The sequence below is a fragment of the Chroicocephalus ridibundus genome, chromosome 7, assembly GCF_963924245.1.
Source record: "Chroicocephalus ridibundus chromosome 7, bChrRid1.1, whole genome shotgun sequence".
Taxonomy (NCBI): domain Eukaryota; kingdom Metazoa; phylum Chordata; class Aves; order Charadriiformes; family Laridae; genus Chroicocephalus; species Chroicocephalus ridibundus.
Genome location: NC_086290.1, coordinates 2,873,947 through 3,450,662, shown reverse-complemented (window position 1 = coordinate 3,450,662; position 576,716 = coordinate 2,873,947). Strand labels below are relative to the sequence as shown.

Below are 576,716 nucleotides of genomic sequence, written 5' to 3'. Positions count from 1 at the left end.
TTGTGTGTGACTGCTTCAGAGAGTGAATGTGGAAAAAGAAAATATTTGTATCGTAGTAATGGTCTCATCTATCTGTAGCACTTGACACCACAGCTGCCAGCTGTACGGATAAATATCATGTTGCAGATAGATTGTGTCTGCAAAGCAGCGAAAATGGAATGTTAATTTAGGCTCAGCCGTGCTAAAACCAGGGAGGGCTCCAAGCATGCTTGGGGTAAACAAGGTCTCCACAAAAGCCTGTGCCTTGCACTGAGCCAAGGGCCTTCTAAAAGTTCTTTAAATTACTAATTTCTCTAACTAGTTGGAGTACTGAGTCTAACAGCTATTAGAGAGAAGCACACATACAGAGAGATCAAGAGAATCGCTCTTAGAAAATCCTTTTCACAATTTTTTCCAAGTTCCCCGTGTGCAAGCACGGGGCACAGCTAATTGGCTGATGTTTTCCAAGATCCCTTTTGGCATCCCCTTTCTTGCTGGCTTGTCCTTTACAGTTTCCCAAAATGTACTCTTTGTCCTCATCCATCTTCTTTATTTCCTCAGAGATGAGGTTCTGCCACGGAGGGGATGCCCATCCTCATTACCTGACACCGCATAACACTTAGAATCATAGAATCATAGAATGTGTTGGGTTGGAAGGGATCTCTAAAGGCCATCTGGTCCAACCCCCCTGCAGTCAGCAGGGACATCTTTAACCAGATCAGGTTGCTCAGAGCCTCATCAAGCCCGGCCTTGAATGTCTCCAGGGATGGGGCCTCCACCACCTCTCTGGGCAACCTGGGCCAGTGTCTCACCACCCTCAGTGTGAAGAACTTCATCCTAATGGCTAATCTAACCCTGCCCTGCTCTAGTTCAAACCATTGCCCCTCGTCCTATGGCTACATGCCCTCGCAAACAGCCCCTCCCCAGCTTTCTTGTAGGCCCCCTTCAGGTACTGAAAGGCCACTATAAGGTCTCCCCGGAGCCTTCTCTTCTCCAGGCTGTTGCTGGAGGAACTTACGTTGCTGTTCCTCTGCAGCCTCAGCATTCCTCATTCTACCACAGAGAGGGAAAGACCAGTGTTCAGCTTGCAGCAACCCATGCCAAGGCTGGGACCAGCATATCACGGCAGTGAAATTTGCACCAGGACCTTCTGGTGCTCACCAGAGAGCCGACCACTGGCAAGCTCAGCATCATCAGTGCCTGCCCACAACAGCACCCTGGCATATACTTCCAGCATTGCCTCCACCATGGATTGCCTGCTGGATCCCAAACATGACCTACTATTTTTCCACCTACTGTTGTAGCTTTCAAAGCCAAAGCCATGTTTGAAAACTTTTCCTTTTCTTCTAGCCTAAGTGAAGGTACTTTCTGTTTATCCAGCTGCCTGCCCATCCATTTGTGTGATTACAGGGACAGACCAAAGATAGTATCTACCATATCTAACGACTAGAACTTCATCGCTGTCTTCTGAGCGTGATACAGCCAGCCCAGCACTGTTTTTGTTGGATTCATGCATGCGAGCAACTTTCTGTGGCTTAATGAACCAATGCATATCACTCAAACCAAAGTAAGTCCCTGCATTGGTTCTTGGCCAAACAGAAGGTAAAGTGCAGTAATGGGTTAAACTGCAGTAACATAATTAGGTATCTAAGCCCTCAGAAGTCATAACAATTATTCCAAATTAAGATAAAAATAAGAGGGAAAAATACTTACTCAACAGCTCCAAAAAGAAACCTACTGTCAAAATGGACTACCGATGTCATCCTGACACCCAGCATCTAGAGGAAAGAAAATTGAAAAAAAAAAGAAAAGTCAGCTCAACTTCAGTATTTTAACTGCTTATGCTTCTCAACTGTTCTGAGCCATTGTACTTGAAGAACTTTCTGCTCTTCAAGTGGCCGGACTTCGCTCTCCCTGAATAGCATCTCCTATTGCACTTTCAGGCACAGAAGGCTAGACCAAGACAGACACTGGCCTGTTCCAGTAGGTCATTTCTTACGTTCTTGTCTGTTTTCATACACAAAACTAAAGCAACCGTTACGGAATATGCAGACAGAGAAAGCACTCAGGTTAGGGCAGGTTCCAGTACACTACTGCAGACCATTACAGCAAAAACAATCGGACTTCCCTTGCTGTCCTCCAGACTCTGCCACCGATCTGCCGCACTTCCTTATGCAAACCCTTTTCCATCTGTGATTTCATCAAGATAGGTAAAATTGCCTCCCACCTTCAATGAGAAGCTCCCAGACGCTTCTCAAAACCTCGTCTTCGTCAAACAAGCTTGCAAACTCGTGGACTTCATTCACCTGAGGTCAGGTGCTTAACTGAGATGCTCATGTGGAAAGGCAACTTATTCTAGTGTAAATGAGCTAATTTCAATTCTTGGTAAGTTCTTAGACTGCAAGGACTAAATTAGGCTATACGGACCTCTGGAATTATTCATTTGCCTTCACAGAAGAAGTCAGGACCAAAACCACGATGAACTTATGCTTTTCATAAGTGCTGTGGGCTAGATGAGATGAATATGGTTAGGTTGTATAAAACACTTGGTTGAGGTGGGCTCTGAAGAGCATTGGGGTATCTGGGCGCTAGAACACCGCAAGAAATTAGAAGAAATATCCAAAGCACAAAAAATAAAGCAGAAGCAAGGAAGAAGAGGAAGAAAGAGCATTGAACTGAGCAATGAGGACAGGAGCGAGTCCTCCTAAAAGGACTGTTGTGGTACTACAGTCCTTTCTGTTATCTTTGCCGTTTTTAAATCTCTTCTGTCAAGCCAAGTAACGAAAAAGACTTTGCTCTCAGGTTATAGACAGTGAATATCCCTGTTGTCAGTCAACTGTTACAGAACTTGAGCGAAGCAGTGTTAATTATCTAATATCTAGGCACTTTTTCTACTTCATAGTAATTTTCCATCCTATTAGTTTTTATATCAGAAGCCGTGCAGAACTGACTCTATTTATCTTTGGCACACTGGTATAGTTAGAGTTTCTTAAAATGCGGGCCTGAATAAAATCTTAATATCCCTGTTAATTTGTCACCGATCTGAAAACTGAACTTGAAATAGTTTGCAGAGTCTCTTCCACACAGGTCTTTTGTTTTAATTGATTTTTTCTTTTTCCCACAGGAAAGCTAATTTAGTATGACTTGCCAGTAGTAAAATTGAAATTCTTTGGCTAATTAATTTTTGTACCTGAAACTGAATATAGCTGACATTTTTTTCCCCCCAGTTTTTAATACCTCCCTCTCAAAAATTCAATCCTTGGCATATGAAACCAAAGGAGAGTTAGAAAAGTTTTCAGGAATTAGAAAACTTTCCTGGAATTAGAAGGTTTAACAGGGATTACTTTATAGGGATATAAAAGTTTTTCATCTCTACAGAGCCAAAAGCTAAAATACATGGAAAGTCTGGAGCCAGCACGGGCTTCCATTACAGAAAAGTTGCATGGTGAGACAGGAACCCGTGAACTTTTCAACCTCACTTCGACCAGTATGAACCAGGAGAAACATTAAAACTAATTTTCACAGGCAGAGATGAGATACATCGTACGATTAGGTAAATCCGTAAAAGCTAAAATGAACAACTTTTGTGTAGTTACACCATAAAGGCGTAGATTTCACAGAAGGAATACTACTGGAGGTGAACATGGCTTCAAGCATCAGGACTCTTGTTGAACTTAGGCTTTTCTACTAAAATGTTTGTGTTGCATCAGGTTGAGCCTCAGACATTTCTCTGCTGTTTTCTTTGATCTCCAACTTTCTATCTAAATACTGCCACGCCTTTAACACTCCAAAATCACCTAATCTTTCACACTAATGCTTACAGAGATTTCCAACCATTCTACATCTTTTAGCAAATGTTCCTCACTTTGGATTTTTGCCTAGCTGATAGAATGATCTCTTACTGACTTGTATCTGCCGATGGCAGAGTTAAGATCAACTCCGGTAATTGCAGCAAAACCTGTTAATAAATAAGCCACTTACATTACGCATACAAATGCTTCTATGCGATGCCCAGAATACATAAGAGGTCACATTTCATGGCCGGGTGGGACATGGCACTTCTTCAGCAGCACAACGGGGCAGGGCTGAAGGCTGTCTCCCACCACGCGGGACTCCCCGCTGCGCGCCCAGCAGAATTTGCCTCCCCGCCCTTGTTTTGCTTTCCTTAATACACCGTGAAGACCCTACCAGGGCAATACGGGGAGATGATATACCCCAAGGCAGAAGGTAATGCACGCCGTTTCACCACATCTCCAGCTGTGCCGTGTCCCTCATCAACGGATGCTCCCAATAAGCTGCAGAACAGTTGTTTTCTTTCTCACGCACAGTTCTGGAAGCAGAAAAATCACTGTTTTTTCTGTTCTCTTTCCCTTTTCCCTTGTACATCTTTCTACACCACTGGAGATCTGGCTGAAAGCTTTCAAAGGATTAATTTGAGACTCTGGAAGAGACAAAGAGGCACCTGCTGAACGCGTGACAGCGATGCTGTGCGGCATATTGGCTTGTTCCACTGCTTCTTGATGGCTTTCTGACCAGTCCCACCGTCATCCCGCAGGTTTTGAGAGTACTTGTGGAAAACTCTACCCTGCAAAATGCACACATTTAACACGGCACTGGTCAGACACCAAAGTCATTTGTGTACAAATATCCACAGATTTACAAGGCTAAAAGTTTCAGCTGCATATTTAATGAAGCATCGCTACATATTTCAACCTTTCGAACCCTCACAAATGAGGGCCAGCCCTCAGGACTGCTGCGATGCAGGTGGGCTAGCTCGGTTTTACCGTGTGAGTCAAAGAAATTCCTCCTTGAGACACTTGTCACTTTGGAGAAGACTCTCCGGAGCCGCCTCTCTAACCCAACCGCAGCAGCCGGGGAGGTGACGCCAACGAGAGGTGACAGCAACACCCTTCCCAGGCCTGCTTACCTTGAAATGCTCAATTAAAGGAAGAGCAGGTGTCTGGTATGTCTAGGCTTGCAGTTGCTTCAGATACACAGGGAAATGTCGGCACTCCACTCGCACTGATCTGGTTTTGGCGAGCAATACAAGTTGGGAAGGAGAGAGCGGTCCTGTACGTGCCCGAACATCCATCACCCGCAAAGCGCAGCTTTCCCCTTCATCTCACCCTCCTTTGAAGGCTTCTTTTCTCTGTCCCACAACCCAAGTAGGGACCCCAAGCATTCCCATAAACCAGCGCTGATTCCCAGACTCACCGAACTCACTTTTTAACCTTGTTCCCCAGTTTGGGAGCTCTGCCGGTGCATTTCAATGCGTACATGGCAAACATACAAAGAATGATATTTATGCAACCCAGGGTGTTTGAAGCAGCCACAGATAAATATGACTTCTTCAACTCAGCATTTTAAAATTATCTTTTCACACGTGCATATTTGAAGGAAAGAAATGCCACGTTTTATTAGTGCGAGCTATATGGGAAACTCATTGGTTGCTACTGTAAGCGTGCCTTGCAACCAATAAAGCACTTCGTCAGTTGTACTTTCATATGAAACATTCACCCATAAATTATCATCTTTTTCAATCATCGTGTCTATAGTAGAAAACACCTTTCTGAAGCTAAGTGGTACCATAAGTGCAGTACTGTGTGAAATAATTAAATTTACACTTATTAAATTAATCTGAATTCACAATACATCAATGTCCTGGCCAAAAGACATCTTTCAAGACATGACACAAAAGACAAATATTTAATCAAAACGGGAAGGAAAGTTTTGGAGTTGTTTTTTCTTCTAATTAATGACCTCTCAAACACCAGGAGGACCTCGCAGGAACTGAGAGCTCGGGCTGGCGCAGATGCATTACAATAACCGCGGCTGCTCTCCTGGATTCTGTTTTGAAAACAGACTTTTGGCAAAACATTAATATTTTTGAATCCCGCATAACTGAACAGAAGCACGTTTTATGTTGCATACTGTAGGTCTTTTTACTTCAATCTAAAGGTGGCTTTGTCTTAGAGAGAGATTTAGTTTTCAAGAGACATTCATCAAGCGGTACGTCATCTGTCAGGCATAAATCAGCTAACCTCTGCTGAGTAATTTTTTTTTAATTACTTGAAAAGCAAAGCCTTTAGAGGTATACGTGCGACTTTCTTTTTGTTTTTTAATAAGACGCGATTTTGCTATTTATGTTTTTACCTTGGTCAGAAGCCTGGTGGTTTGTACATGTGGTTTTGGACCTTATAAATAATCAGTAATAAATAGTTAGATGCCTATAATTCAAGGATAGCAGAGGATCCTGGCACTGCTATGCCTGAGCAGTATTTTAAAACGCAGCAGAGCCATACTTCTGTTATTTTCCGACCTGCAAGGGGAAGAAGTGACACCTAAGGCTATGTCTACATTATTTATACCACTTTGATAGATTAAATCTTAACCACAAGGATGAGCTTTTAAAACATGCCCGAAAATGTTTAAAGATTCCACAGGTGCTCTTCCTGAGTGCAAACAAAGGCTCCTCTTTGTAGTACGAAAACAAAATTAAAATGTTACAAAGTCCTGGGAGCTATAGTTTCTGCTTAAAACAAATCCTTGACTGGACATGTTGGATTTATTTATTTTTAACTAACATATTTTTGGAACTCACCAGAGTAATATCTCTCTCTCTCTCTCTCCCCCTATATATATATATGGGGCGGGCATGTGTGTCTATATACATGTACATATATGTATGTATAACTGGATGTATATATGTACATATATTTGCAAAAAACTTCCCATGGTCCACTCAAACTATTTGCTCTGATATCTTTTTTCTCTCCATGCGATAGTCCTTGAGGACACTAGATTCTAAAAATATTTACTTTTTCAGCAACATTCTCTGCACTTAGTAACAGCCACTGTAGATAACGATACTAAAAACCTTCACTAATAATTCATTAATCCTGGTACATTTAGTTTAATTATTATGTGTGCAGGATTGTGAAAACAAACTTCACGCTCTTAGCTGAACCTCTCTGGTCTAGAAAAACACAGAAGATAATTTCATTTGAGATCTCTCGTACCAATTATTTGTGCAAATTTCAGTTTCCCAGCCATACTTGGCATTAGCAAAGACTCAACAGGATTACTATATGAAGAAAATACTTTAAAAATATCATCAAATACAACTCAAGAGTGAATATACAGCACAGAGCTACCCAGGCAGCATTTTTTAAATTCATTTCTATATGTCTAAAAACTGTGTGCGCCCCCCACCCCATATCCTTCATTCTGGAAGGAATTCAGTACTGGAGGAAAGGCTCCAGTGAACGTATTCTACCATCATAAAACTCCTCATCTAAATTATCATAGATGTCCCACATCGTTAGAGATCGTGACAACACAACATGCTGCCTTCTGATTTAATGGCTTTTAAATTTTTTTGTCAAATCATTAATGAATTACCTTTCTCTGACAGCATTAGCTTACACTGTAAAACCATCTGCAGACACCGAGTTTCTTGAAATATAGCTGGAAACAAAGTAAATCAGTCCATTTGAAATTTCAGGACATTTCATTTGCTGTCAAAAATATGTAAAATAAGAAATGAGATGTGGTGAGGTCCTTGTGTACGACTGTGAAGCTAACAGATAGATGAACATGAACGTCTCTGAAATTTGATTCACTGAAATATATTTCTTAAGTATTGCTGACTTTATTTGTACATGTGGGGATTTGAGTCAAAGTGGCAAAAATGGTTATGATTACCTTATAAATATGTAGAGTAATTAGCAGGAGCACAACTTCTGCCATTTATGACCACGGACTACAGCAAGCAATGCAGAATGCAACGATTTAGTAACAACTTTATATATTGTGAACTTGCGTTGGCTCTTCAGAATATAAAATTTTCTAATTACCTTGAATGTATCATACATTCATGCCGTGGCGAGGGGTGGGTCGCTCTCTTCTCCCAAGTAACCAGTGATGGGATGAGAGAAAATAGCCTCAAGTTGCACCAGGGGAGGTTTAGATTAGATTTAGGAAAAATTTCTTCAGGGAAAGGGTTGTTAAGCCCTGGAACAGGCTGCCCAGGGCAGTGGTGGAGTCGCCATCCCTGGAGGTGTTTAAAAGACGGGTAGACGTGGCACCTAAGGACATGGTTTAGTGGTGGACTTGGCAGCGTGAGGTTTACAGTTGGACTCAATGATCTTAAAGGTCTTTTACAACCTAAATGATTCGACGATTCTATGATTCTATTCTGTAAGAGAGAGCATGGGAAGTGACACAAATTCCACCACTACAAATTGCTCTGGAATCTTCCTGCCAAATCTCAAGCCCAGTTTTAACAGAAAAATATCACCAAAACATTAAGCTTTGGTGGGGTTTTTTTTTAATAAATTATAGCTACTATACCACTGACATTGATTTTGTTTCTTATTCTTAGGCTATTTAATCATTTCCAAATTTGGAGGCAAACCAGAATTAAACAATTGAAAACCTATAAACCATATCTGAATCTGCGAATAGAGCTAGAACAGTTTTAAACAAATTATCTGTTAAGTAGCTCCACAGATTACAATGGTATTAATGGCGCACAGTTTGGTCCCTGGATTTGCAACTGAAGAAAGATACTGAGTTCCATTACAGTCAATAAAAGCTCAAGTAGAAGGAAGATCAGAAAATGTTCTTTATTCTGATTGCTGTAACCTAAGGATGATCACTGCCTTCTCTTTCCTTATGCCTCCATGACAAAGAACAAAAGGCCAGAATTTTAGGACTCATTTCAGCATAAAATTGCTTTAAAATGTGCTTTCTGAAATAGATTTCTTCTTTCTAATTCCCAAGGAGTTCATAACTGTATTTTTAGAAAGGCAATTTGGAATTTAACAAATACAGACACTTGGAAATGTCTTTGTGCTTTCTGACTTTCACAAAAAGACATTAAGGTCATTTTTTTTTTTTTTTTTTTTTCAAAAGTGGAGAATACTTTTGAGTGGTCGTAACCATGGCTACCAAGTTCAGAACCAAATACAACTGCTGAAATTGGAACCCAGCAAGATGTATATAATGCACCTGATTTGATCCACAATAATTGTGACTCAGAATTATGGAAAATCTTCCAATAGCTATTCCCAACTAGGGAAGAGGAGAGACCTACACTGCACCAAATTCATTAAGGGATCTGGTAGCCCATTTTGTAACGTCCCCTCCAACATTACTATCACCCCACCCCTACTTCTTCTTTGATTTGAGGCTTCCCTGACCTGTCCTACAGCCTAAAGCCTTTAGTTTTGTCATCAGCTTGTTCTCCCCTCAACAGAGGGACTGCGAACTTCAGGAACCCAGAATCTGGTTCACTCAGTTCAAAGTAAGTAAGTAGAAATGACAAAATCGGATGTCAACAGATTTACTTAGGGAAAAAGGTACTTTGCCCTTTTACATGCTTTGTTCAATCAGCTTTCCTCTTATTTCACGAAGATTTTTCTGTTACAGAATTCCAGACTCTTCAGAGTATGAGAAAGACTGAGACTTAAAGGGCTAATGAGGTGAGTTGACAGGTATATTCAATTTCAAAGAGTGATGACGTTGTTTTAAATATTTAACGCACTGAAAAACATATGGAAAGAAAAATAATGTGAAGTTGGCTTTTGCACCATAACACCGTATTTTCTGTATCTTTCTATGTTGCAGCCACATTATACAGAACTGCAAAAAAGAAGATGGCAGATTTCAAATCAGTTATCATGGTGCCATCAGCTTTAAAAAAATTTAATCTTTTTTCCTATTTTTTTCATTCTCCCAGTGCAATCAATAAACAAGCCATGGCTATCAATCTCCACGCTATGGAGCAATATTTTCTTTTCAATCTGATAGCTTCACATGATGAATTATAGTCATTAGAAAGCATGATAGTGTGTTACTGTAGCTTCGGCACATTTGGAAGTGTTGCTGGCAGAATAAAGTGGGAGGGTTCGCTTATTATTATTATCTGCATTTGAGATGTAAATATTACCTCGCGTACGCACCACCCTTGACAGCCCATCAGAGCCAAATCGTCCCAACATTTCAAATGACATTTCAATGTTATTTCCCCAATAAATGTTTTTGTACTTGCAACATTCGCATGTGGGTTTATGTTCAAACGTTTGGATAGGTAACGGTTTCTGTTAGAAAAACGTGGAAAAAAACATAATAATCTGAAGCATTTATCTGCTATCCAGGTACGTTAACATGTCCACAAAGACTGGACCATGACTGCAAAGCGAATTGTAACTAGGCACCTCTGAGTTAGAAAGCCAGACGAAGAATACTTTTAGTAAATAATTATGCACGTAGCGTAATCAAAGTCGTCTCAGCAACGTGGAGCTCCTGCGTTATGCAGCTTAACAAGCTGCCAGAAGTCTGAACTGAACTAGTAAAAGTGACTCTCTGCCAGCAAAACAGAACAGCTTTACCATCTTTGAGACCTTTCTCCTCAATCTTTTCTACGTAAAAGCTTTTTTGCTCCTGCACTTGTAGCAGCCAACATAAAAGCGAAGCATCTTCACATGGATTGAGGGACGAGGAATTAAAATAGGTCTCTCCAATGCCTTTAATGTCACAAAAAAACCGCCCTGACAGGAGGCACGCTCGGAGGACAGACAGTGGAAATGGGTTTTGCGGCTGCCAGTTGGCTCTCTGGAGCTGCGGGATCGGCAGGGGGCAGAGGGGAGGAGGGAGGGGAGCGGCCGGACCCAGGGAGCTGGGGAGCAGAGAGGGATAAAAGCCCCAGGATAGAGCCTGGGAGAAAATTTAGTGAAGGCACAAGAAGTGGAGAAAATGAGGGAAGGGAAAGCAAGCTCCCCATCCTCCCTTTCAGTTATGAGACGTCGGAGCTGAGATTAGAGCTCCATTAGAAGAAAAAGCCTCCACTGCCAAACTTAATGGGCTTCCAATCCGAGACATCTCTGGACACCATGTGGTGCTCCTGGATCTGCTAATAAATCACATGTCCAAAGATGCTGTAGGTGACAGCTACAAAGCCTGAGCACAGGCTCCTTAGACAGCGCTTACACAATTATTTTTGTCTTCTGTTGCACGATCTGCAGTGAACCTCGAAAAAAATCCAGGAACATCTCAAAACAGAGGAAGAAGTTGAACTTTAAAAAAAAAATAACCACAACAAAACTAAAACAAAATAGGATAGGAAAGAAACATACGTTATAAATTTGCACTGAAAAGAATGAGGAGGCCATGGCTACTTACAGGAACGCAGAGGAATATTTTCTACCTGGGAGGGGATCCAGGATTGCCACTGAAAGATGGATCAGTCACCCCCAAACACAGCCCAGGTGGGATTTCAGAAACAAGCAAAGGAGCAGCTTCCGTCAAATTAACTCAGACTGAATCTTTTCTCTTGTAAAATCTTGCAACAAACAAGAGCTTCAAAACTGCCCCCTACTTTTTTGCTAAGGTTTGTTAAATACAGTTGCACCCTGCTCTGGTCTAAACCCTGTCCGGTGTTGGCACCCAGAGTAAAGGGGTCAAAATAAGCCGGATTCAAATGCGGTCCTTTTGCAGAGACAACATCCTTGTGGAAGCAGGAGCTGTGTTCAAAGGGACCGGCTTCCTGGGAATGTCGGGGGAGCCCGAATGGGCCGTAACCTGCTAGTTTGCAGGGGTTTATCCAGAAGAGCTGATTTTGGGGGAAACTTCCCACAGGCTAGAGCAAACAAGCACCGTGCCCAAATGAACGGCGAGCAAAAAATCACTTCTTATCTCCAGGTGAACCTCTGTGGCACCACAAACCTTTTAGCAGTGTAGAAGTATTTATTTGAAGCATTAATGGAGTGTCCCAAATGAGCGTTCAGTGTGTTACGTATCAGTATTGTAACTTAAGATAATTTTTTTGAACACAAATAATAAAGAAATGTTCATTGAATTGATTTTAGCCAATTGACTGTAATTCTTCCAAAAGTGACTTTCAAATGTCTATCTGCTAGTCAAAAGAATGAGAATAAAGCCTCATTGTTTCAATTAATTGCAATATGCAAGATAAGATCTAAATATTCATAAATTTCAAGTGTGTCCTTATCTGAAAAGAAAACATCTGGCATAATAAATTCCGAAGTAAGCATTGGGGCTTTCAGTCTTCTTTAAAATAGGTTACGTTATAACCGACCCACCTTATACCAGCAGGTTATACGATAACCTATCAGTGGGGTATATCAGAGCCAATAGGTGATACTATAACCTACTGTAAATTAAAAAAAAATTAAAAATTTTGGTAGTACAAGGAAAAGTATTTGCAAATATAGTTTTTACATCCTTACATAATGGATAACTAATATCTACATGAAGTCGTATATTCACAAAAAGCCTCCTGCACCTACAAAAGCCAACCGCCTTTACCCGTTTATGTATAAAAAAACGCTTAATACGTCCATCGCATTTGCGTTCCCTGACACCAGTAGGAGCCAGACTAGGACAGACTACAGATCTCAGCACAGAACTGCAACGCTTTGTACTTTTCTATCTAGTTCAACAAGCAACTAGTTAGAAAGCTAGAAATAACACAGCATCTGTCAGCCATTGCGATAGTCTCATCTCCTTTTTTTTCCTCTCTATTTTCCAGCTAGATGCAATGACCCACCTGCCTGGCCCTACTCCAGCTCTGGGCGCTTCTTCTCAATCGTCTGCCCCCAACGCCGAAGGTTTCTATAACAAGCATAGCAGAAGCACCTTCAACCCTGATACAGGCCGATATTAAGATCACTCCTGTTCAAGAACCTTTCTGCATTCACGCAGCAACGGATCTAAGCCTATTGCACATTTTTTTCATTCCATGCAAGCTGCCATCTTGTAAGGAAGAAGGAATAAACATATGGATACGAAATATGTTGGAATAATCACTTTCTGCACTGATACTTGACTGTCTGTGTAGACATCAGAGAACACATAATATCTAGCTTTCTACATGTTGTGTTATTTCACACCGCCTCCCATTTCACACAGAAAAGGCATTTGACTTCGTCTAATACAAGCTCCATCTCTCATAGGTTTACCACCAAGAAGAATCCGACTCTCTAAAGTAGTCCTATTCATTTCAGCAAAAATATTGTAAATTTAAGGTATGAAATGTTAAAAGAGCATCAACATCGCAATGGCTAATGAAGATAAAGGTCACGTAACTTGCTTGAGCTCACTATTTTTTCAAGGGATGAAGAAAAAAATGGGTCCAGCGTGCAGCAGCTAAAAAGCTGTTTACTACTTGCGCATTTAAGGCTTGCACTGTTCAGACTGAGAATTATATAAATTTAGAAAATGTACTGACAGAACTCTATTAGATGCCACAAAAACATTGAATAACTAAGCACAACATTTAAAAAACTCATTTTGCGTGTCAAAGATGACATGGAGCCAATTAAACATGAAACAACAATGCAGAGATTTATATCCCACATGATTCGGGTATTTAGACAAGAAGGAATTTGGGGAGAGAGGGGAGAAGTAAGTGAGGAGCAGAGACATTGCTCTGTCTGTTCTCCTATGTGATTAATAAGCAAATTATGTATCATCACTTCTCCAACATTTCAGGAGCGTATCTGGTCTTTTGGGGAATCTATCTTAGTATGCCAAGTAGCTGCCAAGACTTCCACACCCTCCATGCAGATGATTAAACTGGTCAAAATATTGTTATGTGAAAAATGAGTAAGTCAGAGGATAATGAATCTCTGGATTTTGAGTCGTCTGAAAAACCTTTAGAAGAAATTTGGCAGCGTGGAACACGCTCAGGATGAGACGGAGCAGAGGAGAAGAGAGGCACTCAAAAAAACATCCCGCACCGTGGTGCTCAGAGGTTTGTACCACTTTGTAGCTTGAACGTGCTCTGTTTTCTTCCTGTTTATTTTGTCTCCATTGAACAAATGTGGATATGAAGTGACGAAACAACGAATCTTTTTATAAAAACCTACCCCTGCAACTGAGTGAGCTGACCAGTTTCATGGCACCTAGCCACCACCAAGAGTTTGCATCTGCACTTGCTGTGCACCTTGTCTGGAAGGAGAACGTCAAGAATTTTAGTCCCCGTTCTTCCCATGCCGCATGGTCCAAGCATGGCCCATCCACTTCACCGCTCGCCTCACCTTTTCTCACACAAAAAATGGACAAGGTCTGCTGGCATCACAAGGATCTTGCTTTAATTAATTACCTCTTCTTGCAGCAGAGTGTTCAGCTCGCAATGCTATTATTATTATTATTGAAGTACAGATCCTCCACGCTAATGAGTATCCTGGAAACATACGCAACCAAATGGCTGGATATAGGAGATACTTAACATCGTCAGATGTTTTAATGAAAAATATAAAAGTTTTGAGTCATACTTTGACCTGGGTGTGCTTTCATTAATTAGAGCAAAGTATTGTCAAAGCCATGGAGGCGTGCAGCAGGAGCTCAGCTCTCAATCTGATGCTCCTCATAGCACAGGGATGGCCACAGCCAACGTCTGCAGCGCCGCTAAGCAAATAATTTCAATATTCATGGGCAATACTTTCAAGTATTTTCATTTTTTCAAGTCTCCTCCTTCTCAAACCAATTAACCCTCTTTCTCGAGAGTCAAGCCGAGCTTGGTCATTTATCTATAACTTGGAAATAGATGCAAAAAATTCACCTGTTTCCCTTTTGTATTTGGAAGAGCATTCCCCAGGACCGCTCTGTCTTTACAGAGGATGTAAAAGCAACAAATCTTCCCGAACGCGGAGTTACCGGAAACGCATTTTGATCTGTAAATACTATCCTTAAAAACAAAATCCTCCAAACCTACATTTATAGGCTTATTTTCATGATGACAGTTTCGCTACATTTGTTGAATTGTAAACCATGTAAAGCTCAGCAATAAAACGTCTGCAATCTGTAGCGGTAATGGGAGGCATGTCTCATAAACAAGATAAGTTGTTTCTTGCCAATATTGTTACACTTCATAAATACGAACTCAAGTCTGTTTTGCGTTTCCTAGATCAGTAGCAGACTTTTATTTTAATTAAACACAACATATAAAATATTCATTTAAAAAACAAACATCATTGTTTTAAAGACATTATGCTAAATTAAATTACAGTGCTTCTGCCATAAAGTTCTTGCACAAAAGAACACTTTTGAATTCTGAGTGGATTGAGACAGCACAAGTGTCCCTCAAAAACCTATAGTAGGAAGATGGTAGCTGCCCTACAAATAAATAAACTATTTATATTTCCTGATAATGTAAGTGCTTATATGAACTCATTCCAATTTCCAAAGACTACTCATTTCAGCTGTGGTTGTAATTAAGAAACTATATCACATGGCAGCAAGGAAGATCCTGCCAGTCCCAGCAGAACCACTAAGTGTTTCACTTCACGCTGACATAATTTATAGTCTCACTTCATTAGGCTAATGCTGGATATCTCTGATAGAGCCGTCTTTGACAGTCTGTACCCAAAAGTACTTCAGTTTTTGAAAGCTACCCTTTATAGATTGAGTATAGAGTATAGAGTATAGATTGACCAGGATCCCGGAATACGCTCACAATAGATAACAGCTAGAGCTCTATTCAATAAAAATGCTATTTCTGGTTTAGTACCACAAATCCAGCCTCTGGATTTAGCATGGAATCCAAACACACTTCTTCTGACATGAGCCTCAGAGATGGTATAAATTACAAAAATGAAGTTTTTAAATTGTCAGTGAAGAGGAATTTTAGGAATTGAGAAGAAACTAGGCAGAAACAGCTGAATACCGATTTGCGCTATAGAACCAACAACTCATCACCGTGACCTGGCAGCTATCTACAAAAAAGTTTCTACAAAACTTGGCCAGCATGGAAAAAAGTATCGCTCCGTTGTAAAACTACCAAAACAGCCAGCACCGGGAATTCACTGTGCCAGAGGAATAGGCAGGCATTCCCTTCAGAAACTTCTTAGCTGGTAGCAATAGCTTGGTCACATCACATCACCCTTCTGTGCCTTTAAATAAAAAGTTTTTAAATAACTGTGATTTAAAATAACTCAGTTCTGGCTTTCAGTGTTACACATTATGACATTGACTTGTTTATTACTAAAGCCATTTAAACAGATTCCAGAAAGTAGACTTGGGCTGTCAACATCTGTACCGAATTCATCACTTTCTCAGGTCACTGCCTGAAGTGACACTGCAAAACAGACCAGTAGCCAGAGCTTGTTCCACACTGGACGATGCTGATTTAATTCCATCCTTCTACTCCAGGAGGAAACTGGAAGGAAAAGGATAGGCAAGAAGAAGCATTCATGTACTGCCAAAATTTCAGGCTTCCATGGAATTTCAGGAGAGTAGAAGTGGAAATATGAAATATTAGGAAAAATTAAAGTCTTGAGATGTGCCTCTGCCTTGGATCGCTGAAAACCAAGATGTGCCTCAAACACATATTCTACCAGTAATTTTCCAGAAAGGAGGTGCTCAATCAGCTCCAGATTCAAGAAGGTGATGAAAAGATGCACTGAAATCCCTGTCCTGTCAGGTTAGACAACCTGGCACCTCGTGCTGTCCTGGAGTCCTCCAGCTTTGGTGCAAGATCCGTAAACTATTTACTTTTTGATGGTAACAAAGTGATGCTAACAGTCAGCCAATGGACTGACTGAATGGGGAGCACATGCCCACTGGGGATCTTCAGAGACTTCCTTCCTCAGGCCATCCTTCTACAGGGCTTGCCACTTTTCAAGCCTTGAAACCATATTTTTCACAAGAAAAAGGTGAGTAAGAAATGCATAAAAGCCCAGCCATCACCTATACCCTAAGTCTGATGGCTGAAAACAGTCATATTTGACTGCTGATTGAATGATCTAATGAAAAACTTTTAATGTTTTCAGATTTTGAGACAACAGAGCTATAAAAACTGTCAATTTGACCTGAAAACAGGTTCACACAACCATATGTACAACAAGAGCATGAAACATCCTTTCCTTTATATGCTCATCTATACCACAATTCGTTTCAGCTCCTTTGTTTCACATATAATTTCTAAATTTCTAAAGGTTTAATAACTGTTTCTAATGAGCAAGCTTATAGTTTTTCAATTTTTTAAATTGAACCTTTCCTTTCAGAATTCCTCCTACTTCCTGTAAATGAAGTGTTTTTATTAAAAGTAGAACCGACAATTGCTGTTTGGCAAGAGGTTTGATGCTTTTAGCTCATATATACTTCCCCTAATCTCTTAATTTGGAGAGGCACATACTTTCACTCCAAATTGCTGTGAGTACCTCTACTGATTCATTACACACAGAAATGGTGCAAAAGTGAAGTCATTTCAGCAGGCTTCAGGTTTTATAATATTGTGGCATTCCTGCATTACTGAGGCAGTTATAAAAGACAAACCACATGGGGAATATTTCTATTCCTAGGTGATTTACATTAAAATTAACAGGAGGCAATTTATATAAATGAATTGCAGTAATAAATAACCGGCACTAATCAGAGCAACTATTGTATGTGGTGGGGATGAGGAGAAGGGATTAATTGTACTTCCAGATTGAGAAGGAATCCATGAAGTAGGATTCCTGCCGGTCTCCTATATTTAAGCTTATCAAGAAGCAGCTTCAACCCTGGCACAAACGCTTCGAACTCCTCGAGAGAGATCCGAATAAGTTGGGTAAGTATTTAGTGAACTAATTTGGTCACTGCTCCCTGTAAGCCTGAATTATCAGGCTTGATATTTTAATCACACAGTCATTTATTTTTATTAAAAAATGTAAAATTAGACTGGTACTCAATATATCAACAAACTGGTCAGTAATTGCCCTTCATATGGATTCCCAGTGTAGGCTGTTTCCTGATCGGTATTTTCCTCTAATGAAAAACTTCTAATGTTTTCAGATTTTGAGACAACAGAGCTATAAAAGCTGTCAATTCAGTCCCTTCCCTAGTCTGTGAGCTGTAAAATCACCAGATGGATCCTCTTTGCTTACCCTAAAACCTGAACGAGATTTCTTCAAAATAAATCACGAGCCGTGCCGGCTCTGAAAGGACGGAGACACATCAATTCATTTTGCACTTCAGCGGGCTATAACCACACTCATGTTTTCTCCCTCCTCCTTTTGAATACATCCAAAGCTGGTGCGGGTGGAGAGGAGCGATGATGGATAACCCCGCTGGCTGGTAGGCTGTGGGAGCAGGGAATTCAAAGGGCAGGAGATCTCTTCGTCTCATAAGACCACATGTCCATCAGCAGGGCAATATTAAACTCGGTATTTGGCTGAGAAACGGAATTTCAGGCCTGGTAGCTCCAAAGAGGGACTAATACTCCGCAATGCAAAGCGGCTGAGTCCAGACGCCTAATACTTCTGCACATTTTTTTCATCTCACAGAGCTTTAGAGAGTCACCACCTTCTCTAATAAACGCCTGAACAAAAGCTGAGCTTCTTAAAGCAAGGATTTGGGTTGGCTTTGGAGGACATTTTGTATCATCAAAGTCTTTCTGGTCTCCTAAGCAAATACGATCTCCCCAGCTCCTCACTCTCAGATGTCTAGCCTTTTCCGCGCTAACCAGAAAAGTCTGTTTCTTGATTGGGAATCATATTCTTTACAGGCTGTAAACATTTGCATCAAGAAAGAACTGACTCACCGAAGATATTTAATTACAGAGTAAAGTTAGAGGATTATTATTTACATTGCCAAATGCAGTTCAGATGCAGGTCTCCTCCACTGCACAGGCTGCGGCCATCACCAGGTCTTTCTTGATTCACGTTTTCAGCAAAGCAAGAGTTAGACCAGGTTAAGATCCCTTACTGCCCTCCCTGCCGAGTTTCACGTGTTCTTTTTCTGTTTGCTGCAGCCTAAAATCAAACGCAAACTGAAGCTACGGTGAGGACACGTGCAAGAACGGGACCGCACGCTGCTCAACAAGACCAAAGAGAATCCCAACTGAAAGCAGCTCCGTGGGCGTGCACAGACCATGAAAAATGTCTCTGTATTTTTACAATACAAAAGGTGCGGTTACGCCACATTACAGATAAGGCACATTACGCCAGTCTCGGTGGCAAGAAAATGCAGTGATGTGCCAGCGGAAAGATAGCGTGCTGTTTGGAGGGTGGCTGTCCCTACGGTAAATGCTAATACAACCCAGGGCAACGTTAACACCTTTCCTAAAGGAGTTTGGCAGAGACATAGTGAACTATAGTGAAGTGCTACAGAGCCTTCAATTTTCCCTATTCGGTATTGTGCTTACGCTGATATAATCAAATTGGAATAAATTAACTCTTTTTTTCAGTGATTGTTATTTATCTTGAGTGGCTGTGAACTATGTTTTTGCCGATGCGAATGAATTGCTATTCTAAATAACAACTAAATTAACTTTGGTATTGCGATTAGCATGGCAAGAACCTCGAGCTGTTTCTTTTATAATCATTCAAATAACGTTTTTACTCAACAGCTTTATCGTAACATTTTTCATAAGCTAGAACTTGCACAGCATTTAGCAAATTGAGAATAGCTACCAATACCAGAACACAATCAGTAGCTAGAAATGCAACGTCGCCCCATTTTACAGATGGAAGTGCAAGCAGTACGTGGAAAAACTTCTGCACAGCCACATAGAAAGTCATTAGCAGAATGTATACAGCAATTATTTCTGTAAAAGTTAAGGGCGTGTTTAATAGGGAATATATAAAGCATCTACATGAAATTAAGCATGTCCGTAATTACTGTGATGACTCAAGGAATGTTTCGGCAGGTGTGTAAGCAGAGTCACACCTACTGAATAGGACTGGGAATATGAAATGGCCTTTTTATTATCATACTAGTTAGGCTAACAGCCATTTAGAAAAATATATACTAAAAGTTTCTGCCAAGCTAAATACTTTCCAACATATTAACTATTATTAAAAATGCTTAAGCAAATCCCCAGGTATCTTTATTTTTCCCAAATGCGTACGCTACGCCTCCAACACACTGTACGATCCTAATAAGCAGTTACGTACCTTCTGTTACCAATATATTAAAGCACGGAGCGTACAACAGGATGTGTCTGGGTGTAGGATTCTGTGTACGTATTCGGGAAAGGAAGGAGCGTGTCTCACGATTGCTTCACTCCGCCGTTAGGAACGATGAAAAACTCGCACAGGGCTCGGCTGGGGTCCCTGGAGCCAGTAATTCTCAGCACCATAGACGCGGGATCAAGAGGCACCACTGATATTTCTCAGCTGGACCAAAGTCCAGCTCAGCAACATTTCCCAAAGTTAAAAAATTTTCTTCCATCAATTCTAAATATATGTAGAGCTAAATATAGTAAACCTCAACTTGAAAAATCACGGCTAAAGCTAACATACACTCCGGCTCAGTCTGTGCACCAGCTGTGGATAAAAATGTGCTGAAAAGGAGAACATTTTGTCTCTTTTCATTTATCAAACATTCAGTTGCAAACACACAGTCATCTGTTTAAGAAAGAGCTGAGAATCTGTTAAAATTATTCATTTGATGGTTTTGAGAATTTAAATCACAATTTTCTCTGGAATTTCAATTCTCAGGTAACTTTTTATGGATAATGCTTTCACTCAAAAAAACTTTGGTTACGGGAGGTCTTTTTTTAAACGTACTGCTATGTTTTGGCAACAATTTCATTTATTTGTTCAAATGAGGAATTAACTAATATAAGCAATGTCATTTTGCTAGACAGTTGTACAACGTGTATCTGCATCATGCCTGCAGATTAATGAATCAACCTAACCACTAACTAACTGCTAGTAAAAATGCAAATATTATTTTATTTTTATTTTTTTGCGATATGTTACCATAGGTAGTGCGGATTGCTAATGCATCGCCAGCTGTCCTGGTTTGAGGTAAACATCAACTCTGGCATTTCCGTCTTTCACAAGGAAGGATTTACATCTTTATACAATTAACTAAGTCCCTAAATGAAGCTGCGTGACCAGGAATGAGGCAACACAGGACCCAGGTGGACTCCAGATGAAAGGTTTTAAACAAACATAGGACTTTAGCCTTTATTTCCTTTTCAAACCTGTAAGAATAATAAAGGATGGTTCAAGGGTCCATCGAACCAGTGATTCTTTGCAAGCCAAATAAAATTTTCACTGTCTAGAACACAGTTGTCTGTATCTAAACTAATTCTGCACAGTCTCTTTAAGGCCAAGAGAAAGAAATATGTTTACTTCTCCTCCTTGAACACTCCTACTCCCTCGCTGGCTGTCCCCGGTTCGAGCCCCCTAATCCTCCTCACGATTACTCTTTTTCTTCTTTCTTCCTTGCACAATCCCTTAACACTTTGCTCTCCTCTTCTTTCCCCTCATGGTACAAACATGTATGTAGCCTCTGTCATCTTAAAAATGCCTGATGCTACCCATGCTCCTCCCATTGCCCTTTCTCCCTTTTTCTCCTTTTTTTCTCCTTTTCTCTCAGGTCTCTGGATCTGCTTTGCCATCTGTCCCTGGTGTCCCTTTCCCCTAACTCTCTTCCAGATTGCCTCCCTCCGCTTCCCTCTCCTTGGACTCTGCTAAAGAACCACCTTCCAAGGACAGGAAGATTACAAATCTCCCTTACTTCTTCTTAAACTCAAAAACCAGTATGACTTCATCTTTTTTTTAGACCACCAATTGCCTAATTTCCTTGCCAGGTTTTTTTGTTGTTGGTGGTGTTGTTGACCTTAGCTTTCAAGGCTTCATCGCCTTTTTTCTCCTCTCCACTCCCTACAGGGGAGGATGGGCCTTCAAGACACCCCTACATTACGTTTTCCGTAATGTAAGCAGCTTTGACATATCTTTACATTTGAGGACACCATCCCACTCAACTACCTCCTCATCCTCTCTCAAGTGCTTCCTAAAAACTCATGGCGTTCCTGGTGACAGGAAAAGAGTTCATCAAAGTGCTGGCACTGAATTGCTCTGCGAGTGAACCTCCTACGCCCTGGGATAAAAATAAACAACAACAGTCAGAAATATTGCTAAGAAACCATATGCTTCAGATTTTTGGCTATCACCAAAAGAACGGGAATTGCTGGTACTCTGGGTCCGGAAGAATCAAACCACACATAAAGTAAAAAAAAATAACAATAAATCTTTCAGATAAGTTTGAAGTATAGACAATCTGATGAAGTGCGTTGGCTCTATTTTTTAATTCTTAGCAAACTACTGTAGATTGTTAAAGTGTCTGTTATGTTATTTTTCCTCCCAACTCAGAGCCCCAGACAGCTGGAGGTGTTTAAAGGAAAAAAGTAATGTGCATTTTTTCCACAATATGCAGAATTCCTATTCTTATATTAGTTTTTATTCTTAGAAGCTCGAGCTGAAATTTGAGTTCCACTGCAATGCTCCCACTAATTGCCTTGAATAATTCAAATTTTACCACTCTCAAGGGCACAACTGGAGCCAGACTGTTATAAGCCATATTTGTTACTCTGGAGCCAACAAAATAAGTATGCTTTACGCTGTAGAGCACGCTGAGCTTAAGTTACATTATTTTGTTTGTTTCGAATTTAGACAAGTGAAAAAAATCACAGTGGATTGGCTTGTCAAAGGAGCCAACCAAGAAGCACAGAACAAGCCAAATTCTACTTTTAAAGCAGCAGGAATATGTCAAAATCACAGTGTAACCCTGAAAATTGTACTTTGCCGAACAAAATTAGAAGAGGCCTAAACTGTGGGATCTCTCTATTTTTGGCTCAAGAGAGAAATTCTGAAGCTGCTGATGATTTGAAATGGGTCCTGAAGAGAAGGAAGGAAATTAGAATTTTTTTTAACTTACAAAATTGTCTTGCCTGTGTAATAACACTGAGCATGACTGTCACTCTGAAGACATATTAGCTCATTTAGGTAATTAGTGTGAGCAGCATGTTTCCCTGCTTATTCCATTCAATTATAGGGTGCTCACTTTGTCATTACTGGAGTATCTTAATGTGACTTGTAATTAGTGTAATTACAATCCAATGTTAATTATATCTGCCACTTAGACATAATTTTATATAGTAATGGTCTTATTCTCAATAACCTTATTATGTTGTTTATTCAAACAGGAATTTAGCCTTCTTTCATGCGTCAAATATGGAGATTACAAAAAGTACTGCCTGTCATTTTTGTAGTTATGACTAGGGGATCTTTGCATTGCAAAATCATATTTGGGGCAATCAATGAATGGCGAAAACCACATTATAGAGCCTGATTATTAGAGACATGCTGAACTAACAAAAATAATTTGCACAGGAGGCACATTAAGACATACTCTGGTTCATGACTGCCGCACAGAGAGAGATCAGTGTCCATAAGTTAAGCAGAGAACGAGAGACTGCGACATACAGAGTATACGGGGTGGCGTACATACTTCTAGTGGTGGTATTGCTGCTTCTCTTACTTGCAGGGTAATAAAATAGCAAGACTAGATGTGCCAAATGACGTCCTGGTGAAAGCTTCTCAGTGGCAATGACACCTTTTAGCACGGGGCTCCTGCATGTGATAAGGGGTTTTATCTTTCCAACAGCATTATTGGGGGTACAGCCACACCGTGGGTTTAGTTCGGACGAGGAGAGGGGGTTTGCACAGTCCTCCCCGCTCCCCAAGCTTTGCTTCACCTCGCAAGGTTGGGCTTCTTCTGCATGGAGCAAAACTGAACGGCGTGCCCCAGGAAAACCCCTGATGGCCTGGTCAAGGATGCTCTCCCATGGCACCAGACCATGACGGGTCAGAATAAAAAGCCACCAAACGGGGACCGCGGGTTCTCAGCACCATCTCGCTCCACAGATCTGCTCCCACTCGCTGCTACAGCCCCAAGCTCATCAGACAGTAAAGACAGAGTCGTTCTGTAAAACAAGGTTTTCTTGGAATTAGCCCCAGACTGGAATAAACTCCTTCTGGAAGTAGAGAGTGCTCCAGACCCAAATCACGCCCTACCCCATGCCCTCTTACCTGCTATCTCTAACATCCACGGTTACATACATTTAGATTAAAAACCCCTAAAATGGCCAGTGAAACCAATGCACGTATTTCTCCCTCCACAGAGGCCCTAAAGGCCAAGTAACACATGACAAATATTAGTCATGTTGTTTAATGCATGATGTTGAAGTGTGGCATAAGAACCGGAGGAGCAGAGAAGGGAATTTGGCAGCTCTCTGGGAGATGGAAACTGAGATCCTCCCTAATCCGTGTCTTTTACTGAGAGCCTGAAAAGGGTTTCAAGCTTTGAGCTCGCTCTTCGGAGTCTAATGAATCATTCGGATTTCCATGGCTCAGGGTGATGTCCCAAGACAGCTGGCAGCTTTCTTTGAGCTTCTGAAAATCAAGAAGTTTCAAAATGAAAGCAGAGAGGCAGCGAAAATAAAAGTAAATCGGGGGCATGTATACCGAAGAATGGTGTTACTGCTAACCCAGCTGGACAACCGGGAAACATTCTCCAGTACTGAAGAGAGGCTTAAGGGGCAAAATCCTGTGTTGGGAGATCAGCCCTCTCCTTTGCTCTCTGCTGCTGAGAAGCCTTGCTCCCAGCTCCACGCGGTTCTCCACGCCGCCCGTCTCTGCCCGCTACCAGACACGCAATGCAAATTCAAAGGTTTGTTGTTCTTCATCTTCCCAGCAATCCCTTTTTGGAAAACACGAGTGCGCGGGCACGTTCCCGCTCGAGCTACTGGAAGCAAATGCTGCTCCTGCCTTAGGCCCCTTTGAAAGGCAACGAAATTCTCTTGTTTTTCTCAGGGTCACGCACAGCTTTTGAACTCTTTTAGCAGCCTCACATGCAAGGCATCGCCTTAGCCCCTTTGTGTTTCTTCCACATAAAACGGAATTATTTTTACTACTAAATCTGTTGCATTAAGTGGATATGAAATCTGCTTAGACTTACTTTAAAACTGTCAGGCATCCTAGTATCACTCTATTGAAAAAAATAAATAAGATTTAAGATATTTATTGACATTTTTAAAATGATTCAAAGGAAAAACAAAAATACTTTTGTTGTTGTTGCTTCACCGGTTGCGCAGAACACATCTGGGTTATCACAACTCTATAATCTTATGGTTATTTTAACAAGACAGTTCCTTTTGTAGGAACTTCATATATAAAAGTATCTCAAATATAACAAATAACTTAGTGCACAACATTGCTTATGTAGATACCTTGGTATTACGAAATCAAATATATCACTTGGTTATACAATAACTATAATCCATTCTTCATGCAATATAAATCTCACCGGTACTTCTGCATAAATAGTGATTTCTCACTGGCTGCCAATTAAACCACGTTTCTGCCAATAACACTCAGTAAATAGACAGGCCTACCTGTTTTATTTGCTTTTTTTTTTTTTTTTTAAATTCAAAGTCCACCTCCCAATAGCAGGCGGTGAATTTACAGTTCTCCAGTGATTAAAGTCACGCAGCCTTCAGTCCTGTGCATTATAACCCCACACCAGGACTGCTGTAATCGCCTCGAAAAGCACCGCCTGTTGCATTTTATTGCTTAAATACAGTCAGCAGGGGCATCTCTGGAATGTGCATGCAAACCAAGGCTGCTCAGGAACTGTTAACCGGCAGCTATCCTAACTCAGTTCTTCCACTTTCTTTGGTACCTGAAAGGACACAGCAGGAAGAGCAGGTTCGCTGCATACGAAACATCTCTTGTCTCTTACCACCTGTCTGTCCTGCTAAAACGGCGCAAAGTTATGTGTGATAAGAGGTTAGCTCCCTACCTTTTAGTATTTTTTATAAACAAAGTACCGTTACAGGCTGCTACAGCTATAGGTGAACTATGCTGGAAAGTGAATTCAAGGTGACTGGAAAAAGGGAAGTCTGTACCAGCTCTTCACACATATTCTTAACCCTAGGACAGGCTGGGAGCTGGTGACACTTCCAGGAATCATTTCCTACCTGGATGTGCTTGTTTCCCTTGGAGACGTGAGGACTGACCACATAGGGGCCATTGCACCGGTTACGCTGCCTGCTCAGGAGGGATTTCCAAAGCAACCTCCAGGATGGGTTTCTGTCTTCCACGTAGCCCCCAGACAGCAGGGTTTGCCCACCCTGGAGTCACAGGAATCAGGCTGGAGAAGGCAGCCAAAGACGGCAGGGTCCATTCACCTCTCCAAGGAGGGATAAAGGTCCACCATGGTGCTTTTCAGAAAGGTTTGCTCCGATGCTGTCCTGAGACTTCCAGGAAGGAACTCTTCACAGTCTCTGTAGGGAATTTATTCCAGTAGTTAACTACCTTAATATTAGAAAGTCTTCCCTGCTGCAATTTTTTGAGATCATTACTCTTCTTCTTTCACAAGGGGCATGGGGAACAGATCGCTTCTTGTCTTCTCACTGCAGCCTTCTCCATATTTGAAGACTGTGTTACTGTCATTGAGTGTCCTGAAGCTAGAGGAGAAAACAGTGCGAGGACTAGATGTGGGAAACATGCTCAGCCTCTTCATTCTTTAGGCTCTTCTCACTCATTCCTTAGGCTTCCCTCTTAGTCACCTTCTGCACCCTGTGGTCCTTATTTCAGCAAAGATTGCATTGCTTTGTCTCCTCAGGGCCACGATGGCTCCTGAGCCACCCATACCTCTGATCCCACAGCTATGTAAAACTAGAAATGGAGTATCATCAGCAGGACACCTAGGAAGGCATCAGCAAACACACTGAGAGCTACCAGGGAAGCTCCCAGGCAACCGGTGCAGTTACCTAGAGCACGACTGCGACTCTGAAGCTGGGCTACGATGAAGACAAATGATGGCTATGCTCCGTCCGTGGTCAGACACTCCGTCAAACAGCCTGCACCTAAGCACCGAGCTCCTGTCTTCTCGTACAGCTTCACAGCAACCATAACGCCAAGTCCCAAACAAGTGATGAATTATGTCAATTACTGTACTGCAGACATACAAGTCACACTAATGCGCAGCAAATACACCGCTCCTTTAATTACAGTTACAGACGTGTACATTTGTTTTTCTTAGTAATTAAAATGTTCTATTGTACTTAATACTGTTATCTGTATTCTTTGGTTAAGTGCAATTTAATTTGCTTTCTTAAGAAAGCTGGGTATAATTTAAAATGAAGAATATACCTCTTTTGCTAATATTCTTCTCCTAATGCTATTGCTTCCCAGGACTGCAGATCTAGAACACAGTAACTTCTCCTGAGTTTGTTCACAAACTTTCTAGAGGGTAATGCTGTTCTAAAGCCCAAAAAAACATTTAATAGTGATCAGTTTAGGAAAATTTCCTGGTTGTTGAGGCACTTAATGCGATAAGTGAGGTACCTGAAGCATTTGCAAGGCAAAGGAGCTTTCGCCAGGAAAGCAGCGGTTGCACCAGGGTACTCCCTCGGGTGCACTGCTCATAGCTGATGTGCTGCAATTAATTCAAGAACAGCTGAAGGAACTCCCCTTCAGCCCTCTAAGATGAAAAGTTCCCCTAGAAAAGGGGAAACATTTCAGGATATTCCACAGTTGAGAAAAAAAAGTCGTAGTGGTGATGGAAGCGGCTCAGCCCCACACCCGCCTGCACGGGGAACTGGAGACCCTTCTTACTCATAATTTCTTTACTGCAGGTCACAACCGCTCGTGGGAAGGTGCAAATATAAATTCGCCCTGTCATTAATGCTATTATTATTTGCCTTGTCACGGCATAGAAAGAATTTCTTCCCTGTGGGAAATTATTATATTCCTCCTCTGCATACTGTCCCCTCTGCGGCCACAACCCGTCCAGAATGAGCTCGCCCAGGATGATCAAGAATGGAAAAAGTTACAGGAAGGAAAAGTATTTCAGCAGACACTCAGGGATGAAACACTGCAGACTGTAGTACTGACTACCATCCATCCCACACAAACCAGGAAGATATCCAGACCAAGAGCTTTCAACCACAGTTTGGCTGACTTGCATTTCTGGAGAAAAAAGCTTATTTTTGTAAACAGCATGAGCGAACAGCGGGCTCTTACAGACTCTCGAAGAAATGTCCTCGCTCGTGTTTGCTGTACAGGGAACAATTCATTTCGAAACACGTTCTCCCCCGACGGCTTGCCCGCAGCAGACTTTCTCCATCTTACAATGTTACAGAAAGGGGGATATTGTGAAAGCGTTCACCAAGAGATGACCTGTTTTAATCTCAGCTGTCATTTCCAATACTGTTTAAGTTTACGCAGTCGCTCTAGGAAGGATGGAGCAATGTTTAAACATTATCCACCCCCTTCCTGCAAATTCTTATACTGTTTTTATTCTTTATCTCAAGCTGGAGAATCTCAAACTGAATCTGAGATCCTGTTCTCCCTGTATGACTCATGCACAGAGCACAGAAATAACACCAATATTCACTTAAGAGGTTATGCTCTGGTCCGGATTCACAAACTTTCATATTTTCTTAGTTCAAGAACTGGAATTTCCCCAGCCCACCTCTCATGTACTGGCTTGACTATGGAAATACTCTTCCAAAGCAGATTTTTGCTTAATATGAAACACAATGCTATTCAAACCCAAATACCAATATCAATATGATCTCATACCAAATGGATTCAGACATTATGTCAGAAACGAGCTATCTTGCAGGATAACCAACTTACAGACAGGGAAAGAGGCACCTCGCGCATCCGAAGAGCAAGTTCTGGAGAAGTTTCTCCTGGCCTTTGGCTGTGAGCTGGAGATCCACAGTGCATCATCTTCCCCTCCACCAGCTGCGCTTACAGTGCCCTGCATACACAGATCCCGCCCCAGTCTGCAGTGTTTTTCTCAGATTCAACAAAACTCAAACCTTGCAAAATAATAATAAACATCACAAAGCCTCATGGTAAAGAAATAGAAAACTGGGGGAGGAAGGCATTCCCGTTAATTCAGAATAAAACCTCTTCTTCCCGCAGAATGTATCTTAAAAAAACCACACAGTTAATGATTTAATTCTGCATTTGTAATGAGGTTAAAAGAAGCAAGTCTGGGTCACTACTATGAACATTTCACACTATTTTAATGACAAGAAGTTAAACTTTCAAATGGAAAATTTACAAACAGCATTAGGATATGTAACTCACGTAACTAATGGTTTCAAGTACCTAAAAATCTTTGCAAATCTCTTACAACACCCATTTTTAGCCAAACAGTTGGCAAGGGAATGTACTTCATTACCCAATCTTTTTCTCTGCACGTTGAGAAGCCAGTTTTCGTGCAGGTATCGTAGCTGCAAATGGTTAACAGGCCTTCATAACTTAAAACCATAAAAGAGGGACGATATCCCGCGTATATGATAGGTGTCAGCCCAGTGTAATATGAAGAACCTAAAGCGCTGCGCTGTGCTGTCCTTTACGCCAGTAGCTGCATTTCTGATGTGCCAACCAGCCAAGCCGGGCTTTGTATTTCGTTAAAACCTTACCGTGTCCCCAGGGGACCGCAGCCCAAAATGGTCTGCCTACACCCACCGCCTTAACGCCACGCATTAGGGACGTGCGGCTCACCAGGATGGACCCTTTCCGAATACGCCGCGAGCGACTTACTCTTCCAGTTTTGCTTTTATGCCGAGATTTTCCTCGTCTCGTGTGCTTAAGCTCCAAGCAACTCATCTACATTTCTCCACGACAACTCCCCAACTCTTCCGAGAGCGCATCGCGGCAAATGCTATCATAGCCAAGGAAGAAAGCAGCACTCTGAATTTAAATCAGCGTAGTTTAAGCCCTTTAGCAAACAAGACCTCGGCTGCGGGCTCTCCTCTGCCTCGCTGCTTCCCAGCCACGGCCACCCTCACGTGAAAGGGCCCCTCCTGCCACGAGCCGACGGGATCCCTTCGACCCTGGGAACCCCTTTGCGCAGCTGGCGAATTTGCCCCCCTTGCTGTTATTAAAACCTCAAGAAGAAAGGCACGGGCGCAGAATTCATTTCTATTTTGTTGGTTCTTTTTTTTTTTTTTCTTTTCCTGGCAAACAAAACACTGCCAGAATACTACATTGCTGCCGTACCCTAACCTAGGATTTAACTCAGCCAACTGACACACACACAAATTACAACTTGTACTCTCAGCACCAGGATTTTAACATGTGCTAGTTAACCTCTCTTAAAAATTCTCCTGTTTTCCCTTGCGGCTGCAGGGACATATGTTTTCCCACAATGTGCAGCCGTGGTATAAAAGTAAGAGCCCTCCCAGTCTGCAGCCCATCCACCTGCACTGAATCCCTTTCTCTGTCCTAAGAGGAAGGGACAACATAATTATTATATATACAGTTATGTATAATTAATAATATAACAAAAGCTTTCTCCTCTGAAAAGCAACAGTTAGATATCCAAGCTCTCTGTCCGGACACATAATATACTTTGTAAAGCACTTGGCAATATGTACAATTTCAATTTTCCAGCAGAGACCAAAACGAATTAGCAGCTTGTATTCCTCTGTGCTTTGATAATAATTTGCTTCCAGTTCTGTGTCGGTGATCAGGGTTAGTGTAATGAGGGGCAGGAAATAGTAACATCCTAATTAAACTGGGGTGTATAGGAAGTAAACCATAAATCAGCTAGTTAGCCAGAGCTCAGTGGGCAGTTTTCCTCCCATGTGCTGAAAAGAAATGAATTTTAAAAAAATAGTAATAAATTAAAGGCCAGAGTAGAAACAGAGAGAGAATTGCTTTGACCTGGATCATATTTGTGCAAGTTCATTTTCAAATCTTTTCCGAGACTGCATGCTGTTACCGAGTACATACGGGTTCCCAGATGCCACAGAGACCAGTATATTCATCCCCAAACTTAAAGAGGTACTTTCTTGTTTGGGAGACCAAAAAAGATGACGCACAAGTTGCATTCTCCTTTATGAAATTAAGCTACCTTAAATTTACAACAAGCCCTTTACCTTTATGGATCAAGAAATAACTGGCCTCAGCAGCAATACAGGAGATACAAAACCTACAGCCAAGAACAGCAGCACCAGCAAAACTCCACTTTTTACTAAGTTCACCTGCAGCACTTATAGAAAAATACACTTACTATACAAAGTATGCCTCACCTGCACAAGGAACTCTCTGTACTCTCCTATAGTTACAGACAGAGCCCCCAGAGTGGAAGCGGCAGATGCTTATGGAAGGATTTTTTCTGCTGGCTTAGTAACATCAGCTTTTAGGAACATAAGCGAAGCAGACAAGAGCTCCTTGGTCAGGGTAACTGCAGCCACATCATAGACACGGTGACATCATCTAAAGGCATGAATTTTTCACAATGGGAGCAAACACAGCTACGCCAGCAAATCGTTGCAATGAGGCCGTGTTTCAGTCTCCTCTAGGGGAAACTGCACATGTCGATCAATGGCAGGGAGAGGAACAAACCCATAGTGCCAAAATTTTTCAGGAGAATCAATCCCTTGTATTTTGGGATTTCCATCTGCCTGGCTGGAGAAAATCTTATTATTTCCACAGGAAAGTTATCACGCGAGCCCCAGATCCAGAACTGCAAACGCGTTCATGCAGCACTTTTGGCAAACATATGTGCACCTTCAGGATCAGGACTTCATCATTGCCACATTCAGGCATCTCCCATATTGCCTCCAGTTATTACTCTTCTTGTTTTATGTGGATAGGTGGCTTGCATCAAAAATTGTGCCAAAATAACTGTCAATAGTATCAGTAGGAACAGCAACATCAATAGGAAGATCATAGATCTTCACAGTCATTCAAGACAAAAAAAAAAAAAAAAGATATGTTTGAAAACAAATTGGACACATTCTCTCCTTCCACCAGAGGAAGATCTTTTTTGGAACCTGCAGATCATTAAGGGGTTTTCCAGGTCAACTCAATAACCCCCATTTGACTCTGAGACCTACACGAGGACTGCTGTGCCCATGCCATTTCCCAGCCATAACTGGTTTCTCTTCACCGTTACCTAAGCTTTCAGTCTTACCAACAAACAAAATCAGGTTTTGAAGCTACTTGAACATGAAAAAGAGCTAAGTGTCTCCAAGTAAGCACAAGAAGAGCTGAAATATCTCAAAGTCCAGAAGACCTCTGCAATGAAACTCCAGAAGCCCAATGTATCACTGCTCTACATGACAGAGATTGGGGACGATATCCTGAAAAAAATCCCCTGCTGTGCTGCATTAACATTAAATATCCAGCAGAGCGTTTGCCCTGATCTATCAGGGAGACAGTCTGAACTTAGCCTTCATCCATCATTTATCTGATATTAAGATCTATTTATTTCAAACCTGATTTTGTAGCTTCACGTATTACATGGTATTTCTTCCAAATAAATAGCATATCTGGTGGTAATAAATCCCCTGGGCTGCAGTCATTGGCACTGGCACAGCAGGTCTAATATCTGACGTAAATAATACATACAAGATGTTCTCTTAAATCAAGTGTTAGACCATGATATTAAGACTTCTGCCTGAGGGCTCTAAACCCCTATGTAATATTCATTATAATTACTTCATTAAGCCTGCTGCTTTAGTACCTTTACACTAAAGCAATATCACAGTAGGAATTTGAAGGAATCGCCTAATAACACTAAGGTGAGTCACGGTAGGGTCGGGACCTCTGTTTCTGAAGCATCCCAGTAAATGTCCCAGACAGATCTCAGTCCCAAAGAGCCGAAAACTTTGGGTTTCAGACCCCATCCATTCCATGAGGTTTAAGATCAGAGACTGATGGTTTGAAGTGCTGAACGTTCATTTCAAAAGGCTTCACGTTGAGCCAAGCACGGCTCTTGCAATGTGCTCCCAGCAGAGGCAGGAGGACTTACTCAAACAAAGCTATGCTGCTCACAGCTTCCCTGTCTCTTGTATTCAATTTGTGTTTTACAACATGCACAGGAAGAACATAACTGTAAAAGTTAAGACAAGTGACCACTTCCATGGCCTGTGTCATGCTGCCTGGGACACTGCTCATCCTAGACATCAGGAGTAACTGTACAACTCCAACAGCTCTCCTGGCTTGGCCAGACCTGGGGCGTATTGCCTGCATGAACGCTAGGAGCAAATAAAGCAGAGTTCCTCACTGCACATAATATTAACAGTGCATATTATTATTTCTTTTTCATGTTTTGTTCCAAAAAATTTTATTTCTACTCAATCACCTTTTTAAACATGTCTTAGATCTGTGGGTAAGCTGACACCATCCTTCAAAATGTGATATCACTTTTAAGGCAGTAAAATCAAAAGGATTAGATAATCCCTTATCTGATGGGAAATTCCTAAAATGTCTGCCGTCCGGCGGGCTGTGGGATTCTCAAAAGTAGGGCAGTCATGCCTAAGCAGTAGAGGTCTAACCACAGGTGGTAACATAGGTTCCCACGTTGTGAAATGGCACCTCTCCCAGCTGGTCTTGCCCTGAACCTCTTGTTAACCCAACAGGCTGAGACCTGGAAGTCACCATGATGTAAGTTTTGTGTTCAGATGGCTAAAAAAAACCCCATTAATGCTGTTTATAGAGAGTCACATGTTTGTGACATTTTTTTTGCCCTCCTATGTCAGTTCAGTCCCTTGTCAGACAAGAGGGATCCTCCAGAGCTGAGGGAATGTTCTGAGGGATCTCGCTAGGAGTTATTTGCTCCCACCTGTCAGATACGTACCAGTACATAGAAAAAAAAATACAATTCTCATCATTCTTCTACCCCCAATATTAAACTGGAGAGGAAAAATGTGTTGGTCAGGAGAATTTGGACTACTACACAAATTCTTATATCAGCAAACTACCTGAGAACATTGGTTGGCAGAAGACATTGTTGGTATTTCCAACGCATTAAACGGCAGTGATGGCTCTGAACAGTATTTAGCCTTCAGCTAATGCAGATAATTTTAAGATGTAAAGCGTGCCTTTCCATAAGAAACCAACAGGAGTACCTACCTAATCTGCTTAAACTCTCCACAGGAGTCCTTATTTGCATACATATTTAAAGGTTTTTTGAAAACAGAGCCTTTATTCTGCCACAACCCCGGTCAGAATTGGCACTCCATTGGCCCATGCTTCATTTATACAACAGTACGCAAACCTTTCCCTGTGGTTGTACCCTAAATGGCAAGTTACAGGTGATGAACACGGAAGACACAATGTAATACAGCATCTTATATACATTATCTAACTATAATTTTTTTTTTCCATTTCAGTTTTCGATCCTCTCTAACCTGGTTTTAGAAAAGCATTGTGCTGACATGGGATGAAGTTAAAATAAGAAGCATTAGTAGCCCCAGGGTTCAGCCCAAGACACAAAATGCCAGCCTGAAAAGCCACAGAGATATTTGGGAAGCCACCAGGTAAAGCCTGAACAAAAAGGCCTTCTCATAACGTGCAGCAATCACCACAGAGGCCTGACCTTGTCTACAGTGATCTGCCCAAGCACAACATAAATGTTAACAAAAATACTTGTTTTAATTCCTTTTCAACACCACGCTCTTCTTCACAGCTCTCTTTCTAGGATCTTTGTGGCATTTCTTGAGTTATCACACACCAAGCTGTGTGGCACGGCTGACACACTGGAGGGAATGGATGCCATCCAGAGGGACCTGGAGAGGCTGGAGAGGTGGGCCTGTGCGAACCTCATGAACTTCAAGAAGGCCAAGTGCAAGGTCCTGCACATGGGTCAGGGCAATCCCAAGCACAAATCCAGGCTGGGCGGAGAATGGCTGGAGAGCAGCCCTGAGGAGAAGGACGTGGGGGTGTTGGTGGATGAGAAGCTCAACACGAGCCGGCAACGTGCGCTGGCAGCCCAGAAACCCCCCGCAGCCTGGGCTCATCCCCAGCAGCGTGGGCAGCAGGGCCAGGGCGGGATTCTGCCCCTCTGCCCCACTCTGTGAGACCCCCCTGCAGTGCTGCCTCCAGCTCTGGGGCACCAACAGCAGAAGGACACGGAGCTGTTGGAGCGGGGCCAGAGGAGGCCCCGGAGATGCTGGGAGGGCTGGAGCCCCTCTGCTGTGGGGACAGGCTGAGAGAGCTGGGGGGGTTCAGCCTGGAGAAGAGAAGGCTCCGCGGAGACCTTCCAGCCCCTTCCAGGCCCTCAAGGGGCTCCAGGAAAGCTGGGGAGGGACTCTGGAGCAGGGAGGGGAGCCATGGGACGAGGGGGAAGGGTTTTACACTGACAGAGGGGAGATTGCGATGAGATGTGAGGCAGAAATTGTTTGCTGTGAGGGCGGTGAGCCCCTGGCCCAGGTTGCCCAGAGAAGCTGTGGCTGCCCCATCCCTGGAGGGGTTCAAGGCCAGGTTGGACGGGGCTTGGAGCAACCTGGGCTGGTGGGAGGTGTCCCTGCCCAGGGCAGGGGGTGGCACTGGGTGGGCTTTAAGATCCCTTCCAATCCAAACCATTCTATGATTCTATGATATACCATGATGATGATATACCATGATATTCCATGATTCGATGATTTTATCAGAGATTCGCCTCTTTAGGTCTGGCACATATTCCATCACTGAGCTTGAAAACTTTTCATCCTTAGCAATTTATACATATAAAATACATGCATGTACATATAAAAATAAATACAACATAAATAAACACACAATATAAATAAATACAATTATGGTACTGTTCTGAAAGATGAGCTTTCTCGTAATACACTGCAAAGTCTTATGAGTGTCTTATCGAAGTATGTTTTGAAAAAAAGTTAAATACTCAGCTCTGAACCAAGCTGTGTCAAACTTATTGCCACTCTAACAAAGGACTACTGTGAAACATAACTCTTCTGCGAAATATACTATAATTGTACTTTTTGAAAGCAATGTCAAATCATTGACATTGACTTGGTATTCTACGGTATGAGAAATGCAGAAAAGTTACAATATATGTAAGCCGTAAATTAGATCCTAATCCAAACTTATCACTCTGATAGTTGTTAGACAATTTGGGTGCGTGTTTAGTTCTGTGATTTTTCTATTCCTTTTTCAAGCTGTTTCATTTTTTTTCCCCTCACATTTTCATAAACAGATTTTTCAATAATCTTTATGATAAATTTCATTACAGTTACAACAAAATACAGTGAAAACAAATATAAAGATAAACTCATGCCAAGTCACAAATACAAACTTACCGAAGATTTATGAAGAGAAAGATCAGAGTTCAGCAGGTGAAATCCAGAATGCAGTATTTTGGGCAACGATTTACTAGTTGCCAAGCATATTCTTAAAGACAAACATCTGAAAAACAAAATTCACATCAGGTCAGAAGTGTGCAGTTATCTCATTTAGCATACTCACTGATCTTTCTTAAATTCGTCTCTTGTCTAATTGATGCTTTGTCATTCACAATACATGATGTAAGGAACAATCTGAGCTATGTCCCCATTAGTGAGTGCTGACAGCCATCGTGATCACCTCGCGAGAGCAAGACGGTCTCCAAGGTGCAAAGCTAAGGGCAGAAATGTGGACAGTCACACTCCCAGCCCAATCTAAAACTCATGTAAACTTAATCCTTTGAAAGCTGGAGAAATCCAGAAGGATTCAGACTGAGCAGACATTGGCATGTGATGGGTTTACATACACAAATCCCTCCATGTGATAAAGGAAGATCTTAAAAGTGTCTCGTTAATCATCAGAAGATGTTTAATGTGTTCATTATCACCTACTTTGATGCTATTTCATAAAGCTACAACATAAAGTTTTCAGATGAAGATTGTACCTTCCAGATGGAAATGAAAACATAACAACACTTATGTGCAAATATAGGAGAAAAAAGAAAGAAAAGCATATTTTCCAGTAAAAACAAGTTCTTGTTCTCTTGAGGATCCTCCCTCAACTGCCAAAACTATGACAACAAAAACTACTTTGGAGATAGATTTAAGCGAGATTTTTAAAAGATGTTTTGGGTGGCATTTTTCTTATTCTGCCATTCCTCATAAAGCCATGTAGCGTAATTAACATGGGCCAAACACAAACACAAGTATGAAACCCAGCCTCTGTTTCCTGTGCTTTCTGATATTCTGCAACTTCTCAAATTGAGGATACATTTATTTACACAGCATATTTAAGGCTTGCCCAGCAAATGTACATAACGTATTTACTCCTGCCCTGCAAACTACCCAACGTCTATGGGACGTGTTGAGAGTGCCACGCATGATGACGTCTTACTGGACTTGCTAGGTCTTACTGGAAGCTGGAGATGTCCTCCTTCTCCCTAGAAATCAGATTTCTGTCCTACCCTCAGGTTCCTCAGTGTTTCCGCACCTCACATGCACAACGTTCTACGTTGCGTCTCTCCTGAGATCATGAAGACAAAGTTTTAAGTCAAGAAACTGGAAATACTCTGACACCTTGGTTATTTTTTAATATTTGAAGTTTTGAAATTGGTGAGTGGAATGTGAAGTTACTTAGTGCATTAAAGAGCAAATCCAGGCGGAAGTAGAACGGTGGACTGAGAGCAAGTGAGATGAGTAAAGGTGCCCATCAAATTCATTTATCACAGTTTCGCAAACTGTCCCATGAATCCCTCCTTAAATGACCGTGATGTTTGTGCCACAGATCTCTCCCACAGTTTTACTACACATTATGCACCTTTAAACTGCTTGCTTTGCCTTCCCCCACCCGCTATTCGATCTCTGCCTTGACTACGTCTAACATTTGGAACATCTGAAGAGCTGCCAAATTTTTGAAGCAACCTATTTCCAGAAATGTTTCTTTACCACAAGATATGTAATTTCTCCCAAAACACTCCTCTGGAGCAAAGCCCAGGACTGGCAATATGTTACCCGGGATCAGTGAAAGGTTTACGTTTCAATACCTATTGCACCTGTCATGATAATACCAGGCATTTTCCACCCACGATGCAGGAGAGAATCCAAACTTCCTGTGGGATGTGCAAAACTAGCACTCAGCCTTGGGAGCCATCCAGGCATGGTTATCAGGAAGAGAAAAGCTATTTCTGCTGGCTTGCAGGAATTGATGGCACCATTTAATGTCTTGTCTTTATGTGCAAGTGCGTATAACCCAGTTTTTCCGCAGCTGCTGTGACGTAAATAAATTCAGTATTATCTCCATTTTACATTGTAGGATGTAATATAAATAGTACTGGAAACTTATGCTGGGCATAATTCAATATTTAAGACATTTACCCGTTTCAAGTAGCAGGCACCGATACAGCTGCCTAATACTTAAACAAAACATTTGACCTGCTGAAGAGAGAGAAAGGAGAAAAATATTATATACATATTCTGTAGACAGATCTCCCTCAGTAGGACAGTATTTCTGGAAATAACGTCACTGAATCAATTATTTTTTATCGTTGCAAACTGAGACTTCCCTTCGAGGCCTCTTTTTGAATAGTACATCTATACTGTACTGATCAATAAATATTAGTATACGTGATACATGAAGAATCCCTGAAATATCTACAGTTAGGCACTTGCTTTACAGTACTGTCTACACTTGAACAGAACCTCTGTATGAAATCCTGAATTTTTGCACATCCTGTTGCCTAATCGGACAAAATCATTTGCTTCGTCTAAATTCACTAGAGTGAAAATGGATCTCTTGGTACCTATACTTTTGGTTCAGGCTTTTCTCCTTAAGGTAGTAGCACTTCAGCTGCAGAGTGCAGTGAAACCCCACCACTCCCAGAAAAATCTCATCCACCCTTAGAAATACCTAACACACAAAAGTAGATACAAACTGATAGTTTTCTTCACGATAAATACAGCTATGGGCAGCAAAATGCCTTCTGTTTTGTTTCAGTAATAAATCACTTCCCTGACTTGAGTTACTAATGAGATTTTTAATCATGTGGATTGAACGTATCCTCAAGTTAATAAAAAAGCATGGCTTCCTCTTTATCTTTAATAAAAGATTTGTACACTGCTCAAATGATCAGTATTACATTTTTAAAGAACCTGAGATTGATGCTTTTCAATTCTCCTTCCTATTTTTCTATGCTTTTGTAATTCAAAGGTAATATAGGGTGTAGTTAATAATTCATCCGGTAATTTTAAGGCTTTTATTCAGAAACCTTTTGCCTATTGACTTAAGGATGTGCCATAAAACTAGCCAGGTATTACTATTTTAGCAATTTGCAGACCTATACAGATGAAATCTCTGAATTTATGCGAGTCAGAATTCGTGTCTAAAAATCAGAGCACATCATTACAGCCTTGAAAGGGTACAGGGGGAGGAAATAGCTTTACAGGACTATTTCAACCAGTATATTTCATGTCTTCACACAGTTCTGATTTTTCGCCCTTGTTTGCAGGTTTATTCTTGATGGAGTTATTTTTGCAGTTGCCTAAGAGACAAAGGAGCTAGCTGCATTTTTTAAAAAGGTAAACTTCGCTGCACGAGTCCTGCGCTCCCCACCTGCACGAGATCCAAACCAAACCCACCGCTCTGGGAAAGCTCAGGCGGACAAAAACCAGACTTTCCTATTCTCTTAACAAAACAGAATGGACTTGTTTGAGGTGAAAACGTCAAAACTGGTTACCAGTTAACACAACCCAAGTATTTGGGGCCTGTCAGTGTTTGATTCTTGAAAATGATTTTTTTTTTAATTTATTTTAACAAAATCTTGCTTTAACTTTTCATTTCCCTCAAGCAGGAATTTAAGCTGCTTCTTTCAGAGTTGCTCATCAGACTGTATTTTGCTATCTTCACCAAATACTCAATTAATAGCAGCCAAGCTTCAACATTTTGAAGTACAGCTTTTTTACCTACTTTAAAGACACAAAGCATTTTTCCCAGCGCGTGTCCTACTTTCACACATAGCTACTGCAAAGGCATCACCCATCTCACGCAAGCTTTCAGGTACTGCTACATAACAACGGTAGAGAGCAATGAAAATTGATAGTAGTTATTAATTCCACATCTAAGAAAGAAAATCGAGTTGCGCTGTGCACATAGCCATCATTTATTGCCATGACAAAGCTAATGGCACCACCTGTATTAGCCTTTCCCTGCGTATAAAACTAGGAGATCCTGCTGCCTGTTCCTCCAAGTTTGCCAAATGTTAGTGCTTTAGGTAAGGGATTTTGCCGTTATCTGGGGGACACAAGTTTTACCATCCCAAGGAAAATGGTGTCTTTATGAAGTAATAGTAACACTAAGTCGATTCTATTTCATTTCAGGCCAGCTCTGAGCACATCCTTTGTGCCCCATCTAATGACCATCTCTGCTGGAGCAGCTCTGAACTCCTCTTCTTGGTTTGACTTCCAAGTCTCAAAAACCCCTGACTAAAGCTTACTGCCTCCATTCTCCACTCCAAGAACGCAAACTGCTGTCGGGTCCTTCAGTTCCCTCTGCAAGACAGGCAGCATATGTCACCTGCATTATTCAGAGCTTTACACAGCTTCTTTTCCATGGAGGTTTAAAAATGAATAGCAAAATGTGTATCAAAATCAAACCCTTTGCAACCATAATGATAATCACAAAATGAAGTAAACTCTAAAAGAAGACTAGGGTATGGATTATCTCTAAAGTAACGGGATAGCAACACAGTAAATTTACTACTTTTTAGATGGCCAGATCTGAAGGTATACTTTACACAGTCCCAAACAGCTGAGGATTTTTACAGATTATAGAATCACAGAATGGTTTGTGTTGGAAGGGACCTTAAGGCCACCCAGTGCCACCCCCTGCCCTGGGCAGAGACACCTCCCACCAGCCCAGGTTGCTCCAAGCCCCGTCCAACCTGGCCTCGAAACTCTCCAGGGATGGGGCAGCCACAGCTTCTCTGGGCAACCAGGGACAGTTTCCAGATGAAAACTTTGACTCAGGAAATAGTCCAAGAGAAACAACGCTAAAAATATAGTTCTTATTATCTCGAGGAGCAGGAAAGCCAAAGCAAAGCACAATGAGAGGAGTCTCCTTTGTGCTCAGCTAAAATAATAAATACATGTACCTGGTAATGAGTGGTCTTCAAAATCCTGAGAGCATATCTAGGCTCACGCACTAGAGAGAGGATCAGAGAGTTCAGAGGAATATCATGGGGGCAAACAAAGTTTTCATGGGGGCAAACAAAGTTTTCTAGCTACAAGACATTACGCCTCTTGGTCATCCATACACATCTCTACTCTTCTTAAAGAAATATCCCAGGAAGACCCAGACTTTCACAAGCACCCCAAGAAGGTCCATCCCTACAGGGACCCTCACTGGAGCTTCTGCCTCCTGCATTTCCATGACAAAGAGAGATAAATAAAGTGCTAAGACATTATGCAAAACCATCCTAATGATAATTCAGTACACTACAACAGCTAAGCGAGTAAGCAGTGTAAGTATTAATGTTATGGTATTTGTTTATGTTCCCAGAGATGCAGACTCTGTGCAAGTGTTGAACGTTATTAGAAGCAGCCCAGCCAACTGAGCAAACCCCAAATCCTGCCCCATCTAACATGTTAAAAAAAGAGCCCAAAGCTTTGAATGACTCCTAGCACTCAGTTTAGTAATGCCTGCCAGGAAAAAAGGAATTTCAGAGATGGCATACCATCAATTTTCTTCATTTGTGTCAGAAGTTGAGCAGCTGTCTTCTTACCAGACTGAAGTGGAGCCAAAAACCTTGTCAGGCAGCCGAAGAAAAAGCACTTCAGAGGAACTAATCTCAAAGACCCAAAAGTATGTATCACATTTTTGAACAGGCGTGTGTTAATATTACTACTACATTATCAATTGGCAATGTTTTGCAGAAGCAGTGGAAAGAAGACTGCTTGGTTTGTTTACACTGCTCGCTAAGGAAAAGCAAGATGCCACACATACTTGAACTCTGGAGTTTGTTTATTTATTTACTTATGGCCAGCAAAAGGGTTTTAGCGTTATCTTCCCCTAAGCTGGTGAGGAAAGTGAAATAAGATCCACCTCCACAGAAGAAAGAAGATGCACCTGGACTTTCTGTGGCAAATAGATCTCGATTCCAGCAACCTCTATCATTCCCCAGGCACTGCAGACACACCAGCAAGGGATAAATAATCCCATCGAGAGCTGCCTTTCAATCAGCTCATTGCTCCAGCAGCCACGGATTGGGACAGACTGGGAAAAACCAACTCACAATTTGTTTCTTCTTCAGTGTTGCTCCAGTAACCGTGTGCTGGGCTGAAGGATCCTCTGGGACAACCCTAAGAGAAACTTTGTACTTACCAGCACCAAGGATGCGATGAAGAAAGCAATCAAATTACAAGAGTTATTGTAGAAGGAGCTTTCCCAGGTAGGATTTACTACCATAAAACAGAGTTTGGACAAACTGAGAGCACTGTACTTATTGATCATCTTAATTCATCCCAGAAGGTAAGCCAGAGAAGGTGGTGGCCTCGTCCCGACGGTGTGTCACCATCCAAACCGCTGGGATGCCACCCATCCACTCACCAAAATTCATACTGGTGTCTGACCTCTCACGAGACGTGTTTTGTGATCACACAACCCTAAAAAGCCACAAATGCCCCCTCTGTGTGTGACAACTCCACTTGTGAAGCAGATATCAGTTGGCACAGGATGGCTGTTAGGGGGAGACAGTGACACCATGGGATTTGCTGCTCTCTCTTGGTGGGATGGGTGCTTCTTCACACCACATTTTAGAGCGGGAAGAGCTGGAATTTGCAGCCACAGCAGGGCATTGTTTAATTATCTTTTGATTATGCCGGATGAACCCGTCATTTGCCAACTGTATCGATATAGGTGCCATACAGAAGGACAGAATTAAAGTGAATAAATAAATTAATAAATCTATGTTCAAGATCCTACTTGGGCTAGCCATCTTCTTTCAGCCAGCTTTTCCCCGAAATGTTTATTTACTACACAGCTAGGCTTTTGGCAGCCTTCCCACTGCAAAATGTGCTGCCCAGATATTACAAAGTGAACTCCAATCCAAAAAGACTTTTTTCCTTACATCTCCCCTTCTTCCTCAGAGACATCCCTTTACTTCAGAACTGTGCCTTTAAGGCACAATTTTGCCCAGAATTTCTAGAAAACTCAGTTTGAGAGAGATGCATTTATAGACCATTGCTAAAAATGAGATTTCCTATGTGTTCTTCAGCAAAATACATTAAACAGACATTTTTGCTTCCTCCTTTTACCAAAGAAATGCTTCCTTACTTTTCCGAGGTCTATAAATGCAAACAAATTAATGTGCATGAAAAATCACTGGTGCTGTATTTTTAACGTGTTTAAATTAAAAATAATAATAATAATAATAAATAAATAAACTGTATAATAGCTCAACAAGATTCTGGCATCCTGGTATTGCTTGCTGGGGAGTGAGGTTTCCTTCGAGCTAAACACAAAAAAGCAAAGAATAGAAAATAATGATAATGTGAGCGCACGGCATTCCCCTATTTCAGTATATATATTCAACTGCTTCTCACAATGGCGTTCCAGTCATGATTAAGAGCTCTGGAAAAATCAAGAAACATTAATGCAAACCAGTAAGAAAACTTTGTGCCTTAGATACTTTCGCTACGGTCCAGCAGAGATTCTCTGATTAGCATTTGCAGACCGTACTAAGCATATCTAACATAAAGGCAATACCTACTGCCCAGCTCTCAACAAACATTATCAAGCTGGAAATGCCTACTGACAAATTCACAAGCTGCAAATGTACAGTCATGAAATTCAATAGCCTCACAGCTGCACACTTGTAACTTGTGAATGCAGAAAAATGCCTGAATTGGCAGCAGGCTTTCTGGCAGATGATATCATTTTACAGATGACACTGTAGAGTCTGCCAGTTTGACGTTGAACTCTCCTCTTGCCTTTTTTTTTGTTGTTGTTGTTGTTGTCGTCGTCGTCGTCGTTTCATAGCTCTTTCGCTGAGATCTACTAGGATCACAGTGGCTGTTCTCATCAGAGTCTGCTATTTATTTTTCTGACTCTGCAAAGTGCTCAGCTCCATTCCCTCGGCTCTGCTTATGTAGAGCTGATGTTGAACAGTGTTTATTTGGGGAAAAAAAAAACACTTTACCTTTTTCTACAGTATTTCAGATGCACGAAGTGCACTATTCCGTAGACGTGTCCTAGTTTTTTTCCCCTATTCAGAACAGGGCTGGATTTCACTGGTGGTGACCGCCCTGCATAAATAGTTGAAATGATTGTGCCTTGATATTTGTAATCTGCATATTTTCAGAGCACTCAGAGAGAAGGAACCATTCCTCAGAACAGAAAAACGGCCTCTACGCCACCTGCGGTGATGTCCGCTCAGGCCACTAAGTGCCAAGCTGGCCCGATTCCATCCGAAGCTTGCTGACATAGGAGGCCCATCAAAAAAATAGCTCAGGAATAAATTTTAGTCTATTTTCTATTATTTTTTCCCCCCTCTGTGCCCTGTGCAATCATTGCTGAAATGTTTGACCGGGATCTGTGACCAGATCCAAGCGAGACGCGAAAGCAGGGCACCCCTGCAATGAAGTGGTTCTTTGTACCTTGAAGTCACGCTATACAGCGAAGAAATTCCTAAAAAGCCAGTAAACTGACATCCTGGGCTCTCTGGGGTTTTTTAATGCAGTTCAACTCTCAGGTTTTGTCTGCCTGTGCCGTGCTTCTCTGGCTGCCCCGTCCTGCTGGAAGGGGTGATCTCTGCACCTCCACGGTTTGCACCCTTCGAAAGGTCACATCCCTGCGTAACTTAATGTCTCGAATTATCACAACGCGCGAAGCGTGCACGTCAGCAGGACTGCATCGAACTCGCCTGAAAAAGCCAAATTTTAAGACATCCCACCAAAGGTTCAATGCGCCTTGGTCCACCACTGAACACAGACGTTCTCCTTTCGGTAAACTTGTGCACTTAACAAAATAAAGTACAGGAACTGAAAAAAAAAAAAAAAACCACCCAAGCCAACACAAACATATAGGTGTGGGTAATTTCCAAACAAGGTGAGAGAAAAATCCGCTTTATTTATCCTGGTTACTTGACTGATGCGGCTCAAAAAGGTGTCTGAGGTTTCAGAGGAGGCTCTGCGCCGCCGTTATTAGGGCTAGCCAAACTCTTTGCATCTGTTCTCCTAGATGCTTCTTCACGTAGTCTGAACCATAAAAATCCCACGAGCCGCAGTGGCCTCTTTTTTCAACAGAACTGAGAGCAGTTTCCCTGGTTTACACCAATGCTACTCTCCTCTGAACTCAGTAAAACAGCAGCAACCCTCCAGTAACCTACACGCAAACGATCGGGACTTTATCTACGGCTATTATTTTGCTTTACATACTCATGCTCAAGAAGTACTGTGCAAAAATCTCCAGCCTGTAGTGATGTATATACCTGATGTATTTATTATGCCAGAAAAATTTAATATATTACTGGCATGTTAGCAAAGGTTGATTGTGATATTAACTGGTCTCCCCGTTGTCCTGGTTTGAGGTAAAACAGAACCAATTTTCTTTTCAAATTTTCTTTTCATTAATTTCTTAACTTCAGTTAAGAAAGGTCTCGTACATTTAAAGCTGCCTTTAGTCATTAGATCTTGGGCCCCCCTTCTTAAAGCATTTGGCACCCAATAGCTTCCACTAGTCCGCTTAGGAAAAAAAAAAAAGTAGAATTTTTCCTTAAAAAACAGACTCCTTATATGAAGAATTAAATATTATTTACTGAGTTCTTTGAAGAACAGACACCATCCCCTTGAAAAAAAGTTCAAATTCTGGGAGCTTCTATAATACCTTTAACAGTTGGAATCATCCACAAAGTATTTTCACCAGAAGCCTTCAGGTTATTGCTGACGGTAAGAAATGGAGAGGAAGGAAAAATTATCTGGACTCCCAAAATAACACGCTCTCTTTTGATGTCTCTTATTTTTTGAGGGAGAAAGCAAATTGCTCTGCAATACATTAGCACGAACCACGGCACCAAATTCGCACTGGGAGCAACGATTAGGGGTGATTTCCTGCCCGCCGCTTGCTTAGCTGCAAGAGAGAACAGGGAGTGCAGGGAGAGGTGGATGGGGAAAAGCCAAGGAAATGTTTCCCTCTTTGCCCTGCTCTCTGCACCAAAAGGAAGAACAGGCCAGAACCTACAGAAATATTGACAAAGCTAATAGTTAACCTAAACCAGTCTCATTTTTTTCCTATTATTCTGAATGGGCAAGAATCACCCTTCACAGCATCTTCCTCACCCTTCTTTTGGATTTTGATGTTCTTGACTAGGATGGAAAAATTTTCCTTGAAAGTGGGTTGAAAATATACATGATAAGCATTTGCTTAACCAGAGCTTACGGCCCAAACCAGAGAACAGTTCATTCCTACCCTATTTCTTAAGACGGCAAATACACAGAAGCATTACTTCTCCCCCTCCCTTTTTATCTTTTTTGAGAATTGTTGCACAATCTGCTGTGTCACAGGATTTCAGCACAGAGAGTATTCACCAACTTTTAAGGCTTGGGTTTTTTTATTCACCCTAAAAGCTTCAGCTTTCCCTGCAAACTTTGTACGTCATCCTCATCAAATCATACACAGAAATGGGCATGAAGTGCTTTGTTTACTTGTAACTTGGCAGAGCCACAAGAAAGAACAGAATGTAAAGAATGAACTCCCTTTGCAAAAGTCATTCATATCGAAACAAAAGCCTTTACCTTCCTGAAACAGCTTTTCTAAGCAGGCCTCATCTATTTCTGAATTGCCCGGCATTACAGTGTCCTCTCAGAAAACCGAGAAACATTTGAAAGCCAATCTAAAACCAGAAGGAATGAGAAAGTTCTCCTGGATCTGCTTTTTCATTAAAAAAGCATTAAGAAAATATGGGCTTTTCAACACTGCAATCTGAACAAGCAACCGCTTTTCATGTAACATGTAGAAACCTGCTGAATTCAGACTTCTTCCAACTTCCCCTCGGCTGCAGCAGCTGGATAGATTTGTTTCCACCTGCTTTTATCATTTGTCATTACTGAGGTATGCTTCAGAAAGCCAATTTAGCTCTAAACTGTCAGTTTTGCTGAAGCCAAAACAATTCATTTTTATGATTTGATCACATCCTACCAAGTGTTTCATGGTCCTTTAATTCCCAGCTCCCCACACCTCTGCCCCCAAAGTGAATATAGGTGTCGTTTGGGGTTTTTTAAACCAAAATGCCCTTTACAAAAGCCCCTGAAGTGGTTGATCCTATGCCCGTGCCCCACCGTTTGCTCCAGGAGGTGCAACCTTCTGTGGTCACCAGAGAAGAGACCATCCAAACGTGGCCACGGATAGCAAAAGGCTTCTGAAACACATTAAGGTCTTATTAAAAATGTTAAAAACCTCTCCTCTAAAACCCTACCGAAGGCTGGCTGCGTCCATCTCCTGTGCCGGTGTTGGAAGTAAGGCTGCCGATACACCTTCTCCCATTCCCCCAGAATTTCAGGGCATTAGGAGGGAGTGGGTGTGGGAAGGGATCTCAAGTACAAGAAAAGATGATTATCAAGTCTAAAAAGAGCACGTCATAAAATGAAGAAGTATAAGACTATTTTTAAAGCAATTATTTTGTTTTCGAGATTAAAACGTGCTGCAGTATCCCCCTCCGCTTGGCATTCCAGAGGAGGTGTTGCATTTAGCTAGCAAAATTAATTCACTCGAATAAAAGAAAACTGAAACACTGGAAGCAAAACAGAAAAGCATGAGATGAGAATTTTCTTTCCTATATTTCGGATGGGGAAGAAAATATGTGTTCCAAAACTTGATTAACTCCAAGGCCCGGTTCTGCAATAGCAACCACAATGATTCACTGCGACGGCTCATGGGCATAAATTGCCTCCGGTACCACTGCAGGGGCAGGACATAAATGTGTGAGTTCGGAGGAATCTCTTAACCAGACTATCTGCATAATTTATCTGTAGATATTTTGAAGGTTTACAAAACTCTCCAAGAAGTTAGAAAGATTTAGGAACTTTTGAAAAATGTGACCTGTTACGTAAACCTGTATTTTAAGAAGTGAACTAGAGACAGGAGGAAGGATCACAGGGGTTGGACACCTAACCAGCTGTCCCAATTCGGCTGAGCTGTTTTAGCTGTCAGTGTGTGAATTCTTAATGTGTGATGATTATAAAGTACGGAGAGATAGTTCAGCTCTCTCATTTGAATTACTTTGCCTTTGCCTCAGAGCAACAGCACATACATGGGCTGCTACCCCAAAGCTAACGCTGATGACTTCTACTCCTGAGACCCACACCTCTAAGCCACTTGGAAAGCTTAGACCTCAGAATATCTATTTATTAAGATCTAAAGTGATAAAATTATGCTTATCCTAGGCTCAAATTTTCCTGACACCTTCACTAATTACACAATATAATGAAATCCCAGCAGCACTGAAATAATTGTTCCAGCAGGAACTCAGCCAGCGAAACACCTATGGAAGCTTCTTTCTACTCATTCATCACTATGGGAAGCAATCTCACAGTCCTCTCCAAAAATCCCTTCAAACAGATGTCTTGCAGCATATCAAGACGTTATCAAATTCAGACTTGGAGTGTGCATGTTCCAAAATCCAAAAGCCCTCCGAGGGAGGTGCTTTGCCTGACACACCTTATCATCCATAGAAAAGAGAGAGGGATCCAGGGTGGGCACCTTCAGTGAGACAGGAAGGCATGGGGAAAAGCAGCTATTTGGCCTGTCCAAGGCCAGGTATGACCAAAAACCACCTTAAACCTAGGTAATACCACAACAACTATCTAGAGATGAAACATCAGGGAAGATACAGCTCAGATGGAGCTGCAGGGTGATTTCTGTATGATCTCCAAGCTGAGATCATGGATGCTCCATGTCGCTACTCTCATTTGGTAGCCTGACCTGGTCACTCAAAGTGCCCATACTGAGAGCATCCAGGACACATGACCCAGTCCTGGAGCTGGATGTGCATAACGAATGATCACAGCAGCCACTGATCGGGCACCCACGTCCCCAGCAGCTCTGGCTGAGCACGCAGCAGTTGGCACGGGGGCCACCAGCAGCCGTCTCCTTCCAAGGACACATGCACCATGCTCCTAGAGAATGGGCGCCCATATCTATTACCAGGCAATACTAAGATAGGTTCTCAGCTTTCCCAAGAAAATATTTTCAACTGGGATGGATTTCTACTGTTTTAAAACTAACATTAGCAAATGTGACTGCGCGGTGCACAGATCTGTCAAATTTGTTCTCAGCTGCAATCCTGAAACATATCATTATCGTGTGCTGTGTGAGCAAAGCTGGGCTTGGCTTTCATGTGACTGAGCTCTAAATTAGTTTATGGATAATGTTCCTTTACAATGTGTTCCATCTTTCACTCCATCTTATCTTAATGAGTACTTAACCTCTTTAAAATAGGTTACTGCCAGAGAGACTAAATACAGAGTATTAAAGTCCCTGAGAAAACCACAGGAACGAATGTCCCCGCTCAGGTAGCTCTGCCCTCCTTGAACACAGCTCCTGTAGGGTGAAGCCTGCAGAGCTTTCAACTGCAGTGGGAAAAAATAATTTCATTTTAAACTGCATTTCTGATGGTGAGGTAGCACTACTTTTTTACAAATACATGTGGAAAAGTATAGTCTGAAAAGTAGACCTTTCTTCTGGAAAACTCCATGGTTCCTGCACTTGCAACCTCAGCATTTTGGGTCTGGATACCTTCTACAAAATCACAGAATGTTTGAGTCAGAAGGGACCTTCAAAGCTCACCTACTCCAGTCCCCCGCCCTGGGCAGGGACACCTCCCACCAGCCCAGGTTGCTCCAAGCCCCGTCCAACCTGGCCTTGAACCCCTCCAGGGATGGGGCAGCCACAGCTTCTCTGGGCAACCTGGGCCAGGGGCTCACCGCCCTCACAGCAAACAATTTCTGCCTCACATCTCATCTCAATCTTCCCGCTTTCAGTTGAAAACCGTTCCCCCTCATCCTATTGCTCCACTCCCTGATCCAGAGTCCCTCCCCAGCTTTCCTGTCACTACAGACCTTGGTAAAACGTCTTTCTTGTAAGACCCCTTTATGTCTTGAAAGACCACTAATATCTCCCCAGAACCTTCTTGTGCATGTGCATGCTTAGAACCTTTTAAAAAAGAAAATTCTACTTTATAAAAAGTAGTGGCACGGGATCATTGACTGAATCCTAGCTATAACCCGGAACAACCCCTCTCACCAGTTACTTCTGCTGGAAGGACATAAATCTCAAGAAACACCATCCTGTTTGGCCCAGAAGTCCCCCAGGTACCTTGCAGGCTGCCCCCGAGCGCAGGCAGAGATGCCGCGGGCGTTCCCGCAGCAGGCAGGGAGCGGGTGATCCCCGCTGGGGTCCAGCGCAGCCCACACCGCAATTAACACATTGCAACAGGAGCAGCCGCTCTGCAGACTGCAATGGAAGCAGCCTCCATATTAAAATGCAGCCAGAGCTGCAGCACGCTTTATATAAAATAATTATATCATTTAATCCCCTCATATCCCTGGATAAAACTCCTATTTGAGAAGCCGAGGAGCAGGCGACGGACCAGCCGGTTCATTGGATTCGTGCCACTCCAGCACCAACTTGTAAAACTTTTGAGAAGAAAGACAGCAAAGAAGGTGTGCAACTCTAGACTTCCTTCGTGAGGATGCCAAACCAGGTGCAACTCCCACTCTGGGCGCATTTAATGTGAGTGTGTCGCTGTATTAGAAAAATAAAATAAATCTCCTTTTAAAATCCCTACTTACTTCTGCTTCTCAGCTGGCCTCTAATTCATGTCGGGAATTGCAAGAAGAAGTGGGGGATGGACAAACTATCCCCCACACCCTGTCTCCTCAGGAAATGCACTGTCATGTGGAATTAATTACTTACCTTTTTTTTTTTTTTTCAAAATGCATATAATTTCAAGTTCATGGTCCAACATCTCTGATTCATAGTAATAAAGGTTGCACAACAGCAGAACTGTGTAGAACAAAGGTTAATTTGAGGCTACAATGCCCTTCCTAATGAAACACAACTGGAAACACGTGCTGGGTTCAGAGACAGCAGATACCTGCGGCACTATTGATCTGGAATTTCTGATTCAAGATCTAGAAATCTGGAGCGTTTCGACAGGAGTAAGAGGAGGCAGAGAGAGAAAGCAAAGAGCGAGTCAAACCCTGCAGTTTCTGGCCTGTGATTCTCTTGAGATTTTCCAGGCTAATCCTTCTGTGTCACATAGCAGCTTTCTGACACCTACACCTTCTTCACTTAAACGGCGGAGTTTTTAGGTGAAAAAAATTTCCAAAAAACCCAAAGATCGGAACACAGGTCTCTGCGCCAGCCTCAGACACTCAGCAACCGGAGCTAGCTCTATCCCTTACTCCAGAACTAGAAGGCAGTTTTAAAATAACACTCTTTAACTGCCAGGGTTTGGGCTTTTTTAATATATTTTGGGATTCTCTTTCAAAGTGGCGAGGCCGGGAAGTGTCCTCTTTCGCTTCGGCTCAGACGGAGAGCCTGACGCACTCGCGGGGCTGCGGCTTTGGGAAGAATACCATATATGACGAGACTCCGAACAACACTCTGAGATCTGGCAGCCACAAGATCATGCTCGAAAACATAAATGAAGCAAGAAAAAAAGCCACAGAGGAGCAGAGGAAAGGACGGAAAAGTGACAGGAGAGTAAAGAAATGGCATTTTCCAGCCATGAAAAATTACTACCGAGGTCAAAACTAAAGCTGTTCCAGGAGTTTCTGATTAAATTCTGCTTTGTTCAAAAACGCTGACGTGCTGTAATCAAAATGATTTGGGGAACATATCAATCTGATAGGACTTGTTCCCGTCGGGTCATTTGCTTACTCGTTTTACTAGAAACCTTGGCTCCTAGACAGCTGCTCAGATGGGCTATTGGGAACGCCAGATTCCCAGGCTCCCCAGAATCTCAGTATTAAAAGAAATTAATTATTGATACAAGCCTACGTTATGCATGTTTGCCTTATCAAATTATCTGTAGCTGTGCCTGTAGCATGGGTGTAGCACATCTGATATGCTCTAATGATGCAAAAATCTCACTGCAGTGGCAGGGAAGCCAAGCTCTGTGCTCCCTCTCGCTCAAAATGTGAAAATAAGGAGAGAAATAAGAAGTGCAATGCTTCCCTCCAAACATTTTTAAACAGTTAAAGCTTCCCCGTTCCTATTAGGCGACTCATTCGAGCCAAGAACTCTGTCTGCTGCTATGAATGCTTACTTTGTAGTATAACGCATTTACACGGTGAAATCGTAATATCCTGGGCATTTGGAGCTGTATTATGCTATAAAAACGAAGGCCAGCTCCCTCCAGCTATTCCATTTTGGGGCTGGCATTCCATCTATGGAGTTCTGCAGCTTTCCTGGGCCGGGCGGGATGCGCGGCGGGACGAGCGGCGGCCGCAGCGCAGGGGATGCGCGTTCTGCATTCTGCACCAAAGCCATTAGGTGGTGCTTGAAACAGAAGATTGCAAGAAAGAAAAGCAAGATTTTGTCTGCAGCCGGCTTAATAAATATTTTATTCTAGCAATTTAAAAAAAAAATAAATTTTTAAAAATAAAAAAAAGGCAGCTTGTTCTAGGATTCAGTTTAAAAATCTACCCGATTTCCAGGCCTTGGCAGAGCTGAGTAATTAAATAAATAAATAGTCAGCTCTTCCTCCTGCCTCAAGCATCTCCGCTGACACACACACACTCCTTTAAATAAGGCTCTGGTACTTCAGTGCTCAGCCAAACTTCTGCTCATCATGCCCTAGATCTCTATCTCTCTGCTAGGTTGATAACTGGATTTCCAGTAAGTTTTGAGTCAGAGATTGAAATACTATTTAATGTACCAGCTCCAACAGGGGTTTCCAGGAAAAACTGTCCGAGGGCAGAGCGGCACGAATACTATTTTACATAAGGAAGATCTCACTGGCAGTTAGGAAGAAGTCCTGCTTCGGCATGGAAAAGCAATAGCTTACTCCCTTTTCCCTTCTTCAGCAAACACCTACCGGCAGTCCGATTCACAAAATGCTCTCCTCAGATATATTTCTAAATTTTCATGGCTTCCCTTTATCATTACATTCATGGAAACTGCCTTGTGATAAGCACTAAGAGGCCATCAATTCAATAATTGCCTCCTACCAGAGACAGCACACAACCCTCCTTCTCTAACCTTGGGCTCCCGTTTTGTTACTCTGTTTTTCCTCCCTTAACCAACCCTTCAGTCATTGGCGTTTCCCTCTCTTGCGATGACTTGTAAATATCTCATGCCACTTTACCCTCCGTCTTCCCAAGTTCAGCAAAAAATCCTCCAACGCTTTTGTTGTGAAGGTTGGAAGAGCCCCAAAGAGCTGTGCTAGAAATGACCACCGGTTTGGTCCAGCCTCATGCCGCGTCCCTCATGGCAAGGGATAAGGATGCTCAGGGAGCACATGGAGCACAGGGACCCTCTCCTCGAGTGTCCCTCCAGCCGTGACAGCAGCCAGCGTGGGGACTGCCTGAGCGATCCGCTATACCCCCATCATCACATTTATTAGCCACAAATAAACTCAAACTTTGTCTCACCCTTTAGACAACTCCTGACTTCCACCGTCCCCCTGTCGCGCTGAGATCCACGGTTCAATTATACCCTGTGAGAATAAGCACTCCTTTTATTTCGTTTTAACCAACTACCTTATAATTCCGTTCTTGCATTACTGAATTATCATGAAATAGTGAATAATCATTCTGTGTGCCACCCTTTGGTTTTATAGCAACTATATTTTAACCACCCTCACAGCAAAAGACAAAATGGCTGAAGGTTAAAAGTAATAATAACAATAATAATAATAATCCTCCAGTAACTGTTTATGAAGTTATTTAGAAACCGACAATTTGCTTACATACTGCACGGAATGATAAAAAAATAAATACAGAGAAATCCGAAGTTAAGTACTGCGCTGAAGAAAGGAAGAACTTGTCTTGTCCCGTTTGTATGAGGACTGGGAGTTCATAAATCCCGGGAAGCGGAGTAAGCAGCTTTCTCACCTCTTCAGAACCACCTTCAATACCAGGAGGTGGGAGGTGGTTGGACAAAAGATATAACGGGAGGCAGCTGATCCGTTTTAAAGCCTCTCTCTCTTTTAGGCTCGAGATTTCACATAAACATTTCTTTAAATGCATACATCTATGTACCAAAACTAACATTTGAGAAGCTTCCAAAACTTGGCTTTTAATTAAACCCATGAAAGTATAACGCTCACAGCGAATAAGTATCAAAAATAGAGACAAAACTGAGAAAATATGCAGGCATTTTTCTTGGGTTTTGTCAGGCACTGCAAAGACAATTAAGTTTCTTTTCTTCACTATACATATAATACTCAGAAGTGAAAGCTTAATTAACTTGTCAGAAACTATGGCATCTCTTTTCTTGAGCTGCTGAACCCACCTTCCCAAAAGACTTGAAGGGAAAATAAAAAAACTAAACGCTCTAGCTGAAATACCTGCTCATGCATGACATTCCTGTCCTGTAACACCGTTTGTCTGTCATTACCAGAGGCTTTTTTATCCATCTGGGTGAGCACACGCTTTTTCCCATTTGTCTGGGAACGTCTCGGCACAGAACTGCAGTTGCTCCGAGATGACGGACGTCGTGCCGAAGGAGTAAGACACGGCGGCACTAATTACATCCTACGTTTATCAGGCAAAACCTCCAAGTTCCAGTAAAATATCTTTGATCACGCAGCTTTTCGTGCCCATCCAAGGCCCTGAGCTGCCCTGTGAGGGGCCGTTGTGAAAGCAAAACTTTTTTTTTTTTTTACCCCTAAATACAATTTCCCCGCTTCGCTGGGGGGACGGAGCGGGTTCCGGATGCATGGAGAAGCAGAGCCCAGAAAGCGAGGAGAACTATTTGTGCGGCGGGGCCTGGGACTGCGCTCTGCTCTGCTGGCCGGCCTCTGGCTTTTTGGAGATATTTCGCATTTCTTCTCGCTGAGTCCAGGGGCAGCTGTGGCCAATAAGTCCCTGTCAGCAAGCGCTGCCTGGAATCCTGCTCCCAGCAGCTGGAAGAGCCGCCGCAGCCCCACGGCGACTCCTGACCCTGCTTCCAAGAACCGGGAGGGTTTTAAATGAGTGTTTTGGGGAGAAGCGTGGGCTCAGCCTTTCCCCTGCCAGACCGATCCCCTGCAACAACGGAGAGAAGGCCCTGAGTTTAGCAAAGGTTAACAAACCTAACATTAACACTTAAATTTGGCCCACGTAATAAGTGGCTTTCACATTTTTCATGTCTTTTGGTTTTTTTTAATACAGTCTTTCATCCTGAGCTCACTTAAGTCTGAAAAATATTGTACTTTATCCTCCTGTAATCTCCTCTCCAAGATATGCATGTTCAAACAAAGTGCAAAGGTCCAGGTGCTTTACTGCATTAGTAATGACCCGACATCTCTCCTTTAATAATGCAACGCAGAACAGAGCACAGCAGTTTTTTGCTTTCTCATTTTAAAAATGTATTAAAACTTTTCTCTGCGGGGCCAGGTGACAGTGCGAGGGAGTAGAAATTGGTGTTTTTTTCATGACAGAAAATATTGCTGAGGCATCCAAGGGATAATTTTTCACCTCCCATAGAAATCGCTATCTTTTCTTCCCTACTAACTTTGCTACTGTCTTTCCAGCACTACATCAGATTTTAGTGAGCTCCGGGATTTGGTGGATGCAACTCTCTGCTCAACAGTCCCGAAGCCCGTGCGAGTAATTCCGAGCCCATGCAATCCTACCTAACGCATGATATTGAGAACCCCTCTTCAATTCTGATGGATATTAAAAACAAACACCCACAATTCTCAACCACTCAACGCGAATTCATGCTGCAGGTCTTTTCTTTTTTCTTACAAATAAAAGTAAATTAAGGTTTCACGTTTTCCCCGTGACAGAGCGCTCCAGAGACTCGCACAGACCCAACCCGCGAGTTTTCGGAGCAATCGTCATTAAGGTATTTCCCTTGATACAAAAGGAAGCTTTTCTGTAACGTATCATTATATTACCAGGCCTCTTTGGGCACTCCTGGTGACAAAAGATACGGTACCCTATCAGAGAACACACGTTATACGCCCCTGTTATTTCATATCTACAATGGATGGTAGTTCTTTGGTTAGACGTACAGCAGCTCACAGCTCTGGCTTTGGAGATACCTGGTTCAGGTCTCCACACACCAGCCAGGACAGGAGCAGCCGATGAACACTGGCGACATGACTGAATTTATCAGCTTAAACCAAAACCTGTCAATGGGATGAACTTATCGCTGGAGACTCAGCAGCAATAAAAGATACGGGCCAGACCCCAGCAACAGGAGCTGCCACGAGGAGCAACTCTGGAAGGCGGAAGGTCCTCCAGGAAAAAGGCACCTCCTTCATCTCCCATGCACGGGCTTCAGATGGAAAAGCTGCCGCCGTGCCTTTCCTACGCACACAGCAAGCCACACCTTTCTACAGTGTCATTTTATCTGTTATCTGCAAAATCCAAACAGAAAAATGAGCCGGCTTCCCGGATGAGCATAAACACTAAGCCCTGGATGTTAGCGGGGAATTTTCCCCCGGCTTGTAGCTAGCATTGGGCAATAATCCTTCTCCCCATAACAGATTTAGATTAGTAATGCTGGCAGTATTAAAAGGGGCCTTTTGAGCTGGGAAACATGTGCTGGTAGTCTGGGAAGGGTGTTTACAACATGTGTTTTGCAGGTATTAATGCTCATGAGGCAGGGTGGTTCGTAAAGGCATAATGCGTCCTGCCGTTTCCCCGGGGCCACCGCTCTCCTCCCCACCTCGCCGTCCCTTCCCGCTCTCCAGAGGCACAACTGAATTCTTAATTGTTCTGCTACAGGTATGGGCAAAGCCATAAAATACACCAGTTGGGACACAATTAGCGCTCTAAAAGACGGGAAAACCACATCTGGCAAACAAGTGTGGGAGCCCAGGGAGCCCTTTATTCAAAACCGAACTCTCCGAGGGGGAGAAATATGTTCGTAAGCATGTCTGAGCTTCCCAGTCGTGTTTTTGGGCTCTCACCCTCCCTTTCCAGGCTGCTCTCTTTCGCTGATAAAATAAACGAATCCCTCCCTCCCAAGATGCTGCATAAATCCTGGTCACATTAGGGCTGGCTCTCATCCCACGCAGAGAAATGCCAATACCAGCGAGGTCGCTGTGGTCACCGCTGAGGCTTTTCCAAACAAGCCTGAAGGTGTTTTGTTCATCAAAGCCGAAACCTCCAGCGAGGCCCTGCTGCAGCCCTGGAAAACACATGTTTCCTAATATTTAGCGCACCCGAAACATTGAAACTTAACCAAAGTAAACTTGGAAGTGAAAAGGGAAAATGTTCAAGGTCTGATGCTGAAATGAACTGTCCTGGAGTTACTGCTTCCTATTTTATGAAGATGTAGATTATTCCGTCTGTTGACACTGCAGTAATGCCATTGGTAGGCGTATATATATATATATCTCATAAAACTTTCCTGTTTCTATCTAGACCTTCCAGCGTTTGCTCTAACCTCAAAGGATATATTTGGCCTAGAAAAAAAACTGTACATTGAGAAAAGACACTAGAATCAAATGGCTGAATATCAGCGCAGACCGACAGCCTCGTAGGACAAAGATCTCCTATTCACCTCGCGCTGCTTCGGGCACCACAAATTCAGTCCCCAAACATTATAATTTAGGGTTACTGTGCTTGTGATCTGCCACCTTACTGACAATAAAAATATACACGCACCTTAAATAGCAGCTTATTTGGGTCCATAGTTACGAGTCTAGAAAAAGGTCTGTTGATGGTCGTAATCGATAGCTTTGTGCCCAGGTTCTGAAGGGAATGAGTTTTTGCTGATTTTCGTGATTCAGAGGAGGAACAGGAAGCTACGTATAAGAATGATGCAAAACAGCGGGGCAGACAATTTCACCGACTAAAATTTCAAGTTTCTGGGCTGTTACTTTTTAACCTCATATTTGATGGTATGTACCCACCACCCATAAGCAGAGTCAGGACCCGGCCCCCCACCTGTAACTCAAGTGCCCCTCTCACATCAAGAACTACACTCAGAAAATATAATGCCAACAGGGTGGATCTCACTTAGGGTTATTCACGTGCACTACCCCAAGCAGACGGAGTGCCCACGTGCGCCTGTATAAAGGACAAAATCTCCCTCCCAGCATCTCACTGAGGAAACAGCAACTTTGTGTTACTATCACACACGAAACTTGCCTATCAGAATATTAAAACCATTTAGCCTGTAGGACCCACACTACACCAGAAAAAAAACCCAAACCTTTAAAACTCAGAAGTATTTAGAAGACTGTGTTTTTCATAAACAAATAAATCATAATCTCAAACAAAATTATCCACTGTAACTAATCTGAACCACGGTTATTAACTGATGCAAACAGCCCGCTGGTCTCAGGGATGCAGTTAAGGATCACACAAAAAAACTCTCACGTGATTTTCAGTTTTCGCTGCTGGTACTGACATCAGCAGAAAAGCCCAAGAAGGGCCAAAAGTCTTGAAATGTCTTGTGTCTTTTTTCTATCATTCTTTAACAGATATGTCATTGAGAGTCTCCCCTATGGTCCAAGCAGTTACACTTTGGTTTTCTGCGGTTAATAGGAACAGCAGAAATCTTGCAAAATACGCTAGCAAGTATCTAAAAATCTCGGTGACTCATAATGAACGTAAAAGTTTGACCAGTTCCCTTCACTTACTGATTCATTAAAAGTAACAGTAAAGAACAGACTTGAATAGTTTCGGGCAGCAAAAATACTTTAGGTATGACTTTGATTAAGTTGTTAGAAGTGACGACTGCACCGAAGTACTGTGAAATACTGGTGATAAGATGTTTGACATTGCCTCCCACAGAACTTGTTACAAAACACGTACCAGCCAGATACACGCCGAGTTAGTGCCAGTGGAGATTTACGATAAACAATTAATCCCCAGAGTTAAGGGTGTAGAAGGACCCTCTCCATCGTTCCTTTCACTGGTAACAAGCCAGCCTTTAGTGTTCAGCAGTTCCATGCTCCTTAATGCCATTATATACCCTTATAACTCTTAGATCCATTTTTATATATATATACACACACACGTACATATAGTTTGTCTCTTACATTCAGGCTTGCACAGTAGCTGTATAATGTTACTCAACAGCATCAAGGTCCCCCAGCCACAATATCTACATCTGGCTTCTCGGTTATTTTTCTGTCTTAAAAATAAAGATATTTAAATGGAATGGTGCCAGAGAATAAACTCCACCTCTTTTGCAGAGAATCTATCTGTTTTGCTTCAGTGGCTATTGTTAATAAAGCGCTCTGGATTTCCAGGGATTTTTTTTTTTTTCAGCGGGACAAGGTTTGATTCCTGTCTCTATCTCCAAGTTCTCCGCGTGCGTGGATAGAGCGGTCCTGGATGAGCTGCGCTGTGCAAGAGGGGAGGGAGATAAACTTGCAGAAATATCCCATAGTACAGAAATACTCGTGTAAGCAGTATATTTTCTCCAAAATAAAAGCCTTTTGACCAAGTTGGTAGAAAGAAGAATTCCAAACAGCAAACACGATCCAGATAAAGACGAGTATTGTTCACATTTGTCTACAAAACATGTTGCAAAATGCATTTAAAACGCCATTTGTGTGCCGAAGGAACAGCGGCAGTTTATGTTTGTTATTTCAGAAAATTCTCAATGAAAGCGTCAGTTCCAAGAGGGGGCTGAAGAAATCTGCTTCAGACTCATGAAAATGACTGAACCAACAGTTTTCAATTGAATCTCAAATGACTGGAACTGCGTTTCGCTCAGTAGTCAGCACCCCGTTCCATGTAGATACAGTTGGTTATAGGTAATAAGATTACTTCTGGGTTACTGCCTGTAGCCTCTCAAATACTGCCAAGAGCGAATACGCAACATGTTCTAGGGTTAAGGAAGCCTAACACGGTGCCAACATCATACTGTGACATTGCCTGCAGAGTGTGAAAGGATTATATCCTGTCTTAACATACCATTTCGCCCATGCCAGAAAATGGAAAAGAGTCTAATCACCGAGTAAGTATGCAAGTCACTAAATATAAATCTAAACCGGTTTCTGCTGCTATAATATCAAGTTTCCCTGAAGAGCAGCTCTCCTCTGAAAAGTGGCTCTGAAAAGTTTGTGCTGTAGGTTCTCATATTTATGGCATCTTGGTAATTTCCAGTTGAAATCAAATCACACTATAAGTAAAGAAGTAGAGGGCTGGTGGTTTTTCTTTTTTTTTTTTTTTTTTTTTTTTTTTTTTTAATACGAGCCGTGCAAACTTACTCCAGATCTGGATTCTTTCCAAGTCACGCATTACTAAACAACAAAGATTTGGCAGCCAGATTTTACAGCTAATTTTTTTTCTTCTGGCTGCCTGAGTCAGAACTGAATTCTAACTCTGCTCTCCTTCATACGTACTGGGTCTACAGAGGGAAAAGTAGGTCATGAAAGAGAAAAAAAACCAAGCAAAACCAGGACAAAACTGTGGCCCTACCGAAGTAAATGGCAAAGCACTAACTTTATTGGGGCAGGGGATTCACTGGGAATATGCAAGGACTACGGGACACAAAAGCAGCTGGAGTGAGTGACAATAAGGCCGTTTTTATACATTTCAGTGGAGCGTTGTACTTACTATTAAAAATTTTAAATTTGGCATCGTAAGTCATGCGGAGCCACTTTTCCCCGCTTCTCAGGGGGATGAATCGTAGCACCAGAGAGACCTCATGACAAACCGCGCCTAATCTTGCCACGGCCCAGAGTGACTCCGACAGATCCTGAAAGCTGTCCTGAGGAGCCAGGCGGCTGCGCGCCCCCGGGCTGAGGAGATAAGGCAGGATCACTTAGGATCTCCTCATGAACGTGCAGGGTGTGGGACCATGGTTCACCCTGCCAAAGGAGAGAGGAACGGCAGCGCATCCCATGGGAAACCACGACCTCAGGGAAACACCGCAGCCACCCGCGCAGGGCTGCAGCCCTTCCTCCCTCAGAGTGATTCAGGAGAAGAAAGCGACAGCTCTGTGGAAGACTGCTGAGGTTTACCTACCTTGCACCACCAAAAAAAATATTCTATTATTAAAATAAGAGAGAAAAGAGTCGAGTTCGTGTGCCTTCTTATACTGGTAAAAATATTTGGCGAGGGTACGTCATTCTCTGCATCTTGATTTACTTAAAAGTGTAAATGTGGTGACCTTTAAAAACTTGAACAAAATGTTCTAGAGAAGTTTTATTGTTATAGTAAAAAATGATCAAAAATATGATTGGGAAGAAGAAAGGAGACACCTTTTTTTTCTAAGTAGCCATTAATGCTGATGCCCTTTAATTCTAGTTATAATTCTTATAGTCTTTTAATTTTCCCCTTAAACCCATCTAATCAATGTTACACTTCTATATTTTTTTTTTTCAGGAATTAATCAAGTTAATGTTCCTCAAAAGTGTGCAAATTTGTACTCAGTTATACTGGAGCTGCTTCTGATAACGTGGTTTCATTTTCACCTGACCTCTGATCAAGAAAACAATTTTAAACAATACCAAGGAATATATATTATAGCGCAAAAAAACCCAAATCATAATTAGAAACTAAAGATTTAAGACCTCCAAAATTGCATCAGACATTTTTCCATTTAACTGTAAATCAAAATAGTGTTTCCCAATCAGACTTCAAAGTCGAGTTGAAATATGCTTAATAATCTGCACTTCTTCCCAGAAAGATTTAAGTTACCCACAAAAGAAAGTAAAAAGAAAACAAAAACCAACAGCTGCAGCAGAACACAATGCCTGAAAAAGAAACCACAAAACCGTGTCTGAATGGAAGTGGAAAAAGCAAATTAACGAATAGACAGAACAAAGACAGAACAGACAGAATAAAGATGACTGATAACCTGAAAAGGCAAATACACTATAAGATATCTATTGATAGATGAAACTTGCTAGTAAATTAAGATTGCTAGGAAATAAAGATTGCTAGGAAATAAAGAAATCTCAATAAAGGTGTTTTTGGTCTTTGCGAGGTTTTCAAGGATGCTATAGATTTTTCTCCTGTGCAAATTCCACGTTTTCCCTACGCAACACTTGTAATCCAAATTCTGTTCTGACAATCAGAGTGAGGTACTTACGCACGTGAAGAAAAATCTGCAATTGTTAATTTCAGTAAGATTAAGCAAGATGGTTTGCTATGGACTAGATCCAAAGTGGATTTCGGTACTAACCCGAGGCGCTACTATTTTCTTGCTTCAAAAGAGGTTTTCTAGATGTCTTAGCTGATCTATGAGCAGGTCCACCAGAAAGGGACAGTCCTGCTGCCCTTCTCTTTCTCCAGATGTGTCCCCACTGCTTCCCTCCAGCAGCTCTAACATTTATCTGATCCCTTCCACAAGCCAGTTAAGTTCCCTAAACTGGTAGGAAAGTAACACAGCAAAAAAAGGAACCATTTCCTACCAGGTCCTGTCCTCAGGCAGAATCAACGCATCAAGGGGAAGAAAAGACAGTTTTCACACCGACTGCAGAAGAAAACATGGCAGGGGCAAGTCTTTGGTGGCCTCTCAAGTACAGAAGAAGGAGGCTGCCACCTGCGTGGTGCCCCAGTACTGCTGTGGGAGCTGCCCCCCAAGGTCTGGTCACCTCTGCTGGGTGAACATTGAATGTACAGGGAAGAGCCCCAATGTCTCTGCAGCTGGATGCCCCAGCCCTGATCCTGTGTGTGGGCATACCTCCACAGACAGCTTTCAGCGCGACTCTAGTGACGGCACTCAAACACAACAGGACAATAATTTAAGGGCGATTTCACACTACATGTTCTCAGCAATAGGTATTTTATCACTGCGTTATAGCAAATCTGCTTGATGTGTGGCCATTTTTGACTTCTGTTTACCTGTTCAACACAACACAAAAATAGAATTGTTGGACCAGCTCTTGCCACCCAAGTGAAACTTCATCTCTGAAACCGTCCCTGAAACGAACCGTTTCTCTCCTCAGAGACAGAGGCAGCGATTCTTTGGTCTCAGTGAAACCAATGACTCAGGCACTGAAATACAGAAAGCCAAACATAAACAATAAATTCCGTATTAATTAAAATATCAATAGTAGTATTGCTAACTTGCAGTAACATTTATCATTTCCATGGTCTTTTTACATCTAAAGTTTTACAGTTCTTCATAATAGCTCTTAAAGACTATGAGGAACAGCCAGATCCTTGTACAAAGTATGGGAGCTCGCAAATACGCAGGGCACCACAAAATTTAATTTCAGATACGAGCTGTAAAGTGCCTTCATAAGGAGTAAGAGACGTGAGAAATGACACGGCTTGCAACTCAACACTCGCGCAAGTTATGGCAGTAAGAGCGATAAGAACTACACGTTACTTGAGCAATGGACTTTATGTCCACCATGACCATTGACAGGCGGAGCTTGTATCTTAATTTTCTCTCTAGGTGAAGGTGACAGAGGAAAGAGCATGGAAATGTGGCGGTAGTTAGGGATCCAGGAAATAGCAGGTGTTTGATCAAGGACAGCTTTGAGGTGGAAAAGGCAGACGTACGGCGCGGGGGGATGAGGGAGAGAAGTCATGCCTATGAGCAGGTGGTCCCTGGGGCCTGTCAAGTGACGGGATGGATGTGGACGTGATTGACAGCTTCTGTGCTGGCTGTCAGGGGGGCTTGCTTCAGCTGAAGGAAGTTGCCAGGGACATATGGCAGGAAAGGGATAGCCAAATTTTAGGAGCACGTTGACAATGTAGTCTATAAAAATACCTTCTCTGGAGCTTCTGGTGCCTGGAGGAGCTGCAGGAGGGGAGCGGAGAGGGCAGGATACCTCCCACCCCAGCACCCTGATTACAGTTGAGCTCCCAAGAGAGGACAAATGAGTTGGGGGTTCCCAGAGCCATGGCTGTGACTGCCCTGATCTCCAGGCAGCCCCCACACACACCTACGCCCCACCGCTGCCGCAGTCCGGGTCTGCCGAAGATCCTCATCTCATGAGTGAAAGCCACCTGAGATAAGCCCTTTGCCAGGAGGAGGACAGACACAGCAGAGGGTTTCCTGCTCTCGGGGAGCCCTTAGAAACTGGCGTCACAGCTGAAAATCTCCATCTCAAAAGGCAGGTGACTCTGGGAGGGCTGCAGAAAATGTGGTGGGGCAGAGCACCTGTGTGGGACATCACAGCCCTGCACAGGACACAGCCCCACACGGGACACAGCCCCACGTTCCCTCTGACCCACATGGATAAGCGGGAAGGCAGGACACAAGGCGGATCCGTGGCCGAGGCCGGGCCACGGCTGCAAGCCAACATGGGGACATGAAAGGTGCCCTGGCCTGCGGCCAACCTCAAAGCAGTCCTGCAAACAGCACAACATCCACGCAGGCTGCATTAAACCACCTACCCCCCACACACTGAAACTCCCATGGAAGCAGAGACCCACAGAGCTTCCTATTTCTTTTAATTAACAGAATCTGCCTACAGGCATTTTGGAAGTATTCAGCCAACCATTGTTGCTCGTGTTCCCACACTTTCCCTTCCTCCGCTGCTTCTCTGCTCTTGCAAAACTCGGAGGCAATGACACAAAACAATGTAAGTTCAAAAAACTTAAGGAATGTCATCGTTTGTCCCAGAAGTTGGCTCGGGCCTCTCTCAGACTCCGCAGAGACGGCACCTCAAAGCTTGCAAATGTCTACACAGAGGCCAGCACTGAACCGGCTGCTGACATATTAAAATGCCTGTTATTTCAATATATATTCTGCATAGATTTTGAATGCTCTATCAATCCCGCAGAAGATAACATCCAAACAAACAAGAAATGGGTTTAATGATAAACCCTATCAGAAGACAGCATCTTCCAGATCCTAAGTAAACGTCTCGGTGTTTGGCCGAAGCAAATGGAGACAAAACCGAGATGTACATTTTGAAATGAAAAGAGATACGTACATTAGCTTGAGTAGAGTGATCGCAACGGAAGACATGCATATGACTATGACAATCCTGTGAATTCAGAGACTATTTTGCAGGGATGGATTATATATTATTACAGTCCTTTAGGTTCATCTTCTAAATCTCACCTTTTTAATGGCACATTTAACATCAAGCAAACATTGGGGGGGAAATATCAGTTTTCCCTCTCTTTTTTCAGCATTTTGGATCCCCAGCCTAAATCTATCCAAGACCGAGCTCAGAAAATTTGTATTTAAGTTACATAAGACTCTACAATTCATTTCACTAGTGCAAAGAAAGCTATCGCATGGCCTACCAATAAAACCTCTTAACACATGTACTGGGATATTTCACCACCAGAGTACAGAAGCTGATGGAGAAGCAGTGGCTCAGCCTGATAGATTTATTATAATCCTGCTGTTGAAGAACTGAAGGGTCTTTCCACCCATAAATACTGCTTAAAATATTAACTACAAATAAATGGAGAGTAGAGCCTCTGTAGAGCCGAGCACCACAGCAAAGAAGCCCGCTGCCTTCCAAAGCTGCTGGCAGACAATCGGGTAGAAAACCACCAAGTTTCTCCCTACAGGGTGTTGTAAAAATATTTCCTCCAGTTTCACTCCATGAGAAAGTCAGTTGAAGTCCCCAAGTCTCTCCTGGTCGCCTGCCAAAGCCATGTGAAAATCCAATTGTTGCCTGATTTCAACATATAATATAACACAGACTTGATAAATACTGGGCTCAAGTTCATAGGCTTTAGAAACCCGTTTCATTGCATGTTTAAAGGGCTTGATCCTGTTCCAGCTGAAGTCAATGGACGTTCTCTCATTTAACCACAGGACGAGGTCCCAAAGCCTTGAAGGAATCCAGCCTTGCAGTTATAAAGCACCGTCTCTCGTGGACAGAAACGTTACAGGCTCCAGAAAAAGCCTGCCTGCCTGGCAAAACGCACATCGGTTACTCGCTGCAAAACCATTTTACAGTGCAGCGCAGGCCATCTAATTCCATTTTGATTTGGTTTAGTTTTGTCTGGTTCATCTCTTCTTGGATTAAGCATTCCCGCCATTTTCACTATACAGTTTTTTAACGTCGTGCAGCTGGATCTGCTGGAAAGGACGGTCAAGCCCTTGCCCACAAACCTAAGGTGGCAAAAGCAACTTCTGAGGACAGGCTCAGGTACTGAGCACGGCAACGTGGTCTCAGTCGTTTATGTTTGGTTGTACTTGAAGGGATAGTTTTAAAAGTTTAAAAAAAAGATGTAATCTTGAACTGAAGCTAGTTTGAGCTCATTAAAGTTTTTATGCTGTAATATAAACCCATCGCTTAAAAAATGTAATTTTAGGCTAATATTTGTTGTGGGATTCCTTATGAAGGTTTGTCCTAATGGGATGTTAACAAAATAAAACTTTTCTTGGGCCTGAACTTTTAGGACGCCTGTGTGAAGTTAGTACAAATTCCTCAAAGGTTGCTGTGCTGTGTTCTCATAATTAAGACATGGAATCTCTGAAATTGGGATTACTGCTAACGTGTGGTTCAAATAACAGCCTTTGCTATAAAGCACAGAAAAGTCCCTCACAGCGCCAGGGCCAAGCAGCTCCTGAGCACAGCACCTTGACTCATGGGTACGTTGCTTCCTAAAGATGACAATATAAAAAATATGAAGATGGTTTTCTAGAGTACTGAACACCCGAGTCACGCGTTACAAACGCGGTTCTTCAGATGCAATGAAAGCAACAGCAGCCTCTGCAAATGCAGAAGGAGGGGCAAACGGGTTTATTTAACTAGGGGTGTACGATGTGGATCTACTAAAAATGAGCATTTCTGTTCCAAACTCTGACATATTACTACTACCTTACCTTGTAAGTCACGCCACGGAAATGAAGAACTGCTATCCAGCGAGTAATGTGAAGCATAATCTGATCCTCAAAGAGAAAAAGTGCAGCATACAGATGTGGAAAGGTCAACACATCGCCACTCAAAGTTACTCAGCAGCTAGCCCAAATTCTGTTCCTTCTTTAAACAGAAGTCCAACAAACCCCAAGTTTCCGATAACAAATGTCCTCCTTTGGGAGAAATCTCTTCTTACTGCCACTGCACAATCCATAAATTTGACAGGAAATCAATCACTACCACTGCAAGAGCATTTTAAAGAAAATCCCTATTGAATTCTCTAAGAAACTAAAGAGAATACCAGAAGAATCAAAAACCCCTAGCCTGAATTTCTTTTAAATGTACAGCCTTCCAATGCTTTCTTTCCAAAATCAGAACCATCTTTGGTAATTAGAATCACAGAATCACAGAATCATAGAATCCGACCTCTAAAGGCCATCTAGTCCAACCCCTCTGCAGTCAGCAGGGACATCTTCAACCAGATCAGGTTGCTCAGAGCCTCATCCAGCCTGGCCTTGAATGGCTCCAGGGATGGGGCCTGCACCACCTCTCTGGGCAACCTGGGCCAGTGTCTCACCACCCACATTGTAAAGAACTTCTTCCTAATGTCTAAATAAGGACAATAACAATAAGGACACCTAGGATTATGGCCATAAACTTTGCTTCCCAATGTGCACTGAATCTCCCACTGCGCATTTCTGTCCAAACATCTCAGCCTGGGAGATGCCCTACAGACGCCACAGCTGTACAGGAATGACCATACTGAGATTTGCTCTTCCTTCATGAGTTGACACTTCTTGACACTGCAGACCAGAAGTACTTGCAGTGATTTTGGCAGGACTATCTGACAGGTAACAACTGAAGGGGGGAGATGCACAGCACTGTCCTCAGGAAGAGCCAAGGGCTTTTTTAAAACCCTGCAGATTCTGAGAAACCTAAAAGATGACAGCAAGGACACAACTTCAGGGCACACCACTCAGGGAGGCAGCAGGAATCAACACTTTTTAAATAATAACCAAATCATCAGATCCTCTGCATATGATGTAGGTGTTGATCTCCTTCAAAGTCGGAAGGAGCTCAAAGCCCCCTTCACAATGGAGCGTGCAAATCGCTGTACCACCACCGACCTGGTGGCGAGAGGACCATCTCTGCTTTTCCTCGTCTATTGTGCTGCCACGCAACAAAAACAGAGGAGTCGTGAGACCAAAAGGAGAAACGTTACAAAGAAAACTGACTCGGCAAGTCACGTCCTCAATGGCAAGTCCTGGGGTCTAACCTTGCTACCAAGACTGGATGCATTTAACATCAAACATTTAACATCAAAAAGTTCTTGGACTTAAAGTTTCAAGTCCAGTCTGCAGGACTTGCCTGTTGTGCCCACACGTGATTAAGCCACAGTCACATTCTTTTTTTTAATTATTATTTTAATCTCTGGTGCAATACCTCTTGTATTGATTCCCACACAGTGGTAAAACTCCAACAAAAGCTTTAGAGGACCAATCCACCCAGTCTGGTCTACAGCCTACTGCCCATCCTGAAGATGGGCGATGCAGTGGTGACCTCCACGAAGATAAGAAGAAGCCGAGTTACCTGCTGCTTGGCTGAATTTCTCTAAAAGCTTGGGGTATAGAGAAGGCAGTGTCACAACCATCCCTTCCATCAGTAACATTCAGGAAAAAAAGCGAGTTACGGCAATCGAATTCTGCAGGGACGGAGGCCTGCCAGCGTGTGGGAGGATGTGCGCTGAGGATCTACGTGCCGTTCCTCTTCCTTTCTGGCTTCCAGCGAGAGCCAGACATCTCACAGTCAGGCTGAGGCAGCTGGGCACACAGGGAAGCTGAAAAACAGTGAAATTTCTGAGTAAAGGGGGGACGGCCAGTACATTTTCATTACTTCCACAGTCGAGCTGATGATATTTTGGTAGTGCAGTTTTGGATTTAGGGACTGAAGTCTGCCTCCCTGCTAAATCCTTTTTTTGGATTTGGCCTTAAAACCTTATGTTCAGCAGCATTTGTTTTATCTTCGAGACTTAGAACACAAGGAGAATTTGGCTTGACTATTTTCTTTTTTCATTCACACTAGGAATCCTGTGAATTCATGTGGATGGATGTATGGTAATAATCTTGCCTTTAAATTCATCACCATTATAGGACACTGAAGCCGCACAGCCGTACAGAGCAGAAAGTACGCGATTAGCAGTTAAGGATGTAAAACGCATCTCCAGATTTCTTGGTCTTCACTGTAATAGGACTTTTGCTAGCAGAATATAACCTCTTTTAAAAAATAGTTTAGACGAGCCATTTTGTAGAAAACGTTAAAGTGTATTACCTAGTGAATAAAAACTAACAGAGAATAATGTATTGTCTAAGCTATGTAGTTGCTGAAGTCACGGCTGTGAGACCTGTAACAGTCTCAAAAGACTTAAGCAAATTATACGTAATGGGCCAGCAAATTCTATATAATGGGGACATTTCTGTTCCGTGTTACACTTTTTAATTCATTGCATGAGGGTAATAGAGCAGAAGTTAATGCTACATGCTTCTTTTCTTTAAGTGCTCATTAAGGAGTAAGAAAAATTCAGACTAAAAATACATTTCTAAAAGTAACTTGATAGTAAATATTTACTGGCAGAGCTTTATCCCGTGGCTGCTGAAACAACAGACATGAAATTAGGACCACCTTGCTGATTAAAGTACTTTTTTAAAAAGCTTTGGAGTAAAATAAGTAATTATAAATGTGCAAGTATTTGCATTTAGTCACTGTATATAAAAACATACCATTTCCTCCAGCACGGAGCTGCAATTGGAGCGTGCATCCAATTGTGACTGTTGTTCTGCAGGAATCTTTACATATTACAAGGACAGGCAGAATATACATTTTTAGTGAATTTAAATGATTTTTGTTTTTAGAAAAACTGTCATAGATTGTCACCAAAGCATAGTACGACGAAATAAATATAGCCTGTTCAGCACTTTCAGAAAATACTATAACTTAGTGTCCTCAGGAGAGATAAAGAGTACAGTAAAAGGTAATTAAGGGATGAGTGGACAAATACTGTAAGAGATGGGTACAGATAAAACAAGTTTCTGAAGTGCGATGGAAAGTCTCTTCAGTGAAGTGATGTCGTACAAGAAGAGAGTACCAGATGGCAAACTGGCAGAGCACGCTCCTCTGCCAAAATGAGTGTGTCAGTAGAAGGAGAAAAGTAGAATTAGACGAACGGAAGGAGATAAGAAGTGATTTGATTTGGAAGCACTAGAGCTGTCAGAAGATGAGGAGGAGTTTGGCTGAACTTTGTGAAAGTGAGAAGCATCCTGCAAAGCAGGGCAACGAGTTTGTGCTCCTTCCGTGAAATCTAGCACCGTGTGTGCTCCCAAGGTAGGCTGGATGTGCTTAGCTACCAGAAGAACTACGTCTATGTCATAGGGGCGTAAGAGAGTCAGTCCTGCTCCATAGCATCCCTAATTAAGTTGCGTGTGCCCTGAACGAACATGGCTATAATTGCAGCTCAGTGCCGGTACCGTTACCCAGCGCTTCCCTGGGTGACGTAAGGGGGAAAGCCACAATGACAGGCAATGTTTCCGTGAATGCAGCGGGAGATGGTGATGGAAACGAAAATGTCGGTGAGGTCAGGGCGACGCAGTGGGCAATTCTGTGAAAAGTGATCCGTAAGCTTCAATTATGAGCCGAGATCCTCACCCCAATGAATTAAATATAACTAACTATAAATATAAACTAGCTCTTTTGTTGCCCTCGTTGATCTAAATACATAGGCTAAGCCTGCTGTAGATGCCAGATAGGGAACATTATCATTGAGTTCAACAAAGAGGAGGGTATTTTTAGGAGGGACTTTATCAGGGAGTGTAATGATAGGATGAGGGGTAAGGGTTTCAAACTGAAGGAGGGTGGATTTAGATTGGATATTAGGAAGAAATTCTTCACTACGAGGGTGGTGAGCCCCTGGCCCAGGTTGCCCAGAGAAGCTGTGGCTGCCCCATCCCTGGAGGGGTTCAAGGCCAGGTTGGACGGGGCTTGGAGCAACCTGGGCTGGTGGGAGGTGTCCCTGCCCAGGGCAGGGGGTGGCACTGGGTGGGCTTTAAGGCCTCTTCCAACCCAAACCGTTCTGTGATTCTACGATTCAATTCAACACATGCATTGGCACCCGTTCCAGTTAGCACAGCAGCCACACGAGAGTCATACTCCAACACGCACCGTCTTCCCTATTGCTCAATATCAAAAGCCTATGGAATCTGTGGGTGATTGCCCACCCACTTTATCTCACTTAATAATCTCTTTCCAATATTAGATAGCATTGGGCAGTTAATAGGCACATTAATAGACATAACAGACATTAATAGACTATGCATACATGAAGCTTCTGAACGGAAATCAAAAAAATAATGAGGTTTACTGGAAGAATGTACAGAGTAAGGATATCAAACATTGAAAAAATAATTAAATGATTTTCGAGTCCTAAATTCCCAACTGCTTAAAATAAACGCATATACAACCTTTCGAAATCTATCTCATGTTTATATTTGAATTTTCTTATTCTTCTAAATGGTGATTATTTATTCCGAACAGAAGGTATCTCAAAGAATTTTTTTAAAGAAATAAAAATTTCCTGTTCGAGATGTCACGAGATGAGCAAACTGTCTCGTAACAGTATGGATAAAAAAGTATCTTTAGAAAGGCAGTAAGAACAATAGTGAAAGTATAGCATATAAGATTTTAAACAAATTTTAGTAGATGTTAATAGAAATTATGTTTAAAATATAACAAAATCTCCTTGCTGTTCCATGGTGCTAGCTATGCCTGATCTTACTGAAACTGTAACCCTTACCAAAAAATGCCAATTTACTTTTCTCTGATAACACTGTTTATTTTGGCTCGGTTTACATGCTGTATTCTCTCAAGTCAGTCTTTACCTTGACCTTCTGGCCTTTGCAAAGGGCCTTTATTTTTGCAGCAGTAACACATCTCTCAAGAACCTCTTCAGAGCTGTTTCAGCAGGCGGCAGCTCGCTGCCTTCCCTGCCTGCGGAATGGCACACGGGTTGATGGAAAGCTGCGCGCCTGACTCTTCGGCAGACTTTAAGGAGGCCCTTTGCAACGGGAATAAATGAAGTCAAACATTGCTCAACAAAAGCTCAGACAGCGAGGAGAGTCTCTTTTCTGCCACTACAAATGCAAGAAAACATCTACTAATCACTTGTGGCTATGGCTAACGGTCAGCTCAGAGGCATGCAACAAATATTTCAAACAACTTGTTTTTTCCAAGGTTTATTCCTGCAATTCTATTTACATAATCCTGCACTGAAACTGATAATTACAACTGGTTTAGAACAGCAGGATCAAATCCTCGCTTGAAACCATCCCAGTTTTCATGTTTAAAGAAACCATAAAGTCTCTAGTACATAAATCATAAAGAAAAGCCTTACTATAAATTAGTATAAAAATAATCTATGTGCATGCAACTTTACCTACTGATTTATAGCCCAACAGTCTTCGGTTCACTTAATATATGTTACTAATGTCGTAATGTTCCAAATTCCATTTCACCTGGAAAACAACACCGTGAGGCAACAGGGAATGAGCAGTTTGAGTCTCTGGGATAAATACCAGTATGTGCATTGCTGTGGCTCCTGCTTCACTGCACTCATCAAAGTCGCCAAGTTTGAATATGGATCTTAGCTCAGAGCATTTTTAAAAAGATGAAAACCACACTTTCTCTCCCCTTAGAAAAACCTCCGTTCTTTTTCTTAGCTCTATTTTAGGCCATGCAAGTTCATACACAGTGAAAGAATGAAAGATCTAGAAGGAAAAACCTTTAATCAGTATTATTGTAGATGACAGATTAAAGATTTCCTTAATTAATGGTCCTTTCTGGCAACCTGTGCCACTGTAAAATTAGCTCCAAATTTGTTCTGCCATGTTTACGGGCTCCGGTTCAAAAACCTATGAAGTGTGGAGTATTTTACAAGCTCCTACAGCAACACAAAAAAGCAGGTGGTGGGACACAGTATGAGAAGAAAATAAATGCAACCATTTATCTAGAACAATTTGCAACTCACCGGGAGAGCTCAGATAGCAAAGGAGTGACAACTTCAGGATATCCATCTAGCAGCACAGCCATAGACTGATTTGATTTCCACCAGAAATCTGCAAAACAATTACGCTGCCAAGGAGAAAGAAATGTGCACTGCGCACACACTCTGCTACATCCATTACTCCCAGGTCTGCACCTACGTGAATTTACGTCTCTCCTTGCCAGGTTTTCATCAAGCTCTCTGCTTTTGACATTGTTACTCAAGTCTGTCAGTAACTCTGCAATAGCTAAGTAATTAATTAATTGCTTTGCGTGCCTGAGTAGCAAGGAAAGCATCTCCAAGGCTGACTTTGTTTATATTGTGGAATATATAGCCACGATCTGAGACGAGCATTAGGAGCTGCTGTCTACATAGGGACCGGGCACTGCATGGCAGGGAAAGCCTTCTGGAGGGTAACCCGCTCCCTGTCTTCCCCAAATAATTTCCTGTTGAAGCCACTGAAGCATTGAAAGATTGCTCCTTTGTGAGGCATTGTAAGGGCAGAGATCCCGAGGGACACCGAAGTCGTAGGGCAAGATGGGACTTATCTGCCTGCTCCTGGCTTGAAGACCAGATGCCTCCAGTCTTGCCATCACATGCCGAAGTTGTATGGATTTAGGTTTTTCTCTTTCAAACAATGCAGCTGCTTAGAGTTTGTTCGGATGCTTTTCTCCAATATTACATTTTCCTCCCGCGAAATAAAGCATTTCGTCTGCCTCAAATAGCACTTGGAAAAGCTAAATTTAGGCCGCCCCCAATCCACGTTCACACACCACTATTAGTCTTTTGCATGCTGCGCAGGTGTCTTCACGAGGATATTCGTCAACAAGATGGGACCTCAAAGCGGCTGTTTGAAACCCCTGTCACCGTTCTCCAGAAATCACTAGGTACAGAAGCAGGTGCAGATGCAAACCCATGAGGCACAACTGAAAAGTCCTTCAAGGCTTATAAAACATGCAGTACATCTGTTCCTAATGTGGCTTCGTGGCTTTGTCTCTGCATCTGTGTAAAACCACACAACAATGAGGCACAGATCTATTTTATTTCTCTAGGCACATCTTTTTTTTTTTTTTTAAGTAGTTCTGAATGCAAAATCAGTTCACACTACTCTATTGTTTGGTCTTCTAAGCAAGTTGGCTTGACAGTTCGGCGTTCCCCTGCTGTAACTTGTAACTTCTTAAGGGCAGATTCTTCTCAAACTACTGAATTTTAAATTCATTGCATGAGGCAGGGGGTCTACTCCACGCTTTGCTCCAATGTGAAGCACCACATGGAAGTTGTGCCATTCAACGTCTGTATTTGCGTGTAACAACGGAACGGTGAAGGTGAATCCAGGGCAGAAGAGTTAAGTATTTCTAGCTCCTTGGTAAGATTGGCCATCCCTGCTTTGCTCTGCTTTTGCGTCTTATTAGGTTCCTCCTATTATAAGCTGTCACCTCTCTGCAGTACTATTTTTCGTTTTAATGCAAGCAGCTTGTTCCCGTGCAAATAATCAGATTAGGAAGTGAAAACACCATATTTTGACCTCACAGCTTATAAGATCTTTCATCTTGGACATGTCGTTCGCTTCTCTATTACTCATGTTATGCATCTATAATAATACAAGAAATGATGCTCCCTTTGCTTTGTAAACACAGCCAAGAAGCCATACGTGGGAGATAAAGGTTATTTCTATGAGTTTCTGCCCTAAGTAGAGACTAATATATCTCTGTCACTAGAAAGTCCCTCCCCAGGCTGGCTCTCAGCAGGAGGGACACCAAATTTCTTGTGTTATGGGACACGTTCCCTGAAGGTCATGATGAAAAGGTCAATGAACATAAACTTCAACGGGTTCATTAATAATTAGATAGTTTAACGTCCTTAACGGACTAAATGAACAAGCAGGTCATTGATACAGCCTCAAGCGACTGACTTGGCACAAGCAAACAACATTCATCTCAGCACAATGAAATTTAGGGTGTACTTCTAGGAACAAAGAACGCAGTCCATAGTTACAGGACGGGGGATTCCTAGGAAACAGTGACTCCGAAAACAGTCTGCCAGATACTGTGGGCGTAAAGCTGAATAGGGGCTCCCAGTTCAGTGCTCTCTCCGAACAGACCATCCCTCTGTTTTGGAACGCCTAAGAAGAGAACATCCTTTGTAAACCAGGACTCGTTCCCACCATCAGGTCTGACCTGGCCACGTCTCCTGGAGAAATTATACAGCGAAACAACTAGCAGAATAAATGCGTCAAGAGCATGACTTGCCTGTGGTTTTTGCTTAAAACCATCTTCTAGAGACTATTCTTATCATGGTTAAAAAAAATGTTTTCCTAATATAAAAACAGCTTATAAAACGAGACTAGCGCACAAAAAATCACGGAAAGGAAGTAATGATACAATATATCTGTAATTAGAAAGACTTATGCTAACACTTTTCATATATATATCTCGAAGAATAACAGAGATCGTAATCGGCAATCTGGTTAAAATGAAGATAGCCTTGCGCTGTCTGGTAATTTTTCATTCTCCATGAGATTAGCTTTACTTCTCCCTATTCAAAACTTTGCTATATGCTTGAGAGAATTTCTTCACTTCAATAAACTCTCTTCTTTTTTTTACTCAGGACTCCCACATAACTCTCGTCTTTTTTCCACTACTTATCAGAGGATGAAAAAAAGCGTCTAGATCATACTTTGTGATTACTAATGTTTAGAAATCTGAATATACATCCTTTGAGTTGATGAACTAGTTTTTTCTGCGTTGGGAAACAGACCCAAGACCTCAGTCATTAAAGTACAAGAAACCACGGATTAAATACGTTCCTATATACAGATCTATCTATCAAACTATCTGCATACATATGCACACACACATACAATATATTTCAGACGCACATGCTAGTGCTAACAAGTTTTGTAGCCAAGCCACATTCCATTTAAAAGAGTTAAGTTTTATAGATCCACATTCAGTGTCCCCTCTTTAGGAATTTCGTTTTCAACTAAATCTAAGTACTTTGAAACTCCTCAGCCTTTTTTTTTTTTTTTTTTTTTTTTTTTTAGAAAAAAAGCGAAAACTTTCCTCAAAGTCTGCTATCAGCCTTTTTTACATAACTTACATGAAATGGCACATTTGGGACTTTTGTCATGGGGCTCTGAAACATGATATGCTGTTCTTTAAGGCCTGGGGTGGGGAAAGTAGGGAATTGAGAGCCAAGATAATGTACCGGGGAAATTTGACAGTATACAAAGATGTAGGAAAAACGAAGCAGATGTAGGGGATGCAGGATAATGCCGGACACAAGGTCTTGTTGTTTAAACTTGATACTGTTCGCAAACAAAATTTACCATCAGCTTTAAAGGGGCCAGGATGTGAGCAGACTACTTATGTTGAGTATAACACACCAGCAAAAAAGAAGAGGAAAAAGAAAAGCTCAATATCCAGTTCACATTACTTATAAAAGCTTATGTATTATTTGAGTTATTAATTATGTTTGGTACTTAAACAGAAAAGGCACTCGGATCATTCCCTTAATTCTGATAACGCTCTCGTTCATTGTATTCTTATGTATTTATGTTTCATTCCAAGAGTAAAAAATTGTAATAACAATAAAGAAATCACTTCAAAGTTTTGCAGACATTGCTAACTTGGACTCACATGAGAGCACATCATTTTTCCAGTCGCTTATTAAAAATACTTTTTAAACAAAAAAGAATAATTCCCTTAAGAAAACGCATTGTTCAGCATTCAGAAAACAAAGGATCTTGCTGGCATTAAAAAGCCAACATCTTTACTTGATGAAACTCCACTTGTGTCCTCCGTTCCTCGTAACAAACTCATGCAGTAAAGCGCACTGGATCGAGAGCATAAATATTACATCCACTTTCATTCATTTGCAACTTCTTGAGCTTTTCTTTTCCCCTGGGTCCCAAGGTGAATTCTCCTTTCTTATTAGAGAAATGGCACAGGTAGCACCTCCCCTCCTCTCCCTGGAAATGCTCCCCGCTCTTAGAAAGTTCTCGAATTAAATATTTGTCACAGCTGTTCCGCAGACACAGTATGTCTGCTGTCTACCCTGGAGTGAAAACAAATCGCAGCCAGTTTGCTGGTCACACGTTCCAACTGGGATTTTGCCATCTGTCATTGTGTTTGCAGAGCTATTTAGATTTCCAGTTCATACCAAACAAATTCCACCTCCAGGACCAGGAGGACTTCAAAAGGCGGCCGGAGAGATCATGTAGATGGGGAAACGTGCCCGAGAGTTGGGGGGCCCGCATCTGTTCCCAGCTTTAAATATTGTTCGGCATAATTGCATTAAAGGCTCCTAGAGCGGGGTCGGATCCACGTTACCAGATACAACAGGGCAATAAAAGTAAAAAAACGCCCCGGCCCCACCGTTTGCGGGGCTATTAGCAGCCTAGCCTTTGTTTAGGTATCTTAGACTGCATTAGGCGGCTCACAGCTTTATACGCAATATAAAATTCTAATAAAAACACACTGATCTTAAATACCATTAGTTAAAGGTATTTTTAGTTAATTACTCCTGAAAATGGAGAATCTCAAAACATTGTACAGACATCTAAATTCTCTAAGGGTTTTGGTGTGAAAGAGATTAAAAAGTGGTGGTTTTTTTCCCTCTTTCCTGGGGCTCTCTCAACAGTACTTCGTTTTCTAGACAGTGCCTACGGACCCTGGGCAGGGGAGAATTTAGCTTTTTTTGACAAAAAGCAAACAGAGGCTGGTTTGACGCCTATTTAATCTCACCAGCCCTCGCCGAAGAGGGAACTTCAGCCCTTGGTTGTTCCTCCTCCTCCCCCAAAAGCAAAGCCTGCGCGAAGCTGCCAACTCTCATTCTTTTGGAATGAGACACTCTCATTTATTGTCTCAATTTCAATCTGCCCGAGGCCGAAAATAAAGACAGTCACCATTGATTTCAGGCGGATATTTAGAAACACATTCAGATTCTTTCTAAGTCACTTAGATGATCATAAATTGGCAACTCAGTAAATTTCCTGCTGGGGATTAGGTTGTTGCACCAAAACCTCCTACTCCCTTCACCCAAACTTTCACAGTTTTTGATAAAACCATGTGTCAAAGGGGGTGGCGCTGAGTGGGAAACGGAATAAGAAAAGCTCCCGGCCCTTAGAGTAAACTCTCCAAAACGTCCCACCAGGTAACGGGAACGACCCAAAAAATATAAAATGTTCTTAATTATATTTTGGACCTACTTCCCCTGCAAAGAGCCTGGCCTTGAAACGCGTCAGGAAGCAAAAAGCAGAACAAAATAATAAATTCGGATGCACCAGAGACACAACTTCTGACCATTTAAATACTTTGATGTGTACACAAACAAGTGGCATGCAGATGCTGGGCTTTTTCACTTGCCAGCTCGCTCGGAGCAGATGGGTTTGAAGGAGGATTCCAAAACTGCTGCACATAAGGACAGAGATTCCCCAGAGGTGCTAATAATACTAATTTTCTTCCATAAGATGTTGTGCTTCAGCCACAACTACTGCTTCCAAGGCTGTTTGATCAATAACTTTACATCTGAGAAACATTTAAAACCTAGGATGCAAAGTAGCTTCTGCTCGGGCAACTGGCTCGTATTTAAAATGCAGCACAAATAACGGCAGTGGTACAACAGGACTGAAGACGAGATGTGCGTTACGAGACGAAGTACCCTTTGAAATGGCATCACCTTAGCAAACACAGAGTCAGAAAGACATGAAATGGAAAAGAATTTTCCATTTTGAGACGCAGCCCCATCCACTACACTCCGTATTTTTTCCAACTATTAGGAAGGGTGCAAAGGTTTGCAAGGAGGGATGCCCAGCTTTGTACACAAACGGTAAAGCCCGTTTCTCTTTATATAGTGCTGCTGCTAAGAAGAAAGGGCTAGAAAATGATTATAAAGCACCTTCAGCAATTATAGCCAATGGCATACTTGTGTTGGAAGTGAAGCAGCTTAACAAACAGTCATACTTACCCTTCTCTTGGCCATTTATGGTTTAAATTCTAACAGTTCTTTAAAATCTTCAGGCGAGTGAGTGTAAAGTTAGAGGAGACCGCAGCAATGCCCCATCTATTCCGCGCCCGGGAGCAGAAGGCAGTTGGCAAAGGCAGCGCCTCCCCAGCCGCTCGCCGAAACCGATGGGCAAGCTGCGGGGAAAGATGTCAGGGCAGAGCGGGATTTCCAGCAGTGATACCCCCCTGCTTCCTAGGACACCAGGAACACCAAACCCATCAGCCCCACTCTCGTTCCAGAGTGCCAGCTGGGCACGTAAATCTGGACATAAATCACAAAAACTCATGCGGGTACTTCATAGGTATTACGTGCAAAAACAAGGGAAGAAAGGAGATATTTCATTTGATATTTAAGTACTACAAGCATTTTTCTCTGCTGTTTTAATCATGTTTACTACAGTAATGCCTAAACAGCCAACCGCGTATAAACTCATTTGATTATATTGAGGCATAGATAGTCCCTGCTTATTTTCTAAGCAGATGCTGCTCGTGATTTTCCTGTTCATATTTGATCATTTCTTCAAATAACAGTTATAACTGCGAAAAGAATTGAGAAAACATTCTGCGACAGATTTTCGTGTTCCGGATTAACTGAAAAGCCTAATCTGATATTCAAGTTGTGCTGTCGAGGAGTCATCTGACACGTAACTTGCATCGAAGTGTTTTATTCCCTGCCTGGGTGAGTAAGCAAACATTTCTAAGTGGACATAATCACACACGAGTGCAATCCACCGCTGTGCAAAGGCTATCAGGCATAAATTGCATCGCGCTGGCTTGTGGCACTCGTGATTCTCACCCAAGGACCTGCTTCAAATGCGGTACGCCTGAACAAACGCAAGTTAATTTTACGACAACATTTATGACTGTACGTTTTGAAAGTATTAGTGCATGCAGAAAGCGGGTAACAGGGCGCCTGGAGCTCACCATGAGAGCACCAGATAAGTTATGCATCGGGTACGTATCATCTGTATCGTTTTGGTATTTATTCAAAGGAAACTATACTGATGACAGTAGCAGAGCTCTGATTTCAACAGATGACAAACCCATCCCCAAAGGGTTGATACTGTGATTAAAATAGCTTTTAAAATAAATAAAAAAAAAACAAAGAAAGAACAAAAGCAAAACCAAACCCAAAATTTAGTTTAAGATTTATGTTACATCTTACTCTGAGCTTTTTTCCGTTAGTGCATTAATCAAGCCAAAAGGTAAAACATTATAATAAATGCAAAAAAAAAAAAAAAAAAGACCCCCAATTAGATTCCTTTATCCCTGGCATATGGTCTAGAGGTATATGCTATGTACTAATGTCTTTTCGGTGCTATTTTAAGATCATATGAGGCTGCAATCTGAGAGGAGTGGTGACAGATACACAGGCACAACTGGGTTACATTCATCATGTATGCGACTTGAGAACTCCTAGCAGAAAGGAACTTCACAGAAAGGATAATAAACTTCCCTCTTCAGCCCTAAAGTCTGTATTCCTAACATCTTCTGGAAAATAAGAGGACAGGAGAAATGTTTAGTGGACAGAGAACTTCCCAGTGAAAAAGTGTGACCAGTTCATTGGCCCTTCATGAACCGGGATGTGATAAATGATGTTATGAGATGTCTCTTCATCTTTTCAAAGACATTTTTCTGTAATCAGTTTATGCATTCGGGTTTAAATATGCAACTTTTTCATGCATTAATGGATCTGCTTTAGTTTAAACCTTAGTTTAAACTTCAATCAGCAGAGAGAACGTATCGAACGCTCTCAGCACCGGTGTTACGTCTAACCGTTCGTAGCTTGCACCAACCTGACAGTACAGTAATATAAATATCTGAGGTACGTATATTCCATCTACACGAAAGTAAACAGGTCATTTTAGAGAAGCAACTTCAAAGCCTTGCAAAAACCCGCAAAGAAATCCGAGTTCCTCTGAAAACAACGGCAAAATTCCCAGCGATTTCAACAGGGGCAGGCTTTCATAGTGATTTTAGCGGATGAGCTCAGAGGCTGAGCTATATATTCTGTTGGCTAATAACCTGCCGGACAGACCTAATTTTGTTATGGCAAATTTATTTTTGATGGAGGGAAGGAGAGGTCAGGTTCTCCGCAACGGCGAGAGGAGGATTGCAAATAGTAATGGGCTTGCTGGGCTTTTCTTTATGATGGATGCACAGCAGCGGGTTTTCCCTCTTTCTGTATTATTCCTTTTCCCAGTTACCTTGGCAAAGACAGAACTTTCCCCTGCTCCCTTGTGACTTTCTTCAGTAGGGAAAGTCATACCCCCCTCGCAGGTCTCCATCTCTTTGGTTAGGAACACGTTAGAAAGCAAAATAAATAGATCCTATTTCATCCTTGAACGTTTGGGTTTAAATACCTTTAGACCTCAGAGCACTGGAATGTCATCCAGCTTACAGGAGCTTACGAGAGAGGAGAATATCTCCAGCTTGGGGATGATCAAGTAACAGCGGGAGTGGCAGGAGAGAGCTTCATTCTCCCAGGCTGCCGCCACGCTATCAGCTACCTGATTGCAGGGATGTACGGGGAACGGAATACAATCACAGAACAGGGTGGGTTGGAAGGGACCTTTAAAGGCCATCCAGTCCAAGCCCCTGCCATGAGCAGCGGCATCTTCAACTAGATCGCGTTGCTCAGAGCCCCGTCCAGCCTGACCTTCAATGTTTCCAGGGATGGGGCATCTACCACCTCCTTGGGCAACCTGGGCCAGTGTTTCACCGCCCTTAGCGTGAAAAATTTCTTCCTTTAATCTAGCCTGAATCTACTCTCTTTTAGTTTAAAACCATCACCCGTTGTCCTATTGCAACTGGCCCTACTAACCCTGCACTCTTAACGAAACAGTCGTGCCCCTCCCGGAGCAGCAGCTGCGCTCAAACACATACCGACGGGATTTGGGAGTCCATAGGCGAAGCCATGGAGGGGACAATAGGGAAGGATCGCACGCTGCCAGGTACTGAGCACCCCTTGTTCTCCTTGGCTTCAATATGAGATGAGAATATCCACGGCAGCGGGACTGTGTTTAAAAGATTAATAACATTCACAGATAAATTTGCATAATATTCCATATACAATAAGAATGCGTAAATCCCATTTGCTTCTATTAAATAACTTGATAATTATTCCACCTGACACAAGTTTGAGAACACACTCCTTAGGGACCAGCTCCTACCAGCCAGGATGGCCCCACGCTGCGAACATCAGCCTTTTTTACATTTGTTAGCAAATATAAAAACAAGTCAAAATGTGAAGCAACACTATATATGGGAGTTCAGAGGAACAGAACTGCCCTTTTCTTTGTAAACGCAAACTTTGTCCTCTATTGATGCCAGCGAGTCACTTTCTGTGCATCCGTTTTATAAGAACATCACAACTTTAATTGCAAAATAATCTTTTAAAAGGCAGGGTCATTCCGACTGCTGAGTTCTCTCTCACTTCGGCTCCTCAGAGGGTACTTTCTGGAACAATTTGCATGGCAGTCAAAGCATGCAGAAATTTATAAATATCAACACAGATGCCAACATGTCGGGAGAAATGTAGTTATAACATTTGAAAGCCAGGGAGAAATTAATGTTGATCCTGATTGGAACAGTCACTGTAGCTGCAGTGTCTAGTAATTTAAAAAAAAAAACAACAACAACATAGATTTGGTTTGTAGAAAATACTCCATGTCCCAAACTCCGTTTCTTGGCCCCAGCGTGCCAGTGTTACAGGAAGAGAAGAAGGGTTTATTTAAAACAGTTCCAGGATTTAAGGCTGAGCTGACATAAGTAATTTTTCCATCCAAACACTGCAGGCTCCGACGGAGGCATCGTCTCCAAACAAGACATCCTGGAAGCTGGGCCTACGCTGCCGAAGAGCAGACAGAGCTCTTGCTGGTGCTGCTGGGGCTGCACAAATAACCATGCGCTGAAAAAAAGCAGATCCTCTCCCCAAGACTCAACGGTGTGGCTGCCTCGAATCTTTTAGACTGTAAATAAGACACGTAGTACCTGAGGCTCTGGAAGGTTCCTGGTACCAAACAAGATGCTGTCTGTGTGCGCGGGGTGAAGGCAAGGGAAATTTTCTGTACAGGACTTCACCCAAAAGATTTAAAATACTTCATAGCTATTACTTAATTCCTAACAGAGCACTTTGTGGTAGGGAAAGTGATGAAGAGATGAAGGGATGAAGTTATGGGATTTGCTTACAGAGCCCAAGGCAAACTTTTGTTAAGAGTCCCTTAGAAGGTACAGCCCAATCCAGCATCATAGAATCGCAGAATGGTTTGCTTTGGAAGGGACCTTAAAGACCACGCAGTCCATACCCCTGCCCTGGGCAGGGACACCTCCCACCAGCCCAGGTTGCTCCAAGCCCCGTCCAACCTGGCCTTGAACCCCTCCAGGGATGGGGCAGCCACAGCTTCTCTGGGCAACCTGGGCCAGGGGCTCACCGCCCTCACAGCAAACAATTTCTGCCTCACATCTCATCTCAATCTCCCCTCTTGCAGTTTGAAGCCATTACCCCTCGTCCTATCACTACATGCCCTTGCAAAAATCCCTCCCCAGCTTTCCTGGAGCCCCTTGAGGGCCTGGAAGGGACTGGAAGGTCTCCGCGGAGCCTTCTCTTCTCCAGGCTGAACCCCCCCAGCTCTCTCAGCCTGTCCTCACAGCAGAGGGGCTCCAGCCCTCCCAGCATCTTCCTGGCCCTCCACTGGGCATGCAGAAACAAGCTTCTGTCCCAAAATAAGTGTAGCCACATCCGCTCAGCACTTTCCTCAGTTTCACTAAGTTTTATTTCAGCATTTCTAAACCCTTTCATGTGGCCTCAGAGAACCGTTCACCTTACTTATATGTTAAAGAAAGTGTGCGGAGAGTTGCACAGTCACACATCTGGGAAAAGAAATGTGAATCTTGAACTCCCATTTCCTTCCCAGATGTGTGAAGTGCTCCTCATCACCAGTGCTCTGACATTTCTTCTCCTAGTGAAGTCAGCGGGAGCTTCACCGTTGGTCCTGCAGCCCCAAAGACGTCTCATACAGATGGCAACGCTATTCTGCAAGCAACGCAACAGCACAGGCTGGGTACAGTTGGCCAGATCAGGCCTCCCACACACATCAAAAACCAAAGTGGAACAATAGTTTGCCTTTTTTCATTAATTCAGTCCTTATTGTCTGCAATAAGCGGAGGAAGTGGAGGACAGCTGAGGCAGAGGAGTGTCAGGACACATTAGGACTCATTAGGACTGCTTAGACTACAAGCCTTCAGGACTTTGTTCTGCTGAGCGGGTAACAAAGGTGAAAACTTAGTTTTGCTTCTAATTACTTATTATCCATCCAATAGAAATCCCCTGGGTTAAACAAAGAGATGCCAAACGCAGACATTCAGGAGTTTTTTTCCTTTATCCATTTCATGTTTGCTGTTGACACTGTCCCTCTACAATCTTAAACACGGCTTTCATGGCACATGCTAAGAGGTGATTCTGATTTATTGGATTAAAGCAAAAAAAGCATCAAAACCTCTCTGCTTTGAAGAAGGGTTTCATGCATTTTGGAAAACCTGTAAGTTTAGGTGTAAATACTTTGAAACCATTCTGATGAACAGATTTAGATAACGTATCATTCTGCATAGCAGGCTGGGATATGGTATCTATTTTCTCTCTCATGTCTCTGAGAACTGTTAAGAAAGTTAAATTAAAAACCAGCTGATAAACAGCTTAAATTAGATTTGCAATCTCAGACACACTTGGAGCTCAGGCCTTTGAAACCTCACAAACGTGAATTGCCTTTAGATCTTGCCCTGGGCTTTGGGCACCTTGGTGGGGATGGGGGCTGCTGGGACCGGGCAGGGACATCAGCCCATGGCATCCTGATCAACTAGCTGTCAGGCTGGCAGGAGAAGATAGATCAGAGGACAGTTCCATATGCCTAATGCCACGGTCCCTCTAAAAACATTTCTTAATAAGAACCTTTATAAAAAAATAAAATGCAATTTCCATAGTTAGTGCCAGACACCGCAGGTGCCTCTGCGCAGTTTTCGTGGCTCGTTACAGAGCCGTGCGACCGAGGAGTTTGCTCAGCAATTCACTTTGTCCAAAAACGTGAAAATCTACAGACTCTTTGCTAAACCAAACAAGCAACTGGAATAGTGCTCACAAAACAAAACCAGAGATTTCTGATAAATGCGTTCCAAAAGCCATTCATAAAGATTATGACTTACACATTTTCATCAATACATAAATTGCTGTGTTTAAATTTAAAAAGCATGTGAAGTAATGGGCTCTATATCTTTCTTTGAAGATATGTCAAAACAGAAATGAACTCCGGTATGCAATATCAAGGGTCTACTATATTGATTTTGGAAGCCAGTCTATATATACTTTTCTACAAACGTCACATATTTCACAAAGCAACTGCTTTATGCTATTTACACTGCATTAGAGACAGACAAATTGGTTTGGACAGAATGTGCCAAAGCTAAAACAAATTTAAGATCTGAAAACAGCTCAGTTAATTTTTACCTCACACATTTCTTGCCTGTCTCCAGTTCCAGGTATTAACCCAGAAGACTGAAATACCGTGAAGGTCTGTGTCTCCCTCCCGTTCGATGACCAGAAGCAAGAAGAAGGGAGCAAGTCACAGAGTTCAGACTTGGTCCTGAGCTTGAGCTTCAGAGACTGTTTGGGTCTAGATCCATTTTTGGGTGAAAGCTCTAAAACCATCATGAGAAAACACATCTTACGAAATGCTCAGCCCCTTCTGGCTGCCCTGAGAAGTTTAGTGACTTTGAAAAGGCAGCCAGACTTTTGGGATCTTGTCCATGTCACAGAAGTTAGCAGAAACGATCTGCTGGATGAAGTCCATCTTTACGATCACACAGTATTTGCCTTTAAAGAGCATCACATCACTAAGCCACTGAACATTTTCGAGCTGCCAAACAGTCAAAGGGATATACTCAAACCCTAAAAAGGAATCAGAAAATCTCACCACCCCCCTAGCTTCAGGTTTTCCAAATGGCATTTTTTGATAAAAGTCTTTTTTAACTTCAGCTTTTCCTCAGAAACCTCTCTGGTGCTCGGAGGACGAATGCATGTCAGAACAGCGCATCCACACGTCTGACTGTCAACTTTCTACAGTCTTGACTTGCTCTGAACTCAGAACGTGGTTTAGCACCTGCACGTGTCCCTGCCCATGGCACCGGGGACAATCCAGACCAAGGCAACATCTCCAGCAGCGAGACCAGCCGACACGGGGCCCTGTTGTAAGGTCATTAATAAGCATCTAGTGACCATGGGGAGACATTACAGGGAAACTACGGTTTGTGGATCAGGTCAACCCAGCCAGCAAAGTTTCCTTTTTAGCTAAGACCATGTTATCCTCTAAATAAAGTTTTCATCTCAATAGTTTAAAACCATGGTACCATATGCTAACCGACACGAATAGCTTGTTCATCTTTATAATTAACTTCAACCCTCTTGAATTGTCTGTCTGCTGGGTTGTCTCTGGCTGCCACACTCCAGCCTTGCGCGGTTAGCGCTGTGCAAACCTATTTTGAAATTTCACCTTCACCAAGGTCATCCACCTTCACGATTCATCAGGAAAAAGGCCCGTAGTACTGACCCCACTTGTTTCCCCTCCTCACTCTGAACTTTCTCTTTCACCGACACCCCGGTTTCATCCCCATCAGCCAGTTCATAATCCGTTTCAATGGCTCTTCTCCGATGCTATTTTTAAGCTTAAAAAGCCCCATCCGTCTGTTGTGTCACAGGGTGTCTACTCCTCCTTTGAAATAGGGACTGAAATAAGGCAGCACGTCCCCTCTTATCTAGATAGTTGGTATTTTCAAAGACATTTGGGGGGGATTAATTAATTATTTATGCTTTTTTTTTTTACTTCCTCCCTTTCACTCCAGTGAAGCCACATACAAACACCTAATTTATGCCTTTTTCTCTCTTTCATCTTCATGGTTTCTCTGAGCTAATCCTGCTGGTGGGAAAGCCCTAGTTCTCCAACCTCCCATGGCTTTGCCTTCAGCTCCTTCATGGATCAGCCCCAGTTTGCCCCAAACACGTTGGGTTTGTTCCTGTTTGTAGCTGCTGAGCAACAGGGAGGTCCTCAGGACAAGGTGGTACCGAGCCCACCGCAAGCATCCCTCCCACTCCTCAAAACCAGCCTGAACCAAGCAAACACGTAAGGCATGATGGACTTCATATTTCCTCCCTTCTCTTCAGTCCTCTTAAAGATTTTGCAAAGCTTTTTCACTGAAAATGTTCACCTTCAAGATACAGCCTTCCGTTTTATCATTTACTTTGAAATAAAGTGCATTTCAGGTTTTTTTCTCCTCTCCCCCTCTACTTTCCCCTACTGCTGAACTTCCTCCTCTTTTCGGTGGCAAATATGAGAAGAAGGAGAAAAAGAGGTGGAGCAGTAGCAAAATCAAACATTTGGAATATTTCCCCCTTAAAAATATCCAAAAATAAAAGCATTCACCCCATTCATCAAGGACAACAGAAGGAAAAGCAATTGAAAATGTTCAAGAATTGTCACAATTTCCTCATTTTTAACCATCCCTAGAAAATAAACGGGAGCTATTCAGCCTTGAGTACATTTCACTGAAGTGACACTTAACAATCCAAAAATATGGCATTTAGTTTTGCATTTCTCTGAGCAGTAGATAATTTAATGGGTGGCTGCTGCAGCAGCTGCACTGGTCCACAAAAATTCATTGTTTGAGAGGAAAAAGGGGGTTAATCGTGCTGGATTCATGATTTAATTTTTTCTTTTTCTTTTTTGAAAGCCAGACTTTCACGTTAAAAAGATTATGAAAATTAATTTTCACAGACAAATGATATCAAAATACAAATGCTATTTTCTTTTTACCTCTGTCACGGATGATGGATTATATTGACACGAAACTGGAATCTGTCACCTAACATGGCTCTGAAATTGCTTAGTAAGTGCTGGACATTGATGGTTTCTGCTGACTCTGCATTTAGAGGTTAAAATCCAAGTTTAATCAGTCTACTGAAAACAATGACTGAATCCAACTTCAACTGCTGTTCTGCCAGGGGCAGGAATCATTTTACCTGCTCCGTAATAGATTTTTACATAATATTAAATTGTACTCTTTTGTTTCAGAGACTTTTGTGGGCAAAGAAGGGAAGGTTAATCTCCAAGCAGGCACGGCATCTTGCCGGCACAGCAAAGGATGGATTTGTGAGCTGATGATACGGTTAAGTGGTGCTCTGCAGGGGAAAGTATGTATTTTCCCCCAAACCAGCATGCAACATGTCCCAGTTGGCCAACAGACCTAAAAAGAGTCTTATCACATAGTCGTTGCCATCGGGGCTAATCAGTGCTGGCAGACCCAGGAGTCACATTTCCTTCCCAGGATGGGACCGGAGTCCAAGCGTTCCTGATTTTTAGCTATGTATTAAAAAAAAAATAAATAAAATATTGATATGGGGTGGGAGGGAGGAGGAAGGAACAGGGTCACGGTCTACTGAGTGTATGCAAGAAATATCCAATTGTTTATCCGAGCTGCAGCAGCTCTAACAAGGGGAACGAGCAAACCCCAGGCTAGAGGAGCCAGCACACTAGTTGTGGAGGTGGTTACCAACTCCACCAAGGACTGAACTCCGACTGTCTATTCTAAATAAAGTCCATGGGGCAACAAGCGTTTCCTACACACCCTAAGAATGCAGCCAGATACACCTATCTGGTTTTCTGATCCCATCCTAAATTGTATTTTGTGGGTTTTTCTGGCACCGTTTCCTTGTGCAAAGGTCTCACCAGCAATTTGAAGGCAAAAAGTCCAATGGCAAATTAAGATGGTTATTTTAATGCTATGGGTTTTTTTTTTTAATCTTGGGTCTGATTTATGGTGTTTGTATGGCTAAAATTTAAAAAAATGGGCCATGCTTGTTTATGGTTCTTGAATATGAAGTGAGATGGAGAGGGGCAGCAGTGCTGTGCTAGTTTCCCGTCATCTGCAAAAGAACAACTCCACAACACCTCCATCGGCCTGAATAACATGGTTCATCTCAAGGTCTTTCGCAGAAAAAAAGCTGAATATGTAAAACAAAACCCTAGGTAAAGAAGGCAATATTTTCCTTCCTTGCTTACTAAATTGTATGTAGTATAACTAACAACCTCGGTGCCACAAAGCAGCAAGGCAGCACGGCTGAACAGAACCCGTAGCCTGTAACTGGCGTGCCAAAACATAACCCCCTTTCACTTGGGAAAACATACTATCATTTAATAGCAGACGAGATCAGCCACCAAGTTTTATTTTAACCTCGATCCCTTACGTATGATATTTTATTTACTGAGATAATATTAAATATTTGATGTTGTAAAATGTGTTCTGGCCCTAATAAATCTTTAAAGTATCTCCCTTTTCTGACCGATACGTGCATCCCAATATACTGGCCAAGTTCAAAGACAGTCTAAACGACTTCCTGGCGTTACCCCGCATCAAGACAGCCGCCAGCCCTGTTCTTTTTTCTCTATTTCACAGTTCCAACTGCTTCAGAATCATTAAATTTCTGGTTGTGTATGGTAGCTAGAATGTAAATAGTAAAATGCTCCACAGTTTGGAGACATCTATCTGGTTTTTTTGCCTTATTGTCTAAATACTTTGCTATACAGAGCAATACATTCAATTTTCAGTAGAAAATGGCAGGAATATGCATTATTTTTCACTAAGAGTATATCTTTATGCTATATTTAAGCGAAGATGGCTGCAGGAAGATTATTTCCTGGAAATCAATATTCCGCTGGGGAGAGCTGATGGTCTCGGATACATGGGAGAATCATTGACTCCAGCTGCATATGACATAGAAAATAGGCTACATGGAGGCTGTCGGGGCTAAAAATAAAAAGTATAGGCATATGGATTTTTATATGCATTATGCAGCTCCCAATTGCAATGCATTGCATGAGACAGTACCAGAAAATTAATGTTCTGTATGTTACTCAAACGACTCAAAATCTACCCCGTGTATACTGTTTCCCAATCGATTGTATTTCCGGAAAATATGGGTAATGTTTGCTAATATTATTTACATAAGATGGGAGCCTAAATTAGAGCAGTAGGTGTAAGCAAATTGTCAGGTTCGTCTCCTCCGCACCACTTGCATCAGATGCTGCACTGGAGCTGATGAGACGGTGACCGGGTCCCAGAGTCAGGAATAAGATGGAACGGCCCAAGGCCAACTCTAAATTACACGCTAATTTTTTTCTTTTTTTTTTTTTTTAATTACAAACGTTTCTGTATTGGGAAAGTGGGACGCAGCATGTGTAATTAACTCGTTTGGGCAAGTTACAGGCCTTTGCTGCAAAACTTCACCTACTTTATCTGATGCGCACACACCCTTGTGTGCCTCCAACACCGCATGGGATGCGTGGGATTTCTCTTGTGGCAGGTTCCCAATTTCACATAAGGTAAACAAAACAGCTACATTCAGCAACTCTTTGGCTCCCCTTTAAAATTGCTTTAAGACCCAGGAGTGCAAGAAAAAAAAAAAAATCAAGCTGTGGCCTAAGAAGCCAGAGAAAGAGGAATTAAATCACTTTTAAAAGAGAATGTCTCTGGGGGGAGGGCAACACCTAACAGCAGAGCAAATTCCAAGAAAGAGATGTTACGCTGTTTAAAAATAACAACAAACTCAACCAGTTGAATGCGAAACTCTCCCGCGTCCCGCGCGGCGCCTGGGAAGCCAGCCTGAACCCACAACTGGTTTAGTAGGAGTGGAAAGAACCTTCGTCCCTCGCTCTCCAGCCCAGCAGGAAATTACCTGGGATATCACCCGGGAATTTGAAAGTTTTTAAGACGCTTTAAAACTGCAATTAGGCGTTCTGAATATCTGCTACCGGCAAGGACCATCCATCGCTTTTCCCCGTTTGCGTGGCGGGGGGTGGGGGGCACGGCAATCGCGATTTGCAAAGGCAGGAGTCCAGAAATCCTGGGCACGGAGCTCATTTAATATCTCGCCGGCCGCTCGGCAGCTCCGAACAGAAGCAAAGCGAGGACAGCAAAAGTAATAACGAAAATTCCAGTGAGGATCTGCGCTGCTGAAGGGCTGAAAATTAGGGCCTTTGCAGGGAGACTCCCTATGCAAAGCCAGGCTCGTTTTAATTAGCTAGGTGTTAAGGCACCCGAGTAGGAAACACAGTCACATCTCTTGACTATTCTCAAAAGCCCAAATGTGGGGTTTTTTCTTTTTTTTCCCCCCTCCTCCCAGTCTAATGAGTTAAAACCAGGTGAAGCGGCTCCTTCCTTATTAAAGCAGTGAAGAGCAGATGGCTTGACACCTGGCTGGAGCTGGGTTTGGTGACCTTTTGAGTGACAGCGGGTTGATATATTTAAAGGAGAGAGTCCTCGGGGGGATGCAGTGGGACACAAAGGATTTCGTACAGCAGTTGGAGAGGGTTTGGTGGGAAAGACACGTCGTTTCTTGCAAACGGGAGCTGACTTGCTCTGCTAAATCTCCCCGAGCCAGTGCGTGCACGCTCGTGCTCTTTTATCTAATCTTTACAGAAACATTAATAGGAACTATGCGAAACCTATAAATGACAAACGGATTAGGAAATGTCCGCAGCTGATTACTAGTCGCTTATCACACAGAATTGATCCCCCTGGTTCTGCTTCCATGTTTTTCTGCCACCGCTTTGGCACTCTAACATTTGTCTTTGGCACTTCAGATATTTCTGACTGCTTTCTCAGCCTCTAGTGCTGGAAGAATTTTACCTAAAGAGTGGATAGAAATTCATTTTTTCTTTCCTTTTTTAACTTTGCATAGTCTTGGCAGCAAACTGTGTCATGATGATGTTGGCAACAACATATTTGTGGCAGAAGGAAGAAAGAGAATCATAAAATATATGAAAGAAAAAGTTGACATTTTAATGAAATACCTTGTAACTTCTTGGGAAAAGTTATTAAAATACATTCAGTTTATGGCTGTTTGGACAGATAGGAGGAGTAGAATACTTTCTCCTGAAGCCTTTAATAAAAATTGCTTGTTAACTAAAAGTAACAGTGGCTACAAAACATTTTGAAAATTCACTGCTGGAGTGAATTTTAGGTTTGGGCCATTCTGGGCTTTTCCGAGTGTACAGGAGGATTGCCGGCACGCGCGTGAGCGCCTGGGAGTGCAGCGAGACTTGTTCATGAGAAGAGCGAGCGGAGTGATGGAGCATCTAATGGTCCTTCCAACTGGCTACCAAACCTGGCACTGATTTCTCACACAGCTACAAAGAAATGATTTTTTTTTTTTTTTTTTTAAATCTTAAATGCTACTCTGTCAGATTATAGTGCTCAGTTTTCCCAGCCCCTGCGAAGGTTTTGTCTGCCTGTGAAGAAGGAATGCTGGTTGCAGCTCTGTCTGTAGACACCCTCAACGCAGCTACAGCCGTGGAGGCTGCAGAAAGGTCTCTCCGGGTGCTCCGCAGCAGTGAGGAACCCACTCTTAGCTAATTAGCGCCCAAGAAGAAAGAAACAAAAGGCACTCTTCCAGTTGCAGGCTGCCATTGCATCTCACCTCTGTAATTACACATCTCATTTTAATATGACATAAATCTGAGGAAAAGCCTCTTAGTGCCGAGCACAATACAGCCGGTACCACTGGCACCAGCGGCACAACAGCGAGGGCAACGCATCAGCCACGCCTGGGTGTTCGTCACAGAATGAGAGAGGGAAAACATCCACAGCCAGCCATGGATTTATCAGGGTGAAAGAAGAAAGAGTTGAGGACTGCAGGAGCTTTGCTCCCCTGTCTTTTTTTCCCCTCAAAACTGGGCTCTATTTTCCCTGACAATCATAGGATCATAGAATGTGTTGGGTTGGAAGGGACTTTTAAAGGTCATCTAGTCCAACCCTCCTGCAGTAAGTATAATAATAAAAACAATGGCATAAGTAAAAATAAAGGGAAAATACTGATCACCCAACTGCCAAATACATTGGACAGTCACCAATTAACATTTCTCCACAAAAAAAAAAATGTGCAACGCAGGAAGTTAGGACAGGAACCTCCGACCTCCCTCTATGATAAAGTGATTTCCAGACCCAAATAAACCTGCCTGGTTCTGTGCCTCCTGTTTCACCTTTTCAAAGCATAAACTTGAACTACAGGTAAATCTTGGGAAAATTGTACTTCCAGTTGCTTTCACTACAGCCGTAGGAAGGACAGGTTTCTGGAACCTGCGTTCCAGAAGGATTCCAGGATTGAGTTTCTGGAAGGATTATGACATTTTGATTTAGTTCCAAACCAGATAAAACTCCCCACCATTTAACCAGACTTGGTGATGAAAAAGGAACCCTCGTTTTAGGAAGAGCTGAGACATCTCTGACACGGTTTGCTATCATAATGCAAAAAAAGAGTTTCAAATGGAAGAGCAATTTCACGAGCAGAATAGCAGGCACTACCGCAAAACTTTTGTAGAAATACAGTGCTTTATCACAGCTGAAACTTCCCTTCTCCTCTTCTCCGGGATTAGACTTCAGCCTCTGCCCAAGCGAAATATCATAGAATCGTTTAGGTTGGAAAAGGCCTTTAAGAACATCAAGTCCAACTGTAATCCTCACACTGCCAAGCCCACCACTACCCCACGTCCCTCAGCACCACATCTACACATCTTCTAAATCCCTCCAGGGATGGTGACTCCACCACTTCCCTGGGCAGCCTGTTCCAGTGCTTGGCAATCCTTTCGGTAAAGAAATTTTTCCTAATATGCAATCTAAACCTCCTCTGGCGCAATTTGAGGCCGTTGATCCTTCCCATGCAGTAGCATTTGCATTTTTGTAACATGGATTAGGGAGCTGATCCACGTTAAATGCAAAACCCACCTAAAACCAGAGAGAAACACCAATAAAAGAGGAGTTGGCAGCAGGATCAGCTGCAGGCACCCGAGCAGCTCCTGGGCAGGCACGTGAGCCCCAAACCACAGCAGCTCACGTAACGCCGCGCTCATTATTTTTAATTAGCTTTAGTTTCAGCTCTGCCAGAGAACGTGTAATCTTAGCCGTGTCACACAATAACCAGGTTCACTGGGTCTCCCCATCATTTTAGCGCACGTTAAAGCCCAGGCAGGTTAATTAGCCGTGACTCAGTGGGACGAGTGCTGCTGGTGGGACTCCACCCCGAGTGCTCCGGGGTGGGAGCGGGACACCAGGCTGGGCTCCCTGCCGGACGCTCAGAGCGGGGAGAAAAATCTGTTCTCATTTTCGGTGTTATTTTTAAAACTCTCTTTTGCTGGGTAACTAAAGAAGGCGCTACGAAAGATCGGATTCTCTAGAAAGTAGCCTGCCCCCCTCATCCAAGGTCTAGATTTAAAATTCCCCAGCGATTGTCCCTCATCATGTGTTTGCGCGGTGGGGAGTAGAGAAGATCCCCAGCCTCACCGCGGGCACCACGACACCCGTAATTCCGTATGTACTATATCACCTTGTGCCACGGGACTCGGATGTACAACGACGTGTTATTATTATTATTATTAGCAGATAGTCATTCCAAAAATTATCATTAAAGATTTCAAGGATGATACTTCTACAATCACTGCAATTGAACATACCAGACATATAGACCATATTCACTAGAATAATGTATACTACGCCCTACAATACCAAAGTGTACTCCAAGCACAGACATACTTAGGGGATTCTGTTGATAGTGTTCCTGATTTAAGACATAAAACCGCAACAGAAACAGCCCGTAAAAAAGGAGAAGACAACTCTGATCAATTAGCGGCCCTGAAGAATACAGACTGTTTTGGCAGATCTTTTGAAAATTTCACAGCTTGGAAAAAAGCCTTGGTAACAAAATAAATTTTCTTTTATTGGCAACTACTTATAAGGATTTTAAACACTGGACTGGATAGCAGTGAATTTAAATGCATATTGACGATTAAAACTCAGGATCACAACCACTGTGTAATAATGCCAATTTGGGAACGCTTATGTTATTTATGTTCTGTTTAAGAACTTTGTTATTAATTATCATACAAACTCCAGTTAATAATCAATTCATGCCACCATTATCGTATCAGTTATATCGTCTAATTAAGAACTGGTGAGTGATTGGAATTCCAATACAGTATTACAGGCACAGGCTGCATTCCTAAACAAATCCAAGTGTGAAGTTACTGAACAAAAGATTATCTAAGCTCTAATATCTACTGGCAAAACTCTTTCTCTCTGGATCATTAGCTTCCAGTCCTATTATTACATACAAATGACCAATTTCTGCTAATTCCTAAAGCTAATTCCTGTAAACCATTATTTTGTATACATTGTGTTAAGGCTTTTCACTTGTTTAAATTTGCATAATTATAGCAATTGTCTTCTACGCTTACTCTACTGAAATAATTCTAAATTGGGATTTAGCCTATTTTTAAAGATTAGTCAACTTGTATAGAGCAACATATCTGGAACTGATACTGCCTAGATCCCCCATAATTCAGCCCAAGCACAAGGAGGCAGTTTGGAAGGGCCAGGAAAGGGCCAGGGTGGAATATGGAAATGTACAGTGGTCAGCAAAAGACATGAGAGCACAACTCAGAAACAACGCATCTCTAGGATAATGTTTCTTTTATGGATTTACTATCCCTGTGTACACCATTAATGAAATACCGGACCAGAGGGTGTGTTCCTGATGACAAGGTAGCGTGCCTAGTCCTGCTTGGGCATCATTTCTGGTTTCGCCCCTCTCTCCTAAGAGGATCCGGGAGAGGCTGGCCACAGACGCAGAGTTCTCCATAAGGAGATGGTAGCTCTTCGTCAAACCAAAGATGGTAGCTCTTGTTTTCAGAGCTCTGGAGTGATCAAACCCAGGATAAGAGGTTCTCCCTGTAACTCCGTTGGGAAGGAGTCCCAGAACCGCTGCTCTCACCTCCTGTCCCAGCAGAGTCACCTCTGGGCTCTTCGATTTGAGGCTGTTCCTTAAATGTGTCCCTCCTAAAGAGCAGCTCTAGCACCGAGCCGTCCTCAGCCTCTGCCGCAGCGAAGAGCACTGCAAACTCATCTCGCCTTCCTGCCATGGCCTTATCTTCCTTTAATGCTCCTGTTATGCCTTGATCATCTATCAGTCTGACTGCTCCTCTGGCAAGATTCCTGCCTCTGATGTGTTCGAAAAAGTTTTTGTTATTAGCTTTTCCACATTCAGTAAGTGCTCAAAATCAGTTTGGCTTGCCTTTTACCTTTAAATTGAGACTTGACTCTTTCTCCTTAAAAAAAAAAAAACAAAAAAAACCCAAACTAATAGCTCCTTTCTATGTTGATTTATATTTCACTTTTGGCGGATCTTCTTAAAATTATTATGTTGTGCATATTTGTGTTGAGTAGTGAAATAAGTTGTTGCCTTTAAAGCATCTAAGCCGCCTACAAACATATTTCCCTCTTAGCTGCTCCTTTAATTTCTTTTTAATTATCTTCCTCATTATTAGGCAGTTCCTCTGTAGGTACATTGATTTTTATTTTTTCTCCCCCTCCTACAAGGATGTTCGATGTTGTGATGACTATTCCGGACTGGCTTTTTCACACATACCGATTGAAGTAGATGAAGAACTGCAGTGCTCAGAAGTAACTGAAGAATTAAGTCTTCCTCGTGCCAACTATTTAAATGTCAAAAAGCGTTTCTGGGAGGGGAGACCTGGTTAGGGCACCAATGCTCTGAACAGGGAGAAACCAACTTCTTATGTTTTTTATTAATCCTGGGGCCATTTTCTCACCAGGGCCGTGTATTCTCCCATTGCTGGGGAACTTATGCCCTGTATTATGGCGATTACTTTCTTTTTGCGACACCTGTTACAACATCCCCTGAGCTTTCCCCCTTCTGCTGTTCCTATAAAAGCCCTCACACGCCTGGTTTGGATCTCATTGCCTACGTCCCCAAGTTTGGCAGAAATATTTCACATCCTTTACAATGTCCTACCTAAGCTTCATCTTCCCCCCCCGCCCCCCCGAATAAAATTACTACGGCTTGGTCTTTCCAGGATGGTTGATGCTGGACTTTGTCCACGTCTCCTGGCTTCCTCTCACTTTACCCTCTTATCTGTCTAAGTATTAGTGCCAGGAGAAGAGAGCTCAGCTCTGCTGTAGGTTATCTGTATTTCAAAAGCTTCTCATCCCAATACCTAACAGAGCCTTTTCTCTGCCTTCTGCCTGCCTGGCCTTTGAAGCGTTTCATCTCACTTTCATCTCCTGCCAATGCAACTTACTCCTTCCATACCTATGTTCTGAACTATGCTGCTGTACACATACAGATGAGATAGTACCCTGCTTATTAAAACCCGAGCTATCAAAAGACAATCAGCAGCACTCAATCACACAAGGCAGAGTCCCCCAAACTTCATGCAAATGAGATATTAAGAAGTTGTGCCTTTGGATAAACTACTGTTTGGGTTATGAACAGTTCAGTGGAGGATGCACTTAAAGAAAAGAAAGAAAAAAAAAAAACAAGGAAAAAAACCCCAACATAGACTTACATTTTAAGTATGAAAACCCATCTTGTTGTCTAAGAATTCCATCGTGTAAATAGGCATTTTCTTCATAAACACCAGTAGCAATAAGCGTCATTTTCCCTTCACAAGAAAAAATAACGAATTGGAGCATTAAACCCTGTTGTATTTGCGTCCTAAGTTTTCTTTGCTGATTTCTTCATTTCGGAAGAAATTAAAAGTTATTCTTGCCCATTTGATTTACCTGCTTCTGACCAAAACATCTGCCACGTACTAGAAATAGGCTAAAACTATTAGGCTATATCCACACGCAGTTTATTTTATCTTATTTCAGGAGGAGAAGGAAAAAAAGGGGGGTTAACTTTTTGCTGGCTGCCCATCTCTGTAGCGAGTCAGTCAAAAGAATGACTTTTCACAGGACAGATAAGCCCTGAATCGCATTGCTACACCTATCATAGCATCGTTTTGAGGAACTTTATGAGATTCAAGTGTAGTACCTCCAATAACCACCATTTCAGTCATCTAGGAGTCAGAGGCAAAAAAAGAACAGAACGCTTTCAGCGTACAAAACAGTCCTCAATAGCTTTTACAAAACAAACCATCAGATAACGGCGTTCCTTCAGATGTTGCAGATGAAGGCAGCCTGTCCCAGTGCCAGGGTGGGAGTATCGCCTCCCCACGCCTCTGCACGCACCGAACAAGGGAATTAGCCCTCTTCAGCCCTTTTCTAACAGCTTCGCTCTGTTGATGTTGTACCAAGGCGACTGATCAGAGGATCTGTCCCCTCTCTCCTATCCCTGCAGGGCCAGAGGATATCAGGCTTTAAAAGCCATGATATTTGTCAGCCATCCAGGATTTTTGTTTCTCTTCAGCTTCAGGCGGTGGCAATTTGTGGAGGTGAGGGAGGGAAAAAACCCCACTCTAATGGATTTCTGCAGTGGGTTAATTTTTTTAAATTAGTGTCTTTTGAAAGTAAGTGGCTGGGAGAGATCAATAATGGGCAGAGGACAAGGAAGTGCTCCAAGGTACAGGACGGGCACATGTCCCACACAGCCCTAACGTTTGTCATCAGTTCCAGATGAAGGGGGGGGGAAAAAAAAAAAAAAAAAGTGAGCCAAATAATTTGTTCTTTTTGAGTTTTTCCACATGAATGAGCAAAAGCAAATTTTCCGACTAAATACTCTCTTTGACAAAAATTCCTATTTCGGCAAAGGTACATCATTTTTAAAATGATACCAAATGGGGGGGGAAAATGGTATCTTATCTGGTTTCTTTTTTAGTTTCCTCAGCTATAAAGATGAGTTCTAGGAATTAGCTCTCTGATTCTACCAGAAGTCTATTCCTCACGATCAGAAAATGATTTCTGAAAGAGCATATAATGATGCAAATGAATCAATTTGCAAAAGGTCTGCTCTGATACAGAACGTACATGGCAGGAAAATATACATGAGGTGCTCGGAATAGCAACTATGCAGTTTGCGAAGCAGTAAGTATAATTATCATCCTGAATTACTTAAAATACAAATTGCCGTAAAATTCCAGTAGCCAACACAAGTATAATGACAATTTTGTTTAGACACAATACTTTTTTGCCTTTGAATGGAAGATAACAAATAAATACAAAATGCAAACCGTCCTGGTATGAAGTAACTTCTAATTTAAATATCGTATGTGGGAGTCCGGCTCATGTTGCTTTTAGACTTAGGAGTACCATTCACTTTCCTATTGCTTTTGTGGAAGAAGAGGAAGGCAAATGAATTCAGAATTAATTTGTATTGATTTTGTTAGATCTCTACTTTGACATTTATTCGTATAAAATACCTTAGAGCAGCTAAAATCATTTCCAGGACAAGCAATTAAATAGAAAACCTAAAAGTATAATGCTTCCCCATCTTTGCATTTCCTTAATATACACAATTACCAGATTTTAAATCATAGAATTGTCTAGGTTGGAAGGGACCTTTAAAATCATCGAGTCCAACAATTAACCCAACACTGCCAAGTCCACCACTAACCCACGGCGCCCCGCACCACGTCTGCCCGGCTTTTCAATACCTCCAGGGATGGTGATTCCACCACTTCCCTAAAACAGAGAAAATAAGTAAAGTTGAGCGATACAACTTCTAAATTCAGTGTTAATCTCATGGTTCCATAGAAGGTGCATATTAAAGAACAACTTAAGGATTTCTTGAACTAATCTTACTATTTTTAACATGCAATATACTCTTGCTTTAATAAGTGTTAGCAAAGCGTACCCACGAAGTACTGAGCCCTGTCATCATCTTGTGAGGACTTCAGTTTTTCAGAAGGAGCTTCAGGACCCCAAAGCCAAAATACCTCCTGAGATTTAAGGATTCCGTGCATCTTCTTTCAGAGGATGCATTCAAAGGGATTGTGAAGGAAATACTTGTCAAGAAAAATCTTCATGAAGCAATTCCAATTTCATTTACTGTCATGTGCTTTTCCGTTGCAAAGACTGCCCGTCAGTTTGGGGGTTCAAGGATCTCAACAGCCTCAATGCCCTGGGAAAGAGTCTGTTTCGTTTCCCCAGGAAAACACAATTCCACAATTTCCAGTTAGATGCCAAATACAAAAATGATGCAATGGATCAGAGGTTTTATGGAACAGCTGATCTGACAATAAAGTTGAACGGGCCGGTACCACTCTGAAGGGTAAAACGTTCTAGATCCCAGATACGTGCTGTTCAGAGACCTTCATGCGCTGAATAGAATACTCCACAGAGTTTACTTTAAAACCCTATTTCTTTTTTTTATTATTATTTTAAATCTATTATATGCAATAAGAAATGACTAGCTGCTTGGATTTAACAAAGCCAATTGAAACACATGCCAGAATTGCATTTGATATTAATGACCTGCTGATTATGAGGAGACGGTTTAAAAGGCTTCTCTTTTTTTCATGTATTTGAGTGATTTGGTATGAAAAGCCCTCGCAAAGATTACAAAGACCTGCTTTAAATGCACTTATATGGTTTATAATTTGGGACATTCCTAAACAATTTTTTTTTCCTACTGATTCTTTGTTTTGTCATATAACAGCACATGCTTCTTTGTGTCTTTCTTGTTTGGGAGAACAGAACTACTGCTAGTAGTTCTTTTGTTGTCTGAATAAAAATGAAAAATCATTAAAACAGTTTTTTCAAGTTATTGGCCATAATTACCCCTGAAAGTGAGACATTTTAGCAATACACGTAACATTTTTTTTCAACTGAAAAATCATGTTCATTATTGTCTTCAGTTATTTAAAAGTTATTAGCAGCTGTGCAACATGCATCTGCAAGCTATATACCCCCCGAAATATATCATAGAAGGAGAAAATAATAGAATAACCAAGAAATTCAGGTAAGAAGGGGTCCCAAGAGGTCTCTGGTTGGACCTCCTGTGCCAGCAGGGCAGCTCTGGGATTGCCCAGGGCTTGGTCCTCTCAGGTCCTGCAAACCTCCAAGGATGGAGATGGTACAACCTGGAGGCACAACTCCGATAGTCTGGACCTCTCTTACTTCCAATTCACTTCTGTCATCCCTTTTCCTCCACAGTAAAGGGGGATAACTGTGTCCCTCGACCTCCTGGCCATGTCCCTGCTCCGCCAGCCCAGGATAGAATCATAGAATCATAGGGTTGGAAGGGACCTCTGGAGATCATCTAGTCCAACCCCCCTGCCAGAGCAGGGTCACCTAGAGCAGGTGGCACAGGAACGCGTCCAGGTGGGTTTTGAATGTCTCCAGAGTTGGAGACTCCACCACCTCTCTGGGCAGCCTGTTCCAGTGCTCTGCCACCCTCAGGGTAAAGAAGTTCCTCCTCATGTTTAGGTGGAACTTCCTATGTTCAAGTTTGTGCCCATTGCCTCTTGTCCTGTCCCCGGGCACCACTGAAAAGAGCCTGGCCCCATCCTCCTGATGCTGCTGGCTCCGGGAGCAGCCCAACCCCACGTGCTGCCCTGGCCCTCACAGTGCTGGTGGTACGGGCAGGGATGCTCTGCGACCACTGATTACGCTCCTCATCAAGCTACTCATTTGCTCGCCAGTGCAGTAGTGTTTTAGCTATTACTAAACGAAGCTGTATTTTTCATTTACTTATAGATTCGGAAGTCTTGCTGGTATATTTAGGATGACAAATAATAGCACTATATAACAGTAGGAGCAAGAGGAGCTTTACTGCGGCTGTGTGATTAAGGGCAATGCTGACGAGAGCAATTGCTGACTTGTAGCTGACATCTTCAAAACAGCCATCCGCAGAAAGTAATGATCTGGCTAACATCAATAATTAACGGCTAACAGAAAAATGTTAAAATGGCATGATAAAGCAGGATTTGATCTGCAACATTTGTGTTTCGGATTCCAAATGCAAGAAACTCCAGTACGCTGTATCCTATGAATGGCTATTACTGTACATAAATATTATGATCCGTAATTATTATTTGTTGTACACCTCTACAGTTAAAACATCGCCATAGCCTGCGCCTCCATGTGATTTCTCTGAGTTGAGGAGAAAATATTGCTGCAATATTAATTACTTGCAAATGGTACTGTACAAATTGTACTGAGATAAGACTTTACCTTCTAAACGGTAAGTCGTATATAATGGCCCTGCTGGCTGCACCGGGGCCAAGGCGGTATTTGTAATGAGAGCCGTGCACAGGTTGAATAAAACAAAGCTGGGGAGGGCAACTCGTTGTCAACCCTTCTGCCAGCTAAAGAAACCACAAAGTATATCCGACTTCATACCGAGTTACAATTTAAACGATAATCCTTTATACAGCGCACTAAGGCTGGGACAGCTGCAGAGATTTTAACCATCAGGCTGATCTCCGTGTAGGAAAGTTGTGCCCCTCCCACCTCAAAGTGAAATATGAGGAATCGCAGAATCTGAAAATGGGACGGATTTGAGACGGGGAAGAGCAAGTCTTCAGTTTCAAAAATGCATCAGCACAAGCTTGTATTAGCTGAGCTGTTTTTGAGACATGAGAAAATTACCCCTATTTCACACAGTTGCAACTTTCCAGATATTAGGCTTCGGAATGACTGACAAATTGGGCTGAAATATCTCCGGTGTGAAACACCGGGTTATTAGCTTGAACTGTTGCCTGCTCATAGGTCACCCGGTCATCCCACATACAGGAGGTTGATGTGGGCAATGTGCACAGAGACCTTTCCAGCTGTAGCTCCAAAAACGCCAGATGCCTCAAACCAGACCCGCTCACATACCTAACCTTCACGTCTGTCTGTGCTGGTCCACAGCAATTCAAACCAAAACATGAAGTTTCAAGAGCATGAAATACGGCACCAAGTGGCCGCACAGTGCCAGGCTGGGAGGTGGTGGTCAGCTCAGCAGGGGAACGTCCCTCAAAGGGACAGTTTTTTGTCCTAGAAAGCAAATCCCTTCTTGGCACCGCGGGCCACAGGCGCTAGATGTTTTAATTAGCTCTGTTCAGTTTAGGTTTTGAACAGCAAAGTGGTAGTTTAGTCCTTACACACACAAACAGAACAACCCCAGCATGCAGGACAATAATTTCTTGGGGGTTTCTGCTGTTGTTCTTTCTGCTTGTGCCCATGTCTCAGCAGTATTGAAATTCCGATAGGAAATGGATGAAATTCATTAAATGTCTTTTATAAATCATGTATTGTTTTGCTCCTTGGATGACTGAGTATGCTAAAGAAGTTAAAAAATAAATGAGTGTACTTTGGCAAGACCGCCTATGGGTATCACCTACTTCTGAATAATATTTACATGATTTAAGAATAGGCCATTCCATTGAACTGAAAATGGGAGTTTATTGTTGAATTAAAGAGGATGGAAAATAATTAATGCAGGCATACTGAAACAAGAAGATGAAGGGCTAATCCCGCAATATTTGGAATTATAGAAAACTAAGTCATTTCTTGTAGCTGCCAAACTAGCTGGCTCAGGAGACTGAAAAAAAAACCCTGATTTTTTTTTTTTTTCCATCCTATGTTTTTTATTTGAATATAGACCAGAGGTTTGAACGTGTAATACCAGATGATTAGAAAACTGGTTGTTTTCCAAGTCAAAATTCAGCACAGGTTACAAAACTACAAATCTTTTTGTGAGTGCATAGTGCTCCTCTTCTCAACATTAGCTCAAACATTATTTAGGTTCCTACTTCTTACCAGGACTTCCCAGGCGACCATGGGAGCGTACAGAGCGTATTTCTTGCTCTTCGGTCAGCAACTCCCAAGTTCCCACCAATCTCTGGACCCTTGTGCAGTTCCTCTTGATGCTGATAGTGCAAGTTCAGGCCTGTAGATGATTGTTGCCATTAGAAGAGAGATTTTCTACCAGCTATACAACTTATTATATATATTATTCATAATATATTCATAATTATTCATAATGTAGTATTATAATGGGCACGAATGAGAATGATGTGTTCAATATACTTTTGTCTAATGAAAAAAGAAAATAAAAACTCAGAAAACTGAAAGAAAAATCTTTCATTTTGCGTGAAATAGGAATTTTTCTGATTGGGCAGATAACTCCGATTTCCAACTTGTTTTATCTTGAAAAAAAGACAGTTTCAGCAACCACAAAGAACAGTCACAGGAGTCCTCCGCAGACCGCCCTCCCCCCAGGTCACCTCTCCAACCCCCGCTCTACAACCCAACGCTTCTGCAACCTGCTAAAGTTGTGCAAGGTGGATGCCTAAATGACACAGTAGGTACGGAGCCAAGACCGAAGCCTTGCTTTGCAAAGGACAACGGAGCATTTTGGATGAAGTATCAAATACCACAATCAAGCGGGACATCACTCACCCAGAAACATAAAAGGCAATCTTATTATACGTGTGCAGTGTGCCATCTGGCACCGGAGTCAACGCACGCTACAGCTGGGTAACATGGAGCGTGAGCCAATTGCCATCACCTGAGTTGCCAACTTTCAGCGAAAACTAGTCTTACTCTTTCCAGCCAGCAGACGTATTTGTATACTATAAGGAAGGGAAAACATAACAAGCAATCTCTGAGGAAAGGCTAAAGCAGGAAATTAAGGAAACCCCTTTAACTATGCACATGTATTGAAAAGGAGAGAACACGAGACTCAGAACATAAAACTCTTTCATGAAAACTCCTGTGTGCACATGATGTAAAGAATAAATCCATTTCTCACGTTGGTAATGGGAAAATGTAACAGAGAACTATAACCCACAGAAAGTCTCGCCATACAGTCATTCAGGTGCTGCAGCTGCAGCTTGCCTAAAAAAAGAAAAAAAAACAGTAAAGTACTCACTAAAGGGGAGAAAGGTTTCAGATTCTCCTACGATAGCTGTTAGATATGTGAGCTGCTTTGTCAGGTTTATGTTGTAACCCAAAAGATAAGCACCTGTTGCCTGAGGAAATACAACCCATTTCTTAATGCAAGGACATTCCACACTTACTGAAATGAGCAGCAAAGAAGAAAAAAGTAAATGAAAAATGAAAAATGATTGTGTTAGCCAGGGGCTTGTCGACTGGCTGGTTAAAAAAAAATTGGAAAATACCAGATCGTCTTTTGTGTAAACGAGGAAAGTAAGACAAACACAGAAAATGATCCTACTGTTATAGCATGAGAATAACCAACAGAAAGATGAAAGGAGATTGCTAAAAGATACATTTTTTAAAATGCTGTTTATGTTTCTGCCCATCTAAAATGATCACTCTTGATTTATTGGTGCAGAATATATTGCTGCAGCAATTGAAGTGGTGATAATAGCCCAGGAAAAATGTTGATGCTGTTAGTTTGATGATTGATCGAAGCACTACCGAACCAGCGAGGGGATTTATCAATGTGCCTCTGAACTTTGTAAATGATGCTTCTGGAAGCCTGTAAACAAGCTGAACTGGAAGAGAACTGCCAGCGCCTCCCACTGCACAAGGACTCGCTTAGAGTATTGTTTCAATTAGGGATGATTAACTGTAATAACGATCCGTGCATTGCTACACCGAGGCCGACGGGGCTGGTCAAACATGGGAGAGCTGAAGCAAAGCCATCCAAATGGGTTCCTGTGGCCAGTCCATCCCTGGCAGCCAGCAGGGCTGGATGGACACTAGGAGGCACCTGAGGGGTTTTGAAAAAGTCCATCAGTCACCGCCACCAGCCTGGCCAGAAACACCAAATAACCCCACCACCCCCGTTCCCCTGGTCCCAGCCTTTTCCTTACCAATCAATTGCCTCTACCATCTGATTTTTCTAGTTACTTATTCTCCCAGTTTACTTGATCTTCTAAAAACATTTTGGGATGCAACTTTGCATCTCCCAAAGCAAAAACTCTCTGATCAGCACGGCTAATTATTTTTTGTGAGCTAAACATTGCATGAAAGGGAACAAAAAGTTTCCCTGAAAATTTGTAAAGGAAGACTGTTTTCCTGCCACCCATTCGCCCACTACATGGAGTGGGACCTACGTTTTCACCCAGGATCAATAGAAAGTTCACGCAATTGTAAAGCCCTTTACTAGAGCTACGGAAGTGAAAACACAGAGACAAAACAGCATGTTTACCAAGAGAAAGGTAAAAATATGCAGCCATGTGGCCAGCCTTGAGGACTTAGAAGCCAAGGTGCTTGTCAATCTGCATTTCTGAAATTTTTGTGTTTTCTTCTCAACTGAAGACTGAGGCAGCTACAGCCCGTGCTGCTGTTAATGGCCGATTCCTCCACTGAACACTGCTACAGAGGGAGGGCGAACTCCCAGCTTCCAGATTCACGTCAGAATGTGTGAATCTCAGCTTTTGTTTTTATTGGTACTGGCAGATAAAAGGATAAAAATAATCATCAGAAGTGCTAGAAGAAGACAACAAATAGAAGAATCCCAGAAATGTTATAATTGTGGGTAGACCTGTCAGACAAATGTTTGAGCTGACAACAGATGAATGTTGCATTTCAATACACAGAGATCCTTCGCATGTTGTCAAACTTCATAACAATGCAGATTAAAACAAATTAATTAGGCAACTGAATCCGTGCTTCTAACTCCTCTTGTGGCGCTTTGTTTTAAACTTCTCTGTTCAAGCTAGAGGAGCTGGCTGGAGCATGGGGGTGTTCGCTGGGTGTCCAGAGAGCTCCACCACTGACTGGTGCAGATGACCCTACACCACACAAGGCAGCAACATGGCTGGACACGAGCTCAGGTCCCAGAAGCAACAATCAGTAATTGCTCCTTCCTGAGCTAATGAGTCCTGCTGTGATGTGAGAGCAAAGGTGGTCTAGCAGGTGAAACACAGAGCTCCCCGGTCCTCCTCTTCCCTCCCTTCCCTGCAGCCTCCTGGACTTCTCCCATGAACCAGGTCAACGCACAAGCCAGCAGAGAACTAAAAAGGAAATAGTTCTCTGCCAGGTTAAAACCACAAGTGAAGGATCTGACAAGTGCTGGGGCAGGGAAGGTGGAGACGAGAGAGGAGGAGAAGGGGAGGAAAACAGGACCTTTTCCTCCTGCGGGGATGAGCTGTAGGATTCACGGTTCCTTAGCCCGGGCAGACCACGGGGCTGACCTGACCTGCTAGAACACATCTCATCCAAGGCTTGTTGTTTGTTGCAACTCCGGCGTCTCTAAATAATGTTCAGCGCAAAGTAAAGACATGTCATCTGATGGGGAAAAATCCAACTGACCAATCTGGACCTCAGCTTATAAGAAAGACAACTATATTTCACCTTTTTAAAAGGAGCAATCTTTATATACCGGTAGTCTTTAAGCAATGATTGTGGTAGCCCCATGGATTAGCAGAATGGATAACAGAAAGCCTCAAAATGGGTTTTTCGGTGTGGAGAGGAGAACTGGAAAATCGGTAAAAATTATTATGTAAACCAAGTAAAATTTTACATTTCAGTTTCATACGAACAGATTCCTTAGCGTATACAAGCATTCTGTCATTCGTTGAGCTGTATTAGGACCATCTGAAGTCGCCCAGTTTATAGACAAGATACCTGAAATAGAGCAATGGAGTTACACTGTAAAAACTCGGGAGGGAAATGCAGGGGAGCAATCTCTTTCGGACGAAAGTAGGATGGGAGACAACCTGTTCCGTGATTTTTGCTCCCCAAATATATGTTCTTCCATCAGCGAAGGCAAAAGCATTCCAGCTTGCCGTAAAGCGTTCTGTCGGGTCACATTTTGCTGCACTCAAACACATCACATCGGACATGACAGGACAAATGCCATGACATAACCCAACTAAACAAAGCGCAGCACTTCAGCAATCAGACGCCGGCTTTCCTTCCCCGGCCACTAACGATTGTCACTCTGGGTAGGAAACACCTCACCTAGATTTTAAAGCAGTATTGACGAGAAAGTGCTGGGAGGCTGCTTGGCGGAGCCGCTGCCCACAGACTGTCAGAAACCCCCTGTTCGCTTCTGGTACCTGAAGGTTCCCGGCGAGAAGAAGGGCAAACTCGCAGGCCGTTGACCCGAAAAACTCTTGGCAGGCCTAAACGGCTGCAGAGTTACACCAAGATTTTCATAGTCCCCGATAGCAATCTTTTGCTTCTATTTTAGCAAAATCAAATGAAAATAATGATGAATTAATTTGAAAGGAAAAGCAGCCACCATTTACATATTACCTGACATTCAGGAAATGGCTGTTTTTACTGCAGGGAGCCGAGAGCCTGAGGATAAATAAACAAATAGGCACAAGTAAAGAGACGAGATTAAACGCAGAGGTTTTTCTATATATACATACAAATTATTTAAAGGAGGCGCCATGAGAGAAGTATGCCTTTGAGTTCGAGTCCGCGGTGCACAATTAACGCAGATGACTGGCACCTCAATTACAGCACCAGGGTTACCCAAGGCGGGCACGAGGATCCTCACAGCTCCCGTCTCGCTGCATCCTCCCGCCGGCATCTCGGAGGCATCTGCACTCTCTTTCTGTGCCAAAATGCCTTGGCAATCCTCTGCAAATCAATGGCAAGAAAAGGCTCGAAGAAAGGAGCAGAGGGGGTGGGAGGGAGCTGAGGTGAAGAGGAGAAGATGAAAGAAAAATGGGATTGAAGCACAGCTCAGATCAGGAAAAAAATCCAGGAAAAACAAAAGAGGCTTCTCCAGGTGTCTTACGCAGCTTCTCCCACTGGCAGAAATCTCTGCCGCCTTCTCCCCAGAGATGTTTTTGTTAGTTTGTTTTAAGGTTTGGGATTTTTGAGGGTTTTGTTTTCTCTTTTTTTTTTTTTTTTTTGGCCAGAGCTCATGGGGTATAAGGCAGCAGAAAGGAAGACAGCACTTTTTAAGATGCCCTTAAAGTAGAGGGGATGTGTGGGCTTGGTTCCAAGGGTGATGGAAATAGGGGTGGCCTAAGCCACTCCCCGTATCTGTCACTTGACATCGCTTTCCTTCTTCACCCCTATCAAATCCCAGGCTTTGTGTCTTTAGACTAGGGCCCGGCTCTTTAACGCTCTTTGGGTTCCTTACAGACCACTTTATCTGCAAAGTAACGAAGGTATTTGGTTCTTTAAATGCATTACTGGAAAATGCTGCATTTCTGAATGCACTGAGCTGTAATTTGTAGACTTGATGCCTAAGTGGAAAGCTCTTTACCATCTGGAGGTCAAGTACTAACATCCATGTTCATACCTTGCAATGGACTTGCTGGAGAATTAAAACGTTAAGCCTTGAGATACATGAGAGACAAGCTTCTAGGATTTTTTTTAAGGATCTGCCCTGATTTCTTTGGGATGTGGAATTTCTACGTGTTCTTTCAGAGAAAGAACACATTCTTTAAAGTTCTACCCAGGTAGAACTTTAATCAACATTTAGACCTCTGTACGTTCCATAAAATAAAACATTGTTGACGGAAACAGCAATTTCACTAGAAAAAAACGAACTATTTACTGTTCAATAAAGTAATACATTAAATTCCAATTTCAGATTTTTGTATAATTTCAATTTGAAAAGGTTAAAAGCCTGAAGTAATTAAAAATAACTCTCAGTAATCTACCACGCTTTCCCTCCCTGACAAGTTGGAAGTTGAGTTGAATGGTGCGATTTCGTTCTGCTGAACAAATTTCCCAACTTCAGAAGTTCCAGAGCATATGTTTAAAAACTGGCACCTACGGAGGCACACCAGGTTCTGCTATCTTTACCCTGCTGCATTGCGGCGAAGCCCACAAATGCACAACAGGCGGTGCCCCGGCGCTCAAGGGGTTACAGGAACACGGTTGAACTTGTCAAGATATTTTTGCATTGTGTAGCAAAGTTGTTTGTTCTGTTGTAGACGCTGCAGGGTATCAGTCACTTTGAAGGAGAGGATGGCCGGGCAGTCCCACAGTTAGACAGTGACTGGCACCCTCCGTAAATCGTTTTGTCAAGGCTTCGTTTTGCAGCGACGCAAGGGAAATTGTGTGATTGTTTGAAATGAACCGAAGCGTTTTGTATTTATCGGCATGCTGAGTCCACAATAAAATGATCAATTACGGCTTGTTAATACCCCTCGATAGCAGTTTGGACATGAGCTTTCAGACGTGCTTTACTGTGGGTGGTTCCATAGCACAGCAGCTCCTCTCTCGCGTTTAAGTGGAACCATGGTATCCTTTCTGCTCTGTGATATTTTCAGTACAAAGCAGGGAAGGAAAATAGTTTTCCACATACTTGTCTTCATTCAACCCAAGGTTGCATCTTCTGTCACGTAGCTCTATGCGCACAAGTAGGAGCGATTTGTGAGAACAGCGGAGAGAAGCGGAGCTGCAGCATTACTGGGTTTGTGATCCCGGCCAGGCCCTGTGCAGAATAACGAGAGGTAACAGGCTATGGATTTTGAAACTCTTGAAGAAAGTTGGGATCTTTGAATGTCAGTCCGTAGAGAAAGCAATTTTTTCATAGAATCATAGATTTGCCTAGGTCGGAAGGGACCTTTCAGATCATCTAGTCCAACCATCGATTCTTTGGTGCAAGAGAAGGCTATCACACATTTTGCTGGTCAGAGGTTGCACTTTTAAACTGTCACAGACATCCATGTACAACCAAAGGCATCTGCGATCAGGTATCAAAGCATAAATATAACCCAGATTAGTTTGCAGACCATTCAGTCCTTAACTATTACTTTCCAATCCATACTGCTAAAATTTTTTTCATACCACCTATAGCATATATTTCTAATTTACTGCCTGACAAGTCCTCTGGGACTTGAGGTCCTCTAGAACTGCGTGAGAAGTTGGGCTGAGTCCCACCATGCGTTGAGCCCAGCTCTCCAGCTTCCCTCCGGTACGGATTGGTAAAGCCAATGGAAGATAAAGAGCAGATGAACAGTGACAATGAAATAATCAAGTTTTCTACTAATTGGCTTTAGATAGCAGTAGGGTAACTTTTCTAGATCTCCCTCTAGGCAAAGAGGAAAAAGAGGAATATTAGATCAAAAATCAGCTTAACATGCAGAAGCTGGCGCTGTGGCTAATGCCGTACAATGGCAGTGATTCAAACTGTATTACAGGAGAGATTTCAACCCCCTTTGAAATCTTTCAGTGAAAGCCTTTAGTTTTAGCACATAAACACTCCAAATGACAATCCACAGACAAGCCAGAAGATTATGAAAACAGAAATGAGGATAATTATTTCAGATATATACCAAAGCTCTGCGAGAATTTAGAAAATTGCAATTATCAGTTCATGTTGATAACAAATGTGGCCTCCTTCCCTTGCTGTGGTTTTCGAACTGGGCATCGAACACAGTTTTGGAAATAATTTTAACCAGCAAGATACTGGCAAACTAAGTACAGAAAAAGAAAAGTAAAATAAAAAGATAGCAGGGGCCAGAGAGGTGGATATGGGAGGAATAATTAAAAGCATTTCAATTAAATACATATAGTCGAGCCAAGCAATACCTATGGGCAATATATCTGTCAACACACACATGAAGGACGTAAACAGAAAGAATGGAAGGGAAAGATTTAGTGCAACTCACTGGGCATAGCTAGGAGTGATGTGATTAAATTAAGAAAGATAATTCAGGTAGAATCTCGAGAACAACTTCCTGACAGTGAAATGTTTCAGCTTCAAACAATCTCCCAAGTAAGCAGTTAATCCCCATTCTTTACAACATGACTGGGCAAGAGCCCTCGTACATGCCAAACGGGGAACACTGCTGCTTTTGCCAAAAGATGGATTGGAAAATGAAGTAAGCCTTTAATTTCTTTAATATCTGTGAATCTACCATCCCAGTGGGAATAGCATAATGGTGAAAGTGAGGAAAAAAACAGATGGATGGGAGGCAGACCCCTCCTAAACTCACAGTTAAACTGATTTCTTGGAGCAAATACTTTAACATTAATATATAAGAAATAAAAAGTGATGCTATGGAGAGGAGATGGAAGTCCTGGGCAGGAGCTCAGCATATCCCGAGTAATTTATTCTGGTAGCTTCCCCACGGCTTCCAAACAGCTGTGCCTCAGTCTATGGCAGCACATCCCTCCCTGGATCACGCTCTACTGGTTGCTGGTGTTTCACATGTTTTCTTCCTCGAGCTGCTCTTAAACACAGGGTCAAGCAGCACAACTTAATGGCGACTAAGTCTGCATAATGTGCTTTTCTGGAGTTGGCTCTGGCAGCGAGGTGTGGAGCCCTCTTCCTGCCCTGCTCCCCTCCGGCGCGGTGCCTGCTCCCGTCTCCATCCTCCAGCCACCCTCTCCTGATCCCCTCCACCCTCTCTCCACCAACGTCCTAGCAAAGGAACGAAAAAAAAGGATGATGCTAGCTAAGTCTCATTATCCTGCTAGGCAAATTAAATCAACTAAGGAGAGGCAAACTTAAGAGCTTTGCCCAAGGTTACAATCATATTCAGAGGCAAAGCCAAGACTAGATCTGGAATCCTGCTTTCTCCTGTAATGTTTAGACTACAGCTCCTGCAGCAAATGCTTTCACACTTTATAGTGTTTACTAACTTCATAATGTCTGCTAGCATACTGCTCTGCCTGAAGAAGCTACACAAGAAAGAATTTAATCAATGGAAAATAAACGTCGTTATTAGGGATTACGCAAGACAGCACTTAACACACCAGCTTAGATCAGTTGGACAATTTCTATTGTTTCAGGAGAAGGCCAACAGTTTCGGTATTGCAGTAAGGAAGAAAATCACAGGGATTATTCAGGCTTCACTTGGAAGGTACTAGAAGTGCAAAGCACCATCCATCATCTTTATGGTACATCGCATCACCTGAGGCATGAAGTAATCATCTAAAAATGCACTGCCTGACGTGACCATCGTGTATAATCAATAGCCTCTACGATCAGAGAATATTAAGAAAAATCTTTTATTCTATTGATGTCTTGTTTTTATACGAAGATGTCCATTATCTGAATGGCACAACTGGAGAACTTACCTGATGTATATTGAAAAGTACTCATTTTAGAAATAAAAGCGCATGGCTCAATAAATCTGTAAATCATCAACGAGAAGCTCTGATTGACTCTGTACAGCAGAATTAACTCTTGGAGCACAAAAGAGCTAGCTTCAAAAATCAGCTCTCTCTACATCCGCATATAATGTTTGCTAATTTCATATTTATAGACATGCATTCAAAAATATATATAAAAAGAAAAATAAATGCTGCTTTCCTGCACTGCAAAAGACACGCTCTCGTGAACTGCGCTGGCTGAAACAATGACTATCGCTGAAGCTTAAGCATATTTTTCTGTCTCTACTTCTGTTCACCCAAAGCAGAAGCTGTTTCTCAAATGGACAGTCTCAGAAACTGATTAAATACCATTTTAATGACCCATTCGATACAGGTTCTTGGGAACATCATGTGCAAATGTCCAGAGTTCCTCCGGTTCATGACTGAATTGCCATTTTTCTCTTATGGAGAAAAATGAAGTATTTTAGAATATATAGAAAACGATCCTCCACATAGGTCTAACGCACATGCAACTCAGGCTCTACACTTAAGTTAAATACACTGAAAGACTAACGTTTCTTCTAGCTGAAGTATATGCTGTATATATATATGGGTGTGTATGTGAGAGTACTGATTTTTTTAGGGGAGGGGGCTGCGTTGCTGTTCTTAGAGGAATGAGGCAGGCAGCAGGGGAGACAAGGCGGGCTGGGGATGTCCTATGGGAATATACAGTCAGATTGGGAAAATAATTTTTGGGTCGGGATGGGAGGCTGTGCGCCTCCTCTTAGCAGTTTCTGGCTTCTAAAGGTCACTTCATATTCACTAATATACGACGCAGGCCGACAAGCAAAGTTTCCTGAGTAGGACCATTCAGTGGTCTTATCTGCTGCTCCAAAGATGACAGAAGTCATTCAAAGGCTCATCAAATCCGGAAAACTCTTTGTCCCACTGAACTTCTTTCCATACTACGACAGCTCGGCAGCGTCCCAGCGCAGGTGACCTGGATTCAGGCTGCACGGAACCACCCCAGCCCAGAAATCCCATGTCAGGCAGCCACCAACGGTACAGACTGGTGTTTCCCTTCTGGAACTTTTTTACACATGATCAGACTCTCTCGCTCTCATTCTTTTTTCACTCTTGCAAAATACTCCCAGCTTAAATTGCAGACTTTGGAGCCAACACGTCTGGCTGTAGCTGCTCTGTCATTCATAACCTTATTATGCAAATAAAACATAGACAAGCTGTAAGTTCCAATTGAATCCAAACACCCTGGAGCATCCAATAAATGGAGACGTCTAAAAAACATAACTCCATGGATGACATACATTTGTCATCCAGCTGAGAAATCTTAGATAGAAAGATGAATAAGAGTGAATTTACAAATGTCAAGAAGCTTCAGGATCCTCTTCCCCATTTCTATTGCTTCAGGGGAGAGCTGAGACCCAGGAAAAAAAAAAAAAAAATCCCTCTCATGAAATGGCAAGCTGTGTTTGCACTTATTACTTTCCCTGAAAGTTGATCTAGGGAACAACAGGCTTAACTTGGCATTTATTATTTTTACAACTATTTCTTAGATTCTTAAATCAGAAACGAAGAACTTCAACAGGCCGATTTTAAACTACGCTTCACCTGCTTTTCAAAAGGAAACAAAGAAGTTAAGGAAAAAAAGTTGTCAAAAGCTAAATATGTAAACATTTTCTTAATGTTTTGAAAGCATGAGTATCGTTAGATCATGGACTGGGACCTGTACGTACTGAATACCGACGCAAGAAGCAGCAACTTTTTAGCCAATGCATTTTGCTGATCACAACCAACATAGGAAAGACTGTGAGCCACAAAATATCAATTAACATTACTGGCCAACGGAAGAGAGTCTAATCAATATTCTTAATTTAGCAATAACTTATTGTTAATATTGGCAATATTAACAGGGAAATCACCAATCTCTAATGGGTAATATTAATAGAGATCACAAGGCCCGCAAACAACAAGAGACACTGATGAAGCATGTCGCTATTCCTACCAGCTTAGGGGAAAGCCATGCTAAATTCCTGCATCTATTTGCCCCCTGTCCGGCATTTCTATTACTATAGAGGGGTGAAATGAGTATTTAGACGCCCAATGAAACAATTTAAGGTTTGAAACACAACCTTTTCGTATTGCAACATGTTTGAAAATAGCTGGGCTGTCGTACTAGTACAGACTGGTCCATAAATACCATTGATTACAATCATTTAGATGCGATTCTAAATGCTGCTTTAGATAACCAGAAGGCTGGAGAGTAGGTAAGGATGCGGTGCTGAGAAGTGATAGCGATGATGGCTGCCACGAAATGAGTGTTTATAGAGGTTTGCAATTGCTTTTGGATCGAAGTCAATGGATCTATCAGTCACTTTCAAATGCAGCGGATGGAACATTTGTGCCGCTTATGGAGGCAAAATAGCAGCGGAGATGAGCAAGCCAGGACTAACCCAAGAGTACTGAAAGATGTCATGTGAAGTCAGTGACTTTTTTTACACTCACTGCAGTGTTGGTATCTGGGTTAGCCCAAGCGGAGTGTGAGTAGCCACCTCCATAGGTCTGTCCAGCTGCTCGGATCCCAGGAGCCGGCAGGGCACTGGGGCTCCTCACCTGCCAGGAGCCTCCCTTATCCTTCCCCAGAGATAAAAGCATCTTACTAAGAAACTCGCATACGCTAGTTTGTTCCTGCCACTCAGAGCAACGTTATAAATGATTAAAAACATTAAGAATTACAATTTCCAGAGCCTCAGCTGCTCCAATAAATCAGCGCAGCTCCAAATGCTTTAGCGCCGTCGGATCAGTTTACACCAAGTGACAGCGTGGCTTTGTCTACGTTTCCTCCAGTGCCTGCAAGGCTCCTCGCGCTGGAAAAGTCACAGGTCAGCAATTAGCTGGAGGAATTTCTCTAGGCTTTTGTTGTGAGCATATAGCGTAACACTTACCAAAGTTGTTGTTAGCCCCACTTCCTACAAATACGAAGTGAGGGATATAATATAAACGCAGAGGTGAGATAAAATCAGATTATAAGATTATTTACTGTCTCCAGTGGTTTACAGCGGTTTCACCACTGAAACAGGTCTGTTGACACGGACTGAGCAGGGCTGGTGCATGTTTCATGGGCAGGAGTGAGATCAGAAACAGGTGCACTTTGTAGCATTACTTACGTACCCACGATAATCGTTACAAAACAAGGGTATTTTCAAGCATATTCCACCATGTGGAGATGTGGGAAGGGAAATCTCTTGTGTTTACTTTTACTGGAAAAGCATGATGGACTGGTCCTGACATCACTTTGTTTTGCAAAGGCTAAGCTCGGATATAATTACAGCCCCAACACTACCCTCCCTTGGACTGGCTCCGGAACGCTGCCAGGGAACTCAGGGATGCGCACGCTCTGCCAGAAGATCGGTACGGAGTCGGGGTGAACCCCGGCCACCTCCAAGGGCTAACGATGTCTGCAAGCGTGCTAGCGCTGGTAAGTCCTTCCAACTTACCAGCTTCGGAAAAGAGACCTAGAGATTTGGATTCAGCAAGAACTGGAATGCCCGATCGCAGTCACTTATTTTCCGAAAGAGATAATTTAAACCACCAGTGACCAAATAAAGATCTGTAGTAAAACTATGTTTATGGCACCATTGCAACTAATATAAATTGTTGCTTTTAATACTAGCAATTGTAAGTAAATTTCATCAATTTCATTGCTTCAAAGAACGGACAGATTGAAGAAATGGACTGAGACGGGCCTCTCCTGGGGCGTTGTGGAGAAGACCACCCGTATCCCCCCAAGAGGACACCCTCTCTTTCCTGCTCTGAGGTGGCATTAGTGAGCAGTGCAAGGACCCCAGATGATGTTACATGGTCCTTTTTCTTCATCTTTCCCTCCTGTCTGCCCTTCATCTACTGCTCTTTTCCTTCTACTTAACCGATACCTTCATTAATGAGCCAGGACCTCTTGTCCCCCAAGCACACAAAAACCATCTCGCTGTTGCTACCTCATTCTTCACTCCGCCTCTCCGCTGCCTCATCCCCATCAGCCATACGTTTTTCCACGACAGGGAACATTTATTACCCTGTGTTTGCCCAGTCCCCAGCAGACGGGGACCTCCTTCCGGGTAACTTGTAGGTTATTGCAATAAAACGAACATTAAGAAATGATGACAGCATTAGGACTCAGCTGAGTGCTCGCTGAGGTATGACTTCATGCTGTCACCATTTGGGTTACTATTAGATTATCCCATTATCTTCACAGAGCACCAAATAAGGCCCTTGCAACAAAAAGATTAAGAAAAACGTGTAAACCACTGAATGAAAATCATTAAAAATATGCTTTATACAAAATCATCTTTTCTTTGATTTCATCCCCGTCTCCTTTAATGAAGTCAGAGCATTTCGCAAAGCAGTTGGTGAATCTTAGCTTCCTGAGATCCTTCAGCCACAAAAAAAAAACCCTACCTACAATTGACAAAAACTGAATTTCTTTGGAGCATCACAAATGGTCTCAATAGAGCTTTATGCTATTGTGTCCTGAGCTTTTAGACTTTCTCTTTTTTTCTCTTTTTTTTTTTTATTTTTTTCCTGAAGAATGCTGACTTTCATGAATATTATATCACATTTCCCAAAAGCAACTATTTATTGCATCTGTTTGCCCTTTATTACACGAAAAATAGAAAGCTTGTATTTTCCTTTGCTGGGTAAAGATGCTTCATAAGTAATCTAAGAAGCTACTTTCATGTTTGTTCAATACGTATTTCAAGATGCTGCTATTTTGATAATGTGCTGACTGATCCATAATTCACAGCGATGCAAAGTTTAATAATATCCTCAAACTCAAATATAAAATGAGCTCTCCATTCTGACACGCTAAATCTAGTTGTAAAGCGTACTAGTCCTCATTTGTTTTGTAAAATGATACAGACCCGCTATTACTCAACGTAATGCACGTGTCCCTTACACCAGCCCATTAAAAAAAGATTCACTTAATTCCTGAACACATATACAAACGTACCCCCTAGGAAGTGAAGCAGATGAAGCGGTAACCACTCCTGGAGAAGACCTCTGTCCATTACACGGCGAACGCTCACTGAAGAACGAATCGCTCAAGACACCGTTCCCTCCCACGAATCCATTCACCAATTAATTCCCCCATCAATAAGAACTTTGATAAGGAAGCCAGACCTGACCTCCACAAGGAAATATGTTAAAGGACGAGAATCACAAATAACAACGTAATTGCTTACGTTTCTTGGAGACCGTGCGCTCAGTAGATGTTTGCCTTTTGCCACCAGTTTGGGTTCTTAAGCCTACCGGAAATTTTGTTAGCTAAAGAATGATAGAAGTGGTTTATCTACGTTTCAACAGCTTCCATTAGATACAGCCTACTTAAAAGATCTGCGGCGCTGCCCCCCTTTCCTTATTCAGTTTCTGAGATTCTCGGAGCCTTTTGTAGGTTTTTTTCTCACAGCACATTGTGTGGTAGGAAGGTATCACTCTTCACATTTAATAGACACAAAGCTGAAATTTGGGAAATTTGCCACTTCCACGAAATCAGAACATTTCACAGGAAAGGTTCAATTTTTGCCAAGTACGACCAGAACCCAGAAGGGTTTCGGAAGGAAATCTGCCTCATTTCCAACCATCTTCTCCTCCTGGTGAGCTGATAGCTACCAGGCAGGATGACAGAGACTCCTTTACTCTGTACAAGAATAAACCACATTTCAGCATCTGATGTTCTTCCACGAGAGGAGCAAAATCCTAGTACAAAAAAAGGTAAAAGCTTGTCTAACGTTGAAGATGCCTTGTCAGCTCCTCCTCCCCTGCCGCCCTCCTCCCCGCGACACTTGCTAGCGGAAATCGCCCAGGAACCCTGAGGATCAGCACAGCCACGGGCATTACTTCATCGTTTCCCTGCCTTAGCTTTGCCCCAACACGTGTAACGGCGGTGTCGGTTCAGGCCTGGGAAGGATCTGGGAGAGACGAGATGTTCTAGGTGCAGCAATGTCGCCGCGCGTGGCTTTTGCCTCTCTGCTCAAGTCGTGAAACCCCATCTGTGCCTCAGAGGCCCCATCTGTCAAGTGGAGATGATTCTTCCCCGCCTCCCGCGGATCTGTGTGACGATGACTTTATCTCAGATCCATGGGAAAGGCAGCACAGAGAAGTAAAAGGCATTACTAAGGCATTAAAAACATACAGCGATCTTTCCACTTGGGAGATTTATTTCACAATATGTATTTGTAAAAAATGTATTCCCTTATAAGGTGAAGGTGGGGGAAGAAATAAAGAAGCAAAACTAGAGTGCCGTTGCCTTTCCTTGCTCCTGTCCATAATTCATCTCGTACTGCTTTCAAGGGACTTGGATGTCCTGTCATCCACCCTCAGATTAAATATTTTCATTTGTGGGCAGATGAATAAATCAGGATGGGGTTTACCTGACTGCTACAGCACTTTTCTCCTTGTTCCCCTTGCCTCCTCTCCAATCCTCCAACTGCCTTTGATCAGTCTCATTACAACATAGCTTAAATAAATCAGGGATCGCTTCCTTTACCTGACTTGAAGTAGTATGGCAGCTGTAGGGCTACAAAACTAAGTTCAACACGCTGCAACGGCTTTCCAGCCAGCAGAAAATGCTGTAGTCAATGGAAATACGGCGATTTACACAAGCAAAAATCTCCTCCATCAAAAACAAAAGTTTTCACGCTCTAAATTCATGGCACGTAATGGACCTCCCCGAACACTCCTGATTGCTCTACCTTAACCTCAACATCACAGTCTCTCCTACCCCACAAGCACTCCTCACCCGTGAGCCTTCACAAGCTATTTATACGGGATCAGTCTCCCTCTAGCTTTACATTATGAATGAGCGAGATGTAACAAATTACAGAATGTTTTAAGACAATTAAAATGCCAAACATATTTTTCTTCTTTGAAAAATGCTGAACAAAAATCCGTGTCTTCTGCCTCTCTGCAGGCATCACTGCCAACAACTACAACCTGATCTATAACACCAGAAAATCACAAACAGGAGAAGGAAAAAAAAAACCAACACAACCAAAACCTGCCTTGAATGAGACCCACTCTCCCTCTGCCGCTACACGAATAAGCACTTTAAAAATGTAAATGGGACTAGCATAAGGACAGGGTTACGAGGAAAACAAATGATGACAGAGACTTCAATCATCCACATAACAAATATTGCAGAGTGTCACAACTACATGAAATCTAGTTTTCCAGCCATTCCAGCAATCATCTACACTAAACAAGCCTTCATACTTTATACCTAAAACTATATAAAATTACCTAATTCTCCTCTTATAGACAGGAGAACCTATCTATAGCACGGAAGGAACAAGCGAGCCCTGCCTGCCCTTACCAGACTGTGCTTCGCTGGCAGCGTTGTGTGGGATAAATCTCTCCTCTCCACATATCTCTCTCTGCTTCCTGTGCTTATCTTATGCAATAAACACTAAAATAAGAGTCTGCTTGCCCTTTCCCAGCTGTCTTTTCGCAAAGACACCGAACTATTGGGTAATATCTGCCTTCTTGTAAACCTCACTAAAAGCAAAAAAATAAAAAGAGAAAATGTTTTTACCCAGCGTCAGGGTCTGCTTACTGATGGCGAGGGACTCGCAGTGGTGGAGCTCACCTGCCTCTGCACGCTCCGGCTCCCGGCACAGATGGATGGTATCGGTGAAGGGCAGAGGTGTATCTGCTTCTGTGGAACAATGAGAAATTAAAAACCCAGTCGATAGGATATTCAGGCATGGGAAGCACCCAAAGCTTCCATTGGACACGTGAGTTTGAAAATCTGACACGGTCTGCATAAAGCCGGACAGGAAATCTACGGCAACGGCAGACATGGAATCAAACTGATCAGAACCCTTGGCCAACACGTGGCCACCTTTCATCTTCTGCAAAACACATGTTGAGGCTCATTTTTCTATTTGCATTTAAATGCAGTGTATATACAGCGCCTCCCCTGCACGTTCCACGGACCGGGTAGAAACCTCCAGAGAAGGAGGAGGGTTTTGTAGGTGTTGGCCATCGCGGTGGCCATGGCAGCCAGAGAGCAGGGCAGGCAGCTGCCTGCTCAGCAGTCAGCTCCATTACCAGACGCAAAAAGGTCTAGACATCTCAGCTGAGCCAGCCATTCTTAATATTCCTGCTCTTTCAGACTGATTCCTGCCTCCAAGATAAGTCATTTCTCCTCTCGTCCTTATCAAATATATAAAGCCAACCTGGAAATTAACGGCAAGGACAATAGAGGGAACTAATTGGTTAGTCAGCTCTTGAAAAACACCAAAATCACATTGTTATTTAAAATAACAAATGTTTGTTTATATTTAGCCTTGTTTCCCCTCTCTTTAGGTCTCTCTGTAGTTTCTGCTGCCAAAATAAAGCCCAGATGCTTCTTCCCTTTGTTACTGCTGATGGATTTGCAGTTCCAAATGCAAATTTCTCTACAAGAAGCATTTTCTGTTTCATTTATTGAAGCAAAACGACAACTTCTTGAGGGAGCAAGACAACCAGTCACCTTGGGTAACACCTGGCGATGCTGAATTTCATAGATGAAGAGCGATCCCAGAAAGCCTGACCTCCATCAGATGTGCTGCTGCTCCCCATCACTAGCACAGCCCAGACCTTTCCCTGCCTCCTCCTTCTATTCCAGAAGATCCCTGGGAGCCCTCTGCTTACCGCAGAACAGCCTCTCCGGCTCCGACATGGAACATATCTCTAAATACACTCCTTGAAGGGACCTTAGAGACTGTATACTAATAAAGCCATATTCTTCCCAAGCCAAGCGTATGGGGAACCTACCACTCACCACACAGCACTCCATCGGCTTATGTTCTCTTTGCCTTCGACAAACCAAAATGCTGTTTCAGACCACACAGCCCCACATACTTACTAATATCCAAATAAAGGGCCTGTAAATGGGCACCTTTCAGCATTTAATAGCATCAGGGTGAACAATTCTTGGCTAAATTAGGAAGAAAGCACTTTCAGTGCTGAGCGGCACAAAGCGTACCCACGATAGATTCCTATCCCCGCACATCTCCAGAATTAACAAACAGCAACTTTCCGTAGAAAGCTGAGCACCGTTGCTGCAAACTAATAATGATGTACCTCCAGGAGGGCAGCTGCCGCACCTCTAAGTGCCTCATTCATAAACTCTCTTTTTACTTTGCAGATACTTAGCAATCCTGCTGTACAGGCTAATGATAAACAGGACTCATTGTACATTTTGGGTCTCTGGAGCAATTGCTTTGTGTTAGCGCCGCATCACGGTGCTCAGCGCTTGCCTCGACAATTAGGTGCTCCACAGCCCCTAATAAATCTCATCTGCACAACTGAACGCTTCGAAATGGCACATTAAACAAAGATCAGACCTGGATCTGAATCTTTAGGGTGCACAGTGAATCATGATAAAAATATGCTCCCTAGAGACCTGTGAACGCTTCAAGTAAGATGAGGGGGAGGATACGACCTTCGATTTTGAAAAGAATTCACTTTGTGTAGTGAATTTTCTGTCTTGTTTCCCTTTCCCATTTTTATTACTTAGTAAGCATTCAGGAAAACTGGATCTTTGCTTTTGAGATATTCTGCACCTGCTGTCTAGCCTATAAAAACGCTGTTTTCAATTCAAAGCAATAAAACACTGCAATTAATCTAAATCACATCATTACTGTTGGAGCCTAGACTCACAAAATTGGCTCCCTCCACCTCAGCGCATACCACTTATCTTATTTTCAAAAATATTTTCAAAATGTATTTTGTTATTCTTACCTCTTTTAACTTAACGTTATTAGTCTTTATTTCATTGGTTGTATTAAGACTCCCAGGCTCCATCTAAGATGAGACGGCCAAAGTGCTCAGCAAGCACAAAGCACAGCTCCCTGCCACCCAGGAGACGTACAGAAGGAGACATACTCCTGTGCACAGGCAATTATCAGCCAGGGGGAAAATGAAAAGCGGGATGAAATACCCAATTCCTACAAGACCGGGGGGGTCAGAAGAAGTTGTAGCAGGGGCCTTCAGAGCACGCTTCTGAGCATCACCCCCCCGGCGCTCCAGAGCTGAGCTCTGGACCCTGCCAGAATAAATCCCTGCAGCAGCGGAAGGGCGGCAGCCACCAAAGCACTGATGGGGGACAGTGCGGGAGTGGGATGGATGTGGCTGGCAAAAAAGGCTGGAGCATTTCCACTGCCACGCCTGAGCAGCCACGCATTCTCTCAACATGGAAGTTATGTGCTACAAACACAAAATATAAGCAGCTGCATCCAAATATTGATCCCACGGTGGTATTCAGCAAGAACATTATATCACGTTCCATTAAAAAAATGCACATGCCAAGTAAAATGACCTCTTTTAGCCATTCTCGCTTGGTAATTCCACACAAAAATCAAATCCAGAGGTAGCTTTTGATTACATTTACTGACTCTGAAATTTCGTACATAATAGTTTCGCTTTTTTTTTCAATAAATCATTAACTCCCATGTTGTCAGCTTTTTCAGTCATGCAACAATAGCTACAAACTCTGGTTCCTTCTGTTATTAAGACACAAAAGTGTGGACCAACATCAACGTGTGGTTCCACAATGTACAGTGACAGAGAAGAAATATGAAAAAAAATTCCATAGGAATTTCCATTTAACTTCACAAACAGGAAGGTTTACAGCGCCAGAGCAATATGACACGACACCTGAAGCGATACAAAGGAATCCGCAGCAAAGATGCTACTCGTAGCTACAGCGAAGGATGAATCATTCATATTTATCATTCTTATTCTTGCTTTGAATAAAGTTTGCCAGATCGTCTGGACTCAAATATGCCTATAAATTTTTATTCTGCACTTTCTGACATTAGGAGGAATGAAGAAGTTGGAAATTTGTATTAATAAGCTTAAAAGCTGAAGCAAGAGATAGACTATTCAGTGGAAGGTCAATTGAGTAATCTCCAAGGAAAATAATTCAATTCCTCTTCTTTTCAGTACATGCAGGACTAGGACACAGCTATGCCCCAAAAGAAGACTTTTATTAATTCCTCAGCAAGTTAAACACTGAGCTGTGGTCTGTGGCAAAGCCACTAACAGCCAGACCACCTTATGCCCAGGAATAAGCGATGCTTGTCAGACTTCACTTTTTAAATATTGTTAAAAGCTTCTGAATTGTGTCTATACTTCAGGTGGTACCTTCCAGAAGTCCTCAGATGGTATCAGTCTGTCTCCCCAGGCAGTTTTACCATGGTTTTGGAGAGCCAGCCTAGGCCTCGGCTAAGTGATTTTTAGAAGCCTGTTACACTTCTTCCACCACTGTGACGATCGTGACGCTTGTTATTGCAAGTAACTTCTTAGGTCTCTTTTCTAGCTCTAATGCATTTTGCCTTGTTTTTCCCCTAATGAACAGAGATATCAGGATGATTTCCAGTTTGGATATAAAGTGCTCTAACTACTAAGGAAATTGCTCTGTGTCCATTGCCAACGGGGGGGTATAAATAAAGTGCTGAAGCGTATGAGATGAGGCACCTCACAGTGACGCAGACGAAATTCACTTCTCTCAACTGCCCGTATTCTGTCTGATAGCCTACGTTGACACCTTCTCGTGAGACCACCACACTGTCCATGAGTATATTATGTGATTCTTCTCTCCACTTTCTTCCTTTAATGACGTCAAAACTCTTCTATTTCCTCTGTTTTCCAAATTAATCTCTTTCCCCACTTTCTCAGGCCTCTGAACCGAGCCCCTCCTATTCAGGTGCAGTCCAGATGCAGCTCTCCAGACTCTGGTACCAGCTCTCGTGACATTTGCCAAATATTAGGGGAGAGCTTCCCTGGGCTAAAGGCTGCTTAAGGAATTGGGTAGGAAGAAGCACCTCATGGCTCAAGAGGAAGGCTGGAGCGCTGCGTAAGAGTCAGCTTTCCTGTCGTACGAAATTCGACACTTAGTAGGACAAGTTTTGAACTACCAAGATGAAACCAAGGCCCTTCCATGTCACAAACTGGGACTTCAGCAAGCCTTCACGAGCTGATAGCAGAGTGGTTGGTTCCTCAAGGCACCAACCAGGAAAGAGTGGATCATTTCATCCGTAACTTTCCATGTTCACGACAAGTCCTTTATTGGTCTACTGGCTGCACTAACAAACAGTATGCTGAATTGGTTTTGGGGGAAAAATACGTTGAAAAAGCCAAAATTAAAAAAAAAGAAGCTTTTAACTACATCTTTTATAGAGCTTCACTCATTTTTGGAGTGAGATGCTATGGAAATGTAATCTGGGGATTTTTTTTGAAGAAATATCCTAGTCCTATTTAATTTTTCTCTGGATCTTTACATCGTCAAGAACAAAGAATGCTGGAGGGAGATTTTTATTTCCAAAATAATCAAGTTTCTCTTTACCATGGACTAAGAAGCTAGAAGTTATTATAAAAATAAATCCATCTGAAGCACAAAGTCGAATGCATGTCTTTCCCATCGTATCTGTATGCTCAGGCCAAACTCGTAAGATTCCCAAACAGATTTTATATACATACATGCTTCTGGTTTCTGAGAATTCTTTTTCTGGCTGAAGTCTCCTTGGCACAAGATCAGAGGATGGGAAATTCAGACTAGGTGGCTTTAAACTACCCAGTTCTAGAAAAAAAAGACTACAGTCTCGGGAACGCTAATGTGTGCTCAGTCCAGAGTGTGATGGCCATCTGTACAGCTACTGGTTACTCAGAGACAAGAGAAAATACAATACGACCTCCACATTCTGGGGAATTGAGGACAAAACGGATTAAACTGCTATGATGCATGTCAGTGACAATATAATAATCAAATGATAAGTTCTCTCCCAAGTCTGAGCTCAACTCAGAACAAGCCAGAAGCCATAAAAGACGACAGCGAGAGAGGCAAACTGGAAGTATTTTGGCTTCTTTTGGTTAAAATGTAGATCAGAACAGGAGCAGAAACAGGAGCTGTGAGATACTGAAATATTTTAGAACGGAAAAAAAAAACAAAACCAAAAAAAAAATCCCAAACCATGAAATTATTTCCATATCATATTCAACCTATAGAAACATGAATGAGACTCTGATATAGGATAGGTAGGTTAATTTTTTTTTCTTTCCTGTTAAATCACAGTGTTGCAAAAGGGCTTTCCAAGAAAGCCAAACTCTCATAAATAGAACTATGCCAGCTTGAGTTTCTTGGCATTTAGCAACACTAATTGTCCCGTTTTTCCTTGCTGCTCTTTGCCATATTTCCTGGAAAACAACAGCTGTGTTTATTCCAATAGCAGTATCCTGATGACTTGATGATAGGCTAATCGGCAGGAATTCCAAGTGTGACTGTCCTGTAGGAATCTTTGCAGAGCACCACACAATTGCCTTGGGATGACACAAATCCTTGGAAAGACTTCGATACTTTTGGCCGGTCTGGAAGGTTACCCTTATCCCGGTTAGCTCACCGAATTCTCTTACAGCATGCACTGTATTTTTCAGGTTTTGTGGTATAATTTCCTCATGCATCAATGTCAGAAAGTAATTCCACAACATAAACAGTTTCCCTGCCCTACTCCCTGACCAGAGGGATGTAGGCAGTAGGTTGAATTACAATAGAAACAAGCCTCAGCGTTCGTCTGGAAATCGGGGCTATAAATTCAGCGGGACTGTCAGTGTTCGCCATGAAACAATGCAAGCTTCAGACTACATGACATCTTAGTAAGCAGTTTACATAATATATCAAATGATCCAGAAGAAAAGCAACCGTATGAGAGCAGCTGAATTAATCACATATATTCAAAGAAGCAGCTCTGAGCCAGCCGGACGCGTGTCCATGCCCCATGCCCAGCTAACAACCGGTCACACTTCTACTATGGAGGGGATACTAGGATAAAGGACAATTTTCTCCCCACCTCAGTCCTGTGTTAATGGACTTCTATTTAAAAAAACAGACTGTTAATATATATAATTCAATGGGAATGAAAATGAGGAGTAAGGCAGATAAAGTACAGGGCGAGGGGGCACCGCAGCCAACGTGCTCAGCAACACGGAGAAGGACAGTAAGGGACAAGGGACACATACAAGATGGTCCTAATGGCCCAGCTTCCCAGAAAAGCAGGTAGTGTTCACATATTTCAAAAAACAAACACAGCCTTTTTAAAAGACAGAGCACATTCAGATCCACTCCCGGACAGAAGGCACCCTAGTTTCATTAGCTGCGTTTTAGGTAATTCGAGCAAATGTTCGTTTGTTCATAATTTATTGTAGAGTTGTACCCTGATCTTTCCATCTGGATTACTGGTTTCTGCAAAACTGCACCCCTCCGGCTGATCCATTAAAAAACTCTTTGGGGATCTCCAAAAACTCCCTGAGCACAGCAAGAACGTGACTGCAAAAGCCTTTTCCAGCACAGTGCAGAAGGGAGGTCTGCAGACGTGCAACGGAGACCACGGTGCTCCTTTAGCTTCACTTCTACTATAACTTGGAACAAAACTTCACATGGTATTTGCTATAACCCTACTCGGTATGGATATAACCATACTCGGTCACCAATAGGTCTGGGAACACAAGCAGATCTACTGCTTTAAAACCAGAGAGCAATTAGATAAAAATCAGAAGTAACGTGGCATTGCACCCATAGACCATAAGAATAATGATTAATCACATCCATTTGTAAAATGTCCCCCTTACTCACAGTCAAGTTTGCCTCGTTTCAGCTTCTAGTCCAGGATCTCACTATACCTTTGCTAACTAATGTTTTATGCACCACACAGTTTATTACAGATGAGGTCATTGCACAATTTTTAGTTTCATAAGACCAATACATCACATTCTCCACATAAAGAAAATACATACTTTCTCTTTAAAGCCATTTGCCAGCATTTTAGTGATGCTCTTAGTTCTCCTGAGCTCTTGTGAATAAGGATGGTGAAAACCAGGACTGAAACCGCACTGTCAGAGAGTCCGCATTAGAGCCAAACACAAATGACCGAACGGCTGAGGCTGGAGTGGGCCTCTGGAGGTCTCTGGTCCAACCTCCTGCCCCAGTGTCGGTTCGTGTCTGTCCTGGGCTGGGGAGCCCGAACTGGACACACTCTAAATCAATGACCTGGCCTCTTCACCACGCGTTGCTCCCCCATTCTCTCGATCACACACATGATGCATACTTTGACATAGAATATCTCCGTATCTACCCCTCCCTACGTACCAACATACAACCAGGAATGATTTCTTGTTTCCTTCTAGGTCACCAATAAACACAGGGAACAGCAGTGGATCTAGAACCAGCCCGGAGGTCTCTCCGCCAGGAGCTGACTCCTCAGGCACTCTCTGTCTCAGGCACCCTTCGAAGCCAGACGGTTAGCCAGCTCGAGGTGTTTGGTATGTGCCAGATAGTGATTGATATTTCTTAATCAACATTTCAAGTAAGACTCACTTCAAATGTTTTATTTAAGTCTAGGTTTATTACATTATCTTTTTCAGCCTAACCTGCAGTCTCAGAAAAACTAAAAATAATAGAAGAAAAGATCGGGTTAGCTTGACCTTCTCTAATTCCAAAACACCCTATTGACTGGCCATTTATTGCTCCCATTTATTTCTTTATTCATACTGTTTTATATTCTTTCCTATTATTTTTCTCTGAAGTGGGGAAGCAATTTCAATTCTGCTTTTGTCTGTAAGTATGTGTTTAATTACATAGCCCCAATCTGCATACAAATAGAGTCACTTAATCATTTCCTTGCCCATCCTCAAGACACGATAATTCGGATTATTTTCAGATGTACACTGAATCCCCAACCAACTAAGCATTTTAAAACAAAGCTGATGTGCCCTTCTTGTTTCCCAGTATTACAGACCGGTCCTTATCTTACCTCTTCTAGACCAACAACAAAAAAATAAATCACAAATATCCCAAAAAAGCACAAATCTCCCCAAGTAGTGATTCAGGAAAAAATGGCTTGATTTACATGTAGTTGCACATAAATACTATCTCATCAATGCAGATGGCTCTCTCCGAGAGCATTATCAGTGCTGATGGACTGAATAAAATTGGTGTCATTTTCCTTCACATGACTGAGTTTCTCTTTGCTGGAAAATTAACTACAAGTAACATCTTTGAGCTTTCCAGATTTAAAAATAGGCAAGAGATTTCTTCTGCATTTAGAATATGCAGCCAAAAAAAGTTCAAAAGCTTCCAGAACCGAAGTCTACAACACCTCAGCTCTTAAAAATAAACAAGTAAGATGCCCTTAAATCAATTAGCAAATTTGTATGCTCCGGCCTTCCAGCATGCGTTCATCTTAAATATTCATTTCAAGAAAGTTATTAGTTTAATAGCTTTACCATATATTGCCTTACATTAAATATAACTGTGTCAAAATGAAAAAATAAAAGCACCCTTTTTTGCTCGGGTATTGTCTGCAATGTCATCGTGTAAGAAGCAACTGTCAGCAAAATAAACTGCCCTTCAGGGCAGGATAAGTATATTTAACTATTATTAATGCACTGAACACAGCTGCGGTTCTCAGAATCGTAACGCAGTTAAGATACACAATATGCAGGTATTCATTCCTTTCTTCTACTTCTTTTTCCTTACCCAACTTGCTTACTCTCGCTTCAGACAGCAATTGGCACCGAGCAGCAGAGCTCACTTGCAAGAGCACCAATATCACCGCATTATAGAAGCACAGTAGCAGTATATTCTCTTTCCTGGAGAATCTATTTTCATATAAATGGTTATAAACTGCGCTGCCGCCTGGCTTTGAAGACACAAATTATCTTGTCTCAGCAGTAGCGCAGAGAGCATTTGCTCCAGATTGTTCTCTCTGGTTTTGAGGCCGGGTTCTTACACCAGCCACAGGGTTTGGCTTACACCAAGGTTCACTTTGGAGCCCTCTAGGTACATAAATCCACCGAAAAGTTTAAATCTAAACCCAAACGGGGAAAGTTACAAACTCACAGTGCAACCGCGGCCTCGAGAATGTGCACAAAGAGAAGCAATGCTCCCCCAGCACTGGACCCTGCAGCTCTTCACACCAAAGCCCATCCCACTGCCTGGACCAGCTCCGGGCATCCATCTCCTGGGGACGCCGCAGCCCTGGGACGCTACTGCCACTCCTGCGCCGTGCTCACGAAGCTGACTGTGCCTGCATCTACTTTATCTGATTATTTCTGAAGTTTCTTTCCAAAATCCATCAAGCATGGACTCCCAGGGGAGCGAGGGGGCTTTAGTAGCCCCGTCAACTCTGGTCCCCTGGGCCAGCCCGACGCCGAGGCCAAGGTCAGCCGCCTCCGCAGGCAGAAGGCTTCTCACTCTCGCTGAAAGAGTGAATGCAGATAATTACATAATTTACAATCCACTCTATAATTAAAATAGAGAATGAACTGAATGCCACAGTTCGTGTTCACAGTTCGTTATTCATCAAGCACCACTCAAACAATGTCAGCCATCTATTTTTCATATTTCCAGACTATCCGGGAGCTCACACCAGGCACTCTGCAGGGTCTAATGCCCTCAGCTGAATTCTTCTTCTTCTGAACTGGGTTCTTATCCTACTCTTCTGAGATACCTTCCCTAAGCAGGAAACACTACAACTAGTCCAGCTGCATTTTTTCAAGGGAATTAATTGTTGCACAATCCTCAGGTGCTCACCACCCTGGTGCTCACAAATAAACCAGGCTCAGTGCTCCAGGAGCTGCCTCAGTAGTTTCATCTGTGGTTGAGTTTGCAACACCTTCATCTGCTGAAGTCATCTGAGAGCAGGTTATCCGAGAAGCCATGTGAATCCCACAGCAGCAGTTAGGAGAGATGTGAGCGAGATGTCCCGTGCAGGATTCAGCATCTCTGCAACCCAGCAACCAGAGACTCTGCCAGCCTTTTGGGTCAAACAGCTAAGCTTGGAGGACATTGTATGCATGTCAGAAATGTCACTGGAGAATCTCTGGAGGGCAAGGCGGGTATATCCTTAAAGAACTCGCATAGCTACTTTACAATGGATCCATTACTTCATCATTGTATATGGTTATTTTTGCTGCTGGGGAATTCATTTTTTCATAGAACCATAGAATGGTTTGGGTTGGAAGGGACCTTAAGGATCATCTCATTCCAAACCCCTGCCCTGGGCAGGGACACCTCCCACCAGCCCAGGTTGCTCCAAGCCCCGTCCAACCTGGCCTTGAACCCCTCCAGGGATGGGGCAGCCACAGCTTCTCTGGGCAACCTGGGCCAGGGGCTCACCGCCCTCACAGCAAACAATTTCTGCCTCACATCTCATCTCAGTCTCCCCTCTTGCAGTTCAAAACCCTTCCCCCTCGTCCCACGGCTCCCCTCCCTGCTCCAGAGTCCCTCCCCAGCTTTCCTGGAGCCCCTTGAGGGCCTGGCAGGGGCTGGAAGGTCTCCCCGGAGCCTTCTCTTCTCCAGGCTGAACCCCCCCAGCTCTCTCAGCCTGTCCCCACAGCAGAGGGGCTCCAGCCCTCCCAGCATCTCCGGGGCCTCCTCTGGCCCCGCTCCAACAGCTCCGTGTCCTTCTGCTGTTGGTGCCCCAGAGCTGGAGGCAGCGCTGCAGGGGGGTCTCACAGAGCGGGGCAGAGGGGCAGAATCCCCCCCTGGCCCTGCTGCCCACGCTGCTGGGGATGAGCCCAGGCTGCGGGGGGTTTCTGGGCTGCCAGCGCACGTTGCCGGCTCGTGTTGAGCTTCTCATCCACCAACACCCCCACGTCCTTCTCCTCAGGGCTGCTCTCAATCAAACTTTTCTTGCAAGTTTACCATTAATGACTCCTAAACATTCTTTTTTCACTCTGATATTAAACAACAACATAAAGTCCCACCAAGTGAGAAGCAGACCAGCGTGCAGTACGACAGGATTCAGAAAGTACATATAAAACTTTCAGCATCACTTTCTAAAAGACAGTTAATGCTTCTCGATGTCATTGAGGTCTGGGTTTCTTACTGCTCCTGTATAAAGCCTCGGTTGTTACAGCTGACATCTATGGTGAAGGCTCTTTTGCAGTATTGTAATACAAATGAGAATAACAAGTAATACAATGTATATTTATGCTATAATTTGAATCATTAAATAAAATGTCACTGTATACACACAGCTGCTTTTTGGAGAGCAACAGTAATTTCCTGCTTTTCAATGACTTGAACAAATGTGGTAAGTTTGATTTAAAAGTCTTTTTGCTTGTTTCTTAATTGGTGAATTCTTGTGGCAAAGCACCCAAATCATTCGCAGAATTACAAAAAAAAAACTGAATTAGCTTTGAAACACTTACTGGCAGAATACATCTACAGAAGTTGGAAAACCCCAAACACAGGCAGTAACCTCCCGGTTTCATTCTTGCTAGTAATTCTAGGCTGGGTTGGAAATCTAACCCTGGGCTGGAAAGGGTTGTTACACTTTTAGCATAACGGTTGACTAGAGCCTAGTTATCTGTGCCTTCTCTTTACGACGATGGAATCAGATTGTCAATGCCAAAACTGACTTTCCCACTTCGTTATACTTTTACAATCCTAAAATACCTGTTTTCTTCGCAAAGAGGAAGGTGACAACACTGCAAAGAATAAAAATTTCTTAGTGATACTGCACTCATGAAACACGCACAGGCAACGGGGACTGTTTTCCATGAGAATCAGTTTTACATTTTCACTATTTAAACACTGTTCGGTTTTGCTGTGAAAAAATGAGAAATTAATTCCCAACCTGGAGTTTGAGGAGATCATTATCTGGCCCCATAGTCACGGCCAGACACCTGGAGAACTAGATGTTGCCTGAAAGATTGAATGGTTTTAGTAACTCATGACCGAGTGATTTGAAGACCTCAGTCATTTGCCTTTCTCCTCCACAGGTGAGACTGGGCCACCTGGAGGAATCAGCCAAACGGCCACTCCAGGTCACCTGGACACAGCAACGCCAACCATCACCAAACTGTATGTAGACCAGCAGCCTGGGCTGCTGAATACCTGGCTCGATGTAGGACACAGGATGTGTTCCCACCATCAAGGAGACAGCAGAGTCTATCGGAGAAAAACAGGACAGGAAGGTGGGACCTTGTGGCCCTGTCCCGTAGGGCTTACGGATGAAGCGGAGATCAAAACTGCAGTGACTAGATCATGTCTCCAGCCTTCAGAGTCACTTGAAGTTTATAAAAATCCTTGACACGAGTTTACAAATCGGTCTGAATAAGAAATGAGTACCCATTAATGCTCAAAAAAGGTACTTTCATAATTAAATTATTATCCTTAGTTTACTTGACGTCTCCCTATTTCATACTGAAGGCTTAGCTTCTGTTTGATATCCATAATAGGTAACTTTCATTCTCTCTAGAGATTTAAATTTGATCTCCAGAACAGTACAAAGGATTTCACACAAATCTTCCTAATTTCCTATGCATACATCACCGCCACCACTCTTCAAAGCTACTATTTTGTCTGCTACTTGCAGTACTCTTTAGATAACACGTACACTTATATATATGTATACATGTATGTTAAATATGTGGAGTTCCTCCCCAGCTTCCCAAAAATAAAACTCCATCAAAAAAAGCTGGTCCTAGGGAAAAATACACAGATATTTGGAAGAGGCAGACAGAAGGGAAGATTTAATGATGTTTTTCTGTATACAGGTAAAATTTGGACATATCAGAAGTTTTGTCCAATGTAGGTCAAAACTGGCAACGCGTATGGTCATGGAAATGTCTTGATTTTGTTTGTTGGTTTTGAAATTTCAAGATGCATCGTTTCAAATTCTGAAAGATTTCATATCCTTTGGGACTGAATTAATTTATAGGCCAGCCAATGAAATCCAGATTTGACTAAAAAAATAATCTTAGCGAATACTGACAAGAACGTTACGGATTTTTCCTGGCAAGGAGACCAAGGCCTTGGAAAGAAAATGTAGGTATGAGAAGACCTACACTGCTTATATTTCCTACAAAATTTTGTTAGTGACATAATTTGCAACAAAAAAGTTCAAATTAATTAAAGCCTGGTGTGTGTGCTGAAACTAAACTGTAGGCTGAGCAGGAAAACAAGCACCAAATGAAGAAAGAACTTGAGCCCTTTCCTCAGTGACAGACCAAATTCCTGCTGTTATTATTCCTGCCCATTTTCCTTCCTTATTCTGATTCCACAGTCATCCAAGTAAGACTCTGAATAAAATAAATTAACTTTATTAATTATGTACAGCCAAGTTTTTGTTGTTTCATTAATATGTATTGGACTGTGTCTCCACATAAAGTCAAAATGAAAAAGGAATTATTATTATTTCAGTTGTAGGAATTTGTCACCATGGCCCACGGAGAAGGAGATATCTATATGCATGTATATACATCCACATACGCACACGTATGGGCATGCAAACCACAGGATGTTTTCAGCATCTGGCTAACAAAGTTCAAACCTGACAGTCAAAACAGAGCGCACAAATAACAGAAGCCTTGTGGAAAGCAGTGCCATTCCCTTCCGAGGTAGGAATGGTATTTAACAGTCAAACCAAACGCGTGCTAATAAAACCAGTGAGCCATCAGACATGCTGTCCATGGATGAACATACTAACATAAGCCACAAGATGAACCACCTTTAATCGATATTTTCAATCCTACACAATGGGGGTGAAGTCCTATCCCTGAAAAGCTGGCGAAATTTGTGACTTCAATAAGGTCGGAATGTTTTCTGAAAGATCTCACGTGACAGAGTCCACCACAACAATACAGGTGGTTTGAATGGCTGGGGACTCTGCCAAGAAAAACACATATATCTTTGTTCTAACTGGAATTTGCTTCTTTTCAACCACCCTCAGCTTCAATTTCTGAGGGCTACAACTCACATCAGATAAAGACTGGAGAGGAGCCAGCACGCCGCATCTTGGCTAAGAGGGACAAGGTGGCACTGGCACAATGCATAACAAGGACCCGAGGAACCTGCTCTGCCATGAGCCATCTCCTTGTTGTTTGGGGACAAGAGGCATCATACTTATACGCTTACAGACCTTCAAATGCTCAAGTTTTGGGCAGCCTGATTAGCTGACCCGAATTAATTTATGAATTCTTGCCAGTAAATTCAGTGTGGAACAAATACTGTGATTTTCTTTTCGGGTAGCAACATGTGGTGAATTTCTTCTCTCCTGGGTACTTTTTTGCAGAGGAGAGCCGAGGAGGGCGACTGTGCCCAGGCAGGGGAGCAGCTTCCCCACTGCACTTGGCCACACTGAGAGAAAGGGCTCTTTGGTACCCAAAGGTGTTGCTGCAACATGCTTACTCACCGCAATCGTGTCTCCGACTCCTAACCTGGTAAAACATAAGCTCCTTTCCATCGCTGTAGTTTGGGGAGGGGAGGGGAAAGGTACGGGACAACCCACCCCTCTGAATTTCCCTTCTATTTATTGACTTCAGACAGCTATAATTTATTAAGTAAACTACCCGGCACCAGTAGACAAAGTCTATGCTTTCCATTACCACTCAGAGGAGAAAGTATCTAAGATATATGCCAAATGCACATAGGTAAAGTAATCAATATGGGGAGGAGGAGAGCAGATTAATCACAAGTTATGTCGTGCTCTACCCTGGAAGCCGTTCGATTTAATCTCCACCACTTGTGGCTATTTCTAATCTAGTCCCGTACAGGTGTTCGCAGTCAGTTTTGTGCTAGCCTTGTATGACCCGAGTCTGGTTTTAATTGCTTAACAAACGTAATTTTATTAGAGAGATAAAGATATAGCTAACACTAATAAGCTGCCTTCAAAATATAAAGAGCCTTTCAAGATTGGATTTTTAGTTAGCTTGCTGCTCTTTCTTTAGTATCTAATTGATTTTCTTGACATCTCTTTAGCCTGGCACACTGCCTGCCTAAGTACTTTATCTGACCTTCAGGCGCTGTGCCAGGTATTGATCCCATCCCTCCAATGGCTGTGTTGTAGCTGCTCTTCCAACTTTGATAAGGGCTAATGGAGCAGCACCAGCGAGACAGGAAGTCAATGGGCACCAAATCTCTCTCATCCTGCTCTCCCTATCTACTTATGTGAGTATTCTGAGCAACGCTGAAATAAGATCCTAAGCAGGCCATATGCGCTTGTATTCCAGATTTCTCTTCCAGGAAATATTTTACCAAAAAAAAAAAAAAAAAGAAAACACAAAAAAAACCCAAACCCTTAAATAAAAGTGTTTAGATAGAATTTTCAGCATGGAGCTAAAATAAAGCTTTTCTGATTTGAGGAGCAGAAATAGAAGCAAACTTGAGCTGTTAAATAAAATATCAAAACAATACGAAAAGAAGGAAAAAAAGACAGTCAGATTTTTCAGTAGCATCTCATATACCCACGCCAATGAAAATGCTTTGGACATTACAAGACCTTAAAGGAAAGTGAAAGAAATCAAGTTGTATTTTTAATAGCACTTCAAAGACAGCAATTTCTTATAAATTACTAATAGCAAAATACTGCACAAATTTAAAACGGGAAAGAAAGAAGCACATTAAACTTGCTAACATTCTTGTGACAGCAACAGTCAAGGTTAAGTTTTCCCAAATCCCGTTTCACTCGCATAAGGCCTCGTAGCCACGTTATTAGAGCCATTAGAGCCATGAAGATAAGACTAATATAAGCTGTTTCCACCAGATGTTACACTATATAAGGGGCCACACCATAAGGCAGAGGAAGCTAATGGATCATCTCCTCAACGCAGACTCCTTAAACCACTGCATCTCATTAAAATGGCAGCACGCTATACAAGATTTTGGGTTGTTCAAAAAGCTTTGGAGGGCAAGTAAATACTCACACCATGTGCAAAAGTGCCGTACTCCACTGGAGCAGTAGTCAAAGCCCTGAGACGGACACATGAGTCTGCAGATACATCCTGAAGAATGGTACAAGCTCTTGCAGTGTTTTGGGGTTGGCTGGTTTGATACCCCCACAAAGATGCAGTGAGGAGCCACGGTTTCATGGCTTCTGGAGAGTTTCGGGAGACTCCAGACTTGGGAAGTACTGGCTGAATCCTAACACTGTTAAAAACGCTCTTCACAACTATTGAATCTTTCTGTCTCCATAAAACATAGACAGTGGATGCACAAGGAATGCTGCCAAGTAAATACCTTCAAAATTGTATTCAAGGACAACTGTTACAGAGCAAGACAAACCCCACAGACAGGCAAGAGCCATGTTTAGAAGATACTGCTGCCCTGAGGCTCCTGCTGCTCCAGAATGGAGTCCAGCTTAGACATAATTGCCGGTTACTCTGGATGCAAAAAGTCCACTAAAATATTCTGCATTTACACGCTCCTTATATTTGTTCGAAACAGTTAAAATAACACCACATTGCAAAAGTTAGGCTTACCAGCCCCCCTCCAAAAGGTAGGGATTAGCGGAAGAGTAAATAGAAGTACTTCAATCACAAATTCTTGTAAAGAGGAAGAAACAGTAAAGTTAGCTGAGGGAAAACTTCAGCAGGGAAAATTACGGATTTTTCAAGCGACAAAGGAAATGCTACAAACAGAACATCACATTATGGGCTTTTTTCAATATACAGGAAAATCCCCTGTGTAACATCTTGTCCTCAGCTGTTCAGGAAACATCATATCCTTCACCTGCTCTGCAAACTCGTGTGTCTCCCTACCTCATTGGTACCAGCCTGGAAAGAGATTTAAAAAGTCCTATCATTTTAACAAGGACTCATCTGTTCCCTTCCAAAGAAATAATTTAAGTTCCAAATTAAGATTTTGTAGATTGATCCACTATTTAAACCTATTTGGCCTCCCATAAGCGCCGCGATGCTCCATGCATAAGCAGAAGGGGAAGACGCCTCCCAGACGGTCTGGCACAGCCCCAGCAGACCATCAGCGAGGAGGCAGCTGAAAGATCTGCTCTCGCAAAGTGTCTGTGGAAGGGCAGAAGAGCTCTGCTTTGACTAACCCTGGCTGAAGTCCTGGATCGTAAAATAAATGCAGCTGAGAGTGAAGTCAGCAAGGAAGTTAATAGAATCAGCATAACTGAAACACTGATGTATAGGGCTTTTCATCCGTTTTCTGGTGCTAAACCGAAACGACTGAAGCAAAGGCACACCTCTTCGTAGCCTTCTCAATTTGCTTCTGCTGCAGAAATTTCCTACTATGGTTTCTCAATTTCTGCTCAGAGTAACTAGTTGAAAAGGAGGAAGGTGAGGGAGGATCCTGCTGCACCTACAAAGGACAGTTGAAGTGCCCGCTGCTCCCCTTGGAGGGGAAAATCCTGCAGGATCTGCCATGGGAACGGTCCCCGGGCAGGAGCCTCTGCCGGATACGACCCCCCCAGCCTCCCCACGGGAATGGGAAAGATGGAGGGGGTGCATGAAAACTTAGGGGAAGCTCTGAAAAGAGGGCGAACAAGGAATGCAACTCAGAAGAAATCTGGATTAGGGAACATGACTAAGTGGGACATGGGGCCAGGGATGAGAGAGATATACAGGATCTGGTTTCCTTATCTTTAGGGGAAGGACTAATTTGCTTTAGTTGCAATTAGCCTTTTTACCTTCTAAGTGCTGACATTTAGTCCAGATTTATACGTTTCTGCGTGTATATCTGGGAACAGTCTGTGTGTTTGGAGCCAGTGATTCTTCTTTATTGTTATTGCTAATGACACAGGCTGAACAAACGTGGCATGGGAACTACTAAATTCTACACAAACTTTGCTAGGTCTGGAAAATTTCTTTATCATCAGTGACCACGATGCTCAGTGGCAAACCTTCAGCTGCAGAGATGTGGGTGGACAAGCTCCTCTTTTTACATTTTTTTTCTTTTAGGAAAGGAACAGTCACGTTTGGTACAATTCAAATTGACCGATCATCAGAAAAACATCGCAAGGCATACGTTTTTCCAAGCTTTTGCTAAATTATTTCATTGAGAGGTTTGAGAACTCACAGCTTATTTTGTCGGCAAATTTATATTTCATAACCGTATTCTAGAGGGGTTTTTTCCTCTGATAATTTTTTACCTTTGGTTTAGTGGATTTTTAAGTTTAGGCTGAACGTGCTTTTTAAAAGAGATATTACTTAAGGGAACTTAATATAATAAAATTGAAAATTTGGTCATTAACTCTACATCACACAAATGTAGAGTGAATTTTCAAACTGAGGGATCAGTTATATTCTGTTCTTCGACAGTCTGCTCCTACTTCCAATTATTTATCTTTCCTGAGCAATTCCTGACTTTTTTCATTGTAATCCCATCCTATCTCAATTCCGTGTTATCACCAACCCTGTTAGAGTAACACTATTTCCTGACCTGATACATGCTTGCTTTTCTGTATTTATTTTTTTATTTTCTTTATTTCTCCTTTTTAGGAACTCCTTTTACATAACTTGCTCTGCTGATGTTACCCATAACTAGGAATTTTTTAAGCGTTTCAATAAAGCTCACGTCTTACAGAGAAACTCCCAAGCAGATGACTTAAAACCGAAGTATCAAGCACCCACAGTTAAATGCACTACAAGATTTTAGATGGGGCTCATCCAGTTGAGACACCGTTTCTCTTTCATAGAGGATGGGATAACGCAGCCCAGCCAGCTTCAAAAGGAACAAAAATCACTATATGCTCTGACATAGACACTGTTTAAGGGAACTGGAAAGAATGAAAGACAAAACACTTCCAGGTACTGTGCCTTTCTTCTCCTGTCTCAGGACCTGCCATATATTTGAGTATTATAGTTTTCAGTAAAAACAAAAATATTTGCTGACGCAATACAGCGAAGGGTTCTTACAAAGTAAGAAAAAGTATATAGACCTGCAGCGAGTCTCAGCTATGCAGAGTTTTGTAACTTAACAACACAAAACCAAGCAAAACTTCATTACTTCCTTGTAATGAGTGCAGAAGTTTACTATACAGAAAATTAAGCAGCTTAATATCAACATGAGAATACACTTAATAACTGAATTACGTTCTCACTTCTTTAGAATGCGGTTCAAATTGGGCTGAAACCACACGGGTGAAATAAGTCTCTCCTTCTCAAGCGAGTGCCATGTTGCAAAGGCACAACAGAGTTTTTCCGCACAACCCAGAGTTGACTCTAGAGGTGCCTTGGCCTCGGATTGACCAGGAGGGGGTTCCAGCTTAGATGCAATCGCAGAGATTTATTGAAAAGCCCATTCAGCCCCTGCTTCTATTGCAGCGTCCTCAAAATATATGTCTATATCTCTTTCACGATGACTAAATTTCTCCCAGAAGAGAGTTTGATCCATAAAAGTGCTGGTTTAATCATCATTGACTTAATGATTCTTTTGCAATGTCAATTAAATGGTATGAAAAATTAAACCATTTACAGAACACGAGGACCTTTTAAATTACACATTTCAAAAATATTATTTAAAATTCTAGTTATATAATCCTTTTAGAACTGTCAAAGAATAAAGCAGCTCTAACATTTGACTCATTACTCATGCCAATGCTTGTTGGAATTCACCGAGTTAGCAGATATTTAAAAACCAAACTCACTAGAAATTAAGAAATTAGCAAAGTGTAACAGCAAAATTAGCCGGCGTTACGCAGAAGGGGGGGCAGACACACCGTTCAGGGGATAAAGCCTGTTAAACATGAAGTTTTACACTCCTAATGTCACGGTAAAGCTCCGCTTATATAACAATTTTAAAATTACATAAATTAAGTCATATATCCAACGTGGGTTTCTACTTTTGTTCTTCGAAAAACACATAGAATCATTTTGCAGGGAACATTTCTCTCCCTTTCAGCCGGTTTTACCCTTTCCATCTGTCCCTCCCCTCGCCCACGCCGCCGCGCTCCCCTGAATGGGTGTTTTACTCTTTGACTCGTTCATTTAGTTCTCTCAGAAAGTTGCCCCGATACTGCTAACTACCTCAAGCAGCTTCATAATGCCGCGTTTTCAACTTAAATGTACTGCGGAGCATTTATTTTAGCATTAGCACTGACAGTCATCGAGCGGGAAACTGCTCGAGCTCGCTCCGCAGGGAGTAAGCGCTGCTGCTTTCCCTGCCTCTCTCATGGGAATGAAATGCGGGGTTTTCTCTGGGACCTGTTGGGATGTGGGATTTCCCCTCAAGGGAAACACATTCAAATAAGCCTCAACACACACAAGAAAGACTCCTTTTGCTTCTCCTAACCCCACAGATACGCACTGCAGGTCACAGTGTTTGTCATGTGAATATCAGGGGTAAGCATTACAATTAAGGCAACGAAATCAAAATCTGACAGTTGCGTTTGTAATAAAAGACACCATTCATGAAGCCGTCTATTTTCCAAACAACCAGCACGCAATACCGTACACAAATTAGCAAAAGACAGTAAAAGAATGGCAGGCAGCCAAATTACCATGATAATTTCTGGCTTCGGTGTCCATCGCAGTCTCCAGTGATTTTTATCAGCACGTAAAGTCTCATGGTTTGTTGTTGAGCACGCACTACCAAAACTCACTTCTCTGCCGGTCCTGCTAAATCATAAATACATCCTGGAAATGAGTCCGTCCCTTCTCTCACTCGACCTTTTTTATATATATATTTGTTTAAAAAAAAAAAATCCAGAGAGGCTCAAGAAACATTAAAAAAAACCCAAACCAACTCGTCTAAAAACACTGTCAAGGGACGAACTTCCCTTTTGACATACAGATTCCTTCAGAGACCTCCACCCATAGGATTTTTGTAGCCTGTCTGTCACCGCAGGCTCACTAGTTGTCATGACTTTAGGAAGTGCCAGTGTTCAACAGCAATTAGGAGAGACATCCAGAAGACATTCAGGCCCATTAGGTTAAAAACCTTTGCACAAATTACAAACTCCCAGTCAACACACTTGTACACTTATTAAACGCTGACAAATACACAAGCAAACAGACTCCTGGCTTTTCTTTACACGGATTCCCACACAGTGTAAATATGGTTAATCTTGCCCACGCCGACACCGCAGTATCCACTAGGTTTTACGCGTAATGAGTTGAAATGATCCTGTCTCCTCCACGGAGGCGAAACTTGCGACTGGTGTCACACAGCACAGAGAGTCAAAGATCACGATCCTGAAGCTGAAATGTTATTGTCTAAACTAAAATCAGCCAACCCCACACTCCACACCATAACGCTCCCTTTCCCTGATGAATAATTTCCCAACAGCCATTTGTACTAGTTTTCGTTACACGACTGTAAATCTGGTCAAATGATATGAATGATAACGGTAAGAATATTCTGGAAACAACATTTTTAAAGGTCTATCCATAACACTGACGAACTTTAAATGAAATGTTGAAGGTATGGAACATTTTTGTTTCCATGGGGTAATGAGTTATTTAGTAGCTGTCTACGTTTGATATACTTCTGATAACCTGAAGCTAAGGCTGTGTAAATGGAGCATATCTGTCCTGCCCAGACCTCGGCAGTCATTAACATTTTATGTTCAAAAGGTTATTCTCCAAATGACCCTGTTTTGATTTTTGAAAAAGAATCTAATGGAAACTTCTATCAAGTTAGTAACTTCCGTCATGCTTTCTCTTGGCAATGTCAATCGAAGGAAGGAAGAAAGAAAGCAGAAGCTGGGAAGCTTGGGGTTCTACGCCAATCTTAATGTCAGTTGGTGATCCTTCACCTCAGTTTCCACACTTTCCATATGAACGTACCCTTCAGTTAGATTAAGTAAACTACAACATCACTGGAATGTTGCAAAGCACAGAAGAACATAGAGACAATTTCTCCTTTGGAGCGAGAACTCAATCCTCTGTGGACGCCTACTAATAAAACCAAAAGGAAGTTGTCCCTGTGTGGTAGGTAATTATCATTGCTTCACTTGCAGCTCAAAATCCCAAAGAGAAGACAGTTGTTTGTGTCTTCATGATGTGGAAAATACCAGTTGCTTGTGGGGTGTCCCTGGAGTTTGTCTTCAGGCTTCCAACAATTTATGACCTGATAACCTGAAATATCATCTCCTAAGGACACAGGCAAGAGTGACACCGATACTTTAGGATTTGTTTCCAGCTTTATCTTCCCCAAACTAGACTTTCTTGCCCTCTGAACATACTGCAAAACGTCATCAATGAGGATTGGCATTTCAAATTTCTCAAGCTGTAGAAACATTTTGATTGTTGCTGTATGACCACTCAATATTTTGGGGGTCTTAGGACCGGGAGGAGAGATACCTCCAAGGTGGGATTCATTTTTACAGGAAATTCCACTAAAGCAGACTTTCTCTTCTTTACTCAGACATAAGGCGGTCAACAAACCGTTTTTGTCAATCAACTCAAAATACCACAGTTTGAGAATCCAACGTTCAATAGCAACAACTAGAACATACACTCCGATCGCGACAGAGGGAAGAAGAAAGGACAGAGCTGTGTTAACCACAGATTATTTCTTATTGGTCATTAACACCTTTTTCCCCACAATCACATTTTACAAGACAAGGTACTGGATCTTCATAAGACACTACAATGAGAAAAAAAGCCCGCTCAATATTACACACACCTGCAAAACACTGGAAAGCTGTACAAAATGCAACTCATCACAGGTAAGATATAACCAAGAACTTCCCACATATACACACAAGCTTTTAATGGTTTTTTGATTTATTTTTTTTAAGTAGAATCTGAAGGTTAAATAAGGAAAGCCTCCAAATAGTCCTGTAAATAACTTCAGAACTATCGCAGGCATATTTAAACAAGAGTATAGCAACAAGCAATTTCTCGGTGAAGAATGATAGTAATTTCTGATGTTATCACAATTATCATGCTGTTATTACGAGATAAACAGCCTAATACATTACGCTGTGTTGCAGCTCAGCTCTGCATGTCATCCTGCTCTGTAACACAGCTAGTTACTTATATATTCTAGACAAACAGTATTGGTATTTAGTAGCTTATTTGTTTTAAATGTTCTGAAACCCTGTTATGTGCTGAGATCCCATCTGAGCAGCAACAGCCTAGGACCATTTTCTCAGGAAAATTTGGCGCCTTATTTTGGGACAATATTCTCAGCTATAATTTCCAGTTTTTAAGGAATGAAAGAATAGAACAAAAATAAATACCAAGCCAATTATTTACTAGCCTAACTACAGATTTTGAAGATGATGGTTACTTGAAACAAGGCATCTGGGAAACCTTGCAGTAGCGGTTTACTATTATAACTTCTAAGCATCCGCCCTGCTACCCTTTGGGAGGTCCAACACCTCCAAGAGAGGCAAAAACCAGAAGGTGCGTGATGTCTCATCTAACCCTGTTCACAGAGTGGCATCTTGGTTTAAATTGCTGATGAGAGTGGGTTTGAGCCAAGACCCAGTTCTGACAGAAGCGCGTTTTCCTTCCTGCCAGTCCTGGCATGGGCTGGTGAGCTCTGGCAGCAAAACAGGGAGGCTTCTGGGGCCAGGAGATCTAACCACCTCATAGCAAGGTTAGCTGGAACTGGTTTGTCAAAGCTCTTGTGCACCACCAACTTGAAAGTGTTTATTCTAATGCCCTATTGTATGAAACAAAGCCAGTTTGGAGGAACACCATCAAAATTTAACTCGTCAGCATGGTATTAAAGATACATCACAACGTTCACATCATGAGAGCTCCATCCTCCATTCAGGTAGATGTCTGGGCAGGTTTCCATCACAGTTTGGAGGACTATTGTCCTTCTCCGATGGCTGAGGAAACCTGCTGATACACACTTGCAGTGAAGGATTTCTACAGTGTACTTCATGCTTTGGAGGAGGCAGAGAAGGAAAAGTGGGTTAGAAGCAATAATTCCTCATAGTCATAATTTGACAGCTGTGAATATGCAGGAGGCACTGTCATAGCAAAGACCCAAGGAACCAGCAAAGGTTCCCCAGAAACCTTAGCAAAGACCCAAAGAACCAGCAGACACTAAACAAAGAGGCTGTTTAACATTATGGATGCCTTATACCAGCTGTCACATGGGCAACCCCGAAGACAATCAGACAGAAGATGCTTCAGCAGTGATGCCTCCTGAGAGAAGGGCTGGAGGGGAGCTGGATGACCACAGGGACGGCCAGGTGAGGACACCAGAATAGCTGCAGTGTGGAGCAGGAGGCAGCCCGAGAAGCTTGGGCTGAGCCGGGCAGCAGAGCACGCCAAGCAGCATCTGGGAGTTACCAAGCAAGATGGACTTTGCACCGCTAATCGCTTCCTCCGTGCTCAGTTTATGCTTTGTAACACTAACCCAGATAGCCTGGATAATGAGACTAGAGAACTGCTTTCCAGGTCATTGATGATTAAGAGGGTAGAGTTAGCACTGATAACAAACTGTTGCTCTATTTCATAAATGATTATGAGCACTCGGATATGACTAAACGGAACCCATCATTTTCTCCGTGTATGAAACACTGGATTTTTTTTTTTCCCCATCTGTTTGAATTAATCTCATTATATATAAATTAACAGAATATTGCTTAAGGAAATTATATCTTGTTTTGGCAAACAGATGTTTTAGTTGTACTAAAACCTTTCTATTATCTAGCATAATCTAATGTGTTAAACGTTTCCAAACCAAATATTTGGTAGGTCAAGATACGTAATCCACCCCATTCAAAGTGTAGATTCAGACACTACTTTTGACCACAGTTAATGGAATTAATGTCACTTGTTTCAGTCAAGTCGTATTGCAAAGCCCACATCTAATCTGTGACGTATACAGATAAACAGATTTACAAAGCAATAGCTTACATGGCACCTTGTCTCTCAAGGTCACAGGTTACACTGCAAGGAAGCCAACTTCAAGACACCCTTACATTACGCCAAATGTAATAGTATATATATCTACATATATGATCTATATATTCCCATAGACATGCTCAAAATATCAGTAGGGATAGCTATTTATTGAACTGCATTTACTATAAATCTTGTCTATTTTACCACACCTTTGTCTGCTAGGGAGCACATCAAACAATCCCACTAGATATTAAAAAAAAATTTTATGCCTAAAGTTATCATCGCTTCTTTTTCAAGAATTCAAGTTAAAAACCAAACAGAACAAAATTAAATCTAATACTCATTTTCTTCGGTAAATTAGGCTGCATCTAAACCATGTTTTATGGGAAACCACTACTTTGTATATCCAATTTCTTCCTGGATTGAACAAAGGAAGTTATTTCTTCCAGGGAACACGACCCTATATACTGAAATATAACACAAGGACACAGCATAACTTCTACCAGACTATACTCTGCTCCAGAATCCATTGGCCTTCAATCAGTGAGCTGCTTACGAGACACAAAAAATGAGATTAACAAATAACTGTGAGATAATGTGGGCACCGCATCTTGGAAGGCTTTTCTATCATTTGTATGTTAATGAACACCTGCCTGTAGAGCTGTATTTTTCCTGGACATTTGCAGCAATTTAAATTAACAGAAGGAAAAGAAGCTAATTTTGCGGCTATCTTCATACAGCGTCGTAGACCAAGGAGCTACAACTCAATTTTCTAAACCAGTTTAAAAACTCTATTACAACAAATTTCCTTGTTAAAAATAAATAAATAAACCAGTATATATAAGCTGAAGCCATTTTACAAGCTCTTAAAAACTGTGCTATGGGCTAGATCTTAGATTAATGTTTGTGATCCACACTGAAAACCTGTAAAGCATTTATGTAATTGCTAAGCATTATTATTTTTATTACTGTAACAGATGGAACCAATCCATCTTCGTAGATAATATCTCATAAATGATTCATTACTATTCCTTTAACCTAAAGTCTTTTATATTTTGCAGATCCATGAGAAATAACTATTAGGAGGCTCCACGCATAAAAGAGTACGAAAACTACCTAATGTCTTCCAAACGTAGTAGCCTTGCTAATATTTAGGCCTTACAATTTTCACATTGTATTCCATATATTTTCATACGTATGCCACATATTTCACATTCCTGTTCCTCCTCGTTTTCCATCACTGTGTTCCAGGTGGTTAAAAACACCACTGCAAACTACCAGCAATGTTTCTCGCTTACGTGGCTGCCATTAATTACAAATATGGACCAGTCAACCGCTTTATAAGAGGTAGAAATATCTCCCACAAATGCATGACACAGTTTTATAATGCAGCAGTCTTGGCTTCAATTGCTAACGAAAAAGAGTTATGTGACCACACTGGCCATCTTTCCTTTGTCCAATAACTTTTTGACCAATTTTAATCAAATCGGAAAGCCAGGTAGACATCTCACAGATAGGAGTTTCCATCAGCTTAATGAGAATTGATGGCTGGAAGAGAAAAGAAATACACAAATGAGTCCTGTCACTGGTAAAAAGGCTTAAATGGGGGCTCATCAGTCACCCCCCACGCCTGGGCTGCCTCTGGCCATCCAGACACTGGTAGTCCAGAATCAGACACAGCAGATGCCATCTCCTGCCCACCATGCAGCCAACAGACAGGCCATTGACGATATTTTGAGTGAAAAAAAGCTTCTCGAAAAATGCATTAAAGGCTGACGCAAGCAAAGTAATCATAATGGTATCAGTGCTTGATGAACACCCCGACATTTAAAATGAGAAAAAATGTTCATTTACACACCCAAAAAAAGCTTTTCCTGGATTGTTAGACGAAAATGAAGACAGAAAAGCTAAATCTACCACACCCCGCTTATTATTTTGATACAGCCATCGGGGGCATCATTAGCACACCAGTTCCCAGAGCCCTCTCTGGTACCCACTGGGGTTTTAGGCCTATGGAGAATGAGCAGGTCTCCGCTGTGTCTATGGGACTATTTGGGTTCTTCAACCTGCCCTTTAAACACAGAACAATTAGCCATTTTCAGTAGACTTCCATGTAATGGTAGAGGCTAATTGGAAGTGATGAGCCCTAATACGGTACCTGAAAACTTTTACCGGTTTTACCAATAAAAAAACAAATTACATTCCCCATGCAATCATACAGACATTGTGAATTGAATATGAACCAAAGAATCCATGTTATTCCGCTTGTATTGTGCACAATGCGATAAATTAAGGCATTCTCTTTTTTTTGGCTGAGTGGTTTTAGACTCAACACTCATGTCACTTCCTTATCTAGCCACGCTAGCTAAGGATTTGCGGTGTTTGAGTAAGGACGCCATATACAGCTTGATTTTTAAAGAGTGGTCACCACCCATACAACAGCAGTTAAGCTTGTTAGAAATATATTGGAAATCTCCTTAAACCTCCTGAACACCAAATACCAGGGGGGCAGAGGTAGAAACTACTGTGAAATTTTATGTCATTTTATTGCAAGTACAACAAACTTCAAAAATAAAAATTAAAACAAGACCCTCCAAGACAAAAAAAAACCCAATAGGTGTGATAACGGTCAGTGCCGCAAAGAGGACAGTGCACACTATCGGTGTGGGCAGAGAAGGAGACGGCAACAACTTTTTACTTACCTCTAACTTCAAACTCTGGGGGCCTGGTGCACCTGGAGAAGTATTTGAGCAGGTGGGAAGGCAGCAGCCCCATGAAGAGTCCTGGGTGCAAGGTCAAGGCTGGCCAGAGCCTCTGTAGCTCTTCCCTCCGACTTAACTCACCACTAAATATTAGAGCATGAGAAGTTTTCTCATGGGCAACCTGATACTCTACCTGCTGATTCTTGCCACCTCACCGAGCTGGAGGAGGGGAGGTGGTGCTGGGAAAACTATTTGTCAATTATATTAAACTCCCAACCTTTAAAACCTCCTGCTTAACCCATCTCTCACAAAGGTCTTGTATTCATCACCAGCACATATTTACTTTAGCCAGAAAATGTGTTTGGAGGCTGAAATAATGGAACTTTACCACCAGCTACTTTGACCCCGTGTCTCTTCTAACAGTTCATAAGAAGTTACTGTTCCCCTTGAGGAGCCACATGAAAGCATTTCTTGAACAAATGGCGCTATCTTTGACTTGAAAACTACCATGTGATCTCAGACCTTCTACTTACAACTAGTTTCAAATGGATTTTGACTCACAAAATAGTAAGTTGCCTTGAAAGCTTCTCCATAAAAATCTAAATTCATCTAGAAATTGCATGAAAATTCATGTAAAAACACAGTTTGCAATACCCAAAAAAAGGGAAGTCAAATGTAGAATAACATGTTTTCTAAGCAGCTTCAAATTCCACACTGAAACGAGAGAGTGCGGAGCCAGATTCTCCTCTGGTCGAGGATGACAAGCGGAACGGGTGGGCAGAGCTGCCAGTCGCACTGCTCGGGATGAGGATGCCCTCCTAAAAACCCTTCACAAAGGGGAACCCGACAAAGTGCAGGGTTGAGGCATCACAGAGAAAAGCAAAGACCTGGATCCTTCATCTTTGATTGAGCTTTCCAATATTCCACTAGAAGCACTGGCATTTATAAACTGTCTCTTTGAAAATATTTTTTTTTCCTTTCCTCTTATTACATAAAATATACATTCTGCATGAAACCAGACACAGATTTGTTCTTTTTGCTAATACCTTAGTTAAATACAATGAACTACAGTTTTACTCCTCGGTGAAGTGCATTCACTTAAATGAAATGACATTGCTGTAAGCAGGAGAACAAAATTTGCTCTAATTCAAGAAAATCCCCCTAATGCACATAATTTGAAAAAATCTTTTATAAGTGGTACCATATGACTTTTAACAATGTAGGTTTGGCAAGTTATTCAAGTCAGTCATGCTTACGAGAACAATGTGCAAGCAAAACTCAATTTTTTTTTTCCTACACATATTTTCACTTGTACTCAGCTGTTCTTGCTAAGACGTGAGCGGCTTTGTTACCACTTTGGCCTCTCAGTGTACGGATTTTAACTTTGTTACTTAGTTAATTCACTTGCTTTAACATGAAATTTTTTAAAATACAGCTACCAGCTGTTCAACATAACGAGGTTTCGTTTGCAATTTTCTAATGACCATAAGGGTAGCCAGAAAAGAAAAATCTCAGCTTTAAAACACACTTTATTTTATACCAAGGGAAAGAACAGCAAGTGTTCATCTGAAGTGACTGGTTAGGATGACAGTTTTGCAGAGAAATGTATTTTCATTCGAGATCCCCGCAGCTACTTTGAATGTAATTGCGTGAAAGACCACCAAGATTTCTTTCTCAAACACAAATCAAAAGCTTATCACCAAAAAACAACCATTACGTGCAGGAAACCAATCTTCAGTCTCTAATATGTTGAAATGTTTTAAAAGGAACCAAAAGGCAAAAAATTACAGGAAGCTGTGAGGAAGTTGGCCGGAGCCCCCCCGGGAGGAAGGTGTGTGGTGCCCCGTGATGCTCTGCCCCGGCTGCCACACACAGAAAAAGGTCGCCAAAGAAAACGGCTCCACGTACCACAGGTTGGACAAGGATTACGAGGAGGAGACAGCGCGGATGGCGAGGAGGAGAGGGAGGAATACTAGTCACTTGTCACTTCTGGCCATTACATTGTGGTGCTGGTCACTAAAATCGCTCTTACCAAAAGAAAAACAAACAAACAAACAAACAAAAAAACCAAATAACACCAGGACAGCAATTGGGCCTGTCTGTCAGGCGAGCGAAAGCCTACCAGTGGCCCTGACATTTTTCATTCAGGTTGGTTCTCGACGACAACTGGTAAAATTCCTAATAGATATGGGAGGACAAATTTCAATCCTAACACAACAGGATGCCAAGAAGCCGAGCGTATGGCCCGGATGGCAGTGAGTTAAAGTCAACGGAGTAAATGGAATGATTCCACCAATTCCCTGGGCAGCCTGTTGCAATATTTGATAACCCTTTCAGCAAAGAAATTTTTCCTAATGTCCTTCCTGAAGAGCCTGTATCCTTCCATTCCAACACTCCAGCCAGAGGAGCCGTCCCACCACGTCTCCATGATGCCAATAAGATCAAAGCCCCGCAGTCATGCGCACATCTAACTTGTTTATTCCCATAGAGGCAAAAGGTATCTGTACTACCACTCTATGAGTTGATAAAGTGCATTGACTGCAGTCACCGTGTGGAGCGTGATGGATGCGCTCCACCCCTTAACCAAGCTACTGGTAGTTTGGAACAGGCTCCAAAGGAGGTAAAGGCCTGAGTTGTAGCCGGGCCAAGAACTCCTCTAGTTTCAACCTGTTCTCCAAAAACCCACAAGGGAACGGAGTGACACAGTAAACATCAATACAGATGAGTTTGGAACATCGATCGTGTGATTTAGGCATAAATAACAGGTGGCTTTTACAAAACTGATTTATCAAAAAAGAAAGTTGTGGGCAGAAGGAGTCTCATGCATACCTTTCCCATCCTGTGTGATTTGACTATGAGCCCACCACTTCATCCCATAAATAGGACAGCATAAGTGAGCCTTCTCTGAGCTTTCCCTGCACAGCAGCATGGCTGCTTGGCGGCGATCTCCCCTGGAGCTGGGACACCTCTCAAGGCTGCTCCTCGAGGCACAGAGACCTTTTACCAACGGCAGATCTTCGGTAAGTGACCGATATTGCAAATAACCCTGTAGTATTTTGTCTTGGTAACTTTGATTACGTGCTGAATTCATGCTAATGAAACACATACAACCCTTTAGACATAAACCATTGACCAAGTCTGGACTAAGTCTGGATCCAGCCGCACCCAGAGTCCTCTCTGAGGAGGAGTTCAGAAGGCAAGGGGGTCTGTTCTGAACCTCGTGACTCAACGGGGGGCTTCCCTTACCCTTCCTGACCCCGGTCTCTCTGTGAATCATTCGAACTCGAGTGTAACTCGATGCTCCTCTGTGTGTTTTCTCATGCAGTAATTAATAGTGTGAACCTTGCCATCAAACTTGGTTATATCGCACTTTTGCAACATATTAAAATCACTTACCTAACACTTTTGACAGTGCTTCTTTAAGCGATCTAAATCACCCATTTGTGATAGAATTGTGACTTTCAGGTGTGCACTGAACCAGGGTAGACGCTTTGATAAACAGAACAGTTTTCAAATTAAGCTATTAGCAGAGCATGGGGCTGTACATGAATAACGTGCTCCCAACCCAAATGGTAAGGGACAAGCGGGCACAACAGGAAAAGAGGCCTCAGCCCCTCTCTCTGTATCAGTGGGGAGCAGAACCCAGACCCGACAGCCTGCAACATACAACCGAAAGCATCCAGCATCGTCTCACCTTCTGGGAGCTGGGCACCTGGAAACGGGGGCCACCAGGTTTAAAGAAACGTTGCAACTGCCAACAGAGAGAGAAAGAGGGTTATCTATTTGGCAGGTAAATCGGGGTATGTTTTGAAAGAAGACAATACTCTGTACGTAAAAACGATACCAGACTGTAAATGAATTCTGTAACGTTTAATACAGAAAATTTTCCCCCTACTTGGTCACATTAGAGGAAGCTGAACATCTTATAACTAGGCAGCAGAGAACGGTTGGACAAATGGCAAAGCGTCAGATATAGACAGGTAATAATGGGTTTGTTCTGTAGATAACCTACTCCAGAGAAAACATGTGAAATTAGAAATGCTGAACTAGGGGGAAGTAAACAAAAGTTACTAAATTGTGCTACCCTAACACTTCCCATTCTGACAGAACACATGAATCATAGATAAGGCTGAATATTTGTCACAGCTGTGATTTCAGCATCAAAAAAGAAATAATTTTAGCACAGATCTTAGGGGAGTTTCCAGAAAATTTGTCAGTTCAGCCAACCGGATACTAGACTTCTCCGTGATCTTCTGCAAGTTTAGCTTTCTTTGGGTTTGGACCCACAAAGCAACAAGCACTCACTTTTGAAACCACTGTGATGACTAACGTGGTTAAGTGTCTTGGTGTCTTCTTGGATGAGACCAAAGCTCTCAGCACACAGCTATCAAGCTGTATTTTGAGGGGGTTTCGGTGCTTTTAAACTGATGCGTGCACTGAATAATTTTAATTTGAAAGAAACGTCAGCAATACAAAAATACGAAAATGCTGAACCGCTGTTTTTCACTTTTTATGATACAAAATGATGCCCTTAAGTTTTTCTGCTCTGATAAAGCAGTGTGTTTTTATTCTTGGCAACGACAAAACTCAAGTTCCACCCGCAGTCCTGACTCACTGAGAGCGTATGGTAGGGGAAGTGGCCTAGCTTCATAAGCCTGCATTAGAAGCTATAGCTGGCAGCAAAAATGCATAGTTTATACTAAAGAAAAAAAAAAAAAGATTCTGGAGTAAACAAAGTATTTGCAAGTTCAGATTTAATTTTATAGCAGAGCAGAGGAGATCTGAAACCTGGAAAGCATTTAAAAGCTCAAACCAAAATATTTTATGTGAAACAAAATATTGCATTCAATTCTAAGTTAATTGTTTCTACATTTTCGGCGCTGAACTGGAAAAAATGCCAACAATTCTGATTTTATTTTTAAAAAAGAATTCCTCTATATCCTGCATATGCGCGTGCGTAAGCATATCCAAACTTTAACCCCCATGAGTTCAGTCAGGCTTTCCATACCTATTGAACAATTAGCTGATGACAAAACTGGCATTTTCACAGATTCATGCTATCACCCAAAATTTAAAAACGACTTTAACTCACTCTAAAACTTTAAGAAGGAGATTTTCGCTTAGATTTAAGCCAACCTAAAAGCCAGCTGCAGCTGAAAGGTGGTGTCCTGCTGGCTCCCCTCCTTTGCTGTTCTGCCCACACTCAGCTTCTCCTCCCCTGGCTTCGGAGTTTGTCTCACTTTGTGGTGAATCAGTGCAGAAAATGAGACAGTAAAGAACTAACTACACAAAAACCAGCGAGTACTTTTCTGCCAATTTAGCTCCCTGAATCAGCTCATCACAGGGCAAACGAGCCACAGAGCCTGCACCAGCATCACATGGTTAGGGAAGCAGGAGAGAAAAAAAGATGACTTTACGCATATATGTATTTTTTTTACATCAGCTAAATTTTCGATTGCCTTTGCTCTACTGTAAGACCTTATGGCGAGTTCCAGGAGCCCACTGTTTCATACCTTCTGGGCTGAGCTCTCTCCTTTCAGGTACAAATAATCTATTCTTAAGCCCACCAACAGAAGGAAAAAAAAAAACCAAAAACTTCTTACAGTTTTAAAATATCTTCAAAAAATAAAAAGTATATGTAAGCAATCACAAGGTAGTTTATACAGTTGTTAGATCTCAAATATAAAGGAGGCTGATATCATTCTCTAGATGTATTTTTTAAACAGCTCATGGCTGTAGTCAGTCTCTCATTATTGCATCTTTACTTATCAGGACATGCAAATTCAGAGGAAAAAAGCAGCATTTTATTGCTGAAGACATCCTCTGCCTGGGGTCCATGCTACTGGGTTCCCCCCTGGGCTTCTGCAGCTTGGCAGAAGCAGGGGCGAGCCCGCTTTGTGCTTCAGAGCCACTGGAATCTCGACTGGCAATGCAGAAAGCCATCTCCAGCTTTCCTCCTCGGGGCACAGTGCTCAGGGAGCAGGATATGCTTTAAACATCTAATATCCCGCGGGATGATTTTCAGGCATATCGTTGGGGATTGATCCATCAGCTGCTTCACAGCTTGTGTTTAGCAAATACATTTTTTTTCCTGTGGAAATCCTGCCTACCAGGTTAAAAGGGAATTTTCCATTTTCCTCTATCAGCCACACAACCCACAGCAAAAACCGCAGTGCAGTCACACTGTTAACTACAGCTGACCTGAGACCCTCCAGAAAAGAAGTTTCCTCTCCAGCGGCACGTCCTCACCACCCTTCCCTGCGGCAGAGGGGACCTCTGGATCAGACCCAAGAGCTCCGCTCCGCAAAGCTCAGCCTGAAAGACAGAGAGAGAAAACGAGTGTTCAGCTACATCCCTGGGTCTGGCCGCGGGACCCCCGTCCCCCAGCCCAGGGGACGTGGAGGAGGGTGGCTGAGCGCAGGTGGGAGGAAGGGACCAGCCCTTTCAACAGCTTCAGGCTGCAGCTCCAGGGCAGAGCTGGTCCGAGACAAGTACGTTCACAGGAAATCTTCCGCCTAAAATAGGCGTTGTTCTTCTACACCTCCCACTGAACAGTGGGTACAATTCATGAATATAGACTTTTGAAACTGATTCAGAAGAGATCTGAGGAATGTATCAAAAAGTCCATATGGTTTTGCCAAATCAAGTATGCAGAACTGGGTAAATTTAGCCACGCGCTTAAGATCTAAAATTTGTCTTGTTTGACCCAACTGGAAGGAACATAGTCATGAGGCACTTATACACACATCCATCTGACTGATTCTTCATCTTGGGGAGGTCAAAAATTGATGAGTAACACATTATTTAATGTGTGGAAACAAAAGGACACCTCAGTTACCAAAGAAGTGCAGTGGAATATGAAAGCACTACCCAGACAGGTCTAAATAATGCTATTTTCTCTAACATATTTAGGTAGTGAAATTACAAGTGACAAGTGGTTGGCGCTTTGACAGCTGGGCCTACGTCTCCAAATTTCTCTCCTGTAACTCACAAGAGTGAAGGCTTTGTTTGAAAAGAAGGCTGAAATTCTTACAATAAGACAGGAGGTGGAGGCTCTAAGAAATATTACACATTGTTCATTGTAAAAATCACAGGTGTTGGTAAGAGTGAGGTGTGAGGCACATAAGGAAAGGCTTCTCAAACCTCTCGACACCGTCGTATTTCCATTTGCATCGAGACAGCTGAGCCTAGCAGCGTTCAACGCCGTGGGCCTGGAGCACCGTGGAGCAAGCTTTCAAATTTCCCTTCCATCACCAAAGGCCACCTCTCTGCAGCCTTCGGAAGCTGCGCTCAAGTTCAGACTCAAACTCCCCGAAGTTCCAAGTGGCTGAGCTTTTCCATGCTTATACTTAGGGGAGGAAATCTTGAACATAAGCTAATTCCTCTCCCCGCTCCGCTCCTCCCCTCTGTGATGAGAGGCTTTAGCAATAGTTCCTTGTATTCCCCTAAGAAGCACCGGAATCAGGATGCCTACCAAAAGCACAATTTTCTGGCATACTTGCCATATCAAAAGAGTAGAGAGTAATCAAGCAGCACACACAACGAAGAACCCCCAAATCACACGCAATATAATTTCAAGATAAGCACGCAAAAGGTAATTAATCATAAAAACTGAATATGAGACATTGAAATGCAATGCTTTTGCAACAGGAAATACATGTAATAATATATCTACATGCAAAAGAAACAAATGGAAGTCTTCTGGTGATTGAACTCACAGATTTATCTAGAAAAAAATTAAAGATTTATAGCTCACTTTTAGTCATATTAACCCAGTCCTTTTAATATACACAGAAATGCATGATCCTTGCAGCTGAAACGTTATTCTGAGAACAGTGAAATCCCCAAATGCAGGAACCTGCAGTGAACGAGAAGGTAGTTTTACCTTCCAAGCCTGCACTTTTACAAGTCCTCTACATATTAAAAAACATGATAACGCTTTTCAAAAATATCAGCCTACGGTTAGAAAACTCTCCCCATCCTCTTTTCTCCCTTGAACCTTTAATTAAGTCTCCACGCTGCTTCGAAGTGGCAGCAGTTTAAGGGGTTCAGAATATTTTCTTACAAATAAACTGTTCAAAACACACAGACTTGCTGTGAGTTAGTCTTTGAACACAAGCTTCTTAAATAATCCCTTTTATTTTTATTTATTTTTGAAAATATCAGATTCTAATCCTCTCTAACCACTGCACACCACCAGTAATAAAAAAAAAAAGCATAGCTCTTTGAAATTTATTTCTTTTTTTGCCATTTTTGTGATGATTACATGTATAAATACGCAAGATTTCCCACATGAAAAGTGTTTGCAACCGCAAGAGAAAGCATGAAAATGGTTTTCATCAGCAGATCTTAAAGTACTTTTACAAAGCACTATTCTTTAACAGCTGGGGAACCTGAGACTCGGGCAGATAAAGTAATTTGCCTAAAGTCACCCAACAAGGTATTACAAGTTGGGTTTCTGCTGTGCTAGGAGTTTGCTCTTGTGACTCTTTGGGACTATCTGGAGGAAATCCACTATGTGTTAGACCTTCAAGAATGATTTTGTGGCATCAGATGACAGGTTTTCTTTGGCAGGAGTGATACGCGCCCTCAAAAATTACACCTTGGGGAGCTGAGAGGGAAGGAGAGGGGCCAACATCGTGCCAAGGGGACAGGGATAAGAGTGCAATGACTACACAAGCCTGGATCCCCCTGTCCTGGGGCCTACAGCCCTCTCCCTGCCAACAGGGCGTAAAAATAAAGTGCTAAGGAAAGAAGAGGACTATGGGTCTTTGCTTCGCTAGCCTGATACTACGGTGTGAAAACCGTAAATCTGCCACTATGAGTTTTAAATCGCGTGCCTTGCACACCAAAACATCACCTCTTTTGTTGGGGATGCTTGGGGTCTCCGCCTGGAAAACCTGCATTAGATTTCTGGACAAAGCAGGTATTTAATCTAAAACGAATATTATGTTACGTTCATAGCAGCAGACATTCACCCTGAGCTACGGTGCCAGCCTGCAGAGACTCCTCTGCAGCAGAGTTCGGGGTGTTTGCCAGCTAGAACAGCCATAACAGAACTGTTTGTACCATTTAGCGTCGTGCAGTTGCGCTAGCAATAAAATAGTTGGACCGTGTATCTAGACATGACTGTTTTTATCACAGCCCATGCAAAAAAGTAAGAATTTCGACACCTGGATAAATCATCGTATACTTTGCTGCTGAACGATCGTACTGCAGAGGAAATGCATTTGGATGAGTATCTTTTACACCTTCAGAAGCAAACTTTATCTTCCACTTTAATGGTAAACTGTGATTTCGAGCAGCTGAAGATTAATACATAGAAGTTGTATTTTTATTTACTGTTAGTAGAGCACTGTTTCTAATAGTTTTCTAAAAATCTACATTTATTTTGCCCGTACTGCCATGCTTACTTAGGATTCCCATGATACATCAACATAGCAGTGCATGCAGAGCCCGCTGTGAATGCAAGACCCATTCTCCCATGGAATTGTTTGAAATATAAATTCAGTGCTTAGTTTGCCAATAATCTGTTTTCTTCATGTTTTGATATTTGGAAAGAAAACAGATAGCTCATAATTAGCAAGACATTCATAGCAGAACGAAATAACCAACAGTCCCTTTAATCTCTTGTTCTAAAGTCTGCAGTAACTGTATCTCTATAAATAAATCTCTGCTTGCTCTTTTATATTTGTGGCAAGAAATTCTCGACTCTAACTTGATAACAAAGACTTCAGCACTATATTCTTGAGGTGTGAACCAACAATGAAAGCTATTATTTTTTATTACTTGCCCGTTTAAACAGAAGACGACAGTCTAAGATACTCAGATTTGCAACATCAAAGTAAACTCTGCTACTTGACAGATATTTAATAAAGTATCCCAAGTCATGCATGGAGAACAGGAAGACTACACTGCTGTAAACATTAGCTGGCGTGCCTAATATTTCTTGGTGGTCCAAGTTCACAGTTTTATATTTCAAAGGCTATGAATGAAGACAGCTTTACAGTTGCACGTGTCTTCTTGCCTGAAAGAGCTCTTTAACACTTCTGAAAGCGGTAACTTTAACGTTCTACCCACCTCGTCTTACCAGAGGCTAACGATGAACATTTACAGTGGTATTTCGAATGGGAATAACCCAACATTTTCCAGTCTGAACACACGCGTCACTCAGAGCTGCCTGATTCTTTTCACATATCTTAGTGGGTTTTGTTCAGCTAGAAGCGTGCAGAGCATATATTCTAAATTACATGTCAGCTTGCAGCAATTTTTAATTTGCAGCAGTGTAATAGCCTATAAAAATGGAAGGTTTGAAATAATTGTCCACTTTCCTTTGACACAAACCAATTCCCGCTATTCAGAAGGTCCCGGTGACAGACTGGAGTGCAATACTTAAAAATTACTATTTCACCAAATGGAAACCTATTTCAGCTAGATGTTATGGAATGACCGCAGAAAACACAAAGCCTTCAACAGAAGTTCAACAGATTAATCTGTTACTCAATACCTACTGGAACACCTCAGCTGAAGAATAAATATTGAATCAACAGGCCTGGGAATTGACTTGCTAGTACTTTATTTTTTGGAGGATGGGAAAGGCATGACACTATTCACGTCTAAGTTCTGTATCTGATTCAAACAAACTGGAGCAAAATTCTAAAAGTAGATTTATTTATTTTTTCATCCTTTATCAAGCTTGTGACTTATCAATGTTAAAAGAAGGTAGTGCTGTTGTAAAGGCCAAATGAGGTATGCGCTACGTGGACATCACAGTGTAGAAGAGAGGTCTATGAGCTTTGGCTGCCCATGTTACCCACCCACAGCCAAGCCATCGGTTGGTTATGCACCTCCCCTCCAACTACCACCCAACCAGAACCGCACATCATGGCAGAGCATTACGTGTGGAACAACTCGACTAAGTGCTGCAGAAACACAATAGAAAATTTTCAGCCATTTTTACTGGAACTCCAGTACTCCAGCGGCAGCAGCAGATGCTGTATGCACTCATTTTGAGAAGTGTTGAACATCCAGAACAGGCAGGGAAGTCAACAGCAGCTGTATGCACTCAGCACCTCTGAAAATAGCAACTACACAGCCTTGAGGTCTTAGGTGTTAGGTGTTCAATTAGAGGAAAATTAAAATAGTTCCATTATGAAACTGCTTTAAAAGCTGTTTAGACAAGAGATATTTAACTTCAAACATATGTATTTTTAAACTCCTACAAACTTGGAAGTAAACGGTAGGTAGCACATTCTGAAGTTACAAGTTTCCACAATTTCAGTAATATAAACTATTAGTATGTTGCCTTGGCATTTATGCCCAAGGTATGTGTGTTCTTCCAAAAAGATGGTTTTAGGGTTCAGTCAACTCATAACACCACTAATCACCCAAGTGACGAATTGAGAGATAACTTCTGGTCTGCAATAAACAGTACGCATTAACCCCATACGTAATTTTGCATAAAGAATACATGCCAATTTATATTATTTATGTAAAATTATAACATTAAGGGATGTAAAAAGTCTGCAGACTTGCAGATTTGGCTGTTGCCTCATTAAGTCATTTGCTATTTGGATTAATGACTTGCTAGTATTTCAATCAAGCATAAGAGGCGATTGCACGTGGCCTGCCAAAGAGGTTTTAGTGACTCCAAAAAACTAAGGGCAGCCAAGAGTCCAGCAAAAGAAATATCCAAACTACATTCTCCTGGGAGCACGGAGATGCTCATACTAAACCTCGCACCAAGCAGCGGGGCCTGGCATTCTGCACGCCTCTCCTGCCTAAGAACTGCAACACCGGACAGGTGCTGGGACTCGATTACTGTTCAGGCAATAAATAACCACAGCCAGCCAGCAAACCAGATTTATAAGGGATGACTTTGGGGATTTGGTGGGTTTGAAAGTGTAGAGGGCTTCTTTTGCGTCACCTCTGTCATGACAAACTTCCACAATGGCGTTCAGTTGTTTGGGGTTTTGCAAAAAGTCTGATCTTCTTTTATGTTTGTCAGATCAGGCTGAGGCAAAGGCATTTCAGACCTTCAAAACAGCTATTTTTGAAACAGGACAATGAGCAATGCTAAGGTACGCATCTCCTGTGCCGCAGGGCCAGTCTGAGGGGCGAGTGGGAGAAGTGTCTTGCAGTGATTTTCATCAGCCAACCGAGAAGCTTTCTAGAAACGTTATTCACAAAGGGCAAAGACCTTCTGCATCCCAAGCAATTTTGCACCATGTCACCTGATAGAAAGTATCACACGTCATAGATTTCAGAGCCATATTGTCAAATCTTTGTGAAAGACTAGAGAAAAACAGAAGATACCTTTTTCTTCATTTTTTGATTTACATGATGACTATCTGAAGCTAATGAGAGACATTGGAACCAACACCGCGATGTGGACTGTAGAGAGCAAGACTAAATGTCTATATTCTACACTGCATTCAGTATCTCTACTTGTACACAAAATATGTTTTCAGAGCCCTCTGAGAGACGATGCCATTTCCTGTCAGTTTAATGCAGACAGGTAAACTGGAAAAAACGGACACCGTGACACCCCCACCCCCTTTCTGCATGCAGATCTCGGGTCACAGAGCTCACATTGCTGGGACACACAGGTACTCGGAGCCACGTCTACTGCGGGCCTTAGGGCAGCCTTCCAAACCCCCTGCCGAGATGAAAGCATTATGAAAAAGATTTATTTCCCAGGCCCGAGCCAAACCAACTTTTATCAACCTTAAAGATATTTACCTGAAAAAGCACTAGGTCTACCTACTCATAAAACCTCGGGCAGGCTGGGATACAATAAGAATATTCAACGTACTAGCAGAAGGCTACTTCGCAAACCCGTCGGTTCTGCGGCGTTCGTCTGCAGCGAGGTGAAAGCAAACCTCACAATCTGGGGTCGAATGCAGAACAAATAACAAAGCACAGCGAGGGTGGCTCGGCCTCCCACCGCTCAGTCCCATCTTCTGCATTAGACCTTCCTCTGATACCAGAAAGTGGGAACTCAACAGTGGAAAAGCCGCAGCCGTTGGTACACAAATTTGTACAGCACTTTAACTCAGCTTTCAGGGAGAAAACCTTAAGTGGGAGTTGCAGTAGTTTCACACATACAAAAGAAGCCCTATTTTTAAAAAAAAAAAAAAGGCTGAAGAACCAGGAAGTGGAGGAGTAAATGACAGTGGTAGAGAGGAGAAATGTCTCCTTCCATTTAGACAAGCAGACATGCTCTTGCAATTTAATGGATTATAAGGACTCAAAGATATTTACTGTCTAGCCACGTAAGTACATTCCAGCTCTTGATTTGCTTTTAGCACTGAAACCAGTCATATATTACATCAATGTGATTCTTGTTTGTTGAAATAAGTGAATAATTTGGGGGGTATATTCAATTCACTGTTTTTACATTCCCTTGTTTCATCTGTTCTCAATTTCCACAATACACTGTTTGGAAAACTACAGCTGGAAGCACATGGCCAGTCAGACAGATTGGTCAAGAACTCTGACATCTTAACTAATTTACCCAACTACATGTTAAATTAATAACATGCAGGCTAAGTCGTTCTGAACATGACATGCAGAACTTCTAGGTTTTTGGTATGCGGAGTTCAAGCAATTTGAGGACACAATTCAGTTAAGCCAATTTAAGGGCTCGCTTCTGCCAAAAGGTGTTACTTCATCCCCCCGCATGCACAGCCCATCGCCGTCCTCGCACTGGTGCTTGCCTGCCAGTACTGGTCTGCCTTCAAGATGAGCCAGTTGGAGGAACTAAACTGGCAGAAACCATCCACTTTTTTTTGGTAGTGTTGATTTTCTGCTGGTTTAGAGCTCTCGGCTGGTTCCCTGAAAGGTCAAGAAGTCAGTGCAGGAAAAAAATAGCACAAGCATGGAGCCAAGGAATAGAGGAAGGAGCAGACTGTCGTATCATAAAACCTCACCATCAGAGCGTTCTTGGTGATGGCTTCACCCTTGTTCTTCTCATGTGAAAAAACTTCACAGTTCTTCCATAAAATAGGTAGAAATATTGTTTCTATTGCTAAGGCCCGTAACTTCTGAAGTTACTAGCTTCTGATGTTCTGCGGAATAATTACTAAGGCAATTTTCCACAAAATCTTTTAAACCATTATTTTTTTCTATTGTAGGGCTTAAAATTCAGCTAGTCGGAGATAGCCAGTGAAAACAGAAACATCGCCATCTAAATTCCCATAATATTGACTTGAAACAAAATACAACAATGTTTACTCTATTGCTTTGGCGTGGGTTGGTTTGTTTGCAGTCAAACCGTAATTTATACTGGCTCCTCACATATTGATATGTTGAGGAAATAAACAGTAAATACTATTTCCAATCCATCTGTTTAACTTGTTACAAAACCAACAGTCAGAGGCTTTTCAGAATTGTATTTTTTCTGCACAAAAACCCAAACAGGGAACCAGGCTTTTGTTACGGTTAAAGTCCTCCGTGTGTGCGTTTGGATGAAGTATCATTCCAGCCTGACTTCCCAACTCTCGCTCCAGCCCCGGTCCTGGCAGAGGTTTGCGGAGTGAGTGACAATCGTCTGGAGGAGACCCACCACATCTGTGAGACTGGCGAGAGCCGGCCGACGCTGTGGTCGACTCTCCTCGCTGTTTCTCTTCATCTGACACGCGACAATGACTTTTAGAGAAGACGTCACCCACCTAAGAAGGAGCTTTTACTTTCTGTGAGGAGAATCGGGTTGGCTCCTTCGTTGTTCACCTGCTGGCTGTGGAGTGGGAGACACTCCGCTGGTGCATAAGAAGGAAGATTTTTAATTCTTCACAGACAGAAAAATGAAGGCACTCATTTAGCATTTACTCTTGAAGACTCATGGAGTACTGAACAGCTTATGTGAACTGCCTAATGTACCTCCTACTGCCAGGCTACAAGGGTTTACCCCGGTCCAAAATACTTCTGACGAACGCAGCCTGGTTAACTCCATTCAACTCCAGCAGTTTCATTAGGTTTATTTCATAAAAGTGAAGTAAAAGAGCCTCGCAGTGACTTACATTGACGTATTTTTCCGGCATTCAGCAATGTTGTCTTATAGTATGAACTATATGAAAGCCTATAACAAAAAGTTGTATTTAAATACAAAGTCAACATAGTGCGTGTTTTAGCCATCTTGTCTAACAGGTCATGGACACCAAAAGGGACATGTGCTTCTTTGGCCTCTTGAGTCAATCCATTCACTAAACCAAAAGAAAGCCTTCTTAAAAATAAAATAAAATAAAAAGATGAAATTAAAAAAAAAAAAAAAAAAGACCTGGCTTACAGTGGCTCAGGTGAATGCCAGAGCTGGTAGGAGGGAGCACCCGGGTACCAGCGAGAGAAGGGGAAAGGGTACGACCCTCTTTTGGCCTCAACCACCAAGCAGACAACGCAGCGGAGTCTGACTGCATCTGTCAGGATTCACATTCTGCTGAAAGATGGAATAATCTGGGGGGGAAAATTCCTTCTCTTCAGAGTCTAAGTAATTTACTGCCAATGAGAGGGAAAAAAGTTTTTGTTGACTCCAGTAAAATGAAATGCAACTAGCAGCTTTTAAGGGTTCAATTATGCTGCTTTCAAGATCTAGGCCAGCAAGTTAGTACCTTTCTTTAAATATTAGAAATGTTGAGATGGATATGAGTTTTACACTCAAACCCTGAGGTAGGTAATTTGAACCATCTGAACTGCAGAGCTGTTGCTGAAGCCAATCAAAATATTTCATAATTACTTTTTGCTTCCTTTTTCGCCAGTATCAAATACCATCATTGTTAAAGTTCAGAAACACGCCACTTTTCAACACTTGGAGAAAAGATGCCAGACCAGTACTTGAAACAGTTGTCAATAGCAGGAATAGTCTCAGATGCAAGTTAGGAGCTTTAGAACAGCAGGTTTCAGACACTCACCAGATTTCTGATACTATGAGATTTCTGAATGATTTTATTTCCATTCTGTGATTTTGAGTGTTTTCCTTCAACACCCACTCAGAAGAATCTTACAATGCATTTTAGTTGCATTCCACATAAACTAAAACTATTGCCAAATTTTGCATTTCCTTTTGTAGCCCGTCTTGGTCAACTGCAGTTCTTTTTTAAAAAGGATTCAATGTGCTCTTGGTTTCTTTGTTTGATTTCCAGTCCTCTAACAATGGATTAAAATACATAAACAAGCTACAGCTGTTTAGACTTCTAAATTCTGACACCACCTTCCTCCGTGTGGGACTATAGTCTCTTTTTCTTTTTGTCTTTGACTTTTTGTAGACTGAAATCCAATACTTTTGTCTGCATCTGCTGCTAAAAGCCATTTCTCCCCAGCCACAGACCAGTCCCCTTGTGTCTCATTAAGCACATTTACATTTGGCTCTTAAAATCCCAAACAGAGCGTTTCATGCCTAGCAATAGCGCATTGATGAAAGATGCACTCTACTCATGGCTTCTGTAACGACACATGGTATTACCCCACCATTTGGAGGGACTCAAACAGATTCTTATTTAAAAAAAAGTGACTGCCCTGTTACAGAGGTGGGTTTTTTTAAATAATCAGTATTTTTCTCCAGGAGGCAACAATTAGATTTAATTAAAAGGCATATGAAAAGTAAAATTTTGCACTGTGGATTAATTTAGTGGGGAGGGTATTTTTGTGAAGCTCCTCCTAAAGTCAATCAAGAAGGGTTACTTCCTCAAGAAGATATTAGCAGCACTGAGAGTCCCAAGGAATGCAAGCCATGTGGTGCCATCAGCCTTCTCAGTCCCTTGATTCGATCGGGAATAGCAGGCATACTAGATCACCACAAGGTAATTAAATACAACTAATTGACTCTGAACCCATTCCTTCCAGAAGTGCCCACTGAAGCTTTTCAGGTGGCAGGAATGTCAGGAATTCATGATTCTGGCACACAACAGCAGGACGTAATTCCAGGCTGGCTCCTACAAGTCATATTGGCTTCGGTTCAAGGCTTCTATTGATCATTCCTGTGGTAGCATAAAATAAACAAAACAAAACACAAGAAAAAAAACCAAAACAAGAAGGAAGCAAGCATTCAGGAATGCAGCCCTGAATCACTCGGGATTTAACAACGAACAAATAGTATCTTGCATCATATTACAAGCCAACAAGTAGAACAACCTGTAGGCCACAGGTGCAGCACACTCACCACAAGAAGCCACCTTTAATCACCTGGCTGTGCCATCCAAACTAACTGTATATTCTACACAGCTCCTACAACTAGCTCCAAGAAAAATGAGCAGCATTAGACTAATCTAAAGCTAATGAAGGAAGTCAGGTCTGTCCCCAGAGTGAATTGTCACATTTACCTTCACAGGAGCAGATGGGAAAAGCAGGCTTTTGGATGCTTCTGTAGGAGTTTACAGCCAACAGCTCAAGGTCTAGTAGACCTTGAGCTTTCAAAACACAGCTTTCAAAGAATGGACAGCTATCATCGTCTCTAGCTGACATAACTAAACAATGCTCCGATTCCTTCATAAAACTTGCCAGCAGTGTCAGTTCTAGCTGGATTACACCTCAAGGCACATCACCACCAGAAGAGATTGTGTCAGCCACTCCAGTGATCACAAAAGCATAATGGAGGCCTCTCCACTACAACACGGACATTATCAGAACGGGCTCCAAGTCTTTTTCCATACTTTGGAGGATATCGTTAATCCAACAGCACTAGCATTGATTCAACTTCAATGGCAGAATAAATCAAGGCACTATTAAGAACATTAAGGTTGCTTAGACAAAACCAACAATCGAACAATTAGTAAATATGATCCATCATGTAAAAAATGTGAGATCATTAAAAACCAGAGACCTTAAAGAAAAATGATCTCAAGAAAACATGGCAGAGGAGTACCAACTAGGTCCATGATGGCTGCTTCCTACAAGCCAACAGACATAGTGAGACCATTATACAAGTAGTAGCCTGAAGTACCCTCCTTCCGTTCAGAGTCACAAGCCAGAAGAAGGCTCAGTTTACCCCTTTGAACATTCTTCTCCACCCACAGAAGCTGCAAATTTTATCTGAGAAATTCTGCCTGTGGTACAACCAGCGAATTCCTCAGCTGGAAACAAAGGAGCATTGCTGTCATCCAGCAGTCGTGGGCTGAGGAACTTCCTGCCCCCAGCCAACAGAAGAACTCCCCTGTTAGTGCTGCAATCAGCATTTACCAACCTACTTCCCATTCTCTATTCTGTGGCCAAACTTGCCTCCAGCCAGAAGGAAAAATAAGCAGCCTTCTGCCTGCGCTTCCCCTTTACTAGCCTTACACATGCACACAGAAGAACTCTGAAAGAGTACATACTCATACAAGGTCAAATGTAAGAGCCATCTGACCTCTTTTTCTTTTAAATCCTCATTCTGATTTCATTTGTTTCTGTTGTCCCCACTCACTATCATCTTTGCAGAATCCCTAGTATGAAGACATTCTCTGAAATCATCCTCAAAAACCTTTAGTACCTCACATTTGGCTTTTTTTTTCCCTGTAAGATCTCCAGAGATCTCCAGAATTTCCTGTTGTAAAAAAAACCTGTAGCCTTCATCACATTCATCCATATAACTCTCAGTTAAAAGAAATGAGTCTATCCCTGCTATTTAAAGCAATTAAAACACTGCAATATACTATTTTCAGCTGGCTATGCGTAAACAAGCAAAAGGAAAGCTCTTCCTTCCTTCTTTGACCCAGAGAGACCTCTAATTGCAATAGGTATTCCAGTCTGTGTTATGCTTCCTGAGCAGAGTCTCCCAGCTGTGCCTAACTGATGTGAATAACAGTATCTGGTAGACTGTTTGACTCATTTTTCCTTCAAATGGCTTTACTTCTGAACTGCAAAATAGAAAGAAGCAAAAAAGTACTCTTAGGTATCACTTGCAATAGAGTACCGAACAGAACCAATCTCAGAACTCCGTCGGAGCTTTCCTCAAACTCCCTCTTAAAATTTATTTCTTCTGTTGATGCGTACGGAAAGTTGGGCAACAAATTATGATCAGTAAAAGGCAAAAGACTCAAAAATCTTGTATTAAATTGTGTTTTACCGTGACTGGTGTAAACATGACTCAATAGTTGTGATATGGCACTAGAGAGATCCAGATTCAAGCACCTTCACTGCTGCAGAGTCTTTAAAGTCCTCTTGCATAATCAGGAATAACACAAAGAATATACTAACTTCCTCAGTTATTCCAGATTTTTCATTGTTCACAAAAGTGCCAAATATTCAGCCACCGGCAGGGGTTCACAGAATCACAGGGGTTGGAAGGGACCTCTGGAGACCATCTAGTCCAACCTCCCTGCCACAGAAATGGAGATAAGTTAATTATTTCAATTTAATATCCAGTCATCCTTTGTATATATAGGCACTTCATGTTAGTAACAAAGTTCTTTCAAAAAGTTCAGAGGAAGAAAAACTAGAGCGACACGCCTAAGGTAGGACTAAATATTGTAATCACTTTTCATCCATTTCTGAGTGTTAATTCTGTTTGAAATAGCTAGATGATTTCCTCACTCCCGTGAATAAATTATGCCATGCCTATGTGTATATTATTTGTAGGCACGGGAAAAAATACAGCAATGAATCTTAATTCTTTTCTGCATGATCCAGCTGGTGACAGCCCCCAGCAGACAGGGGAAAAGGGATGTGACATGGAGTAGATCTCACTTCTGAGAGATAACAATGTTTTGAAAAAAATCCAGGTGACAGATAGCTGATGCCACCACACAGTGTTTTACAGGCTGCTGCGAAGTGAAATTTTCCCCTACTGGGGAGGTTGATTAGCCTTGTAAATTAAGACTTACATTTTCAGTTCAGAGACTTTCAGAACAACAAGAAGCAAAAAAGCTTCTTATAGCAACCAGTCAATGGGAACCACGGTGGAAGTAACTGCTTGGGCAGTGCAAGAAAAAAAAACAGGAGACCACGTGGCCTCGATACTACATAAAAATGAGCAAAAGGGGCAGGGAAAGCCTCTCACACTGTTCATGATGATCAAAAAAAGATTAGAAACAGTGAGCTATTTAAGAAACCATTAGGTACTGTATCTTATGATGCTGCTTTTGATCAAAGTGAAACATTGAAAATTAGAAGTCCAGCTTTCACGGCCCTGCAAGATAAAACACTCAGGAAAACATTGGTAGACTGGATGCAGAGTTTGGCTGATTCAAAAAAAATTTACAAGTGACATTTCTCCTAAATATAGGAGACAAACAAGGGCTTTATGTTCTTTCAACTTTGCCAAAAAGGTGTGTGAATGCAAGTTCTGCTGCTATTTCCTTTCTCCATCTCCTTTTTCTCTCAAGTCCATGCTCAGCAGCGCTTCGGGGTCTGTGGAGCTCCTCTGAGAAGTACCCTGTCTGGGCAAGACATTAAGCGACAAAACAACCTCTCCCTCTTGCATGCACATCCTCAGTTTTTAGAAACTGCACTTAGCAATAGCATATATGTAAAGCGTTGTACGCTTTCACATGAAACGCAGTCAGTGGCCCTGTAGTCTGTTGCACATGTCTATTAGGTGAGATTAATCAATTTGTCCCTCAAATGACGTATTTCAGAAATAGACCACTCTATCCAACCGGCCAGGAAGCCAGTCTTCTGTCAACTGCCTGCGCTTCGCTAATACATCCTCAAACTTCTGTTCTTCCAAATAATAAATTTACTTAGCAACTCATAGCGGTTCTTTGCCTGAGGGGGTTCTACTGAAATCTGTGGGGCTCTTCTGCAAATTTTAATGGGCATCGCGTATATCAACTCACGTCTCACGTTCACAATTTTGTTCCTGCAGCAATACAAGCCAGGCACAGGTAAGAACAACTCGCAGTACAGCCGGCATGAAAACGAGACAGAAAAAAAAAAAATAAAAATACAGATTCAGAACTGTCTGGGGGACAGATTAAATTTAGCACAAGAGCCAAGCAAAGGAGAAAAACTGTAGCGGTTGGACTGCCGATGTCTCTGATTAATACCTCTCGTGCTGACCATTACTGCCTTATTCTTTCGGGGAAAAGAAGAACGGCTGACAATATTTACATAAGGCTCTTCTCCAGGGTGAGGGGGAGTAGGAGAGAAGCGCCGAATGTTGATTTACTGAGGGGTGGAAGAGGCAGCCCTAACATCATCACTAATTTTATTAACATCACCTCGTGCTTCATGTGTCGCAGGATGCAGTCCCAGGCCCCACCACCTTTCAGATTGCAGCGTGGGCTATGGCATCTGTTAAAAAATGTCATCGGTATGTAGCAGAGACTGGCTTAAAAAGTAAAAGTAAGACTATTGTTAAGGATATGTTACTACTGTTTTCAGTCCAGGAAGCCAGGTCATTTTGGGTTCCCAAAAATAGAAAGTGGCAAGCCAGTAAAAAAAGACGCAGATTCTTGTTGCACAATTTTTCTCCTCCTGTTCTTGATTTCATGCCAATGTAACCAAAAGATTGACCTACAAGAGCTCAGATTTCCTTCCTGTTTCTTCCCTCCCCTCTCCGAGTTTCAAACTAATAACTCTGTTATCTGTAAACCCTGCTATAGTTCTCTTCAACAAAGTTAAACACACTGTCAAAAGAATCAGCAGCTGAAGTATGAGCTAACCCCATCCGAACACCATCAAAGGTTATATCAACATAGTGATGGCTTTTTAGCATGGTTTCTTAAGAAAACAAGGCTTGTGTAAATAAATTAGCTACCAGTCTGCCTATGACCCCGTGTTCTCCCACTCCACCAATAATTTTTGAACCACTGGCCAATTCCAACCGCATTTAATGAAAGAATGGAAATCTCAATGCCATCACGGGGGGTTGGAAGGGAAATCAGAGATAGCCAAAACAGTGCTCCTGTAGGCATCAGACTCAAGTATGGGGTACCGAGATTCCCAAATCTCATCTGTAATCAGTTCTCACTCCATTCATTTCAGAGAAAGTCACAAGTTTAACCTTATCCTGAAAAGGACCAAAAGCATGCAGGCACTTGTTCAGTTTGATGATGGAGCCAGGACCAAGAGGTGAGAGGCCGCAAGGAACAACTTCTGCTCAAGCCTCAGGACTAAAACCTGCGCTTATTTCCTTTGCTGTCACAAGGCAAGAAGAGGAGATTCACACACAAGTCTTCAGCTCTGGAGGATTGTATCTAGCAACGTACTTCTTTCACCTCAAACTCCACAATATCTTGCACCGGAACATTTGCCATTAATAGCACACTAATGCTCAAGCACGGGCTCAGTGTGACACCGAAGTGTTCATACTGACACTCCTGAAGTCAGGACTGCATCTGGTGCTCCACATTAAGGTTCTTGGCCAAGTTGGAGTTCCCGGACAAAATCAAGACAAGCAGGCACCTACACTGGTACAAGCAAACGCCACAGCGCTCAGCTCAGGCGAGTTTGTTCTACTCTGACCCCATAAAGCTTCCCATTTAGTCCCTGACAAAACAGGGTTCCCTCTCTGAATCTTTCACAGTCAGGATCTCTCCCCTCCCCTGAGATCACCCCCAGCTCGCTAACAGTAAAAGAGCCCATCTTGCCCAGCTCCTCCGGGCGGCAATAGTGCTGCCTTTTGACTTCTTTCTGCAGAGTGGAAAGATATTATATTATATTATTAAGTGCTAATGGCAAGCCCTCGCTGCATATTAATAAGCCAGCCAATGAACAGCATGTGCTTTATTATTCGGATTACAGCTAGCACAACAAGCTGAGGTGGCAGACAAGTACTAAAAAAAAAAAGTTAAAAGGTATCAAAAAACGTACATATGCTCCAAGTTGCATATCCAGGGAGATATTTTTAGGCTTTCATAAACCAACAGGTGCCTACATTATGCTAGTAGTCTTTAATCTACAAAATTGGATTTACAGCCAGTTCTTCAAGAATGAATGCACCTAACAGCCACAAAGACCTACATTCTCTGTACGTTCAACTGCCACAAACTTGTAGGACGCACTTAGAGCTGTAAGGAAGTGTACATGTCCTCTTTCTAAATTTTCTTCAAGTTTTAACGCCACAAAGTAGAAGCAGGGTTGTTTTGATTTTTTTATTGTTGTTTTGGGTGAGCTTTCACTTAATCAAAGCTTTAACAATATGTAACTTTTTCCTTGGGAAGCTGGCCTGTAATCAGCAGATTTAAATAGTGAACAGTTTATTGTTAACTTAACACGATCTAACAGCTAATGACTCAAGCATGGGTTAAAGAAAACCACTACCGACGGCCTCCCTACAGTACACCTGTTTTGGCTGTAAAAACAAAAACTCACCAGCTGTGAGGATTTTTCCTCCCATCTCCAAACAGAGCAGATTATTGCACCCCAAATGCTGTCAAGTCTTTGTCTGATGAGCACAATTCCTTTCTTGGTCAGATCTCTTCACCACCAAACTGTTAACAAAAAGCATTTGGAAGGTTTTACTTATTACAGATAGCATATACGTCTTAAATCACCGTAAATCATTGTTAAATTCATACACCCTGAACATCAGGACAACCCCCAAAACCAACTCTGGAATTCAAAAGTAGGTGTTTCACTAACAGTTTCCCATGTAATCCAAACTACCAAGTATCCTTTATCACGTGGAGTTCTGTATATCCTTCTTCAGACTCTAAAACACATTGAGCAAAACAGTCAGTTTTCGACAGTGTGATGACCTTGTTTACTGCCTAGTTATGTATTTCTAAATCTTTTAAAGCCTAAAGAACAAATTGCTAGTACGTAGCGTAAAACAAGAGTTACCAGAGTTACTACAAGGAAGGGGTATTTTGACCACCCATCGCATCGGTTATAAACCTATGTAATCCTCAGATGACAACACTTCTATTCACACGGTTCCAGCCATTCAAGCAATATTTATTTATTTAACCACTACCAAAGAGTTTCTTCCATTTAAAATGAATTAATGACTTTTCAACTTTCTAACAGATGCTTCCACCCATGAAATTTGTAAAGAAAGAAAACACCAAATTGCCTTCCCTCTCCTGGCAATTGGCAGTTTGTCAGATCTCTGGCCGCCCGTGACAGAAAAAAGGTGATCGCTGGTGATTTTGTGCCTCTGAGAGCATCCTGAACTGACTAGTTTTCCTGTTTTCCTTGGAACAGCATATTCTGTCATTCTTATTTTCTTTAAGCACTACTATCTTAGTCCTTCAGCAATTTAAGGCAATTACATTCTTACGGACCGAGAAGTTATTGGAAGTGAGAAAATAACTATATTTAAAGGAGGATATGAGTAATTTTTTTTTTATACCTTCAACAATGTAACTTGATTTCCCATTAATAACATCTAGTTTTAATGTCTTACTGTTAATTCCATTTCCAAATAGGGAAGCCGAGTCACTGAAAAGTTGAATAGCTTGCCCAGATTAATTCAGCTAATTAGATTACCAGCCTAGATACCGACCACTGGATTAGCCTGCCCTCCGATTGCTTCTCTAGGAAGATTCTCTCACTATTATTGATTGTTATTAATTTCTGCATGTCTGTGCTACGCAAATGCTAACGGTGAACGGAGAAGAAATCACAGGTTTCATAATAAACACTTAGCAAACTTCTCAATGGAAGATATGTCTCCTGCCTGACCTTATTATCCCTGAACTAGAATGACAGTAGGATTTAGCAATCCAAATCAAAAAAGAAAAAAAAAAAAAAAAAAACAACGAAATTTATGCTTAAAGTTATTCTAGCAAAAGCATTAAATCCTTCCTGCCCTTTTAGGAACTGGTTACTTATTTTCCCTGAGCAACAGAGCAATAAATATAAATTGTGCAATTCTAAGCAACGGAAAGAAAACGTTACTTTGGTTTTAGTAGGATATAGGAGTTACCATAAAAGCAAATCACTAGGACAGATCAGTTCCTTATTCCACAAATATGGAATGAAAGGGATGCATCCTTCACCAGATTTGTTTGAACGCTAAAAGGGGTAAAAAACAGAGAAAAAAAAAACCACACAGCCAAACAGCTCACAAATCTCTGGGACAAAAATAGAGAGTCCAGATAGAGCAGAATCTGCAAGTGAGAATCAATATCCAAATAACGTGCGTCCAGCACACTCAAAATGTTTTTCTTAAAATCCTACAGGACAACAAATGGCAAATGACTGAAGAACCTCTGAAACTAAAGAAGTCTTCTGCCTGTGTGAATCCTTCCAGGAACACGAGACAGTGTTCTCAAACGCTAGAAGACAGCACTCAGCGTGGTGTCGGAGGTCAGACTCTGAGGAGGAGTAATTCACTGAAGAAGATGGTGATGTCAGCTCCAAACAGGAGATGGAAAGGATCCAGGAAACTTGTCAGTTCTGCAACCATTCAGGAACCGATACTTAACTTGGGAATTAGCAGGGAGAGCAACTTGGAACTGGCAAGGGATGTCTATAGAGAAGCAAAGCAGGAATTGTAGAAGAACTGCAGGTCAGAGTCTGCAAGGAACAGGTCCTGTTCTGCTCGTTCCTCCAGCCGTCCCACCTAGACCCAACCATTTGCATCACTCGGGCATCTCTATTTTGCATCAACTTTACCCAGACTGGAAGCATCCGTGCTACCTTACGTGGTGGCTGGGATGCCTTGAGAATGGCGAACTCCTGCCTGGTGGGGAAAAAAAATAACTTCAATGAAATCACTGCTCCTTGGAATAAAAAAGTAACCCTTTTTTGAACCTGCCATGGTCTGATACTCTTTTCACATCAGTCCAAGGCTGGAAGAACTGGTTTTATACGTCCACTAATTTCCACCTTCTGCTCTTGGAACTTTTTCTGCCCACACAAGCCAGGCTGAAAAGCCCTCCTGTGAGCAGATATCGGCTGATACATAAGTTCATAAAACCACAAATCAAGCCTCTTTCAGCCAATGAAAACATTAGCTACCTGAGCCTCCTTTCTCTCTCATGCAGTATTTTCATAGCTGTCATTAAATTTTTTCTGGAATTTCTGCATCAACAACTACACATCCTTTTTTTGCTGCAAACACCTCCGTAGTTATTAAATATTTCTCCCTTTTCTACAATTCAAAGTGAAATATCCCCCCAGCAGCAGCAGTTCTAGGCTCTGCCCCCCTGCAGGCTCTGGTATTTTAGAGCCCACAAGCACGGGGACCTGGCTGGCCCCGGGTGCAGAGCAGGAACCAGCGCAGGGCGTTTGGAGAGAACGAGCTGAGGTAAACGCAGTAGAATTCAAAAGGATGGAGAAAGATTTGAGCCCTGATTTAAAGAGCTGAGAAACAGAAGAGGAAGGAACCGCAGGGGTGTGGGAAGCTGGAGCGCACAGTCTGGGAAGTCCAGAACTGCTGCTGCCGCCACCACAGCCATAAAACCTGGGAACTCACAACGTGCCGCTCATCCCTCTGGCTTTCGCTACAAATGTTCTCATCCCGTATTCACCGCCATTTACTTCCTCTTTCCTAGTCTTTAGTCAGTGCGTTCTTGTTTGTTCTACTGCCAATTATTTTCATAATTTTCTTAAGTGGGTTATTTCTTGACCAAATTTTTTGATGTCTGTGGAGCCACACGTTTTTGATATCCCTGATGACATTTTCAGATAATTCCCAGTTTCCAATAGTATTCCCCACACTAAGTGACATTCCCAAATGCATTCTGCAACCGTCCGTGGCAGGATAACTTTGGAAAATGAGTCTTATTGATGTGGTGTGTATATACATGCGCAAGCAGAGGGGTGCATGTGCACATGCATTGGAGTGCCTAAACCGGCGGTGAACAACCGGAGCCACGTCCTATTTACAGAAGGCAAGTGCAACCAGACTGTGATTAGTACCTGAGGATACACAAGGAAGCACTCTGTTTCAGAGTGACAAAGCAGCATTCTTCTTTGTCCCTCAGAATTAGATCAGTCTATGCGGTAACACAAGCTTGCTGTGTTAAGAAAAAACCTTTATATTTTTAGATGACTGGCCTTCAATAGTTCGTTATCTACACGCAACAATTTTCTAACCAGAAAATCTTCTCGGAGTTATAAAAAAGCATATTCATGCAGGTCTCTAAGAAGACTGGCCCAAAATTCACCCAAGAGTGAACACCAATCTTAAATTTGAGGAGATAAGAGGACCTGGTAACAAGTTCTATTATGCTCCAGAGAAAACTGAATATAAAACTCATGTCTTAGCAATTTAAGTGAAAGTGTTGCCCTTCTGCATGGCTGAAAGCTTCACACTGTGCTGAGAATAAACTTGCAGACAGCAATGACAGCTGTGGGAATGATGCCACATATTAAAATGTTTAAACCCTTCTCACAGATGACAACAGGAGTAGTCACCCAACAGAGCATCGTTCTGCTCAGGTACAGGTCAGCCGAGACAAGGAGCAACACTTCGGGGAAGACTATGACTTGAAAAGAAAATTAAAACCAAATAAGTTTTTAAAGATAACCCTGTAAAATAAGGAAGAATGCTTAAAAACACAGATTTAAACTAAGGAATTATTAAATTCCACATCAAGCTAATTCATTTAATCCATAAGCAGACCTGTATCTTGCCAGTGAAAGATGGAAAGCTTCAAACTGATCTGAAGACATGATGAAAAAATGCAAAAATAAGTAAATAAACGTACGTTAGGCATCTCCTGCCCCCATCATTGATAAAAGGCAAATATATACACTGAGCCATGTCCATGTGCTCTAAAAAAAAACAAGTTATGATATAGCATAAATAACTTTTTCATTAAATCACTCAAAATCCTGTGAAAGACACTGCACTGTGCCAGCCCCTGGGATTCCTTCTCACCATCAAATCTGGAAATTGTAGGTTTTTAATAAGATTAGAGACAGATGGAGGGAAGAAGCCACAGTTTGGGACTCCTGATTTGCACATGACTCCTTGTACCTAAGTGTTAGGAGTCTCAAAGACAACACACACCTGGAACACATGTCAGAAAGCGATGGCCTGTCATGGTAGGAAGTTACATATTGAAACCTGAGCCTTTGCAGAATCACCAAAAAGAGCAGGAAAAGGCAAACGGCTGTCCCTAAGGAGGGCAGTTCTCTGTGGCTGAAGCCACATGAGAAGCTTTCAGTCCGGCTTCTGCAGCCATGGTGTCCAACGGCGGTATATACAGCCTCGGCTCTGAGATAGGGCCAGCTGAAAGACTTCTGCAGGATGCCATTCTTCTCCATGAAAAACAACCCAGGGACAAAAGATGCCATCCTATCCCGGACTGCGTTTTAGCCCCCTCTGCCTATTTTGCCCTGGCCAAGAGTAGAAAGATGTTTGCATACGAAGGAAGGAATTAATTTTCGCTGCCTGGTACCGAGCCAGCTTTTGCAGCCCTTCTAGGCCTGAAGGCTGCTCCAGAGGCTGATTTCCAAAATGAGGATAAACACCCTGAGCTTTAGAGAGCAACACCAAGTGCACATTCGACAAGGCTTTGTGTGCATTTGGTTACTTTTTGCTGCAAAAGCTGCCGTGATTCCAGCTTCCCTGGCATTTTCCCTTCCCGTGCCTCCCCTCGACTCCGGCAGGAGAATGGGGGGGTGAAGGAATGGCTGGAATGTGGTGGTTGTAGCACAGTTTTCTGCTCTGCAATCACTTGCCGCTTCCTGTCAAACTGCGGGGAAAAAACCTGCTTTTTTTCATACCCTTAGTTCAAAATCGAGCTACCGCTCCATTTTCTTGGGATAAAAGAATGTTTTATTAATGGAAATTATGCAAATAAAAATATTCTTAATTCATTTTTTTTTCCATTCATTTGCTCCTTTTTATACCGGGACTCAAGCATGTAGGTCTCCATATCTTATCCATTATCTATTCTTATGTACATATTTTGCAGAACAAAGACATTGAAATTGCGGATCCGGTTCCCCAGCGCAGGCGCTCCGTGCTGTCACAGCCACATGAAGAGGCGCTGAAGCCAGCAGAACAAGATTCACGAGGAATAACCTCGGGACGAGGGAGTTTCCCAGCTGTCAGAGAGCCAATGGAGTAACTCTGCAAAGTTTCTCCCTTGGTAACCAGGGCAAAAACCACTCAAGATATTTCTGAATGAATCCTCTTGGCCTTCACAACTCAGCATCGACCTCCAAAAACCCCGTTTGTCTCCTCAGCCTTCCTGAAGAGGTGGCAACAAGCAGCAAAAATCCAGCTCAGGCTCTTTTGGTACCACCAAAACCCTCACCTAAAATATGTCTGTTTCAAATTTTTGAAATTTGAAACCAAACTTATTTTGGCTCCTCAAAAGGAAGTATATTTTTAATTAAAAAAATAATAATGATCCAGTCTGCTACACCGACTACAAAATTGTTCATAGCAGTAGTAGTTAAATCTTGATATCTGGTATAATAGCAGAGCAGCTGCCCTCAGCTGTTTAGCTTTAAAACCCAGTTTCTTATTGCAAGCTTTACAGTTGCTTCATATACGGCATTTTCATCTGTCAGCTGACCTCTGAAATTCGTTACTGGTTTACAGGACTCCAGTTTGCATTTTTAGATATATTCCTTAACTGTCATTTACAGAGGTTAGTGCCTTTGAATATCTAAAAGCAACTGCAGCTGTATCTACCTAAAAAAAGAAAACGAGTTCCATTTATATTGTATTCACGATGCTAGAACCAAAAGCAGCTATGGATTCCAAATTATTGAAGTATGTATCTATTTTTGCTCTCACTAGAATTGTGAGGAAAATAACCACCAAAAAATAGCAGCATATTTCATAACAGGCAGTACGGTTTTAAAAACCCGTCCTATTTCTTGTTGATATTTTATCTGGATTTTTTCAAAACATGAAGACGTGAATCTAGATTTTTATTCCGGCGTGTTTATATCATAAATTAAAAGTCACAAGACTTAGAAAGCACCACCCTCAAATATTTATACCCTAAATTACTCTTTTCTGAGAGATACTCTCAGGGGAGCAGGGGTGAGGCTTAACGCTAAATCACAGGAAAAAGGGAAAAAGGGGAGAGATCCACTTTCTCATTATTCTGGCCATTTCCATACTGGCTTTTTCCTACAGTACAGTTCCCAGATTTTGATATGGTTTATTACAAGTTGAATTTAAAAAAAAAACAAATGACCTGTGACCAGCTCTCGAACACTGCCATCCCTCCCAGTGCCTTTACATATGCTCCCTGTGCAGCTCCATGCCATTCCTGCTGGCTGAGATCCTCTCCGCCGTTTACAATCCTGAAATATTTGCAACTCGAAGGCAAATCTACCCAAATTATAAAGAGAAAAATCAGCCACAGAAAAGCGTTAAAATAATGGAAGTTTTAAGCTCCAACAGCAACACAAGGCACTTTCTCCTTCGCAAGTACATTTCTGAAAGCAATAATATATAGAGTGTTAGTTAAACAAAGATGTTGGCACCAAAAGGACTGCAAAATTATTCAAAATGAGCGCTGGTAAAGGCTAATATATGGAGGGCACTTAGTAAGTTTTGTTGTATTTAAAAGTTGAGTATCTTTAAACTCCAAGGTAATGAGAAGCAGAGTTTGTGCAGCCATCACTAGACCCAAACACGTGTTTATCTCACACATGCCCCAACCCCCCACGACTCCAGCATGTCCCACACGGCTCCAGGCCTGTGCCCATTGGATGAAATCGGAGAGCCAAAACCGACTATCCCAGCACGGCAAATTGCATCAGGCCATTGCTCGACTAATCATGGAAAGGTACTTCCTCCTCACAGTGATCAAATTCCTTAAATTGCACCATCAGAGCAGCTACAGTAACATTTCGCTTTTATAATTTGAGGCTACTCTGCAAAATTTGCTATCAAAAGGAAAATAGCTGAGTTTTAAACATGTATTTTGCAGAATAAATCATTTTATTCTAAACTTTTTTTTTTTAAATGGCCGATATTTCCATCTCTGGAAGCTTCCCTGCCTAAGCATGCTTAATTGCCTCCTGTGCAAAATAAATCTCCCCTTTTCCTTCCAGGGATTTCTACCTTACCCACGGATCTTAAAGGAGCATAACCTAATTAGGCATAAAGCGAAGAACCAAACGTTACTCGCCCCAACACCATGCTTCTACTGGCAGCGTTGCTAAGCAGAGCACACCAGATTTATTTGCAGAAGACTTCTCAATGCAGAAAAACAGTCACACCAGTAGGAATAAGAGCTCCAGAGCAGCAGACTGCAGATCTCAGGATGGGGAAGTGCTACAGGTGACTGTCAACTAGAAAGACTGGCTTTTCAGCAACAGCTTTTCTTTAAAACAGTAACAACATTCAACACTCCAGCAATGGAAACTGGGTTTTCTCCTCTACTGCCAGAGCCGTCCAAACCCAAGAACAACCTCAGCGACCAGCCGTGTCCTCTCTGCATGAATTATTGCTTCTGGAGCTATGAAGGAGGCAACCCCTTGTGAAAACGCTGTAGGACAATAAGAGCACACCAAATATTAAAGGTGTGACAAGGTAAACAATATACCTTTAGAGCTTCCCTATACATTTAAGGACATAAATATTAAAACAAACGATATCAGTAAAGGAAATAAATCTTCGTGCAGCAGATAGGAGACGGATGCAGTGGATGGACGGGGAGCAGCCCTGCCAGGCAGGAGAGGACCTGCCAGTCAGTAAAACTCACATTGAACGCTCTTTCACAAGAGGCTTAAAGATCACTGCAAGTAGCAGCAGACTTTTGATACGAAGACCTTTAGTGAGACAATTATTTTCACTTGGGTTAATACAGATATTGCTGTGAAGGCAGCGAGGAAGAGAGATGTCCAGCACTGAACCACTGGCTGGTTTTGAGTCCAACCAACTCAGTCATCAGAGGGAACCATCCCCTCATCCAGGTATTGTCCCTCCTGGAAAGGAGGTCAGGTGGACAAGTTCTCATTGCGTTTGTGTGCCTCCGTATCTTCAATTGAACATTAGCTGGAAGTCTCACAAAAAAAGCAGGAAAGGCTTCAGGGTTGTTGGTGGGTATCGTCCCCCCACATGCTAACCTTTTCCAACCCCAAATGGTTGTGGGAAATGAAGTAAAATGGGATTAAATTGCAGAAAGTGTGGAAGCCACTAATGCTACATGAAAAATGCATGCTATACTGAAGTGATGTCTTCTTTAAAAGTTGCTAGGAAAACATTTTTATCATAGAATCACAGAATGGTTTGGGTTGGAGGGGACCTTAAGGATCATCCAGTGCCACCCCCTGCCCTGGGCAAGGACACCTCCCACCAGCCCAGGTTGCTCCAAGCCCCATCCAGCCTGGCCTTGGACACCTCCATTCTGCATTCTAAAATGATACATCGGTAATGCAACTCCATGAAAGCCTTGGGATAAATTCTTTACAATCCAGAATTAATGTAAGGAAAATATTTTGAATTAAAAAAAAAATCTATAGAGTCTCAGATGAAGTATGAACAGCAATTAGTTTCTTACAGGGGAAACATTTAGTTATTTGAGTAACAAGAAAAATAACATGTTAAATACTAATAGTGATATGACAGCCAAAATAATTTAAAGTTAATGGTGGCCACCTCTGCTGGAATAGAAGCCTTAAACACAAGAGCCCTCTGCCAGGAGCTTTCTCCCATTCTCCGTTCGTGCTCTTCCCTGGCACCGCCTGGATCAGGCCAGCTGACAACCGAAGCAGGGTTACTCGGCCTCTGCATTCTGGCAGACAAAAATTAAAGTAATCTCAAAGACAAAACTCGAATTAAAATGTTACCCTGTTGGGCAGATACAGGTTGCATCTCATTCAGAGTAAAGACAAAATAACCAAAATAGCTAATGGCTGTAGGGCCACTACTTGAGATTTATATCAGTATTCATCTCATTTACCCTCGATAGAATCTCATCAGTTTAGCACAAAGTTGGTCCAAAATGCCAGATTTCCTATTTTATTTTTCTACATTCCATAATGACCTAGTGGGGATTTTATTGTTTGAATTTTAAGGATAAATTCAGCAATATTTAATACTTTTTTTCAGTTTTGTCATTACTTATATTTCAAAAGAGGCCATTTATGGAGAGATTTTAAAAAATTTAAAAATCTTCTGCATTAATAAAATATGTAAGTAAGCATCTTTTAAATTATAGAATCATTAAATTTCATAGAATCATAGAATTATCTAAGTATTATTAAATTATCTATGTATTAATGTATTTTCAATTTATTTTAATGCAACTGAAGAAAGACTCTGCAGGTAAACTCTAAATTGGAATCCCATCATAAGGTTTAGAAAAAAAAAAATCTCATTCATCTACTACATTATAAGACTGCTTGAATGCCACCAGAAAATCAGATATTCACATAGATCGGTGAACTACTGCTGCAAATAATCGTACCTATAGACAGAAAAAAAGAAAACTCTGCCTAACTTTTAGGGCAACTAACAGTTCCAGTGTTCTTAGCACGTATATTTTGTATTTTCCTAAATTACACAATAACTGTGGGGATTTAATGCTCTTATAGGTTTTTTTACTGCTGTGTCAGCATTCAGCTGGTAGAGTTGTGACCCTCAGACTTCTCACCATCCTTAAAACAAAACAAATACCGCTTGCGAACAGCGGGTTTTGCCCATCTACCGGTGAGGAAATATCAGTACGGAACCAATAAGCAGAAGAGCTCATCAATAATATAGATACTCCCCTTTGTCTTCAAAAAGTCACTTTCTGGAGGGTATGAGAAACCAGCACGATGTCTGTGTGATAGGTGTGCTCCCCAGTAGGCAGTCACATTTTTGCTGTTGAAGTCCAGCCCAACGATGGATCCTTATTCCCCAGTTACTGGCCGTTGGCGCTGGGTGTTACTCCGAGAAAGCCTCGCTGCATCCGCCCCAGCTGTTTACGCTCTCTGCATCTATAAACAGAAAACAACTTTTTCCCAGGATCATATCTGATTTCGACATTCAAGTGTTTTTCTCGTGCAAGGACATGTCCAGTAAAGTGTTGAAATTTAACTTTAAACCCAGTACAATATCCAGCTCCCACAGACACATTATCTGTAACAACCATTCTACTATTTGGCCTAGGAAAGAAACACAAACGGAACACTTACAAACTCAAAATGCAGGTGTTGAGGGAAGTTCCTGGGAGAAAACTGGAACGTAAGCACTTAAAATGGGCTTTATGCATTGCTAAAACAAACATCTTTAAGTGTCTGGCAAAAGCACACAGTGATACAGAGAAAAGGAATTAGAATATTAAGAGCTTTGCTGTGATGAGGGCGAGGATTTCAGCATGTTTCTGCCAGTCACGGTCTCCGAATCCACAACTGCAGGACCTCCATGGCAACGAGCTTGCCCTGCCATGAGATGTGGCTCTGACTATGGGATGCTCGGCACATACTTCTGTTACACATCGTTGAGGACATCTGTGGGTTCCACTAACCACTCTCATCAGCCACTGAATGAAGAATAAGCTTTCTAATTAGAGGTTAATTCTGAGATGAGACAGAGGGTACAGAAAAGTCCTGTGCTCTTTGTGAATTTTACTGCAGGGAGGGATGGGAAAGAAGGAAAGGAGTAAAGGAATAGGAGAATAAGGAATTCACAGCCTGCCGAACACCTCTAATAGCTTGTGTTCAAATGCAGAGTCAGAGCTGCCGTTGCCCTGTGTGACACAGAAATCAGAGCAAAATAAGCTGAGAAAGACTCGCTTGCTGAGTGTGTCACTGCTGTGTGAGCCAGCCGCTGCCACCACCCTCGCTGGAGGGCCTCCTTAAGGCGGCAGTTCCTCATGACCTGCTGAAGAGGGATCCAGCCCAACGCCAGGGCTCCTGCAGAGCTCTGGGAGAGAGGAGATGCTGTCAGCCAGGACACGAAGACACAGGGATGTTGTACTGTCCTTCACAGCATTCAACACAGGAGGGGACAACTGCAGAGGAGCTCCTGGCAGCTCCTCACAGGACACCTCCATGTCAGGATCACAGGAGGCCTCCAGTCCATCCCTCCTCTCCAGGCAGGGCCAGCTGAGGCTCCACACCAACTTTAACTGGTCAGGCCTTGAAAATCTGCACATTTCTGGGCAACCTATTCCCCAGCTTGTCTATCTAAAGAGAAAAACAGTATTTAGGTTTTTTTTAAATATCCATTATACCATTAGCCAGCTCTGGCTTGGCTTTTGTAAATAAACAGAAGAACTAAATCATTTTATGTTAAATTAGTTAATAGACAGATCCCTGAATATACCAGAACACCACCTACGGATGCACGCAGCATATGTAACTTGCTGTGGAAAGAAGATGCATTACCATCCTCCACAATAACAAAGTAGATAGGAGCTATAAATACTTACATTTTTGTGACATATTTGGGTTTTTGCTTTTTGTAATTCAGAAGGTGGGAGACTCTAAACAAGCATGGCACAACTCAGAAAGCCGATGCATACGTAACGTGACTGAATTTTACTGCAAAATTATGCAGACACATTCACATACAGCCACACTTAGGAGCCTACACAGATTTTTGGGTATACCTACTGACACCCATGACCCCAGCATTGATAGGATATATTTTAGCACTATAAGCCAAACTGCAAAGCATTCTCTTGCTGACTGCCGAAAACCCAAACACCTTTTAATTGACGTTAAGTCCACACACAGATACAGACGCTAATCTCTTCTATAAAGATAACAACCAAGAAAGTCAGTATTCTGTGAAAATCAAAAGATAGAAATTTCTGTATTTGACATTTAAAGAGTAAACTAATGATGTTAACAAGCTACCAGGAACTGCAAGCCAGATAAATATACAGGCTTTTATTTTTCTCTTGCAACTTCAACCCCTATCCAAAACAGGTGGCAGCCTTCCACGCTGCAGCTGATCAGCTCTTATTCACAGCTAAGTGCACATGTAAGCAGTTACTCAAAGATTCCGCTTTCCACGTAATTCTCTTTACACCATCCTTTAGGACTGCCAACGTTCTTTATGTACCTGCACTTGCTGGCACTGCACACTCCCTAAAAACTTATTCCTTCATATTTTCTTTTTATATATATTTTAAAGTAGTTTCTCACACAGTTATACGGCTAAGGTACACCAGGGCCCATACTCTGTTTAACAGAAGATTGGTTTACAAAACATTGTTTTTGGTATATATGTATTTAATAAGCAATGAGAAAAAGGAGAAAAATAGGTAATTTTTAGTGGGACTGTTATTGACAATGTTGTATGTCGTGATCATATTCCCAAATACGCAGCTCTTGTAGCACCTTTACACCAACCTAGCATGAAAGTACTAAAGGGTATTTTCTTCCATAAATCCAATTAGTATTAATTAGAGCTCCATCCACATTTTGAAAGAGAAACACACACTAAGAAGTGACTCACGATAGTAGGATAACTCACGGATATCAACCATCGAAATGTAAGAAAGGTGATAAATACGAGGCCGTCGGTTCTGCTTGGAGATCATTATTCAAGTAAAGCCCCTTTTGAACTCCCTGTGCACTCCAAACCTTTTGATGAGAGCCATCAAAAGTTGCTCTTGCTCTTGAAATGATCTCTTCCTATAAAACTTATTTCAGTGATCATCAGATTTTCTTATCGTTTCTCTAATCAGCACATGCTGCTGGAAAACTAATGTGGGGAAAAATACATATATATACACATACAGATCAAAATACACCTGCTTACTATATATAGATATACTTAACATTTCAAAGTAAATGATACAGCAACATACAAGAATCTCTTCATATATTTCATATCCTGTTTGCTAATAAATCACTTATTCAGAAACTTTATTCATGAAAAACAGAAGGGGAAAGAAAATGAATCTGGTTTATTTCAGGAAATGTAAAGAAAAACATGTAACAATGGCTCTGGAACGGCTCCCTGTCTTTCAAGAAGGATGCATTCCAGCCTCTGTTGAAAAAACACACCGATACGTCTTGAAACAGTCAACTGTGCTTTGTGGCAGAGTGTCTGGTATGGACTAACATTCACTTTTTATTTTTTTAAGTTGATAGTTATTAGAAAATTATTAATAGGGCAGGTAAGTGCTCGACCAAGCTACTATAACATTGGCTACTTTAATTTTAAATGTTGCTAGGACAACATAGAATAAAAATCCAGCAAAAATATCTATGTTGATATTCCTTCTTAAAACTGAGATTCAGAAACTAGTCTGCTGACCTTAAACAATGTTAAAAAGTAAAGGAAGATCACAGCTGAGAGCGGACCATACCATCAGTTACAGTGATTAGCTTATTGTAGGGTGTTGCATCCACCTGAGCCACAGAATGAAATAAGGTCATGATACCATCGCTGAACATAAACTATTCATCCTGAAAAAATATATTTATATTCTATATATAAGTATGTGTATACGTGCACATATGTATAACATACATTATATAATACAGATATATAAAGATATTAAAAAGACGGAGAACAGAAAATCTCTGCACAAACCAGAGAGTAAGAATAGAAAGCCTACAAAGAAAACCTTGAGCAAACAATTCAAACTACAACCTATTCACGGGTAATTCCTGAGCCGAACAGAAAGCTAAGGCTGGCAAACACTGATTCTTTATGAATTACTCGCTCATCCTTCACAGAGGTAATCTGAAAAGACCGTACACGTAAGTGCTAAGTGCAATGTGTCATCCCAAGATTACCAGGCAGTGGAACTGTAAGGGCAGTAACTAGATTTTCACACCTGTTTTGAACCCCACATCCAAAGGTCATTATAAAATTTCCCTTCCTTCTATGTGGTGCCACAAACAGAAGAGATACCAAGAGCAAGATTCTGTAAAGCAGCAGCATTTTTATTTCGCAAGAGAAAGAGCATAAACCTAACTACAAACCGATTGCATAAGCCTTGAATTTTTTCAAGGCACAGAACTCTTTCCAAAGCTATTTGTCCAGTAGGAGAATCGGTGATTATTTCTAGGGGAGAAATAATTACTCAACCAGAGATACCATTTAAGGGGGAGGTAAGAAGAGAGGTACTAGAATGTGATCCGAAACACAGAACAGGTAGGATATGTTTCAAATCTGGAACAGATTTTATAGCAGAGTTAAATTAAAAATTCTTGAAGTTTTCTAATGGAAATGCTGACAGACCCTAAAATATGGCGACACTAGTGGGCATCACTATAATAAAGTGGCATTTAAGATTTTTTTTTTTTGCTAGACTTTGATTTCTGCAAAGGTCACATTTGAATAAAACTCTCTATCAGTAAACCTCATTAAAAGTATTATCTTTGCCAGAAAGCCACTTTTTTTTTTTTCTTTTTTACCTAACTTGCATAGTTTTAAAGAACAAATTATTGTGCCTGATGAATATTTTTCATGTATCATCATTGATAAAAGTCCTCTAAAAGGTAAAAGGAGAATAAGGACTTCCCTCTCGAGCCGAATTCCCTGCTGACGGAGCGCTGGGGCTGTGACACAGCAGCAAGGGAAACACTCTTGGCTCCTTCCCAAGCTTCTTTTCTCTTTGATTATATCCCCATGGGGTGCTTAGGAAGCTTAAATACTATACAGGATTTTAAAGCAAGAGAAGGGAGTGCAAGAGGTTCAACAACAAAAAAATCACAATTAGCTTTGCAGAAAAAGAAACCAGACTCCAGGTCAAACCTACCTTTAATCGTATTTTAACTTGCTAGCTCTGGCTGGACCAGGCAAACCTCAGCTGTGGCAAAAAGACACTGCAAACCAGCTTTTACGCTCCTATTTATGATTAGCTGAAATACAGAATGAGCAAAATGGGGTAAATTTAGAAAAACTCCCTGATTATAATCTCATCCAAGGCTTAAGGAATTCTTACTGCTTCGTTTCCTTTACACCAGTATTTGTTAATATATAGCTTCATGGAAAAGTTATTAAAATTTTGCTTTAATCATAACTGACAACACTGCCTACAATTAAGGTGGACTAACATCCTCAGCTGGAAAATTCAGCAGAATGTTGCAGGCACACGCAGGCATAAGGACCCCGCGTTCCATTCCCTAAGAGGGTTTCAACTCTCAGCTGAGCCCACGGAGAGACTCAACTGTGGCGATACGGTTCTGCTAAAACAAATGTCTATTTTCGGATGCCTTCCTCCAGGGATGAAACCCACAGCCCCGCGTCACAGCCCTCAGCTCCCTCCCCAGCCACGGAGGGAGAGAAACATGAGGGAACGGAAGCCCAGGAGCTGGTGTGCTGAGGGGAGCCTCGCGGGGCTCGTACAGCGCTTTGGCGGAGTTAAAAAAAAAAAAAAGAAAAAAAAAACCCACAAAACTCCACCATTTAAAACTACTACACAAATTCTGATCAGACTCTTCAGTTTCCTCTTTAAGAAATTTAATAGCTAATGCCAGTTCAGTAAAAAACTAACACTGGCCATTACTGCTGATGAACTATAGAGCATTTTAGTTTTTGAAAAGGAAGGGATAAATAAAAGAAAGGAAATACTTTAAATTCTGGTCTCCTCTGCACGGAAAAAGCACTTTACCTTCAAAACATTCTGCGCTATTCATTTAGCCAGCCTATGGCATAGATACCCAACTGAATTAGTACAGCCACCGCGATGAAAAATGTCTTACTCTCACGCTGGGAACTCCAGACTACCTGACAAACTGCAATGAGGAAACGCACAAAAAGTGTTTCCTCTTCTCGCTTCTGCATGTGCCCCTTCCACAACACATTCTCGGGAGAGGCAATACTACAGCTGCATGAAAGAAGGTTTCACAAATGCAAAAAGCGAGTACTTATGAATTAGGTGTGAAAAAGATACCATATTTATGTATGTTCAATTCAAATTCACTGCATACAAAATTATTAAAAAGCGGAGGAGTATTAATTTGCCCTTGTATAAATTACCTGAATCTAAAAAACTTACGTCTGCCCTTAACTGGCTCATACCATTGCAGAGTTATCCCCGTCAGAGAACTGAGATAAAAGATCATTTTACAATTTGTCTTCGCGTATGGAAGCTTCAGCTGAGCCACACTTGGATGTACAAGACCTTGGTTTTGTAAGGTATGATGGGCTTAAGAGAGCCTTACAAAAGAGAAATAAGAAATCACAAGTCTCCAAGATAAGTCAGAGGTCAGGAGATTATCTGATTATTCAGGGAACACATCGAAGCGATCTTCCTCCCACATGAGAAAGTCCTGACGGTTTTGCACATTTTGCACAGTACGTAGCCTTTTATGCTGTCCCGAAACAGTAATTACATTGCTCTATGCTCCGCTGTTTCACTTACTGTAAACACTATCGCTCGGTTTTGATCCACTTCCTTTCCAAAACGAAGCTGCTTTTTTCACAGGCCGCCGGGGAATTCTGTTGACCATATCAAAGCTACTTCATTAATTGTAAAGGGCCCAACTTCTTCCTTACTCGCTTCTCTCCCTTTGCCCACAGAGAGATGAAAGTTTGGAGCATGGGGAGCTCGCTAAGGACTGACGGGTCTTGATGGTATCAAGACCAGTCCCAGAGCGCCCAACGGCCGAAGAGCCAGTGGATAATTCAGGGATAATTAAGAAACCAGCATCTCACTGGATCATACTCAGAGTCTTCTAAAAGGAATTTTAGAAATCACCAACAGCGCAGAAATCCCATATAGAAAATTTTTCTCCCCTATGGGTATAACTGCAAAAGGAGATTCTGCTATCTTATCTTAGCCTTGTCTCATCCCCTCCATTAGCAGGAGGCTAAAGATTAGCTATATCCCATTTATTACTGTTTATTGGTTTTGGTTTTTTTTAACTTAAGCACCCACATTTATGTTTAAGTTCAACGCTATTTCCATATTTCATCTGCAAGATATCTAAGTAATTTCAAAATAAAAATAATTAACAGTGCTTCCAGAACATATATCCTTTGCTTCAGATATAAAATTTTCTGTGCATATTTTTCCTTTAATATCTTTGCTTAAAAGGTTCTCTTTCGCAGCTAGATTCCATCTGTATTGGGCTATTTTTTCCTCTTATTTTTTTTTAAATTAATAAACATTTGTCTACATGGGCCGAGTGACTTCATTTTATTATTTCTTGCTTTTCTTTTCATTTGTACAATTTCCTACTTTATTTGTATTATCTTCCCAATGTTATTAGTTGCACAGAATATCTACTGAAAAGCATTTTTCAGGGATGGTTACAGAAAGCCTGTTCCTCTCTCATATTCGCTCTGACTTTCATAGAACTATCTATTTATGCAAAAGATAACATGAGAGAAAAGAGGTTTTTTTTTCCTTTCCACTCACAAAATCCCTTTTTTTTCCTCCTAAATAATATTGCGTAGTCCAATGATTTCCTAAGTGAAATCACAAAAGTCTCATGAATCACTTAGACCCCTTGCCGGAAGAAGTAATTGGAAATCGCTTCAATTAAGCGGCAACCAAATTAAAAGCAAAAGGCCTGGTTTTTACGCAGTGTTCTTTTGCCGTGTCGACGCAGGCTGAGTTATGGCCGAGCTGGTGGAGCCTGGAGATGCCACTTCAAACCCTAAGCATCCGTAGATGGATGCTCCGCTCCAGCGCCCGCTCAGGAGCTTGCTGGAGGAAGCCCGCCAGCCCCTGAGCCCCGACAACTCAGCTAAAGAGGAGACTAACAGCTAAAAAGTAGTTTAGGAAATTGCTTGCCTCTCCTGTGCTAATTACTGGCTTACAAACGAGACCTTGTAACCAACTTTATAATTGGTTCCAGTCAGGACAAAGTCAAAGTCAGCTCACACCATTCCCAGGACTGGAGCCACTAACGAGTACCCGAGAGGAGGCAGTTGATACCAGCTCCCGTGGGTTTAAGATAAGATGTTCAATGCTGCACTGGGACCATGAAGAGATGGAGAAATCCCACAATGACACACCAGGCTTCTCACACACGGCAACCTACCAACAATATGAAGGCCCCTCAGCCGGCCCAGCCGATGAAATGAGCTGCCAAGCTGTTGGGTGCAGAGCCAGGGCTACAGCTTACACAGAAGCCTGGGAAGAGCTTCAGGAATGAAATTTACAGAAGCCAAGGTTTTTGTAAGGAGACCACAAGAATCATCTGGATAGTGTAGGATAGAGTTATGGGGCACATCCATGCCATGCCAAGAGAGAGTCCTCCTCACGGGGGGGCACTACAGCACTAACCAACACGAGTAGCGTATCCAGACTGCTTTCTGTACCAAAAATCAGAGAGTCATAGCATGGTTTGGGTTGGAAGGGATCTTAAAGACCATCCCAGTGCCACCCCCTGCCCTGGGCAGGGACACCTCCCACCAGCCCAGGTCGCTCCAAGCCCCGTCCAACCTGGCCTTGAACCCCTCCAGGGATGGGGCAGCCACAGCTTCTCTGGGCAACCTGGGCCAGGGGCTCACCGCCCTCACAGCAAACAATTTCTGCCTCACATCTCATCTCAATCTCCCCTCTTGCAGTGTAAAACCCTTCCCCCTCGTCCCATGGCTCCCCTCCCTGATCCAGAGTCCCTCCCCAGCTTTCCTGGAGCCCCTTGAGGGCCTGGAAGGGGCTGGAAGGTCTCCCCGGAGCCTTCTCTTCTCCAGGCTGAACCCCCCCAGCTCTCTCAGCCTGTCCTCCCAGCAGAGGGGCTCCAGCCCTCTGATCTCAGGCCATACCAAATTCCAGCTCTGCCAATATATATCCTTCCCCCTCTCCCCTCAAAATCTCTGCCACAAAAAGCCCAGGACCCGTCATTTTTCCATAGCACGTACGTTTTGGATTTCCCTGTTTTCTGAAAGACCAAAGAACTGCAGATAATCAGTGACAGTCAATAATCCCTACCACTCGTCCTGAAATTCAGCTATTCCACTAAAAGTGCACATCCTTGTAAATGTTTCCGGATTGCTACTGCAATGGAGCTTTTAATAAATCCACTCCCAATAGCTGTGCATGCTAATAAAAATAATCAATTCAGCACTTAACACTTCAATCACAAGACATATTTTTAGCCTATTACTGATAGCCATGTTATAAAAACAGTAGTCTGTTATGTTCGATGCTTTTCTCGTGAAACTCATGTAACAGTGCCAGAAACAAGCACATAGTTTAAGCGTTTTCCTCTTAAATACTTATTACATCTCAGACTAAAATAATAACACAGAATCTAGGTTAACTTTGGCTCCACTACTATCTGGGTGACCAGTCAGTACGTGAGGCAGGCAATAAAGGTATGTATTAGTAATTACCTGGATTTTTCAGCAGTGATATCCTCTGAATTTACTTTTTTTTTTTAGGGGATATTTGACTGAAACTGTTTACGTATCTTCGAATCCAACTTGCAGTTTTATTCTACCACGTCTCACCTTCAGTTTTATTCTACCACGTCTCACCTTTGTTATTGTTTTTTTCCCCAGTTTTCCCTCTTGAAAAAAATTCAAACTGACATGAGAAAGCCACAAGAGACTGAAGATGCTTTTGTTTTCCGGAGGTTTTTTAACTTATTTTTGCACACACAAATACATACATGAATATGTCATTTTAATGTGTTGTTATAATTAGGAGAGCTTAATACTCAGGAAAGCTAAACTGCCTTGCACAAGGAAACGACTATTGCAGCAACCATTTCTACTCTCTGCAAGCCCCAGATGCATCTACATCTTGATTCTAACCACAAGCTTAATTACAAGCATGTGACTTGCTGCACTGAAGCCAGAGAGATCTGGACAATCCACAGTTTGTCTAACTGGAGAGTTCACTGCGATGTAGGGTGTTCAGTTTCATGTAAGAACTCAAAACACGTTCTGTAGTACCAGCAGGGCCCAGAATCAATTCCCGTTGATTTTAAATTCCTTTCTGCCTACACATATAGTAATGGTCCCCGTCCGACCAGCTCCGTGCACAGGTCCTGCTGCTCCACAGGGCACACTGGGGCCACAAAGCAGAGCAAAGAGTCACCTTCTGTCATGAAAACCCACTCAGCAGCTGGAGGAGGAAAATCTCCTCTGGAAGAAGCAAATTCTATGGTCAGAACCAGAATTCTGACAAAGTCCAGTTGTCCTTGCAAAAAAGCTTTTGAAGAAAGGCACCTTCCAGTGTTTAACTCAGGCTTTTGGTTTGAAACTTCTCACGAGAAAAATGCAAAACCATTACATTTGATTCGAACTGAAGAGAAGCTTCGAGGCATTATCTTCCTGTCACTGACTTATCACGTTCACTTTACATAATGAACCTGAATCCAAACTAAAGAGCTAGCCTAGGGAACAAAAGCATTCCAGCACCTGAATTGCAGAAGAAACCTTTCAAAGCCAGCGTTAACGCATGGTGTTAGGACCTAGACCAAATGTTGTGAGGTCCAGAATGGCCACAGTCCTCTCTCCACGCCTGAGGAGCACCATGGGCTCTGCGGTGCCTGGAGAAACTCACCATCTTCTGGCCATTTCCAACAGCTAAAGCAGCAGAGATGCGTCTCTGCGGACACCAAGGCCAAAATCCAAAGACTCACTTGAGAAAGAAACAAGATTAGTTATTACAGGGATACTGCCTTCCTCATTTCTGATACTTTTTTATTTATTACTGTAAGTGAACAGCTGAAAACAATTGATACTGATATTTTAACCCCTAATGGATAAAACTGCAAGGGAAAAAAATTAAATAACATTAAAATAGAAAAGACCTATCTTTTTTGATCTTAAGTTTGCTATGGAACATGCTGCAGCAATGCCTGCAATAACTCCTTGTGCACCAGAAGGCCCAAAGATTCCGTGCAGTGAAAACCTTTCCAAATCTCACACATCCACGTGCACAAATGCATCCCCCACTTGTGGCGTCAGGAGTCTGACTCACAGCCTTTAAGTGCAGTCAGGTCAACGTTCCAGCTCACTCGTATGTTTAGCCACTATCCCAGACGTTTTAATGTATCTATTAAATTTCCGTTTTATTAACCTTAGCTAAAATGTATAGTAATAGCACTACATCAACTAAAGTGTCCTGCTTCCATAACTTCTAGACAAAATTAAAAAAAAGAACAATGCATTTGCTTATTTTCTAAGCATTAGCGTTATCTGAACTGAAAGAACCAGCAATTTGAGATCACGGCAATGCTGTGAGGACACTGAGAAACTCACAGAGTTGCCTGGTGTGAAGATCTCTGAGGTACAAGCCCGGACGTACAAAGCAGAGAACAGCACGCACCAGAAAAGCGTGCCATGAATTGAAATGGCAGTCATGTTTCTACCTTACAGCAGGTTTATCTGAAGCGAGTTCTGATACCTTGTTAACAGTGAGAACAATTTGTTATCGTATTTAGTCAAGTTCTGCATTAGTTGGAATACGCGGTTTTCCGCAGCGTTACTTTTTTCAGCTAATCCTGCAAAAATCTGTTCTGCGCAAGGAAATGACACTGACTAGGGAGACTGGTATCGACACATCTTACACGGGATTCCCAAGTGCACCAACGCTCCCATTCTTTTAGGAATGCGGGAATTCAAGAGCCAGTCTGCGCCTTGGTGTTTGCTGTACCTTAGACATAGCAAATGTCCCATTAGGAAACAGTACGTCAGATAATATCATTTATTTTTATTACAGTGGGTTACACTTGATTGTCATAATAAACTCCTATGGCCCACATGCACAAAGCAAATGTTCATTACACTATGATCAAATCATGGAGTGATGGACATTTTCTATGCGTTAAGCTTCTGTAAAAGTCTCGCTGGCCCACAGTTTATCTAATCTTTGCTCCCTGCTGACTCTGAGAAAGATGGGCTGCTATACAGCAGGGTTATTTGCACAAGCCTGTTATTGATCAGCAGAAATGATCTGTGCAGTTTATCTCTGCTGATTTGATTTTTACTGTTCCCTATCCTCGCATAATGAGGACCTCCAGGCTAATTCTGGTAGATTTTTATCCGCTGAAGTCATCACCGTGTCCTAATTCCAAAGACTTTTTTGTCGGTTGGAGTTTAAAGGCCCAGCCCAGCAGGATGACGCTCTGCCCCACAATCCCTCCCAGCAGAACGGCTGCGGCAGGCGGACAGTCCCGCTCCCACCTCTCCCTTTGCAGAAGGACAATGCTGTTGCTTAACCCCCTTTTACCTGCACTAAAGAAACCCTTCACAGAGGGTGAAAAGTCAGAAAATGTTTGCTGCAAGTTTCCTTTGTCATTTCCCGTGCCTTGGGCTACCTGCAATCTCGGCCTCAGATTAAAAAATTCCAGTAAAGGAGTAGTAAGGAGGATGTCTGCTAACGACGTGAGGAAAGGCTCCACTTGACGAGAAAGTCAGGGGATGTATTTCTCCCCTTAATTTTTTTTTTTTTTTCTGTGAAAGTATCACCTTTCGCAATCGCCAGTCTGGCTAAAACAGAATTTGGACCTGGAAACTGTTTATCAAAAGGTAGTAGGATTATACAGAATTTATACTATCAAATTATTATGATTATCCTTTGGGCATGAAATTAGCCCCCAGAATTATGAAAAGTCACTCTGCTCCTGAGCCTTTTCTTTCCAGAAGAGCGTATGTGAAGGAAAAAGGAGGTTGGGTTAAAGGACAACAGAGAAAAGAAGACAAGAGTTTACTGTGGACAATATTCTATCTATAAACTTGAGCACAGGCCTTGAAATGTTGCCCTTTTAAATATAACTAGCGGTATAATATCTGTAACATCTGGAATTATTTTATTTATGTATAATAATTGTTACTGTTGCTATTTAAAGAACCTCTCTGTAAATTCAGGAAATGGCATACATATGCACAGGTCCCCTAAAAAAAATTTAAAAAAAAAAATCACTTTCTAAGTTACTGGGAACCTTTACTGCTGATTTTCCAATCCCAGAGGTAGGCTAGATTTCTGTTTCACCCAATTCCTTTGCCAACAGTCAATATTCCATTTTCCGTAAACTGTCCAGTAATTCCAGTGTGGTTTCATAACTGATTTCCAAACTGCAACAGGCACTGCAAGGAAGATTTGATTTTACTTGGAATTATCACATAAGCAAGTATGAAAACAATTATTTATTATTTTCATGTAAAGAATCTACTTCCAAGAATAATCATGGAAAATCAGAGACTTGGTAAGTCATGTTAACTCTAGGTACCGCTTTCAGCTCTGAAGGAAACTATACGAAGCATTTAAATGCATGCGCTTGCTGGCTAAGTACTCAAAGAAAGAGTAAAAAAGACTGAAAAATGAAAATTATCAATACAAAAATAAATCATGCCCCTGCGACAAGAAAACTTGGCTGAAACATAACAGGTTAAATCAATGGAGGCCCAAACCCACCCTGTTTCTCAAAGTCCTGTCTCTACTCAAGGGCGCACCCTCAAGGAGTTTCAAAACTCTCCATTAAATGAGGTCTCTGCCAAAACATTACAGAGACTGCGTGGTGCTGGGGCCCCAGCCCTCCCCCGCTACCTCCCCCTCCCCCTGGAATAAACAGCCCATCAAACACGCTCCAAAGGACGGGAAAGAGTAAAGGCCCATCCAAGTGCTTGTTCAAACTGCAAAATACATACAACTTGCCAATTATAATTATAAAGATTAAATGACTTCTCCCTCTCACATGCTGAATTTAACACTGATTTAAAAACAAGACATGGAGAAACTCAAGCCATTATTTTTTTTTTCTTAAAATCATTGAGAAAAAAACATTCTAATTTAACAGGCAACACAGTTTCTGTGTTCTGCTTCATGACCATCAGCAGCAATCATTCATACTCTGTGCAACGGCAAACAATTCACGACCTTCGGAGAGATGCAATAAAACCAGAATCAATAGAGAAATTGTAACCTCCGCTCCTTTCCTCACACAGGCTGACATTTATTATTCCAAACCTACAAATTCCGAGTCTTTCACTTTGAAACAGATGCCTCATGACTTCCACAAAAATCAAGCCAAGAGCCAGCAAAGCAAACCCTTGTGTGGACACTTGAGCTCCTGTTGGTGCCGGAGGATGTGCGGGCAGAGATGCGCTCCTGCGTCCCGCAGGCTCCTGCTCCAGAGGATGCCCAGCCGAACACCACAACTCTCACTGGAGGAGTTATTAAACAAAAATAAATAAATAAAAAAAGTCCTACATCTGATATCACTGTATAGCTGAACCAAAAGTACGGCTGACAAAAAAAAAACCTGCTTTTTTTTTTAATTTAACAAGTGAATCAGAAACAGTCAGACTCAGCACTCTAATTTCCTCACTTCCTATAATTAACTGAGCTTTCAACACCTCTTCTAATTTACTGATGATTATCTTTTTATTCACCAATCTAGATTAGAACATAACTGACATTCTTTGCTACCCACTGGTTCAGATGTTCTCATCTTTCTGCCTCCAAAGATAAGAGGTAGTTGTTCTCTGGTGGATTTATTTTCTTTCCTTTCCCCCGTTGCGGACGGCCACACATGTTATGGAGAACTAGGAATCCTTCACAACCATCCAAGTTGCCTTTCTCGGACCAATGCACACTCAAGAACCAGCTCCTTGTTTGCTTTAACCTAAATCATATTTCATCTTGCAAAGGGATATATATTTTATCAACCTATCTGCTCCTCTCTCCTGCACATGGAGCTTTGATACAGCAACATACACGCGTGCTCCAAAAAAATTAATTATGGTACCAGAAGCAGGAAGCGTCCAGGTAATTTCCATAGCTCTTGATGATGAGAATGTATCTTAAGAATGCAAAAAGGAGCAAGAACCTAAGAAATTAATATTAGAAATAGAAAACAAAATATTTTTAGAATTATTGGAAGGTTTTGCCTTATTTTTCACATGTAACAGATATTCTCTGATTTTCTTTTCTCTGCTTTCAAATAATGCACAGAACCTTCTTTAGCACAACCGTTTTAAGTACCAGTCCTGGGGTGACTATTGCACAGTAACCCACCAAACTGCGAGGTGTTTTCTCCTCCCACCTCATCAGTGTTTCTGCAGACATGAGCTAACACGCAACTTTCAACTCTCTGAATTGTTTTTAATCTAACAGCATAATCAATCCTAAACCAAGAAAATCTTGTCTCACGAGATCCTGGCCCAGCCTACTCCAAAACTGATCATTCCCACCTCTGCTTTTCTAGCTTCCCTTTGCTATTTTTATACTGTTTTTCTTTTAGGATGGCTTACAAATGTTGCTCCCCCATATGTTTTTGGCAACAGAAACCATCTAAGAATACGGGATGATATCCCCAGTCTTCTGTAACATAGGAGATTTTCACATGGAGTACATTCTGAAGAACTACAACCTGCTTTGATAGGAAATTCCTGAGAACGGATAAGCAGATAGTTTTCCCAGTTTCTGAAATAATCTTCCAAGCAACCATAATCCATTTCATCAGAAATGAAGGATTAAGAGCACATATGACATCCATAGGGAACAAATATTCAATGCTTTTGTCAAGTATCAGATTTACACTCTACATCCACAGAACAAGTATCATCTGGACTTTCACAGTATGAGCCTCCCCAAACTCCTTGTTCCACCCAGGAAATACATATCTGCGAACGTAATCGTGGTTCTATCTCCAATCTGATCTCAATGCACTTGCCTGACTTTGTATGAATCAGATCACTTACTGTTACTTCTCACCTTATTTAACCTATTCTGTTCTGCAGTCCATAATTACTGCATTGTTGTAACACACGTTCCCTGAAAAGATTAACATGCTTTGTAAGAATTACTGGTTATCAGGTAAGTGGGTCTATGGACCCCTTCTCTTCCCTTTCTACAGTGTTTGTCTAGTCAATCTGTCTGCAAACAGAAAATGATCTATAGCTGGTATATTGATGACCCATACACTTATTTATTTGATAGCTCACTGATCTCTGAATTCAGTTCAGCCTCTCCCTCCTAAACCTCCTTGGGAATAGCCAGGAACCAAACTTCAGGTGCTTTACGTATGCGATTTACACTCCTCATTGCCCTGCACTCTCCAACCTTCTTCACCACCACAGACAATACAACAGTTTTAATGGGTGTCATCTTTAACACCCTTTTTTAAAGCCTTCACACCTAAGCAATATCTAAGTTGAGTAGCTATTTCTGCATAAAATCTCTGCATTGCAGCCATTACAGTTAGAATCATGGAACCCTAGAATGGTTTGGGTTGGAAGGGACCTTAAGGATCATCTCGTTCCAAACCCCTGCCCTGGGCAGGGACACCTCCCACCAGCCCAGGTTGCTCCAAGCCCCGTCCAACCTGGCCTTGAACCCCTCCAGGGATGGGGCAGCCACAGCTTCTCTGGGCAACCTGGGCCAGGGGCTCACCGCCCTCACAGCAAACAATTTCTGCCTCACATCTCATCTCAATCTCCCCTTTTCAGTGTTTCATTACCTGGGGCTTTGCTCACCAACTTTCCCTGTGCCATCCTTACCCATCACCTTGACTGTCTACACAGATCCTCACAAGTGCCTTTTTCCTCAAAGTTCCTCAGCTTCACTCTCTCTTTACAAATCTACCTCTTGTGCACTATTTAGAAGGCCAACTGCCAGCTCAGAGCAGCCTCTAAGCCAGAATTTAGCTGCCTTTCACATTTTTCAAATACGTGTTTTATACTTTCTCAGTTTCTATTCCTCACATGTGGAAATTATTTCCTGTAAACATGCAAAAGCTACCCAGTTGCCCTCTTTCAAATCCCAGTTGAAAACTGTCCTTTGGATGTTACCTGTTAAAAAAAAAAAAAAAAAAAAAGATGTTTTGCTCGTACCACTGCCTGCCAAATGGATCCATTTCATCAGTACGTTGTCAGGGGCTTCCCTGTTTTACTGACTTCATACTTAAATTGTCTCTTAAAACTGAATTGTCATATCTAGGGGACACTTTTAATCCAAAATCTGAACAAAACACTGCAGAGCAGAACATGTTCCAGAACTTCACTCCCTAGGCACTATAGTTGCACAAACACCAGTGAACAATAAAAAGTGGGTGTTTGGGTTTTTTTTTTTAATCAGTTTTCTAAGCAGAAATACAAATATAACAAGAAGTTAAATGATTTTCAGTATCAGACTCAGATTAACAGTATGTGCCAGAGAATTCAATTTATGGGCTTTGATATTGCTCTGCTTGTGTTTCTTCTTTCAATGGATTTATTCCTGGGACAGCTACACTGTCCCCTTTTAGGCACCTAAGAAGGGTCTAAACCAGGAGTTGGTTGGGAGCCTACTTCTCCAGTGACCCATGGGGAGCCCCGGCTACTCATTTTGGTATGGAAATTACAGGCACAGAAGTAGACGGGGTGAATTGTACTATTCCGTTGTACAACTGTGCAAAGGCAGAAATGAATAACGGCCTTGATGTGGAAACCAGAAGCCAACTCAAGTGGTATGTTCAAAGGTACTTCTCTGCGTTCACCGAGAATATTTTCAGCTTGGGGGGGAGTGGTATTTTACACTTGCAGTTCTGAGCGACAGGTTTTTTCTGCTTTAGGTAATTAGTAATACCGGTCCCTCCGATGGGTGTAAATTCCAGGAACAATAACAAAACAATGTATCTCAATTTATGACTAAAGGAAATTCTTGGCACTGTGAGCACACTGCTGTATTTACTGATTTTACAGTGTAAACACATATGTTGCAAGACAGATGGACCTTTCCCCCCCAGCTTTCAGCAATGGGTGTCTCATCAGGGAAGGGATTAAGATCTTAAAATCTTTAAACAAGGTTTCACAGTCCTTGCCATGGACAGCCATCCACAAAGGCTGGGATTATTAGACACAAAGGGGTGTGCTTTCGGGGAGCAGCCAGCCCACACGAACCAGATCATTCAGCAGTGTTTTAATTATATTACAGAAAAGGGGTTAACAATAGATTTTACTATCAACTGCAGCCAGGTGGCTTTACAAGACAAAATTTTGGCTTTTTAGTCCATGGAATGCAGTTCCTGAATTATCCATATTCTGAACAGCAGCAGGGTCTATCATTTTAAACAGGCCAGTTCTCATGTGAAACTTCTTTTGCAAAACAGCCACAATATCCAATCATTTTTGACACATCTTCTATGAAAATATAGTGGATTTTATATAAACATAAATGATGTGTCTGGGAGTAAAACAAAATGCACACCAAGGCACTTAACGGATTTGCCAGAGCATAGACTTTTTACCCTTAGTCTTTGTTTGATCAAAGGTCTGTTATAATATTTGTAGAAAGAAAGTCCATGTTATAATAATCTACTTTCTTTTTTAACTGAGGAAGATTCAGGCGGTGCAGAACGCGCTCTGACACAGCAAAGCAGCAGATACACCCATGAGACCCTTTCTGCGTTCGGCAGCTTCAGCAAAGGATCCCGATTCACAGCCCTCTCTACCTACCTCTGCCCTCTCTATTACTCTTTGCAGCATAATCACAAGTTTGCCTTTCGAAGAATTGCCAGAGCCATCATAGTTCACATTACTTCCTAAAGTTCTTTAACCAGCAAGAACATATTTCTCCATGTTTAGGTAAGGAAGGCTTGACACAAACCTCAGCATCACCGCCGTAGAGCTGTCGGGAACAGCAGCACTAGCTCTTTACCACCGGCTCCATGAGAGAATTACATTGAGATCTTTTATTTCTGGGTTTTTGTTTTATTTTGAGGTGGGTTTTTTTGCTACTAGCAGACAATATAGCTAGTTTCCAAGACAGAAGCTTTAAAATTACATATGGTAGAACCAAGAAGCCTCTGTCCTTTTATTAAGTTATGAAATTTGCCTCAAGTAGACTACAATCTTTCAAAGGCAAAAACCCCCACAAGAACAGCAAAGTAAAGCCGTGCAATGACCAGAAAGCCCATAGGCATAAAACTTTTGTCTCATATTTTAGAAATTATTAATTAATTTTCATCTGGAAGGCTGAGTAAGGGAAGGTAGTAAGTATGGATGTGTAAATAGGTTTGAGAGAAAAGGAGAGGAGGAGGCAAGGAAGAGATAAGCATGAAGGGCAACACAAGAAATCGTTTTTTACAACTAGTAAAAACTGACAAGAGTAAGAAATTAGTTATTTCCTAAAGGAAAACAAGCTGCTATATTCAATTTAGGTTATGGGTTCAGATGAAAGCTCTTCTAACAAAATAAGACACTGTACAAACAACACCTTAGAGCTTTCTCTGGTACACTTGCTGTCTCCATCCTACGACCTTGCACATAACAGAAACGTGTACAAGGATCCCACCGGTTGTACCGTGATGGTCTTGCACACCAGACTTCAAACTTGTTTTGAAATGCTCTCTCTAAAGGTTGGGAATCTAACAGTCTGAGACGGCTTCTTCCCCCGCCCCGTGTGCATCGTGTCTTCCTCTCTAATTTATACTGTCACTCTGATTTTGAATAGTACTTTTTTTTTCAGCTTACAACAGCCCTTGCCAGCCAAATCTTCAAGGAACCAAATCCCATTTTTTAGCATAGTAACTTGCAAAACAGCAAACATTTTGTAAAAGTTAGGTGATAAGAACTGACTGGCATTCTCATATGTTATGGATGAACACACACTCTAATGCTACTTAAAAGATTTAACGTCTGATATTCTCCTAATGAGATTAATGGGACAAAGAATTGAAAACAAGGGATGTTTACAATTACCAGTACCTGAAGAGCAGTGATGTCACATGGAAAAAATAAACTTTCCACCACAGATGAATTTCCTTGACAACATAAATGTACTCATCTCTAATTTGCCTCCTTGTGCCTAAGATCATTTCAACACTGTAACCGAGAACAGAAATAAATACAACCAAGTCTAATGGTCAATTATCAGCAATTAAAAGACGAACAACATTTAAGTTACGCTAAAAATATACATGTAACCGAATAACTGCAAAAATTAAAGTATCATTAGAAACATCCCACTGCAAGTGGGCAAAAGTCTCACCACTTAAACGTGTCCCAGTTTACAAAATGACCTTTTGCCTTTGGACTGAACTACTTTTGCCTGGAAAACACCTTTAAAGTTACCTTTTTTTATTATTATCTTGCTATAATTTCAAGACAGTTGTAACACTAAGGAATGTAAGCTGGAACAATGGCTGGATCGTCATCTTTGTGAAAGGCTGGTCTCACTAAAACCAGAATTAAATTTCCATCTTCCTTCAGGAAAGCAGTATTTCATTCCTCATATTTACCACTAAAACACTGCAGAGCTCTGCCCCTTCTGACATCTTTTTTCTTGTCTCTTTTTGCTTTCCCTGTCACACTACATAGCCTGCTAATTCTTCTTCACCTGTTGCTATTTTAGGGTCTGACCCAAAGGCCACTGAAATATAAAAAAAAATTCCCGTTCATCTCGGTGCAGAGTAACATTATTTTATCTTTATGACATACTAAAATCTCTGTTGCCCATTGCAGCCATTAAATTTGCCAATTCATAGTGTCTGCATCTCTAATCTTCCTCCTTCAAATCTCCACTTTTAGTCTGTGTTATTTCCAACAGGCAAATTTTGAAAGGGATGAAATTTCAAATTCCTTAAGTGACAGGAAAGGGGGCAATAAAGTTTAAAAAAAATAGCCATTTGCCTGAATAAACATTACAAAACTCAACTGAAAAGCTGGATAAAACTGTTTCACTTATTTCTGTTTACTCAGTTGTGTTCTACAAATATGCATCTGAGCTTTACTCAAAGGTAAACTCCCACTGACTTTCTGAGAGCATGAAAATGGGCCCCCCCGTCTCTAAATTGTAAGTTTATTTATTTGGTTTTTTACATTTTAAGAGCTGGATATGCAGACAGAGCCCCAACCTGTCCCAGGTGAGCACCCCAGCTCTGAGGTTGCGAAATACCTCGCCTTCTTGCCCAGCTATGCTTTGGGATCCCAGCTCCCGGGCTGGGCAGCACATGGGCTGCAGCACATTCACCCTCCCAGCCCTGCTGCGGGAGCATCGCCCAGGGAGTTGCGTTTGAGATCTTTCAGGAGGCTGAAAACTTCAACATACCCCTCTGGGAGTGCTCTGCGAGGCTCCCGCAAAAAAAATAAGATTAACTACTTCCCCTGTTCTAGAAAGAATGAGACCTTCCGCAGTCTTTAGTTACGAGTGTGCTAATGACCCCACCTGAACGGAGCCTGAGACAGGCACCAAGTTCCAGAGGAGGTTTTTTTCTCTTGTCTGCCTCTAGAAATGTCTCTAAATCTCCTGGGAGACTTCTGACAACTCCTAATATTCCACACTGATTGCACTTGAAGCCAAAGGACCCAGGTGGGACGCACTGAGTGACCTCCCCAGAGCCACACATCAGTACTTCAGAGCCTGCGATGCCTGAGCAGGGGGCGCTTAGGCCAGCACTCTTCACATCCCGGATATATTAGGGATCTGCAACGCTTCAGCATAGAGTTTTATTTCTGTTATGGCCATTGAAAGCTCAGACCTCATACTACTGAGTTAAAAAAATCCCCAAAACAACAAACAAAAACCTTATTTATTTCTGGAGCCTTGATCCATGCAGTTCTTACTCTTGAAAACCTCTTATCAGCTTCTAGAAGGTAAAATACTATGATAAGATATGCAGATCTCGTTAAGCTAATTTTTATCTAGTGCCATCTATGCTTTTAAAAGAGAATCCAGTAAAAATACTGAAGGCAAGGAATCTCTCTTACTTTCCTGGAGATTTTTTTTTTTTTTTAAAGTTGGAGAGGTTTGAGGTCATATTTAGAGGCTTCTCCAGGGTTTTGTTTGCACAGCAAACAGCAGTGTTTTATTCTTCCGAGGTAAGGTAGACTGCCAAAGTAAAATTTACTTTCGAACCTAGTTTTTAATAAAAATATTGAACTAGAGATACAGTGTTCGGCAAGAATGAAAAACAAAAACAAGCACACAAGAAAATGACACCTTTCCTGAAGGGACAAACTAGAATCTAATCTCCTGAAAATACAAAAACTGCTTTCAAAAGCAGTTTTCAAACTGCTTTCAAAAAAAGGCAGTCTTTCAACTTTTTAGTACACATTTTAGCTGCTGTGTTTAAATATCTGCTTCACTGATTATATGGAAATGAAACAGCTCAAACCTTTAAATTAGTCATACTAAGCTTCTACCCGTTAGTGATGCGTCATACCACTGATATATGTCACAATTTCCTCAAATAAAAATGTTCTTTCAAAAGGCAGAAAGTTCTCAAATGCAAATATAAAATGGAAGCAGGGCTGAAAAGAAGTGCAACATTTTTAGATAGCAGCAACTGTTTTATTTTCTCCTCTTCTACTTTTTGCTCCAGCTGGGGGAGGTTGAAAGTTTTCAAGAGCTTTTCATTAAAATTGAGAACTGCCATTCTGCCACGTCCCCTACCCTTTCCCTAAGCCAGTGCATTCGGGACCTCTGACTGCGTTAATGTTTGCTTTCCATAATCATTATAATGAACGACCTTTATAAATAACACATTGCCTTTGTTTCCTTTTGTTCTGTGGGGACCCCTCAGTCTCCTCAAAGATCACGTATGACAGAAAAGAATCATAATTTTAAAAGATATAAAATATTTAAGCATCCGACCAATTTTTTCCATTCATGTTTTTTGTATTTAATTTAAATACTTAGTATAATGCAATTTTGTTATAAAATACTCACGCTGTACATATTAAAAAATTACTGGTTTCAAGCTCTTCTCTTTTATGTGCTTTCTGTCAACAACTAAACACATTTTGCCGCTTTTTTTATACAGCCATTTCAAGAAATGTCATTATTCTCCAGCCGTAACCCATAACTTCATTACAGTTGTCAGCCTGCTCCTTGAATATTTATCTCTAGGATTTTCTTTCACTTCACTGGCATAGAGGGACTTGGAGGGATGAAGATGAAATACAGACTTTTTTCCACCTTGTGTTTTATATTGAGGGCTTCATTCAGGCATATATGACTAATTTAAACAGTATGGTGAATTCTAACTACACAAATAGTCCTACTGACTTGAAAGATACTTACAATTATTTAAGCACATATTTACTTAAGTTTATGAATCATTATTTATTTCTGCCCCAGTTAGCTGAAAAGATGCTGTGCATGTTTACATCTTCTTCGAAACATACTGATCTATATTCAAGAATTTGTCTCAAAACAAAAAACTAGGCTTGCCTATAAATGACGGCAGCGTGGATGTCCACAGCCTCAGAACAGACAGACAGACACACGGGGCTATATTCATTGCAAGCAGGATCAGACATTATCATTCACCATCACAATAAGGACGGTAACCAGAAACACAGTAACACATCTGAAAGCAAAAAATAAAGATGGAACTGCAATAAAATAGGTGTTCCCATGCAGGCTTCACTCTTCCACACTCAGGTCAACAATTGCAAACTTGGCTTGAACGAAATGAATTAATGATACATTTAGTAATTGGTAACAAAACAAAAATAATTTCTAAATAAAGTTATGTGTACGTTTCTAGAGCCATCTGCTATATATAAAGGGCTGGATGTTAGAAGCATTTTCCCAGAGCAATCTCATCTGTCTTCTTGTCTGTGGAGTTAAAGAGTTTGATGACTAAAATCAAAACCTATAAATAAAGATTTTGTATAGTTTTTAAATTTATACTCAGGAGCCTTTCATATAATACAGCTTTTTTGTATTCCTTTGCTTTGTACGTTCTGCTTTCATACTCCATATGAATTCTTTCTATTCATAGAGCTTTTCTATCATCTGGTCTGAATTCCCTTCAGACAGAGGTGAGAAGGGAAGACAAGTCTCTTCAGACATTCGTTACGAACCCTTCTCCTCCCTAAGGTGCTGAGGATGTATAGTCATACAGCAGGAAGATGATCTCCCATGTCCTCACGTGTGGGCTCCAGCCTGGAGCCACCCCTGTGAAGAGCTGCTGAGCAGGCACGAGCCCTGTGGTCTTCATTTTCTGTCCAAGGCACCATGTCATAGAATGATAGAATGGTTTGGGTTGGAAGGAACCTTAAAGCCCATCCAGTCCCAACCACATTCATGCAAGGAACTCCTCCGGAACGCCTGAAGAGCACAGCAATTATTGCTTCTGCAAACACCCATAACAAACATTGCCCCAGAACAACCGGATCACGAGTACCAGGAGAAGCAGGCGTCACTCCCAGCTTTCTCACTGCTTTTGAGCAATAAGCCACAGTGGGGAAAAGACCCTCCTTGCAACTTTTTTTGGATGTATACAGTGCCAGAGCAAACATCAGAACATTAGTAAAGGATAAATATCCAAAATCAGATGAGTACATATGGAAGCCACTCTTCCCCTTTTAGCTGTAATGGCTACGCTAAGATTTATGAGCCTTTAGTTTTTTTCCTGATCTAGAGAGCAACCTGCTGATGGAAGCAGCTACTTCTTGGATGCAGCCTGCTTTGTTTACAAGAACCCAGGAACACCTTTTTCCCCTCAGCACAGGAGGAATTAAACCCCAGGGCTGGTTTCTCTACTCGCCGTTCCCTTCCCAGGCCGCTTACGCTACCGAAGCATCTGGGGCCGCGGCTCCTTTCTGCTTTCCCCCGCTCCTCCCTAGGGAACCCTCCAAAACACGCTGCTCTAACCAGCAATACCTGATGAACTCCTTCGCTCACAACTCTAATTAGCCCTGCCTAGACTGCCTAGCAGTGACTCTGTTGTAAACTATCTATCTAGTATATAAATTAGGGTTAGGGGGGCGCGGGGGTTTAACATAAGTAAAAGCCGGGTCCCACTAATTAACTTTCACCCGAACACTAGCATTAGAGATGATTTCAGAAAAACTAATCAAAGTTATTAATCAATAGTGTATCGATACTATTAATTATAGATAATCTATTGTATAGAATCAATGTTTAATGATTTAATGATCTTCTTTAAACTGCAAGAAGGGAGATTTAGACAAGATCTGAGGCAGAAATTGTTCGCTGTGAGGGCGGTGAGCCCCTGGCCCAGGTTGCCCAGAGAAGCTGTGGCTGCCCCATCCCTGGAGGGGTTCAAGGCCAGGTTGGACGGGGCTTGGAGCAACCTGGGCTGGTGGGAGGTGTCCCTGCCCAGGGCAGGGGGGTGGACTGCGTGGTCTTTAAGGTCCCTTCCAACCCAAACCATTCCATAATGTACGAAACCAGTACAGAAACATGCTCACAGGAAGTCAGAGATGTATCATCCTCACCACAATTGCAATGGTTACATTTGAAGGCTTCTGGTTTCACCACAGACACTCTCCAGGTGAGAACGTACTAGAGCAAAAATTCTAAAAGGTATTAATGAAGTAGCATTACATTCTCGGTGTAAGATATTGCCATACCTTTTGGGAAAAAAAAAATGAAGTTACAGGTTACAGTCCCTCATGATAGACAACAGTCTTAAATTTTACTTTTCAGACAATTATTTTAAACATAAGCATTTATTTTATGTTGGTTATTTCTATATAAACTTTTAAAATGCAGATTACTGTATCAGTAACTCTAAAGGTATCCTCTCTCAAATCAAGAACTTTGCAGTTCACAGTTAGGTTATTAACACCTACTGAAATGATATGACCCAACCGAGGGGCAGTGGGAATTTCAATTATTTATTTATTTATTTATTCTTTGAAGGCCATATATCTTGGAACACCCCTAGAGTTAATATAAGACGTTATAAAATAAAGGAGTTTTTCCTCTCTGATTTCTCACACAGATTCAGCCTACTTCCGTAATATGTGTATGAGCTTTTCTACTGACTTCATGTTAGATCAAAGCATAAAGACAGAATTCCAACATGGGGTTTTGTTTCCTTTTTTCAAGAGCTCAATGGAAATTGCCAAAGAAAAGATGATTCAGATCACAAACACCACCCCTTTTTTTTCAAGTTCTGAAGTGAATCCATAAATAAAGAAATATGTCAGAATAAATGCACAGGACTTTTCTTTTTACTTAAAAAAGCTGTTGTAACACAGTATGTTTCCATTCTGTCCCGTCTAACTTCTGCTGTGATGGAACCTCGTGTAGAGGTCTACTATTTTTTTGGAATGGACTGTACTGTGCAAACTTCATTACCACCTACGAAGTGTCTGGTTTGTGAATTATTAAGCACTAATATATGAATATCATATTATTATAATGTTCCTATAACATACTCAAAAGAACACAACCTGCCCGTACAGAATAATCGAGATGATACAATATTTGCGTTTAAAGAAGCCAGCTCCCAAGAAAACAAACAAGAACACCCTTCCACTGTTTGGAAAGGTCAGATGTGAAACTAACAACATTGCCAGAAGTAATGCTGACACTTGCAAGAAGGACAATAATCATACTTTCTTTGCATACGGGTCACGTCTTATCTCTTTACTTAAAATACAAGACTAAAGATACCACAACAATCTCTCAAAAGCTGCTCGTGAATCCTACAGCAATGCCACTTCTCAGCAATGTACAGCAATAGTATGTTTACTGAACTTAAAAATAATTTCCGATTTTCTATATTTCAATATAATATGAAACAAGGCTGTTCAAAAGGAGCTTTTAGTATAATGGTACAGACCTATTCTAGGAAGTTCTATATCATTCAGAACTATCTAAAAAACTAACCACTGCAACTAAAGGTAGTAAAAAGACAACCAGCAAAACTGAGGGCTGGATTGCAGCTTCTATTTCACCAACATTAGCCTGACCCAGAAGATCATTAAAACCAGTTACATGTTGCAGACATTTTCTGCAAACAGCAAAACTCAACAATACTGGCACCTACTTTCAGCAGTCGGTCTCCTTGGCCCATGCCTACCTTAGTAAGACTTATCCAAGACACAGCCCCAGAGAAGCAACAACTGGAAATTTTGCACAGGAACTTCTAAGAGGGAATAGCAAGAGTGAATTTCTCAACACAAAAGTTTAAAATTTATCAATTTTATAACTCATAGAAACATAAAAAAGGAATTATCATAAAGTACTTCACTAAAAATCAATCTCGGATGTTTTGAAAACTTTGTGATGGATTATAGTCTTAAATGATGCCCTTCCCCTGGCAGTGAAACTCTGCTGGAAAAACATTAAATGTTCTGTGCTGCAGACATGGGAATACACAGGTACCAGCAAGAAACTGTAGCCTGAACAAATCCACTATGTCTCCTAGAAAAAAATACAATTAAAATCTTCACCTGGGCCACCTGTCCAATAAAGTATTCAACACTGGAATCTGGATCTGATTTAACATGATCCGATATCTAGCATCAATACGGTATTCTGAAAAGATTATTACATAAAGCATTATTTAAAAAATACAAATTCTTAATTTCCAATTGCAACCAAAATCTCACAAACAACTCGGTTATGCGTTTTTGAAACAGCTTTTAAAAATGCAACGTCAAAATCACAACTGAGACTTTTCAATCAGTAAATGTTTGTATTAGGGAAGACTATTCATAACTTTTAATCTACTACCAAAAGAACAGGAAATTCAGTAGTAAACTGGGTTTAGCCAAAAAAAGAAAGTATTCCATGTGCTGATGGGATACTCCTGAGCAACTTTTCCTGAAAGCAGCTTGAAATGACTGTGTTTCAGATGTTTTGTGTTTTTTTTAATTATTATTCTTGTGTGTATTGCATGTGCCAATTTGATGGGTTGTAATCGATGTATTGGTTGTATTCCAAAACATCAGAAAGCCCTTGCAGCAAAATGCTTCATATGTTCAACTCTGGTTGCTCAATAAATAATTTCTAGCAAAACCAATGATCTGTTTGGGCTCTGAGCAACCCTGAATTTCTTGTTGCTTCTAAAATATGCCGTGATTTCTCAACTATGATAAATATGTTGAGATTAAAGCCACATGAATGTCCTGAGACCCACTCTGACATTTTTAACTTTACCCACAAAATGAACGTAGTTTTAGGGTATGATTCTCATTAACAGTGAACTCTAAAATGTCACTGAGAGCTTGCGCTGTTTTCATTTTGGCTCCCCAGGGAATCCACCAGGCTGAAGTAACAATAAAAAAAAATACATTCAACCCTACTAAGCTAACCTAACCAAATGTCCCTGGAAACAAAAACCATAAACGTTCAATGAGATACACAGGTTAGTTCTGTTTGGCTCATCCAAAGAGGAAAGAGCTATTTGTAAAATCAGAATCAGTCGTTATAACAATTAAATGCTGTTCTAGCTCTCTCCATCATTTTGCTTGTCATATATAGTAACAGACATTGCGTCTAGCCTAGCTCGCAAAACACCAGGTCAATATGTGACACTATCACAGGACTCAATTTCCAGATCAAGAACACAAAGGCTGAAGATCTCCAATCACAAGGGGACTTTGTTTTCCAGGTTATCTAATAGAAGTATGTGTATAATGTCAACTGAATCAGTACATTACAAGAAATCACGTAACTTGTTAGCAGATTTTAGAACGAAGCAGTAACAGACATTGGTAAATTCAAAGATCTACAAAAATACACGTGGAAGACCAAGAAAGATTTTCACACAGAAAGCTCATGTCAAACAATGGAGTCAACTTAGCGATGTGATAAAGTTTCGGTGCTGAAATTCAATCAAACTGGTATGTAATGAAATTAAAACATTTCTGAAGTTCAGAACAAAACTGGTATTTTATTTAGTAAACACCTTTCAGCCATGTAGATATTTGGTATGCCAATAAACACTAGAATTGGCTAACAATAATGAGTAGAAATAATCTTTTACTGAGTCTGAAATAGCAAAACACCAGCAAGGATATTTTTCTTTTTTTTTTTTTTAAGCTCATTAGGTTATAAGGAATTTATGATTAGCTGTGGACTTTGATGTGCAAGTTACCGGTTCAGATGAAACAAAGAACATATATACACAGCTACTGACCAAATTTCTGCCAAATTTGAATGAAGGAAAAGGGCCTTCATGATGAAGTTTGTGATCATTTGCTTACAAATTGGAAGCTGGGACCTAGTGACCAAAGGGCAGGCAGCAAAGACGTTCAGGCCCCCAGCCGTCCTTCACATTCAGAAGCAGCGATGCAAAGGCACCGGGCAGCCGACCAGCACACAGAGACTACGGGCAAGACAGGGAATTTTGCCACGCTGCCCAAAGTGGAAGGTACACAGATAGTTACAAGACACGGGAAACAAGCGTCGTCCATCCTCCAGCTCACTACACCACTTACTTGCTTTTGAAACAGCCTGGCACTACAGAAAACACTTTTCATTTTGACACCAAACCCAGTAACAATGAATTCAATTTTTAATGCTTTAAAGGTTGTAGAAGTGTTTTTTATTCATCCAATTTGGTGAGTTACATTCACTCTAATTTCATAAGCGAAGTTTCAAGCAGTTTTAATTAGACAAATTCTTCTTTTTAACATTTCAATACACATGCACGTTTGTATCTTTTTAATGAGTTTATAGGATTTTACGGTCTTTGAGCTTGCTTCTACTTAGGTCAATGTCAAAACTTTGTCTGAGTTCAGTGAAAGCAAATCAATCCATGCGCAAGAAAGAATCATACTTGTAAGGATCTGCTTTTTTTGCTGATTATTGGAAAAGAAACCATAGAAACAAGAAAAATTGTTCTCTTCATCATCACTCAGTACTTCATTTACAATTATTCACAAACACTTTATCAATTATCATTTTTTCTTCTTAATTGGACACTTATCGTCCCCATTTTAGTGGCTGAACCAGTACTGGATCCCAATTAAGGCCACAGCCGTACTGGTGGAAAGCTGCGTTTGCTGTTTAATCACAGTTATACATGCTTTAGGCTAAAACCCTTTGTAAAACTGCTATGCCCGATTTACAGTCCAGACAAACTGTTTGAACGGGACCTAAGAGGATTCTGCTTTAATGCTCAGAAGGAATAAGGCTCTTTAATGCAGAAAAAGCCTCCTAATGGAGTCTGCATGTGAGTCTTCACTACTCCACGAGCCTGACAGAGGTACCTGGCAATCTTTAGCACTCCTGACCTGCAAATGCTAATGGCTCTGACTTTTAAATGGCTAATGCTTACGGAAATGCTGAAGTTAAACACTTTAATGGTTTATTTTTTTCTTAGTGAGTAATGCTTTCTCACCACACAAAGTGCTAGACAGCAACATTAAAACTGGAACTGTTCCTTTCAAACTTCCCAGTTTCCACAATAAGTGTTGTCTCACAAAGTTCGTATTTCAAGGGAAAGGTTCAAAGACCAAGTGCTTGATCACACAAAGAAGTCTTCTGTACTGCAAGTTCACAAAATCATCCATTTTATTTAATACCTAACTATTTGGTAATTGCTCATATTCAGTCTCAAACCAGCTTGAATGATTTCAGCTTTTAATGTGCTTCATCTCATTCTGAGGCACATCAATCCAGGAGCAGATCGCAGCACCTTGAAATACTAATGCTTGTCACATACTTTAATCTCCTCTAAAATGTCTTGTTCCTCGTGTGCTTAAATCTGTTAATAGCTCTTTCTTCTCCTTAGGTTTTTACTTTTGTGGCAACTGATTCTAGTTAGCATGAGGTTTGTTTAATTTTCATTTTAGTGAAGTGCAGGAGCAAAAATCTAAAAGCCTGAATTATTACTGTATTAATAGAAAGGTAAAATTGCTTTTTCTAAAAAATGACTTTTTTCCCCAAGCATGAAACCCTCTAAAAACATGTATCTATAGTAATAAAATAAACTTTTCAGAATGTAAGAAGACACACAAGAACTTATGCGTGATCGTGTATCAGGATCACTGTGATACGCACAACTGGTATCACAGCTAAATTTCTAACATTATTGTATAGCACAAAGTCTGGCAATCACTGCCACTTTGCTGTTAAAACACCTCGTACAATAATGAGATTATTCTCTTATTTCAGACTCGTTTATATTCTATTGTCTATTTAACTAGGAACGTGTACTTTCTATTGTTTTATCTCCTTGCACACATTCCTCACAACTCTGGATACCCTCCTAATTTCTCTCCCACACCAGCCCCTCTATGGGACTCACCTTCCCAGCGGCAGCGAGATCGGATGCACGCTGGAGGCTGAGGCTGCAGCGCTGTAAGATCTCATTTTTCACGGGGGCTCCGCTGAGAACTGACACATTCACTTCCATGTTGGGGCAGCTCTGTGCTCAGACTGCTGTGGGAGGGAGTCACGACCTCACATCACACCAGCCCTTTTGACAACCATCCCCTACAAATCAAACCACAGCATAACTGATTTCTGCCATTTTCCTTCCATATTCTAACAGAAGTCTAATGAAAAAGAATTGCTCAACTGAGCAAATGTGTAGGACTTGGAGTCCTCAGCACAAGAAGGACACGGAGCTGTTGGAGCAGGGCCAGAGGAGGCCACGAAGCTGCTCCGAGGTCTGGAGCCCCTCTGCTGGGAGGACAGGCTAAAAGAGCTGGGGGGGTTCAGCCTGGAGAAGAGAAGGCTCCGGGGAGACCTCAGAGCCACTTCCAGGCCCTAAAGGGGCTCCAGGAAAGCTGGGGAGGGACTCTGGAGCAGGGAGGGGACCCATGGGACAACAGGGAAGGGTTTTACACTGCAAGAGGGGAGATTGAGATGAGATGTGAGGCAGAAATTGTTTGCTGTGAGGGTGGTGAGCCCCTGGCCCAGGTTGCCCAGAGAAGCTGTGGCTGCCCCATCCCTGGAGGGGTTCAAGGCCAGGTTGGACGGGGCTTGGAGCAGCCTGGGCTGGTGGGAGGTGTCCCTGCCCAGGGCAGGGGGTGGCACTGCGTGGGCTTTAAGGACCCTTCCGACCCAAACCATTCCATGATTCTATGGCTTTCCCCAAACCCTTTGGAGAACAGCCACACCTCCATGCAGAGCACTTTAAGGCTAAATTAATACCATCTGGACAATAGCAACAGTTCTCAAAACGATGCTCCTCTGAAAAGCTGCTGCTGTCACACACACACTTTTTTTTTTTTTTTTAAAATCCTTTACTCATTGCTTATTTCAGACCCCGAGAAGAAATGGCATGAAGCCACCCAGTCTTGTTATGCAGTCCACAGTTTCAGACTCATCAACGTTCATTAAGCCCTTCAGTTATCTCCAGTATTTACATAAAGTACTGTGCTAGTCAGGATGATTACATCCCCTGGCAGGGACCTGCTGTATTATAAATAAAATAACAAAAGCTAAATAAATAAGTACATACTGTATTTCTTCTGTGGAAATATTAAGCAATCTTCCATGTTTGGGGCTTTTTTCTGCTCATCGTTATCCAGTATGTTTAATAATAATTGTCCCGAAACTTGAAGATGGGCTGTATTTCACTCTTCTTTATTTTTAAATGAATGATACTCAATGATTTGAAGTGCTTTTACGTTGCAGTTCCTACTTGAACAGTAATTTAGCAGTAATAGTACCAAGGATGGGGCAGGGTTAAAATATTTTCTTGTTTTAGTCTGTCAAAATACTCGTTGAAACTAACACACCTGATACATTAAAATATTTATGTGAAATCTGTCTGTTCAGCACTCAAGCACAGAACTGATAAGTGTAGTCAAATTCTTACTGGATGTCAATCAACTTACGAACGAATGGAACCATTCAATTCAAGAGCGATGATACAGAAGCAGACAGGCATTTACACCTCGCAATCCAGTAAACACTGCCCATTTTCAGTTCAGAATGCCGGACGATGCTGTCCCACAGCTTCTCCACAGTTCTTCACATTTTCTTTCAAAACTATGAGGCAAAGGAGATTAAAATCAATACATGAGTTGGTTATGAAATGTCACTTGGGCAGTCTAGGAATCTTGCTCCATTCATCAAAGATGATACTTAATTTCTCAAAATGTCTACTCAAAAAAGGGTAATCCGCAAAGGTGTTAGCACAGTTCAAACTTTACTCGCATTTTGTTACGATTTCCAAACAGTTTTTCAATTGGGACAGTGGGGTTTTTTTGTTTGTTTGACCTCCATATATGACCTCTGTACTTTAGGAAGAGATCGCCAAACAATAAAGCGCCGGTCAACAGCCATCTGGATGACTAGACTGAGTTCAGGTACCACCTGAACTTCCACATTCTTCTTCCAAACCTAAAGATATTCAGTTTTGGAGCAAAAACTCTGTTTTCTCTCAACACTTTTCATATTTTGTGGGAAGGGAGGGAAGTTCAGCATTTCGTGAATGTCCGTTTCCCACACCCTAATATGCCTGGTGTCTCTCTTCTCCTCTGTTCCCCTGTTCAAGGGGCAATTCCAGGGCCTTACGAAGGAGCTGTCAGTGTCTCCCCACTGGCAGGGGATGAAACGTGCCGCTGATTCACCGCTCTGTGTGCGAGATTGCAGCAGAGCTGTCATGGAGCAACACACTGGGGACCAAATAAGTGTCAAGCATGACACTTGGCAGGGCTGCCTGCCAGGATTTGAACCTGTGGTTCCAGAGAGTCTAGATGTTAGTCTAGGAAATCCAACCTGCTGCTTAGATGATGAAACCATCCCCAATTTAAAACTTGCAGCCTTATTCCTCTGGAATGTGCCTTCAGATGAATGGAATATCCAACCATGCTGGATAAGCACATTAACTGGATGCTTTTACTAAAATGATCAGAAGTAAAATAACTCTGTTGACATTTAAATCGCCATAATCTGTCTGCAAAGCTAACACTCCATTGAGATGAAGAGAAGCATTTAGTTCTTCGGTTTCTATCCACACACAGTATGATTGCACAATACCCACTGATATTCAAGAGGTTACCTTTGCAGCCAGAGGGCAGTTAAATTAAAACGTTGAAGGAGATGCCTGGTCCATGTACATATGGTCATACGGTCAAGATAAACATGAATATGATTCTGCATATTCTATAACAATTAATGAGAAATATTGCAGCCCCAATGGACAGAACTGCAGTGGATGTCTGATCAGAAAAAACACAATCTCATACATTTGTAAAAAATTGTTAAGTGTTGGTTTATTATAAAGACCATTGAAGATTGCAATGATGAATTGTCAACAAAAAGATTTCACTCGTTTTCCCAAATACTAAATGCCTGTCTTTAAATTAATGGTGTTTAACAGCTGCAATAACTATAATTGGGTCACTACAGCTTTAATCCCACTTTCACACTTACATCTTGAATCTAAACAGCTGAAAATAAAATCAGGCATGAAGTAGCAAAACACACCTTAAATTTCTGAAGCAGCAGCACTATTCTAACACTCCAGAGGTAATTATTATCCTTAATAACACCAGATATGATTGAGGCTTTTAACAAAAGGAATGCTGCCTTGAAACCGTCTGCTAGTGCTCAGGATTTGACTGCTATGAAAAATTGTCAGCTGAGGAATAAAAGTGCAGTACTAATGATAGGTACGTGATGGGATGTGGAAACTCTCTGCCCAGAAAGGGTTGTGAAAGGTTAAATTCCTTTTAGAGGAAGGAGAAAGTTGCACAATATGCCTTAGCCAAGGCTAAAAGGAAGACCTTCTAACCAGGATATCAAAAACTACAGGTTTGAAAGAAGAGGGTTTAGATCAGAATGTATTCATGGGTAGGAATGGATTTCCTAAATATTGAACAACTAAACAGTTATTGTTTTACTAATGGTTCTTTCCACGTACAGTGTTGTTGGACACTGCAATCAATGATCAAAGTATTTCTAAATATAATCTAACCTAATATAATTTAATTTAAATTAGTCGAATCAGGCACAATTTATCAAGTAAGATGATCACGTTTTTCATATATTATCAATTCTAACATTTTCTGTTGAATAACTCCTGAAACCACACGTATATTTATTTCAGCACTGCATGAAGAGGACTACCAGTATTTGGTTTGTAGAAATCAGGGATGATAATACACACTTGAAATAACAGACCATAGTTCTTTGTGAGTTTTCCCCAATGGATTCTGTATAACTCAGAACCACACTGGTCTTCTGTTTTTAAGATATGTGGAAAACCCAAATCCCATGTTGCCTCCTGAGCCACCCCCGGCAGCTCAGATTCAAAACAGTCTTCCAACAATTACCCCGAATTATGGCACCTACAGACAGTAGATCAGGCAAGCACAGTACATCTGTAAGTAGCTGATTAGCGCAGTGACATCTCTCTCAAACGCAGGAACGTTGCCATATTCAGGTAACAGTCTCAAAAAGAAAATACACCTGACCCTGAGACATGCTGTGTAGAGGACTTTGTATTTGGAACTTCTAATGCAAGGACCAAACCCGTGATTACGATCCTGCTATTTACTTTACCAGGTATTCCTTTAAACTCTGGTTAAAAATGCAGAGTTAAAAGTTTGAACAGATCTTTGAGAAACATTTGTTTGACTGGGATACTTTCACTTGAATTTTTAAAGACACATTTTTTAGGAGAAAGATATAAGGGGAATAATAAAGAGTCTGAAAATTAGCTTTGCAGAAAACTCCGATGAAAATTATGCCCATTAGGATAAGCCTGTGCCAAGACCAACACTGGAGAGTGCTCTCAGGGGAGCAATCAGTTGCAAGGGCTGGAACTGTACAAGCTGCCCTTTCATTGCGATGGTGTTCAGATGTGTAGAACATACATGAAAAATCCAGATGGATTTATGGAAGCTGAAGGAATATTATGCTATGCTGTTATTTATTATGCTACAATGCTTTCCTCTTTCTTGTAATACTCCTGACCAGTGCTGCTCACTGGAACGCAAGATGAAGCCATGGCTTCTAACCATTCTTGCCTTCCTCATATTTACATATTTTAAATAGTTATTCCTAAATACTACAACAGGTGCTATGAAAATTACCTTTATATTTCTTTCTGTAATATACCAAAACATAGAGAGCCTTTTCTTAAATTATAAAGGAAGTCTGTGACAAACTGGGAAGACAATAGGTATTTTCTGAATCTGTCAAGCACCAACGGCATCCAGAATTTCTCCCAAATTCACCTTTTCTATCTTAAAAAGCAATAAGAAGAAAAGAAAGCTATTTGACACACAAGATAGCTACATCAATATCAGAAAGTGTGACTCATGAGAAAAAGTGATAAGACTGTGAGGACAGAAGAAAATTCAAAAACATGGGCCAGAACATGCAGAAATACAAAGTTGTACAAGAAGTGAAAGAAGAGGTCCAAGAGCCTAAATACTGCTGAAGGGAAGAAGTCCTCTGGCGGGCTGGGACCGTCACACTAGTGAGGAAAGGCAATACCGACAGAGCTCCCCTGTCTGAATTCGTATTCTGCCTCCGTCTGCCCATTCACAGACAGGCAATATATGTGGTGTATACACACCAAGTATATCCCAGGTACAGCGGTACAGGTCACAATGGCTGGTGTCGTTCACCAGTGGAATTGGGTAAAATTCCATTAAGCAAAAATTAAATTTTTATCTTGAAACCAAGGAAATTGCGTAACTGTTGTGCCCGACAGTTTGAACTAACGGTCAGTATGAATTCTTAGTAATTGTCCTATGCTACCTCTTTCGGCGCTCTTAGGCTCCAACTACAAATTGTGTGATTATAAAAAATGGTTTCAGAAGTTTTCAGTAAAGAGGGCTTTTTTACAACAGGAAAATGCCAGCAATCACCATGCTTTTTACACAAAGAATCAGCTCAAGTCAAGATGGATTTCAACTTTGACACAAAAAGCAGAGAAACAGATTAGCTGGCAGCTTTTTAAGCAGTTGGCAGGGAATAACTATAAATTCACTTCTCCCACTGGCTTAAAAAGAAATTTGCTATACTTATTACTGGAAAGAGACTCATACAGGAGATTGTTCCAATCAGAACATTATACAGTAGAGCAGCATTTGAATTCAGAGTTTCAAAAATATTTGTACTGAGAATTCAAAGTCACGCGAACACAACTTTATTTTCTAATTATTCCTTTGATACTTGGGATTGAGTTGTTTCAAAAGGTGTGAACTTAGTTCCCCACATTTACCCAGTCTCTTCAGAAGTCTCACCTTTTTCTTTCTTACTAAAATTTTTTCCACCAAAGACAAAACATTGTCTGGTACGCAGACACAGAAGTGCGATTGTCAGTTTCCCACTGCAAGACACGATGGCAAATTGTTTAATTTTAACTTCACAGATTGGAAGGTGTGTGAATACAACATCTATACCTCCGATGAAATAAACAGGAACAGAAAGAGGCGCTGAACTGCTAATCTGCCTTATACCGCCAAGGTCACGGAGGGCACCCCAGGTCAATGCATTAAGTCCTGAGTGCTCGTAATAGCTGCTCTTCCTTTAAGATGTCACTTTGCATTTGTCTAAAGAAATCAAGGAGGGAGTTAAATACGCTGTAATGTAGGTGACAGGCAGAGTATGCAATTTTTAATCAGTAAATTGGTTTACAGAAGCAAACTTTCTGTTAAATTGGCTTTCAACATTAGACAACGTTTCAAACATTAATATACTTTTAGCAAAGAAGGATTCTATTCATAAAGAACTTACCTCAATAGGACCGTCTTTTTTTTTTTTTTCCTTCCCCTGAATTTAGATGTGTAGGTGATCCATGCCCTGGGCTTCGTCACAGATACAAAGTTGTAAGAAAACACTACAACTGCAGTTAAACAGTGAAGCTAAGAGCCAGACTAACACATCCCATCACATTAAGACGTCCAGGCCAGGCAGCCCAACGCCTTCTGTAATTTCCAAAAGTAGACAATGGGAGCACTTATGCTTCTTTTTCCTATGAACATTCAGTATGATTTGGACAGCTAAATATCTCTTGGGCTCCTTTAAATTACAAAATTATCAGAAGGCCTCAAAATATATCTTAATAAGGTAACATTTTTGTGGTTTGGGGTTTTTTTTGGGGTGTTGCTTTTTTTTTTAATCATCATTGTTGTGCAATGTGGCAAAATGTCAGAATTCCCTGCATTTCTTTCAAAGTGTTTTCTTCATGAGAATGTACATAAGAGGTGAAAGAATGGAAAGAACTGTAGTATCTCTGGTCAGTGTACAATCTGAAGGCCTCCGTAGTGGACGTTTTGACTATAACCAGACGGCTGCAGGCTGCCAAACTATCCCCATCTTCAGCATGAATAATATTTCAGTAACTCTTGTTTTTCTCAGCAGCATTACACAGATTACTCTGTGCCCCCCTACTTTTTTCAAGTGTCTAAAACAAGGCTGCACAGTGGCTTCCAGCCTTTTATAAGTGAACCTGACGGTCATTACCTTCTGCCCTTCGTACCTCATCCCCACTTCCAGACTGCTGCCTCTTCGCTACTTCAAGCCTTTTACCCGCTTGACTACAAACATTAGAATGGACACAATTTTACTAGTAGAAAAGTACTTAATTAAGTCATCATCTTAGTCTACTTGTATGGAAATACAGCACAGCAACGTAACGCCTCAAATAAGCGATGTACAGCTTTAAAAACACAGAATCTTTTTTATTCACTCAGACTGCAGCACGGGCATTTTATGACAGATATAACAGCCTATTAAATAGTACTAGAAGATACAAAAACTTTGTGGTGTCCAGCATGCAGAGGCAGACCTACAAAGAAGTCGATGCTCTAACGTCCTAATGCCCTGTCCCTTCTGGTGTGCGCTGCAGCCCCGGGTTAGGTACAAGCAACAGTTCTGTGGCACTTCCCAACTACCTGACCCTCTGCCCGAGAGCGGCTGCCTGACCAGAGCCAGAGCTCCTCCACTCTCTGCTCTTCCCTCCCATGCTCCAAGCCATGCAGAAACATCAACGGCTCTTCCTGTCCAAAAAACACACGGTGCTTGGGTTTGGCTTTGGGCGCGATTCGTTGGTTCTGCACTGCAGCTGATCACTGCTGCCTTCTTGTAATGCCTCCACTCCAGACCTCTCATTCCACCCCAAGTCCTGCTTCCCACGCTCTCTGCTGCCCCATGAACCCCTTCCATCCAGCCCCACACCTCTCCGCCACCTCCTTCTATAAGCCCCAAGGCTCCTTGAGTATTTTCAGGTCCACATCCTCAACTCTCTCTGGTTCTTCTGCTCCCACATCCCTCTCCCACTTCCCCGCTCTCCATTTCCCATATTTTTCAAACTCCTTCCGTGCTTCCAGGATCTACATTGGCCAGAACTTGTCTGTGAGTTTGTCCACTTTTGGAATAAAATTATATTCATAAACATAACTCTTTTCAAGGTCACATCAGTTCGTAGTACCCTGGCTAGTAGAACTATTCACTGTAGAAGACAAATTCTGTACGAGAACCTTGGTTATCAAATACTACTTCCATGTTGGAGAAGCCAGCCCAAGTCACAGCCTTCTGTGGAAGGCTGTAAATCATCCCACCTCAACAGCCAGTCGAGAGGGACTGAATCACTTCTCTGACTGCCCACATGTCTCCCACAGAATATACTGGGGAGAAAAGCTGATTAGCATTCCAGTTAATAGAGCCCAAAGCTATTAATAATAAATCCATTAGAAGTTTTAATTAAAACCCCGAAACTAGTCAGACAAAATTCACCCCATGTTATAAAATAAATCTATAATATCAGTAATAATTAGCAATGTATCCTGTAGGATTAAAAATAATTAAAATAATTACATTTTGAAGTATTTTTAAATAGGTAATAGACTGCTTCAAAGAAGCTAATAAAATTATATCCAGAACCTGTAGGCTACTGTCCTGGCAGGATATACTTCGGGTATAGTCTAAAATAATGAATTTACAAGTAATTAAGAAGTATCAGACACTGGATAATTATTTTTCATGATCTTGCCTTCCTTCGTGAAGAAAATAAAAATTTTAGGTCCCTTTTAGCAAACTTTGGTAGCAGTGAAACTTATTGTATTGCCCAGCACTGACAACATCCAAGAAGCAAACAGGTATTAAAGTATTGCAAGACAGCTACCAGCTGCGATTACAGTGCTATACAACAGCACACACAAGTACGAAGCGCCAAAATTCCTCTATAGGCACCAAAATGAATAGCCAGATGTCAGGGGTGATAAGAACTGGCTTTTCTAGCAATTGGCAAAACAATTGCTAATAATTTGAAGATTTTTTCTGGGGCAGCTGACATGAAAAAGGGCAATGAGTAAAGAAGAGCAAAGCAGTTAGGAAGTGCAGAACAAACAGGAAAAACTATTTGTGACGCTACAAAGCTGAGGGAAATTTAGAGTGGACATAGAAGGGGAGGGGGGGGAAACACACACACCCACACAATCAAAACCCCCCTATTTGCATTACATTATATAAAGACTCAATGAACTTTGTCAAAATGTGGCCCAAGAAGGCATCCTCCAAAGCACTACAGGGAAAATTACTCTGCGGTATAAATTCACTAGTTGATTAGAAGTTGAAGGGATCTTACTTGTCGGAAGATTTCTGCTTACAGGCACTACAGAATTTTTACAGATAACATGCAAAACATAAAGAACATGGGAGAAAGAGAAAGAGAATTATACAATTTCCATGAGGCCTGACAAGTTTAGGCATACAGCTTAAGATTTAAAAAAAGCAGTTCTACTATACATAATTGGCTCTTGCCCAACAATTTAGCTAAGTAAGATTTATGTAAACTCCTGCTTCTCAAGACAGATATCTAAACGGCACTCCACCCATACTGAAGCTGCCAAACTTTTTTGTTCATAAACAACCCCATTTAAAGATGTACGGAGTTTAGGGAAAGAGAAAAGGAAAGCTCCACGCTTAAAAATCCCCCAGAAGGAAATATCTTCTTGGAAAAAAATTATCAGATGCAGAGGAGTTTAAGTAGCTTATCAAAATTAAAAATGTCTGTGAAGAACAGACCAGCATTACACAGACAAACTGAGCTCCCCTACTATAAGCCTATAAGAAATTTTTATCACACTTACAAAACAACCTATAGCACAAAAACTAAAAACCCAGAAGCAATGCATTTCTTTGCCCAAAATAAAGATTAGTTTCAAAATTAAATTTGTTTTAAAAGAAATCTAAATTTCAATTAAAATTTACAGAATAACCTAATAGCACTGACAAAGCAAGCCAAACAAAAGCTGGGGTCGATTAAATTTTATACACCTGTACACTGAAGACAAAATCTAAACTGCCCTGTACACAAAATTGATGGAACACTTCTGGTTATTCCTCTTTGAATTGTAATATGAGTTTTCAGCCTCTGTTGCTAAATTCCTCAGCTAATATTATCAATACATCCTTCACAGAAGAGACAGCTAATGCATGGGTTTGGGGTTTTTATAAGTTATTACTTTAGCTTTTAAACCATGACATAAATAGTAAATATCTTGAAAGGATATGAACGAAAATATGGGAGAATGAATTAGAAGCAGAAAGTATTTTAGAAGAGGTGGTGATTTGGAAATCAAGAGCAGAAAAAGCAAATAACTGAGGCATCAAATTTAGTATCATAACAAAGTGAAATTATGCTTAATAAAAGAAATGTCCATGTTAGATGGTAAAGTGTTTGATCATGTAGATGGGAAGTCTTCCTTTAAACATCTACTATTCCACAGCTGTAAGGGCAGAGTACAGTTCTGCAGGCTACAGTTCCCTCCCTCTCAAGTAATGAGGGAGGTGGGAAAGGGAAAAGATGCACAAGAATTCTGATGTCTACAGACCGCCAAAAAATCCACAAGTTTCCATTCTCCAAACAGGGAACTGCATCTTCCTCTTGCTCCCTTCCCTCCTAAGTCAGTTTCCAGAGGATGAGATACATGGGCAAAGCCCTCCCTCACGCATATGTGCTAGAGAGGCCATGGATGAGAGTCTATAAAACTTAGTGCTGCATCAGTTGAATTTGAAATAAAAATTCTATCGGGTGTTAAGGGATGCACAGAAACAAGGACGACCTATTACCTGAAGTTCAACCAAAGTCTTGCCCGCAGTGCCATATCACAGACTGTAAACACACGCGCTGTACCTCGTTCGTCCATATCGCTTCATTCTTAATTCTCCTCTCAATCTATTTTTGAAGCGATCCAGCTAGATCTCCCCAAGACAAACCCAGGCCACAACTCTGGGCATAGTTCTCTTCAGCAGCTGTTGCAAGAGTCAGCGAGGAAAACACGACACCAGCACTGCACCCAAAACAGTCTATCCGTACCGTTCTAGAAGTTTTTGTGTCCCTAATCTCCCCTATACAGAAAATATAACTTGGGTGGCATGTAATTTAAGCACCATTCTGGCGCACTGCAGCAAAGACTGCACGGTTTGAGACTGTGAACTGACCCCTGTCCCCTCCTCAGAGCTGTATCTCAGGTGTACAGAGCTGCCACATGCTGCCCAGGGCAGATGGAGGTGATGGGATGGGATGTGACCGCCCAGTTTTAGAGGCAGACACCCAAAGTCTTTGCACCATTCGTATCTGGGGTCAGGGACTGCTACTAAACTTTCTGGTTAAGCATTCTCGTATGTTTATCAAAATAGCTCCGTTCCCTTTCTCATTTAGATTATGTGTAAGCAGAACATTAGGTGAGATTGTCAGGTGTTACGGACTAACACGCTGACAACACGTTAGAAATACACAGCAATTATTCTTCTCATCAAAAGTACATAATGCTGTCATTTAGCTAACCAAGCATCTGAAAGACATAAGCAGCTGGCTCCTACTTACCTGTTGAAGACGCTAGTAGAGAACAGAAAGCAATTTGATAAATGGGCACCTGCCTGTTCCTGTTACTGAAGAGATTTGTCTCTAAGCAGTGAGCAGACTTGGAAACCTCCTTGATACCATCTTTGCTTGATATCAAATCAACACATATGCCAAGAATTAAAATTTTCCAGTGATGAATACAAAGTCTCACAGAAATATATCATCTTTGCTAACTTTATAGCTAAAATGCAACAATCCTTCTATACCCTGGAATGGAAACGCATGCCATGGAAGAGCTGCTAAACACCTTCAATCTCAACTGTGCTACAGAAATCCCATCCTATTGGCGTTTCCTCCATACCCACCCAATGCCAGATCCATAGGCTGCACATCCTTCTGAAGTCCACAGGTACATACACGTAGAGTCTGAAAATACACGGTGCTAGCAAACAGAATGCAAAGAGACAGTAATTAAAAGCAAATGTAATGAACTTATGTCTAGACTATTCCACAAAGACCAGCAACAGGCTGGATTTTTAGCTCTTTTATTATGTGTCCTGGAATAAAAATTAACCAACACGAAAATGAACACTAAGAAAAAAAATCCCTCAGAAGATGTTGCAGTTTTAAGGAAGAATGATAAAAACATTTTAAAAACAAGCGAGAGAGAAGGCAAACTGACAAAGCAGGATATAAAAAAAACCTTCAGCTTAGAAAATTTGCAAAGAGTCAAAAGCACAGAAAATTAACTGAAAATGCTTTTGCAGTAGAAAAAAAAATTAAATAAAAACCATTTAGCAAGGTAAGAGTGAATAGCAGCTCTATGAGTTAGCAATTGAGCCTGGCAGTAAAAATAAAAAGCTGAAGTGATACACACTTGCATACACTGAGACTCCAACCGAGGCTTTTCATTATCAGAAAGATTTAAATTAATGACAGGGAATTCATGGAAGAATAATAAAAATTGTAAGTGAACACAGACAAGTGAAAAATCATCAGAACTTTGATAAAAACTCAGACATAGACACCATAGTTTAACACAATTATGAATAAATTGGGGGGAAATGAGTACTGCCTACGCATTTTTAAGTGGTATAAATATTGGTGCTGAAATTGCTGCATTTAACTCAATGAGAGTTTTGCCATTGTCTTTATAGGGGCAACGAGTTGACTTTGAGAGAAGTAGGAAGGAAGAAATATAAGACACAAACAGAAACCAGCTTCAAGTCAGACTTGTTAAATTTGTCAAAAGTAGGGTATTTTGAACTGAAAAAGCTACTTAAAAGAAATGATGGAAGCTTCACATGTGGTACTTAAAATAGCCTGAAAAACAGCCTGGAAAACACATAGCAGGTCCTATACTGTCAACTGAATTAAACATTGTCAGCAAATTTCTGTGGCATGCAGATTCACCAATCCCGCTGCAATAACATAAAAAGTCAATGGAGAGATTGTCCAGAGAGAAAGAAAGTTCGTATCCACCAGCACTAATTCTAATAATAATCATAGTCCCATAATAGGCTCTGTGCTTGTGTCAGTCCCTATTCTATATTCCTCTGACTCTGAGTCACCATCAGATTCTGTCTCTATATCCTCCTGCTTAACTTGGATGTAGACTGAGCTGGTATTAGACAGCAACACATGGTACAACCTGATGGAAACTCTTAAATGCTTGTTAGTTCTGCAACAGACTTCTATAAGACCTTAGTCTTTTATTAGGACACAACTACACATCACAACAAAACATGGTGCATAGGCCTTCAAGTTAATATTGACCAAACTGCTGTCACAGCTTGAGTTTGGGCCCCGAAAGCAACGCAACTTCATCTTCATAGGGCTTTGTTCAAGCTAAAATGCTCTACGAGAACCTCTTGCTACAAAGGCATGAAGGCATAGCTACCTTGCTTCCAACACTGGAGCTAGCTCAAGCACGACTCAAGTCCTTATCATACCCTACTCTTCAGAACAGATGTGCTCTAATTACTCTTCTTCAACAGAGAAACAAAATTAGAATCTGAGATGTCTGTGATGATGTTTGGTATCACTGCGCTTTCACCCTAAAATTAGCAACAAGAAAACTCATAAAATAGCAGTCCATAAGCTCTATGCAAATAATTTCCAAGTCTCCCCCTCCACCCAAAAGAGGATGTTTCGGTGTGAGTAGAAGGAAACAAGCAAACTGCAGAAGCAAACTTGAGGAAGGTGGCACGTTTTAAGAAGTCTCATACACTTAAAAGAACAGAGAACAAAAGCTGTAACAATTACACTTACAAACACAGAGCTAAATTCACAAGAAGTTAAACCCTGCAGAGCTGTGTTATTGTTTTTATAGGCAAAGGTGGCCAGTGTCCTTTCTACGATGCACAACAATGTGTGTGTCCTGTCACTACTGTCAGTGGATCAAGTCTGGACATCTCAAGGACTACAGAAAAACAGACAGTAATTGAGCTCGATGCGGGATTTTTATACTTAAAGTAGAATTACATGTACTTACATCACCTCTTCACCTGAACCAGGCTCATATTTACAATCATGGTGTGAAAGACACCCTGCCATCTGTGATTTTTATTGAAAGAAAATACCAAGCCATAAGAAGCAGCTAATACTAACTGCAGCAGCTGTGCACTGTCTCCAAAGAGAATTATGGGACATGCATTGAATGCATGGCATTGCTTTGTAAGGATTTGATTAGATACAGTTTGGGAAGAAAAAAAATGTTATCCATCAAATAAACAGTCTGCTATTTTAGAAGTTAACTTCTGTACGTACAGCCTAACACATTTTCTTTCCTGTATTTCAACTGTGGGGTAATTCCAAAAACTACTTCACTAGTTATAGAAGCAATTAACTCTGTCTATAGAATAGAGAGGGAAGCTAATTACAGATAAAAAGTATCTATAAAATAAATTAAAATTCACAAGAAAACATTACTAAAGGCAGTTGACCATTTGTTTTTAATGCTTTTAGGAGCATCTACTCTTGAAATGAAGAGCATAACAGCATCTAGCAGAAAAATTCTTTTGAAGAATACAGTTTTTAGAAGTAGAATACAGAGTGTAACTGCATTTAAGATGTTATCCTACAAGTTCTCAAGCTACTACTGACACATATGGTACAAATTCTGCTGTCTTTGAAGTCATAAGCTGCCTATAACACAGTGGAAGTATACAGAGGATTTAATTAAATTTTAGCTGTACCTACATAAAATACTAGAAAATACCGGTTACTTCTGACTTTTGTTAATTATTTATACCTACTCACGGTGTATTAAAAGAAAATAAATAATTGTGCCAGTGGAATAAAACTCTCATCTACTGTAAGCACTGCACTTAACTCCTGCACAACTATTGCAACTGTGTATCAGGGAAAATTATGTTCCACCCCTTCCGAAGCAGTTGAAAACTCAGACCCCTTTACTTAAGAGCTGCCAGTGATAACAATCAACACATTCTGACTTTCCATCACCTACAAAACCTTTCCTGATGCAATATTTCATCCTAATGAAGGAACACAAAATACGTGCATACATTTTCATTGCTTTCATTGAGTTCTACCATCTTCATTTTTTTCTGTTAATAAAGGGAAAAGATTATTCTGTGAGATTGATCCTGCAAGTATTAGAGAACTGTCCTGTTCTAACAGACAGATCACAACTTGTAAGAATCAAGGATGCGGAGCTTTGTTGTTTTGTTTAATCACAATATAAAAGGGAAGAATAATAGTCATTCTGATTTACATAGGCAACCATAATTTTTTGGTACGTGAGAACGTGTGACGCTTACAAATTATCTTGAATGGTAATTTTTGTTCACATGACACTTCTCTAAAATGTAAGAATAAACAAATGTGAGAAAACAACATGCAATAAACAAGTGGCCGCTCTTTTCTTACAAAGATTTTATACATCAGTGGCTTGAAATAATACGGATGCTATTTCTGTCCACTTAAAAATAACTCATAGTGCAGTATTTTCTTGTTACTATAGGGGGTGAGAGCAAAAATAGCTTTCCAAAAGAATATTTGGCATAGGAACAGTGCGCTATATTTTTTTCAATAAACCATCTCATGACACCCAGGCATTTGCAACTCAAGAACATGAAAAATCGGCTGGAACGCTCACACCAGTGAATATAACAAAATGCACCTTATGTTCCCCCAAATTCTTCATGTGCACAGAAGCACATCATAATGATGTGGGATTATAAATATTAAACATACTGCAACAAGTTGATTTATAGAAGCAAATAAAAACATCCTATCAGGCAATTACCATGCTATTAAGTGTAGTGTTTACTACCATGAGGCATCCATCAGTGTAAGTAAACTTTTTCCATTAGCTCTTTATTGGGGCCTGCCAGCGTACTTCTGCGTCAAGCTCTCTTCACTGAAGGATATCGTTAGATCCTCACCTGGTGCAAAATAAAAGAACTCACCCACAGTATTTCTTTTTAGCAAACTCATAGCACTGGGAGGAAAACAAACTGTCCTGGCATTCACTTATTTGTTGATGATCAATCCTGACTGAAGTGCTTTTTGCCACGCTTCATTCTTACCCTGAGTACTGGATTCAGCCCAAGTATGTGTGCAAATCACTCTTGAACCCTCTGATACACCAGAAAGCTAAAAATGTTGTCTTAGGTTATCAAAATGACTCAAACTAGCTCAGTGGAGCGCAGTAAACAGCTGGTCACATGGCTACACGCAGCAACCCAGGAGGTCATTCTGTAAGGACAGTGTGAGCTTAAAAAAGATCTAGAAAGAAATAGGAAACTGCACCAATAACCAAAATGCCACTATGATCTCACCCTTCATTTTAAGAGATACTGTAGTAGCAGTAAAGAGAATATTAGGACTATTTTGGCTTCAGCTATGCACGGATGATTGGTTAGCTGTCTACAGGGAAATACTGTTCTTTAAAAATGGCCACACAGCTTTTGAAGTGAAACTGTATCATGGTAAGCAAATAACAGCACTCATTCAGGACCCAGCTTCAGACACTTGATATGACCATCTACCGACGATCTTACCTGGAACTTATGGCAGTGAAAACAGAAAGATTTCAAAAAATGTAAAAAAAGAAGCATGTTCGTAGTTCCTCAGGTTCCCCCATAAACACACACACACAATTTGTCATTTAAAAATACCATTAGCTAAAATTTTTCATCAAAATAGCGCATTCGCCAGCTACATTTTATCATAAAAACTGTTAAGTATTTTATTTGTACCTGTGAAGTGTATCTAAAGCTGGGCTTGGTGTAGCTCAGAGGTGTGGAGCTAGGAAAGGGAATGTACAGCTCGATAACTGTATCTCTCTTGGTCTGGTCAAGGCGAATCCCAGCGTAACACTGACTCGGGTGTACTGTGACATACGCAAGTTACACAAAGTATTTCTTGCACTTACATGCAGGGATCCACGGGATAGGGACCCTCTATCCTCCTTTCATTGCTTCTATGTCCAGGATGGATGGAGGTACAGAACTTGGGTCTCCATCCCTCACTCAATAACTCCTTTCACACTTTGACAAAACACCCCTGAAATAGCACCGCATCAGCAAAGTATTCTTTTCATTGTATCATTATCTGTTCCCAAGTCCTAGCAATAACTCCAGAAAGGACTGGGCAATTCAAAATTAATAAAACGAACCATCCATAATATCAAATGTTTGATGCAAAACCTAGACTTGGGAATTGCAGCAAAGTTGATCTGTCGGTTTCTCGCATTTATGTCGATACTCAAGAATGCAAGGGAAAAACACCTGCATTTTAATTATTTCATATTCCTCCTCCTACGCTAGATTTCTGTAGGGCAACAGTTTCCATTTCTCAGTTATTCATATAAATGTCTACTCACTTTGTTCCATACCTCCATTGCAACAGATAAAATACCTTACTTGTAACCTGAAAGCCCCCTTTTCTTCAAATTCGCCCTTAAATCTCACTTCTATCTATGATGCCCACAAGAAGCTGCCAACTGACAATGCTCAGAGAGCTCAGAGGACGGGGACTTTTTGGATCTACTGAGTTCATGGGATTTTTTTACTACACGAAGGAAAACTGCCGGTATCGTCATCCACTTTTGTATGAGGAAGTGTAGAAAAATAAAATATCCCAATGGATCTCAAGGAATCCTGCTTCTGGCAACCTGCACTTTATTTTTTTTTTTTTTGTTTAACATAGTGCCAACAGATTACAGATATTATCAATTAAAGAACAGGGTCCATATGGCAAAAAATTTGCCCTGTTTTGTAATTGACACCTCAGAAAATATTCATAGCTACCTGGCCATGACTGGAGTTTTTGTTGACTACAATGGGATTTCCAAACTCTACACATTTAGGAAATCTAAATGCACATAACTGCCATACTGCCACTAACTCAATACTTTATAAGAAATGTCACAACAATAAGTACATTTTCCTTAAATCTGCAAAGCCTAGAGTCATGGGATTATGAGAGAATTTGAGGTGAAAAAAAGTTTACGTTCCCAAAGCAATTTTTTCCACAGTAAATAGCTCAGGAGACAAGAAAAATAAAACAAAAAAGATTCAAATACTTGGTCATTAACACTCAGCGCCTGGCAGGTTGGCATGCACTACACATATTGAGTGGTGCTCCTCTTCACCGATGTTTCCTGTGCCAACAGTGACAACGTTTCATGGTGGAAAAGGTACAGGACAGCCTGGTCTGCTGCGAGTCCTTGACATAATGTTATTTCTTTCCCCTTGTTTGAACTGTGAACTCTTTCTACAGACATAGTCTTTCAGACGTCTGTGATGTCTAACACAAAATGAAACCCAAGATCAAAGACACTTTTGTAAAGTATTCAACAGGCAGCAGCTTCTGCAGGAGTACTTCAATTTTCCCTTTACAGATCTTTCTTTCCCAACGAACGTGGAATAGTGATTAATTTGTAGAGTAACTACAACAGCGTATAGCGGACTCATGAAAAACGTTCTTACAGAAGGTTAACTCTATCAAAACAGAAAAAGCCACAATAAAGAGAAAAGCTTTGTTATGTGGTTATAGCAGAATTTATCTGCATTTTTTTCCTAAGTGCTACTAACAGATGTAGAGTAGTACAGTACTCTTACCTAAATCTAACGGAAGAAAAAAAAAAAAGATGCTGTGGACTTAAATTTTCTTCCTATAAGACAGCTCTGACTTCATATTCTATTCTTAACCCTTATTTAATAATTAAAAATAATTATATTATTAAATAGTAATTCATAATAATTATGCTAATTCTCAATGAATCAAAGACATTTTCTTATTTAACTATTTGCATCCTGTATCTAGTAAGTATCAATTTTAGTGACCCTAAAAGAGACTGGTGTGACAAACACACCTGAGGGACGGGATGCCATCAAGAGGGGCCTGGGAAAGCTTGAGAAGTGGACCCATGTGAACCTCAGGAGGTTCAACAAGGTCAACTGCAGGGACCTGCACCTGGGTCGGAGCAAACCCCAGTACAAGCACAGGCTGGAGAGCAGCCCTGCCAAGAAGGGCTTGGCAGTACTGGTGGGTGAAAAGCTGGACAGTGTGTGCTGGCAGCAGCCCAGTCTAGTGGGAGGTGTCCCTGCCCAGGGCAGGGGGGGTTGGACTCGATAGCCTTTAAAGGTCCCTTGCAAAAAAAAAAAAAAAAGCTAGACATAATTGTCAAGGAGGACAATATTTGTTACATCAAGTGATAAGATTCAGACAAAAGCGACAGATTTTGAGTCAGAAAGCCCTTCCTCGGGTCAGGCAAAAAACTGCCACAGAAGTTTTTATATAGCTAAAAGCGTATTTTTCTGATTTATGGTATTTAAGATGAGATTTTTTAAGTTCAACAATTTGAAAGTTGACAAATTACTTACCAGGTATGACACTATATGTTGTAAAATTATAAAAGTGGAGGACTAAACTAGTATCTCACCCTGATTAATAAAGTACTGCATGTATGTCAACCACTAAGAAGAATGCACTACAGGCAAACGTAACAGTTCCTGTGCCAACATTGTGCAAGTAAAGAAAAACATGGACAGCAAGCAAAGCGAAATTCAGGTCTCCCACCTCTTAATTCCAAACAATATCACTGGAACTGTATTAATTGGGTAGACACAGCAGCGAAAAAATACTTAGCAAGGAATAGCAGAATCGTCAGCAGTTCTGTTTATAGCAATGTTCCTGGACCGGCTCTTGGAATCTGTTCTCCATGGACCAACAAAACTTCCCACTTTAAGATCTCATGAGAAAGACAGTGACCATAGACCACTATTCCAACTGTAAGATGAGGAATTTTCTTAATAATTTTAGAATAATGAAGCTTAATTTCTTGCCTAGTAGCAAAGAAAGGCCATTTTTAATCTGGCTAGTTATTTGATGCAACTCTGTCTAAAAAAGCCCAGCAGGCTATTCAATTAGGATTGGCAGTAAAAGCTGTAGCGTAAGCCTAAAGATATATCAAAAACTCAGCTCAAAAGCAGGCTTTTTAATCCTGATTTATTGGATTTCTTGAGGCATAAAGCTTTGATCATTTCTTTAATATCACAAAAAATCGAGAGATCTTGTGAAATACATGTGACAGATTACGCAGGCTGTACATCAACACAGCAAACACAAGTCCAGCCACCACCTCTAACCTACAAGACTGCTTGCTGTCACAAACGGTCAGACAGAAGAAAGAAATCAGGGCATATACAAACACTATGCAAATGTTTCCACCCATCCATCATTAGCCTGAAGCATGTCGTTCTCAACAAAAGAGACACTATCAAAATCAACATAAAAATACTAAATTTTCCACAATTTTTAAAACAAACACCGACAAACTTTATACAATATTTAGGCATAATACCCTTTGAATAGTAAGCAGGGGCTCTATAGAGCTGATGAATTACTAAATTCTCACCAAGCAACAGCAGAATTCAGCATTCATACACATATCGAGAAAGTACCCTGATAATTTCAAGTACAGCAAAACCTCAGTTTGAACTGTCACGGACTATTACACAACTGCTGCGCTCAATGCCAAAGGTGGCTGCATTTCAGCAGTGAGAGCGTGAGTCATAGTTTGCACAATCGGAAAAACTCTTGGGATGAAAAGTACTGTACAAGTCATTCATAGTATCACTAGTGTTCCAGTGCTGAAATTGGCTCCATGCATGAAAACACTCCCACTTACTGAAAAAACAAAGCATGACTGTCAAGCGTTTGGCTATACATCCTATATCTACTTACACCTGTTATCTTTGTTATTTTTGGCAACAGTGGTGGAGGAGTCCAGTTGAAGTGTAGATTTCACTATCGCTCCAGCACGCCGTTCAAACTGCTGGCAAATTCAATCAAGCGGGGTTCTCCACGCTCGGTGTCATAGACAGAGACGTGCAATACGAAAGAAAACATGAAAACTGGAGGGGTGAGCCCCTGTTATGACGCTCTGTCCCAGGACGATGTGCAACTGTAAAGGAAGTAAAAAACAGAATGAATTCTGCAGCACACCCATGCTATTTGTATTCTCTGATCTCTCCCAATTCTACTTTGGAGTCATTCCCTTTGGCTACGTTTAAAGAGGCAAAGAACAACTTAAACAGCGAATAAAAACACTGAGCTGAAGACCGAGGACTTTGAGTAGATTTTTACAATATGGACTGATATCAAAATTCATTTTTTTTAACAGTTCTAATGATGCAAGCAAAGATAAATTGTTAAATGATTATGTCCCTGATGGAAAACCGTTTGGATCTGAAAAATATTCATCTAACACATTATCCTGGCTCTGTGTGTCACCAAGGCTTGTAACACCTCTGTCTCCTGCAATCAGCTGTTTAGGATCTTCCTCAACAGGAGTCTGTACCCTGAAGAGCTGTTTTCTGTGTGGTTTTAGGGTTTTTGTTTCACTTCAATAGCCACTGATGGCGACCTAAAAAAATCTATTCATGCTTTTGGCCTCCACAATCTCCTGTAGTAGCACATTCCCAAATTTAATTCTGTGCTATTTAAGAACACTTTGCATTTGTATACTGCCTATTTCTTGTATTACGAAAAATTATGAAAAGTTATGTTCTGTGCACCTTTCCCACACTATTCATGAATTCATAGCCACCCTCCGTAACTCCCCATTTAGTGTTCTCTTTGCAAAGCGGAAAAATCCTAAACAATTCAGTCTCTCGTCACAAAGCAGTTGTTTCACAATTTTGATCACATCTCCTCACTGTGCATTCTCAAGTTACTGTCTAATCTTTGTCAGATCACAGTGCTGGTTTAAGTAAACCATTGTTTTGCTAGTCAGTTAAAAATCACAGTTACAGTTAAAAAACAAATCATAATCACGGTTAAAAAAAACACAGTTAAAAGTTCTCTCATTCATAAATATAGGGAAAAACGAGGACTCGCAAGTTACTAACAGCACTGTATCACCTACATGTGGTATGTTGGTCCAAAGATCTCTCATATACAAGTTTTACACCTTGGGGCACTTAAAATGAAAAATCATAATTAACGTTGAGCAGAAAACACGTTTCCTAACCTATACAAAGATTTCAATTTTAAATTCACAGCAGTCAGCCTTGCCACGAAACTTCCCCATTAGCCCTAAGCCAGCACTGGAGCACTGTAACTGGAAGCTGATGATTTCTTTGTAGCTACCAAGTAGATTTCCTACTGCATGACAGATAGAAAGTAAAAATACTGTTCTGGCTGCCTCATAATTCTCTTCTCTAGTCCCCGCGGAGTACCCAAGTGGAGCAGAATGAAAACTCTTACCACCACCGAGGAGCAGAGAATCTAACAGTTATAAAAAGCCAGATTCTATCTGTCACGCAGAGACTGCACGAGAATGATGCTGAGCATAGCTGTAACTGGAGAAAAGCAGCAGTTATATGCAGGTAAACCCTCGGCAGTATAAGGTTGTCACTCTGGGTAGATACACACTGTGGAGAAATACCAAAGAGAGCATATGGGGCAGTAAATCAGCCACTGGGCCTAAGAAGATCTCAGACAGGCAAAAAACCACAGCAAGCTGGAACAGCTGTGCCCCAGGAAACAGCAGAACGAATGGATTTACTACCTCCTGACTGCAGTGATACCAATATCTCCATAGAGAACCGCGGGGCAAACAAGGGAAACTGAAAACTATAAGTCAATGTATTTGATAAACAAGTTATAAATATCCAAAATGCTGCTTCGTTTCAGTACTTAACACTGTGTTTCGCTCAGAAAGGAAAATACAGATGACTAACGTTAACAGGATAACTCTGATATCAGACACTGAAAACTGGGTGCTATGTTTCACACAAGCTTATGTTACACAGCTCTGACCAGTTACAGCAAAGACAAAAGTATCTGCCTTTCTGTAGTTCTATTTACACTAAACAATGCAGTGCAACTCGGAGATACATCACAAACTCTGAACGAGGTCGTGTTTTCACGTGGCAAAGAGCATTGCTGCGCATAGATACCAGGGCAGGCCTTTAACGTAGTACAGCTGCTTCAGCGTAACTCAAGCCACTTCACGAGAAACACGATAATCCTAATGCAGCTATGCTGCTTTCAGCTCTGGAGAGGACTTTCACGTTGATCTGGGAAGCTCAACTCGGCACTGCATTGCACACAATGAGCGTACCATGATAGATTCTGTGTTCTTCGTCGTTCCTGTGCTATAAAGTAGATAGGATGGTCCTTTATCGTGGAATTTGAAGGCGAGAGGTGCTGAGCCAGAACAACTTTCCACCAGAATGATTAACTGAACATGGCCAGTGCACATCCCATAAGGCTCTTGGCAAATTCAGCGTGGAAATGTGCAATAAGCAGAACTGGGGTCTTAACTCAGACCAACTGTACAAACCCATAGCCTCTAATGAGACATAGTTTGGACTCAGCTGACTGGGTTAAAAGATCACTGTCCCTGGCTGGAGGCATCTACATTATCATCTTTATTCTCCCTAAAGGAGGTTGCCATCCTCTCCGATCACTTACATGACACAGGCAAATAGTCTCTGATCCACCCGTATCAAAAAGACTCCATCTACCATATAGTAAGTACACCGTATGTTAATAGTTCCATTTAACCTCAGCCATTGGATTAAGAAACTACTATACGTGCAGTTTTGTCAGCAGCTTTGCTCGCTTCTGGCATAAATGGAAGGATGAAGACGTGTGGAAGTACCTTTTAATAAGTCTCAGTTGCAGTTTGAATAGTACACCTGGCCACAGCAGTACATTTTTGCTGCTTTTACAAAAGTAAAAGAAAATTAAGTACAGCTTGATTTATAATTTATCCACCTGAATTCATTACTGTATTCTATTTTTCTGTACGCTGTACGACAGGTATTTCATTCTAGGCATCACCTTGTTACCCTGAACATTTGGTGAAGACATCTGATTAGGTTTTAATTGATTCTTCCAGACTTTTTGACAAAGGCCTGGCCTACAGAATAATTATCATATTGAGACTTGTTGGTATGCGGTGAGAATATTTATACTATTTTATTTCTGTAGGTGGAAATAAAGTTAACAGATTAATTTTAGCTTTTAAAAACATACATGAAAGCCCTAAAACATGGAGAAGGGAACAAGAGAGGTAAATATCAAAACCCATAATGATCTAAAGCTGCTTACTACAAAAATAGACAAAATATTATTCGGTATATTTCAAAAAGCTGCAATTAACTATGAGATTTTCAGTTGTTAATGACATTGGGTTACTGTGTCACTATGAATAACCCAAAGCCCAAACTGTCATTTTTTTTTTTTTTGCTAAGTTAGAACTTCTTTTCATTCCAAAGAAGATTTTTCCTGAAAAACTACTGAGAGAGAAAAGATTTCTTACAGTTGGAAAAATATAAAATGATATTTTTAAACCATGACATGAAAGACTCAAAAGACCCTGAAACAAACAGTTCAAACTAATAAACTGAACTAAATTTTGAAAATGCACATAGGGATTTATTCCAGATTGGCACATACATTACAGGAAATTAAGATTTATTTATAATAGTGAAATTGATACGACAAGCATTCCTTCTGAAAAAATAAGCTATAGGGGGAAAAAAGAAAATTATTACTAAGAACTAAGTTTACTAACAGATGAGCATTTTGTGGCACATAAAAAGAAAATTGCATCTCCCATGCATTTTGTTCCCAGAATTGTTTATTAACAACACACAAAGAAACTCAAGTTAGAAAGGAATACTATCTTCTCTGCCACCATCTGCAGTGGGAAACCATCCACCAAAAAATATTCCCCTGAAAAATATCTAACTAGTATTGGATATCATTCTCAGAAAATTCCAAGTCCTGCTGAACACCATCAAACGCTCTCGTTTTCATTAGCTGAATTAGTAACGCTACACAAATCCTTCGACTGGCCCATGACAAGTCAAACCCAAATCAGACCTAAAGGCTTCAAGAGCCTTTACCATCCCATTAAATGCCTGATGGCCTGTGTGAAAGAAAAGGCAGGTGTCCTAACAGAAACCGGTACCGCAACTGGCTGATGACCGGTCTCAGAAAGGAGCCAGAAACTGAACTGAGGTGAACATTACAATCGTCTCACCTCTACAATTCAAGGCAGGAATACACTCACCACTTTATAGATTTTTCCCATTTCAAAGATGCTTTCTGTTAGGAGGTATAGCTACACAGTAAAGTCCTTGATATTCGACAGATCATCTATGGTTGATAAGGCTTGGGATGGGCTCAAACAAGGTTTTATCAGTAACCTGAGAAGCGTGCCGTGGAACTACGGAAGAACAAGAACAGATAGTAATAGTGATGGCATTAATGTTAATGTCGTTTTAGAATAAAGCGCTTAGTTTTACCCTCAAAAGAATAAACTGCCACCTATTTTGTTAATCCACATCACAAAGGACATACTGTTCCTTTATTAAGTATTATCCTAATATTTAAGGCAAAAAATATTATTTTGTCTATTTAACATTCTCTAACAGAGACCATCAAGTTTCAGTCACACTGGAACCAATCTCATGAAGGATGTTTGACGAGTGTAACTACATTTAGACAAAAAATTAATTATTTCCATATTTATCAAAAACAATATTAAGGATTTAACGAGTCTCCAAGATCGTGTGTAGAGTCAGTTAAACATTAAAATTGATCATAAAGTGTTTTGAAAAATTTTATTCATTTGCAGTTATAATTGGGAAAAGGGATTCCAATGCATCAGCTTAAATACATTTCAAATACTTCTCCAGCCCAGCCATGAGAAAAATGTTTTGATGCACCTAAAAGACTGTAAATATTAAGATATGGCCAAAAAAACCCCAAATTCAATTCATCACTGAATTTTTCCTCCACTGTTCTATTAACCTATTTTCAGCAGAAAACACAGTTGAAAATAAATAAGTCAAATATAAGAAATGATCCTCCATGTATATTTCATTTGGTCTGTAACGAGTGTTTTTGAATGCTTAACTGAATGTTCATAATAAGGTACCATGTAATTAGACTTCTGAATTTCAAGTTGATTTTTCAATATTTATGTGAATCACATGACATTATCTTTTATATCAGGTGCTAACTATCAAAAATGACAGAGAGATTAGCAACACAGCAGGGTTTCTTGTTGCTGTGTCTTTTGAATTCAGGTGAGGCTGGATCCTTAAATGTTATCAAAGCACTCCCAGTTTACTTTGAAATCTAAGCAACCTAAAAATAAGCTAAAAGAATTTCTGTAAGAAGAGAAGTGTAGAGTAAACTTATTTCAAAACAGAAACTTCATAGCAGAACAAATAGTCTCTTAGGCAGGAGATGATGGATATGAAAAAGGACAATCTGCCATTAGAAAAGCTTTATTTTATAATAAACTATGTATCTTTTTAAAAATACGTAAAAATATCTTTTTTCTTATTTAAAAGGAACAGGAATTAAAGATAATCCGTTCTGCCAATGATAACCTATTTTAAACTTAATTCTATTTACTTCCTGTATATGCTACCATTGTTTACTTAGTGGCTTACAAAGATGCATAACAAAAAAATAGCATTCTAATATTAAATTAGTAACTGTTCAGTACATGCTCTGCATTTGCTTTTCCTCAAATTACCACTGACTTTTAACAAGATCCAGTTGTACTACTGGATTTATTACAGGAAAGATTGTGGGAACTCTGAGGTCCCAAGAGCCTTCCAAAATGATGGGAGAGGAGGAAAAAGCAGAGTTCTGTGTCACCATGTACCAGAACGGGTTGGGTGCAGGAGAGGAAGTACTTTGTGCTTCTAAAGGATGCATTCTCCTCCATGCCTCTTCGTTCGATGGGAGATGGAGATGACCACATCTGGGGCACCAGCCTATTAATATCACGAGCTGTTTTCTCATTTCTTAGGGTGAAGATTATTGCTATGCTTTGCCAGTTAGTGATAGTAGTCCCTTCCTAAATAATACCACAGAGGCAGATGAAGAAAGGAGAAGCAGCATTAATAAAAGTGTTTGAGATGAAGTGAGTAGAATTAGCACAAAATAGTCCAAAATAGAAAAGCAGGAGACCACAAGATGAGACTTGTTTCAATATCTATAAGTAGCACAATGTGTAGGAGCGTATAAAGTGTGGCTACATTTCAAATATAAAAATATTACCATGAGGCTTCTCCCTCCCACTCTATTATACTCTCCAAGAGAAAAGAGAGTAGGTAGACAATGAAATTCTTAGTTCACTGCCAAGAATTCCAGTGCAAACAAATTATCAAGAGAATCAGATAAGAATAATGATGTGATATTGATAGAGAAAGCAGAAGCTCGGTATAAATTAAAGTTTAAAATAAACTGTAGGAGTGACAGAAGGGAAAGGTAAAAAGGCAGGCAGGGAAAGAGATCTGTATTTTGATAGAGAAAAGGGTACGTACATCCTGTACATACTACTGGTAACACAGCATGAACAAACAGATCTCACATTGTAGGCAGTCTCCTCCTTAGATAACAAGAGCATCAGCAGTGCAAGACACTGCTTATGTAAAAAAGCAGTATGTTCAGCAGAAAATAGTTCCTAATTGCCAAAGTTAGTCACTTGGAAAATCACCCGCAGTAGACTGCACTGAAGAATGAAGAGCAAATGGGTTTATTCTACTGTTTTAAAGTTTGAGATTTTTAGTAGCTCAGTCCATTTTGCTTAGCGGGTGGGAATATTACCATAGCCTCCTGAATTGCAACACACAAGTAAAGGTATTTTTACCCTGCCTGGCTTACTTTCCAAGGTTACGTAGTCTGAAGTGATCAGGTATGAAATCAGAATTCTCCTTCACAGGCCTTCTTGAACAGTCTCAGTGATCATTTCAATTGACCTAGTTTTCCTCCTTCTAGATACTCATGCTTCATGGTATCTTACTCTGATGTATTTGATACAATTCTGTGGGGAATTCCCAGAAAGATACATCCCCACTCAAGCACACAGATTCACTTAGTCTGTTGTAAACGGACATATCAAGAGATGTTGATCATTCCAACAAAGACACAGATAAAAAAACAGTATATGGAAATCTGAAAAATTATAAAGTATGATAAGATGATTTTTTTGGTTGCAAGTCAAATTTAATCAGTTCAATGAATTGGCAACAGTATTGTACATAATCACAGAATCGGCATTAAATGAAAATTGTATCAGAAAACCTAAGGGAATTCAAACAAATGATTGCTGAAAGGTGGAGTAACTTTAAGAAAATGAAAAAATTAAGGGAAAATAGGCTGCTTTACCAACATATGGTAACACCTAAAAACTTCCAAAATAGAAACACTATAATAACAGGCAAAAGATCTCACAGGCAGCCAGTCATGCAGCCGTCACCAAGGCAGTCAAATGCCAATTCAGCTGATTGACTAGAGAACAGACCATACTGATGCTTGGTTTTAAGAAGGAACAAATCACACCTAGTCACGAACATCTATATTGAACTTGCTCCAACCTACCATAAAGATGCTCTAAGATGAAAAGTCAAGGACTTAAAAAATACCACCCAAACTCCTGAAGATATGAACAGAACTGATTAAAACTTTTTTCTTCCCCACACAAAAGAAAATTCTGACCATAGAAATGATGTGCTTTCCAGCTCTACAACTTTCTTATTATATGGAGAAAACTAAAATTGCAGTATAGCTCTGTCCTTCGTTCTTAACCAAGATAAAAGATGGGAACTGAATTTAAGCCATTAACATGGATACTTTTGAATGTTGTCTTAAAACAAAAAAAGGGCAAGTTCAAAAAAAAAGTATTGCTTTGTATATAGTAATGAATCTCATCTAACCCAAGGAAAAAAAAGCCATGCTAAATGGAGGAAAAAAATATTTTAAAATGCTGATGACTCTTTCACATTTCACACCCCATAACACAAAAAAGCATACTCTGTAGAAATTAGTAACTCACAGAAGCAAAGTTTCTGTTACTTAAAGAAGACATTAACTAGATTTTATAAAGCCGGGAAGGTCTGTGCCACCATTTATTTCCCTATGTTTTATTTTATACATATTTTATTGCATATGAGGGGCAGTATATGCTCTGAGATGCAATGATAAGGTGCATACATACACACAAGTTGAAGTGTCCTACCGAGTTAAGCATTTCAACAAAAAGAAGTCTTAGAAAGTGAATTGTCCAGCTCTGCAGCCTTTCTAAAGGTTGAAAATACATACGCACCCTTCACACTTCTTCCTCTTTGCAAGCCTCTAGTGCTTATACATTTAAACAAGCTGGGCTGTATTACTAGCTGGGCTGATTGAAAGCTAGATTTTTTTATCTTCAATGGCCAATAGATCCATGATACTGGACCAGGACTCTGCTTCTTAGGCCCCAACTTAATATAACAATATTCACAAAAGTATACATTTTTAAATCATCTGGATTGCTACCATTGCAAACTCACGCTTACGTTTATTGTACCATATCCTCACAGACATTCATCTTTGTCTCACTTGCAACTTCTCATTAATACGAAGTATTGTAAGATACCTCCAAATAAACCCCGAAGAAAGTATTTGTTGATACTTTTATCAAAAGTGTATTGATTTTCCCTGTCTACATGAAATACTACAAAAGGAGTGAACATAGTCACCATTCTCCACCACAGCATAAGTTAATTGTAGAGTGGCTGAACCTTTACCGCAATCACAGCTATAAATAAAACCTTCCTGAAAATACTAAATAAATATGCTCTGATTTTCTGTGCACATATTTGTGTTCCATATACAACAATAGACAAAAAAAAATACAAAGAGAATGATGTTGAAGCATTTTACAGTTTTTGGTTCTCCTATACTAATTTGACACAACTTGAAATCTAATGATTTAATAGGTACAATAGGGGGGGAACTACACAGAGAAACATTAACCCTCTTATTTAGTTTGATAAGCAGGTCTACTGGGGTCTTTATGGGAAATACTTGAATAAAGGATGCGTGCACTGGGTAGGTCACAGTTTGGCTTCTGAATTCGTACAGAGGAATCTTATTTTATAAACCCTCCTACAGATATTCAACAAAACTTGAAATTAAGGGAATAATAGAGGTACAAATCAGTCACAGATTATTTTCTTTAAAGAAGTAAGAACTGTAAGATCAGAAAATGTTACTCAGCATCAGGGCAAGTGCAAATCCAAAGACCTTTGAAGTAAAGACTCATGTCCACAGAGCTGGTGGGTGAAGAACTCGGCTAATGGTGAGAAGTCCTCAGATGTGCCAGTAACAATATAGTTACCATGGTTTTCTACGAGCCAGTTCATGGAAAGAACATGTTGAAAAGCACCTTATTTATAGAAAGTATGTCATTATTGTATCAACAGAATTTCTTGGAGCTGTCAAGTCCTGTTCCGTTGCAATATGTTCACCCTACAAGTACCACTGGACTGGGGACCTACATTAGAGCTGATGGAGTTCCACTTGTCTGTCTTGGACCATGCTTGGGTCTAGTTTTATCTGAAGTATTCAGCAATTGCATTTACTCATATAATGCAATTAAATCTAAATAACCTGGTACAGTCAAATGGCCACAGAAGGTAAAGATTTTATGTTAGCTGTTTCTCAAAAAAAAAAAAAGACAAAAAGGTCTGAACCACCTGTCTCAGCAGTCAACCATATCAATAAAGTTTGACATAAATGTACTGGAACTCACGGAAACTAATGCTATAAACAGTTTTACCAAGAAGAGCTATAGAGTTGCATAATGTGAGTGTTACATGTATTTGGAAAAATAAAGTGGTTTCTTAGCACTTAAAGTATTACTACACTTTTAAAAATAAAAAATGTAACATACTACCAATGTTTTACACCTATATGCTACTTAAATGCAGAAGTTATTATACAGTTAGAGAGTAGTATTGTAAGTAGCACAGTACTACAAGACTTTTGACTCTTTCTGTTTAATGACACCAGAAATATGAATTGTTTTTCAGAAGTGTCCATATTACATTAAAGGGTGTTTAGGCCACATTTTTAAGCATTGTGTTTATTACATAATTTGTTCTGAAGGAGTTATACTTTTCTGATTCTTTAAGCTCTTTTAACTCCCTCATCTCATTTGCACGGCTGGAGATCTTTAAACCCACTCTCTTCATAGTTAAAAACAACGTAACAAGATTAGGCTGAGAGCCAACAAAATCAACTGTGTGCCAACCAGTCTTCTGAATTCTAATTAGAACATCATTTGTATAAACCTCCATTTTTCTAACATAAGGACAATACTATTATTTCTATGATTACATCAGTGAAGTAATTAACTATTCCAGGAATATACTGCAAGATAGAAACAATAAAATGTCATTCTAATAGGGCAACTTGTAGAAAGTTAATAATAGGTAATTACTCCATTTATGCTACATATTAATCTAAAAATGTTTAATAGAAGTGTAATAAGGAGATAGCCACTCATAGTCAAGAGGAATCTGATAAACAAGAGTACATACGAGAGTATTTATGTTCTCATCTACTGAAAAATCTTTCCAGCCAGGCAAGGAGTTACTATGCTTTCTATTCACCTTTTCTAAATAGCTTTACCATCTATATGGTAACTTACCCTAAAGACAGAGTAGCTTTTTCAGTTAGCTTTGAAAAATATTTTATTTTCAGCCTCTGAGTTAAGAATGCTCTTTTTTGTTCATTGCTCTTTGTTTATTCCATTGTTAGTACGAATAAGATTACCTAGTTTACACAAGCTTATTATATGTGCATATTAACACATGATCACAACTATTCTATATATAAAACTAATATGTATAGTCTCCTATTATTTTTGTTTAAAGAAGACATTAAATATATCTCATTGACAAAATTTAAAAAATTTCATTAAACACAGACACGTAGATTGGAAATGCAGTCTAGAAGTGGAATTAAGAGCTTGTTAGAGATATGATGTATATAAATCCTCTAAATCCCAAAAATCTAGTTAGCCACCGCCTAAACACATCCAATGCTTAAAAATGCTTTCCTTTCATTAGATCAATTATATACTTCTGTTCCAAACGCTGGTAATGCTGCTCTCTCCTGTCACTTTGTATGTCATTCCATAAAATATTCTTTTTCTAATATTTCATGATCAATCTAGGTGTCAGACACCTGCTGTACTCTAACCTGTCTCCCTTTCACAGGGAAGATCTCCAGAGGCCCCTCTGAACTCAATCATTTTGCACAATTTTGCACCCTAGCATGTGCCTCTCCAAATTCCTCCTACATTTTCGCTATTGTACTTTTGGGGTTAATCTCATAAACTGCATTGAGACCACTTACCCAATATGTTTGTGATGCATTTGGCTTGTAACAGACCAATTTGGCATTTAGTCAAATTTTAGGGTATTTCATTTTACCATGTGATCCCTAACACTGAGACATTAAGTAAAGCATTTTTAGTACAAGGTAAATTTTGTAAAAGGATATCATTTGGTGAGTTTATCTCTTCAAAATCCAAAGGCCCCTAGAATACCAGCCAAAACACTTTTTCATATAAAAGAATAAATTTTAAAACCAAAGCATAGATTTTAATGCAAAAATTGCAATACCTTAATGAACTTACAAGAAAATACCATGACTTAAGTGACAGATACTATTATCACTCTTTCGCATTTAAGAGAGCTTGAAAAGCATGCACTGAAATAAATAGTAAAAATACACTTACAGCAATAATTTACCTAACTACAACCAGTGAAAATAAAGTAACATTCATATTTTAAACAGAAAATTACCTAAATATGTGTATTATCAATGGAACCTATGGCACTCTTTGTGCAAAATAAACCTAACACAAACTCAACAAAAACTGGGGCTGTATGGAACGCATGTGTTTATCGTACTACATTTACCACAGTAGATTCATATATTAACATGAATCTCAAAGTGTGAAAACACTTATGGTGCATGTTTTAGCAGTTATTTTTCAATGAAGATGCTATTTTTGCATCTATATAAAGACAGACAAAAAAAGTGAAATTGTAAAAACCCTTTTAGATCCACTATCTTAGACGAAATCAGCTAAACTTCTAACAAGACAGGTCAAAACTTTCAAGAGATTATTAATTGTGCCTCAAATCGTAGGTGTACAGTTTGAATTGTATTTCCACGTAGCAGTGATCAATACTGCCTGAAAAAAAATTAAGTTCTTCATAGGACATGTTAAGTTGAGCACCAAAATTATTTAGGATCTATGAGAACTTAAGTACGTGTCTTCTTTGCAGACACAGCAGTTAAAACTATTTTGTGCAAGGAAAGACACTTCCTGTAAAGATTCATGAAAATATCTTTGAGTATTAAACAAACTCATTTCTTTACCATATAATTTATTATATAACAAACTGATTTATATAATAATAATTGCGCTATGCAATTGTTTATAGAAAAGTATAAGGACATAATACCTGAAAAACTAAAATACAAAAATTGGTTTCAAAATCTCAATGTCTGATCTGCCAATAAAACTATAACATATTTAATGATTTTGATCTAGGATATGGAAAACATTCCTTATTTATTTTCAAGGTAACATCACTTCATAGAATAAACACAGAATATCAGCTCTACCCAGAAGCAGGATGAACAGCAGCAATGAGAGCAAAAGAATGACATATTTTTACTCTAAAAAAAAAAAAAAAGAAATTTACAGTTGGCAAAGTAAGATTGTAATTCAGTTGCTTTATTCTAATACCATGAAAGACATAATTAGCAAATATCATTACAGAATTACCACTTTATGTTTAAGGATTGGTAGGGCTTCTATTACCTTATATTCAACATTAAAGTCCTATACTTCAAAAAGTGACTTTTCTGTCTTTGGAAGTGAGTACTGCAAGGCAAGGGATCCTGTAATAAATATGCCGAGACAGGTATTGATATTATTCTCTCCTAGCACTGGTCCTCACACACTTCAGTGCGAAATAAGAAGTCACAGAGTCAGGAGCAGCCACTTGCAGCACTACCAGCAAGTCAAAGCAACTTCCCTACTTCCAACGGGCCTCAGCAATTTTGCCTGTTCTTGCTAAATGCCCGTCTCTTACATTTACACACAGCATGAGAGGTCAAGAAGCAACAGCTACCTCTGATATATCTAAATCTCTCAGAGACTAGTTTGGGAAAAGATCTAGTAGAAAATTCACAGTTTCTTCATCTTGTTCCTATTTTTTGCAGAAGATTTTATTTCCTCAGGAATTGTTCACAGGAGTTAGCAGAACAAAGACACTGGAAAGACACGATGGGGAAAGAAAGAAGATTAAGGAAAAGAAACGTTAGGAAAACGAAGACTGCAAGTTGCAAGCTTAGTAAGACCAAAAGAAGAGGCTGCAAGGAAGAAAAGTGGGAGGATGCCACAGCAGACAAACCAACCCTGTTCTACAGATTGCTGTGGGGAGCCTCCTAGATTCTCTCAGCCAAGTGGTAAATGCATACAGGAACTTGTTGCTTAAGGCTTAACCAAGCTCAGCTGTAAGAAAAACTTTTTCAATTATTTGTAAAGCCTTTCAGAATTTGTAATACTTTGGTTGGTGTTTTACAAGTCACCTGGCTCAATTTCATTTAAGAAGTTAATTTCTATTTTTGAATAAAGACAACCAGATGACTGGAACTTCCACTTGATTCTCCCCAAAAGTATATTGCTTCTGCAGTTTATTTTAACACTGAGCAGAGCAGTCTTACATTTTAATGCATTCAGAGCTAGGTAAAGTTCCTTCCACAAGAAAATATGATTGATTGTTACAATGACAGTAATTGCATTTTAGTAAAAGTAACCATTATGGTAATTTTCCTCTAGAAAGAGACATTTAACTAGCTTAAGTAACTTGTTACTTTTCAACACATTAACTTTGACAAATTTAACATTACAAACGTACAGAGTTCACAGACACAACAACGTGCATCGCTTAGGCAGTGTGCACACTTTTTTCATTCTATATATCAAGTAGTGTTTCCAAATAGTATACGCTAAAAAAAAGGTGCATATATAACACAGCATTAATTAAACTGTTAAGAGCAGATACAGTACATCTATTGCCAAGTCTCCTGTTTAAAAATTCTGACTTCAAAGTAGCAAATGTCAGATCATTATGAGATATTAATTCCTAAGCACCTACAAAGATAAAATGCCAACTCTGAGAAAACCATAATAAAAGATCCCAGTAAAGCAAAGCAGATCAACAGTAACCCATGACACACCACCAAGAGAAGTAGGCGGGTGAATGACAGACACAGAAAACCATTCATAGGACAAAAAAAACGTACAGAACCCTATAGCTATAGATCAGATCACAATACAGGGGGGAGAGAGTGAGCAATTTCTGTGACAGACTACCTGCTACATCACAGTAAATATTGTAAGTTACTAAAAAAATATTAGCATTCAATTTCATGTATTGCTTCCAAGCTCCACTTCACTACGAGTTAGAAACTAACGACTAAGAACTCTGTAGCACTGCAGGTATGAAAGAGGTGCATTATTTTTTCCAATGAGCTATTTATAAACATTCTGTACAGCTTAGGTTGTAGTAACTTCTTATTAAAAGTCTAGTTTCTGATAATTAAGAACTACAACAGAAAATAATTTAAGCATCTGGGTTTTGTTTCATACTACTTCACATGAGTTAAAATAAAAAAAATCCGCCTTCACTTTACAGTTGCTTAAGATAATAATCATTCCTTATGGTTTAAAAGGCTTCTAAACTGGAGCTGGTTCAATTTCCATACTACTGAGCATTTTTACACTAGAAAAGAACTGAAATTAGTCTTCCCTTAAATGGAAATATTAAAAATTTCAATAAATCAGATCTAAAATTCTCAATTCAACTTTCCTACCTTCTCTGAAGAAACAGCTTTTGTATGTCTGGCTCCTTCTACCTCCTATACCCTCTTTGAAGTGCATATAATGTTTACAGTGCAGAATTGTGTGTTTGCAACTTGAGTTTTCATCTATGATGTTGCAAGAAGAAGTAAATACTTAGCCTTTCCAATAATTTTTCCTCAGCCCAGTACCCTGTTGGAAAACTAATCTGCTCCTCTAGTTTTTCACATTAGTTAACTCAACATAAGAAGGCGCTTTTAGTTGTTGTTGTCATCGTCCCCCCCCTCCCCAGTCAAAGGAGTACTATTATAGAAGAGGCTCTGCTTCCCTGCTCGCAGTATCTTGGCTGGCAGGTCCAGACTAACAGGTTCTGTCCCACGTATCAGCAGCAGTGGTACACACTCCTCCCTTCTGAAAATTGCTGACCTTTCAGGTATGTTAATTCAGCTATATTCTATATTTTAAGAGGATTTTTTTTAAATTGATTTAGAACAAGAAGTTTCAGTTTAAACTGTGATTTAAGTATTTAGCTGGAATGATCAGTAGTTTTACCCTTCTCTTATTTAAAGATCCCAGTTATACTTTTAAGATAAAATAACACAGATGCTACAAGGAGAGACTAGAGAAAATTGCAGAGAAGAGGGCTAAGAAATAAAAAGTTAGAATATTAATCTGTATTATCTCAAAGTCTGCTGAACTGCTTTTTCAGCAGCAGCCTTCCAGATAACTTTAGAGAAAACCTTAATTTTTCTTTTTTTCCTTTTTTTTTTTAATTTTTAAGAAATTACACCTGCAAAATGGTCAATGATTTTTTTTTGGCCTTTATAATTGAAAGCAACTATTAGGTTGCAAACTCTCAGTGAAAGAAAAGCCCAAACTCTTGAAAAATCAGAATGACCTGGAAAGTCACACAGTTCAAGAAATCCTTCTTTCAAATATTTTTCAAGATTAAAATCTTTCTGCTACTGTTCATCTTCTACTACATTATAATGAAAAGACATGTAAGAAAATTTCAAAAAATAGCTTCATGATTCAAAGATAAAGTGAAATTAGAAATCAATCAGTGACTGGGAAGAGAAACCTTCCAGTGGAGCTCCGCTGAGCAAGGGGACACCTTTCACAACTCCTGCAGACTGCCATGCAGCATCACAGGCTCTTTCCATCCGCCGCTTCAAGCATCTGAGGTCAGAAACAAGCAGCAGCTGTGGTGCAGGCTCGCAATGTATTAGATAAAAGTGCCAAGCAGGCAAATACAAATTGGGACTTATATGAATAACTCTTGCACATAATGCATTAAATTTGGCAGGCTTATAGTGGAAAGATGGGAAAAAAATAACATAACTAGTATTTGCATTTTACTAAGAGATTACTTAAATTAAAGAGAATTTATCTCAAAAAAAGGCACTTAATTTTTTTTTAACTAGCTGCAATTGTGTAAGAAATTCCAAGAAACACAGAAGTATACATAAGTACTACACAGGACCTGTAAAACTAATGAAAAGAGTTGATGCAACTAACCATGATCCATAATTTTATTCTGATGTCCAACAATGTAATAAACGAGACGTGAATGCATTTTCTAGTATGTAATTTGGGATGAGTGAAACTCTGTAATTCTTTCTAATCCAAACATAAAACACTTACGAAACACATAAATTATCTTAGTGCATTTTTGAGAAAAGGAATGAGCTACTTAAACTGTCAGATTGTAATACTGACAAGCACAATTCATCTAAGTCCAGTATTTTTCTCCAACTGTTTTGTTGCATAAATACTAAATGTAACTACCTAATATAGAAAATATCTGTTGTGAGAGGTTGTTAGAAGGTAGAAAATTATTTTAGTGGGTGTGGAAACATATTTTGCTTAGACCCAGTTCGGAACACAGAAAATACAACTTGAAGTTCTTTCTATAAAGATGGATAAAGGCAGGCAGATGATGATAAACACAGAATTAGTCCAAGGCCACACCCTGGGTTCTATCCAAGGTGTGTCTTGGGAGTCAGGGCGTAAAAAGATGGCCATTAAAACCTCCTGTAGAACATCTGGCTGCTTAGCAAGGAGGCACAATTTAAACTGCAATTCCATAAGTCCTTTAAACCAGCCCTTCCATCAAAAAAGTGGTTCCTGGTTTTCTTCACACATTTCTTGTGGTCTTAACACCAGGAAGGTGAAGACCTTCAAGCCAGCGTAAGTATTGGTGAGGCTAGGAATGAAGTGAGTTCAGAAACTAGTTTAAAGCTAATGCTTGGTTTTGGTTTGTTTGCTGGGCTAGTTTTAACCCAAATCAGTTCCCCAATCAATTAAGTGTGCAGCTGCGAGAACATTTGTGCAGGGCAGGGCAGCATCTCTTGGCTTATGGTGGCTTAAAGTGTTTGTGGAAGTACAGCTTGAGTGTAACTAAAGATCTGCTATAGTCTAACACTGCTAATAATCCACAAATGCCATTCCAGAACACAGGAATAGTTAAAGCATATAAATGGCCTTGCATGTGCTTTGCATAGGGGCCTAACAAAGGAGAGCTTAGAAACTGCTGTAACAGCTTGAAAAATAGGTAAATTTTGAGGTAACTCTATGTTCCAACAGCAAGGACAAAAATCTGATTCCCAACTCACTTGCATCACAGTATGACTGATGATAACATGAAAAATGTATTTACCAGACCTCTCACAATGCTGCTTCTGTGAGAAAGCTGACACACACAATGCATTCTTCCCATCTCTCTAAGCCTAACCTGTCCTGCCATCATTTGATCCTCTTCAAACCTGTCTGTATTCTGCAACTTTCCTTCTCTACAATAAGGCCACTTTTAAGCCTTTCAGTTTCTGCTTAAGATTTCCAGTTCCAAAGGTAACAGAACATCAAACTGAAAGCCTACTGCATCAGTATATCATCACTGTCTAGCCTGTTTGAACAGTTTATCTTCATTGCTATATTGACATAGCAATTCCACCAACAGTATTAGCTATTCCAAGTATTAGAAGCTATCTATAGAACTAGCATAAAAAATTACTTCATGCTGACTGATTTGTCACCTGTTTTACATAATATTTTCATTTTTATTTACCTATTTTTAAGAAATTTTTGATTAAAAGGTTGTAATTACATTCCATTTAAATAAAAAAATAAAATCTTCACCAAAACCCCCCATGTCTTTATCTGGTACAAATCTTAAGCAGAATTTAAGCAAAGCAATGATGTAGAAGAATAATCACCTGCTAACATATCTACACAGACATTCATTATATATTGTGAGTATTCCACTAAGTTTTTCTCAGGTGTGAACCAGCTTATAGGGCTGAAAGATAACAACATGCCGTTATTTGAAAATGATAGTTAAAAAAAAAAGGTTCTTTCAATATTTTAGAGATAGTTTGCTAAATATTTGACAATAAGTCTTCACTACAGTCTAGAAAGCAAATCTGGTGCATGAGAACCGCTTTTCTTCAACTATCATATATAACTGATATTAGGCTGCTAGAAGATGTAGTGTAAAGTTGTCTTCTTCCTACGAAGACCCACAAGTAAAGCAGTTACTTATACAATTCCTAAATATAGCTGGATAATTTCCATGATGAAATTATGAGAAAGCACAGGAAATGATCAATTGCCAGCACACTATATACTATACACTGAGTTGAAAAATGCTGCACAGTTGCGTGAAGTTACTGCAGTTCAGTTACATTAACTTCATTAAACCTGCTTCAGAAACTATGATTAACTGAATGCTTCCATATTATTTAGTTGGAAAATGAGAGGGAGAGAGTCTGTTCTTACATTCTAATTTGGTTTCTCCCATCACTGCTACAAGAGCCAACATGGTTCTATGAAATTCTTCCATGCTAGCTACATCCAACCACATCTTAGCCCTTCCCTCCAATAGCACAGCTCTTTGCATGAGTCAGTGAATTGCCTGATATTTTAATGACAATAAAACTTGTAAACCAATATAGATTGGGACTATTAGTTGTTACAGAACGTTAAAAGAAAAACACGAACCAAACAAGAAAAAACCTGCCTCTTTCCCTTCACTTGCCTTAGCCAGTGCCTGAAAACCTCCCCGGTAACATCCACTAAGCAAGAAGTGACATCTGAGCTTTCTCAAATTTGAAGCACTCAGCATGACCAGAACATTCAAACTTTGAGCATGCTTAATACAAAAAGTAAAACTTGGTAGTGCCATGCACAATTCCAGGAGAAAAAACCCTGATCTTTCAACCCAACTTGCAGCCAAGCAACTGTTCCAGTACAATAAGCCTTCAAAACCATGGGAATCTGTCTCCTGAGAGCTGTTTAAGCTTCCTTAATGCTCTTAATCCACCTTGACATTGAAATGCTAGACACACTGGCACCCACCTTCTGACTTCCAAATAGCTGGTCAAGTGTCAGAGTTTCTTTTCTCTCAGTGCAGCTCCTGACAGTCTTCGGGACATGGGCTAACGGAAGTTTTCCACAACCGTGCCTGGGGCCTTCAAGAAACACCTTACTGGAAGTGAAAACCTCTCTGGAAAAGAAAGATATTATTTAGGAAATGGAACAGAAAGAGGGACGTCTGAACTACACTGCCAGCTCTACTGGCTATGCCATTAGTTAGTTCATCAGTAATCATGGTAAAAAGAGGAATGATGGTCTTCTGGCTGAGGCAGTCCCTGCTTCTGTATGAATCCTAGGCCAAAAAGGCCCCACTTTCACACCCTTAGAAACTTCACTGTCATGCCAAGAAACGTATAACAACTACTAAATCAACAATATACTCGTTATCAGAAGTGACTAATAGTTTCAAAACGGTGGTGTTCAAATGGAATCATTCAAATGTTTTGGGGCAAATGTGTCAAAAAACATCTAGTGTCCATGTATGTGCACTTCAGCTTGCCTACCTCTCCATAAAAAAAATAATACTTTCCTCTCTGCAGTTTTATGAAAGTTAATTACTCGATGTTCCTAAAACAGGGTACATGCACTATGAATCAGTAAAAAACAACCTTAGAAATACACTTTCATTGCCTGAAGAATTTGAAGGCAAAAAATTGAGCCTTTTCATTAGAAAGGTTGACTGCTATGTACAGAACTTTCTAGTTAAATGGAAAAAAAGTGTTTATTCATTTAAAAATAGCCTGAACTGAAAGAACTTCTCAATATAGGGGGTAAATGGAATTTTGTTATCGCAGACATTAAAATATTATTTGTTCAATGTCTGCATTGTATTTATTATCAAAGAATTTGTAGATGAATCTATCCCACAACTATTCAGCAGTAAAAGCTGGAGAAGGATTTCGCTTCCCTGGCCAATGACTAAGCATATGTAACTGCAGACTGGGATCTTCTGCTGGTTGCAGAAGCAAGATAATAGGTTTTAATTTACAGAACTTCCAATGGCCTTGGATTGGCTCACCCCACCCGTCTTGCCAAAGGCACAATCACCAGAAAGAAATGTGACAGTTGAATTCTCTTCTTTATTAAAAAAAAAAAAAAAAGAAAAAGTGGACAGCTAGTAGGTGTTCCTTAAGAGAATTCTGGGACTATAAACTTGCTGCATCCTTCTTTAGATCTGAAATAGGTCAAATCTGGGAATCTTCCATACTCTTTACAAGGAAACCTGTAATGTGCCAGATTCCCAGGAATTATAGCACTTGGGGAGAGGTACGCTTTTTGTAACAGTGAACAGGAACAAAGGGGTGTCTGCAGGCTGAACTTCTGTTGGCAGGATTATTTTAATGCTACTTAAATTCTGTGCAGAAACTATGAAATCCCTAAATCACTGATTACAGGCTGAAAACAAAACACATCAACTTAGACCAATTCATATCCATTAGGCAACACTGTCCCAGAGTCACACTTCTGACTTCCTCAGGATTCCCGCCACGTTTCTTTGTAACTACCTTTAATAAAAAGCAGTGCTTTTTACTCAGTGGATCAAAGAAGTGAGACACTATCACGGGCCTGAGGAAGATGCAGTTTAAGATGAAGCAGTGAGAGGCAACAGCAGCTCTCACCTTTAATTTTGTCATATCTCATTGCTCAGGCACTGATGTAATAGATTTTCCTGCTACCCATCATTTAGAAATATTTCACTGTGCTGCAAAAAATACAATCCACAACAAATAAAACAGAAACTATGGGAGCTCCCCTTCCCTCTGTAATTTTACTCTATATCTGTATTTATTAGATGTAACTGTTTCTCTTTCACAATGGGAATTCTAACCATCACTATTTGCTACTTGAGTCAAGTATTCAGATAACAACGGGAGCTTCAGAGGCTACATTTCTTTCAACGAAGTGCATCTCAAATCCTATTACAACCATTTTCCTGTGCAGGAAGGTTTTATTAGCCTATAACTGCTGCCTCCTGAAGCAGGACAACTTCTTCTGACACATAATATATTTGTAAGGGTTAATTCTACATTCTTCAGTTATTAGCCACAATAAAACACAAAATCATTAGTAGCTTGTTCATTACCATGGATTTTTCACATTTATTTTCTAAAATTCCAAATTACCAATTTTCAAAACTAGTGTCTGCAGATTTTTTTCATACATACTTGACTCCCCGTTGCCATCTTTTTCCGATAGTAACATTCTGGAGCCTCAACTTCTCAGGGTTTTAGCAAAACCAGTAACTAATATTCAAGGTCCAGTATCCTCCAATCCACCTGAATCTTCAAAAAGTGCACCTCCCATTATTGTTCTTTATTAATACCATGAAGCACTCATTAAGCTATCTGTTGAACGAGAAACTGGTACTCATTCATCTTCCCCAGCATGCATCTTGTCTGACATGAATCAAATAATACTCCCAGGAATGTCATACGTGGGTTTTAAATTACTGAAGTGTGACAACAGGACCTCTCTGATGGACAGACTCAGAAACGACCGTAAACATGTAGTCTCACCCAAGATCTCTCACTTCTCCTCCTCTTCCTCCAGGCAGGTAACTTCCATTCAGATCTGCAAACCTTTGATTCACTTCTCAAAGCGTTTCTTCATCTAACTATCACTACTCATCTCTGCTAGAAAACTCTAAAATTCACTAATAGATAATTCAAGTTTCCTATATTTCCTGAAAACCTGGCCTATGACCATTCGGCTACTTGTAAGCTGGCTGGCTCATCTGGTCATTACTAATTGCAATTATCACAATGGAATTCACTAACCTATCGAGACCTTCTAATTTCCTGTTCCAAGAGAGCCTTCCAAACGCCATATTTTTAAGGTTTCCAGCTCAATCTTTGGAACTTTTTTTCTTTTTAATATAAGTTGGTTGACTATTAACAAGCTATAAACTTTCCTGCTACAAAAGAACTCACATTTTAAGATTCAGGGTTGAAAAGAAAACTCAAAGGACAAGCACCGTTTTCAGTTCTTTTAAAAAACACTATGCATGCATGCAGTTTCCTGCTAAACCTTGAATCCAAACTGCACATCACATCTCTGATAACTAGCCCACTCTCTTAAAATTCTCCACCCCCACCCCTGGGGACACTTTTCTATGTGTTTCATTTTGATTCAATGAGCAAAACACATCTAATTTTCTCTAGAACTTAAGTTGTATACCTGGCACTAGTACTAGGCATTTCACCATTGTTTCTGATACCAAGAAATAGATTAAGACTTTGGGTACACTTTTGGTAAAATGCCTTTGGCTTATGAAAAATATTTATGCATTACATTTACTTGCAGCATTGCCTGTGACAGTGTATTTGACTTTCTTGTTCTCCTCTAATACTGCTAAACAAAAATAATACATATTTGTTATTAAACTCTGAATTTAAACCATGTATCACAGCTTGGAAAACTCTCCTGTTCCCACTCTTCAGTCATTACAGAAAGCTTCTAATATATTTTGAATGACATCATAAGTAATTACATATTCAAGTACTTTTCTTGTTTCGAAAGAACCAAAAGTCATATTAACAAAATAATTCTAAAGAGCGCACAATTTAATACTCTAAATATCTGACAATCTCTCTGTGTTTGGCCACTTTGCCCTCCTATTTCTTGTTTTCATAGGATTAGGGTTTTAAGAATTCATCTTGGACTTTTCATGGCACTTCATAAAAAGGATTGTATAGTTTAAGTGAGAACTATAGTGCAGTATTTAGAAAATTTAGTTTTACCATGAAGTATTAATGAAATCATACATGATAAATGCCACAGTAATAAAAAACCGTGACACAACAAACTGCCTCTAAGAGACAAAGTAGTGTCTGAAAGCAACAGGAAGCACTAGTCGGATGATCTTTTCTGACAAGACAGTGCAAATCCTAGAAAGAAACATCACTCTGTCTTCCAAGAAAATAGGTTAGATATTTTTGAATCTCTGCACAAGTACTTTAAGGAAACAAAAGTCTGTACAGCAGATCAAAAAAGAAACATAACCACTGGTATAGAACTAGCATTTAATGAAAGTGACTTGATGAAGATTGTACTTGTGTTAATTTCTGTAAATTTGTGTATCTATGTGTTTGTTTTCAAACTTGAAGCAGGGAAACATTCTTCTTAGTGTGGGTCTACAGGCTCCATCTGATTACATTAAAAAGGAATTTGTCACACAAACTCACTATAGAAATAGCTTTACATAACACAATACAGGCCAAATCCTATTAATCTGTAGTTATTAGTACTGCTCACATGAATAAAATGAGCACACTTTAGCCAAACACCAAAATACCTGAATCCAAAACAGGGCTGTGATTTCAGCATGTATTTTGCTTTGTCTTTGTGGGTACCATCTGGATTCAACAACTGCATATAGAATTTTTAAGTTTGATTACAAGCATAAAAGGAGAAAACATTGATGGACGTATATACTGACCCAATCCAAAAGCACACCAGAGGCAAGTTTTTTATTTCATTTCAGTTCATCAACATTTAAAAGGTTGATTAATTCTACATTTTCTCTTGCTTTATAGCTGTGTTATCCATATAACTGTAAAGTATCTCAATAGTTTTGGAACAGAGTAAAAAATGCAAATTAATGAATAATTTGTAGTAAATTCATTGATCTCTCCAGTGCACTAAAATTGAAAGTCTATATTAAAACTCTTTTAAAATATTCCAAATTTCACATAAGTGATGCATACTCTTATGAAATTAAAGATAACTTTAATGCACTTATTTTCCCAGTTTTTTAAAAAAATTAGTTTCTCCTCCAGTATTTGCACTTTTCCAACAGCATGGAAAGCTAAGCTGGCTGGTAAAGAGGAGATCCCTGAGAGAGACTAATTTCTTGCTGGTTTGGTCATTTTTGTTTTGGGTATGTAAGGTCAGTGTCTGAACAGTTGTTCTCTCTTCCTTCAGAGTTTTACACAAGAATTACTTAGAACACGAGAGAAGATTAATGAGATAATGACAAGGGTTATATCTGTTGATGTCACTCCTGATATTATAAACACCATGTTTCCCACTCTACATTTTAAAAGTGCTTGTACAGACACTATGAATGAGTCTTGCACAATAGATTCTTACCTACAATGCTGTTTCTGCGTAAACAGTATTGATTCAGTGGTAAGTGTAGAAATAGCAAAGGCACAGCTGAAATCCTCTATTCCTAGCAGTGCTCTGAAGAGAAAAACGAGACATTGCTGATTTTTAATTCTTCTCATTATTCCCTAGAAGGAAAGTTATATTTGTGCTGCCTCTAGGCAAAGTACCATCCCACATGAACAAAAGAATGAAACTAAGATCGCATCCATTTCATCTTGCTGCTGCTGCTCCGGCACAGAAGCTCTCTGCAGATGCCTAAGTCCCTGATACTGTATCTTCAGTGCTCATATGTCACAGTAAATGATTCATTAAAAATGCATGGACAGATTGATCTTAGAAGAGGGAAAAAAAGATCTGGAGTTTAAGGTGAAAGGAAAAGAGAAATGAAAAGCAGAAAGGTAGAAAAGGGAAACACCCCCAAAATTCACATGAGAAAGGCACACAAGAGGACATTTAAAAATAAAAAGGAGACAGCAACTGTGTTGACATTTATTATGTCTACTTGGGATAAAACTCATCCTTTTACTAGCAATGCAAGCAACAGCCTAAAGAAAGCCAAAAGCCCTTAAAGCATTTTGCATCAAGTACCTCACAAAAACGACAGGCAATTTCTGCTAAGGTCTGTACATTATTTGCACCAAGCTATCTAACTTAGTTTTTAAAAATGTAATTAAATGGGAGCAAATCTCTAATGCAGCTATAGCTCTATTGATATTGTGCTTATAATGACATAACTGAACCAATATTAAGGGGCTGCATCCATGCAACAAAACTGGGGTTTAGTGTTTCCATACCAAAAATGAGCATATTCGTACCTTTCCTTATTTCTTTTGAAACGCTACATTAGGTAGCTCTACAAAGGATGCAGGGTTTATCTGCAGCACCAGTGGGGTTGAAAACAGACTGACTCCTATAATAACACCATGCTTCTGGAGTGGTATGAAAGTCTGAGCAGGCTCCCTGACCCTAGTTACCACTAGTCATCCTAATTCATATACCATTTGCCCTGGTCCCATTAGGCCTCAAAACTGGGAAGGAAAAGACAGAAAGACGTGCTTCATTTGTAATTCCTGTAGTCCTGATAAAAACACGATTGCCAAGACTAACCCTATACTGTTACTGTTTTTGTAATATTTCCTGTATGGCCACAAGGCTTTACTCTGCTCAAGGGATCCTGCAAGCAAAAAAACCACCCATGCTTAAGAATAAAAAGCTACTTGAGTAAGAGACACCTCTTTACTATGACGTTCACGAAAATGCTGTTATATAGATAACATATTTATTCTACTTTTATTAAGAATAATGAGTAAAATACAAATATGGATGATAATTTACATTCTGTCAGTAAAAAAAAAAGCCAAATACCTACAATGGGAAGTGTATCTATATATATATTCACACACACTTGTACAATAGCAATATTTTTAGCTATAATTTCCTACTCATGTGGCAACATGACGAGCATTTTGAAGAAGCTGAGCCAAGTGAAAATACAACCTGCAGAACAGGTCACGTTTAAATATTCTGCTATTGAAGAATATTAAAAACTACAGATTAAGTAGGAGTGTTGTAATACTTACATTAATTAATGCTTGTAAATCATTCTGAAATACTTGGATAAAAGATGGTATAAAAAGTGTTGCCACATGTCTTGATGCTTCTAGATGTGCACAATCCCATACATTTTGTTTTGCTTCTTGGATCTTTCAAATCATCAAAAATATTGTCAGTGGATGAATTTTGTGTTGGTAAACGTTTGAACACAACATAGAAACACCAAGGATGCCCAAATCCTGATTAAGAACTCTAGCAGACACCTCAATATAAACAGACTGAAATAGCTATGTTTCTTCATGTCTGAATCCAAGCGCTCACCAGCTCTAGTTACTGAACACCTCTGTTGATCAGTGAATTAGCACAGCTCAGAGAGCTTGGCAACATTACTCAGCCTTGACTTGGCTGTATATTCACATACATGAAATATCTTATCCATAATATTCCTTCCAACCTAGTCCCACCTAAGTATTCACACCACCAAAAAACTTAGACCATGCCATCAAGCAGCCTGAAGAGGAAGTTATCTGGAATCACTCAATACACATCTATGGTTAGTAAACAACATAACCAGTTTTCAGGAACTTGGTACTTCTTGCCTATGCAAACACAGCCCTTTATAAAAATACAGAAATTAAAGGCCAGCATTAATGCCTTCCCACATTGATCACTAGACCTAAGAGACAGGTCTTCCTTTTCATTCAGAGACAGGTAACCTATTTTATGGCATCCATTAAAAAAAAAAAGCATAGGGAGCCTTACCAAATGCATGAAGGAGCAGAACTGCTGTCCTTAAGGGGATAACATAGTACAAGTGTTTTATGTAGAAAAACACAAAGTACCACCAACACACACATCTTCCCCAAAAGGTGGGAACACTAGAAACTATTCATCCTTCCTTCTTTCTCCCTCCCCTGTTGCAAACAAAGCACATGTGCTGCTTTATACCCCCGTTCTGTAGCACAGACGGTTTGTTCTGCTCTCGCACAGCACATAAAACAATGTAGTGTTGTCCCCTTCTCAGGAACTTCTAAGGGCTATCTCACTGCAAATAAATACTGCAAGCCGCTGGCCTGCAGCAGCCAAAGGACAAACAATGATAGGAAACAGAAGTTTGTTGTGATTTGGAGGAAGGCTAAGCGAGCTGCCAGAGGCAGGAAGCGTGGCCACCATGCGAGCAGAGCACTCTGTTCTTCAGGGCGACCAGCACAAAACTAATTAACTGCACGTGATACACTGTGTAGGTACAACCACCTATTAACATACTACCTTGGTGTGGCAGCGTCTGAAAGCAAAGGCTATAAAACACTCTCTGGATGTTGTGGCGGCAGCAGCCACTGCCCTGAGGAGCACACCTGCAGTGGGGACCACCACAAGCCCCATCTCCCACCAGGGAGAGGTACTAACCCTACCGACTCCCCTGAGGAAGCAGCAGCGCCATCCCAAGGCCGGGGGGCCGAGATAGAGGCCTCACCGCGGCTTTTAGGGTAGTTTTCTTTCCCCTTACAGCCCTTTGTCACCTGAAGAGGGCCGCGGTCAGCTCCCCCAACACCAAGCACGAGCCCCACGAAGGTGAATTAATAATACCAGGGTAGGGGGGGAATGAGGGGGACCGGGCGGCGCCAACTCTCCTCCCCTGGCGCCAGCAAGGCCGGACGCAGCCAGCAGGTGCGGACGGGCGCCGCAGCCCATTCTTCACACCTGCCGGCCGGCCGGGCAGGACGGCCTCCTCAGGGCGGGGACCCCCCCCGCCGCCTTACCGAGGGCGAGGAGGCGACGCAACCCAGCCCCCACCGACCTTCGCCCAGCGGGGCGGAGCAGGACGGAGGGGAGAGACGCGGAGTCGCGCGTGTGCGCGCCCCCTATGAGGCGGCGCGCGCGGGCAGGTAGGGGCGGAGCCTGCTGAGGGAGGGTGGGGCGGGGCGGGGCCAGGCGGCGCGGCGCCGGGTCGTGAGTGGGCAGCGCGGCTGTCAATCCGGGGCGGCGCGCGGCCGCCGCGCTGGTGGGGAAGGAGGGGAGGGTGGGGGAGGGGGAGGCGGAGAGGAAACAAAAACAATCGCCCGGGCGCCGCCATCTTGGGTCCGTTCTCCACGCCACACAAGTGAATGGGTAGATATGAGATTACCACAGGGGAGCAGCAGAAGCAGCAGGGTACGGAGGGCTGTTCCGAGCTGCCGGCTGGACTCGGGAGACGCTAGAGAGGGCTCTGGCCGCCGCCGCCGCCCTGAGAAAACCCCTGGGCTCGGCCTTTTCTCCTCGCCAACCCCTAAACTGCACTCCTGGAGGGACAAAGTTGGTCTCAGCCGCCCTGCCTCCGCCGCCCGGGAGACGAGAGAGTTGCGTTCGGCAGCGGCTTCCTCGGAGCCGGGAGTGAGCCGGGGTCAGAGTTAGGGGAGAAGGGGACGAGGGGATCGCTCCCCCCGCCGCTCTCTAGCCGGGGCCGGCCCGGTGCGCCGTGTGGGAGGCACGGGGAGGCGGCAGCAGGAGCCCGGCAGGCTTTTCCTTTCCACCCCTGCTATTGCTTATTCCTTTCTCCTAAAAGGAAAAAGAAAAAAAAAAGAAAAAAGAACTGGATTGGGGAGGGGGGTGTGTGGTGTGGACTGTCTGGGGTCTCCGTTTGAGCAGCGGGAGGTGCGGCGGGGAGGAGATGTGTCGGTGAGGAGTTAGAGCGGAGCAGGAGAGGCGCCAGCCGGCGTGAGGGGAGGGAGAAGGCGACCTGCCGCCGGCCCGGCCACCGCCGCATCCTCCCCGCGGCCCCCTCGCCTCCCCGGGAGCCCAGTCCTCCGAGAAGCACCGGCAGTCGAGGAAGGAAGAAGGATTTGCCACAAAGAATATATCACCCTCCTCCCCAGCGGCTGGATACTGCATTTTTTTTTAATATTTTTTTTTTCCGGTCGCTCTTCTCTGTTTAAATACCAAATATAGCCTCTTGGGGGGGAGGGGATGGAAGTCTCTTAGAAGAATTTGAAATCTTGCTGGGATTCGGGAGTGCTGGTGTTGGACGGACAGGGGAGAGGAGGGGAGATGTGCGGCTCTTCCTGACTGGCGGCAGGACTCGAGATTTGCTACTTTTCAGGAAGCCCGAAGGTTTGTTTGTTAACCAAACTGTTGTTTCTCCCCTTTTCCTCGTCGGGGCTGCGCTAAATCCCTCAGCATTATTAAAGAAAACCGAAGCGTTGCCCACGTGTAGCTTGGTGGCTTGCTTTTTTAAAGGTAGCTTTTCATCAAGAAACTGACAAAACTCCCTCCCTTCACCCGGAGGCATTTGAGGGTTGAAACTGAAATGGAGCTACTTTTCTCCCAAACACTACATGTTGTATAAGGGGAGCAGGACGAAAACGTCGTGTTGACCGATTTCGATACGATTCCCCGACACTCAGCACCCACGAGGGATGCTTCGCCGAGCTTGATGTGGAAAAGCAGAGTTGGAGCGTCCTCAGAGACTTCGTCGTGGCCAGCGGCTTAATTGTTGACTTTTTTTTTAAAGTGGATTCGTAGCATACTTTTATGAATTAAATTTTGCCACCGTTTGTACAGAAGCCAAATGACACGTGTGTTTTGAAACACAGTTCCAAATATATCCATCCCTCAACCCGGATTCTTGCTAGAAAGAGCTGGAGGGAGATCGTCAGTGTCTAAAGAAATCTGATTTTACTGTTTTATGAACGTTATCTGCTGCAGAAATGTTGCTATAGATTGCTTTATAACGGTTCAGCAAGAAGGGAGATTTTCCAGCTTGCAGGACCGAGGAAACTGGATACTTAAAGTCACTTAAATGTTTTAACAGCATTGGAAAATGGGAGCTGCTACTAAGTTGGCGTTCGCTGTTTTTCTTATCTCTTGTTCTTCAGGTAAGTGAACGTTCTTGGTTTTGTTGCTTCAAACATAAGGCTTTGGGGTCAGCATTTGAAAGCTTTGGTAACTTTGTCCATTAGTATGAATGAGGAGAAATCTTTTATTTTTCAAATGACAAGTGTTTGGGGATAGCAGTGATTGTGAAGGCAGAAGCTGTTTTCATCGTTATTCTTAAAAATGTATAACATAAGCACTTAAAATGCGTGCAGCGCTTGGATTTCAGATCAGTTGTGTGGAACAAATGTGGAGGCATAACCACCTAGTGTCACATACTGTAATCTGGCAATGCAATTATTAGTGTTTCATGGCGTTTTTTTTTAAATAAGAATAACCCAGCTGAAATACTCTTAACTTCAATTAGATCTCTTACTCCAGACCATTCACTGGTGAATGGCAACCTTCATTAATGCTTCATTAGTTTAAAATAGGCACGTCCTTTAATGATAGAGAGGTGTGCGTACACGTATAGATGTATGCACAGAATTAGGCTGAAAAGGCAGACTTTCAGTTTCTAAACAATTTGTAACGTTTTGTATTTTGCTACTCAGTGCCTCACTACCTCGTGATGCAGAAAAAAAAAAAAGCTACTACTTTTCTCTTTAAAACAGCAGAAGTTGGGTTTTAAACGCCAACTCCAAGTCCTGAGAAGCCAGCGGGGTGTGAGGACTTCCCCAGGCTTCTTTAGGAGGAAAATGGTTACGGTAGCAACCAGTGGTTGGGGGAACTGTTGGTACGTTTCTGTTTGAAGCTCCATCAGCTTCACAAAATGCCTATTATGAGCTGTGTAACTGATCTAATATGTGTTCAAGCCTGGCACTTTTTGCTTACACTTTGAATGTGTATATAGTCCTCCGTGTAGGTTTAGGTACGCTTTTTAGCGTTCTTGCACAGTGTGCAAAGGAAGGCTAGCAGACAAGTGCTCAGCTTTTCAGTGTAACTGGTGTAAGGCAGTAATGAGATCCGTATAACAATGCCTTTTAAAATTTCAGTGTTATAATGTACAGGATTTTGCTGAACAGGACATTTTCTTGTGGTTAGTAAATGGATAGTCTAGTCTTATGTCTGTAGTGGTATTGATCAATTCCGTGTGTGCTAAATGTGCTGTGAAAAGGCGAGCGCTGCCAGAAATAAACTGAAAAAAATCCTTTCTGTTTTAACCAGATAAATAACAGAGCAGGTTAAGGCCAGACAGAGGCTTGGGTTTTTTTTATTAAGGTATATCATTTATTCCTCTCATGAAACAAAACATGATTTCTTCTGACGGTTTTGTCTTGCAGTGGAAGACATGCCTCTCATCTTTTCCTAATACCTGATTTTTAAGTCACTGGAGCAACGTTCCTCTTAATTTGTGAATATTTTCTGTAGGGAAACTTTTCCCCCCTCCCTCACTGACAGTTTCTGAAAGACTTGGTGCCATCTGCTCTTTGCGTCTGTCCCTCCCTTCCACGTCCTTCTATTAAGATCTTTTTGCCTAGAGCAAAAAAAAAATCTTGTTGACATTACCTATCTTACTTATTACAAAGGACGGTTAAGCAACAAAAGCTGTCTTTTCTTTAGCATTTCTTGCTCCGGTCGTTCTCGGTGAGGCAAAATTAGTGTTTCTCTTGCCTGTGAAGATGGAATTAATCTTTGCTAAATGAGCAGGAAACTGGCTGCAATTCGGGCCGCTTCTCATGTTAATGACATTGTTTTGGTGGTTTTTCTAGTATTACACATTAAATGTTCCGGTATTTAACAATTATTAAAGTATTTTCTACTCACCTAAAATTTTGGGGTATCTGCAGTCCTGCTGTAGGTCTAAAAATAAATACATTCAACAGTAAGCTTTTGGTTTTTATGATCAAAATTGTAAGATTATATAAGCTTTTAGCACCAAGTACAGGCATTTTGATAAGTAGTGTTTCTTCACTGTGACTCGTTTTGGTTTAAAAGTATACCTGATCAGTTGATTCTATCATCATCGTCGGAAGTAGTAGCTTCGTTTCCAGTTCTTTAGTCTGAAAAAATTCTGCCCAGGCTATATGTTTAAGAATATTGGCAAAGGTTGAAAAAATCCTGGAGCTCAGGTGTAAAGAGCTCTGGTTTGTCTTTCTTCGGTGTGCAGTCTCCAGCTACTCTGAGTGTGTGTGTCAGGGAGTAGGGGTGTTGGTTTTTCCATATTATTTTTTATATGCAACTATTTTCTGCAGTTGTTTGCATAGCCAAATAATACTAGTGTTCTTTAAATAGGTGGAAATGTTGTAGGTCTTTTTCTACATGGTGGATGTGGAAGTGGTCTTTAGGCTGAAGGCATTTTATTTCACTATCTATAAACTGCTGTATGGAATCCTGTAAATGTACTTCAAATGGATAGGAAATTCTAATAATCTTCTAAGGGAGTGAAAATTTTTCTCCTTTCTGACTAAGATATTTGAAGGAGAGCATCTGTGTTATGTTATTAGGCTTTAAAAATATTTGTAAATGCTTGGGTAAAAGTGGGTGTAGGTTTGCACCCATTTGTACTAATTCAGGAGAATGAGATGATTGCCTATTAACTAAACAGGAAAACAAAGTGCCCGGGTCAAGGTTCTCCTTGTCATGTCTCATATACTTTTTATATAAATCTGTGTGTATTTTTGATTTAATAAAGAACAGAAGATCCTTCATAATACTTACAAAGAATTGAATATACTTCCAGTGCCTCTCCTGTAGGTGAGGCAGGATTGTAGGTGAGCTTAAAAATGAAAAACAGTAAATAAAATAGCTTGTTCATCAAAGAATGTTTCTCTTTAGATATTATCTATGTTCTCCCCTCCTCCAAGGAAATATCTTTTCGTGTCCTCTAGTTTTCATGGTTGCTGAGTTACACCGTATGAACTTTCAGGAACAGAGAATGTATGCTTTCATAATTTTCTGTAATGTTTCAGAATATTTCCCCTATTTCAGCTGAAAACGGAGATATTGAAGTAGTGGATTGTCTTTAACTGAAATCTTCTGTTGTGAGTGCTGTAGTTTTTAACATCTCGGGGTTCCTTTTCTTTCTTTTACGCTCTATATCTCCTAAACCATAATTTCTTCTCATTTGAGCTACCTGCTCTGTCTTTGGTAGCTGTGCAGTCTGTCATTATAGTTCTACGGCTTTAAGTCTCTTACAGGGGACAAGACTCATACGTGTTAAAACTCACTTAAGCTCGATTCACGCTGAAAATCACCTAAGCAAAAGGAAGCACATCAGAAAAGTCTTGGTCCTCTTTTTTTTTTTTTTTTCTTTCCCCCTTCTCCCTGATGCTAGATCATTCTCAAGCCACTTAAAAGGTCGTGAGTGATTTTGCTAAAGGAAATGGCATGTCAAAAGATACCCTTTAGTTGAAGTAGCATTTTCACTGCATGAGGAATGTTTTATTCTTAGATTTTTATTTTATTCTTCTCCTATCTCACTGGTTGTTATCAAGGGAAATTATTTTTTAAGTATTGCCCCACCCTCCCCCCAGCAAAAAAAAAAAATCTAGATAGAAATGTAAAGCCTTCAGAAGCTGAATGGTTAGGTGTTCTGAAGGAATTGAGGGGTGCGAGGTGAGACTTTTTTCTTTAATTTTACTAGTGTAATGTTTTTCTGCATGTACTTTCGTTATTAATTTGGTAGCACTTGAAAATCCTGCCAAAGGTTTAGGAGTACTGTTTGTGACATTGTCTCTGCTGGTATGTTCTCTGCAAGCTCTCCATGATTGTCGTTGAACTCTAATCGCTTTATTGCCCAGGTAGAGCAATAAAATACTTCAGACTTAGTACTGCTTTTAAAGTAAAATTCTGCTTAAGATTCCTATTTAATAAGAGTGCATGCTTTTTTGCGTTAAGTGTGTTATTGTTGGGCAATACCCCAGCACTCTTGATATTGCCATTGAGAGCAACAGTTGTAAACCTACTTAATACCGTTTTGAAGCATAGATACGTTTACATAGATGTAAATGTTATGTAGTTTGCAAAGTTTCATGCCTCCAGTTTGTTAACTGATTACAGATCAAAATTCTGTTGCTATTTCTGTGTAATCTGTTAATACTTAACAAACACTACAAACCCTAAGTCTTCTGGGTTATGAAAAATAGCTGTACTTGTGCTAATGCAATATTAGAACATGTAAGCTTAGTTCTAGTAGAATTCTGCTTGATGAATGTTTCCAGAGAGGTGCTGTTGTCATGGGTTTATTTGCCTGTCTACCCTTCAGACACAAGTCTCTTCTCATAGAAAAAGCTTAAAAAAGTTTGTGTTCAAATGCTGGATGCTATGTAAGTTGGTGGGGGGGAGGTGTTCTGTGTGAGGGGAAAGCTGTTTTTTGCTATATGGGGGTGCAAGAAGGTAATTACTGCTATCATGAATAATAGTCTTCAGCTGGTTTTAATGGAGAGTATTTGAATGCCACTTCTTTTTTCTCTTTTCCCCACCTTTCTGAAATTTAGGGGTGAAAGTTTTTAGGTGATGGCTTCCGGTATGATTTGCAAATGAGAATAGACAAATATTTTTTTTTCCTCTCTGTTCAACTATAGCAGTTAATTTTTGTCATATCATTAGTTTTTTTTTTTTTTGGGGAGGGGAACCCAGTAACTCCAGTGTTTTTCATTCTTAGGGATTCTACCTTCTTTTCCAATGCCCATAGCTTATTTCTGTTTGAAATTGCAATACAATTCAATTTAATATCATCGTTATGAAGCTTATATATATCGTGTCTGGATCTCTTAAAAGATGGTAGTAACATTGGCTTTGTTCACAGGCAAATGTGGTGTACACAATATGCAAAAGTAGTCTTTTGGAGACCTATATAATTTGGAGTTAAGGTATAGCAAGTCTTGGGTACTTATCCTTGGGAAATCATCTGAAGAATAATCATTATAACATGGGCTGTAAAAAGATAGAGGTTGACAAGGAATCTGATTGTGGAAGAGATTTCTCGGTGAAGGGGAGATGCATTTCCACCACTTAATTAACAGAAAGCAGATTAATGCAAATGTCTGCTTTAGCTGGTTGGTAGAATGCATGGTCTGTTAGCTATCTGATGTTCCTGAAAATGAGAAGTCTTTAAAAAGATCAAGAAAATTACGGATTTTACAGCCAAGTTCTTGTGTGATGAAATCTTAATGTGTTTTTGTTGCCTTGGTGCTTGAAATTCAGCACATCTTATTTCCTGTTATTTCCATATGGAAATTGAAGTGTTATTGGATGCCAGTGACTTTATGTGGCATCTCTTATCTTCTCTCCCCTACACTGTCTGTGTGGTGGTGGAGGCTTTTTTCTTAGAAACAGTTTGTGACTTCGGTGCCAAACAGCGGAGCATATTTAGGCTTAATCCCACAGAAAATGAATATTTACTGCCATATTGTTTACATTGCATATCTTCGTGGCTAAGAATCCCAAACGTACGTTAGATGCATCAGATACTTCAATTGTTGGTGGAAAGAAAGCAGAAAAGGGTTTCTCCAGTGCAGTAATTATTGCTAAGGCACTGTTCGTTAATAGTTCGACAGTAAGGTAACCCTTGAAGAGAAAGGTCAACATTCATGGATTTCCTCTGAATTTCCTAGTGAAAGCTGTAACTGGAAGCAAGTAGTCTGGCTAGAAAAAAAAATTAACAATTCGCTTACTAACTGGAGGCATAAATCTTTGGTTATGTGGTTAGAGGTATTTGAAAAACACTTGGAAATGAGGGAAGTGTTTGTGGGAAGACTACCTGTTCCTGCAGCTGGAGGTAGCACTAGTATTGTTGTTAGGATGGGATCTACTGGGGCTGGGTAGTGGAGCCATGAAGTACTTTTTTTGTACCCACCTCCAGTTAGGTGCTGTCACAAAAACCTGAATTACTTTAGATAGTTCAGCGAAAGAATGTACCCTATTTTTTTATCTTTTCTTTCTTAACTTGTGTTCCATGGTTCTCCCAGATTAATCCCATTTTCAGAGTCGCAGTCAAAGAAGGATGAGCAGGATGGTAGCCTTTACCTCTCTGTCTTCGGAGCTTTCATTGTGGTGGCCCTCCTAATGAACCGTGCTGCTCTTGCTTTCACCCAGGAACTTTGTTATGCAGAAAATGAGCGAGTGACATACTTACAATTGTACTGATGCCAGCAAAGGTCCAAGTGACGGCCATGTAACCTAATATCTTGGTGATTTTACAGTGTAGCAGTGGAAGAACAGGAACACTTGTGTATATTGCCAACACAATGTTTCACTGATGGTCTTTTTTTTCAGGGTAAATGACGCTTATCTGAATTCTAAAAACTTTCCTTGTAGAAGTACTGGTTTTCTTGTATTCTACTGATATTTCTGGTTGAATTGGTGCAAAATAATCTGTTTCAGTCAGGATGCAGAGCCAGTCCAAAATTGTAATTAATTTCAGTGTTGTTATTGAGTTATTCACTGGGAAGTCTTGTTAATAACTATAAAACTACATTGACTTGGCCTTCATACGATGTTGAGTACTTTTAGTTGGCAAGAAGGCTACATGTTGTTGAAGTAATTTAAATGGCTAGATACCACCTTTTGAGATTCCTTGTTTTGTTAAGGTATAGTTTCTATTTTTAAGGATTTATATGAAGCCATAATTAGATGGTAATTCAATTCAAAATGCTGAAACCAGAATGTAATTAAAACAAACCCCTATATACTCTTAACTGTGCTGGGCAAGTAAGAAATGCCAAAAAACACTTTTTTGCTTTTATAACTTTTTTATTACTTGAGGGAAACTTTGCCTATAGATAGCGGGTTGAACTGACTGAAAGGCAAGATACTCGGGAAGAATCAACGGTTTATAAATGCTAGATCTTAGCTAAAATGAAAAACAAGAATATTTCTCAAATTGTTTTGTTTTATGAACCTTGAGATAGTTATCAGCTAAAATGAAATTAAGAAAATGAGCATAGTATTTTGCATGTACAAGCAGTAGGTATTGCTTTCTAATCTAGTTTTGTTGTGCACCTAAATGAGTCTGTTCTCAGAGTTGGGAAGATTCCACTGTCCCTGTAATGATGACAGCAAATGAGTTAAGTTTTAATGTTATAATTGTTAACATTGACACAGTTTAAAGTTAATATCTGAAAGGTTACTTAAAAAGTCAATTTCATCTAAAGGTTTTGTTTTCACAGAGTGTTTGTATAGTTATTTTTAAAACTGGGAATAAGAATCTGTATTGCTCAGAATGTTGTTGCTGTTCTATAGCTTTAACTCTTTACATCTTCCGTTCCGAAATTGAATGTGTTCAATGTATTGTCATTTCACTAAAAAAGATTTAGTTTTTATAACTGAAGTTGCAAAGTTTTCTGTGGCAGATCAACTTTTTAAGTCGGGTAGCACATCCATCCTTTTTACATATGGAGAAGGGAGAAAGTGGTCAAAACTGTTGAGGATATTGTTTCTGTGTTTTCTGAAAGATACCAAACTTTTTATGAGTGTAAGTCAACAGGCAGTTTTTATTGGAGGGAAAAAATGGAAAAGGATAAGGCAACTCAGTTAGATTGATTGATTTATTTATTTATTTTTATATACAATTGACTGAAGAATGTTTTGGAGATGATCTGTGGTTTGTCTTTTTTGACTGTTTCTAAACTTCTTAGTGAAATGAGATTGCAGAGAGGACACAAATACTGTTTAACTACTAGTGGAGTCCGGATAGTGTTTTAGCTTGTGCCAACTGGTGTCTAATGAGATGACATGCAAGCACAGTTTGAGGGATAGTGCAGGCAGGGGGCCAGGAGGCAGCACAGTCAAGACTGTACCGGAATTCCTGCAGATTCAGCACTTCAATATGCCCTCATCTCGTATCTGAGAGCATGGAGTATATGCCATCAGTATGCTGTGATAAGACTATGATGATTTCCACTGGGTTACAGCTTAGCTTTTGCATTATTTTGGACATTCAAACTGAAAAACTGTCCCACTTAGGAAAAAACAAAACCAACCAACCAACCAAACCACCAAAAAACCCAATCAACAAACAAAAAAAGCCAAAAAAAAACAAAACCAGAAAAAAAAAAAAACCAAAACCAAAACAACAAACCAACCCATAACCTGTTTTGGGGCCAGAAGAACATCCATGGAGCCATGAGGAGGAGGTTCATGGTCAAAGCGCTCTATGGGATGGACGTGGTCAGTGTGTGGCACGTTGCCTAAGGGCCAGTGAGCAGTCCCTGGACCTGTTGTGATCTACAGTATAGATACATACTTTGAAGAAAAAAATGCCTGCTTTGTGTTTAAAGATGAATTCTATTTTAGATGAGTACTGAAAGTTTTGATGTAGGAACAGTGCAGTTGGTGGTTACTGTAATCTTGTAGTGTGCCTCTTTCTTAATGTCACTTCATAATAACGGCTCTGAATAGAAATGGTATTTTCATTTTTGAAGTTACTTTTTAAAAACGTAGGAACATAGATTCATTTGGGTCATCAGGCAGTCTTCTCCAGCGTCATGCTCAAAGCAGTATATTGTCCACCAAACCTCCATGTTCTTTTCAGCAGAGCTGCTACCTAGTCTGACAGTCACTGCTTGCACTGATGCAGTGGGTGGTCTGCCCATAGGTGCAGGACTTGATGTTTGTTCCTGTTGAACTTCAGGAGGTTCCTGGTGGCCCACCCCTCTAGTCTGTCTAGGTCCTGAGTGACATTCCTGCTACTGAGCACCCCACCCTATGGCATTGTAACGAGGGGTTATGGGTACAAGTTATTCCTGGGGAGATTCTGATAGCCCACAAGAGGAAAATTTTTCACAATGAGAACAATCAGACATTGGAACAATCTCCCCAAGGAAGTGGTGGATTCCCCAAAATTGGTCACTTCTAAGATTTAGCTGGACAGGGTGCTGGGCCACCTTGTTTAGATTGTGCTTTTGCCAAGAAAGGTTGGACCAGATGATCCTTGAGGTCCCTTCCAACCTGGATTCTATGTGATTCTGTGATTGCCTGTGAACTCACTGAGGTGCTTTACACCATCTCCAGCCATCGACAAGGGTATGAAACAGCATGAGTCTTGGGGGACTCAACTTGTGACACTTTGCATCCCTCTATGGCCATGTTCTTTATGTGAATGGTTCCATGCTGGCTGTATCTTATTTGCTAGCTCACATAGCTGATTTTAACTTAGCTTCAGCAGCTTCCGTCCTTTCAGTGGCTTACAAACTTGTGATTCAGAGGGTTTTTGTGTAACTGAAGCTGTAATAGCATGACCTTATTTTTTCAGGTTCAGAGTTCTTATCTCAGCTAGATAATGCTAATCTCTGGTCTTTAAATACGTTAGTATTTAAAGATGCCTAAACGATCATACAGATCTTTATTCTGTCAGCTGTATTTTGAATGCTTGGATTTCAATATCAATGTGTAAGTTGAAATTTAATCTGTTTTTAAAAGCTATTTTTAAGTATAACCAATCATTTTATCAAGCCTTCTAGCATGAACAACTGTTTCCTTCTAGGAATTTTGGTGAAAATCCACATAAACAGGGAAGTGGTTTAATTTTGTTGTTCAGTTATAGCGTTAAGTGTATGAGACAAAATTAAACTTTGCAGTAGCTGTTAATTTTAGAAATTTTTGGTAGTGTTTGTCAGGAGAGGGTACAGATAGTTCTCTTTAGCTCATAGCAATTACATGATGGAAGAGTTTTCTTTAAATATTTCCATGTTCCAGGGTTGAAAAACATTTAGGCTGCGGAAGTTGCAAAAATTTTAAATTGCATACAATTGTTTGAATTACTGTACTTCGTATAATAAATTAGATTGTCTATTTTTTCATCATTTATAAAGCTACTTTAAAAGTAGCTTTATAGAAGACCACTGGTTAAATGTTTTCATTTTAATTCTCTGATCTTTAAATTTGAAAAGGGTCTGTTTTGCAAGTTATCCCTAGGCATAATTGTATTTCGTTAAATTTAACACAAAACCTGCCCAAATAAAAAGGTTTTCTTAAATGTCTCGTAAAAATGTTATGGTTTGATTACTTTTTGTTGAACTTTAGGTTGTGGCACATACTGCGGGGGGTCAGATCCCAACAAACTGAGTCTCATCTAACCTTGCCCATTTAGAATAATACAGATTTACTTTACTGGAAGAGTGGTCAGGCACTGGAACAGCCGCCCAGGGAAGTGGTTGAGTCACCATCCCTAGAGGTATTTAAGAAACGTGTAGATTTGGCACTTCAGGGCATGCTCTAGTGGCAGAGATTGTAGGGTTTTTTTTCGTGTGTGTGTATGGTTGGACTCGATGATCTCAAAGTCCTTTCGAACCATGAAGATTCTATGAAATCAATAGAGAGATCTTAATTAGTTCATCTGTGCCATATATGTACTAAGAGCAAGATTTGGAACCGTGAATAATTTGTGAGAAGGTTATTTAAAATCAAAAGATGGTTTTGCTCCCATTCCTGCCCCCAAATAAATTCCCTCTCTGCCGAAATAAAACAAAAACTCCAAACTCACAGAGTATTGGTCAGTCACTCCTCTCTATTAAAACTCCCTATGGAAAAAAATAATACTTGGCAGTTGGCTGAAAGTCTTCTGTTTCTGTTCACTTGAAAAAATACTGAATCACATCCTATTAGGTCAGAGGCTTTCAAAGAAACCAAGAGTGCTTAGGTCCCACTTCTTACTCCAGTGGGAATGGAGTGGATCCCTCACGAAAAATCTTGATGCTCCAGTGTGCAGCTGGGCTTTTCCAGTGGCTTAAAAACCTTCTGGTGGATGGCAAATAAACCAAAATTCATTTCAGTTGGCTTTTGTCCCCTCTGAATGAGGGAACTGTACTTTTGACTGGTTGAATTTAAACCCCCTTCTGTCTCCCCCGTAAGGTACTACTTTCTAAAACAAATTTTACATATTTTTTTTAATAAGATAGTTGGAATGATGCAGAAATTACATTTGAATGCTCTTTGGACCTATGGTGGCAGGTGCCCTGGAGGTTTGGTTTGAGGAAGGGGAAAATTTTCTCTAATGCTTTTGTGTCCTGACAGACTGTGTGAGGGCAGAAACTTTTATTCTTTCCTTAGTGTCCCTTAATGTACTGACGACATCCTTTGGAGAATACTGACACAGAGGTTGTATCATGGATAACTTGCAAAAAACCCCATCAGTAATTCAGCTCTTCAAGTCAGGAAGAGTTATGATTGGAAGAAGAATCATCTATGGCATATCCTAAGGAGAACCGTTTTCATGAGGACTCAGTCATAAAACAAATGCAGTTTTTGTTGTTTCGGTGGTGTGTGTTTGTTTGGTTTTTTTAATCTTGAGTCTGAAGAGTGATAGGAATATGTACCAAAAGTGATCATATTGGTGTTACTCTAACGATGTGTGAGAACAGAAATGGAATAATCCCTGGATTTTGCCTAATCAATGATGACTGAAGTTTAGGATTAGGTGAAACATTTTATCTTACGATTTTGGAAGGAGGATGGTGCCTGATACAGTGGAATGAGCTTTTTAATTGTTGATTGATGAAGATATTCTAGAACCTTGCTTTGCCAAAATATTTCTTCCAGAACTTAGTAACCCCCGAAGTTTGTCTCTCACTATTATTAAAAATGTTTTGGTGTTGGAAGCTCTTTAATTCAAAGTGAAGATGAGGAGTGGCGTCTGTGTAGAAAACCTATTTGTGTTTTTTTACTTCAGCATAATCATCTCAGTCAAAGTATGAAGCTTTCAACAAGTGCAGCACATCAGCTCAGGCAGTTAAAATGTTCCCAGCTGAGTGCTAGCAGGCTTCAGTATGCGAAAGAAGAGGCCAATGAAAAGTTCCCATTTCTTTATATGTAAGACTAAAGATGTGTGTTTGAATTTGGTTTTGATAGACTTTCAGGATATTCACATGCTGATGAAGTATGTTCTGGGGGAGCTTTAGTTCACCATCTGAACTCTTTTCCCCGCTCTATTCCTTCTAGCCAAAGTCAGTGTAACGTTTTTCAAAGAGAGAAGCTTGTTTGCAGCCTCAATGCTTGTTTGAGAAATCTATTATTCAAGCAGGGACCCACATGTTCACCATGCAATGGGTTGTAGACTTTGGTAGGAACTCTTGGAACGTTACTAGAAAACCTGCAAAATCCTTGTTGTGGATAACAAAGAGGTTGAGTGTCTAGCATGTGTCAGAATTTGCTTGGTCAATGGTATCATTAGGCAGGATATTTGAACAAAGAAAGTAATTCTGAAACAGAGGTTCAGTAATGAAATAAAGTTTTAGAAGTGCATGCTTTTTAATTGTTCCTCCAGTAGTTCAGCCAGCTTCGTAAAACAGCTAATTAGCTTCTGCTTGTCCAAAAGGGTTGTTTCAGTGTCACCTATTGTTAAAGGTAACAGCCGGTATCTCTTAATACAGCCATTCAGGGCGGCTTGTCCTTCTTTAATCAAAACCAGGGGGATTTCCTTCTGTTGAAGTCGCTGGTGTTCTCCATATGGTAGAAAGTTATGTGTGGTAATAAGTTAAGTCTTTCCTTTTCCCAGGCATCTTTGAAGTGTCGTTACATAAAATTGTTGTTGTATGGCACTTTCAGATTACATTTCTAGCTTTAAGCTAGCTTCTCTATTTGACATAGTGTAAAGAAGGCTTTTCAAATTACATAATGAAAAATACTACATTGTACAGTCCTTTCGCTGTTGGTGTCTTACAGTACTGTCAGCTTTGATTTACGTAGGGTATTTAAGAAAAACTGATTGGAGAACTGGGAGACTGACAGTTCCTCTCCTCTGTATCCTCTTCCTTGTCTGCATACCCACCTCATGGTGAAGTTACACTTTGCTGTTGGTTCAGCCCTCTCGTACACCAGCCCTTGTGGCTGTCTGACATTGGGTTGGGCTAATTCGATTTGCTAAACCAGCAAAAGTGACTTGAAAAAACAGCAAGTGGCTTTCTGCAAGCAGTGTCAAATGAGACAGGAGTTGGGTTAAAAGACAATAGGAGTAAGGAAAGAGATGGGTGGAATAAGCGATGGCAGTGAGTCTGCGTTGAGTTAACCTAGGAAATGAATTATCAAGGGAAAATGACACATCGGAGTTGGTGGATAGAGCTGTTCTGTATACATATTGTGTAAGAAAGGAAAAATGACAAAATTAATCATCATTTTTAATAACCTCCATCTTGAAAAAGAATTTGCTTCTCTGATTCTTCAGAGTGGTTCTGAGGATCTCTGTGCATGCCTGTTGTCCCAGGATTTTTTTCTCATCCCTTGCTTTTTAAATGCCTTTTGTGTCACAGTATTCTCTAGGGTCTCTAGATTAAACATTTCCAGGCAGGATGGCAGGACACTGCCTGTTGCAACATTGCTCTAGTCAGCACCTTTGCTTATCCTCCATTTCACTGGTACAGAACTATTGGGTTTTTGTATGGATGCATGAGGCTCTCGTATGAGAGGGAGCAGGAATCTCACAGTGGAAAGTTTTGTCATCACTCACTTAAGCAGCACCCTCTTCCATTGCACTTGCAGATATTTCATAGGTAGCAGAAGGCAAAGTTCCTACACTTACGGAGAGCGTGTCACAAACTGGTAGAGCTGGAATCTGCATCAGTGGAACCTGATTCAAAGGAATAGAAGCAAATTTTTTCACCTATCTCCCAGGTTCATCCAATTACATCCCAAGTTTAAGAAAACAGTTTGGAAAGACTTAGTCTCATCTTAGTAGTGTCTAATTTGTGGTACTCCCATTTTAACCACAGGTTGTCCTAGAAACTTATTCTGAGCGTGTAGGCCTAAAAATTTATGCAAAAACTCTGGAAAAATTCAGATTCAAGCAGAGAATAGACAACACTCATGGCTCTAGAAATTATGGGGAAGAATGTAGGAGAGGTCCTTAAAATAATGAACCTCACTTGATAATGCCTGAATGTACTGAATTCAAAACACTAAACACAGCATCAATAACCATATTTACAGAAAATAGCTGATCTGGTGATTTTTGCATAACAGCTAAACAGCCATGCAGCAGTTATATCCAGGATCCTCATCTCTCCAGTCTGAGAGGGCTCCATCTCATGAGCATCTTCCAGTTTCCAGGGAGCGTGTAAGAACAGGGCTAATTGTCAGGAGCTTGCCATGTTGTTACAATTACAAATATGAGTGTGTCTCAGCCAGATGAGCAAGCTGGTGGAACTAGGGTGGTCAGGAATGCAGAGCAGTTATAAAGTGTCATTGGATTGACAAAAGCCATAAACCAGGGAAATCTTCAGACAGCAGGGCAGGCTTCCTGAAAGGCGAGGTGTGATGTGGCTCTGCCAGGTCAGGATGAGACTGTGGTATTTAGAGTTTAGCTGCTAACCAAGTCTTCAGGGCACCTACCTAAACTCCTCAGCCTTTTGTTACGCTTTGGTGTGAAGTAAGCTGCAGGCTTTTCTTAGGCTTTGTTCAGACAACGTGTTGCTTTTAACCTTCCCTGAAACTCTACATGAGGACTTCTGTATTAAAATCCAAGCATGGGCAGCAAAAGATGTATCGGAAATTCTGAATAAAACATGACTGAAAGTCCAGATCAGTTTCGAAACCACGGAGGAATCTCACCTTAGGTGTTAGGTGAAACCTGTTGTTGTTTTGTTTCTTCCCAGACGTGGTCTTCTCCAGCTCAGACCAAAACCTGCCTCCCTTTTAGGGAAGAAAGAAGGTAATGTTCCAGGGCCCAGGCTGCTATTTCCAGCATCCTGTTCCTTTGTCTGCTTCCAGTTAACTATGACGTTAAGTTGCTTTCTGTTTAAACAAAGCAGAATTTTTAAACCCTTTTCCTTGAGGTGATGGCCTCTGCTGAGGGCATCTAGGTTAATGCAGTGACTTACTACCATCAGAAAGCAGAGGCCTAAGTCTGCATTGGTTTTCTGTCCACCTTCCCCTGGTGAGGCTGTTCGTTCTCTTGGGAGCATAATGTTCCTTTCTTATTTACCTTTGCTAGCACACCTTTCTATTCAACTCAACAAAACCTGCACCTCACCCCCCCAGTCTCCCAAAACTGTTTGTTTATTTATTGGTGGAGTAGTTTTCTGGACTTTTAGGAACTAAAATGACTTGTGAAGTCTGGTAAGTTCTGGAGGAAGGACAAGATAATGGCAGTGGAAGCAAAGAGGCAGATAAGGCCCTAGTGAACCCTGGCTCTCTCACTCTTCATATCCCCATATTTCCCTGCTGACTGTACAGGGAACTTGGGTACCTAAGTTCGTGGCATTATCGATCTTGGTATCTCTGCATAAATAATACTATAGTCAAATAAACAACGTAAGAGGAGAAACAAAGGCAGTTTGAATGTTACATCCACCTTAATTGTAGAATGTTACTGTTAAGTATATTCAAGATGAAGGTAGGTGTTCAGTCTCTTGTTCGGTTTCTTTTTCAAGGAAGCTTTTGTTATAAGGAAGGTAGCTCAGAAAAGCCTAAGATTCCCTGTATTGTCTCTAGAACACCAGTCTTGCAGCTCCTGATAGGACAGAATAAATCACTCCTAAGAGTGCTACACAGAAAAGTTGAGTCATTGTTACTGCTTGGCCACTGATTTACCAAATACGTTGGCTGTGTTGACTATCTGTAGGTAATCATTGTCCTGAAAAAAAAAAATAGAAAGCAAACAATTTTTGTTCTCAATGGAAAAGGCTATTCTCCTGTCAGTCTTAGTGATACAGCTTTTTATGTAGTCATTTAAATGCTCATTGACTGCTGCAGAAGCAGCACCTTGAGCAGGCAAGACATGGGAATTCTTCTGTAACTCTTTTGCAATTGTGATGCTCTGGTGTTCTTCTGGGCTGCCAGGAGAATTTATTGCTGAATGAATTCCTCCCTTGTGACCAGAGAAACATCTGTGTCTGAGCAGCACTACTCCTCCATCAAAGACAGCATCTGGCAGTAGAAGCCCTTAAATTTCTGTTTAAGATGTCCCTTTCTGTGTAAGATTCTTCGAATACAACTTTGGAAGTTCTCTTGAGAAAGTAAACATTGGTGTAATCGGGATTGCTGGCTGTCTTAAAGAAGATAGAGTGTTAGAAATACATCATCGTTCTGTCCATTACCTTAATACCTGAAGAGGCTTTATTTTGCTATTAGAAATGCATTCATTTGGATGTTGATTCCTTTTTTTTTCAATAACTAGGAATAGAAAGTTATGTATGAGTGCATATATAATGTAATCTAAACTAAATGTAAACAACTTGAAATCTGCCTAGTTGTTTTCTGTTCTCCTAGAAGTGTCCTAGGAATTCCAGTCATCCGACTGGAGGATTCAGCTTTTAAGCATCATTCTCTCTTAAATCAGGTTGGGAATTTGAAATTAATACCTTAAATAAAAGTACTTAGCAGTAATTTCTCCATCCCAGTTAATGCCACCTCTGTCTGACAACTATGGAAATACATTTAGGGATGCTTTTGGGGCTGAGTACCTTGATAACTTTTCTTCCTGTTCAGCCTGCTGGCCAGCTGCTCCACATCAAATCCAGTGAAGTGATTGATGAAGGTACTTTAAACAGAAAAAGTACCTTTACTAATGATGAGTAATTAAACTGTAGAACTCACTGTTTGAGAACATGTGGAAATAAAAAATGGTCTCAACAGATGGACAAATTCAAGGAGGATAGTTTGTTCAGATGTGCTTAAGCTCGTTCTGGATGGAAGCTCCAGGTCAAATAATGCCTGATTGCTGAATACTCCTGCCAAAAGCCTTTAGTTAAACCTGCAGTTACTGTTGTCTGATGCTTTTGAAACACTCTCCTCAAACGGATATTTCTGATGAAAAATAGGTAAACCTGCTTTTCCCCCCGTGTTCTTATACTGAGATGGCACCTTAATACCAAAATGCTTTACAGCCGTTCCTGAAAGGTAACTACTGTATGAACACATTCGTTTCCTCATCTCTTCCAAACAGGAGAAGAGTTCTAGCCTTGGTGTTTGCACTTAGGAATTTTTGTACGTAGACGTCTTTGAGATGGCAATATTAAAGAAGTCTTCCTTGCCCTCGAGAAGCCCTTTCGCTTCACAGCTGATCTTGTGTAACTACTGACTCCTGCTGAGAAGGGAGTGGTGCTTCCCCTCCCTCGGCCGGGTTTCGGCAGCCTGTCCTGCGCTGGACCCAGTGGTTGGGTTGCAGAAGGGAGGGAGTTGAATCAGCATTTAGCCTTGTGCAAAGTTCACTTTGCTTCCATTTACCGTATGGTTTTGAAAAGTTAAACTGTAGCTTGTGTTGTAGTTGTGATTGTGGAGTCACTTCTCTTGCATAGTCCTGAAAGAGTTTTCTTTAGGGTGTGGAGGGGATCAGAGGGTGACAGTAAGGCAGGTTCTAGCAGCTGTGTCTGGTGGGAGGTTCATAAAAGTGCTGGGTGGTTAACCTGCCTTTGTGAGTTTGTGTTATCAGTCCTAGGCAGGGTTAATGTCTGAATTCTCTTCAGACTCCTCATCTTTGAAGCGCACAGTGTCAGCGTGTTCAGTGTAACATGCTGCTTGCTTTAAACTTGCTTATTCTGGGTGACTTTAGTCATAGTGGCAATGAATACATTGCAAATGATAACAGGCTAATCCAAAGTAAGTATCCTGGGTTCTTTTTAAGTTGCTTTGATGTGTTGAATCCTCTGCTTCTGCTGCTTCGTCGATGTTGCTTTAATTAAATGGATCAAATCTAGTTTACGTATGTTATAATAAAGTCTGTGACTTGTACTCCTGATTGAAGTATAGGTATCTTTTCCCTTGTCCTAAGAATAAAACATTTTAGAACTTCTTTTGTACAAAGTTCTGTTTTTCTGGTTACCTCAATGGTCTGAAAAGATTCTTCATCCTTTCTACTCAATGCAGCTATTGAGGGGGATATTGCAGGAGTTCTCTTGCCAGCTTTTTCAGAGCCTTAGTTGACACAGGATAGTCTAGGCTGCTCTTATTTTCCAAAACGCTGTGAAACCAGAAACTTGGGATAATTACTTAATATTTGCTCATGGTGCAGTCCATGAAGAGATATTTCTTTGCCTGTTACTTACCTTCCTCCATGTGCAGTGGGTGGAATGCTGTTTCTAAGGAATCCTGTGATGAGGAACTGGCATTGTTGTAAGCAACAATGTAACTTCTACTGTGGCTTCAGGAATAGATGGAGAAGTTATAGTGAATTTGTGCTCATTAGAGAACAACATTTATAGGCAGAATTATAATTTAAACTTCTTTTTTGTAATCTTTCATGCAGCATAACTGAAAAAGTGTCACTTTCCTCTCCTACTGAAAGTGTCTGATATTCTGGTAATTTCTTAGGAGTGTTGCTGAAGACATCTCAGGAGATATCTCTGAGAGCACTTGCCAGACAGGTTAAAGTAGTGGAGTATACCTATGGTCTTCTTTGTCCTCATGACTTCAATAGGCAGGAGAGTTTGGTACTGTCACCTCTGAGCATGGGGGAGTATATATGGAAAACATGTTTAAGGAACCCTGCTTGAGACTTCTATTAGTGTGGAACTTGGAGTTTTAATTGTCAGATTTCAGACTGTTATTTTCTCAGTGTGGAGAGGTTTTTTAGTGTAGCAACAACATTCATGGTCTGGCTTTCACTGTGTTCTTGAATAAGAAAAATAAGGTCAAAATCATATCCTAAAGTGCTTTCAGGATTTCAGGTCAATAGATGTCATTTTCTTAATTGTTATCTAAATTTAGAAGACAAATTAACTTCTAGCAAGTACAGTAATCTCACCTGAAAGCTTTTGTTTGTGGTGTTGTTTTCTTCTATCGCATACATCCCAGATTCATCCATGGGCTTCTGGATTTCTTTTTTTCTACTCACAGCTTGATGAGAACTGTCAAAACCTGAGTTGTCTTTATGTTGCCACACTGTTATTTCTTCTAGGCTGTGCGGTTGATTCCTTATTCCACAAAAAAAAGGCAGAATGGTAATTCTTACCTGTCGATGAGGCAAGCTTTGCTAAGTGAATTTGTAATACAAAATGTGCATCTGTGAGGTTCTTCTAGTGTATGTAGGAAAGTAGTTCTGTCATGTCACGCTCCTTAGATGGAAGGGGCAGGTATTCCACGTTCAGTGTCTGTAGACTGTTAGTTTCCAAACAGCAAAGCTTGTCTTCTGAAGGGAAGAGCAATTCCCAGAGCAAAGAGGTCACAGGGGTCTGGGGGACAAAGCCAGAATCACAACCTTGACCGTGACCTGGCCAAGGCAGCAGATACCTGTACACTACATAGGCTGGCTGGTAGTGGGCATGGGCTGTTGGGTAGAATTGCTACCAAATATGCCTGAGTTGATAAATACTTCACATAAATAGATCACCATGCAGTTGCACTCTGAAAGAGCGAGCTTTTTTTTTTCTTTCAGAAACTTTCAAAGGTTAAAATGTTTTTGAGATTTCTGGGGGTACATATTAGTGGCATAGCCATATATTCATTCTGACACGAAAAAATATAATAAAAATTGAAGTTTATATAGCTGCAGTATGATAGAAACTAAATTTTATTTACTAGGTACAAACAAAAAGTAGTCTGTCTAGTTGTAGTTATTATATCAAATTTACCTAATTAAAACTAAACACAGTAAAAACTTGTGCAGACAAAACCAATCCCATGTTTTTGAAGATAAATAGCCAAGCTCTGAGAAAGCCTCTGCATAGTCTTTCAGTACTTAAAAATTTCCTGCTCTACCTAAATACTAATTTTATTTTTTTTAACTCATAATATTATGGTGGAGTACATCAGATAAGCAAGTTGAACAATTGGCCAGAAAATAGATTGTCTTGATGTGGCACTATGAGGTGGCCCAGTTAAATAACAGAACACCACCGTGCTTTGTTTTATTGTACATTCATTGCATATGCCAGTCTGATCAGTTTTGTTTGATGCTTTTTGCCACCAGCCTGCTGCCCTGGCAGCTTTGCAGAACTCTCCTGCTACCTCTGGTCTCCTCTTACTGAGGAAGGAATGAACTTAAACCATAATATATTAAGATATTTCTCAGAGCACTGTTTCCCCACAGGTGTAGGAGTTTCAAAAGGTGTGCAGAATATCCCTTTGTTAAACTGCATTTTTTTAGGAGGTTTAAGTTAGCGTTAAGGAAAAAAAAAAGTGTTGCCAGTAGGACTAAAGATAGGTAATTCTTTAAATAGATCAGAGGCAAATGAACTACAGCACCACAGAAATACTGCAGAGCTTTAGGATGCTGCTGCTGCATGTGCAAGAAGAATAAAACACAGGTGCTCGCCATATTCACTTCAGTGAAATGTGAACTGCTTCAGTGCGAGGTAGAATTAGTGTGGCATTGGTGAGATTTGTGCTGGAAAGTATTTTGAAGCTTGAACTTTAAAAGTCAAGTCAACAAATTGGGAAGGATTTAGAAAAAAGACCTTCAAGAATATTTTTTTTGTCTACAAATCTTGTGTTATTGAGGGGCAAAGAAATCTCAGTCCATTTAGTTTAAGAAACAGCATGATGGCTGACAACTATCTACAATGAAAAGGGATTTCTGACCATAAAGGTGTTAGAAAGTATAAGTGTTAAAAATCAGTATTTTCAGTGAATCTTGATGAAGGTGAGATTACGTACAGTGTCCGTTTTAACTGAGAAATTCAACACTGAAGTTCTGAGCAAGTCTCATAAATTTTGAATTTGCTGCTGCATTTCATTAGTTTTCCTGGGGGATGTGGGGTTGTTTAAAAAGTTGTGAGTTTGATTCAGAAGTTCCCAGTTGCAGTTCTTTGTTCCTCTGGGTTTAAAATGTTGTAAATTTTCACAGCTGTTGGCTCAGATTTATAAGATGATGGATTTTTTTTTTTTGTGGGTATGTCTCTCCCAGGCTCTTGTTGAAGGGTAGATCATATGAAAGCCTTGGCAGAAGGGAAAACTTCAATGCAAGGCACTTTTTTTAATAAAAGAAATTAAATGATTGCCAGCGAGTATACAAAATCATAAGTGAGAACAGACCAGATCGTAAGCAGAATAAGCAAATGCACACAAGGAATAAATTATTTTTGTATTAAAGGCTATATATTAAATCTCATAAATATTCGGTATGTATATGTGCACCACCTCTCTAATCTTTAATTCCCCTTAAAAATGTAGAAGCAAGATAATTTTTTTTATAGAAAGAAAATTAAAAGGAAGCTGGTTATTTATGTTCTTGAGTCATTTCCCAAAGCTAGTTTAAGAAAACTGTATATAGAAAATATCTTACACTTTATTGCTGCCTACTGAGTTATAATCTTAAATGTAGACGAGCAAATCAGAACTTAATTCAGTATTTAGAGAATTCCCATTTTATACCAGCAGTGCAAAAATAATTCTGTTGTTGTTCAGTAGGTTTCCTTACCAATACTCTCTTCTGTCCTATATGTCCCCAAATCCTTTATCCAGGGAACTATGCAAGTGCATTTAAACTTATATTATCTTATTTCAAAGTCAATAAATAGCTTTGTAATCAGTGATAAATATCTAATTTAAAGATAATTAAAAATGCTTGTCATATATAAGCATATGATTTTTAAGTAAAAGTTGTTTCTGCTTGCTTAGGAGGTGATCAGATTGTAGACTAAATGTGATTAATGTTCTTTGCAGATGTTGCTTTATATGCTTAGGCTTTCAGAAGTAAAGCAGTCTAGACTGTCTGTCTGCATTCTCCTACAGCTTTGATCTTGATTAAAACTCGTTGTGTTAGATTTATCATCTTCCCTTCTTGAATGCCAGAATGTATCTTAACTAGTTTTTTGTATGTATATATGCTTGTAGTAGAAAGATACTAAGTATCTTCTTTGACTACTGTAGAAATTACACATTTGGGTATGTTGAGCAAGTAGCAAAAATCAGTATTTTCTGTCTTGAAAGCCTTAAAACTATCATTTGGCTTATTTCAGACACAGCAAATGTTATTCAAAGTGTTAGTTAAATTCATAGGGAGGGGGTTGGGGTGACATTTTTAAGTGTTTTTTTCCCCTCCTATTGGATATACATCTAAAGATAGGTGGTGGCTTCTTTGATCTTCTTGCTGCAGTCACCTGTATTTCTGTCGGGTCTGATATTAGTGATCTGCTAATATCTATTTCATTTTACTAAACCAAGTTTTTTCTTCCTCACCACCACCCTCCCAACTCAGGGTGATTGAACCAGACTTCTTCAAGCTGTGAAAAGGGGTCAAATGCAGCAGTGATGCGTGGGGTACCTGAATAAAATAAAATTTATAAGGGATGTGCCCACTATATGGCAGAGCACAAGGGCTGAAAGCAGTGAGTTTCTCAGTTCTTTGCTTTGGAATTAAATCTTTCACTGCTTTGGGAGATGATCAGTTCCTCGTTTGTGCGCACCAAGTACAACTAGAATGATTTTTCAAGATTTGGAATAATCAGGTTTTCTGTTTGTTTGCTTATTTGTTTATTGAAGATTGTATAGGACTGTTTTGAGAACTTGATGTATTTTATGGGGAAGTTTTAAGCGAAGGGAATCCTTTTAATAAGCTATTTGATGGTCACTCAGTAAAACATTTTTGGGTAGTTCCATTAAATATTAAAGTACATGGGGTTTATTTTCTATTATAACTTTTGTTGTTGCCGCCACTGAGAGCTTTATGTAAGTTTGTTGGTTAGAGTTGTTTATGAAATAATAAATTTTCTAGACCACTTCTTAAATCCAAATTTGGGAAAATGGCTCCGGGTACTCATCTAGTATACAAAACGGATGGAGAAGTAACTAGATAATAAATTAAATAATACTTAGCTGTCATAAAACACTTGTAAATCCATTATAGGAGGCAGTGAGTTGTGCATTGCTCTGTACTTTGTCATTACCCAGTTTTTTCTTTATCCTTAACTATATAATGCTAAAACTGTTTTGGTTTTGTTGTGTCTTGTCAATGATGTGTGATTTATTTTTTTTTTTTTTGATTCTGTAACAAAATTTAGTAGTTTTATATTAGAGCGTGGTTATCGTTATGGAGGTCCCTAATCTTGCCTGAATAACATAGCAATCAGGGAAAAATTAATTTAAATATTTTAATATGAGTCACGCATAGCAGATCTGGATTTCCCCCTGTTTTAAAAGCATTACCCAGTATATAATTGATGTACTGGCTGAACCGGAATTGCTGTTCTAAATGTAGGTACTTATGTAGTTGAGAACTGTATATAGGACTCTCATACGGGTCTGTGTTTCCTGAGAGTAATTTCTTTATAAAATTCTGGTAAATTATCTTAATACTTTGAATTAGCATATTGAAAAGTTAACACTAAAAATTTTATACAACATCTTGTAATAAGTGGATTTTTAAGGCTTTCTTGCAAAGTTAAATGAGGCAAAACTGGCTTAATTGAAGACTTCAAGGCAATTTTTTCATTGATTTGCATGCTATGAACATCTTTAAATAGTTCAGGATTATTGTACTGTGTCAGATGTGGGCTACACAATCAGGGTGTGTAGCACCAGATTTTAGCTTGATCATGTGTTATCAAACATGTGATTTACTAAAAACAAAAAATCCAGTAGCAGTAAGTTTTTAGTGTGGTTTTGAATGTTTTTATAACAAACATACAGTGAAGAATGGTCCTATTGACTTCAGTTTTACTAAGCATATGTGTGTGGCTCTTAAATTAGAATTTAATTTGATAAATTAATTATCAAATGTTTAGATGTTTAAAGCCTTTAAAACATGCCTTCAGTGTCTTCCTACTTAGAGATTAATTCCAGCAATAATCTTGAGTTTTGTACTTTTTTTTTTGTAGGTTTTTTATACTTTTTTAAGTGAGGCATTTTGTATCAACATCAGATTTTTGTTACTCATACATAACCACAAATAAGATTATTCTGGTCTTTTTTTCCTTAGTTGGAATTTTTCCTAAATTACTTAATGGTGGTAGATTATATATAATCTTCCAAATATTTTTATTTGTGCATTTTAGGGAATAGGGAGATGACTTACGGATTACTGGAATTGAACTGGCATTTACTCTAATAAAGGAAAAGTTGGCTGATTCCATATTGTTCTTCTGCATTTTCCAGTGTATAGGTTAAGTGACAGCAATTTTCATCCACTTCAGAATTTCTTCTGAGAAGACGTTCTGGAGAGAGTAGTATTTCCTAACAGTGTTTTATCAGGGCCAGGCTTTAGAAGCATGTGCATAGTTACCTTTTTGTACACTGTTGCAATATTTATGTGGAGTTAGCTCATGTATCATTGAGCTCCGATGATATTTTCAAATATCTGCCTGCCTTACTTCATACCGGACATCAAACAGCCTTAGAGAAGGCTTTTTTTTTTCCTTAAGAAAAGCATGGCACATGAAAATGCAGACTATTTGTAAGTGCTTGTAGGCAGGTGAGAGAAATAAAAGCTGCTATCTTAGATTACTTCTGTACTGATTCGGTTCTCCTGTTGGATCAGTGCTGATTTATTTAAGGCAGCTGTGGCAGCAGTCACTGCATTTAACTCTGCTAATGACAAGAAATGTACTAGTTGTCCAATATGCAGCAAATTCTTAAATTCACTGCTACAGAGTTATGCTCTAGAACACTGATAAGAGTATTATGAACGTACTGTTAAATTGGTCCCTTTTCCAGTCAGTTATTCTTAAAGCTTTCACAACAAATACAAAATGAGTTAAGTTTTAGTATGTAGTATCCTGACTTTAATAGCCTCCTTCAGGTTTTGAAATACTTCCTTTTTGGATTTGTTCTTCAAGTTGTCGATCTTTCTTTTCTGGATACAATTAGTAATAATATCCAAAAAAATAACCAGTGGCTAGCAAAATCTGCTTCGTGAGAAGCCATAAAGATTAAAAAAAATTGAGCAGAAGAATAGTCTAATCTTGAGGTACATCAGGAAATTGTTTTGTTGTTCCATTTCTTTTTTTCATCTTATTGTGAATCTTAAATACTTTAAGTTTTTGGCAGTTTACCAGTCACTTATATCAGAACTAATTCTACATAAAAATGGTATAATAATGATTTCTAGTGAAATTCTGTTAATTCTCACTTCCTGAGTGCAAGCTCACTTTGATGCAGTATCTTTAGAGCATGGGAAGGTGATGATGTCAGTTAAAAGTAATAAGAGTATTGAAATTATGAGCATTACATATGGTGAAAACGTTTACTTAATGAAGACTCCATAAGATAGTTAGACTCTGGATTTCCCTGATCTCTAGGAAGTAAGTCCAGAATGAGATACTTCAAACAAAAACTCTTGGTACTCTTCTTTTCCCTCCTTCAGGACCCAGACCATGTTTGTTGAAGATGAGTGTCGGGGTTGATGAAGGGCTGAGGTGAGGTGAGGTCTGGCTGGACCTGCCTGTGATGGTGTGTTTGGAGCTTGAGAATGAGTTGACTTAGGAGCTTGAAAGCAAGGAGAGGATATGCTTGTTCTATCAACAGTGTTCTTGTCTGTAAAAATCTGGGTTGTTTCAAGCTGTGTGAGTGGGATTTTAAACTTCAGATTACAGTCTGATTTGGTGAGCAAAATAAGGCAGGCTGAGAGGGGACAAATAGAAAACCCATTTCAAGTGACAGCAAGTTTAGCTAGAGGTAGAGAGGCAGTTTTGCTGGATTTTTTTAATATAATCAACACCAATTTCAGAATGTAAAGAGACAAATCTTAAAATTCTTTCAATGTAGAAGAGGTTTGGAATTTTATATAAATAGGAGTAGACAGTAGAAATGGAATTCAACAGATACAGCAAAGTTTGAGGTTATGCGGATCTCTGATTTCGGAGGAGGGTTCAGCAGTCAAAAACATTAGCGTTTTTACAATGATAGGTATTTACTCAGATGTGCAGTGCTGCATTCTGACATTTATTTAAGTTTAGTGGCTGAAGGAAGGAATTACTTCCCCTCATTTGTGTGGGTTCAGCTGTTTGTGAGGCTGTACAGCAGGGTCTGCTTTTCTGATTGCACTACAACTTAAAAATGTATTTCAAACTGTGGTATTGCATTATAACGGATACCATCAGCTACTAATGTGATTTGACTGTGATGCATCCGATCCTAAAATGCTTCTGGAGCAGTATTTCCTAGCGAACAAAACCAATATTGATACCAGACAAGTCTTTGGAAATGTCTTAAGTACAACTGCTGTTGTGATGGGGTAGTGAAATGAAAAGGAGAATGAAAATTAAAAAAAAAAAAAAAAAATCCCCCAGGATCATTGACTGTGTGGAATCAAGACTGAAGCTAAACTTGATGATTCTCCATAAATATGTTGGAGACTTAAAATAAGGGAAGAGTAAAAAAGGGTTTCCATCTCAGTTGGATGAGTCAACTTCAAAGTCTTGAATTTTTCAATAGTGGATCCCGCCTTTTACCCCACCATGTTATGCCGTTTGCCAGCGTGTCCAAGGTAATCCCTCTCTCTGTTTACACAAATCTGGAACCTGTCTTCCCTACTGTTTGGCTGCCATCTGGGCAAGGGCAGCTGGAGCTTGTCTGGATCTGCTGGTCAATGTGTGTGTACTCAGCAGCCACCAGCTACTGCCAGTCAGCTGCTGGCTCAGCCAGGACAGAGAAATAGCTTATCAGTTTGTAAGTTTTTCTGGGCCAGTTCTAAGCAAAAGAATACAGCTGATGCTTTAAAAAAAAAATAAAAAAAATAAAGGAGTGAAAACTGGTTGTAAGCGTGTTTAGTCTGGAATCTTGGCTGTAAACACAGGGAAAAAAAGTATAGCAATGGCAAAAGAATTTTAATTTAAATAAGATGCTTGATCAGCATATGAAGGATAACTGTGTAGTGGTTTTACTTGCAATAGCACAGAGTGGGACACAGCACCCACAGAGAGGCATGTCTGAGATGTGAGTTTAAGACAGAATCACACCTGTCCTGTTGTCTTTTAAGTAGTTGTATAAGGTCCCGAAAGACAGAAAATGAAGTAGGGGTCAGATACATCCCATGGAGGAAACATGAAATCTGAAGTTGGATGCTTGACTACCTTTTTGTTTGGCTTGGTGTGTGGTTCTGGTTTCTTTGCAATCAGACTGTTGAAAATTTACATTGAACTTGACTGATTTGGAAGGCAAAAGGTATAATAAATTTTTGTAATTAGGCTGACTTAGCTCTTCTGTGCATGTTTTTTTGGGGTTTCAGAAGAGATTGTCCTTGCAGGGAAGAGGAGACACTCTTCTCATATGTACTGGTGAGATGTTGATGGTGATCCTATTCAACAGAATTATGGAAGATGCATGAAATAAACAGTACAGGAAAAGAGTTGGAGAAAACGTCACTTACTGATCTTGTTTGCCTTATAGTCTGATCAGATAAGGAAATTTAAAGACAAATAGAACTCCTGTGAAACTTTTTTTTATACTTTTTCATTAAGTGATTAATATGTTAGAATTTCCCATCTCCATGAGGTTGCAGGAATTTCAAGTTTTCATTTTAGAAAGTTCTTAAAAAATATTTAATAGTTCATGGTTGGGAAGTTCTTAGAAGTTTCGTAGCTCAGAGAAAAACTTCTACAAATACCAACCCTGAGAAAGGATCGTTTTGCTCAGCAATACCATAGCCGTCCACAGCCGGGTGTTACGGAGGTATTGCTCTGACCAAGGTGGGAAGCAGAATAAAACCATTGGGCATTGGCAGGAGAGGCAGGATGCTGTCCCTGAGAAGTCCCCACTTTTTTACAACTACCTGCAGACTGGTTTCTTCTTGCCACATAGAGAATTTAGATGTTTTAATGCAGTCTGTAGAGAGGGAGGAAGTTGACTTATATCTCCAAGCTGTCAAGATAGCATTCATTTGAAAGTAAATCTCTCTTTGTAGTTAGAATTCTCTGTGGCCCCTGTTTTATCTCATATCTGCTGTGCTGCAGCACGTGCACTGCAGGATTCCGCTTGCTTTGGGGCTGTCGAATCAGGTGAACAGCTATGACGGGTATCTGAGCTCATTGCTGGGAAACTCCCTCTCAGGCCGCAAAACAGAAATTCTGCTAGTTGCCACCACCAGCGTGATAGTCATCCTTCAAAACGATTCATATCTTCCTCATCTAGTTTTGATATCCTTAGGTGGTTTATTTAGGCTTTAGTCTGGGAATATGCCTACCAGTGAAGTGAAGCCTTACTTCTTTAGTTTAATAACAACATTCTAAGACTCTGGGTGGAAATGGTGTTACTCACATGTGTGCAATGGGAAAGCATCCCTTGAATACTTTGAGCAGCTGCCTTACCTAAGCTTCATCCAGGGACAGTTGTAGATGATACCACCTTAGATAGTCAGGGTGCAGCAGAACTCCAGCTTTCAAATTTTTAATCTCAAACTGAATTGAGTTTTTATTTGAGTTTTGCTTATACATTCCAACCTGCATACAGTATTGAGGGCAGGTATTCTTGGGAGGAGTGGTGGGAAGGGACCCATTAAGACAAGCATTGTCATTCTCAGCTGTGCTGTGTCCCTTTTTTTCACTTCAGTTTAAATCTTGACTGACTTGAAACGGCTTTCCCTTTGAGGCCAGCTACTGTGATTATTTTCTGTAGTGATTGATTTTGTTGTTGTCATGTTTGGGGTTTTGTGCTGGGGAGAGGAGGTTAATCCTAATTGGAAACTGTGTGTATTCCTAGCATTAGTTTCTGTTTGGCATTATTTTTATTCTTTAACCCTGAATTTAAACTTTTCTGGTGGGTATTGAACCCTGTGTTACTGGTGATAGTTGTGTTGGGGAGGGGATATTTGACCAGTAATATCTGTAAAAGCAACCAGCATGTACGATGCGAGTGTAGTCCCATGGCTGTGCTTCAAAAAACCAAACAATTTACAGAATCTTTCAAGCTTTTTTCCCCCTCTACAAAATTGTTAGACAGTAGATGAGAAAGTTTTTCTGTTTTGTGCTGCTCACACTTTGCAGTGACAGGAATGGCGTGTTTGAACTTGAAAACATCGGTCTGTGTCTTAATGTGTTCTTTTGAAGTCAAGAAGTGTGAAAAATAGCACTTACATTAACTTGAAATTTCTGGAGACTCCCGGAGGATGCCAGTCTATTTCAGAGGTAGCTGGCTGATGCTGTAGATGCCAGTTGTGCCAATACTGGCACCTTAATTTCTACCTAAAGAACATAGCTGTCACCTGACACTTTTTCTCCATTTTCTGCCGTGTGCTTTGCTCTGAAATGATTTTGGAAAACTTGGATGCCAGAGCCTTGATTATTTTTTTATTCCCCCCCCCCCCCCCCCTTCCTTAAATCCGGTCTTAAATAAGATATTCGGAAGTACAAGGCAGAAAATGGAAGTTCCCTACAAAATCCTATTATGACTTTATTAATTTCTTCTGGCAATCGGGCAAACTGCTTGGAGGGACTGCAGGGAGGAATGCATACTGCAAAAGTAATCTCAGTTTCTTTTTTCCCTTGAGCAAGAGTTCAGTGAGATTTAGATGCCACTGTTACTCCCCCTGCAGTGGCCTCTTTCCGAGTACTCCACGTATCACGATTGCGCCCTTAATCCCATCTTCTTCAGTCACTCAGATGGAGATGTTACTTTGGATGGTACTGTGGAGTCTCTCAAACAAACAATGGAACTATAAGAGCTTCCTCATCTTTACTTACATCCTTTTTCTTGAATTATGGCCTCACCTTTTAAAGAGGCTTTCCATTAGTTCTGCCACCACCACTTCTAAAATCTCAGGTCCCTGAAAATTGTAGCTCTTTGTTTAAATTAATAAAAAGTTCAATAGCTTCTCTTAAATATTATTCTGGAGAAGTCATCCGACTGGGTTCACAGTTTTATAGGTGCACAGGTTTCTACAATCTGGCTAATTACTGAAGCTTGAACTTTGAAAGGTCAAGTGGCCACACTTGCATAGGGATTCACAGGTAGAGAGTTTCTTTTATCTTGGATGTTCAGCATGTTTTAAGGGTATCTCTTCTACATATTCCGAAATCCTAGTTCGTTCCTTTGATTGTATCTAATTTCGTGTTGCAGGTCATGTATGGATAGTTGGGTTTTTTTTTTAGTCTGAAGTGGTGTTTCTGTTCAAAAAATTACATAAGTTTTATGATACTTAAGTCTGCCAAATCTCTCTCACTGGAACTACGGTATTGCAGTGCCTTTAAATACTAAGTGGAACTTCACTGTAAAAATGAAGTGTTGATGAAATAAAGAATGTCAGAGTGTTCTGGCCTGTGACTTGCACCCTGAAGAGAAATTATGATCTAACTCAAGCTGTGTACGGAGTTCTTCAGGTATCTGTTAACTCTGTAGCTCACCTCAGAAAGACCGGTGCATTGTGCACTGGCTGTTTAATGTCAGAAAAAAAGCTAATGAATGGTCCAACTGCACCTTCGTTGCCAGAGCACACCAGCCTGTGTATCTGTGGCCAATAGAGATCAAATACCACGCATGCTGTCTGATCCATTTCCAAACTAAAATATTTGTATTACCTGATTCTGTTTTAGAAGCTCTCCTGGATCCATGAGTGATACCTAACAGTTCTTGAGTTGTCTGATTTCAATATATTGGTGAATGTGTATAGAATCTCTATTTGCACTTGTTATAATCTTTTTTTAATTAAACCAAGATATAATATAAAATAACAAATTATTATAGCAGCTGACTTTTTTTTTAATTATTTTCTGGGCTGATACCTTTAAACCTAGAAGACATTTCTAGTAAAGTGTTTGTTTTCTTGTTGCTGTCCATCTAGCAAACAAGGGGTTGCAAGCAATTTTTAAAGAGTATAATAGCAGTGTTATTATTCATGTCTCTTTTTCTTTTTTTTTCTCTCCCCTTCTTTCTCGGTTGTATTTCTTGTTTGTAGATCACATCATCCTCCATAGTTTCCACTGTATTATGAGCCTGTGCTCTTAGGACATAGTGTAGTGCCATTAGGTAGATCATTCTTCAGTTTTTCAGCACTGGATTCTTCCTCTGGAAAGCTCTTCTTCAGAAGCATTCATCTCAGCTGGAGAATTTCATACTTCCACAGCAGGGTCATCCATACAGGTTTTCCATTTTGGCAAGGCGTGAGCTGCAAAAAAAATTGAAATATTTTCAAATTAAATGATGACACAGCTAAGCAAATATTGCTGTGCTGATATTCCTTCCCCACATCATGCTATAATCCTGGAGAACTGAAGTTTAATGTAGCTGTTGTTATATGGAAAGCTACACTAAAACTTCCAATTTTTAAGGTGAACCTTCTAGCTTCTTAAAAGATCTTAAGTCTCTCAGACTTCTGCGCAGAGGTGCAGCGCTGTGGTGGCATTTCTCTGTTCTTCCCCAATGATTTTTTGATTAACTACAGTGCAGGCTCGGTGGAACGGCCTGAAAAAGAGAACGATAATGAGAAATTCTAGGCTGAAAAGATGTGCTGCATCTGTGTAAGGCAGCGTGACAACAGTTCAGGTGATTTGTTGCTTTGCTGTCATCTTTATCGCTTTCCTGATTCTTGCGTGGCTTAACTTAATTGCTCTTGTGTTTGGATTTAATGAATGTACTTTGGCTCAGTTTATATGAAGTACAGTTGTTGTTTGACCTGCAGGTAGTAAGAACAATGATAATAAGACTAATACTTGTCTACAGATCAATAAAACATGTTTGGGGACATATTGGTGTGTATACGGAGGACAGAATAGGTCCTTTCTGTTGTAACTCAGTTTGCTTTATTAGGTTGAAAATAACCCCTTTTCTTTTTCCTTTGAGAAACATTCCCCTGGGTGCTATCAGAAAAAAATACAGAATGATAAAAACCCACTCCCTGCTTGCAGAAACATCAAAGCTGGGACTTCTTAGTATATATTTGTAGACTGTTCTTAGATAGATTTGTGGGTCTAGAAAGTGTATATGAGATCACTGTGGAAACAAATAGAATAATATAGAGAGAGACAAGTACTTGAAAGAGATACCTGTACAGTAACTGAAGTTTTTTTTCAAGGTGCTATTTCTATCTATGCTACTTTTTCTGTGCTTTTTTTGTTCTCCTACAACAGTGCGTTCCATCTTCTAGCGAATGGACTGTTCTGTCTGCTAAGCAACTTACGGTGGCCAGTGCCTGGGGTGCTTCAGGCCATTCTGCTCAACCAGTTTATTCTAATAAACTACTCTGTTCCTTACATGTGGATCTCAGTGCTCAGAAAGAGTTCAAATTAATCTCAAACATAATACAGTTTCAGTAACCTTTCTACAATAAGTATAGGTAGCTGCCAGACTGAACTTTACACTTTCATTCCTTTACATACTACATTTTCTAGGAAACAGAAAAGGACTTTTTTTTCTTTTCTATCGCGTGAATATTCCTGTATATAAATCCTTACCAGTACTTCATTAGTGGTTATAATAGAATCAAGTTCGAGTACAGCATAGTGGACTTGGACAAGTCGGTTGTGCAGCTGTGAAATACAGCTGTAATTATTCTTTCCAGACTTCAGTGTTGCCATTTGCACCTCAAGCTTGAGTAAGTACATCTCAGGAGCATACTAGATGGAAAAGAAGTTTGTAGTTCTGTCTCGTGCTGGAAGACATGCAGAAATAAGTTTGAAATTTTCATTTTAGTTGCCTCCTAGTTCAGGATGTGTTAGGTTCACAGTGGGAGCGCCCATCAGAGCAATCTACATACATAGACTGGCTTTCAGAAGATGGAGGGTTTTTTTCCACATTGATGCTTTAGAACTCTTTGGATCTGTTTTGAATTTAATAAATCAGCAAGGAATCACAGATTGGTCTTCCCTTTTACTGGAAGCCTTTGTGTCTTTACATGGTGTCACCCACTAAGGACACTGCAAAAGCAGTATTTGGGGATAGGAGTAGGACACGGGGGTGGGGGTGTCTGTTTTGAAGTCCTGTCATGAAATGAAGGAGATGATCATGATCGCTTTTCAGACTCTTCACTAAAAATGTCATTAAGCCATTCCTGCAGTACAGACCAATATGGTTGTGTTGCTCAGTTTCGGATTTACTAGCTAGATGATACACCTAAAGAGGGACAAACTTCCGTGAGTTTAACGTAGTGGTATCTGTAATAGAGAATTCATATTTCCCCAGTATCTTTTTCCAGTAATCCCTTTCTGAATTATGTCTGTGTTAGTATAATCCTTCTTATTAGCTATGCATAGATTTCATGGTTTGCCTCTTTTTTTTTAATTACAAAAAATGGGCTAGATTTTTTTTTCTCTCAGGTATTGATGTAGTCTCTGCTTGAAAAAATGGTAGCCAGTCTTTCCCATTCCTACTAAGGGGAGGCTTTCCAGGCTGAACATGTACACTCTAATAAAATTGCTTGCTGTACTGCGAACAATTACACTGTATCCTGTATTAACAGCGGTTCAGAAGTTCAGTAGCAAATGTTGGGTTTCTTTTCTTACTGCAGCTGTTGTGGATGAACACAAATGGATAGTGATACAGTGGCACACTCACTGCAATATGATAACAGCACATATTAAATGTGATCTGTCTTAACATGCCGAAACTAAACTCTCTTGTATACTTGAGTATTCTTTGCTTTTTCAATGTGCTTTTCCCTTCAGAAGCTTTCAGACTTGTTCAGTCCGTAGGATACCCCTGGTGCTTCACTCATGGCTTCTTTCAACAGCAGCATTTGGCCTTTTGAGATGCAGTAATAGATTTCCCGAAGACATGACAATTTCATATGAGAACAACTTGTTGGTGCTCAGAATGGACATAGGAGTTTCATTATGGACATACTATGCCTAAACTGGGGCCCAGATAAATTTGCTTTTGTTGTAGATGCCAGCTGCCCTTCTCTAAGAGTGTGATTCCTGTGGAGGGGGTGGTGGGGCTGGTTGTACACAGATGCTGCCTTTCTTTCTGTGGTTCCCCTTCGCTTCTTCCCTTGCTTCCATCATGTTCCTGCTTTTCTTTGACAGGTTAAGCAAGATTGCCCTGATATGTCCATATATCATTTTAGTCTGGGCAGACCTGTTGTGAATACGCACTCAGCCCCTAGAGAAAGTATTACACTTAGATGCTCCACTCGGATCCAAAGTCACTAACCCAACAGTGCCATTGCTGGACAGTTGGGTAGGTTGAACCCATTCAGAGCATTAATGTGTAAGAAACCTTGACTATAGAAAAGACATGTAAGGAAAATATTTGCGCAAAGTTAATTTTCCTGTCCCTTCTGAATTTTATCAAATTCAGCTTGTCTGTGGTCCTTCAAAGCTAGGCTTGGCAGCAGAAGAAAAGGAATGGCACGTATGAGAGAAATCCAGGACTTCTGCTTTATTGCACTGACAGAACCAAATTGTTCAATCTGTTGCCTCATCTGTTTCTTGCCATAGCTGGGAGTTGTAAAGGTCAGGCCATTGCAGCACAAAGAATATAATAGTTAACATGCTGCATCTCGCAGTGTTACCAGCTGGCTAGTGCATTTCTCCCATTGAACATCCAGGCTCTTTCCCAAAAAGCGTCAGCAGCATCCTCTGCCTATTTTGGGAATGCGTCAAAGTCAGAAGTTTCTGAAGGTGGCAATGTGGGATGCCCAGGATGGTCAGTGCCGTGCTCAGCTCTGACGTCCAGTGCTGCGCTCTAAGAGGGCTGCGGCAATTGTCAGCTCGACATCATTCTCGTCACCCTGAGAGGTGCATCTTTTTTTGGGTGCCTCTAGAGTCAGGTCTGTTCAGTGAGAAAAACTACGTTCTTGTCAGTTTTTGGGTAGGGTGCCTGAGTGACAAAGGTTTCATTCCACAAAAGAAGTCAGGGTTACAGCTGCCCTGCTTGTTACGCCCTCCTGTAGGAGAATCAGAATTATAGGTGTGGCTACAGACAATAGCTGGTGCATCAAAATCACAGTGAATATATGTGAATAATGAGGTAATGAGTGATACAAATAAATACACACAAAACTGCTATGGAAGACCTTTTCTGTTTAAATCTGATCTTCAGTGTGATGTCTAGTGTACCTATCCCGCTTGAAAATATCCAGTGGGTGCACAGGCAAAGTAAAGGCGCTTTGTCATCTTCCTGACCCCTCCTCAATTTTGAAGTGAGTCCTCTGACTCTCTAGCTCTTCCGTCTCCCTCTCTCTTTCTCTGTTTTGGGGGTTTTTCCATGTTTTGAATACATGTTAAATGATGAAGCTTGCATGAAGATAAGTGACACTCTCTTGGCAGTATTTGACAAGATAAAAACAGAAGTAAAAGCCACTTACTCCTCCCTTCCAGTATTTTTGTTAACAGGTTTGCATCCTAACAGCTCTTTTACCTTTGGAGAAACCAGGTTGGTGCTTCATATCACATTAAAACTATGAAATTAGCTCCACTTTGTGGTGCCTCAGTCTGTTAATATTTGCTGGGTTTTGTTCTAGGCTGTCAGTAGGCATCGATGAGTCAATTACATTTGTAATTTAAAAGACAAAATTCAATTCAAAAGTTCAGAAAGTTTTGGTTTTAAGAACACTTGGATACTAAAGATAAAAATCATGATATCAGGATAGGTTACTAGTCTGCTAGTCCCTTCTGGTTCACCAGCACATGTAATAGAGACTCCATCAGTGCTTTGGCCTCCAAACACCGCGTGGCTTTTATTGGCCGAAGCCTGCAGGCCAGCCATTGTGGTTGGTCCCACTGCGGATGTTGGGCGCATGCTGTGGGAAGGGGAGACGTGGCCCTGGACCTTCTGAGAGCGGAAGCACTTGGTTGGGGAGTTATGGCAAAGACCTCATGTCTTCTGTGTTGTAGCTGATTGACTGGGTGGCACCACGCAGCAAAAAAACAGTGCTGTCTTTGGAGATTAGGGACCATTGTCTCACACCTACTGGCCTCAATTCCAGTTACTCACTTGGCAAATCAGAACGACATAAAAGATAGTATTTTAGCATAGCGTGTCTTATACTTCAGTGCTTGTGTTAAGAAGCTACATTGCAGGTGAAAGCTAGGGGAAGAGATGTTGATGGTTTAAACTGGACTTATTAGTTGGGTTTAGGTTTTGAAGACGTACTAACTGCTTTTTTGGCACGTGTAACAAAATAAAAACGTCTTTTGTTAAATTCCACTAGTTAAAACTTACTAAAGTTTGGCTAATATTATAATTAAATCTTTATTGTTCGGTATTTTAAATTTTCTCTGCTATTGCTGTTCAGGGAAAAGTATTGCCCTAACTTGTTCTTTATTTCTTCAAATCTTCTTAAGTTATCCAAGTTGCTGTTTGACTTAACGGAAGATCTTTGGTTTGTGTTTCAACACTTCAAATGCTTGTTGAACTTTAAATGTTTTATTTCCCTTTTTTTAAAAAAAAAAAAAAAAGGAGGGGATAGGGCATATTGATGCAAGTAGTGTATGATATTTTAGTACATCCTGGTTTTGACTGTTCATACGTCTCGTACTTCAGAATGCCATTTAATTGTGATTTACTTTTTATTCCTAAAAGGTGCCATACTTGGCAGATCAGAAACACAGGAGTGTATCTACTACAACGCTAATTGGGAAAAAGATAAAACAAATCGCAGTGGTATTGAACCTTGTTATGGTGATAAAGATAAAAGACGACACTGTTTTGCTACATGGAAGAATATTTCTGGATCAATTGAAATTGTGAAGCAAGGTTGCTGGCTAGATGACATCAATTGTTATGACAGGTAAGTGAGTTTTCCTATAGATTTTAAATTTATTTGTAATTTTAAATCGTTTTGTCTGTCCATAATTTATACATCCTCCCCTCTGCAAACAGTACTGAGACAAATGATAATACAGTAGTCTGTGAACAGTTAGCTTGGGTTTAGACGAACATGCATACGCATGTGCTTTTTTTTTTCCCTCACTTACCTGTTTTTAGGGACCTGACTTTATCTAAGTACTTGTCTTGTTTGCAGAGTAGCATGTTCTGCTTTCTCTTATTTCCTTACTATATATTAAAAAACAAGTGTTTAACTTACTCTTTTTTCTAAAGAGTAAATTCACTCTTTCTAATGACTTGTTATTTTCAAACAATTCAAATATAGTTATTGAAACCGGAATGCAAAATCCTATAGTTCACTTTTCCAAAGTCTTCAGAGTGGGAGTCAGCGCTTTACGCCTGCTCTTTACTTAAACATGGAAGTATTTTGCCTATTTATTAAAAAGCTCACCTCAGTGGCAGCTCTCAGAGCCATTGAATGTTCTAAAAGTCCAGTCACTTTTTTTATAACAGATGGTCTAGCGAGAACCCATGAGCAGTAACAGCAGGACTTGAGGTTGGTTAGATATCGGCTGAATAAAGGTCATGACTCTCTTAAGAAATGGTATTATAGTTCTCTGAAGTACTGTACTAAGTTTTATTTGACCAAAACAGTTACTGTATGGAAAGGGAAAGAATTAAGAAAATAAAAGCATAATATATCTTCATTAAAATTTATTTAGAATTTAATCTTAGCAATATTTTAGAAATTTTTCCTTCTGTGTTTCTTAGGTGTTGAATGAGTAGAAGAAATCATTATAGTAATTTCTACCAAATAAAGGTTCCCCACACGCTAGGATATTTTCTCCTTTAATGACAGTTTAAAGCTAAGTTGAACAGTAGTTCTGATTTATCTCCTGCTCAGAGACGTAGCAAAGCATCTCCGAGCTCGCTTGCACAGCATGATTGAAATCCAGCTAGGCTGGAAGGCGAAGGACAATTTTAAAGAAATCTTATTTGTTGCTACTAGTATTTAGTAACTGTAAGTCACTTAGGATGGGAAAGTGCCTTTTTTTTTTTTAAATCGATTCTTAATTGTAGCTTTGCAGAAGAATTTGGGGTATTTACAACTTATAAACTAAATATATCTCTGCTAAATGTTACACTTTTAGGATGGAAATAGGATTTTTCAATTAGGTTCTGTACCATTGTTATCCCACTAGTTCCACGCGTATCTTTTTGAACAGACAAAAAAAAAAAAAATAATTTGATACTAAATTCTCCCTTGAGCAAAGAAAAGAAATTGAAAGAAGAAATAAAATGCAGGAAGGACAGTAAGGAAATAGTTGAAAACGGAGTAAAAATTTGTCTGGCTGTAAGACCTCATTAACTGTAACTCATCGTAAGAATGCATGCTGCCTTGTTTGTCTGAAATACCCGTTAAACAAAATCTTATCTCTGGGCCTGAAGAGTGGTTTAGTAAACAGGGAGTTACAGTATGATGAACTCCAAACAGCAGCAGATTAAGAACATCAAAGAATAAGTGTTTTATGGAGGTTACAATATGGGGTAATTGTAATAGCTTGTTCTATAAAATAACCCTAATTTTTGAAGATGAACCCCAGACTTTTTGGGGGTACAATCTTGAGCTGTATTTAAAATCCTCAACTATTTCTGCAGGATTTTCAGATTCTTCTCTTTCTGCTGTCAGGTTGTCTCCTTCACACTGCCTGTTTTTTCTTTCCTGATTTGAGTAGTTTCAGCTTACTTGTTACTAGAACTGCTTTCCTGCAGTTAATTCAGTGAGTAAGCCCTGAAGTGAAATAAGCCTAAGTATAATGTAGGCAGGGGAAATTCTGAAAACAAAATAAAATTTAAAAATTCTGCTCCCCACTTATCTCCAACCTGTGCAACCCTGTACTGTGAGTTTATCGTTTCTTTGTCCTGTTTAAATCTAGATCGTGGACTGTTCTTTGGTATCCTGTTGGTGATTTTCTTTAACTTTGTGCTGTTTCTGTTCTAAGGATACTTCATTGCAATAGAAAATAACAGAATTTTAATTTGTTTCTTCAGATTTAACTTTTATTTGGGCAGTATGTTATCCTGGATGATTTAATAAAGTTCACTTTAAAATTTAAATATGAGCATATGTTTTCTCTTGAACAAAAAAAAAAAACCAAACAATTTAAGATTAATAAATTTTATTGTTTTTAATAGGAATGATTGCATAGAGAAGAAAGACAGCCCTGAAGTGTTTTTCTGTTGTTGTGAAGGCAACATGTGTAATGAACGCTTCTTCTATTTTCCAGAAATGGAGGTCACGCAACGTAAGTTAGACTGACACATCTCTGAAGGAACTGCTTAGCAGTGTTCAGAGATATTTAATATCGTGCACGTTCAGGAGATAATACTTTTCAGCATGTTGTGGTCAGTTTTTCCTGCCAGAAGGTTTCTGATTCCCAGATGATAGAGCGCTGTGTGCATTCACATAAAGAGCCGAGAAAATTGCCAGTTCGTTTCTTCAATTTTGAAAGGTCTCTATACTAGAAGTAATTTAAATTGATAAAAGGTGGTTCAGCTCTTTTCTGAGGGTGAGAAGGAAGGATAATCTGAAATAATTGGCTGTTTTAAGATACAGAAGTTACTGTCAAATCTTACCTTAATTGTATAGTTAAGCTTCTGTAAGAGTCTATAAATCATTGGGCTAAAAGCCATATCATCCTTATATGCATGTAGCAGCCTATGAACGCTCCTCCTCTTGAAACGATGCTCTCGCTATTTCTTTAAACTAATTAGACCTTTGAGTTTCTCTCTAAATTGACACAGTAACCTTTAAAAAGGGGGAAAGAATTTCCTCCCAGGTTACAAAGAAAATCAGATAGCCAGACTTAAATAATTGTTTTAAAAAACAATAACTAAAAGATTATTTGATTATTCTTGCATATCTTCTTCCAGTCAAGAATCTAATCTTTGTTGGAAAACTGAATAATGTTAATAAGTGAACTGAAAACAGCAAATGTCTTGTGTACCAAATAGCCAGAGGAAGTTGTTTATGAAATTAAATAACATTTTCCATGGGATTAAAAATAGCCTTTTTTGACCCAAGAGGTATTCTTGTCATTTTTGCCAGTGATACTGCTAAGGCAGTAACTGACATTCTTCTTCACTCTCCTGAAACCTCTTTTGCCCCGGGCTCTGTGGCTGCCCCGGTACCAGCTGCTTCAGAACTGGGCCTTCTCTGGAGCCTTTCTGGAGGTCCATCGAGTCATCTTCAGAGAGAACTCTTACTTTCAGCGAAATCAACAGCGCGTAGAAACGTTGGCAGGTTATTTCTGGCCTGTTCTACTTATTAGTGACACTTTATTGTATACATTCCAAAGATTAAACCTCTGTATTGATTTTTTTTTTTTCATTCACTAGGTGATGGCATTCTTGCAGTCTTTTTAAAATACAAACACCTCTTGCATGCTGTAGACAGGCGGAGCTTAGAAGCACAAACAAGTTAGATGTGCTGATGTGTAAATCTGTGAATCTTAAGTTATTTCTGTGCTTTCCAAAATGCTGCCTTTTAAATATGTGTCTGTTTCTGTTAGAGTACGCTATTTAATCAAGTATTGTTAGCCTCCTGTGCTGATTGTAAGAATTCTTAGGAAATCAGGATTCTAGACATTTCGAAGACCGGATGACTCTTGTTTCTTAAAACCTATCTCCTTTTTGGTTTTTTGTTTCTTTTTTTTTCTTCTCTTCAGCAACTTCGAATCCTGTTACACCTAAGCCACCTCTGTTCAATACCTTGCTTTATTCATTGGTGCCTATAATGGGAATTGCCGTGATTGTGCTCTTTTCATTCTGGATGTACAGACATCACAAGCTGGCGTATCCTCCAGTGCTCGTTCCAACCCAAGTAAGTCACTGCATTATGATGATGTGTTTTTTGAGTGGTAAAACCATTTTCTGAAGAGGGGAGAAAGGAGGGGGCATCTGTCACATGGCCGAATTCTTTTGTCACTTTCCTGGTTTAGGGGTGCTAACGCTTACTGGCCACAAGAGCAGACAATTAAATAGCTTTATCGCCTTTAATTGCTATTTGATGAATGTATGAGCAACTGCTTAATGTTTTTACGCATCCGTGTGTTTGGAAGGAGAAAAACTAAACGCAGAACTTCAGATGGCAGTATTGTTGGAGAGCTGTGGGAAGCTTTTACTCCCATGTAGTTAAAGGACCACTTGTCTGGAAGTCGTGTACAGCTCAGGTACTTACGGTTGAGCTTTATGTAATGCTTAGCTTAAAACAAAAACGAAGGAGACACCCTAATTCATAATGGCAATTTGCAGTGAATAGAAAATAGTACCTAGTAGAAGCCTAGCTATTTTTAAAAAAGCATGGAACTGGGGCGCAGGTATCAGTTAAAGAAAATGTAAAGAAAATCTTCAGCTGAAGTGTAGTTCCAGGGCTCAGCTCAGCTCGTGGCCCTACTGTGATTCCTCTCATCTTTTCCTCTTCCTTGTTTATGTATTTTCTGTCTTGTTTTCAAATGTTTCAGTTTTAGCAGTGTTTGTGTTTTACTTAGAAAATATTATGAGATTGTGGTCTCCAAATTTGAAATGTAAACTGGCTGTCTTACATCAAAACAAACCTTTTTTGGCTGCATGTGCGTAGTTCCTGCTGTTGTCAGGCTCCAGCTGATTCTGTAGGTGTAATTCAGACTAATAGTAGAATTCCTCTTCTTTCAGTTATGTCTGGAGATTAAATTGAGATTAGAAGGCTTTTATGAAAAGAGTTAAGGTGGCAAATTCTTCAGATCGAAGTAGGAAAAGTGAACAAAACGTGGTGGAGGAAATGGAGAGAGAAGCGACTTGCCCAGGGCCCCCAGAACTTGTATTTTTGCAGTAGGAATTGAACTTAAGCTCCTGACCTCAGTGCAGTGACCCCTCAGAATACACAATGATGATATGCTGATGCTGTTTATGATCAAATAAAATTTAAACACTTGTTATTTTTGGTAGGATTGCGTTTAAAAAGGATTGATAAGCATTTGCTCCGTACTGCCAGCCTCTGTGATATTTTCAGTGTTCCTGCTTGACTTCAGGGTGTACCAGGAAGCATTATTGGCTGTGGTTGATAAATAAAAGCGTTTTGGTTTCAGTTTCGTAGTAAGAGATAAGAAAAATTTGGGGGGAGGCAGTGGGCATATGTTCTTGCCAAATGAAAAGAACATAATTTAGAGGAAAAAAGTATGTTTCCTGTCCTTGCTGAAAGTATTGCAGATCCTCAAACTTCATGCAATCTGTTAGCATAATTATTTCATCCGTCTCAATTTTATGTGCTTGGGACTTTATATCAACGTAGTAGCCTTCACTGTAAGATCAAACTCATATTGTGCAAATAATTTCAGCATGTGACTTCCTTTCTAGATTTAAAGAAATTAAATAAGCAATGGATAAAAGTGACAGAAAAGCAAGCAAATGTTACGTATGTGAGAGGTATCAAGAACTTGAATTTTGATATTCTTCCTCCTTTTTATTGTAGTTCTCTTCTTGCATGGTTTATGTTTGGTACAGGAGTGGACACGTCATAAATTTTTAATAAATAGGGTAATAACCTGTTTTGTTAATGCTCAGATTATATCTCTTGGGATAAGTATATGTTGGTGCTTGAGCTGGTTATGGTGTAATAACATTTTATCTTGTGGTGAATAGGCATTAAGGTTTGATGTGGAAAGTCAGGAAAAGCTACTTCTGCCTGAAAAACGAAATGAAATTATTATGGAAATAGAACGTATGAATATTCTCCCATACGCAGCAGAGCAGTGTTTCCCACTTTAAATTTGATTAGAGCTGATTTGAACAGGAGGCAGAGGAAGCAGGAAGAGAGGGAAAAGTATTAGTTACTTTATAACCATGAAACAAACATTTAAATATTTATGCAATTAATATATTAAATATTAATATTACATTTAATAATTAGGGCATGAGTAGAGTTTGTAGGCGAATGGATTCTTTTCTAAATCTTTCTGTAGCAAATGGTAGAATGGATAGATGAGATGTATAGCAGAAACTCACAAGAAAACAAGGATTTTTCTGTAGGAGATACAGATAAAGGTTATCTCATTTCCTGGGTTTATTCCGGGTGGTGATGGGAGTACTTGGGTGCAGTACGCCCTGGTACTAATCTTTCTGTAGAAATTAAAGGGTAGATGAGAAATAAGCAGAAGATAAAGATGAGGAAACACTGAAGAATAAGACATTTTGGAAGAATTAGAGGAAAAAGGGATAAGTAAATAAAAAATTGGGAAAAGGGAAAGACACTGTTTGGAATATTTCAAAAAAAGGAAGAAATCTGCTAGAAGAAATTTTTGAACCTGTAGTGAAATACATAGGGAGGAACAGCTGAGAAAATGCAAACAACTTCATTTTTCTTTTGAAAGTAAGATTGTTTCACGGTCCGTGCGTGTGCCAGGCAGGCAGTTCCTACACAAACTGAGCTCGCTTCACAGCTGTGGGGATCAGCTTCACTTCGTATTCCCTTTGAATGGACAGATGATCATTTTTAAATTTCAGGTAGTAGAATTAGTCTGTATGTTTGGTTTCAGATCAGAAAGCAGTATTTTGTTTGCTCCTTACCTGTCTGATTCGTGCTTTCTTCCAGGTATTTGGGTAGAGAGGTGAAGGGGGTCACTAGAGTAGGGCGCTGCTGAGATGCTCCTTGCCGGTGTCAGAGGTGGCCGTGCCCGGCGGGTCCCGCGGCCTGTGGCCAGGGCAGGCAGGGCAGAGCTATGTCCTCCCAGGTGCCACTGCCAGCGCAGGGACCTGTCCCCGCTCCTGCTGCTCCCCAGAGTCTTGGCTGGCGTACTGCTTTGGCTCTGGGTTGTGCTGGTAACTGCCTGCCTCGCTTCACTGTGTGGGGTGCTAGCTACTGAAAGCTGTCAAATTTTATAAAATCTGTCACTCTTTAAATTCTTAATGAGTTATTAACAAATGTAAGTTTGCTAAATACATATGTGTATATGTAAAACAGTTTGAAAGGACTATTTCACTTTCTTATTTATGTTTGATGTAATCATGTGGCAAACATATTCATATGTCTGAACAAGTTCACAAAAAATGGATTAGTAGTTTAAATATTTGAATCTGTTTATTTTTATATAAAAAGAGTTACTCTCACCTTGTTAATTTTCACTCATGAGCACCAGCAACACTGGAAAACTCTACCGTCTTTGCAAAGTCTTTCACTCTCAAATTAGGTGTAGTTTAGATTTCCCCACAGCATCCTACTAATATTCCTGGTAGAACTGCGAATGCGGATGGCAGGGAGTTGATATGTTATGCTCATTTATTTTTTTACATCTCTTGAGCTTGGGCCAGAATTGTCAGTCAATGCTAATTACAACGGTAGTGTTACTGCTCTGTCATCTGATAGATAGGACCATAACCTATTTTATAGCAGAACTGACACAAGTAACACTTCGGGGTTTTATCAGTTCACAGAGCTGTGGCTCCCAACATTTTCCATCCGTACTGTGCAAAGAGAGATTAACCTCTTGTACTTTTTGTTGAGTGCCCGAGTTATGAATATCTTATTGGATCACAGGGTTGCTTTTTTTGTTTTGTGGTGTTTTTAAAATAAGAGTCATATGTTGAGAGGGTTGAAAAAAAAAAAAAAAGGCTTTACAGATTCACATAATGTCATTTTTCTTCATAACCTATTTTTATGCTTTCTTCTGAGACGTTTTAAATTTACTTGGGTCAAAGATGCTTCATATTTTTTAACACTAAGCACAAGAGAGCCCTGATTTAGGCCTGTTTGGTGTTTCCAGAAATTTGAAAACTTAAAATGGGCAGATCCTGTCTATTAGAGCGTCTGTAAAAGCAAGCTTAGCTGCTAGAGGTTACAATTTCTTTCTCTCCTCGGAGAGGAGGATTATAGAGCTAAAAAAAATAAATACATCTTCTATTATCAACATTCTATTTATCACTTTCTTTAAGGTTTTCACCCAGTATTCCCTATATTTGACACAGTAATCTTCTGTGTGTGTCATTTTTGGGGGTTTATTTTGCCCTGTGTGGATGAACCTTGCTGGCTCTATATAGGTGGAGAGCATCCCATGCCTGCAAAGTCATCGGCTATGTGAACTGAGAATTAAGAACAATTGGCGTGGATGTATAGCAAATATAAAGCAAGATCGATCTGATCGTCCCTCTGGCTTCTGAGCAAAAGGGTTTTTTGAGCTTCAAGAAACACTGTGGTTTTGGTCGATGGCAGTTCTGGTATGACTGCCTTCACTGCCATACCATGATAGCCTTTCTTCAGCGTATCCTTTCCTGAAGACACCCAAGTAAGAACAGGTCTCTGTAGCTGTGTCATGGGTTTGATATTTCAGTTTTATCTGTAAGAAATCAGAATTGAAGACAGGATCACGTAATGTGATGTGAATAATGATGAAACAGAAAGATCTCTAGCAGTGGCAGATGCAAGAAATACTCTGAACCACTTACTGCACGTATGACAGCATGTGTGGCAGTGGAACAGCAAATTCCGTGTTGGAAGCCAATAGGAAGATAACGTATAAGGAAAGAAGCGCTGCTCCTTGCTGCAGTCTTTGACCTCAGACATCTGGTGTAGGCCACCAGGCCTGTGCCAAGGAGTTTGGCGAGTGTGTGTGTGCAACTCAAATGGTTTGTTCACAGAAAAAAACCCATGAAAGTAGTCAGTAACGGGAAGTTTTTTGTGATTGGCATTGGAAAATATTTGTTGTTTTTATTCTCTGAATTAACTTTTAGTACATCAAATAATCTGCTTGGGGTTTTTTTTTTTGTCTAAAGGGTTACAAATATGGCAAACACTTCCTTAATCACTGATAAAACCTTTAGAATTAGTTCTTGGGCAGTACAAATAGAAAGTTGGTGTGTTTATATACACTCGTGTGCATCATAGCTATTTTGAGGGGGGTTAACTGCTCCCAAGTTTTATTTATAAAAGTTGTATTGATTCCTGAAATAAGAAAGCCCATATTTGCATTTCTGTAATAGCCTGATACTGCGTAAACTGGTGATACTTGTTGCGTTTCTGCTGCAGCCTGAGGTCGTGGTCTGTAGGCTGAAGGGAAAGACCAATGATCTTAAAATCAGAAGGTCTGTGATGTGCATAAATCCCGTTTTGAAAGTTTTCGTGCATGTCTTATATTATTAGTGTTTGGGGGAAGCTGGTGCCCTTAGAAGAGTAGTCAGAGGCATGGGAGAGGACTCTGATGTCTCAGCACTTCATGTTTGCAGTTTCTCATTATGCTAAGAGCAAAAGGTTGGATTTATGTGTTTTTTTCCTTATTCTGATGAATTTACATAATTCTCAGGAGCTGGAGAATTTCAGGCCTGCAAAAATGACTAATAAATTTTTTACAGCCACAGGAAAGATGTTTTAATAACTATTTCATGCAACCAATGCTTTTTAATTTTTTTAACAGTTATTGTCAGTTCTTTGACCGCTGGAGTTAGTGGAAATATGAGTGCACAGAGATATTTCTGTACTCTGCTCAGTAGCTGCTCCCTATCAGATTCACACATTGAGTAATACTTTATTTTGCTTGGCCACTGTTTCTGGCGAAGGAATACGAGGGGCTTGGAGAAGTCCTTCCAGTAACGGTGCTTGTGGTTTGTGGAGTTTGTGCTGCAGAATCTTACTTGTAGTTTTTCTAAGTATATGTGGAATAGCTGTCATTCTGCTGGCACCACCACCTCGCAGAGATTTGAAGGTGAACATGATCAGCTACTCCAAAAAACAGTTAAGGTGGTGATTTTGTGGTTTAGGTTGGTTTGTTGGGGTTTCTTTTTGGGGGGGCGGGGTGTGTGTGTGGAGTTTTTCCTTATGAATTGCCCCAAAATATTTGCAGGCTCTACAAGTCCTGCAAGAACCTGCTTCAGAGCCTTGGTGTGGGTGTTACGCTCATCTCCAGGGGTCTGCTGACCATGGCGAGAGGAGGAATGATCCTGTTGGGCTCCAGTGTACTTGAGTGCTCTGTCAGTGGCAGCAGGCTCTACTACAGTATTTATAAATCTGACTTCCAGCTAATCTAGCCTTGAAGAAATACTTCAGCCCTTCTATTATTAATTATTTAGATAATGCTAAGTGTGTGCTAGACAGTTTTCAAGCGCAGAGAAAAGCCTCTTGTTGGCCATGTGCTCTGTAGTATCCTGAGTAAAGACAAAGGGTGATCACTGTTATGTGGCAGCTGAATACTTCAAGGGTTTGAATTTCATGCTCTTGCAACATTGATCTGATCAAATTATAAAAGACAAAGAAAATGGCCGTGGCAAAAGTACAGGAGAAGGAGCAAAGGTGTCTTGGTGTTTCTCTGCTTGAGTGGCAACGAGATTGCTCAATAAAAAAAGAGGTGAAGGCAACACAAACAAGCTTGTGTCATTAAAATGTGCTTTCAGTTTCAGTAACAGTGCTCTGGGACTGAGGTTTTTAGGATGGATTTCATTCCACAGTCTGGAAACCCACGTGACTTGTTTGAAAGAATCTTTAATGTTGTAATCTCCCTTTAGATATACTAAATACAGTGTTTTCAAGTTCACTTGTTCTAGTTACACCTCTAGAGTGACAGATATATAGATTAAATTTAGTAATGTAGACCTACTATATGGTGACCTATTTGTTTAAAAGGTTTAACTAAACTTAGACATTAAAAAGTTTTCATTTTCCACAGCTAGCTAATTACAGTGAATTTTAAGAAATACAATGCTGCCCTCTAGTGTACACTTGTGAGCATAACAAAAAATAAGTTTGCATAACTTCTCTTTGTATAGATGTTTAATTTTCTGCACATGTTTATATACTGGTTTGTAGTAACATGACTGTTTATACACCTATAATGGGCAATTCTGGTTTTAATTGTAAGATCCATTCAGCTAAAGGTCTGTATAATCTTTCTTTTTGCCCATTTTTCTTTGCTAACATATCAATGATGGACTTTTTTTTTATTTTAAATGATCTGTTATGAGTACAAGAAAGTGTTGCGATCCCCATGAATATTTTTGTTGTTAATTCACAAACAATTTCTTTTGTCTCTTTTCTTACAAGCTGTTTTTTCATCCCATTCTTGGTATAAATAGTAATTTCTTTTGCCTGTGTTTTTTTCCCCTCTCTACAAGCACGCCTTTCATATAATGATTGAGGTAAGATGCATTGATGTTTGTTCATGATTATGGAACTTTCTGTGGACATGTAAGAAGTTACTTTGGTATGAGTTACATTTTTTTTTTAATTTTTTTTTTTCAGTATTTTGGACAAGAAATTTGTAAGCATGCGGGGCTTAAAAATACAGATTTAGTTTGCTGTCTGTAGCTTTCTTAAAATTTACTGTAGTTTCTCAGGCTATCAAGTTGAAACGCGGCAGGAATAGTCATTTTGTGGTACTTCATCTATGGATTGGTTTGTGTGGGTTCCAACTGGTGTTGCACCCTGTGTGCAGCGGTGGGCCTTTGCCACTGGGACCGTGGCTCTGGCTGTGGTGGGATGCCCGGGAAGTGACTGGCACGTCCTGCCCATGTCTGTCCTGTCCCTGGGTATCTCTTGTTAGCTTCCACCTGTGAAACACCTCTGCATGTTTGGGGTTTGTGGTCTTTGTGGTGTGATGGGTTTTTGTGTCATTCAGGAGCTCAGAGAAATAAATCGCCTGAAGATATTCTTTCACTATTAAGTCTCTATTCTGACTTTTCAATGGCCAGAAGTTTATTTTCACTTGTATTAAATTACTGATACCTCCTGTGAAACTACACGTAACTGCAAACTGCTAAGTCAGAAACTTGGTCATTATTGCTAGGCTTTTAAATCGAATATTGAAAAAGTCAAGATTTGAGTTGTAATATGAATGCTCCATTTCCGTTGTGTCTATAGGTCTCTAATTAATAGCTGAAATGTCTTGTTAAAGTAATTTAGAACTGGAAATGGTGCCGTTTAAGTATTTTCCTGAATCACAGAGTGGCTGGGGTTGGAAGGGACCTTTGGAGATCATCTAATCCAACCCCTGGCCAAAGCAGGGTCACCCGAAGCAGGTTAGACAGGAATATCGTGCATCTGTAAAGGCTTATCAGAGTTCCTTCTGTTTGTAACACTGTTTTGCTTCAAATGGCATAATCTCAGTTAGGGAAGTAGCTGAAGGATCTTGCCTACAAGTATCAACTTTATTTCTATTCCTTTGGGGAATAGGTTTGCAATGTATGATAAAATAGAGGTGGAAAAAGAGAAAAATGGTTGCCATTTAAAAGAATTGCAGCTTGATACAAGCCACAGAGTCAATTTTAGAATAATTACAAAATTAAAGTATTCTGACTCCTTTTACCGTAATTGGATCTTAACTTTCCGGAGCATCTGGTTGAAAATGAACCGGTCGCAAACTGGAAGGGGAGGAAACAGGCAAGATAGTCATCAGAGTCTTTCAATGAGAACTTACCCACCGTAGTCACAATATCATCTGTAGAATAAATGTAACCAAGCGGAAATATCGCACCATTTAACAAAGAAAACTTGCGTGTGCTCTGGAAGTTTGAGAACTTGTTTATATTTTGGAGTCAGGAAAGAAAAAAGCATCTATGTACAGCCCCGGTCAGATAATTGGTCTTTTTTTCCCCTTTGTTGTACATGATGAATCACCTGATTGAGTTGTCGTATGAGACGTGACTGGAGAGAAATTCAAGTGCTAACGGACTCTGCTGGGGCGGGTCTTTAAACAGTCTCTTCTGTTGGTCATATTTTTAATGGATTTGTAGTTTCGTGTTTGTTAAGCTTCTGCCTGATCTCGAGAACCATTCTGGAAGACACTAAAGGAAACCTATTTCTGGAAGTTCCCATTCTTTAATGAATATTTTCCCTCTGTTCTTTTTCCGGCGTGACTAGTATGTGCTACCTGACAGCTGACTGCAACTCCCAGCTATAAAACCAGAACCAAAGCTGAATTATCAGAAAACCAACATGATTTTTAAAATAAATAAATACAAGCTTTCTGGCAATACAGCATATTGCCTTGATTTGCTGTGTGGTCAAACCAGCACCAGAATCAGTCCAAGGGAAGGGACGGGGAAAGCTCGGGAACGGGAAATTGGGCCCATATATTTTAACAGCTGTGGCAAGCTGTTAGACCAATATATCCACATTATATCTGTACTCGCATTATATCATCAGCCTTGGCGCCACAGAGATGATTTTTAAAAAGCTATACAAAAATAATTACGCCTGTGGCACGTTAAACATTTTTGCTTGGAAGTAGAGCAAGTTGAAAATACTGTCCAGGAATGTTTCTGGGTAAAAATAGTACCTGTCGTTTTAGAGTAAATGCCTGTTGATTTTAAGAAAGTTGTTTAAAAAAAAAAAAAAAAAAAACTGGAAAACTATTCTTTTTAGTTATGTTAACAGAAGGCAATTATACTTTCCGGTTTAAATCAGGATTTGTTTTGATTTGTGTGTGTGGGTGTGTGTTGCTTCTTCATAAGAACGCCGGAAGTTTTGACTTCATAGAAATGTTTCAGCACGAAAGGGAAATGTGCAGGGAACCACAGGAGGCTGCTATCTAAGGTAGTGGGAAAATATTTTGAAATGCCACAATTTTCTAGGAAATACAAAATTTGAGTACATGAAAAGCATTGTGGTCTATCTAATGTGAAAGTAAGAAACACGAGTTTTCACTGGCTGGTTTTTACTGAGGAGTTAATGCCTTCTCTCATGTGATAGACGCTGTCGCTTTTTTTCATCAAGTCTTGGAGGAGTATTAAGCGGTTGTTTCCTTGGTGGTTGAGAAAAAATTCATAGGGTGTGCTTCAGAATACTGACAGCTTTTTTGGGTGGAGGGTATGGGAAGGAAGGGGAGTTGTTCTAGCCACTAAGGCAAAGTGGCGTTTGAGTTTACTTCCCACAAATTGTTCTCTTAATTTAGGCAAGTCACGAGGTTCACAACTTTAAAAACTTCTCTGCCTGATGTTAAATCCCCAGATGCTGCACAGCGCTCAGGATTCTTAAAAATAACAGGGTTTTTCTTTCCAAGTTAAAGTAGGCTTTTGTGAGTAAATTTGGGCATCTTGTTTCTAGTTTCATTTCTAACTGTAATTATTACAAATGGAGGACTGTGATTTCCCTGGTGCCTGAAATACTCCTAAAGGGCTTTGACATTGAATGAAAGGCAGCATGAGAGGGAAAACGTAACCCTTAAACTTCATTTTCTGTATTGTTGTTTGTCCGCTTTAAACCCAGAAATTTTGATGTAGCAACTCCAGGCATCTATCACTGGCATATTTGTGAAAGGATTTCATACTTTCTCGAGGATAGTATTGTTGCGTGTCTCTGATCTGAGTTTCAAACATTATATTTCCGTTTACAGTTATTAATTTGTGGAATTAGGTTACAATTTCTTTAAATGGCTATAAATCTGCCTCTCTATGAAACTTGTTCTTTTTGAAGGATGTATTTGTTGCTTCATAAGAGAATGTTTTTTTTTTATTCCTGCGCTTAAACTACTCAAAACCTGTGTTGGATACAGAAGCCCTTGTCTCCATTCTCACAATAGTAAAGTATACTTAAACCCACAGTTGTTCAGAAAACGTGTCTTTAACATGCACGAGATTTTTTTTATGTTCCTAACTGAAGTGCTCAAATACATAACTATTGAGTACTCTCGTTATTTTGTAGAAGCAACTACTCCAGTGTTTTTCGTTCTTTAAAACAGCATTACAGTTGTGATGGGAACAAATAAAGACAAGCATATGTTTTGGAGGCTTTTTTGAACAGTAGCCTTTAGGTGGGTTTTTTTTGTTGTATTCTCAGTGTAGAGATCGTTTAAAAGCGATACCTACCTTTCATTTCTATGTTTCATTCTTTTGTATGTAATATTGAGACTTGGGGTACGGTGTTGTGGTCTCCACAGACCTGCAGTGTCACGAAAAGCAGCCCTTCACCCTCACCCCCTCCGTGATCCACCAGTTTATCCCCGCGCTGCTGTCATTGACATCGGCAACTCTCTGAGCTAATTTGCACTGAGGAACAAATTGTGTTTTAAACTAATTGGGGGAGGAGGGGGAGGAAGGTGGAGCTGTATCTCGTGGTGACAGCATTGGTAAGTCTGCTTGGGGACCACTGCACACCAGAACTTACTTATTTTACTGCAGAAAACAGGGATCAGGCAGAAGAGCTCACGTTTCTCTGGCTCTGTGTGTGGGGTGATGTTCTGTGGTGCAGAGGCATTTGTTCGTGGCAGGGATGAAGCTTACGTACTTGCATTCCTGAATGCTGGAAAACTTCTTGAGCTGAAAAATGTGCAGGTAGAGTTTTATTGAATTCAAATAAGTATTTTAATGCAGCAAACATATTACTGAACTATAAACTTGGTGAAATTTATATATGTTTCTAACAATAAAAATACGTATTTGGTTTGAATAGTTTTAAGCAGCTCTCGCACATCTCTATCAGTTGAGAAGAATTTGTTAATATTTTTCAAATTAAATTGTACTTGGAAGGGATGTCCTGAAATGCAAACCCATAAGGTGATTGTTCCAACGAAATATGCCTCAATTAAGTGAAACAATATTTACTTCCCAGCAAGTACCCTCTGAAAGCTGGATCTCAGAATAGATTGTACTCATAAATTTAAGATCCAGTCTAGTTAAAGAATACAAAGTGATCATACACAATGATATTAGGACAGATTATACATTAATTAAAAACAAGCTAATTTAACGTGGTAGGTTGGAGAGAAAAGGACAGCCCAGAAAGAAGCTCATCTTTGGCAATAAAGTTGAAAATGTACTTGTTATATTCGGATGCTGTGTATGATACAGAACACGTAAGAGATGTAGAAAACAGAAAATGCAAGGTACTCACAAGCTGTCGCATTTTCCTTCCCGGAAAGGGAAATTGTTCAAATGCGTAGTGAGGTTGGTGGTTACACGGACAGCTGCGTGGAAGCTCTCTCTCACTTGCTGTTGTACTTCCCAGCTGGTGCTTTCGTATTTGAAAAGGAATTGTTGGGCTGCCCCTCAATAAAGTACAAGTACTGTAAGATATGACCAGATAATCTCTTAAATTTAATTCCAGTTCTGTTTGCGGGGTGCCGCCAGGTACTTGCGTCTCAGTAACATGTTGTCTAGCCGTGTTAGCAAAAGTTGGGAGCAGTAGAAGAGAACCAGCAGGCTGAAGGTTCCTCATACCACCATTCATGTGGCTTGGAAGTGTGATTGTGGAGATTATGGTGTTTGGTTTCCTCTGCCAAACGTCTGCTCTGTGCATGTGGTTCGGTGGTTTCTGAATGAAAAAAATGTTCGTTATGTCCTGGAAGACCTTGTAGTGGAGTGGCCTGCCTGTGTATTGGTTTGTGACCTTATGTCCCCAGTAAGCAGTGGAGCTTTTGAAGTGGAGCTGTGCTGGTGTCGGCTCGATGGCTGGTGAGAGCTGAACCAGTGGGTGGGAACTGCAGAGTGAGGGGCTTTCCGTCAGCTCAGCGCTGCTGCCCCAGCCCCGGTTGCTGGTGGACGTATCTTCTGCTGCTTCCCACCTGACGGCCCAGGGCCTGCAGCGACAGTCACGGGGAAAGGGACTTTGTGGCTGGGTGGGGTCAAGTCACCAGGCCGTTGAGCTAAGGGATTAAACAGGTCACATGTTACATCAAACCAACCAACCAATCCTTCAGTGTATTGAAGGTGCTCATTTTAATTGTCATTTCAAAAAGTAACAAGTAAAGCTTGGTTATCTTTACTCCTTAATTTCTGCTGTGCTTGTACACCTGGTTAGACGGATTGATTCAGTAGCCGTTGTCACGCTGTTGCTTGCACATGAATTCTGAGCATGTTTTACAGTCTCGTTTTTCTTTCCTGTGGAAAAGGGTTGCTGTTTTGTTTCTGGTTTGTTTTGGGGGAATTTGTTGCAAGGAGGGTGGGTATGTGATACCAAGTCTCTTCAGGTTCACAAGCCTTTATTTCTAGTGCTGTCATCATAGATAGCACATGTAATAACAAAATTAATCAATGCTTTTAACCCGATTTCAGGATCCTGGGCCACCACCACCTTCACCGTTGATGGGTTTGAAGCCATTGCAGTTGCTAGAGATCAAAGCCAGGGGGAGATTCGGATGTGTATGGAAAGCTCAACTGCTAAACGAGTACGTTGCGGTCAAAATATTCCCTATTCAGGTAAGCAAAAGTTCTTAGTGTCCGGTGTTGCTTGTGATGTTGTAACGCTAAACCAGCTTTTCCTAGCCCCAATATGGGGGTTTTATTTTAGAGAATTTTCAACATCTACTGTAAATCTAGATAGCTTAAGGAAATTCTTAAATGCAGGAAATGTCTTGGGCTGAAAAATGTGCAGGTGGAGTTTTACTGAATTCAAATAAGTATTTTAATGCAGCAAACATATTACTGAAACATGAATTCTGTGAAACTTTTGTATGTTTCTAGTAATAAAAATACATATTTGGTTTGAATAGTTTTAAGCAGCTCTTGCACATCTCTCCATCAGTTGATGGAGAGAATTTGTTAAGCTGGTGTTAATATTTTTCAAATTAAATTGTACTTGGAAGGAATGTCCTGAAATGCAAACCCATAAGGTGATTGTTCCAACAAAATATGCCTCAATTAAGTGAAACAATATTTACTTCCCAGCAGGTACCCTCTGAAAGACATATTTCAGGATAGACTGTACTCATAATTTTAAGATCCAGTCTAGTTAAAGAATACATAGAGATCATACACAGTGATATTAGGATAGATTTTACATTAATTAAAAACACCCACTGCTGCTGGAGGTGAAGAAATGTGCTTGTGTTGCCTGATGATTAACCAAGTGGTGACTTGCTGAGCAAATACATCTGTAGGTTCTTATTCTACTAGAAATAGCATGTATTTAGGCTGGTTTCAGCCATCAGCACAACAAATGAAATCTGAGACACTGTTCGTTATTTTTAATGAAGGAAAACCTATTTCCCTAAAATAGGGGAAAACCCTATTTTATGGGCTTTTTGTAGATTAATAAAACATAAAAATTGAATCATGCTCTTAAGACTAAAGAAGTCGTAATAATTTGCAGACTCCAGTGCTAATCTACAGCTTTGTGTTCCCGGTTCCTGTCCGTGATGGTCGATGTTGTTTTCGATACCTGATGTTTGCTTACAACAAACTTAAGCTTTTCAGATAGTTTTCCACTCTACGTGAATATGTAATATGTATGAGGAAAGACAGCTTTTCCTATTTCTGTATCTGTCAGGTCAGTAGTTTGTAGCATAAAAATAGTCATTAGGCTAAACATTTGTAACTTTAAAATAGTGAGCTTCATAATGTTAACAGTATAGACCATGCTTTCTTTCCTTTAGATAGTAAATCCTGTATTGCCAAAAACCCCCTAGTTTTTAATCTACAGGTCATTTACAAATGCACAGTAAATTGTAGGAGGAAACTTCTATCAGGGGAAAGTACCTCTTATTATCGTGGTATGAACTTGGTTTGATGTGTTCCCTTGTTTAAAGGACAAACAGTCGTGGCAGAACGAATATGAAATCTACAGTTTACCCGGAATGAAGCATGACAATATCTTGCAGTTCATCGGCGCGGAGAAGCGAGGCACCAGCATCGACGTCGATCTCTGGTTAATCACAGCATTTCACGAAAAGGTATCTTTAGTTCTCAGTGTTTCTCTTTTCTAAGGTTATGGTAGAGGAAGAACAGCCTTAAAACTTGTCATGAATGTGAACTTTTAGACAGTTAAGACATAAAATTTAACATAGTTTTTGCTTCCTCTTAGCTTATTTCTTTTCATTGGATACGAATTTGTTTAAAGTTATTTTCAGCCAGCTGAGAAAGTTGTCATCAGTTGTTACTTAATAGAGGAGTTTTAGAAAACACACACATTTATTCTACTTTTTTGCTTTTTAGAATATGTGGTTTTGAATATCCCCATCTAAAACCTGCCTGGATTAAACAAACTCCATCTTGCAAAGATTGTGGTGTTTTATTTTTGTTTCCCGTGTGTTAGCTCATTTGTCTCTATAAGAATGAAGTCATCTGTATCAATTAGATTGTGACAACCACAATAAGGCACATAAGTGTATGTCATTAAGAATATGTTCACGGTTTTATTTTGTCCACTTCGTTTTGGTTTTTTTAATGCATGTGACTGTCACAAATGGAAGTATAAAGAGCAAAAAGAGCCCTGAACTTAAACGTAGCACTGGCATGGGCAGAGAGGCATGAGGACGATGGTACCTGTAGCAGATCTAAGAAAACACAGATCTGTACAATATGGGTATGCTAATGCTTTAATACTTCCAATATTGAATGTTATATTCTTCATTCTGGCATTTTTGTCCCACTTATGCCTCTGCTTTAATAATTTAGAAGACTAAAACTATCCAACTAATGAAAATTTTTGACAGATCTTCATGATCAAATAGATAATCTCAAACTAGTTTGTCTTTTGAAAGGTATTGCCATTTTTGTTTGATTTTTTTTTTTTGTCTAAGAGTTTTAAAAAAAACTTTTTAACTGTTGGAAAGATGGCACCTGAGGTGACCCTGATGGAAAACACAAATTTCTTATTTTATTTTTAAAGTGTAGCCTCTACACTTTGACAGTGCTTTGTTTATTTTTCCCTTTTGTGTTGGCTTTTTACACAGTGATGTGCCACGGTGACATCTCACAAACTGGATAATGTGCAAATCCGTGGAAAAAAATATATAGTGGGCTGTAGGAGTGAGTTTGAAGAGAAGAGCTTTATGTTGACTAGATTCTAGCTTTATCTCTTTGTATTTACTGAAAGTATTTATTTCACGCTGAAACTGTAGTGTGAAACTGGTGTTGACTGTTGCTGGTCCGTAAGAAAAGAAAGACTTAGACTGTCCATGGAAGGTCTCAGGGAACGGGCACACACAGCTCAGCAGGATTCTTGAAGGTGAATCTAACCTGTCATTTCCTGTGCCTGGAAGGTTATAAATCACCCTGGTAAAAGCAGGCTTGGCTTTGTAAAGAACTTCAATATCCTAAGTCTAGCTCCCCTTTCTGACGCTGACCGTTAAGCGTAGTTCATCGGCAGGTGCCACCCAAACTGGAGTTCATTGCGCTGTTTGCCATTGAGGTGATGTGGAGATGCATCTTGATCCTGTTCACGGACTGGAGATGATGCTAAGGTTAATGCTGTGGTGTTTAAACGAGCAGCTGATTGCATATGTATGTGTGTAATTATACGGTCTGTCAGAAAACGGAGAAAGGCAGATAGGCATATCGTGTTCTTTAATGATGGAGGCCATCTAGAAGTTTCCTTTATGAGTAGATGAGAATTAAATTGATGCTGTAATTGTTTTTCTTTTTTGCTGTGCAGGGTTCATTAACCGACTTCCTCAAGGCTAACGTGGTTTCTTGGAATGAGCTGTGTCACATCGCTCAAACTATGGCTCGAGGCTTGGCTTATCTTCACGAGGACATACCAGGGCTAAAAGATGGACATAAACCTGCCATCTCACATAGGTAGAGTATATGTAAAATAGTCTCAGGTGACGGTTGGTATTTAACGTTGAGGTAAAGGATATGAAGTGTGGATGGATCGGAAGTGTATTCACGTAATTGCTCTGTGATATCTTCCTTCCATCCATGATTGAGAGCCTCGTAAGAAGGATCTGGGCAGCCTAAGCAAAAATCTAGCTGATGGCTTGTAGAACTTGGCATGGTGATCGTGGTTAATACAATAAATTCATTTTTATACAGTTAGTTATTTAAGTATCCTCTGCAGTATATGAAATAACTGGCATTGTAGCTATTTGAAACAACTTGAACGCTTACGTATGTAACTTTAAATAATAGTGGATGCCTTCAGACAGAAACATGCTGTAAGTGTTCTGTCTGTTGTGGAGTGTAATTGCTGGGGGTTTAATGAGGCAGGTACGGAAAGCTATTAATAGGAGTAGGGAGCTGAAAGGATATGGTAACCAAACTCGAAGATAGGTGTAGAGAAAGAAATGCAAATTCTGCAGAATTTGGAATTTCGTGAGCTGAACTGCTTGACCGATGGTAAAACGTGGGAGGGGGAGCGGTGCGCACGGGGCAGATGGAACCCCTGGATCCAGTCCAGCATCTCTTGTTTCTGCGGGAAAATGGGTATCTCCTTGTTAGAAACAATCGAGAGTCATTTTTCAAATTGTTTTCTTTCCTATTATTTAAACAAACAAAATGTAGTGGTAATTAAAGCATGCAGTAACTACATTTTTATTCTATTTCTGTATCCTACGTGTTGTATCATGTGCTTAAAACTAAGTATAAAATGATAATTCCAGTTGCTGTCTCGCATGTTTCCGTAAGAATAAAGGTGTGCAAGTGTATTTCTAGGTTTTATCGTTATTCTTCTGCTGTTCAAATGGACTGCTTCTTTACAGTTTTCTTGCCTTTCATATTATAATGTTGTTTTATTATGTTACTTTTTCCTCAGAACTTTATGTGCTATTTCATGTTCTAGATCTCTAATTATTTTTTTTCCTTAATTTGAAAGGGACATCAAAAGCAAGAATGTGCTGCTGAAAAATAATCTTACAGCTTGTATTGCTGATTTCGGTCTAGCTTTAAAGTTTGAGGCTGGAAAGTCTGCAGGGGATACACATGGACAGGTAAATACTGATTTTTATTTACATAAACGATACAACTGTTACCTGCATGTGAATGGAAGTGGATAGTTTAGGCATTCCTCGTGCACAGGATACTTTATTATTGACCCTGTTTTCAGGGACCTTTAAGGAATGCGGTAATTCATGCTTTCTTCTCTCAGGCTAAAAATTAAACAATTCTTTAGATAATTACAGATCTCAGCCTTTCTCCCCCATTGCATTACGTGGCACCTCTTATTTTCATCCTTACTAGCGGATTTGGACCAAAAAGAGCAGTCTTGCTGTATTTTATTGATTGGTCTGAGAGACTGTTCAGGGACTGAGGAGTGGTACTGGCAGCCACTTTCTAACCTTCTGATCTGCCAACAGTGCCTTTCCTGAAGTGACACCAGTGTGTGACACTTGCTGTACAGCACGGAACTGGTTTCGTACCATGTACTTTTAAAATAACAAGCTTGAGCTTAGAGCATTACAGTTTCTGGAAAATGAAATGTATTTATTTTAGGCAGAACTTCACAGTTTATGGTTGAGTGACAAAATCCCCACAGTAAGATTATAAACCCCCCAGTAACGCTGCTTAAGAGAAACAGCAGTTACCATGGAGGTCTAAATAGTGGAGCAGATCTTGTTGAGACATCGTACAAGTTCTGATTTATTTGGGTGACATAATTTCATCGTTGAATGTGGCCAAAAAGAAGGGGTATTTTCATTTAACGGCCAGCTTTGTCTAAGTGATTTCATATAACTTTCTCAGTGTAAATTGCACTTCAGTAGCTAGTCTTCCTTTGGTGTTTTTATTACTGCTGCTGTCATGGGAAGAAACAAGCAAGTTTCACATCCTGTGTTAAACTGTAATACTTCTTCTGACATGAAAAAAAAGCGTAGTGGCTTTCCTGTAATGTGGAAGAAGACAAGGAACAGCAGTGACAAATATGTTGAATTATTATGCAAATGTGTTACTTTAAAATATATTCTGGTTTTCCTAAGTGTCCTTTATAGCGGCCAGTCTACATGACTGTCTCTCATTCCTCTTATCTGTTGGATATAAGCGTACAAGATGTAGCCCTACGCAAGGATAACCATGGCTAGCTTCAATCTTTGACAAAACACAGTACTCATCTACGGTGTTACTGTAATCGGCACCAGCTGGAGTGGGAATTGTGGTCGTGTTGATTTAGTGTACAAATCTGTTCTCCTTTCCTGTCTTCCCAGGTCGGTACACGCAGGTATATGGCTCCCGAGGTACTAGAAGGTGCTATAAACTTCCAAAGGGATGCGTTTCTGAGAATAGATATGTACGCCATGGGGTTAGTCCTCTGGGAATTGGCATCGCGCTGTACCGCCTCAGATGGTAAGCAGCATTTTTGGTCTCTGGCAATACTTGATGTAACTTGTGAGAGGTGTATTTAAAGGAAAAAAAAAAATTAGAAGGTAGATTCTATGTCTGTAATAGTTTAGTAAGGTTGGTAGTCTTGTAGGGAAACACATGAAGCAGTAACATCGTGTAGTCACTTGATAATTTAGTCTCTTCAATATCTGGCATCCCAGGCAAAAATTTTCTGATGCATGGCTACCTCTTGCATTTCTTATCTCATCATGGTAAAGAAAAGAGAGAATTACTATGGAACTCCTAACCTCATACGATTGATTTGTTCCAAATTCAGCCTGACGGTCTCGTTGCCAATGAATTTAGCCTGAAGTATTGCTTCCTTTCATAAACAAAAGCTCAGATTAGACTAACCTTGGTCACAAAGATACCCCACCAGCACCTGCTGAGAAAGGGATGTCTTCTGCTGCGCACCTCGGCATCAGGATCCGACCTGCCGTTTAGTGCTGCCTGTGGGAGATGTGTGTGAACCCTTCCCAGTGTCAGAGATCTCTTCCCAGTGTGCTAAGGGGATACAAGGCCAAAAGACCTGAAGAACTTTCATAGGTCAACATGTTATTACAAAGAGCATGGAAGCAGTTAATAATCTTCTAGCTGCTCTTGAGCATCTGCAGGAGACCACCTTGGCCCGTCCTGGGTCGTGGTGAACCGCTGTCAGTGTGTCGGGGTCAGCTCTCTCCGGTATCGGAGATGTAGGAAAGTCCCTGGTTCTGGTTTAGCCACAGGCACCAGAGTGAATCTGCCATCCAAGTTCAGTGCCTCCCTGCCCTCTGTCTCTCGCTGTCCCTAATGTAACATTGGTTCAGCTCATATAGGTGTCAGGATTTCTAATTAATAGTTAATAGCTTAGAGATGGAAAATACAGTAACGTCAGAGGCATCTGCAGCTGATACTGTGGTGGCTATGGGTCCACCACGGTTGTTTTTCTCAAAGAAACCATTGGATCCAATTTTTAAACTATCAAGAAAAGATATCGGATACCCTCTTTCCAGTATGCATACTATTCTTTAAATTCTGTAAACAGAGGTCTCTTTTGGGTGTCCAGAGCAAGTCAGGATTAATGAAGAAAAAGACAAAAGACAAGGCTTAAAAACGTTCGGGAGAAAGTTGCATTTTTAGTGCAGTCTTTAGGGCAGCTGAATTCAGCGGAGTAAATCTGAGGGTTTCAGTGGGGCTAGTGATGCCGTTTGTCCTAAAGCTGCAGCGGACGGACACCCATGGAAAAAGCCGAGACGTGGGAGATTTCAGCCGACCACGCGTGGCTGCGCAGAGCGGTTCTGCTCCAAGTGGTGTTTTTCTGCTTCAGTCATTCCTCGCGGAGCAGAAGCCACTGGGGAGATTTTACCCTTTTAAAAATGTGAAGCTGTTTACTAACAGGATCGACACAACCTCGCACAGGTCTCTGAGGCAGCCCCACGTTCTGTATCGATTTTTCGTGCCTCGGTGTACTGTAAAACATACCTAAATCTTACTGGGAGCGTGCGGTAGGTCTCTCTGGCAGGTGTGGTGGTTCTTCCAGGCTGTAAAGGAGACATCGGTGAAGGAAAGCACCTTCCTCAGTCACAGCTTTGTGTAGCTCTGCAGTCACGGCTGCTGTTTTTCTCTCTGCAAATCTGTTGGGGTTGGGTTTATTTTTTCCAGAAGGCACCTGCTGTGTTTCACGAATCCTCCTTGGCCTCCTCTGTCCCGTACCCTTCAGCTCTTTTGGCTTCCCCTGCCTCCTATTTCAGCCCTTTGATCTGAGAGCACAAAATATGTGTTACAGTAACGTATAATTAGATGATCTGTAGCTCTGTAATCTATAGTTGAGGATACAAAGTTTGTCCCTCGGATTCCGTTAAGGACAGCTGTTACACTTAGCCTTCGACACAGGTACTGCCATCCTGGGCTGTGGGGACTGGAGGAGGAAGCGTTCGCAGAGGGATGCGGCGGTTGCTATCACGAGCTGGCTTTTTGCAGTGCACGTGGCATTGCCAGCGTTCCCAAGTGGCGCTGGGGCACTGGTGACCAGACGCCCAGAGCGCCAGCAGGCTGGGGAGCGGGGGAGGATTTGTCTCACCAAAGCTCTGCGGAGGTGGAGGAGGCAGCGGAGAAGCTGGCGGATGTGAGAGCCTCCCTCGGCCCTTGTGCTTGGAAGGTTTTGGTGACAAAGGAGCCAGGCCGGGAGCTGTGCTCGGCTGCCACACGCAGCAGAGCAAAGGCTTCTACCTGCTGAAAATGCTTCTGCTGCTTCATTAAAATCCTAATTGCCGCTTGCTGCTAACCTGTCGTGGGATGAGCTTTCAATGGCGACAGAGAGCAAACTGCTCCCTAAGATTCTGATTATGGACTACATTGCTAAGAGATTGTTCTTATTTTTTTTTCTTCTCTTTTTTTAAAGCAAAATTGGTGGTTTAACTTTTTTTTTTTATCCGTAGGCCCAGTAGATGAGTACATGCTGCCATTTGAAGAAGAAATCGGCCAGCATCCCTCCCTGGAAGACATGCAGGAAGTTGTAGTTCACAAAAAGAAGAGACCTGTTCTAAGAGAGTGTTGGCAAAAACATTCTGTAAGTAATTACACACCCACGTGCTTCAACGTTCTGCCGCGATTTGGGTTTCAAATTCTGTTAATCCCGAGTTGTGTTCGTGATACTGTCTTTTTGGAAGAATTCGATAATTCTGGCAAGAATCAAATGGCCTGTAAACTAACACGTTCTTAGTCTTAAAATGTTCTCTCTCATTGGGAGTGATGTGGAAGTGAGTGATCTTTTTCAGTGAAAGAGGATATTCTTGAGAGTTAATTCTGAATGCACGTGTTAAAAATATATGTAAGAAATATTAGTCTTGATTTCCTACAGAAATGCTACAAACTGACCGTAGTAACATGGGTAAGAAGCGTTGTCTGAGAAATTTCTGGGATCAGTTCAGGAGGAGTTGTTTTCCTGCTCTAGTTTGTGGCTGGAGACTTGCAGTAACGCCGCTGCTCATTCCTAGCACTGGTTTTATTTTGCTTTTTGTCGTTTTCTTTTTGGTTTTTAAAAAAGCGGGTTGTTAGGAACAATAGATGACGCTGTCTGTCTGCAAGAAAAATGAGTGCCTGTTACCATCTGCTCCTTGCAATCAGCGTCTTGCCGTATTAGCTCGGTGTTACTTGGGTGAGCAGTTAACTGCTGTCAGACAGAAATCCCCTTTTCTGCCGTTTGATTTTCATTGGAGTTTCATGTGGCGACTGAAGAACTGAACTTCTGCGGTGAGAGCTTTGCCAGCAGACTGTAACTTCGTGTGGTGAAAAGGATTTGCTCGCTGCTGTCTATATTGTTTAAATAGTGCAAAATAAGTAAGATGTGAAGCCGAGCATTGCACGCTAAGTGCCACAACAAATCTGCCACGGCTTCCTCTTTGACAGAAGGGTTAAAATTTTGATAGATGTACCTTAAAATGCAGCTTGTTAGGAGTTAGAATTGCTTGGTGACGCCACCTTCATAGGACTTGCTGTACCTCTGCGTACGGTGATTTTCACTGGGCTGTTTCTCGCAGGGAATGGCGATGCTTTGTGAAACCATAGAGGAATGCTGGGATCACGATGCGGAAGCCAGGCTGTCAGCGGGTTGCGTAGAAGAACGGATTATTCAGATGCAAAAATTAACTAACATTATAACGACAGAGGACATCGTGACTGTGGTCACAATGGTGACAAACGTTGACTTTCCTCCCAAAGAATCCAGTCTATGATAGTTGCACTGGTCACGTACCTGACCGCCAGGACTCTTCGCTGGAGCTGCTAAAGCTGACGGATGCTCACGTCGTTACTGTTTTCTGGGTGACAAGAGCGGTAAGTCTCTCCGGAACATCATCACGAGGTGGTTTCCCTTTTTTTTTCCCCCCCATTCCTGCTCCCCAACATGGATCCATGAGACTTTTGGCATTCCCTGCTTACACCCGAAGGACGTGTGACCGAGAAACGATACCGTGCTGTTAAGGAACTTAAATGAAGAATGCGGACCCGCACCGGCTAATCAGGCGTTTTAAAAACTGACATCAGATTTCTTAATACCTGTCAGAAGAGACTAATTCCTTAAATGAACTACTGTTATTTTTTTTAAATCAAACATTTCATTTCAGATTTAAAAAAAAAAAAAGGGTAACTTGTTTTTATTGCATTTGCTGTTGTTTATAAAAATGACTATTGTAATGCCAATATGACACAGCTTGTGAATGTTTAGTGTGCTGCTGTTCCGTGTACATAAACAAAAGTAATCAAGTGGGATATAGCAAAGAGGCTTCCAAGTATTACTTAACCTCCCTCAACAAGGTATACCTCAGTTCCACCTCTGCTAAATTATGAGATTGACAACACTAACGAAATTTGAATAATAAATTGATCCATGTTTTGTAAATGATGTATTTCAAATTCACTGTGTTATTTAAAAAGGGTAAGCTATGCTTCATGCCAACAGTAAATGGCCATTCCTAAAGCAGTGTTTTTAGCCTTTTCTTGTACTAGCTTGTTGTGTATAAAAGAAAAAAAGAAAGTGCTGTTTATTGAAACAAAATTTTCCTTCCTCTTTTAGTTTAAAGCTTTTCTCTTACCTCCATTTCCCAGAATCTCTCATACATTTATTTAACTGAATACTATTTAGGTTTGCTGTGTCTGAGGAATATTTGAAAACTTAAGCATGACTTTTTTTTTTTTAAATTTTCTGTGAGCTATGACACTGGAAAGCTCTGATTTCTTGTTCTTTTTTTTTTTTAAAAAAAAAAACAAAAGTCTTTTTCCTATTTATGTTTGTGACAAGGTCTGCCTAGCGCGTTCTGTTTCACTAAGCAGTGGCTTCTGTATCACTGTTTCAGGATCAGCTCAGGAAGCTCAGTTACCCCCATTCCTTCCTCTCTGCTCCGAGACTTGCAGCTTCCCTCTGCTGACAGCGTCGGTGCCATCTCATCCGAGTCCTAATTCACGTCTGAGAGACGTGGGGTTATCCCAGAATCACACGGAAAATTCTTGCCACAGATTTCAGATTATAAATGCTTACAAATTTCAGGGATGATTTAGTTAACGCTGACAACTCAGAATATGCAATGACTGGTTAGAGGTAACGAATACAGTGGCCGTAGCACAGACGCGCAGGAAATGAGGAAAAGCAGTGACATTGCTTTCCCAACTCCCACATTCTCTTGAGTTTAGGGAGCGCCATGCCTTCTCTTCTGCTTACAGAGTGACTGGGAGGTAGGTGCCAAAGTGCTTCTCCCAAGTACTGTTTCACTGCGTTTATTTGATCCTTTACACAAATTTCCAAGGAAAATACATTTTTATAAAGCTCGGGAGTCCAGAACCGCCACTCGCTGGTAGTACGCTGCGTGTTCTCGCGTTTTTTTTTTCTTTGGTTTTACACCCATGTGTTCAACGTCTTTGGAAAGAAGCTTTTAACGTTGCAAGGAGGAGCTCGCTGTCAGTGTTACCTTGATAACTGACCTGTACAGCCAGGAGAGACCCTCGGTTTTACGTGTGAACTTTCTGGGAACAATAAGAGACGTGTGGGATAACCCAGAGGCTCTCGGCAGGGAGGGAGTAAGGCTCTGGCAGTGCCAGTGTGGTTGTGGCTGGTGTCTTGCTGTTGCTCACCTTGGTGCCCGAGGAACCTGCTCTGAAGGGTGGCTGGGGCTGTAGGCGCAGCTCGGTGGTGGGCGGCTTGGCTAGAAAAAGAAAGAAATCTTAATTTTTTGGCCGCTTCTTTTATTGACACTTTTGGTTTGCCTCCATTTTTAATCCAGGGCCCTGAGTTAGTGCACAGCAGGACATGAACAAATCCCAATCCACTGGTACTTCCCTGAAGAGCTCCATGCTCCCCGGGAGCTGTAACCCCTTTGTTAGCAAAAACGGGGCAAACACAGGTGGTTTCATAATGTGGTGTTCGTGCAAAAATTAGTCACGTATAAAATGTGCATCACTTGGGTGTTACCCCTTAAAACCTCTGCTCCCGTGGGTTCTCCCAGCCAAGCCGGGGGGGACTCCAGTGTGGCTCAGACACTTTGATGCCACAAAGGGCACGGGGCACCAGGGAAACTTGTCTGCATGTTCTGAACCTGCCCTTGGATGCCCCCGATGCTTTAAATATTGTCCTGCTCCCAGCTGCCTGGCTCTTAACAGCGTGGTTTAGCCTAGCTGTGAGAAGGATGGTGATAGCATCAATGCTTTTTAATTGGTAGAAATAACCCCCCCGGAGCTGTTGTGGCACAGCTGTTCTCGCAGGGCATTCCGAGGTGGATTTTTGTTTTACTTGTGGAGCATTAAGTGTGGAGGTTGAGGAGATGCCTGAGCCGCAGCGCTGCATGTGTCACCGAGGGCAGGGTTCTAGGAGCGATGCTGGTAGAAACCCTTTGGCATTATTCACCGCAGGCAGTGACCGCGGTCCCTTCGTGTCCCGCAGGGGTGGCAGGTGGGTGCGAGCTCCTGTGGCTCTGAGGGACAGCTGGTCCCTTGCTCTTAACTTCAGCTTGAGCCTGCTCAAAGGCTGAGGCAGCTCAGCTTCTCGGCCTCCCCAGGTTTTTACTCTTTCCGTTGTGTCAGGGAGGGAGACGTACCTGTACCGCATCCTTTGTCCCGTAGCGTTTTGGAGTGGAGTCCGTGCCTCTGAGCTGCTGGAGTTGTTGGAGTGGTGCTGTCACTGGGGGCGGGATCCTGGGACTGCCCCGCGAGGACTGAAATCACCGCTTCTACCTTCCCTCTGACTGAAAAAGCGGGTGTAGTGTCCAAGTACCAACTTTCGGTGCGCTAACTAAAATGTAACCAGACAGTAATAAGACATTTCCTGTTCATATTAGCATTTGACAGAAGAAATAGGGTCACCGGTTGCTCTTTTTCCAGCTTCTCTTTTTTAAACCTTTTTTAATACATTTACTTTTATTAGGAACACTTGGTACAAAATGCAGAAAGCTGCAATAGACGTTCACGGGCAAAACGATTCAAGTAGCATCCTTGATGGAACATCATTTACCTCAGATACTCAACCAGCAGTACTTCTCTTTTTTTTTTTTTTTTTTTTATTTTTTTAATGCCGTTTCAGTCCATATACTATTCGTTACCTCTCAAGATTTTGGTAAGCAATTATTTTAACTTTACTCTTTGTATTTGTCAGTGTTTTGGGCACAGGTTGTTGTACTACTGTCAAAAGGTACTTGCTGTTTTTCTGCAAGTACTGAAAACAAACCAACCCCCCCTTCCCCCCCCCCCCAGCCCTCAATAAAGTGATTGTTAAATATTGTACAAATACAAATGTATACTCTTTCTCCCCTATTCCCCCAGAAAGTTAAAATAAAAAAATGTGACTACTATGACGTGCATCTGTCTCTCTTCAAACTGCAGCACCGGGGCAGAGAACAACCTTTTTTAGTGCCCGTTTGCAATCGTGGTCCCTGCTGAGGGAGGTTGAGCCATGGCTGGCAGGAGCTACAGCACAAGACTATCACGGGCCTGGTACTTGTTCTGCTGCTTTTCAGTGCACCTCTCTTCAAAATGTGCGGTTGTGCCAACGATTCTCTTTATGAAGCAGCAAACAGAGCAAAATAAATAAAATAGCCCTTTGACAGAAAAGAAGGGCTTTGCGTGAAACCAGAGCCATAAATTTCCTCCCCTTTTTGGCAGGCTGAAGCCTGGATTATATTGTATAGGCCTTAAGGTAAACGTGAGTCACTTACTCTTTACTCAGGAGAGAGCCAGCCATCGGCCCTGCTGCCTCATCCTTCTGAGATGTCCCTAGTCCAGCTACCAGGCCGGAGCCAGCACTTCCTGAACGGTGCAGCACTAACCGCCGGCAACGCTTCCCTGGAATATAGATGTGCTGCCAAGACGTAGTAGTCTCTACCTTCCGTAGCTTTCACTAAACCAGCTGCAAAACCCATTTCTCACCCTGCAGTTCATGACTGTGGCGCTGGGAGGGTCAGGGCAGAGTTTCAGAGCTGCCCGCTGCAGGGAGACACCCACCCTGCTGTCTGGCCGGGCTTACACTTCTTAAAAAACAAAATCCAAAAATAGGATCAGCAAAGCAACCTTCTTCCAAAAATTTATTAATCTGAACATCCTGCTCTACGCAAACATCACATCTTCAGAGCTTCCAGTAAACCCCAAAAGTTTGGATGTAGAAAGTGATAGGGCAAGTTCCAAAATTTTACAACCAACTGAGCGAGGACGCTGCCCACTGCTTGACGTCTGTGGGGCAGTTTGGATACGCCTGCAAAGCGTCCATGATTTGGTTATTGTCCAGAACCAGTTTCATTAGGAGGTACTCTCTCTGCACGCGAACAGATGGTCTTTCTATTGGTTTTACTAATTCCAGTTGTAGTAAGTGTTCAAATGCCTAAAAATAAAAGAAAAAAAAAAATTAGGAAATGGAAGAGAACATCATTCCGGAATGTGCTGGGCCTTGGGTGCAGTTCATGAGCTGAAACCGCAGCACCTGCCCGACCCCTGTTTGCCGGCTGCAACACAGCAGGATTACGCCCTACAGCCAGAGCCTGGCAAGATTACGTTAATTGAGAGACAGGCCAATAGCCCAGGCGGCCAACGGGGACCAGGTTCGTAACCAAAATACTGTTTTTCAACTTACACTTCAGCCTGTAGCTGATTGAGGCAAAACCAGCCCTATTAAGCTACAAATTGATGCCATAAACCAGTCAGACCTACTGGGATTAAGAAAAACAGATTTTTGATGTGGTAAGATTCATTTAAATGTTGGAGACATCCCTTCTAAACAGCAGAAGTGAACGAGCAAGCTGGAGAGACCTGCCCGGGGCCACAAATCTCTCTTGCCGAACCCCAGTCCTCCATCAGTTAAGCTCCCTGGAAAGAGAGTCCTTCCCCTGGTACTGAACTCTTCAGGGTGGAACTGCTGACCAGCGCGGCCGGCCTTGAGCTCCCGCCCCAGGGAAGGCAGGGGGCGGGTGCCCAGACTCTGATCTACTACTCAAACCGTGCGCTATTAAAAAAAAACCCCAACATCTGAATACTTTCCAATAAGAAAAATGACATTTCAGGCTTACCTTCATGACAACCGGCTTTTCGAAGTTGTACATACAATGCGCCTTCCTTTGTATGAACTTCTGGAATTCTGTATTGGTAATAGACGGGAAAAATAAAGTTAGTTAGGGGAAAGTGATTTAGTGTTTGTAAAGTTCAGGTATTTCTCTCACCGTTGTAAACCATCTGGAAGTTAAACGGTTCTCCTTCATAGACATCATTTAAGTGTTTCATAGCTATAATTAGGCAGATTTCCAGGACAGACAAACCTAGAAGGAAAGACAAAAGATCTAAATATTTCTTCTTAAGCATATCAGAAACGCAAGCAGTTCACATACTATTTTTATTCCTGTATTTTTATATGCTGTAGGCCTTACCCGTTTGTGTTACGTATCTTCATAAGGTAAAAACAAAAAATAATCCAGAATTGGAGAGGCTAGATGAGAGAACATTTGTTTTCCAGATATTTGAAGCAAGAATGTTAAGAAATGGGCTGCTTCCATCAAAACCCAGGAAATTTAAGTATTAAAGAAAAACCCTCATTGCAGATTGTATGGCATGAGAAAGAATTTTTAGGAGCACCAAGACAATCTTGGTGCTACTGTACAGCATGCCACGAAAGGAGAGTCTGAAGAGGTTATTGGCTATTCAAAGCTAAAGGAGTGACAGAGGCAATCAGCTCCACGGGGACGGGCCGACCAAACCAAACCAGGGAAATCTGGAAGCCATGAAGCAGCAGTGGGCTAAGTTAACTCTTCCTGATCAGAGAAGCAATTCCTCCTGCAACTGTATCTGGGCTTCACACCATCACCAGATGTTTATTTCTTCTCACTGCAGAGGTTCCAAAATGCTTATCAGAAAACTTCAGCACAGTGCTCAGCACATCCCACCTCCACGGGCGGATGGATTCCCTCTGCAGCTCACACCACGGGGGGACACGGTGCTACACCGCGTGCGTTACATCAGCAGGATTTCAGGGAGGGACTTGACACATTTTGTACTCCTAAGAAAGGTTTTTGGGGAAAAAGCTGAGCTTTACCATGTACAATATTTGCTTTTGAGTCCATTCTGATTTGCTTGCTTGCTTCTTGAAGGTCTGATGCAGTGATAAGTGGGTGACGCACAGTAACGTTACTTACAGCAAGCATCTAAAAAAAAAGCAGAAGACATTTTTCATTTAATTACTAATTACCAGACATACTTTCTACTTGGAGATGGAATGCAGAAGAACACATTTCCCCTGGAGTCACCTTCTGGAAACATTAATGAATAAACCCTACACACAGAGTAGGCTCATACTGAAAACCTTGTAAATAGCTGGTAGCTACCACTACATTTTGCCAGGAAGGTTTCCCAGGCTGGAAACTTTAAAGCCTCCCCACTAGAGGAGATAAACACCCATTAACTTGTTTGTATTAATTTCAATGGATTAGCATACTTCAATATTGCTGTGAGAATGGCTTACAACTGTTTTAAACACACCTTGGTACCCAGCGCTACAGCGCGCTCATGTCACTGAAAGTGCTCAGAAAGCATCTGAAGGCGCCTCTTGGTTTACAGAATACGAGTTACCCCTCCAGAACACTGGCTAAAAAGTCTCGCCTAGCTGCAGTTTAAATCTTTAACGATCTTCCACTACCTGTCACAGAAAGTGAGTTTTGAACAAGCGTAAGTTAATAAATACGGAGTTAACTGACCTCCTCTGACACCGCTCTTTCAAAGCTATTGATTATCCACAAGCCTTTATGCAGCAGTATAAAACGGAGCAGCGACCTTCACTTGCTCTTCGGGGCTTTAAGTATCTGCCTTGTAGATACTTTGCAATTTAATATTTATCAACAGAAAAAATGACTTTTAGTGACTACCTCCGACTTCTGCAGGTCTGTGTGATGAAAAGCTATTTATTTTGTCTAATTGAGGTCTTTCCTATCTACCACCAGCCTTTTCCACTCGTCTTACAGATGTCCGCTGAGCAGCCTCAAAAAGCTGCATGATCAGGTCAGGCTTCCAAAGGTACAGGGTGAGGTTTTATACTACAGAAGCTAAAGGGAATTTGGGCAGGGAAGATGGAGAGGGATGAAGAAACAACAGCCCCAAGTCACTAGCAGACATGCAAAATGGAAAGAAGCAGAGGAAACGCAGCGGTATCTCCTGTAAGTCACTGCCCCCTCTGCTTCAGGGCAGTGAGATTTGTGAGTAATGGGTCGCTCCAGTGAACAGAGCCGGGAGCGCTGGGCATCCTCTGCTTCACCGGGTCCAGAGGCAGACAAGCAGCTGAGTGCACAAAGTCACCCGCACAAGAGAAACCATGGGGAAACAGCATTTACCAACAGCAAAACTAGATTTTACCAGCTGGGTTATGAGCTACCTAGTTCTACTTACGTAAAAAATTACTTCTTTTACTTTGCTGAAAAACTTAACTTGTTCAGTTCTTCCAAGCTTTTCAAGGTTTTGTGCAATACCATTGCCGGTACTGCAACACGGAACGGATACTACGTTTCCGCTGAAAACGCATGTGTTCATCTGACAATGCAAAGTGATGGGGACCATCACTTGGGGACAAGTGTAATTTAGCAAGAGTAGCACCATTCTCACCACCACCACCACCCCCCCGCCCATCACAAAGCTGCTCGCACCAGCTCAAATGGCAGACTCCTACAGATTTTCAAAATTAAGGAAAAATTCATCCTGCGGGGCAATTAATCCACACTTCAAGCTAATAGAAAAGAATTACAGAAGTGCTAGAATCTGTATTATGTACTTTTCTGAGCAAGATGACTTCACAGAGTGAAAAAGCCCCTTTCTAAAGGAAAAATTCAGAACATGCTGAAGAAAACAATTAGGAATTTCTGCCTCAGCTCTGGCAGACCTTGGAGCTATTCAGATGGCCAGCAGCTCTTTTTCTGCCATTCATTCAAGCCACAGAGACAGCACGGGTTGCCCCTAAACTAGAGATAATTTGCAATCTTGTAACGAACTCAAGTCAATAGAGGACTACCAAAAAGAGGACTCTGATCATGGGTTTCAGAACTGGAGCAGGACGTCTGTGATCTAGTTTTCAGGGTGGCTATAAACTCAGTGTTGGGAAAAGCTGTCAGCACTGAAGAGTCCAAGAACAGCCCACCACAGAGTGGAAGGTTAAGTGTTACTTATCTTCTGTAATGAACGTTACTGCATTCACACTAACTGTGTTAAAAAACAGGAGGGAGGGAGGCAGATACAGAAAAAACCAAAACAAAACCACAAGAAGAAAGAGACCCTCAAGAGATCCTGACCACACGTTAAGCTTTGGCTCGTATGTCATTATAGGAGGAAGTTGACCATCAGCATTTCCTCCTACTTACAGAATAAGTCTTCTCTCAACAGGGAGGCAGCAGTCTAACTTTTCGCCCCACAGCGAGGAGGCCTTCCTCCTCTCCCCTAAGATAACCAGGAAAGGCTCAAGCTACCAAGTACAATTCTGAAAGCGTCCTCAGGCCCTTGATGCCAATTAACTTCCACCTCAGTATTTCCAGGGATTAGTAGCCGCAAGCTTCCAGCACCCCAAGATTTAAAAGATTAAGATCACATTTCCTGGACTAACGTCACAGTAATGGGACGAATTCAGGGCAGCATCTGGGCTACCTGAATTGCTCCATATATGAAACCAGCTCTGGAAAACAAAGTGGTGCCTAATCGCATGGTTCATAAAGAATCTCAGAAAGCAAAGCATATTTTGAAAGTATTTCACCTACAGTTTTGCTTTATAAATGGGAACACTTGGCAAACGCTATTTAAATACTAAAACCCCACCAACATTTTAATTAAGCAGTATACGCTCACAAGATAACCACTACAGAACTACTCAAATTCATTAGTAAAGCACGGACTGATAAAGCATGCAAGAAACCAGTACTGTCAAAAGCCCGCTGAATGAACAGATGTTTCAAGCAAAGCTCAGATCACTGGCTTGAAAAACACAAATGTTTACAGACTATTGTAAATCAAGAAGATCTTATATACATATCCAAATACATACCAACAGCAAATGAAGCGAGCGCAGATCTTTGGTGTAATGAAAAAGGTTCTGCAGGATGTCTTTCACAGTTTTATCCTCTGAGAGATGCTAAAAAAAAATTTTAAGTGGTATTTTAATCATCTCAGCAAATAATTTCATACTCACGTGAAGAAATACCAGTTAGCTAACTTTCAGAAAGAGCTTAGCTTACGCTGGACAATACAGTTCTTCACGTCTAACTTGAACTTTCTGGTCTTTTTTGTGACACTTCTAGTTTTATCTCCAGACTTCAATAAGCAAAGATTCTCTATCACAATTTGATTTATTCCATCTGAAACTCAAATAGTGAAAGGAAATTCTAACCCCAGATAAAGGCTTTACACTTAGGAACTGGTCTTACTTTAGAAGTTTTACTAAAGCCAAGTATAAAGATTTTCAAATACCTGAACGTTATTATTCCATTTTTGTGCAAAAGACTCATCAGGAAATTCATTGGGAAGAGAAAGCTGTTCCTTGAATATCCTAATGTATTGTTTAAAATCAAAGGAATTCATCAAATATATCTGTCTGTGAGAGAACCTTGATTTTACTCTCTTCTCCAAGAGCTCCAGGATATCCTTGGAAAAAAAAGAAAAGTAAAACAATAATTTAAAAAAGCAGATGCATTTAGTGCATTCTTTGCTACAGTAAAAACTACAAGAGAAAACAAAGTAAATCACGTTAAAAAACCCAATTACTAAATTCTCAGGCTTAAAATGTTCTAACAAGACCTTTGCTAATTATTATAATTGATGTGCCTTGAAATGCCTAACAACTAGCCATTTACCCAAATCACGTGATGCGCTACATCATACAGGATAATTAGTTGCTAGGATACCCAGCAAAATTTCTCCATAGATTATGTAAATATTTCAGTTACTTAAGTCTGCATTCAAGATGTCTAGAGCTGTGATAGGCTGAAACAAGATGTCTGTTTAGTAGATACGTAGGTTGGCAGCTGTCATTTCACGTGCCTTTTGTCAAACTGAAAGAATCCAGCTTAAAAAAAAAACCCTTACGAGCCAATATTCATCTTCTAAGATTGTCACACAGCGCTAAGCAGGTGTGCCACCAAGTTGTTGGTTGAAGATAATAGAGAAACACACACTTTTCTCAGAACTCGTTGCAACAGAGTGGCATCAGAAACAAGCTGAGGGATTCATCCTTTTAGAGAAACACAGTACTACTCCCCTACCTTATACTGGGACAGAATGATCACACTCCCAGTTTCTAGGAAGTTGGGGTGGGTCACTTTTTTAAGGGTTTGTTGTGTGTTGGTTTTGGTGGTTTTACTTGCACTAAAAAAAGGCTTGAAGAATACTGACATTCCTCACCAAAAAGAGAGTGAAAACAGTAAATAGAGAACGAACAGTGCAAAACATAAAGACCCCTTTCAATTTAGAAGTCACATGCAACAGGGACCAGTGATTTTTTTAAAAATAAGAAGCGACGGCTATCACCAGAACCATGACGCAGCCTCTGAAGCCTCTACCTTAATTACATTCAAAAGTAGAGCAATACAGGGTTCTAAATAATGGGTGATGAGGATACCAGAGTCAGGACAGTAATGAAGCAAAGAAAATACTGTAATTTACTAAATCAACTATTAACTATTCTATTACCTTCCAAAAATTTGCCCAGCCAAATATCACCAAAACCAAATCAACCCAGATTCAGGCTTCAATTAAAGATTTTAATTATTCTTCTTGTCATAACCCAGCTACCTCCATCACCAATACAGTTTGTTGAGGAAAACAGTGGAATTTTTACAAAGTTTCAGCTTCCATAGTGTTAGAAAGTAATTATTTCAGAGTATACACGTAATCCGTCCACAGTTCCCTAGAATGTCATTGTAAAAAAAATTGTAAAAGCAATTTTAACATGGAACCAAAATCCATTTTGAGCATGCTAATTTTATAGCAAACGTGCCCTACTGAAGCGTTTGCTTAAAAAAAAATTCCTTGTCCTCAGAACAGTGATTTAAACCCTGTAGGTTAACACAAGTCTGTTCTTACCAGCTGCTGACCAAGAAACTGAAAGGCCCAGGAGCCTCCCCAAAGAGTGGACAACAGTATGATACAGAACAGCCCCATGGATAAATGCGGCTCTGCTGCTATAATACAGGACAACAGCCTTGTGCCTCCTTAGAAATGTAAACCTGCTCCTCTAGCAGTAAAATTGAAGGCTTTGCAGTTTTTTGGTCATCTAAGTTTGCTCTCTGCACAAATTATTTTATTTTTTTTTTATTCCCCCCACCCCCATTCCCAATTCAAAAGTCAGAAAAATGGATAGTTGAGAAAAGTCTCCTAGTAAATTAAGTAAGGTTCAAGGAGAGGAAAAAACATTCCAACTAAGACAAAAGTCTCTTTAAAACAGCTAAAAACTTTGAATGAGAAGGCGCAATTTCTTACCTGTCTACATGTAAGTCCAATAACTGTTATTGGAGTTTGCGCTGACTGGGATATATCAAAGAGGTTATAGAGGAGCGTCTGATTCTTGTGATGAACAAACAAGTCAAATTCATCCAGTATAAACAAGACTGGGCAACTGCTAGTTCGATCTCCTGAGAAAGCAATTGTAAAAGTTAGTATGGTAACATCAGCAGCAGACTTCCATCTCTACAGCTTTCACTTTTTCCAGTTTTAACAATTTATGTATTTTCTTTTCACTAAGCCCTCCTTTCACATGTGTACTGCTACAATGGTAAAAACAAAGACACACTGAAAAATCAGTAAGGTTTTGTAGTATTCTGCCACCCGTCATTTCTGGTTGCAGGGGATGGCAGACTTGCATGCAATTCTTTTTTAAAAACCCACTGTTTTTAATAGCTTCAATCTGGGTAAAAGAATCTGTCCTTCATAGCTGGTATCAGCTATGTTAGTATATGTTTGGTTAGTATTACTATTTTTTACATTGTTTTGTAACCATGATACAGTCTTGGGCTAGATTTCTTCATACCACTTGTACAAGCAGATGAAGAAACCCCTATGTGCTAACTTTTCGGTCAAGCGACAAACACACACGCAGTTTCAGAACAGGGGCTATCATTGTTTACCTTTCCTTAAAGCTTCAAGAAGGAACGCGAGATTTTCAGCAAAACTACCCTATACAGAGAAGAAAAAAAGGTTTTACAATAGATTTTCAATGCCATTCTCAGAATTTTGTCACTACATCAAGACCGGGCATGTAATGAAGTCCATTTCCTTCTGAAGCCCTACTTTCGAAACCAGTGCATAATTGCAAATTTACAATGTTACTTCATGCTGTATAACCATAATCTCTTCAGGACAAGAAAACTGATAGTTAACTCTACATTGATCCACTCTTTCCAGTCTGAAAACCCCAAACTAATTGCCTCAGACAGGCAAAAAACTAGTGATTGGAAGAATGTCTTCAACAAGCTAAATTTACAAGTAGCTTTATCTTTCCTTAAATAGCTACTGCATACTCATTTTCCATCTACACACATGCAAAAACTGCCACCTAACGTGTTCCGCCGAGAATGATCAGTACGCAGCTTTTTTAATTTGCAACCTTATTAGATGGATGAAAGCATCAGCCATTCACGACAGAAAACAATGAATTGCTCTGACCATCCTGCTTCAGTTACACACACATTTACGCACTCTGAAGCACACAAGTTGTGAGATGGGAAATAACAGTAACTGAAGACCACAAGCCCTGTCAAAAAGGCAGAAAAGCCAACTTACTCTCTGAATGTGAGTTGCAGATGCTAAGAAAGGAAAAGTTTCTATGGACAAAAGTAAGGACATTCCTGCAAATCAGTATGTTTCCTTGCCCATGTGCAACCAAAGGGATTAGATGGCTAAGAATTTACAGTAGTACTCCACAATAACTTAATGGGGAAAATTATAGGGGAATTAAGCATATTTTAAGACCAGTTTTGCCTCCAGCATTTTTGGTAGTGGAACTGTGGACCTTGAAAGGTTGTTTTAGTTCTCTGTTGAAAAGACAACTCATTCAAATGGCTATGCTAAAATTAAATACTTGCTATTTCCTTTATTACTGCAGCTGTATTTGGGAAAATTTTAGCTCACCACCAAAAAAGGGTTTTCCATTCTCTGTATCTAAAATCATTTGGCACAAGTAAGAAACCAAAGCACAGCCTAAGAAGCAAGCATTTCCAAAAGATAATAAAGCCTAAAAACTACAATCTACACTTCATCTTGTATTCCAGACTGCCTCTAACCTAGTTCTCTGGTTTCTCTTACTGAAGTAGTAAGAACCTATCTCTTCAGCTTTCCAAACGCAACTGACGAAAATAAACCTCATTTATTGAGATTTCACCTTTCACCCCTCTCATAATTGTGCTTTAACATGACTCACAACTATATAAACTCTGCCAATCTCGAAGCCCCTATCTGAGAGCAAAGGAGGAGATGATGCTCAGAAGCATCTTCTGTCGTACCAGGAGATGGCCTCTCAAGAACACTCACTGAGTAACAGGCAACAAACAGTGTAACTTACATCACTAGCCCAAGTTATTTCACAACCAAATGAGTGAAATTTAATCTGAAGCACTTCAGTTATTCTTTTTATTACTGACTTTAGTACAAATTTAAATAAGTTTCTTATCTTTGGGAAAAGGTCAATAGATGCAAATATTTTAAAAGGAATTTTATGCGAAGTAAGAGCTCTAGGAAGCCAGGACAGATTTCCCTATAAGTAGAAAATGTGGCAAATATGCTAAAGATACTTGCTTTCCAAAATACTCTACCCCTCTGAGCAAAGTCTCTTCGGAATGCTTAAAGCTTGTTTCATTTAGAGGCTTAAAGTAAACGTTATGAGACCCTACCCATACTTCCTCCTTCTCTAAGTCAAAGTTGATGTTTTTTGGAAAAGTATCAGGATACATTAATATTGCTCAACTAGCAAAATGTAATGTTCAGCACTTTTTTCAGCACCACACGTATTTGCTGGCATGCTTGAAGGGTTTGTAAACCAGGGTCTTCACAGCTAAACGCTGCCACAGTTCACTACTGACATCAACTATTAAATATCTTATAAGAGAAAGCTTTGAGAAGACTGAGCCAGCCCATCGCAATTTTGCTCATAAACTCTCAAAGTCCATTCAGTCTCAACAAGCTGCATCCTATAAAGCTAGTTTTTCAGGCAAGAATTTTTGAGGGAGATAAGCGAAGAGTATAATAAAGTTGATACTTACAAAAACTTTATCCCCAACCACATTTTCGAGGTGCAACTGTCTGGTGATCTCCTTCAGGGCCACTTTATCATTAGTCTGCAGAAGCCCTGAAAGAAAATTATTTTTTTCATGAAGAACTGGCAGCTCTCCTTCACTCCAAGAGGCCGCATCTACAGCCAATAGAAACTTATCCAGAAGCTTCTCTCCATTTCCAGCCTTTTCAAAAATTAATACTACACAACAATTTTCCATATGTAGTAAGTTACTTAAAACAATTAATTCACAACTGAATTGATTTTTAACATTTTGAAAAGTCATTAGAAGCAAACAAGTTCTCTTTATACAGAGCGATACCAAACAAGGCGTTCTGGACTTCACAGACAAATGTGTCCATAATCAAGGCTAGATAACAACTGCTGAAACCAAAATTTTTGTTCAGTACATACAATATATAACAACTGAATATAACATAACATCTGAATAATGCTGTATTACTTGCCATTCAGATGAACTTCCAAGAGGTTCTCTCTAACTTCTTTCATTTCGGTGAGCTCTTTTAAGACATGATTTAATAACTAGGAAAAAAAAAACCAACATAATTTCTTTACAAGAAGATTTTAACAGTAAGAAAAGTGTACAAATGGATATTATCAGATAGGAAACAGTATATGCAGTTTCACTAGGTAACATCAGGTTTGAGTATTTTCAAGACTAAAATGACAACTTCGCATTCACTATCTTGACTGTAGTGATTACATTTGTTCATTCTGCTGATTAGGGAAGGAAATATAAAAATATCTCCAGTATTTCGGTCACTAATTTTTGGAGGTAATATCTAGGGCTTTTGCCTTAATCAAAAAAAGGTTTAAGAGTTTGAGATATGACAGAATTTGGCTCGAGTTAGTAAAATATTCAGCTTCATTAGATGCTGTAGAACAAAAATCTTTCCTTTAAATCTTTAAAGACACTATGCTTATTCTTTTCCTCTTGAAGTTAGGAAGCATGAGACAATTAAATTACACATAATTACATCGACTACTGCTTATAAAACTTAGGGGTCCCAATTTTATAGTCCATCATCTTGGTAAAAGTAATAAGGAATTTGTATTAAAGTACGTATAAGTAGATGAAACATTAACTTTTCATTCACTTGCTACTTCTTTGCTTTTGCTTCCTCAGCTGAGAATTTGCAGCTCTACATGTATGTATACATACATATATACTTATTTTCTTGCCTCTTTTTGAGAACTAATATCTTTCACTTGATGTAGAATAAGAAAATAATTCATTTCTCATACATGATTTGCTTACTTATGTCCCAGCGGGAAGGATCACAAATTTTCACCTTCACTATCCTTACGTAAAAGGTTTGGATGAAAATTTAAACTTCAATTAAATAATAAAAATAGTTTGAGTTTTGGTGACAGAAGAACGTAACAATACTGACTGTTTTTGAAATGCAAAACACGAAAGCCATCAACAAATAGGCAGAATGATTTGTGTCAGCTGTATCAAGGACATGTTTACAATCTATTAATTTATTTCTATTCAACTGTATTTAAAAGCTTGAAGGCCACTTGCTTTAGTACTTGGGAAGACTTCCAAAGTAATTTGTGTAATTTTTCAATCTTGAGTACTTCTACAGTAACAGCCAACATATTTATCACATTATATACTCATGTAAACATAAAAGACTTAAGTGTTTGCATAATATTAAAGTATGTAACACTTAAGTTAGATGTCATCCCTTCACATGCCTCAACTAAAAAGAGTTCCTTTAAAATACAAAACCTGTGCTTGTCATGAACAAACTAAAACTGCCAGACAATATTCTACCACCTAGCAATTTAGGTAACAATATTCTCTGACACACTTCAAACAGGATTAAGATACCTTACCATTCTCTACATATAAGCAGCTATGTAGAAATCCACCCCTTAGTCTACTCTTTTTACGGTTTTTGGACACTTTTTCAGTCATTTTTACAGCGGAGGCCCAATAGTAATAGCAGGTTAACTTTTAAAGAGTAAGCAAAACATAGGTTTAATTGCAAAGATTAACTCCTCTGTGGCAAGAACTATCGAAGAATTGTAATAGGAGAAATGCTGAAAGAAGGCAGAATGTCCAATGTAGTCAGATCACTGAACGGCAAATGCAACTTGTTCTGATAAAATTATTTCCATTTTACATGTTTACATGCATACCTGTGGTGTGTCATGATACCTGGTGAAGACACACAAAGGATTCCAAAACCATGCATACTTCTGCAACCTATTGTAAGGATGGACAGGTACGTGTTTTTTTCAGCTGCACATGACGTTATTCTACTTTACAAAATCACCAGGAAACTCAGCATTTGAAAAACTTCAGAATACTGTTGGGAAACCAATTTCTCCACACTGTTGCTCAAGAGAATTATCTCACAAGAAGTCCTAGAATCTTTTGAAATTCTATGTAAACAGTTAGCAATTCTCTTTAAAAACAGTCAGAGATGAAAATTTAGCTCCAAACGCTCCCAGGACTTTGGTGAGATTATCTACCTCACGCTTCATTTGACCTTGTATAGAGTCTTAATACATGTTTATACCGCAGTCTTTCCTGATCCTCGGGGTCCAATAATGAGGGCAGAATTACTTTCGCCATGAACTGTCGTTCGTTTCAGAAGTTCCAGCAGATGTCTGTGTTGACAACAGCAACAGGTTAAAAATGGCAAACCAGACAACATTCACTGAAACTATGGAAAATTCAAAGAATCTTTAGGACATAAGACAAAACTTGATACATTTCAACTTGGTCTCAGAGCCGACATTCAGGGCAACCAAAATGTAACACAATAAAGTACAAAAGGCTGAGTGATCAGATCTCTTAAAATATTTCAAAATATTGAAACACGCAGAAGTCGGAAGTATCACTAATTCATAAAGTTCTACAATTCTCCACCATGAAAGGACGGGCTTCAATAATTATTTCTTTCTTTAAAAAAAAAGAAAGATTGCTTTCTGTGATACCACTATAGCTCATGAAAAAGGAAGACCGGCAAATGTATTGAAGGAAGACCTTGACACCAGGAAAAAAAAATTAATGATCTACTGGAATACATTCATTTTGACAATCTTCATAAAGCTGATTATATGCTAAATTTAGGCAACCAAAGCTTGTGAACGCTAACAGCAATACTGAACTTCAAGTTCATATTCTATTGCCACCCAAAAGAAGGAACAAAGAATAACTATAAATTATCTCCAGATAGACTAATCACCTAGTACCCCTTTTAAAGTACTTACAAAAAATATTGACACTTCCAATTCCCAAGTGTCTACAAATGCATACATTTAATATGCTTGCTTTTTTTTTTTACTTAACATATTTACGTCGTGCAATCTCTTCTAAAGGAGTGATAGAGACATCATGGAACAGCTGTAGCAAATGCATGTGGTTTTGCATTAGAGCAAACTATAGCTCTTTAGAGCTAACTATAGCCAAGAGCCCTGATACATCTTGAGAAGGAAAAACTAAGAGTGAGTGGGGAAGTTCATCGTGTTTTCTCTCCAGTATAATTGATCAACAGCACCATATTAAGTAGAAAGCAATCTGTAAAACTGTTTTTCAGAATTCCACTATAAAGAGGGGAGGCTTGGTTTGTAGAATACTAACATTATAGAAATACATTCTCTCATAACAACAAACACGTCTATGTGAGGATATCACACTACACTTTTCTAAAACCAGAAATGTTATTTTCATTCCTGTAAGGGAAAGGAAATTAATGCTCACATCAGGCGATTCAGCTTGCATACAGTTATGCTCGGAAAAATTGATTCTTTAAAACAAGTTCTTTAGGTATGTGTTTGTTATTTTCAGAATTTGACCTGCATCTGTAAAAGGATTAGTATTAGGATAGTAGTATTGTCACAATAGGTCCTTTCTTCCTAACTTTAACCTCTGCATCTGGATGACCCCAAGAATAGGTTTGTTTTAAATATGGATCTCCACCTCAAGAGTAATGTTGGCATCCAAGGTTTAAGATTTGCTTTTAACCCAGCTTACCAATAAACAGGAGAAAATATGAAGTAAAAACAAAGATTCGCAACAAGAGAATTTAACTTTTTGCTTGGTCAGGTCATTAAACATTGCCTTAGAATATGCACTGAAAGTATCTTCCAGGCTCAAAAAAAGTGTTTCAGGAATTACAGATTTGAAACAAGGACAAGAAATTAAAAACCAGGACAGCCTGTATAAGTTCGAAAAACAGGCAGCAGAAAGTTCTGACTTCACCTGATTATTTTTCTACTGTGGCTAAAGTAGAAATTCCTTAGTATTTGAGTCTGCCCACTCACCTGTACTGACGTTCAGTCCCAAACAGTTTTCCAGTAGCATAATGGTGACAGAATCTTTCACGTAAAGTTTTTTGCACCTGTGGATATAACACAAGACAGAAAGAATGCTTGGTGCTTCAAACACGAGAATGTACCAAGAATGTAACTACTGCAATAAAGTAATAGTAAAATATGTATGTTTCTGTGGTGTTACAAATACTCTGTAACATGTAAATTTTAATTGTCATCAATAATATAGGGGTCCGGAAAGCAAGAATAAAGTTGCAGTAAGCAGGATATTTAATAGATTCTTTTGTAGCAGAAAAGAGAAAATTCAGCAAGTCTAAATAATGGATAGAAGAACAACAGAAATCTATTTTGTTAATAATTTCCATTTATGAAAGGAGTTACTTTTTAATATGAGCTGTGCTTGTCTACCTGATTTTTCAGGTATTTTTTCTTCTGCTAAAGTCTTAATGATTTAATTTTCAGATTAATTCTGTTTCAATGAGCGATCTATCTGAACAGTCAGCATTGTCCATTCACAAGCGAAAAGGTTTTCCTCCTATAAAGGGACATTACATGTAAATGAAGGGAAGATATTACAATGTAAGAAATCACTGAACCAGAAGTAATTCGTTACAATTTGCGTCACAGTTTTTAAGTAGACACTTTGAGAAAACAGAAGAACAAAGCTTAAAAAAATAAACTTTAAAACTGATTTGGCAGATGCTGTCCCGCTTAACCTAAGCTGTTAAAAAGAAGTCACCTAGATTCTAATTTGCCCTACCAACTGTAAGATAAAGAATCTGATTAGATAAAAATAGATTTATGCAAATCTGTTGCCACGAACAGCTGTAAAAGGGCAAGACCATTCTTTACCATTTTTATTAAGATTTCAAACAGTAGATCGTTACTATAATGCTTGAAGCAAGTAAATATCAGGTGAGAAGCTGCAAGACAAATAGAACATAAGTACAAAACCAATTTACAGACCTAGAAATTACATCAAGTATCTGTACATGCCTTCTCCACTGGTCTAGTAAAAAACTATAGAATGACATGGGTGGCAGAGGATGAAAAAGTTACATAACTTAAATACAAAGCCAGCTATCAAAGATGTTACTAACCTTTGAAATGCATTCTCCATTTGCTTCGCTGCTCTCCTTTGACTTACGTTTACTCATTGCAGAAGTTTTCATCTTTAAATAAGAAAGAGAATATAAAAGTTATACTAAATTACTCTGTTTTCCAAATAATCACGTTAGTCAGAACATCTATTTAGATGTTAGTAAATGAAATTTAGTACAGCAAACCCAAGGCTCACTTGTAAGAACTTAAGTTGTAATGAGCATTGTTTCTTAGCTGTTAAGGATGTAGTTCACCTTGCCAGTAAAAAAGAAAAAAACAAACTTGTAAAGATTTATAACACATTTCTCATTAGATGAAATCCATGTTTACATACAACTTCTGAAGAGTTTAGGATGCTTTTCAACGCAATGCAAACAGTACCTAATGCAACTGATACGAAAGTTTTTCTTCAAGTTCTCTTCCAAGTTCTTCTAGCAAGTTCTTAACACTGACATTCCCAAGTCCGTGAATGACATGCCAAGTTCCGCCAAGACAGCACAGCCACACACAAGCCGATCTCACACAGAACCAGGAGCGGCACAGCTCACGTGTTTACACTTCAGGTACATTATTGTGAACAACCAAGCAGATACCCTTCAAGTAAGTTGTACTAACAAGTGACATTTGCACACCTTCCCCTCTGACCAACCACCAAGTGTAATTTGTTAATTTAACTGCCTTTGAGATAGTCTGAAGCAACGTATTTATGTTTCTGCAGCTGGAACAAGCTACAGGCACATGGCAACATGTTAGATCACGACAATTAAGTTTTTTAAGGAACAACTGGCTAACCACACGTCATGGTTTCAGTTGTGATAAGAGTTAACTTTTTTATTAGCAGCTGGTGTAGTGCTTTGTTTTGGATATGGGATGAGAAATACTGTCAATAGCACACTGGTGGTTTTAGCTGTTGCTGGGCAGTCAAGGTCTTTTCTGCTCCTCAACCCACCCCAGCAGCAAGCAGGCTGGGGGGACACAAGGAGCTGGAAGGGGACACAGCCGGGACAGCTGACGCCAACTGGCCAAAGGGATGTCCCATCCCACATGGCATCGTGCTCAGCATAGAAACTGGGGAAAGAAGTAAGAGGGGGACATTCAGAGTGATGTTATTTGTCTTCCCAAGTCACCGTTGCACATGACGGAGCCTGGCTTTCCTGGAGATGGCTCAGCATCTGCCTGCCCACAGGAAGCAGGGAATGAATTCCTTGTTTTGCTTTGCTTGTGCGCACGGCTTTTGCTTTACTTATTAAACTGTCTTTATCTCAACCCACGAGTTTTCTCACTTTTACTTTTCTGATTCTCTCCTCAATCCCAACACGGGGGAGCGAGAGAGCGGCTGCTGCTCCCATCTGCCTGCTGAGGTTAAAGCACAACACCATGTTTATACTGGTGCAGCTTATAACAGTAACCACAGTGCCACTGCAGATAAGCAGCACGAGTAAAACTCCATTCTCCTGCTTTGTACTACCAGAAAGCCTCCAAGACTTGCTCCGCAACAATTTACACTTATTTTAAAATAGCTGTTTTCTACTTCTCCCAGCTTCATTCCTTCTATCGCAAGGTCAGCATAGTGCAATCCCCTGGCACGGCAGCTCTGGCTGCAAAGGACGAGACCGGATGATAAAACACAGATAGATGAAGGAACCACCACGGGAGCAGAGGCACCGGAGCGCACGGCACGGGGACACCAAGTTGAACCGAATCCGTTCGTTTAATTAAACTGGGAGCAGCGGGACCACGGGCACAGGATCGCGCCCGCTCCCGTTTTTCACTCCGGGCTCAGAAACTGACACGGAAGCACCGCAGCCATCGGGTACCCGTCGCAGCCGCTAGTTCCAATCCAAATACCCGCTCAGAGCCACGTTCCCGTGGTGAAAGGGGGGGATGGCGCCGCTCCCGCCTCACCCCCCGCGCCTTAGGCCCGGCCGGGGGCGGCTCCGCGGCCTCCGCATACCTCATCAGCCGTTACCCACACACGAACTGAGGCCCCCCAGGAGCCGCGGCGCTCGAGTGAGAGGCAGACGGGGGGGGTAGGGGAGGATCGCAACCCCACCGGGCTGAGACGACGAGCGACCTGTCCCGTCCCCTATTCGCATCCTCCCCCTCACAATTCCCGCCGCTCCCTCACCTGAGGCGGCTGACGCCGCCGCGCGCGCTCCCGTCCCGTCCCGCCCCGCCCCACCCCGCTCCCAGCAGCCCCCGCGCGGCCCTCCCCCCTCACGTGACGGCGGGCTCCCCCCCACTCCTCCTCCCCCCCACTCACTTCCGCCCCTCCCCGCCCTCACTTCCGCCCCTCCCCGCCACTTCCTTCCGCCCCGCCGCCGCATCTCCTTCCGGGTGCGCGCGGGGCCCGGTGGGAAGAGCCCGTCCCTCCCTCTCTTCCCCCCCCACCCCCCCCGCGGCCTCCCGAGCTCCCCCGGGGCGCATGCGCAGTGGCTGCCTCCCCTCTTCCTCCCCGGCAGCGCCGGAGCCCCAGCCGCCGGAGCAGCAGCAGCAGCTGACGATGAGGAGGAGCGCGGGGGGGGGCGGCAGCGGCGGCGGGGGGGCCCGTTATTTATACCGTTAAAGGGACAGGCCGCTCGTTCCGCTCGGCGGGGGCGGGGGGCCGGTGCCAGGCGCCCCGAGTTTCCCCCCCCCCCCCCGTCCCCGTCCCTCCCAGCCCCGCCGGAGGAGTTTATTCCCCCCCTTCCCCCCCCCCACCCCCCTCCCTTTTCCCCGCTGCGGCGGTCGGCGAAGGCGAGAGGCGGCCCCGACAGCTCGGCGGGGGAGCGGCAGGCAGTTGGGCAGCCCCCACCCCCCGCGCTCCCCTCCTCCCCCTTTATTACCCTTTGTGTGCGTCTCCGCCTGCGCCGCTCCGGGGCCGGCCCGGGCGCCGGGGGGGCCGCTGAGGTGAGTGCGGGGCGGCGGCGGGGCGGGCGGCCGCTTGTTTACCTCAGGGAGGGAGCGGGAAGGGAGCGGGGGGTGGGGGGGGGGCCGGCGCTCGGCCGCGCTGGGCCGCGGGCGGCGGGGAGGGGGCGCCGGGCGGCCGCCTGTCACTTTCTGCCCCCCCCCCCCCTCCCCGAACCGTCCGGCCCGAGCTTTGTTGTCGCCTGGGGGGAGCAGCGGGGTGATGCTCCGGCCCCCCGGCTCCTCACAACGCGGGGGGGCTGGTTCTTCAAGCCTCTCCCCCCGCCTCTTTCTCCGGGGCCGGGGGTGATGTCGGCCTGAGCTGAAGGCGCGGTGTTGTGAGGAAAGTTGAGGTGGGTGCTGAGCCCCGGCTCGTCCCCAAAGTGGCGTCTGTGGAATCGGGGTGCTGGGGGGGACCCTGGGGTTTGCACCCTCCCGGTCGGGGCTCTCTGCGGTGGGTTGGGGCCGTTATTTGACTTATGAAAGGCCGGTGGTACAAAGAGCCGCCGGCGGGCTGAACTTCCAGGGGTTGTCCAAGAACTGGACTCGATGTTGGCAAGATCGGGATGGGTGTCGCACGTTTGATGGCAGTCCGTGGTTGTTGGTGGTGGCTGGCTATATTTGGTCGATGGCTCGCTCAAATATACGCATGTCGTGATCTGCTTTTCTATGGCCTTCTGCTGGGAAGGCCAAATGTCTCCATCTACCCTTGGCGACGGTGCTGGTTTGTTAGGTCAGGTACTGCTGGTAGGCTGGTCTGACCATTTATTCCTACTAATTAAAAGGAAAGTTAAGTGTCAAAAATGTCTGAAATAGATTAAAATGTAAGGGGGCAAACTAAATGCCTAACTCAAGGAAATATTGGAAAGAGCCTTCTGGAGATTTGCAAGAATCCAGAAGTAAGAGTTTGGGCATTAACGTCAAATTGAAATAAGAGTCCTCTAGATAAGTAGGATGTTTATATTAAAATTGCTGTTGTCTGCTTGTTTCTGGAGCTTAATTATGTCCTCCATAATCTTAAAAAGACGGTTTGAGTGCTCAGTTTTATTAAGTACCGTGGAGCCTGCTGAACCATGAAGTAGGCCGTAAGTATGTATTTCAGTGGGGCACCACGGTTAAATGGTGGTCAGCAGAGAGCATGTGTCATCTCTGCCTCACGTGGGAAGGATACCCACAAGAAAGAGCTCTCCTGAAACGCTTTGGTATCTCCCGTTTCTAATTTGTACGTACGTGTCTTGTGCGAAGCAGCAATTTTGTGATCAAACTGGAAAGAGTTTGAGAAAGCCGTAATTTGCTGGGGTAGAAAGAATGAGAGGAATATAGTTGGACCAATACTTAACAATGTTGCGTAGAAGGACTGAAGGTAACAGCCATCGCTGTAATTCTTTCTAATTGTTTGCCGTTAGTTTTCTGTTAGCTTGTAAAAACAAGATTACTTTGGTTTTAAACACGTGAAAAAAATTAACACTGATAATCATTGTCAAAATCAGCAGATACGTGTGTAAAACCCCATTCTTTAAATGTGTGACTCTCCTTTTGGTTAGTTTACTACAGGCAAGAGTTGGCCAGCACAAGACTGTCCAGGAAGGAGTAAAGGATGCCGTTTTCTTCTTTTTTATGCCAATGCTTCCTTTCCCAACCTGAGATACCATTGATCTATTTTCATCTGTACATGCAAACCTACAGCGGCTTCAGGATTATGCGCCCAATGTACATGGAGCTGCAACTTTCATGGCCTACAGCCGATGAGTTGTATTATTTATTATGGGGATTTAACACTTTAATTCTTTGTGGTTTAGTGTTAAAAATAAGTATGATTTGATCTAATAAAATACCTTAGCAGAATTCTAAAGCTGGGCAGAATAATTCAGGGTCTTCCCTTACTTTAAATCCTAGAGATAAAATTACTAATAAACCCTTCAATTTCTATAGATCTCCAGCTCCTGCAGCCAAATCTGTGCTGGGAAGACAACTGCTGATTTGGGGGGATTGGATAGGGGAGGTTCCTCCTAAGGAGCCACTGGTGGGGCTGGGATTCCGAGTTGTGTCGGAGGCAGTTCCTGCAGCACCCAACACAAAGGGGGCTAAGATTCATTTGGGGCTCCTGCCTGCTGTCACAACAGCCTTCTAAGAGCTGAAAGAGTTGACTCAACCTGTGTTAAGGAAGACTGCTTTATCAACAGCTGTGGCTAAAGGGTAGTACAGTTTTGTTTTGTTTGGGGTTTTGAGCCAAAATTAATAATTATTTTCATGTATTCTAGGTTATAGTGGCTTCCCAGACTCTAGGTCAGAGAGATTGTTTGGAATTAGAGAGAAACCTACCATGGCAAAATGTAGGCTGTGCTAGATATAAAGATGCTGTTCAGGCCAGGCTTACATTTGTCTTTAACAGTCTTTTCTTGGAGTTTGCTTTCTTACCTTTCTTTGCAGATGAAAGTGTTTGTTTCTATTTAGACTAGGTAGGCGGATGTTTGAAGGGACTCTTTATGATGCAATGCTTTCAATAATTTAACTTTTCACATGCGGTCCTTCAGTTCCTTTTTGGCTGTGGAGGGATCAGTCTTTCTCCTTGTTAAAATGCACAGAAGATCTTGGCATAAGTAACAGTCCACTCAGAAATGGAATGCCTTGGTTTTCAGCTGGGTTATTTAATTTGGTTTGTCAGTACTTTCCCCCGCCCCCCCCACTGTTATTCGTGGCAATTCCTTGTATGTGGAGGGTCAGTAACTCGAATACGATCCGTAACTACAAAATTAGTTTCTGAATCAGCAGCGAGTGCTTATCGTGGATGTTCCTGCTGGAAAGCAGTAGACCAGGTGGGTGGCCCCTCGTGCCCATCTGGAGCCCCACTAATGTCAGTGTGTCTTTCTATGGGCTTAAGAGACCACATGCACAAAGCAGCTTGCAAGAGAAGAATCTCATCTATTAATGGCACAGGACACAAATTTTGAAAGTGACTGAGCTTCCTTTTCAAAAATACTGTTAAAACTTTAGAAAAGTGGCGAGTTTGGTTTCTTTTTTTGGGCTTGTTCACTTGTTTAGTGGCTTGGTTTTGTTTGGTTGGTTTTTAAGGACCCTCTATTGGTTTCTGTTTTATCCCAGTGGAAGTGAGTATTAAAATTACCATTGATTTCAACAATAAGAAGATACAGGATACATTTTTGAATGCTCTCATGTCATTAAGGACCTGCTTGTTCTTTTTAAGAGTTATTTGAATGTTTGAAACCACAGGCTTTCACTGGCTTTTCTTTGTAATTATTTTTGGAACTATTAGGTGGAATAATACTGCTTAATCAGTTTCAAGTAGGCCTGCACAGGAACCAAAGCCTGTATTAGGAATAAGATTTTGGAAGAGTATTGGAGGAAGATAAAAATTAAAGCATCCTGAAAGCTATGTAACTAGAGTTAAACCAAGCAGGATGCTAATAAAAAGCATCAGTTAAGAAATTGAGAAGGTCTGACTCCTTTCCTCTCTTCAAATTCCAAGTTCTTTATTATAGCAATACCTTTTTCTTTTATTTTTTTTAATAAATTATCTAGAAAGGAGTTCAGACTTTGCACTATTTTTAAATTGAGGTAAAATTTGTCAAAACAACTTAGATTACAAAGTTATGAAGTGTATGAGTACATATGCATATATGTTTAGCTACATACACAAATGCATGTGTGTATATAAAAGAAGTGTAAAAAATAGATACTTTAAAACAGTACTTACAGATCTTTGGAGCCACACAGTTGCTTTATTTCAAAAGTTTTAACTGTAAGTTGTTGTTTTGATCTGGCACATGGCAGCAGGAATCAGTCATTACTGTGAGATGGCTATTCATAGACCTTTGTGATCATCTCAGTTTATCTGCAGCTTGACAGGTGTTCCCATCGCAAAAAATCTCCATTCCCTCCTCTCCTTCCCATGGGAATGACTAAGGAACAAATCATGGAGAGCAGCTTTGAGTGTTGGTTCACTGGGGTGGAGCTGAGGAGCATTGTAGAGGGCAATACGGAGAGATGGAGATGCACAAGGCACCTACCTCTGTCACTTATTTGGGCTTTTGTTGTGTTTTTTTTTTCCTGAAATCTTCTGATTTCAAATTTACTTCAAATTTACTTAAAAAATGAAATGGTAAAATGTCTGGAAATTCTTTTTGAGTTTTCTGGTAACTTTCTTTATCAAATAAAGAATAAAGGATTTTATTTATTACTCTTGTTAAATTCCTCAATATGATGTTTTCCTTTTTTTTTTTTCTTTTATTTCTTCTACAGGAAATATTTTAAAGTAAGGAAACAGTATTTTAAAAATTATCCTGTCACAATATCTGGTAACTAAGACCTATAGAAGCAATTATGTTAATTACATTATTCCTATACGAGGTATGATTGAAGGCCAGGATTAAAAAAAACCCCATATATATATATATATTCTCACAATGTTTGATTAGTCTACATTTTCAGTGACATTAAATCCAAATTTTTTTTTTGTGACTTACTGAAGGAAATCTGAAACATAAATAGCATCTTAAATATTTGGGCCCTCGGTTTGCACCATCAGTAGCGTGGCCTCGCTAAGAAAAATTCCCAAGTGAGGGAACCAGAACAGTTGTCAATTGTTTGCACAACAAATCCTGTTGGATAGAATGGTGATATTCTCAACGTTTAGATAAAGAGAGGCTTGCAATAATGTTGCCTTGTATCCTGCTGCCAAAGGAAACAAATGCAGTCTAAGTTAGGGAGAAAAGTAAAAGTCCGCCAAATGGAAGGTAGGCCTACGTATCATAAATATAGCTAGTTTAATTTTTCTATTCATACTGCCTAATGTTTCAAAAACATGTAAATTAAATTTCAATTCGCCAATTTTAGACTTTATTTTTAAGCTCTGGTAGATCATTGCCAACGCAGTATTTAGGGTTATCTGTTGTAACAGACTAAACCCCTTACAAAAATGGGTAAAACAGTAAGTTTTGTCTTCATCCTTTGAGCTTTTCCCTGCATCTCTCATGTATACTTTTATACACGCACAAGTATTTATACACACGTGCCTGTGTGTATTTGCATACGTATCCATGATTAGCCCCACTAGAATGAGTACAACTTTCGTGTATTTTGGTAGGACTCAAGCTGTAGCATTGACAATAATAAACGGCTGGCACTGGCTTTATATTTTGAATGTGTTTGCACCTAATCTACTTTTAAATTATATATATTTAAAATTTATTTAATTTTTTACATCTAATACTCTGATGCAACGAAGATTTGTGCACCTCTTTATTTTTTTTATATAAGCATGCTGTTGACTTCTGGGGGTAAATTTTATTTATTTTATATGTATGTAGAAGGCAAGCACAAAAAAAGTTTTTGCTGGATCCTCTCATCCAACCCCTACATGAGAGGAAGAATTTTTTAGTATCTGCTATTTTTGTAAGAAAACACTGCAAAAGTGGACAAATGACAGCATTGATCAAAGAAACAAAGTAGTCAGAAATCTGTAGCGAGCTGATTTTTTAGAACAGAACTTCCTTTTGTCTTTTATGGGCTTGGGGGCAGGAGGGGGGATACGTTGTCCCTTCATAATCTTTCCAGGAAAGAAGCTTACCTAAAGCAAATTGTGAGAAGGGTCAGAGTTAAGAGGTAGATATGTTGGGATAAATTTGTGATGCAGCGTGTTTTTGTAAAGTTGTTCTTGAGCACGGCTACTTTAAATGTGAAATGATATTATAAGATCTGCTGGTATTTCTAAGTTCAATAACTTTTCTTGATGCATTTTGAAGTCTTAAGAGAAAAAGCCTTTGGAAAATATCCTTCTGGTTTGCAACCGCTTGTTTTAAAGTTTTCTGGCTTTTAATTTTTTTCTTGAAGGATCAGACTATGTTTCTCAAGGATAGTCCCCTTTGAAAACTTAAAGTCATTTTCCTCAGAAGACTTCCATTCTTACTATCTTAGGAAAGGTTAGGCTTTTTTAAAAACACTCTTTCAAAATATCTTTCCTCCTTTAACATTTTGTCACACAGGAGTTCTTGCTGAAGGGATTCTTGGCTGTTTTAGAAGCTGTAATCTAGTTAAAAGGTTTGTTTATGCTTCCCATCTCTGTTCTGCTGATGGTATTAGAGCGCGGGCCAGAGCCAGGCAGCTAACTGTTTATAGCAGGCAAACTTCAATTAAAGCTGCAGCCTTCAGTTTACTAAATACCAATATGTTCATGGCAGCTGCAAATAATTGCAGAAAGGATGAAAGTAGAGGGGTGGCCTATGATTTCTCTCAAGAAATTCTTTTTCACTTGTTGTTCTTTTCATATTTAGAATCCAGCACACCCTTTCAGAATCAGAAATGCTTTGCTCTTTGAAAGAAGCCGTCTGTGAAAGACGGAGATCTGTATTTGGGACTGTATCTTTTTGAGGCAAAACATTAATTGATTTCGGTGGAAGTTCTGTCCGAAGGAAGGGCTGTAGAGTATGTTCCTCTGTATCGGAGCAGGTATCAAAATTCTTCTACCACAACCAGTGCTGTTGTCCAAACTCAAAGTACTATTGGCTTTTCTCTACTAAGATAATTTAATGTTGAGGGCTGTGACGTCCCACCTTCTCAGGGTAGCAAGAATGTGCTGTATTTAGTGGACAGTAACTCAAGAATTTGTGCGTTAAAGTAAACTGATAACATAGATTTTATTTAATACTTTAAACTTCAGGCTGATGTTTGGGTTTAAGGATTATATATTTAAAAATATGTGAATTGTTAGAGCCTTTTTAAACCTGCATGGTTTTTGTTGAAGTCTGCTGTGGTGTTATTAAGTAATAAAACACGTATGTGTCTGCGGGCCATCTGAACTGAAGAAGCAAACCATATCTGGCCTGTAGGCTATTGGTTCCTCACCTCTGTTTTAAAATTAGTAAAATCATTTGCAGCGTGATTCATTTCTAAAAATTACTTGTCCATCTGTGCAGCGCTTACTAGCTATAAAGTTGCAGTGCTCACTGTGGTAGTGTTGATAGGGTTTTTTTTCTGAAAGTTGTATTACTCTGGTAACATCTTTGTTGTAGCTTTTGTATCACACTTTGGCCAAGTTGTTGTTCCTCGATAAATAGGTTTGTATTAGGCATGTAATTTGGGGTATTGTAATACTGCTGTGTAAGGTGATTTTAATTTTTTTGAAACATCCATAAACTCTTAATATTTTGTTATTAAAAACGTATATATGAAATCTTTACGCTAAGGAAAAAAAATAAAGAGTCTATTCTGTTTTCACTGATGTCAGTGCTAAAATATTTATTAACTTCCTTGGGTGCTGAATGAAGCCCTAAACCTGAATTTTTCAGGAGTTCTAACTTGACGGAGGTATTGGGGAATGAGCAGTTCTAACCATGTAATGATCCCAAAAGCTGGTCGTTAGGCAGCTTCTTAATCAGCTGGTATGTGGATTTGAGTGGATCACCTTACATATTTAGCTTTCTTCCTGTGCTTGCGGTTTTCGCTGGTCTTTTTCCCATGCTCCTTTTCTTAAAAACTTCACAGTTATGAATCAGTCTTAATCATTTTTTGTAACTCAAGTCATTAGCTGATGTAAGAGTTCTGCTAAGAAGCTGCAGACACATGGTGAGGTACAACTTAATGAGCACATCCCTGGAACTAAAAAACAAACAGCAAATTAAATGATAATAATTTTTATATCTTTTCTTTATGGAAAAGGAACGCGTAAATAGTTTATGCCAGGAAAGGTACTCCTGTGTGTAGGAACTACATCTTTTTTTTTCCAAATAATAAATGGCAAAGCAATAACTGTTGTTTTGTCAGAGAATGAATACATAAACTTTGTAGAACCTGTTATTTACAACTTTTTGTTTTATTTGAAAACAGTTAATCGACTTTCTCCAAATATTGATCTATGCTGACTAAAAATAAGTTTAACTTTATTCAGTTTTTAAGTTGTGGGTTTGATACAACAACCTGAGACACACTTACCCCATACTGGAACCGTTGAAAGTATATTATTCTGGTTATTTTTTTTTTATATTATTGCATTTAACAAAACAGTAAAAAAAAAATGTAGTTTTTGCTGGTTATTGCAAATAATTATAATACTTCATTTGCATTGGAATTTATTTATAGTATCTGTATGTCTAGAATGTTTCTGAGCTATTGTAGAAAAAGTGAAATACGTTTTAGTTTCTGTTTTGGTAGATAGTAGTCAAAAATCATATGTAATATAGGAAAATGTTCATTGTAATGGTGGTGAATGTAACTTCTTCATTGCTGACAACTGGTGAACCTTGGATTGAAGGTATCTTAAAGCATCTCCAGTTATCATTATCTTTAAAGGAAGCTCTTTTTAGAGACTTCCATTTAATGTCCTAATGTAGAGTCTCAAAAAAGTCGGTTCGCGTGTGTACTGGAGGGCTCCACAGACAGGTGGTATTTTAGGATTAGGTTGTATGAATCCTTACGTTCATCAAAAATCTGCAAATAATTACTGTTACTTTAATCTCTGCATTAATCCTGTCCCATGTAATCCATGATTGTTTTGTCCTCAGTTTGCATAGACTCTCCTGTTGTTTACTTTTGCTTTACTCACATACTTTATTGTGCCCTACTAGAAATACCTAAGAACTTACTAACTCTTAGTTAGTCTGAGAAGTAAAGTTTGATGCTCAACTTGGTGTGTGTCAACTTGGTGTGTTTTTCTGTGTGTCAGTAGCGCAGCAAGCTACTTGCTGCTCCTGGCTCATGGAATGCCAGGAATAAACTTGAAACTTCAGAGAACGCCATTACTAGGTAGAAATATTTTTATTTTTGTGCAAACAAAGGATGGGGAAGCCTGCTTCACCGGAGAAGCCAGTTCCCTCAAGCTGCAAGGTGCTGCCTGCGGATAAGTCTTCCTGCCGCTCGCTGTGGTATTTGACGTTAGGTACACTTATTTTACGGGAAGAAGGTGTTTTGCTCTCTGTAAGAGAAAGGAGGGTTGTAACTGAAAGCTTCTGGAGAGGCTTTGCGGTGTGTCATAGGAAGGAAGCGAGACGTTAGGAAGGAGCAGGGTTTGGGGAGAGGGGTTGGTGGTTGGGAGCAGAGCAGGGTGTGAATGGCGAGGGGAGCACAGGGGGATGCAGCCAGAGGGGAGGTGGATGGAGGCAAAGCAAACTTTGGGAGAAGAGTTGACGGCTGGAGGGGTGGTGTGGGGGTAATGGGGGCTGTAACAAAAACTGGGAGGTGTTTGGAGAAGAGGGGCCATGTGCTGCACATAAAAGTATTTGCCATGGCAGAGGGGAGGAGATCTGGTAAGGGAGCGTGATGGGGAGGGGAGGTGGTGACAACTCATGGAAAAAAACCTGGTAGCCTTACCCAAGACACAAGTATGAAGCCGTGTGGCTTATATTTTCACACACAGTATCAACTAGAAAGTGCTACTTAATACATATACATATACATCTTTACATATAATAGAGTCTTGGGATGATTTGAAAAGGGAAGTAAATAGGCATCCGACTACTGTCAGGCATATAAATAATTTCATAATATAATGTCACTGTTGCTGCCTAGACTTGGAAGAGCTTAAAAGTTGTTGCAGTCTAGATCATCAGGCATATTTGGACACCAAGCCCCGCTGTTTTCAAATGATAGCTGGTATCAGTAGAAAAGAAGTGCTTAAATATCTTTGAGGACTTTGGCCTGGATGTTTAGGTTTCCACGAGTTAAGTCTCTAGGCAACTAAATACATGACTCGAGTTCAGCTTTTTCTTCTTTGTCCTACTTCAGTTCTGTCTTGTGGCTGTGAGCTCCACGTCTTGGTTGGAGGAAAGCATTGGAGAATTCTGCCATTCCTGTAGCATAAACAGATCTCTCTGACAAAGACCTACATGTTTAAGTTTTCATTAGGAAAAGCATCCCATCATTATATTCTGAAAAGGGTGACTGAAATGCTCAGCGTGCCTTCTCTGGCTCGCCATTATTTTGTTTACTTTGACTATATTCTTTCTTACTCGTCTCTTGAGTAAACAATTCTAATCCACTGCTGTACATGCAAGTCATTTTTGTTATTTATTTCTGAACCTTCCTATTTTTTTTATGCATCCTTTTGACATCAGATGACCAGAAGTAAACACAGTATTCTTAGTGAGGGGAAACCACTGATTTATATGGATTATTCTAATCCAACATCATGCAAGCAAAATCAAAAAATAGTTTGACTACCTAATGATTCAGAAATGCAGAAGTGTTGCCAAAAATTTTAGCATTTGTTAGCTTTACACTTGAGCAAATGCATTCTGCTAGGGAATTTAACTTCTTTTTAACTCTTATCTTCGGAGTTTTAAGGCTGTGAATTTATTCCACAAAACCAGAAGCATGTGTTTTACAATTAAGAAAAATATGAAAAATATTTTTTTTTAATTCCGTGCATCTTCCTTTTCGGATTAGTATTTCTAGACTTACATATACAGGGACAAACGTTCTTCCAATGAATACAGCCAGAAAAGTTTTTTTATTGAACAGGAGCTTTAGTATGATTTAGCATTTTCTAGTTGGAGATAATGGTCTGAAGTACAGCCCGTGCTATAGGAAATAAATGCAGTATACCTTCGTGAGGAAAGGAGTATCTCTTGAATAACAAAACAAAGCAACAGTTTTTGAGGAACCTGAGCAGTAGGAACCGGAGGTGTTGATTTTGTAAGCATTAAACAGTCCACACTTTAAGAATTATTCTCTGATATCTTTGAATTCAATGACTGACTAAATCATTTTACGTGCCTCTTCTGGACAGTGTTTTTCTGTGTATTTGTCAATCATAACTGCAGCCCTGGTATTACTGTAGTACAGAATAATAGTAATAATGAGGGATTTATTGTTTTTTCATTGACTTCCGTGAAAATTATTTTGGACCTAATACAGGAGGATGATTTTACATAGCTCGATAAAGAATAGAAAGAGAAAAGTGATAATTTAGGATGAACAGTAGAAAAGGCTTCATATAATGAGAGAAACTTGGTTTCTAAATTTAATTTCCATTGGATAGCTTAAATTCTAATTGCTGATACTATGTTAGCTTCTTAGCTTGGCTACGAGGGAATATCTTTGCGCTTACAAGAAATAAACTTAATTGTTGCATTCCTTTTTTTTCCTGTTGAAGACCCAAAAAAAAAAAAAAACCAACCCAAACCTGTCCCAAAAAACTTAAATGTTTTTCTCTAAACTACAACAGCTGTACAACATTGTTTGAAATAAATATTCTGATACGGTTCTGCCAAAAACAAGAAAAAGGGATTTGTTCAATCAGCTGAAATAAAATTATCTGCAAAATAGCAATGAGTTACTTATCCCCATGATTCAGCATCTGATGAATAATATGTTAATAAATAATTGCTTTCAGTTAGGAAACCAGATTTGAGAGGATTTTTTTGTTTATTTACATTTTATATAGTAATACACTGGTCAATTGACTTTGGCTTCAGATGGGTTGGGGGAGAGTCTAACAAAGTGAAAATGCCTGTTCTGCATGAAATATAACTACATCCTCAGCAACTGGATTAATCCCTAATAATCTGGCTTGCGAGACGTTTTTCTCAGTATTATAAAATACAAAATTTTAAAATCAAATTTAATTGTTTTGGATAAAAGTGAGGAAAATAAGACGTTTCTGCAAGATTCCTGTATGAAGTATGAAATGGGAAATACATGGAGATGTTAAATGTGCTGGCTTCATTTTCATTTATAGCCAGGGAGCCTGGCATTTCCTTTACATTACTTTTACTGTGACTTTTTACTTTAAAATAAAGTAGAATGCCTTTTCTACATAGAAAAGTAAGAATCAATAGAAAAGTAAGACTCATACACTGTCATCTATTGTTTATTTATTTATTTAAAATATTACTTACTGTGATTTGCTGCTACCATTACGATATTAAGTGTTAATAAGATGGTTTTGGTAAGAAAACTTTAGAATAGTGGCTGGACAGAACATTGTTTCTGTAGAGAAGATAATTGCTCTCCTAAATTTGAATAGCGTGTGTTTGCGTATGTATGTGGCTTTTTTTGAGGCTACTTGATTTGACGGTGTTATCGCCTAGGCATTGCTTCCCTTTGAGATGGATGGGACTCGTACCTCTCCGAGGGGTGAGCTTATGGCTAGCGGTGGAGTGCAGCATATTTTTCTCTGTGCCATGGAAAAAGAAGTTTATGACTTGGGCAAAACACTTTCCCCATTTCTGTAGAGACTTGTGTGTTTAGTGTCCAAAAACTTTTTCATAAATACAGCTATAGAATACCTAAGGCTATTCAATTCATCTTTTCAAGGGTAAAGGATTTTTTCTTTCTTTTTGATTAAATTTTTTGAGAAAGGAAGCTGTCAGAACTAACTTTATAGTTTTTCCTTTGTTGAATTGACACTCCATAAAATTTTACTTTAGCAGATTTGATACAAGAAGGAAGAAAACGATAGACTACATACAAGTAGGGCACAGAAGAAAGTTGTAGGTTATTAAATCTTTTCAAGGAGAAAAGGAAGTAGTTCAGTGTGCTCGCAGAGGTTCCTGTGTCAGCATTTGAGCAGCCTGGAAGAGATTATCTTCAGCCAACAGTAGGTAACGAAGGACAGGATGTGAAGGGAACACTGAACTACCAGCATGAAGGAAATTTGAGATATTAGCCTGTTTCAGGACTGGTTTTGCTTTAGATGTCGTCTTGCTCTTGAGCTACAGTGTTAGAGAGAGTTTTGAGCACTCAGATTAAAAAGTGAATGCTAATGTCTTGGAATAGATATTTTAATAGGTTTTTGGCTTTTTTTTTTTTTGGGTGAATTTATCATTAGGGAGAAATGATAGCAACACAACAGATAAACTGGAGCAATTTAACACTTCACACACCTCTTTGGTTTTGGGGGGCACTTTTCCTCCTCATACTGCTATCTGCATCCATGTACGTTTTACTGAGAATTGGCCCCTCTCTTGATGGGCAGTATTAATAGAATTAGTTACGGGTCATTTGGCCAAAGGGTTCAAGTCCTAATCTGTCAGCTGGGTTCTGTCTGGCAGGTGAGTTGGGTATTTAGGCATGTGTATCGCTCCACCTGTGCCATGGGTGTACTGCTCTGCACCCCGCTGACATTTCTCAGCTGGGTTTTCCTATGTCTCCAGCAGTGGATTTGTCAAAAGGACCTCAACGTTTGAAAAAAAAGAAAAACCAAACAACAAAACATATATATTAGCTGTTCTCCCAACCCTATGGATTGGTAATGCTTCTGGAACGTAGGCTGGAGAAAGTGGGGTGTGTACGTACTGGAGAGTGGAGCAGGTGGAGCCAGGTAGGCTGCGCTGAAGCTGTCAAGTCTGTAAGATCAGTCATGTCCTTGCCAGTTGAGACTTGTGGTAGACCTGCATCTGTCATGAGCGTAATCCTTTACTCAGATGCCATTCTCACAGAAAACTGCGTGTTATTTTAGGTGCATAGCATTGGCCTGGCTAGGTGCTCGACTGATACTGACGCTCTGTGATAATGAGGGTCAGTATCAGTGTATAATAATGCTCCAGAATATGCCTATGCAAAGACTTACACAAGCATGGGCACGTATGGAGCATGCCTGCGGAGTCCGATGCCTTAGCAGTGCTGTCTGTAACCCAGATGTGTATAGCTGTGTCTTGCAGTTGCACTTTATTGTTGCTGACTTTCTGAAGTCATAACTGCTATAGCCAGCCTGTGAATTATTACACTACGGAAGATTATGTTTGTCCTCCTTAAGCCCTCTTGCACAAGTACTTGCCACCACCTTTTTTAAGCTAAGGTACAACTGATTCAATAATATCCTTCACTTTTGCCTTTTTCTAGCCAGTACCAAACCCCGGTTCTGCCACTGTGGGATGGGCTGTGCCTGCTTGGGCCTGAACTGGTGTTTGGGCAGGTCATAACCAGAGAGTTTGTGAGAATTAGGGACAGCTTTCCACCAGCCCCTTCTGACTCCTAGGAGGCACTCAGAGGGGAGTTGTTACAGCAGGCTGGAGAACTCTGTAGTTTGTGTAGCTGACTTCTGATGCAAGGCAGTTGAAAGGAGATGAAATGGTGCAGATATGAATACTTGAGAACTTCTATAAAGTCAGTCATACATGGAACTCTTCTGAGAGTATGCCGCTTGTCCTTTGTATAGCCAGGGAAATGAGAAATACTACAACAGCCTGAAAGCAGGTGGACACTATCCAGACTGCAGTGGTTTGGGAATCAGACCTTATGTTTTGGGAACTTGTCATTTCTGCAGTTATAGAGACTCTCTTACATATGTTGCATTCAATACACGGTTTATTGAGCAGTTTACTGACAAAAGAGAAAGGTATCTTGAGTGATAGCTGGTTTTGGAGAGGTGGTCTTCCCCAGGTTAATTGTGTTCTTATCTGTTCATGACATTTCACTTGTGAAGACTGCTGTCTGGTAACACGGGTCTTGGTTAACCATGTTAACGCTCCTCAGGTAACAAATACAACAGGGTAGTGTGTGCAAAGTGTACAACTTCACACAGCTGGGAAGACCTGCCATTGGTTTATTTAGGCAGTGGTAGGTCTATGCTTTCCTGATCAACATGGGGTTTAGGAGGAATATTCTAGTGTTGTTTCAGAAGATTTTGCCCACTTAACGTGACTACCACAGATTACCTGGTATGGCCGTGCTTTAATTACAAACCTAGCAGTTTTAGGAGGATATGCATTTCATGATTCAAGATAAAAGCTTGCCATTTGAATGCTGTGAAGACAGTGTGATCTGTGTTGCTGTGTCATGCTGTGCTCTGCACCACAGAAAGTGTATGTCTAATTGTTCTAATCTGAAGCGGATAGAAGATGCTGCTGTACACAGGCGCATTTTGAGCAGCTGCAACTGTCCAAGTACGGGATAGGTCCTTGTGAGCAAGGGACACTGCTCCAGGTTTGTACCTTTGCCTTGCGTGAAGATCTAGAAGGAGAAAACCCAGTGTGGTGATAAGGAGAATGTGCTGTTCTCTTGTGTAGCCTTTAGTTTTGTGGGTTTTTTTGTGTTTTTTTTTTAATGTGGTGGTATTACAAACCTTTAGACCTTTCAGTAGTGACATGAGAAGTTTGGGTGCAGTTTCCTGATTCTTCTTACAAAACTTAAAATGGCACTGTATTTTCCAGAAAGCCAATTAAAATATAAAAAAGCATTAAACTTATTAAACGTCCACAGAAAAGTATTCCAGTTTCTTGTCCACGGGTAAGTTCATAGTTAGAACGCTGTAGTAAAACAAAAATGGATGTAAAATTGCACCCTTGGAGAAATACTACAAGGAGTCTAGAATAGTAACTTTTTCTGCACTGAGACTTCTACTAGATTTAGGTATTCTGCAGCTTTTCTAGCACAGATAAAAGGGCCCAGATCAATGATATAATCTACCAATTTAGACCTTAGTTTCTATTTTTAAGTAAGTGATATCTTAAATTTTTGCCGTAGGGGTTTGGGAGCATCTTGTGAAGGAACACTTGTCCTCTGACCGTTTTGGATTATAAGGCCAGAATAAATATGGAAGGGAGGCCGTACTGAATTTATAAAATATCAATCTGAGCAGAACAAAAGGATTCTTTTTATCTCCTAACTGAAAAATACTCCGATTCTTCCCCACCCCCAGCAGAGGGAATAAATGAACAAAGCGTTGAACTGAACTAAGGCAGAAGCAGAAAAGGTGAAAAGCCACGACCAGTGAGGGAAGAAGAAAAGGAGGGTCATAAATGATTTGTTGTGTGCTGCACAGGTTGTTAATGCTGTTAATGATTGAACTGTTTATTGGGGATTACAAAGGGTTAGTAAACTGCTCTGCTCAGGAATTTCACAGAATCTGACAGAAACGAGCAAAAGTAAGGTTAGCAGGATGCCAAAGCAGGACTCGAGACTTGCCCGCAGAAGGCATTCTCCCTGCTGAAGCTCCCCAAGCCTGGCCAGGCTGCTCAGGGTGAGGAGCCCAAACACAGGTGGCTTCAGGGTCCTTCCGCACTTAATTCAGCAACTGGACATATTCAGACTGAGACGCTCTTCTGATGCTAATAACTATATAGCACTATTAAGTTACCAGCGTGATAGAGTTACAAGGAGCGTGGAAGTTTACAGAAATATGCAGTAATACTTGCTAGACCTGTACATCTAGTTTGGGTGTTGGGGGTTTTTTTTTGTTTTGTTTTCTAGGGTTTTTTTAATAAATGCAAGCTTCCTAATATCAACTGATAGTTACATATTTGTTATTTGCCCTTGCTTTGACTCCATCTTAATTGCTACAGAGAAGATCAGGAAAATAGTGTTACTAATACCTTTGCATTTAAGGACATCCAACTTCTTACTTACAAGATCGCTCATAGCTATAATATTATTGTTTTTAAACTGGAAGTCACTTCCCCTATTTTAGCCCATCGTAATAAAGATTTCAGCTGCCACTTACTCAGTTGGAGTTCTGGCTGCTTCTCTTCTGGTTTGTTCTTTAGGCTCACTGACTCAGGTTCTTGGGTTGTGTCCCCATGGGTGGTGACCTTAAAAGCGGACTCAGAGGAATACTGCGAGTTGTTCTGTGTTCTGTTTTGCTATTCCAGTCTGAAATCGTACTGCTCCTGTTCACAGACCTATCATGCAGAATCTGATCATGAGGTCTATATTTAGAAATCAAGGAGGAACCTTTCGAACTGCCCGTAGTAGAGATGGGAAGGGGAGGAATATCCAGACTTGTCATTTCCCCACAGAGGAGGCCCTTGAGTTTGTAAACACATTTTCAGTGTTGTACAGCAGTATGATCAGCCTTGACCTGTGTTTGTGTTTTAAGCAAGCAAATGTTTATTTCTGATGTTTCTCCCAAAGTCACTCATTTCTCATAGCTTTTGGACACGTTATTCTTCTCGATGGTTGGCTGTAGAATAGACAATTGGGGTTCAGCTGGTTCATATAGATCATGCAAAATGGTGAAAAGGTTCAGTTAAGCAGTGCTAGTTTTCAGCATTAGAAGATTAGGGGAATAACGAGCAGACAGGAAAGCTGGAATATCTTGGGCGTTGTAGGAATACTTTAACTTATCAAATTACACATCCACCCCCCCATTTGTGCAAAAATCCTTAATCCAAACCACGTGTTTGTACATGCTTTTATTTTACCTATCGATGATACCAAGTCTGGGGTAAAACATGTCTGTGAGGAAAACTGTTGGCATATTCTAAATGGGAATTCAACCACAAGCCATGTATCAAGTTAGCACAATTTACATTAATTAGCAAAATTCATCAGCTGCCAATCAAACTACCCTGAGCTCCAGTTTTGGCTGTAAGTTTATGCTTACTGGGGCTAACCCGAGTATCGTAGCTCAAGTGAAGCAACTGGTAGCTGCTCGCTGTTGCAGTAATTTGAGCTGACTTTTGCTGTGAAGGTGAGCGATTGCTTGCAAGGAAGCTCCCGACGCTTGAAAGTTGTTCCTGCAGCAAGCTGTGTCAGTATTTGGTCTGCATGCTCTCTGCTCTTGGCATGTTATCTTCTGGGGCTGCTTTGCACCTTCATAATGTAATGTGTGGTATAGTAAATACAGAAGTATAATGACACAGCGATGAATCCATCAATTAAAGGATAAATGTCACTTGGTTTAGTTTTTTTTCCTCTCAAGTTGTTCAAAAACTTATGTAAAATGCTGCATTAAACCTTAACGTATGGAAGCAGAGATTGACATCACGCTTTGCTGTGTTCAGGTTCATCTGTAAAAAGGATTTGGGGGAAATAATGTTTATCCTCTCCCTTCCCCCAGAAAAAAAAACAGAAATCTGCTTCTAAAAACTTCTGAATTTTTGCAGCAGTTTCTGGGCGCTGGGCAGGAAGGAAAGTGGATGTGGCTGAATGGCCTCTATCTAGCATTTCAAGGTATCATTTAGGAATATTTCATAGTACAGTTGTGTTCTGTAAAAGTCGGAGTATCAGTACTCATAAATAATTTGTGGTTTTTTTCCTGAACGTGGTACCTTTAGAGCCTGCTTTGTTAGCAGTAAGTTCAGAATGAAACTCACTTGATGATCGACTTGGGTTTCGTTGATTGAGGAGCAGTTGGGTTAGGAGCTGTGTCCTCTATGAAGCAGTCTTTCTCTATCCATGGGCTCTTGGCGAGAGTGGTCTCCGCACTGTGATCCGCGTGTCTCAGACCAGGCTCTGTAGGCACCTCCTTGGTACTTCTCCATGTAGCTGCCCCGTGCATCCTTAGCCCCTTCCAGAAGACAGCCTAAAGTCTTGGCGTGTCTTGCCACTCAGCAGGGTGCAAGGAAGATGCTCCAGGCCGCTCTGGACCTGGAAGCATGTGCTGTGTTAGCATGTATCCGGGATAACAGACCTTACCAGAGTCACCCAGACACCTCCTGGGCTTCAGCGGTCAAGCTGGAGAGTGTTGGTCAAGCTGGAGAGTGTCTGTATTGTGCCAGTCATGGTATCACGTTTGCTTATTTGATGTGTGGGTATTGAGAGACAGTAGGTTCCTCATCTCTTCCTTTTTTTTTCTGTACAGTGCAGGAAGTTTTTCTGGCATTAAAGGAGGTTGTCTCAGTTTGGATTTTTTCCTTCTAAAACCAAAGCTTTTTCCTGCAAAAGAAATGTTAGGGGAAAGTTTTCTTAAATCAAGATGGATATACGAAATGATGGCTGGATACAGCTAAAAAAATTACTATCCAAGGCAGTACTGTTCAGAGGCAGCAAAATAGTGTGTAGAGATTATAAGTGGTAGAAGGTTGCTGTTGCCTGTTCTAGGAAAATGCAGAGGAGAATGAAGGTCTGATTTTAGATTGGAACTGGAATTACAAACTCCTGAGAAAGCTGGCTGGAAGTTCTTCAGCCTACACTAGTATTTATTGGCCAGGATACATATTTGTGTTATTCCCTTTAAAAGGCTCTGCAAGACCGTGTCTGAAGTTCACCAACCTATTAGAAGGTTTTGATGTTCCCAGTAGAGGATGAAGTTCTGAGTTGTGATCGCTGCATAAATTCATAGGAAAAGAAAGCTTAACTTGCCCAAGATGTCTTCACGCGCATCGCAGTGAACACTAACGTTGCAGAAGACATGCTGGTGGGTTGTGCTCTGGCTTCGTGTGGAACACAAATACATTATGGGTGCTGCACAGTATTCTGTGTGAGTTACCTTCTCTTCCTGCCATTGCCTGTACGATAACAGCCACCTGAGCCCCTCTTTTTCCCCAGCAGAGCCGGGATGCAAACACAGCATGATGATCTTGTGGTTGGTAAATAACTTCACCTGTGAACACCTCAAGTCATAAAGTAATATCATTGTGGGACAAGATACAATTAGATCCTGACAAGACTTTCCATTGCCAATGGTGTGTTCAGTACTGTATAACACAAAATAGAAACTTGTTGTAAAGAGCCAACAATTTGGAAGAAGAGATGCTGCATCTGGAAGATGTGTTTGTAAACCCAGACTTGTTTTGTGCCAGAACCTTTCTGAAACCGAAGGTGTGGTGGCTACTTTTTTATTACCTGGAGGGTCTGATTTTTAACCATATCCATATTTCTGATTAAAAAACCTAAAATGTAGTAACTTGGCATTGTGCTGTGGTCCCTTGCTAAGCTGGAAATGTATGCTGCTGGAAGAATGACTGAATGTGGACTTCTTGTAAACACAGTGTTCGTTGAGATGAAGCAGGTTTCTCTTGTCTCTGTAAGGAATAAAGAGGGATTTTCCTGATTTGGTAGTTTGTTTATTTTGCTTTTGCAAGAAAAGTTCAGATGTGCCAATGAAGTATAATCCTCATTCATCCACCTTCTAGGTTTTATTAAATAACTTAAGAAAATTCCTCTGGTTTACTTACTTACCTAGAGCTGGTTTTTAGAGTGCTTCAATGAATACTGCCATCGTTAGTGGAATCTAGCGTCCTCACTCTGGTGTACTGCTACTACAAGTACTTGTTCAGTCCACGTGGACAAGAGTAGGTGCTGGTTTTATTATGAAGCATTTGCTTGAAAACAGACTTGTTCCCCTCGTCTGTGTGTTGCCGGTTTTTTAACCTCGTAGCTCCCTGTCAATCTGTCATAAAACTCCAGTCGCAGATTTGGCCCATGTGAAATTTCTTCTGGCTGTCGTCATAACCTGTGAGAGAGATGCCCCAAACAGACACAATTCTTAAGGCTTTGATGGAACAGCACATCAGCCTGGTTTTTGTTTTTTCTATGGTAGTGTTAAAATGACAGAAGTAGTAAACTGGGAGAGCTTTGTCCCAAACAGCTGATGATGTCTTCAGGAACAGTGGCGTTTGTATTGAACTAATTTTAATTTTCCCTGTATAAACTTACCAAACTCTAAAGGGAGAAGAGGGCTTCTTCCTTCCCTGGTATCTTTCCTTCTCTTAGTTGTTTGACTTCCCTGGCCCCAAAATTTTGCTGTTGTTCTAATACTTTAAGGAAAGGGCTTAAGCATCTTGGCGTTCTTTAGTGCTTGTCAGTACACAATTCATCAGTCGGTGATAGCAATTGCATGTTTTGTGCATGGGCTCATTGCTGGGGATGGGAGAGAAGAAAATAAAAAAGCTGCCAGTGCCTTTCAGCTTTTGTCAGTGCTCTTGGTAGTGCATGAAGAGCAGAGCTGTGTCTCAAAAGGAAATAGGGAGAGAAAAGCTCTGACGCGAGCCTTTAGCAGACAGATCTCCTGTTTTCAGACGAGTGCTCGAGTGATTTTGTCAGAAGCATACGAGCTTGGAAACGTGCAGCTTGCCTTGTGTGTCTGCCAGAAGTCCACCTCTGTGTTGCTTCTGTGGGGTCTTAATTTCTTCAGTGATCATCCGGTTATGGGGAGAAGAGACAGCAACAGGTATTCACTTGTGGGCCTCGGCGGTGTGACTGCAGCATATTTAGCCATACCCAAACTAGCTTGGGTACAAAAAGCAGTAAACCTGCAGCAGAACAGGCTTCAACATGCTGGAGCCACTCACGGGTGCTTTTGCTGCTGCCTTTTTCGTTGCTGTTTGTACCCAAGCTAGTGAGATTCAAACTAGGTCACGTCTGTCTGTCTGTCTGCAGTTCCACCCCGCGTTAGCCGTGCAGCCATACCTGAAGTTGGATTTTCCCTCTGCCCAGCGAGTCCTTCCTCTTCTCACCCCACCCCAAAAAGGGAGAGCAAACGTGAATCCAGTGGTAGATCCAAGGGGGGAAAAAGGGGGGAAAAAAAAAAAGACTTTTTGCTGCTGCATCGGATAACACTAGGAATTTATTAATTTATTGCTGTGATTCTTCCTGAGTTTAGCAAGGAGAAGAAATGACGCTTCCCTGGTTTTAGGAAACTGGAAAATTAGCGTGAATGCGTACATTCATAAAATATTTAATTACAAGATGTCAATTACGGGATTATTTTAGCATAGGTAAATTTGTCGGAAAGGCTGAGCTGCCCTGTTTTATGTGGTCAGGATTGTTATGTCCCTGCGTGGACTTCTCTCAAGTCCCTGGGTGCAAGTCCCAAGCCTAAGAATGCATTTCTCATGCCCACGTGTATAATCCACAGCAATTCTAGGCTAGGGTAATGATGTCCTAAAAACAAAAACATATTTCTAGGCAAAAAGAACTAAGTTTTACTGAAGTCCATTCACATTCACAGTGGCAAATGTACAGACATCCTTCTTTTTGCCTACTTCCTTTCCCATCCTCCAGCCTGCACGTTTATTTTCCTTAAAGAAAATAAACTTTCACTTCCAGGTTGAAAGACATTTCTCTTGCTATAAGTCTCAAAATAAGCAAATAGGAAGGGAAGACCTTCAGGTAAAAATCATAACCTAAAACCGAGCTCTGGCCTGTTTGGGGCATTCATTCCTTATTTGTATCTTCAGTTTAAAATATATAGTTGTTATTATTTTTTCTGTTAAAGCTGCTTCACGAAGGAAATGTCTGAGCAGAGTTGTTTTATACCTGTGTAGGGGTTTTTTTGTGTGTAATTCAGTGTAGCTGAAAGTAAGTTTTAAACAGATAGGAATTTTGAAAATGTGTGGGTCTTTCAGGAATGCATAGTTCATGTTGTCATAATTTTTCAACTTACCACGATCCAAACTTTGTTTTAGATAATGCAAGCCAGATGGGTTATTGTTCGTTTCGTACACTAATATTTGTATTTGGTTTTTGTAATGATTTGTAGTAATACTGCTGTGGCAGTATGCATTATATAATAATGATTAAGGATTTTTTTTTTCTTTACTTCATTGTTTTGTTTGGTTTTCAATGTTAGTTATGGATCAGGTGTTATGAAGATTGGATTATCTGGTATTTCACTAAGAAAAAGGTTGCTTAAAAAAGGGTTTGTGTTATGCTTTGGAAGAAAGAAGAAGAATAGTTTATACAAATGCAATAAATAAATAAATAAATCCAGAAAAATGTATGCAAGTACAATACTGCAGGAGACATGAGACAGCATAAAACCAGCCTTCGTTGCAGAAATACCTGATCAAGTATTCTTCTTCCCTGAGAAGTAAAAGTCAGATTAATAATTGTGACAGTTGTCAACTTCTAAATATGATCAATTTTAGAAGCTCAATTACAATTTATTTTCTTTGTAGATCATAATTTCAGATAAATATCACTAAAAGGCAATTCTGAGCTGAAGAGACAAAGGCAATTAAATTCTACATTAATTTGTTTACCAGTGTCACATGGAATAAATCGACTGTAAGTTTTCATAAATTATCTAGATGTGCCAGTAGAGGAATAATTTTGTAGAATACTGGAATGGGGAAACCTGAATTCTTTCCTCTAGTCATGTGTTTAATTAAACATTATGTAAATGATACTTTATATGACAAAAATCATACAAAACAGTTACCTAATGTTAAAATTCATATGGGCCAAATATATTGGGATACCAGGGCTCTCTTTTACGTAAAAGCAAAAAGCTGGGGGTAGGGAAGCAGGGGCAAGTGAGTGGAAGGTCTTTGAGCAGAAGCTCAAACCTAGTACTTGCTTATTCTCTGGTTTCTAACAGTGGAACTTCTCACAAGTTTAAACCCCATCCATGAAGAAGTACGTATTACCTTGAAAAGCTCAATTTTGAATTATTTTGGTTTTAAAGATAACCTTTAAAACGTGAGCCAATGCGATGCAGAGTTTCCAGGAATACAGACAGAATCAGTGCTGCTTCTGCAAACCTCACTGAATGGAAAAGCAACAGCAGAAAAAAAACTGTAGCAGTTTCGGATTTAATTTTTTTTCTTCAGGGCACTGGAGGCAACATGAAAATTAAAATAAACTTCTCAATTTCATACTGTTTGGAAAAATCTCTGAGTAGGAATAGCAGCTTCAGTTCCTCAGCGCCTAATGCCTATATTTTTCTGGATTTCATGATTTTTGCTACTGCTTTTAGCATAATGATTGAACTGTAGAATATCCAGAGTTAGAAGAGGCCCACAAGGATCAAGTCCAACTCCTGACTCCACACGGGGTGACCCACAAGTTAAACCACGTATTTAAGAGCGTTACCCTTGGAGACCGACAGACTTGGGGCCACCACCGCTTCCCCGGGGAGCTGGTTCCAGTGCTTGGCTGGAATAGATAAGGTCTTAGTTGCTAGTGCTGAGCATAACACCTTGCTTTTAAGTATTTCTTACACTTAACTCTTTAGATCTTTTGTGTTCTCTATTGTATCTTTGGCTGAAATGAGAAGCAACTTCCATGTTTTTCATCATTTATAATGGGTTTCTCTTTGTTACCTGAAAAAATATAGATAAAAGTTTGTCTCTAGTGTTAGGTATGAGAGCCAAATATGCTCGCTTTGTTCTTTTTTTATTTTTATTTTTAAACACAAACACAAGATAGCAACAGCGATTAAAGTCTGTTTTATGGATTTTCTTTCAGTTCCATCCTGATATGCTTAGGTTGTTATCCTTTGCTGTAATTACTTTATTTTTATGATACCTTCAGAGCGCCTAATTTGTTTTTTATCTTTTATAGATTATTTTTTTTAACGATTTCAAAGCTGGATCTATTGGTGCATCCTCATAGGAACTTAAGAGTCAAGAAAAAATTATGTCATTTGAGAAGTGGCAGCTGAGAGAGATTAAATCACTTGCTCAAGTCAGCGTCAGAGTTGGGATTAGAAATCTGTTCCTGCTCTAGTCTCTGAACGTTAGATTATGTTGTTATTTCTGTCCTGAATTATAGTCTAATAAAAGAGTTTTTAGAAGGTACTATGGTAAGTGTGTCATCTTGCTGTTATTTATATCTCATTTAATCTATGAAGAGCAGGATTTATCACCCATGTTTAGCCGCTGTACAATCATCCTTTATTGTTCAGCAATTAAACTTTTTTTTTCTTTTGGTGTATGCATGTAACAACTGTTTATAATGATACCAGTTTAAAAAGATATTTAAGTAATTGTAACATACGTATTTTCACTTTGGGATTAAGTTACGTGCCTGAAGGAGGGAATGTTGTCTGCATGGAATGAGAAATAAAATCCTAAAGAGAGGGGGCAAATGTTCCATGCTCTCTTAAAACTTCCTGTTGGTATTCTAATACTGATATGGACAGTGTTGATATTCTAGTACTGATATGGAGATGTATTTGTGAGCTGTTCGTTCACCTTCCATAGACCAGAACTAGAAGGTAAAGTGGCAAGAACATGAGCGTGTGGCTGGGCTAAGCATTTCCAACTCCAGCAGCAGCAGGAAGCCTCCATCCACACTGCAGTCATGTAAGGGGTTCATACTCTTTTAAGTTAGTAATTTCTGTGTACCGGGAAGAGGACAACAGCAGAAAAAAAGAAACAGGAACTTGTAGATTAATTTAGTGGTAATTTTGAAATGGATTTAGGAGGTAGCAGGGTTATACTCATGTTGTTCTGTGGGTTTATCTTATGTTCTGTGTGAAAACTACCTTGTCAGTGCTAAAAGAACAAACATGAATTGGTCTAATAAAGGTGCGGGTGAATTTTTTTTGCCATTCTTTAAGTAGAGCCATGAGCCTGGACTCAACACCATTTTAAACTAAGATATTAGGCAAGTACATATACCACAACTATGCACATCACTGAATTCATGAGAGGAATTAACAGGAAAGAATCATATGGATAATTTTTGCTGCTCTTTATCACTTTTGTGCTACGAGTGAGGAAGGACAGTTCAGGAGACATTTGTAATGAAGAGGATCTGAACCTAAGGAAAAGACTTTCAAAGCAGAATACATTTTTGCATGGTTCTCACTGTGCTGTCTAAATAATATTAGATATCAACATAGTTTGAAAAAAAAAAAAATTAGTCTCAAAGTAAGATGATTTAGCATCTCTGGAAACGAATGCTTTGATGAATACTACTTTTTTTGTGCTTAAGATACTAAATTAGACTGCTGGGGTTTATTTTAACGTATTTTGAATATTGGTCTTCACTGAGTGAAAGCTTATACACCAACAAGTACAACTTAGTTAAAAAGATGAAAATATGGAATCAACATATCAAAATATAGGTAGGTCAATGTAGATTGTCCAAGGAAAAAAGAAACCAACCCAAATTCACGTTGTTTTACTTTTTCAATGGACGGAGAACTGGTAATTTTTTTAATGGACTTTGAGTTTGTCGGAAGAGTGAATGGTCATCACGTGAAGAACTTTAATCTCCGCAGGTTTGTCTGCCCGCCTTTGAGAGTAGTACTAATTGTTACCTTACGGGAGATAATAAAACACATCTGTCCTTTAAAAAGGAAAAAAGAAAAAACGGTTTTCTGCCCTCTCTTCAAGTCTTTGGAGTCAACTCATCCTTTACAAATGTGTTTTATTGTTTGGGTTTCCTCTTCTCCACAGGTAAGCATGATGCATGCTTATCCTAGTGTGAGAATAACTTCTTCAAAAAATGCTACTTTGTCATCTGAATGTACATTGTCTGCGCCTCGGTAGAGGGCAATGGATCCCTGTCACATCTCCATGACTTTCCTAGGAATAGTGGAGCCTTCAGTCATCCTTTGGAGAGGGACAGAAGTTCTTTCTCTTTGATTCTTCTTGAAAGCCACCACTGTCTGATCTGTGGCGATGGGAGCGTTCATGGTGATCTGCGGCGATGGGGCTGCAGACAGCTTTTTTTGTGGTCCTTTCTGATATGCCAGTGGGCAAGAGGAACAGTGTTTCATGATGCAGGAGGCTCAGAGGAGTTAATGCGGGAGAGAACGGTGCAAATTCCTTCTGAACATTTTCCTCCACATTGCTGCGACCCACAAACTTGGCTGGATCTTACAGAAGGAAGAGCTTTTTTCTGGAGCTTTCAGCCCTTTTCTTCAGTGCGTCATTAACAGCCATCGGGGGCCTGCGACCACTTTCTCCTGTTTGTGTGGCTAATTGAAAAAAAAGGAGGTGTGTTTGGAGCAGTCTGGCTAAACAAAACGAGTGTGGGAAAAGGTTGTCTGGTTGTTAAAGACGTGTTGGGATGCCAGGGGAGCATATGGTCTGTGGTGAAAGGTCCGGGGCTCAAATGGCTGAGCCGCATTCTCAGCGCTGTCACCGACTTCCCCTGTGCTCTTGTATTGATCACACTCTTCTGCATCTGTGCTTTAAAGAGTGACTGATGGTAGCCTTGCGTCACTCTTAATATAACGTTAAATTTATTCATGTTGGTGGAGGGCTCAGGATTACAGTAACTGAAGACATGAAGAAGCTGAAAATAAGTATTCCTGACAAGGTTTATGGTGGTATAATTTCAAAGTTATTTAGTGAAATTTCAGCCATGTAAATTATGTCTGACTCATGCTCACAGTATTCAAAGTCAGCTTTTAAAATACGCTTTTCGAAGTTTTCGGTGTTGCATACGCACTGTTGAGGCAAAGAGCAGAACTTACGAGTAATAAACAGAAGATTAGTAGGCTCTGAGCATTCTTCGAGGCAGTTGTGTAACTCCAATATAAATTTGCATTCCTTTATTTTGTTTTGCTTTTAAGTGGCCTTTTCATGATATCGTTACTTTCCCCATTTATAATGAGGGGAAAAATTGACTGCTATCAAAGCTAAAATGTGCCAAAAAGGGTAGAAGCTCATCACTCCTGAACTCGCATAATGATTTTTCTGTCATGTTCTGTATGTGTTGCAAAAGTTCATCATTGCAAATACCGAAAATGTCACAGTAAAAACTCTGTATTTGATTTTGTATTTAGAGAAGTCCCAACATGATTTGTTTGGGGTTTGGTTTTTTTGTTTGTTTGGTTTTTTGTTGTGTGTTTTTTTTTTTTTTTTTAGATTAAAGGAAGACAAGGTTCAGTGATATGTGCCTTGATAAGAACACTTCAGATTTGTCCTACAGTTGTGGATAACTTCTTAAATAATAAATTTTCTAAATGTTAGGATGTAGCGGTCCCCCGTCACGTATGTCGAGGACCCGTAATCTGGTAGCAAAGACCTGTGTAATGGGTATGCTGGGAAGAACCGAGAGAAGGAAGGAGATATTTCACTGCTGTCAGTGAAACGGGGCATGCCTCAAATCTACTGAAAATTCAGCTTGCTTCCCCCGGCCCATCCCCTGGAATTGTGTGCCACTCGGGCCCGTGACAGGTGGCCTCTGAATCTGCTAATTGCAGCCTAGCACAGCATGTGCAAAACGCTTCCTGCCTTCTGTCCTGCTTGTGTGGGAGCCCTTTTGGTGCCATCCTGTCAGGAGCCACAGCAACAGATGTGTTCAGAAAAGGCAAGAGCTTGCATTTCATTCCGTTCAGTTCCACGTTTTCACACCACCATATGGTTTATATAGATGTTTTGTATACATCTTATCTAGCAGATGATTAGAAGTTAAGGATTAAATGCGGAGTCGAGCTTCCACTAAAATCTATGTAAAGCAACATTATAAAAAACATGATCGAGCCCTAAAAGGGACCGACCTGCCCAGACATCTTTGAGAATATGGAGTTAAATGTTCATTTAAGCGTATTTTAATACTATATTTAAAAAGATTTAGGTTTTGCAAACCTCTGAATTTCTAACATCCACATACAAAATGTTCGCTTTTCTTTTCAAAATTATCGTTGCATACGAAGAAAAAAGATGCGTTTTATTTTTTTTTTGGTAGTGGAATACAGAATTGAAAGATGGATAGAAGTACCTGGTTGTAAGCGGGTAGAGCTTTTTAATGTCTGTCTCCTGCCTGGCCTCCAGTCGCTGCTTCGTGTGGTCTTTGGTTGGCCTTTGTGCGCCAGGGACAGTGGAGATGGCGTTGGATGTTCACGTTGAAGCTGAATCCCACCCTGAGCAGTTGTGATGTGCTTAAAGGTGAGAAGGAATTGTTATCCCAGCTGGGATACCAAACGAGGGCTTTTCCAGCGCCCAAACTAGTTTCCTGACTACACCATTCAAGACTTGGTCTACAACGTCTCCATTACTGTAGTATATTATCATTTTAGGGAATATCTGTGTTATGTTTTTTTTTTTTAAAAAAAAAAAAAGGAAAGTATGAATATACTGAACGTCTCTTCTATGAGTTTATGTTCAGTCTAGTGGAATTCAGAAAAGTTCAGAAAAAAATTCTTTTTTCTGATTTAAGAAACCAAACTACTACAGGTGCAAACATATAATAGAAAATTTTAATTGGTTGAGTGTACAGCCCAAACATCTAGTTATTTTTTGTAGTTTCACTTATCGCTAATGATAAAGCATCATTAAAAATCTTTTTTTTTTTCTCCTCTTCTGTTTTGAGAGCATTCATCTTTCTATGACTTTTAATCGGGCAGATATAAAAGTGATGTGGGAGCTTATTATGGGAAATTGAAATAGGATCCTATTTGAGTAGCCTCAGAACTGAACAGCCCTCAGAATTTAGAAAGCATATTTTTTTTCTTGGGTTAAATGATATATGTGTAAGTCAACTTTCCTTAAAAGCCATCAGTGTCTTCATTCAGGTAACAATTGCGGGACCAGTACCATGGAATCCCAGTTAAAGGCATCTCTGTTTCAGGTTTCTGACATGGACCTCCTCAGGTGAGGGAGGACCTCCTCCATGGCCTCGAGGAGACAAATAGAAAACATTGTTTGAATTTGTTCTATTAACTAAACATGAAACCCATAGGATAGAATAAAATAAAAATTAAGTCAGATAGCAAGAAAATAGAACCTGAAGACTTTCAGATTGTTTTTCGTTATCAGGTTTACCCATGGTAAACGTAGAAATACCACCGATATGTGTGATGCTGTGGTCGCCAGTTGTAGAACGCAAGTCGCAGTGGTGGGTGTTGTTGAGGTTTTTGCCTCCTGTTTGTCAAAGGTGGAGTGGAGGCAGGTTGTTGGGAAGGTGATGTTATGTAGCTACGGCAGCCGGGTTGTCCACAGTCAACTGCAGAGACAGCAGCAAAAAATTGTGCAGTCAACGGCTGCTTCTTATCCTGCGTTGTCTGAAGACTGCATTTTCCTTCCAGCTTCTCCTCGGTATGCTGGGACAAATTAAAATGGGGCATTTTCCAGAACTCATTGATGATTTAATCAAACCTGTTAAGATATACCTTTGTATAATGAGTCTCCATCCCAGCTCGGGGCAGAAAGCCCAGTCAGCACTCAGCAGGCCAAGAGAGATTTAGCCTACAGATATCACCTCAGTTCTCCTGCTTAACTCTCTGTTAAAAGTAATTAAAACATTCGATGATAAAAGAGAAATCTGTAATTAAAATCATAGGGCTGCATCCAGCCATATACACGGCAGAACAGCTCGTGTCCTTCCATTGCCTCATACAAAACCACATTATTTTGAGGGAAGGAGTCTTGGGTGGTGGTTGAGTTTTGACCCATAGTATTACGATGGGATATTTTTAGTTCCATAGGAGCTTCATCCTTTTCTGGATAAAATAAAATTTGAACCTTCGGATTTTTATGTGAGGGCTGTTCTGCTTCACAGAACTGACTGATTTTGATTGTAAATTAATATCAAAATAAATGGTATGTGATGCCTCTGTGTAAACGTCATTTCCATTTTTATAAATATGAATCAGTGTTTCTTTTGTGTTTATAATAACTGTGCACTTAATTTCTCATGTACGATGACCCTTGAAAAGTGGCAATGTTCAAGAATATTGGAGCAATCTCATGAAAGATATTTGAGGTATCTAAATATGGTCGGATGACTTCGATACATTAAAAAGAAAACAAACCAACAACAATAAAAAAAAACCCAAACCGAACAAACTAAAACAAACAAACAAAAAACCAAACCCCCCAAGTCGGCTCTTTAACTGCCTTTTTTTTGTGTTCAAGACTGAACATTTGAAAGTTAAACAGAATATTGCGTTCACGGAATTGAAGATGTATTGATGCAGAAGAGAGTGTATCTGGGGTAGCATCCTGAAAAGTCGCACAGTGTCTGAGTGGCTTTTGAAAGCAAGGTGGTTTTCCTGCAGAATGGAAATAATGTTTTGACAATCGCAAATCAATTACCAAGTTTCAAATATTTAGTTAGAAAAAACCCTATTTGTTCATTCATTGAATTTTTCATTGACTAAAGGCAGGAATTCTTGTAGAGACAAAACATTTTTAAGATTAATTTTTAAATTCTATAATTTAATAAGCTTTAGAAACGAGGTAATTCCCTGCATTATGATATTTCTGGTATTGGTATATTCTGACACTTGCAAGTGTGAGAGATTGCATTTAAGTGAAGCACAAGGAGTCACTCCATCGCCGTTCTCTAGAAACCTGCCTTCTCAGAGTGATGAACTCTTCATACGTCCCTCCACGTGTAAATGATGCCGTGTGACACCTTCATATAAATGACACCTTCTTATAAAATCTTCTGAAAATAAGGAATAGTTATCAATTTCTGCTACTAGTAGTCTTGTTTTTTTTGTGAAAAGTTTCAGATTTTTCAAAACAACTATGGACTCTTTGCATAGTTGAAAGGGATTGCTTTCTCTTGCACAAAACTGTTGTGCTTCTGAATAATAGGAAATGTCGATGAATGAAAATTCTTCGGTCTCCTTGCTATAGGTGCATGCACTTGCTCAGATATAGCTGTTTTCCCTTCACACAGAACCGTTTCAGATGTGCTGTCGTGAAGCTTCCAGCCTTCTTAGCCTAGCTGAAGCTATAATTTATTTAAATACTATGAAAGTCATGTTCTGCCCCTCTTGACAGTTTGCAGTGACTGATCTCGCTGTGTGATCTCCAAGTAGCAGAAACACTAGTTCAAGGTGGAATTACAGTTCCCAGCATTCGTGTGGTGTCACCGGAGGGTCCCTCAGTGAAAGGAGCTTGGAGTTGCACGGGATGGGTTGTCATCGTTGCAAAGCTAAATCCCTGCAATTCTGCCATCCCGTGTGCCGTTGTAGGGTCAGCAGCAGATGGTGAACGGGTTTGCTGCACGTCTTCTTGCTTTCTTCTGATGTCATTTTCATGGACTATTATTTCAAGGATTTAACTCCTTTTGAACAACGGTAGTGGAAATGCAACGGAAGTTGCGCTTTGTCATCTCTTGAAGTTGTCTTTTGTAGTTCTTCGCATGGGATTTCCCGTGGGGGTTTGTCCCTGCAGCTCGTGTTTTGAAATTTTCTTAGGAGACTCCTCTGAAGAACAATTCTATTTCTAGGGTTTCGGCAGCTTTTTAGCAGTTGATGAATGGCTGCTCTGTGATTTTGGTTTGGGGAATGTTTGCCTTTTTCCTGATGTCGTCTTTCCTGCCATGCATGTTCTTGCTAATTTTGGTGCTACTGCTGCTTCTCATTGAAAAGCCCATTTTTAAGATATCTGGTGCCTATATAGCATCTGCCTGTAGTCTCTGAAGCTTTTTTAAATATAATAAATGGTTACTCTGTCTAGACTTGTAAGTCATCTGTGCTTCTATGCTCTCAATTCAGTATCACTACTAGATAATCTTTATTGTTGCCTCTTTGTAACTTTTTTTCCTCATTTACGTGATGTGCTACACTCACTTTGTTCAAAGCCTTGACTTCCCAATTTTTTCAACACCTCACTTACAGTTGTTTACCTCTTCTTTGATATACCAGATAATATTAAGAAATATATTTTATCTTTATTCCCATTAATCTGCTTTCTTATTTACAAGTTCAAGCACACATTTACAATGTACGTATTTACATATTTTAAACAGCTCTAAGATGTATTATCTCTCAAAATACTAATTAATGCAATTATTCGTCCACATAATTATCCTGAACGTTGTAACAAATCCTTTCTTGGCCATTTTTATGTTTTATGGACTCTTAATTTATGTTTACAACAGAGCTTACTTTAGTATTTACTATTTATGTTGATTTTAGACAGTCATGAGAATGGAGGTTCTTTTCCCAAATGCAGCAGTAGTTAGGGACTTCTTAACCAAGTTGTCAGATATCCCTAGAAGAGGGATCCTGAAAATATTAATCAACTTTAAAATAGTACCCGCAAGAATCTAAACTTCTACTTTTCTTTGTTTTGTGTTGGGGTTTTTTTTTCGCTTCCCTAAAGAGTTAGAGTTTAGCTGAGGAAATAGTTCAGATCTTAAAATCTAGTGGTTTGATTACTCAGACTGAGGATGAAGTTTTTGACTCCATCTCGAGATGAACAAAACTTGTTTTTAACTGATGAAGCAGTAACTATGTTGTGCTTTACACAAGAATGATTTTGACATGTGGATGTTTTACTTTTGTTGACTATTTTTACACTTTACGTATATAATATGTAATTGTAAAATTTTAATTTAAAATTTTAGTATTCTGTGTCATATTTGTGTTTTCCTGGGATTTAGTCAGCCGTACGGGAAGGCTGGTATTGAACTATGGCTGTAAAATGCTACGGTGGAGCAGAACCTTCAAAGTGCTGTGACATCTTGGACTTAATGTCTCAAAATTTGTTCTGTTTTGTCAAGGAGTAGGGGATAATTCATGAGCGAGGCTTCTGCCTATTAAAACTTGAAAAATAGCCCACTGCTTCTTGACCACTAACATTTGTTTTGTTTTTAGAGAATTTTCTGTTCTTCGTTTATAGCTGGGCTCAAGGCTTGCTTTCATCATCTGTCAGTATCAGCTTTGCAGGATTTCTGTTAGCTGGTGTACAGACCTTTCACTAGGCAGTGTCGAAGTTACCAGGGAAAGAGTTTTATTCTTCTGAGCAATATTTGCCAAACGCTTTGCCTGGGAGATTAAAATAAACACGTGAAGGGAAATTTGGCGGAAGGTTTTGCGGCCAGACAGGTGATCGTACTAACTTGAACTATCTGTACCGGCCATTCCGGCTTTATCCCTGCGGCAGACTGAGGGTGTCCCGCAGTTTGGTTTTGTCACGTTCTTTTGTTTGTTCTTTTACAGTTACTTAGCCATATCTTTTGTGAGAACCCAGTGCCTGTTTGATGCGAGCTTGCCTGCAATTTTTGTGGAGGAAGATAAATGATGTATGTAACTCCGTTGACATGCAAGACTAGTGATGGAGCATATTTCAGCTTTTCCACCTGTGGAACAATTGGTTAAGTGCAGGGAAGATGAAAGTCAGAGGATATAATCATACTGGGCATCAGAACTGAAAGTGCATTAGGCCAAGAGGTTTGTAATGTGAGGAACTATTACCAGACTAAAATGAGGTAGTCGTGATATTTTTAGTTTATGAGATTGTTATTGATGTAAAATAAGAAAATAAGGGATGAGGAGGAGAACTCACATCAACAGAGAGAATACACAGGTGAATATGAATGTGATTTAATTTTGGGGATGAGTGGGTGAAGACATTTTAGGAGCCCTAACATTTGTGGTCAAAGAGAAGAGATCGGTTTGGGGCTGGGTGGCAGAAGATCATGCTTGAAGTAAAGGGAGGAGACTAAGAAGAAAAGTCATAAAAGTAATTACATTAATAAGGCTTCTAGTTTTTCATATAAACAAAAACCTGAGTCTCATGATGTCAGCTTTTGTGTCTGAACTCAGATGCGTGGAGGGGAAGGGGCAGCAGCCTACGGTTCTCCTTGCTGTCCTGTGGTTGTCCGTGGTCTGAGGAGGTCTGTCACCCTCTCCAGGAGCACCGGCGGGGTCAGGGCTGGGGGCCCTTTCTCTATCCTGTCTGTGACAACGGATGGCGCGGGGGCTTAGCAAAAGTGCATGTATAGAGATATGCATCATCGATTATCAGAACCTCAGATACCATCAGGCATCTAGAAATGAAGCTTGGACTCGCACCATGTGTTTTTAATAGTTACTAATGGATCTGTCGTCCATAACTACTGTTTCATTTTTGAAGGCATTTATACTTCTCCACAGCTTCCTATGGCAGCATTAGGGATGTTCTGATCACTCAGTATATTGTTTTTAAGAGTATAAGAACGTCTTCCTTTTTATAATCCCTAAATCACACAGGAGGTTTTCAGTAGACAGACAAGCGTGTCAGAAAGCTCTGTGTACAGGAGGCAGGGTCTGGGAGGCTCCATGCTCGTGACCGTTCTGGCTTCTCTCGCCTCCCCCCACCCCCAGCGTGCACATCCCTGCGTGAGATCCTGCTAAAGCAACCACGTGTTCTGGGAAGAGACGTCAATATTCTTGAGACACTCAGGAAATACTGATGGGAATTGCTGGGGAGGGGCATTCGGGGAACCTAGAGTGGGTTCAGTACGTGCTGGTGATGTAGCAGGAGGCAGATGAGAGCACCCAGGGAGACGAATGAGAGATTTACATCTTGGAGCTATTTTAGACTCTGTTATTCTCCATGGGGAATTCCCATTCAGCTAAGAATGGTGCCATTCTTATAAAGTATTTCAGTGAAGCTTTGTGATATAATTTTTTATTAGAAACCGTAGTTAAACTGTAGAATGTAGAAAATACTACAGGAATTACCCATCTCGTCAAGGCTTTTAAAAATAAATGACTGTTAGTATTGCAGAAAGAGGAACTGTCAAGGTAACATGAAGTTAACATAGGAGTTTAAGGACAGCCTTAACCCTGATTTGAACTATTTGTATTAATGTCTTTGACACCAATGAAAAGGCCGTCCTGACGAACATAGTCTGCAGGCATGGCCACAGGGGCAGAGTGAATACAGCATGAGAGCCAGCTGCCCGTGTCCCTCCTGCTTCCTTTTGCATTGGTACTAACGTTCGTATAGCCAGAAAAGGAGTAAAAGCTCATATCTTACCCTCCTCCTGTCTCCCACTGAGGAGGTTTCGCTCAGATCGGGTGTTCGGCCTGGCTTGCCGTGGTTCGTTGGGTGGCCCCATAAATGCCAGCGTTGGCAGGGGGAGGCAGAGGGAATGAATGAGTGGGTTTTCAGAAGTGGCACAGACTCACATCAAACGAAATTAGGGGCTCTGGAAAACCTTGCCTGACATAAAATGAGCTGGATCTTGGGTGGCAGTTCATCCAAAGGTATTTGATAATGGCTGTGTTGGGCCAGAAGCCCTTTAAAAGGGGAGAGGTCTGAAGAGCACTTCAGTGCCCAAACCAGGTCCGGTGCCCAGCTGGACGGTGGTGAGTAGAGACCAGCTAAGCACCTTGCAAGAGCCTCACAGTATGGAGGAAGTCAAGGTGGTGGTGGGAGGATGCTGTGCTTGTGGTGATTTGCAGTTACAGGGTGAGTGGAGACAGAAAAAGAGTATTTTTTGTGTGTGTTACTGTAGTCTGTTGTAAAGCAGCCGAGATTTGGGAACACATCTACGTCTGTACAGTTTGGTTTTTTCCTCCCTAGTATGGAAGCTAATTCACCTTCAAAGCATATTAAAAAGAAAGATTATGATGATGATTAAATTATAACATTATTTACAGTAAGTGGTAGAACACCTAAGAAATCCATAGCATCTGTACCTTTTGCTAACGACAAAAGTGTGACAGCAATGAACTGACATTGTAACCTCAGCTGCCTAAAAGGACCCAGCTTACTTTCAAAAATATTCCCTTATGTTTCAAAAGAAAAAAGAAAAACTTGCTGAGGTATTGAGATTGGTTGGCAGTATCTCTTTCTCTTACAGTGCACAGAATTCAGAATATCTCAGACCTTGACAACCAAGAAATGAAAAGTTATGGTACGAGAAAATCCAGATTTAAATCTTCCCCTGCTGAGCTGGCAGTAGGAACTGAAAATTATTTGCGTGCTAAGGTGTAGTTGCACTGAATAGTGGAAGGAGCAGCTGAAATAACTAAATGGAGTTGTTGGTTGGATTTAAGGAGATTTATTAAACTTTTCTTGCTCCCAGAAAGCACAGACTTTCTGCGTGTTTATGCTTCATTTCTGCAGTAAATCATAGAATCGTAGAATTGTTAGGGTTGGAAGGGACCTTAAAGATCATCTAGTTCCAACCCCCCTGCCATGGGCAGGGACACCTCCCACTAGATCAGGTTGCTCAGAGCCCCGTCCAGCCCAGCCTTAAAAACTTCCAGGGATGGGGCTTCCACCACCTCTCAGGGCAGCCTCTTCCAGTGTCTCACCACCCTCATGGTGAAGAACTTCCTAACGTCCAGTCCGAATCGTCCCATCTCTAGTTTTAGTCCATTCCCTCTAGTCCTGCCATTACCCGACATCCTAAAAAGTCCGTCACCAGCTTTCTTGTAGGCCCCCTTAAGATACTGGTAGGCCACTGTAAGGTCTCCTCGGAGCCTTCTTTTCTCCAGACGGAGCAACCCCAACCCTCTCAGTCTGTCCTCATAGGAGAGGTGCTCCAGCCCTCTGATCATCCTCATGGCCCTTCTCTGGACACGTTCCACCACCTCCATATCTCTCTTGTAGTAGGGGCTCCAGAGCTGGATGCAGTACTCCAGGTGGGACCTCGCGAGAGTGGAGTAGAGGGCCAGAATCACCTCCCATGACCTGCTGGCCACGCTTCTGATGCAGCCCGGGATACGGTTGGCTTTCTGGGCTGCTAGTGCACACTTGACGGCTCATGTTGAGCCTCTCGTCCACCAGCAAACCCAAGTCCTTTTCTTCAGGGCTGCTCTCAAGACGGTCACTGCCCAGCCTATATTGGTGCTTGGGATTGCCTTGGGACCCCTTTTCTATCTGTGAGATGAATAGGAGATAGACTTGTGGGTTTACAGGTGTTCAAAGTACAGAGTTGGTCGTCATCTAGGGAGGGGGCATTATAAAAGTGAATTTCTGCTTAGTTGGAGGGTATGGAGAAGGCAGAGGCAGATTTGTCCCGGAGGTGCACAGGGAGAGGCAATGGACACAAGTTGGAAAAAAATGAGATTCCAGTTAGATGTAAGGAAAATAGTCACCATAAAGGTAGTCAGCCACTGGAGAGGTTGTAAAAATCTGTCTTTAAAGATATGTGAAACTGGATGTGCCAGTGCCCTGAGCATCCTGATCTGGTTAGACTTCCTTTTAGCAAGAGGCTGGACTGGAGGCCTCCAGAGATCCTTTCCAAGCAGCACGTTTCTGTGATTCTAATCTATAGCAAGTGTAGGTTTTCTGTGGAATAAGTGAAACACAAGGTTATAGGCCAAATATACTCTGCCATAGGTCGGCATACATTTACTGTGGGTGACTGGCTCGTGGCCATGATGATGCCTGTATTCACAGGCCTCCACCTCTCTTCTGCAGTGCCCTGTGTGGCCTTATCTCCTCATGGGAACCTCCGTGTGCTCCGTGCATCGTAAACTACCAAAAGTAGCTCGTTTCTATTACCGTGTTATCAGTGCCTGCCTTTTGCCCGCACAAGTGATTGTATGATGATGATGTATTACAATTAGTACAGCAAGAAAACAGGTTAGTTTTAAAGGTGAGCTCCTGGTGCGGTTGGTTGGTTGTGGTAGTGCTAGGGGAGGGGTGAAGTGTTGGGCAGAAACAGAGCAGTTGAACGTGAAAGTGCAAAAATCTGGTATCAGTTTCTGATAGATCGTAAAGTTACCTTTATTCTGTGCTAATTATTTTTTCTTGATCCAAGACATTGGGTTTATTGCCATGATGCTGTTTTCAAATGGCCAGGATTGTCTGTGAACATACAGATATTTTGTAGAATCATCAAATGGTTTAGGTTGGAAGGGACCTTAACGATCATCTACTTATCTGTGTTGATTTCAGATCAAACCATATCACTGTATTTTTACTTTGCACAGCAAAAATGTTTAGAATTTCTGTGAATAAGGCTTTGGGTTGGGTTTTTTGGTTTGATGACATTTGTGTGTATTTTCATACTTGCATTTATTTGCTGTCTGTAGGTTACCAAAATTGGAGGATTTCAGGAAATACCCAGTTTCTTAGAATTTTAGAACAAAAGCTTCATGCATCGTGGCGTGTGAGAGCTAGACACAAATATCAAATTTTAGGACCCCAGTGCAATCCACTGAAAAAAATGTAACTGGTTGCATGACTTACAGCCGTTTCTTTGTGGACACTCACTCCAAGGGATTCCAGCCAGATGATTTACTAATGCTACGTCAGGGCTAAAAGGGTGGTTTGCCTTATTTATCGGAGACACCTGACTGTGCCTTTGTCTGGTCTCTTAAGGAAGTAGTTACAGAAAGACTAAGAAAAGAGAACAGGCAAGACAAGACTTAAGAGCCTACATATATCTGAAATTGTAAACAACTAAAGATAAAAAGGAAATATTCGGGCTAGCGTAGGGGCTTATAGCTAGAAATAAAGCAGTGAAATGAAGAAAGAGAAGATTAAGGCTAAATGTCATGAAAGAGCATTCTGCAACAGGAGTGGTTTTTTAGATGACTCTTCCAAAGAAAGCAAAGACAAGACTGTTTCAGGACAAAGGCCCTTTTTTTGCTTCCCTCCCCCCCCCTCCCCATTTCTTTCTTTCAGCTTAACCACTCAATGTACAATAATCTCATATGGGTATATGAAAGAATGTATTAAATTTTTGAGGCATGAATGTGAATCTCTGCATCCTTGGGAGTTGCCGTGGTGGCGCCCGAATGCTGCAGAGCTTTCAGTAACCGAAGGTGCGATCCCGGCCATCGGCATCGCGCGGTACCGAGTTCACATCTGGTCAGTGAGTCGATGGTGGTGGGTCTATGCTTCGCTGCCTTCCGTCGGACTTCGTAGGAACAAAGATCTGTGTAGTTGAGGATTTAATTGTAGATAATTTGAAAAAAGGGAGAGTAAAAACTGGGCTGAAGCGGGTCAAAACGAAGGGAAGAAGATTGGAAGAAATTATTAAGCCTTTATAGGAGTGTTTTTCTTTCTTTTTTGAATGCATATAAATGCTGCTGCTTTATTTACCATCAGTAGGGCCTAGATGGCAATTCTACTAGTCATTTGTACTATTTTACTTGAGATTAGAATCATTCTAAAAGAGCAAGAAGCGGGTATTATATTTGTGGTCTGTTAACCACCAAGGGGAGGTAAAGAAATAACAAACCAAAATCCTGAATTTAAACTTTTAAATGGGTTAAATAGATGACAATTTTTAACAATATCATTATTTTGACATGGATACTTCTAGCTAAGCTTTTGATGTCATTCCTTAAAAAAACTTCCAGTATTATCTCCAGTGTCATAAAATTCTTGCAGATCAAAATTGCTTTGGTGGTTTAAACTGGTGATTGAAACTGGCATCAGCAACACTGCTGTAAAAAGGCAGTTTTCTCCAGCAGCTGAACCGGTTGGAGAAATTTCTGCCCACTTCCTCTTGGCCGTTCATTCCTTTTCCACATGAAGGCTTTCTCCCCTTTTTTACTTGCACCAGTGAAAGTGCTTGTGGTGGTGTTTCTGTGGGCTAATGAAATGGTGTAGATAAAACAATATTTTTTTGCGCTTTAATTGGGAGGGGGGAAAGGTAGCTAGCTGGATTCTGCAAAATTTTCTCCGATAGGTTCAATTTTTGTTTCTTTGGGGGTTTTGTTTGTTTGTTTTATTTGTTTGCTGTTTGCCATAAGCCTAAATAGTTTCAGGGCTGTGGTTTTCAGTGGGGCTCTGCAAATATTTGTGTCGGCACATTGGGGCGGTTGAAGCCCTGCAAGGGCCAGGTAGGAAACACGCAGCTGAGGACCGATTCTGTACCAGGCTTGGGACTAGAGAAGATATACGTGCAAAAGGGCCTGTGGATTTTTCTTTTTCCCCACATACATATTTCCAGTCTTCTACATATCCCAGATAACCATTAGAAGCTGATTAAGAAATCTGTTAAAATATGCAGTGCTTCTAAGAAACTTTTAAGTGCTGTAGCTGAAGATGAAAGTTGTTTCTAAAATGGTTTAAAATTATTAGCACTATCAACATCACCTTATTCTCATTTTCTGTAATTAACAGTAAACTTGGGGTGTGTTTTCCTTTACTTTCTGCATGTCTCTGAATTAGAGCAGTGTTCCAGCTGAACTTGGAAATCTGACAGTCGTCACTTCCAACCTGGTAATGAAGTGTCGTGAAACCGGAGACTAGCCTGGCTCCAGACCTCTTCTGTATTTGCCCTGTATTTAAAGAAGAGATGTTATGTGATATTTTGTCTGATGTAATAAAAATAGTTAAATCTTCTCTTTAAGACCTAAAGCGCAACTTTTCCTTGGGCTCAAATGCCTCCTTGCTGCCCCGAGAGGGTCTTACTGAAATGCAGACACTCCATCTTTCCCTTTCTTAGAGAGCAACCTGTCTTATCAATTACTTCCACAAAACGGCATTTACTACGAATACCGTTTCTGCTGTTAGACTGGGAAGAGACAAACTGCATACCTGATAAGTCTGGATACTAAGGAAGTTAAGCAACACAATCCTTGTAATTCCTCCTGACGACTGTGAAGCAGGGATGTGATGATTACGGTTCTCCCGGGAGATGTCTTAAAAAATTAACAAGGTCATTTTCTTAACAAAAATTTCCAAACCTCATTTCAACCAAGTAGGAAGGGAATACGGCTTTTATCTGCCTCTGACTTAATTGTCCGTGTGCCTGTTGTGGAGATGTCATCGTGTGATAGCAGTGCCGCTAACGCAGAGAGGTGCTTCTCAAACCCCTGGGAGGAATAAGGCAGTTTCTGTGAAAGATTTTCTTTTTAGTAAAGATAAGATGGAAAGAGTAATGATGGAGACAAAACTGATAAAGGCGGAAATATCAGAAGGAACGGCAAGCTAAAGCCAGAATTTTTAAAGCTGTGTTAGATGCACCTTGAGAGCTGGAAAGGCCGTTCAGAAGAAGTTACCTACATCGCCGAGTCCTTTAATAGCAGATGATCTTTTCTCTGCAGAAGAATAAAGAGCGGTGAGGTCTTAACTGAATGTGTCTTAAATGGGGATGTCTGGCAGCGTGAGTCAGGTCCTGAGCTCCGGAAAGCACAGGTAGCCTGGAGAAGCTTGGTGTCACTCGGCATCTGAAGGTTGGATACAGGATTTGAGCCCTGCAGAAACCAGCGCTCCCTCCCTGATGCCTAAGTCCACTTTGTTAATAGCGCAAAATTACAATTGAACTAAGCTGATTAAATGGCACAGTAGATTTGTCACACAGAAACGGTGGCGTTAATCTGGCAGCCAAATATATTGGAGGGGAAATGAGGTAAAAAACCCAATAAAGTCCGTCCAAAATTACGATTTTCCTTATTTTAGGGAAAAAAAAAAATGAAAAAGGCAAAACCCCTTCTAAGGCTTTTCATTTTTTTAATGTGTCTGGAAGGCCTGCTTTTCAAGAAGGCAGCACAGTCAACTGGGAGGAAATAGGATTTTATCTTTTATTTAACCAAGGAAGGAATACAGGTGTAACTTCAAATAAATTTGCTATTAAAAAAAAAAAATCAAAAAACATTATTACATTTGAGGAGTATTGTGAAATTTCTTGGAGTGATATGCAGGTTCTGTGGGACTGATCTGTGCGTACTGGGCACCTAATTGAAGAGAGACATAAATTCGTTTCTGTTAGTAATACAATCATCTCACAAGGTATTTTTGATTAAATTAGACCTGTGTAACTAAATTGCTCCTGATGCCTTTTGTGGATGCTCCTAAATCATCAGCTAAATAGTAGCTGATCTAAGTTTGGCAAAAGGAAGAAATGAAGTTTTGGAAGATGATATTCATTGTTACTGATAGTAATCAATCAGAATTTGATACTTGTATATGGACTTGTTCTAAAAGCATTGTAATTATGGCAGTGCTACAAATCTTATCTTAATGGAGGAGGAAAAATACAGTAAATATGACCCATACTTGGAGCTTAAGCATTCTGTGGATGTTGCTTGTAGAATGAGTAGCGTTTCCCTTAATTAAGGTAAACAGCAGGATTAAAAAGATACATTTACTAGGGTTTTTTTCAAGTGCCATTAGAAGCAAAAGCAAAGTATATACTGGCTCACCTGACCAACTAGAGAATTGTTTTCTTCTGTTATTTCCTGTTTAATTCGTGCTTTTGATAACTATTCTTTGTCTTTAGAAAAATCTTTCCTGTGTTCTAGGGGTCTTTTTCAAAGCGACGCTCAGACAATGAGAGATGTCGGTATTTAGGGCACGTCCCCAGCTTTCATCTGCTTTTTCCTTACCTTTCATCTTTGTTTTTTCCCATCGTCAGGACCTGCGGTGCCTCCGCTTTGGTTGGGTATTTGTTTCAGGAGGCGGGTGGCCCTTCTGGCCTGCGCTTCTCCAGACATCAGGGTGAAGGGAAAGCAGGTCGAGTAATAGCTACATGTGAGTGTAAAGCCCGAAAAAGTGGGTGGCAGGCTTGTGTATTCGGATACATGCGTTAAAAACATTTTAATCTTGCATTAAAAGTTTTACTAGATTTCAGTTTGATGGTGAAAGCGCGCTGCTGATATAAAGAAATATTCCTCTGTTAAATCTTGTGGGATTTGGGGGGGGGGCACTTGTGAATTAATTTATTTCTAGGGGTTGCATCAAAAGAGAAATCCTTTGTAAAACTACAGATGTTAAAATACTGACGAAAAATGGTTCTTTTTCTGGGAAATTTTCCACAGTTATTAGCGGCTGAATATTGAAGTCAAAATGCAGAAAAGACCCTTGAAACCTACTAACTATGATTTTAAGATTTCAGAGAAACGCTTTTCCTAGGCCTTTTTTCTATTTCCTTTCCTTAAAGGGAAGATATTTGTGAATTCCTGGTAACGTTCATGTAGTTTTACTTATAATTTCCCGAAGACTTGTTGCTTAAACATTAATAGAGGTTAAACAAATTACACTGACCAGGAGAATGCGGCCTAGTGCAGAGAGAGGGGAAGCCCCAGCCGTGGCGGTACCTGCCCCCGGGCAGAACAGCTCGCCCTGTCGTACTGCTGTGAATGCCGCTCCTACAACTGGAAATCCAGCTGTTCCATAGGAGTTTGCGTTTTACCTACAACGATTTTTGAAGATTTAGCAGTGCCCTGTTCCGAATCCTCCGCTGCTCGTCAGGAGCTCTGTGCTCTGGTCCGGCAGCGTTTGCCATCCTATTCCTTGTAGTGCCGTCACCCCCCGTGCCTCTTCTCACGTCTTTGTGGGGTTTTGTTAGTGGGGTTTGGGGGTTTGTTTTTTTCTTTTCTGTCAGGTGGGAAAGTCATCTGGCACAGCAGGGTATTGAGCTCTTCTGAGAGTCTGGCCAGAGGTAACAAAGGACCATTGCTCTAGTGCCTGCCACGGATAATTGGTGCCCTCGGACCTGTGGCTGCCCCGGTACCTGAGATTAAGGTACGACTCTGCCGAGCAGGTAACGGGGGCTCTGCCGGTGTCCCTGAGTCCTTCCTCTTTTGGTCCCAGTTTCCTACAAAGCAGTAACATTCTGCCTATTGGTACTTGAAACGTGGTATAAAACTTCACAGTTCGTGCTGAATAATTATCCTTCAACTAAATGAATGGAAAAATACTGTTGAATGGAAACCGTCACAAGATCAGCCAATTAATACAATTTTTCTGTTGCATTTGATTGCCTTTTCTGTTCTTTAAAGAAGACAGAAAATAAGAGACATATCTGAAGAGATGCTTTCTTTTTCTTTTGCTGTGTAATCATCACAAATTCATACATTCTTAAATTTACAGCATTTTGTGCTTCTAAATGTTTCTCATTTGATTTTGGAGGAGAAGAATATTTCTTCAAACAATTGAGGCTCAACACTGTGCCATTTTTTCCATTTTAAAAGAAGGTCTCTGAAGAGACGTCAGTGTTTTATCTGCTGTGTACTGTCCTCTTTTCAGTTTTTGATTCCGTGTCATGATTTCTGGTATTCGCTGTTTGAAAGCACAGGAACACTAATTATTTTATAATAGTAAATGTCAGTACACAGTTCTCTCAAAATCAACCAAAAATAGAACTTTAGTCCAACTTGTAACATCTTTGCAAGTTTTAAATGCAATTATTGATAGGAAATAGCCATTCAGAAACTAAAGCTTTGTATCTACAGTTCTATAATGCAGTTCCTTCAGTCTTTAGTTCTATGTTTAGAAAAATTATTACTATGACATCAGTTCTCTACAGATTTGTTACAGACATAGGCTGCCCTGGAGCTATAAAATGCTGTTAGGGTGATAGTAACTGCCACAAATATTCGGGGGTGAATATTTTTGGAACCATCTAAACAGTAGAGGAAGAACATTGCGGTATAAAGCACAGTGATACTTGCACAGTTTTAAAAATATTTTTCTGTGTTCTTTCTTCGATCCGAAAATAAACAATAAGTAGTATTCCTAATCCTTTCATTCATTTTTCCTGATTTATGCATTTTCACGTTTTCAGAAGAATTTCAACTATCATTGCAGTGTTGTGACCACAAAATTACGGTTGACAGAAATGTTGTATTTTGTTTCCAACTGTGTCACCAACATCGCAAGAATTTGCGAAGGTCACTAAAAATCACTCGCCACAGTTTTCCGTTAGTAAAGTAAGACCTCTGTCACCTTCACATGACTTGGGAAATGAATTACATTTGAGAGCATAATTTTAGATACAGTAGATGTTTGGATGAATGGCAGCATAGATGCAAAGTATGTTCTTTGGTATATGGAAATGGTAAAAAGGTCAAAACCATCTTCTTTTCTGAGAGATTGTTCAAATTTGCTGATGCATCATCTTCACTGAAAGGTGCAGCATGTGTGACTGGTCATTTAGTGGTTATTTTAATTAGTCAGAATTCAAAAGAGTACTTGGGTGAAACGTGAGTAAATCTCATTACTTTGACAGTGGTTGCTTAACTACAAAGAAAGTACATATTTAGTAAACCCGACTCACTTCTATGACCTAGTTTGCTGTGGATAATAATTCTCTTAGGGCAACACTGGGCTTACTTTTCCCTCACTTTTCCCATGTTGAGCTTACATGAATGAAGGGTTCTTCTCATCTTAATTTCTGGGCTACTCATAGCAAGGCAAGGTTTTTCCCGTTGATGTTTGTAGTACCTCCTGGTTCCCACTCCAGCTTTGCTTTGGTCTGCTCCTGATCCTCCTCCTGTTCCCATGGAAGCACTCGCTTTCCTGGTTTGTCATTCCTTTCTGATAAACTAGAGTTTAAACCCTACGTTCTTCATCTTCCTATGGCTGCAGATGGTGTAGGTGCTGGTTGGGCAGCCCCATTCAAAGACCACCTGAGATATGGAATAAATGGATGCAAAAGCTTCTCCGTGCTTGGTTGAATGAGTCATAACTTCCGTGCTCATGTAAATCTCTCTGGCTCCAAGAGCATGCCCTACTATTAACGTAGTACCAAATAAGTGAGAATAAGGATGAAAAGTCTAGATGCTGTGTTCATGTGTTTGTGAATGACGTGGCAGAACATACTCCGTGGCGGGGACTGAAGCGAGGGGAGCACACTCCGTTAGTGGTTGGGTTGATAGGGGACTTTTGGGGAGGTTTTGGGTGGTTTTCTGTGTGTTCCTTTTGGTTTTTTCTCTTTTAGTTTGTCCTACCCCTTTTGTAGGCTCAAGTATAGTTTTAGTTTCCTAAGATATACTGCCTAAAGTCCTATGATACTCCAAGAGATGGCTGCACGTTAGACAATCTCCATGGAGAATTTTGCTTTTGGTAATTGTAGAAGAAGTTGTTACACTGTTGAGCTTTAAAGAGAGATTAGCTGCTAAAACAGTATTTATAAATAACCTAGAAAGGGAAGAAATGTAGATATTCATGTTTGGAAGAGAAATGGGATTGCTTTATAATGTAGTAGTGTCTCATTGAGGGTTGTTATTTGGTGTTTTTTTTCTTTCAGAAATATTATTTCGGTTCTCAGAACTTTTAATAGTACTGGGATTTTGACTATATTAAAAAATAAAGTATCAGTGTAACTACTACATAGAGAAAATACATTTTTGGGTTTTATATATGCTTATAAATATGGTATTTATATGTATGCACATATGGTTTAGACTTAAATATAGCATCTATATCTCTATATATGCAAGTATCAGTTACAGAGACGGTGCCCCCGTGGAAGGAGCCCCACAGCGCGGCGTTTTGCCCTGAGGACTGTGGGGAGCTGCGTCACCAAGTCCCGCTTTGCTCAGCGCAATGACAAATTTCATTAATGACGTGGGCCTGAGTGCTGCTGGAGGACGCTCGAGAACTGCAGAGACTGGCCTTCCCCAGCCTACTAGTGATGAAATTAGTGAGGCTTTCATACTTTTAGTTAAAATGTCTTTTTTTTAAATGATAATTAGAAAGTGCAGTTATATTGGCGTCGATAAAATGGTAAATAACAGTTAAAAGCAGGATGAAATTCTTTCTTAGAACGATATTGGAGCAGAGTCATCTGTCATGCGATCTCATTAGTTCTCGCTTGTCTCTCACGAAAGCAAGACAGACACGGTTTATTTCTTTTCTTTCTTAAAATTCTTGATTTAGGAAAATACCGAGGCTGACTTGTCTGCATTACTGTGGAACAAAAAAAAAAAGAAACTCAGGTGGTTTTCCTCCTATTCCTTTTATGGCCTTTCCAACTTGAGTTGAATCATCTGGCGGGTTCTGAAACGGGAGGAGAAGGTAACCTTGGTGGGGATCGCGGTGCGTTGTGGGCACTGCTGCTTCCCGGGGCTTTCGTCCTCTCCCGCCGCACGCATCAGGTGTGATCGCCAGCACGCCACGTCCGTCCGTGATTACGGGCGTAAAAATAGAAAGCTGGAAAACAAAGATCCCTTCGGTGTTTTACAAATCTATTAGTCCTTTAAATTTGTCAGTAAAAAAACACATAGAAAAGACTTTCAGTTCGCCCCGGGTAGCTATACACAGATTTTCTGTCATGCACACTAAAATTTCTGATGTTTTCTGTGTATACTTGTCTTAGTATGAAATAATCTTCATATGACTCTTAAGTTCGGGTTTTTTCTCAGAACTAAGCAAAACATACCTCCCAGAGGCAAATGACTGATGGAGATTGCAAAGCCTTTGTAGTATTTCGCGCTTATATTCCCTTATCCAAAAGAAAATGGTCTGAAATTTTGCACCTGTCCAAGTTAATAGCTTTCTTCTAATACCTAAACATCTATATGAATTGCAGGCGTGTTTTTCACCCGTGTGATTTAAAGTAACACATGTAACTTCGTCAAAGTTACTTTTGATTTATGCCTGTGCAGAACTTGGCTCTTTCAAGAAGCTAATTTGCTGAAACTAAAGCAAATATTTAATTCCTGAGGTTAGTGTGTTTTTGTTTGCATTTGTGATATTCTAATTAAAAGCAAACCCCCAGCATGGGGTGGACGCGGACGGTTTCCACAGCCCGGGGAGAAACGAGGTTTCACCATCGGAGCTCTGGACCGGGCAGAGACTCCTCTAAAGAAAGGCGGTGGCGGGGTCAGGGTGGTCTGCGCCGTATCATTTTCTGCGTTTGAGGTATTTTGGTAAAATGTTTCAACAATGCTTTGTGCTGTTGTGTCAATAACAGCGGGGAAAAAATCTACCTTATCCCAAATAATACAAAAATAGAGTACAAAAGCTATTTACAGTGGGAACAAATGGAAAGCTAATGACATTAGACAAATATATCGATGTTTTTGCATAGCTACGCAATAAACTATTTAGGTTAAAAATAAATCTGATGGTTTTAAGACTTAGTAGCACCCACGGGCATAAAAAATAATGTCTAAAACCAATTTATTATTTTTCCCCAATGATTTTTGAGCATTTGCTTTGAATGATTATCGTCATGTGTTCAGATGGTGTAGCTTCTTCAAAGTTGCTGTTTGGGAATAAACTAAGGAAAATATATTTGGGATTGAGAAAGTTTCATATCTCAGAAGATACAAAATGTTGAGTTGTATCCAAATAAATGTTTTGTCCCAAGTCCAGGAAGAAATTTTAAAAAAAAAAAAAAAATCAAAACAGATTCTTCCATTTGAGCAGAGACATATGTTTTGTGGGTTGGCACCAGACAAGCACGCAGAATCTTGTAGAACCAACTCTTCATACTCTAGGATATTTAGAGGAACAACATTCAAAACAAGGTGCTAGAGAATTTAAAAAATATATAAAAATAGAGAATATAGACTTTAAGACAGAAAATGTCTGTTTTCAGTCTCTTCACGACTGTCCACGTATTTCTAGTGCCATGTAACTGTGACTTTTTTGTGTCAGTGGCAAATGACATATAGGAACCAGGTATTGTAAATAAGATAATGTGGTATTAAAAAGAAAATGTTTTAATTCCATTGGTAAATTCACGGTAATTGAAGATGAGATCATAGTGACTGCTTCTGGCTGTTGGAATGATGATCATAAAATCATATAAAGAAAAAAATAACAAAATTCTTGGGTGCCGTTCAGTAAAATGAACGGGTCCCAAGAGATTCAGAAGATTCCCCTGAAACGCGGGTTTAACACAGAAGAAACTTTTTCCCTGTGATGTGATGCTCAAATTCCTTTGAGAAGGCTTAGAGGTTTTGAGAACAAAATTAATGATACCCTTACAATTATTGTGGTTGTCATGTATGAGAGAAAGATGATTAAATCTGGTCAGAAATAACGTCTGCAATGGGAGCAGAGTTTAAGTATCTGGATTTTGGTTGTGCATTTCAGTGCCAACAAAAAAAGAAAATATCTATTAAGACAGAAAGCGAAGTGAGAATGATTTACTTGTCAGGTGAAAAAAAAAAATCTTTTCAGTGGCACTTCAAAAATCTGGGGAAATTTGGGTATGATTCAACTTCTTAAGAAAATTGGATGCTAAGTTGGAAGGGCAGTTGAGAGAAAGCCACAGTACCGAATTACATGCGCGAAGTTGCTTTTAGGGAAAACAAGTCACAGACTCTGAACCACTTTGAAGAATGATTGTTTAAAATGGCACAATGAAATGTCGTGTTCGTTTCCCTGTAGTTGCGCCATAGTATGTGTTCTGCCTTTAAAGAAGCGGTTTTTCCTCCAGTTCTCAGTGCATCTTCCATGTTAAGGTCTCCCTGTCAGCAGGTGCGCTTTCTGCTCTGACCGCTGATAACCATCTTCCACGCTGAGCTTATTAAACAAATCTGCTGATGGATTCTGCTTTGGCTTCCGTACCAGTTTGTTCCTCTGACTTTATTGGTTTGGCAAATAAAACAAGTACAGTACAGCCAAAGCCAAGCGTAGCTGACAAAAGAAGGGTATGTCACGACTGCACAAGATGTAGACCTGTTGAATTAAAGGTAATTATTTTGGGTTTAATATTCCCGTGGTGTACCTTCACAGAGCAACATTTGCTGTCTGAGATGGGGTTGTTTATCAGCAGAACTTGTTGTGCGCCCATTTGTTTCACAGGCTGCTTCTGTGTGCTTCAAGGTATTTCGTTAGCCTTAAATTATTTGAAATACATTTTCCATTCCTCTCCTGCCCCTCAACCCTGTCTTGAACCATATCTGAAAACGCAGCGGCAGTCTGCTGGGGCAGCATCGCTTTCAGTTCCTACACAGCAGCTTTTTAATACTTTAATAGGGTCATTTTGTATCCGGAATTTTTTTCCGTACCAATCCATCAAGTCTCAGTTTGGCAAGCATCAAGGCACAGTGTACATCCAATTTCTTTTTCAGATTTTTCATTAGAAAAAGAGAGTTAGCATAATCATGGTATAGCCAATGCAATTTTATTTCAGAGACTCATCTGACAGTTATTTTTTTCTACAGGGGTTTTAAATTTTTGGAAGTACTAGAAAGAGCAAAGAATATCTATTTAAGTATTCGATAACTTGCTGTTTCGCAGAAGTTGATTTGAAAGGTGTTCATTCTCAGGTGATGGAAGTTGTGGGGCTTTGGATTGAATTCAGAAGAAACAAACATGGACAATTCAGATAAAGCTGAGATTGAAATAACTTTTTGCATTGATAGAGGCAAACTGCAAAAACTTCGCAGTTTTGCTATTGGAGGTATTTAACTGTTATGGCTTTAAGCAGCAATAAATTGTCCACAGAAGCTGCGAAGTGATCTGGTGATGTGGTCACCTTTCCACACGCGTCCTGGCTGCTGGCAATCAGATGTCTCAGGCCTGCAAATAAATAAATTAGTAAATAGATAAATCATGTTTTAAAACACATATATATTCAAGATGATGAATTAGTTGCTTGTGTTAACCTGAGTCGGATTGCTGCTGTGGTCGTGTGCTGTCAGAGGAATCGGTAAAGGGTTTTCCGTTGCTCAGAGTTGGATTCCTCTCTAAACTGAGAAAAATTAAACCAAGTGGAATTGACTAAGTAGAGGGGAGAATTCTTTACAAAACAAAAGCTTTTTCTGTTGCTAAATGAGGACTGAAAGATTTCAAAAGCGTTGCAGCGTGTTAGGTTATACGGGGACTAGTGGGGCTTAATGTGGTATATACTGGTGAGCAGGTACGTAAGGGTTGGTTACCCTGACTTTTGAAGTTCCGTTATTAAGTAAAAGTTCTTCAGAGCAGAGAACATCAGGACATTCTGAAGGCCAGGAAACACCTTTTTACTTGAAGGTGGTTGACCACTGGACCAGGTGGCCCAGAGAGGCTGTGGAGTCTCCTCCCATGGAGGAGATGTTCAAAGTCCAACTGGACCATGGTCCTGGGCCACCAGCGCTAGGTTGCCCTGCTTCAGCAGGTGGGGTGGACCAGATGTTCTCCAGAGGTTCCTGCCAACCTCAACTACTCCGTGGTAATTTTATTGTGGTATTAATAAATAGACAAGGGGTTTCTCATTCAACAAAAGAAGTTGAGACCTGAAGAAAAAAGTTGAGCTATTGGGCATTTTAGCATAGGTTGATTCCAAAGGAAATACGTACATGGACTAGTTCATTTGGTGCTGACCTTACCATAAGCAAGTAATTTATTTTATTTAATTCATCTTTCCATAGTTACAGCACTGAAATATGAAAACAGCGCTAATAAATGATACTGTATGGTTATACTGTTGAATAATGTGGAGTTGTCTTAATAAAACCCTAACTGGCCTTTTTAGGGACGTTGTCTCAAAGTTACCTTCAATTTGGCTTTTCAAAGCTTAGAGAGGTGGTTTAAATTTTGATAATCTATTAGTGCTTTATAATATAACACACTTCAATACTAATTTGTAATTTTATTTGTCTTTTTTAATCTTCAGCTCATGGGATAATTACTGTTGTTGTTATTTTGGTATGATAACTGAATTTCCTACGTTTGGCGTGTTTAGTCTTAAATATACCCATGTGGAGTAATTGCTCTATGCCTCAAATAGGCAAATGCCTTCCCGTGAAATGGCTCTGGTGCTTGTCTCTTTGTTTTTAACAGCAGTTAATAAATGAATGTATGAAATGTAAAATTTTACTTAGTGCCTTGTTAATAAAAGAAACACAGTTTGTGAAAATCTTAAGTCTAGTTGCAACTAACCTGGCTTCGTGATGTTTTTCTTCAGATCCTTGTTGACGATGATGGTCATTGGAGGCATAAATATTGAAGAATATATCGTTTACAGACAAGATCTTTGAAATCTGTTTCCTTCAGACAGCAAAGGTAAGTAAAATAATTTATGTTATACATTTGTATATAAGTAATAAGTTAGATAGCTGTTGTCCTCACAGTTGAACAGCAGCTGAAGCTCAGGAGCCTGACTACAATTCCAGAAGTTCTGACTTTTTTCAGTAAGTTTATTTATCCTCCTAATGGGAAAAATAAGCTATATGGAAGGAGCTCGGTTTCTTTTCCTCCTTCTAGTTACAAGAATATGAATCCTTAGCTTGGTTTGTTTTTTTTTTTTCCTGCATTTAATGTTATCCCTTATTCTTTCTTTCTCACGAGTTTTTCGCACTACGGGTCATTTGCGTTATCTGTCTGTGATACTGATGAGAACCAGGAACACCTTATACATTAAAATCTAAAGAGTGGTTGGGCACGGGGATTACTACTCAAAAAGACAAAAGTTATGTGGGAAAGAAATAGCTAGCAACACACAAAGTAAAATAATGGTCAATCTCTTGAAGATTTGTACAGAAGTTTAGAAATGTGACTTCTTTTTAATTAAATATTAGTGACACAAATCTGATGTGCGCTCTGCTTGGACTATTTATTTTGAATGTGTGGACTTTTGGTCAAAATAAGTGTTAGATATTCAGGAGAGTTTTGTTTGTATATTATTTTTTCTATTTTGAAACTGTATAAAACACTCTAGGTACTATGGGAAGAATCTTTTCTGTTACGGAAATAGAGCTAATTTTCCCACTCATTATCTGCTGTTAATTTAATGTGTGGCAATATCTGAAATTTAGTGATGATTATATGGCAGTAGATTTTTGGTTAGCTGTACAGCTCATCTATGAGCAAAGCAATTAAGACATAATTTCAGAATATAATTGAACTCCTAATGGGGCACTTTAATTCACTAGAAATTTACATATTTGCTTTTCTTTGTTTTAGTAGAGGGGTCCAAAATGCGGGTACAGCTTCATTTTTGAACTTCTGAATACAGTGACTTCGCCTGAGACTTTTCAAAATGAAGCATGTAAAATGCTGTTGAATAAGAGGATGGATAAGTTCATGAATAAGCTACTTAGTTCTCGAATCTGAACTTTGACTAGCTCTCATTAGCTGTTTATTTGAAGAATAAAACTCACTGTGTTGTTAGGATGCTGTGGCCCTGTTGAAACTCTTCTTCACCTGCAGCGCAACACCATGTGATGCAACAGAGTCAAAACTGACCTACCTCGTACAAAGTTTATTCAGTGTTTGTAACTAATTTTCCGCCTTTAGGCTTGTCCGGGCAACCTTGATCTGCTGGGAAAGGCCTTGTTCTGTAGATCTTTGTAACTGATTTTTCAAGCAGTATGAACAGAACATTCTTAGAACTGTGTAATAAGCTGGGACCCAGCCTGGTGGAACGTCAGGGTCGGGACACACAGGGACAAGGTTCTGTCTCACTTCTGTGTTAAAAAATGATTTCATTTCTGTAGCGTTTGTAATGCATTTCTGTTTTACTGCTCATTCTGTATCTTTTTACATAAGCCAGAGCTTTCCTACGAAACCCCCTTTTTACTTTTTTGAGGGTTTTTTTCAGCCCATGTTTAACTGCAGGGGCACTTCATGTTACTCGGGTATGTCGCCGTGTGCAGTGGACACTGGCAGATGTAGCCGGGTTAACGCAGCCCTGGTTCCATCGGTCTGGGTTTTCTCAGCTCCGGGGCGATGCTGTAGGAGAACAGCAGGTGGGAAAGAGTTAAAAAGCGCGGCAAGCATAAATGACTTACATGACCTAAAATAAGGAAACAAACAGTAGATGTTTGTTAGAGGGAAGCTCAAATTAAGAAAGAAATGAAGGCAGTTCTCTTTTCTTTTTTCCTTCCTTCCTTTTTTCTTTTTTTTTGACCCCCCAGAACGGAAGAACTTTTCATTCAAAAGATAAACACTCGTGAGCTGAGAGAGGTTATTTATACCTCTGCGATGTTGAGGTTAAATTTTTGGGTTTGTTTTGTTGTTATGGTTTCCTTCAAGGATAGACCTTTGCCTATGTTTTCATTTGTTCTAAAATGGGGACCTACAACGTTTGGTAAAGGAAAACCAAATGTTTTGGGGGAATAAGTATCAAAGGTTGCGTTTGGGTTAAGAAGAAACAGTTTTAGTGGGTGAAAAACTGGGACAGGGAAAGTATTTCTTTGTAAGGTTAATGTTTTACTGGTTATTTCCGTAAAGTTTTAATACATACATGTGGATAAACCTCTTGAATGCTATGAAATAAAAAAAAAAAAAATTAACTCTCATTCTCAGCATCTTAGCTTTTATTTTGCACTCCTTTTGTCTACTGGTACTAAAATGTTCGCAGCCGTATAGGTATGTGCAGCCACTGTTTCTATTCCATTTGATCTATTTTTAAATGCAAGGGCTTTTTGTATTTAATACGCATTACTGTGCTTGCAGTCTAATACTTCAAAACCTTAGTGACCTTGGTTCACCCACTTGTACCTTGTACATTATCACGCAGTCTTTAATTATATGATAACATGCTATTTTTCTCCATAGAAGGAAATCCTTGCGTTAAATAGGTGGCATTTAATCAGTATGCAGCTATCTAGTATTTTTAATTGTTCAGTGTGTGGTTCCAGATCTTCTGCGCTATATAATTTTCAAACCTTGCTCTGCAGATAGAATTAAGAATTTGCCTTTATGCTTTGCTATACCTTTTAGCTAGCAACAGGTTTTCACTAAGACTTTCTGGCAAAACCCAACCTCTGAAGCCCAGGTTATTTTGCAGAAGCATTTTCCCCTGGCAGGTCTTTTGATGGGCCGCTGGGGTTTATGTCCTTTTTACAGTAGTTGCAGAACTGGGGTGCTCACTCCATGAAGATTCTTTCAAGCCAGAAAAGCAAGAGCAGCGATCCTCCATGAAAAGCGTAGGAATTGAAAGGATTGTTGGCCTGGGCATCTTTTATTGAAGTCATGGTTTCATTCTGCTTGGGGTTCAGCCTGGAGAAAAGGAGGCTGAGGGGAGACCTTATCACTCTCTACAACTGCCTGAAAGGAGGTTGGAGCAAGTGGGCGGTTGGTCTCTTCTCCCAAGGAACAGGCAATAGGACAAGAGGAAGTGGCCTTAAGTTGCTCCAGGGGAGGTTTAGGATGGATATTAGGAAAAATTTCTTCATAGAAAGGGTTGTCAAGCATTGGAAGAGGCTGCCCAGGGCAGTGGTGGAATCACCATCCCTAGATGGATTTAAAAGCTGGGCAGACGTGGTGCTGAGGGACATGGGATAGTGGGGGTTTGGGCAGTGTTAGGTTGATGGTTGGACTCAATGATCTGAAAGGTCCCTTCCGACCTAGAGGATTCTATGATTCAGTTTCACATTGAGCCGTTCTTACTTGTGTCCTAGTTCCTTGTGTGTCTCTCATCCTGCATCTCTGTTTTCATTCTCCCTCATCCAAGTAATTTCTAACATCAGCTGGTTTCTATTCCAAGTTCATTATCCATTCTCACACAGTACCGGTCTTCCCTCATTTCACTGACTTTCCAGAATTACAGTTCTCTTCTGGCTCCGGATTTGCACCCCTTTTTCCTCCAGGTGAGTCTGCACAGCTGGGTGTTGAAGGTTGCACATCTCTCTGCCCATGCCCTGCCTCAGCCGATGTGAGTCAACTCCAGTCCAGCAGCCTCGGAGCTCCTTCAGTGGGACTGTGGAGTGCTCCGGAGGAGCCGAGTCTGTGTCTGTGCTGCGCTAGGGAGGTTACACGCTTCCCTAATGCTTGAAATTGTGCATTAGAAAACAGTTTGGAATTTTGGGGTATTTTTAAGATGCATATAACAGTTTTAGCACAAACGCAGGGGATTTTCTTCATTCGTAAACTGAGATGGCACTTACTGGTTTGTACTGCTTGTTTCAGATCTGACAGAAACCAGAACGATACATTACAAGTCCTCATATTTTTTTCTCGTTAATCACACAGAAGGGTGCAAAAACATATAGGATTAATAAAATAGAAAAATGGTTATGCAAACTTAAGGAGGGCGAGTGAGGTTTATATCTGTTTCTTGTATTTTGTCTTTTTAAACAGTACCTGGAAAATTCTAGTAGCTAGAGAGGCTTTTATACCGTGCGATAAAATGATAGACGTGTTTAGTCCCCTGTGTCCCCTCCAGCTGCAGGCCGTGGAGTCTTTGAGAACTTTCTGAACTGTGTAATTCTGGGTCTCCTGGTACATCGCTGCACAAAATCGGGCCTCTCGCTATCCAAACTTTGGAATTTATAAGGCTGTTGAATTCTACTGAAGTATACAGCCTAACGACTTGGCGCTGCATACAGAGTGCTTCTCTAAATAGTTTGTCTCAGAACTGTGTCATTACTAATGTTTTGATTGTAGTTATTCTAAGACAGAGAAGCAACAGTGTCGTGTTGCATCAGTTCTCTCCCTGCAGCAGCCTGCAGCCCAGATTGACGGGCAATTTTTTCCTGAATTGCCATTAAAACCAAGGAGCCCAATTGTCTTTTCTGAAGCCCTAATGTTTTTCTGAGAGCAGTCAATTTTCTGTCTCTCTCTCATCTTTTGATATGATAGGGTTGGCTTTTTTGTGAAATCCCAAGTTATTTTCTCTAATGCAAGATAGAAACTAATTCTACCTTTTGAAATTTAATAAAGGGAAACCTACTTAATTTGAAAGTTACTTCTACAGAAATGATTTCAAGAATTTGGGGGAAGGAAAAAAAAAAAAGATATTCCTAAAATGTTTTTCTACAATATCACTACTTTTAGGTACATTTTAGAGCCAAATTTTAGAATATGTTTTAAATATAGTAGACCTGATAGGTCATTTGCTGCCTTAGCAGAAAATTTTGTACCTCTTCTGCCAAGTTTTTCACGTTTCACCAGAGCAAGACGTTTGTTTTCCATGGTCTCTGTTTCTTTTCCAGCTGGTCCAGCTTCTGAAACAATTTTCAAGTAAATTTTTCAAGTAAAATATGAGGTGATGTTTTGAACTTTTCCTTGATGCAGCCACTGTAAATAAATACTGCAAACAAGGCCTTTCCATTCTGAAAGACTGGGACAGAGGGCACCCTGAACAAAAGTAAATATTCCCCACACATTTTTATTGTTACCACATTAATCAAGCTCAGTAGTTTAATTGTCATTTCAAAGTTAAATAACGCAAAAATTTCTGATACTGCAGTACATCCCTCTTTAAAAACATCGTAGCACAACTGTTAAAATTGACCTTTTTTAATGTCTAATTTTTCTTAGCAAAGCTAGCCATACAGCTTCTCAATTAGTTGTCTAAGGCTTCATACAGTCACAGCAGCCTGCGTGTCTCCAGAAGGTTTTGGGGGTTTTTATGATTTCAGTTTGGGATGTTAGAAAGTTAGAAAGTTTTATGAATATCCATCCTTACATTTTCCTGTAATACCTCAAGAAACTTCTGTGAAGTAAAAGCCACATCATCTTCATTTTTCCTTGAAGAGCTATGGGTTTAAAATAACAGGTAATAGAACTACTATCATTATTTGTTAATCACACAAAATATTTAAAGGAAGAATGTAGTATGTACTATAAACTGAATTATTCTTTTTCTGTTGTAACACCAAACCAAATTCAGGTCTTCAATTCCTTCTGAAAAAACAGTGCTCTAAAAAGCAGCTCAAGGGTAGCAAATTTGAAATATAGCTGTTAATGAAAACGTAGGAAACCATTGTTTTTCTTTACATGAAGATGTTCTGGAAGTTTGTGGAGGTGGGTTTTTTCCATTTTGCTATTTAATTTTATTTTCCCCTTACTATAAATTCACATCCTTGTAGACCTGCTATCACGATGAGAGCCTATCGAAACGGTTGAGGGAAGTGAAAGTACAAAAAAAAGCGAGATGTCTGTGCTGTGGTTCATCAGCCAGTGGTTGGTTTGGATAACTGGTGTTGGTGATTCTGAGCAGTGGGTCCTGTCCCAGATGCGAGTGTCCCCCCCAGCAAAGGCCTGGCCAAGTTGGCTTTTCTCCTTGTTTCCGTCCTCGTTATCATGTGGAGGGAGAAGGGTCGGGAGCTTTCCTTGACTCTGAGCTGTTTGCAGTTGTCTTCAGTTAAGCAAGGTTTTGGTTCTGTAAAGGCAGTGGTGGGAAGGGAGGAACCCTTGGTGCTCCCACGGCTTTGCGTACAGCCCTGGGCTGAAGTTGGCGCGTTCACTTGGGTCACCAGTGTTTATCCATGTCGCATCTCACCTTGTACCACCAGGAACTGCAATTTATATGTTACAAGTATAACCACAACAGCTTTCCTACAATGAGAAATAAGAGCTTTGAACTAACTAATTTTTGCTTTTGTTGGTTTATCTTTAAACAAGGCATCATCATTTTTCAGATTCTTAACTGGCTTTTGTCAGCATATCCCTACCCCCCTTGGTTTCTGCTCATCCAGCTCAGTGAATCTCAAACATCTTTGTCTCTTCTTTTAAAAGGGTCCCAGTTCAGTGCAACGTGTTTAAATTAAAACCAGTGATGCTTTTAAATTCAAGCTCACGCAAAGTTTCAGAAGAAAAGAGCCACTCTTTCTCTGAAAACCTGTGGTGATACTCCAGAGCCATCAGTCAAAACAGAATGTTTATTTTTATTTTTTACCACATCCCTGAAAAATGTTGATGGGAGGTAAAGTTTTCACCAAGATCGCCACAATCGGCTTTAGCTTTGTATCCCAGGCTACGACCACATCACTTCAAAGGATTCATTAAATTTCTTTTGGCTTTTATCCTCAGTGTATGAAAGTTTATAGGTACCGTTCTGAGAGTGGGGGCAAAAATACTTGAGGTCAGGAAAAGGATGGGTGAACTAAACTTTCCATTTGAAAGGTAGCTGGAAAAGTTAAAATATCAGCTCCATCCATCTGTTGAGTCCTTAATACAGGAACTAAAACTATTTAGGGCGTAGATCCCAGTGTGAATTTTACAAAGTAACTGTAATATCTTTGAGATATGTGTTGTTTAGATGTCAGAAAACAAAACGCTATCATTTTCGTACTGTTGATACATAAATAGAAATGTTTGTTGTTGAATCCTGTGTCTAATTTGATCATAGTTTATGAGAAGGTAGCTACATGACAGAATTCTCACTTAATTGCTGTCCTGACAAAGGGAATGGGAACTGGACCAGGAAACCTGGCCACAGCTTCACCTTCAATAAAAGCAGAAGAACAAAACCTGTATCACTTATGTGTATTATAATGTATATGATTTAACCTCACCTAAATAATTCTAACACAATGTTTTTGCTTATGCTACTAATTCTTGTTTGGAAGTTTTATACATTTTCTAGTGTAGACATTTATGTTGGTTCGGGTTCTTTTTTTTCCTTCAATTTTCTTTTTCTCTCAAGCATAGCTTAAGGAGTTGAGTGACAGCAAGTGACATTTTCATAGGATAGATTCTGGAGGCAAATGAAGAGTTGACAGTAGGCATAATGGTAGCCTGGAATAGTCTGACATGTAGGTGGTCTGACTGGAGGATATTCTTTGTGTTGAATGAAGTTCTCATGTAGTAGCTTTCAGTTTATATTATATTCTCATAGTATAGAATTAAATATATACCCATGACACATATGCTTCAGATGGTTATTTTACACAATTTCATCTTCTTGAAGAAGAAGCAGTGTTACGTAGTCTAAAAGGATCTTCAGCAGATAGATACTGGCATCAGTCAAAGTCCTTGGCTTTTGCGTTCTGTAGATGAGAGAGTGAGGCGTCTTCCAAAGTGGATAAATACACCGCATGTTCCCGTACAACAACTCTCTAATTAGTCGAGAACAGCACCGAATAAAGGTCTTGATTTTTTTAGAAAGTAGAAGGGAGCACTTGGTTGTTAGTTGCATGTCAACTTTTGGCTTCTTTGCGGCCTTATAACCCCCAAATAGTCATATTCAAGTGATCTTGGTAAAGTTATTGACTACCTTGTGTGTAGTATGAAATTTCACAGCTGGAGAAAGTAAGAAAACTTTACCTGATTAAAGCTTAATGACGGTATTTCCATTGACTTGCAGAAGATTAGATAACTGCTGCTTGGTGAAAAACACGATGAATTCAACATTCACGTAGATGATACTAGTATATTACTGTGTCTGTGCAAAGGATTGATCAGTAGATCGTTTTACTCAAGTATCATTCTAACTCTTATAATACCATTTAAAGTGTAAAAATCTTAGTAACTGTCTTCAAGTGTTATATCAACAGAAATTTATGCACGTGCCTTGATCGAGTTAATCCTCATTAAAATTGGTTTTAATCTTTGAAAAACAATTATTTGGAACCGGTGATGCTAGAGAAAAGTACTGTTGTTGCTGCAAAGGGGCATTTTGAAGTGCATTGCTAATTCATTCATATTATGAAACCACAAAACACGTATCTTCCAGTGTAGCAAGTTAGCAAATCATTGATTTAGGTGATATTACTTTAAAAATGACACATTACCAATATTTAGCTGATTTTGACGTCTGTCACATATAATAAGCGTGTGGATAGCCCTGATACCTTGTCTGCATCCGTGAAATCCTGTAAAAACCAGTTGGTTTACAGTGTCCAAGACTGAGAACAGTAAAACCTGACCAGACACCTTTCTCAGCACCGTGGTATAGAATTTGGTGGTTACCACCAAATGTGTGTCCATAATTCAGTTGGTTTTGTCTGTTTGCTTTGTACTTAAGACTTCTTTGCAATATCTTTTCAGTGGAAGTTATTATAAAGAAGTAGTACATAGGTTAAGAGGATGATTTTCATGATTTTTCCTAAATTGGATTTTGTTGATTATCTCAAATTTGAAATACATTTCAAATCTCTAAAAATAGGTATGCTGTTTCAAATGACAAAACAAGTTTACCTTTTGCCTACCTGTTTAAGATGGTGGGAGCACCATCCTAAACACACCTATTTTTAGATAGTCCGTTTTCTTAGAAAAAAAGAGCCTTGTGCTCACAACAGGAGCAGAATATTGACGTTTTGTTTTGGCGGCACAAAAGATCTTGTGAAATGGTGGCTTTTTTGCCCTGCTAGGACGTAAGAAAGGTCTGTCTAGGTTCTCGTTAGCAAAATGGGTCGCTGCTTTGGGGTGATATACTGGTACATTTTACCAAAAAACTTGTTGTTCCCAGTGTAGCTGAAGAAAAAGAAGTTAAATGTTCACACGACAAGTCACTGGTTTGACACAGATGTTTTCGAATGAGGTTCGATGCCCTCATATTAGTTTATCACGATTGTCCCATCTAAACATATAAAATTATGCATTCTTTATGAATAGTTTTGATTTGGGCTACAGGAATGCAAAGCTAAAATTCCATCTGAGACAGTAGAAGATGGTTTATAATTACAAACGAACCAGCCTGGCTGCAGCTGCAGGGAGCGGGGAGGGAAGAAGCTGATGAGAAAGAGCAAGGTCCAGAGATCTGGACCACACACGGCATCGGATGATGCTCGTTTGGGAAGTAGCAGGGTGAAGGGACACAAGCTGCGTTTCCCATAGCTGCTGTTTCTTTCCCCAGCAAAACAGACTCTACAAACGTCTCCTTAATGTACAAAGCTATATTGAAGTCCTTTTGCAAAGCAGTAAAGTGCAGCTGATCAATGATAAAATGCTTTCAAATTAGAAATACTTGTTGTAAAAGCATATCTTTGAGTGAAGGTGGGAGTAGTGCCTTCAATTGGACATAGATTCTTCGGTTGTGTCTTCCATCTATAGATCTACTCTGCTTATTTTGCTTTCCTGCCCAAGACGGATCTCTTTTTTTCTGGGCATGTTAAGGGAGAGGAAGGGAATTAAAAACCCAAAGGCCAGAAGAGACCGCAGGGACTGTTTGCTCGTTTCCTTCGGCATGCAGACTATCACTTTTTGCAGAACCTGGATTCAAGCTCGCCTATTTGAAAGCTCCCTGATCTTGTTTCAAAGCCTGGAAGTGATAGTGAGCTCGCTATTTCACTTAGAAAATATTTCCATATTTAATTGCTTGTAATAGTAAGAAATAGCTTTTTATAATACTGCTCTACCTTTCATCTGGAAGGACTTAAGTATTTTCCTCCTTGCTTATACCTACTAAATCTTTCATAATTGCGTTGTTGCTTGTTGTTGTTATAGTATTATATACTTTCTTCATCTCCCTGTACACATGCTTTAGCATTTTCTTGCACTATGTGCAAAGAGAAAAAACGATGCCAATTGGAAAGTTTGTGAAAACCATTTATGTGAAAATAATCTGCCAAACAGTGTGCTAAGAAACACAGCCTAGCATACTTTAGCTGCAGCTCTCTAGCATAAAATTGATACACAGCGTACTATGTTTGCAGCTATCCTACTGACGTGCCTTACTGCTTTAGCCCCTAAATTACTGATAGAAACAATGTGGGAAATGTTAAATAGAAGTTAGAGATTTTTTGGAGGCGAAAACATGTATTAAGGCTAGTGCTGCCCCAAATATATAGTTCAACGCAAAATTCCGTGATAGGGAAAAAATTGCATTGCTGTATATTTAGAGCCTGTGCTCCAGGTACAGGCTTAGGCAGAATCCCTCAGGGCTCTGCGACCAGCACCCTCGGTCCCTTCCCACTACGGAGCTCTTCTGGAGGAGCACCTAAAGCCGTAAGTGACTTCTAGGGTTTGGGTAAGGGGTTTACATTTTTGACTGGATGGAGAGAAGGGTCTGACATCCTCCTCCATGATCAATTCCTAAATCCAGAACTAAGTATATAAATAGTAAAACCAGTTTAGCCCCTCAGCCTGGGAAGTGAACTGGGTGGCATTGCTGGGAGGCAGGGAGAGCTTGCCGGGGACCATAGGTTCTTCCTTGGGTGTCGGAATAGCCGGGCTGTGTTCCTTAGGTTCAAGTTCATATAATATTTACAATAATGGGATGTATTCACTGAAAGGGAGAAAAAAAAATCCAACATAGCAAATTGCTACTGGACTGACACAACAGTGAGTTATTTGTTTGGATAGAAATAGAAGTTTATAAAACACGAATCGAGGATTAAACTATATGTTTTAGCATTGAACTAAATGTGGTCATTTAGTGATGATAAAAAGGTGATGTTAAAGCAGATTTGAGGATACAGTCAGTGTTCATGTGCTATTACTGAGGTCTGAGTTAGGTCCTGCTTCTGCGGAAACTGATGTCAGAACTGAAAAAGCTTTTCGGTTCGGTTCACAAAGTGCAGTGCTGTATCCATTGAGGTGTGTTTCATGGCTACATTTTGGATAGGCATCTCATTTGAGATACCTGGCCCTTCTGGATTTGACAAATTTAGATATTTTTGCAGCATGTTTTGTAGTACGAGCTCTGAGATTCATTATTAGTTAATTTTTTCTTGTTGGTCCTTGAACTCATCTAGTATTTTGTCCCATCTAAAACTGTTCACTGGTACCATGAAGGACGCTGAATGCTGAAGCCATCTCTGTCATTCATTCCCATGATTCTTCTGCTCTAATAAAAGGTAAAAAACAAAGATATTGGAGATGTTTCTAATGAGGTTCTCTTGTGAAGATTTTCTAGAGAAAATAAACATGGGTTACTTTTTTAGTAGATTTTTCCATAACTTCTGCAACTTGGTGATTTAAGTTCAATAAATTACTAGATTCAGGGTTTGGCCAACAGATGTCAGTGGGGGGGTAACCTCGGACACATCTGGATTTGTCCAAATCTGTGCTGTGTGCACTTGTCATGTACTCCTCAAAGTTCCCTTCTCTGTGTCTGCCGAAGGAGAGCTCTCCAGAAATTGTTGTCTGACCATTCAGTTGCCCACATGAGATCTTCAAAGACTGCACAGATGGTCTTTTGTCCCTGGGAACTTAACAGCACACGTTTTCGGGTGGATTCGGGTGCTCCCTCCTGATCCGTTGCCCCTATGAAGGCAGCAACCCCTGAGCTTGTCCTTGTCCGCTGCAGCTCCAGGCTTGACAGGAAAACAAAATAGAGAAGTATTCCTGAAAACTCAAAGCAGAGTTAATACTTTCAAGACTTGGAAGCCAAGAAACACAAACCTGATCTCTGCTTCTAAAGAAAATGTGCTAAAATAGCTAAAAACATGCTACACCTTCAAGGCAGTCTTTGAACATTAGAAGAACTTACCTTTTATTTAAGTTTCGCTCACCTCATCGTCAAATACATGATCCCGGTGTAGTTTTAAATGCAGATGTTGGTGATCTCTAGAGCCTGTGTGCTTTTTACCATGGACATTCCGTAACTACTTAATAAAGGCTAGCTGTCTATCTAATTAGGTTGATTTAATTTTTTAACACTCAGCTTTTGATAGATTTCACATATGATATCTTTTGGATGTATTTTGACAGGAATACGAGATGTAAGGCCTTTGGCCAGTCCTTTTCAGGAATCAGACTGTCTCTTCATCTGTTGTTGTTTCAGTGGTTCATGCCTACAAGTCCAAAAATGGCTTTAGAGATTTGGGATGCAGGAGAAGAGCTTTCCTGCATGTCTGTTAATTTACTCCTTTAATTTACTCTGATCCATACTGGTGCCAAAAAAAGAATAACTTCCTGGTGACTCACCAGGAGAAGGTTTCCATTGTGTGTGAAGTACAGTTTGGAGGCTTCACTGGTGTGGTGGTGAGTATAAGCATTTGCTAGCAGGACATCAGCTAGTGCCTTTGTGATGGACACTTGCGTGGCGTGGGCAGTGGTTCTCAGTGCTTCGAGTCCCAGGTTATGCCAACGCTTTTGATGGATGTGTAAGATATCAGTGTGTATCCAGGAGGAGGGAAGACAATGAATTGGTTTGAGAAAACTGGTACTCTTTAGGTGTTTAAAAAAAAAAATACCAGGTTTTGCAGTATTTCAAAGAACGCTTCCAGAAAGAAGCTTAGTAGCTGGTAACTTCACCCCATTAAAGGTTGGGTGCGTCACCAGTTGGGTACCCAAAGGTCGTGCACGGGACGATTAGAGGCAGGAGGGAGTGTCCCACCTGGGCTACAGGACGCGGGGCGACACCTCCCCAGCAGTAACGGTACGCGGTGAGTTTTAGCTAATACATGTGACTCCAAAGCAAGGTCATTACTGATGACTAAGTTAGAAGTAATAGACTCTCAGCTTGTTTTGCACAGTTTGAAGAACTGTTTCCCGTGCTAAGGGAGGTGGGGCTGGCAGCAGGGACAGCAGGAGGAGAGAGAATGAGCCTTGCCAAGGGGCATAGAGAAGTCTGATGTATGACATAGGCACTTAGGAAATATTCTACCTTAGCGTCATATGCTGTCAGTTCTGCTTGCTTTCATAATTTCATCCTGCTTTTTCATTTTGTAAACTATTTATGCTTAACATGTTTCTCTTAAAATAAAATCAATATTCCAAAAAGCTATCTGGTAACTGATAGCTTGCACCTGAACAGCAGAATACGTTTAGCATTACTGTTAAACCAAAAGATACCAAAAAGTAAATTGGATGCCTGTTCCTTTTTGTCCCTTCTGAAAAAACAGAAAATACATGGAGAGTAATGTTGTGTCCCTGGCATTTTATTAAATCGAAAAATATAAGTGCTTAATAAAACAACAAAAGGAAATTCAGAGAATTGTATGAGTTGATAATTAGAAAACAAACAAAAAAGCCCCCTGCTAAACAGCATCAAGCATCTGAGGTTGCAGACATGCAAAGAGCAGATTGTCCTCCGTGCAGTCCCTTGGCTTTCGGTGCGCTGTATGAAACTGCTGGGAAATACTGTCCGTCCTCAGGGAGAGCGGGGCAGGAGAGATGTCTTTAGGGAATGGGAGAGGGGACTGAGTCCTTGGGTCCCATGTTTACAGTTCAATCTCAACAGCAGGATTTGTCTGTAGACGTGATCTTGGGTGCAGCAGACATCTGTGGTTTAACCGGACAAAAAGCTGGTCCCTCTTATATCCAAAATACGTGCTTTGTGCAGTGCTCACAGTTCTCTCGTAGGCTCACATGCTTCTTTTTGTTTCGTTCTTTCTCCCGTCGTTTTCTTTGTCCCTGTTCTTTGGCTAGGTTTTTGGTTGGGCAAGGGAGCAGATCATTTGGTCTCAGCCATAAATTTGATGAGCCCCTCATAGAATCATTGAGGTTGGAAAAGACCTTTAAGATCATTGAGCCAACTATAAACCTAACACTGCCAAATCCACCACTAAACTGTGTCCCTCAGCACCACGTCTACCCGTCTTCCCCCTCTTGAAGTGCTTCAGCTTCACTCCAGGGTGCTGGTGGCTGTAAAGGCTCCGACCCGAGCAGTGGGCTGAGAGCTCTGAGCTGCCAGACCGGGGAGCCTGGAGCAGTGGAAGAGGTTTTGAAATGTTGTGTGCTTTCCAGTACAGGTAGTGGATAGCTGGCTGTCCATCCAGCCCACAGAAGGAATTGTTGTGCTTTGCCATGGACAAATGCTGGGGTACCCGCGCGTGCGTGGTGTACATGGGGCAGCGAGGAGAGGAGGCACGCCGCCTCTGGGAAATCCTGCTACAATTTGCAGTGGTTTGAGAAAGTCACTTTAGTGTATAGGGGAAAGAGAAAATGAGCCTTGCTCTAGGGTGCTGGAAATCAAATGGTTAATAGTACAAGAAATCTTTATGGCCCTTTTGTAAATCTTACTGGGTTAAAGGGTGTTTTTAAAAAGCAGTTTTAAATTGGCTGTCCCAGGAAATCAACACTGGTTTTAAATGTGTGCAAACTGAACACAATCTATGCCAGAGCTTCTGGTGCTAATGCCAGCTAAAAAGAAGGAAGGCAGGCAAAAATCAAATTGATAGGCTTCAAAGTTGATAATTGTGCTTAAGTGCTCTGCCCGTAAATCACTGACGAACGTCTCCACTGATAGAACAGTTACTGTATGTAAATGCACGTATAGCGCCTCTGCGATAATACAAAATACCTGAAATCCTGAATCCCTTGCTAAGCTGGCAGCGTTGCCGTTACTAAAATACAAGCTGCGGCAATGTATTGCCATTTGGCTTAACCTGAGATGATTCCATGAATGTCAAATAACATAATGCTGAGGATATTCAAAATTCCTGCAAAACATGATGTCAGTGTGTGTGACCTAAACTCCAGAGCAGCATAATGTGTTAAATTATCTTGCTATAGTTCCAAAAAGCTTCATGGATTAAGTTGTTTAAAAAAGCGTTACTCTCTAAAAGTGGAAAATCAAAACAAATTTTAAAATTTTATCTCTCTAGCTTTTTGGTTTATCTTAATTTCTCAAAACTCCCCTATCTCAAACTGTTTTTATAGTGGGATGGTCCCTGCCTGTGACTGTAGTCGTTTGGGCAGGGACCATCTTTGCTCCAAAGGTGTGTTGGATCTACCTTCTCGGTGTGACTCTTCACACCCAGTTACATACGTGGCAGTCTCCAAGTCGTCTTCTATTGCTGGTCACGCAAAAATTTCAAAGCGGAGAGTAAAATAAACTTATATTCCTTTTTATTGATTATACTTGTTAATCTTCATAAATGGCATCTGGAAAGCATGCTACCAGACGCATTTGTATCAAGCATATTGGCAAAATGCGTACAGAGATGCTAAATGGTCTGCAGTTAGCAAAGTTCAGGATTGGGGGGTTGAGTGAGTTTAGAAAAGCCATGTGAAATGTGACCGCTTTGAAAGAGTTGTGCTCTTTAATTCCTGTGCAGAGATTTAGTGTTTTCATCTCTGCGACCTGTGGCGCGAGGGCCCCGGCTCCCATTCAGCGTACCATCGCAACGCGTTTGGAGTGTGCGGTAGGATTTGTATTTGGAATAAGACAATGAATAAAACTGATAAAGCAGAAAGGAGAGTTTACTCTGTGCTGTCAAATTAACTCTGCCGCAAAATGACTTGGTTACATCAAGTGGGAAGAAATATTGATATAAAATATTTTGGTACATGGGTATAACAGTAGTTCTTGATGATAATACGAGGAGTGTTAGAGTACAGTAGTGTTTCTGAGCAGGTGAATTCATATTTCCTGTATTTAAGGTTTCACTGGAAGAATAAAACAAAAGTCTATTTAAAGTAAAACCTTGTTTTAAACTGCTCGGTTTTGTCTGCTGCCTAAAATACTTGAAGGTGCTGAAGTACAAATTTTTTTTACCCTGTTGTATTTACCGGAGTGCACTTGGCTGGGGCTGACCTACAGCAGTTACAGACAAATGATTTGATTGTTTCCATTTACTACAGTTTCGTGTATGTTTTAGGATAAATTCTGACTTAGAGTAAATTTGCACTGCTTTGTGGCAAAGCCCCAGTACGCAGGATGGGGATCTAGCTGCATGAGTAGATTCTTAATTTATGTAGTCTAGCAGAGGACACGTTTATAGTTCAAAAAGTAAATGATTCAGAAGACTATTTGGAACCCTACTTTAAAATTGCTAATTCAATAATTTCACTTAGTAGCAGCTAACTATTAGCTACATGAGCTTCTACAGCGTTAAAACTTTTTTAGTAATGGTCATATTCCGTATGGTGCCTTGGTTTGGGTGTTTCATAATATAACAAGATGTTCGGAGGCTGACTTTAGTAGTGCTTGTGTTGGCTCTTCGGAAGTACGTCAGGCTTTCTGTCTAGATCTCCTTGGAGACTCTTGTTTCGTGTGTAAGGTGAGTCGCTTTCTCTAGCGCCAAACCTTTAGATATGTCTTACTAGAAGTATTCAAGAACATAACCCTCAAAAAAATTGTACCTAGTGGAGCTGAGGAAGGACTTGAACGCTGTTACTTGTACCTGCTAAGGCCGAATCACAAGAAGAATATACTGACATATTCCTCATTTAATATATTACAAGGCTATTAGAAATTTTGGATGATGCCACAGAGCAGAAAACTCTTTCAGCTGTTTAAAATCTTATCACTAAGGATCGGGGTGGTAAACTAGCCTCATTAGGTTGCACAGATCTCAGGTCACTGAGAATTAAAGGCATTCTTACCTGTTTTTCAGGCTGTCTTGATACTATTAAGAAATTATTGAATTATTAAGAAAAAAATCCCGTTGCCCAGATTTTAAATGTTTCCATCTGTTCTCTGAAATTGAGCAGCAGCTGAAATAGGTATTTCCTAAGGCACTAGTGCACGTTGCCATTTTACGTGCCTTAATTTTGTGTCTCTGTGTATGACCGTGTTTTGTTGACGTGCTTTTACACTCCCAGTCTTCAGTTCCAGTGGAGGTCCTGTTGATCACACTTGTTTGTTCATCTTGTTAATCCAAAGTGAGGGTGAAAGTGGAATTTCACACAGTTATTTTAGGTCCTAACTTTTGTTTTGGTGCGCGTTTGCCACATATTTTCACATTCAGATGTTCAAAAAAAGCTGACCAAAAATTTCTCCAGTGGCATAGCCACGTACTGCCATCCCCGGAGAGATATGTTTAAAATCTAATCAAATTCTTCAGGTATGCAATTACTTTTAACCATGGGTGCAGGCAGTTGGCAGATCAGACAGTCCAAATAGTTGGACATAGTGTGTCAGGCTTATTATGTATCAGACCAAGGCCACTGAGCACTGCTTCCAAAAATTTGGGAAGTGCACACTTACAGCTGTCAAATTTAAAGCAAGTTTGCATTGCGTTGAAGATCTGCTTTGGTCCTTAGGCTTCAGCTCACCGTTAGTATCTCGGCGCTTGGTTTGAATAGAAATCTTTTTATCTACCGGATTAGCAGTTGCCAAGGGATCTGATTGTCCCATCAATTTCAATCTAGCGTAATTCAGTATAAAGTTTTTCTCCTTGAACGGCTGTCTCGGTACTCTCTTTGGGAAATGAATTCTGTCATCTGGAAGTTCCCGTTAACTCCTTCCTACCAGCTGTCGTACCTTTGAATTAGAGAAGTTTGCAAGTACAGAAAAGGAAAGAAAAGCTTCGGGGGTCAGAAATTTTCTCTTATGTGAAGCCTAAATCCAGGTAGTGTAAAAACACGCGCAGAATGAAGGAACTGGGACATGTATCTTGTGGTTTCTGTGAAGAAGGAAAAAATCTAGTCATTAAATTAGACCAATTGACACTGCGTAATTCACTGGTCTTAGAACCATACAGAATTGTAAGGCTATGCTGCTATTACACTTACATTTTTTAATTATTAAATTAAGAGAACTTGCAAAGTAATTAGAAGTGTTTAACTTCTTGTTAATGTCTGGAGGCCTTAAACAATTTAAGTTTTTTCAGTTGCATGTTAGAAGCTTCTTCAGCTTGAACGAGTTGGGTTTTTTTGCAGAAGAGAAAATTTTACATAAAATCCTGTAATAAAAACCCCCAAATTTACGTTGTAACCGAGTCTGATGACTATTTCTACAAGTCGTGTTCTCAGATCCTTTTTCTCCGCGTGTTCTGCTGATGTGAAAAGCCGGCTAAGATGGAGCTGGCAAAATTCATTTGTTAATGGCTCTAACGCGTGAAACGCTTTTCTTGATCTCTGTATGACAGCATTAATACAGCCGTTCATTGAATTGCTTCCCAAAAAACGGTTTAGAAGCAAAAAACCTAATGCACTTTATATTTTGAATTTATGTTGTAGATTTTGGAATATAACAAACTTAGAGAAAAGAGTTAAGTCTGTGTTGTTGGGTTTTTTTAAAGCATTTGTTGTTGTTGCAGTAGCTTTCTGTCTTTAATCCTTCAACGTGTATTTGTGTATTTAACTTAAAAAACCTGGGGTTTACCTACTCCTGTTGTTGATTTACTGTCAAACACCTTGATGACTTCAAATTCTTGCTTTTACTGTCCCCTCTTTTTCTTGTGTAACAATGGGTTTGGTTTCAGCCTCTTCCCCCTGAAACTACTGGGTTATCTCAATAAACCAAAGGGATAGTGAATTTACGGTGCTGTGTAATAAGCTTTTTCTGACAAATTATTAGAGGTTTTTAATAACATGATGTTTCCTCTGGTTTTTCAATTGCTGGCTGACTGGCTGCCACTCTGGCATACCTTGGGACATTTACCTTTTAGCTGGGGAACCCGCCGTGTTTGTTCTTGCTGGTGAATTGCTCAGAGTAAAAACAACGTGAAATTTTATCAAATAAAAATTATCACTTCTGGTTTGCGTCATAAAGCGTGCAAACCAAACCAGACCAATCAACCTGTTACGTGCCTCTGTCCACTCACTATTCTTGAGCCTGGGTAATTTTGTATTGCAAAGCAGTGCATTAAAATAGGAATTGGAAGATACAAAACTTATTTGTAGTGATCTGCAAATTAAAAAAAAAAAAGTTTAAAAACAGTCAAACAGCTGCTTTTGAGTGCAGAGGTATCAGCAGCCATTTATGTGGTCTGGGAATTACTGTTTTTTTTCCCGGTGACTTAGAACTGTGTAGCGAAGGTTCTTACTGCCTCCGTGGCAGCTTTACACCAACTCTCTCTTGTATTGCAAATGCTGAGTATGTGCTTGAGCATCTTTGTCAGGATATCGAACTACATATCAGAATCTAATTAACTTACAGCTGTCGGATGGTTCTTATGATCAACTTGCTGTAAGAGATGTTTAATGTAATGCTTTGTCTGTGTCAGCTGTAGCTAATACTGCAGTCATTACCGCTGAATTTGAGTGTTATTTTTTTCCAGTTACAAACCCTTACGATGAGACAGCCAGCCAGAAAGGGCTGGGGTTGGGGATGGCAGAAAACACCCCTGATGCCCATGTCCCAAGGCAGCCCTAGCTGCTGCCTGCCTAAAACTCTTCCATGAGTGCTCTCTGGGTACAGCGGGATGGAACCCTGCTTTAGGAAACGGGCTTGGGTTTGGTCATCCCAACCAGTGACCCAGGCTAAGTCTACTGGTGACACCATTGTGGACTATTTAGTCATTTGCTTGGAAATACTCTCATGTGGCTGAAATCTCACGTTCTTTACGATCTTTAATGTTGAAGGGGAGATGGGTGTGCTTCTGGACATGGGAAGATGGTGGGACTGCTGAGGTCCAGCCTGCTTTTGGGGAAGACAGTTCCTTAGTGCCAGCCTGGAGAGAAGCAGGGAGTAGGTGTGGATTAGGAGAACTGTCCTCATTCTTGCTTTACATGCACAAACTACCAGCTTAGGTATTTGTCTGGTTTTAGGCTTTTAACTGAAAAAGTCTTGTGTGACTGGAAACACTTCCATATCCATCACTTGCTTAGACTGGCCTATGACCAACCCTGTCAGCGATGTTCTCCGCCAGCTGCAGCTCTCTCCAGTCAGCTCTAACGTCATCAGCAGCCTCCCTGGAGGAAGGTGCTTTCCTTATTCTGCTTCTCTAAACTAGGTGAGAGCTGAGGAAATGCACTGGGACAAGTTTTCCCCTCATGAGACTCCACAGAGATACTAAAGAAATGGAGAATCATATCCAAGGGATGAGTAGTGAGAGAGAGGGAGTTGAGCTGGTCTCAGGGCAAGATGTGTGTCGTGGTTTAACCCAGTCGGTAACTGGGATCACGCAGCTGCTCGCTCACTTCCCTGGTTGAGATGGGGGAGAGAATCGGAAGAGTAAAAGAGAGGAAAAATTCACGGTTTGAGATAAAGTCAGTTTAATAGGTAGAGCAAAAGCTGCGCACACAAGCAAAGCCAAACAAGGAATTCATTCCCTGCTCCCCACCGGCGGGCAGGTGCTCAGCCCTCCCCAGGGAAGCCGGGCTCCATCACATGTAACGGTGACTTGGGAAGACAAACGCCATCGCTCTGAACATTCCCCCCCTTCCTTTTCGATAATCTCTGAAGGTCCCTTCCAACCCTCTACCATTCTGTGATTCTTCTTCCTCAGGTTTCTATGCTGAGCATGGCCCCATGTGGGATGGGACATCCCGTTGGCCAGTTGGGGTCAGCTGTCCCAGCTGTGTCCCCTCGCAGCTCCTTGTGTCCCCCCATCCTGCTCGCTGGTGGGGTCGGGTGAGGAGTAGAAAAGGCCTTGAGAGCTAAGCAACGATCAGCAACACCCGTCGTCTGTGACACTATTCCCATCCCAGATCCAAACCATAGTACTACCCCAGCTGCTAGCAAAAAAGTTAACTCCATCCCAGCTGAAACCAGGACAATGTGTTACCATGTTTAGGAGAGGACTTGAGCAGATGAGGAAGAGTTTCAGGACTGTACTAGGTGCAGGTTTTCTGCTTTAGGGGGGGGATTGGATCCAAGAGCAAAAGTGTGGTGAGGAGAAGAAAAGGTGAAGGAGCAAGAGGAGTTGGTGAGAGAGTGCAGGAGCCAACCCTGAAGGCATCACAGCTGCTTCTGCCGGAGGGGGAGACGTGCAAGAGGATTTGTGCTTTACTGCTATGTCAGAAACTAATGGGTGGAACTGAGGTATTCCCACCAAGCTCCGTGAGTTCTCTAGGCATTCCTTCAGCACATGCTTGAGAGCATGGTTTTCACGGCCTGTCCAGCACAACGTTCTCAGAGCTGAGAAGATTCTGGGAGGTCTGTGGTGGTGAGTGCTGACCTGCTCTGCAGGAACCCTTCTGAGGGCAGGCTGGAGTCTGCACTTCTGTGAAAGGCTTTCTCATGGACCTTGCGCTGTTTCTGTGGGCTGTAGTTGTAGGCTATCGCCAAATCACTTTGCTTAAAAAATTCAAAATTTTTGCTTTAGTAGTAATCAGATTTAAATTATATTTTCCTCTACTGCCAGCTTTCCATGCCTCTTTGATTCTTGGATTAGGATATTTTTTTTTAAATTTTGTATATGTTATATAATCATAGAATCTTCATGGTTGGAAAGGACCTTTGAGATCGAGTCAACCATACACACACAAAAATCCCCCTACAATCTCTGCCACTAGAGCATGCCCTGAAGTGCCACATCTAGACGTTTCTTAAACACCTCTAGGGATGGGGACTCAACCCCCTCCCTGGGCAGCCGTTCCAGTGCCTGACCACTCTTCCAGTAAAGTAATTCTTCCTAATATCTAACCTAAACCTCCCCTGGCGCAGCTTCAGACCATTTCCTCTGGTCCTGTCATTATTCCCCTGGGAGAAGAGGCCACCACCCACCTCTCTGCACCCTCCTTTCAGGGAGTTGTAGAGGGCAATGAGGTCTCCCCTCAGCCTTCTCTCCTCCAGGCTAAACATGCCCAGCTCCCTCAGCCTCTCCTCACATGCCCTGGTCTCCAGACCCCTCCCCAGCCTGGTCGCTCTCCTCTGGACACGCTCCAGCACCTCAATGTCCCTCTTGTACAGCGGGGCCCAGAACTGGACACAGCACTCGAGGTGAGGCCTCACCAGTGCCCAGTACAGAGGCACCATCACTTCCCTGCTCCTGCTGGCCACGCTATTCCTGGTACAAGCCAGAATGCTGTTGGCCTTCTTGGCCACCTGGGCACACTGCTGGCTCATGTTAAGCTGGCTCCACCAGCCCCCCCAGGTCCTTTTCTGCCGGGCAGCTTTCCAGCCACTCTGCCCCAAGCCTGTAGCGTTGCTTGGGGTTGTTGTGACCGAAATGCAGGACCCGGCACTTGGCCTTATAAAACCTCCTACAGTTGGCCTTGGCCCATGGATCCAGCCTGTCCAGGGCCCTCTGTAGAGCCTTCCTACCCTCCAGCAGATCAACACTCCCACCCAGTTTGGTGCCGTCTGCGAACTTAGTGAGGGTGCACTCAATCCCCCCATCCAGATCATCAATAAAGATATTAATCAAAACTGGCCCCAAAACTGAGCCCTGAGGGACACAATGTGCATATTATGTATTTATATAAAACATTATATAGATACTAATATTTCCGTATTACAGTGCAGGGTGGGGTTCAAAGTGGGTTTTCTGGAAAACCTCAGCTCTGTCGAATTCTGCAGCAAGTATAGTTATTTTTATGGTCATAGCAGTGGCCCGAACAATACACGGTGTATGTATCAATAATTGCCCAAGGTCAACATAAAGTTTCCAAATTAATAAATTCATTAAGACATCATGAGGTCTTGCATATGTTTATATATAAACTATTTTCTGAGGCATTTTTCTCATCTCTGGCCTTTTCACAAACTCTTAAGTCTTCAGAAAACCTTGCAACGAAGTAGTGAGTTTTATTAGCCTTTTAGGAGGATGGGTACCTTTTTCCCCAATGACTTTTGGTACGTTTGTCATTAAAGCAGCTTAATAACATTTCCCGTGTGTTAATGCTACTTGCAGCAGGTGATATGTATATATATCTCTCTAAATATCAGAGGAATGTTTGATGATTTCGTACCATGCTACTTAGAAATACCTTAAAAACAGACTTCATTAAATCTATCAAAGCTTTCTGAAAAATCGTTCGATCCTTGGCTAGATTTTTAGAGAATTTTGTTCTCCATCTATGAATAAATAAGTTTGATAATTTTAAAATGATCAAACAGATTCAAATAGTAGGGCATTTTATATAAATATAGACTCAGTAGTGATCCAATGTGAATTATATTAAACTCAGTGGGAAACCGTCTATTAACCTTAGCAAGAATAGAATTAGAATTCCAGAAACTGAATTCTGCTTTAGGAGTCCTGTGTCAGGGGATTATTAAAATACCGTCCTGATACTTTATGAATGAATTGGACAATTAGTAGTACTAATTAGTAGCGACATCAGTTTGAAAGAACTACTTAGAGGAAGCGCGAGGATGAATATTCCTCGACGGTGAAGGAGGCGACCTTCAGCGGGCAGCGTGGTATGTGCTGGCTGGTGAAATGCAATTCCTTCGTTACGTTAATTTGGTTTGGACTTTCTCAGCCTTTCCGGTTTCAAGCAGGATGCTTGCTGTAGTACTCCCTGTCCAGGCTTTTCTGGAGCATGACAATATTTAACACCTTGGAAGGCGCTGCAGAGATACTGAGTAATGAAATCCGTGTGTATGATGACTTTGGTTATCATTTTCCTGGGAGATGTAACACCCTCGAGCTATAGAGGGATGATAGAAGCAAAGAATATGGAAAGTGTGAGTGCTGCGGTGCTGAAGTTGGTCACATCACTAAATAAGCAGAGAGTAAAATTCAACGTATTAAAACCATCGGCTCGGCAGTCAGCGGTGGTGAAAGCTATTCCCTGACCTTCCTTAAGGTACTTCCTCCTTAAAAAGCTCAGTGATGAGAGGATTGTGAAACTACAGCCTTTTTTGGGTTTTTTCCTTCTTTTTTTTTTTTTTTAATTTGCTTCTTTAAGAGTTTCCGATTATCTCATATCTGAACAGTAACAACAGAAAAGACACTTATATGTGGTGGTGTTCGTGGACTTGGGCGGGCGTCGTGGATGGAAATATTTGACACGGTTCTGATTTAACAGCGATTCCAAATTTATTAGTGATTTAAGCTAGATCAAGAGGTTGAATTTTAGCAGCACTTAATCATGAACTGGTTTAGAGGTTTACAAAGTGATTTAACACTGATTAACAGTGACTTAATTACAGATTCGAGGATGGCGAGGTTCGCACTAACTTACTACAAGGTATCCCAAATCAGTACCTGTGCGTATGAATGCAAACACGGGTCTCAAATTGATGCGTATACATATAAGCAAAGCATATAAGTGCGCACACGCTTACCTTTCTATACGATCTTTAGATATACGATGTAGTATTTCAGATTTAGGAGAAAAGAGTTTTCTCTGCCACCAGCATTGGTTGAGTCCAGACCAGAAGAAAATTGATGTGCAGAGTCTGGGCTGGACATCAGTCGTTGAAACCTCCTCCTGTGGCAGTGCTTGGCCTCCATGAGAGTTGAAAATAATCAAGATTTGCCAGTTATGGAGAATTGTGCCAAGAATTTTTAAGTAAGAAATAACATAGTTTAGAAAAGTTTATGTTATTTTCTTTTTGGAGGATTTAATTTTAAACAATGGCGTAATACCATGTCCAAACGAAGGCGCTTTATTACGTGATGATAAAGTATCATGAGGCAAAAATATAAACTGTTGGTGTGATTGCGGGATTAAATTTCTTCTTTCCTGATGAGTTGGAGGCTTTGGAGAACAGTTTAATCTTAAAGTCCAGGTAGCCTTTTCTTCTGCTCCTTGTGGGGTTGGTTTATTCAAGTATTTGTTCAGCTGCCTGCACCATGTTCTTCAGGAACCAAAAAGCTTGCAATCTTGGTGTTGACACAAATATACTTATATAAAATAATCAGAATATAGAAATGACCATATTCTGGTGGGATGAGTTTGCTCTCAGCTATGAAAGAAGTGTTCGGCGTGGGGTGGAAGCACACGAGCGGCTGGAGGAAAGCTGGGCAGCAGGAAAGCGTGGTTCAGCTGCCTGCAGGACAGCATTTGTTCCTTGTCTATGCCAAGCATTACCAAAACATGTACATTAATATAAACAGAATGTATATAACATTTGTTATTGGCCTTTATGCAATTTTTAGATATGCTTTGGGTACTGTTTCTGCAAGTCGTATACATTATGAAGTACCGGAGAGGTTAAAAGCCATAACCTAGGACCACTGACCACGTTGATGAATTCTCTTTAGTAGTTTCCGATGTCAAGATATCATGCAACAGACACATGAAGCCATATATAAATTCTTTATTTTCATGTGTGGGAAGGAGAAGAGGACTGTATGCGCTTGCTGGTAGTGGAAAACGGCATTCCTATCAAAAGAAAAAGATCTCTTTTTTTTGTCTTTTGGTTTTTTTAAGTGTATGACTGTTACGAAGTTTTGTCATGGACCTTCCTTCAGTTGATGACAGTTCGCAGTGGGTCCACTGGAGACCCCTGGGGTGGGAAGAGGATTGTTTCTCTCTCCTGTTGGGGTTATTTTATCAAATGTATTTGTATTTTGTATGTTAAGTCTTTACGTTAGCCATAGAAATCAAGAAGAAAATGGATGAACATCATCCTCTCCCCATTGGAGAGCTCTTGTGCTGACAGCCGCTCTTACGCACCTTTTGAAATACCGCTGTCTTCCAGGCAGAGGTAACTACAGAAAGGAATTCAGGTTTTTTTAGTTTACAGGAGTAATGACTAACTGGTTTTTTTGACTAATTCATTCTTTTGTACCTCTAATAACGTTTGTTTAGGGGGGAGAAAAGGAGGGGAAAAGACAAATTGGTATTATACAGAACTACAATTATTTGTTATCATCTCAGTTCTCATCAGTTTCACAGTTATCTCTATATTAAATTAAAGATCAGTGAAGGAGAAAAGTAGATTACGTTTCCATTGTGAGCTAGAAAACAGAAATGCATGTACAACAGGTATGCAAATAGCTAATGGAAATAAATCACAAGTTTTTAAAATGCTGTGTTACAGATGAACAAAAATAATTTTTGAATTATTCATTAATTTTTAATTCTAAGATGTTTTCACAACACCGAAATAAGTTAGAACGTGTGTTTATTGGGGAGAACCTTTAGTTTCCATCCCTTCCAGGTCCAAATCTCGAGTATTAACTTCATCAAAATATCAAGAACAAGGAAGCAGAAAACATATTACTGTTTAATGTACAAACCACGGGCAAACGCTTGCCATAGCAACCGGCAGTTAGGTACGAGGAGCGCTGTGGTACGCGGGCCTGCACTGTGCTTACCTCCTGATTACCCAGGGTTGTACACGGGAGTGATTTTCCTTATAGTCGGCAACTGATCTATTTGTCAATTTGATTGTTTTCGTTCGGTTTTTAAATTGCCAGGTGAAGATTGCATGTATGCTGTTTCTGAATAGCAGCGTGCACCTTTCCTGTCAAAACCCAGGCTTTTTCTGAAATAAAAGTCTTGTGGTTGTAAGATATATTATTAGTACTTGTCACTTTCTTTATGAAAGTATCAGATATGCAGGATTTATAGGATTGAGACTACTGACTAAATTAATGTCTCTGATTTTCTCCCCTTAAAAAATTAAGGCAATTAAAAATCCATTTCAGGGTTTGTTTTTTTTTTTCCCTGTAGCTGGAGACAAAAAAACTAGGAAGTATCCCTTCTTGCGTCTTCTCTAGTCAAAGCTACAGCCACTCAAATGACACCGTTGCCAAATCTGAAAAACGTTAGTACGTTAGTTAGCCTTGTAGCTGTATATCACATACGTAAACGAAATATGTTCGTATGCTAGCCTTACAGCTCTATATCACCTAAGCGAAACAAACGTGTTAGTATGTTAGCCTTATAGCTATAGCTAATTTTTAAATAAGCTCGTCTAAAAGACCTGCCTGTTGTTGTTGTGTTTCTTTTAGCTTTAATCTTTCTCACTCAGTATATCGTGTTGTTAGGCAGTTAAAATGCATTTTTGAAGTTATATTAATATGCCCAACTTGTCATCCAAAAGAACAGGACACTTGGAAAAGGCCATATGTTCACACAAAGGTAGTCATGAAAGGGGGAATATTTGCTTCTTGTTTTCTTATGTCATCTGCTATGTTTTAACTTCGTTTTCTCCGGATACCGTGTCCAGGAAATATTTGGATAATAGATGTGAATTATAATCAGTAAGGAAGCAGGATTCTTATTTCCAACAGCTTTATGATGACTCTAGTCAGGTACTCAAAAGAGGCTTTTTTAGAGACGCATACCTGCCCTTTGGTATTATAACAGTTAAAATTTAGAGTTAGGGTCATACATTTTGAATATGTAGACAGCTAAATATTACTGTTATTTAAACAGTGAAATATACTGAAGTCCTTCCATGAAAACAGGAGATGGGAAGATATTTTCACTACTGCAGTATTCCAAAGTGAAATGAATGAGCAAACATATGAATTTCCCCAAGCACTTTGAACTGGCGTGAGCCAAACTCACTGCTGCTCTTTCCGCTCTGGGTTATTCATTCCCGTACACGTGCTGTGCCTTCCTAAGCGTCTAGTCCAGCTCAAGCATTCCCCCGGCCGCAGAGATTAGGGAACCGATCTAGGTTAATACTAATCCATCAGAAATACACAAATCGGCTCCTTTATCTGATTCACTGGGACAGTGTTGGCCTCTGCGGAGGAGAGGAGCAGCCCCGAGCTGTGGCGCCGGCCCCGGACCGGAGGAACCTTTCAGCAGAGGGTTGAGTTGTGCCCTTTGACATCAATAATGGGTGACACGTAGGGGATTTGCCTCTCGAGAAGGGTCCCAAAAAAATGAAGAATTAAGGAAAAAAATCTGGTGTCCCCATAGCTTTCTGCTGAGGAGCTAAGTGAGCCCCGATTTAAGCCAGGTCTTCTGGATGGATTGAGGTTCCAGGTCTACATTGGGGAAACCTGAAAATCCTCTGATCCCTGTGGTTAGTCCAGGTGTAATCGTGCTAAGATATTTTCTCCAACTGTTTATGCTGGTTGTAAGAATAAAATTAAATACAAGGCTCTGGGTAGGCTGCGTACATGATTCTCCATCGCATGTTCAAGGCACAGAATTAGTTGTAGCTGTGTTTGTTCCAGGGAAAAAAATCTACAGGGCATTTTAGGGGAAAATGCCTACAAGTCTAAAATCTACTTTCAATGGTATCTAAGCTACTTTGGGGTTTTTATGTTAATTTATGTAAGCGTGTGTGTTTGTGAGTGTGTGTATGTTTGTGAGTTTGTGAGCATATGTAGAGGTGTGTGTATAAAATAAGCAAAACTGGACGTTTTTTTTACAATTCTAGTTCTCTGAAGTTTTATGGTAGATCTTCTCAAGAATATCTCATTTAAAAAGTCCTTTTATCCATTCTCCAGCTGCGTGGGCTCTGTTTCTAGAGCCTCAAATTCTGTGGAAGTGTAAAGCAGTGGAGGCTGTGGCCAGAGTTGGACCCTACCCTTGGACGCTAGGGTGGTCTTCTCATTTTGCGTTTATGGTCAGTGAAGAGAGATCCTTCTAGAGGGCAGTTCAGAAGACAGCTGTATTTAGGATCAGAGTAGGCGTAATTTGTTTTAAATCACAGTTTGGACCCTACCTTTCTTCACTGACTACTGAGAGCGCCTAGGTAAACTCACCGGTTTAGTTCAGTGTTTGCTTTTGTGAATGCGCTGATGGTTTTTGTGCAGTGAGCGGGCTGTTAGAGAAACCGAGCCGTCTACGTGAAGAGCAGGTATTGATAACTTGTCTTTCTGCACGTCTCGGTTTAGTACAACATGTGTTTTATTGCAGGAAGAAGAGGCTTTATCACAACAAAACACAAGAAACATAAAGACTTGAAGAAACAGCACTTCTGTCATTCTTTCCAAAAGTTCAGAGACCCACCGAAACCTGGTGGTCACCTCCACCAGTCTTCCCCATTTGAGGTAGGTGAGTCTTCTCTTTGCCACTCTTTCTCTTCCTGTAACATATATATGGATAGTAAACACAGTGGTTTCAAGTTTTAAAATTGTTTCTTCTGCTTTTTTTGATGTGTCAGAAGATAACGGTGGGATTTCAGTAGGCTGGTGTTGCAGGCAGCGTTGTTTATCTGGTGGTAATGTAGTGCCACCACTAGATATTAATGATACCGCGTTTGGGTTTAGTGTTACATATGCAGTTACTAAATAACATTTTGTGTGACTTTTCCATTTAAGAAAATAAAAATAGCAAATATTGCAAAATAAAATCTCGACAAAATCAGACTGGATGCTTGTAAAGAGGTCTCTCAGCTTTTGACATTTCTTTCTACTACGGAGCCCATGGCTCTGATTTGGAAAATTCTCTTTCGGAGGAGCGTTTTGCAGTGATGCTACAGGGTAAATGGGAAGAATAACCTGAGAAACAGCCGATGATCAAGTTGATTGGTTTAGAAGATAGAAATTTAAAACCTACCTGAAGACTGCCATTCTCTTTCACTAGTCTTTTGTGACAGCACAATTCAAAGTTATTGAGTTTGTTTCTGTTACTGGAAGATCATTCTTTGGTATTTTTCATTTTTTCTCTTGAAAAGTAGAGTATCTTTAATTTTAGATGCATCAAATACCATAGTTGTAAGAATATTGTATGTATCTTAAGAGATTAGATGGGGACAGGATTTTTTTAATCTGTTAGCACAGACTTGTTATGTAAATAGAAAGCTCACAAAGCAAAGGAGACAGCACACGCACTGGGAAAACAGATGTCTCTTCCCCGAAATACGGTCACCATTACATTCCTGCAACTTGGTGAGAACTCATTGGGAAGTTTATTGTTACAGATATGTATGCAATCGAAAAATAAACATATTGTGGTCACTGTGTAAGTCCTGTACTTATCTCTGAACGGTAGAAATAAACTGGTCTTTTCGTGCATGGTGCAGTGCTATTTAATAACAGCCGGGACAGCCTGTGACAGTCACTTTCTTATATGAAATACCAGACTTCTGAAGTATAAGTGCTTTTTTTCAATGTCAAGTGTCCATTTTTTTAATGGAAAAAAAATATATCCTTTGTATATTTTTTTAAAAAAAAAATACGCTTATTTTTAATTCTTTATGATAAAACCTGGTAGTTCCTAATAGGCAAAGAAAGCGAGGGAGGCTGGGTAAAAGGAGAATGAGCACAAGACTTTCAGGAGGGGAAAAGGTCCCTTCCAACCTCAACAATTCTATGATTCTATAAAAGCAACACGGAGCCTATTGAATTGGCCACAAAAATTCTCCTGGCTCGCCATATAGGAGCCTTTTGAGGATCACCAGTAGTCTCAGCTTCGTTTTTATAAAACTGTACTCTGTAGCTGGTCATCTGTGTCTATGGTGCTAGTATTCTGATGCTAGTAAATTTGTAAACGGCAAATGCATAATTAAGGTAATGTCTATTTTTTTTCAGTGGGAACTTTAATTACATCTTTGCTTACGCGTTTCCGTTTGCGTATGCTCAGTATGGACAATTTTGATCATTAAGTTATTGCTACTATTTTAGGCGTTATAAGTTAAAAATCAGGTTATTTATTTGAATTCATGTTAATAACGCTTTTCTGTTGATTTCTTGAGGCCTTTATTAGAAGCTTCTTTCATTGATGCTACCTCAACGCTTAGCACCCTCCACGTGACCCGGTTATTTTAAGCCCTAGTATGACTTAGCTTTCATTCTTGGGCTATTTCATCCATCTATTGAAATTGTTTCCAGTAAATTAGTTTTACAGTGTTTGCTGTGATTAGCATTATATGCTCAAGGGAAGTTCTACATAAAAATGTCTCTTATCAATACCTTTCAGCGTGTTTAAACATTAATAAATAATTTTATCTGAAGAATGTAATACCCATAGTGAAATTACGATCTAAAATATATTTGTATGCAAATTCTTTAATGGTAGGTTATACCACCTTTCTATTTGTTATGTTACTGTAAAGATAAGCTATGTTATGAAGCCATGGATCCTTATTTATCTGTAATTTTATGAACAACCTACATAAAAATGTTCATTCTTTGAAATATTTCATGCAGCTTATATACAACGGAAACAAGTTAAAAATTTTGGTCATTTCTACAGTTGAGGAAGAAATTATGTTTCAATTATGCCATTTATAGGTTAGATTTTAAGATTTGGAATTTCTGGAGTAATTTAGAAAACGTTGGCATTCGGTTTCTTGCTAAGCTGAAGGGAGTAGCTGAGGCCCGTTGGTAAGAGCCCAACCTTGTGAGTCCCGTGGATGCTTCAGCCTGTCTCCAGCTCCATGAGACGGGAATCGTTCTCCTCTCACAGTATGTCCGATTCTGTTGGGAGTAACCTTTCCTGCAGCTCTCTGCGTTGAATACCCCAATTCTTTAGCTGCTAAAATGCAGTATATTTTTTCAGTCATATTTATTCAGTGTTTAGACCCGTAGGGCTCCTTGCATTTATAAACTCACAGTGTTCAGGTTGGTTTGTTCAGCAAAGTTGTTTAACCCTTTCAACTAAGGGGAAGAAGCTTTTTTTTTTTACTAATAGCAATATTAATTTTGTCATTATGTATGTTTTATTATTTATATTTTAATTTTCATTATTTTAATAATATCTGTGGACTGGATATACCTTGTTAGCGTTCTAGATACATTAAAAAATTCAGTATTAAGAACAGGTAAGCCCGGTAATGTTGAGAAGCATTACATATATAGTGTTTAAACATGGAAGCTGTCTAGTGCCCCAAACCTTAAGAAAATGTAGACATGTGTTTTATAGGGGCGTAGTTTTCAAGGCGATGCTGGTTGGGGAAGAACTTTAGTGAGTTGCTCATTTTTCGTCTATGAAAAAACTGTTTGCTGAAATGCAGTCTGGAACAACCAAGACTCTTTGGAACCTATTTTCACAAAACTCTGCGCCTCAATTTTGCCCTTAAATTGGGAAGGTGCAGATCAACTGGTAACTCAGTTAAATTAGTGGTACTAATAAAGTCAATGGAAGCCAAACACCAGGTCATCACCAAGAAAGCAAAAAGGTTTTGCTTATAAACTTAACAGAGATATTTTAATAATCATAGTAAATACTGTATTTAGTATTTGCAGCCAAGGTACTTTATGTGACTTACATGCTTATGTCCTGTTTGTTTGGCTTACCTGAAATTTTTCGTTCACATTTTGTATTAACAGGTTCTCTTTTAAGGGAGAAGGTTTTCACAAGAACCAAGACCTTTACTATGATGACAAATGGCTTTAAAAGAGATTGCAAATATGTGATCTGTAAATCAGAGCAAATTCGTTAGGCTTTATGCAGGATTCAAAAAGCGTTAACTGGCTATGTTGCATCTGTTTTCATCAAAGATTTGTTTTTTTAAAAAAAAAAAGTAAAATCCCCAATAATTCTGAATTTGTTCAATGTGTATTTCTAATCCCTAACTGTGCCCTTACTGAGTCCTCAGGCCTTCCGGTGTAAAGCTTTAACGGCCTACATTAGCTCTTTTGGATATGCCTTTAACCTAACGAGCTCCAATCCATTCCACCTCTAAAAGAAGTAATTAATTGACTTAGAGTCCTGCAAAGACTGTTAACTGCTTTCAGTGTCAGAGAAAATGCAACTGGCACCATCAACGCCTCACTGAGTCTGGGCGAGTGGAGGACGACAGGTACATTTTGGTGGCGATTCTGAAGGAAACGGCTCAACAACAGGCAGATGTTACGGAATGCCCCAGGCTGGGTTTCAGCTGGGGGTTCACCAGTATGTGTGTACCTGTGCAAAGACTAATTAAAGAGCTCATCAGCAATACTGGTGGAACTTTTTGCATAACCAAGGCCATTTACAGTATTGTAGGTCTTTACAGCCTAGACTTTGTAGCTGAGGGTTTTTAGCATGCATCGGTCCAACTCCAGTTGTCTGAAGATGTGACCTTTTTTTTATGCATATTAGTTCCATCATAAAAATCCGTATACTCATTTTTATCAAAAACTGCTCATTCTTCTGGACAGTGAGCCACCGTAATGTAGTAAAAGGTATCTTTTTTTATCAGTTCCAATCAGAACCATCCTACCCTTCTTTAAAAGCAAATATTATTACAGTTTATACTGCAAAGTAATTGGATAAGGGCTTAGAAAGCAATCAAGAAAAGTGAAATAAAACCATTTGGCTCATTCTTTAATTTAAATAATGCAACTGTCTCACCAGATGTAACGTGGGGTGCAAGAGTTCCTCAGATGAGGGGTGTAGTAAGACAAGGAGCCAGCCTTGATGGACATAGCCCATTATCGAGATCTACACAGGAGACTGTCTAAAGCAAAGCTGAAAGTGCATCAAGAATTTTAAGAAGCCTAAAGATCCCCAAGGTAACTAGAAGGAAGACCATGAGGAGTAATGTAGGTAAGTATTCAAAAGTAAATCGATGCATTCCTTCAGCTGAGAAACTTTGGATTCTATTTTGATAGTTTTATGCTGTGGTAGTAAAGACGGTTACAGAATGTATTTCAAGTAGTATAATACAGAAGACTTGAGCCAGTGTTCAAAATCCTAATCAGAAGAACAGCAGACGTCTTCGACATTTAATGGTGCTGAAGTAGAAAAGTAAACAATTTAGCAATTCATATCTGTGTACGAGGTAGACAGTGCATCCATACGTGGACCTTTTTGATAACAGAACAAAGAAGAAAAAAGCATTCTTGACCTAGATTTAACAGATTGTTTTGAAACAGCATACAAAGCACAGTATTTTAATGGTAATAAAATTACCATTTTGTGACAGTGTAGTTCATATGGAGTATTAGTCATAATTGGTAGTAATATATTTTGACATAATTAAACAATAAAACTCCGATTATCTCTATCAGAAAATATTCAGCACCATTCTTGACCTACATTATATTGTAGTAGCAAAGCCTGGCCCTGAGATGAAGCCACAACTTTACAGTAAAATGTAAAATGAAATGCTCTTATACATTTTCATAATCAAAATATAAAGTTATACCATGTCAACAACCAGCAGATGGAGAAAAAGAACGTCCTAGGAAGCTCAAAGAACACACTAGGAAACTGAGCTATAAATACCAGGCTAATTCCATAGCTTTAAGATTTCTCCAAAGCTTTTTTAAATCCCTCCAGAAAAGACTGAAGAGATCCCTAATCTGAAGTGCCCCAGTTGAAGAAATGTTTACGTTTTTATTTTTAAATAAAATTATTTTAGTCTACAATAGACTCTTTGGGCATCTTAATGAGTCAATATAATATCTGTACTATATTCGTTTTTTCAAAATAAGGTTTTTAAACACATTGGTATTTTTTCATTCTTATCAGTACTTTTCTCAGAGAAAATACAGCGTTCTGTGTGATCACCTCTGAACTGATATGTACAGTATTCGCACAGAATACTTGACATTCACAACTCATTTTGATTCTCTGTTTTTTAGAGCTGTCCCTTTCAGTAGAGAGAGCTAACGGAATAGCAGACTTCTTTGATGGGGTTTTCTGAAAATTTGGAAAATGTTTTGATATTTTTTTTCCTTTGCGTTTGTAAATTGGACCTATGGAACCCACCATTGTGGCTATATTTAGAAATATTTCTCTGGCTTCCATACTTTATATTCTAAATTCTTGAAAGCAGGCTTGCAGGTTCCATGGCATTCTAGGGAGGATGATGTTCTCATGTTGTAATTGAATTTGGTGAATCTGCGATGTGAACGGGTTCTAAGGCGGATGTCTCTGAGAAAACCTGGATTGTGAGATAAGCAAGTTGTTGAGCGTATACGTGAAGGGATCCTTTTCTCCATAACGTTGGTTGAAAAGATGTACACACTGGTATTACTGAAGCACTGTGTCATGTTTCCTGTTGAAGTTAGCAAAGCCAGTAGTTTGGGATGTCATGAGCCAGAATTATCATGTAACTATAGCGTGATACTGGTTTGAAGGGATATCTGGAGGTCACTCAGACCGGCTGAGGTTGGAAGGGGCCTCTGGAGGTCATCTTGTCCAACCCCTCTGGTCAAGGAGGGTCACCTAGAGCAGGTTGCCCAGGATCATGTCCAGATAGTTTTCTAATACCTCCATGGATGGAGATGCCACCACCTCTCTGGGCAACCTGTGCTAATGCTCCATCACCCTCACAGTAAAAAAAAGTGTTCCCTGGTGTCCAGACAGAGCCTCCTGTGTTGCCGTCTGTGTCCGTTACCAGTGTCTTGCCACTGGACACCACTGAAAAGAGCCTGGCCCCATATTCTTTCATATGCTTTGGGAAGATTCCCCCAGAGCTTCTATTTTCCTAATATTTATTCAAAACTTTCCATGTTGCACATGGGTCTGCTGTTTATCCTTTAACTTGGACATCAGAGGAGATTCTGGCTCCATCTTCTCCTTAACCACATGTCAGCTAGTTGGACAGAGCAAGATCTCCCTAAACCTTCTCTTCCTGAACTTCTCCTTCCGTGAGAATCTCTTCACTTCTTAAAAATGCCTCTTACTTTCTGCACTCATGTTTTTCTTGGGAAAATGCATTAAAAATAATACCTTTTCCAGAAACTTCTGAGTTTTGTTGCACGTTGCCTCTATAAGAGGAAGACAATTGGAGAGCTTGGGGGAAAAAAATCTCAAATCCTTCATTCCTAGAGCGCTGGGAATTTTTACAGTGTGTAGTGCCAGTATCAGACACAAGCTTCGGTATGTGTTCACTGTCCGGGAGACCTCAGGCAGGATGTATTTTGCAGAACTGGGCACTTTAAAGACAATTTGTATTAGCCAGAAGAAGGCAAAGCAGAGCAACAAGCTCTTGACAGATTTCGAAAGCAGGACTGTTGAAGCAACAGCGGAAAAGATTGGGTTGGTTTGTTCTAGGAAAAAAGAGAACGCTGTAAAATGGGCATAAGGCTTTAAAAAGATAAGAGGTTTTTTATAAAAGCAATGGCGGCAGTTGCTCCATAGATTAAAAAAAAAAAAAAAATCTAATTTGCACAAAGGATAATTTAGGATAGATGTAAAGAGAAAACAGTGTCAACTTTTTTTGGTTTACCTCGTCTGACTGCAAATATGGATGAAAAACTGGGATATTTTCCCTCTAACTGTCATATAGTCTATGATAGGAAACTTTTAAAAATGCATAAAGACACAGCTTTCGGAGACGATCTTGGTGATTGTGACCTTCCTCCACTAGCAGTGGGCTGAGCAGATTGCTCTCCCGAGATCCCTCTTCACAGCCTCAGGTTCTCTAATTCTGTCAGCTTAATTGTGGGATTGGCTTTGTTTTATTTCCCTGCAAACTTTTTCTGTTACTGATAATGTACTTCAGTTTGAGGTATATGGTGTTTTAAAGTCTTTACTTATGGCAGTTTTCATGACAACAAAATGAACGAAAGGACCTTTTTTCTTAAATAAAATGCTTTGAAAGGCTTTGAAAAGCTCTTTAAAATGGAGTGAAGTTCAGGTTCAGCAGCCTTTGGGAGTTTGCCACTGATTTCCTTGAATTTAGATTTCCATTGAGATGGTAGGCTGAAATGTAACATAGGAAATAAATACATGCAAAACAAATGTGGGAAGCTCTCGTACCTCTCTGTAGCTTGAATTCCTATTTTTTAGATTTTCCTGCCAAGAGTTTATGGCATTTCTTCAGGACACAAATGGCTTTATTTATGTAGGGGGTTTTGTGACAGAATATATTTGTGTTACTAAATGAATTTCTTTTGATCAAGTTTTAAATATGTTGTGATGAGGAGCTCACTAAGTGGTTCTTTGCCCACCTTTTTTCCAACAGCTCACTTTTTGGAGCATGGGGCCAGAACATGCGAAATATCTGTCTTACGTACCTACTGTCTGCGTTCCCAGAGGCATTTTTCAAGCCTATTCAGAGAATAAAGGACTGTTTGAGTTTTAACTTAGTCTCTGACACAACGCATTGTCCTTCGATTGGGATGAAGTAGTGTGTTTTCATCTTTTTTGGAGCTTTGTTCTTAAAACTCTCGGATGTGCAGCATCCTTCAAGGGACACATGGGTTTAATTTCTGGGTGCCTGTGGTCCTTAACTGTCATATTTCTTTTCTCTGCTTTGACGAGCTGGTGCAATTCTCTTGTACTTGACAAGCTTGAATGTGATTCACCCTTTTGTTTAGTTCCTTCTGAAGAGAATCAAACCCTTTTTGTCTAGCTTAGCGTATGTGCAGTCTGTTGCACATGCGGGAAAATCCGGTTTTATAGTGTATGAAGCAAGCAAAGCCGTGGATAGCTGGCTTGGCAGGACAGAGTCGAGCATCGTTACCAGGTACCATCTTGCTCTACGTTAAACCTAACAATATCATGTTTGGATGGTAAAACACTTCCAAGGAGAGTTTCACAGCCCCTGTACTGAAACAGAGAATAGAATGCTTTTTATTATCATAAAACCAAATGTTTCATCTTCTAGGAGCCAGACTGCAGTCTTCACGGTTTTATTAGACAATGAAATTTGTCGTTATTAAGGTGTCAGTGTGAATACGGCTGATAATTGTCGTATCAAAATTCAACCCAAAAATACACAGACACTAACATTTAGGCGCTTTGCTCGTTTTAGTAGGTTAAAAATACCTTGGCTTTCTTAACAGTAAATCTCTGAGAGAAGGGAGTGGGACAGCCACGCGGGAAAAAGGGGTTTCACTCATGAAGCACAAAATCTTATTTGAAACTAGTGGCGTGCGTACAGTCGAGAACTTTACCGTCTTTGTTGCCGGAATACAGATTAAACTTCAGTAGAGTAGGTTTTTTAAAAAGAAGTTGTATATTAGCAATTTTCTTAAATATTAGCTTATTTTATCTGTGCTCATGGTGTTTTATGGAAATGTGGTGTGTCCAAAATAAGTGGAAACAGGTATTTATTGCAGAGTTTCAAAAGAGAAATAACGTTCTGAGGAACCTCTCTGATTAAGTGTTTATAAATATGAAGAAATAACTCAGAATCATGCAGTATTGAAATCTTAACATCACACCTGGACTGTATTGCTTACTCTTGCTTATCTTTGGTTTCGACTGATCTCTTTGTTTTTCAGCTCGGACTGAACAAGATGAACGTACCCACCTTCAATCTAATGCTTAATGAGGAAAAAGGTCAGGCTGGCTTTTTTTTTTTTTTTTTTAAGTCCTGTGCCCTACTGTTAATTAGTATATTAAAACATACTTTATATTTGCATTACTTATTTCACCTATCTTAAATAACAAACCAAACGTGAATTTTTAATAGGAGGGTGAGGAAGAGTATTTTTAAATGGAATGGTATATTCATAAAAGGGCTGACTCAGACCAGGGGAAGCGGAAAAAGAAGCTATAGAAGGAAAGGTCATGTATACAAATCTTCATAAAGATTCATTTAAAAATTATTAAACTTAACAATTAATGGACCTCTTGTATATCAGGAAAGAAATATTTGTCATCATTTTCATGGAGTGAAAGCATTTAGAAGGATTAAAATTGCCCACTTTTTTTTTTTTTTTTTTTAAATATCCTTGAATTTCTGAGTCCTGTTTTAGAAAACAGAGAGAACTGTCTGTCTCTTAAATAAAACAGCAGGGCCAAATTCTCCAAATACGTCCACATTCGATTAGTATATCACTGGAAGACAGTAATAATCTACTAATGCTAGAGATTCATCTATCATCTTGTACAGGTTTGTAGCACACCAGACCTGAAGAGGCAGCCCAAGCTCTCAAGCGCTATTACGTTTATGCCAGATAAGGCTGCAGGGTTTGCATTAAGGTGTCTGAATAGCTGATTTTTATGTTATCATATTTTTTTAATAACGTAAGAGTATTTTCATGAGGGAAATTGCTGAGTAGAGATACATAATTCAGTAAACAATTTAAAAAAATGGCACTTGGAGAAAAAATTCCCTGTGTCTAAAAATGGTATAGTCACGTGACTTATTACTTTGGCACAAAAGCATAATTTACAGGTTTAATTTGCACTCCTACTATGTTTCTGACATTCTCTTGCGCAGAAACTGAATCGGAATTATTCAAATGATTTAAATATTGCTGTGTCCTGAACTTCAGGTGTCTAATACAAGGGAGGTTTGTAGAGTTTATTGAGGCCTCTGCATTTAAGATATGGGAGTACGATTTTCAATTTTACCATTTATTGCTTAATTTTTGATATTCTCCAGTGCACAGTTAATGGCGATCTGGGGGTAATGCGGTAATTGTTATGCCAGCAGCGCGGGGCCTTTCGCCATACTCCCAGCAACCTGATTTTTTCCTCTTTAACGACATATCTAAAATCTAATTTGAGTTTTCATGTTCAGGTTTTGAAATCGTTACATTTAAATACTCTTTTCTTTTCAAATTAACTTTTTTGTTTCCACAAATTACTATTTCCCCGGTAACCGGTAAGTCAATAACGTACAGCAAAGCTGTCAGCTAGAACTGAACACTTACAAATGGTTATTACCTATTTGTTTTCTGCATCTGTTTATTAGATACCTTAAGAACATTTTGTATCAGGTGTTCCTGAAATTCAAATAATCTTCATTATAAAATTGTTACAAAACTATATTTAACTATTTCAGAATTTCGGAAGCCTGAAACATGGGAATTGAAAGAAGAGTTTGTTATTTGTTTATTCATGTGCTTGGATCTTCTTTTCAAATAATTTTAACTTTGGTCTGAAACTTTAAAATATTTATAAATTTAATAATATTTATAAATTCTTTCTAAATGCTTGTAATATTTATTTCGCTAATTTTTAACTATGTCATTTCATGATAATGAGTGTGTTGCTCTTGGAGTTTTAAGTATATGTTAATTTTAACTTCCTTATCACTTTTTTGGACAAATGTGAATGTCTTCAGTGGTGGTTTTCTAATGATTACGTTAGCGAGAGTGATCCCGCTGTGACAAAGCAGGTTCTTCTCTATTGATATTCTTTTCGGTTGTGTCAGTTGGTCTTGGAAGGTCTGAATTCTCTCTCTTGCAGGCGCAGATGGCTTTTTTTTCTCCACATTTTGCAGTCATCTTTTTTCCTTGATGTGGAGTCCAGTAACTTTCCCTGATAGACTCTTCTAGAGCTTGATAGTTTCTTGTAGAATGAGAATTGGTGTAGAAAAGTTTCAGTGTTACAACCATGAAAGACACCTGAAGCCACAGAGAATTAAGATCTACTCATGCGTGTTCCAAAGTACTAAATTCTGGAAAGGCATTAGAATCACAGAATTGCCTAGGTTGGAAGGGACCTTTCAGATCATCTAGTCCAACCATCAACCCAACTCTGACAAAAAGCCAACAAAATCAAAATAGATCAACAAAATCAAAATACTTAAAGAATTGTGGCTTCCTTATGGCAAGATAGGTTTTGGAGGAGACAGAAATTTCTATTCAAAGAAAGCCCCCAAAAAGTGTCCTTCCCAGTTGCAGAACTGATGATGTATCATCACTGCGTGATGAAGAAAGAATAAAAAGAACTCTAGAAAAGCTGTTCAGAAGAAAAGTTCAAGTATAAATTCTCTTTATACTGTAGAAAGCTTAGTACTTTAAAATGCTCGGCTAGGGAGATCACTGTGCAGCTCTTCTCTGCGATGCAGTACTTCACTTGCTGTCTTATTTCAGAGAATATAAAAATAATCAGTTTGTATAGGATTGGTTTAGCTATGTATGAATGGCTTTTGGCCATTTAAAAAAAAAAAAAAAAAAATCCAAGTCCAGGTTTGCTTCTCCTAGATTTGTAGGTTGCTGAAGATGGACATTGTATATTATACAAGTTCCTCATTTCCTTATACGAGTTCTCCTAAAGTGCCAAAGTGGATGTAATAACATTTCTTCACTTCTTCTTAATGTATAGGTTAGTAATATTCTATTTCATTATATTCCCTAAGAAAGGTTTTGATAATGGTGACATGATTCTTGTCTTCAGAATAACTTGATTTAAATTGCATACCAATTATTTGTCTTTATTTTTAAAAAATCTGAATGCTTAGATTATTTTGACAGTAAGGTAGGGCTGTCTCACGCGCACGCAGTTTTGACCTATTTCCCTTGTAAAGATAAAAATTAATGTGGTGGAAGGCCTGAAAGAGCGTTATGTATTCTTCTGTGGACTCTATTGGGTGGCCGTTGTGTTTATTAAATTCTTCTTGAGTAGACAGAGCTGAGGTTTGAAAAGAAAAATCCTTTTGTCTCCTGACATTTTTTTGATTGTCGTGTAGCTCAGTTTTGCGTTTTGTCAAAACCCTTTCCGAGACGCTGTGTGTGTGCGCATACGTGCACGTGTGTGCACAAAGGGCGTACGTTCTCTGTTCTTTCATGTGGTTAGAGGCAGTCGTACTCTGAGAAATTTTCAGGTTTGTGTACTATACATACACTAAAGGATGCTAAAAGAATGATGCTCCTTCCCAGTTCAGCCATTGGACAACTATAATGGCACAGTTAAATCCACTAAATTGAGGATATAATGCAGTTCAGTGGACTCTACTTTTTACCTGCTCTATGGGCATTGGTAGGAAGGGTATCGGGTGTAAGGTTACAACTCCTGACTAGGTAACAGCATGCAGGTCCAAAATGCTCCAAGGGAAGAGATTCGTATTGTGTGCTCGTAATGAGCAGCTAGAATCCACGAACATAAATTAGTCTTTCTCCATGAGAATCTTTTCTTTATTGTTTTATTAGTATAGATTACTAAAGAGTAGGTGTGAAGCGATTGCTTTATTCATGACTGTGGTTGGACTAGATGATCTGAGAGGTCGCCTCCAACCCGGGCAAGTCTATGATTCTGTGTAGTCTGGCAGCATAGGAAACCAAATAACACAGGATTCTGTCCAAGCACATGCAGGTAAGACATGGCTGGTGGGCTACTGGTAAAGATTGCCTGCTGGGCTTGTAGAGATAGGTACAGTGGCCAGGACTCTTGACACTTTTGCTATTTATGAGTGAATTAATCCAAATAACTATCATTTTAGAGAGTGGTTAGATTGGGATCTTCCAATTCTAAAAAGTTCTACAGCATCAAAAGTTGTATAAACCAGGAATGCAGAAGCCCTGTTATAGTACAAAATAAACTGCCCTTTCTACAGTGTAAAATAATTCAATACCAAAGGTACTTGGACTAGTATAAACTGATTCGACACTAGGGCAATTTAAAATGTATCATTTTAATTAAGTCATTCGGTGCAGATCAGTTTTCTCGTTGTTGCAATGTATCCTTCATACTCTGGATTTAGGAGTAAGATGAAGATGTCTCTCCCACCAAAGACCAGAGTATATCGTGTGTACAGCTGTATTGTGGTCCTGGATACCAGTGCAATGAGATAAGATTGACGGAAGAAAGGTTTCCTTTATACTTCAGGCACATTTGTTTGTTGAATCACTCCCTTAAAAATAGGGCTTCATAAAGTATTCGATACCAGTGTAATTAGTCAAGAGAACGCTTCTTTTCAAAATGGAAAAGCATTCCCAAAAAGTGGTGCAACATTTGTATCTAATTAGATGATACAGGAGAATCCTAGCTGATTGCTTTGATAGACTTAAATAGATTAATAATGTGCAAGTGATAACTAAATAAAAACTCATTTTAACTCATCGTGGTTTGAAAATAGTGCTTTTTAAGAAGCTAAAACTTCCTGTTAGTTCTCAAAGCCCAAGACGGTGATTTGAGGGCATTTCTCTTTCTGAATTTATTTTGTAGGTTTTCTTGGGATAGAATGGAAAGGCTGGGAAGTGAGACTGCAGTTTGTATCTCCAAGCAGTGTTTTGTGTACGTTCTGAGTGTTGGCAAAACTTTGTACCCAAAATCTGGTCATTCCATAAGTAAGCCCTGGGGTTTGTGCATCAGAGGCGGTCATTGATCTCCGAGCGCTGAGCAGCCTTTCTCTGTCATACCGGGAATTGTTGGGCACACTTTCAAGTTCGTGTAAGAAAAAAGTATTGGAGCATCTTTGCAATATTAGTCTGTCAAACTTTGCCTTAAGTGGCTCGATGTCCACTTATTAATAAAAGAAATGTTATATTGGTATTCCTATCGTATGTGATAGATCTGAATCCAGACTATTAGTATCTTATTTAAGTTTCTTTTCACTCTGTACCAAATTTTCAATTTCACCACTTGACTAAAAAATGGTTAAAATAAACATTTAACAGCTGAGTGTGCAAAGAGGCTTCCTAAAATGCAGCATTTCAAAAAGTGAGGTGGTTGCATTAAAAATTGAAAACATACTTTCAGCATATGAAAATTAAGGAGAAATTTTCCATGGGAGGAGGGGTTTGAAGGGGCTAAAGCGGGGAAACAAGTCAGTGTAGCTTTGCATAGTTCTCCAATGAAATATTTTTAAGCGTATTGTAATGAAACTGGACTGCAAAACAAATCTATACAGCATGTCTTGGCGCACAGAAAAAAAAGAAGTAATTGATTTAGATGTGGAAAGTTGTGTTACTCGTGGTGAGATAACATGAGTTGTCTGGAGTTGTTATGAGATTACAGAGAAGAGGTATTTATTACATGGGTTGATGAAAATCAGGCCTTTGGATAGAATCCAGTGTCCAAAATACTTTGGATTTCGTCCAAAATCCAAATATTTTCTATCCCAATCCAAAGTACTTCAGATAGAATACTTCGATGGAGAAGGGGGAAATGGTACATCAAAAGAGACGGGATTTTTCTGCAATTGAGTTGGAGGATTCTGGGCTTTGAATAACCAAATGGATGCTCTCTGTGTCAGAGCATTCACGGTCAGCCTGGTCCCTATTGGGATCTAAATGTCTCCTTCAACCTCACAACAGTTTGCCAAATCTAATAGAGCGGTGCCACTGTCCCCTCCAGTTGCCCCTTAAACATGCAACTTCTGGTCTAGGCTGCCTTATCGTATAAAATGTACTATAAAAGCTGCCTGTGCCAGCGGTAGGGTGAAAAAGAGCCAGACCCAGCCTAGTTTAAGTGACTCTTGTCGTCTTTTTCTCTGCTGTCTTCCTTAGCTCCATTTTCTTGGCTCAATTGGGGCCTACTGGAGAGATGGGGAGGGACTCTGGAGCAGGGAGGGGAGCCATGGGACGAGGGGGAAGGGTTTTACACTGACAGAGGGGAGACTGAGATGAGATGTGAGGCAGAAATTGTTTGCTGTGAGGGCGGTGAGCCCCTGGCCCAGGGTGCCCAGAGAAGCTATGGCTGCCCCATCCCTGGAGGGGTTCAAGGCCAGGTTGGACGGGGCTTGGAGCAACCTGGGCTGGTGGGAGGTGTCCCTGCCCAGGGCAGGGGGTGGCACTGGGTGGTCTTCAAGGTCCCTTCCAGCCAGAACCTTTGCATGACTCTTTGTTTGGCTGATAACCAGTTACTGGGAAAATGCAAAGGGTGTCTGTCCGTTGTTGAACCAGATTTGAGAGGTTTAACTCTTCTTGGAGAGACCTGTAGTACCCTTAACTTTTCTATGCTGTTATGGAGTTAGATAAAATAACACATATCAACTCTGCACATTAGTAAAGAATTTTTATACCAAAACATTGATGGCAACCTCTTACTTTTGCCATTCATGCCCAATAGAAATGTGCAATGGTTCCAGTATGTGCTGGGTATTTTATCGCCTGCGGTTTGTGGAAATTTGCACAAAAGTGTGCCGGGCTTCAGTGAAAAAAATCTCGCTTCCATGAGCATTTTTGCTATAAACACATAAAACATGGCTAGTTACGCGCTGATTAGCTGTGTCCTTCTACATGGCTAGTTACACACCGATTAGCCATGTGCTAAGAAGCTTCCAGGGAGCCTTCGCCCTCTTCTGTAATTCATGGCACGCACACACATCGGCGTGTCCTCACAGACCCCAACTGGCATATGAGCGCAGTCAATTACAAGATAAAAGGTCAAATTTCGATGATGTGAATAGCATTGTTGCCTGTTTTCCGCTTAGAGCGAGTGTGGTGCTTGAAGTATTTTTGTACCTGGGGTGGAATGGAACATGGATCTTCATACCGGTGCTCTGATTCATTTTTATTTTTTACATCACTCAAACCCTCGTGTTCGTTTACAGTTCTAGTACTTCTCAAGAAAAAGTCATACAAATAATAAGCTTTGACTGAAGGTATATGATTGAAACAGCCGTTTTATTCCGTTTCACTGTACTGAGTAAAAATATTTAAATATTTTCCACAGAAGAAGCGGTTAAGTGAATTCTTTTGCCTCTTTTAGTACTATTTCAAGCTATGTGCAGTACAGAAAAATGGTTTATCTGATTAGATGATGATAAGTATTATGGTGGTGATGGAATGGGACGTTAGCTGAGGCAGGGCATTGCAGAACCAGGAGAAATACAAGGTTACTTCGAAGTGTCTCTTGCTGCTTGTGCAAAAAAGAAATTGATGGCTATTATTTTCTCGTAATGGATCCAGTGCAATTGCCCTAAATAGCAACATGAGCCACAGCAAGACTGGGCTAAGAGATGAGCAGCCTTCTCTAGGCTACGTGCTTCCAGTGTTTTAAATATATATTTTCTGATTCTGATTTTGCTGTGTTACAGAAAGCTAATTCTCGTTAAAAGCAACAGGGAAATTATTTACTTGTTTTAGCCTTACATGGGACTTGTAATAAAAATGCCTATGCAGCATTCAGCAATAACGCTGAAACTTGAAGGTAAATTCTGCCTCGGTTTTGATGAGACATCATCGGCTGCCGCCTTAATCGGGATAAAACCAATCACCCACCAAAACTTCTAAACTGAAAACCTGAGAGGACTCGAGAGTCCTGAACTGTTGCCAAGTGCTCTCCAAATCCTATTCCAACGTAGCAGATTTAGAGATTAAAGGATAGATTGTTGTCATATGAGAGACGGCAAGGTGTTTGGTGTGACATTCCCTCTCACCTTCGCTGGCTGGTACTGGGTCACCTCTCCACTGGCAGTGACCAGGATCTCAGCATGGTCTCCTCATCCCTTTCCCGGTTTTGGCCAGCCAAGGATTACAAGCTACTGGAGTGCTCCAGAGGGTAGAAGAGTTATAGAGCTGTCTAGGTTGGAAGGAACCTTTAAGATCATGTAGTCCAACCATCAACCTAACACTGACAAAAACCATTAAACCATGTCCCTCAGCACCACGTCATAGAATCATAGAATTGTAGAATTGCTGAGGTTGGAAGGGACCTTTAACATCATCGAGTCCAACCTTTAACCTACCCTGACAAGAGCCACTTCTAAACCATGTCCCTCAGTGCCCCATCTACCCTTTTTTTAAACACCTCCAGGGATGGTGAATCCACCACCTCCCTGGGCAGCCTATTCCAATGTTTAATAACCCTTTCAGTGAAAAAATGTTTCCTAATATCTAATCTAAACCTCCCCTGACGTAACTTGAACCAGTTTCCTCTTGTCCTATCACTTGTCACCAGGGAGAAGAGGTCAGCCCCCATCTCTCTACAACCTCCTTTCAGGTAGTTGTAGAGGGTGATAAGGTCTCCCCTCAGCCTCCTCTTCTCCAAGCTAAACAACCCCAGCTCCCTCAGTCGTTCTTCATAAGGTTTGTCCTCCAGACCCCACGTCCACGTCTTAGAAACATATAAGACATCTACGTCTTATAAATACTTTCAGGGATGACGATTCCACCACCTCCCTGGGCAGCCCGTTCCAATGCTTCACAACCCTTTCGGTGTAAAAATTTTTCCCAATGTCAATCGTAAACCTCCCCTGGCGCAACTTGAGGCCATTTCTTCTTGTCCTAGTTGAAACAGATCCCTGCAAAACAGTGCCAGGCTGTTCTAGAAGCCTTTGTCCTGCAGAGGATCGCACTCTTTATTCTGAAAATCGCACTCCGTATTCTTTTGATTTCAGCGCCTTAGTCAAGGGGGTAGGTCTGGCCGGCTCCTTTCTCATCCGCATCCTTCTTTTTAATACCATGGCTAGTTTTTTTTGCTTCATGTAGCATTTTGAACTTTACATTTATAAGTAGTACATCTGAAGAGAACGTACAGCATAAGTGTACTTAAGGGAATATTTTTGAGGACTATTATTTATGCCTCTGTAGTCTTCCTTTAGTGGTCTTGAAGGAAGGAACTGTTGTTACTGTTAAATATAGATGTAACCTGGTGTTGCTACTCTTGTTGCAGAGATGTTGTAGGATCCTAAGACTTTATGTTCCTTTTCTATCTCAAAAAATACCTTTTCTTATCAAAATTAGTCAGGTCTATACTGACGTTTACTGTGTGTTAAAATATCAGCATAACATCAGCATTAGGAATAAGGCAGAAGTGACGTGCAATTCCAAATGAAACCTGTTAGCGCCATTCCTGCCATAGTCATCAATGACGTCTTACATTTGAGTCCAAGGGTTGTTGGTTTTTTCTGACGCATTTACTATTTGGGTCACACAGTCCATGTTTGTCTGCCCTTAATAAAAAGTCCAGTCGGAAGAGTTAAGTCTCACCTGGTCAACTTGAAAACCCGTTTTGGGGGAATAACACTGTTTGCATCATTCTGAACTTCTGTCATGAAGATTTGCTCATACAGTATAATCATACAGGGGGAAATTATTACTTAGGATATTCAGATTTTTTCATAGGTATTCTGAGATCAGTGCATTGATGCTAGCTTCTCCCTTTTCATTATACAAATTTTTTGTAAGAAATTATTATTTTAATTTAGTCTGAATGCAGGGATTTTCCATTTTTATGGATATTATCAACCCTAGAAGCAGCTTCCTTCACATTAAATTCATTCAGTTTTATAAACAGTTTTTAAAGGACATTAATTGAGCTCGTCATCTGTTGATAATTCTGAATAGAAGCATATGTGAAACTATTCAGTTAAAAGATACATCCCTTAATTCCCCCAAACTGTACATTAACTATTTAATAACAGTTGTACTCTCTTAGCTTTTAACATGTAGCTCTGTTGCATTCACATATAAATAGAATATGCTAGCAGGTTTATATTTACCCTAAGCCTTATTTTCATGGTTTCATTGACATTTAAAATTTTGATTCTGAGCTCTTTAAATGGATGCAGCTGTATACATCTTCATGAGTTACTGAACTGGGCTGAAAGACTTCAGAAAATGGCTCATGTGTTTTCTATATCTGTATTTTTCAGGCTGTTTCATTGGAGCCAGGGAGTCATGAAAGAAACTCAAGAAGACAACTTGGATAATGAACGGAAGATAAAAAGAAAACAAAAAGAATGTGGCATATAAAGGGTATAATACCTGGAGGTATTAGATCTGACTCATATTTATAAAAATGAGACGAGCTTTCACAAAATACAAGTTATCTTAGACAGTCATCAAGCTTGGAGCCATGCTGTTGAACTAGAAATTCTCCTTTTCCCCATTCTCCTTTCTGACAGGTAACAAAGGATTGGTGAATTATGATTTTCCCAAGTTGGAAGCACTAATTTTTATCTATATAGTTCATCCTTATGAATATATAAGGAGTTAAACATTGCATATTTAATGTGGATTATAATGGGAAAGTGACTCATTAACAAAAATGGCCACTTTTAAGGACTTGGTTTCAAACTGAGCTGGAGCCTCCCAATGCACTTTGTACAGTTTGGGGAAAGGTGTGCTGAATGGCCTTCTTTGGGAGGCCATGATGACATGTAGTAAAAGGATATCATCTTACTGTTGATATCTTTGAAGACTCATAAACAGAAACAGAAAAATGAATGGTGGAAAGGAGTGTGACGGAGGGGACACGGATGGAGGGCCACCAGCAGTGCAAGTTCCCGTTGGTTGGCAGCGGCGGGTGGACCAAAGTGGAGTGCTCTATATCAGGTAAGGTTATCCCAGGTGGTTGCTCTTTTGTTTTCCTTGTAGTTCTGCCAGGACGTGTGGTAAAGTCGTGACTCGGCTGATCCTTGGTACTCAAAAACTTCAAGGGCTTGTTCTTTTGGAAGTGCGAGATCCTTTTTTCTGCTATTAGTGGAGTCCACTTATGCCAGTTGTGCCGTTTGCATGCCCTTAGTGTACTCTCAAATCTAATATTGCTTGGTCTTGAAAATTTGATAATCCTTACTATACATTTTGCTTTAGGCATGAATAGTTCTTTATTACTTATTATTGTCATGCGGATTTGAAAGCTGAGCAGTAGCAGATTTAACCTTACTTAATATCTTCATTATTCAAACCTTTTACGATGAGACGAACCAGAGGTTTAGTTATACGCCACACCTGAGATGGTGAGAAATCTCTGCTGTCTTTTGCCTACTCCCAGATGCGTAGGCATCGCCTTTTCCTTGCACCACCACGGGCTTTTGATAAGAGCCTTTGTTGGGGGAGTTGAAAGCAGTGATCTGGCTTGCAGACAGCTCATGGCAGGTAAGGTACGGTGGGACTTGCTGCTGCTGTCAGCAACACAACTGTTGTGTTTTATTTAACTCTCTTTTGAAAGGAAATTTAATTGGTGTACTTAGCTGCAGAAAATAGCAGGTTTTATGTGCCCTGTGAATGTTCCGTGTTCGCTACCACTGACGGTCTCCAGCAAGATTTACTTCTGTGGATTCCCCACATTCCTCATGTAGAAAAAACAGGAACACACGCCTAAATCCAAAGTTTTAGGTAGTTTATTTGTTTATTTTGTTAGCTTATTGGATTTTTTTTGCATCACCCTGGAACAGTCACAAAAGAAATGCATTGAAATTACTGTTAAATGAATGTGTTCAGACGAACAGGCTACAAATTAAATGTTATTGGAAAAAAGATCAAAGTTAGCTTTAACAAAATATGGGTTCATCAGGTTTACATCACAGAAGTCTAAATGATTACCAGTCTGTTATTTGCTTAATCTTATTCCACAATTCTGTGATTAAAATAACCACTTCTTCCCCACATTTTATGTATTACCAACACAAAATTCTTTAACAAGTCAGAGCATACCCCAATTTTACACTAAACTGCCATAAAAGATCAAATGCATTCCGGGATTTCTTGTTTATATTCTCAATTAGCAGAATCACACAAAATCCATGTCAGTGATACGCATGTCAAAGATAAATCGCCTTCCCCTTATATTTCTCATTACAGCTATAATTTACTGGGCCTTTGCCTTAGTTAAAAATCAATGAGAAAGAAAAAGTTGTGGGTTGGGGTTTTTTTTCCTATCATCCCTGTATCCAGGCGTCGGGACATACAATGCTTTGGTATTTTTATATATCTGACGATCCTACCTGCTTTTGAACTTCCATTTTCTATAGCTGTAAGAAGCAGGCCACAAAGCTTGTGCTGCTTCTTCAGGCGTATGTCTTACATCATGTTCATAAACTAGTAAAAGGTGGTATAATTCTGCCAGTTATTTGCTTTTCTACCTTCTTATTATATGTAGTTGTTCAGGGCAACTTTCTTAATATTTCTGTTCTGAATTGCCTTATGGAAAACACTGTTTTTATTCAGTTGGCCCGGCTAATCAAGTCGACCTGTTGCCTTTCTCAGCTTGGAGAGGGTTGTGGCATTTCTGCCCTCCTCCCGAGTTTTGCCCCTGTGTACGTTTTTTCCCTCTTTAATCCAATGGTTAATTTTCTGGTTGCCTTCTCTAAGCCGTTCTGATGAAAGGGAAGGCTCGACAACACACTTGGTGTGGTCCACGGCTCTTACATTCTTACTTGGTGAAAAGCCCAGGGTAGGACATGTTGGTTGGAGAGGATGGAAGTCAAATAGTCCAACCTCCTGCTTGACGTGGAGCGTCTGCAACACTCGGTCGGGTCAGCCTTTGGTTTCGCCAGCAGCATCTTCAAGGATTGTGTTTCCACAACCTCCCTGGGTCACCTGCGCTAGTGCTGCCCGGCTCTTCTGAAGGAGCAACCACCCTGAAAATACGCACAGCATTTATTGAGAGAATGAAAGGTCAAACAATATTGACTCAAAAAATATCCAAGGGAAAATTAGTGTATATATTAAGATCTGACATGATTTAACTAGAATAGATGATCCCAGCTGGATAAGGACTCATTCTAGTTGTGCTTCCTTATAAAGCGTGCACGCTCTTCTATCAGCTGTCAACAGTTGCTTTGGATTAAATCCATTAATTAACTCGGTTTATTACCTGGTAAAGGCACGGAGCTGAGTCTCAGTGCTTTTCTTAGTAAAACAATACCACAGCCTCTAAGTAGAACCTAGATCTCTTCTTCAGCTTAGAGTCAGCAGTGGAATAAACTGAGAAAAGCTCTTTAATAAGAGGAAAAGATTTCAGAACTGTCAGTAACAGATACTACTATATTTTATAATTTGCTCTTTTTTGTTTCTTTGGGCTCGAAAAACCTCTTGATGACCTCAGTGATGGGAAAAAAAAAAAGCTGGTAGTTTCTTACAAAGGAAGCTGCTGATTATCCCTTGCGCTATAGAAGTGCGAGAAAATCTCTACATGCAAAAGATACTTTGCAATTACATAGGTCTGCCCGGGAACAAGGCAGAAACAGGAAAATGGGCCCTTTTTAGATTTTGGTGTTTCTTGTGGACAAGTAACCACGCATATATGTGCAGTAGGGATGCTGAATCCCATATGCCACAGGTTGAGTGGACTGACCTGCGCGCTCCTGGCAAGCGCGAGTGTCCAGACCTTCCTTTACACCCACCACCGATCCTCGGTGCCGTATGAACGGGCCCTTCGGGTCTGGTGTTTCCAGGACGCAGAATCTCCTTGTGCCTGAACTGGATATATGCGCCCAGGCAAACTGCACGCCAAGGAAGGTGATTTAAAATCCCTTTATTCTAGAAATAGGAAAAAAAAAAAAAGCTGTGGTGGCACAGCTTTATTCTCGCTGCTCAGTGGATGTTTTTTACCAATGCAAATAAAAAGACATCCTGACTCCAGAGGATGGAATCATAGGATCATAGAATGGTTGAGGTTGGAAAGGACCTTAAAAATCATCTGGTTCCAACCCCCTGCCCTGGTCAGGGACACCTCCCACTAGACCAGGTTGCTCCAAGCCCCGTCCAGCCTGGTCTTGGACACCTCCAGGGAATATTCCCAGGGATGCCTTTTAACGCAAATATTTAAGCATCACAGAAACGTAGATGGGATAACGTAGAGCAAATGCCAGTCTCAGTCTCCCCCCTGGGAAGAACATCTTCAAGCGTGGACCTTGCCTGGGTGAGCAGTCGCTCCTGCGTGCGTGGGCAGGACAGGCTGGGAAAGTCCAAAGCCATCGGCCAGCGCTGGAGATGCAGAGCCAAAGTAGAGACGAAGTGATGCCCACCGAGTTAAAATGTGATAATGGGAGCCTCGTGGTTTAACCAGTCTGTAGCTGAAATTAAAATAAATAAAAATAAAGAGTAATTTCCCCCTGTTCCCCAAGTATTTCAGTTTGAGACAGGGGAAGTTTGACCTTCTGACCTACCTACCACTGCATACCTCTCCCATTATTTTTAGATTGCTCTTTCATCTTGCTCTACCCTCAGAACTGTCACTATTGCACGTATTTGACCTGAGCGCTTTTCTCTAAAATAACTGTTTCAGGCCAAGTCTGGCACATAAATTACTTACTGAATCTGTCAGCATAACTGAACGTCACTTGAAGGTGTTGCTTTGTAAGTGACTTAGCTCTTGTGCAGAATTAAGTGTTTATACGTTGGGTTTTAACTGCAAAAGTTTGTTGTAGTTTGGAATTTTGACTCTTGGCTGTTTTCATGATCCAAACTATGCCACCTAAGTTGTTTTTGTTAAAATAAGGGCTATTTACAGCTGCCACTAAGAACCAGTATTTTAGCCATTCCTCATAAATTATTGTATTCTCTCCCTGATAAACAGATTAGACAGCTAAGTAACAAAGAGCAATCTGGAACGCAGAGGCTTGTGACATGAGAACTTTTTTTATCTTATGAATTAGTGATTTTGCCGTAACAGGATTTCCAATATCCTATTTTTGGATATGGAGATAATGATTTTCTGGTGGGAGAAACCCGAGTGCAGTTTATCAGAAACTCACTGGACTGGCTTCTTGCTGTAACATTTCTCTACTTTCAGTGAGAGGGTTGAAATTTTGACTGAATGAAACCAAATTGTTTATGCAACCGAGAGACCCAGAGTTTTGTTACTGGGCCCCTTTTTCTCCTTCTTCTTGAAACACACTTTCGTGTGTGGTTTTTTTTCTTCTTAAATTAGGTCCCGGTCCTAAAAAGTGCCGGTGACTGTCGTGCCTGCGTGGAACTGGGTGATGCGATGGAGGGGGAGGAGGTCCGTGGGGGCTGCGCTCTGCCCGGGTGTTACACTTTACAGGAGAGGGGAGGGAGACGAATTATCTTAGTGTTGTTAAGGCTTGCAAGCAGGATTGTAATGTGAATAGTAAATATCAATAATCTCACTTGCTTGCTTTTCTCCGCACTCGCTGTGTTTGTTTTTTCTATAATGAAAGCTTCCTTTTAAAAAAATTTTTTGGCTGTTTTTGAGAAGTATCATCTCAGTTTTTGACTAAAAGCAAGAAGTACTATGAAACAAAATATGAAATCTTAGTTGCGTTATTTCAAACTCTCTCTGTGTGAGCTGTTAGAATGGTGGACAGGAGTCGTGACCTATCAAATAGCTCGTATTCATCATTTCTGTTCCTTTACAGTCCCAGTGGGTCTTTATTATCCTGCTTGGAGCAGGTGAAGACTTACTTGCTGACTGATGGAACATGCAAGTGTGGCCTAGAATGTCCTCTTGTTCTTCCCAAGGTAAAAAAGCATCATTTTGGATCTCTGCTATAATCCTTGTCAGTTATATCAGCTGATGTGCTCTGCCATGACTTAATCTCTGTTCAGATGGTATATATAAAGTCAGTGGTATACGTCCAAAGATTTCCCACAGTACAAAAGAAATCTTCCCTCTGCTTTCTCCCCGCATGGAAAAGATCTGACTCGGTTTTTACGGTGTTTTAACATTTTCCTGTTAAATTGGAAACCTACCATCAACAGCATCGTGCTAACGTGTGAGAATCAGAACCAGACACTGACTTCTGTTTCATCTCTTGAGCAGTGCAGGAGCAGTCAGATACCTCTGAGAAACAGAAGTAAATTTGATTTTATGTAAAATTTCTGTTTTAGTTGTATTTGGTGAGTTTGCTGCCTCTAATCATTATTTTAAACGTTGGAATTTTTACTCTCAGGTCTTTAATTTTGATCCTGGAGCTGCTGTAAAGCAGAGAACTGCTGAAGATGTTAAAGCGGACGAAGATGTCACCAAACTATGCATACACAAACGGAAAATTATTGCTGTGGCTACACTTCATAAAAGCATGGAAGCACCACATCCTTCACTAGTTCTGACTAGTCCTGGTGGTGGGACAAGTAAGTAAAATCATGCAGAATCATTTAACTATTTAATTTTAAGTATATATAAATACAGAAACACTCCCAAGAAGTCTTAAATATCTACGAGTGCAATAGTAAACAGATTAAAGGAAAAAATAGAGGCAGTAGTTAGAGAGCTGTTGGTAGAGAGCACATGAGTCTAAAAAGCAGGTCATCCCAGACTAAGAGCATGATTTTCTTGGAAAAGATATCAGATTGTTCTAGACAAAGAAAATACATTAGCTCTCATCTTTTGGAACTGTAGTAATATGTCTGATATTCTGTCACATGGGAAATTAGAGAAGCAGAATAAAGTGATTATAAAGGGATTAGAATGTGGCTAAGGACTTGGCTAAATGGGAAATTGTATTGCGAGGCAGAATATAGAGCCAGAGAAGATCTCCACTGTAATTTCTCAAGGATTATTTTTGGGGACCAACCTGGATTAGCATTTTAATTATCCAAATCAACAAAAACTGAGGTAATTTGTTGATGGATGAAGCTGGCAGGTATTATCCAAACAAGAGAAGATCAAAACATGTTGAAAAACTGGGGGGATCGTTGTGACCTGGAGTGAAAGAAAAGGTATAGCAACAAATCCTGTTAATTGTAAGGTTGTTCACCTGGGGACTAGTGAAAAAAAGCTATGAGCTGTAAATTATTGAGAAAGAAGACCTAGAGAGAGTAGCTGATCAAAGATGCCCGTGAGCAGTACCAGATGGCAGTATGGTGCGGATCAGTGTGACTCTGGGAGACGCACAAATGCCATCGTACGCCGACTGCCGTCCTGCGCCGCTCTTTCACTGCCGGCACTCGCGCTGAAACAGAGCAGAAGCTTTTCTCATCGTGAACTGCAAAACACTTCTTATAAAAGTCATCTAAAAGTGTTTAGCTACCCGGCAAAATGGTGGCTGAAACAAGGTACGATTGCTGCCGACAGAGACAGCGTAAATAAAAGAGAATCGGCACCAGAAAACCAAGCTACTTAAGCTAAAGGACAGGGTTAGCACTGAAAGAAACAGCTACAAAAACAGAGTTGCACAGAAACTTCAACAGAAAATTAAATACTTTCTAAGGATTACAAGACAAGGTTCTGAAGTCTTACAAATCCAAATGGTGAGGACAAAAGAGTGAAATTACTTTTAAGACAGAGCTCAGTGCGTTTATGGTTATGTGCTGTGATGCGTGTGGCTTCAGGGAAATGGCCCTTGATAATCTGAGGGATCTTTTGCACCCCTGTATTGCTGTAATAACAGCTGGCCAACTGCTAATCCCTCCGCAGCCTGACTTCAAAGTGGAAAATTTTAAGGCTATAAAAATAAATAATAAATCTCCGATAGATAGACAATGCTAAGATGACTGCTGTGCTCTGGCATGTTCAAATTGCTATGTATGATTTTAAAGCTTTGTTTAAATTGTTTTTTGCAACGTAATTTATGTTTTTAGAACAAACAGTGCAACTTCCCAATTACTGTGCTTTTTCCTTATTAATTATTTTTATTCTTTATGAGTAGAATCGAAATTACATTTCTGTTTTCAAAAAATTGGCAAAACGAAGGAGGTAAAACCAGCTAAATATTGAAGACACAAGTCACATTTACGTGGTCTTACCTTCTCCGTTGATCAGAATTTTATGCGCTAAGCAAAAAAGAATATTTCCCAATAAATTGCCTTTGTAAAGGAAATGCCGTTTCATTTATGCACACTTAGATTTGACCATCTGCTTAGGTCCAGCATTCAAGGTGAGGGTTCTCCGACGTGTTTTGTTTTGCAGTTCAGTCTTGAGATTTGTCCCCTAAATGAGACTTTGGTTGTATTTTGGGAGAGGTAATATGTTTGTTTCTGTCATGCTGTAGCTGGTTGGGCAAATAGGATGAAGGCAGGATTGTCAGTGCCATCTGTCTCCTATGGCCGGGCTGAAGGAAAGAAGGGAATTGGGTTCTTGTGAGTAGAGGAATTTAAAGGCACCACTGAATTCATTTGAACATGAAATCTTTAGCTCATGACTGAAGTTATAGTTTGCATATCCAGAGGCTGCATGCCAGGCGCTCCAAGCTCAATTACAAATTCCCAGAGCAGCAAAACTGGCAGAAACTCCGCCAGACTTGGAGCTGCTTGTGATGGTATTCTTAAAGTAAAACATTGGGGGGGAAAAAAAAATCTTTTTAAATAAAACTGACATTAGTGGGCAGAAAAAGAAAACGGTCTCGTGCTTGTAGGAAAGTCTAGTCTCAAAACTGGGATTTCCAGGAATTTTTTCCATTGTAGAGGGATTCACATGTATGCGTGTGCAAATATCCCCAGGGCCTTTATCCTGAAACCAACGTACAAGGTTGAGCCCCTTAAAGTTAGCGTCTTCACCCCAAGCAAAGCTAGTTGCAGAAGCTGCAGGTGAAGCCTTAATTTAGTAAAGTAATACAGGACACTTCCGAGGAACTGATTAACTCAGAGGACTGGAACTCGGTGCCCGTGGTGCCAGCGAGTGATGCGGAGCAGCCGGAGAAGCTGCATCCTGCCTTGCACAGCCATGCTGTCCTAGGTCTCGGCGATTAAGTGCTTGGCTGAAAAGAAATCTGGGCCAGAGTCGCATGGCACAGCTCTCCATTCGTCCTCATCAGGGACGGCGTTCGGGGCAGGACGCTTTTCTCTGTAGGGCGTGGAGAAATTAGTCTAAACCTTTGCTGGGCTTTGTTCCTCCTGTACTCAATAGGTGGTGCCAGAGGCTCCTTTTCCCTGCCACAGCGATCGCCTGCTCCTCCTGCCAGCCCTTCTGGCTGTAGCCAAAGTGGTGATGCCGGAGATTCAGGAGTAGGACACTGGAGATGATGGTTTAGAGGGAAAAGACAAAAGGGAGAGGAAAGAAAAAACTTTCAGGAACCGATGTTTCAGAAGGACCATGCTAAAAGAAATTCATGTAGGGAGCAAGTATGCTTGAAACTTCAGAAACACAAGATTTAATTTTTGTCAATATTTATGCAGTCTTTATATGGGATCTGGAGTCAAGGTCTATACAACTGCACTATGTCGTAGGGTAGCATGCACCATTCCTGCAACTACTTGGTGATGTAGGTATTATTTCTGTTTAGACAAAAGTTTAGCCAAAAGGTGTTCTAGCTGTTGTGAGTATTTTCACACACAGTAGATTTGCACTGAAATGTGTGATATTGGATTTCAAAACAGTAACTGTTGTGTTTTTAATATCAGGTGCAACTCCAGTAGTTCCTACTCGAGCAGCAACTCCAAGATCAGTGAGGAATAAATCGCATGAAGGAATTACAAATTCTGTGATGCCAGAATGTAAGACTCCTTTCAAGTTGATGATAGGGGCATCTAATGCCATGGGTAGGCTTTACGTGCAAGAAATGGCTGGAAGCCAGCAACAAGAACTTCATTCTGTCTATCCTAGGCAGAGATTGGGTAGTAATGAACTTGGACAGAAGTCTCCGTATCGTGGCAGTCATGGTGGGATGCCCAGTCCAGCTTCATCAGGATCACAGATATACGGAGATGGCTCAATCTCTCCTAGGACTGACCCACTTGGAAGCCCTGATGTTTTCACAAGGAACAATCCCAATTTTCATGGAGCACCCAACTCTAGTCCTATTCACATGAACAGGACACCTCTGTCTCCACCATCAGTAATGCTACATGGTTCTCCCATACAGTCATCCTGTGCAATGGCTGGAAGGACTAATATACCTCTTTCCCCAACCTTGACCACAAAAAGCCCAGTAATGAAAAAACCGATGTGTAACTTTTCATCTGGTATGGAAATACCACGAGCAATGTTTCACCATAAACCACCCCAAGGTCCACCCCCGCCTCCTCCACCGCCTTCTTGTGCTCTTCAGAAAAAGCCATTAACATCAGAAAAGGATCCACTTGGCATACTTGACCCTATTCCTAGCAAACCAGTGAATCAGAATCCTGTTATCATTAACCCAACTACTTTCCATTCAAATGTCCACTCTCAGGTACCCGTGATGAATGTAAGCATGCCTCCTGCTGTCGTCCCTTTGCCAAGTAACCTTCCTTTGCCAACTGTAAAACCTGGTCACATGAACCATGGAAGTCATGTTCAAAGAGTTCAGCATTCTGCTTCAACTTCCCTCTCTCCTTCACCAGTGACGTCCCCAGTTCATATGATGGGATCCGGGATTGGAAGGATCGAGGCTTCTCCCCAAAGATCACGTTCTTCTTCCACGTCATCAGATCATGGAAATTTCCTGCTGCCTCCAGTAGGACCACAGTCATCCTGTAGTGGTATTAAAGTTCCTCCCAGGTCCCCAAGGTCAACAATAGGGTCACCGAGACCATCTATGCCATCTAGCCCTTCCACCAAGCATGATGGACTTAATCAATACAAGGACATCCCTAACCCATTAATTGCTGGAATGAGTAATGTATTAAATCCTCCAAACAATGCAGTTTTTTCTACTGCATCGGCTGGAAGCGGTTCCTTGAAGAGTCAGCCTGGTTTGCTGGGAATGCCTTTAAATCAGATCTTGAACCAGCACAACGCTGCCTCTTTTCCAGCAAGTAGTTTACTCTCAGCAGCAGCCAAAGCACAGCTAGCAAATCAAAATAAACTTGCTGGTAACAACAATAACAGCAGTAGCAATTCTGGACCTGTTGCCAGCGGTGGCAACAACGAAGGACATAGCACTTTAAATACCATGTTCCCTCCTGCTGCCAATGTGCTTCTACCGACGACTGAAGGGCAAAGTGGCCGAGCAGCACTCAGAGATAAATTGATGTCTCAGCAAAAAGATCCTCTGAGAAAAAGAAAGCAGCCGACCACCACGGTGTTGAGTTTGCTGAGACAGTCTCAGTTGGACAGTTCTGGAGTTTCCAAAGCTGGATCTGATTTGATAAGAAAGCAAAGTCAAAGCTCCTTTCCCATCAGTTCTATGTCCCAGCTGCTTCAGTCCATGAGTTGTCAGAGCTCTCACATGAGCAGCAATAGTACCACCAGTTGTGGGAGCTCAAATACTGCTTTACCTTGCTCTGGTAACCAGATGCATTTTGCAGACACCAGTATGAACTCTGGCAGTCTCCAGAACTCGCTGGCACAGAGTTTGCCCTTGCGAGGGGAAAGTGTGCACTGCCAGAACACAAACACTAACTTTGTCCACGGTACTAGCCCGGGCACAACCAACCATCTTGCAGGTTTAATAAATCAGATGCAGGCTAGCGGGAACTGTGGGATGCTCAGTCAGACAGGAATGGCTTTAGGAAATTCATTACATCCGAACCCACCTCAGTCGAGAATCCAGGCATCCTCCACTCCAGTGGTACCAAACAGCATTGTTAGCAGCTGTAATCAAACAAGTCCTGAAGCAGGTACGTTGCCTTCTAAAAGGATACCCCTATCTTTGACTGCTTGGAAATATATGGTGACTATTTTTAAATGGGTTCCTTTTACATATCTACCTTTGAAATTTGAGTTTACCAATATACCAATATGAAAAGTCTGCCTATTTCATGCTGATATCCAGAAATTCAAAAATAAAACAAATGAGGAAAAAACCGAGCGGTAGACTAAAATATATCTCCCTTTTCCTGAACAAAGTCATCTTGGCCTCCTTCCTGTGACAATTCTTGCTTTTATTAACTTCCACACACTCTACATAAATAAAATCCACGCACTTTTGTACAGACCCAGACCTCGGCTTTTCTCACTTGCCCAGATAACTTGGGGTGGGGTTTTTTTGCTACTTCAACCCCAGAATGCGGTGGCTAAACCGGCAGTGCGTGTCCAGGCCATGTAGGTGTTCTCCTGCTTGCATTACAGAGTTGGTGTTATCAGAGATTGGAGCAGATACCAGCAGTACAAAAGTTTACAAACTAACCCTTTTCAGGGACAGCACAGGGGAGTGCCAAGTCTGTGTTTGCCTTTATCGTGATAATTTTACTAAGCTGGTAATTAAACGGTTGAATAAACTGTGTGTTCAGTTGGAAGAGTGTAGAGAGATTCCCTGGTTTATTCCTCAGTGAAGACTTGGAGAGGAAAGAGGTGTGCTGCTGTTACTGTCTCCGTGCTGTTTAAAGGTAAAAAGGAGACAGCTCAAAAATCTGTGTTTCATTTAACTACGACTGGTTGAACAAAGTACGCAGTTTTGAAAGATGGGACTGTGTTAATTTCTTAAGCAGAAAGAAAACCTTCCATTGGATATTGCAGTCTTTTGGCTTGGTTAACTTCCAAAGTGTGTGTTTGATACAATCCCAGCTAAACGACATCAGGTCCAGCGAAAGGGACTGTCAGTGTGCGAGGGGTCTCTCTCGTTAACCCGAGAACGAACCTGATACGTGTTCCTGAGCTTCCTCCAAGAGGGCTGTTTCTTCTTTAAAATACAGAATGGAATCCTATAAAAACTGAATTATGTAAAAATAATTTTCTACTATTATGCTGGTCACAGTTTCTGATAACTTTTAAGGGTTTCTCTCTGTTCCTGGGGAAAAATGGCAATTTCTTTTTTTTTTTTTTTTTTTAGCTCTATTAGTGGTTTGTGTTGCAAGCAAGCAGCTATTAATCCTTGCATGGCTGTTTTGCCTTGTCATGCTGACAGAGAGGAGTATTTCCTGATTATAGTCCCTCTCTTCTGAGACTTTGCACTCTTCTGAACAGAACAAAGGTCTGGTTTTGCCTTAGCAGCTTGCTTCCCTGTCCCACTAAGCATACTACAAAATCCCTTTTGCAGGAAACCCTTTGGGTTTCCACCTCTGTTGAGTTCAGTGGGGACCAGTGGGATGTGTGGGTCCTTCTGAATTATCCCTGTCCACATGGCTGAAGAAAGCTGTGAAGTTATGGCAGCATTTGACTACGTTAACTTGCCCTCCAGGGAACAGAAAGCCTGAATGTTATGTGAGATAAGAGCCAGCGGTTACCATCAAGAAGCTGAGCCGCAGTAATTCACCCCGTGTAGGATAAGGGCTGAAAAGGTCCAAGATTCCTGCACGAAATTCAGACTGGAACCAATTAACAGTTTTACGTGGCATAAAAATGATCAATAAAATGTTGCTTAGGGACTATTAAAGTGAACTTTTAAGAACGAGAATCCAAGTTCATCCCCATGCGGGATCTTCTTGTTTCCGCTCCGTCGCTTTGACCCAGCCATGCTTTGGTGTGGTGGCACCTGGGACCACTCGAGAAGGTGGCCTTCGGGTGGATGGCACGGCTTGTCCTCGTTCCTATGTTAGCTGATCAGAGCCTTCCCTTGTGTCGCCGGTCCATGTCTTCAGGCAAGCTGAGTTTCTTCCCGAGAAGACAAATGTGACAGAACAGATCTGTGCATGTGTCAAAACCCCATGAAGGAAGGTCTCACCAGAAACGGCCAATTCAGTTCTCATCAATATAGGAGCAGAAATATGTGCATAACCCGCCTGGGAACTTCTGTTCTGCTGTGGAATTTCCACAGAATGGTATTTCTAATACTCTGGAGATAACAGATAGAATTATAGCGATATAATTATAGGGCCTTAAAGCGGCACTTTTTTTCTTATCTAAAAGATAAATGGTAGTTCTGTGTAGGCAAAGACTAGAAAGATTGGAATGTGTTCTGTTCCTCACTGCTGAAGGGGTTTGTTTTCTTAGTTTTGATGCATGCAAAAATACACACAGCCTGCATTTAATTATTTTATGAAATAATTAAATGTTATTAACCAGCCTAGAGAGCTGTTTTCTTCTTTAAGATGAACTTTCAGATTCTGTTATCTTTAGGGCAAGGCCCTAAAACAGTATATAGACCTTCATCCAGCCTCCTGCCTGCGTCATCACAGCAGCGTGGGGCTCAGGCATGAGATTTAAATCTAAAATTTAAATCTAAAATCTGGGAAAATCCAGATAGGGACACTTTCTTGTATTTGCAAGAGAACAGGAGCAGTCTTTCCGTGCAACAAGTGTGAAATGTTGAGTATTTTGCATTACTAATAACCTTTAAAAATAATAGTTAGTTACCAGTCTGTGCTCAGTTATGAAGACAAAAAGAGATAAGAGATATATAGTGAATTATTCTGTATTATTATTCTGCGTAGCAGGTCGATAGTTTTGGTGAGCAGTGTCCAAAACGCCGTGTGAACTCTGCTTTCAGGAGCAGTTCAGCTGAGTAAGATGTCTTCGGGAAACTCCTCTGTTCATATTTGAGTTTGTGGCTTTTTGCTTTTTTCTTTTTTTTTTTTTTTTTTTGCTTTGTTTTTAAGTATTTTAATTGCTAAATCTGTTTTCTGTTTCTGTGCCAGCATTCAGAATAGTTACTAATCAGAAAATAGTTCCTGAGAGGAAAAATACTGAGAATCGCCACAATTAGATAGCTGGTTATTTCCTAAGCTTTTAATTACATTTTAACCACGTGGACCAAGTTTTATTATTCTAGCTTTTGTTTTCTTCTTCCACAGATGATATCTTTGGTTTCCAGGTAATTTTCAGTATGAGTGTGATGGAATTGAAAATTAGTAAATACAAAAGTAAAAATTTCTGTTTTGTAGTTTTACAAGTTTGAGCCCTTGAAAACCAGTTATGCTCAACTAATTTTTATTAACAATTTCAGTCTCTCGGTTCTATAGTATTTGGGCTGCGAGCACTGTTTAATAAGGAGGAGGTAGCCGCAGGTCTGTATAGACTTTTTTAGGGCTATTCCTTTGAAAAGAGTCCATTTTCTGCCAGGAGACTGGGTTCTAGACTCCTTTTTTCTAATGAGTGGTGTTAATATTTCCGTTAACCTCTGATGCTCTATTCCTTGTCAAGCGAACCCTCAGCCTCCTCGTATGAACTGAAGGGACAATCCAGTTTGCCAATTTGGCGGCTTTAAGATTTATTCATTAAGCCGTTTTGCCTCTTTTTGGATTTGCCTGTTCTCTTTGTAAAACGGGACTGCGTCACTGTGTGATATATAATTTATTGTAAAATCTGGTTCATTTATTTTTTTTCTTGCCATTAGAATGTGCCGTTAGTCCAGAAGTTCACAGCATAGAAAATCTGTGTGTGAGTGTTGAACGTTCAACAAGCAAATCCTGCTAAAAATGCAACGTGCATAAACGACGGGATAGATGAAAACAAGTGAAAAATACTTGGGAGTAAAAGCTATATACAGCTGATATCGGGAAGCAAGGGAACTAATATAATACCATAGCGGTAGAAATAAAAATGATAAGTTGACTCGAAATATCAGAACATCAGAAACATGAAAAACTCTAGGTCTAGGTGTTTCGTAGTGACAAACAAAAGGCAGATTTGGCAAACAAAGGCTATAGCCCTTCCATAGAGTCAGAACAGTAATTTTTACTGGTGAATTTTACAGAACAGAAAATAGTAAAATATAATGAAATAGGGAGGAGCTCACCGGCCCGATACTAATCAGTGAGGAGCTTCTATCCCACTCAAACAGAACTTATTTTAATACAGCCAAGTACAGTGTAATATAATTGGGAATGGAACATTGTGTTGGAAAAGAGTGACTCAAAGGAGGGGTTTGGGAGGCTTTGATTTAATAGATGTAATGCAAACTGTCAGATCGGTGGTGTTGGGAAAAAAAACCCTCAAAAAATCCCACAAAAAGAGAAGCAGGATGAATCCATGGAAACGTGAAAATGGGAATACGTGGTGGAACTGGGGATGGGAAAGCTGGGATGTGGCGTTCTGGCTAGTGGTCCCTCCTCCTGAAAGGTACAGAAATACTGGAGAGTTCCAAGAGGGGCCACAGCATTGGTCCGGGTGGTTGTCAGTGAGACCTCGGGGTGTAAGCCCTGGAGCCAGTGTCTGTACTCTCGTCTTCCAGGAGATCCCGAAGTCAGGCTCACCTCCAACACTGGGACCTCGTCAGCAGAGCAGTTGCCAGGGCGTCGAGCTGGATCGAGGTATTCCAGCGTTTGGGAATGCCCTGAAATCCGCTCTTTCAAAGAAGTAGCCAAGAAATAGCATCACTTTCTATAGGTATTTACACATGGGCAGTATCTGAAATGGTGGAGGGCTGAATTATTTTACCTTGTTGGCAGACATTTGGTGCCAACTTCCAGTGGGTGAAAGCCAGTAAATTCAGCATCAAAGAATCATCGAATCATAGAATGTTTTGGGTATAGTTTCACTCTCGCGGCTCAGTAGACATTTGTTACCAATGTAAATAACAAGGCATCCTGACCTGACTCCAGAGGACGGAATCATAGGATCATAGAATGGTTGAGGTTGGAAGGAACCTTAAAGATCATCCAGTTCCAACCCCCTTGCCATGGGCAGGGATACCTCCAACCAGGTTGCTCAAAGAAAGAGTGGTTTTCTTTTTGTGAGGATACTAAACATTGAAGTACTCTAGCAGAGGATCTGTAGAGTCTGAACAGAGTATGAACAGAGTCGTAAAGAAATTTCCCAACCCAAGTGTGCGTAGGATCCTTCTGCCTGATGATGGTGGTCGCTTCTGACCTCAGCATCTGCTCAGCTCCGTTGCCCTCGAGCTGCCCTCCCGTACCGATGGGTGGGTGGTACGGAGAACTGTGTCCCTTCACAGGGACTGCTCACAATACTTACACATCTGTTAACCATCATAATGCAACCTCAGTATCAACATTTCATCCCAATATAACCTAAAGGACTCATGAAAGACATTTTTTTTTGACAGACAGACAGTTGGCTAGAGCTACTCAAAGTGGAGCAATCAGGGATTGTTGTCTTGCAGAATCAGAAATTATCTTGTCGATAATCATATTGCAGCTCAGAGAAAAATTGTTTTCAAATCGGACCAGCCTTTGTTGGTTTTTTTTCCCTTATCAGCAGCATGGGGGGAAGAGGTCCCAGTTCTTTGCCATTTGTAATGTTTCGTTTCCTCTTGCTTTATGCTTGTAGCACAAAGCCGTGTCTCCTGAGGGGTGAATTGCTTTAGTCTAACTAAAGGATTTGTCCTTAATCTAGGTGAAAAACACTGATGAAAAGTATTGTAATTTGTGAACCTGTTTTTCTTAGTAGTTTGGGGTAAGTATTCTCCCTGTCCTTCTGGGAGAGCTGTGAATGTAAATGTCCGTATTTTGACGATGTGAGGATAAAGAGTTATATGAATAAAAGGTTAAATGTACTATTGGACGTAGTGGTAGTCAACAACATAATGTATGCCCTTGTGTCTCTGAAAATGGTCTTTCCTACGCATCAAAGATGGGGTATTTCAGAGTATGTCACATCAAACCTGTACAAAGTGGCACATTCTAGTATGCGAACTTCGGGATTTGCTCTTTAACTTCTAACTTTTTGACTTCAAATTCAGAAGAGTAGCTGGTTGGCATCCCTTGTGGGGCTTGTTACATCTGAGAAGAGTTTCTTACTAAGCTTAAATAGCCCCTAGACAGGATGCCAGCCAGCTACTCTTCTAATTGTGAAGCCAATTGATTTTGGGTTTCGGTGTTTTTATATAAACGTACCGAGAGACTTTTCTCTGGTGGGGGGGTGGGATGTGATAATAAGGAATCACTGTTATATAAAATCTGGCACTGCTTTTCAACATTCTACCCCATTTTCCTTCGTTATTATTTTGGGGAGACAAAAGTGATTATTTTCCTGTTTGAATGAGAACTGCAAAGAATGGGGAAAATGTTCTACATGAAGAATAAGATTTCCAAGTATGAGACGTGTGGTAGGTCAAGTCTGCTCCCTGCCCTGCTATTGAAATGAATATTCTCATTTACTGGCTCTTGTTAACTCTTGGTAGAAGATTTACGCATAAACCCGCTCTCGTTCTCTGAACATAAAGGAATCACTGACTTCCTAGGCATCAGCATTCATATTAGGTAAAACTTAATTGTTAACGTGATAGACTTTTATACAGTCGGTGTAAAGATACTTGCTACCAGGAGGTTTGCAATAGGGGAAAAATTTGGAAGTGGAATAGAGTTTTCTTTTCAAATTACCTCTATTTATGACTGTTTATTGTTAGCAAGTGCTAGCAAATTGGAAAAACTTGGGAATCAGCTCAATCTCTACTTAATTAACTCGGTTGTTTAGCTGAAATGAGTAAGCCTCTAATTTTAGTAGAAGTGGAAAAAGGAAATGTAGGAATAACTTATTTATAACTACGCAGACGTGTTATGCTGGTTGGGTTTGGGTGAGTGAAGATCAGAAAGGGTAATGTTAACGGAGCGCTGGCTTGTCGAGGGTTATGGTGGGATCCCGTTCTGCTTCTCCCACATCCTGGGGCTCGAGGCTCTTCCATGAAAGGCGTGCAGCTACGTAGACCTCAGCATTGCCTCGTCATCTTTCCTCCTTGTCTTTGAACTTGATGCCGCCAGCGTACGTTATCTATACTGTTTGGGGCCCTTCAGGCTCTGCCATACCCAGTTTGTGAATCGCGGTGGCGTTACCTCTGAGATAAATACCAAGGTTAAAAGTTCAGCCCTGCTGAGCTCCGCTTACCGAGCACATCGCTGGCTTAGACACACAGCTGGGGTTTGTTCTTGTGGTTGTTTGCTGCTTATAATTTGAATTTGCTGATAACTCATAGTCTTCTAGTTAACCAAACTCTTATCTAATTAGTGTTTTAACTGCCGTACATTTTTCTAGGAATTTATAGTAATAAAAGTGAGAGGATTTGTAAAAAATAATAATAAAATCATAGAATGGTTCGGGTTGGAAGGGACCTTAAAGATTATCTAGTTCCAAGCCCCTGCCCTGGGCAGGGACACCTCCCACTAGACCAGGTTCCTCAAAACCTCATCCAACCTGGCCTTGAATAATGCAGAAAGATTAGTCTTATTTTATTAAAAGTATGATTGTGAAGAAAAACTGAATTACTTCTAGGAGATTTCCCATACATATTTAGCTCTCCACATCTTCTGAAAATATTCTTAAGCAGAACCAGTGGGCAACTCCAAAACTTGCTGGAGGGTGGAGCGGGAACTACTGAAAGAGATAATGCTTTTTATTGAATTTTTAATTTCCCAAACTAGCAATACATGTTTTACCTCACCTGCAGTGCACCTCCCGCAGCTGTGAATGGGGGACTGACACGGGACGAGATGAGCCTAAGTGCCAAATACTGAAAGACTGGTCCTTCATTTGTATGCTGTGGTCTTGGCGCGTTTTTACTAGAGGGCGGCTGCTGCTTTCTGTAAGCTAAGCACAGAAGAGTACTTTTCCCAAAGTAATTTTAAAAACAGCAGTGATGGTAAAAGGCGGAAGTTGGAAGAGACAGGAGTAAGGAGAGGAGCCAAGACTCAAGTTTAGTCAGGTATTTAAAAAAAAAAAACAAGCCTAATTTTAAGGATTTCTGTTGTCCTAGAAAGTGCGTTGGGTTTTCTGCCTCTTCCTCAAAATTTTGTCAGACTCGTTTTTGGCGGAGTCACTTTTCAGAAGACGCAGAGACTGCGCGCTGTAGTCCTCGGGGATTCTCATCCTTAAAATAATCTGTTAAAGCAGGAGTTTGAAAAACACTACGAAGAACAGGGCCAGCGTTACAGCTGTCGTGTTGCAACTGGAAAAATACGCGATCCTGCATCAATATGCCGTTGGTAGCCGTAGTCGTACGCTCGGCTGCTACAGTGATAAGCATGATGTTATGGATAGGCAGCTAAATCTGTCTCAGAGAAGAACACGTTCTGTGCGGACAGAGTATTGTATGTGAGGGGAGATCACGGTTTTAGCTGGTCCTGCTGGGCCGAGAGGGATGCTTTATTTATTTGCCCTTTGTTGGTGGTGTCTCTGTTGTCTCAAGGGAGCAGGATCTCGATAAGGGGGACGACTGACAGGGGTTTGCGGTTAACAGCTGAGTTATGGTTTCTTTGGAATTGAAAGCGCTATACTAAATGCGATACCAGATAAATATCTTAAATGTTTTCCATTCCAAAAAGAAAACAGAGAATATAATTGTAAAACTGTATAGCTCTTGCTTCTAAGTTTATAGGTAAGTGATGGAATATGTAGTTAAAGCAGGAACCTGTTGTCTCAAACTTTTAAGGCATATGGGGTCATATCGCTTCCGTCAGGGATTATACTTCTGTGAAAGTTAACCCTCTTAAAATCGCTAATTGAAAAATATTGCCACTGATGCAAACTACGTGGTCGTATCTCTAAATTGGTGTTAATTCTTATTTCACCTCAGTATTGCTGTGGCTTCTGGAGGCCTCGAGCTTGGATTGGTGACGCTGTGCGGCAGAAGTTGCACAAACCGTCAGAGATACAGTAGTAATCGAAATGCCTGAATGATCTTTTGTACTTTCACACCTTGGTAACCTCAGGGTAAGGCATGCGGTGAAACTGTCCTCTCTCCACTCTTGCTGGATCTTTCCGAAAGGAATCTTGCGGATTTCTTCTGCCAGAGCTACCGACTTTCAGCCGGCAGAGGGTGGGAGCGGTGGAGGGTTTGGCAAGAAGCTCTTTACGTGACCAAGGAGCTGAATGAGAGTTTTTGACAAGGGTTTCAAAAACTTGAAATGTTCTAAATCTAAAAAGCAACAAAGAAAATATAAAATAAAGTTAGCTGCATTTTTATTGAATATGCAGAAAAGTAAGAATTGGGAATGTGCTGTGTGTCACATTTCTTTGTTTTCAGCTCTTAAAATGTTTAAGATATTAATGCCTAATGAGCAAGTTGTGCACAAGCTCTGTTTAGAAGTACTGAATGCACCTGTCTTATTGCTTATTTTGATTCTACAAATTCCAGCAATGCACTGTTGAGACTATTGAAATATTAGAATACATAATGATATATTTCTTACGGAGAAATGCGTTGTAAAATATTATTTCTATTATCGTTTTCAAATTGGTGTATTTAACTGCAGTTTTTTAGGAAAATACAGATATAGTTAACATTCTTTAATTTGGTAGAAGTACTTTTAATATCTATGAAGACTACAATAGTTTGCTTTCGGTGTGTTGTTTGGTTTATAAGGAAGCGTTATTCACAGTATCCTTACAGTCGTTACTGTTCCTACGTATTTTTATGCAGACAATTCTGCTGCTGCTGCAGAACTGATACACGGGCTTCGACTCTTTCCTTTTGCTTAGTTTGAAATCAATAGCTCAACCCCCACTTCTTTTTCTGAGGACAGCCGTTGAAGCCTGCTGTACCAGTCTTCGTTTTATTCAAATCTTAATACTGTTTAAAACCAGGACTCCAAACAAGATAGAGCTCTGATACACCCTGCCATCCCAGTAGCGTATGTGTACGTATGCGTTCCTGTCTCCTCGTGCTAGGACAATGCTGAGATATGAATGATAAATATCTTCCACTTTAATTTCTTTATTTTAAGTGAGCAGAAAAAGTGATTCTTCTCAAGCACAAACTGATTTTGTAATACCCATTATTTTATTGCATCTTCTTAGGAATACCTGTCAAGCAGTACTTGAAAAAAAGGAACGCAGATAAAATCCACACAGGAAAATAAACCTGCTTTCAAAAAAAAAAAAAGTTCATAAATAAAATACTATAGCACACAAACTCATAATTTTTAAAAATGTATATCCCATCTAATTTCCATTTATTTACTTCCAAAACATTTATTTCACCCTCTAAGAGAACAATAGATGTATTTTTTGGCATTCCGACTATTTCTACTCACTGCGTTAGAAAGATGGTTCCTTTTTCTCAGCAACTGGCAAAAGTACTTTTGGCAGACGTCTGCGTCTGCAGGAGCTGGAAGCCGGCATTTGTCTTAGGCTTTTATGGCTTTTAGTCTCACTCCTTCATCTTTTTTTCATTCTACTTTTACTCTTAAGAGCTTCTGATTATTAAGGACTGTTGTTTACTGAGCTGACATGTACAATGCCGTGTGTTTCCAGGATTCAAAATAGCGTGTTTTTATGAAACTTGGAATCAAACTTGTGATTTCCCTCTTGCTTTCAACTCCCGTGCACGTTTCTCATCAAAAGCCTCCTAATTGTCATCTTGGAGCCTGGATACTGTAATAACGAACCATTTCATGGTGGAGTTTTGGGTGAGCTTCCACGCTGTCAGAACTCATTGGTGCATCTTCTTTTCTTCTGGCTGTCATCCTTCTCCAGGCCTGATGGAAATGCAGGTGGTCAGGACTGTTTTCCTTACACCGCTTCTGGCCAAGGCAGCCTGTTTGCGTAGGGATCTGTTTTCAGGCGATGTCCACCACCTGGTTTCCACTGCCATCCTGCCCTCTGTGAAAATTCTAGTAAATACAATGTATGGGTCTAGATGATAATAAAAGACAGACCTCAAAGGACATCCAGAGTCGGTTCCAGGTTGCTGCTGCTATGCTTTAGTGCTACTCCCTGATTTGAAAGGCCAGGACTCTTCTTAGGACTCTTCTTCTCTTGTACTCGCAGTGTAGCTTGTACATTTGCTTTGATGAGGTACGGTACATATTTTGTGCAGTTTCAGAGAACGCTTCACATCTTCAGGCTGCCAGTACCGGGCATCATTTTCTTCTCATTGCATCTGGTCTCCTCGTGAGTCAGAAAGACAGGGCTGCTCACGTTCGTCCTGGATCCTGGAGATTTCGTTTTGAGACTGGGGAAGGACAGTTCAGAGGGCTCTCCGAGGGCTCTCGTGGTCCTCCCAGGGGAAGATGGAATTCTGCACCTTGTTGATGCAGCGCTACCACTCACAATTATGGAAGTTATACGTGTTTTATACAAGGGAAAAAATAATTCAGAGTTTGTCTTTTGGATTGGGGCCAAATGTGCAGAAGATGTCTAGCAGCACTATGTTTTAATGAGAATGGGCGTGCACGCATTTCTTCATCTGGAATATTGACTTGTTGGAGATGGTATTTTGGAAAGGATCCAGGAATCGTATTCTGGCAGTTCAGTCTGTTGCTGGACATAGATTTGTCCCAGAATGCAGTTGTAAATATTGTATTAGCTGCTACCCAGTTCAGGGCTTTCCTACCCCAATTCCTGCACCTCTCTGTGAGGCAGGTTTAACAGAAGCTGGGGGAGAATATTTGCCTGGTTTTTCTTTTCCTGCTGAAGTCTGGCTACTCATCGCCTCTTCCGCTCCCAGACTTCTCAAGTCTGGATTGAAATAAAGACACGTTTCCTTCCTCCTACTCAGAATCCATCAAGATTTTGTTTTTCTCCCAGTAGCAATTAATTCATTGCCTAAGTAACCTGGAGAAAGGGGAAGTGTTGAATGTGCTCCAGACCCTCTCACGTTGGATCTCCAGGACCTGGTTTGACGGGGGATAGAAATCAGGGCAGCGCTTGACAAAAACCTCGCAACAATTTTATGAGTTTGAGATTTGACTTCACACCAGATACTCTTCCATGTGGTCATTTACCTGAGTGGAATGGAAAGTAGGATCATGAATAAATTACAAACAGAGATAAGGTCCACTTGAAAATACCAAAATTAGATTTTATATTCATGAGAGCTCTATATATAGAATAGTTGCCTCATGTCTGAATTAAAAATCTATCCATGTGCTGCTTAACACTTTGAATGTGATTTCTACTAGCGAGGGAAGCCTTTCTTAGCCACCGAGGAAAGAGCTTGTATATTTGTCTTTCCCCTGTTGCAGGAGTAAAGAGTTTCCAAAAAAATATTGCCTGAAACGAACTCACATCTTAGAAAATCCAGTCTGTCAGACTGTTCCTGCAAGCCAGGCTGATGGTAGCCGGCTTTTATCTGTTTGACGGTAAGATTTTGTGTGGAAAGGTCATTTCCAAATGGGAAGAATGGCCATCTGAAGATGTTCGGGTATGACCTGGTCCATCCTAAACTAGATTACAACTAGAGAGACTAACGTTAAGTGTGTCTCAAAGTGCAGTGACAGAGTTTTGCTTCAGTGAGCAATTTTTCAACCACCATTATTTAAGAGGCCCTATGTATTTTTAAGTACGGTAGGCATCCGTCTTGTGTCATTTGAGTGGTGCAGCTGATTCTTCCCTTAAAACCACGTCGGGATGACTTTGTAATGCTATTTCTTAAATTTGTAGTTTGGTCTTTGGGGCTTTTTCTAATATTTAAATCCTTGGAGTGTCAGTTTTGGGTACTGATTTAAACAAAGCAAATAAAACAAATTGAAAATTTCCTTTTTTGTGAGCAAGCAGGTACCTGATAGTTAGTGATGTGTATCGCTGTGAGCTCTGTAACACACTGATCCATCACCAGCCTGGCACGAGAGTTTGAAACTATTGTAAGTGGGTGTGTTTTCTTTTCTCCAGTGAAACAAAAACAATTTGTTTTTAGCCACAAAGATTGTAAAGACGTTTCTGTTACCTCTCTAAAAATGCAGTTTAAAATATTTCAGAAATGAGCGAAAAAAGGAAGATGCACAGTTGCAGTTTAGTTTAGGTTCTCTGGGGTTTGTGTCATTGAATTTGAGTAGCTACAGTTTACAGTTGTGTGTTAAAAATAAATAGTAAGCATAGACGTTGGATTTCATTTTATGTTATGCCGCTCCTTTGGATGAACTACGTTTGAACTGTGTTTTACTATTGGCCTATTAATAAAAACAGCAAAATACTAAAAGGAAAAAAGAGTGCACACACATGAAAAATCTTTTTAACCTGTCATCGCGGTAGGTCGTGTACGCCTTGATGGGTAAACACGTGCTTAAGAGTATCCTTCTTTTTTCTGTTACGCCCCATTTTGGCGGCGTTGCCAGAGGTGGCTTCTCTCCAGAACTGGGTAGCCAGCAGTAGGGCAGATACCCCGGCAGAAAACAGACGTACTTGCCATAGCCGTGGTTTTCCTTCGTCTCTACCAGCAGGTTTGCTGTTAGCAGCTTCATTGTAGCTTTGAGTAATGTTTGAGCAACTTGTCTGATCGGCAGCTTTTCATTGACTTTTCCGGGGAAGGTGTCTATAATTTGGAAGTCTGTATTTCTGAGCTAGAAGGCCATGGAGGGCGTGAGTGCCGGCTTCTCAGGTACATAGGAGGCATTTGCCAGGCCTGGGGGTGTCAAGATACAGAGCGTTTGCTGTTCCTGCCCAGTCTGAAATGTTAAACACAAACCCGTAAGTGGAAATCCAGTGGGACGTATATTTTCAGTGCACGGTTGGGGTTTTTGTTCCTCAAGTGCGTATCTGGTTTTTTTGTTCCAAACTGCTGCCTAGAGAAATGTATTTGTCACGAAACTGCTTTTATTGCTTGGTTAACAGATTTCTCGTCACAGCAGAGTAGGATATCCTCTGCTTTATGATTACAATTTGTTCTTAATTTATCTTTTTTTTTTTTAATTTATTGTTTAATTTCTGTACTGAAATGTGATAATGGTGCCTGGGAGAGAGGGTGTGATCTTTCTTCTCACGAATTTAATGCAGTGCCTCATCTACTGTGTTCATTTTCTACCTTTTTGAGTTGTCATAACATTACAGAACTTCACAAATAGTATTTTAAGTTACAAATGCTGTAAAGATTAGATTCTGTTCTTACCAGTTAACAGCATAGTTGCACATCCTTTTTCAAATAGTATTTGTTTAGAAAAATGGTAATTGATGCTTTCCAATAATCGATATATTTTGATCTCTATCATATGAGCTGTATTTGCAAGGCAGTTGAGAATGGAAAATTATTTTATTGCATCAAACCCATAGTTAAATACATTTATAATTATACAGTTTTATATACATGCAGTATATCATTTTAATACATATTTTTTAATGTTTTTTTCTCCAATGAATTGCAATGATTAAAGTAGAAAGACGTAGTTCAAGGCAATTTCACATGCTTGAATTCTCCTAGTCTCCTCTTATATGTTTTTTGTGTATGACCACTGCCAATTCAAGACTCTGCCTTAAGTGAAAGACAATGAATAATTTATTTTATACTTCAGCTTTGGCTAAAGATAGCCAAATAAACTTCATCTTCTCTCACTCTTTCTGTGTAGGCCCCTCACAGTAAATGCACCCAGTTGGTCTTTCCTTTCCTGCCAAATGATGGATATGACTAGACCACCCCAATTTACATTTTTTTATAAGTTGTTGGGGGGGGGTTTGTCTGCTAACCTACCTTGACCATGATGTATTTTGCTCATTAGATTTTATCATAGGCATCATCATGACATGTAATTGTCATCATTGTATTTTTTCTTCAGGAATCAAAATAATGCTTTAAATAATAATTCTCCCAAACTAAAAACAGAGATGGAAATAGAAGAGCATAAGGTTCCATCTACATTTGGATCAAGTTCTTGCGCTCTTTCACACAACATCATTCATGTCTCCCGTAGATCCTTCTTCCTAGTACTTAATTTCATACTGGTCCACAACTAACTATATTAAGTTATGGTTGCTTTTAGGTTTATGCTAATCAAAACATATAATGAATGAAATCCTCTTATATCCCCACTCGGAGAAATTTAAGGGAAATACACGTGTATAGTTAAATAATTTCTGATGAGGTGTGGCACAGCACGTATTGTCTGAAGCAGCTGACAGCAGATTCATTCATATTTGAAAAGTACTCAAGTCTGGATGCTCAAAACATTTTCTTTCTGTGCATGGGTATCAGACATTACTATTTTGGATTAACCTGGTTGCTTTATAGTTTGATGACTGTCTCCCGACAGGCAGTATTCTATTAATAGTTTTGTTCTTTTGCCTTGCAGGGGGTTCAGGACCATCGTCATCAATAGCCATAGCTGGCACCAGCCAACCTGCCATCACAAAGACAACATCTGTGCTTCAAGACGGTGTTATAGTCACTACTGCTGCTGGAAACCCACTTCAGAGCCAGCTGCCCATTGGGAGCGATTTCCCTTTTGCTGGCCACGAACACTCGCTTCATTTTCCGCAGAACAGCTCTTCAAACAACAATCTTCCACATTCTTTGAATCAAAACCTCCTCAATTCTCTACCTATCTCTTTGCCAGTGAATCAGCAACATCTCCTAAACCAGAATCTATTAAATATACTACAGCCTTCAGCAGGAGAAGGCAAGTCTGAGGTCAACCTCAACCCTTTAGGTTTTCTCAACCCGAATGTAAATGCTGCTTTAGCTTTTCTCTCCAGTGACGTGGATGGGCAGGTATTGCAGCCTGTTCATTTTCAGCTTCTAGCAACCCTCCTTCAGAACCAAGCCCAAGCAGCTGCCATGCTTCCCCTACCATCTTTCAATCTGACCATCTCAGATCTGTTGCAACAGCAAAATAACCCTTTACCCTCAGTAACACAGATGACAGCCCCACCTGACCATTTGCCAAGCAATCAGTCAGAAAGCAACAGGGTGGAGACCCTTTTAACCAACCCCCTGGGCAACCCCATACCAAGCTTTTCAGGCACTGACACTACTTCTAACCCCCTGCTCCTCCCAGCTGTCTCTGGGGCCTCAGCATTAATGGCCTTGAATCCCCAGCTGGTGGGAGGTGTCCTGAACTCTGCATCGGGCAACACCGCTAATCATCCAGAGGTTTCCATAGCCACCTCCTCCCAAGCAACCACTACCACAACCACTACATCATCAGCAGTGGCAGCACTGTCTGTCTCAACCCTGGGTGGTGGGACAGCAGTGGTGTCAATGGCAGAAACATTGCTGAACATATCTAATAATGCTGGGAATACATCTGGTCCAGCTAAACTCAACAATAACTCTGTGGTGCCACAGCTACTTAACCCTCTACTGGGGACAGGTCTGCTTGGTAAGTTCAATTTCTTCACAGATATAAAAGGAAAAAAAAAAAAAAAAAGGAAGAGGGTTGGGGAGGGGGAATTTCAGATTCTAATTTCTATTTTTAAAGACTCCACTTTATCATACTCTTCTTTTTGTAAGGCTTTTGTATGTTACAGCTTGTTTATTTCTATTGAGAAAAACATAACTGTTATTGTAAGAAATTTAAAACACATTCTCATTTACCTCAGTAACATTTAATACTGGTTTTGGAACTTATTTTATATTCCGTTCTTAATTCTGATGCCACCTAGCCCTACTATATACACTTTCAAATTCTGTAAGCAATCGGACTTGTTTCATTTTTCCAGTAGTAAAGGCACAGGTGCATCTCTGGGATGCAGCGTTTCATTGCAAGTGCGTGTGGCATCACAGGGTTAGTGCGAGTAGCTGTGCGGTAGATGAAAAACGGCCAAGCGCCTTTTTCCAAACGAATCAAAAGGGCCAAAACCGTAAGCACACTCCACAAAAAGTAATCCATAAAGCACTCGAAGTAGGTCCTTGCACAAGTTCAAAGAGGAAGGTTGCCCTTCGAGCCCTTTATTGTGTATTTATATTTTTCTCATTTCTCTCTTTGTTTTTTTTTTTTACTTTAGCTTGTAGTTTAGAAACCCAGGGTATCTCACTTGACAAACACCGACATTCCGAAACAAGTGATTAAAAAGCCCTTAAATACAAGGGTTTTTTCTCCTGGGTCTTTTGATGGTTTTTACCAAGAAAATGTAATACAGTTAGTGCTCTGTTGTTCGCCCTGTGTAAGCTAATAAATAGACTAGTAGGAGGAATTAAGTACTGGCAAAGAGCTGATAAGTATTTTAACTTAATACCTCATACTTTCCTACTAAATGGCTATCGTGAACTCAACCCTACGTTACATTTTCCATGTAAAATACAACTAACCAATGATTCTGCAAATGGCAATTTTAAGAAAAACATGGGCTTTTAATTCAAAAACAAAAAACCCCCAGGAAATGGATACATTTTTAAGCTTTATTATTTCATAATGTCAAGTTCAACGGCGTATTTATTTTACTCGAACTATGATTTTCATGTAAAGTGAGATTTTTGCATAATACAAAAAGTTAATGCAGTTGTTTCTCTAAAATGTAAAAAAAAAAAAAAAAAAATGTGTATAGCATTGGCTGACATGTCCGTGAGACAAAAAGCCTTTGCTCATTTGCAGTTTAGCTCACGTGATTTTGTCATAATTAATGAAAAAAATAGTTTTGTTGGGTTTTTTAAATGATTTTCTCTTTCTCTCTCTCTCTTTCTCCTCCTCCCCCTCACCACCCCAGTACTGTCTGAAGCAGTCACTCTTTGGAAACTAAGAGTAAGAGTCCAAGACACCGAGTATCGTAGCGGCTCGCTCTGCCATACCTGGCTGTGTACCCTTCCAAAGGCAGGGACAGTCATGGCAGAAGCCTTTAGAAAGAGTCCAGATAGATGTGACATGCAAAAGAAGCAATACTGAAGAAATAAAGGAATAAAGAGTAGGAGACACATGCCTTGAGGACCATTCCGTAGAAGATTGAAGGGGAAAAGTGGTGTTTTGCAGAGGCATTTGCTTAGCAGCCAGTTAAAATTTGAGTCAAGGAAATTCCTGCTGACTGTTGAAAACGATACTGACTTACGTTTCCCTGTGTTTGATTTACAGGTGACATGTCATCTATAAACACTACTTTGAATAACCATCAGCTGAGTCATCTCCAGTCGCTATTAAACAACAATCAGATGTTTCCTTCAAATCAGCAGCAGCAGCACCTTCTCCAGGGGTATCAGAACATGCAGGGCTTTCAAGGCCAGCCCCCAATTCCTGGCCCAGCTAACAACCCAAACCCCATGGCGTGTCTGTTCCAAAATTTCCAGGTAGAGAGCAAAATGAAATCAATATTCAAGCAAATGTGCAACTATCGGGAGGTAGAATTATATCCTCCATAGCCTGATTTCTTTGCCGAGTGATTAAGACAACATGATACGCACAATTGCTTGCCTCTTTCAGTACTTTTGGGATTTTGCAAATCAGTGACATTTGTTGCTGAAATTTTATACTTTCTTCCCTAGAAATCGGGTATAGTTGCTTTGGAAAGAGTTACGCTGCATGTATTGAAAAAAAAAATGCTCTGTGTGTCTGACAATGACTGTACATTTTTAGCAAAACTGTTTTCCATTTTGCAGAAATGATCATGAATTCCCATTTAGACCGTTTTAACCATTCAGGGGTGAGAAATAAATATTGATACCTCTTTATAGTAATTAGAAACTTGATAAATGATTGTAGGTGACCGTGCGTCCCAGTCCCCTTATATTCCCACTGACGCTGAGTGGGAGAGCAGGCTGTGGTGTGGGTTGTACGGACTGAAGAAAACAGGCAATAAAATGAATACACAGTGACAAACTGTGCAAAAATGATACCTCCCTGCTACCCACCTAAACAGACGATTCTTCATAATGCAAGTTGAACTATCAAACCAACATACTGACAGGAAGCATAGCAACCAAAATAGGTAATAAAACCAGAGTTAAAACGCGTATTTGTTATTCTTCAGTATTACCGTGGTTGCTGCAGAACTCAAGACGGAGGCTGCAGACAGTGCCGGAAAGTGCTTTTACCCTTTAAGAAGGAAAAAGAAGACGTGTCATTTCCTCAGTGTAGATGTTTCACTGCTGTTGCAAAATCGCAGTCCTCTAACTGCCCATTACCTCTCTTTGTTTTCGTGTGAATTTTGGTAGCTTCATCTCCGTATTTTTTGCTTCAGATTCTCAGTTATATAAATAGTAATGGTAAGTATTTAAAGGAGCTTCTGGGAAATATTTTCCCCTTGTTTTTTACGTATTGTTGTTATAGCACTATTATTGACATCGTCTGCACTGCCTACGTATGTGACAAGAAATACAAAAAGCACAGTTACTTTAATCTGCAGTTACGGTTTGCTGTGGCAGTGCCTGACGTTACGGCTGCAGTGCAAAGGGATGCAGGCAGGGGCTGAAGTCAAAAGAGATCCCGTGAAAGAAGCACGTAACCGAAAGGGAAAAAATCGAAATGTTAGCCAATTCCAAAAGGAAAGTGATGGCCTGCGTTCCAGAAATCGAATGAGGAGCGTACAGGGAGTCCAGAGGAACAGTTGGTAGGGAGGAAAGAAGGAAAATTAGGGTCTGGGTAGGGACGAAAGAGAGTAGTTGAGAACAGAAATACTGACCTTGGTGGAGTTGTTCAGGACTTGAGAGAAAACAGGAGGGTGCTGTACTTCAATCAGAGGAGGACACCCCTGAAAAGACTCTGAAGGAGATGATAACGTGGTCTCAGCAGGGCGTGGTAGGCTGTATCGTTTCATGCAAGGTGTCTATTTTGATCCAGGAGGCAAATTCTAAGAGCCAGTGTTTTTGTTTTTCTCTAAATTATGGGTTTTTTTGTTCGTTTTCTATCTGGCTTGTTCAGCGTTAGACTTTGTAACTGATACACAACCAAAACAAAATTACGTACTGTAACAAATAGTCACCCTGGCCACTACCCTGATTTTTTTATTAAAGTGAAACAGAGTTTGTCTATTGAAATGGAACTTTTGGCAGAACAGCAATTTCCATCTTTTTCTCTGCTTTTTCCAGGTGAGGATGCAGGAAGATGCTGCTGTCCTAAACAAAAGAATGATCACTCAAATGGGAATGGCACCAGTTCCTGAGAGCTCCAGCACTATGCTTCCTCCTTTCCAAGAAACATCTTGTGATTTGCAGCAAAGAACTGAACCATCTCTCGGACAACAGGCAAAGGATAACCTCAATATCGCTGCTCAGGGTGACACATCGGTGGACGCTATCTACAAAGCGGTTGTAGATGCTGCAAGCAAAGGAATGCAAGTGGTGATCACCACTGCCGTTAGCAGTACAACACAAATGAGTCCCATTCCAGCTTTGAGTGCCATGAGTGCCTTCACAGCCTCAATTGGTGACCCATTAAACCTTTCTAGTGCTGTCAGTGCAGTAATCCACGGAAGAAACATTGCCGTTTCTGATCACGAAGGTAGGATAAGGAACACTAGAGGAACACGAATACTGAAGAATTCAGAGCACGGTAAAAATTCAAGTGAAGGGGATGGGTATGAATATTACAAATCCACAAGTTGTAACACACCCAAAAAACAGTGGGAAGGGGAGCAAAGCCCTGTCAGTGAGATAAATAGATGGAAATGTGATGAGTTTCTAGACCACTCTGCCCATATCCATAGTAGTCCTTGTCACGAAAGGCCCAATAACATCTCCACACTGCCACTATTACAAGGCGAGCAGCATCAGATACTGTTATCACAGCGAAACTGTCAGAGTGAAAAAATGTTGGAGGAGAATTTCAGGTATAACAATTACAAAAGAACTATGATGAGTTTTAAAGAAAGACTGGAGAACACTGTGGAACGATGTGCACACATAAACGGAAATAGGCCTCAGCAGAACAGAGGATTTGGGGAGTTGCTGAACACTTCTAAACAAGACCTGATTCTGGAAGAGCAATCTCCAAGTTCCTCCAATAGCTTGGAAAGTTCGTTAGTTAAAGACTATATCCATTACAATGGAGATTTTAATGCCAAAAGCATTAATGGGTGTGTGCCTAGCCCTTCAGATGCTAAAAGCATCAGTAGTGAAGATGACCTAAGGAACCCAGACTCCCCTTCTTCAAATGAGCTGATACATTACAGGCCGAGGACGTTTAATGTTGGCGACTTGGTCTGGGGCCAAATCAAAGGACTGACTTCATGGCCTGGAAAACTAGTAAGAGAAGAAGACGTTCACAATTCATGTCAACAAAACGCTGAGGAGGGGAAGGTATATTTATATATATATATGCACATATCTATCTATCTATATACACGTGTACCTATGCCCATACAGGTGTTTATCAAAACTCTCTCGGTTCATTCTTTATTTTATTCTGTGTCTCTTATTTTAGTAGTGCAAATTGCTTTTTTTCATAACTATAGATTGCAGAACTGAGTTTTTCCCATAGTTATCTAACTTCTACCGATGCCATGAAACAGATTATATTTTGGCCTGGTTATGCTTTGCTGCCTAATTTGTGCACAAAAGACTTGCTCCACAAAAAAATGTTGTTAAGGAAAAATCGTTTAACTTACGTTGTGTATTTAGTTGAACTTCTGGCTGTGTCCAAAGAAACTGATACAGAGATATCTAAAAGTGTTGAAAACGGCAAAAAGGAAAACTGATGTAATCAGGTTGAGGAGTCTGTAACAAGTAAAAGCTCGCTGATTGACACGTACGCTCTTCAAGAGGAAATGCGTGTGCATTTTCATCTTGAAAGGAGGTTTTGACCGTCTTAATAGCGAGGAAAGCACTCCAATTTGCTCTCTCATACTAAAATCCCTTTTTTGTTGTTGTTGACAAATCATATGCTTGTTGGGGAATATACAGAAAATACAGTTATCAAGGAGTTATTGGTTATTTTATTATGATAAATATTTCAAATTCTAGTCTCCATTACTTGTATAATATTGTATTTTTGTAGTTCTTATAAAACATTTGACATCTTCCATATATAAATACTTTTAAGTGCCATTTTATAAAAAGCAAATTTTAAAAATATGTAAGCAGAAAGGAAAAATGTAATGAAATAAGGTTTTACCTCTGGCACAGAGAAGTCAAACCACTTAAAAATTATGTCTTTTTCCCCATAAACCTGCCTAAGTACATTTCACAACAACAGTCATAAGAACATAAGGATGGTGATAGTGGGTTGGACCAAAGTATTCCTTTCCCCAAGACGTGGCCAACAGCAGATAGCCAGAGGAGAGAGGGCACAAGAAGATGTGGAGGGAGAGCTTCTTCACCAACAGCCTCTGATTCCCACCAGGGCATAGCTCAGGAACTGCTTGAGCTGGAACTGGTGTCTCTGCGGTGTCACCACTGCTGGTCGCACCGCAGGTCGTGATCGTGGAGTTGTCTGAGGTTGATGTGCAAACGCAATTGCCCCAAACAGTCCAACAAGCCTTTGAATTGGTGCTATAAATAACTGGGGTGATGGTTGGCCAGCATGGTTTCAACCCTAGTTCAAACTAGGTTCTAGGTTTGAAACCCTAGGATTTCAAAGCCTAGAGAGTCTCTCTTTGCGGGTGGCTTCCCAGTTGATCTCTTTGGCCGCAAAGGTTTCAAAGAGCCTCCCATCTGGGTACGCAGAACCAAAGTATTACTTTGTAGAGAAATCAACGTGCTTTAGTAACAATATTTGAATGCTTAAGAGCTCATTCCTGATAAAGGTTAGATCCCCGAGGTACAAGTCAGTTTACAAAGTAGAGGCAAAGGAGATGGATGACAAAGTATAAAAGATTAAACAAAACTGGAAAAATTAGGAGGTGTACAATATCACTGTCCCGTATGAATTACGAATTCAGTAATTACCCTGCACGTATGTTCCAAGTATGCGTTTATGTATTAACTTCACAAAATTGTGTATCTGTGTCTGTCTGACTGTTTTGATATATTTGAAGAGCTTATGTTTATAACTTGTGTAAAGAGGTGAATCTTTTTTTCATTTGCATTTCTTAGCAATTTTATAACTTCACTCCCCAATTTGTGGCTACCGGAATGTAGAGTGGCTTTTGTGCAAACCCGCCGCCTTTAATTATGTGTCTCTCATGTACGTGATATCTAAGCGTTGTGTAATATGATATTCGGTGGCACAGATTTTATTGTATGCTGAAGCACATGCAGTACGGTCAAGGTACTTGTGGAGGCAGCAAGAGGGACTGTTTCAAGCTCTTCATCAGGAATCTCACGTAGTGGATCACCTCTCACATCAGAAGGCCTTTAATAATAATAATCATAATAATTTTAAATTAAAAAAAATAGTATGTCTAATTTTCTCCAATAAGAAGTACAAAGTGAATGACGATTCCAAGGTCAGGAGTAGAGGTTGAAAGGTGGGATACAGAGGAATATGGAAGAGATGAAAATGTGCGTCTGCTATATAATAATTGTGTTTCTAGTTGAAAATGGGCAGGAACTCCCGTGCACGGGGTACACATGTTCAAACACTCCTCTAACGTGTTGTGCAGCTGCATTCTTCAGATGTTTGGGCAGCCTGGTCTGAAGGAAGGAAAAACAAAACCAAAAATACCCAACACACCAAACAAAACAAAAAAAAAACAAACCTCGAAAAACAAAAAGAAATAACCTTGAAAATCAAATGGTCTTCAGAAATTCTGCACTTCAGAAAATCCCGAAAGGCTGCTATTCGTGGTGGGAGTCACTAGCAGCAGTTCTGAGAATTGTATTTGCTGCAGAGCTTTCTTAAAACATCTTTTGAAGTATTTGTATAATCAAATATTGACCTCCTATATTGTAACATTAGTTTTGCTATGCTGTTGGGATTTCATGGTGCTTTGTATATGCTCTGTTCTTTATATCGTACATAATTTGATTTTTGTTTCCATTTTAAAAGACTTTGGGTATTAAAAGTAATAATGCTTCTGTTTGAAGAGCAGCTAGAACGGCGTTGCCCTAACAGGAGAAGGGAGGAATATCGCACCTTTCTTTCCTAACGAACACTTGCGTTTTGGCTCTTGGAGAATCAAAGAGGAACCCAAGGGGAGCGCACCAGTAGCAGCAGCAATTTCTGAAAAAGGAAAGAAGCGAGCCTGAAGCTACGTGCATCCTAAAACGGAGGATGTGTATATTTCATTAAGTAATTAATTTGATGATTATCCCAATCAAACCACCTAAATGGGAACAAGGCTTTGAGAGCAGCAATGTGAAAGGCGAAGGGTTGGTGTTAGTGCATTTCGTAGCGATTCCTGCAGGGCAAGTGTTGGTCTCGGTAGGATTTTCCAGCAGTTAAACTAGGTTTTTTAAACTGAGCTTTTATAGTTCTACGGATAATAATAGGTGTGATTTATCAGTGTCCTGAAAGTCCCATCTGTATGTATTATTTAGTGTTGTAATGGCTTATTGTAAATGAAGGCGTATGATATTATTCATTCAAAAATATATCTTTTATAGTTGCTTCCAGTACCGTGTTATGTTAGCAATTTGATACTAATTCTTCAAAAAAGTGCTGGCAGGTTTTTTGCTGTTCTACCATCACAAAATTCCGGTAATGAAGATACCGATTTCTTTTTGTTACTTATGTCCCTTGTGACCCAAACGTGATATTAGCCCTTCATAAAAACGTTTACCATTGAACTTTCTCATATATCTAATGGCAGACGCCTACAACCCTTTGCGGAGTTTGTTCTTTATACGCACATAGATGTCAGGGATATGGGTAACGTACAGTTTGGCATTTATGGCAACTCCGTCATGGAGTCCAGCGTCCAAGGATCAAGATGATTATGTTATTGCCCTTTAATCCTGTTCAGTTGGAAAAATGTAAGCTGGTCTTTTAGCTGTTTTTCAAACGTTCTGTGAAATGAAGGCTTGAGCTGTAGCGTATTGCAGAGTGACGTTGCCTCCGATAACACCATTTTCATGTAGGAGACGTAACGTATAAGCTTCTGAAGGCGGTTTGCTCATTTGGTGGGCGTTGTGTGCCTTTTCTTCTCCGGTTTATCCTTAGAAATGTTCTGCAGGTTTTAAATAGGTAGTATTTCTTATGTACGCGTTTGTATTTTTCCGAAGTCTGATCAGGAGAGGAATTATTTGAAATATTCGCAGTCTTACGTGAAAAGTAAGCACAGTTTTAAGGGAAAAGCGCTGTGATCTGTGGCATAATTGAATCTATTTCATGAAAATAGACGTCTTGCCTCCCCATGTGCACATTTCACCAATAATGACTCTTGTCTCCCAAGTTCCTGAAATGGCAGTATATTCCCCAATTTCATTATCAGATGCGTAAGTTCAAGACATGTGAAATTTGGTCTAAACACGTATTGTATTGGGCCTTATTTCTAGAGATTTTGACAACTTGCTCACTCATTAACTTCACATTGTCACGTCTGAAATTCAGTTTCATTGCGAATATAAATTATTTAGTGATTGAAAGGCTAGGTTTAGAGGGAATTTGCATTTAAATTTCTTTTTGGGATTGTATATAGGCATGCTTAATACATTTGTATTTACAGAATTAATTTTCCTTGTGTCAGAATACAAGCTGTACTTTTTAATGAAACAAATGCTATGTATAAGGTTCTTGCTAAGTTATGCAAAGATTAAAAAATAAGTCAAGCAAAATGTAGCAATACTGACAAAGAAAAGGGAATTTATCCATTCATTTTCTTAAATTGATGTGTTTAAATAGCTTTTTTTGTTGTTGTTTTTACAAGCAGAAATGACTGAGCCAAATCGAAATAATATGCAGAGTTAAGTGGACTAATGTTCTGAGAATGCAAATGATAAGATCATACGGATGATGTCATTAATTTTCTTTGATGCTTGTATTGTTTGCACTGGTACTGCCTGGTACCTGTGCAGTGGTGCCAGCCGTTGTATGGACAGGTTGATTGAACGATTAGAATTCTGGTTGATTTTGAGAGAACTTAAATTTCCAGTTAAAGTACTTTAAATACCAGCTCAGCGCCCCTGCCGAGCACATGCTCCAATTCATTCCCGACTCAGCAGATCACCGAAGTATGTGCTTAAGTAAAAAAAAAATTAAAAAGACCTTTCTCGGGAGCAATAAATTAGCTGGCTGAAGCGAGCTCCAGTTAAGGCGCAGATTCATACCGCATAAATGAAGCTTGTCCCCCTGCCCACCCCACCTTTAACTTAAGCACGTACCCCGGCTCTTCTGGGATCGGAATGAATTTGGCCGTGCCATTAGCGGCATTGTTGAGCCTTAAATGCTTTATCCCCAAATTTGAGGTGATGTGAAACTCTTTGGTGTTGATGGCATCTGTAAAAATTGTACCCTGCGTATACTAGGCAATTTGGTGTCTTAATGCATTCCAGGTGGGCTCAAAGGTGTAAAATACATTTGTTAAATGTGAGTGCAGAAGACGAGACTTTAACAGCAGTGTTCCTATTAATAATATAAAGACAAATGAGGTTTTAAAATTGTTATTTTCCATCTTAGTTTTGTTTTCTTAAGTGTCGTGGTTTTGGTTTTTGTATTCCTATTGCTAGAAATTCTAATGTATACGTATATGTCTGAGGGGGTGTATATGGCCGTACGTTAATCGGTTCTTTGCTGGGAAGGTTAGTGTCTTCTGGATGCAGGGAAAATTAGGCTCCATAATATGCATGTCTAGCAGTAAAGTAAAAGCAGTGTTTAATAATTGCAGGTCTGGGTAATGTGGTTTGGTGTTCATACCTTCACTCAGGTGGAGCCAGAGAAGTTGAAGACACTAACAGAAGGTCTAGAAGCTTACAACCGAGCCAGGAAAAGGAACAGAAAGTAAGTCAACGCTCGTTTATTTACTAGTGTAATGGAATCATTAAATTCTTTTCCTTCCTAAGATTCTCATTTGGAGGAGCTTGGCAGATTGGCCGAACCGAAGAGTTAATTTTCTGAATTTCTTGTGTTGTTATGATCATCATCCGAGATCTTTGATATCTGCATTTTTATTGCATCTTCTGATATTTACAGTAGCCTTTGTAAAATGTCAGCCTACTTGTTTGAGCTTTCATGTGTAGGATTTCTAATTTACAGCAAAAAAAGTTATTACATCGCAACTATTCCGAATACGCTTTTTAACGAGATCTGCCCTTCTTATCTCTCCCCTCTCCCTCTGGCAGCAGCTGCTGCAGGCAGAGCGCAGCTTTATTCAGATAAATTCAGTTTAGTGCCCATCGCTGAGGAGCGCTTCGCAATCTGTGAAGTCTGGCTGCATTTAACCAGAGAAGGGGCTCGGTGCGGAGCTTTGTGGCAGACACGTATGAACTGTTTGGTTTTATCTTGCCTTTTCGCTTTTGTTTATAAATATACAAGGATAGAAAGACCGTGAGACAATAAGTATTAGGACGTGAAGCCTCAGCGTAGACAAAAAGAGGAAAATGGTTGACTTCAGGAGAAGAAAAGTCTCGACAGCTATAAAAGGATAGAAAAGCAGCAATTGTGCTATGGTTGAATTCGTGCTAGGGTGCTGTTGCTTATTTACTGTTGCAGTGAAAATATATTACTTTGGGTGAGAATTTAAAGTCAGCTTGCACTGCTTGTCCTTAGCACAATAAACATAGGCTTAAGGGAATTAAATAATTATTTGTCTTCAACTCCTTTTAAGGTGTGAGCTTTTCTTCTATTTATATGTCACGCGGCGCTTAAGAGAAATATTTTTTTATGCCAATGAGACAATGTTGGTGGCTGTTTTTTCCAAGATCATCCTCAAAATATCTTACTGGAGTTTAAGGATGTGTGGTGAGAACATGGAAGGGCTTTTGGCAACTCCCCAGTTATTTGCTTGTGTCCCTGAAGCGAAATACGTGACTCGAGGAAGGTGACACCAGGAGCAAATTTAAAGAGGTGTTAAAGATGTAATAAACAGTAAAATTTAAGAAAAAAAAAAATCCCGTCTTCTAATTTGCATTTGTGTATTTAGCAGACTCCAAGGGTTGTGTGCAGTTCCAGTGAATCCAATGGCCGTTTTTTGTGTCGCGTCTGGTTCTGCCCCGTTGCTTGCCCATAAGGAAGCAGGAGGCACCAAATACCCCAGACGCTGGGGCACCTGGTTGCCCCTTTCCTCAGGTTGCTTTACGGCCCTTATGGGTTTTTCCTCCATATTTCTACTAGTACTTATTTCGTATTTCAAATCTTTTGGTATTTCTTCATGGACCCTTCCTCTTTTACCTGTGTACTGTTTAAAATTTATTTGAGAAGTTGTTAATCTCCTTATGGTCTTCTCTCTAGTATGTGTGTGTCTTTGTAGTATCTTGTTACACACAGGTCCAGATTTTTTAAAACATTTAGCATTAGATAGAATTGCTACGTGTAGAATACTCCTGTTTCCTACCTATGTAAGTACTCAGCACTTACGCATATCGAGTACTGGCATCAAGTTGAAAACTTCTGTAATAAAGATGACATGGGTAAAGAAACCTCAAGACGTTTACGTTGAGGGAGCATGGACGAGCATCACATAGGTCCAGTGCGTTTGGCAGAGCGGGGGTAGCATCCCGGTCCTCCAAATGACATTCAGATACCTTGACCCCATCGATTAGTCATTGCGTTCCTGCAGTTCTTCCGACAGCCCGAGTATATTGTCCAGTTTTGGCAGCAGATGTTACTTACGGGACCACTGCAGTACTCTCCTTCACTGCGCCCAGCCTTGACTCAATCCAATAATATATGTTTATATTATATACTAAATATAAAACCGTTAAAACTAAATTAAAGGTGAAAAATGTCTGCAAAGCTAAAAGCTGTATCATAATAGGGATGTAATAGGATGCGATTCCAGTTGCCGCCTAAATGCAGCATTTGTGAATTGTGGGTTGCTGATAGAGCATGATGCTGATCGAGCAACGGCACATCCCGTATGGGTGACTGGGCGTCTGAAATCGGCGTCTCCATGGCTTGCACGTCAGCAGTGTTATCAGTTATTAATATATCTGCATTATAAATAGAGTCTGTATTACCTTTCTAGGAAGTTACGCTGCCACTAAACAATATTTAGTTCATCGTTTATAATACCGAAGGGTGCCTTCCCTTGTCCAGGTTGCACAACTTAAACTCGGGTATGCCAGGGTTCTGGCTGGAGCAGTTCAAAATCCCGGGTGGACATGTCAGGCTTTGCATGAGAATCTTTATTTCGTTTTATCTTATCGTTTCTTCCATTGATTAAAACTACGGCAGCATACGTAAGTTTCAATTTACGCAAAACGCCTTTACCACTGTTTTAACTAATTCATTCAAAACCTTCGTTAAACTTGTGCAACTTGGGAAGTGCCTGAAGTCCTACCGTACTTGACGTTTGTGCCGTCAGGTCAGTAAGGTTTCGAGCTTGTGCAGTTCCCGCCCTGCCATAGTGCAGATGGGCAATGCCAAATGGCGCGAGGGAATCTCTCAGTTGAATGATGAATGACAAACCCTCGCATCTCCTGTCGTCCATCTCCCGGCTGAACCCATGGGCATGAAAATCATCTTGCCGAGCGAGGGGGGTGGGATTAGAGCAGCGCTGGCTGGGTAGCGCGTCTGCGCTCCTTCATGTCAGGCTTTCGCCAATGCTTTTAGTTGCTATAAATCTTAAAAGTCCCGGGGAAGAACGTCCCAGCTGACGGGATGATCTTTCTTTATTAAAAGGAAAGGGTTTTTTTAGAAAGTGTCTCCTGTGAAGGACAGTCCTGGTGACCCAGCTGTCCTTGCCAGCTTGGGACGAGCCGTTCTATCACCCATCTCTGCCATTATTTTCCCTCATGATGCAGATGGCTCCCTTCCTTCTGCCCCCGTTCCTGCATCTCCAAAGCAGGGATGTCCTGAGGATATTGTGATGGATGCTCATAATAATGTCTCTCTTCTCCAGGATGATCTCTCTCTCTCATCTCACATTTAGCCATTTCTCTTCATGTCCATTACTCTTCTAAATGTACCTCTTCAGTTGGAAGTCATGAATGAACCAGCCTATCTAAATATATATATATATATATATATATATATATATAAATAAATAAATAAATATATGCACCCATTTTTAAGCCCAGATCCTCAACAAGCTGTGGACAAACGGTAGTACCGTGTGCTCCAGTACCGTTTGCTGGCTTGAAACCCTGAGGTGTGAACACGGAGCCGTAGAAGTGTGAGCTGTCGTGCAGAGCGTGGTGTCCAAGTGGGAAACTTCTTTAAAAAAGAAATATACGTAAATCAAAAAGTGTCAGTGTAAAATTAAGATGTGTATGGAGCTGCCCAGTGACTTGGGGCAACTTTTTGGTTTGGAAGAAGAAAGTCTTCTCCTTACCTTTACCGTAGCCCTCGGTGTGCTGCCAGGTAAAACTAACGACACGGTAGAGGACTAATGTGACTTATTTAGAGGACTAATACAACTTTGTTTCCTCTGGCTATTTAAAGTTATTTAACTGTGAGCTTTGTGCTTTGGGGAGGAGGAGCGTTTTGCAGCTGACGCACTGATTTTTCAAGGAGACGGCAGAGTCTCTGTTTAGTCCTTCCCTAAGAAAGTCCCGAGGGGCTGGAGTTACTCCTGCTCCTGCTCAAAACCCGTCGGAGTCTGGCCCTTTGCTAATAATTTCAAAAAAAGGTTGCACAAAATGCTGTTTTGCTTTTTCTTCATGGCCGTAATCCGTCTTGTGGCTATTGTAACTGACCGTACAACTCACCCAGGTGCTGGCTTTGATTTTAATTCTGTAATTTAATTTGCATAATATCGTATGTCGGTCTGGTCTTGCTGTTTGTGCCGTGACAACCCGGGAGGCTCTACGGCCGCTAGAATGTATCCAAGGAGTTCACGTATTTATTATTAATTCTTTTTAGGTTTTTTTCTGCTCCTATGAATTACTGATGGCGTTTTTGTTTTTTTTTCCTAGAAGTGGAAAGCTAAATAACCATTTAGAAGCTGCTATACACGAGGCCATGAGTGAACTAGACAAAATGTCTGGGAATGTAAGTTTCTTTTCACGTTCGCAATAATTGCCTTTTTGTGTGTTTCTGCGCGCGTGTCCGTGGAAGGCCGGGGGTTGGCTTGGGTTGCCCTCTAACATAAATGTTGTTTCTCTTTGCTTAAAGAATGTGGAATTTTCAATATTTCTCATTTGCAAATGTCTAGTCATTCTGGCAAATGGGAAGAGTTGTCAAATTTTAGTTGTGTGGCCAATTATACTATTTTTTACCAGGAGAGATTCCTCGACGTACTTTTACACACGGAGCCTCGTAGTGTTTGGGTCAGTTCCAGTCCCGCTCATGCTCCGTGGGTTTTCCCTGACCAGTGACACAAAACGCGGCTCATTTATTTTTCAGTTTGAGTAGGAAGGTACGGAATCCACATTTAAAAGCATCGTTCTTTTGAATGTAAAACTCTTTGCATAAAGTTTTCCTCGTGTGAAATGGAAGATAGTGGCGTGAAAGGTAAAAAGAAAAGAGCATTCCCAATCTCAAACCCAACAGCGTTCTTTCTAGAATAATTACACTGCTGGTATATAAACCCAGGATGTTTCGAACATAAAGTTTGGTTTATATAACGTTCTCGTCTTCATATTTAAAACGTGGCTGTAATTTCATGGAAGCATATTTAGAAATGCAACAAAGCCTATCACAGCACATATAACCTGCCGTATCTTATCATTGGTAATTATTCAAATTATTCCTTATAAATGATTTGAATACCTGAAAAAGGCCTTTTTCCTGCTGTTCGATGCCCAGCACTGCGGGTGTTTGTACATGCGCGCATTTAGAAGTAGAAGTAAAACTTCAGGGGAGCACCTGGGGCGTATAAAAGGGAACGTGGAGGGGACCGCAGGCTCGGAGCTGGCTTCAGAGCCAGCAACAAACATCAAATAAGCCATTCGGTAGCTTTTAAGGGCCGCCATAAGTAATGACAAAATCAAATCTCTGGTTTAAACTTCTGAATTGTACAAAATGAGATTGAGTTGTGATGTGAACGGGCGGGTGTTTTCCCCTCGTCTTTGGCAGGACAAGGAGAGCAGGACCTGCCCCTAGGTCTGTTCCGAATAAATACGGGGGGGAGTTTGGACGGGGCCGTTCCCCTGAGACCCTTTTTTCATGTGTAAATCCAGTAATACTGAAAACTGTGCGCTGTGTGCAGTTTAACTGGGATACAGACTGGCTCAGGGGAAGCTGCTGGGGCTGGATTTGCTGCTGGGGCTGTTCCGTGACGCAGACGGGCTGATGGACCTGCTGTCGTCACACAGTCTTCGTCTCTGGTTTAATTACCTCGTCCAAAATTTGTGATCGGGGTTTATTTCCATAAAGGCTATGCTTCCTAGAAACGCTCGTAGGCAATCAACGGTTCCCTTTTCAGTGACTTGCATTTTTTTCAGCTACTCCTGTTCAGACATCAGTTACATGTTAAATGAAAAGCAAACAAGATAATTAGCTGCAAGCGTTATTGTTAAGAGCCAATAAATACGTAGGAAATGTGAGCGGGCTGAAGGAATTGGGGACGGGCCCGAGGAAGTAATTTAGCGCGATGCCGAAGGATTTGTTACCGTGTCCTGGCTGCTGTTCGGAAGCTGCGGTCGGCTTTTCCCAGGACAGCATCCCGCTTCCACCGACAGATGGTGGTGGTATTCCGCGCCAGCGCCTCCCGCCACCTCTCCTCTCTTCTGCCGGCTTCTCACCGAGCGCTCCGTGAGCAGAAACTGCTTCGCACTCCAAGGAATCTAGCATTTAACTCAACATTGAGTATTTCCTGTTAAGGATTAGATGAAGGCAGAGTTTACTAAGCGTAGCCTGTTCCTTGGTAATGCCACCGCGGACCTGAATTTGCCTTCTCTCATTTTTCCCTGTTAGCAATATTTTCTCACCGCCTGCTTTCTGCTTTATCGCTCTTGTCACGATGACGTGTAAAGGTTTGTCTCTGAGAATTTGGCATCAGTGCAGTTTTGGGTTCCGTTCCCGCTGATGCGGTTCCAGGGTTAGCGCAGCTGGTACCTTTCTGCAGGGCAGCAGAGGTCGGAGAGGTACCGACTGCGCCATCGGCCGCCTTCTCCCCAGTGCCCTAAAGCGCTTGAAATTCCTTTTCATTCGGGCTTCCGTGTAGACAGGAAATAACGAGAACTGTTTCGTAACAGCACTTCACGCGGCCCTGTAACTCGTTTATTGCTGGCTGGATGCTTTGACCAATATTCTTTGCTAACTTCTAAATATACTTATTTTTAGGTCCACCAAATCCCCCAGGGAGACAGACAAGTGAAGCCTCCAAAGCCCAAGAGGAGGAAGATCTCTAGATAACATTGAATGTCTTTGTTACTGGTCCAGTACTTATCAGAATGAACGTGCACAAAAGTCTATATGTAGGTATTGATATACAGCCGTGGTTATATCAATATTTATGTGAAGACAGCCAGACGCCATCACAGGGTGCTACGCGGGATTAGTGGTACACTATTGTTGCTGACAGGAGGGATAGCGGTCGCTGGAGAAGCCAATCAGAAATCTCAAAAGGTTGCAGTAACAATGTCAGATGATTACTGATTTTTTTTTTTTTTCTATAATACTAAAATTGTGATTATAAGAAATAGTCCAAATGTTTCTGAGAAATTTTCATTGTGTATATAGATAATACAGAATTTCATGGTGATATCTGAAATGTAAATATTGTACAATATTGTCATGTACAAGCGTACCTAATGCACACTTTATCTTTTATTGTACAAAAAATAGTGTACAAAATTCTTTGGTTTCTATTGAGTACACATACAAGAGACTACCAGTGTAAAGTGATAAATAAAAATACAGCCTAAATGCTTTTATATGATAATGTAAAAGATGCTGTTTTTGTATTTAACAGCAGAGAGAAGGCATGATAATGTAATACCTTAATTCTGACATACACTTCACGCCACTGGGTGTTCATCGACGCTGTCTGTTTGGAATGAACCTCGCCTGGAAGTACCGTGCTCCGGTCCAGGTCTCTGTAGGAGAGTGCAGCCTTGCAGATTCCTAACGGGATGTGGGATCACAGCTCTTAATTAATAATTCAAAGGCCGCAACCGCGGGTTGTGTTTTTATTTACTTAACTTTTAAAGTAGAATGCTGTAGATTTTATTAAAAAGGAAAAAAAAAAAAAGTAGATGGGCTATTTTAGTCAGCCATTTCTGTAGTTAAAGTTTCATAGCCACCTGAGAAACTAAACGGTTTATATCCCCCGTAACGTTGACCCCGCAGAACCCCCTAGATTTATTAGCTTAAATTATCTGAAGTCATTAACGGTGGTGTTTACTTTCCAGGGGGCAGAGGCCCCGCTTGACTAATGTGATCAGTATTGATTACGGTTTGGTTTTGCAGCAGAATGGCAGGGCGTGCTCCCCAGCGTTCCTAAAAGTAACTCCAGTATCCAGCTCGCAGTATTAAAACGAAAAATTAAGGGTGGCTTACAAAACTGTTAGCAACAGTAATTTTTATCAGTATTATGTAACATATCAGATTTATTTTATTTAAAAAGAATTATTTATACCATTAACAGATTCTTATATATATTAATGTGGCTGAAATGTGCAGGTTAAATCTATTAACCAAATTTATTTATGTTATATTAAGTGAGAAATGTGAAACATATGTAGAAAAAAATTAATACACTACAGATTTAAAAGTCTAAAGCTATGAGCCATTATAAAATTAACGGACGGAAGTGTAGCACAACATCATTTCCATTTTATCTCGTTTTTCTTTTTAACACGGATGGTGGTGATGGTGGTGGAAGCCGTGACATCCTCTGTCTTCAAGGCTTCCCGAATAACTCTCCGGTCACCATTCCCGGTCCCGGGGTGGAGTCCGTAACCCCCCCACCTCTTCGTCCGGGACCACCACTTACCTCAGATTTCCTCCCCCAGCCCGAAGTTCCCAAATCTGATGGTGTAGCTAAGGACTGGCAGGGATCAGCATCCTGGGCAGCTGGCGGGGTGGCCGCGCTCCAGACTCCGGCCCTGGGCGCCAGGACCCCCCCGTTGCTCCGCTCCCCACCCGGCTCCCGCACTCCGCGCTGGGCAGGACGAGCCCCAGAGCAGCCGTCCCCCGGGGCCGCGGGACCCGGCGCCTTTCCCAGCCTCTGCTCTGGCTACCTCTGGGCTCGCCCCGGGGCTTGCCGGTGTCCGGCGGGCGGCTCTCCCTCCTCCTGGCCCAGCCCGAGGGCTCGCCGCGGCCACCCTGGCTACAGGGGCCTGGAGGCGGGAGCCCGTCCTTCCGCGGGGTAGGTTCATTTGTCTTCTGTAACGCCACCGTCCTCCATGCACGCTCCCGTGAAGTGATCGATTTGATTTTCATTTTTGTTTTTAATTTGAATTATTTTGGGGGGGTGGGGGGGCGGGGGGGGGGGGGGCCGTAGGTTAGCTCACGTTTTTTCCGTTCCGAGTTGCCGTGTTGGTTTGAAGAGTCGATGTTGTCCATTCTCCCGCTCTCCTGCTCTGCCCGCGTCCCCGTGGGGCTGACCCCGGCCCCGCGCGCGTGTGCCTGTCTCCGCTGCCTTCTGCCCCACTTTGCTTTCTGCCCCGCGCCCCGCTCTGGACCCACCCGCCCTTCTTTTGGCATTTGAACTCCTTAGGTTTGTACTTTCTCACCGATGTCTACTTGACAGCAGTAGGCCATGTAAAGTATTTTTTGTGCACTTGGTTTCGTTGGTTAATGATGGCATTGCTGTGGGTGCTAGGAGTAGTTTGTTTCAGTCCATACCAATTTTTTTTCTCTTCTAGAGCTTTTATGGTTTCATGTAAGCAGTTAATGTAAATATTGTGAGCGTTACAGGTCATGCAGTGTTGTAACATTTTAAAAAATGTTGCACCTACTTTACGATTAAAAAACTGGTCACTCGTACTTGAATTTTGCCCATAGAGCCATTTCTTTCTCTTTGCATTAAAGCATAATATACTTTTTTGATGGAGGCCCAACCCTTCTTTCTACCTTATTATTTTTTGTTTAATAAATCTATATTTTTTCTAATAGAAGACTTAAAAATGAAAATTTAAAAAAAATACTTTTTGCCTACTTTCTAATTTAAGAGAGAATTCCTATATTTAAAAGGTGAAGAAAAAAAAAAAAATACTCCATTGTGGAAAGTGGAAGAACACTTTTTATTTGTCATTAATATGGCACAATCACACGCGACCGAAGCGGCTGAGTAAAGCGAGCCCACGACGTCAATCAGGGTCTGGGTAGATTAGGGAAGTACGTGATTCTTTGAGGATGTAAAAGTGTTGCATATTCTTGTCTATTTATTTATTTATTTATTCTGCTTGCTTTTGCTACGTGGGTGACAATGTGGTTGAGTCATTCAGATGACAATTCAAATTAAAGGCAATATTCCTCTTTCTATTATGGTGCATTTTGTGAACACCATAAAAAAAAAATAATAATATTTTCATTTGTTTCAATGGATTTTCTTCATACTTTCACTTCTGACAGAAAACGTTTGGCTGGGATCAGCTGCAAAAATAATAGCCGCATAGTTTAAAAAATTGTAAAAAAATCAAAAAAAAAAAAACCCCACCCCACCTCTGATGTCCCAGGTCCTGTTGTCCTCACAGTCTACGGTTTTAGGGGTTAAAAAGAACTTAAAATTTAAAGGTATTTCCTAAATCAGCTTTGCAGAAGGTTTGTGAGTGATGCGAGATCCTTTTGGAGTCCCTGAGTTTGACGGTCTAGAGATATTAGAGGGCTCGTGGTGGACTGAAGTACCTTAGGACTGCGACCTTTCTTAGCTACACTTTGTATTGTGCTATGTAGGGTTGTAATGTGAGAGTTCCAGAAGAGCAGTAGCAGAAAAGTGCTTTTCTATTTTTAAAAAAAAAAACAAACCCATTCTAGTCTTACTAAGAATTAGAGATTTTTTTAATATCAGTTTTGTAATTTTTGATAAAGTTGTCAATATTATGATTAAATCACCAGAAAAACAAGTTCCTGTGATGTTCTCTTCGGGGCAGGGACTATGGCTTCCACGTATCTCTGAGACGCCACGATGGGATGCCCAGGCCTAAATGGGGCCACGGGCACCGCTGTCAAATTAAATAGCAGCCAACAACGTTGAGGTTGATTTAAGTGCATAAAAGACCAAGGGAATTCCCAGTTCAGACTGCAGATCCGATTTCCCGGCCGTAGTCTGTCTGCTGCGTCCTGCGAGAAGGAAATGTCATCGTCGGGTACGGCGTCCGGCGGGTAAGTCGAGGAAGCCGATGGCTGGTGAAGGTTTTGCTCGCACAACCCAGGACCTTCTCATCCGAGGCAAAACGGATCCGCTCCGTTAACTCGCTCCCCTCCCTCTCTCTGCTCTTCTGTTTACTGGTGCTAACTGAGCAAGCCGACGTTCACATTTCAGGATTTCCCCCCAAAAATACCACTAAACCGGTGGTTTAAGCTCATTACTGATATACAAAATCCCAGACACGTAGACAGATCATTTAGTTCCAAATTCCCTGCGAGCACCGTTCAAACAGGTGTCAAATCCACTCCAGAAAAACCCTTCAAGGCTTCCAAGAGAAAAACAAACCTTCTGTAGAATTTTTCTACCCTTTTCTACTCCCAGGACACCAGCCCGGGGGCTTCCTGGGGCCCCCCGGAGCCCACAGCCCACCGCTGCTGGCCTCTGGACCTGGCCGTCACCGAGGACGAGAGGCAAACTGCAGCAGGGCAAGCCCCCGCTCACATATTTCACGCAATATTGCTCAAACGCAGCGGTTACATCAGTTTTGCGTTGCCGGAATTCACGCTGCCCAAGCATACGTACCCCAAAAAGTCCCGCAGCCTCCCGCGTCCCAGCGTTACAAGCTGTTACTTAAACTGGGGTGGGGACGCGTTGTATTGGCTTTGCATTTGGAAGTCAAGCAGCGGGAAGGCAGGCCTCCATGGCTCGTGTCTCTCTGCCAGGTTTTACAATTTCTTTATTGGCTGTGAACAAGTAAAAGCAATTTTTGTTGTTGCTTTAAAAAAAAAAAAAGAGCTGAGATTTGATTTGAGACATTCCCCGCGGAAGCATCTTCTGGGGAGATTTCATCTCCTGCGATTTTACCTGCTGCGAGAGAAGTAATTTGTCTGTAATTGAGTGCCACCCCAACAGAAGATAAGGGGTTAGGATTTAGAACAGAAGAAAATAATATATGTATTTTTTAAAAAAAGTTCTTTCCTGAAATTCCATTTTGGAAAATATATGGGAAGTGGGAAGGGGTTTGATGTACTTGCCCTGGATGCAACGGAGTGAAGGCAGCTTGGGAGCATCCCCACGTAGCGCTGCGTAGGAGCCCCAAGGAAGCACGAGCGTAGGCTGACGCAGGCCGAGGAAAACAAGCGTCCGCATGCGGTACCAGCCGCGGTTTTAAAATCACGGGCAGAAACGGTAGCGGTGAGGGAGAAGCTGGGTCTGAGCCGCAGCTCGAGTCCGGCTTTGCACGGTGCGAACCCGGTTGCGGTGTGGGATGGGAGAACAACGTCCCTCCACATCCAGGTCCGGTGGCGCAGAAGATCCGCAGGTAAGTCTGCGGGCGTTCATGATTTCCCTTGGCTAATGACGTCAATGCCTATTAACTGTAATTTAAAACCAGCGATTGCAAGAGACTGCACAGATCAGGAAAAAGCAGCATTTTGCCCAGCGGGAATGTCGAGGTACCACAACGAAGGCTGCAATGCAAAGAAAGAAAAGCATCCTAAAAATATGGAAGAATTTGGTTCAAAAAACATACAGACTTCTACTGGGCTGATTTCTGATCCACATGTGAACACAAGGCGGGGGGGCTCTGATTGGAGAGCTTTTCAGATGCCCCAGTCAGGGAAACAGGTTTATAGAAAAGACGGGTTTATTCCTACTTCAGAAGTTGCCATCTCCAATCCCAATCATTTTAGGCCTTTTTGAAAGAGAAGCAATTCTTAATTCCCGGTAGAAATACGGCTCGTTTTCAGTTCCAGGAAAATAATCCTCTGCTTCTCTCGTTGATTTTTCTCTAGGAATAGAAAAAGCCATAAAAGTAACAAAAAGTGTTGGGGTTTGCCATTATCTGTTCTCAGTTGTGGGAGCTGCTCTCTGCTTCAGAGGAAAGGGAAAAATAAGGGAAAACCTACTCTACTCTACTCTACTCTACTCTACTCTACTCTACTCTACTCTACTCTAATTTCTACTCTACTCTAATTTCTACTCTACTCTACTCTACTCTACTCTACTCTACTCTACTCTAATTTCTACTCTACTCTAATTTCTACTCTACTCTACTCTACTCTACTCTACTCTAATTTCTACTCTACTCTACTCTACTCTACTCTAATTTCTACTCTACTCTAATTTCTACTCTACTCTAATTTCTACTCTACTCTACCTGAAAGAAGAATCTGTATTTCCCCGACTTGGTCTCATACATTTTAAGAGTTTCAGACAAACAGAATAACAAAGAGGAGAATTTGTAATTCTTCCTCCCAGCATCGCTACAGAGACACACAAAAAAGCCAACCCAACACAGCAAAATTGTTGTCCCAGCCCCAAACGCATCATCACAGTGTTCAAAAATGGATATCCCAGCGGCACGCCTGCCTCGGTGCCCAATTAATTAACGGTGTGCCACTCGTCTCAAGCCTGCGCTTCATTTTTCAGATGTTCAAAAATCTATTTTACCAAAAAATTAAAATATAAATGACGAAATGTGAGGCTTTTGGCATTTCAGGTCATGCCGTGACGGCCTTTCTGTTAATTCGCTTTTCCAGTTAGGAAGCAAGTTGTTGTACCTGATGAGCCAGGTGTTGGTGTCCTTCTCGCGTGCCCTTGATGGGCAGGAGCCTCCAGAGCGGGCGACACGGCAGCGAGGAGCAGCGCTGACGCCCTGCCCTACTCCGGTTAGGAAATTTAAGATTTTCCCTTCCCCATCTCACAGTCCTAAGGCCGCACTGGCATGCTCTGCGGGAACTTTTTTTTGTGTAATAAAGCCTGATATGTGATAAATATGTGATACTTTAAGGGGAAGTTGAATTAAAAGCAGTATAAACTATGTAGAATAGAAAAGAGAGGGGTTTTTAATTTAAAAAAACCAACCCAACCCAACCCACGTTGAAAGCCTCGTTAGACAGCCACACCTGGGGTTTGTGGGTGGTGGTTCCTCAAGTGAAGGCTCGAGGGTCGGATGCACAACAGGGCTCTGCCCCCGTGTGAGGGAAGCAAGCTTGTCCACTGGTGAGGCAAACGATTCAATTCATTCAAGACTAAAGTTTTTAAGCCCTTCAGCCTCGTGTTGGGCTATTCTGTGCCTTGGTCTGAATGACTGAACTAAGAAACTTCCCGAAGAGAAAGGCAGGAAGGCGACTGACGGGGAGGAGTCAGGTAAGTGCCAGGAAAAACCTGAGAGTACCTAAACCTTTGTAATCCTGAACTTGGTTACGTCAGAAGGGTTAAAATAGACAAGAAAATGTTAGAATTAAAATAAATACGATAAATAAAATGAATACATTTTAAAAGAAGTACAAATTTTAGGAGGCTCGTGAAAGTACAAGCGTGGTATTAGCAACACTAAAACCTGCAACGGGGCAGTGACTTTTATAGAATTTGCCTATTAAGTCCTGCTTTAACACCCGCCTCAAGAGGTTTCCGTACAGATGTTGAATCCAGGTGCTTCTTCAGAGGCGTCTCCTTTTCTCCTGGGCCCCAGAGCGGTGGGAGAGGAAGGGCTGCGAAGGCAGAAGGTCTCCAGAGGGCGGTGGAAGAGCCCCGGCAGCAACCGCGTTCGCATCCCTCCGGAGTGAGGTGGAATGAGTTTGTCTTAAAATGAGACACATGTCGGCACGGCAACACGCGTCCAAACTACATGTGATCCTTGTTAACATACTTGGAATAGTTGTGGGAGAATTAGGCCGGAGCCCAGTAATGGTGAGAATTAAATCTCTAAAGAGCATTTCTATTATCGGCAAAGAGTTCTTGCCGGGAAAGGTCTAACATGGGTTTAGCTAAATATATATTCACGTTTTACAGAGTAACAACAAAATATCTGCATTTGTTAGAATGGATCTACTTCCCTAAGAGCAGAGCTAATATTACTTAGGAATATAAGAAAGGCAGCAAAGCACAGCAAGCAACAAATTATGAATTATTCAATGCAAATGTCAAGTTTTAGTAGTGAATGTAGATGTAAATCTTTTTTTGAAAGGCTAAGCGTTGCCATTAAGCAAGTCCATATGACACTACATCTGTTGGCTTTCTTTTATATCGTTTTATTTTTATGTATGCTGGGGAAAAGCATCGGGAATTTCCACATTAGAATTTTAATAACATCATTTCCCCAACTTCTGTAGTCTGTTGATTTAATGTTTGATGAAGGGATGATTTTTCTGGCAGAGGTTAAACCCGTAACCACTTCATTAGCTACCCAAGCTGTAAGTCTTCGAATGAAAAATTGCTTTTGGGGAGAAATTTTAGTTTTCCAAATATTGAACCCAAGAAGTCAGATAAATTTAACTAGCTGCCGTTTTCAGAGCATCACCTCCTGATGTGGCGCTTGGAAGTGATCTTACAGCGGGTATCTGAGTCTTCCGCGTGTGTGGGGGGAGTGCAGTCCGGATGGAGATCTGTTTAATCCCCCCCCTCAAGTTGGAAATTATTGATTTCTCCATATTTTGCTCTCGCATTGCATTGCTCTTCCCTACGTAAGGCACGGGCAATTCAGTCCAATTTGTCCGCGCTTTTCTGTGTTTCTTCCATTGTCACGTTTGTCCCCCGGTAGCTGCACCCAGACAAAGCCAGTTTAATTTCTCAGCAAGATGGGGAGCGGTGACGTACCCCGGCAGAGAGAGGAGGGATCCGTGCGTTCCTCTGCCGATGCGTGAGCAGCCTGTGCCGGGGGACTCCCGGCTACTCGATACAATCAATCTCTCCCAGTATTTCTATAGCTCTCATTATCCCGTGTGCCTCCAGGATAAAAAGCCGAGAACAATCGGCCATTGTCAGTTTATGAAGCAACTTTTTCATCTTCCTTCCCCAAAGACTAAATACTTAATTAAGTAAATTAAAATTAATTATGGAATCTGTACAACAAGATGTTATCACGTCTGTCCCCTAAACTGAGCTCTCTCTGCTGTTCCTGCACGTTCGCCCTCCTAATCGTAGAATCCCAGAAGGGTTTGGGTTGGAAGGGACCTTTAAAGGCCACCTGGTCCAACCCCCTGCCATAAGCAGGGACATCTTCAACTAGACCAGGTTGCTCAGAGCCCCGTCCAGCCTGGCCCGGAACGTTTCCAGGGATGGGGCATCTACCACCTCTCTGGGCAACCTGGGCCAGGGTTCCACCACCCTCAGCATAAAAATTCTCTTCTTTATATCTAGTCTGAATCTCCCCAAAGACAGGAGGTGCCCAGCGGAGCAGTTCGGGTGCATGGGTGGCTTTGTTCAGCAGATCCCACCCAGAGATGGGATCCCACCTGGAGGTGGGAGCGTTCCCATCGCCTGAGCAGGGCCTCAGCCTTGGACAAACATCTCTGTGCGTTTGAGGTCAAGCGCTGTGAACCAGCGCGCGTGATTCAAAATACGCATTTGTCTTCCAGAGCTGAGCCTGAAAGGCTTTCGCTTTGGAAAGATCATTTTGTATTAAGCAATACCTAAATATACAATGGGCAAAGCTCATTTCTAACAAACCTCAAAGTATCTCTGCTTATTTTTTAATGATTCCTTGTGCTTTGTTAGCAAGAGGTTTAAACTGAGCCAAATTCCAAAGGACGCGAATGTTGCATTTCTATTAATTGGTTTTCAGATGAAGATGTTGCCATTAACTATCTACAGTGATCCTCTTATTAACTGTCTGATAAGGGTGACTTAAGTATCTAATAAAATAATGGATTAAACGGCAAGAGGAAATGAAGTGTATCCTGAGGATAGTTGAACTTGCAGGAAAATGAACACAATTATTTACCAAACAAAAGGAAAGTGTAATAGGTTCATTGATTTTGATCTTAAAACTTTTAGGTGATGAACATCGTGACGATGTCAAGTATTTTTAGAAGAGCAAACGTACCCGTTGCGCAAGCCAGGCAGAACCAGGAGACGACTCCTCAGCAGCGTGTGCGAGCAGAAGCTGGGCCAGGCCACGGATTTTATCACTACGTTTCAGGCATCAGGATGAATCCCCCCGAGACCAGCTGTTAGGGCATTGTTCAGGTAATCTGAATTCAGGGCATCTGGACGGGAAATGCTCAGGGTCTTCCCAAAATGTGACTGATAACGTGTGTTATGGAGCTGTAACTAATTATCCGGCCTCTAACCGTTAGGCCTACAGAGTTGTTTGTGGGTTTTTTTAATGATCCTTAAAAGATGGAATGAGATTTCTTCTTGAGAATGTCCATGAGTTAAGGGGTCTCCTGAATCAAAGAGGTTTATTTCAGCTTTGCCCTTCAAGAAACCAAAGCCAGGTAAATCCCACCTCCTGATCAGAAGTTCACATTCTCTTCTACTTGTTTCTGAAACCAAAGAATAAGTTCAATGTCTTGAAGTTTAGATTTCTCAGAAAGGTAATTGGCAATGGTATTTCTCAACGAAAGCCAAATGGACTTGACTTATTTTCTCAGCCATTTGCTTTGTTGTGTGATCTTGTTCAAATAAAAGCACAATCGGAAAATGAGAGGAGGCCAATGAGCTGACTTTTGGTATTCCTCCTGTTGCTGGAGGTATTGACTCTACCACATCACCTCCTCTTCTCGCTCTTCTCGTCCAGCTCTTCACCAGAAGCTTTTCTGCTTCTCTAAAGAAGCAATTTCTCGTGTTTGATTCCTTTCCTAATCGCCCGTTCTGGTTAGTCTAGCACTGAAGGAAACTTGCTCCCTGGTGAGGAGGCTCCCAGCGAAAGCCCGAAGCTGAACTCATCTGCTTGAAGAAGATATTTGCAAGGAAGAATGAGACGACGCAGTGTCTTCTTCCATTTCTTCTCTTCATTTGCTTGCTAATTCACAGCTAAATCCTCTTTATAGCGGGGAGGTCCTAATCACCTTCAGTTATGGGGTTTTATAAACTATAGGAGAAAAGTAGGATGTCCTGAGATGGCAGGACTTACAAATCCATAAGGGTTTTTTTGGTCAGTAAAAGAAATAAAACCACAAAACAATATGTTTTTCCATCTTGCGGTGTGCAAATGTTGCAATTCTGAATACAGCATTAAAAATACTGCCTAAACCCTTCTTTTAATTTCCAGAGGACTTTACATCTGGCAGCAACTTGCAATTGCAGAAAATTCTGGAAAAAATGAAAGTCTGTCAAAGCTTCATCTTCCACTAGGATGTGATTTAGCAGAAATATTCTGTAACAGATTGAGTTATGTTTTCTTCTCGCACAGTAATTGGCTTCATGTTTCAAAATATGAACCACTACAAATGATGTTTCTCTCGTGTATCCAGAGGTATCTCATATTTATATCCCAATAAGCTTATCACATTGAAGAAATACCTTGGGTTTCGGGCTGTGCGTGACAGCTGTAGCTCTTTCAATCATTATTATTAAGGAATATTTGCACAAGTTGCCATCTCTGTCATTTCAGAAATTATTTTTTTGGCGATTTTGCAAAACAATTTGCCTCCCTTGATCTCTACACACGCCGTAAAGGCTCCACTTATTGAGCTCAGCAAATGTCACTTGTTGACTGCGTATTCCTCCTTGCTCCAGCTGTAAATTAGCCTCGCAGAAGTCTCACAGAAAATTAGAGTCTTTGTTTTAAGAAAGTTAATTGTTGCTGTAGATCTGATCTTTTCTGCTTTTATTTCAGACAAATATATGTTCATTGGGTTTGTTGGAATCGACGAGTGAGGGTATATATTGGGAAGTGGTGTGGGTTTGAAGTGGGATTTGCTTTGATATTTCTGTGCAAATCCATGTGATAGCTCACTGACTCATAGAGCTGAAAATAGGTAGTGATATCAACCACTGAATTCTTCACAGATTTTTATTTTTTTTCCTTCTTTTTCTTGCTTAGCTAGCTGCTCTTCAAAAAAATCCAGGTCATTATTCAAACCTGCACTTAGATTAGAACTCCAGATAGCATCGCTCTTACTCATTGATGAATCACGCTGGAACAAATTTTGGTCCTACTGAACAAACTATGTGTTGCCTTAGTCATAACTTTGTTTAGCAAATCACATGTCAGCCTTAAATTAAGCACTTGCTTAAAGCGGCTACTTTTTGAATATATTCTGGAAAGTTTGTGTGTAAGCTTTATACTGGTTTATATAGATAAGATTTATATTGAAAACTTCTCAAAGCAAAACTAGAGAATGAAAAATTCTGTCCAAGATATAGGCCCAGTCTTTATCGCCAAAATACACCAGCTAAGCTTGTGTCACTCGGACAGAAATAAAATGAGTTACAACTGTTAAGCATAAGAATATTGATCTATTCTTTTAGAATACAATTAGCTGCTGAAAAACGTGAGTTGCAAGTACAATGACCTAATCTAGGCACTAAGGAAATTCAAATCCTTCTCTTTCCTCCTCTTTGCCAGTTATATCAACCCGCACATAAATACCTGATTTAGCGGCACAGTGAGGCTGGGGCCGTCACGCGGAGCTGCAGCATCGGAGACCAGTGCTCGAGGAAGGAGAGACAATTCTCAGGCAAGTCTTTCCGTACCCAAGACAACCAAATTTCAGGAGCAAAAGAGAGAGAGGTCGTGGGTTAAAATACAAACGGATGTTGTTGGCAACATAGCTAAACGGACTGCTGGACATACCTGAAATTAAACTTGTTTCGTCAAGTCTGTTTCTAAATTCATCGTAAATGTTGGCTTTTGGAAGTGTTCGGTAAGTAGCAAACCCCGCCCCGGGTGCGGTGACGCCAACCTGGCTGCTGGCCACCAGCCACACCTTGGCATCCTCAGCCTCTGCCCTGGGGCTGATGACACCAAATGGGCCTTTCTCAAAGATTTTTGGTTTATATCGCTTGATCCTATCCTTACGCCAATATCAAATTTGCACTGAATCTTTTGTACTACCACCAAATGGCTCTTTGCATTATTAACTGGGCCATTCTGCCCAGCCACCAACGAGGTTAACAGGAATTTACCTGAAATCATAATTTAAACACAAAATAGGTAACGTAAATAAAACCATTTCCAAAAAGACGTACCTCAGAGCAGAGCGCTTGTGAAATTCTATTGAAAGGAAGGGCAGGAGCTGAGGTTGTGGTGTTCAGATTGTAAATCACACAGCAGAGGGAAATGGGGTTGGGCTGGATCCATCCATGGCTCCGGCTCCTTTGTGCCTCGTGCAGAAACATGAAAGTAGAAACGAACTCTGAAAGTGTATTTTCTAACGGATGAAAGGTATGGTTAAAAAAAGGAACAAAATTCAAACGATTTAATAAGTTCAAAGCATATCCCGAATGACGATGCGTCCATGGGAATAGGACAAATGCAGAACTGGGACTGGCAGGTTACAGCCAAACCACAGCACCGGAAAAAATATCATCCCATCTTCTGGTGCTGCAGCAGAAAAGGGCTCCACGCTCACCCTGAGCTGGAGAAAAGCAAAAGCTGTCGCGGTGCTGGTTAAACATGACCGAGCCTCTGCCCGCAGTGGAATGAAGACCTGAGGAGCTGTTTGTCAGGAAATTAATAACCCCAGTGATGTGCCAAGACCTACGGTTCCTTGTTGTGGTTGTCTTGTCATACGGAGAATCTGTTCCCTTTCCCACTGGTAACAGAGCAGAACAAAGCGTGTTATTAAAGAGGTGCCAGCCGGAAAGGAAAGCCGCGCATGTGGAACAATAACTTCCCAAATTAGAAGTTTTTAATATGTCGCAGGTGACATGAGGTCACTGTTTTCTTAATAATCTTTTGGGTTGGTCATCCAGAAAATTGAAGTTAGAGAGAAACTTGTGAGCATGAAACTCACCATCACATAAAAACGCAAGGGTAAACAAGTCAACTGGCCCAAATCTCGCTGCTGGGCTGGGAGAGCCCTGTTCTCCCTTGGGAAAAGGGGGTGTTCATCCAACCCCCCGACAGCCAGGAGCCTGGAGACCTGAGCATGGAACGCTGCTGATTTCAGCGCTGCTTCAGCCTGGCTTCTTACCCCACATTAACCACAGATACCGCTGAAGCAAAGACAGAAAATAAAAAGGAAAAGCTTAAAACAATAGTAAAAACCGCCTTAATAGCTGTTTCTTCGAGGAGATGACCTGATGGCTCCAGATGATCTTTGACTAGATGATCTGAAAGGTCCCTTCCAACCTAGGCAATTCTATGATTCTATGAAGGTGTGTTGCTTCAGCGGCGCTGCACATATGGTATTTACATAGAACCATAGAATTGTGTAGGTTGGAAGGGACCTTTCAGATCACCGAGTCCAACCATCCACCTAACATGCAACTAGTGTGTGACCAAAGGGTAAGACTGGTGCCTTATTTTGGGTCAAACTCAGCTGCATTTTTACCATCCTTTAGAATAGGTAAAAGAGACCTGCAGGCATGGATGGCCGAGGACACACAGTTGGTGGGTCATACTCCGATCAAGTTGGTGGGTCGTACTCCTGGGTGGGATCTTGGAGCTCTACATCCAGCTACAGTTCACATGGAGGTCGCTGGGAAAAGTTGAGTTAAACAAAGCGCACGCTGTTGGCACAGCGAGATGCACCTGCCTCTTGGGTACTGAGTGGCAAGAACACGTATTTCAATAACAGCAGATTCTCTCAGCCGCACCTGACAGAGTGAAATTGCTGAGTGAGTGGCTGAAAGAAAGAGAATTAGCTAAAAATTAGAGGAAGCTTTAGAATCCTTTAAAACCAAAACAATAATTAATTTTTCTCTCTTCCTGCTTCAAATTTGTCATACAAAAGAATGAAAAAAAATATTTAAATATTACTTGCTCGTCTGGGTCTTTATGTATATTTTCTATCTCTATTTCAGTAGATAGGCTGTTATGCATGTCTATTCCAAAGCGATACTGTCTGTCTATTAAAAATCTAATGAATCCTAGGGAAGCCTTTTGTTAAAAATAGATGATAAGAAAATTCTCTTTAAGCTTAGCTAAGATCCACATTATCCATATTTGGGGAGTAAAACTAAGATTTTACAGAAATATTGCCAAGTTTGATACCAAATCTGTGTGAAAAGATTTTATAATGTATTTTTCACTTTCCCCAAGAAATTCAGGAAACTCAGGGCCACCGTTATTAACTGATTTGATGTCTGTAATTGATTTCATGTTAATAAATTCCTCCTTTGAGAGCCTCTGGAAATTACATCACTAAGGTCCTGGGCCATCTTTTGCTGATTTGACGTTAGTTGTGTCCATGCTAAAAGGAAGAATGAAAGAAAGGCACCTAAATTATCACAGGCAAAACTATTTAAAATATATTTTAAAATCATAGAAGCTGCTTACTCACCAGGAGCCTCAGTTCCCAATCCCTGGAGATCAGCGTGACTGAGAATTCAACCCTAGAATTCAACGCTTCTGAAAATAATGTCATTTATTTCTAGAGGAAGATGACGATTGTGAGATGGTTGGGTTTGATGTTGAGGGGATCGGAGGGGTGGACAAAGAGAGGAAGCTTCAGCCTTGACTATAAAGCTAACACGTATTGTGTCTCTAAAATGAGACATTTACCCCCATTTTTTCAAGTTTCATGGTTAGGATTTTTTAATAGAAATATTCTTTCTGTTCCCACCTGTCAGCATAAAATACAGGTAATCTCTGAGAGCCTGGGCAGTTAATTTTTCTTCTGCTTTGCAACATGTTTTAGGATGACAGACTAATTGAGGTTGGAAGCAACTTTTGGAGCTCATCAGCTCTGCCCTCTGCAGATGTTTAACCAAACTCACTGTGGATTTTTTTTCAGTATGCTTAACCAGTTTCCCTTGTTGCCCCCTGTAAGTCTTCCCTCCTCCTTTCATGGCGGACGTCCAAGAAGAGCCTGGTTCTGCTCAGCAATGAGATCCCTCCTTCGCCTTCTCTCCCCATGCAGAGCAAACCCAGTCTTCCTACACGTTTCTCATACGTTAGGTGCTCCAGCTCCCAGCCATCTTGGAAGCCCTCTGGACTTGCTGCTGAATGGCAAAATTCTCCAGCTGGAGTATCGCAGTGCAGAGTACAGGAATCACTTTCATACTTAGTTTGCGCTCACATACATACACTCAGTCTTTCAAATTAACTTCAATTTATTATTACCAAAGTCCGCTTTGACCCACAGGACATCTGTGTGATGATTTTGAACCAGAAATGGGACCTTCCATGCCCTGTTTTTCTAAACGAGGAACACTGGAGGAGCTGGCATGGCTATCGGTGGGACCATGTAGAAGCTCAGCAGCTATTCCTGGAAGGGCGAGCCTGCTGGGCTGACTGGGATATTCCTGGAAACATATTGTTCCTGCTTCTACATTCAAATATTTTTCCCAGGACTTAGCTCATGGCTTGAAGAGTTGAGCCATCTGACTCCTTCAACCTTTCAACAGTCTTTCTTTGAAAGCGCATAAATACGAAGTTTCCTTCCAGAGTCAGTTTCTCCAGGGCAAGAGCCACCAGAAAGGCCATTTTAGGGTGGACTTGTAGAGTTCTGCTGATGTGCTGTGGTGAAGCACAACTTTCCTTGACGCATGCCAGGACTGTTGGTTCTTGTGATCACAGGACAATGCAGCGCAGATTCAATATGTTCACAGACAGATTAATTTCAATAATTACCACCACAGTCTGAGGACAAGTCTTCTCCCCCCACCGTGGTGATCCTCAGTATCAAACTGTTGTTTCTATTATCGTTCTTCCCCTTACACAGGGCTCCCTCTCTACTTCATTTGCTGACAGCAATTTACAATAACCATTTTGTTTCATTTTCCAAATGATTTTTTTCCCAATTTTGCCATATGGTATTATATTTTGCCGGAAAGTGGCAAAACAGTCCAGGAAAAGCTTGATAATGTTCTCACAACCTTAGGAGGCTCCGCATCGCAATAAGCCTGAAGCTTTAAACAAAGCAATTGCTATTGGGCTAAATCTATGCATTTGTTTTCCTGCTTTGACAGTAATACACTTTTTCCTTCTAGAACCACCATATAAAAGTTTTATTGGCTCGGCGTTGAATATAACAAGAAATTGATTAGAAAGTGTTTTCTTTTGCTTTACGCGTTGCTGTGGGTCAGTGGTAGACAACAGTTTGTGTGCATTTATTATTATTTAAATTTTGAGTACAAGCTGTTCATCAGGTTCCCCGAGTGGGTAATGTCTCAGGAGAATGGGTACACGAACCGCCGAGAAATCTGTCTTTATATCTCCTATTGCAGGTACTGTAATAGAATATTGTCTAAGAGTTAGAGGAGAAGGTCTCTCTTGCTTCATTATATTTTGCTTTTAAGGAAAACTTAAATCTGTCATTCTTTTTGATCAAAGAAAGCATAGCCCACGTTGCATTATAATTTCACTGAGAGGAAAAAGCTCAGTATCTTACAAATGTATTTTGATAATCCAGACAGGTTGGGATTACAACTCCTTGCAACTCCGAGGCTTTATGGATTATTTTCCTCTACCGGATTAACCTGTGACTTCAGGAAAAGCTCACCAAAATGTCTGCGTGTTTAAAATCAAGAAAGAACTGCACAAAGAAATTCATTAATAAACAACCACCGGGTGCTTGGGGGGAAATATGGGAATGCATTAATTTCGTCTCTTTGAAACCATAACTATTGCACTGGCATTTTTTCAATTGAAGATTTATACTAAAACTCTGATGTAATTTTCTTCTTATATAATGGCAATATTTTCCACTCCTTTATTTCTCCTTTGTTTCCAAGAATGATTAATTAGTGACACCATTCAGGTACTTGCAGAAACATTACCAAACCCAGCCATTCTTTTGTCTTATAAGACTTTTGCTACACCTGGAGTAGCCAGAAGCACTTGGTGTCCTGAGTTTTAATCTCATAGGCATTATTCAGGATTTTGGGGTTAAAAACTCCCATCGCGCCTATGACATTCCCTGATTTTCCGGTGAACAAGCGTGGGACATAGTGCACAAATGTCGCTGGAGCCTTCAAAGTCTCAGCAGCAAGGAGTAAATCTTGCCAGAAGTTTGTCTTGCATTGCCGCACCGTGGGGTAACCGAGATAGAAAGTCAAAGGGTCACAACTGGTCTTCTAGTGCTGTTTAACAACACCTGTGCGGGCTCTTCAGAAACCGGCCCGCGTGGTCGCTTTGCCTCGTGTCCTGGTTTGAGTGACAGAAGACTAATTTCTCTTCTAATACCTGGATAAAGCACACTTTTAGAAGACTCTAGTGTCTGAATTTGGGAAAATATTTCCTTCACAGCCAGCTCTGGGGGGCAGGTTTCAAAGTCTCGGTGTTTCTGAGCTCCCCAGGTGTGGGAACAAGGAGGAGCGAGAGCCGGGCACTTGCCCCAATCTGCCAACAGGGTTATTTCATACCGTGAATGGCACATTCCATAGAAATTAGAAAGTTTGCTGAGGAGTTCTCTCTCTCTCTCTCCCTCCCGTGCTGGCTGCCATCCCGAGCACTCCTCGCCCCAGTGCCGGAGCCCTGAGCCCTTCCCTTCCTCCCGAAGCCACAGTGCTCACAGGGTCCCACATTGGCTGTCCCCTGCGGGAGGTGCATGGCTTCCTGCAGGTGGAATGGGTTGGGTATAGTCCTTGTGTGTTTTATATTGGTATCGAGATAAATTCTGGTTCTTTAGTGTTATTAATGTTAATTATTTAGTCTTATCCTATTAAATCTGTTTATATTTTAACCCTCAAGTTTCCTTGTTTTTCCCATTCCTCTTCCTGGGTGGGGAGGGGTCATCAGGTGAGAGAATAATTGTTTAAACGACAATAAATTGTTCTGGGTTCCTCAATCCATAACACCTCATCTGTTCTCTTCTTGTTTTGAGCTGCTTTCAGCTGAACTGGCTCTCCGGTAAGTCCTGCCGCTTCCCCAGTGACCTGTGCTGGCTGGAATCTCGGTGTTTGCCATGCCCTGAGATGTCTTCTGCCCTGGAGCCATCCTAGGAGACCCTGGGTGGCTACCTGGGCATTTCTGAGCCCCCTTGGCTGTTGGATTCACTGGGGAGAAGGTGGTCTTACTCCACTTCTACACAGAGTGAAATTTTTGTTTAAAATATTTATGACAACATGATCTTTTCTCAGGCTTTCCCACTCCTATTTGGCTACATATCTTCATTGCAGTCCCCCAGATATCACCTTGAGTTATCCCTAATTTGCATTTTCAAACTTCCAGGGCTTACACATGAAAACTCAAACTTGAGGGCTATCATCAGTGAGAGTGGATGGGCAGGAAATTATTCTCACCAAGTGGCCTTTTGCAAGCACCCCAGTTAAAGAGTGTCATGCCACCAGTGTCCTCTTACCCTGTCTGCTCTCTCCCGCGCCCACAATTCAGTTCCCATTTCTAACTCTTTTCTTCCTTTTTTCTCAGTGAAGTTCAGATAAATGTTGTGAGCGGGTACTGCTCTGTCTGTTCTGCAAACCTGAGTCCAGGACACAAGGAGGAGGCTCTACACATCCAGCTTCAAGTTCAATCTTAGAGGAATATGTAGTTAGACTCAGCTGTGTGAGAATATTCTCTCAAGATCAATTCAAAGTGAAACAAAAGCTCACGGAGGCGTGAATGGCATTATTCACACAGTGAGAGTGCCTGTGGATCTGTATATGCACCAAACTTCCCTCTTCTTGATTACTCAGCTTTCTCCCAGCGCTGAGCTGGTGTGTATATGCCAAACTGGCCTTTCCTTTCATTGCACCCGAAACACAACGTGCCTACACCGTGCCCTTGGTGCATACGGCCCAGCCGGTGCCATCACACACCTGGGCAGCCAACTCAGCACCCAAGGGCTGGTGCATGTTGTAACCATGGGACAGATGCAGCTCCTCACCACAGTCCTCCCAGTTCATGCCAACCATATCCTGGGCTCATCCCCAGCAGCGTGGGCAGCAGGGTGAGGGGGGGATTCTGCCCCTCTGCCCCACTCTGTGAGACCCCCCTGCAGCGCTGCCTCCAGCTCTGGGGCACCAACAGCAGAAGGACACAGAGCTGTTGGAGTGGGGCCAGAGGAGGCCCCGGAGATGCTGGGAGGGCTGGAGCCCCTCTGCTGGGAGGACAGGCTGGGAGAGCTGGGGGGGTTCAGCCTGGAGAAGAGAAGGCTCCGCGGAGACCTTCCAGCCCCTTCCAGGCCCTCAAGGGGCTCCAGGAAAGCTGGGGAGGGACTCTGGAGCAGGGAGGGGAGCCATGGGACGAGGGGGAAGGGTTTTACACTGACAGAGGGGAGATTGAGATGAGATGTGAGGCAGAAATTGTTTGCTGTGAGGGTGGTGAGCCCCTGGCCCAGGTTGCCCAGAGAAGCTGTGGCTGCCCCATCCCTGGAGGGGTTCAAGGCCAGGTTGGACGGGGCTTGGAGCAACCTGGGCTGGTGGGAGGTGTCCCTGCCCAGGGCAGGGGGTGGCACTGGGTGGGCTTTAAGGTCCCTTCCAATTCTATGATACTGGCTAACTACACCATGTGGGGGTGACAGCAAGGGAAGGGCTGATTGAACACACATGAACATCTACAGCTGGTAGCTCACTTGCCTTTTTTAATACAACTAGTTCCTCCTCTCTCCTCCCTGTCTGCTCCCACCTCTCCCTTCATTTAAGTTCAAATCCCTGAAACACGGCTTTCCCAGACAGGTCCTCGCAATGGGTACGAGGCATCGAAGTCCGCCTCAAACACAAACACACTGCTCCTCCTTCCAGAAAGAGCTTGACTTGAACCAAAAGCACAAGAGCAAAGAAGCTCAGCGTGTGAACAGGCAAACTGCTCCCATCTTTTCTGGGAGCAGCGCTGAATCATTAGTCACTTAAATAAGAATAAATTGCTCAGCTGAGCATAGCTCGCAACATTGTTCTTGAGGAAGCAATAGCTGGTATAAACGTGTGACTTTCCTGGAAGCAGGTCTTCTAAAGCGTTTGCGTATTTATCAAGATATGATTGCATACATAGCAAGATATTTCAGTGAACAGTGATCAATAGCAATTTAGAAGAGGAAATACTATATCTGATTTGCTATGACTCATGTCTGCATAATAAAAGTGTCTCTTTTTGTATATTTTCTTAAAAAAACCTCTTTGGCAAGGAAGTACAGAAATTTGAAGCTTGAATACCTTTTTAAATCTGTGGTTGATTGCACAACCTACAACAGAAGACTAAAAACTTTCTTTCGTTATTATGAATTTATGTGCTGAGAGCATGCTACAAACAGTATCGCCACGGCACTATTCATTGCCAGTGTAACACTTTCATTTTCCTTTTGACTTTTCTGGCAATCAAGCTAATATTTCTGCTTCTTGATGCACAGCAACGTTATTGAGAAACCTGTTTTTCTGTGATTGCTCTCAGTCCCGTTTTCCAGAAAATCTGGGGAAGTACAGAACCCATGAGGATACGAGTCCCATACAAGTGATGATAAACTTCCCTCTGATTCGCATCACGGGTGAATAAAAGCACAATCCTTCCTCCCAGGGCAATGCCTCTGGACTACAATCGACAATAGCGATTTGGGGCAGGGGAATTGCTTCGAGGAAGTGCGAGACCTGGGTTATTTCTGAGATTGGATGAGCAGGAAATTGTTCTCATAAGCACGGGTGGAAGGGTGTCGTACCACCCTTTCATTGCCTGCTCCTGGCGAGGCTTGATAGAGCACGCAAGTGTGCCACGCTACTGGGAACACTGATGGGATCCAGCCTGGAGGTAACCTACAGGGCGATGGAATTCAGAGAAACGACGTGACACAGAAAGAGGTCACCAGAGCACGGGGAGGAGCAGCAACCACGGGTATCTTGCTGCTCTAGAAGCCGGGTGGCTACCTGGTTCTAGCCCAGCAGGAGAGAAGCACTGGGGAAATTTTCTTTTTTACCGGGTTTTGGAAGGACTTAAGGGTTTGAGAAGGGAAAAAATGCTGAGATCTGGCAGTGCGAATGCTAAAGGTCTGGTATATTCACAGAGAAAGGAAAACAAGCTGTACTAGAGAAGACAGAGTTTTGCGGGTGTAAGAGCATTTACGGCAGAGGCTTTCTGCCCAGACCCCTCAGGAAGCCTCGGACTGTGCCCACACCTGAATTCACAAAATCCAGAGGGTGACCCCAGCACCCAGGGCTGGTTTTAACCTGTTTTTTGGTATAAAACTCTTAAATCAGGAGCTTCCTGCTGCTTCCTAGCTCAAGCATCTTTCATCATTTTACCTTCCTGCTATAATTTGGGGAATCAGGAATTTTCATAGCAGCCTTTTTATTTAGTTTTATATAGTGGCTGTTGTTGTTGGGCTCTAGATTTTAACTTAATTTTCCACTTCTATAATTTTCATTCAGAGCTTTAAATCTCCCAAGAAGCTATTCACGACTAGATTTCAGGTTTTGGCTGATAGGTTTTGGTGACCTTAAAGAGGAAAATGTGCAGGCTGCCAGTCCCCTAAACCCTTTGAATAATTTGAAATAGAAATGGTTTGGAACAGCTGATACATTTAACTCTGAACATTAGCCACTAAGCATGCTTAGTAGCTACTTTGATCAAGCTCTTTTTCCTGACAAAACCCCCTTTGAAATGAATAGGACAGAGGTTCCTTTCACTTCAATAGGAGTTCTCAGACACAGGGAGAAAGAAGGACTTCATAACCTTTAAAAAGACTCCCCTAGTCCATTCATATCTCTCCTGGAAAGCTCAGCACTTTCCCTTGTGCTGAAGTTACTAAGCCAGCCTCCTGGCTACTTTTAGGCTCCCTTCTAGTGAAGCTTTGCTTAAACATGAGATCAAAACACTCTGTAATGAGGCGGCTGCTGCTGCTGCTGCCCAGGCAGGAACCCGGACCGTACAATGGCTCCATCAGTGACATCCGAAATATTTGGTAGCATAGAATTCGTCAGCGCCACTTTCCTAATCGCGTCTTCTAACCCTCATGCAGCATGTACCTGGCGTGCTGCAGAAGACAAAGACAACCCTTCTATACACCTTGTATCTTGAAGATTATTGTTGTGTATTTATAGTCATTAGCACATTGAAATTGTAGTTATCTTTTAACGCTATACAATCAATGTTTCAAACAACCCCCCCGACTCTGAATGACAACGCGCCTATTCAAAGACCATTAACCACTTCTGGAATCTCTGTTTCTATACTGTCCGTGCTTTTTTTTTTTAAATACTTCTTGTACTTTATAAGGAAACATTGCAAAGAATAAAGAACTATTACGTGCTCATGACATTTCATATTGCAATAATGTACATTGAGATTTCTTGACACAGTCATCTATAAGTGATGCTTCTGCTTTGTGTAAGACTAATGCAGTGAGATGTATATTATTAGCACACAAAAAAAAAAAACGGAAAAAAATTGCAAAAAGACCACCAGAAATGACCCAGGCATCAGGCAGCTACAGGGAGAACAAGCATTCCTTGTGTTGTCACTATGGAGAAGCAGAACCAAAAGCAAGGACGTGATAAAGCACCCGAGCCTATACAACTCTAATGTTTCCATTGATACATGTGTTCAAACGAAATTTGGGTATTTCCTTTGGTATGTGAATATGCACAGTATAAGTGTGCATATCCAATTCCATTGTCTTACACAGAAAATATGAAGACAAGTCAGAATTCAACCACAACACATAATTAAGTTTGAGACATTGTTTCCTTGATTTGTGCATCAAAAGTTAGTTATTTTATCTATAGGTCGAGTACACCTCATAATTTTTTTACAGATTAAATTCTTCAGAAAACCTGTAATATTTTACGAAAAGATCAGATTACGTACTGAAAAGATGTATGGTTCTGGTTTAAAGCTAAACTAATGTAAGTTTTAACCTCAGTTCTATCCATGTTCAGCTCTGTGCAATGATTTTTTTGACTGCATAAAAAAAGCCCTGTATCCTACGGGGCATCATTTAAAAAAAATTGCATTGCTTGTAGAAATAAAATAATGGGATGAGTTTAGGACTAAGAGCCACCTTGAGGGTAAATATGTTGCATTTTTGTTCTTTTTTTTTTTTTTTTTTGGTTTAAGCAGTGAAAAAGAACAGAACATGCACACAAAGGGAAAAGGTTATTGGTGTTTATTGTTCAGTTGTGCTAACTGAGAAAGCAAAAAAAATCTTACAGTAGCGTGGAAAGTGCCTCTTCCTTGCTCAAAGGGAAGCAGAAAGAGGAAAGTCCTTCTTGTCTTTTAACTACTTGAGGAAGTGCTTCAGGAGGAACTGCCTGTTCCATGCAGCCAACCCAACCTTTCCAAATGCATGTTATCTGTACAAGAGAATTTAGATAATGGCGTTTATATGGAAAATGTATGAAATGTGAGCTGAAAATGCATTTTATTTACTGAGACTGGGATTCATGACACTCATACGCTGTTTGTCAACAACCACAGGGGAAGCTCACACTTGGGTACAATTTTAAATGGCTGTGCTAAGATGTGAAGGGGAGGTGAGGTTGGATTTGGCTCAGCGCTTACTTCAGGCACGCACCGAAGTAGCTGATGAACACGCCGGCTTTGGGGAGAAATGCATCGCAATTCCTCTTTGGAAAATGGCAACCCTCTGCTGCTACCAATCAATCGCGAATCAATCTGGAGATACCAAAAACAATTTTGGGTGTTGGAAGTTTGGCCACTTTACAACGGTGCTGAACTATAAATTCTAAGCTAGAAACTATACAACTTTTAAATATTTGTCTGAAGAGAAACATTGTTGAAAGCATCGCCTACACAGCTGGGGCAGCTCTAAGCAAGATTGGTACTGAGCTCTCAATTAATTTATGGTAGGCTTCTGCATAAGGCATGTTCATTCTAATCCAAGTCAAGAATTGTCTATCTTTATGAATAAAAATATTTTAAGGGAGTTACAAATAAGTGCAATCTATCACAGTTTTGTTCTCTGTTCCTTTTCTCATTATTTTTAAAGCTTCCTTTGTTCATATGACTATTACTGAACATTATCCTGACGCTTTCATAGGAGTAGCTAATATAATTTCCACGTCTCTTTCACAAGCTAAGTTGGGCCCATGGCTCATGAATGTAATGTTACAGCTGCCTCTTTTTCCCTCTTCTGTATTACTGCACTTGTTTCATCTTCCTTATCTCTCCCTCTCTCTAGCTGACACAATTCTTTAGTCTTCATTTTGTAAATCATGTGTTTATCATGAACAGTAGTTGTATTTGCTCTATAAAACCATATAAATAACAAACGCAGCAGGTAACTAAAAATGAACAGCAAGACAGAGACTGAGCCTGTTTGCTCAAGTTTTGGTTGTTTTGGGTTTTTTTCTACAAAAAATGGAATATTAGATACAGTTGGCACTGCGGTCCAAATGGTAACATGGCCAAGTTTTGTCTGCCCAAGAGTTCCAGAGACAGAAGATTGCACTGACAACTCCTGTAAGAGCTCTAAGGTGGAGGTGAGAAAAAGCAGCTGGCCTTATCTCAGGGTGTCAAAATAACATGGAAGTGATGAGGTATTTGAAGTATTAAAGGTCTGCGATGATGGGCTTTGCAGACTCAGGCCAATAGATTAAACGACGTGGGAAGCTCCAGACTGGTAGAAGACTGTGGCTTTGTCCTCATGGAGAACTTGGGATTGTTCTTTCCAAATTGGATGCCTTGTTCCTGTTCAGGGCTGTATCCCTTGAAAGCGGGCAGCACCAAAACAGGAGTGAAGCACTTCTACAGTAGAACAGCGTCACTGAGCACATACCACGCAGGTATCCCCGAGTAACTGCAGACCTACGGACAGGTCTTTAAATACAAACTTCTGGGTATGAGAAGCACCTTATTTTGTGGTACGCAGAACTTATAGAATCATGGAATGGTTTGCATTGGAAGGGACCTTAAAACCCACCCAGTGCCACCCCCTGCCCTGGGCAGGGACACCTCCCACCAGCCCAGGTTGCTCCAAGCCCCGTCCAACCTGGCCTTGAACCCCTCCAGGGATGGGGCAGCCACAGCTTCTCTGGGCAACCTGGGCCAGGGGCTCACCACCCTCACAGCAAACAATTTCTGCCTCACATCTCATCTCAATCTCCCCTCTGTCAGTGTAAAACCCTTCCCCCTCGTCCCATGGCTCCCCTCCCGGCTCCAGAGTCCCTCCCCAGCTTTCCTGGAGCCCCTTGAGGGCCTGGCAGGGGCTGGAAGGTCTCCCCGGAGCCTTCTCTTCTCCAGGCTGAACCCCCACAGCTCTCTCAGCCTGTCCTCCCAGCAGAGGGGCTCCAGCCCTCCCAGCATCTCCGGGGCCTCCTCTGGCCCCACTCCAACAGCTCCGTGTCCTTCTGCTGTTGGTGCCCCAGAGCTGGAGGCAGCGCTGCAGGGGGGTCTCCCCAGAGCCCCCTTCAGCCCTTCTTCAAGGTTCAGTCTATGCAGAGCAATACAGGGCATCAATCTTGATGAAAAAAAAAAACAATAAATTGAGCAGGTCTGAGTTTGTTTCTGAAGTGTTGGGTTTGTAACAATAACCGAAGTTATTTCTCCTGACGACTGTTGTTAATGCTAAAACGCTTTAACGCCCCAAACAGCTAACGATGGAGCCACCATGCAGCGCTGAGGACAGGAGCCCGGGAGAGAAGGAGCCCGCCCTTCCCGCCTCGCTGTCCCCACACGAGGCGACCCTCGGTGCCTGTCACCGGCTTCGGGGCGGCGGCTGTGGGGGGACAGCGGTGCACGGCGCCACTTTCTCCGGTCACAGGCTCCTCCCGCCTCGCCCCTCCCGGAGCTCGACAACGGGACAGTGACTTTCACTCCGCACGGCCCGTTTCGCCTCAGCGGGCACGGCACCGTCCCGTCCCTCCTCAGCGGCCGCGTCCCCACCGCCCCCCCTCAGCCTCCCGCCCTCGGCTGCGCGCGCACCTCCTCCCTCCCGGCCTCCCCCCCACCTCCCCCCCCCCGAGCTCTCGCGTTGGCTGCCGGGATCGCTGGCCGCTTTGGTTAATGTCCGCCATGTTTGCCATGGCGCAGGGAGCGGATCGAGCGAGCCCGGCGCGGATCTAGGGCTGCGGGGCGTGCGCTGTGAGCTACGGGCGGCCCCGCGGAGAGCTGTTCCGGGGCGGCGGGACCCTCCATGGTGGTGCGGGCCGGGTGCGGGAGCGGCTGGGAGGCGGCGGCGAGGCCGCACTGAAGGCCCCCCCCGCCCGCCCGGCCCCGGGGTGTTATTGTGAGGGGGAGACAATGAGCAAACTCTCCTTCCGAGCCCGGGCGCTAGACGCCGCCAAACCGCTGCCCATCTACCGCGGCAAGGACATGCCCGACCTCAACGACTGCGTCTCCATCAACCGGGCTGTGCCGCAGATGCCCACGGGGATGGAGAAAGAGGAGGAATCGGTAAGGGAGCCGCGCAGGGGGGGCACCATTGTTTATCAGACACCCCCCTCCCCTCACGGGAAATAGGCCATCGGCATTCACCAAGCGCACTACGCACGCTCCCCACCGCAGCGCTGCACGGCTCTTATGGGGCCCTGCGCAAAGAGCGCAGCGTAAACTGCTGTCCGACGCCGTAAGCGGGCCCTGCTCCGCCATCTTCTTTGCGTCCCGACTCGCGAGTGTTTTGATTAGTGTGGGGGGGGAGGCCTTTACGCTAGCGTAAGAGGGAGGAAGGCGCAAGATGCATCTCTGAATGAGCGGGCGGGCGCTGCGGCCGCAGTTGGCGTAGCGCGCCTTGGCTGCCGCCGCTTCCCTTGTGCGCGGGGAGCGGGAGGGGATGGGACGGGACGGGAGGGGACAGCAGGGGACGACGGCGGCGGCTGCGGCTGGGCGAGCCCGTCCCCTACCGCAGACGGCAGCGGGAGAAACGCTCGGTGGCTGTCACCCGGACGCGTCCCGTTCGTGCTTTTTGAAGAAGAGCTGTGTTGTGCTGCGCGGTGTGCAGCCAATGTCAGATGCACCAGCTGGGACGTGTTGCACTAAGGGTTAGGTTTTTGAGCGTTTAGGTTATTTTTAAATAAACCAGTGAGAGTTAAAAATAGGTATGTGATGCGTGTTCTTCTTGTAGTGTTATAGGGGAGAAAAAGCTTTTGTCCACTTACAATAAAATAAGTTTCTGTGTTTTTTTGACGAGCATAAGGACAGCACCGCTTTGAAGATGCTTGCCCACACTTCTGGTGCCTCTTAAATGTACTGGTTTGTCTTGCTGATCCTCAAACATCCACTCCGGTGCTCCTTAGAGTTGTATAAGGCTCAGGTATGGGCTGTCGCCTGATGTGTCTGTACTTGTAGGCAGAGCCGATAGTAAATGCACCCTCAAGAATTTCTTCAATGAATCCGTGTCTCCGCCTCAGCCAAACCCCTGTGCGTGTGGATTGGCTTTTCCGAGGGTACAGCTGTCAAAGCAGGCTCCATGCCTCTCTCAGTGTTTTTTCTCACTTCACTGTTGATATTAAGAAGAATCCTCTGTCTTACCTTTGTGGGCTTTTTTTTTTTCCTTTTTTTTTTTTTACTATTTCCCCTGTTGTTTTACAATGTGTAATACACTGTGGTCAGAACTTCCAGTACTTCCCAAATTTCTAGTAGAATCTGGAAGTGTATTTAAAAGGAACAACAGTGTGGTACTAACGAAGGAATCTTGGAGAGTAATTTGGTTTTCTCAGTTTTTAAACTCTACCTTGCAACCCTGTGTTTGCATTTAACGTTTATAAAATGTGGCACGTTTTTAAAAAACGATTATGCTATTTCGATAAATCATGTTTTAAATAAACTTGTTAATGGAAAATTGCTGTAAGAGTTCAAGCGAGCAAGCTGCTTGTGAACTGCTTAACTGATTGCGAAGATTAGATTTATACTTCAGTAAAACTGCTTTAGTGTTGTGCTGAAATGTTGCCTTTCTATAGGGATGAGGTGTATTTTCTCTGCACTGAAATGTGACTATATTTGATATATTATGTAATAGTCTCAAAATGAAATGGTCATTGAAGCAATATATAAGCCGAGTGCTAGACACATCAGCCAGACAAGATTATGAACTGTACTATTAATAGATTGTTTCGATTATTGCCGTGTAGTGACAGCTTCATTCATGGGGTAGCCCTTTTCCCAATGTTACACAAATAATTTTTTAATGTAGATTTTTGTGATAGCGGTATATAAAGCTCTTCTAGGAAAGGCTGTTGTGGATGACAGTAGTTAAATATTCGAGAAATATTTAAACAGCTTTTATTCATAGCAAATATTACCGTGATTGATTTGATGTATTTTGAAAGGGATTTTTGGAGGGAGAGAGAAATCCAAATACTCGTTTCTGACATCTCAATTAATTGAGTGTCTCAATGCCTTTTTTTAGCTCAGACTTTTGCCGGGGATGCATCTTGTGAAAAGTGTTTGAACCATCAGGGTGGCTGGTGATTTACATTTTCTGTACAAAGGCACGAAGCTGATGGTACCCTGGCCCCAGCACGCTGCTCTCCTTGCTGTGCCACCCTGCGTGAAGCCTTGGTGAAATCAGAAGGGTCTTGTAGTACAGTGTATCATGGGGTCACGTAGCATCTTCCAGGGCTGGCTTTCACTGAAAATAACCATGTATTTACGGATTTGCAAGATGGGGAAAATGGTTAAGATTGGCATGTCTCTCTGACCTGCTCTTTACAACCTAGTCTTGCTAGTACAGGCATATGATTTGCTTTGTTCATGATAGATATTTTGTGTGTACAAAAATGCAGCTTTTGGCCCATTTGTCTTTAATGTGGTGTGGACGTGGGGTTTTTTTGTTTGTTTGTTGGGGTTTTTGTTGTTTTTGATTGCTTTTTTTTTTAACTAGTACTATTGTTTGGAATGTAGAAGGGTTTGAAGCTGGGGGTGTGTGGCTTAGTGAGTATCACTCCTTTCTACTACTATTACTAAAGTTATTTGGACTGTGTATTAAAATGTTACGCAGTTACTGTAGTCCCAGGCTGGGCAACAACTCACACTGCTGGTCATCCCACTACAAAAAAAGTATATTGCCCAGTTTGTCAGTATGAGCATCTATTTGACTTTTCATTTGATTTGATCTTGATGAATATGCTGGAACTATTTCTATTTAAGTATTTTAGAGATTTATATCCACTTGCAGCATTTTACAAATCAGCAGCTCATTTCTCTCACTTGGAGATTCCAGCTGTGAAAGAATTAGGCTTCTGGTCTGTAGCATGTTTATGTTAGCAAGTGTTTGTAATTTACCCTAAATTAAACCTGAGGAAGAAAATTGTGTGGGTTTGTTTTTTATTTTGGTTTGGGTTTGGTGTGTTGGTGTTTTGTTGGGGTTTTTTTTTTTGTTTTTTTTTTTTTTTTTGTTTTGTTGTTGTTGTTTTTTAACTAAGAGATTAGAAGATTTCCTTTTGTGAGCTTCAGAAACTGAGCAGGAACATTTCGTATTGTTTTTTTCTGATGAGTAAGAGTTGTATTTCATAATGCTAATGAATTGTTTTGGCTAGAAGGGGGGAAAATTGCAGAATAGATAAGCCCTGGCTTTGTTTCTTATCGTGTTTTTTATTTGAATACATATAACTGGAGATAGCTGAGTTGCACATTGTGGGGGAAAAACCATGTTTAATAATGAGGCAAATTCAGGCTGAAGGCTTTCGGAAGTAAATTTACTTGAGCTGTTAGGAAGCTAAAGGCACAGTGGTAATTGGTGATACTTGGATTATCTGGTCAAAGTTATCTGAACGTTCATCTCAAAGTTCTTGTTTGAACATACATTCATTTACAGCTAAGTTTGACATTCATATGGCAAGGCTTAAAGTTATAGAGGAAAAAGTGCACGAAAAGCAAGTTAAGGACGTGGTTTAATGTTATTAAAATGCTGTCAGAGTACAAATGAGAAGTGACTTTCATTCTCAGTCTTTGAGTGATCACCTCAGGATGATCTTTTGTTGATCATTAAATGTAATGTTCAATTTTGAGTATGTTGATAGGCTGGAAGTAGTTAAGCTTTCCTTTCTGTTTGTATTCTGTTCATTCAGTTTCTGTTGTAACACTGGAAATGTCTGGCTTTCAAGGTGGCCTGGAGGTAGTGATGCTTCTGAAGCAGTGTATTCATTCTCCTTTTAAAGCAGGAAGCATTAACTTTGCACAAGTCATAATTTTTTTTGTTTGGATGTTTTTCCTGACAAGGTGTACCATACTGCGTATTTTTCCTGGTAGAATGAAGTGGAAGAGTTTGAAATATGGACATACACACAGAGGTATCATTAATTTTATGGCAATACCTACCTGCTTTTTTTAAAAGAAGTTTTTTATGGCACAGTCCTACATTCACATTTTCTTGCACATATTTTATGCCTAAACATTTTTTTTTTGTGATTTCTGTTTATAAGATCAAACAATAGTCACTTCTTAATCTTTTCTTGGAGGGGTTTCATCCTGCATATGTGAGTGTAAATGCATTGGTATTGGCTGGGGACTTCAGGGGTGCTCTGCTTTTGCCCCTTTTATCTATTGCTGAAATGGTGCACGTTTTACAGATTATGCAGGGTTTTTTTTGCACATTGCATTAACTGATAGTGTAATTTATTTTTATAAGGAGATTAAGGGAGTTTTCACATATTACAGCTAATTGTTGACATAAAGGCAAGTAGTCTTGTTTGGTATATCTTCTATGCACTGGAATTGTGCTGAGTGCATCTGTGCTACCAGCTGGCTTTCTGCAGTGAAATCAGAGTTTGGAGTTCAGTGCTGGAGTCTCCCCCCTCCACTCCAGACCCATTTTCACGTCTTTAGTGGGAAGCATAAGTCTTTTAAAGCTGATTTTTTTTTATATGGAAATGTTACAGGTAGTTATTTTCATAGCATGAATAGATATTTTTTCTTTTAATCCCAATTTAGAAATAATTATTTATACTAAATTATAATTGTTAACAAATAGGTGCCTTAAAACAATTTTATGATGACAATGGTATTTTCTTTTAGAGAGAGATGAATTTGTGGTGTTAGTTGTGCTGTGGATATCCATGACTTCTAGGAAGGTGCTTAAATAAACACAATTGGGTATTACAGACTTGCACAGAAAGAATGAGGTTGGAAGGGACCCTGGAGGTGACCTTGGCCAACCCCCTGCTCAAGTAGGGCCACCTGGAGCCTTGTTGCCCGAACCATGTCCAAATGACTTTTGAATATCTCCAAAGTGAGAGGAATCAAGTGTATGAGGATTTATTCAAGCTGTCAATCAGAAGTACCTACCTGGTACTGTCTGATGCACTCAGGTTTAGGTTTAAAAACATAAATGTACATAAATGCCTCTCCCATGTGGACAGAGCCTATACTAACTTGAGAAATGTATGTCGGATACGCATTTGTAACCTATGGTTGAACCCTCAAAGTTGCTTACAAATGAGGGGCTTTGCAGAACAAAGAAGAAGCCAGGACACCAGTGTGTAAAATAGAAGGTCAACAGAGGATAACTTCAGTTCAAACTATGCAAATATTCTGTAACACAAAATTCCCTCAAAAAGACTTAATGAAAGTCTAAGTAAGAAACTCAAAAGATTGTACTTCCCTGCAAAACTAAGTGAAATCGAGACAGCAGACTTTCCTTAGGAAAGAAATGGGGTTTGCTTGATTAGAATCAACTGGCTTATGTGTTGGGGAAATGAAATTCCCAGCAGAAGTTTATTGCTCAGTTTGAGTTCAGCACCTGTATTTATTTACTTATTTTGGGTATGTTTGGAGACTCCTGGGATTACTGAAGGTGTGTTTGGTAGTAGGTAGCATAATGCTGTGTTGTAATCTTTATTCATGGAATTTAAAGCTTCAGTTCTGTTTATAAGACTTCTTCCCCTGCCTTCAGGTCCTGTATTTTTCTCCCTCCCTTTGAGACCCATTGCATCATGCAGTGATGTTCCTCACAAGTGCATATTTCAACTCCATTTCCCAACCATTACTTCAATTTTTCAGCTGTGATCCTCTGTCCTTCCTCTGCTCTCACCTGCAAAATATTTTTGTGGCCAACAGAAACTTCCTTTCAGTCCACTGCTGGTACTTTTTAAGGTCCCGTTCAATAACGGTAGATCAGACTTAAAACTAAGTAGGTTGCATTCTGTTGGATTGGGGGTGGAAATAAACTGTTGATGAATGTGGACCCCGTCTAAATGCTGGAGTAGCTGAGCATAGTTAACGGGTGAGTTGTTAAACTGAGTAGCTTTCGGTTTAATTTGTTCTGGCTGTATTTATGTGGCCAAAGTTAAACAATGCAAAGATTTGCTTTTAAGTCTCAAACTCACCATCAGTTTATTAGGGCTTATTACATTAACACCTATCAGCTAACCTGTAACAACTGCTTGTGAGTATAGGCTTAGCCTGTGACAAATGTCAAGTAATTTATCTTGGAGTGTACTTTTAAGATATGGCTGAGACAGAGCCAGTAGGGATGGTCTGCGTTTTGGAGCACTGAGGCCCATCCGACTGCATAATGGGAGGTGAGAGCCCACCATGAAAAAGCTGAGCATCCTCCACTTCTATGAGAAGTGGTAGGAGTATGAGGGGATAGAAGGCTTGGGAATGGAGAAGCACGAGACTGCTATGCTTTTGGTGTCATCCTGAGGTTAGGTGGGTTCAGCCATATCTTAAAACCACACCCTTAATGTAGATAAAGCTGCAGTTTTGCTGCAGGCTAGTCGCATGCATAGGGTCAGTTAACACCAGCCCATTAAATCTGTCCTAACCTGTCTGGGTGCCTGAGTCCGTAATAGAGAACAATGGTATCTGCATGGACGTTAATTGAGAGTCACACCTCAATTCATTATGCAGGAACTTTCCCTTATAGGTAGGTTTCCTCAGGATGAGGTGTAATTCCATGATGAAAGCTTAGGGGAACGTTTTGTAATCTGCCTCTCTGTGCTCTGTCACTCAGCTCTGGAGCATCTCAAATGTAGGTAACAACTTTTCTTCTTCCTTCAATTTCAGAAAACCTTGTGAAGAAATACCTTGGGCAGCTTCAGTTGTGCTTTGAAGTACGTGGTGCCAGATTGCACGTTGCCCTTGCTTGGCAAAATTGAGCAGTAGTCAGCTTTGTACAGTTTCTGTATTGATTCAGTTGAGATGTCCTGTTTGAATAATTTAGATCAACAGGCATTAAATCTGCTTACATTAATCTTGGCTTTAATTATTTTTCATAAGAAAAATAATGATGGGTGCTAGACGTTCAGAAGGTTATTTGTAATTTATTTTGCCAACAAAGCTAATAAACTATGCCCTGTTTGTACTTATTTGAAAAGTTATATGCCGTAGCTTATTTATCATTCTAACTGTTCGACTTTTAAAAAGATAATACTTTTAATATTTACATAAACAAAATTACAGTTAAACCTTAGGTGTCCCAAAAGCCATTGAAGATTAACTGTAGAACTGAAATTTCTGTAACAAGTAGAGAAGAACTGAACGAGAACTGAACTACTGTGTGTGAAAAGGAGTCAGAAGTGGAGAAAATAATTCTATGAAGCTAAAACTAATATCAATATAGACTGTCATAATTTCACATTTAATGCAGACTAGTTCTACACTAGAAGTGAAGTATTTTGGAATATACTATTTTAAAGTTTTGATTTTAAGCCATTTGCAAATTCCCACTTTTTGATATATAATAATCACTGTATAGTGTGACTGAAGGTGTTGGGTCAAAATACTGTCTCTGTCCATAACAGAACTGCCCTAAATATAAGAGAGCAGAAGTTTGCAGAAAAAAAAATCCAAGTTCTTATTTTTCCTAATTTGGTGAATTCTAATTGTGATTAATACATTTACACCAATAAAATGCCTAATCCTTTAAGGTAGAAGGAGAGATTACCACACCCGATTCTCATTTAAAAAAAAAAACCAAAACCAACTTATTTCTTCAGAAATAAGGCAACAAGGAAATGCATGGAGTAAGAACTTTGGACTTTATTAGGCACAGATATGCGTTTTGGTCTATTATTATTTAAACACACACTTCAGAGTGGAAGGAGTAGGTGAGCTGATACCAGGGTTGCATCCTCTCAAATATGTTACTTGGCAAAGAAAAAAGTAATTCCCTACTGGCAAATGTGTGAGGGTAGAACTGGTTGCTTTTGTCTAATAGACTTATTTCTCTGGTCTGTGAAGTTCGATGTGCTCAACACCTCACCAATACGTCTACTTCATAGAGTTTTTCTCTACAAGGTATTTTCTCATGTTTATGTCATCTTAAATTGCGAGAAGTGAGGGTTTACACAGCTTGCCTTGTGAGCCTGTTCTCCAGTTCGTTAGATGTCACTTTTCCATATCAATAAAATACTGTTTTCTCCATTTTTATCTCATCGTGTCCCCTGTGACACACAAAGTAGTTCATGTATGTAGCAATTCTTAACCAGCGTATTTCTAAGTGTTTCCTGCCCCCTTTTCCTTAGTTGCTTTCTGGTGTTTACATTTTAATTTATAATTTGGTTTCCTTAGGTTTCTGTCATTTTTGTGGCTGCAACTCACACTTTTTATCTGTTTGACCAGTTTGAGTCACACAACAAAAACTATTTCTACTTTGAAGCATCCTGGTAATGTCGGATTCCCCTGTGCTAAGTTTAGATATAAATAAAACATTGGATGTGTTACGGTGGTACCTAATGACTAGATAAGTAAGACAGACACAGACTGCTATTATGGAAAATTTTAAAGTAATAATACAGTTTCTTGAGTTAAGGGTGTTTGAGTTAAAGTGGAATTTTGTAGTTAATTTTTAATTCCTACCAATTACTTTGTGTGCACTTTAGTGTAAATTTTTTTAAACATTTTTCAAAGTTGTCCTAACTATAGAACCAATCTCTGGTATCTCTTTCTTTTAGTATAATACGATGGATTTCTGTTTTGTTTATCAGGTCTTCAGTGCTCCAGGCTTTATCAGTTTGGTGAGGACATTTGTTTCATGAACTCTGTAAAATACAAATTCCCTGGTATTGATGTATGTACCTCAGTTATATTAAAATTCATAATAAGAACTTTGGCTCTTACTCCTGGAAAGAAAATGTTAACACGCAAGTCAGAAGGTTAAATGCATAGTGCAGTATGAGGGGGAGTGGTACAGTAAGCAACTTGTTCTTGAATGTACAAGTTATACCTGAAACTTGCCAGGAAATTGCATTGCAGATGAAGATTAAATTAACGGGCTCGTTTGGTGTCCAGACTCTTGGTAACTTAACTTCAGTGCTAAGGCAGTAAGTTCTGCTTTGACCACAGAAACTTATTTTTAATGGGTGTCTTTCCTCTCAGCAGCCGTACGTGTTCACACCTCTCCCCCTGTGGCTGCTGTAACCAGCCTTTAGGCTTCTGATAGGCACCAGCAAAGTGAGACTCTGCTTAACCTCTGTGGCACAAATGAGAACTGACATTTTGAAAGATCAGATCTTTAAGGTAACATGGTTTCTTTGCTAACAAATATCATAGAGCAGGTAGCCTGACACATCTTAGCCAGGTGAGGGTCTTGAGTAGCTTCAAGCAAGCTTTCTGTGCTGGGACCAGAAGCAGCGTGTATTGTTACAAGGCTGTTGGGTAATGCAAATCTCTAATTGTGGAATGAAGTGAGGCAGCACCCAGTGCTGCGCTGCCTTTCCCAGGTCCTTGTGGCTTCCCAGCTGGGAGACAGATCCTGCCCGGAGCCATTACCAGCTTCTGTTGGAGAATTTCCATAGCCTTCCCTCCTGGTGACTTCACCTTCCTCCTCTCCTCTGCAAGGAGCACGGTTTTGTCACTGCTGGTCACGTGAAGGTTTTGATATACGTGGAGCCAGGAATTAAACTGAGCTCAGATTCTGTGTGTAATACTGTGTTTAATAAAGATGAAAACTAGTTCTTGTGGCATCTTAGCCTTTTAAAGTACATTGTGGGGTTAATTACATGAAAAATAAGAGAGAATATTTGTATATGTAGGTGTATACCTTTCCATCCCCATTTGTCTGACTTGGGACAATCGAGTTATGCTAATTGAAGCAGACTGTAAAGAAAATGAAAAGGAATTCGTCGGATGCAATTCGTTAACAGTTTTTTCTGTGTAAGATTGCATTTGTTACGTGGTGAAAGATCCAAATGTATCGCAAGGAGCCAGATGAAGACTAAGTTCTGTGTCTTTTGATTGGATGTTGCAGTACTTGTAACAATTTTCTCTTAAGGTCATGCAAAGGCATCTTGGCAGGTGGGAGGTCCTGCTTTTTAGGAAACATACATTTCATCAAGTACCATATTCAGCCTTTCCAAAAGTAATTTTTAATAATTCAATTTAATTGTTATATTACAACAATAATTCTATTTTTAAAAACTCGTATGCAAGTTTTGGCATACTGGAAACCGAGATAATTAAATGTAGCTTTAAAATATAGTGCTCTAGGGTTTTTTTGACGTTTCATAAACAGTGACAGTTTTGTGCCAATGATATGTTCATAAATAGCAAACGATCATTATTTATAGGAATGAGAGATTGCTCGTGTTCTTATACATTACTACTGTCCCACTCAGTAGCGTAATATTTGGGTTGTCTTACAGTTGTGTCATGTCTACTATTCCTTAGGATGATTGAAACTGCTTGTTTTTTCTGCATTAAACTTCTTTAGAGGTTTTTATTTTGGGGTTTTTGTGCTGCAAAGTTGACTAAAGAAACACAAAAATGACTGTGATTGTTGTCTGGTCAGCTCACTTTCCCTGTACCTCCATCGGTGTCTCATGGGCGAATTTCCACTCGTACTTCCCAGCTTGCCTGTAGTCGTTTTATAGTGTTAAAATTGGCTTTAGTCAGACTGACAGAGAGGAAATGAAGGATTTTTTTTTTTGGCATTTTTTTTGGTCCAAATTGTATTGTTTTCATTTAGATACGCAGCTCCCATGGAGACCTATCTATCTGGACAAAAAGTGTCACCCAAGGATGTTGGGCTCAGTTAGGTGTTTTTGGTGACCCTTCTGTTGTATTGTTTCAGCCTACATCAGCGTTCTTCAGATAACATTCAGGTGCTTTATCTACAATCAGATGACTTGTATGTAAAGTATTCACCGAATGGCTTGTCTTTGGTTTTTAGATAGCACTAGCATTGCTTTGTGAGATTACAGTTGTTTAACAACTGGGAAAGGGAAGTGACAGAAAAGTGTTTTGGTTTGTTTTTTTTTTTTTTCTATTGACATACTGTTTTCTGTTCACTCACTTCCGAAATAATGGAGTGACTTTAGAGTAGCTAAGTAATAAAAATTTGACCCATTCCAGGGACTTCTGTGAATTTTTCCGATGGAGTTTTATGATTTGATTCACTTTGCTGCATCCTTCATTGAGCTGTCTGTAAGAGCAGCCTACTGTTAGTACTTTTTTTGGTTTGTAATCATAATTCAGCAGTATGGAAGGCAAGTGTGTGGCAGGTGGTTCTTGTGATTATTTAAAATAAATAAATAAAAGGGTGGGGCGTGTTGTATTGGAAAACCACGGTATGTCCAAAAGTGAAACTGAGAAGTGGTTCCATGAGCCCTTTCCACTTGTAAGGAGGCCTTTTGGCATACCTTCTCCTACTTCTTCTGAGTTTTCTTGAGTTTCCTCCCACTGGGAGTCAGAAAATCCTTAGGGAAGCTGGGAGGAGTTTCAGTCCTAGAAAGCAGGTTTGCTTTAGGTGCGTTGCTTTGAACTCAGTGTGGGAATTTTTGTTGTTTGCCCAGTTCTCTGCATTACTTTATAACTGGTATGACCTTTTAAGGGGACACCGTGTAGGAAGAGGAAACAGATCTGACTACTAAATAGATTAACTCTCCATTAGATCAGCAGAAAATAATACCTCATCATCTTTGCTAATTCACTAAAACGTTTGCTTTACAAAATAAATTGAAAATGAAGCAGTGAGTTTCTCCTAAGATACTCATTGGTGTCTCAAGGGTGAAAATTGCGGTGGTGCACAGATGGGTTTCTTGCTCTAGATGTGACTCCTTATTTCTGTTACTTGTTTTCCATCCCAGGGCAGAGGGAGGGGAAAGAAAGGGAAACGGCTTGGTAGGTATCTTCCCTCTTTTTTCCCGTCATCTTAAGCCTTTCAGCAGCTTAGATATAAAGCAGCCTTCCTGCTGCTTTTATAAAAAAGCAGAAATCTTTATTAAAAAAATGGGTATGTGTGTGCAAAGAGGGAGTAGATAATAGGGCTGTGCCTTTAGAAGGGGGCAAGGTTTTCGATCAAAGTAGCTTTTGAGCTTCCTGACGCTTTTTTCTGTAAGTGTTGTCGACAGGTGTTACTGGTTGTGGTTGAGGCTTTGCAAGATGAGTCTGCACGTTTCAGTTTAAAATACTGTACTTTCTGTTTCTGAATCTCCCTTTTAAGTATAAAAAAGTCAATTAATTTGAATTTCCTAATTTGAATACAATGTTAAGCAAATAGGATCTCTAGGCTTTAATACATTTTCATTGTTTTCTTTGCTTTAATTTGGTTCTTGATTGCAGGTAGATAGTAAGGCTGGCTCTAGGCTGGCCTAGAAATATCTTACTTTGAGTAGAGTAAAGCTGTTAATTTATTAACTTTTTTTTTCCATCACACTTACAGTGGAGTGCTATAGAGTTAAAGCCATCTATCTTAAGAGAGTTGATTTTAACAGCTAAGCTGTGGTATGTTATGTTTTGTTTCCTTTAAGTCTTGGTAACATCAGTTAAGATATTTCTTTCATTAAAGTCTGCAGTGTTGCAGATGTGTAAATTGTGTGGCCTGAAGCCCAGTAGTGAAAGGGCTGGCAAAGAGGAAGTTGTTTTCTTAAATAGTGTCGCAGTAAACTGTAGTGTGTCGCAGTAAACTGTAGTGTGTCTCATTGCTTCTCCCTCACAGGGTAAACGTAAATACTAGTAGGTGAATAAAAGTGGTGAAATAACCTTTTAATGAGTTGTAGCATCACTTGTACAATGTAATTTTAAGGAATGAAGAAGGGAACTGTTGTGGTTTTGGCCGGATTGGCCAATCAGAATGACAGATGGTCCCCCCTCCTGTCCCCCCCCAGAGAGGAGAGGAAGAGATAAGGAGATTTACGAGTTTAGAAAAAGAACTAAACTAATGAAAATAATAAATAATAAAATAGTAAATAATAATAGAATAATAAAAATTAAAGAAGAAAAAAAGTATACAACATATACAAAACTGTATCCAGCTCCTGGGATGATGATCGCGTCACCAGCAGACACAGGGAAAGTCCCAGACTGGAGTCAGCAATGGACAGGAGCTAATTATGGAACTAGAGTCAGGAATGCTTGGATTGGGATCAAAGGCAGACAAACAGACAGGGTCCTCCTCGGACATCAGCTATTGAAGAAAGAGCGAGCCAGAGCAGCCTTGCCCCTTTGATCCCTCAGCTTTTATACTGAGCGTGATGCAGATGGGATGGAATACCCTGTTGGTCAGGTTTGGGTCACCTGTCCCATCTGCTCCTTCCCACAGGTGGGACCCCTCTATGCTTCTCCGCTTCCGACCCTCTAACGGGGCAAGCAGTAAAGTTAGCTGACCTTGGTTGTTCCAGCAATAAGTATAAGCAAGAGCCTCTGTGCATACCATTCCTTGGTACAATCAGGTCTTATCACTCTGAGAGTGACCAGTGTCTGAACAATATGGTGTTAATTTCAGACTTTAGTCAGTTAGAAGAGGCCCAGCTAAAAAGTAAAATTACAAATCAGAAAACTGGTTCTGTTTTATGTCAAACCAGGACAGGAACAGATAAGTTCAGTCCTAAAGCTGCATCTTCTAGGGTGTCTGTATCCAATATGGAATTGCTTATTGCAGTTTCATAATTAAGACAGCGATCAGCTTTTCAGTGTGAGGATGGTATTCGGCCACTGACCTCTCCAAACATGCCCATCCAAAAAACTATCACGTTTGTTTAAAGTATGGTAAACTATTTCAGAGAGAGTACTATGGGTGATGGCAACAGGGAGCGTAAAGGATAAGGGAAAAACCAAACTGGTCTGTTGGATTCAAGCCCTGTGTTTTGTAGCAGCAGAATAAAAGGGAGTATATTGGTAAATGTAGTTCTAACGGGTAAAAATAATGTTCATTATCGATCACTGTTTCCCTTAAAGCTTAATAAAAACAATCTTTAGAAGAATATTATCTGTTGACTTATTACTATTGTTGAAGTTTCTATCTGGGACTTTCTTCACTATGAAAAAAGTTTAGAAAGAAAATGAAACCTGTGGTATTTCAGGGGTGAAAGGAGATAGCAGTGGAGGTAGCTTGCTCTGATTTGGGCTTGGAGCCTGGTTCTGAACATGTGCACCCAAAGCTGGTTTTAGGTACCAGTTGTAGGATTTTTTTGGTTTTTGCCTCTGAGAAACAACTAAAGCAAGAATTGCAGTGTCTCAGTATGGGCTCAGAGGTGTGATTTCAGGTCCTGTTCTGGACTGAAGCTGATACTTACTCTCTGTCAGCCCTGTTGTGAAAGGCTGTCAAGTCATTTGGGTTGGAGCTTTGGCAGTAGGGTGTGAGACTGCTCGGTGCAGTGTGCTCTTGGTGACGCCTGCCACGGAGTGAGTAGATTCATGCTGGCAGGACAGGCTGTCTGCACCAAGGAAAACATACTGGATTATGTAAAGCCAGTGGCTTGAGCAGTTTGCTGTAAACTGTTGTCAGTACGGTGGTTGTACAGTGAAGGTACCTGCGTGGCTAAAGTGCATCTTGAGAGATGAATCTGTCGCTTGGAGAACAGTTTTGTTTTAATGCGTAAATATGCTGAAGCAGCAGTATTACATATACTAAACATTTAGATATTTCTAATTCTGTTATGCTGTTAGTTGAAGAAATAGAACCATCTAAGCTGTATTTGTTTGAAATTTTTTGGTCATACTAGTGAGAAAGATTTGGATGTGCTTTTTAAGGAATTAGTGAGTAATGACTCTTTGACAGGTACTCCTTTTTATTCCCATGGCAGCATGCTCTGTTTGCTATCATCACTGTTTCCTCTAATGTTCGGTTATTTTTTTTATGAGATCTTTTTATCTCCCCTACTTCAGAATGAAGTACAAGTTAAAATGTGGTGTATGTCTTTCAAAACCATAAGAAAGGGTGGAAAATAGACAAAAAGGTATATGGTATACCAATTAACTAAATCTATCTTTAAAAACTCTTTTACAGGTTTAATAAAGCTGTGTAATTAGACCAGCTTTCATATACAAGTCTTCAGAGTTTGTTTAAACAGAACTGAGGAGTTAAAATTTCTTATTTTCCTTAATTTCATGTTCAGTGGAAAGATTACTTTTTTCCCTAATTTTCAAAACTGCATAGCTTATCTGTCTCTTGAAGCTCCACTGTTTGAGTGACAGTAATACTGTTAAGACTCTTCTGTTTGAAAGCTGTGTTATGCTTGAAGGCTTTTTATAGTAAAGTGAGTACTAACACCTATTGTCACATTTTCCTTGGGAACTCTGTACGCTTACTAGCAGTGTTACAGAAACTGAGAATCTGAGTTACTCATCTGCACTGTTTAATGGGCTATGGAGCCAGAAGGTGTTTTGAATTTTGGTTGCGGTGTGTCCTTCACTACTTTTTCTGAAGGTTAAACCTTGTTTATCCATTCATTACTTAGGCCACCGTGGACTAGTGTGGCTTCTCTACAAGTTATTTAATCCTGTCTTAGAAGAGTGTCTGGGTTTGTTTTATTTTAGGGGTGTGGAGCTCTAAGTTGGTCAGCTTCAGTTGGTTGACTGTGTGAGGAATGCATCCTCAGCAAATTTGTTGCTGATCCTACATCAGGAGGAGTGGTTGGCTTGCAAACGGTGGAGTGTCCATCTTTGTGGATGCTGAGAAACTTGAGGACAGGCCCAGCTGAAATTTTGTGAAGTTTTTAGAAGTGCACAACTTTTGTACCTGGGGCAGAATAATAACATTGTGCATCAATACAGGCAGAGAACTGGCTGAGGAGGAGCAGCACTGATGGAAAGAATCGACCAGGCAATGGGTCAGCGCCCTGTACACACTGTATGACTAAGGCATGCTGTGGACTGGGCTATGATAGGAGCAGTGTGGCCACCAGCTGGGGAAGTTATGTTGCTCTTCCACTTGCCGGTGGTGAGGCTGTTCTTGGGATGCCCTTTCCTGTTGCTCTGCTTTCCCCAGATTTCTCAAAGATGTTGAGAAACTGGAAGCTACTCTGTCAGTGGGCTGCCAGAGTGGCTAAAAGCTTAGACCGTAGCTGCTCTGAGGAGGAGAGGGTGAGGGAACCGCTCTTGTTACTTCTGGCAAAAGAGAGTTAGTACGTCACTGAAACAGGTTACTTACAGGGGCTGTGGAAACTGGAGGCTTTCAGGACTTGAAAAAGTCATGCCTGACCTGTCTAGTGTTGGAGATGATCGTCTTCAAGTGGGAGTCGGACAGATAACCTCCACAAGTCCTTCCAGACAGCATTTCTGTGGTGCTGCTGTGTACTGTGTTGTTAACTGTTAGGAGACAACTCTTGGGACATCAGTTGAAAGCAACACAGTTGTGAAACAAATTTTATTTTAGTTGAATTATGTACTCAGCGCTGTGAAGCTCTCCAAGAGACATTTCAATGGTAGAGTGACAGATTTACTCAGTATGTACTAACTCAAGCAGATCACACCAGATATTTGATTGCATGCTTGTCTTAATTTTAATAGTGTTCACTGGGGAGCCTGATAGTTTGATTTAATGTTGCTTCTTCTACTACAGGAGATTCCCCAAGCTGCTCTTCCAGTCCCTGATTTGTTATATTCTAATTTTGCAGAAACTGGATTATTTGTGTTTCTGCAAGATCTTAATATTTAAGAGGGTGTAATTTATTACATATTGTTTACATATTTTTAAAGATTTCTTCCATTCAGTACCCTTTTTTTAAATAATGTTCTGTAGAATTAAAGAGGAGGACATTCTGTTCTTGAGAGAATTTACCAAGTGTGTAGCACAGAATCTCTGGGTGCAAGACTGCCACGTCTGCCAGGCTGCATTGCAGTGGAGTTACTGAAACACTGGTTCTCCTGTTTGGGGTGTTGATGTGACTCTTGTGAAGCCATATGTCACAGGTGTTAATTGTGGGGAGGGGTACCCCGGAAAACCAGAGGAGGAGGCAGTAGCAAAGTCTGTGTGTTTGGGTGGTTTTTTTTGGTTCCCCCCCGCCACGTTTGGAAGAAACACTCTTTCCAGCAGTCAAGTGTGTGGGAATGGCTAGAGCATAACCTGAAGCCCCTGGAATAGCCAAGGTGACGCTGCATAGGTCTAGGACAGAGCAGAGCTTTGACTTCAAGTTGATATTCTGCTGGGTCGTCCTCCCTCCCCTCAGATTCTGGAAGCTGGAGGCAAGAACTCTGCGGTGGGGGAGAACTGTAAAAAGAGATCGAAACTTTCAGGCTTTCGGTTCTGGTGGAGACTAATAGGTAATCTGCTAGGAGAATGCAGTTTGCTTGGTTTATATTCGACTTGCACAGATGGAGAGCTTGTGGCTTAAATCACCACAGCCGTTTACTTGGGAAAGCTAAGATTTGTCCTGGTGAAGACTACCACTCCTCCTCTTTACCGGACACACAGAAGGCAGCACGTGCCAACTTAGCCATTTGGAGTCTTAGCATGAGACATTTTTGTAATGGTTTAAATGAGTAGCCTGCACTGGAGGGTCTGAAGCACACACATACGCTGCACAGCTGCCAGCATCTGGCTCAAGGAGGGAGGCAGCCAGAGGGGGAGCATTCAGAATCATCCCATCGTCTGCTGGACAGGCTGCTATTGTCGCAGGGCAGTTCATACAGGTGTTCTGCAGACTGCACTCAAATGGTACATGGATGGTAGCATGAATCAGAATACTGCATTTGTACTGCTGGGGTTTTTCTTTGCCAAAGTTTAACATGAGTGCTCATGAAAAATCCCTGAGAGAAAAGCCACAGGTTAGTGCAGGCTTACAGCAGTAGATGAATTTCACTGAGTTAACTAATAAAATGATGTGTGAAAAAATCTTTGTAAGTTAATACACTTGTTGTGATCTTTATTTCACTTGAAATGATCCTGTAGCAATTGATTCCTGTCCTGTAAGAATAAAATGAAGTGATACCTATTCAGGAACTCTGTGCTTTTCAAGTGTGATTGTAGGACAACTACTCTTTATTTTGCTCTTAAGTAGCTGAATTTCTGAAGACAGCAAGCTGGTAAGAATTGCTGGGTAGACAGGAATGATGAAATTAGCTATTCTTTTGATTTGAATCTGTTGCTTGTAATGCTTTAAACGACTTCCTATGCATCTGTTAACTGATCTTGCATAAATTTTCTCTATGACAGGTTTTGATGAGTCTGGCTTATACCAGCCTTAATTTTCTACTAGGGTTATTTTGTGCAGTTTGAGTGTTTGACTTTTTTCCAGTTTGGTAGAAGGTGTGGGCTATTGTCTGAACAGAAGGCTCTTTTCATCTGTTTGTAGTCCTGCCTAATGTTCACTGCAGCCCTAAGATCCTTATCTGTTAGGAACCCCATGGTATACCAAATGATGGAGAACACATCTGTCCTGTCACTAACCCGGAAAGAAGCATCTTGCTGTCCTCTAAAATACAGTAAAGCCTCAACTCTTTTATCTGGGTCTCCTGTAACAGAGGTAAACAGTAGGAGAAAAGGACGGTGGTCTTTGTATGTGCTTCTATATACTGATACCTAAATAAACAAACTCTTACATTTTCCTCTTGCAGGAACATCATTTGCAACGGGCTATCTCAGCACAACAAGTTTTCAGAGAAAAGAAAGAGAGCATGGTTATCCCAGTCCCTGAAGCGGAGAGCAATGTCAACTATTACAATCGCTTGTATAAAGGAGAGTTTAAGCAACCAAAGCAGTTCATTCACATTCAACGTAAGTTAACAAATGTTGGGTTTGTTCCTCTTCCCCCACCCCCCTTTATTTAAATTGTGTAATCCTCAAGCAGTCTGGAGACAAAGTTGCTACAATGTTCAGAAAGTGGGAGGACTCAAAAATCCAAGGAGGATTTTTATATGTAAATTCCAGTATCTCTCTTCTCAAGTGCTGGAAGAATTTAAGGTTGAAGGTAAACGTGAGGTTATTTTCTGCTTTATTTGTTTATGGGCTCCATGCTGATACTATATCTCCATGTACGGTAGCTGGCAAGCCTTAACCTGTCTGTTGGTCATCCACTATTGTTGATCAATGCATTCTTTTTTTTTTTCCTCCCAAAGTCTGAGAAGGAATAACTGAACTAGCCTCCTAGCTGACTCCTACTTGCTTATAGTAATGCAGGGAATGGAAGAGTTGTCTCGTTTGCCGAGTGAGTCTGGAATGCCTGTTAACTCCAAAGTTCTAAATAAATAGAGATCAGTAAAATAGAGGAGTTTTTGTAACGAAATCAGCCTTCATTCTACTGATTGTAATAGAGTTCTTGAAGGTTCAGTTTCAGCTGTGCTCACAGTGCAATTCAAGCTCTTCACTATAGCAGGGATATATTCTGGGCTATGGATAACAGTTATTTTTCTGTTTTGCTAAAACTGTAGAGAGGTCCCCTTCTGTAGGGAACTCTCAGATTATTTTATAGATAAGAGGACGAATTCTTTTGTATGAATTCAGCTTCGTATGTCTAAAAAGACCTAATTAATTAATCTGAACTTGATTATAGCGGTCTCTGGCATAATTGTAACACTTTTTTCGGTTGATGTTCTGTTGACAGTGGTGCATGTTTATAGCTCAGTTGTTCCTTGGCACACAAATCATGTTTGTCCTTTGCAGCCTGTGGTTTTGGGGGGTTATTTTGTGACTTGGATTTCTCCCAGGAGTCATCTTCATAGCAAAACTTTGGTTCAGTCGTCACAGGGGCTTGTCGGTCCTTAATGGTGAAGCACAAATTCAGTCCTCAGTCACGCAGAGAAAACTTTTCTTGTCACTGATTCATCTTTTTGGTTCTTAGTTGTATTGGAAAGAGTATTGCTACAGCACCTTGAACAGGAATGTGGTCTCGGGTGTTAGTTTGGGGGTTTGTGCAGACAGTATTGATTTACTGGACTTCATCCATCCATTATTTCTCACTGACATGTTGAAGTCTCCTGTTTTTTCCATGTATTTAAAAAACGAGAGATTTTGGGAAAGAACATGCTCAAGATTCTCTATGATGTAGGAGAGATCATACTGGTAGGGTGAGAAATGATTTAAAGGAAATTGATTAAGTATTTCTCTCCTTAATAGAAGAAACAAAGCTGCAGGCAAGGCAGGTTGAATTAACTGAAATGAAGCTACTGAATGAGGAGTGTATTTTATTCTTTTCTTTGTTGGACATTGCTAGAAACACTGTAAATATTGTTAATAAACATGTCTAAAAGTGTTAAATATATTATGCCAAAATGTTCTTTGTCTTGTTGAGACTCACAGTCTTTGTGGACAGAATTACAGAAGGTATTTGAGCTGAAGATAAACATCAGATACTGCTCCAAGATAATTTTTCCCACATATTCTGGTTGGAGTAGGTGTGATGCAAGGCAGTTTTATGCTACATAAACTGCTTAGAAATTCTGTTTTAATGCTAAAAGCAGAAAGAACAACAATACTTACTTTGGCCAGGGAAGCTACGTAAACAGATAGAAGGCGAGAGGCCAGGTACTGTAATCCATACTTACTGGTGGTTGTTACTAGAAATCTCTCATTAGACCTAAATAGTTTTGCAGTGCATCTGATAGCCCAGGGTTTTAGTGTTTTTAACTTTCCTAGTATAATTCTTTTATTTAGACCAGTGGTTCCAAGCAGAGAAAAGTTAATGTCTTTGTGAGGCGTGGAATTCATGAATAACCATGGATTCCAGGTGTTAATTCAACCTAGGTAGCACCAATTCAGGTGACTTTGAACTGAATATAAACAAAAACCTTGAACTATTGTAATCATTCCACTATGCTTAAGAATTTTCCAAGAATGTTTTTAGTTTCAGTAACATGGAGATGCATTGTAAGTTATTAATATGCAGCAAAGAGAATAAGTTAGTGCACTTGTACCTATGTTAGAATTAAGTTAAGTGGGTGTAAGAAAAGTCGTGTCCCTAACAGAAACAATAAGAATGGAGCAAAAAAAATATTTTAAATATATATATTATAGAATATATATGTATTTCACCTACTTGTGTATATGAAGGGTAATGATACCAAACTCATGCTTTATCATAAGTAATGCAGCCAAATAGTTCAAATTATCTTCATTAAGTTGTGTGGGATGAACTCTAGTCACTTTTTTAAATTTAAAGTGAAGTGTGTGCATTTCGTGGAACTGAGAGTTGCCCTTTTTTGATTCATTGGGTGTTCTGCATTTTTGGAGGATGCTGTAGCAGGATCTGTTCCAGCTGTGGCCTTGCAGCCCAGATATGTACAAAGGGTATCTGCCCGCTCCCTCCCCTAGTGAGGTATTTCAGTGCAGGTGAGGAGCACCGGAAGCTCTGTTCCAGTCAGGTGCTATGGCCTTGCCGTTGAGGGGGTGTTTTGCTGCTTTGTTACTACTTTGGATATAATTACCATGATGTGGTTCTTCATTTACTGTTGGTCAGCACAGATGTGTCTGCTGCCATTGGGATCCATACTGCCCACTCCCTTCATACTGCCAGCGCCTTTCTGCTGGCTGTTGTGTTCATGGGGAGCTAATTCTGGGAAGAAACTCTTCTTTCATTTTTTGGTTAGGTGAACCTCCGTATTTATCAGTTTTCTGTCTTGGCTCGTCACATGATTGCTGGTGTTGGCACAAGCAAGGTGGTAGGAATGTGGCTGGCTGGGGAAGGAAGCTAGTAGAACCGCTTGTTTCAGTGGTAACTCATGTCTATGTCAGTGTAAAATGACCGTGGAACCACAGCGTTCACTTAGTTAGCTAAATGAAATCAGTTAATGTAGTTCAGTTAAACCCAATGTAATGTAACTTAAAAACAAATTGCATTTCTGTAAGTTAGTATAAACTCTGTTCCTGGGGGAGCTCAAGTAAAGTAAATCCCTCTGACAGGTACTGCTGTCAGGAGTGGTTAGAGTGGCAGAGGATGTAAACTAGGATGTTGGTTTTGTAACAGCAATTAGGAAGCCAAGGAGTTATGAGTATTCATACAAGGTAAACTTCACTGGTAGGATCACTGGGGCCCTGTCCAACAGTGCGCTGTAGAAACATGCAGTGTGGAGAAATGCAGAAATTTTGGAGTAGGAAAACTAGATTCATCAGTCAGTCACAAGAATCTGCCAGGAACTACTGGGAGGAAGGGATATAGATGATCCATTTTTAACTACATTGGTAGTTGTTCTTAAAATGCTAACTAGTAGCAGGTCATCTGAAGTACAGAGCTTTCTGTGTCTCAGTCTAGTCCTTCACTAATTCTTGCAGGCGTGAATGAACAGTTGCATCTGTTGCCATGGCAGGGGCAGAAACAGAGCCTGGTGATGGATAGTTGGATCACACAGCACATAAACCACCTGTGTCTTGTGATGGCTTCTGAAGCCAGCAAGCTGCCATGCTAGAGGCCAAGTCCGGGATGAAAAATGGCTTTTTCTGGAACCAGCACAGTTCACTCAGTGCTTGGGAATAGAAGAAAACTGATGATTAAGGATGTCCCTGAAAGCGTGTTTCAGAGAGCAGTGATGGACAAACTTCAGGGAAGGAGGACTCTTCCATGAATGTCCCAGAGCTGTTGTGAGCCAGCTTGGGGTTGATTAACTCCTTGTGATTGCATGCAGCAGTTAAAGGATGAGGGATAGCTTTGCGTTTCCTGAGACTCACAGACCTCCACAGGCTGCTGAGACTTTGTGGCCTTTATGTCCGCATTGAAAGAGGAGGTGGAATGCAAGTATTGCTTCCACTGCTTCAGCATCGTTAACCTGCGGCCTCTGTGGAACCCCCTTTCTTTGGCAGTCAACTGTATTGATAACTACAGGTCACGACAAATAGTATGAGAAGCATTGCAAGCAAAAGAAAAGCATTGCTAGAAGGCATGAAAAGCAGGATATGTAACAAGGGCTGCTACTGTTCTCACAGTACCAATTTCTTTTTGTATAAGAAAATGAGACTGGATTTATTTGATGTAACTTATTCCTGGCAAGTACATATTGGATACCTTTTATCTTGTCATTTTGATTGTTTGTCAAAATATTTTTGTAGAGTTGAAATTCAGGTGTAGTTTTGGCTTTTTTCTTAAGGCTTATAGCTTTTTCCATTTTCCAGTTTTTCAGCACTTAATTTGTTATTCAGGAAGTCTCAAAATGATTGCAAAAGAGCTGATGTTTTATCACCAAATAATTTAGTACATGTATGAAGTTAGGTGGACTTGACATGTTACTCAACCAGTGGTTCACAGGGGCAAATGAACCAATGTAATGGCCAGAAGGGAAGGTTCCACTTTTCTTCCCGGTTCCACTTGCGGTTGCGTACACCCCTGTGTGTCTTGAACTGGTCCTGATCCTCACCGGGTACCTCTGCAAACTGGTTCAACTTGCTAACAGTAAGCAGTGAGAGAGAGGGAGGGACTCTCCTGCGTTCAGCTGAGGTGCACCATAGGGTCACTTTACGTGCTGGCAATGCAGTAATCTGCCTTCTCCGTTTCGGATGGAGATCTCACCTTCTTATCGCTAATGCTCATCATGTGTTCCTGAGGATGGTTGGTCTTTTAAGTTGCTTGTGGGTAGAATGGTTGGGCTTTCTCTTTTCTCCTTGCTAGTTTTAGTGTTTCCTTCCAGTTGCATCGCACTTGAGCTTGTCTGATTTTGTTCTGAAAGGTGATTCAGGAAGGTGCATGGCTCAAGGACTTTGAGTCACTCTTCTTTCCTCGTTGTGGAAATGAAGGCGAGCTTACTGGCACTGCCTGCAGTGTACAGGTGAATAGCATCACATCTTCCCTGTCATAGAGATCCTCCTGCTCACCGAGTCTCTGGTTTAGAAATATTGACTTGAAACATCTTGTTCGTGGGGGATTACTGAATTATCTACTGACAGGTAGTAGGTGGATGTTTTTTTTTGGTGTAAGATCAATATCTGTCTGAGGGTAAACAAGCAATGCCTTTTCTGGACTTCAGTGGATTTCTGTGCATTCTCACGTTGTCTGTGAGAACATGGTTAAACACCTGTTTCTTGGAGTAGAGAGACCTGCTTTATCCACAATGATGGGGGTATCTGGTCTAGAAGACTGGCTGCCTCCCTTGAGCAGAGTTGTTTGTATATTGTGAAGCCCCTTTCATTAGGACTGTAGCAGCTTTATAGGCTCTGAGGATCATCTTGGGGTGGGGGAAACTTCTGCAATTTCCTTTCTGGTAAAAGTGGCAGTTTATGCTTCAGAGGTCATAAAATTACAGATTGTGGTGGAGGGGAGGTGCAATATTGGGCATCATTCTGCAGGAGAAGTACGAACTGCCGAGGTTGCCCGTGCCTGGGAGAGCTCTGAAGTGGTTTGAAACTCTGGTGAATAACATGTGGAGTCAGGCGTACTTGGTCCATGTTTGAGCTGTGGTCAGTGCTGCACGGGAGAGAAGCTTTGGAGTGAAGGAGTGAGGGTTACAGTTCAGGTGGGACAGCTTGCCCCATTTCAGTCTGTGGCTGATGTGGGGCACTGTTTGTGCCACCACTGCAGTTCTGGGCTCTGCTGGGCCCACACAGGAGAGGCTGGAACAAAGCTTCCAGGAGCCCGAGGTGATGTGTAGCACGCTGGTTTCATCGAGCACTGACACTTGGCAGGTAACTCACTGATACTGGGCTGGTCACCGGCTGTGCAGCTCACCCCAGGTGCTGTAACATCCTCTGTCTTCTCACAACTACATAGTCTTGCCTGGTGGTGTTTGTAATGAATTAAAAAAAAAAAATAAATCTGGGTCAGTTTTTATCTCAAAACTTTTGATTCCTACAGACTGCCACTGGTGAAGCAGGATCCAATGTTGTAAGCTGTAATTTAACTCTAATATACAGTTGTTAATTGTTAGAGGGATGCTGTGGGTCACGTGCCCAATGACAGTGTCAAGTGACCAGTGCCGTGCAACTTGTACCTACTGAATTAATATTGTTAATAATTCCACTTAATACATATTTACAACCTGTTTTTATTAACAACTTCTCGAAATAAATTTCTATAGTCTGTTTACAGTGTGTTTGGCCAGAGAAGCCTTCTGACTAAGTGGTGTTGTCAGAGTTAGTACAGTCGAGCACTGTCTCTTCTGAGAGGTAGCACTTTGCAGGTCAAAATGGTCAGGGACTGCTTATTAGCACGTCTCAGCTGTATCTGACTGAGTTTCCGTGCATAGCCGAATCGATTAAATGCTGGTAGCGCTTTAGCTAATTTATTGCATTGGAATACAGATGGAATGGTCTTGGGTTAGTCTGAAACATGGAAAGATGTTTGTTGGCTGTTCAGACCATGGGAGAGAAAATACTATCATTTAAAGATTTATAATTTAGCTTTTTCTTTTTTTCCTGGTCTTTCCTGGTCTTCCAAGTTTTTGTTTTAAGGTCCTATCAAAGTACGCTGGGAAACTTAGTAAGCAGATGTTTTCTTTAAGTTAACGCTTAGATATAGCCATGAGTTAACAGCGTAAAGCGAGGGTAGCGCTGTGTGTCTAATAAGAATAGAATATATTTCAACAAGCCTTCACTGCTTTCATACAGCAACTTGTTGATTGAGTTATTTGGAGTGTTGTAGTTAATACTTCACCTCTTCAAGGTTTTATTAGGTACAATTAATGTTTTGTATTAAGAATTCTTCATTGTTTGCAGTTTGTTTGTACTTGTTGTAAAACTTAGTTTCTGCTATGTTACCTGAATGGTTACTTCCTCCTGCTTTTAATAGGACCAGGAACATTGTGTAAGAATGGAAAATGAATAGCACAGTCTGTAATAAAGACATGAGCTTTGTTGTAAACTTGGGAACTTGCTATTTGGAGAGTACGGAGGAATATTCAGGTTCTGCATCTGGAGTTTAGTTGGTTTTGGAGAAAAAGTACCAATTCCTTCAGGACTGCTCTCGCATTTTTACGGTTTGTTGCATAGTTATATGAAGGGGGGGAGGAAAAGTTTAGCCTACTAAATATTTTAAGACTCTGTTTGTTGAACTATTTAAAAATGACCAACTGCAATTACATCAGAATGTCAGTGTAAATGCTTTTTCTCCAAGTCTGAGATTTGATGGAAAATTATCTTAATTGTTAACAAATCTTATCATGATATTCTGGAGGAGCTGTATTGTAATAGCATTAAGAGGCCTTTTTTTTTTTTTTTCTCTTGTTTTGCAAAGATACGTTAAAATTTCTATGGTGTTTTTTTAACTAAAGCTTTTTTTTTCCTGTGACCCCTTCAAGCTGCTTAAAATTGAACTTCTTTGATTCCCCTTGTACTGGATGTCAGAGACAAGCAGTGTTACGGTAGAGATGTGCTAATCCAAAATTTTATTGATCATTTTTGATATCTGATTGTCTGATGCACGCTTCTGTGTTTCCGTAGTGTGGTATTTACCAAGAATTTAACTTCTTTTGTTCACGTGTATTTCTCTTTCAGCCTTTAATCTGGACAATGAACAGCCAGATTATGATATGGACTCTGAGGATGAAACCTTACTGAACAGACTAAATCGGAAGATGGAAATCAAGCCGCTGCAGTTTGAAATAATGGTTGACAGACTTGAAAAAGCCAGTTCTAGTCAGGTATTGTGCTATGTTCAGAAATGACTGAGGTTTTTTGATTTCTGAGCTTTCTGGTCATGTGGTTCTGGGTGGTTTTTTGTTTGTTTTTCAATTTGTTTTATTTCCTATATTCACACAGGATAAGTGTGTGTGAGTCTGCAGTTACACATAAATCACGCTGCTGTCTTTTACTGTCAATATTGGTAACTTAGAAAAACAGGTAGGGAGGGAGCTTGTGGGGGATGGTTGGGCGGAGATGTTTTTAAATTTTAATTCCTAACCACAGGGTGTTAGAGAGGACAGCTTAGAACATCTTGTTTTACCTGTGTAAAGATGGAAGAAGCTCGTGGTCTACAGATTTAGCTGTAAACATATATGAGAATCCAAATTCTTTATTTCAGTTGGTACTAATGGACATTGACTTCAGTTGAAGTTTGAAGGTTAGAAATTTAGAAGCATACACAGCGAAGCAAAGTATTTGTTAAGATTGGGCTCTTGTAGCAGAAACTGCGCAGATGCAAGAAAGTAAGTTATACTCCAGTTCGGACTTGGAGGCTCGGACTCCTTGCTTTACAAGGAAGCATGGGTTTTATTTAGTCACTTATTTTATCGTAAAGGTACCAGTATCTTAATAACCGGGTTCCTGAGGTGTTCCAGGTCAGTATCTGGAGAAGGGTCTTAAAGCCAAAAACATTACTGAAAAGTTACATCTGAAAGATCAGTTTCTGAAGGGCAGGTTTGAAATAGGTAAAGTTATTTTTCAGTAAGATGAATATTTTGCTCGAGGGAAAAATCCATTGCAGGATCTGTAGCTCTGACTCAGTTTCTTATTCTGATTTAGTTCAGTGTAATGTGTTAAGAGGCCAAAATGTTGTATTCTTTACATCTTGGAGAAACTTTAAGAAGGATTAGGTAAATATTTATTACTGTGCTGAGAAGGTGGAGTATGAAGGAAAAAAAATTGCAGGGTTCATTGGATGATACTTGTTGAACGTGTGTTACTCAGATCTCTTAGAGCTTTGAGGTAGATACCCCTGTTTTGGCTTTCAGTTAAGGTGGTTCTGGTTATCACTGTTCGTGATTAATTTGCATCCTTCTTATGCTGGTTTCATCTTTCATGGCTTGAGTAATGAAGTTAAATTTCAGAAATATATTGTTTCCTTTTCTGCTTACCCTAATAGAGGGATGAGATTTACTGTAGTTGGACATGTTGCAAAACAGCAAACTTTTTTAGTTGATATTTTTCAAATTAGGGGAAGATGAAGTGCTGTCCAACTTCTGTTTTAAGTAATACTAGAGATACTGTTTTCTTTCTATGTAATGAATGGGTTTAAAATGCTATGAGCGTGTTAAACTAACGTACTAGTTAGTCAGTGGTGGGTTTTGCATTTATTTAGAGTCTGATTTCCATATAAAAAGCTTAACATAAAAAGGAAAAAAGTTATCATTTAATTACCTGTGTTTAACTACCTCCTACTCATGTAACTTACCTAAGAAGTGAATGACTTTGTATCTCTGGGCTGTAATAAACAGGGATGGTTATTATCCTTTTCTCTCACGAAGTAAAAATTTTTGGGGAGAAATTAAGAAACTTCAGAATGCATTCTGTCTACTGAAAAATATCTTCTAGGGGAATTGACATTAAACTGCAAACAATCCTATGTTAATAATGGCTAACCAATAAGAAACTTATTTTTTTAGAAAAAAAATAGTCAAAGTGATTCGCAAATCATGATCTGCAGACTGTAGTAAGTTATTTATATCCTGTGCTTGTAATTGTTTCGAACAGTGTTTTCAGATTTCATGAAAAAATGATAAAGTTGTAGACTATTGTATGAAAGTTTCTGAGATGACAATGATGCTGTATCAGAAGAGTTGGGAGCTTAATATTTGGAAGACCGGCTGGTGGCTTGAGTATTTCAATTTAGATCAGTGGTTTTTTCCTCCCTTTGCTGTCTTCTGCTAGAAAAGAATCAAGTTTGTTTAGAAAGTGTACAGGAGGTGTGAGAGTGCAGTGACTTTCTCCCTGTGCCACCACCCCACCCTCATCTCCATTGCACCTTTTCAATTTTCTCTTTCAGCTTGTAACACTTCAGGAAGCTAAATTGCTGCTAAATGAGGATGACTACCTTATTAAGGCTGTATATGACTACTGGGTAAGAAAGCGTAAGAATTGCAGAGGGCCATCTCTCATCCCCCAAATCAAACAGGAAAAGAGGGATGGCTCCACCAACAACGACCCTTATGTTGCCTTCCGGAGGAGAACTGAGAAGATGCAGACGAGAAAGGTAATTTGCCAAACCTTACTGTTTTAAATTTGTCATTTTAAATCCCGCAGTGATAGGAATAATTTTGATTTGTATCCAGCATCTTGCAGGATCTGTCCTGCGGTATCCACAGTTACCAGTCTGATTGCCCCTGTTAATACTTGCAATATTAGATGACCCAGCTAAATTTCAAACCTGCTGAATGATGTAGTCAGTGTGTAATCCATCAGTTCTCTATGGCCAACTTACAATCTGTCTGTTCTCTAGAAAGCTGAAACTCAAAGGGTGACTTATAGGTATTGGCACATACTGCACAGCTGCAACAAGCAGCTGTGGGACTTGCTAGGTTTCACACTTCCCCTTCTGTGAAAAAGAGGAAAATGATCTTCCATTTGCTATGGAGTAAATAATTTGGGTTTTGTATTTGCAGCGTGGATTGATTTGAACTGGAAAATCTGTAATTACTCAGCATTTTAACATCATCTTTCTACACATACGTACACAACCTTATTGTGTGCGGAATTAAGGTGGAAAAAGTGTTTTAGGAACCAAATCCTGAATTCCTTGTTCTGACAAACTTCCACTGGGTTGATATGGAATCTGAGCAGAGAAAGCGTGGGGGGAAGTGGCTGAAAAGTTCTTTTTCAGCTTAATTGTAAAAGTTGGTTTGTTTGCTTTTTGTGGCTTTGTCTACCGAGTAGATTATGCTTTAGGAAAAGTTTCTTTTGAGTGTACTCGCATGATTCTCACTTGCAGCAGCATTATATTGGTGTTTTGGTTTTTTTTGCTATTTATGCCTCGTAAGTTTTGCTTTTGACTTAAAATTTGTTTAATCTTTCAATAGAACCGAAAGAATGATGAAGCGTCTTATGAGAAGATGTTGAAATTAAGAAGAGAGTTTAGCAGAGCCATAACAATTTTGGAGATGATTAAGAGAAGAGAGAAAACAAAACGCGAGCTATTGCATTTAACATTAGAAGTTGTTGAGAAAAGGTAAAATTGCAAATTGTACCTGTAAGAAGTCATTTGTAACACCAAGGTTTTAATTTTCATCAAATATGTTTGAAAACACCTCCTGTAACTTATTTCTGTATGGATGCTAGTCTTCCGCACACATGCAGTGCTGAAGGCATATATAGCACCGTAAGCTTCAGTAACTGAAATAAAAGGGGCTTATGCAGACTGTTTGCCTTGATGATGTTTTCTGTCTTTCAAATATTTTCCCAGTGGAAATGCAGTATTATATTTTTAATTGTGTTTTTTGAGGTACCATTTGGGTGATTATGGAGGTGAAATCCTCAATGAAGTGAAGCTTAACAGACCTGAAAAAGAGATGAGCACAACTCCATCCACTCTTCATAATGGAAATCATCACAAAGTTCAAGAATGTAAAGTTAAGGTAAGCTTTCTTCTGCTGCGAGTCTCTTGTTAGCGGTGTCGTCGTCCTTCTGGATATACACTGCTGATGTTTGCACGGGAAAAAGGAGTAGGAGGCTGCCATACTTGAGGGTAGGAGACCAAGAGACTGCAGTGCTGGCTTCCAGAAGTTTAACGTTTGTTTTTCCCACCTAAGTTTTCAAGGGACTGACAGGCATTGCTGTTTGTTTCTTTAAACAACAGCAGTGTAGTACTCTTCATTTTCCTTCTCAGTTCTCTCTCTTTCCTTGTAAGGTGATGTAAACATGAACTGTTAAGTGGACGTCAGGACCTCCATGAGATTGCAAAGTGAAGTGAATTATTTTTCCTTCTCCCTTCAAAGGGAGACTAGAGCACTAAATTTTTCTGATAGTGTTGTCCACGACTGGCCCACAGTGTCCTGAAAATACAGGATTTTACTGAATTACAGCTAGAACGCAGAAGGATTCCAGAAACTATTCTGAACTGTTTAAGTGATCTTTGAGTAACATTTCCAGGCGCAAGAATGCAACTGTTATCTTGTTGGCAGCTGAAAAAAGTTGCAAGCAACTAATGTTTTAAAAAACACGTCCTGGAATTTGTAGTAGTTGTTAACTGAGGCCTGCACGCTTCTGAGTAATACTGAGTAGGCATTTTTGTGTCTGCCACAGCTTGGCCCTCAGTATTAGGTAAGTAGCAAACACAGGAAGGTGGAAGAAAGAGTGGGTAAATTTGGAACCTTTAGTTTCTGCAAAGGGGTAGAAGGCTGCTCTGAGAGAAAGAGTGCAGAAGGATGTAAGACTTGAGTTGCTGTGTGTCACATACTAGTTATTTTGTCTTTCTAAAACTAGCAAAGTTGTGAAATTCTGTACTTAACACTCCTTTGACGAAGTCTTCCTTTACATTTTTTTAATATGTCCAGAAACTCAGTGGATCTAGTTTTATTTTTATAGTTGACCTTGTTATTACTTGTTATTAACATCCAGAGAAGTAGTAATATAGGAATAATCCATAGCTAGAAATGCTAAACTTTAATGGTTTTCTTTTTTCTTGTCTCATGACACTCAAAAAACCAAACCAAAAAAAACAAAGCGCCAACCACATCAAAGGGAACTCTGTATCTTCTGTCATTGTTCAGATCTGATACCAAATCAGATTGTAATATTTTTGTGTGCTAGTTATTATCTTCTTGGGAGGCCAGTCTTTACATCTGTGCAGAAGAGAATTAAAACACTTTTCTCAGGAGGATCCTAGTTAACCAGAACTACGACTGTATTTGTTGGTTCTGGTGATGTGCGGTTCCAGCAGATTTAAATGAAAGATAGTAGAACAGTCATAACAGTCATAAGCAGCTTACACTACAAGCAGCAGTATTGAAAAACATATCCATCTTGGGTTAATGTTTTTGAAATTCCTACTTCAGAGTAAGGTTGGGGTTTTTTTTTAACAGTTAATACAGGCACCGATTGCAAAATTAACTGTTCGCAATTGTAAAGTAATTGTATTATTACAAATGGTTGATCTGCTTGTCTTGTTTCTACTTCTTCATGTTGTGTTTCCTTTAATTGTTACTTAAGCCATAAGTATCTCTTCTCCCCTTTAGGAGCTATCTTGGCTTTAAAACATAAACACTAAAACATAAATGCGGTCGTGTTTCCCCTGCAAGCTGTTTTAATGTCATCATTATGGTTACGCTCACGGAACTGAGTACGGTATAGAAAAAGGATAAGCCTTGATGTTCCACTGTTAATGTGACAGGAAAAAAATGCACCCAACTTTGAATTAAGACATATTTTTGAGAAATAACCTGAACGACTAGTTGTTATAAAATGCTTGCATGCAAGGCTGGAGAGCTGAAGACCTTTTGAAATTTGTGTTTAGCACCCACGACACCTAGTGGGCACTGGATTGAATACAAATCTTGGTTCTTGCGCAGGAATTTTGTGTTTCTCGTCTCATTATGAAGCCGAGCTCCATTACTGGAATGGTTTCAGTCAGACGGTTATTGATAAGTGGTAATTTGGGGTAAACTTAAACACTCTTTCAAAACTGCACTGGCTTTTGCTTGTAATTGAGAATTTTGCAAGTGAAGTAATCTTCCTTTTAATTTAAAAGCTTTGAAGTGTAATAGCACTTCTGTTCAAATGAACAGTTTAATACTGATGGAGTTGTTTATATAGAGGGTTTATGTGGGCAAAATCTTAAATAACAAAGATGAATAACATTACCTCTTTTCAAAAATATGAACTGAGAAACACGAAACAAATTAGATTGTTTCTTTTGAACATATCTGAGCAGTTCAGAAAATCGAAAGCGCTTGCTATAGAAAGCTGAGATTTTGGAAACTAATTGGAATAGGTTTTCCAATTACAATACACGCTGAGTCTACTGCAAAGCAAGGAACCTCTTAGGTAGTTGTACAGCTTGAAAGCTTTCGGTTTGTTTATTAGTAAATATCTGTAAGGACGATCGGAGGGAAAGTTCTGGTTGTTTTAATGTTTTGAATACATTTTGCATTATGTGTCTGAAATATTCTGCAGATGCTGCATGTTGAGAGGCTTTGGAAGATAAGTAGTTGTGTCTTCCAAGGCATGAGAAGAGGAAAGGTTAATTACTTTATCTTTTAAATTTTGTGTTTGTTTTTCTCAAACAGCATCCTCATCATTTATCTCTAAAGGAGGAGGTGTCCGATGTTGTACGTCAAAAGAAGAAGTATCTAAAGAAACCTAAAATAGAGTGTGTAGTAACTCCTCAACAGCCCTCTGCTGAGCCCTTGCCTGTTATCAACAAGAGCGATATTAAACAGTATGACTTCCACAGCTCGGATGAGGACGAGTTCCCACAGGTAATACTCCGTTGCAAAATCTCAGCATACAGAAGGCAGAAATTTCAGTTGCCTGTAATTTGGCCAGTCGAGCTTCAAATGGAGAATAACTCTGTTGGACAGGGGATGTATAGAAGAGATACTTGCAGAAACTATGACTTTGTTTTCTTCTAAGCTGTGCTTCAAATAAGCTTGCATTTAATGTATAAATGTGGCAGTTCATATTATATAAATATAAACTTGTGTAATAAATAAATAAGATGATATTGTGTAAACATGGCCATTGGAAGAATGACTTTGCTGTCTGGTCTAGGTGCCCTCACCAGTATCAGAAGCAGAAGAAGAAAATGATCCTGACGGACCTTGTGCTTTCAGGAGAAGAGCAGGATGCCAGTATTATGCTGTAAGATTATCTGCTCTTGGATTTAGTGGGGTGGTTTTTGTTAGGTTGTTTGTTGTTTTGTTTTTTTAAATTTAGACTGGCACAGTGCTAATGTAATAGTTTTTCAGTTCCCACTTTTACCACCAAAGCTTTGATTTAGTGAATCCAAAGACAATCGCTTTCAGTCTTCACGAGAATTATTCTCACTGTACTGTTCCTCTGTGATTACCTGAAGATAATACAATGGTTTGCCTGCAGACCAATTCAGTCACTGTTTAGCAGGGAGAGAGATGTTTTTTGTTTTTCTTAGCACATCCTTTCTTCCCAGCTTGTAGAGCTCATTAGAGTTAGATACTAGTTGTCTTAGTTCTCAGACCTGCTGAGAGATCCTACTGGTGCATTGAGTAGAATCTGCTACTGAAGCACAGGGGTGAAATCTGGTAGGACTTTTTCATATAGTGAAGTCGAAATTTTCTTTTTAAACCAGTGCAAGCTGTATATATATTGAAAAACATCAGGTTGCAATTGCAAGAATGTGCAGAGGACAGATACTAATTATACATGTCCTGTCATCATCTCAGAACCACTGACCATGACATGTTTTTACTGCACACGTGCTTATAGATGGGGAGCTTTAGGCTGCAGAAGACCAAGAAAGGCCACACAACACTATGAGTCTGTTTTTTCTTTGCTTGCTTCCTATGGAAAGAATGAAGTTACATGACAAAATAATTGTGTAGCCTTTAAAGTCACAGAGAAGTCATTTAGTCACTAGGTAGGCTGTTTCAGAAGCCCAGACACCCCCCAGATTATTCAAATTATAGCACGGGCATCTCCCACAAGCTGCACTGAAAGTTCTTTGCACAGGTCAGATGTGCTGGCACCTGCTCCTGTGCCTGCTGTGCCTTGTCCTGCTCTGCTGTGGTCATTCCAGAGTACCACGGACAACTTGATCTTTCCACGAATATCTCATTGTTTTTAACTACTCTTCTCCTTTTAGGGATTTATTAGTGGTTTATTTAAGACGTACTAGCCTCTTTGCCACCCATTTTTTTTTGTGTGAGCTCTTAACTTACTTTCAGTTCGGGTGAGGTTTTTTTTTTACTGTTGGTTGTTGATCTAGTCACCTTTTCTGCTTAGCTCCAGAGGGTTAGCTGAAGCTTCTCTCTTGCTTAGAATTTATCCTACTTTGTTTTTCTTAGTTAGCCTATGATTTAACTCCTTTGCCAAAAGAAGTTGAGATAACCAAAAACTTGTATTTTCATTCTTTTTTGTTAGTTTTCCGTTGCTGTTTAGAAGCTGATTATTTAACAGCCTTAATGTTAGCCTTATAGGATTTTTTTAACTACTGAAGCCTTTTCAGTTTTGATTAACTTATAACATAAATTGATTGAATCTGCAGCACTACTGTTTCTGTAGGTTCAACCTGATCACAAAAATTGATTATTTTAATATATATTTATTAACCTGTCATATAAGACATTTCAGACAGCACACAGCATTTCTACTTGCAATGATTATGCAGTTTTGAATTCATAATAATAACAAAGATACTTACGGAGTAATAAAAATGCCCTAAGGTAAGCTGATACAGAAAATACACTGTCAAGATCCGGTAATTGAATGCTGCGTATTGGCACAAAGGCCATTCAGAGCAGTATCTGTTACCTTTGGCAGTATGTGTTTCATGAGTAAAACTAAACTGCAAGTTTAGGAACCCCTTTTGAAATTACCTACCTGCTTAGGCTACAAGCTCTCCGAGTTAGGAATTGTTGTCACTTTGCTTTGTGTAGCTGGTGATTCAGCAGGATCCTTGATAAATGAACAAGCCTGCTTGGTATTTACTTCATCACAATAAGTACTAAATGTATTCTTCAGTAGCGTGATACTTAGCACTGGAGTTGTGAATATATTTTTGAGGTATTTCTATCAATTACTTTTCATAAACTCACTCTTACAGACAAAAGCTTTTATGCTACTGACTCTTACTTGCGGGATTAGACAAGTTCATGAGAAGGATAGGCCCTCAACTGATTACAAACTGTAGTCAAGATGCAGCATTGCCTGCAGGTAGTCCTTCAGCTTCTAAGAGCCTGAAGCTCAGAGGCTGTAACAAGAAAAGAATTGCACCTTGTGTTTTATATCTTGTGACAAATCACCAGAAGAGCCCTTTTCAGACGGGACGTACTGGGCCAGATGGGCCTGTGTTTGAGTAGAATGGTTCTAGATGTTTCTTGATAGAATGAATTCTACTTGTTCTATATTTTGGTTGTGGCATCTTAATTTTATGACTAATCAAGGGAAGAGGATTTTCGGCTTCATGTATTTTTAAAAAAAAAATAATAAAAAAAATCCAAGTTCTTTTATGATCTGAGCATATTAATCAAGTGATAGTTCTATGGGCATTTTCAGCATTTTCTGTGCTGTAGCCTGTGCATGATAATCACTTAGTAGTAACCTAACCAAAGTATACACTCTAAATGAGTGCAAATTTGCCTTTTCTTTTTTCTTTACAGCCTCGTTTGGACCAAACTAATTCTTCATATGAAAGCTCAGAATTGGCAGAATTGGACAAACTGAGGTTCAGGCATTGCCTTACAACCCTTACAATTCCAAGAAGATGTATAGGATTTGCAAGAAGACGAATTGGCAGGGGTGGAAGGTACAGTTGCACCATGTTTACTCTTCATTCCCCTTCAAAGGATAAAAGTAAAAAGATAGTTTAAACTAACATTTTTTTTCATCCTCTTTAATCAGGGTTATAATGGACCGAATATCCACAGAACATGATCCTGTCTTGAGACAGATTGACCCGGAAATGCTGAACAGTTTTTCAAGCTCTTCCCAGACTTTAGACTTTTCTTCTAATTTTTCACGGACCAATGCTTCCAATAAACGTTGTGAAAACAGACTGTCCCTTCCTGAAATACTAAGCAATATCAGATCATGTCGACTGCAGTGTTTTCAGCCAAGGCTACTAAATCTACAGGACAGTGATAGCGAAGAATGTACCTCAAGGAAACCAGGGCAGACTGTGAATAATAAAAGAGTTTCTGCAGCATCTGTAGCTTTATTGAACACCAGCAAGAATGGCATATCAGGTAGGCAAGGATTTGAATTCTTCTGGAACTGAAAATATTGAATTCTAGTGTCTTTACTTGTGACTGGACTGATAACAACATCTTCAGCAGCGACGTGTACCTAAACTAAAGATACAAGCTAACTATTTTGTATTTCTTAGAACATACTGAAGTTTTCCACAAACAGTCCTCTTCCTCCTGCTTTTATTTCAGTTTCAATTGAATCTTGATAAAGTGCTGGATTTAAACATGCTTTATCCAGGATTCTGCTCATGTTTAAGAATTGTTTAGGTGTGACTGAGACTTAAAGACTTCAATTGGTATAACCTTGTTTAAGGAGAGGAGAGTGCTCTTTAAAAATGCAAAGGAAAAGCAGTTGGTTTCTTGAGGAGAGGTGTCTCTTCTCTAGTTGGAGTCTTTCTTTTTAAATCTTGCCAAAACATTTCAGAAAACCAGTAGTAAGTCAGTGAGTGTACTGAGCAGGCATGACAAAGTCTGAAAACAGCACTTTCTGTTGATAGCTGTCATAGTCAACACTTTGACACTGGAAGCATCCAGCGATGCACCTTCTCTGATTTCTTTTTTTATTTTTATTTTTTTTTTAAGAAAATCATCAGCCATTAATGAAGTGTGATTGCCTTTCCCCTTAAATATCACCTCTAACAGTCGCAGCCAGTGCAGCCATCTCTGTCCGTTTGGCTTTATGACCTGATAGCTCCAGATGAGCAAGACAGCCATTCACTTATAAATGGTTTTACATGTAAAAGAAATAAAAAATTCTTGTAGTTTCTTCACAAAAATATAAAATATGTGCAACAAGTCTGATCTTTGTAGACCCTTTGTTAGCAATTTGGATATAGAAGCACTAAAGTTGGAATAAAAGCCACCAAAAGAAAAAATTGCTTTAAGTTTACACTAGCAGCCTTTACATCACTTGCTTCGTGTACTATGAGCTGTAATTGCTTAAGTTTCGACACTGTCGCTTCTTTCTAATCGTAAAAGGATGTATGATTCTTTAAAAAGCTGGACAATTGGAGATACGCCAAAGGAGATCTCCTACCAAGCAACAACACGCATCTGAGTGTTTTCCTACTCTATTGTGTATAGGCAGTATTAGGTATTGTAAAACAGGGTGATTAGATAATATAATAGGGTGATTCTAAATTCCATAATTAACTTTATATGGATGTGGAATGGTCTGTCTCTTTTAACATCAGTTGCAGGATTGGGTATTTAATCTTCAATAACATACCTTTAGAATTCATGTATAGAAATTAAATATCTTGGAAAACAAGAGCAGATTTCTCTATGTTACGGTTTTAGAAGACTAAGCATTAACTTATTAAGAAACATCAGAGTAGTACTGACATAAGCACAGAATATTTACTTTCATAACTTACTCTTCAGTATAGTTATTGCAACCTTTGTATTGTTCTCTCTCATGAAAAGATTTGCACAAGAGCATTTTTTCTGCTGTATGGAGAGAACAGACATAATGTGCTATGCTCATATCTTGTATGAATTTTTTTTGTAAGGAGCTTGAAGGGCTGGAGAGTTGCAGCTGTAGCAGAAAGGGGCAGGTTGGTGTGATGGGATTACGGATAAGCACCAGGAGGTGTCTTGTTAAAGCAAATGCAGAAAATAGAAAGGAATACTACTTGTCAGTTAAGGATGTGAAACGTGGACCATAAGCTGTAAGGAACACCGAAGAATTTGCTGGTAGCTCTTTATATAACAAGAGCAAGTAATACTGCAAGATTTCTGTTTGCATGAATAAAGTACGATGACACCAAGGTAAGGAAAGTTGCTGAAAAAGATACAGGTTAAGTTGATTATTTTTTCTGTAGATTTTTTAATGATAATATAAAGGATTAGCTAGATGTAAAACTTCAAGGCTTTAAATTCTGCTCTGGGAGACTTCCCCCCACCCCTGAGTGGAGTCTAAAGAACTAGGAGAATATTTTGGGGTGGAAGCTGATATATCTGATTTTAATATAAATGAGTGAAGGAAAATGAAGAAATGAGTGAAGGAAAAAGGTTGAAGAGATTTGTGAAATCTTCATACCTGGCGTTAGTATAAATGAAGATTGCAGCAGTGGAAGAGAATCCCCGTAGCTAGGGGAAAGATGGCACATAATAAGAAAACTAAAATGAGAACAGCGTTTAAGCGGTATATTCAGGGAAAGGGGGGGGGTGTCAGTGTTTTGGTGGGGAACTGTGTATACATAAGAAAAAAATGTCCGCTCTTCCTGATTCAGGTTAATGCCATTGACAAGGATAAAAAAAACTAAATTGTTGGTGCTATGTGGCAAATTAATGACAGACCTGATATGCACGTACGGACTAGCACTCACGGACTTCAGGATTCATACTGTTAGGGAAAGAGAACTAAAGGAAAGGCTAGGGGAGACTATAGAGAAATATCTAAAAAAAAATGCATAAAAACAAATCTGATGGATCTAAGCTGCTTTGTAGAGGAATAATAATTAACTTCGGTTACATAATCTTAGAAATTATCTGAAGAATACATTTAGATTTTGATAGAGATCACTCATTAGTTGAAGTACATTATGCAGGGAAATTCATGGTTATGGAAGACCTTTTTCTTTACAGGTTTAAATTACAAAGCAAATCCTGTAATTCTAGTAAAAGATCAGAGACAATAGACAACAGAAGTCCTCAGCAAATAACCGAGTCAGCAAGAGGCACTGCTGTTAGATTTTCTCCTTAGTAAATAGTGAGTAAATTTTAGAAGGGATGGCCAAAGTCTGGCTGTGTATTAAATCAGCACAGGTATTATTGCTGCATTTATTAAAGTAATTTTGTCTGGGAGGTGATTGTTGAAATTAGTTGATGGTACAGCACACTTACCTGTAAGCATAAAGCTACCTCTAAAGGAAACAATGTCAGTGGTTAAACTGATTGTTTTGTTTTGTTTTTTCTTTTAGTTTAGAGAAGACTTGGAGTTGCTTGCTTTGGTTTTCGGTGCAGAAGAATATTTAAGTTACCTCTGCATTGTATTTTTTGCTTGTGTTAATAAAGCAACTCTTACTCTGATAACTCTTCAAATGCTAGGCATTGTACAAACAGAAAGAAAGACTTATTTTAAAAATGTGTGACTGGTCTTTTCTTGAAAGTGCCTAATCGGTGCATGAATAAAGAACCACTGTTTCAAGCTAAATTATTCTCTTGCTCATGTTACAAGAACTGCAAATGGCAAAACTGAATTTGAGGAACTTTAAGAGACGTCAGTGAAACAATCTGATCCCTTTGATCAGTTGTGAAAACTCTTTGTAGTCTTACACACTGTATCTGGAAAGGTAAGCTGGTCTTTGCCAGTGACACCTCCAGAAGAGCTCTCTGATCTAAAGATCTGAGATCAGCTGATGAGGTAGGGGTACAACTGATCGTCAGGAGAGATGATGGAGGAAGGAAGTTGTCAGGAATTTGTGGATGGTACTACTTACAACAGCCAAGTAATACTTAACCTGCTTGCGGAATTCCTGCAGTGTGACTCAACTGATTTTTGGGATGGAAGTAAGAAGTAGGCTTTAGGCAAAGTCCTCAGCAGTTTGCAGTACAGTCGGTATGTTGCATTTGGCTTCCAGTCTGCTTCAGCTGCAGTTCCAGTGACCCACTCAAGTAGTTACCTGTTTCGTTACCATGTCTCTAGATACAAAAGGCAACTGCAGATGATGGCATTCTCAGCTGAAGAGTTTTGCTTATGGAACAAGCTTTTACCTTTTAGACTTGGCGGGTTGTTTTCTTTTCTGAGAATTAAATACCATGTAGAATGAATTAATGAAATACCACTTGTGGGGCAGCCTGAAAGATGGTCTTTGATTAAAGCCTTCAACTCCTAAGAGAAGTGACATCATAATCCAAACCAAAGCTGTCAAGGAGAGGAGCCTGGAAGACTTACTCTCACATTGACTTTTTACCCTGTTCTGTTGTAGTGTTTCAATACAGTCAGGCTATGGTAAAATAAAAAATACTGATATTCAGCAGCGGAATGTAAAATTCTGGTAAACAGAACCTTTTATAAGAAGTACAGAATTCTTGCCCTTAACTCTGACCTTAAAGGCTATGTTGGGGCATCATAGAGGCTTGCTATTTTTTTTTCTCTAGGACCCTTCAGTTGTTTGATTTGGCAGAAGCAAATTATATTAAATGTGCTAATGAACGTCTGCTGGTTTATAACAAAGCTAACAGCTGAGTTCAGTCTCACCCCTGAGTAACTATCTGGTGAAAGGTAGTGAATTGAGTGGAAAGGCTAAGTGATTATTATGTTACTACGATAATCTTCCCTGTACCTTGTAATAGAATGTTTGATGACTTCATGGTCTGTGTCAAACTGAGAAGGATGGGAGATTGAAAACACAGACTTGATATGTAGGTTAAATTAGGAGATCCTGTGGTGTGGTGACTGCTTTCTATATTACGTCTTTACAGTCCGTAGAAGAGTACAACTTTGAGTCTAGATGAATGCCCCTGTAGTGCAATATAATACTACAAATAATAGCTAATTACGGCGAAATGCAATTTAGGTATTTCTTTGTGCCGTATAAGCTTGTTCTAAAACACTTCTTATAAATCAAAAGACATGCTCTGGAATTTCTTACCTCAGAACTTAAAAATAGAAATATATATATGTAATGTTCCATAATGCTGTTCTTGGCTCTGTTGCCTTTAGTAATGCAACACGTTTTGGGAGACCGTTGTGAGGGAACTTAACAGGTTTAGCTGGCTGAACTTTGAGTTAAGTGCTTGTAGTAATAGCTAAGAATATTCAAGAGGAACAAAATACAGCTAAATGTGAAATAAATTTCACTTTAGAATATGTGGGAAATTATAAAATCCCTAGAATCTAATAGGAATAACTGTATAAGTCATTGGATTTTTAGGTGCCCTCCTAACGTGGTTGAGGCCTGTTTTAATAATGCAGCAGTAGAGAAGAAGGTTCAGTCCTAATTTCTAAACAGTCACAATCTAAGTTTGGTATTTATTCAGAATGGAATTTCAGGACAACCATGAGTATTACAACTAGTAAATGAAGGAGCCAGACCCTGAAAGATAGCGTGATGATATTGCTGCAGAATCCAGGTGTTTGAGATGAATGACAGCTTTAGTCTTTGAAAAACATAATAAACTGCTGAACTGTAGTTAATGGGAATCTTTGAAAAGTGAATTCTCTTTTTCCTTCCTCCTAGGAGAACTTGGTTCTCAGGTTAGCATCAACTGCACAAAACTCAAGTTTTACTGTGAAACACCTGACAGTATTTTCAGTTTGAGTTTGCAGTTCTTTGGTGGAGAGACCATTGAGAACAGCTTTTCTGACTTTGCCATTCCCTTCACTTTTTTTAAGAGTCTTGTACTCCTAGGGTTGCATTAACCTGGTTCTCACAAATAAACAAATGTATTATGTCACTCTTAAACTCTTACTCAGTTTTTAAAAAAATTAATTTGTGGAGAAAATCCTGTTCAGATGAAACTTAAGCATTCCCTTTGGGGAGGGTTGGGGGGGGAGAGCGGTTATTTAGGGAAAGTTAAACTGGATTTGCTAAATAAACAGTGCTTTGTAATGTTTGCAAACACTTACTAAGTTTTAGACCCAGAGATTAGCTTTGTCATTGTGTATTAGTTTATAGTCCTTTCAAGTGAGAATTGGTATAGAACTGTGTGCAGACTATTTAAATGTATGAATTCTGGTTGTGCTGTTGAAGCAGGTGTTCTCGAATGCCAGGCGTGTGCTTCCTTTGCAGAGTCCAGTCTGGTGTCAGAGAAAAGGGCAATAACAAGGGACTGTAGGAAGGAGTTGTACAGGAATGAACTTCCAGTGGTTACTGGGAGAGAAGGCATCCAGCTCAGCCCAGTGTACTTCTTCCTCAGCTATGATTTTTAGGACATGCCTGTTTTCTGAAAACCAGGAAAAGAATTTCTTTAAGCTTTTGCTTAAAGCTACTGGAAGGAAAACCACCAAAGATAGAAACTGCTTAAAAGCAATGAAAACTGTGAATCCTTTTGTTATGAATAGATTCAGCGCTAGAAGAACAAAACAAACAAATTTAGCTTGACCTCTCCTTTACATAAGAATGTATGAAGAATGTATCTCTGCAGGCATCTAACACAATGTATGTTGTCTTCAACCACTTGTTATCCAACACGGATGTGCTCCTGCATTTCAGATGTATTTGTTTTGTGCAGGCCTATTTAACACTAGCTTCACTTTCTTTTCTGTAGTAACAGGGGGTATCACAGAGGAACAATTTCAGACACATCAACAGCAGTTAGTTCAAATGCAGAGGCAACAACTTGCTCAGCTTCAGCAGAAACAGCAATCTCAGCATTCCTCACAGCAGACACATCCGAAAGCACAGGTAATGCACCTTAAATGTCATCATATGCTGATATCTTCCTTTTGCTTGCTGTGTTTTTCATCTCTTATATGCTTAATGTATCACCTCAGTAAATATGTTAAACTTTAGAATGAGTTTTGGTCGAGATACTTTTCCAATTTGCCATATAATGGCCAGAAGGCAACTTACGCTGTAGCTAGTACAAATACCTTGCTTCCATTTTTCTGTTTGGAATGAGATAATATTTTGAGTTTCAACATCAAAACCTGTTGGTGGTTTTTTTTTTAAGTTATATATCATGGCTACATTTTACAAGTTGAGTAAGAGACTTCATATTTGAATGTGTTAATTGCGTCCACAGAGTCAGTGTAGAAATAGCGAGTGCTTGGTCAAGTCGTACTGTTTTCACTGGTTCTGTCTTCCTTTGTATAAGTGCTCTGAAGAGACTTGTTTATTAAAGCTACTTCACGAGGTAATGTATTCTCTTATGAACAGATGTTCTGTGAGTACTAAAAATTGGTAGCTTCTGAGGGGAAAATACATAGTTTTGCATATTTAATTGGATTCCTTCCCCATCCCCAATGTTACTACTTCTGTCTTCTAAAAGAATCGCACTTTTCCTCTGTAGTGCCTTGCAAGGAAAGAATCTATGTTTTTCTGTCGAGCTTAGTTTTCTGTGGATTTCTGACTGAGAAAATCTAAAAGCTATTGCATCTGACTTATTACTAGGAAAACTTATTTTACTTTGAGCATACTATATGTAATTGCCAGCGCTGTTTGTCCCTTCCCCTCAGTGTTTTCTACTTTGATTAATCAGGGATTCTGTATTGGCAGTTACTGATTACGTTTTTTGTAAGTGTAAAGACATGATACCAGGATATCTAAACAAAAGGAATGAATTTTGGATTTTTAAGACACTGAATGTCTATGGAAAGTAATTTTCTTAGTTAATATAAATTGAAAGTGTGGAGTGATACATTAAGCTATTTCAGGGTGTCTTTCTAGTACTTACCGTTCTTTCGGAGAAACTGGGCTAGTAGAAGACTTCCAGAATGCGGTGGGCAGTTAACGTTGTGGTACAAATTGCTCCATCAGAATGAATGTACCATAAATACTGAAGATTCTTTAGATTTGCAGTTGCAGTGTATTTCTGCCTGGAGGCAGAAGAAGAAAGAAGGAAACTTAAGGCATAGTTGTTTTCTTAGAGGAAGCTTCTCAAATACACAGAATCATAGAATGATTTGGGTTGGAAGGGACCTTAAGGATCATCTCGTTCCAAGCCCCTGCCCCGGGCAGGGACACCTCCCACCAGCCCAGGTTGCTCCAAGCCCCGTCCAACCTGGCCTTGAACCCCTCCAGGGATGGGGCAGCCACAGCTTCTCTGGGCACCCTGGGCCAGGGGCTCACCGCCCTCACAGCAAACAATTTCTGCCTCACATCTCATCTCAGTCTCCCCTCTTGCAGTATAAAACTGTTCCCCCTCGTCCCATGACTCCCCTCCCTGCTCCAGAGTCCCTCCCCAGCTTTCCTGGAGCCCATTGAGGGCCTGGAAGGTCTCCGCGGAGCCTTCTCTTCTCCAGGCTGAACTACACATCCTGGAAGTTATCTGTCGTGTTAAGAACTGCATTTGTCACTGACTGGCTGAATTGGGCAGAACTTACTCAACACTCATTTGGGCGCTAATTTTCAGCCTTTCATCAGACTTGTGATACAGAAATATTTAATATTATGGTGCATTAGATTACATTTAGAAGATATATTTATTTACTTGCTGGTAATTGTGCATTATAGCAATCCTAATGTGGTATTTCGTTTTGTACTTGGATTATTATAAAGACTTTTTTTTTTTATTGACACAGGGCTCCAGCACCTCTGACTGTATGTCAAAAACACTTGATTCAGCCAGTGCCCACTTTGCTGCATCTGCAGTGGTTAGTGCACCTGCTCCGAGTCGCAGTGAGGTACCGAAGGAACAAAACGCCAGCCACAACAATATTAATGGTGTTGTCCAGCCTTCAGGTGATGACTTCTTAAAACTCGTGGTCTGCTGTGAGCTGAGAATATGTCAGCTGATCTTTTTTCTGATTTCTAAAAAACTACTTAATAAAAAAATCAAGTATATTAATTGTGATAGTTTTAAATATTGTTCTTTAAAATACTTTTGTGCAATGGTGTGTAGGTTATTATGGTAATAAAACTACCAAATGCTCTTTTACGTTGGAAGAGCGTTGCTTCTGTTTTCTTCTGTAGGCTTTTATCTTTTGCTAATCTGTTGTGATCAGAAGCATAAGTGACAGCATTTTAAAAACAGTGTGAATGTGTAATTAAAAAAATAATTGCTTAAAACATTGTTAAGTACCTTGAGAAGGAAATAGAAAAGTTGCTGTGTTATTTGGTCATTATCTCACTTGAGTATTCAGACAAAAACATACTAATCAACTCCTCCTAGCAGTTCTTCTGACATTACTGTAAGTTTCAGATTTCATTGCATTTAGATTCCTCCTAAATTCAGACAAAAATGTAGACATTGGCATCCCCCACCTTCCCTCTGCCCTCTCTCCTGAACGTCCATTGCCAGAAGCAGTAACGCCAGTCATGCTGGTGCAGCAGCCATGTAGCAGAGAGACAAATGTTATTTGGAATTTGACTGCAATAACAAATAAAAGGCCTTTAGAGTAATTTGTTGCTTTAACAGCTAATGATGTGATTAGTTTTATAGACCTTCTGCCAGGCTGGGTTAATGACAATATGAAATGAATAGAGGGGAGAAAAACCACAACTGAATAAAATCAATATACTGGAACAGTTCCAGGAAAGAAAAAGACAACTATGTATAATTCTCTAAGATTGTATCTGAGAGGGTAACGTTTTGGGGGGTGTAAGATCAGACACGTGGTAGCATACCATGCCGATACGTGGTATACAGCTTTATGATTGATGAAAACCATTGCAAATATTATGTGTATAAAATTAGGCTTCTGTTAACGTTCTAAAGCTGTAAGTGGCAATGATGTAAAATAGCTATTTCTATTTAGGATAGGAAGATTTTTAAATGAGGAAATGTTAGCTAAAAGCAGATTTTTTTTCAGGAATAAGGATATAGGAGAAAATGTATCTAGTTTCCATTGTGATCGGAATCAGAATAGTGAATAACTAGGATACCAAGATGACGTTTGAGAACCTCTGGTTTGAAAATACGCTGTGAAACCTGAAGTTTCCCACAACTCTGGAGTGCAAACAGAGCACTGCAGCATAATCTGAAAGGAGTTTTCTATTTTGCCCACTCTTAGACCCCTAGTTTTGCTGCCTTGAGGGTGACTGATCCCCAGAACCTTCTTACGTTGCCAGCAGAACAAGGGAGGAGGTGATTAAAAGCATCAGAATTTGGCTTCAAAGCATCAGAATTTGGCTTCACAGTCAGTGTCTGAAGTTGCTCAGCTAAGGTGTTCTCCATTCGATTTATTTTCATGGGGAATGTTGCCCCTTTAAGGCATCCAAAATGAAGCATACAAAGTTGGGCAGTGGAAGTTCTTTGTCATATAGTAACTTCTTCCACTTTCTGATGTTCTTGTGAATAAAAAAAAAACCCAGGAAATATTTCTAATGTGAATTTCTGAAGTGAATCTTTAAAAAACAGATTCTTGCACAATTCCAGTGACACATATAATCAAAGCATTACCCTTGAGATTAATCTTTGTCTTTGAATCTAAGGAATGGCATATTTTTAATTAACAACATTTGTTTTGTAACAGGAACCTCTAGAACTTTGTACTCCACCAACATGGCTTTATCATCCAGCCCAGGGATTTCAACTGTACAGCTTGTAAGGACAGTTGGCCACACCACCACAAACCACTTAATTCCAGCATTGTGCACGAGCAGCCCTCAAACGCTTCCCATGAACAATTCTTGCCTGACAAACGCAGTGCACCTCAACAATGTCAGTGTTGTTTCTCCGGTCAATGTGCATATCAATACAAGGACTTCAGCACCATCGCCAACAGCCTTAAAACTTGCCACAGTTGCTGCCAGTATGGACAGAGTGCCAAAGGTAACTCCTAGCAGTGCCATCAGCAGTATAGCAAGGTAAGTCTCTAGCGAGCTGGAGCAGTTCTAGCTTACATTTGTGCTACATAAATGTCTCTATAGATGTGCCCAACTCTGCACTAGAGCACTAAATAGAATTGTTTGCACCTCTAGGAGACTTCTCAGTATAGCTTGAACCTCACAAAAACAGCCAGCTGCTGGCATCTTCAGTGTGGCCATGACAAACCACAAGAGCTGATTTTGTAGATTAACCCCCAAGTGGTTTGCGCTGATTTTCTGGTAAACTTCAGTTGTGTTTAAAATGGCTTCAGTTTAACCTTTTTCATTTGTCCCTTCTCATGCAGCACTTTCAGGTAGATTCTATCAAACTCTCCGCAAGTTCTCCCCATAACTTTTGTCCCCATATGGTAAGATGCAGGCTGGCACATACCTATTTTATATATACATATGGATATATGTGTTATATATTCATGTAAGATAAAACCAGATATGTGTCAGCCTTCATTTTACTTATATAAATAGATGTTTATCTCATTGAACAGCAGCACTATTATTTCAGGATACTTAGAAGATGTTTCACAAGAGTGTCAGGAGCTTGCAGCTGGCCAAGTTTTCTGAAAATGACAATATTTGGGCTTTGTTTTAAGTCTCTGCTGGTTTGTGTGATGCTTAAAAAAAGTCACATCTGTTTATGAATTAGAAGAGTAAAAAATGGATATTAGCAAATGGGGCTTACTGATTATTTCATAATGCTTCTGGAGAGGTTAAAAAGAGCTTTTTGAGATGGAAAATTGCATGTATAATTTAGTAACTGCATAGATTGAGAAAAAGGTATTTTTAAATTAGCCAGCATGCCTTAAAGTGTACTTATTTATCATGAATGCATTTAGTTTTTATTTCCCTCAAGTCAGAGAGGTATTTCAAGTCAGGTCAGCATATGCCTTGAAAAGTACTATCTTAGCTGAGTAGGTCTTAGCCTTCTCTACAGAGGATGATAATAAATTAGAAAAATATTTAAGATTTCTTGTGCTAGTGCTAAAGCGGAATTGGGGGTGGAGGGGAAACTGTTAGAACAGTGCTTTGCTCACTAACAGAATAATTGGTACTGAGTCATCATGGTATATCTTGACTTTGCTCCTTCAGGAGATTTTTGACTTTTTAGTACTCTTATCCATAATTTACGCTGGTAATTTACAGTTAAATGCAGTAATTTGTAGAAGGGACTGCACTGTCAGTGGAGTAAAAGCAGTTCTTAAATGCCAGTATTTAATTTGAAGCAATCTGTTTCTAGTGTATGTGCTAAGGTCTCTCCCTAATCCAGGTAACAGCTGTGTAAAAACACGTAGCACATGTAAGAAATTAGTGAAACTGAGTACGGAAGCGTTGATGTTCTACCTGTAACTGTTGAATATTTCTTTTCTTGCAGAGAGAACCATGAACCAGAACGACTGGGTTTAAATGGCATAGCAGAGACAACAGTAGCCATGGAAGTGACATAACCTCAGAGCAGTGTCTCAACCTGTGCTAATGGTGTAGTCATTTATATTCCAACTGAATGCAAAATACAGCACTCTGTGGATCACAGAGAACTAAAATGGACCTAAATGGACTATCATTATATCGTGTATTAAGTCGATATATAATGTAAATTTTGTAAAATTGGGAAAATCACTACCTTGTAAAATAGTTTATTTGTATCATCAATATTATTTCTGTTACTTGAATAGTAGATATTCATCATCATGCTTTTGCACTTGAATTTGCAACTGAATGGATTAAAAAATAATTCTTTAATGGGATCATGAGCATGAAATGGGATCCTGCATCACTTGTTTTAACTATTTATTTTGCCATGTTTACATTTTGTATCTTGTACAAATAAATCCAACTTTGTGTCTAAAAAAAAAAAGTTAAAGATTCATAGCTAGGAAACAAAATTCTTGTAATTTTTTTCTAAAGGAAATGTAAAGTTTTCACTTGGTTCATTTTGTTTCACAATTTGACTAGATGGACTTTTTGGTAAATACTTTAGTGGCATTTCACTGTCAAATATGAAGTTCAAGGCAAAATAGTATTTTCTATTACTGTGCAGGGGAAAGGGATGGATCGATACATGCAAATTTAATGTAGTAACTCACTTTTCCATATATTTTGAATGTATATTTCTATTTATAATACCAGTTTATAAAAAATAATTACACAGGAAAAAACTGACTAGGAAAATTATGCATCTAGCACATATAAAATTGTGCAGATATGAGAAAATTTTCAACTGATTACATTTTATCTGAAGACTGCATATTTTAACCGGCTTTAAAACTGTAACACACCACATAAAGGATATTTTACCAGGTATGTATTGCATTATATATCATTGCAATAATTAATTATTGGATGTCTAGATATCGAGCCATCCCAGGTGGTGGGGGGGAGGGAGGGTTGTGGCAAGATTGTCTTTTCAATTTTGGAGAGTTTTCCTGTGGCTACAAGGCAAGTAACGGGTTGGAAAAAGTCTGACTGTAAGCGTTGGACACCTTCGTAGTGTAGTGTTTTAGTGACTTTTTTTATACGGTTCTTGTAAATTAGATACGTGTAGTGGTGTTTCAGAATGTTTGTTTATGCACTAGTTCAGACAACTTTCCCTGTTACTTGTTCTTGATAAGTGAAAACTGCAGGGAAATAAAAATACATATCAAAACATGGACATGTTGCATATGTGTTTATTTCACAATGTGCAAGCAATGTAAGCGTAAATTTTACAGGCTATTGCTGGTCTTTCGGTGATTGTTTGACCAAAGCATACGCACTTTCTTCCAAAAGGTTTCCGTTTATGTGATTATTTCCTGTGCTCACAGTATACGGTAGGGGAGGGATGGTCTGGTAGTTGGGACCTGAGACCTGGGAATAATCCGGACATGACAGTTTCTTGTTCTGCCAAAGAAACTTGAGGTATTACTTTGTGTGAATCACTTGAATATTCTACTGTTTGGTTCTCCAGGTGTAATTTGGATAATGTTTCTGTATTGTAGAATCATTGAGGTTGGAAGCAATCTCGAGATGTTGTCTGTTCCAGCCCTCTCCCCCAAGAAAGTCAAGATAGGATTTGCCTGTATGTCATGCAGTCAGTGTATTTTTCTTCTTGGCTTTATATATAGAAAGAGCTATTTTTACTGTAAGTTATGTTTAAACATGTGCTGTCTTATGTCCTGTAAGTTAAAAGTTTTGACAGTTAAAAACACTTGCAGAGCTTTAAATACTGGGAGCTTGTCAGAAACTCAGATGCCTAAAATTAACTATTTTTTGCTTAACTGATGCTTTACTTTGTATTCTGCGTGAAGTCTGCACGGAGAGATGATAATAGATGGTATCTGTTGACAATAGTCAGAGGAACCCAGGACGCTTGAGTGTCACTGCTGTGGTCAGTTGAGGGGCGATGGCAGGACTGGGGGTGTCAGCACAAGGGGGAGGCACCTGAGCAAAGGTGCTTACTCGTGGCTCTTTCTGCACCATGCCTTCACAGGAGCTGCTGCTCCCTGACAAATTGGTGTTTACACGTATGTCTAAGGTTTTCTGTGGAAACTGGTTCATTTCTGGGAATGACTATGACCTACGTAGTCTGAAGTATGAATTAATATTTTTTGAAAGCAGAATTGCTGCAAAACAGAGTCCGAAAAAGGAAAAAAGAAGTTGTCCTCCTTGATATATCAAAATAACCTTGCTTCTCTAACATGTCCCCAAAACCCTTTTGAGGTTTAATAAAAACATGAAGTCATTTCTTCTGCGGATTGAAAGTTGTACACTTAGCTATGGAGCTCTGTAGTAGAGACTCTTCTCACTACGAACATAGATCACTTCGATGGACCAAAAATGTCCCTAAGATTGCTGTGTATCTATGACTTAGTATAGTCTAATCGTCATCTAATTACTTAGAAGCTCCAGCTAAAGGCTTTTTAACTTTTAATAGATTTTGGAAAAACGTGAGGTGGAGAAAAGGATTTCATAAACTCCAAAGCTCTGTGGCAAGTGTGCTGTATCATAGAATCATAGGGTTGGAAGGGCCCTCTGGAGATCATCCTGTCCAACCCCCTGCCAGAGCAGGGTCACCCAGAGCAGGTGGCACGGGAACGCGTCCAGGCGGGTTTGAATGTCTCCAGAGTTGGAGACTCCACCACCTCTCTGGGCAGCCTGTGCCAGGGCTCTGCCACCCTCAGGGTAAAGAAGTTCCTCCTCATGTTTAGGTGGAACTTCCTATGGTCAAGTTTGAATGAGTTTCATTTAAAGGATTAGTATTGACATAGCTTTTTGTAAAGTAGAACTGTAACAGTTGTCTTAAAAATTTCTAGCAATTAATTGTGTGCCTCAAGTGCGAGAAAAGGAGTGATGAATAATGCTGTAGTCCATAGAAATCTTCATTAAAAAAAAAAAAGGGAGCATTGTTAGAAAGTTTACTTCCTCCTGATAGTGGTATGCAGCAGGGAACACCAGAGACTGAGTTATTTTTGTGCACTGTTCAAAAGTGTGTGTTGAGTATATGACACCTTTCTTTTCTTAATTCCATTATTTGAACATCATGCGTATCTGCAATATGATTTGCATAGTGATTTCTGGTTTATTATGTATTGGGGAAGGCTGTTCAGGTAAGATTTTTGAATATCTACAGCAATTTATATCGGACTTAAAGTGTAATGTGAAGTTTTCCCTTAAATGTCAGATGCGAAAAAAAAATTATTCTTTTTCTAAGGGTTATCAAATTTATTTAATCTATAGACTGACTGGAGTTTTGGTACATGTTTAATAGTAGGCATCTTGTTTTTGCTTCTGCTGTAGGGCTTTTCCTTCCCTTTCCAAAGAACATCTCAACAATATCCTATTCTATTTACAGAGCTGTTCCCCTTTCTTTAATCCTCCGCAGTAGACTATGTGTGGGTTCCCCCGCTCCCGTCCCCCTCTCCAAACAAGAAGACTGGGACTGCAGCCCTTTGCGGTTTTCCTGAGGGTTCTGACTTTGAGACTCCTTTTCCTTCCCCGTTTGTCCTTTTTCCTCTACTACCTCCAACTCCTTTGTAGAGAATAACAGATATGTTTCCTATTTCCTTATTACAGTAATTGTGATTTTTTTGAAGCAGAATCCTCAGACAGTGCAGCCTTCCAGGAGGTGACCAATTTATCCTGAGGTGGACTTGGCATCATGCTCACATCCATCCTCGTGTTTTCCAGTACCATTCAGGAAGAACTGCTCAGCCCTTCAGAATAGAGGGTCCTGGTAGAAACTTGCATCTTCAAACAGGAAGGCTCTGAAGGCAACAGCAAACTGACCGCTCTATACAGGACTGTCATCTCAACAGACTTCCTGGATTTGACTTCAGATAAATGGTTTCAAATCTCACTTCCCTATTTCTTCTGCTTCTAGGTTTTGCAATATTCAGACGACTTCTTAGAAGGATGGAGAATAACCTTCATAAATCAAAGCACATCTTCACAGTAAAATGCTACTTGGGAAAGAAGAAAAAAGGAAGGACGTGTGTGTAACAGGGAGAGGAAATGTTTCCTGTGTAGCAGCAGACCCAGGCAATATAAGTTGGGTTAGCTATTAAGATCCAATTGTTTATATCTGAACGAAGGCACATGGTGGATAATTGGCTTTCTTCTGGTCTAACCAGCTAATTATGTGGAAAACATTAGATACGGGCAATTGCTGTCTGTGAGCCAAAGCAAGGCTGGGTGAGTTGAATCTCCCAGGGAAGCCATCCAGACCGGTCAAGATGGAAACAGTGGAATGTTGGGGTGTGGAGTCCTGCTGTGGAACCACTTGTACCCTGGAAGTGCCCTAAAGCAGGCAGCTGCTTGGAAGGGGATTTCTCAGGAAAATAACAGGTGGTTTTAGGGTAAGGGCAGTGTTCCTTGAAGCCATGGCTGATTCACAATGAGGGCTCTTGTGCTTCCCAGCACGTTGTACCATACCTGCACTATCTGGAGTTTCTCATTCTGGGGAGTCTGTTGCTTGTCTTTACGAGAGGTCATGTTACAGACACCCTGCTACATTGCTCTAGCCTACATAGAAATAAAGCAGCCTTCTAGCTATTTGCAGAGTGCCTGAATGCATTTAATGGCAGCATTTCTCTTGTAGGCCAGTGATAATGTGTGAGAACAGCATATATATGAAATGGGAATATATTTGGGTGATTTCTTCACAAAGCTTTGCTTAAATGGCCAGAAGGAGAATGAGAAGACGCACTGCTGAGAGCATGTAATACTGATTGCATTTCTATTTGGTAAGAAAGTCCACTGGCTAAGATGATGAGTTCCAAGCAGGCTGCCATTCTTGCTCATAGGTTATTCTGTCCTTTAAGCAGCCAGCTCACCAAGTACTGACCTTGTGTGCCTTGTCCTCCTCCTAGTGAGTATGAAACCTTCTTGAAGAAGTGACTGTTAACTGACCGAAGGTAGTTGCATCCTGCGCCTTCACTGACTGTGTAAGGGAAAAGCTAGGAGTGCCAGCATCCTACTTGCACGAACCCAACTGCAGTGGCTGAAGTGAGGTGATGAGACGTTCTCATTTGTCCTGAAATTGGTTTGATTGTGTGCCATCCTGCTGCGCTGAGGGTCGGTACCCAAAGTGACATTCCCTAGTGTGAGAACGTTTCTTTCTGAAGTGCCTTTCTGTTATACAGGAGGAAAAGGCAGTTTCAAGTTAAGTTCCTTGTTTTCTCAGTGACTTGCTTGTTTGTTTCCAAGTCACCTAGTGTATCTCAGCATGCAATCTGTGTGTGCTTTCGTATTTTTTTTAATGGTGTAATCTCAAAAATTAATGAGGATCACCCATGCAAGTTACATTTTGCTATGAATTTAACCCCATTTAATCACAGGCTGTATTGTCACCCAGTAACTACAGTTTAAAGACAAAAAAAAAAATGTAGTTGGAATAGGACTAAAATCTGAAAAGTGAAAGGGAATAACAGTGAAGCAGCTGAACTGCTTGCTGAACATGGACTACATCCATTCCTTTCTCTGAGCATCAACATCATCTTCCCATTCTTGCTCCATACGTGGTAGTGTTGAAAGTGGCCGTCCCTGTACCAGCTGTGAAAATAACGTAGTGCCACCCAGCATCCCTCCCCAGTCTCAGGGCAGGTGGATGCACACGCATGCAGAGACATGGCCCAAAACTGCCTGTGCAGAAGATTTGAGAGATGTCTCGAGCCCTGTTGATGTGCCAGAATAATAGTCTATCCACTCTATCCCAGTTACGCTGCTTTTTTTTTTTCTAGTTACAATTGTTTCTGCGACTAAGAATGGGAAAATATGTTTAGTCCAATCTGGCTTCAATCCATTACACACTGATTTAACTCTTAGCACAAATGTAATTACACAGGGAGGATAATGTAGAAAGATCAATTAGAGAGCAAGGGGCAAATGAAGGAGGGAGGCAATTAATTAAGGCTATACTATAGCAGATAATGATAAGAGGAAATTTTAACAGGACAGCTGCATCGGCCTAAATCCTTTGTCCTTCTAAATCCAGGAGTACACAACCACTTCCTTAGAGTTCTGACAGATACAATGCAAAGACTTGGACTACAGCACCATACCTATCCTGTTGTATTCTGGCAGGATCTTACCTATTCAGGAATATCTGGAAAAAAAATAAAAAAAAAAATAGACTAGTACTGTGCCTGGCAGCTGGTGAACTGTCCTAAGGATAGCAGGAAGAAGTTAATGGGGTGGAAGATGATGAACTGACCAAGGTTAGGCACAATTAATAGTTACACTTTCAAAGCCTCAGTAGCAGTTCAGATTTTTGACGGCAATGCAAGGCCCTGCTTCAGCAAGCTGGGCTGTAGCCCCGTGTGCCCTGACTCCAGCCCCCCGGGACGGGCTGGTGGCAGCTAGCTGTGAATTGATGGCAGCTTGGTGCTCGCTTTCCCACCATCACTGTTAACGCTTCGCCGACTCTTCCTGAATTAATGTTATTTCATTGAACCCTGCCCTGGGGATAAAGCAATGCTGAAAATAACATCATCCCCCATCTTCCCGATGATGATCTGACTGGACTAGTCATCGTGGTTTTAAATCAACAGCTGTGTAAGTGACACCAGAAGATGGCATCATCTGCCTGTAATGCTGTTTAACTCTTTCTGGACCTTCATGCATGAAGGTGGTGTTTTTTCCACAGTATATTTGGTGTAGAGGCTTTGTGTTTTGGGGTTGTGGGGTATTTTAGTGCATTCGGGCTTTTTTTGTTTAGTTGGTTGGGATTTTTATGATTGCTTTATAGCTTCCTATAGTTAAGGAAGACTTCTTCCCCCCCGCCCCCAAGTTACAATCCTTTAATTTGGGTTATTTATTGAGTAACCCAAATGAAAGGATTGTAACTTGGAAAAATATTTTGAGTGTTGAATAATCAACTATAACATTTTGCTGTTTTATACAAAGTGGTAAAAATTTATTTACTTTTAGCAAACCCATTTTTTATAGGAGTGTTAACACGATGTATATGACTAGGCATAATGTGAATAATTTATATGAAGATTGAGATTTATGTGTGTACGTAACATACTTTAAGTACGTACTTCAAAATAAGCATATATTGAAGTGTTTTGCAAATCAGAAACTACGGCTGCTCTGAAACTCCCTGCTAGCATAGCCCAAACACTTTCTGATGGAGTTCCTTTTGACTAGTGGGAGGTGTCCTTGCCCATGGCAGGGGGGTTGGAACTAGATGATCTTTAAGGTCCCTTCCAACCCGAACCATTCTGTGATTCTATGAGTGGCAGTGCCCTAGTTCCTAATCCGACCTTTCTGTGGAAGGGTGAGAAGGAACCCCCGTGGCCCCTGATCACCAACAAAATCATTACCTCTCTGATCAAAGGACATGTTCCTTCTGGGGTAATCATCTCGAGTGACTAGGAGTGCCAGTTATGCAGATCCTATACATCTTGCTATTAAATTTTTCCTTTGCCTGGACAAATGGTCATATAGCCGCGTCTCTCCTGAACTGCGGGTATGTCTCCTTGCCTTTGGTGATGCATGGGTATGCAGATTAGGTTGTCTCTGTGTCCCAGTGCTTCCTAGCTGCCTTCTCAGCACTCTTTAGCTCATGTTGTTGCCTATTCTTCAGTCTTTGGCTTCCTTTATTTTTTTATTTTTATTCCTGTTGAACACCTTATGTTCTGGCTTTGTAAACATTGCCCCTGATGCACTCCTAACAGTGTCTTTTGGTGTCTGTGGGACATTAACCATCCTTGACGTTTGAAATTGGATTTTGTCCTGGGGATCCCAACCCTTTTCGTACCTCCTGCAAGAAATCCTTTACTACCACTTCACCCATAGACGTATCTCAGCACTGATGACACAGGCATATCATCAAATTTCAGCTTGATGGCCATTGCTGAGACACCAGGATCGATAGAACCTACATTAAAGCTGCTTTCCCTGCTGATAAGATACTCCCCTGGCCAGTACTGGTGTCAGTTCGTGGCACTGAATTTTTAAAGACAGCAGAAATTCACCATCGTTGTTTTCTTTCTCCTGAAGCTCTTTCCCAACTCCAAAGCACATTCCTGGAGCCCAGAAGTGATGAAAGGAAGCGATGTTCTTTTGGCTCCGTGGATAGGAAACTGATTTTTCACTTCTGAAATACTTAGGTGTTTATTCCCTTATTCCTGTGGGATTGTCACTGTCAAACTCCACATTTTGCTGTTCAGAACCTCTACTGCATGCCCCTTTCTTGTTTTTCCTGCAGCCTCACCAGCTTGGATATATTGGCGGCTCATCTGCAGAGAAACAGAATCTCGATTTTCTCTTATGGCTGTCCCCCTTTGCCCCAGTTTTCGGGGAGGGGATTTGTTATTCCCTTTGGAGAACTCTGCCGTCACGGGCCGTTTAGTGAACTGTCCCAGGTGAGGTTGGCTCAGCTTGAGAATTTCTTCAGGAACAATCAGAACTTGCTGTCAAACTATGTCTTGGTATCTAGCTGGAGAACTTGCCCCACAGTTGTAGGAAAATGAGATGACATCAAGGTTTGCTTTCTTTTACTTTTGTGTAACCAATAGCAAGAAAATCCTCTTGTGTTCTGGTAAGCCAAGCAGAGCATAGCTGTTGTGGTGTTCCTTGTAAGTACATCATCTGAAAAAAGCCATGGCTTCAGGAATGAAAGAAATTAATATTGGTAATGCTTAAGAGTGCAAGTATGACTGCTTTTTGGCGTCTCGATAGTTCATGGTTTTTTGTGAAGCAGTTTCACAATAAACTGTAAATCATAGCTTCCATCACTCTAAGTGAGGTACCACAGCAGCGTGGGAGGAGCTCACGGGCTCAAGGGGGTTCCGATCACTCCTGAATCTGGCTGAAAACTAATGTTCCTAGGAGGCTGCTTAACTCGGTAATCTGGTAATAAGTAGTAAAAATAG

At 40.7% G+C, this 576,716-nt stretch overlaps 4 protein-coding genes and 1 long non-coding RNA gene across 18 annotated transcripts; 3 read left to right on the top strand and 2 right to left on the bottom strand.

Annotated features, from left to right (window-relative positions):
* Positions 1–232,140: 232,140 nt before the first annotated feature.
* LOC134518730 (uncharacterized) lies at positions 232,141–260,650 on the bottom strand. Of its 2 annotated transcripts, none has more exons than XR_010072043.1 (3): positions 260,586–260,650; positions 252,145–252,292; positions 232,141–232,998 (listed from the first exon to the last, which is right to left on the bottom strand). It is a non-coding gene; the product is annotated as an uncharacterized LOC134518730 (long non-coding RNA). The 2 variants fall into 2 exon arrangements; XR_010072042.1 differs by lacking the exon at positions 260,586–260,650 and adding an exon at positions 257,254–257,347.
* Positions 260,651–260,851: 201 nt separating this feature from the next.
* On the top strand, positions 260,852–329,417 carry ACVR2A (activin A receptor type 2A). Of its 2 annotated transcripts, XM_063340659.1 has the most exons (12): positions 260,852–262,676; positions 298,873–299,080; positions 301,315–301,424; positions 302,847–303,001; positions 310,249–310,272; positions 316,123–316,266; positions 317,595–317,738; positions 319,442–319,587; positions 320,603–320,717; positions 321,927–322,065; positions 324,519–324,649; positions 325,620–329,417. In XM_063340659.1, the coding sequence occupies exons 1-12, from the start codon at positions 262,622–262,624 to the stop codon at positions 325,812–325,814; spliced, it is 1,566 nt and encodes a 521-aa protein (XP_063196729.1). In that variant the 5' UTR covers positions 260,852–262,621; the 3' UTR covers positions 325,815–329,417. The 2 variants fall into 2 exon arrangements, with proteins under 2 accessions (XP_063196729.1, XP_063196730.1); XM_063340660.1 differs by lacking the exon at positions 310,249–310,272.
* A 713-nt stretch (positions 329,418–330,130) lies between these two features.
* Positions 330,131–348,683, bottom strand: ORC4 (origin recognition complex subunit 4). Of its 4 annotated transcripts, none has more exons than XM_063340663.1 (14): positions 348,568–348,683; positions 345,742–345,813; positions 344,633–344,709; positions 342,883–342,973; positions 340,795–340,870; positions 340,317–340,402; positions 338,187–338,235; positions 337,543–337,694; positions 335,536–335,709; positions 335,114–335,200; positions 332,135–332,243; positions 331,269–331,364; positions 331,119–331,186; positions 330,131–330,436 (listed from the first exon to the last, which is right to left on the bottom strand). In XM_063340663.1, the coding sequence occupies exons 2-14, from the start codon at positions 345,811–345,813 to the stop codon at positions 330,248–330,250; spliced, it is 1,326 nt and encodes a 441-aa protein (XP_063196733.1). In that variant the 5' UTR covers positions 348,568–348,683; the 3' UTR covers positions 330,131–330,247. The 4 variants fall into 4 exon arrangements, with proteins under 4 accessions (XP_063196733.1, XP_063196732.1, XP_063196731.1 ...); XM_063340662.1 differs by lacking the exon at positions 348,568–348,683 and adding an exon at positions 347,871–347,923; XM_063340661.1 differs by lacking the exon at positions 348,568–348,683 and adding an exon at positions 347,697–347,852.
* Positions 348,155–496,873, top strand: MBD5 (methyl-CpG binding domain protein 5). Of its 9 annotated transcripts, none has more exons than XM_063340652.1 (16): positions 348,155–348,631; positions 400,139–400,236; positions 429,073–429,206; positions 433,438–433,629; positions 438,264–438,321; positions 448,256–448,358; positions 448,803–448,937; positions 453,707–453,809; positions 454,241–454,421; positions 457,629–459,767; positions 474,918–475,946; positions 477,630–477,841; positions 479,579–480,787; positions 486,193–486,305; positions 490,382–490,457; positions 492,693–496,871. In XM_063340652.1, the coding sequence occupies exons 7-16, from the start codon at positions 448,825–448,827 to the stop codon at positions 492,762–492,764; spliced, it is 5,247 nt and encodes a 1,748-aa protein (XP_063196722.1). In that variant the 5' UTR covers positions 348,155–348,631; positions 400,139–400,236; positions 429,073–429,206; positions 433,438–433,629; positions 438,264–438,321; positions 448,256–448,358; positions 448,803–448,824; the 3' UTR covers positions 492,765–496,871. The 9 variants fall into 9 exon arrangements, with proteins under 9 accessions (XP_063196722.1, XP_063196719.1, XP_063196721.1 ...); XM_063340649.1 differs by having other exon boundaries at positions 448,256–448,373; XM_063340651.1 differs by having other exon boundaries at positions 448,256–448,507.
* A 22,498-nt stretch (positions 496,874–519,371) lies between these two features.
* Positions 519,372–569,009, top strand: EPC2 (enhancer of polycomb homolog 2). Its single transcript, XM_063341615.1, has 14 exons — positions 519,372–519,781; positions 538,040–538,199; positions 545,832–545,977; positions 548,038–548,244; positions 549,068–549,216; positions 549,490–549,622; positions 552,272–552,463; positions 552,756–552,845; positions 555,341–555,486; positions 555,582–555,925; positions 562,145–562,281; positions 564,120–564,279; positions 566,013–566,346; positions 567,734–569,009. The coding sequence occupies exons 1-14, from the start codon at positions 519,629–519,631 to the stop codon at positions 567,804–567,806; spliced, it is 2,424 nt and encodes an 807-aa protein (XP_063197685.1). The 5' UTR covers positions 519,372–519,628; the 3' UTR covers positions 567,807–569,009.
* The last annotated feature ends 7,707 nt before the right edge of the window (positions 569,010–576,716 follow it).

Coding starts and splice junctions, on each gene's coding strand:
- ACVR2A (XM_063340659.1), top strand. CDS start 262,622: ATGGGAGCTGCTACTAAGTTGGCGTTCGCTGTTTTTCTTATCTCTTGT. Junction 319,588..320,602: donor AAACCTGCCATCTCACATAG/GTAGAGTATATG, acceptor TTAATTTGAAAG/GGACATCAAAAGCAAGAATG. Junction 320,718..321,926: donor CAGGGGATACACATGGACAG/GTAAATACTGAT, acceptor CTGTCTTCCCAG/GTCGGTACACGCAGGTATAT.
- ORC4 (XM_063340663.1), bottom strand. CDS start 345,813: ATGAAAACTTCTGCAATGAGTAAACGTAAGTCAAAGGAGAGCAGCGAA. Junction 335,201..335,535: donor AATGGAATAATAACGTTCAG/GTATTTGAAAAT, acceptor ATTTTTTTTTAG/CATCTCTCAGAGGATAAAAC. Junction 331,187..331,268: donor CTTCCAGATGGTTTACAACG/GTGAGAGAAATA, acceptor TTACCAATACAG/AATTCCAGAAGTTCATACAA.
- MBD5 (XM_063340654.1), top strand. CDS start 448,825: ATGAATGGTGGAAAGGAGTGTGACGGAGGGGACACGGATGGAGGGCCA. Junction 459,768..474,917: donor TCAAACAAGTCCTGAAGCAG/GTACGTTGCCTT, acceptor TTTGCCTTGCAG/GGGGTTCAGGACCATCGTCA. Junction 475,947..477,629: donor ACTGGGGACAGGTCTGCTTG/GTAAGTTCAATT, acceptor TTTGATTTACAG/GTGACATGTCATCTATAAAC.
- EPC2 (XM_063341615.1), top strand. CDS start 519,629: ATGAGCAAACTCTCCTTCCGAGCCCGGGCGCTAGACGCCGCCAAACCG. Junction 545,978..548,037: donor AAAAAGCCAGTTCTAGTCAG/GTATTGTGCTAT, acceptor TTTCTCTTTCAG/CTTGTAACACTTCAGGAAGC. Junction 552,464..552,755: donor ATGAGGACGAGTTCCCACAG/GTAATACTCCGT, acceptor TGTCTGGTCTAG/GTGCCCTCACCAGTATCAGA.